Below are 576,716 nucleotides of genomic sequence, written 5' to 3'. Positions count from 1 at the left end.
CTATTGTAGTATCATTTCACTTGTATTTTAATAAATAAAATTTGCCTGAGGATCAGAAAAGTAAAATAGCCACACTGGCCACCCTTACAGACCAGGTAGCAAAAACACACAGCTTTAATCCCAGGAGCCACACTAACTTGCCATAGAAACTAGATGGTAATTGTGGACACCTTTAATCCCATGACTAAAGAGGAATATAAAATGGGAGGAGTCAACTCTTAGACACAGTCTCACTCTAAGATTCCTGGAAGTAGAATCACCAGTTTCAGACTGAGGTGAAGGTAAAAACCAGTGGCTGGCTGCTTTGCTTTTGGGGTCTTCAGGTCAAACCCAAATTTCTTTCTTTGAGTTTGTATTATTCATACTTCAGGCTAATTTTGAGATTTGTCAAAGGCTATTATTGGCATTTTCCGGATAAACTACATGCTATATAAATGATGAATCTAGGCCCAGCTTCTTTGCATTTTAGTGAAATTCTCTACATGATTTTTGAAGAAAGACCCACCACATAACAAAAACAACCATAGTAATGAACTTAAAATCACATCCACCTAGGTGGCAAAATATACATTTTTATATAATAAGTATACAAATGTAGTGGTTTTTTGATATTATTTTATAGAAATTTGTAGTAAAGATATTGAAATTTCTGACAGCTGTTTGAGGAAATTATGCTGTACGAGAATGTTAAATAGTGTTTCACTGTACTTCATGTATTTATTATTGCACAAAGACAATTTCCACCTGATCTTTTTAGAATTTATGAGTACCGCATAAAGTTTTATTATTCTACATCGGCATATATTTCCACATTACATAGTTTGTTTCCGTAAAACGTTAGGGAGGAAATTTCAAATACCATTTCCTTCATGATTATCCCATTCTTCCTTCTTATTGAACAAGTGTGCAAGTTTTTCTTCTTATATTATCTCAAGGAGAGTAATAGCTTTCCATATTTGTGGCAAGGTATCCTAAAACAAAAGCAGTAATATATAGATCCTGCTTACAAATTAGAATTACTGAGTGTTCAAAGGAGTACTGAAAATATAATACATTAAATAATGTGTTCTTCTGGCAAAAGCAGAGGAACAGGAAGCTTATTTTGTTAATTGTTTTTATTGAGCTATGTATTTTTCTCTGCTCCCTTCCTTCCTCTCCCCTTCCCTTTAACCCTCTCCCATGGTCCTCATGCTTCCAATTTACTCAGAAGATCTTGTCTTTCAATGAGGACTGACTGAGAAACCAAGGACAATGGCACTGAGTTTTGATTCTACTGCATGGACTGGCCTTGTGGGAGACTAGTCTGTTTGAATGCTCACCTCCCTAGTCCTGGATGGAGTGGGGAGGACCTTGGACTTCCTACAGGACAGGAAACCCTGACTGCTCTTCAGACTGGAAAGGGAGGGGGAGAAGGAGTCGGGGGAGTGGGAGGGAAGTGGGAGGAGGGGAGGAGGTGGTAATTTTTAATAAACAAATAAATAAAAGATCTTGTCTTTTTCTGCTTCCCATGTAGATAAGATCCATGTCTGTCTCTCTTAGGGTCCTCTTTGTTATTTATGTTCTCTGGGATTGTGAACTGTAGACTGGTTTTTCCTTGCTTTATGTATAAAAGTCACTTATGTGTGAGTACATAAGGTATTTGTCTTTCTGGGTCTGAGATACCTCACTCAATATGATGTTTTCTAGATTCATCTACTTGCCAAAAAATTTCAAGATGCCATTATTTTTTTCCTCTGTGTAGTACTCCATTGTGTAAATATACCACATTTTCCTCATCCATTCTTCAGAAAAGGGGCATTTAGGTTGTTTTAAGGTTCTGGCTATGACAAATAATTTGCTACGGACATAATTGAGAACATTTCCATGTGGTATGATTGAACATCCTTTGGGCATATACCCAAAACTGGTATTGCTGGGACTTGAGGAAGGTTGTTTCCTAATTTTCTGAGAAATCGCTATTCTGATTTTCAAAGTAGCTGCACCAGTTTGCATTCCCACCAGCAGTGGAGTAGGGTTTCCTTTACCCCACATCCTCTTCAGCATAAGTTGTCATCAGTGTTTTTGATCTTAGCTATTTTTATAGGTGTAAGATGGAATCTCAGAGTTGAGAAACGGGGATCTTATTAACTAATACTTATTCTATCAACCCTAAAACCCATGTCTCCCTTTCTTTTGTGAGGTCTCTGTTCATCATTGGAGTAAGAGAAAGAGGAATCATAATATAATTTGGAAGAACACAGAAAAGTTTATAGTAAAAGCAGTATTTAAATATATAAAATCAATATTCTATGTTGAAAACTGTTTGATATCTAAATTTCCTTAAAATTTTTGTGAGTAGAAAATTTTCATGTGAACTGTGATTTATTTTCTGTCAAGTTAATGTCTCTCTCTCTCTCTCTCTTACACACACACACAAACACACACAGAGAGACAGAGGGACAGAGACAGAAAGAGAAAAAAAGAGAAAGAGGGAGATACACACACCTATGCTCCCAATCAAGAATGGACTTCTCTCACAAGTGTTTTTGCAATTTATGAAACTAAGATTTTCATTATCTACATAATAGAATCTGAATGTTCTACCATGGCATACTAAGCTCTCCAAAGCTTATAAGAAAGACATCTATCTAGGAACCTGTTTGTATTGGTACTGTTATGGAAGAATGTATCCTTGTCCTAATGAAAGACAGAGCATCATGTGTAAATTATATAGTCCTGGGGGCAGGATCACCATTTTACACTGAGGTAGAGGTAAGAGTCACAAGCTTTTTTTTTTTGTTGTTGTTGTTTTGTTTTGTTTTTCTGACCTTCATGTTGAACCCCAATATCTGTCTATGTGTTTTTATTAATCATGCTACATTTATCGCTCAATGTTTAGAGTACAAATTCAGGAAAAATGTCATTTGCCTGGGGCTTTTTCGCCACCAGCACAGGCCAGAGCTAGATCCAAAGCTAGTTACTTGGTTTTGAGATTAAAACTAGCACCACCTGGGTTTAGCTTTTTCTCCTTTCCTACCCATCTGCCCGCTGCTTGCTGCCACCCCATGTGGCACCCACACAATTTCCCGTAGACTCCTGTAGGATCTGAAGCTCCCTCAATTCCTGGGCCTTGCTGCCATCCCTGAGTGTGACACTCACGCTGCGCGGCTACGATGACTTCCCATGGGCACACGTGGCCCACAAACAATCACTGCAACAGCTGCAGCAACTTACAAAAATCTGTTCAGTTTGGTTTTGAGTTCTGCTTAGAAAATCCACAAGTTTTTCTCCCTCGGACCTTCTTCTGGAGAGGCAGCTTCTGCCTCTCTCTCTTCTCTCACTTCCCCTTCTTCCCTCTGCCTTCTCCCTTTTCTTTCCCCCTCCATAATCCACTAAATAAACTCTACATCCCTCCTGATAGAAAAGAAAAGAAAATCCACAAGTTAGCAACATTAAAAAAAGTAAGACCAGAGCTCCTGCATCTCTGGACTGTTTTAGCAGTATAACTGCGATACCTGTGGTCTCACATTGTTATTACACCTTAAAATTCTCATTTGATCCAGGACTTAAATGGAGATAAGTCATCTGATAATTGCAGATAATATTACCATCTAGGAATTTGAAAACCTTTTCATTTCTACTATGGAAGGAGTTCTAGAAAAGGTATATTACCTACCTAACATGTATACATTCTTAGCCATAGCTGCTATTTGTTTGATCCTTCATATTATATCTTTAAAATGGTTTGATAACAGAGTCAAGAAGAGAAACATTGAGAAATGATACAGAATTTACAGACTAATAGTGAGAAGTTGGCTGAAAGGATTCAGACCACTGAAAAGGAAAACCATTATTTGACAGGAAAAATTCACTCCATGACAATGGATAATGAAACCTTACAGAATGATTCTGAGATATTATATGAAAGAATTCATACTGTTGAATTTAACAATCAAAATCTGCTAAAAAGTTATGACAAGCTAGCAGATAGAACATCCTCTTGGAAGGCAATCTACAAGCCATCCAAAATATCTCTAAGAATGAAAAAATATCATTAATTGAAAAACTTAAGGACTTGGGATCATATGTATGTGATGAGAACTGGAAATTAATTGATTTGATGAAATCATAAGAAATATTCACAGGTCCAGGAATACAGACTCTACAAAAGATAGTAATACATAGTTTTAAAACCACTTAAAAACTTGTCAGAACTCATAAGCAAGAAAATGAGGTACAAGCCAAAGACAATAACAAAGATGGAGGTTAATTTCTTTGTGGTAAAAGTAAGCCACTAAGCAAGAAAATGTTCTTATCTTTACATCTGAAAATATGCTGTACAAATTGGACAAGCGGGACACAGAAGAAAGTGACCACTAAACCTTTTTGAGTCAAGGAGAAACAGCCCTTCAGAATAACCTGCTTCACACCAATGTTTATCAGATATGGTAGGCCTGTAAGCTGAAGATCAATGCCACAATGTTGCAGAGGAACTTTGAGTAATTGTCCAGGCAACCAGCTATTTCTTTTATATCTGCTATTTTTTTGGAACTCACTTGCTCACACTTCCTGCTTACTCATTTAATATTATTTCCTTCTTGGGTGAGGGAGTTGAAGATTATATATTTATGGTTTTCCTTGTTTATCTGATACAGCAAGCAAATTATGATAGAAAGTAAATTAGGTAAAGGACACTGGACTCACCAAGATAAAAAAGATATGGAGTATTTTCTCTGAATTTTTCAATGCAAAGCAACTAGATATTGTTGATATATTTATTGTCTGAACATACTGTATATAATTATTGTGAATATTGTATATAGTTTTCATATATTAGTTATAGCCTTCTTTATCTTAGGTAAAAAGGGGAAATGTATGATATTTCTTTTGTATTTCAAATAATAAAGCTTGCCTAAAGATCAGACAGGAAAACAGCTGCATTGGTCAGTTTTATAGACTAGGCAGTGGTGACCCACACCTTTTATCCCAGTAGCCACACTAGTTTGCCATAGAAACCAGGCAGTAATGGTAGACACCTTTAATTCCATCCTAGAAAGGAATATAAGATGGGGAAAGACAGCTCCCAGACACAGTCTCATTCTGAGATTCCTGGAGATAGGATCATCATTTCAGAATGAGGTAGATGTCAGAACCAGTGACTGGCTGTTTTGCTTTACTGACTTTCAGGTTAAACCCCAATATGTGTCTCTGGGTTTTTATTAATCATGCTACTATGTAATGCCATAATAAGACTTGTGTCTAGGTCATCTCTAAATCTAGATGCTTACAGAGCTTTATCTAATGTAGGAAATAGGACAAGATAAATCTTTTCAACTTCAAAGAGGCCAATGTTGTCTTAGATTTTTGTGTTTTCTTTCCTATCTCCTATTAATCATTCAAGAAGAGGTGCAAAATAAGTTCATCCTAATAGTTATCAAAAATGTTTTTCTCTATTTATTAATATAAAAAGATCACAAAAAGGTAAATATTGCTGGAATTAGCTAATAAATATCTATTTAAATACTATTTAGTCATAATGGATTTTAAAAACATTAATCAGTTCAACAATTAACAATAATTAAATAAAGGTATTATTAATGTTTTGAGGTATTTCAAGAATGAGTGTATAACTTTGAATCCTTAAGAGGTCGCCTGCTTGACTTTCCCAGTATCAGGAAAAACATGTGGTTGCTCTGAATAGCAGGCCATTTGGGATTGAGGTCTTGGATTTTTTTCCTTCTTGTCAACATAATATATCCATCCATAGATGCAGATATCTGTGAGTGCATCTTAAACTAATATAAAAGCAAATGAATAAACATTAGATTGTTCTTATCGAGTCTACAAAGGATTCTGACTCAGCTTATTGATACAGACCTTATCTACTTAGATTTAAGTACAACAAACCCTATGAAAGCTGCCATTGAACTAGTAGAGGAATGTAGGAGAAACAACCTTTGCAGCTTTTAGTGCAGGAGCTCAAAGCTGTAACTTCTATGTTTAATGTTGAACAGGGACAAAACACATTTAATTCACTCTGGGAGCATTGTTCTTTGAAGTAGATTAATAGCCAGTGGAGTGACTGACCCTCTTCTGTGTAGAAGGATGTGATTTATATAGAAAACATCCTAACACTCTCATTGTGAAATGAGCAGAGAGTGTTGTTTACAGACAAATAAAAAGGAATATGTCCCATACTTGAAAGACAGTTATTAGAATATGAACAAAATAATTTCAAAATTTAATACTTGATCCCAATTTCATCTATGAATCCACGAATCTATTTTCTTGGTATAAACAAGCTACAAAACAAATGCCAGGTTTAATTTGGTTTTCATTATGTGAATTATTTAGTAATGAAGAATCCTGTAAATCTCTATTATTTCCAATCTTGACACATACACATAAAATTCAATGACATAAAAAATGTGACCAGCTACTTATGTTTATATCCAAATATCTTAATGGATTGATTTTGTTATTACATAAGTTTTCTACTGTACCTCTGATTCACTGTATGTTGAACACATTGGTTGATCTTCAGATTGAACTGATGCTTACCACATCTTCACGTGAATCTACAAAACTCTTTGCCAGTGAGGTGGGGATTCCCGCTATGAGATTTCTGAGATACTGGTAAAATGCTAAGTTGTATTTTTGTTTTGTTTATTTCTTTTTTGTCTGTTTGTTTTGTTTTCAGATGTTGTTAGCAGATTTTTTTCCTGTTTTTTTAGATTTTTTTTTTTTAAAAATACCAATTCAAATTCCCACTTCCTCCCCTCCTCCCATTCCCTCCAGACATCCTTCCACCCCACACCCTCTAATCCTAAGAAAAGGTAAGGCACTTTGCTTTGTGGAAAGTCCAAGGTCCTCCCTACTACATCTAACTTGAGCAAGGTATACATCCAAAAAGAATAAGATCCCCAAAAGCCAGTACATGAAGTAGAGATAAATCCTAAGCAAGAGAGGAGAGCGTGCCCGAGCTGGCCTTTCCCTGTAGTTAGACTGATGATTACCTTAAATATCACTATAGAACAACAGATGGAAACAGAGGCAGAGACCCAAATCAGAGCACTGGACTGAGCTCCCAAGGTCCTGCTGAAGAGTAAAAGGAATGAGAATATGAGCAGAAAGGTCAACACCATGAAGGGTTCATCCACTGAAACAGATTACTTGAGCTAATGGATGCTCATCAACTCCAGCTGTACTGGGAAGGAACAAGCATAGGACCAAACCAGTCCCTCTGAATGTGGCTGACAGTTGTATGGCTGGGGAAGACCGAGGAGCCACTGGCAGTGGCACTGGGATTTCTCTCTACTGCATGTACTGGCTTTTGGTGTTAACAGATTTTAAGAGAACACAGGTGATCCAAGGCTATTAGGGTTTTTAAGTTAAAAACTGCTAAACTTTACTTCTCCTGAGGAACTAATGCACAGAAAGCAATAATCAGACTGCCAATAAAGTAAACTCAACTGCTAATCTTCAGCAACTATAGAGTTAGTCTCTCTATCAGGTATGACAAGCAGTCTCAATGAAAAATGAAATACCCGCTGCCTTCAGAATGAAGTAGTTGAAACCAGATCATAAATCAGAAAAAAATTAGCATATGTTTTTATTTTATGTTTGGGCCCAAGTGAAGAAACCCAAAGAATTGTCACAAGCCCATCAGAGAGAGTGTTGTTTATTGGTAGCTTTCATGCAGCTTTCTCATTTTAGCAACCTCTAATTAGGGTGCTTAGGAAGCTGTCCCTGTTTTTCCACAATAAAGCATCCCTATTTTACTGCCTGAATCTCAAAGGGAAGGAAAATGCCAATGTCTGGCTCTAGAGTAAGCTTTGAAATGTTTTTTGTAAACATATTATAATGTGTTTATGATCATGTTGTTGTAATATCTTGGACAAAAGTATTCCAACAGCAAGCTAAATACAAGAAATGTATGCTAAGAGAAAGTCCTCCTCTTCATGACATAAGATGCCAAATATATTGGTAATAGTATTCTTCACAAGGAATATTGACATCTGAATGTTCGATTGTCATTGGATATACCAATTAAAAGGAAGAGTAAGGTAAGTTCCTCTAATCTTTAATACTTTCATAATTAGTAATAGATTAATGACTTTGTAGATTTTCTATTAATTCTTATTTTCTAGAACAAGGGTCCTCAAATATTCACTGAACATTGGAAAATAATGAGTATCTGCAACACTTATCATTGATGATTGCATTAAAGAAGAGAAGGAAAAAAATTAAAAAGCAGTGACAAATGTTCCGCACCTTTATTCCAGAGACAGTGCCTCAATCAAACTTCATTCCATGACCTCCTAACCTATTACTTACTAGATTGCCCTTTCTCTTTGAGCTCAGTATTTCATTCTACTGAAGTGACAATATCTTATAATGAACTTTGATTCTCAGCTTTGAAGAAAAAAAAAAAGAACTAGAACTAAATTCTTCACTGGGAAGCATACTGTCCTTACTGCCAAAAAGATGGAGACAATTTTCTGACTGATTTGAAAAGCTATGAGAAAGAAAATATCTGAAGAAACAGCCCATCTGGACAAATTCTTCCTTAATTGTCTCTGTACAGTTAAGCTTCAATAAAATAACTGTGAATCTCTCAAAATCCTATGCTCAGTGGAGATGTTAGTACATTTCTTTGTAGCAGCTGAGATGCTATTTGCCCACACTCCTCCAATAACTTTATATAACAATATGTAACTGTGCTAGATTCACAGAACTCTCATTGAGTTCTCTGTAATATAGTTAAAGCAATAATTAACAGAAACTATTTTATGCATGAGGAATTATTCTCTAGGGAGCATCAGGGCATAAGGCTTTAAGCTGAAGGCAAATGAAGAAACAAATAAAATTGCTGGAAATACCTATAAATTCTAGGAATTCAAGGCACATTTGGTGTATTACAACCTCTGAAATGTGAAATTTTGTGAAGAAAAAATAATGATCTCAGTTCCTTACTACTTTATAGTGTAAGGTCAATTTGACTTGAATATTGTGAAAATTTAAGGTAAATAATAGTTTAAAACTATTGTGGAGATTTCAAATACTTGCTATGGCAAACGTGTTAGGTTCATTGTTGAAATCATTGACATTTGATCATGCCTCTCTCTCTCTCTCTCTCTCTCTCTTTCTCTCTCTCTCTCTCTCTCTCTCTCTCTCTCTCTCTCTCTCTCTCCCCCTTCTTTCTCAACAATCTTTTCTCATTTTATATAATAGTACTAGTTGGCATTATCATCACTCCTGCTTCACCCCACCCTCCCATCCACTCCTCAGAGAGGGTAAGGCTTCCTATACAGAATCAACAAAGTCTGGCACCTCATTTTGAGGCAGAACCAACGCCCTCCTATATTTAGGCTGAGCAAGGTATACCTCCATAGAGAATTGGTTCCAAAATGTCAGTTCTTGCACTAGAAATAAATCCTGGTCCCACTGCAGTGGCTCCACAGACTGCCAAATCAGACAACAGTTATTCACATTCACAGAGCCTAGTTTGGTTCTACGCAGGTTCCCCACTGTCAGTCCAGAGTCGGTGAGCTCCCACCAGCTCAGGTCAGATGTTTCTGTGGGCAACCAAAGCATTCTCTTGACCGCTTTACTTACATTATTTCTCCTCCTCTCTTCAACTGGTCTCTGGGAGCTTTGCCCAGTGCTTAGCTCTGGATCTCTGCATCTGTTTCCATGAGTAGCTGGATGAAGGTTCTGTGATGAGAATTAAGATAGTCATCAATAGGGGAAGGGCAGTTAAGGCACCCTCACCACTATTGCTTAGGGTCTAAGCTTGTTTCACCTTTTTGGATTGCTGGGAATTTCCCTAGTGTCAGGTTTCTTAATAGTCACATAATGCCTCTCTCAATGAAAATATCTTTCCTTGCTCTTCCTTTCTGTCCTTCCCCCATCTAGACCAGCCCTTTCCCTCAACATTCTCCCCAACTTCTCTCCTCCTGCCTGTCTCCCCTCCTTCCCCATAGTCCAAATTTTCTCAGGAGACATTTTGACCATGCTTTTCTAATGGCAGCAGTCCTATCCAATAGGAGAGTGTTCATTGATTTTGTCTTCTTATGTTCATCATGATTGTAATTTCACACTCGGATACCTATAACTCCATTACATAATGTAAGCTTGGGGGACCCTCTTGGATGTTTCATTAATTAATACAACATAGAAAGCATTGATTTTTATGAAAGAAGAGTAACTCCTGCAAATAACAATCTTTTGATATATTGAATGAAAAAAGTATTTTCAATAAAGATTACATATAAAATCTAATTTTATATTAACATATTTATATTAAAATATAATACAACATATAACGTGTGATACTGAAATAATATTTCTATCCAAGTTTATCAGAAGATAAACATTTTAAAATTATTAATATTTTAGGGATTATGATATATGCAGATATATAAAAGTAGTGCTGCAATAAAATGTGTTTTACTGTTTCCCAATTTAAGTTTCAATCTTTTTCATTATATTGATTACTTGTGAAGAATAATGCATGCATTCTTAATGTTGTCAACTTTGATGAGAACAAATCTAGAATTATTTTATCTTACCAATATTTTTAACAATAAATTAACTGCCAGATGTTTGCCTTTCCTCATTAATTATATATTTTAAAGGATGTTTAGAATCACTTGCTAATTGATAACCAAAAAATTGGCTATTTTCTTAAATTGTTACATATGTCTATTCTTTGATTAAATACATTTTAACCGTATTTCACAGTTTTAATTTAGAATTGATTTTAATAAATTTTTACACGAAGCATATTTAGTCATTGTATTTTACTTTTTAAAGGCTCATTTGTACTATTCTTTTTTTAAAAAAGTAAATCTCAGAATCCCTGCCTTTTTTTGCTGCTGCAAGATTCCATGCCCTCATATGTATGACATAAGTGGTAAAAGTTAATATAAATCAATATAACACGTTTTAAAAAGTCACATTCTTTCAGCCCACAGGAAAGCGAATTTCTATGAGTAAAGGAGATAGATTTGTCATGTGTCACGCATGAACCATTATGTTATTCAAAACTGAAACACTGAATTGCTCCAGATGAGATACATTGTAATTGTATTGCACCTTCTCAATAAAGCCTGGATGTAATATGTAAGTAGAAACAGTAGCATGATGGAGATGTTGAATAAGAAAGCCATAACTGCTACACATTTGTACAAAGGTTACATTTAGGAAAGTCAGAACTGTGTTTGCATTCTGGAAATCTCAGGAGCTTCTGAACGATGGAAATTTTAATTTCAATTTAATCACCACTTCAAATATGCCCAGTGTTCTAGGCGACTGACAAAGTAGTTTACTCTTCACCTAAATGTCCCCTCCAACTACACACCTTCATGAAGTTTCAAAAGATAGCAAGACAAAACATTTTCCTTAAATGAGAGCTATCACTGAAAACTCCTTGCAGCATAACAGTATAGCCTGTCTTTCATCCGCATCATCTATTTCTTCCTTTCCAACATGTGCCCAGTAAAAATTATTATAATCCCCAGGTTGAGCTTGTCTATCTCAAATAAAAATGACAACTGTTTGTATTTTATTATTGGGAGAGAACATGGTTAATTTAGTTCACAATTCCAGGTTCATTTCATAGAGGAAGTCCCAGCAGAAGTGACTACTGGTCGCATCATATCCACATTAACTAATAGAAAGAAATGAGTCTCCTTACTTGTTCACATTCCGCTCACTTTCTCTACTCTCACTCAAAATGCCCTTCACACACACACACACACACACACACACACACACACACACACACCTAGGGATTAGTGATGCCCAGAGTGAAATGATTCTTCCCACATTAATGAACTCAGTTAAGATGATCTCTCATTCCCATGCCTCCTTAGGTATACAATCCTGCATTGGAACTCTTATCCTAGCTGGTTCTTGCCTGTATCTGCTTAGAAACTAAAGATAAACATATTCAATGGCTTGTTTTTATTGATTTTTTTGAAGGAGAAGGGAAGATCTTTGCACAACAAAACATAGAAGTTTATGTCAAACATTGGAGGTAACCTTAACTGGAATGAACTTTTAGAATGCTTCCCCAAATTAGGTAGAATTATAACCTGTTTTCAGTTATAAGTTTTTAAGTTAATTAATACATTAATTTATATTATATTTTTAATTATTTAAAATAGTGTGAAACTGAAATATTTCAAATTCCTCCCCTCAGATCTCAGCAAATCACTCAGCAGAGGAAGTGGAAAGAATGTAAGGAGCTGAAGGAGATCAAGAAAACAAGGTCCTCTAAGTCATCACGAGTAAGCTTATATGAACTAACAGAGAGAGAGGCAGTATTTGCTGGGACTGTAAAAAGCTTTAGCAGGTCCTTGATTCTCATGTCTTCCTGTTTATAATAATGGGATTCTGGAGTTTGAGAAAGGGTAGGTCTCTTACCTTAGTGCAATGTCTTGGGCACATCTCCTGTTGTTTCGTCTCATCCAACTTTGATGTGATAGTTTTTGTTTTATGTTATTACACTGTGAATTGCTACATTTAAAAAAAAGAATGAATGGATAACTAGCCAGTAGGGTAAAGTTTAAACCTGAACTGTCATTTGTCATGTATACCTCCTGTGAGCAGGAAAATCTGATTTCGCTAAGAGTGACACTGGGTATATCAATCAGTCCAGGACAGGTTTCATTTTCAGGAGTTGTTGGCCAACAAATAATGGTCTTAACAGTTTGTGTGTCAGTGAGTGTCTGTAAGTGTTTGTGTGTGGTGTGCGTGCGTGCGTGCGAGAGAGAGAGAGAGAGAGAGAGAGAGAGAGAGAGAGAGAGAGAGAGAGATTGTTTTTGGTCTCAGTTTGGTGGGGGTATTTGATTGCTGTTTTCTTTTTGATTTATGTCTTTTGTTGTCTAGATTTTCAGGGGTTTGCTGCTGAATTGGATTTTAATTTGTTTTTCTTTTTGAGAAATTAATTAAATTTGGATGTGCATGGGGGAAGGAAAGTACCTTTTTTATTTTAAAAGCAAAATGGAAGGATTTAAGAGATGGCTCAGTAATTACAAGCATTTGTTGTTGTTGTCGATGATTCAAGTTTGATTCTCAAAACCCACACTGTAGTTTAGAGCTACCTGTACTTCCAGTTTGAAGGAATGGAGCACTCAAAGCAAATAGTGCATTAAGAAAATAGTCATAAACACACTTGAAAGCAAAACACTCATGCATATAAAAATAAATTAAACCACAGGAAACACAAATACATACTGAACTTTAAAAGATGTTATCATCACAAGTGCTAAAGGATGCAGGTTGACTCTCCCCTTTGATAGCAGAAGAATAAACATATCTAAGAAGTTAAATAAGCATATTGGATTTCAGAGGTTCGTTCCATTCCATTTTGTCTTAACTGGTATTTATATAATAAAACCATTGAATGCTGCCGACCTCGAACTTGAAGCTAAGCACTAAAACTGTAAATGAGTAATCTTCCTTGCTTTTAGTACAGAACTGTCTTCAAAGTCACTTTCAGGTCTCTGTGCTCAAGAATGTGCATCTTTTGATATGTATAAACACTCAACAATTAAATGAAGTGAACAGACTCCAACAACAGGAAAGTTTACTGCTCCTTCTCCCTAAAAGAGATGTGCTTCCGTTTGGCACCTTAATGAAATTTACTGAAATTGTCAAGCATCATTATTTTACACTAAATAAAAGTATTAGGTTCTGGAATTTTTTCTACTGCCTACCAAGTGTATATTCTCCAAATAAAATACTACGTGTAGCTCATGATGTGAATGTCTTGAATACTTATATTGTTTGATGTATGGGGAGTGCTTTGCATTGTAGCCTTTTATCCTTTATTCCACAGAGTGCTAATTATACAGTAAAATTATCAATTACTATGTTATAAATTCATTTCACGATAGAACACTTTGTTCTTTGTTCTGGGGATAAAATTCAGATGACAAAGTGCTCACTATACAAGCATGAAGGCACAAATTGAGTCCCACAGCTGACATAAAAATTCTGACTCTGCTGTTGTGTGCTTGTAATCCTAGTGCAAATTCTAGAAGGGATGGAGATAAGCTGATCCTTGAGGGTTTCTGTCCAACAAATTGTGCACATTTGGCAAGTTCCAAGTCAGTAAATGATCTTGACAGTTTGAATATAGGAGTAGGTAAGTAGATACTGGTGAAGGAAGAAAACCCCAGGTGGTTCTCAGGCCTGCACACAGATTCACCAAGCATGCTCATGCATCTGCATGTATACATGCACCTACGCCTGTCCATGACAAATACAATATTTATTGTCTATATCACTTTCTAAAACTTTGGGCATATTACCTGCATCTTTCAACTAAAAGGAGGTAAGTCATTTTGATTTAGAGTTGCAGAGGGTTTTAAAAAGTGATGGTAGAAGAGTCATCACAGAGCAACCCAATTTACTTCTTGATGTCTTTGAACACAGAGAAGAGCAGAATCATGTGTGTGGGTTAATATCTAAGTATTTGATTCAATCCCATTGCTCAATCTGTCTGTTTTCATGCCAATACCAGGCTGGTTTCATAAAAAGCATTCAACAAAATCCAACGCCCCTTCATGAGAAAGAGCACTGCTACAATAACAAGACCAAATTTCAGAACAAAATAAGAGTTTAAGTATAATCTAACTAGTACTCCACAAAAGTGTCAGTCAAAAAAAAAAAAAACACAAAACAAAACAAAATACTAATAGGAAGTTTATAGCATAGGAAGGTCCAAAAACTCATGACAAGAAAAGAGCATCATTGTTTGCATGCCAATTTGATAGAGAAAGAAAAGGAGAGAAAACATTTTATTTTAAAAATTTTATTTTATTTTATTTTAAAATGTTTTTAAAATTCTTTATAAAATTTATTATTTATTTAAAGGTTCAATATATGATATTACTTAAAATTTTGATGACTTGCCGGACTGTTTCTAGTATTGAAAATCATGATACATGTGAGATTTATTTGTTCAGGGAAACAAAACATTTGACTTCTATGATTGTGGTAACACAGTGAGGATAAAATGTTGCAAAATGCTTACGAGGATAGATATACTCCCAGCTTTATGTTTCTATATGCTTACTATATTTTCCTGATAACTAAAAATACCTTCAATAAATGAGAAGCTGACATATTGACATCCTTTCATAATCCTTGACCTTGGGAAGAAAGGTAGAAAGACCACATGTTCATGAATTATCTTGAGTTGCATGGGAATACCTTTTAGAGATAATTCTGAAATTTGGATTTTCATATTTTTTCTTAATGCATTTATGTGTATTGTAAGGACATTAAAATTCCAAACTCACTTTGAGGCTAAGGGAAAAAGAAAAGAGAACCTAGCCTTGTGGGACAATGACTCTCTGGTGGGAGCCCTATGTGCAGCTCTGACCAGTATCAGTAGCTGCAAAGCCACAAACAAGCAGCCTTTTCATAAATTTGTACCTTTAATTTGGGTGCCAATGTGTAGCACGAGTTTTAATAGGTCTAAGTAATAAAAGCTCAGAGTCAGATATTGGAAAAAATGCTGAGATCAGAGAGAAAAAGGAGCAAAACCACTACCACCTTTCCTCTAGACCTCCCAGCAGAAAACAGTGTGAGTTCCTGTCTCCTCTGGCCTGATCACTTTCTCTCCCTCCAACCTTATCTTCCTGTCTGCATGTATAGACATCCAGACCTCTATGGTTTGCTAGTGGTTAGCTCTGCCCTCTTATCTTCAGGCAAGCTTTACTTGTACAAGCAAGATATTATCAAAAGAGGCTGAATTCAGTTTCTCAGGAAGAACAGGAATTGCTCTTAGCTACCTGGCTGTCTTTTCAGCACCACAGAATGCAAGAATATTAAATAACTTTACATCTATTTTTGTTTTCAGTGTATTGGTTTTGAATTTGGTTTGGGGTTGTCTGTTTCAGAGATTTTTGACAGGAATAAGAAATATAAGGATATTTTAACACAATTAGGTATATGAGTGATTGCTAAATAATACAAAAATCAATAGAAATTCTCCAGAGTGCCAATATTTACAGCCAATTTATTACCATGTGACTTTCCTTCTCATAAAAATGTAATGAAATAGAGTATTTTCATGTTAGAATGAATGAATCACTTCATATAAGCCTCTGTGTTTTTTAGTTGCCTAATATGAGAAAATATTCAGATTAATTTTGAAAGGGTACTTAAATAGTTCAATAATATTAAACCTTGCATTTTTGTGACAAACTTTTTCATATTTTCCTCAATAAATTGTAAAAATATGTATAAAGTAAGTAAAAAAAAATATTCAGGATTCACCAAATTGTCAATCCTCATAGTATGTAATATTAAAAAAAAAACTAAAAGGTTTTTTTTGTTGTTGTTGTTGTTTTTGTTTTGTCTTTTCCAAGTCAAGGTTCTTCTGTAGCTTTGGAGCCTGTCCTAGAACTAACTCTTGTTTACCAGGCTGGCCTCGAACTCACAGAGATCTGCCTGCCTCTGCCTCCCAATGGCTAGGATTAAAGATGTGCGTCACCACCGTCAGACTGAAAACTAAAAGTTTTTCTCAAGAAATTTCTCAGAAAATGTAAATTAGGAAAGTTGTAATAGTTGTATGAATATTTTAAGCAAATTCTTGGGAAATGAATAGCATACAATGTATAATACCTTACCTATGAAGACAATAGCATATTTTTACAAAAATAAATACTTTTCTTTGTGTACTTTTATATCCATATTTAAAATCAGTTTTCAAACAAACCTTTACTAGATTCTTTGAAATATATATTTGTGAATTTGAATTAATGATTAGTTAAGTAAAACATCATCAAACTGAAATACAGTAAAGACTTTCAGAAGCAATAGAAATATTCTAGAGAAAAATACTTGAAGTGACTTATTCTGTAATAATTGCACAAAGATATATTCAATAAAAGTGAATTGAAAAAAAAAATAAATTATTTGGAGCTGTGAGGTAGGTTAGGTAAATGTGCTTGCTGTCAAGCATGACAACCTGAGTTGGATCCAAGAGACTATGAGAAGAGACTCTGATATCTCCTGTGCTCAGCTAACACCTAGTGATCCTAACTACCACTCTGCAGTTGGTAGGAATGATCCCACTTCAGCATGAAGAACACTTTCTCCCTTTAGACTTTTATTTATTATTTTGTATTCTACATTTATTTTGGGAAACAAAGCCTTAATTTTGTGTCACTTAAATCTACCCAAACCCACAACTTAAAAAATCTGTCACCTTAGGATCTCCATAACTCAGTCTCACAGCAGGGAAGTCCTTTGGTATATGTGTTTGTTTATTGTTTAATGAAAAAAGAAGTTTCTTTCAGCCAATGGTGTTACATGAGGGACTGGCTTGTTGGGGTTTTCTGTCCCACCCGGTACCCCACAGCCAGCAAGCCCCAAATAAAATCACACAGAGAACCCTATAAATTATAAAGCTGATTGTCCCATTAGTTCTAGCCTCTTATTAGCTCTCCTAGCTTATATTAACCCATTGTTCTTATCTATGTTTGCCATGTGGCTCTGTACCTTTTCTCTGTGGGGCAGATCACATCCTGCTGCTTTGGTGGTCTGGGCAGGAGTGGGTGTAATCGGCTTCCTCCTTCCCAGAATTCTCCTGTTCTGCTTGTATCATTTCTATTTCCTGTTTGATTTTTCCACCTATACTTCCTGCCTGGCCAATCAGTGTTTATTTAAAACATGATTGACAGAATACAGACAATTCTCCCACATCACAATGGCTTAACAGAATATAGCCAGGCTGGAAAAGATATATACAGAGAGTAGGCAGAGTCAAAGAGTTGCACTGTAGCCCCCAGAGGGGAAAGAAGCAAACTGCCAGCTGGAACCTTGCCAGTAGGCCATGAGCTTCATGGTAAAATATAAAATAATGGAAATGGTTAATACTAGATGTAAGAGCTAGCTAGCAATATGCTTAAGTGATTGGGCAAGCAGTGATTATAATAATGTTGCTTCTGAGTGATTTTGGGAGTCTGGGTGGCCGGGAAATGAACGAGCAGCCTCCAACAACAGTATACCTGAGAGAAATTTCTGTAAGGATCCAGTATTTGTGATGTGCCAGAAAACAGAGGCCAGGAACCTGACACATAACGCACTGAACATTTGAATGTAGAGCTGTTTGGACCACAGCTTATGCTTTATGATACACTGCAGCCTTCAATGCCACTAATATTGTAAAGGTAGGGAAGACAGAGGAGTGAAGTGATTTTTTTTGTTTGTTAGTTTTTCTCTTTTTAATTAATATTTTAATTTTTTCTTGGTGGGTTCACACTGCAAGGGTAAAGATATGATATCAGAAATTGGAAAATGCATGGGTTTAGGGTGCATGATGTGAAAATCCCAAAGAATTGATTATGTGTGTGTGTGTATATATATAAAGAATCCACCGAGACAGCTCTAGGAGGTTTACAGTAATTTAATATATGCCTGTTTCATCATGTGGCTTATGAGAAAGCATGGCTCTTACAAACTCTTAGAATTTTCCTTCAAGTTCATCAGTTTTAAATGAATTAAGGCAATTGGTATGTTTTCAAATATTTTTTAAAAATCTTGTGTCTATTTTTTAAAAATATGACATTTTAATGGTTAATTCACTTGGCTAATAAAGAAAAACTGAGTTCCTAAGAAGCAATACCAAAGAGCTACTTTTATCTAAATGTACTTTACACAATAATAGATCACTGAATTTGACTCCTTGGTTTCCGATAAGTTATGCTTAGTTCCCGTGAAGTATGCCTTATTTTATCCCCATGGCTGGCTTGCCTACAACTCTCTAACATGAAAAAATAATGTACATCAATATTCTTAGTTAGTTTTATTGTCAATCACTATTTTTTCTTCAATTACAAGTATTTTTAATTTTATGAATTTTTAGATTGTGAAGTAACTCATTATCAGGGCAAATATTAGGCTTCAAAAAGTCACCAAATACATAATAACCAGCTCTTGTCTTTTTGCTTACAAGCTTAAGCTTATTAATAGATGAGCACTCTCTTAGCTCTGTGATACAACTCATACCACTTAAACTTGCTTTCATTTTTTGTACACTTACATTTTTTTCAGTGTTTTAGAAAGTAAATTTCTTTTTCTACAAGTCAAAGAAGCTAAAAAAAAATTCTGGAATTTGTATTACTTTAATATAATTAATACTTTGTTATGTTTTCTTTTTTGTGAAAGTAGGAATAAATATGTCTTAGAAGAGTTAACACAGCAAAATTTGTGCTTCTGCAATAAACATTCTTTCCAGCAAAGAGAATAAGATCTTCATTAATTAAGACAAAATCAATATATCATCATAAACATGCAAAGTCCCCACCTGTGACACAATTTATCATAATTTATTTACTATTATTATAGAAATATGAAAAATAGAAACTATTAAGGACTTTTTTTTTTTTTGGCCTATGTTGTATCCATAGAAACAATGAGTTTAACCCAGTGACCATTCTTCTTGTGGAGGTAAGAGACTGACTATACTATTTTCTATAATTTTTCTATAGATCACACATTAAATAAAAGAAAGAAATTCATCTCTATAATTTTAGTATGCAACTTATATTTAATCATGATCAAAAATATTGTAAAGACATGGCAAGGAAATGACTCAGCTGGTAAAGATTCTTTCTCTAAAGCTTGAAACCTGAGTTCAGTGTCCAGTACCTACTTGGTTGAGGAGAGAACCAGCTCTTGCAAGTTGTTCTCTGAGCACCATGGTATGCATATTCATGAATATTTACATATGCATATACAAATATTTACACCAGAATTAAAAAATAATTTGTATGTAAAAAATTTGTATATGTATGTAAATGTACATGTGCACATGTCATTCCTCACAGAGCTATGGACCAGTCAGACAATAAGTTTAATCAATATCTGGCTGTGACACACATCTATGAATGTCTTATAGGAGTGCTATTGCAATCCTATGATGGAATTATCCAATTTGTCATTTTTCTTTACCCAAAAGCACATATTCAAGAAATATTTTTATGTATGTGATTACACACTGAAAGTAAAATCTGAATACTGTCAAAAAGATAAAGGTATAATTGAATTTTCAGACAGTGGTGCTGCATATCTTTAATCCCAGCACTCAGGAGGCAGAAACAGATGGTGCTCTCAAGATCAGACTGGTTTACAGAATGATTTCCAGGACAGTCAGGATTGTTTCACAGAGAAATCCTGTCTTGAATAATGAAAAAAATAAATTGAATATGAACCTCTTAGATTTGACGTCCTTTGTGGTTTCTAACTTGTGGTTTCTCTTTAGACATATAAACTATTTTAATTTATTCTTTGCAAATTTAACTGAGGAGAAAGTCTTCCTTCCTTCCTTCCTTCCTTCCTTCCTTCCTTCCTTCCTTCCTTCCTCCCTTGCTTCCTCCTCCCTCTCTTGTTCCCTCCCTCCATCCTACCTCCCTTTCTCCTTCTTTCTCTCTGTTTTCCTCTCTGTCTCCTTCCCTTCCTTCTTTCCTTCCTAACTCCCTCCCTCCCTTCTTCCCTCCCTTCTCTCCCTTCCTTCCTCCCTTCCTCATTTCCTCCCTCCCTCCCTTCCTCGATTTCTCTTTCTTTCTTTTCTGTTACATTTCAGTTTCATTTTCCTGTTTCAGCTTCATAACAAAATAAATAACCACTTAGAGAAACATAGTGTGGAATCATAAAAGACTAACTGTATTTTAATTATGTCTAATGATGGTACATTTATTAGCCAAACAGAACCTATATAATATTACATGCTCTAAAATGAATAACTTCCCTTCTCTAAAGTTTTAAGGTTCAATCTTGACTCTCTGTATGGGATACGATTTCATATGGAAATACAATCATTGCAACCATATTTAATGAGAGGTATATATACCCCCCAGAGTGGTTTCCTATTCTAAGAGAACTGTGGTTCTAAACAAGAGAACACCAACTTGGAATTACCACCCTACATGGGAATGAATTATATGGCTGTTTGTTGAAGAGCTGCCTGAAGCCAGGAAGGGAGTTTGATACAAATGCTTTATTATTTTAGAATGAAGAAGCATGGACAATTCTCACACATTATTTTGGACTTTTAGCCTCTAGCACAGCATGTCAACCCATTATTCTAACTGAAGCCACCCAGTTTGCAGGAGGACTTGTTATTCCATATGAACTCTTATGGGAAGGTAGTACTAATAATAAATAACCAAAGGCATACTGTGATTTCAGGACCAGGCAAAAGTGATGGAAATTCAAAAAATTCTTGGGTATATGACAAGGAAACCAAACCAAACTTAACCTAAACTGAACTAGACTAAAGAAAGTACCCAAGTTACTGTGCGTGAAGAGAGAACTATTACTATACAGATGGAAGGGTCTCGTTTTGCCAAACAGTGGCAAAAACCTTGGATAACATGATATTGGTGATTTACATTTGATGTGCTGTTTATTTTCCATTGATGCTTATTTTAACCTGAAAGAGGAAAGAAGGGACTGTTAAGCATTAAGAAAACTGGAACTGAAAAAAAAATAGCTGATAAATTTCCCAGAATACCTATTTTGAAAAACTGATTGTGCTCTGGAGTGTATCATCCTAAGTGTGGCTAGACAATCATGAATCATGTAATAAAAAGAAATTAACCTTTGATAAGTACATTCTGACAAAAATCTTTCCAGAAAAAGTGTTCTCTTTTGAGGATGGAAAGAGTGATATCATGGAAGTAGGACTTGTGGGCTTTTTTCGTTTGTTTGTGTGTGTTTGAAATTATCAAAGTAATTGTTTTCATTTAAAAAAAATCATAGTTTTTCGTTTTACATACCAACTCCAGTCCCCCCTCTGTCCCCTTCTCTTGACCACTCCCCCTCCCACCCCTCTTCCACCCATCATAGGGGTAAATCCTCTCATGGGGAGTCAAAGATTGACATAACAAGATGAGGTAGGACATATCCATTCCTCTCTGCCTCAAGGCTCAGCAAGGCGCCCCACCATAGTGAACATCCCATTATCAAAAGAAAAAAGATATTTGATGTGGGAGTGTCATATATCAATCTGTTGAGTTCATTGGCTAAGTAATAAAGAAACTGCTTGGCCCTCATAGGTTAAAACATAGGTGGGTGGAGTAAACAGAACAGAATGCTGGGAGGAAGAGGAAGTGAGCTCAGACTCGACAGTTCTGCTCTCTGGAGCAGACGCCATGCTCCCCTCTCCCCGGCAGATGCAATAAAGCTCCGACCCAGGATGGACGTAGGCTAGAATCTTCCCGGTAAGCACATCTTGGGGTGCTACACACATGAATAGAAATGGGCCAAGCAGTGTTTAAAAGAATACAATGCGTGTGTTGTTATTTCGGGTATAAAGCTAAGCATGCGGGAGCCGGGCAGGACGAAAAGCAGGCCCGCAACTCCCACTACAGTTATTTTTATTTCAAAACAAGAATAACACATGTCTGATGAGGATATTGGGAAATACAAGTTGTAGTTACTTCACTTCAATCAAGATAATTTCCCAAAGAGGAATAAAAATTAAGATGTTAAGCATAATATTGAGCTAACTATACATTCACATTTCTGTATAAATAATGAGATAAATGTTACTTTAGGAGATGCCATTTTTATCTTTCACTTATGTATAGGAAATACATAAAAACAATGTATATTACCTATTTAAGTACAAAACATTTATTAAATATGTGTAATATTACTCATTCTGATTTGATGAACATGGGTAATGTTGTTCTTGAAGGAATTAAGAATGGAGTCCAAAAGAAACGTATAGAAGTAAGGTGTAAAATATAGTGTACAGCTGACTCTAGAAAAAGAGAATAAAAACAAAGATTTTGTCTGTGACATCACTGAATCTTGTGTAACCTTATTTTGTTACCATGTTAATCTAACAAAAAATTAAAAAAAACACTTCTTTTATGAATCTACCTGTTGAATTAGATGAAATTCTTTTAAATAAGCATGTGACAATCACTATTTAGTCTAATTAACTGTACTCGACAGGTCAAACACTGTTGTGAATCCATGATGTATGGTCCACTACAATATTTGTGTTAATTTAAAATATTCAGAACTGGTAGAATAATTATACATATATATTGTCTTCATATATACACATATACATATGTATGTATATACTTATACACATATGTGCATATATATGGAGACAATGTCTTTTCATTACATAAATACTGGAATAGATTTTGTGACATGTTGGGGGATGTTTATGGAACATAAATACATTTCATCCAAAATTAGACATTTCTCTATCAGGGAACATCTGAGAGGGTGAAAACGTAGTTATTTGAATACTATCCTACTTCATCAATTTTAAGGACTATGGACCAAGGAAGTGCATATCTATTATTACTTTTTCCCTGAAGATATTTTAGATAATCAGATGACCATCGTGTCTACACTGCAGATATAGATTTGAAATGTTTTATTTGTAGGCATTGCTCGCACATTTATTACATAAAATGCACTCTCCAATGTAGACATTATTTCTAATGCAAAGTATTTTTTTCAAACAAATATAGCAAGTACATTATAAAATGGCAATGTAATTAAGTATTAATTTGGCAGAGTCCTTGGAAGATTTATTAAGTCTCCTTCTATTGTGAGAATTCTAATTAAATGTATCTTATCTTCCTAGGTTTAAGTGTAATATATTAATTCTTCAAAGTAAGTCTTTTGTCTTGGTTTAATTCATATTTAGCATTTTAATTTTAGCTTACTTTGAGAAGCACCATTCTAAATAAGAGGCCGAAAAAAAAAAAAAAAAGATGCCTCCTGCTCAACCACCAAAGAAATATGTATGGAAAAGTTGCCAAATAGATAAATTATTGTCGAATATTTGGAAACTGCTTGCAGAAATGACCCTTGACAACCTACTGAAGAGAAAGTCATTTCATATATCTCTGAATTTACTTATGAGGAATCAATATTTTTCAGTTTTGATGTAAAATATAAGACACCAAAACAGATGACCTAACTATTTTAAAGAATTTTATGGAGTTATAAAGAATTCTGAGAAATGTACAAATTTATTTCCTATTTCTCACATATAAATAATTTCTTATTTGCATATGTATTGTGATTATACAATGTAAAAAAAGTTATATGCATAGTGATCATAGTGTAAAACTTAGGGTAATTATAACTTCCTATTCCTTTGAATAAAGAAACAACTTTTTTCTGCCCCTCCTAAAAAAATTAAAATATTATATTGCAAATAATGTTCTATAGTATTCAGATTTTGAAGTTTTTTTAAAGGTATTAGATACAAAAGGTAATTCTTCAATTCTCATTATTCCAATACCAAGGCCTAAATTTTTAACTCATTGATATTTAATAACTAGTAAGTTCATTAAGTAGTTTATCCTCAAATATCTAATATAGTTTTCTATTTAGAGGTCTGTTTTCACACAGTTTTGGAATTTTTTCCAAGGCTCCAAAATAATAGCCCAACTATTGAATGACTAGACAACAAATAGCACATTTATTTAATAATCATATTTGTTCATTCCTTAATAATTGTTGCAAATTATCACACTATTAGATATTAATGTTAGCAATTCCTTGCTGTAGTCAGAGCAGAATTAGTTTCTATCAAAATTGAATGAAGTATTTTCTACAATAGTCCAGACAATGAAAATATTAACTATTTACCTCAGTTTTCTAACAGTTTCTCGCCCTTCCTGATGTGGCACTATCGTGACTGTGCATAGGAACCTGAAGTTATCATAGAAGCCCAAGCGGGATGTAGCTTGATTCTCTCACTTTTATAATTTCCATTGAATGGTATACAGCCTTACATTTCCATTCCCCATTTGATAACTTATTTTAATCTATTCCATTCAGAATATTTAGTACTGTGTTTATTTTTGTCTGGTGGGCTTTCATTGTTTTTTTTTTTGTTTTTTTTTTTTTCTTTATTTGTTTCCTTCTCATTTTTCCTTCAGGCACAAATTTTGAATTTCTGTCTTTATTTTTTTCCTCTTTTTTCCAATAACTGTCTTGGTTCTGTAGGATCTAGTTTCACAGCATCTTCTCTACCTTTCCATTACCTTACCCATGCTGTTATTCCCATTTTGCTATTAAGTGCTGCATCTCTAATCATAAAAATATAAATTGCAAATTTTTTCTCTTTTTTTTTCATTTTCTGGGATTTTTTTTTTTTTGAGACAATTCCATTAGATAATAGTACAACTCTGTAGTTGTTTGAATAAGAACTTCCCCTTTGGCTTATATATGTGAATGCTTAATCACCAGTGAGTGGCACTGTTAGAAAGGATTAGAAGGATTAAGAGCTGTGGCCTTGTTGGAGGAAGTGTATCAATAGGAGTGAGGGTGAGGTTTCAAAAGGCCAAAACAGGCTCAATCTCTCTCATTTCCTGCCTTTTATGATTAAAGATGTACATAGAACTCTCAGCTACTTCTCTGAACCATGGATGCCTGCTTGCTGTCATGCTTCTACCCATGATAATAATGGACTAACACCTGAAACTATAAGCAAGCACCAGTTACATGTTTTCTTTTGCAAAAAAATTGCCTTTGTCGTGTGTCTCTTTGCAGCAATAGAAGTGACTAATACAAACTTGATATCCCTTTTCACCATCTCTCTTGCACTAACTGCACTCAAGCGTCTGTCTCTAAAATTATCTTGTTTGTATTCTGTTGGTAATGCTTACAGGGAAGAACGGTTGTCTCTTCTAATTTACATTCAGCCTCCATCAACTGACATTTGACAGGTTTATTGAATCTTTGGAACACTCCCTTTCCCTAGCTTTCAGCACTAGGAAGTTGTTTTTAGTTTCCAACACAACTACTTTCTGTTCACTTATTATTGAGGACATTTTAATTAATAAATGACTAATCACGTTCTTAGTGTGATTTGGGTTTTCTGTTATGACTAAGTGTGAGTATTATTTCAGCAGTATTATTGAAAATTTCAAACTCTCTGTAACATGGCTAATCTCTGACTTCTTGTTTTTGCTCAAAGGAGTTCAGAAATCCCCAACAGCAGAAATAGTGAGTGTTTACTGTCTGGCATTTCTGTGTTACTTGGTCCATTCCATGCTGATACCATCACCTTTTGTTATGCTGATTGGTGTTCAATAGCTGTATCTACGCTAGGCATATGCATTATGATGAGAGACCATGTAATTGTGTGTTAGGTATTTAGATTATCAGTGATTCAAAATAATAATGATGGCAATGGTTATCATTTTATGCAAATATTTAGCACTTAATTTACATATAACTGTATCTCTCTGTCTTTGATCCTTGTATAATTATAGGGCTCTGGATCAACTGGATACTTGCAATCACAATTATTTCCTTCATAATTGATTCAGTAACCAAACCTTTATGCATGTTTGCTGCTGTCTCTTTTCACACCTCTTAATTATCTGAGTCTTTTTTGAAGGGACAAAAATTAACAATTTTAAATGAATACTTCAGTATTTGAATTTGCCAGTAATTAAAAATATCACATTTTATATATTTCAATTTATTAATGTGAACTTACCCAGAATTGAATGTGAAACATTATCGTTTGTGAAAATGTGCAGTTACAAGTTATACTATATTTGCTAACACAGTTTGTTCAGCAAAACAAAGCTTGTAAATTGTGCATAAATGTGTACATAATTTGTGTGTGTGTGTGTAAATAAGGGTTTAATTAAAACAGATAAAGAACTTAAGAATTTAAAATTAGTAGCATGCTTTGGTAAGATGGCAAGACAATTGCACAGGTTTGTCCAAGCCCAAAACCTTAAGCTGATTCTCCATCATAAGAAGTCAATGGTGTAATTCCCATTGTAAAGCTAACAGTCTCCAGACTCAGGAAATGCCAGTGTTTCATTTTGAATGTAAAAACTGAATGCCCATGACTCAGTTTGAAGGCAGTTAAGAAAGAAAAATACCTCCTAATCATACCAAGGTCTGCCCTTCCTCTTCATTAATTTGTATCTGCTGTAAAAAGCTGGTTTTCTGCCTGAGGGTGAAAGCAGTCCAGGTCTATGAAGATAAACTAGTATATAGAAGGGAGTTTGACAGCAAGAATATTTAGCAAACAAAAGTAGTTGGTTCCCTCTCAGGGTTTATGATTTCCCCAGTCATGGGCTTTTTGCCAGGTTTTCAGCATAGATTTTAGTTAACATTAACAATGAAGCAAACTATAACAGTTATATATGAAGTGACCATTAGCCAACTTAGCCACTAAGGATAGGTGATGAGATACTGATGAGGTTTGGGCATGTATGCACCATTTCCATAATTTAGAGGATAGTAGTACTATTAACTTCTCCAGATTCTATATAGACTTTCCTCATATAATTTTATTTTCCCTATCTCTGCTTGCTTTTAATGACTTCAGAAACATATTGAAAACCATTTGGTATTTTGAATTAGCAAAAGGTGTTGTGAGCAGAAACATTTGCTTAAGTACCTAAACAACCTGACCAAATTAGTGCTCCTTTAAGTCACACAGATCTAGTTCCCTCTTGACCTTGGAATCTGAGTTCACCATTATCTCTGTTCTGTTCAGAATACTACATAACCATTAATATGATCTCATGGCCCTAGGAAAGTAACGTTTATGTTCTCTCTTCTATTAAAAGAATTGTGAACCATAACATTTAATATTTCAGGCAATGTAAGTTGGAAAAAAAAGCTTTAAACTTATGACTTGTTTGCCTGAATTTTAACCCTTGGTCTATACTATAATTATCAAGATAGAAGTTCAATATTTGGCTTGGGTAGAATGTAAGGTAGGTTATATGGAGGACTGAGCTTTCTGTACTACTCTTCTCTTACAACATGACAGAAAACTGAAGCATCATGATGAGGTCAGGGGACAAGAGTGGAAACAAAGGTGGAAAGATACAACAACGTAGGCCGGGCGGTGGTGGCGCACGCCTTTAATCCCAGCACTCGGGAGGCAGAGGCAGGCGGATCTCTGTGAGTTCGAGACCAGCCTGGTCTACAAGAGCTAGTTCCAGGACAGGCTCCAAAGCTACAGAGAAACCCTGTCTTGAAAAACCAAAAAAAAAAAAAAAAAAAAAAAAAAAAAAAAAAAAAAAAATGTAAGATACAACAACGTAGGTATGAATGAGAGGAAACTCAGAGCTCAATGAAATCGAAAAGTTCCAGTCCAAGAATGAATCTAACTAAGAACCATAAACCACCAAGAGGATTTTAGTTGTTAAAAGAAGTACACCTATGAGAATGACCAAAACTGTATATAAAGTCTAATGTAAAAACGTGGTTTTTCTATGTGAGTGTAGCCAACAAAACCCTTTCAATGGTCATGCCTAAAAAATATAAGGTCTTCAGGAATTGTTAGGTTCAATACACAAGCAGATAGAGAAACTGGCTGTTATAAGTGCATTCAGGTAATACAGGCAGAGTAGAAGAGGCTGGTCAAGTGGAGAAAGTGGCTCACAATTCCCACTTTGGGAATTCAAAGGTTTTGTTGATATATAAGCCACTCATAGTTACACGTGCCAAGACTCTTCTATTGGGAACAGAATACCTACACCTAAGAATAGACTAGAGAAGATACACAATAGTTCTCAAGGTCATGTAGTAACTTCAAAAAGAGATAGAAAATTGTACAATATACTGTGACATTAAAAGCCAACTGATAAATATAAGTGGGATAATAACATCACAGTAGAACAGGGTAAACTAGAAAATAATACTGATGATGATAAAAATAATAATGGGTAAAGGTGCAGTTGAGCATTCTGCCAGCTCTATTTCCAAATTATCTCTTTTCTAACCTTATCTGAAATTTGAGTTTTAGAAAACACTCTTATGCTATTCCTTTATTTTATTGCCCATTATACTAAATTCCTAAATACCCTTCGATTATTTAGAAAGATTATACTTTCCTGCATCTCTGAGCTGTAATCACTTAGAGTGCTTATGCTGTCAGAGGGAGCATTTACCTTTAAAGCAACTTTACATAAGTTGCAATCTTATTTTCATCTGTGTTCATGCTTAAGAAAGCGATTTTCTCACGTATGCGGTTGCTAAGTATGAACTGTAAAAGGATGATGACGCTAGAGAAGCTAACATGGACAGAGGAACTGTCAGGAGACACCAGACCTAATCAACGAGCATGGGCAACAAAGGAATGCTAAGACCGGGAGTAGTAGTCTTTGTTAGGAAGATCACACAAATTGGTTACTTCACAACAAATGGTCATCTCTGAACACACAGACATACACACACACACACATACACGTAACATTTTTCTGACTGAAAAGTTACTTTTATATATTTAAAAATACATACCCACATAACAATAAAAAACTGAAAACACTATTTTGTTTTAATTATTATCACACACAAAACTTACTGAGTCCATTTTGCATTGCTCATATACGAATGTGTTTAAGACCATCAACTACAGCTTGGAAAACCTATTTTGGAATCAATCCTGAAGAAACTGATTCTGTCTGTCTCAGCAAACATTGATTGCCTGCAGCTTTCTATTGAACTTCTCCTCTCAATGAGATTGAAAAGTTCCTCACAATGGCTACCTGATTTAGCATTAATATAAGGCTTCTGAATCCCTCTAAGTTCTAGGTAGCTACAGGTGGATCTATGTACTGCACGCTCCCCCTGTTTTCCAACCATCTTCATTTATCACTTAGCAATGTAATAGACTTTTGCAGTCATTCTTTGTAGCAGGGCCTATTCTCTGTCACCATGATTGGTCTTGTTCATGATAAATGCTATGTGTAGTTTGTACAGTTTCTCTTTCTCACACAAATATTGAGCATTAGAAAGAAAATCTTACTTTAGATGCATCTAAGATTTTATGAACTTTTTTACTGCCAAAATCATGTGTGACCAATCTAGAATCACAGTAATTGTAGATTTCCCACACCTTCATGTAGCCATCTCTTATGTTGATTTTCTTTATGTTTTATAGTAAGTCTATTGATTGTCTCAAGTGTTAACAATCATGCACCAAGGTGAGATATTAAAACATTTAACAAATACCCACATGTAGAGAAGCATTAGTCCCCAAATGATGTTTCTTGGTGTTACACAAAAGAAAAAATTATATGTTTGAGTAATTTTTGAGCAGCCACAATGCAGTTCGCACAATGTGCTTTACTAGAAATAATGCTTGGAATTTCAGTTCCAATCTTTTCTCCAGAGGCCTTCTAAGCAGATTGCTACATTCCAGCTGCCAGACAGCAGAAGGAGAAAGCGTACTATAGGCATTGCCACAAATGCCTTGACTAAGACTGACAGAATTTTAAAATTAATTTTCAGTTGTGTGTGTGCCTGTGTGTTTCATGTCTAAGTACATTCTTATCTGTATGAGGTGTGAGCACAAATGCTATAGCACAAGTTTGTTGGCCAGAAGGAAAAATAAAATTTATTTTCTAAAGTACATAAATACATGGCTATTATACTTTGTTTCTACTAAAAACTTGTTACATGTTTTATTCATTTATATATGTATAGTAAATTCAATAACTTTGAAATATATTTGACATACACATGCATATATCTAATAAAATTCAGATTAAGTAAGTGTTATATATTAGACATAAATCCATTTCTACCATGCTCATTTAAGTGTATCAACAAAGATTGTTACTTTCACAGATGCCAGAGATCTGCACTGTTGAAGTGGTCTATCTTCTAAGATTTACTCTTATAGTTCATGCAAGTAAGAGTTGTAAGGATGTGTGAAGTCTTGAGATCTCTCACTGAGGATGATTGGATTGGTTTGCTAAACTAAAAACAATCAGGATAATACTTGACATTTTTTTTTAAATAAAACCATTTTATTTTTTTAATACTTGACATTTTTATAAGATTCACAGGAATGAAAATCTTAAAGTTATTGTAAGACTTTTTATACTTTTTTGGAGGAACAGAATATTTTATACTTTAAAGTGTATCTCTTAAGCAATGCAGATTTTCATTAGTTTTATAATATATTTACGTTTCTTTCTGTGTTTTACGGAACTAGAGACCACTTGATAGGATTAATGCTGAAACGTTTATTCAGGTTCTTCTTACGATCTGACAATAGTCATGGACTCAGTGCTTCTATAGTGGAGAGGACATTTTAAAACAATGTGGCATGTCTTGGATCTCTTAAGAAAATCTTCCATTTGCCATTGATAGTGATTAATGTAGAAACACACACCTTGTTACAAAATTATATATTTATGTTGTTAAAACAATCTTTTCTCATTTTACATACTAATACCAGTTCCTTACCTCTCCCCTCTTACAGCTCCCCTCACCTTCCACCCATACCATCCCCACCATCCACTCCTCAGAGAGAGTAAGGCTTATACCCATGGGTAGTCAACAAAGTCTGGCACATCATTTTGAGGCAGGACCAAAGCCCTGCCTCTCTTGCTGAGCAAGGTAGCCCTTCATAGAGAACGGGCTCTAAAATGACAGTTAAGCACTAGGGATAATTCTTGATCCCACTGCCAGTGGCACCACAGACTGCCCAAGCCACACAACTGTCACCCATATTCATAGAGCCTATTTTGTCCTATGTAGGTTCACCCATTGTCAGTTCAGAGTCAGTAAGCTCCCATTAATTCAGGTCAACTGTTTCTGTGTGTACCCCTATTATGGTCTTGCTCTTTTTGCTCATATTGTCACTCCCTCTCTTTGACTGGACTCAGGGAGCATGACCCAGTGCTAGTTGTGGCTCTCTGAGTCTGCTTCTGTCAATTGTTGAATGAAGTTCATATGATGACAATTAAGGTAGTCATCAACCTGATTACAGGGGAAAACCAGTTCAGGTATCCTCTCCAATATTCCCTACCTTTTTAAGGTTTAGAGACAAAGGTGTTCAGTCTTAAAGGCCACACCTATATCAGATTCCCTCACTACTGGACTCAAGTATCAGTTCGGAAGACGTAACAAAAGAGCCAGAAGAGATGGATGACTACAAGGAAACAGAATCTTATGGCCACAACAGGGCTGTTCAATATTTTTGGGAGCCGTGCAGCCTAGTCTCAGATCAGCATATAACTAACTATATGCTTTCAAAGGCTTTTCTCAGAGCAAGGTACCTGTGGAAATGGACTCTCACTTGCCAGGAGACAGAGTAGGAATTTTCAAATTTCATGCAACTTACAGATTCTTTCTCACTTTTATGCTGGTGATTCTTTGGGTGGTTTTTCATTTTACTTTGTCGGTCACATATACATTAGATATGTTTTTTTTTTCCTGAAAATTCTGTTCTTTCTTGAATATTTTCCATTAAGATTCAACAGGGGGCTCATATTTCTCAGATATCTTATCTGGAATTATTAATTACAATTCACAACCCTGAGAACTTTTTTGACTTAATGAAGATATTTAGATACGTATGAGCAAACAACACCTGAAACATGACCCATGTGAAAAAGTTCTTGGAAGATGAGTAAGTCATGCAATCACAGAGGAGTGGAAAAGCCTCAAGAATACACATAGTGCCAACTAATGAGAGTAAGTTTTCTGAAGATCAAACATAAAATCATTGGTAGGATCTTGTATCTTCTAAAAGGAAAGACTGTAATGTAAAATATGGGATAGATAGGTCATTCCTTACCATAGACAGGAGCTTATATTGGTGGAAGAAATATGGTGTAATGGGATGGGAAAAGAATGCTTTGTCTATGTCTGCCTTTTACAGTGAGATTGAGACATGGGATCTACTTGTAAAAAAAACAAAAAAGGAACTGTATAAAAGTCTATCTTGAAGACATGAAAAATTATCTGGGTTTGAATACTGTTGTCCTTAAAGCATTGTGTTTATCTCTATTACTTTGAAACTTTGTAGTCGCAAATAGGTGCCAGCTGATACAAGTGCTGTGAGAGCAGGGTGTATCTAGATCATTATAAAAAATGTCTAGCTTTTTGTCTAGAATAAGGTTATGTAGGGAGTGTGAAGTTGTATTTGGGGAAGCATAAAGGGGAACAATTGGAGCTTTCAGAATGATCACAATGTATTCCTTAAATTGTGATATATATGTGTATATATATATATATAATGTGATATGAAATATCACATTAAATGGTTTTTAAAGACAGGGTTTCACTGTGTAACAGCCTTGGCTGTCCTGGAATTTACTCTTTAGACCATGGTGACCTCAAACTCACAGAGATCCATGTTCTTCTGCCTTCCAAGTGCTAAATGGAATTAAAGGTGTGTGCCACCACCACCTGGCTATGATAGATTTCTTTTGTTTGTTTGTTTGTTTTTTGTTGTTTGTTTTTTTGAGACAGGGTTTCTCTGCAGGTTTGGTGCCTGTCCTGGAACTAGCTCTTATAGACCAGGCTGGCCTCGAACTCACAGAGATCCTCCTGCCTCTGCCTCCCGAGTGCTGGGATTAAAGGCATGCGCCACCACTGCCCGGCTGTGATAGATTTCTTAAAGTCAAAAAATAGAAGCCAATAATAAAGCTGTTCATGTAACCCTGGTAAGAAAAACTCTAAGAATAAATAAAGAGAGCCTGAGCTATTCGGTTCACTTATGTGCAATCCACTTGGTGGTCAGAAGCTTTTGTTGTTCTGATACCACTTTTTTACCTCAGGACCCAAACTAGAGCCAAAGCTGGACCCAGGCAGAACATATGTACTTGCGGTTATTGTGGGAACTCCTTTAGTCAATGTCCTTTAAGAAACTGGCCCACTTAGGGCAGAGTCTCATGTTATTAAGTGCAGATGAAAAGTGTGCGCTCGCCCTCTTTTCTGCTTGATTTGGTTCCCGTTCCCAGCACAGACAGAAGGCTGAGGATCACTACTACCCTTACTCTGAGTTTACCCCAAATAAATAAAACTTTGTTAGACTCCATTCTGAGCTATTGTAAATCTCTTTAATAATACTGCACACAGTGGTTATAATAACACATGTAAAACTGTGAAAGCCTAAGACAGAAAAAAATATCAACATGATAGAAGAGTTGAGAACAATTTCTACTCATAGTCAAGGAACTACTGAAAATTTGTCATTGCTGAAAATGAGTCCATTTTTTTTCTACATGTATAATTCCAGTAATTAACTGTGTCCTCACAAATGCTACAAATACAATTATATCTGGGCAGTACAAATTGGTCTTAATTGGTTTAAATAACAAAAACAAAAGGTCACAGATATTGGATGTGTGAAGTGTATAGAATGGATCTGGAAGGAGTTAGAGGAAGCAGGTTGAATATGATCAAGTTCCATCGTGTAACATTCTCAAAGAACTTAAACAATAAAATTAAGTAGAAAGAAGGAAGGAAAGAAGAAAGGGAGAAAGGAAGGAAGGAAGAAAAGAAGGAATGAAGAAAGGAAGGAAGAAAGGAAGAAAAAAGAAAGGAAAAAGGAAAGGCAAGACTCTTATCACACATCTTTGTCAGCATTTCTTGTTTGTACTCTAACTGTACATACTGTAACTGGATAGGCACTGTAACTGGAGTGAGGAAGATGGAGTGTCAGGATAGCTTTGGTGTGCACTTCTCTGAGGACTAAGGATATTGAACATTTTTTATGTGTATTTGCCAACAGCATATATTTTGAATGGTTTTCTGAAAGTGATTTAAGGAAGTGAGGAAACAATAGTCCAAACTGACAAATTGGATAGTGTAAAATGAAAAAGTAACAAAACAGAGTGAAGACAGCTATAGAATGGGAAAAGTCATTGTCAGCTATAAATCTGACAGAAGGCCAATATCTAGAGTAGACAAAGAAGTCAAAAGCTTAGAAACCAAGGCATCGAATAATGCAATCAATAAACAGACAAATGAAGGCAGTGAGCAGCTTTATAAAGAACTTAATCACCTCTAATTTGCAACAAGATAATGTTTTATTTAAAGCATCCTAAGGAACCAACGAAAAACCTACTAAGTCAGATAAAACTTTTAAATCACTCAGTGTGTGTTTGAGATTCTTTATATTTGAAACACCAAAACTTTATTTCTCTCGTTGGCCAATATTCATTATATGACCAAAGCATACATACATACATGATGCTTAGTTATCAATTGAAAGTATTGAAAGTCATTTGTGTTATTATCTGTTTCACTAGTTATAAAATTTTTGGGATTCATTTGTATAAATTTATTATGTGAACATAAAGTTTTACTTCTTAGCTATATATATTTAGTAAGACAGTAGCATATTCTGTTCAGTAAATATTATCTAACTTTAGAAGAGAATGAATGTAAGACAAATTTGTTGTCAAATTTTAAAATATTTATAAGATACATAGGAATTACTTTAAAATTATAGTATTTTGATGATGTTTTAGGAGGACAATTATTATTTATATTTATTTTGTATTTTTAATATTTTAAGACAGGTCTGCTCTAAAACAGGGTGGAGTTCAACTAGACGTGTAATAGAAAATAACTGAACTTTTGATCTCTTGGCTCTACCTCCCCAGTACATTGTTACAGGTATAACAATGTTGCATAATGTTGTCCCCCTTTGACTCTGTTTGGGTTTAAATGTCAGCCAAAAACTTTAGACTGTTGGAGGGTAAGGAAAGCTATGATATAGTTGGGTTTAATTAATCCCAGAATTTTTACACTGTATACTATCTCTAGTTGAGGTCCATGTGTTCTGTCATCTCCATACATTATTCGTAATCTTTAACTTTGCCTATCTCTTCTGAAAAAGTTTATTTAAAATCTGCAAATAATGTTGATTACTTTTACTTCCTTGATAATTCTGTCTTTATTTCATAACATATATTTTATTATCACTTTTAACTTTCATGGTTTACAATTGATTTCTCTTTCTGCAACTCCACCCTTGCTCTGATTATGTGTTATTTAGTACTTCACAATCTTCTACAACGGATTTGTTGCATTTTAAAATATTCTCTACTATAAAGACAAACATCTAAAATATACAAATGATTTATTGAGTTTTAAAAACAAAGTTTATGCTCTTCTGATCACTTTATACATTTTTTTTGGGGGGGATGAGTGATTTCATCTTCTTTTATTTATTCTTTAAAGATAAAGGATCTTATGGTGAAATATGATAGTAAGATGGTATTAAACTCTTTGATTACTTCTTGAGACTTTAACTATGTATGTTTAATCTAGATTGAAATAAACAAAAACTGGTCTTTCCCAAATAGCTTAAATACGCAAAATATTACAAAGTTCTGTATAACATGAAGGAAATAAAAACAGATATTACATAAATTCATAGAATGTTTGTGTCTAGAATATATCTTGTGTGGTGGAATGTGGGGACATTTATGCCACAGTGAAAATATCGAGTCCAGAGTTTTACTTTGGTTACTGTATGACAACCTTCTGGGGAATCTTTCATTGCTATCTCCCCTGTTGCCACAAGCATGCTGAGATGAAAGGTGAGCAATGTTGCACTGTCTTTGGTTGTATTCTGGGGATCTCTTGTTCAAACTTTCTCTGTGCAAGTGTTCTTCCCACTGAGATCTCTACTTATCCTCTGTAAAGTATTTTTTTTAAAATTTTGTGTTCTGTGAATGAATGACTGGGCTTTTCTCAGTAACAAGTGTGGAGCATGAATTTGACAATGCATACTAAAGATTTAAAGAAATGGGTTGAGAAGAGGTTTAAAGAATTTGAAACTTTTGGCTGATTTTTGCACATAAATTTTATCATGATTTGCATCTGATTTAATCTGTTATCTGAGCAGTTGAGTGTGCAGCTTACATCTGGTTTACACAGTTAAGTAGTCATTACCACAAACTCAATTTGCTAAGAAAATATGCACATTTAGGATGGGGAAATGCTTAGTTTATTATTGATAAGTTTAAAGAAATGTGTATGGACTTCTGTAAACAGCTGTTTATCTCCCCATACTCTCTCACTCATTCTGGTCCTCCTTTACCTTTACCCCAATTAAAATACCCCTTTCTTTTTACCATCTCCCCATTCATAATATGTGGGTTCTACCATCCCCTTCACTACAGCTCTCTCCTGTAATCTATCCACTATAGTCCATTTTTACATTTTTGTTTTGTGATTTCTCTAGGTTTTAAACTCACATCTAAAGACTATGATTTAGGATTCACAAATAAGCAACTTGTTGCTTTGGATTTTCTTGACCTGAGTCACCTCATCTGTATGCTAGTTTCTAGTTCTATCTATTTACCTGAAAGCATCGTGACTTCATTTTCCTTACTAGTAGAATGGACTTTAGAAAATTTAGGTTATTTATATTCACTAAATATTGTGACTATATCAGCAATGATCATGGTTGGACAAGTATCTGTGGAATAGGATGTGGAGTTGCTTAAAATAGCTGGATCATATGGTTAATCTGCTATACATTTTAATACAGTATTATATTTATGAATTTTTTGTGTGTGATTATATTGCGTATATGTACATATGTATACAGCATTCATGTTGGTACCCAGGGAGGTTAGAAGAAGGTATCCAATCACTACTTTAAGTGTTTGGCTGCCTGATGGCTACCTATTTTCTGGTGCAGGGCGTATCCTCTCTTTCTCCTTCATTCTCTTCTCTCTCAAGCCTAGATTTCTCTTGGTACTTTTTCTGCTACCTTTCAGGCCCACTTACCCTTCTCTTGCCTAGCTATTGGTCACTCACTTTTTTCTTTTATTATTGTTTATTATTTAAAAGGGTTTTATTTTTCATTTTACATACTAACCACAGCTTCCCCTTTCTCCCCTCCTGATCCCTCCCCAAAATCTTCCCCTCATTCAACCACCCCATCCACTCCTCAGAAAGGATAGGGCTCCCCATGGGGAGTCAACATAGTCTGGTATATTGAACCTCAGTGCCTTAGTCAGGCAAGGTGAAACAAATGTAACACATCTTTACATCATTAAACAAAGTCAAAAATAACAAATACAACCTTTCTTTCATACAGTAATATTCTTCCACATAAACAAATGTAACTTTGCACCGTTAAAATAATATCACACAACATAGGTGTCCAACTTTAACTGATACATCTGCAACATAGTACCTCTACTTAATGTTAAGGACCCTTGTGGAAGAAGGGTTGTAAAGAGTGTATGAGTCAATGGACTACCTTGACTGATGCAAGATACTATGTTCTCTATATGGCTGGAAAGCAAGATGCTGCACTTACAAAATAACAAGGATACGGTAGCCTATACAAATGTACACAATGGCAATACCAATTGGCATGCAAATGTGGGCAGGGGTATTCTCACAAGGCCTCACCCTAGATAAAATGCTAAGGCAATCAGTGGCTTCTGATAGAGAAAGTCTTCTCCTGGAACCAGACCCTTCTGAGACTATACAATAGCACGTGTTCAATGTCACACCGTATTTTGTGTGAGTAACACAAAATAAATTCAAAAATGGTACACAAGAGTGAATGGGAAAATATGTGTATGAAATAATAATAAATGACCAAAGGGATAATAATTTGAGATGGAGGGAAAGGACACATAAGAGATTTGAAGAAGAGAATGCATGGTGGAAATGTTAAGAAAACATTTCAAAACATGAAAAATGAGAAGGACATAGAGCAAGGGTTAAAGAATCCAGAAATTGGGTCTTGGAACATTTGGATGAAAGGTTTTAATATAATCAAATTTTGATGCATGAAATTCTCATTTTTTTAAAAAGTTAAAAACAACTCAATACAAGGTCTAAATACGATAGTATTTTCAAAGTACTACTCATGATTCTATTATTATACATCCAAGAATAGCATACATAATTATTCATTCCAGTTACAACATACTTGATAATTCTTATTCTACTGTTAATGTGCATCCTATTATTTTATATTTAATAAAACATAATACAAATCATTGTATTGATATGGTAAACATAAAAACACTGCCTGCTGGTGAAAACCAAAATCACTTTAATTCTGAAGTCTATTTTTAATCCCCTGGCTTTATTGTAAATTTCAGTGTTATCATTGAATATGTTGCATTAGAATATATTTGAAACTTAATTAGTTTCTATGTTTGAGATAATAAAATGGGAAAATAATGTCTTCATTAGTAATTCATTCAGTGTTTATGACCTTTTCCCTAGAAAAATAAATTTAAAATTATTGACTCAGCAGCTGTAATTTGATGACAACCGAAATGGAGCTAGAGCTGTTTGTCTGAAAACCATTCTCACCGCTGGCAAGTGTCAGAATATTATCTCATGGAACTGATGTAATTTTCTTTAAAACTGGGGAAAATCAGTATCTATTGAGGCCATTTTCCTCTAATTTTCATTTGTCAGATTTTTAAATACTTTACTGACAATCACATGTGTATATGCAAAAACATGTTCATAATCACATATGAGCTCAAATTATTTAAGAATTAAACTTGAAGGCTGGAATATTGCCATAACCAAGAATGAAGAAATTATAAAGACCAGACTGATATACAATTTATTTAAAAAGCAACACATTACAGGATGTGATAGCACATGGTAGAGTCAGAATGTGAACTTGCAAAACCTTGAAATATGTGAAGTATTATTTGGAAAATGTATTTTCCAAACAAATTTATATGCCTGCACCCAAAAGATTTTGATATGAATTTGTAAACAATGATATGAATATGAAGTTATAATACTAACTTTTTTTCCTATGGCTTCTGCATCCATGAATTAAATAATTTTAGATTGACAACTGAGAAAAAAAATTAAATTTATACAAAAAGTGTACTGATATTTTGTTTATATAATTTGTTAGAGAAAGCAAGACAACTGTTATATATCATTTGTCTTACAATGCTTATGATAGAGGTAATTTAAAGTACTGTGGACACTGCAGAGGTTATAATAGTAAGACGCTTATCATTTCATATTGGAGATGCCACATTATTAATGAAAGAGCTGTAATTTGTTTTCTAGAGTTATTTCTTTTGTATTTATCTATTTTTATTATCTATCTATCTATCTATCTATCTATCTATCTATCTATCTATCTATCTATCTATCATCTATCTATCTATCATCTATCTATCTATCTATCTATCTATCTATCTATCTATCTATCTATTTATTTTGGATTTTCAAGACAGGGTTTCTCTGTAGTTTTTGGTGCCTTTCCTGGAACTGGCTCTTGTAGACCAGGCTGGCCTAGAACTCACAAAGATCCCCCTGCCTCTGCCTCCCGAGTGCTGGGATTAAAGGCGTGTGCCACCACTGCCTGGCTAGAGTTATTTCTTAAAGAGTTTAGATGTTATTCAGAAATGACGAGGCTGCAAGAGTTTTATGTAGTAAATTTAAGCAGGAGATATTTTGGGATCCATGAATTGTGGCCATTTGAGACGCTGGAGAGAATTTAGATAACCAATATTTTCTACTAAAATTCTCCCAGTTGTATGGGATTAGAGTACATTTGATTTTTTTTATCAAAATACCATAGTTCAGAAATAAATCGTGTTGTTATTTACTTCTAGTTGTTTATAAGAATTGTATCAAATGCTTAAATCACCAAAAAATGACCCACATATATTTAAATGTATGAAGCATATTACATATGTTTAACTTACTTTCATATATCGTCCATCTCAATTATGATTTCAAAATTGATTTTAATCCTTATTAAATCATTCATGCATCCTCTTTGTCTTCCATTTTTACTTTAGTGTTATACAAATTTGCTTGTAAATGATTACATTTCTTTCTTGAATGCATTTGCTTTCTGTTTTCAGGTCACAGCACATCTTGTTTACCTCTTCCTAAATCCTGGTAACTACATTCCCTGCTTTGACCATGAATATCTAGTTACACCGAACCTTTCATTCACCCTTTCTTTCTCCACATATTTATCCCAGGACTGACAACTATTTAAATATGAACTACTCAATAATTGGTTTAGATCATTAATAAATACATTATCCCTTTCATTTAAAGAAATAAACCTGCAATGACTTTTGAAAACCCTGGCTGCGATTCCTGAATCTTCCATGTTTCCTGAATATTTCGTTTTAGTTTTGGTCCTGGATTGTGAGGAAAACCCGTGTTTTCTCACCTATCCTTTACCCCAACTTGTCCTTAGAGTAGTATCTTTTGCAATTATTTTCCAGTTATAGTCCTTGTTTTTCATAGCATTCCTCCTGGGAACTGTGTATATGTTACCTGATTCCATCTTCATTTCCTGATGTGTGGAAGGGATATAGTGCCTCATATTAGATCTGGAAACCAGAAGCAAGTCCTTGGCATATCCTTTTCTCATAATGAGAACCATGATTTGATTAATCAGATGGATGAACAAAAACTTGTGCCCAGCTGAAGCACTTCACAGCCTGCCCCTCCTGATACTGAATCCGTTTATAGTATTGGACCACTGCCTTGGCATGTTCGCCCAATTTTCAAATTTGAACTGTTGCCTAGGATGACTTGTTTTTTATCTTTTCCTTATTAGTTTGGAACTCTGGAGACCAATAATTACCTGAATAAGATCCAAATTACTAATTTCTTAGACCATATTCATTTGACCATTTGGCAGCCTACACTGGGACCAACCTTGTGAATCATAATAATTTCCATATCCCTTGTCAGTACTTAAGTCCAGGCTCCCTGATACCATGTAAGCATAGGATTAAATTGATTTATGTGTGAACTCATCTGCAAATGTTTTAACTATTGCTTAAGATTAGTTCTACAGTTAAATATCAATTATACACACAAACACACACATGTGTGTGTGCTTTGTGATATATATATATATGTATATATTTTGTTAGATATAGGAGAACTGTAAAATATTTTTCTCTGAACAATCCAGGTTTAATTCATATCTACCATAGTCTCTACGTACACACATTAAATATAAATTCCAAAAGACTTTGTAGCTTCTACTAAGATTGTTTGCTTCTATAAAAACCTAATTAATATAATTAATATCAATAGCAGATTATTTATATGGAATAGTTAGAGACATAATTTAGTAATCAATTGCATTTGTAAGTAAATATCCATATAATTTTTTGAAAATGATACTATTTCAATGTAGTTGAGCAGAAACTATAAAACCAATTATACAGTAAATATACCCAGGTTTTATAATTCTTTTCAAAGTTTCAAATTGTGATCTCATAAATATAATAAAACTTTACGATGTTCTTTGGAATTTATATTTAATGTGTATACATAGAGACTATGGTAGATATGAATTAAACCTGGATTGTCTAGAAAACCCATTACAAATGGAGTGTGAGATCTTATGGGATATGGTACACTGTGTACCTGGTCCAGGTACACAGGATGAAAAGCAGGCTAATATTAATTAATAAGAACCAATATTGAAGTTCTCAAATTAATTTTTAGAGGTATAAAATCTTGACAAACCTCCTGGGGGTTTGTAATTTATTTCTATGTGACCTAGTCTCTGTCTCTTTATGTACACACATAAGTGTGTGTGTGTGTGTGTGTGTGTGTGTGCCCGTGCACGTGCGCGGGCCTGTGCCAAACCCCTGATATCTGGTCAGAGCAGACGTTTCAAAAGTCATTTCCATCTTTCCTCTATGGCATCTAAACTTCTAATCCAGAGAATTATTTAGCTCAATGAGTACTTTTAGGCACTGAATTTACAGTCAGTCTTCTTGATATTTTTGCTTGTTTATTTAACTATTATTAATTAATTAATTAACTAATTTTTTTTGAGGCATTGTTTCTTTGTGTAGTCCTGGATTTCCTGGCCCCAGCTCCGTAGACCACTCTGGCCTCAAACTCACAGGGCTCTGTCTGTCTCTTACTCTGGAGTGCTGTCATAAAAGCTGTGTACCTCTGCCACCCAGCTCCTCTTGATCTTTTGTGACAAGTATTTTTTTTTTTTTTTTGGTTTTTCAAGACAGGGTTTCTCTGTGGCTTTGGAGCCTGTCCTGGAACTAGCTCTTGTAGACCAGGCTGGTCTCGAACTCACAGAGATCCACCTGCCTCTGCCTCCCAAGTGCTGGGATTAAAGGCGTGCGCCACCACCACCCGGCTTTGTGACAAGTATTTTATAGCTTGTATAGTCCCCTGACATTTTTAGAATATATACAGTTTTCCATTCTTTTGTCAAGTTTATGTTGTTTTTCGTTTTACATATATGCCAGGAAAATTTTTGCCTTGAGTTATTCACAGGAAATTTGCCTTGCTACATTTAATTTGGTACTAATTTAAGATAACTAGATTTTGGTGTGGGAGAATACACTCAGCATATGAACAGGGTGAAAATTATTAGGGACTAAGTATACTTTTATGTTTTTATGAAGACTCATGTGCCCAAATCTTGGCACCTAGTGTAAAGGTATTAAGAGACATGCAGAACTTTTAAAGAATAAGAAGAACTGAAAGGTAATTGTGTTATGGGAGAGACTACTTCAGATTGTTTTAAAATCCTCTGTTTTGGGGCTGGAGAGATGGCTCAGTGGTTAAGAGCACTGATTGCTCTTCCAGAGGTTCTGAGTTCAATTCCCAGTAACCATGTGGTGGCTCACAACCACCTATAATGAGATCTGGTACCCTCTTCTGGCCTACAAGCAGGATACTGTATAAATAAATAAATCTTAAAAAAATAAAATAAAATCCTCTGTTTTAGGAGAGGTTTTCTACTTCTCCAGTCACTTATAGAGCAGGTTATTATAAAGTGAGATCATCACATATCGTTGGTCCCTTCCAAACTTCCTATGAACTTCCTATTTTTAAAGTATGAAACAATTCAAACCTTGTCTCTCTTCAAAATATTTCTCTTTAAGTGTTTCTTTATAATAACACCAGAAAATTAAATTTACAGATACAAGTTATCTCTTTTTCTGTTATTACAGATCATGAATGTTAACTATGAGCACACACTGTTGAAAGTAACTCAAGTAAACTGTAAATAAAAATAAATTTGATTTCAATTATTGCTTTTTAAGGAAAACATAAACATTGAACTACTTTATGATTTCTAAAAGAATAAAATGCTTGAAATGCCTGGCAAATGGTGGTATACCATTTCTGATAGCGGCTCATTTATTTGCGGGGATAGCTATCAATTTTAAATTCTGATACACACAACACCAACTTTTTACTGAATAACTGCTTCCCTCCATAATTAACTTTTAAAATTATTTCTTTTATTATTTGAAGTCAAAATGTAATTATATTTTTACCCCCTTTAATCTCAGCACTTGGGAGGGAGAAGCAAGAGGATCTCAGTGAGTTTGAAGGCTGGTCTCCAGAGTAAGTTTCAGGATAGCCAAGGTTACACAAAGAAACCCTGTCTCAAAATAAATAAATAAATGATGAAAAATTTGGTATGATTATTTATAAAAGAACAACATGTATCCTTGATCCTCTTTTACGTTTATAAAGGATAGTGACACTGCTTTCATAACGAAATGAGAATTTCATAAAGGCAGAAAAAGATATCACATATGAAATTTGCTGGGATTGCTACATTTGTTTGATAGGATAATGGCAAGCGATGCTACTGTGAAGATGGTATTTATGCTTTGTATGGTAATTCATGAGAGTGCACTACTGTCTCCAGTAATGAGCTAGATAAACATAATGTTTGAAACCTTGGGCAAAATACAAGACAAAGATTTATCCAGCCGGGCGGTGGTGGCGCACGCCTTTAATCCCAGCACTCGGGAGGCAGAGGCAGGCGGATCTCTGTGAGTTCGAGACCAGCCAGGTCTACAAGAGCTAGTTCCAGGACAGGCTCCAAAGCCACAGAGAAACCCTGTCTCGAAAAACTAAAAAAAAAAAAAAAAAAAGATTTATCCAAAGATATTTTGGTGATGTAAAAGAAAAGATGATAATTCACCAGAAATAAAATATGTAATGAATGTGTTGACTTGATCTTTGATTGAATATGTTAATAGATAATTTCTAAATTTAAAGGCTGAAATTTGAGTGAATAAATGTTACCCAAGAGCTACAATTCTCAACTCAGGTGTCTGCCCAGGAAGGATTCTTTAAAATTGAAGAAAAAAGGGGGCATTCCCTCTCTCTTTTCCCCACTGCTCTTCCAAACTGGTACCTGCCTCTTATTCCTCTTCTTTCTCTCTCTATTTCCCTTTCTCTCTTCTTTCCCCATTTCCTTTACCTCAATAAAACTCCCACATAAGAAAAAAATGAAGAAAAAAGGGGGTACAAATATAGTTACATTTTGACTTCAAATAATAAAAGAAATAATTTTAAAAGTTAATTATGGAGGGAAGCAGTTATTCAGTAAAAAGTTGGTGTTGTGTGTATCAGAATTTAAAATTGATAGCTATCCCCGCAAATAAATGAGCCGCTATCAGAATACCTTTTCTTTTTCCCTCCATCTTCTTAGTGGGACTTGTGAATGCCCTCTGTGGTAGCTTCACCAGGAAAAAGGAACTAACCTTGCTTCAGTTGACAAAGACTTGAGTTGTTTTCTGTGACTGGCTATTGTGTGGCCATATCCACCGTTCAAGGTATAATTAAGTAAACATAGGATAATCAATTTAACTAATGCCTAGTCATGAAAGTTAGTGGGCCATTGGCCAATGAAATTGATCTGCCCTTAATTCTCCAGTTCTTGACTAGTATTAAACTTTTTAGAATCAGAAAGTTCATACCTCAAGTATTCAATTTGAGTGGGTTACTACTCTTCTGAATAAAACTGAGTAAGAAGTTTTTTATATATAACGAAAAGATTTATGGTATTCAGTTGTTTGCAGGGTTAACTGTCAATTTTAAAATCCTATACACACAGTGCTAATTTTTTTCTGAATAACTGCTTCCATAATTAATTCTCTTCACAAAAATAACAGGATGAAAAACACCAGTTCAAGAAATTGACACTATGAACAAAACAGATATACATAAAAAATAAAAGTGCTTGCATATATGTCTACCAAGGTGGAGAGTATTGGTTTTAGTTATTACAATTTGGTTATGTATGTGACTATTTTACCTGCATGTATGTCTGTATACCATTTGAATATTTGGTATCCATGGGGCCAGATATTGAGTCCCCAATAATTCAAATACCAGAGTCATGTTTGTTTTGGGAATCTAATGTAGGTCCTCCAGGAGAGTAGACAGATATCTTTACTGCAGAGCCACCTCTCAAACCTTGAAGAGTATAAATCACATGATCATTATCTTAAACAGGTAGATAAGCCCCAATCTTTGACGTTGTTGAAGCTATTGACTCCAACGGATATCTCAAAATGCTTATCAGACATTAGTTTATGTTTCTCTAAGTCAGTTAAGGTGGGAAAACTTTATATTTTATAACTTTATGTTTTATATTTATAATTCTCTTGCTTTGAAAGGAGAGCAACACAATTTCACTAAGATGACAGAAGTCAAATGAGTACCTATGCTCCTCTCAGAGTATACTAAAAGAGCTTGACTTTATGATCATAGCAGAAGAAAACAGAGATAATTTATTACAATGATACTAGCATACTGTATAAGTCAAGAACTCGAAGAAGCAAGTGAAATAATGAGCCAACTATGCATGCATGCTGAACATGAAAGAAAAGCTATGAAACTTCATGGTCTGTGCACTTCAGGGAAAGCCTAAGATAGCTATAAATTTTAAAATGTGTGGTTGCATACTCTCTGGATTAGGGCACACATTCTTCTGTATATGTGTTATTAACCATTAAAATTTACGAGGATAAAATTGAATTAAATATATAAGCAATACACTACTTTCAGGTATGAATGATTTTTAGTTTGTACATTTTGTGAGACACTGGTAAACAATCTTCTACGACAATTCTAGGAAAGATTGCATATTTTTCTTGTATTTCTCCTTTCCATCTGCTCGTTAATAGTCAGTTCCCTAAATTTATTCTATGATCATAAGAAAACTCAGGGATACATAAAAGGATCCATTAGACAATACATACTAAAATGGATTACATAAACTTTATGTATTAACATTACATATTGTATGATATATACTACATATGCATAGACTCAAACATACACCCACATATCTCTGTCTATCTTTATAGGTAAAGCTGCACCCTATCCCTCAAGGTCTCACATTCCTTTGTGTAATGACTTTTCTAGACTCCTTTCACATGGGAACTCTGAATTCTTTGAACCGTGGGCCTGTACCTCTGTCATGGCCATGTTAACATGTAATTGGCTATACAATTCTAGGTTTCCAAAGTTGAATCTAATCATTAGCTGCATTAATCATTGTCCCATTGGTATATATTATATTTATATAATCTTTTCCTATGAGATAAGGGCTATTAAGTGAAAATCTCATTGCAAGTCACAGGATATTTCCCTTTGAGTTATTGGCCAAGTAAGCCCCAAACACACCGTAAAGCAACACAGATTCTTTGTCGATAATCATAGCTAAATGTTAAGATCTTATTACAGAGACTGCAGCCAAATTTTGATTCAGAACATTGAGAAATCAACTATAGACCAAGCAGGAAATGTTTTGGTTTCTATCAAGCTTCCATTGGGCCAGAAGGTCCTACAGGCAGCTGAAGAGACATGGAATCAACCAGCTTATCGAATACTGGTTCACACATTCCAAAACATTAATCTGTGGGCAAGATGTCTCCTTGCATGAAGAATGCTGGGGTTTCTTAAAACTTTCCCATTAGAAATGAGGCCTGCTTTACAGGAAGAAATTTGTGTTTTGCTCTATATACTTGATCAAAAGACCATGGTTGGGGAGATTACTGTTACTATTATAGGAACCTACATTTGGTGTTTGCTTAATCGTCTCATTGTCAAAATTTGCTCTTAGTAATTGTGTTACACCAATCCTGTTTTGCTGCTATCAAATTTGGAAAGAGAACCTTCATGCACTGGGAGATGATAAGTACAGAGGCAAAAACTGGTATAGGTGCTTAGTATATATAACTCTGAGTGCTCAGATGCATATAGGCCACTCACAGCCAAAATCAGGGAACTTTATGTTAGAAGATGTAGAAAAAAATAAAAGAGTCAATGAATAGAGAAGAGTGTAATGAAATGCTGACTTCCAGACATAACAAAAATGCTACTTATTTAATTCATAGAAGTTTTAGCTACCTACACAAGACGTGCACAAAGCCAAGACTGTCAATATTCTAGTATGTATAGTAAAGGTTCCCATAAACGCCACCTTTGTAGAAAAAGCTATCTGCAAATGATGACTACTTAAGGAGGAAGAATCAATTTTACTTGAAATTATAACTTCTGCGTTGCCTGTCCTCCAGTGGATGACCACAGTCCCTATGAACATGGATAGCACTAATTGCATTCAGATGGATATTCATACTGAGAAGAGAAAAATAAAAATAAAAATGAGGACGTGAATCTTGGAGGAATATGTGGGATACTTGGTTGATTTAAGGCAAGTAGTGGTAGATGAACATAATCAAAATATATTATATAAAACCATGAAACTTTAAAAATGTTATTTAAAATATACTCATATACAGGTGATTCCAAAATATCTACAATATGAGGTGCATAAAATCTTTAAGTATTTGGTCACTTCACATGCATGCAACACTCATCATAGCTCAGTTCAGCATTTATAAATTTCATATTGGCTCAGTGCATAAGGCTATTTATTATACATAAACAGGTATGATATTTCAATCATTTAAAATTTAATATACACTTTATTAGGAGCTACATCAGTTTTAAAAATATAGAAAGCTTTCACAACTTTGTTTTTAATCATGTTTGGAGGTGTAGTTCAAATAGTACAGTGCTTACTTCATAAGCATGAGGATTTGTATTCAATCGTATAGCCCATACCAAACATTTGGGGCATGTTGCTTAAATAGTACCTCAGCACTAAGTAATTGAAATAAGTCAAACTCTTGGTCTTGTTGGCCAGCAATCATATGATTAGTGAGTTGGAGGATTAATGAGAAATATCACAACAATTTATATATGCTGTCTAAGGGACAAACCCAGTGCTGCTCTCTGGTTTTCCTAAACACATATACACATTTGGACATGCAACTTGCATACACATAAACATTTATACCAAACCATGTATACATGTATATATCTTACCTTCCTTTTTGCTGTCTGTCTTTTTCCTTCAAATAACATCTTTCTCTTATTATCTCGGATATATATATATATATATATATATATATATATATATATATATATATAAAATCAGAATTGACTTTTCTTACATTTTGTGCGATATTTTGGTATCAGGAAGAAAAATCATTCAACTATAGCAGGAACATCCCAGAGTGGAATTAGCAAAGTCAAAATCCCTTGTGTATATTCACTGTCTGGATAATAAGTTAGCAGATGAGTATGTTTGACCAGAAATTAATGGATTAAATGAAAATAAAGGAATTAGTGGATACTAGGTTTGTAATATCTCTCAGTAGTATGACTGAGGTTTTTGGATTGACCTTTTGGAATAGGGATATAATGCATATATTTAATTCTGTAGGTACACATCCTCAAAGAGGTGAATAAAATATACATGTAAACACTTTTCTAACAGATGTACACATATGAATATATCCTTATTTTATGTTTCTTTATATGCAATTACACTTGTCTATCAATAAAATAGTTCTACTATGTGTGCTAATTGTTGTAAAAAATAAGAAATAGAAGGTAAAGTTTTAGTGGATATAAGTTCATATTACATTACATAATTAAAATTTAGTTTAGAATATACAAAAATATATAAAATATATAAGACTAGATTAATGTACTTATACATTCTTATTCACATTAATATATGTACTTGTTTAAGATATTTATATAAGCCTATATATCATAAATAAACAGTATTATGTAATGTACAATAGGCTCATTAGAAAAATCATAAGATCAAAACTGGTTGATACATTTTTAAAATGCTTCCTTTCTACACTGCCATCCTTAGAGGAAACTTTGAGTAATTTTCATATACATTCCATATAGAGACCTTCTTTAATTTTAAATATATTACACCTTCACACTTTTTACTTTTTCATTAATATAACACATTGCTATATGCTTGTTTGTTTTATACATTCATAAAATAAAACTTTTACCACTTTATCTTGGCTTTTTGGCAGGTATTTAATTAAGAAGCTATTTCTTAGATGAACTTAAGGATAAGAAGTCACAAGGCATGGTAACTCATACCTCTAATCCCCTCATGAGTTAGGGCAGGTACAGTAAAGCAGTGATTTCCAAACAAGAAATAGCTGCATATAGAGCCAGTCTCAAGATAAATAAATAGACAAAGAAAGGAAAAGAGAGAGAGAGAGAAAAGAGAAGATGAAGAAGAGAAAGAGAGGCAAACAAGAGTAAGAACAAAAAGAAGAAAAAAGAAAAACAGAAAAGAAATTATATAGTCACACTTGTTACTATGAATTTGCTAACAACTGATGATTATATTCCGAGTACAATTTTTAGCTTCACAAAGTACCAGATTTAGCGCTTGCAAAACAAGGGAAATAAAAAAATTCTAGAAAATTAATGTTTTCAAAAGTAAAATATTGTATAAGACAATCCCTAATATTCTCTTACTGACTCTGGAAATACCTCTTAAGTGTGAGTAGCTTGATATGTCGCATGGCTCCTCCTATCTGTGAGCTTGTTTCAGATAATTAGCTTTTACATAGAACAAGTGAAATCATTATTCATTTCCATATATCAGATTTTTAAGGATGTTTAAAGACTTTACAATAACTGTGTACCAAAATTACTGGTCTTCTGCGAATCCATCTTAATTCACCCTTTACTTAGCATAGCTTATTTATATGTTATTTTTCTATGCATGAGATTTCTGTATTTAAGCTGTATGGGATATCAAGCTGTGTATTCAATTAACTCCAAAAAACATCTTCCACTTGGAACAGCAAGAAGTCCCATCACAGAGTCTAATATACAAAAACTGTTATTTATATAATAATTACACAAAAATTCTTGTAACAATAAAATGCTCAGGAGAGACACAATCCAGTATATGTGGGTGCAAAGCAGATAGACTGTCTTTCTTCTCATAATCATCTTCATATTTTAAAAAGAAATATGCCATGGAAGCATAGTTATTCACATATTATTTGTTGGTCAAAATCTCATCATCTGCATAGTGGGGTATGAATAATAATATTCAAATACCTTACAATCTTTTAAGAAGGTAAGTTATGTATAACTAGTACATAATGTTTTGGAAAGCTACACTTCACATGCCAAAGTTTATATATTCATTCTTATTATTAAAATATATGAAATTTTAACCACTTTCAGTGCCTTGAGAGAAGAGCTTTTCATATGCCTATATCAGTCTGACATCATTAGAAACGTAGTGCTTGAGTCATTAACATATGACAACCGTTATAATCAAATTAATTAAAGGATTCTTTTTTTCCTCGTTAAAAAAAAACTACATTTATGTTGAATGAAATCAACAAAGGTGACACCGGTTACATCTATAATTAATTTTTTATCTTTGAAATTATACAACAAATACATTTCTTCCTTCCTTTTTCTCCCTTCAAATAGTCTACTCCATCTGATATAGCTCTGCCCACTGCAAGGTCATTTGTTGCTGATTTTCTGCCTGAGACAGAAAGCAGGCACTTGAACTCTTCTTTCCTGCTTAATAAAAGATCTCTCTTTGAAAACAGTTGTTTGGGAGTGGTTTGCTCATACTCTGGGATCTGGGAGGATGATGGAGTATTTTTTAGGAGGTGTATGGGCAGAAGCTTAGTCTATACAATTTTTTAAATAGTTAACAATTTTGTGTTTATTGTGGATGGTAAAAATTGAACTCTAGTCTTCTGTAAAAACAGACAGTACTCTTAAATAATAAGTCATCTCTCTAGCCCCCAAAACATTTGTGAGTTTTTTAAAATATCCTTTTTTTAAAAAAAAATATTCTTCTATTTTTAATAGTTTTCATGTGGTTTGCCATTGTAAGTTTCAGGGTCTATTTGAGAGATAATGATGATTACTTTTTTACTTTTATTTTCCTCTGATAGTATGCCTAGTAGATTGCCAAAACAATGATTTCTAGTCAGTAATGGTTGATGTAGGAAGTTCTTCTGCATATGTATTGCTTTTATTGATTAATCAATAAAGAAACTCTGCTGTGGCCTGTTGACAACACAGAGTAGAACTAGGCAGGGAAAACCACACTGAATGCTGACAGAAAGAAGGCAGAGTCAGGAGATGCCATGTAGCCCTGCTGGGAATAGATGTGTCAGAAACTTGCCAGTAAGTCACAGTCATGTGGCAATAACAGAATAATAGAAATGGGTAAAGTTATGATGTAGGTGGTGGCCAGTAATAAGTAGAGCTAATGGGCTAAGCAGTGATTTAATTAATATGGTTTCTGTGTAGTTATTTTGGGGCTGAGCAGCTGGGAACAATAAGTCTTTGTACAACAAAGTGGAGCACCAATGTGGCCAGTTAAATCCACATGAAACTTGAGAGGGCTGGAAAAGGAATTCTAAACACTAAAAAACAAAGTGTAGCTGCATTTTTTTCCAGATGGGCTCTGTTTGCTGGTAGCATGTTGTTGCTGCTCCTTTAAGAAGGTTTTTCCTGTTTCAGTGGTAGTGTTTCTGGCCTTGTGAATTTAAGAAGACCTCCCACGTTTATTTAGAATTGGTTTCTGTCTTACACTCATTACCATGTCCTTTTTAGTCCAAATTTGTATATACCAGCTAAAATAATTGTATTTAAAGTGCAAACATTTCCAATTTAAAACCACTATAAAAATATGTTTTTTTGGGCACATAGAAGTCTGGAAAGATTTTTATCTCCATTTCCTCTTTATTCACCTACAGACTTGTGCCACTGAGGGATATATTCTACATGGGAGGAAAGAAGAGTCAATTACAGAAGTTTCACTGCACTAAGCATAAAAATTCTGAAGAAAAAATCCCCCTGGTGTCTTAGGTTTGTCTTTGAGCAAGATATAAACTTTACAGAAAGAGAGTAAAATGAAATAAATGAAAAGTATGAGTAATTGACATTGATAGAAACCTTACATTATAATATAAACTTGATATTTAAATTTTCTAAAAATTATTCAAGCACCTGTTATAGGATCATGGACACTATCATAAACACCAGCAATGCCATCCCCAGTTATGTGGTTCTGGGTTATATAAAAGCAAGTTCAGTGAAACATGGGCATCAATCCAGGAAACAGCATTTCTTTATAAGTACTGCTTTTACTCCTTCCTACTTGACTTCTTTCCATGGTTTGCCACAGTGATTGCTTGTGACCAGGTCATGTAACTTTCTTTCCTGATTTACTTTTGGTCATAGTGTTCACACTCCATAGAATGCAAGCTAGAACATGGGATTTACACATTGTAAAGAGAGAGACAAACCTTTTAGTATCTAGACTTTGGATCCAAAGGAAGAACATGAGTGAATGGTGGGTATTCATATCCATACATATAAATATATGAAGTCAGTGGAAATCATGGCAAAAACATAGAGCTCAGAGAGAACAGAGGCTATTAAACATAAAAGAAGTTTGGGAAGGCTTGATAGGAGGTAAACAGGGAGATAAACATCAAAGAAAGACATGATACCATGAAATCTAATCCTCTTGTATGTCTATTGAGACATTATATCTAGTAAGATGACTGATGACTAAAGTGGCTTATTAGCAAAATGTAATTTTCAATTAAGGACCTGAGGGGAAAATTGTCTCTTTGTGCAAAACAAATTAAAAACTAGCAAAATAATTATTGTGAATGGCAGGATGCTGAGCAGAGGGAAAAGAGTTATTTGTAAGAAATATAAGATGATTAGATTTAAATTTGGAATAAAAATTAAAAAGATAAAATACTTAGTACCTCCAGCCAATCAGAAGTCATCACAAAATCTCACCTTTTCTTGTAACTCCAAAATATATATGAACAAATTTACTATGACAAATAAAAGTAAAGTTGAACTCATAATATTGTGATGATTCTTATATAGAAGGTCAGTGATGGCAGAGAAACTGAGTATTTGAAAGTAGTAAGAGAAGAATAAGCTGCAAAGTTCCAAGGACTAGAGAGATGGGCCATTAACTAAGAGTACTTAGTGCTCTCCCAGAGGACCTGAGTTCTTTTATTCAAACCCACATAATGCTGCTCATCACTGTTTGTAAGTCTAGTTCCAGGGGGATCTGAAGCCTTCTAATGGCCTCTTCTGTGACCTGGAATATGTGATACACATAGGTACACTAGGATATATATATACATACACAAAGTAATAACCTTTTAAAAAGAAATGAAAATTTTATGGTGGATATACAAGCCAAACAACAAAAGAGATAAAATGAAAAATCAATGACTAAGCAACTTAGGGGTCAGAGTTGTGGTAAGTGCTAGGTATTGAAAAGAAGTCAATACACAAATTCTTTTATAAAAAGAAGAGATTGGCAAAAAGAAAACCAACAGATTATAATGAGGTAAAAATGCGAAAGGAAAATGATAATAGTCAAAAATTGAAAATGTCTGTTTCTACAAATACAGTCTGAGTAGTGAATTTCTTGATGTTTCCAAAGATTGTTCATCATTTTGTATGTTGTTTACATCTGTCTTTATGAGAAAATAAGTGAAAATTGAAGCTATGAGAGATAGAGGTATACAAGGAGACCTTTAGACAGTTGCCTGATTGTGATTACCACATTCAACATAACTAGCATTTCCATAATTTTGTGCAGTTACATTATTGTGCACAAATGTGATGAGAACACAGTTTCTGTTCTCCAAAAATATCAAGTGCACAATACAGTATTATTAAGTATAATTATGATGCTGCACCTCAGGTTCTCAGAACTTATTCACCCACCAGTACATTCCTCCTAAATACAACCAAAACTTGGTTCTTTACTCGTTTCCAGTCTCCACAAACTCTGTTTCTAGGTGAGCTCATTATTGTCTAGATTTTATTTGCATGAGATGATACAGTGTTTTATTATATTTGACTTACTTATTTTAGCATAGTGTCCCTTGGGTTCATCACTATTCTTATGCATAGCAGATATTTTTTATGTAAAAAGGCTGCACATTAATTTATTGTGTGCACATATACACATGCATATTCCATGATTTTTAATCCAGTACCTCACTGAAAGATATCTAAGGCAGTCAGTACCTTGTCTATTGTGAATAATGGTGCAATGAACTTATAGTGAACATCTATAATGGATAGCTCTATTAATTCACCATCCACTATCAGCAAACACATTTTCTCCTTTCTCCATACCCTTGCTAAAACTTGTTATCATTTGTCTTTCTGACAACAGACATGTTAACAAGAGTGAGGTAATTTTCAACTGAGGTTTGATTTACATTTCTCCTAAGAACAGTGATGTTGAACTTTTTCACAAGTGTTAGTCATTTGTAGGTCTTCTCTGGAAAGAAAATATGCTATATATATATATATATATATATATATATATATATATGAATTCATGTATGTATGTATGTATGTATGTGTGTGTGTGTGTGTGTGTGTGTTCGTTCAATGTTTAACCTTTTTGGTAGTGCCCAAATTTCGTTACTTTCCTCTTGGACTCTGTTTGAATTTTATTTTAAGATTCCCTTATATAATTTAGATGTTAATATTTTATTGAATTTATATTTCAAGACATAAAATGATTTATATTACTAAGAAGATACTTATACCCCACTTTATTCATCATACTTAGAAAATGCAATCAAACTCATTGCTAATCAGCAAATGGATAGATAAGAAAAATGTGAAATGTGGCAATATGCATATTGGAATGTCACACAACTTTTAAAATCTGAAATTAAATAATAGGTATATGATTGAACTGAAAATAATTATACTGGGTGAGAAAATTCACTCCCAGGTATTAAAACACTACATATTTTTTCACATATGTGCATCTAATTCAAATTTTGTTTACTGTGTTAAGCATGATACTCTAGTGCAAGCTAAAAGGGATCTCTGAGAGGAAAATTTAGAGAGGCACATAGTAAATTATAGGTAAAATTAAAAAAGATGTGGAATGTTGGAATGAAAAGCCAAAGAAAGGTGGAGAAATGTGGGGACATCAAGGCATAGAGGGGAGGACTAACTGAAAAGAATGAGTAAGAAACTACATGCAACATATTATCTTACAACCCATCTGAAAATACAGTTGAGTGGCCAGCAGGATACTTGTGATATAAAAGAAGATGAAGGAAAAGTAGGTTACATATTAAATGAGGGAAGAGTTGGGGTAAATGCAAAAAAGGAAGAGGTGGGGGGATTAAACAAAACTAAGGATAATTATAAAATCTTTATGAAAACCATTAATTTAGTAAATTAACTTGAAACTCTGAGGTTTCAAACAAAAAGATTTCAAATAGAACTGCCCTACATGAATAGAAAATACCACTCCCAAAAGAAAAGAACTATTAAATTAAAATCGTAGTACTTTTCTCTGAGTTTTTGGTCAGGGATCCCATGCATGTTGCCAAAACAACACACACTATTGTCATCACCCATTGATATTCAACAAAACTGTGTTATATGATCTTACTTAGTCCTGAGAACAAAGCCTTGGACAGCATGAAGGGTAGAAGCGAATCTCATGAATCTCAAGCAGACCATGAGAAATCCTCTCCTGGGCTGCTTCAGGAATGGCAGAGGTGATGTGAAGACTCTGCCAGGAGGCAAAAAGATATCAACAATGAAAGAAAGAAAAACAGTGGTCTTATTCAGGTGTGAGCATTGCACGCTACACGCTACACTTCCAGGAGTGATCTCTTCGCTGGTGCAATAGTGGCAGGACTGTTATGAGGCAAATGACTGCTTTTTGATCAGACGTGAGCCATGCTTTCCACAGCAAAATTTGATACTTGTTAAAGCAATCTTAGTTGACAGTCCAAGGCTAAGGAAGATACAGGCTGACCCCAGTGTTGATGTTTGCTAAATGGTAATGTTATTAAAATTCCTGTAGCTATTTATATTTACAGCTACAAATGTATGTGTGTGTGTGTGTGTGTGTGTGTGTGTGTACGTTTCTTGGTAAACGAAATTATTTTGCAGGGGGAACTGGTCAGTGAAGTGATGATGCACATGTGATCCAAATGATGAAAATAATGCACTCTGTGCTCAGAAATGAATCAATCAGATGTCTATATCACCTCACAGCTAGATCCAAGCAATATTACAAAAGGGAACATAAAAATAATGTAATAGCTATTGTAGGATGGTGAGGAAAGCAAGTGTATAATAAACTGTGGCCATGACCAGTCCAAAGTATGGTTGGCGGAAGATTTTTATTGTAGATAAGAAGAATTGTATATCTCGAGGCAACTGGAAGAATCAAGTGCAGGAAGAGGAAATAGTAGACTGAATATAGCAAATAGGATATATCAGGCCATGAGAGGAGGTGGACAGACAGGATGAGTGATAACGGACAAGAAAGAAAGAAGGGCAAGAGAAAGGAGGCAAAGTGGACCACAAGAAAGAGAAGCAAAAAGGAAAGGCTTAAAAGACCACAAGGTAAAATGGTAGTGTAAAATGGGTATTCTCATGGTGGGGGAGAAGACTCCATAAGGTGGAGTGGATTAAGTTAAAGGGCAGGGCAAGAATACATGAGAGATGTTGAGATGCTAGCAAGGACTCTGTACCAGAAACTTAAGATGCTGAGAAAGCCTGGCGTTCAGCATGCACTTTTGCATACTATTAAGCCCCACAGTTAGCCATTTGTTTCAAGTTTCTTTTAGATCTGAGATGGTGAAAGGGTGTTTTTTTAAACACAATAGGGATACACTTATAGATTAGTAGTAGTTCTGGTTATCTGCAAAAAGTTTCCCCAAACCCAGCTTGCAAAAGATGGATGCTGGAAAAGTAATATTTCCTTTTAGTTTTCCTTCTTCTACTTTAAAAAAAAAATATTGAGATGTAGTCATTGCTAAGTTTTACATGCTTCAGTGGATGGTGCTATATCTGTGTATATAGAGGCAGCACTAAATTGAATTAGTGGATTATCAGAGTAAAAGAGGAGAAGGGGGAAGAGGAGGACAAGGAAGAAGATACGATGTCAGAAGTGAGATGTGTATGTGTTGTGGTAGCTAAGTGGACAGCAGGAGAGGATATTAGGAATATGTATATTCATAAACTGGGCAGTGGTGGGCACACCCCTTTAATCCCACCACTCAGGCCCCAGAGGCAGGTGGATCTCTGTGAGTTTGAAGCCAGTATGGTCTGCAAGAGCTAGTTCAAGGGCAGGCTCCAAAACTACACAAAAACTCTGTCATGAAAAACAAAACAAAACAAAATAATGTGTATATTCATATTTCAAATATAAGGATACAATGCGAGTCTATAGTATGCTCAGGACTTAACATTTTATTAATTTCAGCCCTTCCTATATCACTGATAGAAACAGTTGATGCAGTGAGTGCGAATCTGTAGCTAACAGAATTCCTGGAATCCGGGTTTTTTTCTGCTGGGGAACTGAGTTTATAAGAAAATGGTTTTGATCTCCACAAAAGTCTGTTCTTCCCCTTTCCTTTCCTCCTGCTGAAATCCCACAGATTGGTTACAGGTTTCTCTTGTTAAACAATGCACCCCAAACATCAAAAAGCAATAAAAAGGGACTCTTATTCTGTCTATCAGGTTCTAATAACTCTCTTCAGAGTCTCAGACTAGAAAATATTTAGAAAAATAATTTAAAAGAAATAAAATCATTTTATGCAAACAAAAATAATTGGTGGAAAAAAAAGATCTTCGCATTCCACACGAGTCTTTACTGTTTTTTTTTTGTTTTGTTTTGTTTTGTTTTTGTTGTTATTGTTGCTTTGTTTTGGGTTTTTTTTTCACATAGAGATTTTTTCCTTTGCATGTCATTTAGAAAATATTATAACACTAATGATAAAATATATTGTTAATCCCAAAGATGGGAGGAGAAAGACCACTGACCGAAATCATCACACAAATTAATTAAAACACGGAACTAATTAAAACAAGCTGTTTTGTTTGTGTACATAGGCTAACCCTAAGTTGTGGTTAGAGAAGTCATCATTTTATATGAGAAAAACAAGGCTGGTTCTACATGATAAATTGTTGAATTTAAAGGAGCTATTCATTGTTGTAATAAGAGCGGCCCGGCTAGCTTTACCCGAAATAATTACATGGAAACTGTATTCTTTTAAACACTGCTTGGCCCATTAGCTCTAGCCTCTTACTGGCTAGCTCTCACATCTAGATTAACCCATTTCTAATAATCTGTGTACCACTACGAGGTGGCTTACCAGGGAGATCTTAACCTGCGTCTGTGTCGGGTGGGAGAATCACGGTGACTCACTGACTCGGCTTCTTTCTCCCAGCATTCTGTTCTGTTTACTCCACCCACCTAAGGGTTGTCCTATCAAATGGGCCTAGGCAGTTTCTTTTTTTTTCTTTTTATTGTTTATTTATTTATTAAAGATTTCTGCCTTCTCCCCGCCACCACCTCCCATTTCCCTCCCCCTCCCCCATCAAGTACCCCTCCCTCATCATCCCTAAGAGTAATCCGGGTTCCCTGCCCTGTGGGATGTCCAAGGATCACCCACCTCCATCCAGGTCTAGTAAGGTGAGCATCCAAACTGCCTAGGCTCCCACAAAGCCAGTATGTGCAGTAGGATCAAAAATCCATTGCCATTGTTCTTGAGTTCTCAGTAGTCCTCATTGTCCATTATGTTCAGCGAGTCCGGTTTTATCGCATGCTTTTTCAGACCCAGGCCAGCTGGCCTTGGTGAGTTCCTGATAGAACATCCCCATTGTCTCAGTGTGTGGGTGCACCCCTCGCGGTCCTAAGTTCCTTGCTCGTGCTCTGTCTCCTGCGCATGATTTGGACCTTGAGATTTCAGTCCGGTGCTCCAATGTGGGTCTCTGTCTCTGTCTCCTTTCATCGCCTAAATGTTTTTCTTTGGGTTCACCTTCTTAATTAGCTTCTCTAGGACCACGCATAATAGGCTCAACGTCCCCTATTCATGGCTAGAAACAAAATATGAGTGAGTACATCCCATGTTCCTCTTTTTGGGTCTGGCTCACCTCACTCAGGATAGTGTTTTCTATTTCCGTCCATTTGCCTGCAAAATTCAGGAAGTCATTGTTTTTTCTTTCTTAATTAACCAATGAAACAACAGATAGAAAGACGACCCATCTACATCAATTCATTGTTAAAGGACACAACTAACATGAAAATGCAAATAAAACTTAATGGGACTTTAGGAAGGTAAGTGTATAGGTTCAAAATATATTTATACAAAATTGAACATACCAAAGTTTAGCATTCCATATTAACGCAAAATAATTATTACAAATTCCGTACATTCCTCCAATTTGTTGAGTCAAAATGGATAATATATTTTAAATTTGATGAGTAGAGTAAAATTTTAGTAAATGACAATGAGAATTTTAAAATTAATGAAAAAAGGAATATTATTTCCCATGTTATTATATAAGAAGCTATGAAAGATTCCATTTCTAAAAGAAATAAAACTAACTTTTGAACTTAAGTATTTGAATCAATCAGTTAAAACAAATAAGCATAATGTTTTTGCTCATGAAAACATACAGTAACAAATGTGAAAAAGCAAAGGATGTTTTGAAATCATGTACATGAACTGAAAATTACTGCTGTTCTTAAATCTTTTGAAAGTTTCTATAGCAATAGGTACAGAAATTTGTTAAAACAAAATAACTAACTTAAAAGAATTTTTATATTGTCCTCACAGTTGGATATTCAGAAAAGCCTGCATGTCAATAATCTTATTCTCAGATTTGCTATGCAAATAAATCTTGACTATAAATATGATGATAAACATAAGGTCATATATAGCATTGTTCAAACAATTATGAATATCTCTAATAATTAGTAACAGAAAAGTAGAAGAGTTATAGTAGAACAGAAAATAGATCATTAAAAGTCAGTGAAATCCTGTAACACTGTGGTTTCTGGGAAAGGTAGATAAAGTATGGCAGTATTAGCAGTAAGCAAGCAAATGTGTGAGATGGAAAAACTAGGAGGCTTTATGACAAAATCTGCCTTTATGTGAGGTTTCAAGAACCAGTAGAGGTAGGAGAAAACACAGGGGTAGCTTTCAGTGAATGAGAGAAGAATCACTGAACACAAGTTAAGGACACTGTAGGTTTTCTTCATAGACTGCTATGCTACCATTACAATGTGACAGTAGCCCAGCTTCCATCGAGGGAGTGAGGAAAACCTAGACCACATAAGATAACTTTAGGGATAATTGTGCTGAAGCTCCACCTAATAGGAATCACTTTTGACTGTTTCTTGAAATAGGAAAATATTTTATTTCTTTTAAACAACCGATACAGGTAGTGTAAGCTGTTCTTTTATGCAGCCTCAATTTGGGATAGTGAGTATGCATGTGGTAGCAAATCAGAACAGATCTGGTAACTTCCAGTAATGATTCAGGATGGTGTGATTATTTTTCTTTAAGTAAAATACAATCAATTTGTATATATACACCTATAAAAATAAAAAATATATCAAAGACATGCAAAAAGATAAATGATTTTCAATCAGTTCTAATGCAATCCATAAATACAATGTGGAAATAATGGATGTTATGAAAAATTGAACATGGAGTTTGAATATTTTTTTAATGAACAACTATTTAATGTTTTTTTTGATATTACTTAGTAATAAGAGTGACATTTAAAACCTACCAAGTAGGTTGAACACTATGAACATTGAAAAACAAGAGACTACCAATAGTCTTCAAGGATCATTTTTCTAAATGATTTCTTTAGTGTATGTATTACTCTACAAATCATATATACACCCTTTCCAGATGATGTAATCTAGAGAACTCATCCTCTTTAAGATTTAATGATTATAGATGAAAACTAAGGATACTGCCACTGAAAGAGGGATGAGGATTGTACATGCTTCACCTGTGTAGTTATCTATTTAACAGCTAGTAAATGCCAAACCCAATGATAGAATTGACTTTATTTCTGCATTTATCCATCATCTGTAAATCTTCTTGATCTATAATGTGTTTCAGTTTGATTCAATTTGATTTGTTTTATTGTTATGAGGTCAGTATGCTTTCCTCTTTCTTAATAAGGGGTTTGCTGAAAAAGTAATTAGCATTTAATTTAATTATGAGTATCTTGAAACAGATTGCATCGCTAATGATTTCACTCTTGCAGATGTGCCATCTTCTCCTTTATTAGGTTAATAATTGAGGTTGAGCATAAATCTTCCTGTTTCCAATGGCCATGCACTAAAATAGAATGTACTTTATGAGCTATATTACCATAATAATTACTCCATGATGGCTCAAGTCCCAAAAGACCATTTGATTGAGAAATATATTATTATTTATTAATATATTAATTTACTATTTATATTATTATATATTATTGTTACTTAATTGAAGAAGAGAATATAAATTATTTTTGTTTAAAATGATGCTATTTTTATATAATGAAGATGTCTAAAATATTTTCTGTATTTGATAACTACTAAATTTCTACTTTTAAGTGATGATAAAATTAATATTAATGACTTTATAAGGTTAAAAATACATCATAAACAATCATTATAAAACATCTGCACTATTTGAAACCTGTGTGTGTGTTTTTTGTTTTTTTGTTTTTTTGTTTTTTTTTTTTTTTTTGGTTTGGCTAGAAAGAGCCAAGGTGTCATAATTTTCCTAAATATTGCAAAAGAGGAGGAAGTGAAAGTATTTTTAAATCCTATTATTTCTACTTTGTTGTTGTTTCATTAATATTAAATTTTAGATTTCTAATTCCCAAAATACAATCAATAATAATTGTTTCATAGGGATAGTATTTCACCACAATTAGTATTTCTGTGGCATACCAAAAGTAGTCAGCCCCGATACAAACATTGTTCCTTTCTTCTCAAGAACAAACGTAAATAGATATTTCCAATAAAAGATCAATTAATATTTCATTTTTCTGGAGAGAAAGTGAAAAGAAAATTTGATGCTAGGAAGACACTTTCATGTACAAAGAGCACTGAGAAGTATTTTATTTAAGATCAACATAATGTTCTCACATTTATCTTTATTTTGTTATGATTATCTTTAGTGTTGTAGGGGATGACATGAGGTCTCATGATGCAGAATAGGTTGCCCTCAAACTTGCTGCAATCCTCTGACACAGTAGTGTGTCACAGTCATAATATTAAAACTTTTCTCAGAACCTTGCTGGAGTCACATAGCTTTGTAAACTCTTGTGATTACTACAGCTACATATGTGCAGATACTCATAACAAGATAGCTCTTTAACCCTTGGTGGTAATTTTAGTGAAAATATCATTGAAATCTCAGACAAAAGACATAAAGGATCACCCTAGTAGGTCAGGAACACTGCTACCCATATAACAAATGACAGCTACTCATTTACATATGGAAAACCTAAATAAGGCTTTTTTGAATTTTCTGCATTGTTTTAATCAGTTTTATCATTTATTTTCTGTTATTGAAAATTTAGACTGCTTGATTATTTCAATTGAATAATAAAATACATAAAATATAATTTAAATTTACCTTTGCTCTTCATTCAGTTTTCTCACAGGTGAGTTACTCCCCTGTCCTTAAGAAATATGAATTGTACAAAGTAGTGAGTTTTACTATGACACTTTGTACATCTTTACTTTGACAAGTATATAAATGACTTTGACTGTGTTCATCCCTTTCTGGTACCCCCACTTACTCCCGCTATCTGTCCTGGCCTTGATCCCTTTCTTCTCCTTAGTAGTAATTTCTGATTTTAATCTTTTACATTAAACATGAAAGAAAAATATTTCAAGAGAACCTATTCTTTATATTAATTTTTAATTTTGCATTTCTCTATATGCCATGCACACATGTTTCATACATGTACTAAAAGTAGCCAGGAATGTTAGACTCCTGCAAACTGAGTGATAGACAGTTGTGAAATGCTTCACATTGCTTTGAGAACTAAACCCAGGTCCTCTTGAAGAGAGTCAGTGTTCTTAACCACTTACTCATCTTCCCCTTCTCAGGGATCTATTTTTACTTTATGCTTATTCTATATAACATTCAAAATATTTTGTAGTTTACTAATTAAGAAATTTAAAAACCTCTGGTCATAATTCTAAATAACTATTTTGATTAAAAAATCATGTATTTTTGATTTACATAATTTCTGTCTATTTTTACAAATATTGTTGTCTCACTAATTGCACCTAACTTGAAAAATTAAAATCTTTAATTGCTAAGTCTAATGTGGAAGTAACAGATGCACTATTAATTTATAAATAACATAATTAAGACAAATGAAAGCTAAGAGGGGTTTATAATTTCTTATGCACAAAAGCAAAGACATGTCACATACCATAAAAACAGTAAGATCAATGAGTAATTGCAAAGAACACCAAAAAGAAAATATGCCTAAAATAATGAGGCAAGTTTTAACAGGTGGCCTTATGTTTCTCATTAACAAACCAAATATGTATTGTCTTTTGTACTGAAATACTTGGTTAATTATTTTTTATTCAATGTTTTATTTATTTTACTTACCAACCACAGTTTCCCCTTCCTCTTCTCCTTACATTCCTTCCCCTCACCTCCTTCCTACCCCCACATCCACTATTTCTCCATCTCTATTCAGAAAGTCCTCTAATAGGAGTCAACAAAGAATGGCTCATTAAGTTGACGAAGGACCAAGCTCTTTCCCCTGTATCAAGGGTGAATGGGGCATTCTACCAAAGGTAATAGGCTCAAAAGAGTCAGCGTTTGTACTAGGGACAGAACCTGATCTCACTTCTATAAAAGCAACAAACAAACCAAGCTACAGAACTTTCATCCACATGCAGAGGGCCTAGGTTGTTCCCATGCAAACTTCCTAGTTGTCAGTATAGAGTTCAAAGGCTCCCACATTGGGTCAGCTGTCTCTGTGGGCTTTCCTATCATAAGCTTGACCCCACTATGCTCATATAGTCCCTCCTCTTTCTCCTCAGTTTCACACCTGGAGCTCAGCCCAGTGCTTAGCTGTGAATCTCTGCATCTGTTTCCATCAGTTACTGGTGAAGATTCTGTGATGACAATTAGGGCAGTCACTAATCTGACTACAGGAGAAGGCTAGTTCAGGCTCCTTCTCCACTGTTGCTAGGAGTCTTAGATGGGGTCATGCTTTTGGGTCTCCACTGAATACCCCTGGCACCAGGTTTCTTCCTAACCCAATAGGGGCTAGGAAGATATAGATATATCTATAAAAAAGATATCTCTGTCATTGCTCTCATTATCACCCCTGCTCCAACTCAATCATCCTGATCCCTCATGTTTTTACCTCCTTCCCTCTAGCCTCCACTTCAGTTTACCCAGGATACCTCACCCATGTTCCCTTTCCAGGGAGATCCACTTGTAGCTCTTAAGGTTTTCCTTGTTACCTAGATTATCTGGGCCTGTGGATTTTCTGGTTATCCTTTAGTTTACATTTAATATGCACTGATGAGTGAGTACATACAGTGTTTCTTCCTGGTTCTGGTTACCTCATTCAGCATGATAGATTTACTTTCATCCATTTGCTTGCAAATATATTTTATTTTATTTCATTTTATTTTATATTTTCTCTTTGGTAATACTCCATTGTGTAAATGTACCACATTTTTTTATTCATTCTCTGTTTACAGGTCATCTCGGTGGTTTCCAGGTTCTGGTTTTTATGAATAATGCTATTATGAACATAGTTGAACAAGTGGGTCTTGGTCATGACAGTGATGGAGCAATCTGCCAGCAGAAGTCTTACATGCTGACTGACTGAGATGGGAAGGGAATGGTCATGGAATGTGCCCTAGAGCTTGGGGCTTAGAGTTTCAGGCAGCTTAGCAGGGAGAACAGTCAATCACCTTTTTCTAACTGGTAGAAGTGGCGCTAGTGTCTCTGGGGGCTGCTATGTTGAGGAGAATGGTTGGCTAGAAGAAGGGTGATGGTTTCCCTGGGCTTGGGAGGCAGAGCAGGTCTTGTAGGTTAGAGTCCAATGGGTGACAGTTGTGGTAGAGCAGCCTGCCAGAGGACTCTTAACCTGCTTGTTGGCTGATGAGTCTGCTAGGTAAATTAATAGTAATTATATTACACAATACATCTCAAAATGGTAATTTAAAGTTTGCTATTAGCCTGAATGAATAAGAAAATCACAAATAGGGTTGAGTGTGGAAGTTTATAATTGGAACAGCAGAGAATATTATCTATGAAAATAGCTATGATTTATTGTCTGCACACACACACACACACACACACACATACACACATATAGTCTTACCAAATGTTCTATTGCTATGAAAAGATATAATGACTATAGAAACTTTTATAAAAAGAAAGAATTTATTTGGGAATTGCTCACATCTGAGCATTAGTCCATTTTCCTCATGGAAGGAAACATGGCTGTATGGAGGCAGGTATGGTAGCTGAGTGTTTCACATCCTGACTATCAGGAAGAGAGAGCCACATTGGGCTTGACATCGAATTTTAAAACCTCAAAGCCCAACTCCAGTGACTATATATATATATATATATATATATGATTTTAGTCACAATACCAATTGAGTAAATACCATTATGTTTATATTAATGTATTTTATTGATTTGATTAAAATATTATATATAATTATTATTTTAATTTTTGAATGTTCTCTACATGCATGCTATATTCATACTATTTGCAGCCTCCCTTTTCTCCATCTAACTCCTTTTGGGTCCCCCAAATTCCCTCTCAAATTTATGGGCTCTTTTTGACTTAAAAAGAGATACATAGATGGTAGAAAGATTTATAGATATTAGGAGAGATGGAATATAGGTACATAGGTAGATAATAATAAATGATGATATATAGCTAGAAGATAAATAAATTAATAGATAAATAGGTCATGGAAAGAGAGATAGATGATAGGTGAAGGATAGATAGATAGATAGATAGATAGATAGATAGATAGATGATAGATAGATAGATAGATAGATAGATAGATAGATAGATAGATAGATAGAGATAGGTACATTGTAGATAGATGGAAGAAAGATATATAAAGAGAGATAAAGCAGGTAGAGTCAATTTATTGTCACTCATAAATGCATGTGTTGAACATTGACCACTGCGATTCATCCAAGAGAAATGGATTCTCCTTCCCTCAATAGCAATTAATTACCTGTTTTCTATTTGTTTGTTTGTTTGTGGGGATTTTTAGATAGTATAGGGAGAGAATTTTTCAGTAAGAACTGAAAATTCACCCATGTTTAATTTCCAACTGGTTAATATACCTCTGACCCTAAAATGTAAAACAAAAGAATGCATTGACACACAAATTGAAAGTCAAGGCTACATTCATTGTTCAGGCCCTAAACTCCTGCACTAGACCAAACACACTGGGAGGAATCCCAAGTTATTTCCATAAAGGGAACAAGAACTTAGTTGGATCCTTAGACTTTTGTTTTAGGTAGGAACCAACTTCTTCCCTAGTTCAGTAGCACCAGGTCTGGCAACTAGTCACACCTGTTGACAATAGCCTTGAGAAAGCAGAACTCGAATTTACAATTAGAGGAACCTTTGTTTGAGTTTAGAAGCACAATAACATTGAATGAACTGAACAACAAGCCCCAAACTCTCTGACCTTTGGCCATAATTCTTCCTGTTTTATTAATTTTAATAAAGCCTGTGCTTCTCTTTACCATCAGCTAATTGCAATTGAACTCTAGACAGAAACCTGGCTCAAAGACACAGAACCCAGTACTTTCTCTCTTAACCCTTTGTTTACAGAGGTCGGCATCCCCCCCCCCCCCAACCCAGGCACCTAAGGCTTGGACTTGCCTGAATGAGAATGCAAGTTCTGAAGGTGAAGAAGACGAAGACTGGGAAATCGAAGAGTGTTCATTCAAAGGCAGACACGATCATATGTCCTGTTACCTGTACTCTTAAAGATAAGTCCCTGTGAGATGTATCCCATACGCATTGGCATGCCTACTAGTGTCTTTAGGCATGACTTCTTTAGGTGACCAGCTTCTTGCGATTTCATGGGAGTAAATTCCCTGTTGTACATAGTAGATACTATCTATTGGAAGATATCCTTGTCCTCTGGATCTTACAGTATTTTTTCTTCCTCTAAGATGTTTCCTGAGTCTCATGTATAAGGGTCACTTTGTATATATGTACATATATATGTATATATGTATATGTGTATATACATATATACAAATTGTATATATACAGCCCATGTTGTACTCTTTGAGGCATTTTATTAAATTGTGAATTGATCTCATATAGCTGAGGCTGACCACAATCTTGTTATATAACCAAGACAGGCCTTGAACTGCAGACCATCCAATTCCAACTCTCAAGGACATAGTTATTACGAATGTGTCATCATGTATGGCCTGATATTATTTTTTAAGAGAATCAGTACTAAAAATTTCCCATTGCATTGCATCTACAATTTGCCACCTGGGCTCACTAGCTCTCATTTCTTTAATATTTGACATCATATGATATAATTTCTATCATAATGGTTACAACAATTCTGATTAATGGACAAGTTACTTTTATAATTCCATTGGGTTCACTATCTCTTACTGAACAGTATCAGTCTAGCTTAACATTTGCTTCTGCAAATCTAAGTAGAGCTGGTTACTTATCTGATTTACAATGGACTTAAAATTTAACTTTAAGAGATTTTCAATTTTAATCTTAAATTAAAATTGCACATTTAATAAACTTCCATTTAGAAGTTTATTAGTTAACAAATATATTTGCTGGTTTACAGAGTATAGTGGTTGATTATATGTGTTTTAATAAGTAAAGTTTGCCTAAAGATCAGAGGACAAAACAGTCACACTAGTCAGCCATACAGGCCTGGCAGTTGTGGTACATACATTTAGTCCCAGCAATCACACTAATTAGCCATAAAGGCAAGGTGGTGGTGGTGTGCACCTTTAACCACCAAGCATATTTAGAACTTATTATCATGTTATTATTTTGAGAACGTTTAATTTATTCTTCAAAAATAAAAAATATGTTTTAATTATATTCTTTCCTTTAACCGAGTCCTAAATCCTCCTACAGTTTGATCCTGATCTAACTGTAAACTTTTTCTATTTTTCAAAATGGTCATGGGTTATTTTTGTTATAACTTTCTTGTTATTAAGTTAATTAAAATTTCTAGCAATATTAAAATCATGGTACATAGAAAGAATGCAAAAAGAGTGAGGCACATAGAAATAACTATGTATGTCATTATTAAATATTCCAACATTTTTCAAGCTATCCAGAGCATTGGGATGTTGCTGTGCTTTATTTTATGATTAAACACATTTTGTAATGCTTAACAACATCTATTTGAGACACTTGATAATACATATCGCTTCAATTATTTTCAGTAGTGGGTCTTCATGTACTACTTTTTTAGTAGCATTTGTGCTTCTGAATGCAAGTGAAGGATTTTATCATGTGCCTAAATACAATCTAGATAATGACTCCTAATGTAGTTAATTTGTTCTTTTCATGAGAATTTGCTTAGAAAACTGATAAAGAGGAAAGAAGGATATTAATGGATTTTTTTTCACACTGCAGTGTGTTCTTAGTTTTCCAAATTGCCTGCATTCTATTAAGAAGAGCTCAATGGATGTCTTGGCTCAGTGAAGATTTTATTCACGGCCATTAGATCACAAAAGATATTTTATGTAAGGATGCTCAAATTCAGGAAAACAGTCTGAGTTGCCCCATAATATATACAAGATGCGTTTTCATTGGACTATTTCATAATCCCATGATATAACCATTTGTTTTCACTATATAAAACCAGCGGAAGAGAAAGAAAACTGTGCTCCTCCATGCCAAACCAAATCATTTTTCTTGTATTTTGCATAGAAGTCGTTATTGCTCTGAAACACAATGTTGTTTATAAACATCTCCTTTGGAAGCTATGCTGCAATATGCTTAGACTATTAGTAACTCCATCCTTACTGACTCGGTATATGTAAAGAAAGGACATCTTGGAAACCTCAAATCATGGCAACAAAGCATGCTTATTGCATTTATCATCTGTCTTTTCTCTATATATATCTACCAAAATATGTTGCTTTTTTATAATTCAATGATGTATGTTTCACTATTTTATATTCAGCCATTTGTTCATTTATATATTCACATACACAAATCTGAATCTACTTTCTTATATAGAAAGGGGAGTCATTTTTCCAATGAAAAAAAATTTTACTACCTTAACTTTTTAGTTGTTCATAGAATTTTACTGTGTTCTCTGATACATAATAAACATCTAAGAGATGCTTTCCTGCTCACAGAAGTTTTCTGAAATTGTGTATTGTATATTGATGATAGGATGGGTAAAAATTTTCAGAGAAGAATATTTGTTGAAAATATTGTAGTATTTACAATGTTTTGGTAAAATATCCATACGAGATGTTGAAATGCCTTAACTTTTCTTTTACAGCATGCAAAAGTAGAGTTTGGTGCATTTATTCCTCTTAGTTTAAATAGCATTCATTTAAAAATTGCTATTTTTTATTAGCGGTAGTTTACCTAAAGCGTAATGACTGTGGCAAAAATAAGTAATTATCTAGTCTTGTTTTGGAAATAGAAGAAAAAAGCTCATTGATATTTTTCCCCAATAAAGAGTTGTCCATTTGTATGACAGTAAACAAGGTTTGTCTATAGTCTGTATATTATCTAAATATTAGCCATCAATAATATGTTTAATAACATTCCATGACTAAGATATTTGGGTAACTAATTAATATTAAAGAGCTTATAAGACTCAGACAATTGAATAAATTCCTGCTAGGCTGCTACACTTCATAATGTATATGCATATTGTGTTCTCAGGTCTGAGTAAATATTATGTTATAAATAATTGTATTATCAATAAATTATACTCTTGAGAAGGGAATTACGGTGATGTAGTTTTTCTAAAATGTTTCTGACTTCAAAATATGTCACCACAAAATGAAATTTGATCAAATATAAAAAAATGATAAAAATACACTAAGTTCAATTATAACTTAAATATGCATTACTTTAGTTTCATACTGAAAAAAATTCTTAGAAATACTAGTTGTTTTATCTTGAATATAGAGCCTTCTCAGACAATAAATTTCTATATTCTGTCCTCCAAAACATTTAAGTAAATAAAAACAGAGAGAATAAACCAAAGATAATTGTGTCTTAATAGATTCTCTTTAGGTTACTTATATTAATTATACAAATTTAAATGTGAATTTGAACCAGTTTTGTGCTTTATTGGTAGGTTTATCTTTTTAACAGGAATAAGAAAAATATGATAACATATGTTAGAATTCACAAAGACACTGGGTAATAATTATATCTATCATGATGTGCCACTTTTTGAACATCAATAAAGAGAAATCTGTAACATTTCAGCAAATGTTTCTCTGATGAAAGATGAAAATAAGCCAGTTTCATGAATTTTATTAATGACTGCCTGTATAAATGAGCAGACTCAGACATAGCACTTAACAATATTCCTATTAATGTGATCAATATCTATTTAGTACTAACAGCATATAATTCATCTAACTATACCACATAGCAATAATTTATAAGGCAAATATTTGATTAAATATCCCTTAGTAGCAGTTAGTTAAATACTACCCTGAAATATTGTTACTATATATAAGAAAATAAAAATAAAAATAAATTCTAGGTGAAAGTTATAAACAATTCAAATAGCAATGCAAAACATACTTCAATATTTTCTTGGAACTTTAATCACACTAGGTTAGTGAAAATTATAGACTAAGTTCAATTATAAATTAAATATAACAGTCTGCAGTTTCTATATTATGAAAATTGTAAGCACAAACTTAAGACATTGAGATTTGGAGAAATACAGGTAAGATATTGGCCAGTGTTGTAATAAATATAGTATCTTTGTGATTACTTGGGTATGAGTGGCCAGGAAACCAATGCGTGTTCTCCACCTACCATTATAGTTACAATATTCAATCCATTTACATTTGACAAACTAAGGAAAATACTCTATCATCTATCCTATTTTTGTTTTTTGAGTCTGAAGTTTTATATCTAATTTATCCTTTATCATAACTAGTGAAAATGATAACTGTTACTATCTGTCTTCAATTCTTTAAAGACTCCAGAAGGATATAATATTACCTAAGTAAGCAGAATGTACATTGTAAGCAACTTCCAAAACTCTAAAATTGACAGAGATATCTCGCTGCCTAGAAAGTCACTCAAAGTTCTTCTGTAATGCTGGAGCATCCAGATCCTTATATCCCTAAACTCTCCAAGACCTTTATCATAAAGGGGTGTTGAATTTTGTCAAATTCTTTTTCAGCATCTAATGAAATAATCATATGTTTTTTTTTCTTTCAGTTTATTTACATGATGGATTACATTGATAGATTTCCGTATGTTGAACCAGCCCTGCATCTCAGGAATGAAGCCTACTTGATCGTAATGGATACTTTATTTCATGTGTTCTTGAATTCTGTTTGCCAGAATTTTATTGAGAATTTTTGCATCGATGTTCATGAGTGAGATTGGTCTGTAAGTCTCTTTCATGGTTGGGTGCCTGTGTGGTTTTGGAATCAGGGTGACTGTGGCTTCATAAAAAGAGTTTGGCAATGACTCTTCTGTTTCTATTATGTGAAACACATTAAGGAGTATAGGTATCAGCTTTTCTTGGAAGTTCTGATAAAAATTCTGCACTAAAACCATCAAGTCCCCCCTCCCCCAATCAAGTCTTCCTCCCTCCTCAGCCCAAAGAGCAATCAGGTTTCCCTGCCCTGTGGGAGGTCCAAGGACCACCCTCCTCCATCCAGGTCTATTAAGGTGAGCATCCAAACTACCTAGGCTCCCACAAAGCCATTACGTGCAATAGGATCAAGAACCCATTGCCATTGTTCTTCAGTTCTCAGTAGTCCTCATTGTCCGCTATGTTCAGCGAGTCTGGTTTTGTCCCATGCTTTTTCAGACCCCGGCCAGCTGGCCTTGGTGAGTTCCCGATAGAACATCCCCATTGCCTCAGTGTGTGGGTGCACCTTTCGCGGTCCTGAGTTGGCTCAGCGGTTAAGAGCATTGCCTGCTCTTCTAAGGTCCTGAGTTCAATTCCCAGCAACCACATGGTGGTTCACAACCATTTGTAATGAGGTCTGGTGCCCTCTTCTGGCCTGCAGGCATACACACAGACAGAACACAGAATATTGTATACGTAATAAACTGAGAAAATATGTTTTCACTGTGAAAGTTATTAATTGTTGTTTAACTACAAAAAAACCTAACAACTCTTCATATTTGAAGACACTGGAACCTAGGATATGTAAACATTGGAAAGTCCAAACAGATAGATTTGCATAGAGCATAACTATTAATGAATATTTGAATATATGCCAGATATAGAAGAAAGGTAACAACTTAGAAAAACAGAAGTCACATATTTAGAAATAGGTAAAACTTTCTTTCATGTCTGTCACCACTACCCTGTCATTTTAAACTAGTTAATCTTCAAGGGAAGAATGCATATTTTATTTACAATTTTAAAAGCTTATTTTTTGCACTAACATTTTTAGACACTAAGAAAAAATTAAAAAGTCAGTATATCTTAAATCACATTTATAGATTTTCAGAGTCAACTAGAATATATGATGTTTGACTTTTGATTTATTTCATAGTCAGATAAGAAACTCTAGCTACTTTCTTTGCTACCATGATACTCTGATATCTAACCTTAAACCATCAAAATTTTACCATTGAGAATTTGATAATATGTGGTATTCAATGAGTCAAATACATTAACATAGCATGATTTTTAAACCTCTTTTCATCAGAAAGACAATTATGGTACAGATTTGCTTATGTGTGACTTGTTGGTTGTTAAGTCGATGATGATCAAATTACAATTCATAGAGCCAAACAGATTAGGATAGTATAAGGTAGTAATATGGAAGTTTTATATCTCCCCAGAAAGTTATGGATTAAGGTAAAAGGGGCAGAACTGCAACATGATGATCAAATGGAGAGAAAGAAGGTAAAAGAGGAAATAGAGGAGCATTTGAAAGGTTGCTTGGAAAACTACAACAGTAGAAACTTCCTAAACTACATGCATATTTGAAGGTGATTTAAAATGAAATTTCCAAATAATGGGGAAGTCAGAACTTGCTCTAATTGGACATCGCTCATCACCCAAAGAAGACAACACATACACAACTTATTGAACATCGAGAAGTCAAACTGTTGCCTACCTCTAACCATTAAACCAAACACTACTGTCTAGTGTTTGTGGTACTGGAAGAAAATATTTATGTTGCCAGAGGATAAAGGTAGTCTCCAAACCAGTACCAATCCTTCAATCTACAATGGTGCCCAACCTGCAAGATGTGCAATCCTAGCACAAAGCTTGAAGGAGTAACCAATTCATTTGATTTGACTTGAAGACCACTCCATGAGAATGACCATAAACCTTAGACTACAAAGTCTGAGAACCTAGGGAAAATAAAATACTACTGTTTTACTAAAGAAGGTAGCAATAAAATGACTCCTAATGGTATTCAGCTATATGCATAGGCTTGTGCCTTGCCCAGCCATTATGAGAGAAATTGATTCCTTCAGAAGACAGGAACAAATACAAAGATTCACATTCAGATATTACACAAAGAGTGAAAAACTTTGAAACATTCAAACCTAAATGAGAAGAGTGTAAGAGCCAGGGGACATGGAGAACACCACAAAAAAAAAAAAAAAAAAAAAAAAAAAAAAAAAAAAAAAAAAAAAAAAAAAAAAAAAAACACCACAGAAGAACAGATCCATATATCCACATATGAACTCACAGAAATTGTGGTAGCATGCACAGGGCCAGCCAGGTCTGCAACAGATGGGGGCTCCTGGAGCTGAAATGGGCAGTGGACTCATTCCTCATCCCTAACTCTGAGGCAATCTCTAACTTGTGATCACTTACAAATGAAAAGAAATTAGTTTTCTCCAAAAGATATTCACTGGGAAACAAACAAAATAGGGTAGGCCCGATTTCCAGTGGAAGAAGGCCAACAGAAAACAAACTCAATATATTTTTTTGCGGTTCTTTTTCCCATAATTTAGTGTCAGGAAAATTTTATATATTTATTTTATTTTGTTTACTTTACTGAATCTTCCAGCATTGCGCTTTTCTATGATCCCTGTGGGCATGACTGTGTGTGCTTCTGTACCTACATGTGATTTTATGCTTGATCTTGGGTCTGTTCTTCTTTTGTTTGATTCTAATTCATTTGAGTTTGTTTCATATTACATTTCATTATTGCTCCTTCAGTGAAATTTTTTTTTTCTTAAAAAGAGAGAGAGAGAAAGGAGGTGGATCAGGAGGCGAGGGGAAGTGGCGAGGAACTAGAATGAGTTGGTAGAGGAGAAAATATAATTAGAAATATTGTATGAAAAAGAACTATTACAAACATGAAAACATGTGAATGCATACCCCATGATTTTATTTATCTTTTCAGATTTCTTTTTGCTTCACAAAGAAAATGTCCATTTCACATCCAGAGTTCTACTCTAGTGGACCTAATAAAGACAGAAAATATGCTTTCTATTCTTCCCAATGCTTTTTCCTAATATGACTCCTTAATTTTAGAAAATTTTAATTCTTAAATTGAGGAATAAGAGAGGTAAATATTACTCTTAAATCAATAGCATTACTTCATTTATTTAGTATACTGAGCACATACATTGAGTTATTTTCAAATAAATTCATTATTATTATTATTATTGTGTATGGGTGTTTTGTCTGAATGTCCATCTGTGTACCATGAGTAGGCCTTGTGCTTGCAGAGACCAGAATAGGCCACTGAGTCTTCTGGAACTGTACTTATAGATGGTTGTGAGTCTCCATATTGGTGCTAGGAATTGCACCCATGTACCCTGGAAGAATAACCAATGTTCTTAATCACGGAACCACCTGTCTATCTCCTAATTTCAAGTCTTAAAAACCAATGAATTTCTTTTTACAGATTCTAGTAACAAATAGAAAATTTTTAAATATATTGGTCTTGGTAATTGCTTAGAATTTAATAAATTTCAAAATTATTGACTATATGATCAGCAAAGTTACTTCACTTGAGTTTAAATGAGAAAATTATTTAAAGAGTATCAATGAGAATAACCCAGGAAAGCATATATTATTAGCACATCTGAGACACCTACTTCAATTCCCAAAGCACAAAATAAAGATACTGAACATGTATTGAGATTATGTCCATTTTGTTTGTCCTTCCTACCTCCATCTGAAATACTCTGCTTAAATATTTTAGAGGTATTCCTTGCAAGATATTTCTTCTCTGCATTTATCAACATGAATCTTTGTCATAGTGGATTTGATCTGGGCTTAATTTGTGGGACCACATTTGTCTTGATTTTGAAAATACAACTAATAGTAATTACAAAGAGTAGCACATTAGCAAGTAGGGCCATGTGTGACCTTGTCTGCAGTACTCCGTACATTTCTGTTGACTGAGGTTTCTGTCCTGCCCAGCCATCATTCAGTCCCAAAGCAATCACACAGAGGTCTACATTAATTATAAAACAGATTGGCCCATTGGCTCAGACTTCTTATTAACACTTATGACTTATATTAACCCATTATTTTTTGTCTATGTTAATTATGTGGCTTGGTACCTGTTTTGGCAAGGCAGTCATATCTTGCTTGCTCTGTGTCTGGAACACACATGCAGACTACCACTTTCCTCTTCCCAGAATTCTCATTGCCCTGCCTCTACTTCCTGTCTGGTTTCCCCGCCTATACTTCCTACCTGGCTACTAGCCAATCAGCATTTTATTAAAAATAATACAAGTGAAAAGATAAAAGACTATTGTCCCACAACATATTTCATATTAGGCTGATATTTTTAAAACAATATACTTCAAAAAAATTACCACTTTCTAGTTTTTCTTCTAATATATGTCATTGAAAGATTATGGAGAAAGTATACGTTCACTTGGAAGTATGTCCCTGTCAAATGCTAAACACTTAACATTTACAGTGAATAAAGGAATTATTGTGGTGGAATAGACTTAGCTATAAATATAGAAAACCTCTTAATCCTTGTCATATTCCTTTTCAAATTATGTACTTAATTGCATATATTTCGTTAGTATTTCATTTTGCGAGTATCCATAAATAAATAAATAATATATATATAGTATATATAGCAGTTATATTCTATAGTCTCTTTAAACAATCTGACTCTCACCAGCTATTCCCTAAACCATACTTAAGGTGGTGTTGCTTGAGTGGTTTTGTTTATATTCTTTCCCCATAATTAGTATTAACTGCAGCTTGGGACACATTTCCACACATAGAGCAACCATACATCTTTATTACTATATTTAAATTAATCTCTTGGAAGTAATTTACAATGAGATATTATATATGACTGAAGTCCAATTCTACCCCAAATCAGTGATTGGAATTTTCATTTTCCATATTAAACAAGTAATCTATTTACTGTCTCTATATATTTTCATTTAGCCATATTGAGAATAAAAAATAGAAATAAAAATTACATAGTTTTAGCAATGTTATTATAAAAAGAGTAAAAGGAAAGAATAAGTATGCTAAAGGGTAGAAACGTGCAGCAAAGTCGATCCATATAATATATAATAAGTACATTTTCTCAACAGCATAATGGAGCCCAGTTCTCAGTGATCCAGTCCATCTTCCTTCAATCCCTAGGAAGAAAATCTTATCTGTTCTAAATACAGATATTATGTGACTTTTTTCTTTGTTCTGAAAAATTTTACCCCATTTTAATATCACTAAAAGAAAATTTATTATCTCTGAGAATATGGTCTATCAGTTTTGCAGACTGGATTTCAATTTTAATAGGAATCGTATCTGCATCTTTTCCATCCCTCTATTGTAGTTTTGTAGATCCCTTTTCACCTGTTTCCATCGTGTAGAAAAAATGCATTTCTTGGTGATGGTAGCCAAATCGCTAATCAATATATATGAATACAATAAATAACTAAGAAATAAAATCTTTGAAAATGTATGCATTCATTTATTCCTGGTGTTGGATGATGTGTGAATGTCTCTCTCTCTATAGAGCTCAATAGAGAGATGCAGACACAGGCATATGCACAGATATAACGGAGGAGTGGGGAAAAAAGAACACACGCACTAGGCGTGACACAAATGCAAACGTGGCTGTTACAAGAGAGAAAGAGAGATCAGCAAATGGAAACAAGGTGAGGAGATATTTAGATGAGAAAAAGAAGAAAGCACTGTGGAACTGAAATTCTGAAGTTTGCATGCTAACTTAAAGATAAGATTTAAAAATATATTTCCCAAGAAATTTTCAGAGAACACAATATAATATAATATATTATAATAATACTCAATATCAAAGAGTATTTATATCACTGCCATATCCCTAGTATGCACTAAAATGCTGGTATCAGAACAATTTTCCATGGATGTATTTGAATGAATGTATGGCCATGCAAACTGAGATTTTTTTCTTTATTTATAAAAATTGAATCACTATGCATTCATTAAGAAATAAAATTTTTCTGTAACCTCAGATTTCAGTGATTTTGAGAATTGTTTACTTGGCTTTTCCACTATTTTTAACTCCTTTGTTTTAGAGGACAAATAATAGATTGCAATTTGAACTTTTCTATGAATGAAATGCATTCCTCCTAGGTCAGGAGGCTGAGAGGTTGAGAATAGGTTGGCCAAAGGGATAAAGCATGGAGACAACCTTATTACAGAGTTCAAAATCTCAATTTCTGTGTACTTACATGGGAGACCAGAGCTTTCATGGATTTTTTTAATTAATTAATTAAAAATTTCCACATCCTCCCCTTAATGCTTTTTTATTAGATTTTTAAAAAACAATTCCAATCCAAATTTCTATACCCTCTCTACCTCCCATTCCCTCCACACTCCCTCTCATCCAGCATCATCGAATCCTAAGAGATGGTAAGTCCCTCTGAATGTGGTTAACAGTAGCATGGCTGGGGCAGACTGAGGGGCCCTCTGGCAGTGGCACTGGGATTTATCTCTACTGCATGTACTGGCTCTTTGGGATACTGTTCTCTTTGGATGGATACCTTGCTCAGCCTAGATACCATTTGGAGGGCCTTGGATTTTTAGGAAATATTTACAAAAAAGAAACCACAGTACTGTTGTCCTTTGTGGTAATGACATGCCATTACCATGATCTACTTACCTTCCAAAGGCCTCATATCCAGATACTGGCATCCTGGAACCGCGAGTTTAGCATATGTTTTTCTCAGACAAAACAGTGATTTAGCCATCGCAGAGGCCAACAAGGGCTAAAGCATATCAGAAAGTCATTTTAGAGGTCTTATCACTTCATCCATGTTAGGAAGGAAATTGTCAAAGGGAATATTGTTTACAGTTGTTTATAAAAGAAAGATAAAGATTGATAATTGCTGGGGGAATGTTTTCATTATGGAAATAAAATAAAAAAGGCCAGGACACAAACCTGGAATTTCATTGTGAAGTGCACCAACTTGGCAAATATAACATTGTGAGTTTAAATATTTTTTAATATTTATTTCCTTTCTAAGCTTTCTATAACTTACTCTATGGTAACTAATATATTCAAAAAGAGAGACAAAGTAGATGAAATATAGTATTCTCATTAAAATCTTATGAAAATATATGATGGATGTAATATCTCTGACATTTCTAAGAGACAATTTTGCAGCAAACATTGTGTTCTTCTGGATCTTAGAATCATATAACTTGCATTCAAAAATTACTCTTGAACTCAGGCACAGGAATTGTGTTATAAATCTGCATGCTGTTGCATGTTTACACATGGTAACATTTTATATATATGTAAAGGGAGTACCAGTAGTACTAGGAAAGTTGTACGGAAGAAGAGAAAGGAAAAATGTAATTGTATTTTAATTTTAAAATTAAAACATGTATCTTATGAATAAATGATATTGACTTGCAGGTTATAGATTTTTAATTATTCATTCTCATAAAGAATGTAATACGATGACAATACTTCATTGGATGCTTTTGGAAAAAGAGCACAGAGAGCCACAGTAATGACAACAGCAGAGTCCTTGCAGAAATAGTCATGGCTGTTTGCTGAGAGCCCGTTTAAATCACTTTAGGACTGAAAAAATTTGGAGTAGCTGATGTACCAGATATAATTCTAAAAATAGGGATGCACTAGAAACATAGGACCCTTAAATTCAGTGGTGGTAACAGGTGCAGCTGTAATAAAACACATTAGTATGCTAAAACAAACAGAGCTAAACATAGTCAGATGGATAATGATCAACATCTTTATTTACTGAATTCTACAGCAAAGACTAAAGGCATCAGAGAAATGTACTTTAAAATGAGTGAGCATTTCCAAAGTAGCTATTTCAGATTTTGTACGTTTTAAAACATCACTACATTTTACCATCTACACAATTGGAATGTAAAACCCTTGCAAGAGCATTTGAAAATTTACAAGCAGTGAAGAAAAAGCTACAGAAAGTATTATATTTAAATTTATTGACAAAAAAAGAAAACTCAAAAAAAAAAAACCCAGCCAAAACCAAAACTGACTAATCATTTTTGTGTGCTACTATCTGATTTTCAGCTCATCGTATTATTTCTACCACAACATATTCACATTTACATGTTATTAAGTAGCCAAATTAGTAAGGAAATTTTGTTAAAATGTTTAGGCATTTGAAGACATGCATACTAGAAAATACTTCAAACCAAAGTATTATAAATAATAAGAAAAATTATCTTTATGCTATTCTAGGAAAATTACCCTGCTTTTAGTCATCTTATATATTTCCTTCTTCATCTCATTATATATCACTAATTTAAAATAATGTGCTTATTTTTTGAAATACTCAGATTGTGGGATTGTTAGAAAATATAGTGTCTGTATGAAATTCAGCAACCAAAAAGAAAAAAGAAAGAGAAAGAGGGAGAGAGAGAGAGAGAGAGAGAGAGAGAGAGAGAGAAAGAGAGAACGAAAAGAAAACCAGCCAGTGTTCAGATGATTTAGAACCCAAAAGGCAGTTTCTTGGCAGATAAATGTAGTTGATCCCAGAGATTCCAATATAATGTCTGTCCTCAAAAGTTATTGCTCAATCTTTAACATTCAGTTTCAACTGAGCTGAGATTGGAAACATCTAAGAGACTTTTCAGAGTGTGTCTTTGGGAGGGTTTACAGAGAAGTTTAATTGAAAGGAGAAGACCTACTCAGAATACAGGTGCTCCCATTTCGTGAGTTAGTTACTGAGGATTTTTGAAAAATGAAAAGTGGAGTAAGAGCAGGTGCCATCACTGTTTTCTGATGACTGTGAAGGGTTGCTGAATCATTTAACCATGACAGCTAGAGGTGCAACAATAGAGTTAGTAAATACATTTCATACGTGTGTACACCGCATGTATATCTGGTGATCATGAATACCAGAAGGGCATTGTCTTCAACTGGAATTGCAGATGGTTCAGAACCACCTATGATTACTAGAAAATGAACCCTGGTTCTTTGCAAGAGCAGCAAGTGCTCATAACTGCTTAGCATCTCTCTATCCCTCAAACACTTACTATTTCAAATATACATTGAGCTACAAATGACAGCAAATAGACTGTGAATAATGGCCTCTCCTTTTAGTCTATAGGGGCATTTTAATTGCTCAGTTATAAACTTTAATCCCAGCACTCAGGAGACAGAGTCAGGCAGACCTCTGTGAATTTGAGGCTAGTATGTTCTACAAAAAGAGTTCTAGGACCTCCAGAGCTACAAAGAGAAACCTTGTCTAAAACAACAAAAACAACACCATGAAACATCAATAACAAGTAACTGTATTATGCTACATCTATTAAATAAATGTCGATTTGCTAAAGAAATATAGGAAATTGATTATGCTTAAATGAAAATAACAGCCACTAAAGAAATAAAATTGCAAGGAGATCTGAAGGTGAACTTATGTAACTGCTTATTATGTAAGATGTGTTTCTGACTGGTATCATGGAGATATTTAGATTCATTTATTATAATGGTTTATATTTTTTTATCAACAGGTGAAGCTTCCATGGAGGAAAAATATGTAAATCCTATGCGGCTTCAAGGATATTAAATTATTCTTTTTTTTTTTTTTTTTTTTTTTTTTTTTTTTTTGGTTTTTCGAGACAGGGTTTCTCTGTGGTTTTTGGAGCCTGTCCTGGAACTAGCTCTTGTAGACCAGGCTGGTCTCGAACTCACAGAGATCCGCCTGCCTCTGCCTCCCGAGTGCTGGGATTAAAGGCGTGCGCCACCACCGCCCGGCTAAATTATTCTTAAGATAATAATGTTAAGCTCTCTTCAAATCAGAAAATTAATTTGCTTGAAATTTAAACTTTTGTGACATTCAAAATACTACATATTTGACTATTATTTTAAATTTTATGAGGTAATTATATATAATGGTGTTAGATAAGATATCTCCCAGAAAAAAATTATTTATGATAATTTTTATTAAGAAATATTTTTTATGATTACAGGTGAACTGGAATTTAAAGGAGTATTTAAAGAGAAACCTATACAATAAAAATGTCATCACCTTTGCTTTTAAAGTTATGTGACTGGAAATATTTTCAGAACAAATGAAGCAAAGCATCTATGCAAACACTTAGTCTAGTGGGAGCTACATGATTAGTGTTGAACTGTAAAAGATATGTTTCAAAAGTTAATAAATAACTCAATATATTTTTGAAATTTACATTTCATTATAGTAATTAATTTTAATGTGGAAATAATTATATTTCCTTAATAAATGTCAGTGAAACAGAAAAAAAGAGAAAGAGAAATAGATCATAGCAACAACACATACACACAAATAGTAGAATAATGTTTATGTTGGTTATTAGTTATTCATTTATATTTGTGTATTTAATACATATATAAGCTTATTGTGTAATTTTCAATATGTAATTTTATATTTAAATTATACTTCATCAAAAGTGTACAATTCAAGTAATGTAAATGACTTTTAGAAGACTACTAGATCAGAAAATAAAACTTAGCAATTTTTTTATTTTAGTCTGTGATATAAATTTTAAGTGTGTTTGTGTATGTGTGTGTGTGTGTTAAATAAGCTGAAACAGTTCTAGCAAAAGGCTAGAACTGCTATTTTACTCTATGCTAAGGTAAAAAGTAAGGAGGAATATTGAGAAAACATACATAAAATCATTGAATATAATATCCATCATGCTGGCAATCTGCAAAGAAAATATTGTTTTGTTTTTGGTTTGAATAGATGGCAAAGGTGATTCTTCATTTACATTCTTGTAACAAACTTAGTAGCCTAACAATTGGCATTGGTCATGTTCTGAGCCTAATTCTGATGTTCTGAATGACTTGACTAGTTATATATGATTTATAATGTAATATGCAAATTGCATAAATCCATGAAGAAAAACATCAAGAACTTTCTAATATTTATTTTGATTTCAAAATATCTTATAAATGTCATTGATAGAAAATATTTTTTAGATAATTAGTTACTAAAAACTGAGGGCTTTCTGATATTGCTCAAACTGGTATAACCCACTGCCCTTTAAAGAAAAGGATACTAATAGTACATTATTCTTGCTCAGATATCTCAGAACAAATACATTTAGCATTAGGGTTTTGATGACACATGCTTCTAAATTGCCTCTGGTAATCTTTCTGAAGTGACAATTGTATAGCCTTATTCCTAGTCTCTTAATGTTACAAAGGTCAGACATAAAGGACAAGAAGTGATTTTCAGGTAGCTGAAATTTGTGCAGGGGACTGTCCAATATGAGACACATGTTCTTTGAAAGTTACTGTTGTAGTCAAAAATCACAAGAAAAGTATCCATAATGGAAGTCATACAAATGATAGAGCCCATGTAAGTACATCAAAATACATACCAGAGAAGGCGAAAGCATATGGAATATTACACCTCAAACAAGAACAAGAGGGAGATTCTTCATTAGACAGTTTTGACTACACAAACATGTCTGCCTTATAAGCAGTCAGTGGGTACTCATTTCAGCTTCAGTTTATATTCATGTGGAAAATACTTTCAAATATTGTATTCATACAATATTTAAAACCCTTCTTGTGCAAAAAATCTTGACTATATCTAATTAATTTTGTAATACAGATTTTTAAATGGCATTATCAATTTTGTTCTCTGCTTCTGAATACTAAAATATATAAAAATATAAAATATATAATTATAAAATATATAAGCTATATATAAAATATAATAGTAGATATTGTTGCTGCTGCTTCTGGTGGTGTGATAAAATACCATGAATAAAAACACTGTAGGATGGAAAACTGGTACTAAATCTTACAGGGTACAGGAAGTCATCAAGAGAAGCCCAGCAAGGAGCTCGAGGCAGGAGCCTGAAGGCTGAAACTAGTGTAGGCTCATTGAAGGAAACCTCATTCTGACTTGCTGTGTGTGGGTTGCTGAGCCTGTTTTCTTAACCAGCCCAGGACCACCTGCCTTGCTTACAGGGCCATCTGGTGGAAATGTTTTCTCAATGGAGATTCCCTCTTTCCAAAATACACTAGCATGTGTCAAATTGACAAAGCTAGCAAATTAACCAGCTCTCATACTACACATAAATAAAACAGTGAGGCAATTACAGACTATTTACATCAATAAGTGCCTGTATTTCCCCAAACTTTTATTGGGACTGTTTACATTAGTGATCTCTTCCCTCTAGTGCTGGAAATTAAATCTAAGTAGAGATTATGACATGAAGATGCTTTTTCATATTTTTCTAGGTTTTAAAATTCATTAAGAATATATCTCTGCTTTTACTATGTACTCCTAGAAAGGAATATCTGCATTTTGAAATTAAGACACATGTTGCTTCCACATTATTTTAAGATATAATGATGAGTTTATCATAGCCTCTAGAGTCTGTTAATTATTTGTACATATATTTTCTTACTTGACATAACTAATTGGATTATCTATCAATAACTAATGCAAATTCCTTTCCTAAAATGAAGGAATGACAATGAGAGACTAAGTAAATTTAAAAGCTATAGAGGCTGTCAAAGCCACAGCATTATATTTAAATTGTCTTTATGAAGATGGGGTCTCATGTAGACCAGGCTGATCTTTAACTCAGTATATAGCTGTGGATAATATAAAATCCTGATCCTACTGACTTTACCTGCACAGTATAAGCATTCTATGGATGTCATAGAATTTTTTATTTAATTAGTGCTGGGGATCAAACCCCGGGCAGCATGCCTTCTAATCAAGCACCACTATCAGTATCACGAAAACAGAACAAGAGCTGAAAATAAGGCTCGGCTGCCGGGCGGTGGTGGCGCACGCCTTTAATCCCAGCACTCGGGAGGCAGAGGCAGGCGGATCTCTGTGAGTTCGAGACCAGCCTGGTCTACAAGAGCTAGTTCCAGGACAGGCTCCAAAGCCACAGAGAAACCCTGTCTCGAAAAACCAAAAAAAAAAAAAAAAAAAAAAGGCTCGGTTGTTAAGAACAATTTACAGCAGAGGACCCTGATTTTTCTTTCTATTCTTATTTTCAACCATTTTATTTTTGTTTGATTTTGAATTTCTAAAACAAGTATACATAGTATTAATTTTCATAAGGGCACTGTTAAAAGTATTTTTGCTTATTCATTTTCCCCTTCCTTCTCCCTGCCCAATCCTCTTTGTACCTGTCTTACCATTGTCTCCTCTTTACATTTCTTGTTTTAAATATATACAAACAAATTCTGCATTCATGGACCAATGTCAACTTTAGACAAATGGTGTCTTACAATTTCATTTCTCTAATTTCTGTACTTGATATGGTGTCTGCCAGACTTCTTCTAAAGTAAATTGTAGGATTACTCCTCATTACATGAGTCTAGGCTGTGCTCTCCTTAATTCGTAAGAGGATTTGACAGTTTTGTGTTTCCAACTGTACAGAATATCCCTCAGAATGGAAAGCATATGTCATGTAATAGTTTTGTATAAAGCAAATTTGAAAATCTGCAAGCTTCTAATTCATATAAAACACTGGTTATATCATGGCTACAATATCTGTAAAGGTAAACATAGAAAAAAATCAAGAATAATCTAAGTAATGCTGTTTTAGTCAAGCGCACATAGCATTTTTTAGTTATTTTCAAAATTTATGAAGGCACAGATTTTTGCAAAAGCCTTAGGTGATGGTTGGATTTTTTGCCAATTTATGAGACCATGAGAGCTGAAACTTTCAAATACTCTAAATCCTGTGGAATTCTCAGGTCTCTGTTTTGAGAATGTAGAAGTTCAAACAACAGGACTACTGATTTTTTGCATAAATAGATCATTCTCAGAGATTTGAGGCTTCCTGTCTTTCTAAGATGTGGATGATATGTATTAAATTTGTGACAGTACAGCTCATCATAAATGTAACATAACAAAACATCTTTCATTTTAAAATAATTACTGCCACTCCAAAAAACAAAATACATCCTATATTATTAGAAGTAAGCATAGTAGAATAATCAGAAAAATAATGTTTGCATACATAAAAAATAAAAATGAGATTGCAACTAAATTTATATGTATAAATTAATATGTTTAGAATATGTGTGTTGGAATGCTATGCCAAGAAGCCTGAATTATACAATACTGAAAGGTAAAATTTATAACCATCCAAACAAATAAGCAAAAATTATCAAAGTGAAAGGAAAAAATTAAACCTTGCTTTCTTTACCCAATTAGAATAATTATCTGTTATTTTATTTACTTTCCATCTCTCAAGAGATCACTGTGATGGCAGTGAAATGGAGTAATTCTGGAAATGTTGTTTCATGATTTCTTTAGGGACTTTTGCTAAGTAGTTTCATAGCAATTCCTTTTTCTTTGAGAGAAGATACCTGAAGTTTCTCAATGCCAGATAGGCTCTTTAGGTCTGTTTCTAGAAGTCTTCCCTTATACAGACTTCAGCTTAGCTCATCAAGTGTACAATGAGCATATGGAGGTTCAAGAAGTAGCACAGTTCATGGAAGGAAGGCATCCCTCTCACTGACTTTCCTCTCTTGGAAAAAAAAAAGCCTTCTTAGAATAAAGATGTTGAAAACTCCAAAACAGTGAAGAAATACTCTGATAAGATGCTACAGAAAAGAAGATAGAGTTAAGATAATAAAAGTATATTTGTGATAATGAATTTAAGTTTTGTTTCCATTATTCGCAAGACATTGATAAGAAATACTACCCAGATTTTTTTTTAGATATAAATGAGGTCTGTAGAAGGAAAAATAAAAAGCATTTATAAAGTAAATACATTGAGTAAAGTGTGACAAGATATTTTAGAAAAAGGGTAGTGTAACATGAGTTCAGAACTGTAGCCAGGAAAAGAATATTTAGATATTAATGTATTCTGTCATGGGCTGTTAGAAGCAATCACAGAAACCGAAAGCAGGGTTTGTAGGAACATAAAATATTAATACTCCTACATATGCCGTCTTTATATCTCTGCATTTTTAGCTTTCATAGAGCTCCTGACCTTTCATAAAGGGCGTTCTGGGGAAACTGCCTCTTTAGGAGGCCTGGAAGACTGAGACCATGAGCTCCATTACCATTAGTTCCTACGTTTGTAAAGGAGCCAAGTTGGGAATATGTGTGCTTAGGTCTTTCACAGCTAGGTCTAATGACTTTCTGGCTTATGAAAAAGTTGTACGAAATCTGTAGATTGTAGGTATGCTCCTACTTTGGGTTTTTGGTACATTTTTATTGAAAATAGAGTTACATCATTTTTCCCACTTCCCCTACTGTTCTCCAGCTCATTCCAGGTCTTGTCCCTCCAGCATCCCTCTTGTCAGTTACTCTCAAATTGGTAACTCTTTTACTTTCATGATTATGGATAAATATGTGTGTATATGCTTGTGCATGTGTGTGTGCTTATTGAGCCCATTTTTGTAGGCTGTGTATATATGGTTTCAGAGTTCATTATTTCATTTTGGATAAGTAATAAGGGAATCATTTCTGGAATAGGCTGATCCTTACCATAACATCCTTAATCTTCCTGGATGGTATACACATACTCTTCCCTCTGTATAGTACGTCTAGCACCCAGAAAGAAACATGGGGACCCCTGTATGTTGCTACAGTGTCCCTCACTTCATGCAGTGGAGTGAATTGTGCCTCTTTGATAACCCTTGACAATTCATTTGAACATCCAGGAATATATTTTTATACTATGGCCAAGGAAGCATCAATATCACATTCACTAGTTTGATGTGTATGTGTGAACAGTAAACTACATTGTTAAAATAAACATATAGGGAGAATAATTTACTATTCTTTTTATGTGATGTTTAAAAACTTTTGTTAGATTTTAATTCAGTCTCCATAGTCCCTTTTATATTCATCTCTCTGCTCTTCTTAAAATTCAAAAGCATCATTTTTACTAGTATTTCATGCATATATACATATATAAGTATATAGATTTCAAAAATATATTTTAAATATAACCTATACAGTATGTATGATAATTTTTGACACAGAAAAACCAATTGGCATGCTCTACTCTGTATAAGCCTACTTCTCGCACACCAATATTTGCATATAGTTCTTATCTATATTTCTAAAGTTTAGGTCTTCCTCCCAGCCTTTTTTACCCACCCATATTGGCATATCCAAAAATATAATTCCTGTTCAACTCATGTTTAGATAGCCATGTTGGTGAGACTTAATGAGTGCAGATTCTGCTATTAATAGAAGACATAGTATTAAAGCAAACTTTCTGATCATCTGGCCTTTCAAATCACTACAATTCCCTTTCTCCAATGTTCCCTGAACCTTCGGCAGAGCATTTTATAGATATATGCATTGGAGTTTGGTTTCACAATTTCATAGTTTGATTGTATGTAATTTTCTGTAGTGATCTTTGTGTTCTGCAAAGATAAGTTTCCTTAAGTGTTGGAGATCACACTTAATCTATGGTTTTAAGGAAAATTAGTATAGATTTTTGGTAGTGGCTATACTGGTTAATAAATTAGTTTTTATAGTTGCCTCCCCAATGGCCATAATCTTACTATCATTGAGGGGTTACTTAGGTTTGTTTTTTACCAAGAAAACAGCATGGTTTCATTCATATTGAGTCTGTCATTTGCCTTCAAGTCATATTTGCTACTACTGCTTCCTTAGGTTTACCTTGCCACATTGTTCATTGATGTGTCTCATAGGCATCATAGCTAGATAGGACTCTTTATTGACCTCTCCTTTGGAAGCTTGCATGGTGTCTTGTGGTACCATAATAACTAGTCCCTTGGGAAGGCCACTCAGGTCAGTTCAATTCAGTGGTGGGTGTCTGTGCTGTTTATGAAGTTCAGCTGTCTTTACCAAGTGGGATTTTCCTTCAACCATTGAAGGTAACAAGAGATAATAATGATAATCTGTATGTTTTGGGAATCTCTTGTACAACTCTGGCCAACAATTCAAAGGGGAGCTCTCCAGTGAACAGTTTCTCCAATTATAAACCCTTTTCATCTTGATGGAGAAAATAACTTCTTTCTCTCTGAATGATATTTGGAAATTTGTGCCCTTTGGAATATCACATTTTATAGTTATTATAAATACTGAGAAAAAAATAAAGACCAAGTAAGCTCTTCCTATTATAAAAAGAAATTGATGAGAAAAACAAAGATGAAATCAGGAGGGAAGAATGTGGGAAGAAGGGAGAAAAGGAGAAAACAGAGGAGCGATTGACTGAGAGTATTAGTTGCTCTTGCAACTAATGTTTTCCTTTGTGATTCAAAGAGCTGGTATTCTCTAGAACAAGCCTGGCTTTCTGTTTCACACATTGTTAAGTGCTGTTATTTAGCATGTTAATGTTACTATTTATATTTTCTGTGAGATATGTGCTTCTATGTGTTAGGATACTTTAGACTTAATACTTAGTCTGAAAAGTGGTTGACTCCTTAATGTTTTGGTGCATTGCAAATGTTTTATCTCAAACTAAGTTCTTGTCTTTGCAAGCGTTTCTATTCTGTCTCCCAGATTATTTATAAATTAGCAAGTGTAGGTTTACACTTCAATTCCTCATATTTCTCTCACTTGGTTCTTTGACTCTTTTTCTTGTTTCTTTCTTACTTTTTAAAATTATACATTAGTACCAAAAACGAGAAACTTATAAGTTGTGAAGATGTGTAATGGGTAATATATTAGGTAATGTATTAGTCTGGCAAGACAGAATATTGAACTTTGGATATCTAGCATGCATAGAAAAAAAAAGTCAAATGGCCTCCGAAGCCCGTTTACAATTCTAGAACTAAGGAGTTAGTCTTAAGCAACTTAGTCAGGTTGCTTGCTAGGTGCTTACTAGGGTAGACTAGTTGAATTGTTGGGCTCTGGGTTAAGGGAAAAGACCCTCTCTCAATACGTAAGGTGAAGGGTGGTTAACATACAAAATCAACCTTTTGCATCCACATGCATATACACACACATTACGCCAACAACCACAAGCATAGGAACATTATCATACACATGCACACATAATTCATACACACATAAATGAAAACTTCCGGTTTTGATTGAATACTAAATGTACATGTATTGTATTATAATAGATACCATATTAATGGTGCTTATATATGTATATGCCTACCAAGGCTTAAAATGGACATTCTATCATCTCTAATGTATTCTTATTTACATAGGTACAGTGATATTGAGTATAATTGTGATACCACATTAAGCAAAAAATATGTCTTACTGAAATTCCTTATTTTTTCATTTTTAAAATGTATTTAACATTTTTAAAATATCAAGTATGTTTACTATATTTACATCCTTCTTCCTTTATTATTCCTCTTTAGAATTAGTTTCCTGCATCTTCATACTCTGCATCAAAATTATGACTGGGTTTCTTTAACTTATTGCTCAATTGTTAAACGTTTCTTTGTATTTAAGAAAGATAAACCAGGCAGTGGTAGTGCACTACACTGATTGCAGCCCTGTGGAGGAAGAGACAGACAAATCTCTGAGTTTGAGTCTAGCCTTCTCTACAGAGTGAGTGAGTTTCAGGAGAGCCAGGGAAACAAAGAGAAACCCTGTCTCAAAAAAACACAAAACAAAACAAAAAAGACAAAGAAAAATAATTATGTTTTAGGCATATGTTTCCATATTTTGTTTTAAAGTTATATCTTATTGTAAATAAGTTATGTCTTAAAACTTATTTAAAGTTTTAAATATGCAGATATATTTAAAGGAAAAGGAATTTAAAAAATCTAAAAGAGTCAAAATTAAAAATATTTCAAAAGTATAACATTCTTTTCTAAAACTATGCATATGTATTGTAAATATAAAAATAACAAGTTTCTCATTCCATCTTGTTCTTTATGAGTACTAAACAAAAGAGCACTGATATATACTTGTAGATTTTTGCTTGTGTATAATTGTGTACTGGTCATATATGTGTGTGTTTTCAAGTTTATGGTAGGCTTCTGTAAAGTGTGTATGGGTTTACATGCATGTGCATGTCCTGGCTTGAATTTGGCATCTTTCTTAACATACTGCATCTTTTTCAGTGAGACAGGGTCAGACATTTGAACTAAGACCTTACTGATTGTTCCAGTCTAGCTTTCCAGCTAAGGCTAGGGAGTCCCTTTCTCCACGTCCTGAGTAGTGACATTACAGGCAGGCTCTTATGCCAATCAAATATTTATATAGTCCCAGCAACTTGAACTCTACTTCCGTTTCTTCAGCATGTACATCATCATTAAACTATCTTCCCAGGCTGAGACCAAGATACAGACTAGAATTTCCTTTCTGTGTAACACATATTCCTTTTTTCACATTAAAGAGGGACAAACAGAAATAACAAATTGACTATTTTTTGCCTTTTTTCCCTTCTCCAATATAAAGAACTACTTAAATATGTTACACTTAAGGCTTAAACATACAATCGTATCTGCTACAGTTTTATTATATATTTTACATGATAGACTTGGTTCTTCACCTTATGATTTTCTACACAATATGGAATATTCTTTGAATTCTATACTATGCATTCATACTCAAACAACACTTATATTTTAGTTATGATTGCATTAATTCTAACCAGCAGTTCAAAAAGAACTGATATCTTTAAAATATTAGGTTTTCCCCCCTAACATATGGCGTGAATGTCTGTCTTTTTGTCTAGACTTTAATTTTTTCATTAAAGTGCTTAATATCATTAATTTATATCATAGTCAAAAATTTAGTTTAATAAGAGAAAGGCACTTGTGTATGTATGTGTGTGTGTGTGTGTGTGTGTACATGCCTGTGTGTGAACACACATATGTAATTTGGTGTTTCCAAATGTGTGTTGGTATTTTGTGTATGTATAGGCAAGTGTGTGCATGTGTGCTGGTGATTAAAAGAATGTATACATGATATGACAAAAACTGTGTAAGAAGAAAGAGAATCTGTGGAAGCTGTGCATGTTCTAGTAAAAATATGATTTAAAATTCCAAGACTTTCTTCTTTTAATATTGTCTCCATCTTTCAACTTATACTTGTGTATAAAAAGAAAAACATAGCTGTCAATAGACAGCCAAGTGTGTTTTGAAGGCAAAACTTACATATTTCCAAAGATGCGATCAAATTCTCAAAAGAGATTTTCAGAAACTTGACAAGCTCAGACTAATTCAGTAAAGAACAAAAGGCAAGTCTTGACAAAGAGACAGAAAAATACTGGGGGTATTTGTCTTTGGTTTTTCAAGATATTTTGGTATATGATACTATGCATATAATATGATTAATTAATATTATATTTTCCTTGTTCAAGTATTAAAACAATGAAAAGAAAATTAACTTCCAAGCAGTATCCTACACACAGGCCTTTAGCTTATTGTAGATACATCTGGCATTGAAAGTGACTGAAAAAACCATGGACTCTTAAGTGAATAGTCTTACAGTAATAAGTTGGCACAAGATATAAATGGATTCAATTTTGATATTTATGATACAACATTCACAAAAGATTAGTGCAATGGGCTTTTTAAACAATCAAAGTAAAATAATTTTAAAGCCATGAAGATGAATATTCGGAAGTCTGAAATACATGTCCCAAAAATTTTCTGTCATATAAAATGAATATATTTGATCTTGTCAAAGATATTGAACATCAAAATTAAAGATGAAATGAAAGACAAGCAACTAAATACTGGGGTAAATGTCTTGGATGTCTAATGGATTATAATTCAAAACAAGAGAAGTCTCGATGACTGTGTTCGGTTAATTCAGCATGATCATGACCTAATGGCAATTTCTGGTCTTCTTTATTCACTGTGTACCTAAGTCAATCAATTCCCTGGAACTAATGGATGGTGCACGTATCCTTGAGCTGCAGAAACACAGTGTGTCCCTAGTCTTTGGGCTTATGTAGATGGACCATTCATGCCCGTCCCTGGTCCAAGGAACACCTGTTTCTGTTTTACTATTCAATGTACCTCCTGCATGCATGGCTTTTTCTCTCTTTTACCAAGTGTGCAATCATATTATGTCTAATTCCCAAGGGCTGAAAAATATGTGATGAACATGTTTGATCTCATCCCTCTAACAAATGCTTATGAACCTAATGCTGAACGGTATCTGTGCTCCAAATGTTAAGGATGTATTGCTTTATCATAAGATGGAATACATATAGTAAATCAGAAACACAAGGAATATATAAAGCAATAATTTGTATCAAGCTGAGGAATCAGAATGATAAAAACTGTAATATAGTTGAGTGAGACAAGACGGGATTGCCCATATATGTGTTTAATTTGCATATGTTTGTATACAATAGAGAGGGAAGTGGAGTCATAAACAGCGATAGACACAGAGAAAGGGACAGAAAGAAACACACACACATATACACTGACTACTTTAATATATAACAAAAGATAACCCTGGGTTTATATATATTAGCAGTAAACATTCCATAATTAGTCTGTCTCATTGTAAATTGATATTCTCTGTTCCAGTTACTTTTGTTTTCTAGTATTATAGCTTTTAGTACCTTTTACATTAAATAATTACAACATAAATATAGGAGACAAGTGATGCATATTTAGTCATTGAAAAGATTCACATATACAAAATGTTTTAATATAGGAATATAATTTTTCATTTTCCTGTGACTGCATTTTAGTTTTGATTTATTCATTATATTTATTTGGTTTTGGATTTTGGTTGTTTAATGTTCTGATTTATTAATTGAGAACTTCATAAAATATATTTTTGAACAACAACATCTTATTAATCTCAGCGATATAATCAAACTTAAATCTCCAAATGAAATCAAGTCTCTCTCTCTCTATTTCTTTCTCTTTCTCTTTATGTCTGTCTGTCTCTCACTCTTATCTATCTATCTATCTATCTATCTATCTATCTATCTATCTATCTATCTGTCTATTCATGTATCTATCTACCTATCATCTATCTATCTTTCATCCATATATTTAAATATTTTACATCCTGACCTCATTTTTCCCTCACTCCTTTCCTCCCATTCTCTCCCCTCACCTTTCCACTGCTTCTCCTTCAATCCACTACTCCTCTGTTTTTATTCATAAAGGTTCATGCCTGTAATGGGTATCAACAAAACATGGCATATCAAGTTGCAGTAATACCAGTCTCCTCTCCTTGTATTAGGACTGGACAAAACAATTATGTGTGAGGAATATATTCCCAAGTGTCAACCAAAGCTTTAGGGACAGAGCCTGTTTGCATTGTTAGTTTTCATCAAGGACATGGCATTGGGTATAGCAGCAGTACTCCAGGCAGGCCCCATGTTCAGTGTTAGTTGGCAAATAAAAAACTGATCACTTTGTTTTTATACATATGTCTTGTGTGTGTGTGTGTTTTCTTCCAATATATTATTTTTATTGATTATTTTGTAGTTTAACAAAAGGTACCCAGATCATACTCACTTTTGAGTCTTCCCACTTCTACCACTTGTAACCTCTCCACAATACACAAAAAAAATGAAGAAAAGAAAAAGAAAAAAAAATGATTAGAATTGCAAAGTCCATTTTCTGTTGCCTATATAATACCTATTGAACAAGAATGTGAAATTGACAGGTTAGGAAATTGGAGGAGGCAGAGAAAATGGGGATGGAATTAATGTGGTCAAAATGTACTTTATGGACTAAAGGGCATATACCCAAAGGATGGCTCAATTATACCACAAGGACACCTGCTCAACTATGTTATGGCTTGCCTAGATCTCTGAGACTTGGTAAGTGGTTCGATAAAACATCCCATTTAGAGCTGAACATACAAGTCTCTAATGGTTTGTGCATTGTTCAAGTATGGATCTCCATGTTAGCTACCATACCCTGCAAGAAGAACCTTCTCTGATGAGGTTCTAGTGATGCACTGTTATGTGGCTATGGTAATATGGTACAAGAAGTTACTTTTTTCTTCTAGAAGAAGAGTTGTAGCTTTTCACCTAAGATCTGTGACCTATTTCAGCTTCTTTGCCTCACTAACAGTGATAGGAGTCGGTTCCTCATCAGGAAAAGAACCTTTATTTATTTAATAATGGTTACTCTCTAAACAGTCACAATATTATTTTCTCCAGTCAGCATGTCTTCCAGCCTTCATCCCTACTGCCTAGTGTTCATAGCACTGGAAAGGTGTTTTAAAGGTTACTAGAGGAATAAATGTACCCAGGTACTAACTCTGTGAGCTACAATAATACATGTGTTCAAGATATACCAACTTGTTTTATTTTGAGATAGGATTTTTGTGTAGTTCAAGTTAGTCCAGAATTCATAATCCCTTTGCTTCTGCTTCTCTGATGCTGAGATTATGACTATATATCAGCATACTTGACTATAATTACATTCTAGAAAGAGAAAATAACCTTTATTCTTTACAGGTTGAAACAAGGATTACATGAGCTTAATCTTTATGATTATGTGAATTATTTGAACAAGTATATTTTTAATGATATGTGAACTTTTCAAGACATCTCTAAAATAAATACATCCTTTTATATGTATGTAATACTTTCCACTTTACTCCTAATGAAAACTGAAAACCAATATAAAGTTCTTCTTTTAAGAAATAAGGTATGAGTTGTATCTAAACTGTGCTTGGAAGATGCGGACATTTTCAGTGATATATGTGTTAAAGAGTAGGTTCTGGAATGTGAAGATATTAGAAATGTCACTGGCATCTTATTTAAATAAAACTTTCTTTAGCCCCCTTCATAAACACTTGCATGGTTACTTTCTCAAAGAAGTATTTAATGTAATTTTTAGGGACATTATATGACAATTTTAATTAAATTATTTTCATTTGAACCCCCTGATTGCAATATGTTTCCTTGAGAATCTATAGTATATAGATTCTCTTATATCATTTGATATCTTATATCAAAGCAGTTTATAGATTTTTAGATCTCAAAAAGCCCTAGATCCAAAAAATGGTAGCTAATGAAGACAAATATGCCTTGTCTTTATGCAGATCCAAATGATTAATTGGTATTGGACGAATTGTTGCCAGTGAGTTTTTCAGACTTATGCTTACCTATTGAGAAGAGCCTGGAGACACCTTTACAATTCTCCACCTTCAATTGATATATCTACAGAAATGTGTCTTAAAAGGGCAAAGCAACTTAAACTCTTTTATGAGCAGTGGCTTGAATTTTAATAGCATCATTAGGCTATGGTGTGTGACTTAGTGTCACTCTAAAGTGAGCATTATAAAAAAATCAGAAGCTAATAAATGTGTTAGTTGGGTGATAACTTCATCCACAGAAGGTCATACATATGAGTACAGCAAATTGACTGGTTAATTGTTCTCATTAAGCATGCAGGTTATCTTAAAGTTCTATTATTAGGGTGACCTTCAAAGGAAGAACTCCCTGACCATCTGAACAGCAACACCCCCATTTGTTCCTATTGTCCCTATTGAATATTTGTAGAATTAGAGAAATGCAAATGGCCTGTTGAAATAGGTGGAAAGCACTGCTTACCTAACCAAGAGATTTGTAAAGTGTGTTGATGGCTTACGTGGTATATAACTGAAGGTGCTAGAATAAATAAAAATGCCAAAGTTTATGTCAACAAAAATGGACAACAAACTGCTCATTTTTTATTGTTGTAGAATAGCACTCTAAGAGTATGGACAAAACCTGTTGCATGTGTTTAGTGGAATGAAATTGTTGTGCCAAACATTGATGTACACTGCAAATGAAGTATGTTATGTTCTACATCAGCAAAACAGAACTTTTGAATGTGGAATGGTAGCCATAAATAAACATTTAAAATTCTTTAAATGACGAGCACTGATTTTACATCAATTGTTACTTTCCCCAAAAGTAATATACAGTTTCATCTTGAACTCTTTGTGTTCTCTATATGTAGCCATCCTTGCCACAGGTGTCACATCTTTGTCATTACAAGCACTGTGGACTCTTATCTGTGGGATTGCAATACCATGAAAAACAGCCGTAAGTATAGTCTTAAGTTAAACACTATCTGTTTCATGTATCTGATACAAAGTAATGCAAGTGTACCATTCACTGAAAACAGCAAAAATAGATGCTAAAAGCAATCTTATAAAATTAATAACCACCATAAATTTTGTGTACAATAAGTGGATATTGCTTGATAAGCAATGATGTACATAATATTGTTTAAAATCTGTGTCAGGTGGAGTCAGTGACTTAATTTCTTTTAAAACTCTGCTAAAGATTTTGTAAAGGATCCCTCATTCCTTCATTATGTGATGATTTCTGTGTTGTTCAAAAAAAATACAGGGGAATGTCTTGTGTTAGGAACAGATACTCATAGTCTCACAACAGTCAGACACAGACACAATGACAGATTCACAAAACATGGTTTCCTGTCTCTAACTCTTTCTAAATCCTGTCCACTTCACCACCCACCCAATATTGTGTTCTATGTTTCTCTTTTTAGAAAACGAATCTACAGTCAAACAAAACAAATAAATTGTTTTATAAAAGAAAATATAAACAAACACACATATAGACACAAGGATACACACACACACACACACACATATATAAGCCAGGAGATTTAGGCTTTACAAAAGACAATGAAAAACAAATTTGAGATAATTGAAGAAATTACAGAGAGAAGATTCTGTCAATTACCTAGGTTATAAAATAGGTTTGCAGAAAATTAGAATACAAAAGGCACAAATTAGGAGAGACTGGTTGCAGACTCAATGATTTTCAAAGATTGTTAGGAGATATTTCCAATCTATGACCAACTGTTGGGATAACACCTGATATAACAGTTTAATTAAATAAAACCTTAGATGGTGATAAAGACTTAAATAGTTCCAGAGAATTAATAAGAAAAGGAATTGACAATTGTTGTGGAGAAATTATAGGAGGCACATGTGGATAGGGTGAATCCAAATCTTAATTGTATTCTAGTCATATTTCCTTCCAGAATATCTCCTACAATACTTTTAATGCATATGGATTATATCGTTTTAGAATGGATCTTTTTATCACATAAACCAAGTAAAAAAATTTAAAAACTTACATGGAAAAAGTTTCTGAATAACTTATAAAATGTAAATTGAGATATCATCAATTAACAGATATAGAGCCATCAGAAATTATGGTGCCTTTGACTACTGATGAAATAAAAAAGTTATCGGGAGACAATGAACCATGGAGAAGAGCTTGTGCTAATTTGGGGGGAGAAATTAATAACAATTATCCCAAAAGCAATAGACTTAACCTTATAAAGAGAACTTCTTGGATTCCTCCTCAAATTATATGTGATGCTCCAATAACTGGAACTCATACATTTTATACTGATGCAAATAAATCAGGAAAGGAAGAATACAAATCAGAAAAATTATATAAGGTAGAACAAAGTCCTTATAATTCTGTCCATAAGGCAGAATTATATGCTATTCTCAAGGTGCTAAGGGATTTTAGAGACCCACTTAATATAGTTACTGATTCACAATATGCAGAAAGAGGTGTCTTTCTTATTGAAACTGGTGAATTCTTACCAGATGATACAGACTTGACTTCATTATTTATCCAGGTGCAAGACATAATCAGGAATAGGCTTTGTCCTATATACATGACACACATCCGATTCCATATGGGTCTGTATAGTCCTCTAGCACAAGGTAATGCAGAAATTGATCAATTATTGATTGGAAGCAAGTTGCAGGCCTCAGAATTTCATAAAAAACCATCATGTCAATAGTAAAGTTTTAAAGAAAGAGTTTTCTATTACATGACAACAAGCTAAGGAGATTATAAAGAGATGCTCTACTTGTTCTTTCTATAACCAAACACTGCTACCTGCAGGAACTAACCCAAAGGGTACTTGAAGGAATGAAATTTGGCAGATAAATATGTTCCACTTTGCCGAATTTGGAAAATTAAAATATGACACCACACCATTGACACTTATTCAGGTTTTCAATGGGCAACCGCTTTAATCTCAGAAAAGGCTGATTCAGTAATTACACATTTATTAGAAGCTATGGCCATCATGGGTATACCTGTATAAATAAAGACAGATAATGGTACAGCATATGTCTCTAAGAAAATAAAACAGATTTTTGCTTATTATAGTATTAAGCATATTACAGGTATACCACACAATCCTACAGGTCAGGCAGATATAGATAGATCAAATTGAACTATAAAGAATATGTTAGACAAACAGAAAGGGGTGAAACATACCCCCAGAAATAGATTACATACTACTTTATTAACCTTGAATTATCTTAATGCTAACGAGAAAGGGACAACAGAAGCAGAGAGACAATGGATAATAGAAAAATCTTCTGAATTAAATTCTGAATTAAATCAACCAGTTTATTTCAAGGATGTGTTGACCTCACAATGGAAGCCAGGAGATGTGCTGCACTGAGGCAGGGGTGTTTCTCTTGTTTCTACAAGAGAAGAAAAAGTATGGATACCATCAAAATTAATAAAGATTCCATTTGAAAAGCAGAAACTTCTTGAAAAAGAGAAATGACAGCTCATCCACAACAGTGACAACCATACAGATGGTAAAGATACTTCATAAGGGTTAGAGCAGGGTTCTGTTCTTGTTTTTGCAGGATACTCATCTTCAAAAATTCAAGAGACCTTGGATGATTGAATGCTAACAGATGGAAAAATAACCATCTACTAAGGATCATCAAGAAAAAGGATCATGATTTACACATAAATTTATACATACATACATATGTATGTGTATATTTATATACACATACATATGTAGATATAGACATAGATACAAACACACACGCTCTATATAGTATAGAGAGATGGTTTTGGAGTTGGACAAACGGCTTTGTCCTTCTCTAAATCAAAGGATATTGTTAAAAGAAAAATTCAGAGATTCTGTCCCATGTCAAGGGACATTTGGTATGGGACAGAAAGAAAAAAGGATTTAGAAAAAAAATTATTCTTATTCATATTTATTTTTTTCTCTATCATAACTTTTATTGAATATATATGTCTGTATATGTCTATATAAATAATGTTTAAGTTTTCCACAATGAATAATGAATTTTCCTGCAGTAACATTTAAAGTTTCCAGGAAGAAGATGGGACCCCACAACAACAACCTGGTTGATATGATGTCATGATCCTGATTGTGTTACTATAAGACCTGTTTTGGAGTACCAGCTGCTCAAGATGGTTCCAACTTGGTTAACTGAAATGGTCTACACTTTTACAACGTTATAGCCAGAACTCCAAATATGAACGTCAGAAAAACCCACCAAATACTCAGTGACTATTTGCAATTATGCCAGAAGTAATCTTGGAACTTAACTATCATTTTACTTTCACAGGATCCCATAGAAAGAACAGCTGGAAGTAATAATAATAATAGTGAGTACCAGAGTGAATATTTGTGAGTTATTATTTATAGGTAATTTACATTGATATAAATTCTTGTATATTGATACAAACTTAAATTATATTGAATATGTTCTTATTTTCGTCCAGCACATTTGTATACCTAGCAAAGATATTCTGTCATATTGTAGGCATGCATGCTTCTACCTCTCCTTAAAACATTTTTGTATATTGATATATTATTAGGATATATTTATTGTATTGCAATGTACATTTATATCTCTGATCAAGATACTTATACATTGCTTATATTTTGAGGTCATTGTCCTCATTTGATTGCACAGTTGTTTATTGTATAATATTCTAATATGAAGTCTTAGTCTTTAAGTTATATAGGTACTAAAAATTATAGATCAGTAGTCATCTATGTTTGTTATACTTATAGTTAGACTAATCAGGTTCTTTAGATATATAGAGATTATATTCTGCATAGATAGGTAATCTTCAGTACTTCAAAGAACTGTAGAATATAGCATTTAAATAACTTAGCGTTCTGTTAAGTGAGACAAGATTGCTCCTGGAAGCACTCATCTGCTCCTGAGAGAATGTTGAGCACCAAGGACACTCCACTTGGAGCTTGTTTTCTTCTTGGCAAAACTGGCCTTTGGGAAAGGAACTGCCTATGCCTCAACCTCTGATAAGGTACATGGTATTCTGAAATGGATAAACAGGACTTTCAAATCTTTTCAAGACAGGGTAAGATGATTTTGAAAAATTTTCTGCCTCTGGTCTGTCAGTTACTCTAGGTCTTAGCTAATGTTGGTTGCTTCAATGTTGCAAATGGCAAACCGAATCCAAGAACACATTAGAAAAATTAACCATTATGATCAAGTAGCCTTCATCCCAGAGATGCAGGGCTGGTTTAACATACACAAATCTATCAATGTAATCCATCATATAAGTAAACTGAAAGAAAAAACCATATGATCGTTTCATTAGATGCTGAAAAAGCATTTGACAGAATTCAACATCCCTTTATGATAAAAGTCTTGGAGAGATTAGGGATACAAGGGTCATACCTAAATATAATTAAAGCTATTTACAGCAAGCCGACAGCTAACATCAAATTAAACAGAGAGAAACTTAAAGTCATCCCACTAAAATCAGGAACACACCAAGACTGTCCACTCTCTCCATACCTCTTCAATATAGTTCTTGAAGTTTTAGCAATAGCAATAAGACAACATAAGGGGATAAAGGGGATTCGAATTGGAAAGGAAGAAGTTAAACTTGCGTTATTTGCAGATGATATGATAGTGTACATAAGAGACCCCCAAAATTCCACCAAAGAACTCCTACAGCTGATAAACACCTTTAGTAATGTGGCAGGATACAAGATATTTCCCTTCTTGGATCTTTGATGGGGTTACCGACTATAGAGTTGTAGTTACTTTCCTCTCATGACTTGGCCAAGTTATTTATTATACAAAACTTAAACTAGTTAGGAAAGGATAATTATTGAATGCATTTGTTCTTATTGTATATAATTTTGTATTATGTTCAGAACCCTCTTATTTAAACAAAATGGGGAGGTGCTGTAGGAAGTCTTACAGTCAATAGTTACTCACCCACTGGGGCATGGCCTCTTATACTATTTATGCCTATGTAGGGCATGCACCAGTCTCTTTTCTGGCTGTGGGATTTAGTTTCTGATCTCCATTTCAGCAGAGGATTCTGATTTGTGAATCTACCCCTAAATAAATAGCCATCTATTTCTCAATTCTGATCTAGTGTGGGATTTCTTTTAAGCATCCGTCTTCAACAGTTGAACTTTCTGTAATGTATTACAGTGCAATGTCATACTGTTTTACCCATACATCTGTTAGTAGATATCATGTCATTCTCCATTACATGGCTGTTGTGAATAGTTCTGCAATGCATATGGATATGCAGGTATCTCTAGGGTATGCTAATATGAATTTCAAAGTAGATACCCAGAAGTGGCATAGTTAGGGCATATGGTGTCTCTATTTTTGCTTCTCTAAGGAATCTCCATTCTGATTTCCATGGTGACTAGAGAAATTTACATTTCAAACAGCAGTGTATAAGTGTGCTTCTCTGTCTCATACTCATTATTTGCTCCCACCATTCTTGTAATAAGATGGAATCTTGTTCAACATTAAAAAATAATAATTTTACTCAATGAAGGTCAGATTAAGAATGCTTTATTCAAAGGAGAGCAAACCACAGGCCAAAAATAATCTGACAGTGGTGTTGGTAGTGTAACGCCAAAAGAGAAAAAAAAAAAAAAACAATTACACTATACCAGATACAGGCAATGGGGGGAAAGTTTCAAAGGTTTATGTTACCAGAGGCCTCAAGAATGTCCTTTGATTACAACTATTTATTCTATGCTGTAAAAAAAAAAAAAAAAAAGATGGACCTCTGAGAAGTGCATATATCATGCTTGAGCATGTTCTAACCAGGTTGATTTAGTGGCTAGGAGAGCCTAGAACAGATAGACGATGCTAAGAATGGTCAGCTAAAATGGTGTTAGGACAAAACACAGTCATTTTGAGCATTTTATTGATAATAATATACTCAACCAACTAAACTAAAAATAAGTTTGTTTTCTGAACTATAGATGTAGTTACACATGATGAAATATTTCCTACATGCTTGATATTCTAGGTTCAATATGACTCCCAAAATGAAAAAAAATAATGCTTACCTGGAAATAAAATTAAGGAAGTTGAAATTCAGAACAGTAGTGGGGGAAGACATCTGCATCATTGAATGTTCCATCTGATCGGTTATATACCTTAGGCACACAAGGAAAAAGGAAACAACTATTAGAACTATTTATTCTACAGGAAAATATATGGATTTAGCATATTGAGTCCTATAAAGTAATAACCAAATTGACTTATACATAGAAAAGTTCTCAGAATTCATTAGTAGGAGATTCCAATTAAAAAGCATCTTAAAAGCACTAAATTGAAACAAGATGTTTGATAAACCATCTGTCAATATTAACATTTGAACAGACTGGGGAACGACTGAAATTCTCAATTATGACACTGCCTGTGAGGACATATGTAAAATCTGTTACTTCGAAATCTCATGTGGACTAGGGAGATGCATGAGATATTCTCAACAATGTAACTTGTAAACTTTATGCTTACAAGCAGAAAAACTTATCATGATGAGATGCAGATCTAAATATCACAGCTTAGGGAGAAACCTTTACAAGTCACAAAGGACTGGGATATTTTCAAGCAACGTATTAATATACGTATACCTCTTAGTATAATGTACTGTCCAAATTATGTTCATGCTGTGGAGAATTTCCGTTTAACTAAATGCAGTATTCTATGTGTACTGGCATTAGCATAGCCTAATTTTAAAAATTTAATTTCAGGCACAAGTCAGATATAAAGCAAGTAAGTCATGCTGAATAACTCTACTTGTAACACCAACCTCAGCAATTCCTAAAGACAATGCTGCAAGCTAGGACAGCAGGTCCAGTGTGGGAACACAAAAGATAGTGACTAGAAGGTCCAAGAGAAAACATCTGATCGTCCCACCTGAAGACATCCTGGTGGTATTATTGCCCACACTTGAGGGAATAGCAAATCAATATTTGATTTGCAAATGAAAATACTAGATTTCCACAAGAGAGTTACTTTGGGAAAACAAACTACTCTTAACATAGGCTCCATGTCCAGGAGGACATGGCCAACAGGAAACAAATTCAGTGGTATCTTTGCAGATCCATTGCCTCATAATGTATTGTTTCCTTTATATAAATATTGTGGTTTCCATTGTTATTTTTAATGATATTTCTGTAGACTCAAAGATAAAACCTGTATGTCTCTGTTTCTGTTATGTGTCTCTTTGGCTTTTCATTTAACCTATTTCTTCTCTTAGTTTTTTTCCTGTTCTGATTGTATTTCTTTCTGACTTGTCTTATAATAATTTTTTTATCCAACTATTAGTCCTTAGTTTACTATTTTATAGCAACAGACAGAAAAGGGGCAGATTTGGATGAGAGGAGAGTTTGGGAAGAACTGGAAGAAGTCAGAGGATGGGAAAATTGTAATTAGAATATATTGTATCAAAACAATCTATTTTCAATGAAATCAAAATAAAAGATTATTGAAATCACAATCAAAATTCTAATGCAGTTGTTCATAGAAATATAAAGTAAAGAAATGTAATATTTATACTGAGGCTCAAAAGTCCAAGGATAATGATAACAATGCTGAAGGAAGAACACTGAACATCTTTGTATTATTTTCAAATCATACTAAAAATCCACAATGAAAGCAAAATATCATTGGCAAACCCAGAGGAACATAAATCAAAGAAATAAAATTGTGGGTCCAGACATTGTCCCAAGCAACAACAGCCACCTTTTTATTTTTTATAATATAAAATATAATATGGCTAATGATGGCCAATATCTACAACATAAGAGTTAGGAAAAGTAGATTGACACATGCAGAAAAATGAAGTTATATGTTCATTATCCACTCGTATAATAAATCAACTTCAAGTGGATCAAAACTTCAACATAAGACCCAACACTCTGAAAGTGATAGAGGAAAAAGTAGGGGTGCACAATTCAGATTACAAATACAGCTAAGGACTTTGTCCTTTGAGCAGGACACTGGTTACAGAGGATATGAGAATAACTATCAAAAAATGCCACCTCACTCATGTGATATTTTGTTTGTGTTGAAACAAATAAAGCTTGCTTAGAGTATTAGGGTGGAGCTAGCCACTAGTTAACCATAGAGATCTTTTATTTTGTACAGAGTGGAGACAGGAAGTAATAAGGTTGGGTGGAGATAGGATCTCAGCACTTTGGATTGGAGGAACCCTAATGGTGGGAAGTCACTGGTAGCTGCTCCATTGATTCTCTGATCCTTCAGGATTTTACCCCAATATCAGACTTTTGATTTTTATTAAGCTTAATTAGATTTATGCTTCACCTTGCAAAACTAAAATCTGTAAGAAATTAAATGCGAAAGAAATGACAAGGCAAAGTACAAAAAAGGCCAGAACCTTTGCAAGATAGTCATATAAGAAATGATTAGTGTCTAGAATACACAGTGGATAAAAGAGAAAAAAACAACAAAAAACCTTAAACATTAAGAAAATAGACATCCTAATTAGAAGAGTGGTTTATGTAACTGACTAGAAACGCCCTGCCACCTTTATTTTATTTTATTTACGTTTTTTTTCTTTTTGTGTCAATGTTTCTCTATATAGCACTGGCTGCCTTCAACATAAAGCCAGCCACACTGAACTTCACAGAAGAGAAAGTTGGAAGTACACTTGAACGCATTGTCACAGAAGACCACTTCCTAATTATAACTCCAGTAGCACAGGCACTGAGAGAAACAATTAGTAAGTGGGACCACCTGAAACTGAAAAGTTTCTGTAAAGCAAAAGACACTATCAACAAGGCAAAATCACAACATACAGAATGGGAAAATATCTTCACCAACCCCATATCAGACAGAGGTCTGATCTTCAAAATATACAAAGAACTCAAGAAATTGGTCTTCAAAAAAAACCAATAATCTGCGGGGGGAAGGGAGGGTGGCAGCACACACTTTTAATCCCGGCACTTGAGGGCAGAGGCAGGCAGATCTCTGTGAGGTCAAGAACAGCCTGGCCTACAAGAGCTAGCTCTAGGACAGGCTCCAAAGCCACAGAGAAACCCTTTCTCAAAACAAACAAACAAACAAACAAACAAACAAACAAACAAACAAAAGAACAAATAATCCAATAAAAAATGGAGTATAGACCTAGAGAATTCTTGACAGAGGAATCTAAAACGGCTGAAAGACACTTAAGGAAATGCTCAACATCCTTAGTCATCAGAAAAATACAAATCAAAGTAATTCATGGATTCCATCTTATACCTGTAAGAATGGCCAAGATCAAAAGCATTGATGTCAACTTATGCTGGAGAAGATGTAGGGTAAAGGGAACACTCCTACATTGCTGGTGGGCATACAAGCTGGTACAGCCCCTTTAATATCAGTGTGGTGATTTCTCAGAAAATTTTGAAGCAACCTTCCTCAAGACCCAGCAAAACCACTTTTGGGTATATATCCAAAGGATGCTCAACCGTGCTGTTAGGACATGTGTTCAACTATGTTCATAGCAACATAGCTTGTCATAGTCAGAACCTGGAAACAACCTAAATGCCCCTCGACCGAAGAATGGATAAGGAAAGTCTGGTACATTTACACATCAGAAAAAATAATGACATCTTCAAATATACAGGCAAATGGATGGGGCTTGAAAACATCATTTTGAGTGAGGAAACCCAGACACAGAAAGACAGTTATCACATGTACTCATTCATAAGTGGTTTTTAAACATAAAACAAAGAAAACCAGTCTAGAAATCTCAATTCCAGAGCACATAGACAACAATGAGGACCCTAAGAGAGACATACATAGAGCTAATCTACATTGCAAGTAGAAAAAGACAAGATTTTCTGAGTAAATTGTGAGCATCGGGACCTTGGGAGAGGATTGAAGGGGAGAGGAGAGGCAGGGAGGGGAGCAGAGAAAAATGTATAACTCAATAAAAATCAATTTAAAAAAGAGAAGTGTGGTTTTTTTGTCTTCTTATTGGAGTTCTTGTGTCAGTCCATCAGTATTGTTTCTTGTAAGCTAAAATGTTTCTTTTCCTGAGTTTTCTTTTGTCTGAGAATTTTGTCATGTCAGCAAAGATGAAATTAGAATATAAAACAATCACAAACCATCTGTTACTCTATTATAAAGTATATGGAAATATATCAACTAGTATAAAATACTCAAGCAGCTAAATTAAAATTCTAGAGCTTAGTCCTTGGGTCTATTGAACTTGGACGAATTCAAATTCACTTATGTATAGAGATATAGCTTATGGAAGCTCTGACCTTTAAAGATGTACTTGATAGTACATTCCTATTTTTATTTCTCCACAGCAGTTTTTTTTTAAGGGAAAGGTGAAATAACATGATATTTATAAGAAAGAATCAATATATGCTATTTGCTAGATAGCCATCAAGCAAAGCCTAGCAGGAAATCTCTATCATTTCTAAAAGGAGATTTGGGAATCCCATGCTCCATTTTTCAATTACTTCAGTTCAGCCATCAAATGAGCTGGATGAAAACTGCAATATGGGTAGCTAATGACTTGTTGCAAAATCATGGAATAGGAAGCTCTGGCTTGCTTTCTCATTCAAATACTTGCTTACTGACTATTCATGCATACGAACTTTTATGAGTCAAGGAGGTTGACCACTACTCACATTCATAAAAAAAAAATGATCTGAGGAAAGCTAAAAGTGTATAGGAAGAGAATGCTCATGTATCTCGTTCCAACCATACTCACGTAAGCAGACATCAAGGACAAGAGATACTATCTCACCGTGTGTACGTTTATTCCGAAAAGGAAAGTGTGAGTTTGCCAATGGTTTTGCTATCATGTTCTCGTTGGTTCTAGCTATAAGCCTAACTTTTGTATTCTCACCCCACCCAGAAAGCTAATGAAATTGATGTAACTGTATCAAGTGGGCATCTAGAAGCTTGAAAATGGAATGGTTGTTTATAGCAACTGTCATATATTTCTGAACAGTCCTTCCCACTCCCTAGTAACTGAGCAAGAGCAATCATTCCAAGAAGCTTGTTAAAACTCCCAGGGAAATCTCTTCTATTTCCCCTTGTTACCTAACCTCTCTGGATTGTAATGTGGTTATCCTCTAATTTACAGCTAATATTAACTTATAAGTGAGTACTTATTGTGTTTGTCTATAACCGTTTGGGTTACCTCACTCATGATTTTTTTTTCTAGTTTCATCCAGGTGTCCTCAAATTTTCTGATATCCTTGTTTTTAATAGCTGAGTAGTACTCCACTGTGTAAATGTATCACATTATCTTTACTCATGTTTCAGCTGAGGGGATTCTAGGTTATTTCCAGGTTGCAGTTATTGCAAATAAAGAGGTTTTAAACATAGCTGAGCAGGTTTCCTTGTATGACTGAGTATCTTTTGAGTGTATACCCATGAGGGATATTGCTGGGTCTGGTGGTAAACTGATTTGCAAATTTCTGAAAAACCACCATATTTATTTCCAAAATGGATGTACATGTTTACACTCGCACCAGCAATGGAGGTTTGTTCCCTGTGTTCCACCTCCTCTCCAGCATAAGCTGCTAGTAATAATATTGATTTTAGATATTCTGGTAAGTGTAAGATGAAATCTAAGAGCCATTTTGATTTACATTTCCATGATGTCCACGTGTGAGTTGTATTTGAGACTTATCACCTGAAGATTCAGTCAAGGTCACATTTTAACATGAAGAACAGAATACACATTTGGTGGTTATTTAATCCATGTCTTAACAACTACAATAGGTCATAGTTCTCTGAATTTGACTAACCTCTGAGGAAATAAAATTGAGTAGTGTCTGATATACTAGCCAGTTATAGGCAACAGCTTCTGGTGTTACCTAAGTTATTTGGATATATACAAACACTTATTCTAAATCAATGCATGGTGAATGCTAGGGAGAGTATCAACTGAATTCAAAAGTTTTGCCAGCAATCTCTAATATTTTCTCATTCATTCTACAGTAAATCAAAACATACAGAGTCATTCTCACATATATTTCTGAAATTTTTCTCCCTCTCAGTGGCATCTCTATTTAATACAGGGATATTATTTTAAGATATACCCAGCTTTTAGTTAAATGAAAGAGTTCCAATGTGGAACACTCATAAAGAAACTTGACCTCACAATATATGGTACTAAAAAAATGACATAAATAGTGAAGGACTGTGTAGAGATTTTAAAACAATTTATTCATGCTATAATTTGAGATATTTGAGAAAGTTATTCATTCTGTTTTAGGACACTGTAGATTGAGTAAAAATGAAAGAAATTTAAATTAAAATACAACTGGGATTTGCTTCATGCATTCCTCTATTAATCTATTTTACTTTTAATTAATAATTTAATTTATAAATTTTGTTCACTTTTAGGAATGTCTCCAAGTTTAAAGATTTCTGCAAAAATAAACCCACTATATTTTTTGGTGCCTACAATACCTTTCTATTGTTTTCACATATCTAAGTGGATCTCTTTATCATTAATTGTTAAAATTTAAGTAACTATTTGATAAAATATACAGTAAAGTTAATGATTATAAATAAATGTTTTCAATACATAGTGATATTATTATTGCTCATATTTTTGCAGTGGTTAGTGAACATAATATTTTATTTTTTAGACATAAATGGTGGTGTGGGATGTCCTTCTGTATACGTGCTGCTTCATTCCCAAAAACAGATTATGGATGCTTGTCTTTGTTTAGTGTATTGGGTACAAGTTGTTAAGGGTAATGCACAGGAAATAAGCTAAAGAAAGGAAATTAGATTCAAAGTTCTTGTTTTGAAAAGAAAAAAGGGAGATTTAGATATGATAGGATAAGAGAGTAAATTATTGCATCTTCTCTGAAAAGATGAAAGGGAGATATGGATATGATATAGTAAAAAGACAAATTATTGAATCTACTTTTTAAAAAGCAATATAGTACAGGAGGACATCCCACATTAGTATGGTTTTAATTTTTTTGTAGACTCTAAAATGATGCATCACTTTTACTTAGCAAAGATTTATTTCATTGTGATAGGTTGAATCTTTAAGTTGAATCAAGCTCCCCAAATCTAACACTAACCACTTGGAGTAACAAACCTCTACCCTAACTTTGGTCTGCTGACTTAATGTATCTCACCGAAAATGGAAGATAATTAATATTTAACTTTGAGCCTGAATCAAGTTGTTTTGTATCTAGTACATGTTCCAGAATAGAAGCAATTCTACATTATTTTTGGTTTTCAAAGCTCAGTAAGATGTAATTATGGTTTAAAGATTATCACCATTGTGAAAAGAGTAAAATGATTTAACTTTAGTTTTCAGTCTCTTTGCCGGAACTGGGCTTAATTCCAACAATCAATAGCAAGCGTTAATTTTCAGTTGTTTTCATTCTAGATCTCTATCCCATTAATATTTTATTCAATTTTGTAGGCATAATCGTAGCTCCCAAAACACTGACTTTGAAGAATGTGTTTCATGCTGATATGAGTCACCATAATCAATCTCCAATTAACCAAAGTGACATATTTACTAAAGCTTTGTGTTTCCTCTTAAAAAGGAGTCCATATAGATTTAAGGGGTGAAAATGAAACAACTCAATTACAAGGTGATTGTCTTTCAAACATTCTAAGATTAATTCAGTCCCTAGAACTCATGCATAAAGATCTCACCATACTGACAAAATTTCAGGGCAGGTGGATATCTGGGATGCACTGGCCTGTGAGCCTACTCTACCAGATATGTGCTAGATAGTGAAAGAGAAGGATGCATACTGAGGAAGAAATCATGTGCCTGCCCCCTGGTCTACATGGATGAACGCATGCACACACGCACACACACACACACACACACACACACACACACGTTTGGGGAAAGAGAACTGTTAAACTATCACTGGATTATGACTTTTAGGTTGGGAATAAAATTTACCCTAAAGAAAAACACAAAACAGAGACATATTCCAAATAAGGTTTTCAAATATATCTTTAAACTTTTCTATATTTGAGAGTAGAAATGTAAACAAAATCAGTCTAAATTTAGTTTTGTTCAGTAAAAATAATGTTGACTTAAAAATATGATGCATAAATTTATGTTACAGAAGATAATTATAAATAATGATTTATGAACAGATTTAGCTGATTTTACCATTCACAAATCAATAACTGAATCTTATTTAATTACAGTAAAGGAAGTTGAAAATAATATACATTATAGAAATTATTGCAATTTTACCAAACATCTTTTTGCTTCAATTTTTATAAGTTTATCGTTATATATTTTTATTTAAAATATATAAAATTTATAATTTTATCAATATATATTATTATTTAATTGCCAAACATTTAAGCTTTAACTTATGTTATCAAAATTTATTTTAAAATAAAATTAAAAGAAATGTCATGGCCACTTAAAATCACTTCCAAGTTCTTCTCAAAGCTCCTGAAAAAGCACTATTCTACTATCTCTCTAGATTTGACAATACTGATATTTGGTATATACAGAATAATAACTTTTGTTGATTTTTGCACATGTAATATTTTCAATTTTAGTCTATCAGTATATTATTTCTTTCCATTCCTACTAAAATCCCATTGTATGATCCATATTGTATCATATGTATTTACTCATTGTTGATAGATACTTGTGCTGAATCTACATCTTGGCTTTCACAAATAAGACTATTATTAACCCTTCAAAAAAAGTTGGTATATGGACATATATTTTCTCTTTTCCTGGGGTTTAACATGAACTTTCCTGGAGATTTATGAACAAGCAGTTACTCATAGCAAACATAGCATGGATGCTAGAACAAAGAAGCTATTCCTCTAATACAAAGATATGGAAACAAACAAGTCTAGCAGGGTAACTTGCAGGAACATGGACATGAGGAATGAACACTCCACCATTGTTGTTGACCAGAAAAGCTTTACTATGAGATCAGCATGCCTGACATTCAGGCAGCTATACACAACATTCTTCTGCAGTGACAGTTACTGCTTACATAATCTCAAGAGGGGCCTTGTTATAACGTTTTGTAACTCCTGCAAATTTCTGGAACCTTGCAAAGGAAAGTGTTGATGTACAAAATTACCGTATTCCTGCTTTTTATGACAAAACTATGATTAGTTTTGAAATAAGTTTTGAAATGAATTGTTAGACATAGCAATACATCATGACACGTAGTACAGAGGGTTCTAATCGTTTGCATTCTCTGTAACATCTGTTTTTTTGGTTATAGTCATTCTGTTGTATATTAACAATTTGTGCCATTTCTTGAAATTTACATATCTAGTTATCTTAATATTTTATATTTTCCTGTTGATTAATGACTTATAAATTAATTTTGTATATCATATGATATATGTTTCTAAGTCAATTTTGTTAGTATTATTAACATGAATTTTAAAAATATTTCTGAAATCAGTGGGATTTATGATTACAGTCCTTTTAACCTGCATTATCATATCCATTAATGTTGTTCTTGCAATATTAGAATATAATTTCTACAAAATGATAGCGACTTTCCTATTTTTATGAAGCTACAGACTGCAAAACGTCATAAATGTGAGAGCTTTACACAATGTCATCATAGAATGAGACAAGTCTTATCTGCATTCTCATTGGTATAGTTCCTTAAATGAGCTCAGAATTCCCCAGTAAAGCATTCACTGCTGTTTGTTTCTCATGCATTGTTTAGTCATTGTAATTTCAATTTCTTTTATGTGCTATGTGTCCATCCATATTTTATGTTCTTCTTAAATCCTAATCACTTCTTTGTAACTTTTAGGGATTCATTTTTAAATCTACAGTATCTGTTACATTGGGGTATGTAGGCTATGCAAATATAGATTTCACTGTCTTCTCCTGTGTGTTTGTGCTACTTCAGTCTCATTTGCTTTCATGTATCTTCTGTCTCCCTTTCTACTAATACTTTATCTATTCCATTGGGTGTCATCATTAGCTCCTGTTCTTCAGTTATAGTCTGTAATTTGCATTTGGCTCTTCAGATTATTCACTCAATCTTGTTTTAATAATATTTAAAATATACTATTGCACAGTAGGCTGACTTCATTTATCAATAATATATTTTCTTTCAAGTTTTTAAGATTCTGAATGTACTGATTATACTGACCTAATTATTACAAAAGATACATGAATCAAAATATTGCAATATATTTCTGGTTATTTGGTAATAATTTTCACACTTTTTAACCCAATTTTGTAGTTTAGTTTTTTTTTTTTTTAACTTTCCTCTCTTTGGACAGAATGAGTATTGATCAACTTTGCTAATGTTTTCAAAGAGCTAAAATTTATGTAAGTGATTTTCATCACTCCCTTATTTTTGTTTAATGAAAAATCTAAACAAGTAAGCAAGGTGAATTTTCTTTTTAAAATGACTGGTGTTCAGGAGACTTGTGGATTGAATCATGAACTAGAATTTTTTTTTTTAAATTTTGGTTTCTTTAGTTGGATGGTTTGATCTGTTTTAATAATAGCTTCACTTTATGCTTATAAATGTTTCTCTGCATGTACATATGTGCAGTAAATGTTTACTTGTTGAGAGGCCATGATGATGCTTGGAACTGAAGCTCAGTTCCATGAAAGTACAACTGGTGTTCTTAATTGCTGATCCTTCTCTCCATCATCATTATTTTATGTAGACTAATGCAAGATGGTAAGTACCCTCAATCAAGCAGAGTATTTTGATAGACAATTTTGCTACATGCAATTTCAAGTGTTGGAGGCACATTTGCACCTGGTATCATTATTGTAAGGTACACAGTTTTTGTTAGCAAGCAGAACAGAAAAGGTTCAACTGTTGGAACTAGTTTCACAGACACAAGGAGTTTAGTTTTTCATCCTCATATAACAAAATCAGAAAGGTTGTTTCTGTTGCTTCCTGTCAAGAATTCCTGTAAAATGGAAATGTCTGTGTGTCGCCATGTGGCATTAAAATAAGTGAATTTTCTGTGTCTTACTTGTGTCCAGAGAAGAAATCTATTTCAAGTGTCATAGTGGCATACACAAGTCTTCTGATTCCTTATTATTGCATTCTCAGACCAAAAGAATGAGTATTTAAATATCACCATTTTCCTGTTTTCCACCACAGTTGATTCAGCCACTGTTTAACATCATTACCATGCTGATCTTTACAATCTATTTGCTTCTACAAGCTTTGCACTTACTTTGCAATAAATTCTTATAAAAGAGCATTATTGAGATTTGACCTCTTTTTTCATATAAGTATTTAGAGTTGCAAACTTTCCTGAGTTACACGACCTAAATTTTCTTGTATCATCTGTAAATAATATAGAATTTGCATCGTTTTATCAAGATAAATATTATTTGTCTTTTAAAAACTCAGAAGTAGTCACAAACCTTCTGAGCAGGATTATTCATTTTAATGCATGAAAAACAGTAATAATATGCCCTTTATAAAGGATGCCATATATGACAAAGGTAAAAAAATAAAGGCTGTACTAATGTCAGAAGTTAAATTTAAGTCTTTTACCTCTTCTCTCTAGCATAAATAATAAGAATAAGAAAAACTTAAAGAAATCTTAACCATTAGGGAAATACTAATCAAAAATAATTTGCGATTTTGTCTTACATCTCTCAGAATGGCTGACATCAATAAAATAAATGATGGCTTATGCTGGTGGTGACATGGAATAAAGGAAAGAATCATCAGCTGCTCATAGGTGTGAATATATGTACACGCACTGCAAAATCAGTATGGCAGGAAATGTTCAACATCCTTAGCCATCAGAGAAATGCAAATCAAAACAATTCTGTGATACCATCTTTCACCTGTCAGAATGGCTATGATCAAAAACACCAATGATAGCTAATGCTGGAGAGGATGTGGAGTAAGGGGAACACTCATCCATTGCTGGTGGAAATGCAAATTTGTACATCCACTATGGAAATCACTATGGCAGTTTCTCAGAAAATTGAGTATCAACCTACATCAAGATCTAGCAATACCACTCTTGGGCATATACTCAAAAGATGCTCAATCATACAACAAAAGCATTTGTTCAACTATGTTCACAACAGCACTAATTTTAATAGCCAGAACTGGGAAACAACCTAGATACCCCTCTACCAAAGAATGAATAAAGAAAATGTGGCACATTGACACATTAAAATACTACTCAGCAGTTACAAAACAATGACATCTTGAATTTTGCATGCAAAAGAATGGAATTAGAAAACACTATCCTTATCCATTCTTCAGAAATTTGAACTAGTCCATGCATCCTCTTAGATCACCATTGACTAAAGCCGGATATCACAACAACACAGACAACAGAAAGCTAATACACTCATAAAAACGTAACTATGCGTTACTAAATATAACCTGGGTAGGGACAGAACTAAAAAATACTCAGCATACATGGATCTATATAACACAAAAAAGAGGGGCTAAGACCAGCAGTGGTGGTGCATGTCTTTAATCCCAGAATTGAGAAGGAAGAGGCAGGAGGATCTCTATGAGTTTGAGACCAGCCAGGTCTATAAGAGTTAGTTCCAGGACAGGCACCAAAGCTATACAGAGAAACTCTTTCCCCCCAAAACAAAATAAATAAAACAAAAGAAAAAGAGGGGCTAAGAGGAATGTTTACAGTACTACATGATCCCATTAAAAAATTAGGAGATCTTAAGTGAACAAATAATCAGCACATATAATATCTCTAGAACATAAAGAAGTATGCACACCTAGGTAGAATAGACAACAGGAAATAATCAAGGTGAGTGCCGAAAAAACATAAAATAGAAATAAAACAATACAGGAAACAATAAAATCAAGAACTGATTTTTTTGAGAAAAAGCAAAAAGCTAGACAAATACATACCCAAACTAAATAAAGTAGACAAGGAATATTAAAAACTAACAAATTCAGAAATAAAAAGGGGGACAAAACAGCAGATAATAAGGAAATGTAAAGAATCATAAGAACATACTACATTGACTTGGAAAATCTAAAATTATATATATATATATATATATATATATATGCAGAAAGAAAAGAGGAAAGAAAGAGTTTTACGATAGAATTCTATTAGAATTTCAAAGAAAAGCTAATTTCAATACTGCACAGAATACTCCACAAAACAGAGAAAGAACCCTTGCTCAGTACATTATACAAAGCCACAGTTAGTCAGATAACCAAAACATGTAAAGATTCAACAAATAAGAGACAGAATCACAGACCAATTTCCTTTTCAACATAGATGTAAAAATACATAAACATTTAGAAAGTGAAGTCAGGAACACCTCCCACAGCAAAGTGGATTTCATCCAGACATTCAATAGTAGCTCACTATTTGAAACATCAAATGAATTCTATCATGTACAAAAAGCAGTATTCCCTAAACATGTGAGGAAGACCATCTAGGATTCACCATAATTTGTCTAGCGTGAATAGTGTAGCAATAAAGGAATGCACACTTCTCTGTGGCTAGTTGACTTTGATTTATTTTGCTATAGTGCGGTTGGATCTCATGGGAATTCTATTTTTGGTTTCTTTGAGGAAACCTTCTGTTAATTTCCTCAGTACCTTTTCCTGTTTTCATTTCCACTAGCATTGATTAATGATCCCTCTTTCTGCTGGACTCATGACCATTTGTTAATTATTTTCTTGGTGATAGCTACTGTTCCTGGGGTGAGGTGGAATCTCAGAGAAATTTTCATTCTTAATAATCTAGTGTGTAGAGATAACAGGCAACTTTTTAAAAATATTTATTGACATTTTTTAATTCTTCTTTAGAAAACTGCTCAGTTCATTTGTGAATCATCGTTGAATGATTTGGTTTGCTTCGGTGCTTAAGATTTAACTTCTTTATTCATGGAACATATTAATCTATTACTTTATTTGGCTTCCAATAATTTATCTAGTTCAAATGATATTGACATGCAATGATTGACTTCTCTAAAATTGTTGGTGAAAAATTTCACATAACTTCTTGATCTACAGCACAGTGAGAATTAACTTTCCCCTGTGTATTTCCCTTATTTTTAAGAGAATAGTTTTTCATCATTTCTAATATATCTTGTATATGTATATAAACATAGGCATTAACTTACACATTCATTTGTATTTTCTATAAATACTTATGTTTTTACATATATATATATATATTACATATACAGATTTTTAAAGATTTTTGAAGACATTTTATTAGATATAAAGTACATAAAAATAGACACAAAGTCAAATAGATGATTAAATTAGCAAATTTATTCATTGCATTAAATGGATAATTGGGTACCATACCTCCTTTTATTCTTGGATATAATTGCCGCGCACCGTGGCCCCCATCTGCGCTCTAAGCGCTAGAACCCAGTTCCCGAGATTCGGGCAAGGGGCTGGAGGTTGAGGAAACACACGCAGAGACAGACTGACACACAGACCTTCCAACACTGGTACCAAAAGCCCCTCTTTATTAGCACCATGAAGGCTTAAATACACTGCAGTCAATGGCCAACAGGTGAAAATCTCATCCTCTGATCCTCTAAGCTAGGCACAGCTTCTAGTAACTTTAATTAGAAGGTTCTAGGAGGGAAGAGCAGCTGAAGGCCAGGACTCATTAGTCCCAACAATAATTATGCAATAGCAATTTCTTCACTCTTTTTTTATTCAAATATTTTCCATTTTTATACGTCTATATTTGTTTGTTCTCAGGTTTCAAATAAAAGCTGATCAAATTATTAAAAAAAAAACAAACCTCTTTCTCTAAAAGAAACTATCCATTCATTGTTAAATAGGATCTAGAGATGACTTCTAACAAGCTGAATTATACACCAGTTAGCTTCAACACAAATGAACAAAAGAATAATCCAAAACTACATTGATTTAAACTTCCTTTGATAGAATCTGTTTCCTAGAGATATTCCTGTTTTTAACAAATTAACATTCTCAGCTTTTCAAAATGCCTAATTGGGTGCAAATATAAGAAAATATTGGAAAAATGGTTATATTGCTTTCAATACCAAAGTAGATGCTCTATGTGAACAATTCTTGTTATTTATCCAATGTCCTATTATTTAAAAGTGGTTAATGGGATATCTAAAATACTGGCTTATATGACTTCCTAGCTTCCAATTGGGAAAAGTCATTTTCTATTCTGTAACTATATTTTCTTCTTTATAGTTTTGATTGAAAATTTTAGAAACTATAAGTACTTTTGTTTTTTTACTTTTATATGAACAGATGTTTATAATTTTATTAGCATATTAATAAAAATAACATTTAATTATTTTTCAATGGTATTTGTTTATTAATCTACCTTAAAATCCAATCTCAAGTAAATTCTTTTAGGTGAGTAGAAACACAATTGAGTATAGTAGACATAGGCAGCTATTCTTTCTGGAGTCATAAAATTATGACTTTGTAAGTTCCAGTATCTTCATGGTAGAAATATTGAGATGACACAAGAGTAACAGAATTTTTACTTTGAGTGATGTTCGTTCTGCTTTATTAGTATGTTAAGGAGTAAAATTAAAAACATAAAAATCATAGACTGAAATTTTAAAAGATACATAATATTTAAAATTAAAATTGTTTTTACACACTGAAATAAAGGTAGAACATGGAAGCATAGTCAGATAATTAAACAAAATGGTTCAAGAATCAAAATTTAAAGAATGCGAACCATTATAGAAAAAATTATGAAATAAAACTAACATTTTCTTTTGAAGATAAGAATTTAAGAAGAATCTGTTTCTCTTGATTAATTTCAGTAGTTGAGTGTTTAACTGTCTACTTCACTTTGCTCATATAAGTAGAAGCTATGAATAGGCCCTGTCATCTTAGTGAGGTGAATTGAATTTGACGAAGGAGAGGGAATAGGTTTCTATATGGTAAATTGCCTCTTTGAGTATAATTATCTATTCAAGACATAAATTCAATACAATTCTCTTAGGTTTGCAATCCTAAAGCATTTTCCCTCCATTCTTTTGTTCACCACGAATCTATTTACTCTTATTAAGATTACCTTCTTTTCAATCTTTGTAGATGTTCGAATTGAATACCAAAAGATTCAATTCATCCCCATTGAAAGATGAAGCCCACCATGTTCGTAACGAATCTTTATTTTAGAATATAAATATTTTTGTCAAGTTGGAAAAAGTATTTTCGTGAACATTTGCTTATTTTAAGACGAATATTTTAATGTGACATTAATATTTACTTTTATATCTGCTTTATAATAGTCATTTTTACAGTAGATACATGAAAAGCTTCATTTGAGCAGGGATATTGTGAGTTCAAGTCTTTCCATGGCTTCACTGTGAATTCAAGTCTGCCTTGAACAATTTAATGAGATCTGGTTTCAAAATAAAACAATAACAGGCACCTGGAGACACACCATTTAGGTCCAGAGTTTATCCAAAATTTGTAAAAACTGTGATTCCATCTCAAGTAAAATAGTCTACATTTTTAAACTCCTTTCATCAAGTTGTAAGTAAAGAAATGCACACACTCTCACCAATAAGGGAATGCAGGGTGATCTAGACTCAGCGAACATGAGACAAATGCGTAGAATAAGATCTCTGATTCCAGTAAATTTATTTCTGAGTCGAAGTACACTACAAATATTAGTACACTACAGCACACACAAAGGCTGTTAACAAAGTTTTTGAAGATGATTTTTGATTGTCTACTTGACTACATCTGGAATTAACTAAAACAGAAGCAGATAATACCCTTGAAGGACTAGTTTCCCGATTAAATCATTCAAACTGGGAAGACTCATGTTTAATGGGTAATCTGTAAGTTCTTTCCTTCTAGAGAACACAATCTAATACACAGTTGCTTGTTATTATTAGCAAGTACTATATATTGTACTTCATTTGTTTTGCTAAATGTTTATATGACTGTGAACACAGTGGTTTTGCTTGTAGCATCAATACAAACATGTAACACAAGACGGCTATTGTGTCGGTAAAATCTTTTCATTTCTGCTGTAATCATGTAAATTTATTTGTGGTTTATTGATCATTGACAGAACATTATCAAATTGTATATGCTGAAATTTACTCTGAGAAAGACTAACTTTGTGTTTTCTGTAAATATTGACTTTCAAATTATAGTAACTTAGGATGCCAACATTGATCCAGGTCTGGGGATACATCTGCTTAAGTAATGTAAGATTCAATGTGACATTGATATTGCAATAAGAAAAAGGTACACTTTTTCATGAAGATCAGAGCAGTGAGCATAGTCACAGGAGTTATCAAACCATATCTTAGAATTTAACACTTTGAGATGCCAATTGGTAGAATATTAGAAAGATATATTAAGAACATGCCAGCATCATGTACTTAGAGAGGGCATACTGTGGTTTTAGGATGTTTTTTTCAAGGGACAGGCATGCTAAGCATCTGATTTTGTAGTTTTTGTCAATGATACAATGAACACAGAGGTTGAAACAAGTATATTGTGTCTTTTCAGATTCTCATTTTAACTAATTGGGACGTGGCTAACATATAGAAGAATTGCGGACTAATTTAAGATGTACGAATTAGTTAATAAGAAGCCCGAGCTAATAATACAAACAGTTTATAATTAATGTGTGTTCTTTGGGACTGAATGGCTGCATGACAGAGCAAGACAGAAACCTTTGTCAAAAATCATCCTTATGTTTGAGAAAAACCTGTGAATGTACGTTTCGATTTCTCACCACAGAATAATGTACATGATTGTAGTAGAATATCAAAAGCATCATATGTTTGGTTTTATTGGGTATTCACTATAAGAATTCATAGAAAGTGTGTGTGCAAATGTATGTGTATATATTTATGCGTGTGTGAACATTTTGTTCCACATAGGGATTTATAAGTCTGGGAACAAAATAGAGAATTATTGTGTTGTAAATTGCTCATGTTAGATCTTTGTAGCATTATTTTGCTCCATCATTTAGCTCTTATCCTTGGAAAGCGCTACTTTTTAAATCCTTTTTACAAAGTTCATTTTGCATCTCAAGAATATTCTATAATAACAATCATATAACATGTAGTCTTTTGAGTTTGCATCTTTTCCATGAAATTTTCCTTAAAGTGATGCAAGTGTTTTATGTATCATCCAACAATTTCTTTAACAGTGGATTTATATTCTGTTAAATTTGAGAATTTATTTATAATGACTAAAATTATTTTGAACATTTTGATGCAAATATTCGCTTAGGATATAATTCCTTTATTTTGATTTTTTTTAAAAGAACTGGGATTGGAATTTAATATTTTGTTCTATGTTTATTACAAGTTATAAAAAAACTTTAAAATTTACAAATGTTAGCTCAATTTTAAGTCCTCCAGCATTGATTTTCTTCATTTCTTATTGTTGAGTTCTCTACTGGGTTTGTAGTAATTCTCTTCATTTGGTTTGCCTGATCATTTTGTTAAGGTGATATTTACTCAGTAATGTGTTTAGTTTTGATAAATGATCTTGTCCTTTCCCTTAACTTTGCAATTTAGTTTTTGGGGTATATTTTAAAGTTTCAAATATTAAACAGCATTTCTTACGATTTTTTTCAAGAAAATTTCAATTTTATCGTTAATGTTAATGGGTTATTGTAAGCTATAATGAATTTTTGATTTAATATAAGTTGGGTCTGTTTTTCTGTTTTCAAAAAAAACACCATTTTTTGGCAAGTGGAGCTATGTGACAAATTTGTCAGAAAATAGTTGAGACTGTCAGTTCACTTCTGAAATTCAGCTTTCCTTGACTGGCACATCATTTATTTCACTAATTCCCTAGTGGTTGGTTCTTTATTATGTTCTGGTCTTGAATTTGGTATAGTATTTCGAATTTGTTTATATGCTTTAATTTTATGTAGTGATGTACTTCTATATGAGTTCTAGAAACAAACTGACCAATGCATCAATATATCACTGAAGATTTGAAATTAGACAATATCTACTGATAAATTTTTGTGATTGAAATAAAGTAAGAGTATAAATTGTGCATATGTGGTGAATCTTGAAATATTTTAAAATCTCAGTTTTCTAGAAACACCAGTGTAATTGTAGTATATTTCTACATTTACAGAAAAGCATTTCTGGTTTTTATTCTTTCTTTTTTGGGGGAATTTTCAAGACAAAATTTCTCTGTGTAGCTTTTGGTACCTGTCCTGGAACTAGTTTCTGTAGACCACGCTGGCCTCAAACTCACAAAGATCTGCTTGCCTCTGCCTCATGAGTGCTGAAATTAAAGGCATGTGCCACTACCACCGGGCCAGAAAATAATTTTCAATGTATATATTTCACAATTTTTATATTTTGGCGGAAATGTTAACCAATTTATTAGATTTTCAATTTATTTTTGCTTAAAATATTTTAATAATCAATAAACAATTGTCTATGAATTTTGCTACAATATTGAACAATTTATTGAATGAAGATAAATTTTTTATTCAATATACTTTATTTTACACTATGACCTCAGTTTCCCCTCTATTCTTGACCCCTAGTCTCTCCCCACATCCCCCCCTCTGACCCAAGCCCAATCAACTCCTCCTCCATTTCTTCTCGGAAAGGAGCTGGCCTCTCATGGATTTCAACAATACATGGCATATTGAGTTTCAGTAAAACGAATCACCTACTCATGCATTACAGCTGGGCAAGGCAACCCAGTATGAGGAAGCCAGCAAAAGAGTCAGAGATGTGTCTTGTTCCCACTGTCAGTGTCCTGTAAGAAGATCATCCACATAACTGACACATATGCAGAGGTCCTTGGTTATTCCCTTGTAGGCTTCCTGGTTGTCTACTTAGTCTCTGTGAGCAACTATGAGCCCAAGTTAGTTGATTATGTGGGCTTTTTTGTGATGTCCTTAAACCCTGCACTCCTTCCTCTCACTCTAAAAAAAAGAATCCCTGAACTTGGTATAATGGTTGGCTATGAATCTCCGCGTCTGTTTCCATCAGATGCTGGATAAAGCCTCTTCAATGACAATTACACTAGGCAACAATTTATATGTATAGCAGAATATGTTTAGGCATTATTAAATTGTCATTTGTTTCCCTCCAGTTCTGTTTGGCTTATTCTAGGTCTCTAGACCAATCAGGCTCTGGGCATTGTTGCTCCAGGCAGTGTCAAGGGTAGACTCACTATAGTGACATGGGTCTCAGACTAGATCAGTCATTGGATGGCCACTTTCAAAATCTCTGTACTACCCTTAACCAAACACATAGGCAGAGCAGACTTCAGGTCAAAATATTTGACCCAGGGTTGTTGTCCCAATCCCTCTCTTGGAAGTCTTGTCTGGTAGTAGGAGATGTCTGATTTAGCATATGAATCCCCTATTGCTAGCAGTCTTAGCTGGGGTCATCCTTGAAGACTGCAAGTTTCCATTGTCATTAAATATATGCATTATATAAACATAATTGAACTTTGTAATCCAAGTATTTTTGTACAGAGTGAATAAAATACATGCAAGTTACTTGATGTTACTTGTAACTAATATTTTAAATGTGTAAAAATAATTTTAGAATGAAAAAGTTCTTTTGGATACAGTAATGGCTGTCAAAATGATACTATTGGAAGAAAAAAGAAAGAGAAATGAAGAAAATAAATGAAAAAATATGCAAAAGCCAATGTGGGATGACAAAGAAATGTCAAGATCCAAAACTCAGAAAAGTATATTGTTAGTTCTTTAATAAGGAACTATGGATTTTACCAACTCTGTTACTGTTCACATTCAAGAGTGGCTATGGGAGTAAAATTAGAGGCACTGTGGTATGAACTGCTGTTTCAGAATAGACCACCCTTGAGAGCTCATCCCATTTCACATGAATAAGTTCCTTCATGGGCATTTGATATCTGCAACCTAAATTTTATGTAGCTCTTTAAAATAGTTTATTCATAACTAAGGATTAGGCAGATTACATAGAAGTTATTATGAAACTTTATCTAATTCAGTAGACTTTCCCCAAACTTGTAATATAGTGCACAGGCTTTCTGTTGAACTCTGAAATTAATTAATTAATAACAATTAGAACAGGTGCAGCCCCTGTTTTCCTAGAGATAATTTCTCATCATAAGGAAGGAGGAAATGTGAGAAGTCTAGCATTTTTTTTTATTTTAATTTTATTTTTTTATTTTTTTTTTTTGGTTTTTCGAGACGGGGTTTCTCTGTGGTTTTGGAGCCTGTCCTGGAACTAGCTCTTGTAGACCAGGCTGGTCTCGAACTCACAGATATCCGCCTGCCTCTGCTCCCAAGTGCTGGGATTAAAGGCGTGGTCCACCGCCCAGCTAGCATATTTTTAGACTATATCACTGTATGGGGACAGAGAGAGGTGCGAATATTTTGTCACTTTAAGTTTAAGCAATACAATTAGAAGCATGAAAATCTACAAAGACAAAGTCACATTTGCTGAAATCTGAATTTTCTGGAGCATAGAACTAAGTTCACGAACCAAAGTGTTTCCACGTACAGGACATGTTTCTGATATATTTCAGTGTTGGATGAACAAAGGTATGCCTTGAATGGGGTTCTCCAGGTAGTACGATATGCCCTCAGTTTAAAGCGTCAATGATGTACGTCACTGTCGCAGGCATAAAACTAGAGGGTGGACCACGCCAAATGAAAATCCAGAATTGCCTCAGCTCAGTCACAAGAGAGACTGAAACAGACTAAACCTTACCTAATGAATATCTAGAACTGGCTCAGCTCAGTCACAAATAAGAACAAGGATATAAACTCCAACGTGTACTTAGAAGAGCATGTAGATTCCGCAAAGGGTGAGAAAAAGAACTGTGGAAACAAAAACAGTTACAGATGGTATGGTAGTCAACAAATAAAATGAAGTCATTCTCAAATTATGCATATTTACTAACAGTTTAAGATCATATTTGCTATGAACAAAATTATATTCAAAACAACATTAAAAATCACTAGAATAAAATAAACAAATTTGACAATTTATCATATTCAAAACCGTTTTATTGTTGTTTTCTAATTTTTATGTGTAAACATTGTTTATGTATATGTGTGCAGGTGCCTGTCCATACCGGCAGTGTTCTCATCTACTGTAGCTAGACTTACAACAGTCATGAAGCACGCGGCTGGACTGATGCAAACTGCACTTTAGTCGTCTGCAAGATAGCATGCATTCTTAACCACTGAGCTCTCTCCAGCCACTGGTGTCCTAATTCTTAAAAATAGACTAAAGTAGGATGTTAAAGCAAGAGAAATAACATTTCTATAAGCCAGTTTCATTAGGAATCTTCACAAAACAAAACAGAAAGTGTGAAATGTGTCTTCTAAATGCTAAAGAAAGATAATAATAAACATAGAATTCTATATCTAATGAAAGTACCTTCAGGAGGTTCAATTAAAGACACTACATGAAAATAAAATATAATCGAACACAGAAAGTTTGTCTCTAGCACAACTGATTTAGAAAAGATAATGGAAATTTTCCATTTCTGATCTCAGAGGGTGAATAAAAAAATCAAAACAACAAATAGTATATAGTTAAGAGCATCTAGCTTTGAACACACAAAACTAATCTAATATCTTTGTATATATTCAATATTTCCTCAGTTCATTTTGTTATATAGTCCTAAACTGGATGACACTAAAAACAAACATGAAATTATCTTTGACACATTCATATGTGAGAGGGGTCCAGAAATACATAAGTATGCTTAACAATAAGGAACAGTTCTCTTCTGGTTTGCACAGTCTTTCAGGTTGAATACTTGCATGTGAGAGTAAAGACCAGAACCCTGCCTTGGTCATGATTATAAAGAATGAGAGTTCCTATAAGGCAACCCCCAAAATTGTGCTAGAACCCTTCTACAGCAGGTAAACATCTTTAGTTAGGTGGCTGGATACAATATTAGCTAAAAACTCAGTAGTCTTTCTATACACAAATGCAGAACAGGCCGAGAAAGCAACCAGGGAAATAACACCTTTCACAGTAGCTACAAATAATTTATTTTCTTTTCTTTTTTTTTTTTTTTTGATTTTCGAGACAGGATGCCTCTGTAGCTTTTTGGTTCTTGTCCTGGAACTAGCTAGAACTAGCCCAGGCTGGCCTCGAACTCACAGAGATCCGCCTGCCTCTGCCTCCCGAGTGCTAGGATTAAAGGCGTGCGCTACCACCACCCGGCTGCTACAAATAATTTAAAGTATCTTGGTGTAACTCTAACCAAGCAAACAAAAGTTGTAATGACAAGAACTTCAAATATTTCAAGAAAGAAAATTGAAAAACCAACAGAAGATGGAAAGATCTCCCATGCTCATGGGAAACAACTTTAAGAAAGAAAAATTTATTGATACTTTTTTAAAAAAATGTGACTTCTTATTCATATTTTTGGGGTAGGAGTTTAGGAAAATCAGAAATAACTTTAGTACAGTGACATTTTCAGACACCTGAAACCACAAATTTAACATGTGTGGGAAACCTCTATAATTCAGTTATAGCCTTGCCTGAGATCAGTGAACTCACTCCTGCCACTGCAAGTAGAATTCTGTGCACATCATGATCTCAGGATAGCTCTATTAAAAGTGTGTAACAACTCTTCTGCTGCTACTGAGAGGTTCTCTTTCATTACTAGTTTGTGAGGATCTTTTGAAAGGATGAGATCTGGGTGTCTGGAGCATCTCAGTGATCCTGTTACAGACTGTTTCTGACTGTTCTGCTGCAACTGGGAATCGACTTCCTTCCCATACTTTCTAATAATCAATATAGAGAATCCTGAGAATGTATGTCTGGATGAAATCTAACATGTAATGTCAATATGCCATAAGTGAGGGAATTTTATTAATTTAATACTCTCTAATAATATAATTGTTTTCTGTATTGTTTAGTGTTTATGTAAATACAAGAAAAGGTTAATAAAACACTATTAAATGCATTTTAACTTTAAATATTATATTATGCAACTGTATGTAATATATTTTTGAAATGAATTAATGCCTAGATTTATATGAAAAGTTAATATAAGTATTGACTGGGGCTATTTTATTTTAATACAATTTATGAAATTGATAACTATTGGCTAGAATAGGTCTTATACATTAATAGTCAAATTGATAGTGGTAGCTCAAAATCTGGCTTCCTCAGGTTTCAACAAAGTTGTTTATTATGTTTAGGACCTAGTGACAGGCAGTGCTATTTTCATGGCTATTGGCCATCTACATTTTTTCCTCAGATAATTTTATTACATTCCTGTACAGATTTAAAATTTGTTTGTGGTTAGGTACTGTGCGTACTAAACTATGAAATGAAACAAATAATTTTTAAATAATAGGTTGTTTATCCAAGTGTTGTCTTGTGAATAGATTTGCTTCCACACCATCAATTTTAATTCCAATTCTAACCCCCACACACACATACACATGTACACACGTGAACATGTACACATGCCCCCCATATCTCCTGAATTTTATTGTGCAATTAGAACTAAACATTCCCAAAAGATATAAATATAACGAAAGTAGAAATACTATAATTGTGTCATTGACATACTCTTGTTAGTCCTCACCCTGGCAATACTCTGTGTTATGTTATATAGGTGTGTTTAGAAGTTCATACAACTAATGAAACAAATAGGAACAATGTTCATGAGCTGGTAGCTGGAAATTAATGCCTGAAACAGCATTATCTATGCAGTAGTAAGTTTTAAACTTAGTTACCCCATAATAATCAACAGTCTGCTATAACATAAGATTCTGTATGTGCTAAAAACCAGACTAATACTCTAATGTCATGACATTCTTAAATTTGTCTTTATCCTTTTATAAAATTTCACATTACCAAATAACTTTACAGAGACAGAATTATAATGAAATAGTAAGTTGAATCCACACAAAAATAAATTTTCAAAAGATAAAAAAGGGTATTTTAGGAAAGCTTATAAATAATGTCTTAAAATTTGACTTGGAAGGGGTATTTTGAAGTCATTTTTGTTAGAAAATAATATACTTAAATTATACTCATTAAGTTTTGCTGTATGTCAAGTATGAAAACACTTTTCGAAGCCGGGCGGTGGTGGCGCACGCCTTTAATCCCAGCACTTGGGAGGCAGAGGCAGGAGGATCTCTGTGAGTTCGAGACCAGCCTGGTCTACAGAGCTAGTTCCAGGACAGGCTCCAAAGCCACAGAGAAACCCTGTCTCGAAAAACCAAAAAAAAAAAAAAGAAAAAGAAAACACTTTTCGAAAAACAGACTGAAAATATACAAAATAAGAGATAAATGCTCCACCAATATATAACTACAATATATACATGGTATAATCTCACATTTTCAGAATTTGCTGGTCATGTACAAGAGAAGAAAGGGCTGCAAATTTTGTGTTAGGTGTTTAGAAAGCATTTTGGTTACAGAAAATTTTTGATGACATATGTAAAAGAGAAAGACTCATAAAAGACAGAAGAGATTCTGCAGTACTACAAAAAAACACTGCGGGAACAGTGAAATTTCTTATGGGCCAATTTACAACTGGCATATTTCACACAGTTTAGATTGCCCAGAGCTATTTTCTTGATATCAGAATTAAACTAAACATGAAGACAAGTAAAGACTTCCAGAGAACATAAAGACATTTCAGAGAAAGTAATGTCTGTACAAAATGGCAAGAAAAGCAATTAAAGCAAGGCAGCAACAGCATCACATTTGTGTTTAGCAAAGTGATTGACAGAAATAAGGATAAATAACAGGGCAGTGAACAGACTGGAGCCCTTAAGAACAACAGCATGTCTTCTTGGTAATTTGCATTAGACATGAAACTAGCCTGAGTTATTCTCAGCTGATATGGTGGAATGTAGACACAGCACATTCATAATGGAAAGGGGAATGCAAAAATACACAATTCCCAATGTTCTTGGTTACTACAAAGGATATACAATATATTAAAGAAAAATACTATTTAAATTTAGAAAGTCATAACTTATATTTGGTGAAAGGTGAACAAAGGATGCCTATGTGTTGCAACTCAGAAAATTCCTAGTAGGCCTTGGAAATATGGGAATGGAACCTAGCAGAAATAGTTCTGTCATATGCAGAGAGATGTTAAGGACACTAACATAAAAAATTAAGAAATACAGATAAACAGGAGAAAAATAAAAATGCATTTTCCAAAGTCCTGTTTGTGTTTAGAAAACGATAATAGACCACAACCACAGCCATATTATACATGTCCTCTCCCTAATCCATTATTTAGGCACTGACAAATATATCATAGTCATTTAAAAGCAATAAGCACTGTATACACATCTTAGCATACAGTTTACAGTATAGATTACTGTAATGGATAATCAAAACCATGATAGTTGACTCAGAAAAGCATCTAAGACACAACACTTGACTCTAACAACATATTTTTTTTTAACCAAGCATGGAAAAACATAGAGGAAGACAGGGTAGGGACACCCCAAATGCAGAAATAATTGTATCTACTAATTTAAGATAAATGGGAAGTAACATGCCAGTCACATATGAATTATGATTAAATATTGACAATATCAGATTCCTGAGAACATATTGAAAGAAAGAAATGATCATAAGAGCTAATATTGATTGTGCAATGTTTTAAATTATGTTTTTAATTTATCTTCAAATCAAGATATCTGCCAAAAATGATATGGATGTCACAGTAAATAATACTGATTAATAATATTTTAATGACTCTGGAGGTACCATTACTTGATCTCTTTATCTAGGCTATCATATTCTAATAGCTGTACCATCACCACAATCTAAAGAAAAGCATTTCTTAACACAGACAGGGGCCTAATTTAATCAATCTCAAGAATGTTCAAAATCTCACTTACTTAGATACTATTTCTACAATAGATCTCCTTTTCAGTTTTTAACCATAATGATGTTAGTTTGTTAGAAAATGATTTGATAGACTTGCTTAAACTCTTACAGTACACTTATTTTCTCTCCACAGACATTAGTAAACAAGTAAGTTTCTGCATTATCAAAAATGGCATAACATGCAGCTTTGCCACCTAAACAGAAAGCCAAATCATGAAAATGAAAGGCAAGAACAAAAGAGAAAAGAATCAAACTCAGTGTTGATTATTTTGATGAAAAACATTGAATCCTTAACAGAAGAAAATTTCCAAGGAAGAGCCAAAAGGAAAAAATTGACTAGGTTAACTGGTAGATATTTCATCTGTAACAACATATATTACCTGACAAATGCATAATTTAAGTATTTGTAATTACACAATTCACAGTATAATTAAAATTATGTATAATTACTACTACATGTGCATAATTACAATTATGCATAATTACTTAATTATAATAATGCTATTTCTGAGACATGCATCCGTGAAACTACAACTGCTATTTTCTTTTATAGAAAAGGAAAATGAATATTTAACAAAATGATTTTAAATTTCTTCACATTATATTTGCTGAGTAAGTAATAAAAGGTAAAATTGTGTGTTTGTCTAGGTGGTTTTTTCCAATGGTTCAAAAAATCAGCAAAATACCTTCATTTCAAGTACTAAAAGAAAATATTTTCTTTACTATACCCTTATTTTAATGCTAATAATCTTCCTGAAAATGCATTTCCTTTAATATTTTTGTATATTAGTAGTAAAATATTAAAACACAAATAGTCATCATATATACTTTTTATTACAGTTCGTCAATGACATATTTGTAAGGACTCTATATTTTTCCTACCTGTTTAGTTTCATAAATCTTATTTAGGTAATTGCTGAACTTTATGTCTCAAGTTTGTTATTGGGGATTGAAAATAATTTAAATTTGTCTATTAAGAAACAATCTTCAAGAAATTGGTCAATATATGTAGATTTGTGGCCAATTCCTTATTACACAAGCCTAAACAGTTATCACAATATGACTCACCATTTGTATAATTCTTTACATTTGGGGTTAAGGTTATGCAAATATAGACGGAAACCCTGTTAAAAGATCTGATTTTGTTTTTGAAGTATTTCTAACACTTCAAATTGTGTTCAAATGTCTCAGAAAATAGTATATATTTATGGGTCATGTAGCTGTTAGATGTATAAATAAAGGATGGTTTTAGAAGTACAAAATTTTAGGAATATGTTTTTATTATCTTCTATTTGGTCTGAGATATCTGAAATGGTGTATCTATCCAGATAAAACATATATAATATTAGATCTATTGGCAATAGTATTGAAAGGTTGTCACATTTGATTAAGCAATATAGATTAGAAAACATCATAAATTATCCACAACCAAATTCATAAAAGTTCATGATCTGAGAGATTTGACATATGATACTTTGGATTATTTGTGTCCAATTCAAAAATATAATAAGATCATGTGTTTGTTCTCAATACTACTAGACAATATCTAGAAAAAGTAAAAGAACTTGGATTATTGATCTCTTAAGTGTAGCATATATATATTACTTATAAATATAAGTTTCTAATTATGCTATAATAGAGATATTTATCATCCATAATTGTTGTGCTGTGAATGCTGAATGCTAATATCAGAATCTTGTTTTGGAATTAGCTGAGTTACAGAAAAGTGGAATTTCTATCCTAACAAAATTTTCACTGTAGAAGAGAATATACTGGATAGAATGGTACTCGAGATGTATTGAGAACACATAGATAACCCAGTCAAGATGGGCACACTATATCTGTAAATTCTGATAACATGTCATTGACAGAACTAAACAATGTCTGCAAAAATCTCTCCATCCCTATGCGAGTTTGATACACAAATCCTCAGTTGTTTCTACTGATGTACTTAACACACAGTAATAGTGATTTTTTTACAGCCTGCTTGTATATTCGTTTGCCCTTTCAATTTTTCACAGCACTCTAGTTATAGCTGAGGCCCATGGATAAAATACAATATGTGATTTGTGAGGAGATATGATGCCAAGATCTAAAAAAAAAAAAAAAAAAAAAAAAAAAAAAAAAAAAAAAAAAAAAACGAGATAGTTTCATGAGATGTCCTTCACAAATCTTGAAAATTTCAATACATGGACCATAGTTGAGGCTATTTGAGGAAGATTAGAAGATGGATAATTTTGCAGAAACATTATTTTTGAAAGCTGGCTCCAGAGGCTTCAAAGAACTCATTCCTGTTTGAGTGTGGTCTCTTATTCCAGTTTGTGGTTTGAGACATGAGTTCCTAGGTGTTGAACTAGAAGCACACCTGCAACCAGCTACCTCTTTGCAAAGATGGTGGACTTGAAGTCTCTGGACTCTGTAAGCCCCAAACAAACTTTTTATCTGATTCACTACCTTGGTAACAATGTTTAATCAAAATAATAGAAAAATAACTAATACATAGAATAAAAAACACTACAGTTGATACTGGAACAAATGACTGAGAAACTTTAATATAATAAATTTGAGTTATTACATCCTACACTAAAAATAAATTAATTCAATACTCAATCACCAAAGACAGATGTGGCTATAGGTATAAAACAGAAGATTTCAAGTGAAAAATCAGAATCTGTGACCTAAATAGACTTGTACTGTTATTTCATTCAAACCCTAAACATGGAAGAGTTTATATTCTACAAAATCTCATTCTTCAATGCATCATAAACTTTTATAGATGCATTGAACAAAAAAGTCTTACCTACATATTAAGGATGGAGACAGGAACCATCCATCAATTTCTTAATTCTTATTTTGTCAGAACCAAAACAAATCAAGTGAAGAAACTTTACACTTGAATAACCTAGGGTATTGTCATAGATCTACTATTATAATCTTACATTATTTTTAAGAAGTATCTATGACATTTTTCTAGAAGAATTATAAATTAATCAATGAAAAAGAAATGATTTGACTTTCCTAGATTACTAAGATTACTTGACATTGTCTCTAACTTCAATGCCATATCAATTCCACAGGCTTACAACTATCAGAATGATAGCTCTAAAAGCATCAAAAGTTCAACAATTCAAATACAGAGCTCATGGGAAGCAGCATATATCAGTGGTATTTTAGTTTATATCGGTCTCTCAGTGGGTACAATGGATGACTAGGTGTATCTTAAGAATTACTTCAAGTCTAGCATTAATAATTAGAACAAGTATATTCAAGATTTTACAATATCCCAAATTAGTCTCCCTGTATTTGAAATACAGGTCTTCTGTGGTAAAGACAAAATATAGGGTGCTTGAACTCCCCAGTCCTGAGGGGAAAGAAGGATAAAAGCAGAGCTACATTCCCGGATGAAATGGTGACATGACCAAAGTTACAGGTGCTAGTTGTTACCACACCCCCATTCAGTTCACCTATTTGCTCTGGATAGCAGACAGATGGCATTTGCAAGGCAATGGGAAATCACAAAAATATCTATGCAATTTATTTGTTGCTTTTGTATAGAAAATTTTATTGTGTAATCCCTTTAATATGATACTTGATATGCAACTCTTAATATGGAAAATTTTCTGTTTTTCATGTCCCTTTTAATTTTTCTACTCATATGTTTACTTTCAGTTGGCATGTTAAGAAGAATAAACTTAGTGTTTTAACCTTTTGTTACACTAATTCTCTAATGTTATGTCCAAATTTATTACTTAAAGAAATTAGAAATTGGACTCATTTCATTTTAAGAAGGTGCTGGCTCAGGATGTTGATAATATTAGATTGGAGCTAGTGAGCAATTTATATATATTCTCAACTACTGACTGAAACAATTGCAAAGTGTTGGAAATACATGTGATGAAAATTCAAAAGATTCCTAATTTAGGAAAATATATTGGTTCTTTGAGAAAATCAGCAAAGTAGACAAATACTTATCGAAACTTAATAAAGGACAGAGAGATACCCAAATTATTAAAATCAGAAATCAATAGGCAAACATAACAGATACCAAGGAAATCCAGAGAGCCAAAAAGATCAGCTTTCAAGTCCAGTACTCCACCAAATTGGAAGACTTAAAAGAAATGGCTAATGGAATGGGAGGCTGAGATGGATGGAGATTGTGCAGGGAGAAACTGCTGGAATTGAGGAGCGTTGGGGTGAGTCAGAGGTGTTTGGAGACTTAGTTCAATGGAAACTTCCCAGAATCTATGAGAATTACTCTAGACAGGATTCCTGGTAATGGAGAATTCATTCTAAACCATATGTTTTGTAGCCAGGCAAAGCTTCCAGCTGTGGGACTCTATTGCATTTGATTGAGAGATGTTGTCCAAAGAGGTCTTGTAGAGAACTCTAAACAACCCAGCTTGTTTCTAGGACTGAAGATCACTCTCTGAAAAGGGACACACACACACTTTGAAAAGGGACATACACACTCAAAGTTAACAAGTAAATGTATCAGACTCCTCCTTTGACTAAGTAAGAGATACATTTTCTAAAGTGGCTTTGGATTCTGGAGACAGTATATTCCATATTTGGTATACTATTCTGGCTATCAAGCTGCCCTCTCCATAGGTCATATGGAAAGTAGACCTAGCAATATTTTAGCTATGTTACTGGCACACATGATGCTCCATGGAGCCTTGATGATACCCTTGATGATAAAATATAGATCGATCTTATTTTCGATAGAACTCTACTGTGCTATTTACTGGCATCAAATTATTATATTAAGAAATTATGTATCATTTATCAATTAATTTAATTGTCTTTAAAAGTGAGTCCTCAATGAAGATTCTTCTCTGTGTAGCAGAGACCGGTACAGAAAACCACAAGTGATCAAGGGGATCATGAATTGTAGAGACACAACAGACACTTTTATAAAAAACAAGTCCTGTATGTAAGAATTGGGAAACATTACTAAAGGTGGGTAGAAAGATTTTAAGAGCTGAGTAACCAGGGAATATAAAATAATGTTTCTTAGAATTGAAAATAAATGTACAAGTGTAATACCCCAACAGAATAGCTCTACAATTGGAACCTAAACAAGCAAGTGGCATGATTACTAATTAGAACCAAATCATAAACAAAACCTGCAAGTGACTGATGACTGACATGAGAGTGAGGATATGCCTCTCAAAGGGGGTGCCCCAAAATGGCGCTCTAATTCCATGTGGGGAGCTTTGAAATCACATACACAGAAGGCACACTGCAGAACAGGTGTACGTATGTTTTGGGCATATTTACACATATAAAAAATAAGACATCAATATGAGGGAGATTATGGGGCATAGGAAGTGTTAGAGGGAAGTAAAGAAAAGGGGGAGTGATGTAGTAATAGTATAATTAAATAAAAAATAACTTGCAAAGTAGAAAGGCTTGAAATCATTGTATTTTCTTTCTATTGAAAGAGCATTGCTATAAAAAACCATTAATGAGTCACAAAAGCATATTCCTCAGATTTTACCTTTTGCTTCTCAGCGTATACCTGTGGATGCAATGAGACTTCCTACATACAGTTAACAGAGGAAGGTGTATACTAGGCCTAGTTATTAAGGTTTGATTCATTTTCATTAAGAACTCAAAAGAGAAGTCTTCAGCACTATATGACATGCCTAGAGTGGAGAAAGGTATGCTTACTGGGCAGAATTCTGGAGAGAGCACTCACTATACAATTAAATCTTCCTGAAATCAGTCCAGTTATATAGGAAATTATATGTGCATTAATGATCTGGAGATATTTTTTGACTTAAGGTCAAGTAATTAGCTGGAATATGAGTCAAAAATTTTAACAGATATTATGGAAAGAGGATATGGAGTAAACTCTATTACAGGCAAAGTTTTCCCTGTCCCCTTTGAAATATATAGATAGATAGGTGTTTCACATAAGTTTTCATTGAAGGGCACCATCTTCAGAAGAGAGTGGGAATAAGCAAAGACAAATCACGATGCTTTTAAAGACATGCATAAACTGTTCTCCATAGACAGAGTGACTGCACTAATTTGAATGGAAATCAAACATTGGCTCAGCACCCTGGGTTTCTAACCAAAGGTGACTTCGCTTTACCTATCATTTAATAATAAACCTTTAAGATGCAGATATCAACAGTGCATCCATGGCATGCTTCCTTTCCAGGAGTTGCTTGTCAGTTACCTGGAGGGAAGTTGGTAACATTTATCTGTTTCCATGATGAAGCATAGAGTTTTGTTTTTACTGCTATAGAACATTCTTCTGGACATGGAATTCCTTTCCCTGTATAAAATATGTTGGTAATAAATGTTATTGATTAATATATAAAGGTTTATCATTTGTCTCAATATTTTTTACTACACTACTTCTAATGTAGAAACCAAATCCATAAAAATCCCATTGCTGCAAGGGGCGCACCTTTACAGAATTTATTGACTTTACCAGACCTCTCACCACCCTGACATAGCAGACTTGATGGGATAGTGTGATGACATCTTGAAAATGCAATTGCTGTGCTAGGTAGTTAACAGCATCTTCCAGAAACAAAGAAAAACCTACATGGGAAGTTGTATAGGCTTTGAATAAGTGTGTGCACATGCCCGTGAAATAGTGTGCAAACACACAAATAAAACGCTAACAAAATTAAATCTGAGTCTTACATTTCTTAATCTGAATGGAGGAATTTAATTGTATTTATTCTTTTTGTTATACATTTGGAAGAGTGATTTTTACCTTCCTTTGAAGTATTGATATGTTTATAGACTTAATGGTTTGAAGTAGAAAGAATGTTGCAGAGTATTTTAAAGCACAATTTTATACATATGGACTTTGCATTTTTTTGATATCAGTTACAGCTATGAAGTCTACACTATTTATAGTGGTGTATTTTGTTGGTTTGTTCTTAAATCCAGAATAGCTTCTGAATTTATTGTTTATGCAATATTCTATTTAAAGATGTCCTTTTCTCTTTTTGGCTAATATCATTTGCTCTTTATTATATTGCCACTTCCATAAACTGACTTAGTAAAATTAGACATTGCTATTAGTAGTATCTGCAAAATTAATTTTAGAACACGATTAAAATTCTTACATGGCTATTTTTGTACTTATATTCTTAATTCTGGAAGAAGATTGCAATTTAAAGTGGTCCAGAAGTGTGTAAAACACATGTACTATGCTATAAATTGTGTAAATAATAATCACTGTATGACCTCTACTTGAGAGAAATAAACTGATTTACAAATAAATTTTATTTTGTTATTTAAATAAGTATAACTAATATATTTTAAATGATTTAGAGTGTATATATCTCTGTATTTAACTTTATCACTCCTGCACATGTAATAGCAAATGCGGCAGGAGATTACAAACATTTTGAAATGGGAATGTATTCTTTGAATTGGCAATTACAGTATCATATTGAATATACAACAGTGATTTTTATTTCCTCAATTTCTTTATTTTATTGTTTTCAAAATAAACTCATTTTTATTATTTTTTAAAGATTTATTTATTTAATGTGTATGGGTATTTTGCCTGCATGCACAGACATATGCACCACATATTAGTATGATGGATCCCTTGGAACTGGAGATGTAAGTTGCCATGTGGGTGTTGGGAATTGAACCCAGGTTCTATAGAGGAGCATCCAGTGCTCTTAACACTTCAGCCATCTCTCCAGCCCAATAAACTATTTTTTTTTCTTTTTTTTATTTTTCGAGACAGGGTTTCTCCGTAGTTTTTGGTTCCTGTCCTGGAAATAGCTCTTGTAGACCAGGCTGGCCTCGAACTCACAGAGATCCGCCTGCCTCTGCCTCCCGAGTGCTGGGATTAAAGGCATGTGCCACCACCATCCAGTTCCAATACATTAATTTTTTAAAACATCATTATCATATTATTTCTCCTTTCTTTTTTGATGCTAGTTCTTATGCTCCCAATTTAAATATTTTAGTAACATAAGATTTGTAAAAGATTATATAAGATTGATCTGAAGTGATAAATTTAATACTAAGTGCTTATATAGCCTTCAATGTATTAAATATAATATGAGATTATGGATAATTAGTTTCTATGAGTCAGATAAATTATGAACGTAAATTAGAATTTATTATTTTAAGGAAATAAAAATGAATGAACCATTTTCCATTAACACCATCAATCAAGGACTATAGAGACATTAGATATGTATTTTAGGTTGATATGCAAGGAATATGCATACATTTGGAGTCTATGTTCTTTGTTGCCACATTTGTTACCACATAAGATAATTAAATGGGCACTTAAGTACTAGTTATTTAAGGCAGCTCTGAACAATTTGCATTGAATATAGAAAAACCTCTAGGTTGGTGAATTTTAAAAATGCACACACGGCTCAAGGAGAGGACAGAGAATGTGTGCACATACGTTGTTATCTGCCAAGTGATCTGCATTTTGAAGTCAGCTGTCAAATTTGATTAATTGTGAGTTCAAGGGACAGTCAGTACACAGTGGCCTTCATTAGATCCTGAATTTTCTATGCCCTTCACCAGTAATCAGGATGGATCTGCTTACACATTTGACTTGCCCCTCAGTGCATATAGATTAGGAGGCCCTGTACAGAGGCAAAATGGACTTCATTATCTTCTTCATGTTAAAAAAGAATATGAGTGTAAGACTAGATGTCTGTACTTTACAACAACTCTTCACATCTCCAGGAGTTTCAAAGTCTATTTTTAAGGTAGTAAATTCCAAATTTAATTTACAGTTTAATAGAATATGTGTTGTTAAATCCCTTTCTCAGGATGGTGATTGTGATTAGATGCATACCTAAGGAAGGAATGCCAGGGAAAAGCAAATGAGAAGGATCACATTTGAAGCAAGCCTCTTTATTATCAAACTCTAGCAGAAGGCTCTGTAATCATAAAAATCCTCAGTTTCAACTTAATAAGCATTCCAGAACATTCTTCAGATTTATTATGCTGAATAACATCTATTTTATCCTCCTGCAATATTTTAAAAGCTTTCATTTCCTTATTCATTAGAATTTATTATTAGATATGTGTCGGGACATATTTGGAGAAGGAAAATGTTATGTTACTTACTCTATTAGAATTAATTACTGTGTAAGATAGTTATATTCTGGCATTGTATAAAGTTCTGCTTTCTCTGAGCATATTAACACATTCTTGTCATCTTAACATATGGGCAGCTGAGAAAGGACTGTGAATGTATAGTCAGTTAGGACTTCATAGTCAGTAAAGGACAAAAGTTGTTGTTCACATGCAGACAGACTTCAAATTGTGCCTATGTGCAGATATCCTTGAACAGAGAGTGAGAGAAGGGCAGTGGATGCTGCAGATAGGTTGCTGAAGTTCAAAATGTGAGTCATAGACATACTCATTAAATATGTAGTCTTCTCTTACACATTGCAATCTACTAAGATTAATGTTGGATAATGTCTGGGTTGCCTCCAAACCTAAGAGATAAAACTTTATTCTTCAACGTGGTGCTACTTGTATCCCAGGTATTTCTGTTTAAACTAGATTATTTGGCTTTCATATTCAAGACAAATTTAATGTTTATGTAAAAATGCAATACAGCTTCCCCCTACCTCATAGAAAAAGCAAGAATTCATTGTCAGAGAACTATATCCATTGACCAGAATCTCAGCCATTTAGTACATTGCTCTTGACCAAGGGCCAGAATGTCTTCAGAATTTTAGTGAGTAACTGACTATACCACACAATCAGTTACTTTTTTATTGCATTGTACCTCAGAGGTTAATGAAAACATTTGATGTTCAACATACATATTTAAAAGTATTTTTAAAGAAAACTTTGACCACAGTGAAATCATAATTTGCTCAAATATTGTAAGTAAGATAGTTCTTACTACCCCATGGGCAGAAAAAAAAATGTTTATTGAGGGATTAAACAATCTGCTACCTCAGAGGGTGCAGGATAGAATAAGAAGGAAAAAACTTTTTTATATAGAGATAGGTAACAGTGGCAGGAGAGGTGCCTGAGCTATAGCAGTTATGAATTAGATCAGCAAGAGGTGTGGAACAGGCCAGAAGATTCTGGGACTAGTGTGGGGATTTTAATCTGTTGCAAGTTTATTTAGGTTAATCAGACACTAGATGGCCTGGGCTGTTGACTACTGAAACCTGATAAGGGAAATAATAACTTTCTTTTCCTGACAAGGAGAAGCCTACTTCACAGGAATTCAAAGAAATGCTGAGTTTGGATTCCTTTCTAACCAGTAGGATTCCTTGTTCTCCTGGTCAGACCGTTTTTGAACTGAGCCCACGCTGTCTTTAGGACACTGTCTGTGACAGTGCCATTTTGGATCTAACAGTAATTTGAAAAGAGTCCAAAGTAGCCATATTTTATTTATGTATTTTTTTATTTTTTTATTGAAAAAAAATTTTCTGCCTCCTCTCCGCCTCCCATTTCCCTCCTCCTTCTCCGGCCCCTCTCTCCCTCCCCCCAGTTCTCTTCTCCTCCCTCTCCAGCCCCAAGAGCAGTCAGGGTTCCCCGCCCTGTGGAAAGTCCAAAGTCCTCCCCACACCATCCAAGTCTAGGAAAGTGAACATCCAAACTGTCTAGGCTCCCACAAAGCCAGAACATGAAGTAGGATCAAAACCCCGTGCCATTGTCCTTGGCCTCTCGTCAGCTCTCATTGTCCGCCATGTTCAGAGAGTCCGGTTTTATCCCATGCTTTTTCAGTCACAGTCCAGCTGGCCTTGGTGAGCTCCCAATAGATCAGACCCACTGTCTCAGTGGGTGGGTGCACCCCTCGTGGTCCTGCCTTCCTTGCTCCTGTTCTCCCTCCTTCTGCTCCTCGTTAGGACCTTGGGAGCTCAGTCCGGTGATCCAGTGTGGGCCTCTGTCTCTATCTCCAACCATCGCTAGATGAAGGTTCTATGGTGATATGCAAGATATTCATCAGTATGGCTATAGGATAGGGTCATTTCAGGTTCCCTATCCTCAGCTGCCCAAGGAAATAACTGGGGACATTGCCGTGGATAGGGGCCACTGAGTCTATAATTTGTGATCCTAAAGAAGCTAAATAAGAGGGTGAGCCCAAGGAAAAACATATAGTTACCCTCCTGGCTATGGGAAGTAGACAAGATTGCCCGGCAAAAAATTGGAATCTTGGGGTTGGGGTGGGATGGGGGTAAGGGGAGATGGGGAGAGAAAAGTGTGAAGAAGAGGATGGGGGGAACTTGGGGAAACGGGATGATTGGAGATAAAGGAAGGTTGGATAGGTGAGCAGGGAAGCACATATCTTAGTTAAGGGAGCCACCTAAGGGTTGACAAGAGACTTGAACCAGTAGCCATATTTTAAATTCACATTTATATGCTGTATTTAGTGCTGACTTTGCTGTTAAGTATAGTTAAAAGGACAAAAGCAAAGCATTCTGAGAAAATTCCAGTCTGAAATAAGCCATTATCACATGTATATTCTAATTTTGTTGTGGATAGTGTGGACCTTGTGCTTCACAGCTAAGGCCATCAATGCATTCTCTAATTTGTTATTTCTATATAATTTTGATACTTATATTTTACATGTTTAGAAATTAGTTATGTAAAATATTAATTCCATTATTCCCTGCATGTGCTTAAAATACCTTTTTAACAATGTATGGATATTTATTTATTTATTGTTCTTTTCTCCTTTTTAATTTTTTTTTAAAAAAAACCAAACTGACTTTTTTTATTATACATACCAATCCAAGTTCCCACTTCCTCTCCTCCTCCCATTTCCTCCACATACCCTCCCACCAATCCCTATCCAGTCCTCAGAGATGGTAAAGCACATTGCTTTGTAGAAGATCCAAGGCCCTCCCTACTGTGTCTATGCTGATCAGTGTATCCATCCTAAGAGAATAGGTTCCCTAAAAGCCAGAATATGCAGTAGGAATAAATTCTGGTGCCATTGCCAGGGACCCCTCAGTCTGTCCCAGCTATGCAATGGTCAAACACAATAAGATAGACTAGTTTGGTCCTATGCTTGTTCCTTCCCTGTCTGGCTGAAGTTTATGAATTCCCATTAGCTCAGGTACACCTGTCAGAATGACTAAGGTCAAAGCCACCAATGATAGTTTATGTTGGAGAGGATGCGGAGTAAGGGGAACACTCATCCATTGCTGATGGGAATGCAAATTTGTACAATAACTTTGGAAGTCAGTATTGTGGTTTCTCAGGAAACTGGGAATAAACCTACCTCAGGATCCAGCAAAACCACTCTTGGGAATATATAGAAAAGATGCTCAAACATACTACAAAGGCATTTGTTCAACTCTATTCATAGCAACATTATTTGTAATAGCCAGAACCTGGAAACAGCCTAGATGGTCCTCAAACAAACAATGGCTAGGCAAATTGTGGCACATTTACATATTAAAGTACTACTTAGCAGTAAAAAATAATGACATACTGGATTTTGCATTAAAGTGGATAGAATTAGAAAACACTATCCTGAGTGAGGTAAACCAGACCCAAAATGATAAATACAGTGTGTACTCACTCATAAGTGGATACTAGCTATTGTAATAGTCTGTACTGTCCCTTTACAAAACAAGTACCACCCACTCCCTACCCTATCCACTGAGCCAATTAGATCTTCCTTCCTCTTCCAGTCTGAGCTTTTTTCTTTTTTGTCTTTTTTTCTGAATAGGCAGCTTCTGCTTCTCTCCCTTCTTCCCCTTCTCTCCTTCCCTTACTCTACCACCCCTCTCTCTCTCTTTCTCTTTTTCTCTTCCTCTTACTCTCTCTCTCTCTTTTTCTCTCTCTTTGTTTCTCTCTTCCACTCTCTGCTCTTCCCTCATCTCTCCTTCCCTCTTTTCCTTTCCCTTCCATCACCCACTAAATAAATATCCAACCTCACTCTGCATGGTGTTCCTGTCCCTTCTGATCTCTCAACTGCTGCCTCCCACCTGCCTTGGACAGACAGAGGCTTCAAGTGATGAGACCAGCTGCCCTCATGGCTTGCCATGGTCTCCCACGCACCACTGCCCTAAACCACCTGCAAGGGCTCACTGCCACCACTTGGGAAACCACAGCATTTTATTTTTACAATAGCATTTGGTGTTGTGACTAGGAAAGCAACCAGGCATAAATATCAGTGAAGGGCTCAACTGTAGCTGTGAAGACTGTGGTTTGGTGCTGGAAAGGAAAAACTCACCACTGAAGCTGCTGGTATGCATAGAGGTTAGCCTTCCGGGAGATAGAACACAGAGTTGTAAAGAACTTGGTTCTGGAATCCAGGATTAGGATTCAACATGTTCTCAGCTAGCCTGCCTGTGGGCCAGAGGGTATGTGGAGAGAGCCTGGCCAAGCCACGAACACCAAATATTATGGTCAAAATAAAATGGTGCCATTCGCTAAGTGGTGGCAGTGAGCTCTTAAAGGGATAGGACAGTCCATTACAGCTATAAACAAAGGATATTGAGCCAATAGCTCATGAAGCTAATAATAAATTGAACGATAGGAAAAACATATATAGATCCACCAAGAAAGATGAAACACACATAATTGCCTGACAAAATTGGAAGTGTAGGGGTCGGGGAGAAAGGAGGGAGGAAAGGAAAGAGGAGGGAGAAAAGGAAGGAGTGAGAAAAACTTGAGGGCGTGGATAGTCAAGAAGGATGAAGGACAGAGACAAGAGCAAAGAGATATCTTGATTGAGGGAGCCATTATAGGGTTAGCAAGAAATCTGGCTCTAGAGAAGTATGGATATTTAAATGGCAAATCTTATCTTTAGAAATATATGGAAAATCTAACAACAACACTTATGAACCCAGGGCTTTAAACCACATGATTTAAGTTATAATAGAATAAGAAAATGACTGAAAGAGTTAGCATGGAACTCTGAATTAGGTGGTAAATTGATGATGTCATTTTGTGTCTAAAATTGAGGTCACATTTGTCTACCAGCAATTCACAATGAAAACCACACTGACATAAACAAAACTGTGATCTCTTATTCTTTTTTTCTCAAAAGATCCTGACAATAAATTATATCTGAAACACCATCTCCTTCACTCACTTACTCACTTTCCCTACTCATAAAGATAGTCTCTGGTATCATCAGTCTGTCCCAGCTTAATTTTCTACAATTTTCATGAGACAGTCAGCAATGTTGCAGCAGTTACTCTCTGATTATTTTTAAGTTCTAGTGGTATAAATGCAATTCTGTAGGCCTAATATATTCATGGATAGTTAAGAAAAATAAAAACTTGAAAAAATATTTTATCTTAACCAAATAAAAGAAAAAATTGATTATTATGTAAGGAAATTAGCTTTTGAAAGCAAGTTACATAATGGATATTTCATTTGAGATACTTATTAAATAAAAATGTATATTATTATCATGAGAACATTTGTGGCCACTGAACTCTACCTTGTGTTGTGCAGCATTTTTAAGGAGGACAGAATTTATTTTGTCAATGAATATATGGAAGGATAAATATTATAGATTATAATTGTTTGTAATGGTTTCCTTAACAAGGGAATATAAATGTTTTATCCCTGTATTCATTACAATTTGACTTCATCCTGAAATAGTCAGTAGCTCACAAAATGATGTGTGTGAAGAAAGACAAGGTTGTAGATCTGGTCTAAATAAAAAGAAGAGAACTACTTAATAAGAAGAGAATTGTCAGACTGGCAGTGATATGTCTGGGATTTGGGGCAAATTCTACAATTGTTATGAAGGGCATTCAGAAAGACAGCTATAAAAACACAACAAGTTGAGTCAAGCTTGTAATTAATTTAGCAGTTGCTATGACAAAGTTGCAGGCATAGAGCAAGCTAATAAAATGTGTCAATCACACGGCCTTTAAATAAAGGAGCAAGGGAATAGTTATTGTAAACTTTAATGTTACTGCAATATTTAATCCTTTTTCCAGACATGACCCTGTATATAATTGATGCTGGGTTGGTTTCTGGGAAAGAGAACTTTATTATAACTATAGAGCTCTCATATTTCCAGTATTCTGGTTTCTCTTTTATCTTTATGTATGAAGCATCTAGGTTTTAAATAAAGTGAACAGAATAATAAAAGTATTAGTATTTATACAGAGAAAGAAAAAACAGGATAAGATGAAGATAAAAACAGCATCTCAAATCATCTACAAACTGTACTGAACTGTTTCCTTTGAACAGAGATCAAACATACATTTGAAACTATTATTTCCTTAGGAATTTGTAAATTCATATCTTTAAAAAGGGTCAAATTAATAGCAGAATGATATATCAATTAAACAGATCAAGTATAAACATTTCTTTTGTTTCCAAATGACGAAAATCTATCAAAGAAAAAGATTATGCTCTTCTATTTTTCCAAATTAATAAGAATAACATGATTCTTAGATAAATATCATAATTATAACACAGTTGAAAAGCATAGCTTACACTGAAAATAATATGTTTTAAAATAGACTCAGAATAGCAACAAAATCGTCGGCATTTTTATATATACCAAATATTCCACAGCCATAAATAGCAACAAATTCATAAATATGCACACATACTCATCTTCAAGACACAAATACCCACTTTATTAGAAAATTTAGAAAATTGTATATATATATATATATATATATAAAACGATGGAAATGAAATATAACATATATATTTGTCTTTTAAATTTTTTATTAAACTTTCTTTTTATTCATTCTTTGTGTCTTTCAGACCATGTATATCAACCCTATTTATTTCCATCCTTTAGTTTCTGCCCTCTGCCCTTGTAACTTCACCATATCTAGTCATGAAAGATGTAGTGTGAAATAATGAGTCACTGAGTAAACCGTTTAATACATATATCTTTAATTGCAAGTGTTCATTTCAAAGAGACATTGGTCTACTTTGAGGTCTTTGGTTTCTGCTACACTATTGATGCTTGACCCTTACTGGAATTCCTCTTAATTATCATACTGTTGCTTTTTGTTTTTGAGATTCTGTAGTTTTGGTTCTGAAGGAATAGCTCCTTTCCATTGTCCAGCTGATCTTAGATGGGGTGGTTTTGGGCCAACTCAAAACCCTGGTTCTGGGCCTGGGTAGTTTCATAGTTGGTTAGCTTAACAGCTCTCCCCCACCATGAAGTGCTACTAAGTGGTAGGGACAGCTTTCCTATTCTTTTGACTTCAGGGCAAGATCCCCTACCAGTCACAACTGTTAAGGTTTGGGGAGTGGGAAAAAAAAAATCTCTCCCCTCCCACACTACTGCTGGGGCCAGATCTCCCATGCTCACATCCTCAGGGATGTTTACTTATATTCAGGTCAATAGAGTCAGCTCTATTGTGCTGTCCAGGAAAGTTGCAGAGCCTGTTCTCCCAAGTGCTACAGCTGATGAACCTTTGGAAATATATTTATTTTATTTATTTTTATTTTTTGTTTTAAAATGGTCTTTTTTCGTTTTTTTTCTTTTTATTTTTCTTAAACAATCTTTTCTCAATTTACCTACCTACCCCATTTCCACTCCCTCTCCTCTTCCCAATCCTCTCACCTTCCCCTACCCCAACCCCATCCACTCCTCAGAGAGGATAAACCTTCCCATGGGGAATCAACAAAATCTGGCACATCACCTCGAGGAAAAAACAAGGCTCTCCCCCTTATTTTCAGACTGAACAAGATATCCCTCCAAAAAGCTAGTGTTCCAAATAGTCAGTTCAAGCAATAGGGATAAATCCTGGTCCAACTGCAGGTGGTCCCACAGACTGCCCAACCCATACAACTGTCATTCACATTAATAGGGTCTAGTTTGGTCCTATACAGGTTCCTCAGCTTTGTTGGGTATAGCAGTCTGGGCTTGCATCTTTGGTCTCTTAGTTTCTGCAGCACATCTGTTTTGTTCTTTCATGAGTTCAGGGTTTCCACTGGGAATTTCAGTGTAGTTCTGATAATCCTGTCTGTGTACGTTACTTGTTCCTTTTCCTTTGCAGCTCTTTATATTCTTTATTCTTTATGCTTAATGTTTTGATTACCATATGCTGAGGGGACTTTTTTTGTTCCAGTTTACTTGGTGTTCTGTACATTCATAAGCATATCCTTCTTCATGTTGGAAAAGTTTTCTTCTATGATTTTGTTGAAAATATTTTCTGTACCTTTGAGTTGGAATTCTTTTCCTTCTTCTATTTCTACTTTTCTTAAGTTTGGTCTTTTCATGGTATCACAGATTTCCAGGATTCTTCGCATTAAGAATTTATTGGATTTCACATTTGCTCTGATGAATGAATCTATTTCTTCTATCTTATCTTCAACTCCTGAGATTTTCTTTTTCATCTCTTATATTCTGTTGGTTATGCTTGCATCTGTAGTTCATGTTTATTTACTCAGATTTTCCATTTCCTTCCATTTCCAGAGTTCCCTCAATTTGTGTTTTTTTTTTCCCTGTATCACTTTTCAAGTCTAGAACTATTTTCCTCACTTATTTGATTGTTTTTTTTCTTGGTTTTCTTTAAGAGATTTTATTTTGTTATCTTCCATTTTTGTCTTTTCCTCCATTTCCTTATGGAAAATTTTTATTTCCATTTTAAAGTTTGCTATCATCTTCAGAAAGTTATATTTAAGGTCGTTTTTTTTTTTTCTGCTTCTTCTGGACTAGGACATTCAGGTCTTCATGTTGTAGGACAACTAGCGTCTGGTGTTGCAATATTGCTCTGTAGGTTGTTGAATGTGTTTTTGCATTGGCATCTATTCATATCCTTGTAGAATTGGTGCAGACAGTGTCTTTGACTGTGTCTCAAGAATCCTCTTTTCCATGGATCATATCAGTTGCTGTCTGGGTCTTAGGGAGTCACTCTTGGTTCTCTTTGTACAGCAACTATCTATCTTAAGAAGATGCTAAAATCATGAGGAATGGAACTACTTAAGGCCCGAGTGAGACTTGTAGCTTACTTGATTAGGTGGGAGAGGTGTTAGAGCAGTATGGGTGGGTTTGGGGGCTGAGTGGGACTAGGAGGCTATTCCATGGACCTAGGGGAAAAATTTGTAGCAGTCCAACTGCTGGAGGTTTGCCCACTGGCTGGCTAGTGCAGCTGAGGTGGGTGGGGGAAGGACCCATGTTTTTTCCTGGGGCCTTGTGACTGGGCTGTTCATCTATGGGCCTGGCCACTCACCTCTTGGTTTACTCTCAGGAAATATGTTTTTAAAGTTTTTCCATTCAGAAACACAGGTTTACATTGTTTAATAGCCTAGGGTTTTAGAAAGTTTTTACTTGAAATATATCAGTCTTTTTATTGATTATATTAATAGGTTATAATATCATTTTTTATTATTATATTATATATGTTGCCATAGTTATTAAAGTCCATGCTTCTTACCAACATCCAGCTGAAGCTACTTAACTCGTCTTGTGAGTTACAAAGCTAAAGAGTACAAAAACTATTTCTCTTTTCCTGGAATTACCCACTAATATGTCTGCTCAGAAATTTATTGAAAAGTATGTAATGGGCCTGATTCTTTTCTGTTAGTTTGACTGCAAAGTATGTACATGTGTGTTTTTGTGTGTACATGTGTGTGTGTATGTGTGTATGTATGTATGTATGTATGTATGTATCTGCTTTGTGTTTCTCAACACAGCTAGCCGAATTTCAGAATATAAGCTCATAATCAACACAAGGAATTTTCATTAGCCTCTCCAGGTCCCTGAAAATATTAGTGAGTGAAATCATTCTGAACCATATCTAATTATTGCATACAGCTAGAATATTATATAACTGATGACAAAGAAATGAAGATATTTTTCATTTTAGCCAAAAATTATGTAGGCCCTTTTATTTTCCTGTTTTTTTTATGTGCCAGGTGATTTCCATTAACCATTTTTTTCCTATCATGAATTCTCTTTGGATCTAATGGGGGAATAAAAATTAAGCTCTAATTCACTCTTTTATTCACTCATAAATAGTAGAATTATGTTGAATTTGAATACTTTGTGTCCAGAGATATTCTACATTAGATCAAGTCCTGATTCTTTATTTTTCCCAAAAGTATATCATTAATATTTATTTTATTTGTTCTTTAATAATCTCATACAAATATAAAGTGCATTCTTATTACTCTAATCAATTTCCTATATGCCTATTGCCCTTTCTCCTCTACTAACCTCACTCACCTGTTAAAAATTTTCAGTCAAAAGATATTTTGAGATCTACCAACTTTATCCAGGTAGAAGCTAATCAATATTGAAGACATGACTCTTTTCAGACAAAATTAATCAATATCAAAAATTCAGCCTGAAAACACTGGGACACAGGAAGTAGTTTCTGAACCCTAATCAAAACTGAGAAGCCCTGCCTTACGGAAAATTATTACAAGAAGCTACCTAGTGAAATTATGTGCTGTAACCAGCACTTCACAGCCTACTTTCTGATTTTGATTCCTTCTGCTCCTTCTTCCATAATGATCCTTGTTGTAGAATATTATTTTAAGGTGTGTTACATTTGTTTATACTCTGGAACATTTGCTTAATGACATAAAGGTGTTTTGTTTTTATTTATGCAGCAGTTTTTTTTAATCCTGTGAAGCTGTGATTCTTTGCCTGTCAGAAACACCCGAGGGTCTAATAAAGAGCTGAACAGCCAATATCTTTTCTTCTAGAGCAGGAGAAAGGATTGTCATGGCTGAAAGACAGTGTACATAGAGGCAGAAATGATAAAGTAGCAAGAAAACCAGGATTGGAGGATGCTAGTAACCAGCCACCCGTTTACACAGCCAGCCATGGAGAAAGAGTGAAAGTAAGGTTTCAGAAGTAAGAAAAGGGAAAAGCCCAGAGACAAAAGATGGAGGGGACAATTCAAGTTAAGAAAAGCTGGCTAGAAATAAGCCAAATTAAGCCTGGGATTTATATTTAAAAAAAGAAAAAAGAAAAACAAAGAAAGAAAAAAAGGCTCTGTCTATGCTTATTAGGCTGCTGGTGGCAGGCCCCTAAAAGAACAAAGAGCCAAAAGAGTAAGAAGTACAAGACTTAGAAAAACCAACAATAACATTTTGGCATTCCAACATGTGGGTAAAGGAAAAAAATAATCTAACAATACTTCCTCCCTTAAGGCCTTGTATATCATCTATCAACTCTACTGAAAGCTCGCCTTGGCAGAAAAGAAGCTTGCATATCAGTACCAACTTTAGTTTTCAATACTTTGTAGCCAATGAATATGGTTTCTTCAGCATCAAGATCTCAATTGTTGAATTCGTTCCTGTCGGCAACCAAGAAGAATGGAAAGACCCTGTATTGCTTTGGAAACCTTGGAAATTTTGACCAACAACTCCATAGAAATGTGTCACATCAGGCCTTGAAGATCTTGTGGTTGCTCTTGTCTTTCAGGGGAATTATCCAGACATATAAGATGTCTCCAATCTTCCACATCTCTTCCTATATAACCAAATTTCTACTTGGCTTACAAAGCTGTAAATTTCTACACTGTGTTTATTGGCAGCCTACGTTTGTGGACCCTTTACCTTATCATTCCTCATAACCCTGACCTCATCCCTGCTTTGAGGTGTGGAAAGTTTAATTAATTAATTAATTTATTTATTTTTAAGATGTATTTATTTTTTTTATTTTATTGATATTTATTGAGCTCTACATTTTTCTCTACTCCCTTTTCTGCTTTTCCCCTCCTCCCTTCAATCGTCCCCCAAGGTTTCCATGCTCCCAATTTTGTCTTTTTCTACTTCCCATATAGATTATATCTACATAAGTCTTTCTTAGTGTTCTCATTGCTTTCTAAGTTCTCTGGAATTTTGATTTGTGGGCTGGGTGGTTTTTTTTTTCTGCTTTATGTTTAAAAACCACTTGTGAATGAATACATGTGATAATTGTCTTTCTGTTTCTGTATTTCTGTCTCAACTAAAATAATGTTTTCTAGCTCCATCCATTTTTTTGCAAAATTAAAATTGTCGTTATTTTTTTCTGCTGTGTAGTACTCCATTGTGGAAATGTACCACATTTTTCTTATCCATTATTCGATTGAGGGGCATATAGGCTGTTTCCAGGTTCTGGCTATGACAAACAAAGCTGCTATGAACATAGTTCAGCATATGTCCTTGTGGCACAATTGAGCATCCTTTGGATATATACCAAAAAGTGGTATTATTGGGTCTTGAGGAAAGTTGTTTCCTAATTTTCTGAGAAATCACCACACTGACATCCAAAGGGGCTGTTCCAGATCGCATTCCCACCAGCAATGCAAGAGTGTTCCCTTCATCTCACAACCACTCCAGCATAAGTTGTCATTAGTGTTTTTGATCTTGGCCATTCTTACAGGTGTAAGATGGAATCTCAAAGTTGTTTTGATTTGCATTTCTCTGATGACTAAGAATGTTGAACATTTCCTTAAGTGTGTTTGATCCATTTAGATTCCTCTGTTAAGAGTTCTCCATTTAGGTCTGTACCCCATTTTTTTTTGTATTTTTTTATTAATTAATTTATTTAATTATTAAAGATTTCTGCCTCTTCCCCGCCACCACCTCCCATTACCTCCCCCTCCCCCAATCAAGTCTTCCTTCCTCCTCAGCCCAAAGAGCAAGCAGGTTTCTCTGCCCTGTGGGAGGTCCAAGGACCACCCACCTCCATCCAGGTCTATTAAGGTGAGCATCCAAACTACCTGGGCTCCCACAAAGCCATTACGTGCAATAGGATCAAGAACCCATTGCCATTGTTCTTCAGTTCTCAGTAGTCCTCATTGTCCATTATGTTCAGCGAGACCGGTTTTGTCCCATGCTTTTTCAGTCCCCGGCCAGCTGGCCTTGGTGAGTTCCCGATATAACATCCCCATTGCCTCAGTGTGTGGGTGCACCCCTCGCAGTCCTGAGTTCCTTGCTCGTGCTCACTCTCCTTCTGTTCCTCCTTTGGATCGTGAGACTTCAGTCCAGTGCTCCAATGTTGGTCTCTGTCTCTGTCTTCTTTCATCACCTGATGAAGATTAATATTCAGGGGGATGCTTATATGTATTTCTTTGGGTTCACTTTCTTATTTAGCTTCTCTAGAATCACGAATTATAGTCTCAATGTCCTTTATTTATGGCTAGAAACCAAATATGAGTGAGTACATCCCATGCTCCTCTTTTTGGGTCTGGCTTACCTCACTCAGGATAGTGTTTTCAATTTCCATCCATTTGTATGCAAAATTCAAGAAGTCATTGTTTTTTACTGCTGAGTAGTACTCTAATATGTATATATTCCATACTTTCTTCATCCATTCTTCCATTGAAGGACATCTAGGTTGTTTCCAGGTTCTGGCTATTACAAACAATGCTGCTATGAACATAGTTGAGCATATACTTCTGTTGTATGTTTGGGCATCTCTTGGGTATATTCCCAATAGTGGTATTGCTGGGTCGAGAGGTAGGTTGAACCCGACTTTCCTGAGAAACCGCCACACTGCTTTCCAAAGTGGTTGCACAAGTTTGCATTCCCACCAGCAATGGATGAGAGTGCCCCTTTCTCCACAACCTCTCCAGCAGAGGCTATCATTGGTGTTTTTGATTTTAGCCATTCTGACCGGTGTAAGATGGTATCTTAATGTTGTCTTGATTTGCATTTCCCTGATTGCTAAGGAAGTTGAGCACGATCTTAAGTGTCTTTTGGCCCATTTTTTTTTTATGTGATCTTTTTGTGTTCAATTTCTTGAGGAGGTTTTTTTTTTTTGTTTTTTTTTTTTTTTTTTGTTTTTTTTTTGGTTTTTCGAGACAGGGTTTCTCTGTGGCTTTGGAGCCTGTCCTGAAACTAGCTCTGTAGACCAGGCTGGTCTCAAACTCACAGAGATCCGCCTGCCTCTGCCTCCCGAGTGCTGGGATTAAAGGCGTGCGCCACCATTGCCCAGCTTCTTGAGTTCTTTGTATATTTTGGAGATCAGACCTCTGTTTGATGTGGGGTTAGTAAAGATCTTTTCCCATTCTGTAGGCTCTCATTTTGTCTTGTTGACCATGTCTTTTGCTTTACAGAAGCTTTTTAGTTTCAAGAGGTCCCATTTATTAATAGTTTTTCTCAGTGTTTATGTTGCTGGGGTTGAATTTAGGAAGTGGTCTCCAGTGACAATGTGTTCAAGTGTTCTTCTCACTTTCTCTTCTATGAGGTTCAGTGTGGCTGGCTTTATGATGAGGTCTCTGATCTATTTTGACTTGAGTTTTGTGCATAGTGATAGATATGGGTCTATTTTCATTTTTCTACATGTTGATATCCAGTTATGCCAACACCACTTGTTAAATATGCTTTCTTTTTTCCATTTGATATTTTTTTTTGATTCTTTATCAATGATCAGGTATTTGAAGATGTGTGGATTGATATCCAGGTCTTCTATTCAGTTCCATTGGCCCTCCTGTCTGCTCTTATGCCAATACCATGCTGTTTTCAGTACTGTAGCTCTGTAGTAGAATTTGAAGTTATGGATTGTGATGCCTCCTGAAGTTCTTTTATTGTGTATGGTTGTTTTGGCTATCCTGAATTTTTTGCTTTTCCAAATGAAATCGAGTTCCGTGCTTAATATCTTGTATTTACTTGGTGACACACAACTTCAACTGTACAAGGCAGTAACTACTGAGGAAGTTACACAGTTATAGCATATCCGCATAGAGCTAATCAAGCTGAAAGCCCTAGATTTCATGCCAAGCATCAAAACACTCATACACGCACATGCACACCACACACATCAATATATATGCACACACATCCATTTGCGTGAACAAACACAAAAGCACACCAGTCACATAGAAAGTAATGACACTAATAACTGAACATAAGGTCATGCAGAAGGGACTATATAAAAATATAAAAATTGACAATCCAAATACTGTTTGGCATGAAAAATCTTTTTGTAAATATTAAATTTTATCTTTCTCTTATTTATCTCATATTGATATTGTACTTGGTGGTTAAAAAGTATTATATCAAATACAACCACTTCTGATGAAGGAACAAAAGAATTACAATCATTTCTTAAAATGTGATAATACTCTGGGAAAGACTGGAGCCCTGATCTTCCTTTCTGAAGAATGAAGAACTTAAATTTCTTACAGAAGACTGCGGCTGTATTGAGGAACAGTACTTACATTTCATATTCACGAAAATCATAGCCTGTTCCAGACAGAGGCAGATCACAATAAAGAAACATGCCAAATTCCAAAATTAAATAACAGATTGAAAAACATATATCCTAAAACCTCACATCTATCGAACACTTACATATGCAGTAGGAAAAATGAACACAATAAAATTTCATAATGAAAGGAAAATAATATAGCACAGGGCTCCTGAAAACACAGCAAATGAATTATATATTTATCTACACTCTGTTTTAGAACATCATCACCTTTTGCCCCTTTATTTTATATACTATTTAAAATAAATTCTACGATTTCTGTGAGAATTAATGTTCCTACAGCAACCTGAGCAGTAACTGCTACATGGCCAGTTAAATTTGCCCTTGTTTTGGGTTCTTAATCAAATAAGATGGAAACAAAAAAACATGGTGATATTACATTTTACTTTATCACTGATTTAGAAATTTGAACATTAAGGCAATTAGCTTTAGGATAAAATTCTCATTAATTTGTATGAACACACTAATCACAGAAAGCTCAAAACAACTGTTCCACATTGTCCTCATGCAATGTTCTAATTAAATGAGAAGTGGTTTGATCTATTAATAATTAGAAACTATTGAATTGTTTTTAACTGAGGTATATAGGTGACATTATAAAATTTGTTATGATGTAATAGAAATCAAATTATGTAGCTCAAATCATTACTTCAATTTATAATTTTTTCTGTCTTTGATAACATTTATCTATTTTTTTCAAACAATAAAAAGAAGATTTAAATATCTCAATGGCTACAGAAAACACAGTTTCCTTCATTTGCTTTCAGTAATCAATTGGGTTTCAGCTCTAAAGTTTTTCTCAATGGTGTATAGCAGAAGTGTGGTGGTTTGAATAAGTATCTCTCCATAGAGCAGTGTGTTTGAATATTTGGCCTAGAGGGAGTATTACTATTTTTGGAGCTGTGGCCTTGTTGGAGGAGATGTGTCACTGTGCATGTGTACTTTGAGGTCTCATCTATGCTATAGCCCTGACCAGTGGAACAGACTCATTCTGCTGCATGTGGATCAAGATGTGGAACTCTCAGCTACTCCAGTACCATCTCTACCTACAGGATGCCATATCCTTCCTTGAAGATAAAGGTTTCACCTCGCAAAATAGTTGCCTTCAATTAAATGCTTTCATTTATAAGAGTTTCTGGCATTATGGTGTCTCTTTGGAGCAATAAAAACCCTAACTAAGACAAAAGGGGAAACCTGATCATGAGAAAAAAAAAAACAGAAATTTTGGGAGGTAGAAGAAATCCTTTTGCCACTCACTCTGAGAAATATAAATATATGTCTTCTAAATTACAAATGAAATGGAAACTTGCTTAGTGAGTCTACAGAGTATAAAAGCACAAAGAAACAATGGGACTATGTTGTTACACTGATCATAAACTTCAGAAACTCCTTTAAACGAAGACAATCTCAAAATAGGTATTTCTCTGAAAAAAATATCATTGATTCCAGGTACAATAAGTCTATATCTCTGTTTCAAATACTTTCAGCCAAGTAATATTTTCTAAATTCTCCCGGGAAAAGAATTTAGTTCTTTCTTTAATAGTTAAATGTTCTTTTATATTCAACTTATAAATTAACCATTTTCACTATGGGATTTCCTTATATATTTCAATTTTCTTGATCCCCATTCCCACAAATTCTTTTTCCTCATGAATGAACACTTTCTTCCTTTAATAAATGGATTTATTGATGAATTCTACCAATAACTGAAGAAATGCCTAATACCAAGACTTCTCAACCTGTTCCATGAAATATATTTTCTTCATAAATTGTACTTGGAATGTTTAAACATATGCCACAAACTTCTGACATCAATTTATTTTAAGATGTGAGATGTGAGCTTTTGTGTGTTCTAGAAAGCTGCTATTTACCATAATTTCCAATGTTGTCACTATTTATACTACCAACTAATGAGTTTGTCATCAGTTCTTTTTATCATATGAAGGTTATCAAGTGGGTCTGCATACTAAAGTTCTTGTAAGTCTTGTTCTTTTATATAAATATGAATAGGTGTTGACTGAGTTTTCTGTTATGCCTGGTTCATATAATCATTAAGTCCCAAAGAAATCACACAGAGGTCTACATTAACTATAAATTGATTGGCCCATTAGCTCAGGCTTCTTATTAACTCTTATAACTTATATTAGCCCATTATTCTAGTATATGTTAGCCATATGGCTCGGTACCTTTTTCAGCGAGGCAGTCACATCTTGCTTCTTCTGTGCCTGGGCCAAGACTGATTCCTCTTCCCAGAATTCTCCTGCTCTCATTGACCCACTTCTACTTCCTGTCTGGTTGTCCCATCCATACTTCCTGCCTGATTACTGGCCAATCAGTGTTTATTAAAAATAGAATTGACAGAATATAGACCTTGGTCCCTTACCAAATAGGAATTAATCTATTTCCATTCTTTGGTGTCTCTCTTTCATTCCTCTTGTTATGTTTGTCAATATCTCCTCTTCTGAAATGTTTATTTATTGCAAGGTATACTATACCACTAGCCCCACATGACAAGCACTCATGTAGATAACAGGACTACAGTGACAGGAACACTTGAGAACCATTTCCGTTCCATGTTAATCCAGAATCTTCAATGGCATTACATTTGTACTTTAATAAATAAAACTTGCCTGAGGATCAGAAAAGTAAAACAGCCACACTGGCCAGCCTGACAGACCAGGCAGCAATGACACACACCTTTAATCCCAGTAGCCACACTAGCTTGCCATAATGTAGTGGTGCACACATTTAATCCCAGAATTAGAGAGGATTATAAAACAGGAGAAGACAGCTCTCAGCCTCAGTTTCATTCCAAGATTCCTGGAGGCAGGATCATCATATTTGGACTGAGGTCAAGGTAAAAGTCAGTGCTGACTGTTTAGCTTTTCTGATCATTAGGTTGAACCCCAATATCCATCTCCAAGTTTTTAGTAATCGTGCTTCAGTAACAAAAGTGTTATCTTCCTAGAATTCTAGTAATTCATCATGCCTATTCCACTTCTCAATAATGTAATTACCTATAATTATACAGGTTAAAATTATCCCTGTTAATTTCTGCTCATCAAAATCCTATATACCCTCTAATGCAGTATAATATTACTCTTTAACACTTATACTTGATTCAATTTTGTTCTTTCTCAAGTAGTGCAAGATCATAAATCACAAATGCAGGATTTGCAGCTGGGTTAACATACCATGACAACTTATGTTCCAAAATTTAGTCCCTAATGTTGGCTGTCTGTACACATAAGCAATAAACATTCATTTTATTGTGAAGCAAAGATCAGCCGAGAATGGTGGTGACAACATTAAGATATATATTGCAGGGCGCTTTGAAGTTTGAGGACTAATGAGAAGCACTGTGAAACCCACCAAAGGAATATGCAATTACCACCCATCTTCATTACACTGAAATATCTAGGAAAAGTTCTAAAAATTAGGCATTGATTAAATGAGGAAAAAAACTAACATTTTTTTTTTCTTGGAGTTAAACTTCATCACTTCATCAAAGGGTGAAGAACATAAAAACATATTTGTATGTATAAATGTTTGTTTGTTGTTTGTTTTTTAAGGAGTATGCATACCCAATGCTAAGTTTCATGTTTGATGAGAGGATTGAAGGGAGGATGAGATTGTAAGTCAGGGAATCTAACTGCACTGACTGTACCACTGTGGAAAACACCTGAATTTTATTTCAAGGTAATTCAGTGCCACTGGAGGTTTTATGAAAGAAACCACCATAATCTGATTTGTGTGGTAGGATTTCACACTAACTGCTGTGTGGAGAATGGATTGTAAGAGAGGAAACGAGAAGGCAAAAACAAGCATCAAAAACCATTCGAGGTACTCAGAGGGAAGACAACAGTGAAGGGTTTGGGAGTTACAGATGTGCTCAGACAAATTGATTTACATAGGGTTTTCCCTCCAGAAGAAAATGGTCGCCTTCATAATTTAATTACTACATTATACTAATGGATGAAATATAGCATGGTTCTGCTCCACTGCATTAGACACAAGAAAGATAAGGACAACACAAGACCACACTCAACAACTGGTATTAGTATTTCAGCCCCTAGCTACATGAGTGATTACTTGAATACACTATGCAATTATTAGGTGGACGAGAAGCATAGAGTGTGCCATGTAGCATAATAAGGAGGCATTTTCCAGCATCCACATTTAGAAGATTTGTATAAATCAGACTTTTGAGGGAATAAACACTGTAGTCAAGCCAAGGAAAAAAAATATAGTTTTTAGTGGAAAGGTGACTACATGATTTAAAAAAGAGAGAACATGGAAAACATAAAGTGCAAATAGAAAGTGCACGTTGCAGCATATTCTAATAACATAGTAGGAGTTATAGGGTTAGCTACTGTGGAAAATTTTTAAGACAAAGCTTCTATGCTCTAGCTAATTTCTAGCAGAGGCTTTAACTTTAATACTTGACTAAACGCAAAGCAGAAAAATTTAGAGACTGTCTTTTTGTTATACTTTTGTAAAATATGCTGACTGCAAGCTTATATCACATTTAAAATACACATGCCACAAAGCAATGATTGTGTATATATATATATATATACATATATATGTAAATTTATATCTATACATATAAACATAAAACTATGAAGAGATGCTAAATCACTATGTCTCAATAAAATATGTATCTCAGGCTGCGTTCATGGTCTTCTGAAAAGACTGAGCTTATTTATTTATATATGATTGATTTGTAGCAACCATAAGTCTATAACCCTTAGCCTTTCTAAGATCTGTTCATCTATGTGTCATATTTGATTGTCTATACATTTTTAATTTACCCAGCATGTAAATGGAAAGTGCTTCATGTGTGCATGGTTTGAGCTGTTAGAACTTAGTTCAAGCACTGGGAGCTCATTCAAAAGAAAATTGGACTGGACAGCTTAAACGGAGAAGCAAAGCTTCATTCAAGACAATTGGAGTAAGGGAGATTGGATTCAATTCTGAACAAACAAAAGAAGGAAGAAATTTCAGAAACATAAGAAAGCTCTCAAAAACTCAGTAGAGGTCATTACAGGGCAAATTGATCAAGATAGTGAGATTTTCTGTCTTTTCCTAACTGTAGCATAGAAAAGTTAACTTTCTGGGCTCCTTGATCAACAGGGAGGTATTATAAGGCTCTACCATTCAAAAAATATAATTTGTTATTTTTAACCGAGTGTGTTTAGGTGTGGTGGAGAAGTGTGTTGGCTTGAGTTCAGGTGCAAATAGAGTACAGAAGTATCAGAACTGGATTTACAGGTAGTTTGGAAACACCTGAGTTGACTGCTGGGCATGGAAGTAAGGACCTCTGGAAGAGCAGTAGTTCTATTCATCACAAAACCTTTTCTCCAATGCCCAGGGCTCTATATTGATGTTCAGATGTAATGTATGTGTGTGTCTTTATGTGTTTGTGTTTGTATAGGTGCACATATGTGTCCTTACCTGTGGAGGTCTTGATTCCTCTCTACCTTATTTTTTGATACCACTATTCTCACTCAACCTGGAGATTAGCTATTCATTAAAAGCTGTGGAAAGGCAGGCAAGTAACCTGCTCTTCTGCTTCTATTTCTTGGTACTAGGATCATGGGAATGGGTATCTCCCCCTCAAGTTTTCTCATGTCCCTGTTGGGTATTTAAACTCAATATTTTTCCAGACAGTTTTTCAAAATAATGTCTTTCAAGTAGTTGAGAGAAGTAATGTCTATAATTTGTAACAGAGTGGGAGATGATTTAGATTTCATCTTAAAAAATCAGAGAAAATATAAAATGACATTGACTTTCATAAATGCTCTAAGGTATTGGAACTCAGAACTCTACCACCAAGAAGTGAGTCTTTCATATTTATTCAGGGTAGGCATGTCATTAAGATTCCCCTTCTGTTTTTTCTAGCTTTTAAACAGTAGAAGTTTCTGTCCACATTCAATGTGGAGCAGCTGAAGCATCCTAAGAACGAGTCCACTTTTTATTTATTCAATAGTTTTCAATTAAGTGTGTGTGTGTTTAAGGGAGTACACATGCTATGGTATATGTGTGGAAGTCAAAAGACAAATTACAACAGACAGTTCTCTGCTTCCACTATTAGTTCTGGGGATCAGGCTCAGATTGTCAGGTGTATTGTCATGTGCTTTTTCCTGCTGGGCCATCTAACAGCCCTTCTTTTTCTTTTTGCTACTTTTTAGAACAGTTTTATGTTGGGAGAAAAATTTGAAAGAAATTACAGGGATCTCCAATTGCTCCCTGATGATAGACAGGCACCAGCTTCCTGGTTATGAACATCCCACAATAGTTAGTGCCTCATATAGAACATTGTATGATTTTGGGGAAATGCTCCATCATTTACATTGTACATTCTGGTATCGTTCTGACTACTTTATGTTATCTGTCCTCTGCACTGCACCATTACCCTCTTATAAATCATTGGTCTTTTTACTGTGCTTTTAATTTTGACTATTCTTGAAGGTTTTATTCTTTGTCTTTAAAAATAGTATTTTTATTAATTCTTTGGAACTTTCTTAAGTGTATTGTCATCATATTCATCCCATTCCTATTTATAACATAGCATGTGATCATTCTATCAAGGCTTTTTTCACCTAGAGATAGCATCTTAATGCTTTTCCTAGTTTTGGCATGGCATAGATCTTTTTAGTGCTGGATTACATTCCTTTGTCAAGTGTACTATAGTCAATGCACCTATTGAAAGTCAGGAACTTAAGTGTACCCTAGGCAGTTCACCTAACAATGAGAGTATGTGCTGTATCTGACCCTTTTGTCGGCTTTTATGACCTTATTTCTCCTACTGTCTTTCCATGTTCAGTATTAACATGAGGGGAAATACCTAGGCTTACTGCAAATTGATGTGCCATGTTTGCTTGATATCCATGGGAAGCCTATCCTTTTCTGAATAGAAACAGAGAAGGAGTAGATGGGAAGGGATTTGGGGAGATATGTGGGGTAGGTACTTGAAGGAGAGAAGGGAGTAGAAATGTTAGATGGGGTGTAAATATAATAAAAATAATAATCATCATTTTTAAAAAGTGCTGTACCAATATTATTACATAGAAAAAGATGACAAAACTACATAACTACTTAGACTTCTGGACATAATATAGTTTTTACTGAAATTGAGTTAGTTTGCCAAATTTAACTGAAATAAAGAAGTTATAGCTACTGTCTTTATCTCCTTTATCCCTAGGACTTGCTCTAGTTCAACAAAAGATGAGAGATTAAAGAGATGATAGAGCAGTGACAGCTGAAAGAGGAGACTTCAAATTAAGTCAAACAGAACATCAGCTCTGAAGAAGAATAATGAAATACTTAAAGATGTTGTCATTCAGCATGGGCTGTTAAATTACTTTATAACAGGACCTTCTCAGGGGGAGTCATGACCAGTTTGGGTTTTCCTGTTGGGCTTGTGGTTATTGTTTTAGTTTTTTTTTTTAATTCTACAATATAATCCTCAGTTAGAATTTTATCAAAGAATTAGCATTATTTCTGTCAGACGAATTTGAAAATATATTTATCGATATAAATAGTAAAATATATTTCAAAAATATAAATAGAGTGAACAATGCACTATTTCTTGGAGTCTTCAATTGTTGATGCTCTGACTAGCACCTAACTTTCATAAAGTCCACAGGGAAGTGTTCTCTGAAGAATAAACTTGGGTTTAATGAAAAATACAGATCTGAGAGTTTGTACAATGATGTTTTGTAGCTCCAGAAGTGTTCTAAAGTACCAGACAGACTTCTCGATCCTTCAAGTTGAAGTGATAATGCTTGGGAGAGAATAACACACTCAAAAAATATGAGATAAAATTTTTCTGAAAAAGGTGTATCCACAGTGAAATTATGTAAGCTGGAACAGTGAATAACCCTATGATTTGGCAGGATAAATATAATTAGGGACTGTGGACAAAAACAGAGCCAGTAGGAGAATAAAGACACAAAGGAGAATATTTGGGTTAATACAAAGAAGCTTTGCAGTTGAAACATGCTTAGAAAGCCTTTCCTAGCTGCGTTTTTGGGGTCATTTTTTACCATTCATCCACTCTGAGGTAGTATCCATCCTTAAAGGGAAGTTTTGTTCTTTGTAGAACTTCCCCAAAATTAACAACAAATGGCTTTTATTCTAGTTATCAAGAATGAATAATTTTTATACTGCTACTTATATCTAATTAGTTGTCAATATTTCCTCATCTTTGATGGAACTAAAATACTTGAATTAAACTTCAAACTTTTTCAAATAAATAGAATGCATCTTGTCTTTATTACTTACTATAGAGGACAAGTGAGATTTCTCTTTGTTAGAAATTATCTAGCTATTATATCTGTGTTTGCATCATACACTTCTAATTTTTAGATATTTTCAACTTGTATTTTATTTATTTATATAAATTTGCTTTAAGTAATTTTAAATTTCCAGTTTTTAAGACTCATTATGTAAAACCTAAAAATTAATAAAAAAATCTTCAGTCACCAAAATTAATCAAATCAAAATATATTCTACTCCATTGACTTCTACACATTTGGAAAAGGCATTTGGAAGAGATGTGACATTTCAGACTAAACTTAACACTTTCCATATATAATGTATTTTTTCTACATATTCATTCAAACAAGGCTGATAGAAATATAATAAGAAAATGTCTACTACCCACATTCATTCTTCCTTGTCTCCTTATTTTTATCCTATTCCTCCCTTGTCTTCATGTTCTGTAATCACATATACATGTGTTAACATATATTCATATACTTTTGGCAATGTTGTGCATATGGGAATGAATCTACAGTAATTTCTTTCTGAGGTTGTGTGATCTCATTGATTATATGATATGTGTCAGTCGGTTTTGCTAAAAAATCAACATCATTTTTATTTAGAGTCGAATTTTATTGTATGAATTATTTCTACTATTAATTTATTTTTAATGAGAATTATAATTGACATAGTGATCTTTATGTCTTTATATAGGAAAAATCACTTTTTCTGGGATCAAACATCATTTTGCTTAAACATAATTCCTTCTTAATTTATTGATACTGATAATTTAGTAGATATCTCACAAATGACTTAGCTGGTCCTTAATAATTATTATTTTGCATATAAGGTAATTTGACCATTATAAAACACCATTACATTTTTGGGGAAAATTATACACTCTTAGAATAATGTTAGAATATTTATTGCTTAAAGAATGTGAATACCATGCATTCATGTATATACATTTAAGAAGATAGAGTAGGTCAAGTCTAGTTGACACACCAATGTTGCAAACTGAGCAGTGAAGCATATATATTTATTTTTCATGATTTTGTAAACTATATGGCTAAGATAAATTTATAGCAGGATTTTTTTTATGGGTAAGCCAACTCAGAGATACGCAAATCTTTGTTTCCCCGAGGGATCATTTTTCTTACAAGACTGGAAAAAGGTAATCCTTATGCCCCTTTTCTCGCGTAGGAATATGGGTCTTTTGGGATGAAGGCTTCAACATTATATCCTCATTTACCCAAGTACAGTTATCTTAGGGATTAGAATTTTAAGATAATAACTGGAGGAAAGAAGTGATTTATTATGCAATAAATATAAATGTTTAGTCTTTTAAAAATAGCACATTTGAAAATTACATAAATTCATTTTTCCAAACCCCACCATTTTTTTTCAGATACAGGTTAAAACATCTACTGTTAGGGTCAAAGGACACAGTGGGGAGGAAGAGTCATGTTTCTTTTTAACATGACATGAACAAAATTTCCCATATTGTTTAAAACTGTACAAGATTTTGGCCTTTTCTTACTCAGCTTCAAATGTTTATGGACAATATTTGTTTTACGTTCTAGAGTATAGCAGATAAAAGTCAGTGTACTTGTCTGAAAAAGAATAGAATCACAACACACTCAGCAGTCTTGACAATCAAAATAAGATCTTTCATTTTTATAATTATGTATAGCATAAGATAATAATAAATTATAACCAGAATTGCAACTTACATTTAATTATTACCTATGCAATTTTAATGACTTTAGACAAATTTTGTATTAAGTGTCTTACTGTGAGTGTAGATGACATTTCTTAGAATAATTTATAAATTCCAAAGACAAGTGTAAAGTGATATGTTGTATCTTCTCTCTTTATAGACATACAGACTTCTTGTCCTGGTCATGTTTTCAAAATTTTATTTAGAGTTCATAAATTTTAAACTGCTCTCTTCCTATTGCTAATTAAATTTTCGCATAACCCATTGCATTTTTCTGCATAACTTCCAAGCATACTATCAATTTCAACACTTGTAACCTGCTTTGAATCATGTTTGAAATAAAATTTGGCCTAATGAGAAAAAAAAAGTAAAGAATAGCATTTTGAAGAAAGGCTTCTTGTTTCATGCAATAATACCATTATAAAATATGGCGGTCAATGAAGGCTGATGAGAAGCCAAGGACAATGGCACTAGGTTTCGATCCTAATACATGAACTGGCTTTGTGGGAGCTTAGCCTGTTTTGATGCTCACCTTCCTGGGCCTGGATGGAAGTGGGAGGACCTTGGTCTTCCTGTAGGGCAGGGAATTTGGACTGCTCTTCAGTAGCGAGAGGGAGGGGGAATGGACTGGGGGGAGGAGAAGAGGAGTGGGGTTAGGGGAGGGGAGAGGGGGGAGGGGGCAATGTGTGGGAGGAGGGGAGGGAAATGGGAAACGGGGAGCAGTTGGAAATTTTAATTAAAAAAGAATAAAAAAAATATATAATAAAAAAAAAAATATGCAAGCTGAAGTATTGCAGTGTTGGGATGTGAGCACCACTTTCAGATTGAATGTTACAATCAATTCCATCAAAAGACAAAGGTATTGCTATTAGTCATGGCTGAACAAAATGAGAATACCAAGTTTCCATTGATTTGCATGACTGACCATAAAGTGGAATGCTAAAGCAGCATTAATTCATAAAGAAAAGAAGTTGTGTCCACCTAATAGTTATTTATATATTGAGTTCATATTTATTAGAACCATTATAGTATATATAAAGTTTTATCATAGAATATACAATATGATTTGATTTTATATGAAGATTTTTTTACTTTATAATATAAATGACATGTCATTACACTAATATATATATATATTTTGGTTTTTCGAGTACACTAATATATTTTTATGAAATCCTAGAAGTATAATTATTTCTAAAAATATTTATCAATAAACTCAGTTTTTACAAATTCACCTAAGTGCCACACTTAAAATATCTAGCTGCAAAATTAATTACTAGATGTCACAGTGTAATGAATATGTTTAACAGTATTCAGGTTCCCTCTCAGACTGTGTGTTAATTTCCTTCAAATTAATGGAAAATCAGTTTTCTTAAATGAGAATAAAAGTAGGAAACTTCATTCAGTGGATTATATCAGAAAGCAATTAAGTAAGCAACATGTTCTTGTGTTATTAACAGAAGTATACAAACATTTTATTGGAATATTTATATATTTCTACCTTCAAAGCTCTTCCGTTTTCATCTGTAACAAGAGTTCTCGATCCTCCTCTGAGTATGGAGTTAGATTACAGAACAATTACTTGAAATGCTATCCTAACACTTTCTTGAACGTCTGTTGTGCTTTTTGAGGATATGGCTTATAGTAGTCCTAGGTATCATGTAAAATGAAAAAAAGGTTGTAACTTGGTGTGCACAGCATCTCACCATTGTTTAGAACTGTCAAGCCTACCTTCATGTCCTGATTCTGATTCTCTTCTCCTCCTCTTTCTCATCCTCCTCCTTCTTTTTCTTCTTTTGCTAGAGTTGTTCTATGTGCTGGGAAAAGATCGTTAGCCTTCTTAGCTAAATGGTATTGGACAATGTCAGTCTTTCTTCTTCTAGTATTCTTCTCTTGCTTCCAAATGTTTTATGTTTTTGTTGGAACATCTGATAAACAAATGTGGATGACAATTGGGGTAGACTGAGAAGCCAATGGTAATGGCATTGGGATTTTTCTCTATTGCATGTGCTGGCTTTTGGGGATCCTATTCTACTTGGATGCATACCTTCCTAAGCCTGGATGTAGGGGGGGAGCCTTGGACTTCTCACAGAACAGGGTTCCTTGCCCTCTCTCAGGACTGGGGGGGGAGGAGACAGGGTGTGGAGGGTAGCAGGAAGGAAGTGGAAGGAGGGCAGGAAGTGGAAGTTTTGATTGGTATTATTTATAAAGTAATAAAAAAATGAAAGAAACAACTAGATAGAAACATAATCTTCAAATAAAATTATTAATCTAATAATCATTATAACTGATGGAACAATGTGTTTTAGTGTAAATTTGTTCTTGTATGTATGAAAATATTCTTCACTTTAACCCTATTTTTATCACATTCTTTGCATCATATGTTGTCAATAAGACACTAGATATCAAATCATAGATTCATGGAGGGTTAAGGACCTTCAATTTGATGCCTCAATTTAATTTATGTGTATAGGAAAGTATGTACATGTTTTCAAAGAAATATTAGATTATATATAATTTAACATAGATGAATTTAAACAAATGTCATATAGTTTAGCATATTGTCTTGAGATGTGTCAACCCACTGTCTTGTGATACATCCAGAAGAATAACTAAACAAACATTTGATTTTCTAAAATTCTAAGATATAAATAAGCATAGCCCAAACAAATAACATTTTCAATGATTAACTGATAATAATGTAATAACTAAAGCACTTGATGTGGAATCAGGGAGACTGAAATGCTAATTTAGAACCAAATAAAGTTATTTTTTGCAGTTATTTGAAGTAAAAGCGAAATGAAATCACTGTGCATATAAATTTAATTATATAAGCTTCTTCCACACAGCATTGCCTTCCCTGATTTTGTCTCCCTTAATGTGGTGAACCTGAGTTCTATCTCTGAATCTAATTATCCATAACACGTTTTATTCTAATTTCTCATGCCTTTAGCACTGTTTTTACCTGTACAGCACTCTGTTGTTAATGCCAATTTGTTTCTGGAAAGCAGATTCTACTTCTGCTTGTTATAGGAAAATAGAATGTCATACATTTTTAGATAATTTTGGTTTCTCTAAAACATTCTCTTAGTAGCTGCCATTAGTATTATCACTATATTAACAAATCCTTATTAATTATGAATATGTGACGTTCATTAATATAGACACATTTTCATGTTTGCTATAATAAAGTATATCTTTAGAAGTCAGGAAACAAAAATGTTATGTTTCTGCCAAGTTTCAACTTGATATCATCTTGCAGTTGATACACTGTATTAAAACTTGGCTGATCAATTTTATGACATCAGCTTAGGCTACAATTTCTTAATATTGGTCTTGATACATATATAATTGTTATTTTTAAATGGTTATAACATGTATAAGTCAAGTAACATACTTTTCTGCCTGAAATTGGAAATCACCATAAGTATTTCCACCGCAGTTGCCATTTATTTACCTAATTTTGTTACAAGAATATTTACTGCTCAGTGGCTGCCATATTTCATTTTGGGCTTTGAGCAGGATTGGTTCAGTTGTTATCTTAGCGTGGGTATTCAGTAGATCAAAGTAACATTGAAGTGAAACTCCTGAGTAACCTATGTCAGCGTCAATCAAATACAATTTATAGCTGTACAAGAAAATAGGCATCATGCATAAAACAGTACACAAAAGTCAAGGCATCAAAATGTATTACAGATGATTTAAGACATACTTGCATAAAAAAAGAAAAAGAGTTCTAAAAAACAGCACAATATAAAACATCAATGAAAAGGGATTATTAAATCATTCATAGAATAGATGGATGTGTAAAATATATCCTTTAGAACTGATGAAACAAAAAGGAAGTATTTTAAAACACAGAATACCAGAGAATAGAATCAGACTGTCTATGTTATAAATAAACAATAATATCTATTAATCTCTTTCACATTTGTAAGATACTGATATTTAAAGAAGATTTTTTTTTCCAACTAAAAGTATTAAATGCTTTAGAATCTGAACAAATGAGTAAATGAAGCAGCAATTAGTCAAAATGTTTGTATTTTCTGACAACAATAACTTTATCTGAAAATCAATGTATAATGAAAACTAATAATTTACAAGATAAGATTGTTAGTATACTGTGAGGGGAAGTTAATTGAAATTATATACTCTAAACACAGAATTCCTAGAGTTGATGAATGAATGTTTGATATGGGAGTCCCCTCTGTGTACGCTGATTTCCATTTATGAATAAAGAAACTGCCTCGGCTTGTTGATAGGGCAGAACTTAGGTAGGCAGGGAAGATGGAACTGAATGCTGGGAGAAGGAAGGCAGAGGGAGAGAAGCCATGGATCCTTAGTCTGAGAGGGATGCTGGTTAGAACATTACCAGCTAAGGCACTGCCACATGGCAACACACAAATTAATAAAAATGGTTTAAATTAAGATGTAAGGCTTAGCCAATAAGAAGCTAGAGCTCATGGACCAAGCAGTCATTTAATCAATACAGTTTCTGTGTGGTTATTTGGGGGCTAAGCTAGCTGGGTGGTCGGAATGAACAAGCAGCACCATCCCTTTCAACAAGTGTTTATTCCTTTCTTTATTGTTTGCATATCATCAACACAAGTACATTGTTGGAAACTACAGCATTAAGTACAGATTTTGCTATCAATAATTAAAATAATCCTTGATCATGTAAAAATGATAGAATCCAAATTAAAGGGTTTGCAATAAGCAAATCTAAAAGAAATTAACCATTACACCAAATAATAATAAAAATAAAAATAGTAGGAAGAAAATCTAATTAGAAATGGATTAATTATAAAAATATATGTGTCTGCCCAAGAATTCTCAGCGTGTAGAAATGCTGAGGCTAGAAAATAATGAATTTCAGTTATTATAATTTTATTGTTACATGAAGAAATGGTAAATCACTGTTAAATTAGGATGAGTCTGTTAAAGGAAGTCACAAGTCATTTGTTTTAGAATTTTTATTGCTGTGGAAAACACTATAGCCAAGAACAATTGGGTAAAGAAAGGATATTTTTTTCAATATAAGTTACATGAAGCACTATGCCCCTGAAAAAAGTCAGGGCAGGAACTCATGTCAGGGAACAGGAAATATGTCAGTAAGCAGAAACTGTGGAGGATTGCTACTTGTTAGTAATCTGTGTTTATACTATCTTTATACTGTGTTCTTATACCAACCAAGACTTCCTTCCTTCCCAGATGAGTCAATACTTCCAGTGAGTATATCCAACCCATACCAGTCCTCGATAAAAAACAAAAACAAAAATATACACTAAACACTAAAGACTTGTCTACATATTATAGAGGCAGAAAGACCAAGCTATGCATCTTTTTCTCTCTATCTGGTATACAAATAAACACAAAAGTATGTTCAACACATGTGTGTCATGCTATATATGAACACACATACACATACAAAAAAAGATAAAGAAAAAACAACTCGCAATATTAAACAATAGCTATTTAACTTTGTAGGTATTTCTTCAATGGGAATGACATCTGTCTCTCTATATATCTACATATATGCAAAGCTTCATTAAAGTTAAACTCTCTAAATCCTACAGTTAGGTCATTTAGTATAAATATCGGATACCTCATAATTGTGTGCAGATTGTGCAACCATTTAAAATTCAAAAAACTAGCCACAAAGAAATTAAATCCTACTGCATTTTATTTAAAACCTTTTACATTAATAGAAGACATATCTACTAAGATAGAAAGGACTTTTCAGTTATCTAAGAACACTCCATAGTATACCTTAAGAAGTTCAGAAAATTTGCAACTAGTTACTATGTTCTCAATGAAGTATCACAAAATGATATTTGATGTTGAATAATTGTTTTGTAGAGAAAATAAAAATTCAAGTTTTCCCAAAAGAGCCCATGTTTTGTTAACAAAATTTTCTGTTCCATATTTCTCTAAATTTTAAGCCATGAACTTTCTATAATTAAAAAGAATTGGCAAAGCCTACTGAATAAAATTGTTTCTTGATTTTCTCTTTGACAATATATTTCCATTTCAGTAGCTCTTTGGTAGAGAAAAGATTGTGTGTGTGTGTGTGTGTGTGTGTATGTGTGTGTGTGTGTACTCCTAGAAAGAAAATTGCGAGTGTGGATGTAGGACAAAAGCTGAAATTATATGTCCTTTTCAAATCGTCTTTCCACTTTTTCTTTTTAGAGAACCTAAAACATGGCAACTAAGCAGACACCTTGACTACCAGCGGCTGTTGTTTTCACTTCATCTGAGCTGGAGTTAAAGATTATGTACTAATGTATTAATTGTTTTGTATGGATTCGGAGGATTCAAATTTTAGTCCTCATAGTTGCTTGGCCACCTTTTAAAAACTAAGCCAACTCACCAGACCTAAAATATGTATTCATATACAGAATAGTATTTTTTAATTTTGTCAAAACTGTCATGAGCATCTCTTCCTTCAGAATACAGCAGAAAATGATGTAATCATGGAAAACAAACAACAGCACCAAACCTCAGTCATTTTAACAGAAATATACAAACTGAAAATATTTCACAATCAATTCTGAATGTGTTTTCTTTGACTATGTTTTGAGTAATGTGGCTCTTCTCTCAGTACCTCTTTCACTTGATAGCATGTCAAATCTCTATAATACTCTGTGCAAGTTAAACTTCAATCTTTTCTAATGCTAAGCTGAGGCTTCTTAAAAAACAATGCAATGGTGAGACACATGCCCTCACCAAATCACTGCATTGTGACTGCACAGTGGGAAATGACATAATACTTCTTTTTTGACAGGATAAATCAATATCTAATATTTAAAAATACACTGGTGAGTGCTGACACTTTCAATTACCAATAGAGAAACACTAAGGAAGCCAAGACCAGCAGTCTCCCTCTGCCAAATAGATAGATTTAAATATTTGTCTTATTATATACAAAGATGATTATTGATTCTTTACATTGTAAAAGTATGCCTACAAAATCCAGTTTTCTTATGAAGTCAATGCTTACTAAGTGTTGGCCCAGCAAATGGGAAAAATTGCCTTCTTAAAGCAATATACTATAAAAAACGAACATCATATGAGAAACAGGGCTTCTTAAACAAGTTACCCATTAAAATTGAACAATTTTTGTAGTTAATTAGAAGGCTATTTTTTATTGAGCTCTACATTTTTCTCTGCTCCACTCCTATTATGGTAGGCATGGAGTTGGGATTCTCATGAGTGCCAGATGAGGATGGATGCTAAAAAGTAATCCTACACTAGCGCAGAATTGAGTTTAATAAAGGGTTATTTATTTAGGGGTAGACTCACAGTTCATAGTCCTCTGAATGAATGGGAAATTGTAATCAAATCCTGCAGCCTAGAGAGAGTGAGCACACACAAGCTTTATGGGTGCATTTATAGTACAATAGACCACACCCAAGTGGGTGGTATCTTACAGACTATTGGCTGAAGGAGTTCCCACAGCACTGTATAACCATTATTATAATCTGAGAGAGAAAAATTATTGTGGTGATGTCTTGTTTGTACTCTACCAAATAGACCTTGCCTGACTATCAGAAGGCATTAGTTAACCATAGACGTCTGGACATCTGTACATACAGCCAGTGATACGGCTGGGTAAAGAAAGGACTGTAATGTGGCAGGAGACATTTCAGCTGAGGAATTAGCAAGTTAGTAGTTAAGAATGAGTAAAGAAAATGTGGTATATTTATACAATTGAGTACATCTCAAGAGTAAAGAACACTAATGACATCTTAAAATTTGCAGACAAATAGATGGGTCTAGAAAAAAAAACATTAAGTGAGGTGACCCAGACCCAGAAAGACAAATAGAATATGTACTTGTGTATAAGTGGCTTTTAGTGATAAAGTAAAGAAAATCCAGGGGAGGCAGAGCTAGGTGGATCTCTGTGAGTTCTAGGCCAGCCTGGTCTACAAAGGTTAGTTCCTAGACAGACTCTCAAGCTAAAGTGAAACCTTGTCTCAAAAAACAAAACAAAACAAAACTAAACAAAACTAAACTAAACCAAAAAGAAAGACTCAAAACCTCAGAGAACCTAAACAACAAAAAAGACCCTAAAAGAGAAATACATGAATTTAAATAAAAAGCAAAAAAGACAAGATCTCCTGAGTGAATTGGGAGCATGGGAGTAGAAGGGAAGAATGGGAGGGAAACAGAGAAAAATGTATAGTGCTATAAAAACAATAAAAAAAAGATTTAACTCTTGCTTGCTCATTTCTCTCTGTGATCTTTCAGCATTTGTCCTGATATCTAGCTCTGGGTTTTTATTATTAAAAACAATTTAAATCTGTGCAATAAAATATACTACAAATAATATGATAATAATGTTCCATGTTAATAGCAATGAGATACATACATACACATACACAAACACACACAAATAAAAGACAATGAACTTAGATAACATATCAGGGGACCACAACTTATGTATATGTGAATGAACTGCTTATGAGAATACTATATTCAGGCAGAGTGATTTTTAAGTAGTAGGTTTTTTTTTTTATCAACTTTGATACCCTGTTTAATCACTAGGATACCTTTGGTAGGGTAGAATCAATTATGTCCACTATCCTTGTAAAGTGGTCTGTGGACACTTATATATATGCAACACATATACAAAATAAATTTTATATATTAATAAAAAGGATAAAACTACTGCCTTATTTTCTCATATTTTATTTATTTTATAATGTCAGATGTTAGAAAAATGAATAATTATAGGGAAAATCTTTTTCTAAATTTTTTTAAGTATCTATGTACAAACAAATCATAAACTTAGTAATTTCTATGGGATACATTCTTCTCTAATGAAAATGTTTTCCACCAGAGAGAGAGACATTATTAACTTACCCTGAACTGAATATAGATATGTCATATATATGTATATATGTATGTGTATATATGTATAATGTATATGTAAATACAGATATATATTATAGATACATACAGGAAAAACTTGTGATGTTTCTTCAGATTAGACAAAAGAGTAAGTGTGTAGAAGAGAAGTACACAGCGAGAATAATTTAGCAAAATACCTCTTTAAAATTTGTACATTAATCTTGTCTATTTCCCATAGCTGGGAGGATATCTATATGTTTTTCCTTGGGTTTACCCTCTTGTTTAGCTTCTTTAGGATCACAAATTATAGACTCAGTGGCCCCTATCCATGGCTAGAAACCAATTATGAGTGAGTACATCCCATGATCTTCTTTTTGGGTCTGGGTTACCTCACTCAGGATCGTATTTTCTATTTCCATCCATTTGCATGCAAAATTCGAGAAGTCATTGTTTTTTACCGCAGAGTAGTACTCTAATGGACCATGAGGGGTGCACCCAACCACTGAGACAGGGGGGCCGATCTATTGGGAGCTCACCAAGGCCAGCTGGACTGCTACTGAAAAAAACATGGGATAAAACCGGACTCTCTTAATGTGGTGGACAATGAGAGCTGACGAGAGGCCAAGGAGAATGGCACAGGAACTTTCATCTGGCGATGGATCAAGAGAGAGACAGAGACCCAATTTGGATCAACCGTCTGAGCTCTTAAGGTCCAAATGAGGAGCAGAAGGAGGGAGAACATGAGCAAGGAAGTCAGGACCACGAGGGATGCACCCACCCACTGTGACAGTGGAACTGATCTATTGGGAGCTCTCCAAGGCCAGCTGGACTGGGACTGAATAAGCATGGGTTGAAACTGGACTCTCTGAACAAGGCGGACAATGAAGGCTGATGAGAAGCCAAGGACAATGGCACTAGGTTTCGATCCTAATACATGAACTGGCTTTGTGGGAGCGTAGCCTGTTTGGATGCTCACCTTCCTGGACCTAGATAGAAGTGGGAGGACCTTGGTCTTCATGTAGAGCAGGGAATTCGGACTGCTCTTCAGTATCGAGAGGGAGGGGGAGTGGACTAGGGGGAGGAGAAGTGGAGTGGGGATAGGGGGAGGGGAGCGGGGGGAGGGGGCAATATGTGGGAGGAGGGGGAGGGAAATGGGAAACGGGGAGCAGTTGGAAATTTTAAGTAAAAAAGAATAAAAAAAATAAAATAAAATAAATGAAAAAAAAATTTGTACATTAAAGAATTATTTTTTACTTAATTTTGGTTCTATTATTAATTGCTTGCCTATATACTTCATAGAAGAAACATATTAGTATGTGAAATTCTGAAAATTTCCCTCTCAGTTGTGATATTTCACTTGCAAATTTCCTTAGGCACATTAGTGTTTGTGATATTCACCTTCTTTTCTCTGGGATGGACTGCACATGAGCTTATCTCTATTTACCTACTTTCAGTGTATATCTCCAGATAACAGCCATTCTTTTCTTTTATTATAAATTTGTTTTTGCTGTCTGCTACATCTTTGAGAATGTGCTATTGGAGAGAGCACTGCTCTCAGATGACATAATTTAACTGTACTTCAGAAATTAAGGGTAGAAAATTAAAGCCCTCCTTAATCATCTCATTGATTTCAAAGACAGGGGAGGATTTCGATACTCATCCAGTCTCTGCAGTATTTCAAAGGAACCCATCTGTAGTGCTTCATTAACCTCTGGCCTGGAATTCTTAACATAAGCACAATTTGGCAAAGACATCTACTCCAGTAGTATTTTTTCCTGAGTGATTTGCTGAACTTGAGAGGTCAAATGACTTCCAAGAAATTCTTTTATATTATTTATATCCATTTTGATTTCAAGATTGAAATCATAAGTGATGAGAGAGAAACTTTGAAGCAAGGTTCTAAAGTCTACAGGAGTTCTTCTCAAGTCATAAAATGTGATACTAAACATAGTGTCATTTGATCTAATAATCACTCTTGCAAAGTGGATGGTCACTGTGTTTTCCTTACCACTACCATCATGGATGACTATAGTCATAGACGATACTATGTTCCTCCTTTAACTGTGTTATCAGAATAAATACAACACTAGTTCTACCTTGGGACGTGTCCTAACTAATGCTTCCACCAATTCCTGCTTTTGATACATATTCTCATGTCACTCTACCCACAAAGAAAGTCAAACTGAGCAACAAATTGGCTACGGTCTTGTATCCTCATCATCATCCCAGGCCCCTACATCTCTTTAATGATATTTGTTCAATTAGATAAGGAACAAATTTTAGTGTGTCATATCCAAATAATATGGGCATCTTATATACATTCATATCTAGTACCAGAAACAGCTATTTCACCAATAAATCCTAGTTTCCTTGCTGGATAATTAATTCACAAAGATGGATTTGGGAGATATGATAATTAATTATGTCATGGTGACTTTGGATCTAATCTTTGTAATTCAATCCAATTATATATATCATAATTTTATAATATGTATATTATAATTATACACAACCAGAATCTGTTCACATATTTAATTCTCTCATTTACCTGACACAGAGGATTGTGTCTTCCTATAATATAACTTCACTACCTACCAACATGCAATTAAAGAATTGAATTCATTTAAGGATTAAAGGACTTACTAAGACAGAACACTCAAAAATTAATTTGTAAAGGTCCTCACATATGGGTATATGTTATTTATTAATCACTAAGGTGCTATTCAATCCAACATGTTGACAATATAGATTAGTAATCACATGTAAGACATGGTTGCTTGCATAAATCCTTACATTTAAGAGATTGAGGCAGGATAATTATTAATAAATGGCCTGGTTGATCTATACAGAATGTTTTGAGTAATTCTGAGCTACACAGAAAACTTTGGCTCGAAACATAAAACAAAAGCAAACAAATGAAATTTTCACAATCTTATTTTGATGGATATAATTACATGTATCAGAATACTTAGGGAAAAAATATTCTTAATATTTGTGGAAATAATGGTACTAGACTCCAGTACAAAATGATTCTAGAACAGTCTTAGATATGTAGAAAGCTGTCAAAATACAAAGCAAAAAAAATAGACTGATTATCATAGCCAAATAATGGATACTGTGTTCGGTGTAAACTCAAATATAAAACAGCATGGCTGCTATAGAAAACACTTATACATGTCCTTGAGAATTTAATCATAATGATCATATAAGCCTCATATCATTCTGAGGTTCTACTCATACATAGGCTTTATATTGCTATATATTTATTTATGCAAAACATAAAATATTTTCAAATAAATTGTAACATAAAATTGTCTATAGTAGCATTACTCTAATTAGTTTCATAATCAAGGAAATATTGACTCTTTTCAAATAAAGATCAAACACTGTGTATATTTTTACTCAGTTTAATAGTCCCACAAAGGAAAACAAAATAGGATAATATATCTTATGTTATTTTTATAACATGTGCTACATGAATGAAGTCATAAATATCTATTTATCTTTCTCGTTTTTTCTTTGTTTCTTTCTAATATCCATCTACCCATACATCTGTCCATCTACCCATCCATCCATCCATCCATCTATCTATCTATCTATCTATCTATCTATCTATCTATCTATCTATCTATCTATCTCTATTACATCCATATATAAATATTCTATTAATAATATATCCATTATATATCCATCTAATTATTCACAATAAGCAAATACAAAGACCCAAAATGCAGGTAATTATCAAAAAGCACTGAGGAAGAAGAAGGTAATGAGCCTAACAGTTATGTAGATTTACCTTTCAGGATCAAGAAATCTCTTGAATTAGGTAACAATGATGGTTACAAATGTGGACTGCTCCATTGAGCTTATGTTCTCAAATTTTCAGTGATATATTTAGTCTTACATACTATTCACCATATTGAAAGAGTAATAAAATGAAATTTCAGACATCACTGAATAAACTTTTATGATTTATGCTATATATATGATACTTGAAGTTCTTTAATGCTGGCTCATATGAGATCATGTTTTTTTTTTTTTAAATAATGCTGCTGATTTGTTTCAGCAAATTCTATCTGAATTTTGCTACCTTGAAAAGAACATCAAAATGTGCATGCTTCTAATGTTTGTCAAGGTGGGTTAGCAAAGTGTTTTCTTCATCCCAATGGAGTTTGTTGAAATTTAAGCATGGGATAATTTTCCAGTGCCAGCATGCTAAATACTCTTTGCCTGATTTTGATGTATGTTCAAGGTGAATGTCAATTGTTGGCACTGTTTTTCAGAGTGTATGCCATTTACCTTTCAAATATTAATTTAAAACAGAAGGAGAACATTTCTAGTTTGTGATGCAGAACCATTTAAAGTAATCCCATTAGGATAAAGATTTATGGAAATAGAATAGTTTCTTGATATGTGAATGATATTAAATCATGAAAACAAAAAGCTCAAGGCATATAAATCATCAGTTGAAGAGATTTATTGATTTAAGATGATAAAATAGGAAGTTGAGACCCTAATTCTCTTGTCAAGCAACGTGTTCAGTATCAATATACTGAGCAGATTTTGCTGGAAATTACTATAATTTTTCAGAAAAGCAATAGTATTTATTCCAATATAAGATAAATTATAAAATTCAGCGAAGAACTAAGAGAAAGACATAGTACTGTGCATATCTACAGTGAGGCATCTGCCAAATGAAGCATTGTACAAGGAAGAAACGATTACTTGCACCAGATTCAGAAATGAAATAACAGGCACTAATTATGTCCAAAATTTCAGCTATTCTAGACACTACCTGGGAAAGATTATCTGTTTTTTTGATAGCAACATCAGACCCTAAGGCACTGAAGCCATTTAAAATCCACAATCCCATAGTATGTCTTAAAATCACAATTTCACATTCCCAACCTAATGAAAGAAAGACACTCTAAGAGCATTCAATAGATTTGTAACACTGGTAATCATAAACAATCAGAGTTACTGAAAAACAGATATTTAGACTTAGTAACTTGGCTTCTTTTTTTTTTGTTGTTTTTGTTTTTTTTGTTTTGTTTTTCGAGACAGGGTTTCTCTGTAGCTTTGGAGCCTGTCCTGACAGTAGCTTTTATAGACCAGGCTGGCCTCAAACTCACAGAGATCCTCCTGCCTCTTCCTCCCAAGTGCTGGGATTAAAGGCATGCGCCACCACCGCCCGGCTGTAACTTGGCTTCTGAAGTGACAGAGGGTACTCATTTGTCTCTGGGTTTATCACTTTAAAGGTTTTATTCTCTTGTATATGCATATTTACTAGCAATCATTGTTGCTTCACAGTTGTTTCAATTTCAATAGGGACTGAGCTGAAAAGCAAGGAATACAAAGAACAAAGGGTCCATGCTTAACAGAGGATTAATGCAATTATTGATGATAATTACAAAGAAACACAAATCTGTAAGCCTTTTGATAAAGAACTTTTAAAACATTGGCATGATCAGTAACCTAATATCACAGGCAAGCAAAATCTAGAAAACAACACTGAAAAGAACAAGTATGCCATGAGTTTTTTTTTTCTGAGATATTATAGAAAACTAGCAAGACCCCATGGATTATTAGCAATATGACTTTTTCTTTGATAAAGATATTGGCATCTTAGTACATTTGTAATGTCTTGTTCAACACATGGCAACTAATGCTGCATTTGAACATGGTGCATACCAGCTAGGTGCCAAGACATCCTTTATAGTTACACAAATCCTATAAATGAAGGCTTTTTAAAATGACTTCATCATTCAAAAATGACTATTATACCATTCAAAACTAGAATTTAACATGAAACGTTTAGTGGATTATATTCAATTATAACATTGAACAAGTAGCTCTTAAAACTTCATATAATTCACCTAGGAAAATACATCGATTTCCATTTGAATATGCACATGTTTTTTATATGCAATCAAGGTTAACTTATTGAATGTTTCATCATTTTAAAATTAATTTTAGTGATAATCAAATAATGTTCATATATTGCCGCGTACCGCGGCCCCCATCTGTGCTCTGTGCACTAGAACCCAGTTCGCGAACTTCGGGCAAGGGGCTGGAGGTTGAGGAATACACACACAGAGACAGATGACACATAGACCTTCCAACGTTGGTACCAAAATGCCCTTCTTTAATAGCACCATGGAGGCTTAAATAACCTGCAGTCAATGGCCAACAGGTGAAAATCCCATCCTCTGATCCTCTAGGCAAAGCACAGCTTTTAGTCACTTCAATTAGAAGGCTCTAGACGGGGAAGAGCAGCTGAAAGCCAGGACTCAATTAGTCCCAACAATATATTATTAAGGAAATAAAAATAAGACATGAATCAAAGATCATTACTCTGAAAACAATTTAATGTAACCATAAAGTAATGAGAAATGTAAAGAGTAACTGTAGTTATAAGATATAATAAAACCAAAAAAGTTAACTATTTGCGTTCTATCAGTAAATGATTTTCAAAGAAAGAAGTCCTCAATAAATTAGAATTGCATGTCTGAATGTGTAAGAAAAAATGAGGTACTTATATATATTTTGTATATATTGAGTTATTTGTAAGTATAATCAGAAATAATCAAAAAATTCAAGGTCTTTATTCTTTTTCTGAAATATTTAATTGGGGCAAAAAGAAAAGAAGGAAAAAAAAAAAAAACCTCAAATCACACATCAAACCCCACACACTAATAGTAGAAGATTTTAACACTTCTCTCTCACCAATGGACAGGTCAACCAGACAGAAACTTAGAGAAATAAGAGAACTAACAGCTGTAATAAATTAAATGTACTTAACAAACATCTATAGAACATTCCAACCAAACAGGAAAGAATATACCTTCTTCTCAGCATCTCAAAGAACCTTCTTGAGAATTGATCACATACTCGGTAACAAAGCAAACATCCACAGATACAAATAATTGGAGTAACCACTTTTGTCTTATCGGATCACCATGGAGTAAGTCGGAATTTAACAACAATTCCACCCCCAGAAAGCCTACAAACTCATGGAAAACTGAACAGTCAACTATTGAACCACCCCTGGGTCAAGGAAGAAATAAAGAAAGAAATTAAAGTCTTCCCTGAATTCAATGAAAATGAAGACATAACATACCCAAACCTATGGGACACTAAGAAAGCAGTGCTAAGAGAAAAGTTCATAGCACTAAGTGCCCACATAAAGAAAACGGAGAAAGCTCATTGATTCTTAATCTGCTTCAATTGTCAGCCACATTCAGAGAATCTGGTTTGATCACATGCTCATTCAGTCCTGGTCCAGCTGGATTTGGTGAGCTCCCATGAGATCAGGCACACTGAACTGGCTTTGTGGGTGCTTAGCCTGTTTAGACGCTCACCTTCCTGGACACAGATAGAAGACCTTCGTCTTCCCGCAGGGCAGAGAATTTGGACTGCTCTTCAGTATCAAGAGGGAGGGGGAATGGTGTGGGGGGAGGAGAAGAGGAGTGGGGATAGGGGGAGGGGAGTGGGGGAGGGGGCAATATTTGGGAGGAGGGAGGGAAATGGGAAACGGGGAGAAGGTGGAAATTTTAATTAAAAAAGAATAAAAAAAAGAATCAATGATAATGGCAATGGAATTTGTCTCTACTGCAAGTACTGGCTTTTTGGAATCCCAGTCTGTTTGGATGCACACCTTCCTAAGCCTGGAAGGAGGGGGAGGGTATTGGACTTCCCCCAGGGCAGGGTGCCCTGCCTTCTCTTAGAACTGTAGGGGAAGGGGGGGAGGGGTAGTGGGAGAGCAGGAGAGATGTGGGAGGAGAGGAGGCAGTGGAAATTATGAATGGTATTATTTATAAAGTAATAAAAAATAAATGAATAAAAATCAGACACATTTGTTGAGGTCAGGTATTAGACTCCTAGAAGGTATGAGGTTTATTAAAGTACAAATTCTTACATGCAACCTGGAGTAATATGTGCTATTTAGTAGGCAGAAAGGAATTTCTTCATAAGAATTGGGGGCTACCGTCAAAGATATTTTACTCATAATTAAAGTTTAATTGTGATAAAAGGTAGATGCTTGAATAAAATGCAGCTTTATTAAAGATGTGCTGGAATTCCATAGAAATATGAGAAACATGAGAGTCAGGGAACAAAATTTACCATGAAGATGAACACCAAAAATTAATAGAAATGAAGCCAAGCCTGAAATTAGATAAGTAAAAAAATAGAACATTTCAACCTTATGTGGCAAAGAGAGATCTATGACAAGAATATAGATGCAATATCCAAAATTACTGCTAAAGTATAAGAACTTGTTTCTTCTTAGTACCAAAAGCATAATAATACTACAAGAAGACAAAAGCAAATTTTGTCAGAATTCTTTATATTAAACACATGCATCTAGTTAACAAGGAGGCCAGGTATGTTGCTTATAGTTCTTAAATGAAAACTATGGTTTTTTTCCTCATATTTACTTGATCTATCTGAATTATAAGAAGTGTCATCAGTTTTTCAAAGGAACATGTAGGATCAATATCTTTGCAACCCATAGCAAACACTAGTTTCACTCAACATTGTCTTGCAAATTAAATATCAATAATCTTAGAAATTATATATATGAGATTTATATATACAAACTCTAGTATACATATATATGCAATTTTATTACATATTTGTTGAAAGAAAATTTTATTTTGAGCAACATTTTTATTTAGAGTTACATTTTAGTATATTTTTATTTTGCAAAAGCAAATATAAATTAAATAACTAGATAAAAGGAATTAGAATCTGTCAGTTCCCTCAGGCAGCCTTCTGCCCAACCACAGGCTAAACTTTACAGAAGACCAGGTAGCTTCTGTGCCCATAGATCTTTTCCACTCTCTTGGTGCCCTCTTTTGCCAGTATCACCAATCCCCCTCCATTCTCTTTTTGTAACAGCATAAATGAATACAGACAGATTATAAAAATATATACAGCTTTAGTGAGGAAATAGACTTACAGGACCACAGGTTCCCACGGAGAACAGGAAAGCAGAAAAAAGGGATGCTGGGATCACTCCCAACAGATTTATCAGTATACACGAGGCGAACACGCCCCCTAATGGGTGGGGCTTATCCCTACATCTTTTTCCATATTCCAGCTCTGAACTTAAGCAGAGACTACCTGCTGGGCCAGATGCCACGCTGGCCACCAGAACTCCTGGTAGGCCACTTGTCAAGCTGGTAGATCTCCTTCAGTCTTTTGGTAACCCCACCTTGAACACTGTCCCTAATCCATCTTCCCGTCTTTATGCCCTATATTTGTCTTCAAGTCAGGAGTCTCCTTGTTGCATCAGAGGCCATACAGGTTGGGAGAACTCCAGATAGTCAGTCCTGCCTGCCTAAAGACCTCCTCTACTCTCTTAGTGACCTCCCCACACAATTTATTACAAATCTCCTTCTCCTCACGATGCCCATGCCCCCAACTTGGCAAACACACCTGCTCTATAAGAGGTAAAGTCTGCTATGAACATAGTTGAGCATATACTTTTGTTGTATGTTTGGGCATCTCTTGGGTATATTCCCAATAGTGGTATTGCTGGGTCGAGAGGTAGGTTGAACCCGACTTTCCTGAGAAGCCGCCACACTGCTTTCCAAAGTGGTTGCACAAGTTTGCATTCCCACCAGCAATGGATGAGTGTGCCCCTTTCTCCACAACCTCTCCAGCAGAGGCTATCATTGGTGTTTTTGATTTTAGCCATTCTGACCGGTGTAAGATGGTATCTTAATGTTGTCTTGATTTGCATTTCCCTGATTGCTAAGGAAGTTGAGCACGATCTTAAGTGTCTTTTGGCCATTTGAACTTCTTCTGTTGAAAAGTCTCTGTTCAGCTCAGTGCCCCATTTTATAATTGGATTGATTAAACTTTTACGGTCTAATTTCTTGAGTTCTTTGTATATTTTGGATATCAGACCTTTGTCAGTTGTGGGGTTGGTGAAGATCTTCTCCCAGTCAGTGGGTTGCCTTTCTGTCTTAGTGACAGTGTCCTTTGCTTTACAGAAGCTTCTCAGTCTCAGGAGGTCCCATTTATTCAATGATGTCCTTAGTGTTTGTGCTGCTGGGGTTATACGTAGGAAGTGTTCTCCTGTGCCCATGTGTTGTAGAGTACTTCCCACTTTCTCTTCTATCAGGTTCAGTGTGTTTGGACTGATATTGAGGTCTTTAATCCATTTGGACTTGAGTTTTGTGCATGGTGATAGATATGGATCTATTTTCATTCTTCTACAGATTGACTTCCAGTTTTGCCAGCACAATTTGTTGAAGATGCTCTCTTTTTTCCATTGTATACCTTTAGCTCCTTTATCGAAAATCGGGTGTTCATAGGTTTGTGGGCTAAAGTCAGGGTCTTCTATTCTATTCCATTGGTCGACTTCTCTGTTTTTATGCCAGTACCAAGCTGTTTTCAATACTGTAGCTCTGTAATAGAGTTTGAAGTCAGGGATGGTAATGCCTCCAGACGATCCTTTATTGTATAAGATTGTTTTGGCTATCCTGGGTTTTTTGTTTTTCCATATAAAGTTGATTATTGTCTTCTCCAGATCTGTGAAGAATTTTGATGGGATTTTGAAGGGGATTGCGTTGAATCTATAGATTGCTTTTGGTAGAATTGCCATTTTTACTATGTTGATCCTCCCAATCCAAGAGCAAGGGAGGTCCTTCCATTTTCTGGTGTCCTCTTCAATTTCTTTCTTCAAGGACTGAAAAAGCATGGGACAAAACCGGTCTCGCTGAACATAATGGACAATGAGGACTACTGAGAACTGAAGAACAATGGCAATGGGTTCTTGATCCTATTGCACGTAATGGCTTTGTGGGAGCCCAGGTAGTTTGGATGCTCACCTTAATAGACCTGGATGGAGGTGGGTGGTCCTTGGACCTCCCACAGGGCAGAGAAACCTGCTTGCTCTTTGGGCTGAGGAGGAAGGAAGACTTGATTGGGGGAGGGGGAGAGAATGGGAGGTGGTGGCGGGGAAGAGGCAGAAATCTTTAATAATTAAATAAATTAATTAATTAAAAAAAGAGATAAAAAAAGAAATGGAATAGAAGATTAACAGTAGTGAATATCATAATGCTTGTGTAAATTATCTGTCATTTATATGACTCTAAAAGACTGACTTAGAGAGCAGGGGGTGGGGAAGACCTCAGTGCAGCTGGGGGATGGGAAACTGTAGCCAGAATGCATTGTATTAAAAAAAAAATCTATTTCCAATAAAAGAAAAATAAGCCAAAAAAAAAAAAAGAGTTAAAGTCTGCCACCAGAAGTCCAGGCTTCAAATTGAATGGATATCCACCACAAAACCACAGGGCACACAGGCAAGAAGAGAGAAAACAGAAACCAAAGAACAAAACAAACATCCAACAAAGAGAAACCTAGAAACTTAGCACCTGAAGCTCTAATCAACTCAAGCCCAGATACATAGATGCCAGCTTAAACACACAATACAAAATAACTATAGCAATATGTCACCACCAGGATCCAGCTATTCTACTACAGAAAACTCTGAATGTTCTAACACAACTAATGCATTAGAAAAACACCTTAAAATCAACATTATGGGGAGATGGGAGGAAAAGAGGGGAGGAGTGAAGAATGTATAGCTCAAGAAAAACAGTAAAAATAAAAAACTAAAAAAATTAACTTTATGAAGATCATAAAGGTCCTAAAAAAGGGAATAAATCCCTTACAGAGAAACTGAGAAAAGACAAACAAAAAATTGGAGATGAGTAAATCCCTTAAAGAAATAAGAAAAGAAATAGAAAAGAAAAGGAAAAAGCAGATAAAGGAAACAAATGAAAGTGTTCAAAATCTGAAAATGAAAATAGAATCAAAAGAGAAAGCAATATCTGAGGGAATTATGGAAATGATAAAGCTAGGATAACAAACAGGAACTGCACATGCTAACCACTAATAGAATATAAGAAATGGAAGAGAGAATCTCTGGTTTTAAAGATACGACAGAAGAAATAAATAGGTTCGTCTAAGAAAACATCAAATCTGAAATATTCCTGAAACAAAACATCTAGGAAATATGGGACACTATGAAAAGACCAAACCTAAGAATTATAGGAAAAGAAGTATATGATTCCAACTTCAAAAGCACAGAAATTACTTTTAACAAAATCATAAAAGAAAAAAATTTCTAATCTTAAGAAAAAGATGCCTATAAAGGTACAATAATCACACATTACACAAGATACATTTGAACAGAAATGAAAATTCTACATGATAAAAAATATAGTGAGTTCAAAGCCAGCCTGGTGTACAAGAGCTAGCTCCAGGACAGGCTCCAAAGCTACAGAGAAACTCTGTCTCAAAAACCAATATATATATATATATATATATATATATATATATATATATATATATATATACATTCTATGAAAAGATTCCCAATGCAATTCTTACTCAGAGATCCATGCTAGCTTAACTGTCATCAGAGAGGTTTCTGCCAGCTATTGGTGGGAGCAGAAGCTGAGACTCACAGCCAGACATTAGGCAAAGTTTAGGGAATCCAGCAGAATGGGAAGAGGAAGGATTTTCGGAGTCAGAGGCGTTGAAAACACCAGGAGAACATGCTTCATGAAATCAACTAGGCAGGTTTCATAGGGTTTCACAGAGACCAAAGTAGCAATCATGGTGCCTGCATTTGTCTTAACTAGGTACTCCACATATATGTTGTGGCTGTTTAGTTTAGGTTGTTTTTTATGATTCCAAGCAGTGGGAGTGGAGACTGTCTCTGAATCATTTGCCTGTTCTGGCGAATGTTCCTACTCCACTGTGATGCTCCTCCCACCCTTGAAATGAGAGTTTATGTATAGTCTTATTGCATCCTGTATGCTGCGTTTGGTTGATATCACTAGGAGACCTGATCGTTGCAGAAGGGAAAGAGGAGTGGATCTGAGAGAGAGAGAAAGTGGAGGGGGAACTAGGAGGAGTGGAGGGAGCGGAGGGTTCTGCTAGGACATATTATACAAGAGAAGAATAAATTTAAAACAAAAAGTTTTAAAATTTGCAGCTTCTGTCAAAATTGATATTTGTTCAAAACAATTATCGTCACCTGTGACAATCAACTGGTGAAAAAGCCATATTTCTTTCTGTTGCTGCTGGGTTTCTATGTTTGTGGATATTTATAAGTGTTTGTTCATGGACACAACATAGACATGTGTGTACATATTTGTGTGCTAGTTGTACTTGCCTGTGCATGAATATGTGGCAGTGCGATGAGGCCCTTATGTACGTTCCTCTACTGTGCTATGCTTCTTGTTTTTCTTGAAAACTGCTTCTCAGTTAACCTGGGGCAGTGTCCCATAGAAGTACACTAGGCAACAGGGCATACCTTTGCTCCTGGCAATGCACATAGAAACAAGGATGATCTCCACTTCATTCAGGGCAAACAAATACGTTTACTACTCAACCAACTGCCTGGTTCTCATATTTATTTAAACATAACAACATACATTGTTATTATTAAAATCTCATGCATTTCTTTCAGTTACTATCTAGCTACCACAGTATATATTTAATGTCTATATAAATATGGTGTCACACACTAGGGATGAACTACCAGACAGCAGTAATTTTCGAATGAACTTGTCTTCTCATGTGCTTACATGATGAATACGGAAATACTGAGTTTGCCATTCAAAACTCAACAAATAGTTCTGCTGCTTTGTGTATTATTATTTTATGTATATAGGTGATGTTCTGGCATGTATGTGTAGATCCTTTGTTTGTATACTCTTTGGAGATGCCAGAGGAGGTTAACGGATGCTCTGGAAAGTTAGTACCGATGTTTTTCAGCCATAGTGTGGGTGCTGAGAATTGAATCCAGGTGCTTTTAACCATTGAGCAATTTTCCAGCCCTACTTGTTCCAACTCTTAGGTAAAAATCACTAGATAGTAGATAGTTCACTGCTCTTCATGGTAAAAATTTTAATCTAGAGTATCCTAGAATTTCAAACCCACCTTGTTAAGTCTTACCATGTTCAGATTGTTTATCTATGAATATGTATGGCAGTAAATAAAATATATGCATGAATCTTAATTTTCATAGAATGAAGATAACAAAGTTAGTATTTCCAGTATGTAAAAGTTTGAAGTGAGCTACTTAGAATGTATTGATTATTATATAGCAAAAATATAACTGAATTAAATTATTTCAAAATTTCTTTCAGTAATATTTTATTTAAATGAAAATTCATTATAGGATATTAAAATTTTTAATTTTTCTTCCTTCTTATTCTTTAAAAGTCAGATTTTTATTACCTTGCTATGATCGGCCTATAATTTGCTCCAGTCAAAAGTTATTATAAAATTTAATTGCCAAAGTACTAAGACCCATACAGTTATACCCTTTAAGAAAAGCATGATTCTAAGGGATCCATACTCTCATTCTAGAATAAGAGATTATTTCTCTTGAGAGATAATCATTCTTGGATATCCTATCATATTTGATCCAATTACACTACACAAGCTCACCTTTAATTTTCTGTCTACCATTCCTGAAAGGCTATCATCAGGTAGAGACACCAGACTGGCTTCTCAGCCTCTGTGACTCTGAGCTAAACCAACATCCCTTCTTTATGAACTACTCAAGCTCAGATGCTTCTAACACACCAGATAGCCAAGTACACCTTGCTGATTCCTAATAGACCTCTGGCTGTAAAACATAAGCAGAACAGAAGGAAGGATAACCCTCACGGTAAGTACCTTTCTTAACAGAAAACATTCCATACTACACCATAGACAAATGTACGTTCAGTTATAGCAGTAAGAGGGTATGCTGTGAGCACATATTATTAGCAATACCACTGACCCAGAACACACATCAGAAACAATGATGCCATATTTTCAATAAATTAATTTATTTTTCCAATAGTTAACAAGGTTCCTGTGTGGTTTTATGCAGTTTGTTTTCTGTTGTAAATATTTAGCCATGAAGTGCTAAATATCTATGATGGATGCTATTAAAAGCATTGCCTTTTATTTGCCCTACGGGTTTTTAGCACAAATAACAAAAACTCAGAGACAGATATTGGGGTTTAAGCTGAAGATCAGAAAAGCAAAACAGCAGTCATTAGAGAAGACCTACCTCTACCAAGGCTGAGTGTCTGCAGACTGCGCCCTGAACCTCTGTGTCTTCTCGTCTTATATTTCCCTTTAATGCTGCTATTAAAGGCGTGTGACTCCCGAGTAATTAAATTACAGGTGTGAGCCACCACCTCCTGGATCTCTTTCTGCATTGATGTTGGCAACTAGCTCACAGAGATATATCTGCCTCTTTCTCCCAAATCCTGGGATTAAAGGTGTGTGCTACTATTACCAGACCTCTAGTGGCTTAGTTTTACCTTCTGATCCTTAGGCACATTTTATTTATTAAAACCTAAATAAAATATCACTATAGGGGTACTGATGAATGCAGGTATATAATTTACTTTTAGGTGGCTGTGGAAAAACATCCCTCTACCAAAAGCAACTTAGAGAAAAAGTTTATTTGTACTTACAGTTCTATAGGGATTAGAAACTTTATTGTCAGGGAGGCATAACAGCAAGTGGCACAAACATCTGTAGGCCCAGGAAGTTCAGAGCTCACAACTTCCAATGAAAGCAAGAAGCAGAAAGAAAGTAAAATGAAATTAGACAGGATAGTCAATTGCAAAACTTAGCCTTAGTGATGTATTTACATCAACGTAACTGCACTTCCATGAGGAGTCAGACATAGTCACCAACTGAAGACTGAGCATTCAACTGTCACAGTCTAGGGCTTGTTTCCCATTCCACCCACCAACATATACCTTTTTTTTTTTCTGGCCTTTACTTTTTATTCAAACCTTACAGATGACATGATGTGGAAAATGAGCCTGTGTCTAGTTCAGTGCCCATTAGTGTGTGAGCACATTATCTCCCATTTTTCACATTGAGCCTCCCTGTGCTCACTCTGCCAGGTACAGCTCAGCAGCCTGTCAGCTTTTGGGGGGGCTTTATTCCTTCTTAAATATTTCTGTATGATGGTAAATAAGTAGAAAATATTTTCTCTGGGTTAATAAATTGAAGACAATTTGAGATGCTCATTAAAAAATTAGATACAATCTTTCCTAAAAAGCTGGCTCATCTTCAGGTTAAGATGCCTGTAGCCTGTTATTTTGTTTTTGTTTGTTTTGGTTTTTTATTAATTAATTTATTCATTTATTAAAATTGTCCACCTCCTCCCATCCTTCCATTTCCCTTCCCCTCCCCTCTCCCCCTCCTGCTCCAGTCCTAAGAGAAGTCAGGGTGCACTGCCTTGTGGGAAGTCTAAAGCCCTCCCTACAACATCCAGGCCTAGGAAGGTGTGCATTCAAACAGACTAGGCTTCCAAAAAGTCAGTACATGCAGTAGAATCAAAACCCAGTACTATTATCATTGGCTTCTCAGTCAGCCCCCATTCAGAGAGTCCAGTCTGATCACATGCTTGTTCAGTCCCAGTCCAGCTGACCTTGCTGAGCTCCCAATAGCTCAGTCACACCCTCTCTAGTGGGTGGATGCACCCTTCGTGGTCCTGACTTCCTTGTTCATGTTCTCTCTCCTTCTTTTCTTCATCTGGACCTTGGGAACTCAGTCCAGTGCTCCAATGTGGGTCTCTGTCTCTATCTCCATCCAACGCCAGATGAAGGTTCTATGGTGAGATGCAAGATGCCATCAGTGTGGCTATGGGAGAAGGCCAGTTTGGGCACCCTCTCCTGTGCTGCTCAAGGACAATGGAAGAATGGAAAAAGAAGGTGTGGCACATATACACATTGGAGTTATATTCAGTGGCAAAAAAACCAATAACAACTTGAAAATTTTGCACGCAAATGGATGGAAATAGAAAACACTTTCCTGAGTGAGATAACCCAGACCCATAAAGATGAATATGGTAGGTACTCATTCATTAGTGGATTCTAACCATAAACAAAGGACATTGAGCCTATAGTTCGTGATCCTAGAGAACCTAAATAATAAGATGTACCTAAAGAAATACATATATTTATCCTCCTGGATATTGGAAGTAAACAATATAGTCGGGCAAAAGTTGGGAGCACGGGAGTGGGGGTGGGGTAAGGGGCAGGGGAGATGGAGAGAGAGAAGGAAGAAGGGGAGGGTTAGAGAGAGCTTGGGGGAATGGGATGGTTGAGATGGTGGAAGGGTGGATATGGGAGCAGGGAAGAAGATATCATAATTAAGGGAGCCATTTTAGTGTTGACAAGAGACTTGGCCCTAGAGGAGTTCCCAGGTGACCAACATATACTTTAGGTCTTGCTCCAATATAGCAAGAGACCTACAACACGGAGGTTAGGGGCAAGCATCCATTTATGTCTGTTCTGTTTTTCCTTACTGATGTAAAATGTTCAGATGTTTATGGGATGGATCTATTGTCCTCTGGTAATATCATACTTTATACTAAAAAACTACACATTTTCTCAATGATTTTTAAAAACAAAATCTCAGAAGTCCTACTGATAAGTTAAATTTATTTTTCCTTTATAAGACAACTCTTCTGTTGCAGTGAGCATGAGACCTGCTATGCCAAGGATCTCGTGAAAGAGCAAGAAAATGTGATAAGGCAGGAAGAAAAAAAAATCTTTGAAAATTGAATCTAAAGTATTATCAGATCACTGCACTATAGGGATATTGAGAGAGATGATTTTTTTATCTTATAACTGATATATAAGTCAAAAAAGTGTTTAAAGCAGTTGAGAAATGTCTTTTTGAGAACCATAGCTGGAGAAGTCATTTTATCCTTGCATCAGAGTGTAGTAAGGAGCAGCGGGCTGCGTTCCACCCGGCTCGCAGCTGCCTGGCTAGCTTATGCCCCAAAATAATTACACAGAAACTGTATTCTTTTAAACACTGCTTGGCCCATTAGTTCTAGCCTCTTATTGGCTAATTCTCACATCTTGATTAACCCATTTCTAATAATCTGCGTAGTACCACGAGATGGTGTCTTACCAGGAAGGATTCTAGCCTACATCCATCTGGGGTTGGCGAATCATGGCAACTGCCTGACTCGGCTTCTTTCTCCCAGCATTCTGTTCTGTTTACTCTGCCTACCTAATTTTCTGTCCTATTAAAGGGCCAAGGCAGTTTCTTTATTTAACCAATGAAATCAACACAAAACAGAAGACTCCCACATCATCAGAGAGGTTTAAAATATAAGCAAGCTTAAATGAGAAAGGAGATAAAAGCTAGAGATATAAGAAAATGAGACAGGAAAGATACACAGGCTATTACCTCTATCCAATTGTATTATGGATACTTTATTTTAAGTGAAATTGGTAGTTCTCAGAATGTTTAAAGCCAGGAAAAACTATTACTTGGAATTTAAAAGAAGCAATCTGGTTTCATGGTAGAAGGGAAATTCCCATTCTTCAGTTCTACATGGCTACTTTCCCCAACAGTTGTTAGTGGGCTAGTAGTTTTTCCATACTTATGCAAAATATGTTGTTATATAATATATTGTTAATGAACCTTAACAAATAATTATTAAATCTTTGTGAAGTGTCTTATATGATATAAGCAATGCTTATTACATGGCAAGTGTCTTATATGATATAAGCAATGCTTATTACATGGCAAGAATACACAATGGACAATAAAACTTGTCTAAAAATGTGTTTATGTAACACAAAACCATGTGCAATAATGAAATAGATCATAGGTTCTGAAGAAATGTTCCATTGGTAAAAGTATTAGCTACACTTTCAGAAGATTTGGATTCAATTCCCAGCACTACATGATATCCCGTCATTGTTTATGTCTCCAGTTCTAGGGGATTGAGTATTTTCTTCTGGTCTTTAAGGCAGACATTATGTGAGTAGTAAGGCATATATGAAGGATAAACACCCATAAAAAGTTAAGTGAAGACATTTAAGTGAAATGATTTATAATAAATCAACAACCTTATTATAAAAAATAAACCCAATCACTAGCATTTTAGACTGTCCTACATTTTCTAAAATCTCTGCTAAGTCTAAATGCCATACATTTAGTCTTATCTTTCCAGATGAACACATGACTTTATATCTTTAGAAACCAGGCAAAGAAACTCGTATGAGGCTATGGGAATATCCTGTTGTGGTTTTTCTACTGCTCCATTCAATTCTGGTAGGTTTTTGTTTGAAGCACCATCTGCTTTGGGCTTTATAAAACACACCATTTGAATATCTCATTAAACTATGGTCATGTTATCATTATATAGTATTTATAATCATACTTTTATAAACTTCATTTACCTGAATGCCTAGCTTGCATCTTTTATTATATTAAGAATTTGCATTTCCTTTTAATTTATAATTCTGATAATTTACTGCTATAGGAAGAGTTAGAATTACTGCTTTTGAATTTATACTATTGTGAGATCATGTATCCCATGCTCCTCAGACATTCTTGTCTGTCTGTGTGTTTGCATATGGTATGTAGTTTCCCTAGTTCAGAAGACAACTATCATGAGTCAGTAGGTTCACCTTCCACTTGATTTGGGCCAGGACGTTTTTTTTTTTTTTTTTTGTGCCTTTTGCTTTGTCACATGCTGGTCTGAATTTCTTTATCTGACTTCTAGAGATATAAGTACATTTGTAGAGTATTTTATGGCAAGAACTTTTACTCAATAAGACATCTCCCTGTACCCAGTTAATGTATTAGTTTTATCAAACTATCTCATTTATCTTTGCTATCCATTTTAATTATGGTTTGTGACTGAGGGATCCCACTATCCATCTCATGCAGTGAGAATTTATCCTAACCACAAAACACGTTTTTGTTTTTTTGGTTTTTTTTCAGATCTGGCTCAAGTTTCTAAAGTAATATTAGTAACCGTCATTTCAACATTCCCAACACTTTTGCAGATATTTAATGCACTTGTGTCTTTATAAGCATGTATAACATGATGTCTATGTAGAGGACAGCAGACAGAGTCAGCATTTTCCTTTTTTTTTTTTTTTTTTTTTTTTTTTTTTTTTTTTTTTATCCACCATGTGGACTCTAACAGAACTCAGGTTGTCCGGCTTGGTGGGAAGCAGCTTTAATTGATAAACTATCTCCTGAGCTCCATCAGTACTTTTAATGGCTTTTGCCTTTGATTATTTTGGAAGCACACAATTCAGACTGTAATCTTTTTAATTTAAAAGTACAATTGGATTCTTTTGTCGTACTTGGTTGCTCTGTAATCTCTTCCATGAAAAGGATTAAAAAGGCTATATCTACACTGCTGTAGCTAACTTGAATGTCTGGTGTAAGGAGCTCAAACTTCTTTCTAGCTCTCTAAAATTGCAACGAGAAAATTGCTGTTTTAAACTCAAACACATCAACATCATTAACATGATTTCCTGAGCAAAATGAAATTCTAAGTCGATGTTTGTTATAGCATGCCCATTTGCCAGTCAGATGGAATCGATAGAAGAGCAGTTAAGCAGTATTATTTCATAGCAGGCAAAAGTGCATCTGAGGAGATAGCAATTTTCAATAATTCTTAGAATTAGCAAAATGGATCAGAGTATTTATTGATGAATCAAATCAAAGAATATAATAACTAAATTTTCTGGTAGAACATTGCTGGACTTCGAGACAGCAAGTTTATCAGAGGATAGGAGTGATGGAGAGAGACAGAAATCAGAAGTACTAACTGGAAACTTGAATGTCATTTACATAAGAGCATATTATGCATTCACACTTCCCACCATGTCTTTATTTAGGGATTACAGGGTAACAGAGTTTGCCTACCATAAGGGAAAAAATATACTAGTCACTGATGAAAAATTATGTAATATCCGTGGGGAGATAGTGAGCAGTTAATATGAATATTGTTAATTTACATCAGTCTGCATTTTTCTGACTTGGATTAATCTTGATGTAAGTGTTAGATTACTTTGCCCCATGAAAAGCACCACTTCTAGATAATAATTCCTGTCTTATTACAAAAGAAACAGCAATTTAATTTGAATAATAATTTATTTCCTATTTAATTTATGCCAACAATAATAATAGCAAAAGAAAATGAGATCATCACTAGAGACGAGTTGAGGGATTTTGAAAGTGGACGACACAGAAGCTGCTGGAGAAAAGAAAGTAAACAAGATCCCATACTAAACATACAAATACTATTGTGTAATTTTAAGATAAAATATTTCCACGTAATTTGTCTATGCATTGAATGCCATCATGGTATACAATGTGGATTTATTCCCTACTGAGACTCATTATATTTTCGATGAGCTTGACCTGATCTTAAGGTCTTCGACTGTTGATTTAAATGGTCAGATAACATTTCTGAGAAGAAATGAATTAAGGAACATCTAAAGAGTCAAAGTCTGATTATCCTGAAACAATGCATCACTATAAAAGTATTGCATTCTTCAATTTATAAATTAGAATGAAAAATTTCAGATTTAACCAAATATTCACTTAGTTAATAAACTCTTTGAAGTTTAAGTCATTTACTTGGTTTAGACACACCTGTTGTCATTATCTCCACTGGTATGCGATTAGAACTATTTTTAAAACATTCAGTTTAAGTGTTACTATTGAATAAATATATTAGAAACCCACGACAGTTTTATAAGATAAGTATGCTTGATCTGTAGATTTTCGTCATGTTTCTGGTTTTGTATGACCAGATTTTTCACCTGCCCAATTATCTGTGCTCTGATTTGGCTCTTTCAAATATGGGACTGTCATTTAGCATAAAAAGACATCAAATGTAACAACATCACACTCTAAAACACATGCTCCCAACCTAGTCATTATATGGAGTTATTCTTAGCAAATGAGTACAGCTGCATCTACTGACCAAAATGACACAGTCAAAAACTGACTGGACAGTAGTCTCAGTTCAAATTACCTAAAAGTTTCCTTTTCAGTCTAAAAGATGTGTGTCTTCTTTTCAAGTCTCAATGTTAGTCATGACTGTAAATTTTGTCTTCACTGTAGTTTTTAATTTAGAGTCATTATTAATTTTTTTATTAATTTTCACACTCTTACAACTGCAACATTTAAAAAGTATGAATTGGATGGATTTTAAGTCTTCCACCAAAAAGAATAAGTATGTGAGGTGATGTTTTACTTTTTACTCATTAGCAAAATTAATAAATATGTTTTGAAAGATTGTTTTGACTTAATAATTAAGCAAAATTTTTGTCAACTGGAAGTAATATTGTAGGAATGAAGAGATTGCTCAGCAGTTAATGGTGCCTGTTGTTCATCCTGAATATCAGATTTAGTGGCCCACCATCTACATTGGATGGCTCACAACCACCTGAGACTCGAGCTTTAGGGAAGACACAACCTCATACACATAAAAAAACAAAATTGTTAAAAAATAAAATTATTATTTGTAGAAAATTAATCAAAAAAGCTGTTGAATAAACTTTAATGTTTTACATAGTTTTAGGAGACAATTTCCCATGCACATTATTCTTTTTGCTGTGGTTGTACATACTGTCTAAGTCTGTCAACAACACCTCAGGATAACTTTTATTGTTTCAATATTCATCAAAATGTAAGGACATTCTGACTTTATTCTCACATAAAAAAATTCTCTTAAGTGAACATCACTGAAAGTCACACTAAATATAATCCAGTCATATCAGAAATTGCCATTCACCCAACCTAACCACAAAATGTAGAACTACTGACTTCTTATGAAAAAAGTAGAAACCCAGAATCTTGTTATTGGGGGGTCACTGATAAGAACATTGTAAGATCTAGTGACCTTAACACAAAGCCTCTCTTTCACCAGGCTCCTGTGATACTGAGAAGATGATAGGAAGTCAGAAACACCATGGCATGGACAAAAAAGGCAAAAATATGAAGGCTTTAGAAAACAAAGAGAAAAAGAAGCACACATTTCTGTATAGCCATTAATTCTATGAAAAATGTATATTTAACAGAACATCACAGGACATCACTAGTATGGAAGTATTACATAAATCATGCATGTTAGAGGAAATCAAGGTCTTTTGCTTATCCCTTTTATGTCACTACATGTCACCATACAAATTTATATCATCGGATTTATCATCCTCACATTGTAGCCATGTTAATATTTTTCTGCCTGCTAATCCATGAAGTTAAGGGGAAGGTGCTGAGTTTCCTGAAACTAAAGTTACAGTCAGTCATGAGAAGAATGGTGTTGGTGTGGGAACTTAACCCTGCTGCTCTGCAAGAGTCGTAAGCGCTCTTAACACAGAGCCAGAGCCATTTCTTCAGCCCCTTGAGAATCTACTGAAAGTAAGAAATGATGTGCTTGGTTCCAGATGATACAACCATAACCTCAGCAGGAAATGACATCACGCTGCTGCTCCTACAGTGTTCCATAATATCTGTGGAGAAGCTGCAGTGGAAATTGAAAGAATACATAATGTCTTGATATCATATTACTACTTATAAAACATATTCAGTGGAAGTTTGCAATAACATGGACAGCATTCAAAATAAAAAATATGTATTTTTGTTTCTTTGTTCTCCTTGTTCACTGTTAACTAGTATTTTCTTTGAGAAAATATTTTGATTTAATCATCTCAACATGGTAGTTTTTCTTAGTGTAGCTGAAGTCTCCAAAGCTAATTCAGTTATCATTACAATCTGCACATATTCACAGGGTGAACTCTCATTTATGAGCATACATCTTTGTAATGCAGAATGGTTCCCAAAAACCTGTTTCATTTGTTGGGGACTTGGCATCCATTCAATCATGATCTTACTCTTTCTCTCTTGTTTCTATTGATTTCAGGGCATGACTTTATGTTTGTGTTCATAGTGGATTTTTTATTAGAGAGGTTCATCTTTTTTGTATGCAAATTATTGACTATTTATCTAGTTGGCCAAGTGGCAAAGGGGTTCAGCTCTTTGACAGATTTTACAGTATCTGGCAGGAGTAGAGAAAACGTTCATGCTATATTTTCCTTTTGACAAACAAATAAATTCATTTCTCCTTCTGTTTCATGAACAGCATTTTAAACAAGGTACTTAAATCAAATTTTGGCTATGATATAATTCAAGAAATTGAACCTGAACATAAAATTTTTGTATCCTGCTGTTTTCAAGTCTTTCCTCTTTTAAAAGATAAAATTTATACTAAATCAGCATTTTAAAAAGCAATGCTCATGTAATATGAGCCTGCATTCTCTTACTCATGTCTGGACATGCTTTATTGGGTGCAAGTTTGTATTTTTAACTCCTACCATCCCTTAATTGAACCTATTTTATGTTTTCTTTTTCTATCTTTGTGAGTTAGTCAAGATGTGTGGGTCAGTTGTATCATAAAAGATTAACAAGAGATTTAATGGAAGATCAATGGCTTCAGGCAGGTATAGATTCAGGCAATTAGTAACACAAATCTCTAACATGAAAATGTCAGCATAAGAGTGTCAACTACTTCTGATAGAATAGGCTTCAAAGGGCTTTGATTTGAGAAACAGTGCCCTACTATGGTAAATTATTAATGTACTAATATGATGAGATAAACGTTGTTCCTTTTTAAGTCATTTTATTTTGAAATCTCTCACATAGCCATAAATATTGTCAAAATAATACAATGAACGAAGGGCTTGGGTTTCTTTCTCAGAGACCTGTTATGTTACATCTTTACTTTATCCAACAAGTATTTTAATGAGGAATAAATGCTGTGCCCTACAACAAATATCTTTTACCTTCCAAATCAGTACAACAATGACATTAGCTACATTGGGTCAGTGGTAAAATTGGACATTTATATTAGAATGACTATAAGGAATAACACCAGCTATAGTCTTTTATTATTCTATTTTTTTCTTATAAACACATAGTTAATCTCAGTCTCTAAATAGTGGTATAGCAAATTAGAAATACTGAGCTTGCATTTCAAGAATAGTTTCCATGTAAAGACATATAAAACACATCTGAATTATTACTTAGTATTAGGTAAGTTTCTTATTCTAAAATAAAACACCATTAGAAAGGCAATTTATAAAAAAAAAGGAGTTTATTTGGGCTCCCAGGACTGGAGGGATAAGAATGCATCATGTTGAGTTGGAATGGAATGAGGCAGAAATGCTAGATGGAGAAAGAAGCTGAGAGGCCCATATCAATATCATCAACCACAAGCAGGAAGTATAAAGAGTTAACTTCATGTTGTTGTAGTAGGAGTGGCAGGGCTGTGTCCCCGGCACCCAACTGCCCGCATGGCTTTACCTGAAATAATTACATGGAAACTGTATTCTTTTGAACACTGCCTGGCCCATTAGTTCCAGCCTCTTATTGGCTAGCTCTTACATATTGATCTAACCCATTTCTTATATTCTGTGTAGCACCACGAGCTGGCTTACCAGGAAAGATCTTAACTTGCATCTGTCTGGAGTGGGAGAATCATGGCGACTCACTGATTCAGCTTCTTTCTCCCAGCATTCAGTTCTGTTTACTCCGCCTATCTAAATTCTACCTTATCAGAGGCCAAGCAGTTTCTTTATTAATTAACCAATGAAAGCAACAGATAGAAAGATGACCCTCCTCCATCATTTCCCCTTTTTCTGTTTAAACAAAAAAGAAGGCATTCATTTTAACATAGTAAAATTACATATAACAAAACAGTTATCAAGCAAGAATTACAGTTACAATATTTATATCTATTTTTTATCATAACTAAGGAAAACTATAACTATCTATTTATTCTTCAACTTCATCAAAGACTCCAGAAGGATATAATATTACCTAAGCAAACAAGAAATCCAAAATTCTAGAAATGACAGAAACATCTCGCTGCCTGGACAGTCACCCAAAGTTCTTTTGTACTGTTGGGGCATCCATCTTCAGCCTTCAGGCCCATAGTATCCAGCAGACATTTCCATGAAGCAGGCAATTTCAAAGACAGTTCAGTCACTTTCTGCTGTGTCCTGCAGAATGTCTCATAGACTCTTTCATATGTCAGGAACCCTGAAAGACCATCTCACCTTTAGGCAAGTTTAGCAGTCCTCTTTCTGCGCGTTCTTTGTGTCCAGTTTATGTATCAGTCCAGGCAAGAGCAGTTTCTTGCACAAATGGCTAACCAACTCCATAAGGAGCCTCTTCGATGCCCATCTTCCTCTTGAAGTAGATTGGTACTGCCAGGAGCAGATGTGTCTCATTGTCATGAAAAACCCTAAGTTATTAAAACATTAAATGCCATATTCTGCAGTCTTTGAAAGATATGAAGAATGCCTATCTAACTGAAATGTATCTCTATATATCTAGAAAATCTAACTAACATGACTACAAATTTGACTATTATTGATGATTATCCATTAGCAACCTATATTTCCTAATTATACATTAAATTTTTAAATGAACTACACAATCACAATACCTTAATCAAGATCAGAAATACATAACATATAACAAAATTGACCTTAAAATCTACACCAATGCAAATTATTCATATCTATATCATATCCCCCTTTAAATGTAAAAGAACATTTATTAACAATATTTGGGAATATGGGCACAGTTATTTCTCTCCAAACTGCTTCCTGCTGAATGGAGGCGTCGTTAATTAGGTCTTTCATGGTATAACCTGTTTGCCAGGGTCATCTCAGTTGGCAGTTGAGTGAAGTAATTTTTTGAGGGTGTTCACAGCAACCTTTCAGGAGGGCATGGTCTATCATACCATATTGAGATAGATGCAATCGACAGGGTCTCATTCTCTGTGAAAACAAAAGAAGACTCTCTCCAAAGCATCATATCCTTAGACCCAAATTCTGAAATCATAATACCCTTATATCCATTCTGGTTTAGCTTAGCAGTCCATATAATGAAATGTCTCTCTGCACTTAGCTCCTTTACAGTCAAAAATTTTAAAGAAAACACAATGAACATAATCCAGATTCTCTGTAAATTTTCCATTTTTACGTGGCTTATTTTTCTTTATTTCTTTTAGTCTATAACTGTCTTTACTGTCTCTTTAAAGACTTTACCATTTCTTTTTAAACCATTAACTTTATTCTCTATTTTTTTCTCTCTCTCTCAAGCCTATGTACACTCATCCAACACTGTGGTCTTTTATGTCTAAATCTGTTTTATTGTGAATCTGTAAATTTTTTTTGCTATCCAGGAGCATTTCTTAAAATGTTAAGCACTTCTTAAAAACTTTTTTTATCTTATTAATTTATTTATTTATTAAAGATTTCTGTCTCTTCCCCACCACCGCCTCCCATATCCCTCCTCCTCCTCCAATCAACTCCCCCTCTCTCATCAGCCCTAAGAGCAGTCAGGGTTCCCTGCCCTGTGGGGAGTCCAAGGGCCTCCCACCTCCTTCCAGGTCTATTGAGGTGAACATCCAAACAGCCCGGGCTCCCACAAAGCCAGTATGTGCAGTAGGATCAAAACCCAGTGCCCTTGTTCTTGACTTCTCAGCAGTCCTCATTGTCCGCTATGTTCAGCGAGTCCAGTATTATCCCTTGCTTTTTCAGACCCAGTCCAGCTGGCCTTGGTGAATTCCCTAAAGAACATCCCCATTGTCTGAGTATGTGGGTGCACCCCTCATGGCCCTGAGTTCCTTGCTCGTGCTCTCTCCCCTTCTGCTCCTGATTTGGACCTTGGGGTTGTAGTCTGGTGCTCCAATGTGGGACTCTGTCTCTGTCTCTTTTCATTGCCTGATGAAGGTTAATATCCAGGAGGATGTCTATACGTTTTTCTTTGGGTTCACCTTCTTATTTAGCTTCTCCAGGATCACGAATTATAGGCTCAATGTCCTTTACTTATGGCTAGAAACCAAATATGAATGAGTATATCCCATGTTCCTCTTTTTGGGTCTGGCTTACCTCACTCAGGATAGTGTTTTCTATTTCCGTCCATTTGCATGCAAAATTCAAGAAGTCATTGTTTCTTACTGCTGAGTAGTACTCTAATATGTATATATTCCATACTTTCTTCATCCATTCTTCCATTGAAGGGCATCTCGGTTGTTTCCTGGTTCTGGCTATTACAAACAATGCTACTATAAGATCTTATCAACCCCGCAACTGACAAAGGTCTGATCTCCAAAATATATGAAGAACTCAAGAAACTAGACTGTAAAAGGCTAATCAACCCAATTATAAAATGGGGCAATGAGCTGAACAGAGAATTCTCAACAGAAGAAGTTCAAATGGCCAAAAGACACATAAGGTCATGCTCAACTTCCTTAGAGATCAGGGAAATGCAAACCAAGACAACTTTAAGATACCATCTTACACCTGTCAGAATGGCTAAAATCAAAAACACCAATGATAGCCTTTACTGGAGAGGTTGTGGAGAAAGGGGTACACTCATCCATTGCTGGTGGGAATGCAAACTTGTGCAACCACTTTGGAAAGCAGTGTGGCGGTTTCTCAGGAAATTCGGGATCAACCTACCCCTGGACCCAGCAATACCACTCTTGGGAATATACCCAAGAGATGCCCTATCATACAACAAAAGTATATGCTCAACTTCTTAAAAACTTAAGTTACACCATGTACAGGTAATATGGTACCTCCTGTTTACTGCCAGTCTAAACCTTAACTGCTCTGTTTTCTATCTTCATGTGACATAAGGCTTCTAACTATCAAACATACCTCCACTAACAATTCCCTTCAGCAAGATCTTATATCATAAACCTTCCCAGAGAACGTCACTAACTAGGGATCATGTATTCAAATATATCAGCTTACATAGAACAATCTCATCCACACCACTTCATTCTACTCCTCAGCTTCCAAAGGCTCTAACGCATATCATAATGCAAACTGCAGTTAGTCCAACATCAAAACTTCCTACGCTCTTTCACATTCTCAAAGCCTTTCTTGAGACGAGAAATAATGTTTTAAATATAAAATACTGTAAAATGAAAAGGTAGATTGCACACTTACAACATATAATTGTCAAGAATACACATTGCTATTCTAAATAGAAGGAACATTGCCATAGGGGGGGAAATATTGGATCAAAACAAAACCAGTCTCAGCAAGGCAAACATCGAATCCTGGGGCTCCATGTCCATGATTTGGGCCTTCAATTTCATAGTGGTAACATGACTACATCTGACCAGCTTTACTTCCTGCAACATATATTTCACAACATATATACCTACTCTTGGCAAAAGTCTCATAAGTCTGCTATCTCCATCATCTTAGGGTTTCTGCTACGATCCCAGCTCTTGTTTAAAATCTTCACCCTGTGACATCTCCCAGCCTCTTGCCCTCTCAAGGCCTTCACACATGGGTTCCTTATTTATGAATTGTATTGCTGTGAAGAGACACCATGGCGATGAAATTCTTTTAAAGGGAGCATTTAATTACAGTGGCTACTTAGAATTTCAGAGGTTCAGTCCTTTATCATCATGGCAGGAGCATGGCTACATGCAGTCAGACGTGGTACTAGAGGAGAGTGCTACATCTTGCAGGCAACAAGAAGCCAGCTGACAGTCATGCTGAGAAAAAATGAGCAAGAGACCTCAAAGCCCTTCCCCACATTAACACACTTCCTTTCTCCAACAAGGCCACACCTCCTAATATTATCACTACCTTTGGAGGGCATTTTCTTCCGTGCATCCACAGTACCCCTTCCTGAATTCTATGCCCTCTTAAACTGAGGAAAAAGAAAATTTCACCCCTCCATTCCTCATCTTTTGTGACTCTTATCCAGCATCACATATGACACTGCCAAACTTTACTGATAGAGATGTGATGAACGCTGCTCCCTTGGAATATCATTAGTAATAGTTGTTTTTACTCAGCAGAAAAATACTGAGGTTTATTATACAAGTTGGAAAGCTAGCTTGCTGGAATCTTGTTCTACCACCATAACTTCCTTTATTCCAATGGGACGTATGTCTGCCTTTAATAGTGTGAATCCCAATTACAGTAACAGTCTCTCCACCACCAGATGCTTTGGCGGTAATGCTGTTTTCTAGTGATATCTCCAACTGTACATTTTTTTAAATTTCCCTATTATCCCATCAGCTACTCATCATTATAGGTGTGAATAAACAATATCAGTAGCAAACATGCCATAGATTCAATGCTATGCTCTCCTGAAATTTCCACCATTAAGTCACTATTCCATTATTTTAAATTTAGCCTCAGAGAAGTTCTTAGGATGAGGATGAAGGCAGACAGAGGATTTGAAATGGCCACTATCATTGGGGCTATTATTATTTACTGCTGAAACCTCCTTTTCTGGTCTCCAGTTTATATTACCGTCATTGTTACTACCTACAAGGCTTGTACTAAAATATTCGTTTAAGCTCTGCTTATTGAATTGGCATACTTATTTAGTTCAAAGTTCTGAAGGCTTCTGCATCTTCAAGAAAATAGAAAGAATGTAAATAAATACATAAAACAAACAAAGAAACAAGAAAACAAGGTCAAGCTCTTCTCAGCAAAAGCCCAAACTGTGGAACCAAATTTTGATTTAGTTATTGTTATTTCTATGAAAAAATGTCATATGGAATCCATTTATAGAAAGAGGATTTATTTAGGTCTATAATTCCATCATGACAAGTAAGGGGTGGTAGCCAGAGCAGGAAACTGATACAATATATCCCTAACTAAATGAAAATATTGCAAACTATATATAGCATGGTGTTTGAACTCCAACTACTGTGTATTTATGACTTCCTTCAGGAAAATCACACCTCCTAAACCTCCCAAAACAAACACACAAACAAACATAAAACAGTATCACGAACTGGGGACACTCTTATTCTTATTACTAAGTATTTTATCATTTTTTCTCGAAGTAATAGAGATTTGATTGTCAGAAAATCGAGAAAAAGATATTAATTTGCTCTTAGACTAGCTTTAAATGTATCAAAGTGAAGTAACACATGTATTTAGGGCAATAACAGGACTTCAAATCTAGAAATCACTTTCTTTTTAAACAAATTTGTAGTCACTTCAGGTTTTGAAAAACCTTGTAAGCATTTCCCTAAGTGTCAAGTTCTGTTGCCTATGATTCATTTTGGATTGAATATGTAAGTATACTGATGAGTGTTGGTGCTTTTGCTTCAATTTATTGGCAAATAAAACTTCAGATTACTCATTCCCCTTAAATATAATTTCACAATACTACTTGCAGATATGCTTTCTATTAATTAGATATATTTTCTGTTCACAAAAATACTTAAAAGTGGTAGTTTTCACCAATTTATACAGAAACAGATGATGACAGAAGTTAACTGTACTACAAATTGTACTTTTGAATAGATATTTTTATTTGATCATAAAGTTATGAATGATTATGTTTCAAGGTCACATGGAATATATAGACAGATAGAAAGATATATATATATATATATATATATAGAGAGAGAGAGAGAGAGAACCCATATGCTTTTCCACATTTATATATTTAATATGTCCGCTTCAACAGTAATTAGCAAATTTAAACTTTAAAGTAATGACCAAGTGGAAATATTTGCCTGAATAATGTAAAACAGAGGCACCATTTTTTTGAGAGATATTGTGGAGTGTTCTGGCTGTATTTGGAAGTAAAATACTCCCGCACCTCCTGCTAAGTCCTTATTTGCTTTCTTAGATTTTCTTGAATATGAAAAAATTCTAATCATTCCAGATAATGCACCAATTATAGATTAAAAATAATTTTACTCTTGTATAATTTAATATACCTCTGACTTTATTTATCTTACTTACAGGAAAATAAGTGACTCAAAGACAACATACATAATAAAAAAAAAGCCCAAACTAGCATAGAGATGCCTATATAGTTTTTGTATTAAGATTATCCAATATAATTCTCCATTTTCTAACAGCAACTGGATTTATTTTATAATCCTGGAATATGACTTTGTAAGTATTGTAATATTATCATCCTCTGCACCTGGTGAATTTTATGATCATTGAGATCTTTTCATGTTTCATGAGATTCCTGAATGTTGCAGGCCTCTTTCTTCCCTCCTGGAAAGAATGTTTCAATTCAAAGGAAATAATTATCCACTGTAGTTTTACAGATGTGAAAATATAGATGTATGCTCCCCAATGTGTATGTGGTGAATTTGTTGTCAAAAAATGAAACTTCATCTTACAAACAAGTAAATTTTTACATGCACACAAATTTGGAGATTTCCCTAAAATACTGAAATTTAAGGATTAGTTCTAAATTATATACCAAAAATAAATATATTATTCAATTTATAATGATTAAATTTAGGCATACCTTTGTACAGTAATACTCATTACAATGGGATAATTGAATTATTGTGTGTGATTTTGTGTGTATGTGTGTGAGAGAGAAAGAGAGACAGAGAGAAAGAGAGAAAGAGAGAAAGAGAGAAAGAGAGAGAGAATGAGAAGCGAAGAGAATGAGAGACAGGTAAAAAGGGAGAGTGAGAGCAAGACTGGAAAAAACAATAACTATATTATAAAGACACCATATTTTCCTAGTATGCATTGTTCATCCATACAATTAAAACTAGAAATAAATTTATAAATACAGAAATGATTTTAATATTTAGGCAGTGATATCATTTAGTTTCATCAAAATATGGTTTCCATTTTTATTTCTTGTTATGTACTAGTGAATATTCTAATATCCTTGATAATTTAATCTTTACTGCTAAGGTTTGCCATGCATATGATTATTATTATTCTAAGATCAAGAGAGATGAAACTAAGAAGTAAATACATTAAGAAATTTACTGCATGTGAGTTTTTGTGTCAAGTTTTGAATACAAGAAAAGAAATCCCATTTTCTAAATGCACTTCAACTATTAAAATTTTGAGATGGAAAAATGATAAACAGCTTCTTAATGCAAAAGAGAAACAATTGCAAGTACTAATTGTGAAACCAAAGCAAATACTAATGTGTACCACCTCTCAGATAACATTTTTTCCTTAATTAATCTCAATTTTATTCCCAAATATTCACAACAAATTTATACTGCTACATTTATTTCATGATTTTAAAATCAGAAATTCTTGCTTATGAGCAACCAGTGATAATTGTGCATTCATTAAATAAATTAAAGTAGATAGACTGTGTATATATAATGAGGTACATGTATAAATATATAATGGTGTAAATATAAGAAAATAAACCCAGTAATAATTAATAGTTGTGCCAGTGAGATGGCTCAGCAGGTAGAAAGACTTTGCTCAGTATGATAATAAAAGTTTAATCGCTGAAACCCACATGAGCAGACTAATGCCATTCTTCTTGTAATGTCTTCAAGTGGGCCGTGGCATCAGATATATGCACTCAATCTATCAAATCAATTAGGGACCAAGTATTCAAACAAATGAGCCAAGGTGGACATTCTCATTCATATTTCCAAAGTAACTAGTGTAGTTTACTTACTAATTAGTTATATATTATGATAGTAGATTTTTGACATCCTGATTTTTACAATAGCAAAAAAGATGGAAATTTTCTATACATAATTTAATGAGGTATATCCAAATGTGCCTGCATTCATTTTCTCTGTAATGAAATTTCTGGTAAAATAATTTTCCTAGACATATTCTAAAATTTGGAGTTCAATAAATTATAATGTACTCTAAAACCTTTTCACAGGGCAACCATAGTACAAGTAATGTTACAGCTAAAAGAATATTTATTTTCATTGCTACTTTGAAGTGGGCCAAACATGGAAGATTTGAAATTATTTTTTCACCAGTATTTATTAATTAATTGTGCATTAGGAGAATCACTATTATTTATTAATGAGTTATCGTTAGATGCTAAGCTAATAAAAAGTTCAATAAGAAAAAAACTGTAAGTGAAATTCAGAAAAACTTTAAAAATATGTTTAAAAATATGCTTTTTTATTATAATAGAAAGGAAAATTTAAATATGACCTTGAGTCACTTATCTTTCAATCTGCATACTCACCAAGTGTAATCTAGGCATTTCTATTATTAACAGTTACATTTGCTTATTTGTGGTTTAATGATTTTGCAAGCTCGTTTTTGTGAGAAGTACATTGGAGAGAGCTCGGGGCCTTACTTATTCTGGCCAAAAGCTCTGGTATTCCCAAGACATTAAAAGTTCCTATTCCTTCTGCTACCTTCAAAGTCATAACCTGAAATTTAAAATATTGAAGGATTTGCTATAGTAGAAATAAGTATTCTCATAAAAGTAGTAATAAATGTGTCCATATAGTACACTCTTATAAATCATTTGGGATATCACATTTAACATACCAAGTTTTAAATAAATATAATATCTATATTTCCCATAATTAAAATTTATTTTAGCAATAATTACTGATATTGCATTAGTAAAGGGAAAACATAAAGAATGTTTTAAGCATATATAAAATTATACTATGTTTTGCATTTAAATTAATAGGAAATTTAGAAAAATTAGTAAATTAAGAACATTCCCTCATTATCTAGGAATGAATGTGTATAATTCACAGGATGGAGACGAGCCTTCCATCTACACCTGTCACTGAAACAATACAATGTGGAATCACCTCTCCCAGTACTTTCAAAGTTTAGATGAAATTGATTATGCTCACTCTTGGTAAGTTATAAATATCTAGACTCTAGAATCTAAAGTGACCTTTTGCTGTGGAAGGTCCTTCTGTCTGTGTGTCGCTTTTCTTGGTTAATAAATAAAGAGATTACTTTGGCCTGTTGGTAGGGCAGAACTTAGGTAGGCGGGAGATGGAACTGAATGCTGGGAGAAAGAAGGGCAAGTCAGGGAAACACCATGGATCCACTACAATGATGAAACTTTGCTGGTAGGCCATGACCTCGTGGTGATACACAGATTAATGGGAATTTGTTAAATTAAAATGTAAGAGTTAGCCAATAAGAAGTTAAAGCTAATGAGCCAAGCAGTGACTTAATTAGTACAGTCTCTGTGTGATTACTTCTGCTGTAAGCTAGCCAGACGGCTGGAAAAGAACAAGCAGTCCTCTTCCTCTTACCACCTTTTATCAGTAAAAATATACTATAGTAGAAGACCTTGTTCAGCCTTGATCCATGAGGGTCTTGGTCCAGTATTAACTTGATAAGCCAGGACTTTTTGACTCCACATGGGAGTCTGTACCCTCTCTGAGGAGTGCTGGGGAGTTGAGGAGGAGAGGAGTAAGGGCAGCAGGAGAAGGAAAGAAAGGGAGAACTGTAGTTAGTATGTCAAATGAATAAAATATTTAAAACAAAACAAAAATGTGCATATGTCTGATTGAGAATAAACAAAAACCTTTGCTGTTGTTGGTCATCTCAGGAGGTTTGTGAAAAGCTCTTAGTGTAGACTGGTTTCAATACAGAATTCTCGCCATAGGTCCTTTCTTGAAACCTCTGCTAAGGTCTTCTTTCCATGAGATAAATGTGAGGCAGATGCTCCCACAGGTGAATATTTTACATCTCAACTGTTGTGGGTTCTAGCTGTGCTTTTAAGTTTTACTAAACTTTTTTAACAGTTTGACGAACGGTTCTACAATCCAATCCTATGTAGCTCTATTCATATATTTTTTAATATATCTTTTTTTAATTTGTCAATTTTGAAGTTCTTATTTATGGTTTTTTACAAATTTTTACTGAATACAATTATATATATATATATATATAATTTTTACAGACTCTTTTTTAGTGTTTTTATTGAGATATACATTTTTCCCACTCTGCTTCCTTCCTCTCCTCTCCTGTTCTACCTTCTCCCTACCCCCACATTACAAATTTACTCAGGAGATCTTGTATTTTTTTCCTTCCTAAGTGGATTTAAGTATTCATCTTCAACAAATAGTGTTCCATAACTGGATCTTGACATGTAGAATAATAAAAATAGATACATACTTATTGTATGCCCAAAATTCAGTTCCAAATGGAAAAAGACCACAACCTAAATGCAACCACACTGAACCTCATAGAAAAGAAAGTGAGAAGCACCCTTGAAGGCATTGGCATAGTAGACTACTACCTAGCTATAACTTCAGAAACACAGTCCCTGAGATTAAGGATTAATAAACAGGACCTCCTAAAACTGAGAAGCTTCTGTAAAGGACATAGTAAACAAGAAAAAATGGCAGCCTACAGAATGGGAAAAGATATTCCCTTAACTCCACATCTGAGAGAGGACTGATCTACAATATGTATATATAACTCAAGAAACTGGGAACACAAATACCAAATAATCCAATTAAATAATGGCTACAAATCGAAACGGAAAACTCTCAGCAGATGACTCTCAGAAGGTCAAAGACACTAAAAGAAATTTTTTTATTAAATCTTATTGTGTGTGTGCGTATGTCTCTATGTGTGTCAAAGTTAGAGGACTTCCTTATAGTATATGGATCTCAGTGGTTGGACTTAGGTTGTCAGGCTTGGGGGCAATTTCTTTTCCTCTCTGAGACATCTGGATGTATCATTCTCTTGCTTCTGATTCATATTGGGTACCCAGGTTTTAATGGATCCTCAGATCTTAGCCAGAATATAAACTCTTCTAGTAGATATTTTCGCAGGCATTGCCTTCTGTTCTTTTATGTATTCCACTCCACCTTAACTCCTCTGTATGTTGTTGGCATTTTTCTAGGAACAAGATGTGTGAAAGGAACAAAGGGAGTGAGTTTACCATTCATTAACATGACACTGTTTCCCACCAAGATATTAAACTTATTTTCTCATAGTGTGTTTTGTACTCTCGGGTACTTTGGCTAGGCATACATGCTATTTACTTTTATTTCAGTCTATTGGTTTTTATATTGAGAAAACTCTTACTATTTTGTAAAAATATTTTATCACTGAAAAAAATCAGTAATAAATCCTTTTCTATTTTATCATGTTGTCCATTCACTGGTGTGTTTGGAGAGAAAAGGAACAAGCTTACTGAATACCGAACAGGAAATGAAAGGCTGTTGAAAAGCAAATAATGAGTTAATATGGAAAATATTATCCCCCTGAAAATCAGAACCTGCTATCAGCTAGTGAAGCAATCTAAAGAGAACACAGATTAATTTTGTGTAGCAGAATTGTGCTTCACACGAAATAAAGGCTGATACCATGTAAATGATTATTTTTTAAGTTGTCTGGAGGATTAATTTCAAATACAAGGAGAATCAAATTCATCCTTGATAGAAAGTACATTTTAAATCAAAAAGAAAAATACGTGTTTAGAGTATTATATGACTTTTAGTTTCCTTATATAACTTTAAGTCTCAGTCTTTGAAATTTTAAGTCTTTTTTTTTTTTTTTTTTTCTTTTTTTTTTTGGTTTTTTGAGACAGGGTTTCTCTGTGGCTTTGGAGCCTGTCCTAGAACTAGCTCCGTAGACCAGGCTGGTCTCGAACTCACAGAGATCCGCCTGCCTCTGCCTCCCGAGTGCTGGGATTAAAGGCGTGCGCCACCATCGCCCGGCTAAATTTTAAGTCTTAAAAAATTGCTCTAGCAATAAATTGATGTTCTTAGTTTAATACAAGTAAGCATCATGTAGAAGGGTGGATAAGTGTGATGAAGAGCAGAGTAGAGATCAAATCCACGAGATACATACTTGAGGTGTGTATCACAGTGGTCTCCAGAAGGGCAGGACTTAAAACTTGCAAAGCTATATCCCCCCTCCACTGGAAATGTATTTTTTTGTGTGTGTGACAGGGTTTCTCTGTTTTTAAAAGTAAGCTTGTATGCTTTAAGGCAGGGGTTCTCAATTTTCCTAATGCTGTGACCCATTAATACAGTTCTTCATTTTGTGATGACACCCAACCATAAAATTATTTTGTTATTTCATAACTATATTTTTTACTTTTATGAATCATAATATAAATATCTGTACTTCTGATGGTATTAGGTGACCACTGTGAAACAGTCATCTTTCCTCCTTGGTTAGCAACCCACACGTTGAGAATCACTGTTTTAACACAATAGTTTTATATTTAATGTATAGACAATAAAATTTTACTCATTCATGTACCGCAAAATATAGTTTTAGCATTATGTTTCAAGAGTTAGATTCATGGTAACACAAATAATGAGAAAGAAGAAAATAATATATAAAAACATGTCGAAATATAGATAAGGCACCTACCACATTGATGGTCCCTTTCTAGACATTACAGATCTTTTCATCCCTTCCATTAATTTTCACCAAGCTTTATGTTTTCATGAAGACAAACAACTTTGACTAAATATTTAATACACACTGTGTATTAACATTTTCTGTTGTTTAAAATCAAATTTTACAAAAACGAATTTGTAAATCATTTATTGCCTTAAGAGGTAAGTGTAGGTAAATTAATATTTACATATTTAGGTAAATTAGTATTCAATAATAATAAAAGTATGAAATGAAAATTTATTCGCATTAAATAAAATTATTCATCCATTCTTGTTTCTCCTATCTCTCTAACTCCTAGCAGAGAATCAAACCAGACTAGATCCAAGCATGAGAAGGAGAAATGGATATGGGACCTAACCCCTGACAAAGAAAATGTCTGTAATTGGTACTCACCTGCAAATAAAAAATAGTTTTCCCCAAACAAGTCTCACTATGTATCAACCACACTTCAAGAGAGGCTTCATGTACAGAAGAAACTATTCAAAACAATGTGAGAGAAATGAAATTTTTTGCAGACACTTTGTCCTACATTATATTGGTGAGGAAGTATTGTTTTCTCATTTGTGATTTGCTTTTTTATTTTGTTTGTGAGTTTTGTGTTCTTGTGTGTGGTATATAATTTTATGTTTTTTTATTTTTGTTTTTGCTTTCTTTGTTTTTTTTTGGCTTTTGTTTTTTAAATTTAATAATGCTCTCAAGTTTCTTTGTAATCTAAAAGGAAGTGCATGAATTTGGGATGTTGGGGAGGCTTTGGGGGAAGAGAAACTTGATGAGAATATATTGTATGGAAAATATTTTCATTTAAAAATTGTGATACATGAAAGCCACACATATATGTGTTTATAAGAATGTTTTTAGAAAAGAGGAATTACACAGGTTTAATAAAGTAGCAGAAGATGTTTCTCCCCTACAATCCATGACTGCACTAGTTACAGATGATTTACTATGCTTACAGTAACAGAAATGATGTCCTTCCAGTTGAATGGGCCTTAACTAAAATTGACATCTGTTGGCTACCACCAAGAAATAAGGACCACTACTAAACCTGTACGGGTATCATTGCACAATTCATGTTCATACAGCCAAGTTATGTTTGTGAGATGTGATGTCAGGAGAAAGGACTTGTCTCCACACTTTAGGAGGCAAAACAGAGCAGCAATAAATTGCAAGGAAGGTTTTTTTTGTCACCCCTGATAAATAACATGAAATAAGATTTATTGTTCTTGGTACTGTTTTTATTTTAATCTATTTTTTGTTTGTTTTTATTTTCAATACACTATTACTCTGGGAAAACATTATATTATCACCCAAAATGCTGTATGTCATTTAAACTATGTAACTATAAGATTATATAACTATATATGTGTGTGTATTCATATGCCTTGGTACAATTTTATGTAAATATGAAATATTTTGACTCCCATTGCTTTTTCAAACTTCCTTAACTGCTATTTATCTTACATTCTTTCCATGCTTTCTGTACTGTCCTCCCATCATCTTGCCTAGTTAAAGACAGCACCCAATTTTTCTATTCGTATCACCTGTATTCTATTTCCCTGCCTGGAACTCATCCTACTATCATGGCTGCTTTTTACCTTTCTGGTCTGTGGTTGCAGTAGGTCATATATTAACATCAGAAAAACATGACACTAGACATCACACATAAAGCATAACATGCAGCAGTTTTGTTTTGGAGTCTGTACTGCCTGAATTCTCTAGTTCCATCCATTTACTTGCCTGCTTCCTCATTTCATTTTTCTTTTTCCTTTTCTTTTTTGCTTTTTAAAATTATTATTATTATTACAAATTTCCACCTCCTCCCATTTCTCTCCTCCTCCCCCCACTCCCACTCCCCCTCTCTCTCCAGTCCTAGGAGTAGTCAGGGTTCCCTGCCCTGTGGGAAGTCCAAGGTCCTCCCCCCCTCCATCCTGGTCTAGGAATGTGAGCATCCAAACAGACTAGGTTCCCACAAAGCCAGTACATGCAGTAGAATCAAAACCCAGTGCCATTGTCCTTGGCTTCTCAGTCAGCCCTCATTGTCAGCCACGTTCAGAGAGTCCGGTTTGACCACATGCTCCATCAGTCCCAGTCCAGCTGGCCTTGGTGCGCTCCAATTAGAGCGGCCCCATGTCACAGTGGATGGGTGCACCCGTCGCGGCCCTGACTTCCTTGCTCATGTTCTCCCTCCTTCTGCTCCTCATTTGGACCTTGGGAGCTCAGTCCAGTGCTCCAATGTGGGTCTCTGTCTCTATTTCCATCCATCGCCAGATGAAGGTTCTATGGTGATATGCAAGATATTCATTAGAGTGACTATAGTATAGGGCCAATTCAGGCGCCCTCTCCTCAGCTGCTCAAGGAACAGCTGGGGACATCTCCTTGGACACCTGGGAACCCCTCTAGAGTCATTTTTCTTTTCAGAAGAATGGTATTCTGTTTTGTGTATCTATGCCACGTTTTCATTCTCCACTCATCAATTGAAGGAAATTGAAATTGTTTCCATTTTATTCCTTCCATTATCACAGATTTTCATATAATATTCAATTTTGGAGAAGTGATACCCAAATAATTCTGCATGTAATCATTTGGATTTGATGAGAGGGTAACTCAGGAAAGGTCACATATTACTCTTTCTAACATTTAGTTGATAATAAAATATATTTGTTGTTAAATATTCTAATTTTTATTAAAATTCCAATGCTAGTTTGGGAACAAATAATATGTGGGTAGCCAATTATTGCATTGCTTTGTTATTATTGATTGAGACATTTCCTGTGTAGAGTCTCAAAATTTTTCACCAAACTGAGATTAAAGAAATAGTAAAGCATTTCCCACAGATGGGAGACTTCACTCGTTTAGCTGCCTGCAAGATGTGCAGGGCAAACCGATGCTGCAATTTCTGTGACTCAGAACTCACGCTGGAGTAGGGGTTTTAGTTATTCACCCACGTGTGAGTGACATGTGCTCGTATCTCACTACTCACCCAGCTCAGCTTCTGTACCTAATCCCATTAGCCTGGATGGTTTAGCACACTATAACTCATACATTTGATGTGCAATCTGTCAACTGAAAACACAATTAGTGAGTAAAATAAAAGATGGATAGCAGTCATTGCTTCAGCTAAGCCATTAATGGTGTCTCCCCTTCAACATTTTTTGCTTCTGGTTTCTTCCATTGCTGATGGAGTCTTTTTCTCAAGACCTTAATCACAAGCTACAGGAATTGCTGCAATATTATTATGGGGACTTTTTCTAATTAACATTTCAGAAGCAATTATTTTGAAATTTCTGAAGACTTCAACAGTGATTTCCTATTCATATAAAGGTTTAATTTTTTTCTCTGAAGCCCTATCTATATTTGAGTGATGAGACTGACTGAGAATGCAAAATTAGATCACTATAAAACCTACAAGGCCATATTTCTTTTCTGTTTCATATTTTTACTGTAATATTGAGAGATTGTCTGATTTTATTCTTACTTTATGAATTTTACTTTGTACAGTTAGATGAAGCAAGGTGACATCATCGACATTCTGCCTCTAAATAAGTGAAACAGTGAACACAGTAACATTTTTACATTAGTATGGTGCATCTGTCACAATTAATGGACCATTGGTTGGCATGTTATTATTAACCCAAGGTTAAACTGATTTATTACCAATCTCTAATGCTACAATGTCCTCAGTGTTTATGACATGTTTATGTATGTACCCATATCATCACTAATGAAAATCTGACCAGATGCACAGGCAGAAAATGGAGGCTATATGTTCTGGAAACATCTATTAACAGATCATACTATGTGATTAAATCTTTCCAGTATCAGTGAAGAAACATTTTGAGAAACATTCTTAAATAGAATCAACATGAATCTCATATTGCTTTTGTTGTTGTTTGAGATGCAGGCATAAGAATTATATTTTTGTTATTGTCTTACATCAAGAATGAAACTAGGTATTTGAGAACAGACAATGGAAAGGGTCTTTTTTGAGAATTGCACAACATGAGTAAAGGTGTTGCAAACCTTAGATTTGCCACTTTTTATATGAGTTCAATAAAGAATACAACTAGAACTTGGACACTATTTTTAACTTCTTCACTATTGCATTTATGATCAGAATAATCTATACAGTATGACCATGTTCATCAGTGTGATCTTAAGTGTATCAATGACCCTGAAAAGGTTTATTGACAGCTAGACACAATCTACAGTCTCCTATGAAGAGAGAACTTCTGTGAAAGAATTGCTGATATCAGATGGGCATAGAAGCATGTTTGTGGGTCGTTGTGTTGATAGCTAATTGATACAGAAATTGACAGTTTATTGTGGGTAGCATCAATCCCTGTCAGGTAAGCCAGGCTTGTATAAGATAGTTATTTTAAAAATGTAGATAAAAATATTAATTTGGATGTGTAGGGAGAAACTGAGGGAAGGAAAAGTATATGACCAATCTATATTGTTACAAAATTAGGGGAAAATTTACAACAACAAAAAAAATGGTTGCTGACCAAGCTAGATAAGTAGTAAATGACATCACTACTCGATAATTTCTTCTTCATTTCCAGCTTGAATACTCTTCCTGACTCCTTTCCATGATGAACTATGACTTAGACATATTATATGAAATAAATATTTTTATCCTTTCTATTTACTTATTCATAGTGTTTCATTATAACAACAGAAAAATAACTAGATTATCCATATTCAAACATACTTAGAAACATAATTATTAGCACACAGTTTGTAAATGAATCTCAACACATTACTACGTGAGTGCTGCAAACTAAAACTGGAATTCACGTGCCAGGATTACCCTCTTGAGTGTTGTGTTTATAATAATAATACTCCATTAGTAATTATAACACCATTGTCTTTCTTACATTTGATTCATGCAGGATTCTTCTACTCTTGGTCCTCTTCCAATCTCAAAACTTTTCTAGAGGGTGAATTTTTGATTTCATCTTAAACTAGTTACTGAATGGATGCTAAAACTTTTTTTTATTTTTGTAGTGTACCAAATGACAGTGGTTTTTGGAAGACATCAGATTTTTGACAATAGGGTAAGTAAAGAAAAATTGCTCTCACCTATAAGTGTTGAGACTTTCACTTTCTTACAGAGACATATATAAAAAAAATGGTGTTTAATAGATGAATATACTTTCAATATCTCCTTTCTGTAATGTGACATTTGTGCAGGTGGTTCTCGAGCCTTCAAACTGAAATTGAATTATACTAGCTGTTCATCTCCTTTTTCCAGCTTGGGGAAATCATACTACCTTTTCAGTACCTTAACAATTTCTAGCAGTGGATAATTGCATATATAACTATATAAGCTATAGGTTAGGTCTTTTTTAAAGAAATATAACACAACTTGCACTCTGGCTTTGAAATACATGCTATTTTGTCAGATAAATCCATTTTTACTGATTAACATAATGTGTCAGAATGTATTCTAGCCAATATATGTGCATATGTATTTTATATATATACATATATATATCAAACATTTATAATCACAAACTCACGTACTTATTTTTATAAAAAAAATCCTGTTTGTAAATGCACAGAACTTCTAAATATATTGACAATAATTTTACTACTGATACTTTAATGTTTTAAATTGAAGTACAAAAAAAGAAAAAAAATTAAATTTTTGTTGTTTTATTCTATTTATTTTTGGAAAATATTCTAATTTTCTTATAAATAAAAACACTACACCTCTTATTTGCTGAATCCACTCAAACATTCGTTCACTACAAAATTCTATCCAAATGATGAACTTCAATGTGATTTGAGTGGTTTAATTCAAAGATTATACTTTCAGTATTAAGTTTTTTCAAATTTGTTATCTATGGTTATTTCCACCTCATTAACTGGCAAACTTTATTTCTTTATCCATCATTAAAAAAGAAAATACTGTAATAGCGTTTAAACCAGAAGATAATTTGTTTGGCCTTGTATCATGTTGCAGGACTTATGTATCCATAATATAACAATTTGGGCAATAAAATATTTACCGATTCAAGAATATTTCATGATTTATCTATTTTTTCCTATTTTTCTATTATTCATAGAATAATAGAAATTTACAAAAAAAATTCAGGTAGTAGCTTTCTGAACACACAGAATGCATTTTTGTACTCATTAAAGCTCTCTGGGTTATCCCACTTCAAAAACCTTAGTGTCCATTGCTGATGATTTTGACAGTTGTCTGCCTGGTTCTTTATGTTTCAGTTCTTGCCTCCAGCAAAGTTTTTCCTGTCTAAAACATCAGAGATGTGTAAGAAAGAAGATTGCACTCTCAGTTATACACTGCTTCACCGGCGTGTATATTAATGATAGGATATTGTTTTTCCATATTAGAGAATGCAAGCTTGCAAATTCCTGTTCAATAGGGCCTTAAGTAAAGGCATTAATCATAAACCCAAACTATTAAATTATCATATAGCTTACTATTTCAATTCCTACTAGTTGTTATTGCATTGGTTCACTCTATAATTTATTGAAAAGCTGAAACATATTTTGTAATACAATCTCTATTTATTCCTGATTTAAAAAAATCTGAGAAATTGCAGTTTGCAAGAGAGTCAATACTTTTCTAAGAAATACATCTTTCCATTCTTGTATCATTTGTTGTCTTTGATAATAAGATGCTTGACATTTTCTGTGATTGCACTTCTATTTCTAAGAATTTACTTTCTCTTATATTCTCTCAAAGCATGAGAGCTGTTGAATATATATACCATTTTCCAAGCCTGGAGGATTAAACCCCTGCCTCAGCTTCCAACCAATATTGATAAATTATACTTTTGTGAGAAATTTATCTCTTTTCCACTTTAGGTGATAATCAGTCACTGATTCTAAGTATATCTGTAATATTTTAGATCAAATAAAATAATTGATATTCCCCAAAGAAGAAGATAAGATAGGGAAATGATAAATGTCTTGAGCTTTATGGCTTTCCAGTAACATATAATGAGAATTGACCCAAAATAAAATAATTAGATCAGAAAAGATTGTTTTTGATCTATTAGGTCTCAGTCTTGCTTCCCAACTTCACATGAAAACTTTTGCTCATTTCACTGTGTCTAAAATTGTCTGTGCTGTTGACCTCAATCTACAGAGCCCACTGATAAACTGTTTCTTGTTAATATACCTAGAGATAGAGACTCATAATTGATAAATTATAGCAACACCTTACCAGTGGTATCTTTAATTATCCTTCCTGATATTTATATTGTAACAATTAAATGAAAACAAAATAATATTAATTTAAATTATAATCAGAAAGGAACCAGATTTGGAAGGAGATTTGTTTTTTTTTAAAACTGAAGACATGTTAAATATATATTTCAGCAATTTTATCTATTTATTTTTGTTTATAAATTTATTTCCATGAATAATTTTTCACTATTTGTATAAATGACTACCTAGATTATTTTCAGAATTTCAATGTCATATTTTTTCTTCTTATCTGTTTTTATTTAAATATATACATATATATCCTTTTATCTATATGTAATAAATAATATTTATATTATGTCTATTACAGAAAAACATTTTGTTCTTATGAACTTTTTCCATTTTTTTACATTTATATTGATATGTTTATGAATTAATTACTAAATTCAAAGTGAATGATATTTATTAAATGGTGTATTGCAACTCTGTAAAAGTCCTTACTTTCATTTTTAAGAATATGTTACTTTTCTGCTCTTTTGTATGATTTGGAGTATGGACTCAGTGACTTTTTCACAGACATATTGCCCGGTGTCACAACATTATCTTTTAAAGCTCTTCCACTTTGGATAGCATCAGTTCTTCTTAAACGTTAATTGACAATGAACACATGAAATATTTTATAGTTTTTTCATATATAGTATTGAATTATTTATACATCATTTTTCTTGCTATATTTTCATTGTAGTGATTTCTCAAATTATCTTTCTATGATGTTTTAGAAATTAAAAAATAGTTACATAATCTTGCCTCTTCCACTTCCTTTCTCCAGCCCCTTCTATCTCGACTCTTAAACGTCTTAATCTCACTGTTTCTTTTCTTTGATTCTTATTTTTACGTGTGGTAAATGCATAAATGTAGAGATGTTACCCAAGTCTTTTTGTAATTAATTGTTTGTATATGCTTTCAAAATTGACCAATTATTATTGGATATCAGAAGGCTCATCTTTGAGCAAGGCTAATTCTCTTTCAGCAGTCAGAATGGGATGTCTGTCTCTATAGGTGCTGCTTTTATTTGATAAAAAATAAATCTGTTTGGGACAATGGCTTAGCAGAGTAAAGTCAGGGAAACTCTTGGGAGAGGGTTGAACGGGAGGGGAGAGGAAGGAAGGGAAGCAGAAAAAAAATGTAGAGCTCAATAAAAATTAATAAAAAAAGAAAAAATCCAAACAGACATATAGAGATGGTATGTGGAGTCAAAGAGACACCATGTAAGTGCTGAAGTAAGAGTAACATGCTGGTACCAGTAAGCCACAACCTAGTGGCAATACACAGAATACAATCAATAGAAATGGGTCAATTTAAAATATAAGATGTAGTTAATAAAAAGCCTGAGCTAATAGACCAAACTGTTGCAATTAATATAGTTTCTATGTGATTATTTATATCTGAGTGGCCGGAAAACTCAAGAACAGTCTCCACTTACAAAATGGTTCCCACCATCTGAGGCATGAATCCACATAAGATGCAAAAAACCTTTAAAAAAAAAGAGGACTTTTTTGACCCACAAAAAACAGGAGCTAAGTGTAGCTTTTTGGTAGGGATTTTTTTTTTTTCAGATAGGTACTATTTGCTGACTGTGCTCAGAACCATGACTCCTTTAAGAGAAGGCCTTCTAGCCGGGCAGTGGTGACGCACACCTTTAATCCCAGCATTCGGGAGGCAGAGGCAGGCGGATCTCTGTGAGTTCGAGACCAGCCTGGTCTATAAGAGCTAGTTCCAGGACAGGCTCCAAAACCACAGAGAAACCCTGTCTCAAAAAACAAAAAAACAAAACAAAACAAAAAAACCCAAAAACCAAAAAACAAAAAAAAAAAAGAGAGAGAGAGAGAGAAGGCCTTCTGATTCATCATTAGCAACAAAATCTGCACTGCTTCTTTGAGAGCTGGCTTCCTGGTTTATGCTGGGTCTGTTATGGAGCACTTACATGAGAACTGTGAGCTTTCAGAGGTGGTAAAAGTACGTCCACCCTCTTGTATGGGGCAGAGACAAAAGACAGGGCCAAGGAGTTAGCCCTAGCTGTGCCCACTTAACATTAAAAAGAAAATGTTCTCATGATCAAAATGATGTGGGATGTCCTTTTGTAATTTGTATTGTTTGTATTAGATAATGAATAAAGCTATTTTGGCGAATGGCCTAGCAGAGTAAAGCCAGGCAGGAAATGCAAACAGAAATGTAGAGAGAGAGAGTAGGTGGAGTCAAAGAGGGGCCAGTTAGCTGCAGAAGGAGGCAGAGACCATGTAGCTGCCAAATATATATATATACTCCTGGTCAAGAAATGTTTATAGATATACAGTAAAGACAGATTCAGACAAAAATAAACCTCTAAACAGGTCACAGTATGTTTACAAAATGTATGTAGACTTGGGAAAGAGAAAAAAAAATACAGGCAGTTATAAAAATAGTTCTCAAAAATAAAACATAGTCTTTAAAAAGACAGCTAAAGCAATATAAAATAGTACAGTCATAGATTAAAGGTTTATAGAAAATAAGTCACATAAGATGGAATATACATAGAGAGTTTGGATATATATTTTTTTTTCTTTGAAATTTTTGATACAGAGAGACATTTGATTCTCGCAATGCTTAGTTAAACCAACAAAAATGTATCTTGACTTCAAAATTGGGGTCTAAGGATATATTACTTTAGAAAAGAGTTTCTACTTTTGTTTCCACAGAAGATGAGAACCTATGGACTCCTTCCAGTCTAATGTAGTATGATAGATCTGAAAAGTCTCCACAAACTCTAAGAATACTTCACCCAACAAGCATCAAGAAGCAGTTTGGAAAAGACTATGTCCAAATTCCCAAAATTATTGTTTATATTTGTTTGTTTTTCACTTAAAGGGGGTTATGATATAAAGATGAATACTTTGCACACTAACTCACACCAGTTTTTTTTTCCCTGCACGTACTAGTGCTTGCTTGCAGAGGTACTGTTGGAAAGTGACAGCTACTGGGTGAGAAGGCGTTACCTTCCCCTAGAGATGTGAACCGTTAAAGATTATCCACATTAACAGATTTCCAAAAACTCACGTATATATGGGCATCACTAACTAGATTTAGAAATTCAGAGGGAACATGTTGGGAGAAGGTTTGCAGGAGGAGTTGGAAGTAGTTAGATTAATACATTTATGCAATTTTCAAAGAATAATTGAAAATTTCTGAAATAAAATCTAAAGTGCTCCATGAAGTAGATATGACCTAGAGATTGATATTATAAAAATAAACTATATCTACTGAAATATATAAAATAATTCAGCTTCTCTATTTACTGCATGATAATGTTTTCTTGGTCATTACTGGCTCTATGCCATATGCAAACTTGTCTATTTTCCATATGTTCTCACTCAACGCCTGATAGTAAATAGGGTTTCATTTGAATTACTACTGAATTTTGTCAGTTATTCTTATATGTTCAAATCTGAATTAAGACTATAGATTTATCTTGATATATAAATAAGAATATTTTCTGTTCACATCTTTTATTTGTCTTCATGCATATGATAAATATTCCAGAAAACTCTGACAATATAATGCCCCCTAATACCAGTATTACAGAGCATTCATCAGTAGGAGGCACTTCAATGCTACTTTCTCAGAGACTGTATTCAGTAGACTATGGGCTTCTCTGAAGCAATGAGGAAGTTGAGGGTTCATTTATTTTTAATTTTGTAACACCTTGTATACACAGAAATCATACATTTTGAAAAGAGGACTGATAAAATGTAATACTGTGAGCTGTGATGTTCTTAAACCTGACTTACTGATTCTTCATTAACGAGAGAATGAACGATTCTGTTTTCTAACCTGCAGAATGTTGTCTGTCTTACTGAAGGCTTTTTTGATTTTGAAAAGAGTTAATGAATGTGTCAGTCATTGCAACCCTCTGCTCAGACCAAAATAAATTAAATTTTAATCCCTAACTACTATCAGTCTTTGACAAGCCAGTGACAACACTATTGAGGCTCTGATCCCAAATGAGCTGTGGAATGATTCATTCGCTGTTTCCTCTTCTCACAAACTGAACTCTTTACAACTGACTTCTCTGCCATTGAATCCTATGCAACGATAGAAATATTCAGAAAATTAAATGGAGTTCTAAAGAACGTATACAGCATAAACTATGTCAACAAACTACTTTGTGGATATTTAGATAAATTTAGCAAATTAAGTCATTATCTTTTTCTATCTATAGCAAAAATATACTTCTCCAACATAACTCAAAATTTTAATTATTATTTATGTTGTAAATTTATGCATCCTCTCCAACTAAGAAAACTCCCAGGCAGACTATATTTACCATTTTTAGAATTTTGCTTTTATTCAACATCCCAGGTGCAAGTTTCCTCTCCCTCCTCTCCTTTCTCCCTCCTACCATTCCCTTCTGTTCCCACCCTTCCCCCAATACACTCTTCAGTTTCTATTATGAAATGGCAGGTTTTCTTGAATATTATGAAAGTTTGCCTATCAAGTTGGAGTAAGAATAAGCACTGCCCCATGTATTAAGTCTGGATAAAGCAATACAATATGAAGAGTTGAGTTCCAAGAGGCAGTAAAAGAGTTAGAGATAACACCTGTTCCACTTGTTATGAGTACCAGAGAGGACCAAGCTACACAACTGTAGCATATTTGCAGAATGCCTAGGTCAGACAATGCAACCTCTATGGTTGTAGTTAGTGCCATTTTCAACTGTAGATGTTCTGCGGGTAAGGCCATGTAGAATTCACGTTGATTTTCCAGATCAATTTAAGCTTGATTCCTATCAGTCCTGTTTGCAAAATCTTGTATTGTGATAAATGACACTAAGAGAAGGATAATCAATTTCTTCCGGGGACGACCACCTATGCAACATGTCAATTCCATGTGTTTAGCATTAGGCATTTGTATGATAAATAAGTAATCTACACTCATCTAGATAAAAGGAAATGTGCATAAATATATGGGTTTTAAAATAAATTCATATCTTTGCTTTTATCTTTACTTACTTATATCTTACTAGTATACTTGATCCGTGAAGTTTGTGAATACATTTCCTTACAGTATTTTTAGATTTGAATTGAAATAATAGAACACTAGGAAATATGTATTCACATGTTTGAAATCATTTTCTCTACCAATAGTTCCTAGATAAAATGAAAGGAAATAAATATTTGTGCTTGTCCCCATTAACTTCAATGCAGAGATCTTCTTTTTAATTAAGCATCTCATCTTCTGTGGTGTAGATATTTTTCTTGCTTCAGTGTACTGTGTTCATTTCTCCGTGAGTGTGAAACAGGAAACGTTGATTCATCTGATCTTTGCAATTCCTTGATAGTGGCTCATTGCTCATGATCCATATTGAATACCAGCTTCTTTCTGGTATCCTGGAAAACACAAAAGAGGACAGCAGATTTAACGACAGAACTGACAGTCTTCCTGGATATCTAAATGTTAAGTATTGTGTTGGGAAACAATCTAAGACACTTCACAAAATTCATCTCAATCAATGAGGATGCAAAACAAAGGCACTGTAGTACAGATGCTTAAATCTAATTGAAAAAACAAAACCATTTCTCCATTAGATTATTGTAAGTATGAATTTGCCATTAGACAGGATTTACACATTATACAGTTAAACGTGTAATAGCTGAACAAGAAGAATCCAATATTTGTGAATGAAACTTTTTACATTTATATTGATTAACCACATAATTTCCCTTGTGCATCTACTCAGTCATACACCCTTATAGATTTACTCATGTTCATTTCTGTTTTAGTCTTCTATATGACCTTTTATGTCACAAAAGGTATTTATGTTTTACTTTTCATTAAAATCTAATGTCTTATTTGATTAATGTTTTTTCATTTTATCAAAATGAAACTATACTTGTTCTAGCTGATAATATTTTAACAAATGTTTTTATATAAACTTTTCATACAAATGTGTTTTATTTGAAAAATTTCTCATTGTTAGTATTTCCAAAAGTACTTCAATGAACCACTTAATATTTTCACAAACCATCTAACATAAATTCTTTAACTGCAATCTTATGATCTTTTAGCCAGATGAAAACCCAGCATTCAAATAACTTTCATTCCTATATGAGAAAACATTACTAATTTTTTCTCCTTGAACATTCACCATTTATCTGAATTTGACTCTTCTTTTGCTTTTCAAGAATCTATTAATTTCCCTGCTTTTGAAATAACTCTTTGATGATATCTCCATTCTTTGTGTGGATTTTATTTTAGTGACTGGGAAACAGTTGGAGTCCTTTCACCATCAGTGTTTTACATTTCTTTAATTCTTTGTAATTTTTCAAATTTCTATTAGCTTTTTGTCCTTCTTAAGCACCTGGCTACTCATAACAACCCTTCATGTCTCCTGGCTTGCACTGTACTTCATTCAGCACTTTGAATGTATTCACTTTTCTAACATTTCTGTCATCAGATTTCCACTTCCAAATAGAAATTTAAGTCACATTGGCTTGATTATTCCTATATCGAATGAGTTACATATTTTAACACTCTATCCTTTTCTCATATCTTATTTATAATTGGAGTGTTTGTGATATAATCGGCAAATGAATTCTCTTTGCTCGAGTATTTTTTTTTTGATGTTTTTAGTTGATTTATTGAACTTTTATTTTCCAAACTATATCTTGGTTCTTTTTTTATTATTAATTAATTAAAAATTATTAAAGATTTCTGCCTCTTCCCCGCCACCACCTCCCATTCCCCCCCTCCCCCAATCAAGTCTTCCTCCCTCCTCAGCCCAAAGAGCAAGCAGGTTTCCCTGCCCTGTGGGAGCTCGAGTATTCTTAATCTAGTAATTTTTTGATCTTGTCCCACAAAATCCCAAATACTTGTTATAAATTTTGAAAAAGTTATGTCTTTATTATTATAATTGTGATGTTTATAGAGCTATAAATTTGATTTTTGTTTGTAATTTCTTGACATGTGGTGTTTTTAATGTATGGTGAGGCAACACCTGACCCTTTGGTAAGGTGTTCAATTCAGAATCATAAAAAAAAATTTGGTTAGGAAAGTCAAATCATGAATTTTTTCCTGAGAATCTCTATAAAACTTTCTGCTCATGGTTCTTGATGTACTCCTCTATTTCCTCCTAAATAAGAATGTAAACAGGTAATGACTGCCTGTACACCTTTTTAGTCTGGATGTCAAAACTGATTATATTATCAAACTTGCACTGACATAATTTTCTCAAAAAAATTCAATAGAGGAAAAAAGAAACCTTCACAGTTTTCTTCCTGCCTACACTTTATATACACAGCAATATCCTGCACCAATAATTTAGAATTGATATGGTTATATTGAAAACAGCTTTATATTATAATAATATCCCTGAAGATTATTTTTAATCACCAATATTCAATTTATTTAATGATGTTTTGATATTCCCATTATGATGTATTTAAATTACTTTAAAAATAAATTTTAGAATATTTACCCTTCCTTAATATTTTTCTTCCCTCATGAATGTCATCATTTCCTTGGGTTTTCTTTATCTTCTAAGACTTTTCTGAGTTTTCAATTTACATTTCTCTTCATACCAGTTACCCTAACATTTGAATACTATTGTAATGAGAATGACTGTAATTGATAAAAATTCACAAAGCATTATTTTAAGACAGGATTTCTCTGTGTAGCCTTGACTGTCCTGGAACTCTCTCTGTAGACCATACTAACTTCAAACTAACAGAGATCCACCTACTTCTGCCTCCCAAGTGCTGGTATGCACCATGAGGCCTGACTTTCAAAGTACAATTTTAATTTGTACAAAGAGGTCAAGGAAGTAGTTTTGTGTTAAGGTGACTGTCAAGTGAGTGTGCAGTCATGAATTTGATCCTTAATACCATTGTGGAGAGAAGAAAGAAATTTGAAATTTTCAGTATGTAGAATCAATAAATGTCAAGTGAAATATATACTAAACAAGACGAAAATTAAGTAATTTATATGCATAAAAATATCACAGAACAAAAATTTATAATGTGTTAATCTCTTATGTATAAGTTAAAAATTAAATTGACTTTAAAGTGAGTAAATAGAACATGGAATATACAGAACTCCCAGTGAAGAATGATTAAAAACTTTAAAGATAAATGGGATATGTAAAAAGCTGCTTTCTGTTTATACCCCCACAAAATGAATAATAGATGAATTATTAATCTATTTCTAGTGAAAACCTTTTGGGCTTTCGATAGTGTGATATGGCATTTATATCAATATGCCATAACTAGAATCTCCTCAGAAGGGTGTGTCAACTCAAGAATTGTCCCGAATGCCATAACTGACATAAGAAGAGCTACCTTAAATATGGCCAGCACCTACGCTAGTCCAGATAAAGAGCTACATGGAAGGGAAGACACTTGTATTTTGCTTTCTTAGCTTCTTTTTTGTCTTTCAGTCAGTTAACCCTGTTGCTGTTTGCTAATTCATTCAAAGATAACAAGCACAAATACAGTCAGTGTTTTAAGACTGTCTGCTAATCATAACCATCTCTCTAGGAACGCTCCAGATGCTGCACATCAGATTGAGAGTGCTGGTGTTTCCAGCCCAGTTGACTAAACTACTAACAGCCTGTAGGCCTTTCTAAAGTTAGACAATTGTTACTATTTCAATTGAAGGTGATTTCCAATGAGCTCACCAACCGAACTACATCTCAGACCAGAATGAGGGCTATGACTTGGCATAACCCAACATATACTGAATCTATGAAGTGTTGGAGCATATGAAGGGAGCAAACCTAAAAATCAAAACATAACAACAGGATATCCAAGAGGACTCCAGGTGAGCACCATTATCTGTGGTATAGCAGAAATTAGAGGACTCAATCCAGACCATTGACTCATGGCAATGAACACAACAATAGATGAATTATTCATCTATTTCTAGTGAAAAACTTTTATGCTTTTGATAGTGTGATGATGTGCATTTATATCAATATGCCATGACTAGAATCTCCTCAGAAGGGTGTGTCAACTCAAGAATTGTCCCGACATAAGAAGAGCTACCTTAAGTGTGGCCAAGTAAAAAGGTATGTATGAAATCTTTGAGAAAAAAGATTTTAGAATGATGTTTAGAATGTCAGTACATGAAGTTGGAAAGTTATTTTTGAAATTGACTATGTAAAATAAACCTGAGAAGAAAATTATTATTTTCCTTCAAGACTAAGAATTTTGACAACTGTAATGTTTGGCTATTCCTATGACATGAAGAAGGAGATATTTTGTAAAATTATAAAGCCACACTGACAATGATTGATTTTTGTTAAGTATAAACTAGAAGCAAAGAGATTGATAATAAGATTATCACATTCAACGCTGCTAGTATAGCACTTTTTTTTCCTGACTGTTTAATATCAGTTTTCAAATTGAAATTTACTTGTCACAGCATGCTCTAGCTGAGTATTGAATAAAAGCAAATGTGTATTTCCCAGACTCAATGTAAGGTGTCTTTCTACAAATAAACAGCTTGAATTGAATTTCTTGTGTTTTTACATGAAATAGATCCAGAGTAATGATAGAGTGTTTCATAGAATTGTCAACTACCATGAACATTAATAAAGCAGTACACTCAGGCTAACAACCTCATACCTACTGCTTTTCAAATGCTACAGAGGGTAGGCATAATAAGTATAGAATGTGAAATACTTTGAAGATGTAGAGTACTATGACAACAAAATGATATTTTATAAAATAACTAAAATGTTTCATTGAGTTTCAGAATAGGTGAAAAATATAATAGTTTACAAGTGCAGATATTTTTTTTATTAATTAATTTATTTAATTATTAAAGATTTCTGCCTCTTCCCCGCCACCACCTCCCATTCCCTCCCCCTCCCCCAATCAAGTCTTCCTTCCTCCTCAGCCCAAAGAGCAAGCAGGTTTCTCTGCCCTGTGGGAGGTCCAAGGACCACCCACCTCCATCCAGGTCTATTAAGGTGAGCATCCAAACTACCTGGGCTCCCACAAAGCCATTATGTGCAATAGGATCAAGAACCCATTGCCATTGTTCTTCAGTTCTCAGTAGTCCTCATTGTCCATTATGTTCAGCGAGACCCGTTTTGTCCCATGCTTTTTCAGACCCCGGCCAGCTGGCCTTGATGAATTCCCGATAGAACATCCCCATTGCCTCAGTGTGTGGGTGCACCCCTCGCAGTCCTGAGTTCCTTCCTCGTGCTCACTCTCCTTCTGCTCCTCCTTTGGATCGTGAGACTTCAGTCCAGTGCTCCAATGTTGGTCTCTGTCTCTGTCTTCTTTCATCGCCTGATGAAGGTTAATATTCAGGGGGATGCTTATATGTTTTTCTTTGGGTTCACCTTCTTATTTAGCTTCTCTAGAATCACGAATTATAGTCTCAATGTCCTTTATTTATGGCTAGAAACCAAATATGAGTGAGTACATCCCATGTTCCTCTTTTTGGGTCTGGCTTACCTCACTCAGGATAGAAGTGCAGATATTTTTAGATAAGTGCAGATTTACCAGCATATCTGGTTGTATGTTTTCTACCAACCCATCATAAACTAAAGAATTCACAGATTGGAAGGAAATGATTGTAGGGGAGACCCAGCCAATCACCTTGCTTGTAGGGCAGGGTCCCCTGAGGATACTTTTTACTTATAAAGATTGTGGGCATGCTCCCTGCCTTTTTTTTTTTTTTTTTGCTGTTTTGTTTTTTGCTGGAACTTAGTTTTTTGTGAGTCTTTCCCTAATTAACGCTAAATATTTTACTATAATTTTTGTCTGTTGTTTATTTACGCTGTTACACTTGGCACACCAATGTCAGGCTTTTTGCCCCCGCCCCTGAGCGGCCCGGGGTGCAGGTTTGATGGGATGATTGGTATTGTGAATTACTGTTTTTAAAAAAATTGTATTGGTGCTGATTTTTGTATATTGATATATTAAATATTGAATGTGAGTGCTGCTACCTCTAATTTCTGTATATATTGTATTGATACATTTACCATATTACAATGTACATTTCTACCTCTGATATTATTTATACATCGTTTACAGTTGGAGATCATTGTCTTCATATATTGCACAGTTGTTTATTCTCTTAGTCTTCAAGTTAGATAGGTATTGAGAATTATATGTTTGTCATATTTATTTTTAGGATAATCAGGTTTTTTAGATACATAGAGATTATATTTAGTATAGATAGTATAATCTTCAGCCTCTTCGAAGAGCTGTAGAAAATGGCCTTTAGTCTAACCTAAAATTCTGTGCCAACGAGACACAATCACTCCTGGCAACACCACTCTACTCCCGAGAGAACGTTGAGCACCAAAGACACTCCACTGGGTTTGTCTTCTTGGCAGAACTGGCCTTTGGGTTAAGAAAAGCCCATACCTCAACTACTGACAAAGATACAGAATATCCATAAGTGGATAAAACAGGATTGTCTTATCTTGCTAAGACAGGGTAGGATAGTCCTAAGAAAGTTCCTTGCCTTTAATAATGGTATGTCAGTTATATTAGGCCTTAGTCAATGTTGGTTGACTCAACATTTCAAACAAGACTTTGGGTGATTGCCCAGGTACTCAGTTGTCTCTGTCATTTGTTGCACATTTTGGATATCTCTCGTTGGTTAAGTAATATTAATTCCCTTCTCAGATCTTTGACAGAGTTGAAGATTAGATAATTGTAGTTACTCTCTACATTATTTAGACTCTTTGAAATAGAATGTTTAGTATATTTATTATTTGTTCCTATTGTATATAGTTGTATTTGGTTTGGCTCTATCTTATTTAGACAAAAAGGGGAGATGTAGGGGAGACCCAGCCAATCTCCTTGCTTGTAGGGCGGGGTCCCCCGAGGATATTTTTTATTTATAAAGATTGCAGGTGTGCTCCCTGCCTTCCCTTCTGCTTTCCTGTTCTCCACTGGAACTTTGGTTTCTGTGAGTTTTTTTCTAATTAAAGCTAAATATTTTACTATAATTTCTGTCTGTCATTCATTTACACCATTACAAATGATCAGTTTTAACTACAATTAAATATGATGCGATTATCTTCTTGCATATTTCCCCAAATAACAGAGTATGGAAACAACATTGAATTAACATGGCTAGATGTTATAAGCAATGTAGAGATAGCACATTTCAAAGAGTATGAAAGATTGTCCATAAGCTAAAGTTAAATACTATGCTGCTCAGACTAAGTGGATTGAACATTTTCTTGTTTGGAAATTAGTTGAGGCCCTCGAACGAGTTCTTAGAGAAGAATGACTATAATAGAAGTAAGTGTGAGATATTTGTGAAATTTCCAATCATGTGAAATGAATGTTTTAGGTAGAGAGATCAATTAATTTCTTTCAGTTTTAGAGTAACTGTAATTTTAAAAGTCCTCATCAGGCAAAAAGACATAGCAATACTTAAACCTTACAGAGAATTTATTTAAATAAACTACCTCCCAAGATGAGTTTTATAGATATACATAGCACATTCCTTAGATGTCAGAGGCTCTTGGAATAGCAGCAGGTGACAATTAGTATTCAGGTGTTAACCCACAAGAGGAATGATTCTCTGATGGGGGAAAATCCTTTCTGGGAAAGGCATGTGGGATGACTGATTCCGGAAACTGTTACTCCTGTCAGTAATTTAATATGGGTCAAAGCAGATGAGGTGCCTCCCCAATACCTGCACTGTATTGTCTAATCTCCTGACATGTATATATGTAATCTCATGTGTATCTATCATATGTGCACATATAGCCATGACTGATCATGAAGATGACATCTCATTTATCTGTACAATTTTGAGATATAGAAAATATACTAGAATGTGCTTTATAACAAGACCTATTGTCCCCTGAGGACTGTAAGCCACTAAAAATCCTGCCATAATCCTTTTACTCAGATTAGCACAGGAAAACAATAATTTCTTACCAGTCTAAGACAATATGTTCACAGTTAGTTCATTTTTACCTAAAAAAAGTTCAAACTAGAATATTGTTTCTTCAAATGTATCATAAGTAAAAAACTTCAAAGCTATGCACAAAATTTGAGTTTGAGATGATCACCAAGGTTATTAACACAAAATAACATAAAAAGTCAGAACAGTTCTTTGTATGTTAAGTATGGCTGAGAAGAACTGAGTATGTGTACAGAATTCTCTATAGCCTGTCTAATCAGGCATTGTTTTCACAGGTCTTGATCACAGTCTTACATCTGGAACCTTGAAACTTGTGTGGCCATGATAAATGGCTCATCTCCTAATCACTTATCCAAGGAAAGTGCTATGAATAATGAGATGTAACTCAGAACTTTTTTTTTTTTTACTTTTTGCCTTAAACCTCCTATGAAGATGCATTTAAATTGGTTGAACAGAGAAGAAAGTGAGAATTGAAACAATGAAGAACTAGAAACAGAACTTAGAAGAGTGACTGGCTTTATGTTGAGGTCTTTGATCCGTTTGGACTTGAGTTTTGTGCATGGTAATAGATATAGATCTATTTTCATTCTTCTACATGTTGATATATAGTCATGCCAGCACCAGTCATTAAATATACTTTACTTTTTCCATTTTACATTTTTTTTTTCTTTGTCAACAATCGGGTGTTTGTAGGTGTGTGGGTTAATATCTATCTGGGTCTTAGATTTAGTTCCATTGATACCCCATTCCTAAACCAAGTTGTTTTCAGATATGTAGCTCTATAGCAGAGTTTAAAATCAGAGATTGTGATGCCTCCTGAAGTGTTTTATCATACAGGATTGCTTTGGCTATCCTGGGTTTTTTGCTTTTCCATATGAACTTTAAGTACCATTCTTTTGATGTCTGTGAAGATTTTTGCTGGGATTTTTATGGGCATTGCATTGAATCTATAGATTTATTGGTAACATTGTTTCTACTATGTTAATTCTACCTATCCGAGAGCATGGGTGATCTTTCCACTTTTTGGTGTCTTCAGTTTCTTTCTTCAAAGTTTTAAAGTTCTTGTCATACAAGTCTTCCACTTGTTTGATTAGAGTTACTATGAGAAGTTTTTATGTTTTTGTGACTATTATGAGGGGTAATGTTTCACTGATTTATTTCTCAGCCCAGATATCATTTGTGTACAGGAATACCACTGATTTTTTTTAGTTAATCTTATATCCTGCTACATTACTAAAAGTGTTTATGAGTTATAGAAGCTCCTTGGTAGAATTTTTGGGGTCGCTTATGTAAACTATCATATCTTCAGCAGATAGTGAGAATTTGACTTCCTTTTAACCTTTGATCTCCTTTTGTTGTATTATTGCTCTAGATAGGACCTCAAGAACTATATTGAATAGATATGGAGAAAGTGACAACCTTGTCTTGTTCGTGATTTCAGTGGGATCACTGTGAGTTTCTCTCCATTTAGTTTCATGCTGGCTGTTGGTTTGCTGCATGTTCTCTTTCTTATGTTTAGGTATGTATGTTCTTTGTATCTCTGCTCTCTCTAAGACCTAAAACCAGCCATACTGAACCCTCATAGAAGAGAAAGTGGGAAGTACACTTGAGCATACTGACACAGGAGACCACTTCCTAAATATAGCCCCAGTAGCACAGACACTGAGAGAAACAATTAATAAATGGTAACTTCTGAAACTGAAACGCTTCTGTAAAGCAAAGGAAATGATCAACAAGACAAAAAAGCAGTCTACAGAATTGGAAAAGATTTTCTCCAACCTCACATCAGACAGAGGACTGATCTCTAAAATATACAAAGAACTCAATAAATTGGTCATCAAAAGAACAAATAATCCAATAAAAAAGTAGAGTACAGTCCTAAACAGAGAACTCTCAACAGAGGAATCTAAAATGGCCTAAAGACACATAAGAAAATGCTCGACATCCTTAGCCATCAGAGAAATACAAATCAATACAACATTTGTACACATCTGTAAGCATGGCCAAGATCAAAAACACTGATGACAACTTATGCTGGAAAAGTTTTTGGGTAAAGTGAACACTCTTGTATTGCTGTGGGAGTGCAAGCTGATGCAGGATCTTTGGATATCAGTATGGAAATTTCTCAGAAAATTAGGAAACAACCTACCTCAAAACCCAGCAATACCACTTCTGGGTATATACCCAAAGGTTGCTCATTCGTACATCCAGGACATGTGCTCAACTATGTTCATAGTATCATTGTTTGTCACAGTCTGAACCTGGAAACAATCTAAATGTCCCTTGACTTAAGAATAGATAAAGGAAATATAATACATTTACACAATGGAGTACTACACAGCAGAAAAAATGTAGTGACATCTTGAAAAATGCAAGCGAATGGATGAATCTAGAAAACATATTGAGTGAGGTAACCCAGACCCAGAAAGACAAATATCATATGTACTCACTCATCAGTGGTTTTTAGACATAAAGCAAAGAAAAACAGCCTACAAATCACAATCCTAGAGAACCTATAAAAGAGTGAGGACCCTAAGAGAGACATACATGGATCTAATCTACATGGGAAGTAGAAAAAGACAAGATCTCCTGAATAAATTTGGAGTGTGGGGATCATGGGAGAGGGTTAAACGGGATGAGAAATTAAGGGAAGGGAGCAGAGAAAAATGTATAGCTCAATAAAACCAATTAAAAAAGAATTTTAGAAGTCAGAAAAATAGACAAGAAAAGAGAAAATGATACAAATAGCACATGTGTAGAATCTCAGATTTGCTTCACTGTGGACATCTTCATACCTTAGAGGTAGCCTTGAAGAGCTGGACTCTTAGGATACCATTACATCTTATACAAATTGACTAGCAAATTCTCTTCATATAATTTTTAAGTTAATATAGAAACAAATACAGTGAAGTCACATACAAAAACTAGACAGAAAAGATTGTGATTTATTAGGGACAGCATGTTCTGAGATAGAAGTTTTGAATAGAAAGTCGAATAGAAGCATGAATGAAAGATGAATCCTAAGGGAAGAAGAAGGGAAATCAGGACAGGCAATCAATAATGCCAAGAAAGGCTTTAAATTTTTTCTTCCTTTTGATTTAACCCTTGCAATGAATCTAAGATAATTTACTCCAATCTGAATGCATGGTATCTACTTTATTTATTTATTTATTTATTTATTTATTTATTTATTTTTGCATGGTGAGTGAAAGCATACAGGAACTTCTGTTATACTGCAGAGCTGTGGTAATAAAAAAACATGGTATTAACATTAAAAACATGTATGTTGATTAAGTTTTAATTTAGAGTAAAATCTTTCTTAGTCATATCATGTTACCAGTTCTGCGTCTCTTTGTCACTTGATTTTTTTTCTGCCATATGTACAACTTCTATAAAATCTTTTGTTGAAAGAGTGATAATTTCTTAATTTCCAAAAATTTCCTGCTTGTACCAATGTAACTTTACTTTCATTATCTCTACGGAAAGCTTTTTTTTTCTCCCATGAACAGATGATTCTATCTGCTGAGATAATGGAAGAGATGTCCATCCTTCTTCTAGACAAATTCAATTTTTTTCATTCCATGTGAAATGAGTCTGAAAAGGTTTCATTTGTCAACAATGGTACGTATAATTAATTTTCATGGATTTTGTTGTTAAATAGATTTGGGATGGTTTGTATAAATCATTCATGACACACACATTTTTCAGTAAATTGAACATTCGGTGTGTTTGACTAATTCAAATGGAAGGGGAGGACAGAACAAGTTGGGACAGATAAGAAAGAAACAAAAAAATGGAAGAAAGCAAAAGAAAACAAAGGAGAAAGAAAGTCAGGAAGAAGGATAAGAAAAAGAAAGAAGAGAGGAGGGAAAGAGAGAACAGGTAGGACAAGAAAAGAGGACTATGAATTTTTGTGCAAAAATCAAAGGGGATTATGCAATTACACATCTTGTTATACTCTTGACTTCATCAGGGTTCCCTGTGTGCTAGGAGCTGTCTACCAGAAAAGGGGTGCATATTCTGACTCCATAACTTCTATACTGCTTTCATGTGGCCTTTTATATTTGTGTTGCTAATTTTTTCCTCTCCTGAGGGTTTTTTTTTTTCAATTTGTATCTTAGTGAATGCAAAATCTAACATTATAGTTATTTTACAACTTCAGTCAGGCATTTAAAAATTTGTTCTGTCTCATATCTAGAGTGTTCATAATCTTTTCTATAAAACAGAGCTATTCCTGAGTGTATACTAAATTCATATGCCAACTTTAATAATAAATCAAATTCTCAAGGCCGTATTATTTATGTTAAGTTTGTTAAGGATCTCTCAAATTATTGCTATTCTTTGGGTTCAATAATAAAATCATTTATTCATCTCAAGTTAAAATTTAAGTGGAAGTTGGTGGCTTTAAAGAATTTAATTTCAAAAAAAGTTAATTTAAAGTTTTATCTAAAATAATTCAAACATGAAATACAAACACAAGACAATCAATTTGTGGGAATGAATGTCACCATAGTAAAGAAACAAAACCTCTTAGGAAATAAACAGTGATTATATAACTCTAAATCATTATATTGCTTGGAAAGGCAGTAGATGTCTGCTGTTCTTGGTCCTCAAAAGTCAGCCTTTCACATTTCATTTTTCTTTCCATCCGTCATAGCTATATGACGGTATATATATATATATACACACACACACACATACCAGGTACATACATACATACATACATATATATATATATATATATATATATATACCAGGTACATACATATATATACACACACACACACATACATATACATACCTACAGTTTCAATTCTTTATTCTTCCTCATTGCTTAAAGACAGAGGAAAATGACTTGAGAAAAAACTCGCCTGCTTCCTATCTTGTTTATCTTAATCCTTTTTACATGCAATGCTAATATTGATCCTTGTCCATAGGACTTTCCTTTGTTTTCTTGTCTCTTTGCCTTTGAGTTGATACACTGCTTTGGTCACATGTAGTTTTCTATTTTTATGTGTTACCATGATCAAAAAATTTAGGTTTTCCTACTGGAATTGTTTTCTTTTTCATTAGTGGACACACATAGGTTTGAGTGTACTAGCATATGTGTATGTAGCACTTTGGGTTTGAGTGTATCCTACAGTCATTTATCTTATTCATTGACACAGGCTCCCTAAATCAAACCTAGAGCTCATTGACATGTCTATTACAATGGCTACCTTTATCTTAGGATCACCTGTCTCTGCCTTCTCATGAAGAAACAATCTTGTCTGCACATTAACCAGATTAGCAAACTTCCAAACTTCAGTCTAGATACAACTGAACCTCAAGAGTTTATCTTAATGACAAAATGATTCATTGAATATTCACAATAACAATGAAATTATATCACAACAGTATTTCCAGGTCTTATAAACTCTTGGCAAGTGTTTGTAGTACACAAACAGTGTCATAAATTTTATTTTTTATCATTGTTTTTGACCTATTCTATTCTCACTCTCTCCTGGATTTTCTGGATACAAGATAACCCCCTATTATTCATTAATCATAATATATATATATATATATATATATATATATAGTGAGAATTTTCATTTTTATATCACAAGTTGTGTTGTGGGACAATTGCCTTCTACACTGTAAAAATTTGTCAGTTGTATTGCTTTAGTAAAATGCTGATTGGCCAATAGCTAGGCAGGAAGTATAGGTGGGGTGATCAGAACAGGAGAATTCTGGGGAGAGGAAAGGCTGAGTCTGCAGTTGTCACCTAGACACAGAGGAAGCAAGATGAGACTGCTTCACTGATAAAAGGTACCAAGCCACGTGACTAACACAGACAAGAATTATGGGTTAATATAAGTTATAAGAGTTAATAAGAAACCTGAGCTGATGGGCGAACCAGTTTATAATTAATGTAGGCCTCTGTGCGTTTCTTTGGGACTGAAGGGCTATGGGACTGGGTGGAACAGGAAGCTACTGCCAGCAAGGTTGGAGAAAGATGAGCCAAGAGCATCTAAGTCGTTGTAAGGTAGATAACAGAAAAACCTTAAAGTGTAGTGATTTGTCTTTTTGTTCTACAATGGTAAATATAACACTAAGCATTTGTTAAAACTCACACAGGACAGAGAATGAGATTATGTATGGGAAAATGTTAATGTAACAATATTTTAAGAGTATGGACACTATATCCTGAAATGTAGACTACACCAAAATGTTCACTTTTGCAAATGTCAGGTGCAATTTCACTGAAAATGATGTGGAAATAAAGTTCAATAAAAAATTACTTTGACTATTAAAGAGAATATGCAAGAATAAAGACAGACATTCTTTAATTCTTTCTTTGGATAATGTGAGTTGACAGTCCATAAACCACTATATATGTCTGTTTCTATGAACAACACAGTCAAATGAGTCATAGAACACAGAAACCAGACTCCATCTCTGACTGCAAGGTTAGTATACATGATTGAAGGAAGGTAAGATTCTTTCACACTGGGTGCCAGTTGAAGAAATTTAGATGAATTACTATTTATCCTAATAAAAGTAAAGATTATGAAGTTAGAACCTTTGTAGAGATTTGGATACATGGATTAGCGTAGACATCTACATTTCTTTGCTGCAACGAATTAGAATGCTCCTAAATCAACAACACTAGCATCCCATATCTAGGTTTATCTTACCACTCTTAAGTGATTAAAGCAGGATCACATGTTCTAATTGATTTTATTTTCTTGAATGGACTATGAGTGAAATATCTCAGAAGAGTCACGACTGTCTTTTAGAGCCATAGAATACAGAAGTGATGTTTGAAATGAATCAGCACCCTAACAATAGATGCATATCAAGATAATATGGAAGCAAATTTGAAGATGTGAGACTGTGACTCAAAAGACAAAAGTAAGTACAGGAGAATGGGATTAGAGGTATTCATCTACAGTTTTGGGAATCCCAGACACTGAGAGGCAGGGAAGTCTTGACATTGGAGAGAAAGAGAGAGACATAGACAGACAGAGACAGAGATAGCAACAGAGAAATCTGCCTCCTCAGAGAGAGGACAGGAAGAGACTGGATTGGGGAGTTTGTCTCTTAATAGGGCCTTTGTACATGTGTATCGAGTCAGGGTACTACCTGCCACACTTGCAGGGTGGCCACTCTGCCTCTGCCAGGTCTCCAAGGGGTCGGACCAGGTTTGTGTTTGCCTAGATGATAACAACTACTGTAACACCAAGTTAAGCTTTAAGCCCTAGTTTTTGGTGTACATCTATTTTTGTTCTTTGCAATGCTGGGAATAGACATATATCCTCACACATATGAGGTAAAAGAAATACATGTGAAAATACAACAGAATATATCAAAGAATTATCTGATAGCTCATATTGGTCCAAAAATGACTGGAATAAGCAGTGATGTTTGGAGATATTTTATATTATATACATGAAGAGATATGTAACAGTCCAGGTGATTGATATTTTTCTACATTATGAAGAGTCAATATTTCACTTGTCTCCATTACTAAGGGCAAAATAATGAAACAATATTATTTTGGGGATAGGAGAGGTGGTCATCAGTCTTTCTATGCAACCATTTAAATATTTTTTTCATTTTACATACTTCCCTTGATCCACCTACCCCTTTAACACTACCTCATAGAGGATAAGTCTTCCACCCCACAGGGAATCAAATCCAGTCACATTAAGTTTAGGCAAGACCAAACCCCTCCCCCTATATCAAGGCTGAGTATAGTATGCCACTACAGGAAATGGATTATAAAAAACAGTACATACACAAGGAATAAATCCTGGTTCCACTGCCAGGGGCCCCACAAAAAGACTATTTTCATTACCATATTGGAATTAATTCCACTATACTTTACAATTTCAAATGCTTATTTGTTATTGGTCACTAAAAGTTAAAGAAAATTTACATTGTAAGACAAAAGATAGTATTTTTAAAGTTTATACACACATATATACATGTATACACACACACGCACACACACACATATATATACACAAAGCCAAATAGATGAGTTCTGAATGTTTGAGTAAAAATAGATGTAAAGGCATTTTATATAAATTTATGATACAAAAGTTCCCTTAGACAAAATGAGTCATTATTGTTTAGATGAGGTAATTTTCCTTACTCCACCAAGACCTAGAAATGTCTTTTTGGTGTAATATAGTGTAGTTGCTAGTCTTTTATATCAAGTAGGGGAAAAACAAAACATTAACAAATTTTTATTCTTGATAATCCTTATTAAGTACAGTTACAGTTCCTTGCCTTAAAAAATGTTCTGCATAGTGAAAGTTTTCATAGAGGTTTTCCAAAACAGCCTTAAAAAATAACTAATGTTGCTTGTTAAATTTGCTGAAGAGCTTGTTTGAGATTTGCTTCCCATGTACAGATTTGAATATCCACGTGTATCATCAGTGAAACAAATGAACAAATCTGGTTTTAGAAGAGTAACACTGAATATTTCCTTAGTGCCTGTTACTTACTAACTGCCTAAAATGTTGGATATCTATCAGGAATGTTTTAAAACCAGGACCACTGCAATTCAGTATTTAATTTTGGAATATATATATATATATATGTTGTCATATTTATATATGTTTATATCATACTAATATATATTCAAATCAGATTATGTTATTTTAATGCATGTATGTATGCATTAAAATATGACAATATGCAATGTCTTAAGTAGTGTATTTTAATAACAAATTTGTTTTTCTCTTCAACATTACGAATTTAATCTCAAGGGTTTTTATTTTTCCTGATTTATTTTTTTCATCAAAAGACAGTGAGAATAATACAGTATCTTAGATACAAAAAGTGCTCAGTAAAAATTTGCTGTAATAATTTTCATTAATAGATTCTACTTTGTACTTCCACTTCAATTAATTATAATAGAATATGATTGGTTAATAATAATAAAGAACAATTCTATTAAAAAATTATAATGCATGGTCTTCATCCAGGAATGTAAACTATAAGCAATCATTTTTATTGTTACACATTTGCATTTGAAGGTCAGTACAGGAAAGAAAGGTACTCTTTAAAATGTTGAAGTTGAATTATTAAAAGGTAATTCATCATACTTCAATTCATATTTAATTCAATTTTCCGAATTTTAATTTTAAATGTCAAAAATGCAAATCTGGATTGATTTTTCATCATCAAAATCATACTGAGACAACAAACACAGGTCAAAACTTAAGCATGACAATGACAATCATTAGTGGTTCAAATAAAGAAATGATAGTTTTTAAATAATATCTCATATTAATTTGAAGAAAATTTTTGAAGGATTAATAGAATTAATGGCTTTTTGCATGATTTTGTTACAACTTACATATTAATATTACTGCCTTTTAAATAATTTTAAAATGTAGTTATTTTCATTTCTGTATGACCAAGTAGAACTACCCTTCAAGCAGTGCACTTCTAGCTGCAATTAGAAAATATATTTACAAAAAAATACATTAAAATAAGGGCCTGTCTGTTTTCTCTTCCCAGGGGTATTCGTGTTTGTCTCTCAAAGGGTTTTCCTTGTGACCTAGCTTCTCTGGGATCATGGACTGTAGGCTGGTTGTTCTTTGCTTTATATCTAATATCCACTTTTGAATGAGTACATACCATGGTTGTCTATCTGGGCCTGGCTTATCTCACTCAGGAGGGTTTTTTCTATTTCTATCATTTGCATGCAAACTTCAAGATGTCATTGTTTTTTACTGCTAGGTAGTATTTCATTGTGTAAATGAATACATTTCTTTATCCATTCTTTTTTGAGGGACATCTAGGTTGTTTCCAGGTTCTGGCTATTACAAATAATAGTGCTATAAACACAGTTGATCAAATATTCTTGTGATATGAGTGTGCATCCTTTGGGTATATGTCCAAGAGTGGTATTACTGGGTCCTAAGGAAGATTGACTTTCAGTTTTCTGAGAAGTTGTCTCACCAATTTTCATAGTGGATGTACAAGTTTACATTCCCATCAGAAATGGAGTAGTCCCTTTATTCCACATCTTCTCCAGCATAAACTTCATTGGTGTTTTTGATATTATCCATTATGTTCTGTGAAAGAGGGTCTCTCAGAATTGTTTTGATTTGCATTTCCCTGATGGCTAAGGATGTTGAACATTTCTTTAAATGTCTTTCAGATATTTGCATTTTCTCATCCAATTGTGTGGTCATTTATGTATACTATCATATCATCTACAAATAGTGAATGTTTGACTTTTTGCTTTCCAATTGGTATACCTTTGTTCTCTTTTTTATGTCTTATTGCTCTAGTTATTTATTTAATAAAATTATTCTTTTGAGAGATGCTCTTTCTGTAAAGCTCTGGATGACCAGAAACTTGCTATTGAGATTAGGCTGTCATGGAACTCACAGAGACCTTCTGCCTCCTTTTTTCCCAGATTAAAAGCACGTACTTCCATGAAACAGCAAGAATGATGAATCTTTTTTCAGTTTAGTTTTTCACTTTCTTCCCTGTTTTTCCTAACATCTGATGCCTAGTATGTATTTCATTATTTGATTACAAATATATGACAGTTATATTATTAGTGAGTTGAGTACAACATATTTATTAGCATATAGATTGCTTGAGATTTAATGCATAGTGAATATAGAGCATGCCTCTATGTATAATACAATAAAGCATTTTCAAATAATCATGGTCTTCTCTACACAATTTCATAGTTTAGATTTCCAAATGAATTAGGTTTTCAAGTATTTTTTATAGATTTAAAAACTTACACTTGGAAAGAACATTAGAGAACTAAGTACTCTCATACAGAAGGTAAAAATTGTACATGATGATTTGAGCTTATATGTAAAGTAATTAAAATAGATCAACATTGATATTTAAATTTTTCAATTATACTACCTGTGTTTCCAGTGCTCAATTATCATATGTTGGTGAGGGTTTGCTTTTTCTTTTTCTTTTCTTTTCTTTTTTTCTTTCTTTCTTTCTTTCTTTCTTTCTTTCTTTCTTTCTTTCTTTCTTTCTTTCTTTCTTTCTTTCTTTCTTTTTTTGAGACAAGGTTTCTCTGTAGCTTTGGCGCCTGTCCTGGAACTAATTCTTGTAGATCAGGCTCCCAGAGATCCACCTGCCTCTGCCTCCAAGTGAGTGTTTCCTTTTTTTCCTAATAATTTTTTATTACTTTATAAATGATGCCATTCAAAATTTCCACTTTCTCCCCTCCTCCCACTTCTCTCCCACTCCCCCACTCACCCTTCCCCCTCCCCCTCCAGTCCTAAGAGAGGGCAGGTTACCCTGCCTTGTGGGAAGTCCAAGGCCCTCCCCACTCCATCCAGGCTTAGGAAGGTATGTATCCAAATAAAATAGAATCCCAAAAATCCAGTACATGCAGTAGAAACAAATCCCAGTGCCATTATCATTGGCTTCTCAGTCAGCCCTCATTGTCAGCCACATTCAGAGAGTCTGGTTTGATCACATGCTCATTCAGTCCCAGTCCAGCTGAATTTGGTGAGCTCCCATTAGCTCAGCCACACTGTCTCAGTGCCTGGACCAACCCCTCATGGTCCTGACTCCCTTGCTCATATTCTCCCTCTTTCTATTCTTCAACTGGATCTTGGGAGCTCAGTCCAGTGCTCCGATGTGGGTCTCTTTCTCTATCTCCATCTGTTGTCAGACAAAGGTTCTCTGGTGATATTCAAGATAGTCATCAGTCTGACTACAGGACACGGCCAGTTTAGGCATCCTCTCCTCCACTGCCTAGGGTCCTAGCTGTGGACAACCCCGTGGACACCTGGCAAACTCTCTAGACTCAAGCCTCTTGCCAACCCCATAATGCCTCCCTTAATTAAGATATCTTCTCTGCTCCCTGTAGTGTGGAGCTGCGGGCCTGCTTTTCGTCCTGCCCGGCTCCTGCACGGCTAGCTTTATACCTGAAATAATTACACAGAAACTGTATTCTTTTAAACACTGCTTGGCCCTTTAGCTTTAGCCCTTACTGGCTAATTCTCATATCCCGATCAACCCATCTCGAATAATCTGTGTAGCACCAGTCTTACCGGGAAAGATTCAGCATGTCTGACCTTGCGGCTGGCTGCATCGTGTCTGCCTCTGAGAGGAGCTACCCTGCATCTGAGCTCACTTCCTCTTCCTCCCAGCATTCTATTCTACCTAAGGGATGGCCTATCAAATGGGCCAAGGCAGTTTCTTTATTGACAAATGACCTTCCTCCATCAGCTCCCATATCCAACCTTCCTCCATCTCAACCATCCCACTCCCCCAAGCTCTCCCTATCCCTTCCCTTCTCCCTTCTCTCTTCCCCTCTCCCCTTCCCTCCACTCACCCCACCCCCATGCTGCCAACTTTTGCCTTCTAATCTTTATGAGTGATCCCACTGCCAGGTAAGGTTCTTTTAGCCACAGTGATTACACACCAGAGTATTCAAATTATATGCTCATTCCTTCTTAACTGAGTACTCTTGATTTGATATTTTCCATTTCTTAGTCTTCTGTTTTCTTCTCTGTGGAACATCAGTCTTCAAACTTCCTCTGGCTTAAGTCCTTTAATATAATCATTCATATTGTGGAATTCCCAACCATAAAATTATTTTCATTGCTACCTGTAATTTTGCTACTGGTATGAATTATAATGTGACTGAAAATGTTAAAATAGATAAGTTTTCCAATGGTGTTAGGCAATCATTTTCAAAGGGTTGATGAACTGTTGTAGTGGGAGTGGTGGGCTGTGTCCCTGCCGCCCCAGCTCCCAGCCACCGGCTAGCTTTACCAGAAATAATTACAAGGAAACTATATTCTTTTAAACACTGCCTGGCCCATTAGTTATTGGCTAGCTCTTACATATTGATCTAACCCATTTCTAATATCCATATTGCCACTTGAGTGTGGCTTACCAGGACGAGTCTAATGGTCATCCATCCCAGAGAGGAGAATCATGGTGACTGACTGACTCGCCTTCTTTCTCCCAGCATTCTATTCTGTCTACTCTGCCTATCTAAGCTGCTGTCCTATCAAAAGGGCCAAGGCTGTCTATTTAACCAATTAAATTAACACAAAATAAAAGACTCTTCCCCATCAATGAACCACAGGTTGAGAACCACTGTTGTAGAATAATAAGAATAGTAGTGGTAATGATTTAAGTAAAATGCTGCTCTTCCCTGAGTGGCAGTGGCAGGCAGCAGGAACTGGGTCCTGAGACCACAGCAGGACACAGAGGCAGACAGGTCCCAAGCAGGAAGCCACATGGCAGGTGAGAGAATGAGATGGATAATCATGCTTTCCAGAGTGAAGTTGTATATTTATTTAGTAGGTTATGGAAGGGAAGAAGAGAAGAGGGAGAAGTAGAGAGGCAGAGAGAGAGAGAGAGAGAGAGAGAGAGAGAGAGAGAGAGAGGGTGGGAAAAGAAGAAGTTGGGAGAAGAGAAAGACAGAAGCTGCCTCTTTGGGAGAGAGATGGAAGGAAGAGACTTGAAGGCTGGAAGCACAAGGGAGTGGGTGAGACTTATCTCTTAAAGGGACAGGACCAACCATTATAGTAGTGTCCATTTGTTGGACCTCCAGGCAGCAAAGCTACTACACACAAAATATTTCTTCTGTGATATAAATTGAGGATGAAATGTAGAGTTGGACGATAGTTCAAGCAAAGATAAAAATGTAATTCCAAGCCAAAATTTTCATTAGCCTATTCAAAAACTAACCAATTCCAGGGAGTCAAATTATCATCATACACAATTTCATCCAATAAAAATGATAACAGTCGGACACATGTGAGAAGAATTGCACTGATCATTTCAAACTTCACTATTTTTTCACTACTTAGAACTTATCACCCAATGGAAACCTTCAATATGTGTCTATGCTGGTTAATATTATCAACTTGATAAGATATAGAAACACCATGGGAAGAATCTTCTGAGCATGCCTGGGGAGGAGTTTCCAAATAGATTGCATTAAGTGAGAAGACATAGCTGAGATGTAGTCCCCAACATTACATACATCGGGTGTTGAGTCTGCTGAATGAAAAGGAGAAAATGAGCTTCTCTCTGCTTTCTGACATTGGATTCTATTTTCACAGCCATGTCAAGCTACTAGATTGTACCCTTGAATTGTGAGCTATAATAAAACTCCTTTTACTTGTGTTGCTTTTACCAGATATTATGCTTCAACAGAAAAAGTAACTAACATTGAGTGTCACAGTAATTACAAAGGATACACTTCCTGTGTGGATACTTAGAGATATGACACATCCATGGCTTTTCTCTGCCAGAAGCTCTCAAGCAAGACTCCTTTTTTTGAATACCTGCCAAAGCACAAATGATAGTAGCTGATTCTTTCATTATAGTGAGCACTGAATAAATTTTCCTTGCATGGTTTTGTTTATGTTGCCTCTGTATATTTTCATAGTTACTGAAGATATTCTATTGTCTTACCTTCTGCACTGACTGATCCTTTGGGCCTGGATGGTCAATTTCCTTTGCCTACTTAGGCTGAGTTTATTTATAATTATAAAGTGTCATCACCACGTCTGAAGTTTTCACATTAGACTTACTTCTTTGGGTATGGATTTGAATTTTAGTTAATGTATTTTGCCTTAAATTCCATTTACTTGACATTGCGCCTGGGTTCCAAATAGACATTTTTGTATGTTTTGCTGTATTATTGTTTAACAATGTGATATCTAAAAATGCTGTCTGTTATAAGAAGAAAAAGATATAGTGCCACATAGTTGTGAGTTCAATAAGTCTTTTGTTCCAGCCTGCCGCACAGACTATTAAGTGTGTAGTTCTTACTGGATCAGCATCCACTTGAACAAATTTTGCTCTTGGTAATCAATAAATCTGGACAAGTTCTCCTTCTGTCTCTATTTTCTTTCTCTTGGGAGCTTGACTTATCTCTAGAGAGATCATTCTCTCTGGTTATGCACCTGACAGAGAGAGCAGAGTATTGATTCCATGTTCTGTGGGATGTAACTACTAAGTTGGGAGCCCAAGACTAAACAACACAAGGATTGTGTTCTCATTAATCATTGCCAGCTATCATGGGGTTTTTCCAATTCTTCACCCATTCATTTTCCAAGAAAGCCACCTACTTCTTACAGGCAGTCTTGCTGCAGTCTTGATTTGTTTGTCATCATTCTTACTGGCATGGAATCACTAAGGGTGGTTTGTGATTTCAGTGGACATTTTTGACAGAATTGGATTTGAATAAAAGTGTTCATTTAAAATTATATTTCTCAGATCCAATGGACAATATTATTAATTGACAGAAAAAAAATCCCTCAAGCAAAGTTCTGAATTAATAATTAATTTATTAAAATATCCTCAGGTCAAAGCTAATGAGCAATTTGACAAAATAACATAACACATTTTCCAGAAACTTCTTCCTTCAAGTGATTCCCTTTAATTTTTTTACCTAGACTCTCTTGTTTGCTTCTAATTACTGTTTTCATCCATCTGTCAACTGATTCTTCTTGCCAAAAATCTTCCATGCCTTCCCAAAACTTTCCTAAAAATGGAAAATTCTGGTCCATACTTAATGCAAATACTTTTAATATGACATAGATATATGCATATATATTTTAAATGGTGCACTTCAGTTGAAATGGGTTTCATTAATAAAATCACTTTCAACTAAGCAGGACAATCAGTTATTTATTGATGAATTCAGAAATACATCAATTTTGTAAAATCCAACCAAACATAAACCAATATGCTCACATATAAGTAACTATCTCAGATCGTGACTATGTTAAAATTTGATGGGAAGTGTAAAAAATGAACTGACCCGTAAGTGAAACTACAGATTTTTTTCTTTTGATAATTAACCTATGGGTTAAAATGAAAAGAAAGTAATTCCTTAAAAATAGATATGAAACATCTCCAACTTAAGGCCTTATTGCTGAAGTTACTGTGCAGTTTGGTCATAGGAATCAAAGGAATCCAGTTATATTTGACTCAGAACCTGAATTCTGAATACTTTAATAAACTTCTTTTATAGCACACGACAGTGCTATGCAAGATACCAGGAGAGGGAGAAATCAATAGTTTTACATACTTATGATGTTTGTGAATCATCACAATGACCAGTACATCAAGATGATCCTAAAGATGACATTTCCTTTTTGTCAGTAACCAGCAGCTTCATATTTTGAATTAAAGCCTTTCAACAGGAAAGAAATCATGCCTGGGTTTGAAACCCAACCAATTTCCCAGGACTAATTAGGATATAGATTTTAGAAGAGAACATACTACTGAAATTATGTAACACCAACATAATCACCAACAGCATTCTCAATATTTATCTTACTACTAAAAGGAAACTATAGCTCTCCACCCCCATCAAAAAAAACTTATTCTTCAAGAAATTTTCTGGAAAACTGTTGAATTTAGAAAAAATAATATACTGAGTGAGTTAACCCAGTCCCAGAAAGACAAATATAATTTGTACTCACCTATAAGTGGCTTTTGTACATAAGGTAAAAGATAATCAGCCCACAGTCCACAATCCCAGTGAACCTAGATCACAAATAAGACCGTAAGAGAGAAATACATTAATCCACCTATGAAGGAGAAAAAGATAAGATCACCTGAGTAAATTGCAAGCAAGTGGAACCTGAGGACAGTGGAAGAGGACAGGGGAAGAAGGAAAGGAAATGAGGAAAATTTTGTAGCTCAATTAAAAACAATAAATTATAAAAAACTTATTTTTCAGCTGACAGAATGCTACAGGATATCACACCTGATAAAAATAGAAAGAAAACTGATATTTGCCAGTATTATAAATACAAAACACAACTCATGCACTTAAGACTAAAGAAACATGGCAAAAGAGGGAGTGGAAAGATTGCATAAGCTAGAGAACCAGAATGTTTTCTGGAAGACTTTAGTCTAGATATGACATTCTTGAACTGCATTCTTCAACTCTCATCAGTACGATTACCTAAAGTATAACAGAATTATGATGATACAAGGTGATACGCAATAGGAATAAGGGAAATCTCATAAGGATCCATTGCTAGATGGAAAAATATAGGTAATAAATGTTTTCTGAAAGAGCAAGAATTAGTTTTTCCATTGAAAAGATAATTGGTTATCTGACTCCCAATAGTTTTGAAAGCATGCACATTTTAGAAATAGACTTTGCAGCCTGTATGTATAAAAAGGCCTTGAATCAGAAAGCATGTTAAGGAATATGGAAAGGGGTGGAAAAAAATTATGTAACTACTGTAGACATACATTAAACCTTTAAAATAAACTCAAAAGTAATGTTAAGTGATTAATAATTCATAAAGACAAAATAAAAGGAGATTTTAAAGAATAAAATACAGTTTTGCAAATAATTGTGATTAAATAATGTGACATATTCTTCATAGCCATAGCTTTTCTAATTCATTTTGTTAATACCATAAATCTGGAATACAAGACCTAATCAAAAAGGATAAAGATTGGAGCAAAAGGAAATTAAGATGCATTTGATCTAAGTATATATAAAACTTTCAGGAGATAACAAAATTAAAGACATCATATTTGAAAAGCATTGCTATGGTAGAGATGCTATTTAAAATTTATTTATGAATGAGCAAAATAAGCATACATTATAACTAAAATACAAACAGGATAAAGAGAAATGTAAAGAAGAGTATCTCAATATTTTCTGTGAGTTATCACTCACTAATTCCCTCCCCTTTAGCTTCCCAATCTCATGTAGTGTATTCTGTTTCTTTTTACTTTCAAAATAAAGAATTTGATGGACAATTGGAGAGCAAAGCTACACTGATAACCCTCAAGATTTTTTTAACATATTTAAGCAGTGCTTTTGCTGTATACACCCTAGCACCTATGTTCAATAATATTCATGGAGTAAAAATACCATCCCACTGTTAATTTCAAACAGCATACAGATTTTGCTTCAGGCCCTTAATCACAATTGTGCTATTCGCTAAAAATATTCTTTCAAGCTTTGGGGTATTGGTGCTCAAATTTAGTTGAAAGATCTACTTTGTGAATGAAATAATAATAAATATGCAATAAAGGAATATGTTTTGAAGTGTACTGTCGCTCTTGGACATGATGAAGTTAGAATTACATTCTTTGGTGTATCTCAAATAGGGAACTGGCACTTTGCCATCTGAAGGCTCTGTTATTGTAGGCAAAGTACTATAGAAAGCTCTTTCAAAAGTCAGTATATAAAACTTCTCTAATATCTTTAAATGAAAGTTAAAGAATGTTAAATTTGTGTTTGAAGGTTTAAATCATCTGCGTTACACATGCCATTTAATCTCCTATTCTGCCACTAGAATAGTCAATATGTTTTCCCATGAGATTGTGTCTCCTAAGAAAGTAAGAAATGACTCTAAATAGAAGTTTATTGTCCCAGCTGCCTGTTCCCAACTATCTGGCAACTGCTTCCCAAAATACCACACAGAGACTTATATTTATTGTAAATGCTCAGCCAATAGCTCAGGTTACTGACTGGTTTTTATATTTTAAGTTAACCCATATTTCTTATTTAGGCTCTGCCACAAGGTGGTACTTTTGTTACCATGGCACATCCATCTCCTGCTCCCTCTACTTTTGACTGGAGACTACCCAGACTCCATCCTTATTCCCATCATCCTTAGTTTTTTCACCCACCTATACTTCCTGCCTGGCTACAGGACAATCAGCATTTTATTGTACCAATTTGAGTGACAAATTTTTACAGTGTACAAGACTATTATTACAAGCTACATTAATAAAGTCTTAAAATATGATTGCACAGACATGAGCTGAACAAGGTTAGCAACAAAAGACAAGCCAAAGTGGAGAAGGAAACGGCCATGGAGCCTCAAGCCTATATGAGAAACTATAAGTATAAGGTACACTGAGAGTAGGAGAAATTGTTTTCCTTAGGAAAGAGAACACAGATTGGTAATACAATACTGAATGGTCATCCCTGAAAATATAAAAGAAACGTTAAAAAGACTGAGAAGTATTTATTTAGGAATACATAGGCGTGCATGTGTGCCTGTGTGTGTGTGCATGTGCACACACGTGTGTATGTTGTAATAGCAATTAAATAAAAAGAAACCATGAGTTTGAAAGACAGAACACAAGAATTTATGGGAGGGTTTGGAGAGAATAAAAGGAAGTGAGAAATGTTAATAATTATTGTTACAATATCAAAAATTTAAAAAGTTATCTTAGGAAACTGCAAGACCAGCAATCAAGTTGAAAAGAGAAGTCAAGTTCAATAAAATCATTTTCTTTAGTTTTCTAGTAGTACTTGACTCCAATATAATTATGTTATTATGTTCTCCTGTTGGTAAGTGCTTATATTAGTTTTGTATACCCTTGCTTTGCTTTTCTAAATGTGTTCCTAGGCTCCTTTAAGCCCATGTTTTTGGACTTCATTTGCAAAGGACAAAAAACCTAAACCAAAATATCTAAACAATTAGCCATCCCCAGATTTATTGAAATCTCCTACATTGCTGTCCAGAAATACTGAAAAAACATTATTTTCTTTTGCACTTTAATCTTGTGTAACATAAAGATTATATACTATTCTGTCCCAAATACTGTAAAAAGGAATCAATTAGCAGATGAAATGATTATATACATAAACAATCCTAAACACAAAACCAGGCAACTTCTACAGCTGATAAGTATCTTCTTCAAAGTATCAAGATAAAAACTGACACACAGACATCAATAGCCTTTCCATATAAACATATAAAACTGATATATATATATATATACTGAGAATGAGATTATGAAAACAGTACCTTTTAAAACAGCCTCAAATCTTGTTTTAGAATAACTAAAATCTTGTTTTAGAATAACAACGCAAGTGAAAGACTTGTATAAAAAAGCTTTAAAATAATGAAGACTTAAATTGAAGAAGACATAAGAAAGTGGAAAGACCTCCAATATTCATGGATGACTAGTCTTCATATTACTGGAATGTACTATACACACTATGGGAGAAAATAATAATCAGTTTTAATGAACTGCAAAACCTATGAGCTACAATGTGCAGCAATGTCACAGATGTGATGGAAGAAACCAATCACTCCTTGACAATGTTAGGGCTCACTATGTGAGATAAAACCCACACCTGAACTATTGATTAAGTAAATATCCCAAGACTACATAGGTTATGGGCCCTAGTGTAAACCTTGCCACTATTCTTCTAAATGAATACAGTAGTAGAAACAAGTCCTAATGACATGTTTGTAAACTGCATCTTTCTATCCTCATCAGTGAAGTTTCTTCTTGCAAGAGATACTTGTTATATCACCATAGAACCTTCGTCTGGTGATGGATGGAGATAGAGACAGAGACCCACATCAGAGCACTGGAGTGAGTTCCCAAGGTACAGTTGAAGAGCAGAAAGAGGGAGAAGATGAGCAAGGGAGTCAGGACCATGAGGGGTTGGTCCAGGCACTGAGACAGTGTGGCTGAGCTAATGGGAGCTCACCAAATTCAGCTGGACTGGGACTGAACGAGCATGTGATCAAACTGGACTCTCTGAATGTGGCTGACAATGGGGGCTGACTGAGAAGCCATTGATAATGGCACTGGGACTTCTTCCTACTGCATGTACTAGATTTCTGGGATCCTAGTCTATAGGCCTGGATGGAGGGAGGAGAACCTTAGACTTCCCAAAGGCAGGGTATCCTGCCCTCTCTTAAGATTGGAGGGGGAATGAGGAGGGGGAGGGGAATGGAAGGAGGGGGGGAATGGAAAATTTTCAATGGAAAAATAAAAATTAAAAAAAAAGAAAATAAATAAAGTACCACAGGGAAAATGTAAAGAACAAAACAAAACAAAACAAGAAATATTTGTTAACATAGGAACCCATAATTGGACTACTCAGGGTATTAGAGAATTTATGGTAATCAAACTTGATTATATGTATGTATCAAATGCTGACCACAAGAATCATGTATCTATGAGTAAGAAAAGTAGAAAGATTATAAGAGTCAAATCTGTGGAAACACTGTATTCTAGACCCACAGGACTGATTCAAAATTGACTTTAAAAGATTGTGACAAATCCACACCCACTGAACAAATTTATTATTGTCCCAGACAAGCCTTCATCATGGAAAAGGAAGTAAGCATAAATACCCATCCATAACAAATAAATTATCTTTGATAGCTGTTAGAAGAGCAAAATCATTTTTTTAATTAAGTGTACTGGGTATAGCAACCATATTCTAGAATAGGCACCAGCCTCAGAAAGAGTTGGTCAACATAAAGCAAATTCAATGTTTGTTTAAGTGTGCATTTTCTGTTATCCTGTATGGTGTTTTTTGTCTTTTGCATTTTTTTTTTGGTTTTGGTTCTCTGTTTTAAGGGTTTTTGGTTTTAAAAGAAAGAGAATGTAAAGCTGGGGGAGTAAGGAATTGAGAGGAGTTGAGAAAAGACAAGAAAATGATCAAAATATCATTTAAGACATTTAAAAACAATTTTAAAATACACTAATAAAAATTACTTTAAAATGATTTTCATTTTCTTACTCTAGGCCTTTCATAAAATGGTCAAGATAGTCAAGATAGTGGTGAGTAATCTGACCTTGGTCAAGATGATGGCAGTCATGCAACATATTGAAAAACCACATTTCTAGAGCCATGGGAGCTTTAAACAGTTATAAAAATAGGAGAGACATAGAGTCTCTATAGAGCATACACTTAAAACAGAATTACATCCATGTGGCCACACCACACACATTCTTTCATACATGAAGTAGAGAAGAAAATTACACATATGCCACTGTGCTGCAGAGCCACTGCACCACCAGTGCCACAGGGCAGCAAGGACTGGAACTGGAAAGAGCTGCTTTGTGGATCCGACTAATCTTGTCAGTTTCTATGGGAGCAGCTGCAGTGGGGGTAGAGATAGAATGGACAGGACTGAAACTAGAAAAAGATCATTTACAGGTGGATAGGAGGCCAGCACATCACAACAAAAGTAAAGCTCTGAAAGTATATTTTCTCAAACTATAGCTGAGGAACTTTATATAAAGTGGTGAATAATACCTAAAAGTTGCACATTACCATAGCTATGAGTGGATTCATGTTTCATATGATGGGGGTGGGTTTTGTATTTATCTGTTGTTTTTATTGGTTAATTAATAAAGAAAACTGTTTGGCCCTGATAGGACAGAAAATTAGGTAGGCGGAGTAGACAGAACAGAATGTTGGGAGAAAGAAACCAAGTCAGTGAGTCGCCATGATTTTCCCACTCCAGATAGACGCAGGTTAAGATCTTTTCTGGTAAGCCAGCTCGTGGTGCTACACAGAATACTAGAAATGTGTTAGATCAATATGTAAGAGCTAGCCAATAAGAGGCTGGAACTAATGGGCCAGGCAGTGATTAAAAGAATACAGTTTCCATGTAATTATTTTGGGGCATAAGCCATGCGGGCGGTCGGGTGCCGGGGACGCAGCCCCGCCGCTCTTATTTCAACATTCATAGACATGAACATTTTGATCATATACAATGTTGCATTAGATAGACAAATAAAAATTTCTCAAGACTAAAGAAAATTCACAGGAAACTTCAAAACAAATAAAAACAGAGCAAAAATATTATGTGACAAAATAATTATGTTTGTATACACATATTGGGACAAAACAACAACTAGGGATAGGGCCTTGACTTTGACTTTGCTCAGAATAGAACCTTTTGTTCTTGAAAACTATAAACACAAGTATACCTGCCTTATGATCTTAGGGACAGTCTCATTTGCTGGTTTACATAAAAGAATCTCAGAATTCTTAGGCCCCTGTAAGAATCCTATGACACCTGGCTGTGTGTATTCTGAAAATCGGAGCTTAGACCCTCATGATTGCATGGCAACCACTTTATCCATGAGTCCTATATACATAAATGCAATGTTCAAATTATAAAACTGTAATGACGTAAATAAATGCAGACAGATTATAAAAATATATACAGCTTTAATGGGGAAATAGACTTACAGGATCACAGGTTCCCGAGGAGAACAGGAAAGCAGAAAAAAGGGCTGCTGGGATCACGCCCAGCAGATTTATCGGTAAACATTAGCCCGAGGCGAACACGCCCCCTAATGGGTGGGGCTTATCCCTACATAAAACATTCTTTAAATGTTTAGTTCTTCTGTTGTTGTTGTTTAAATGAATAATTTCAATGCCTCAATTTAGTAAATATACTAAAATTACAGTAAAATATGTTCCACTGAATGCAATTGAGCTTGGTAAATTAACTTTCCTCAGTGGTTGGGGATGGTGAGGTCAATATACTCACAGAGAAACATTAAGGAAAAAAAGGAATGTTGTTAAACACACAGGGGCCTCTCCTTAATGAAAGAAATAAAATACCTGATTTCCTGCCCAGAAATCTGGAAGTGGATTTTATTAATAACCTGGTGACTGACCATTGTGTTATCTTTGGAGGCTGGCCTCAACTACCTTTTACCATAAAGACAGACCTCATGTAAATTCTCCAGAATGATTATCTCAGACTGTTTCCACCCTAGACCGTTACCCATTCTTAGAGAGATGCCATCTGTACTTTTTCCCTGACGACCTCTATGTTGTCAGAGACCACACCAGATTCTAGGCCCTTAACTATACAATCCACCCTCATGATAACAAGAACTTTGTAAAGGAGTTTCTATGTAGTCACACCTTAACTTTTATCGTTTACTTGGAATTGGACTGATTGTTGCCTGGAAACCTTTTCCCAAATTGTACTGTGTTTTAAATATGTTTACAGTGAACTGCCTGGCATTAGACTCCCAAGTCTGACCCATGTTGATAAAGTCAATCAGCACCAGGATTTCATTTTCATCTCTTCTTGCAATTCACTTCCCTGCTCATTCACCTGCAAGGATCCTCTCACTAAATCACCACTTTTCCCCTTAAATAGATAGGACTATAATATCTACTCAAACTTCTATCTTATGCAAAGATTATGTTCAGGTTTTCATGTCTTTATTTTTGTTAAAAATAAAGAGAGAGTTCTCATGTATCCCAGGAGGCCCAGATATTGTAATGCATCTCAGGCTAGTATCAAATGATTGACACACGTATCATCATCTTCAAAAGTGCTAAGAGGTGGAAAGATTGTAAGAGACTGAGTGGACAGAGAACGTCATGAGAAACAGGTTCTTTAAATGAGCCTCTTCTTTTCTAATGAGAGACAGAAAGGGGGTGGATTATAAGGGAATTGGAGGTGGGGGACTAAGAGCTGTGGAAAGAGAGGAAATTACAATTATAATGTTTCAGTAAAAGGAATAAAAGTGAAAATAAGACATCAGACAAGTGCTAACATACCCAGTATTCAGTTCACTTGTGTTTCATTTTGTCTAGCACATTGTTCTGCCAAGTACTATCTTAATAGATAGCAGAATTAGAAAGGAAAATGGAATGTATCTGAAGGAACAGACATACTATTTCAGTGGGAAGGACATTGTTTAAGAGTGCAGGCACTTTAGCAGAATTTTATAATAGTTTTACAACTGAACTCTCCTCATTTCTCATGAATATTCTATATTATGACTTTTTACTGTGCATAAAATATATACATTCATTAAGGGATATTTTTTTCAGAAATTTTAATATAAATACAGTATCTTTGCAATAAAAGGTATTTATATCTGCCTTTGTTTATCTAAGCAGTCACCAGAAAATTAAAGGCATATTATATGGGTAGCCTTAAGACCATATAATATTTAAGTCCTATTTAGGAGCAAAACATAAATCATTTCATAAATCAATTAACTTTTTAGCAGAGAAGGCACATAAAAACACAAAATTTAAGAATGCACAAGCATTTATATTTCAATATTTTTAATAAATGCTCATGATCCATAGAAAATGCATAATAAAACTCTAATTATGTACATAATATTGTGTTCACTGTTTATTTATGAATTTCATTCATTTTAATTTTAGCTATTTACAGGTTTTCAGCTTTCTTTATTCAACTATTATATAAATAAGTGACATAATGAACACATTTTAAATCACTTTCAGAAAGAGTGATGGCTAAATCTATGCCAACAGTCAGAAAAGATTTAGAATTGCTTTGAAGATTGGAAATTAGAAACAGAGCATATAGATCCTGCTTGGAACATTAACTTTATCTAATTAAACTTCTCAATAATATGGTCCAATTTCAACCCTCACTTTTCTTACTGCCAAGAAATCAATTTATTATTTCTTATTTCAACAAAGCTATGAACTCAAAATAAGCCACAAAATAATTTCTCTTTTCATACCATAAAGGAAAAAGATACATATTTGTCAACTTTTAATTGCTTCACTTTTGAATTTATGTTAGAAGTTAAAATTAGCCATCCCTGAACATAACTAAAATGGCTACTAATGAAATAAGCCAAGACCAGCAATCTTTTCAAAAACAAAGGAGGAAATAAGAAATAATCTAATAATACCAAACATATGAAGATAGAAACGTCTAGAGCACACTGACCTTGTGTGATGCTCTTGCTATGATTTTAATGCATTTCAGGTACCATTTTGATAATGTTGAGAGAAGAGTCTTTTGGAGGCCAGTTAATGACTATTTTTTTTATTTATTTAATTTTGCATTTTCAATTTGACATAAAACGTTGTTTTTCCAGTCATCTTCCATGTGGGAATAGTAACACAGTAACAAAGCCCACATCAGGCCTCAGTCCAGTGCCTTGATCTTGAACCTAAAGCATTTAGTTCAGAAGTAAGTAATGTTTTTTTGAAGGATATATTTTATTTGACAAAAATATTGTCCAATAAAAACTCTTTAACATGAATAATATTTCAATTAACATATTCTAAAAACTTAAAGGTCATAGACTCTTAAGTATTTTCTATAAATAAACAACTATTATTTTAATTTTGGCCTATTCCAAATCATAATGACATCACACACATTTAATTCAATGTTCCTTTAATTCAAAGATATAAAACCTTGTGTAAAGACCTGGATAATGAATAATTAGGATTTCTGCTTTTTTATAAATATGCATTAGCTGAACCAATGAATAGATTAATTAAGTCATTTAACTATGTGTGTGTGTGTTAAGCTGTGTCTCCCTTTTTCATTTGTGTTTAACAAATTGCCACACTTTCATTGACTTAAAACAGCATAGTTCTTTATGTCATAGTTCTAAAGATCAGAAGTACAATGCTTACTTAACATCTCACAAAGTCAAAGTGATAGTATAAATAAAGTGGTTTCTTAGCCTCTCAAGATGAATAGGCTGCCAGACTCACTCATATTGCTGGCCAAATTTAATTCCTTGCTCATAGGACAAATGGCTCAATTTCCTTGCAGATCGCTACCATGGACACAGAGTCTTCTTCCCAGCAGCTGACTCCACACGTTTTCATTTCTTTACTTACATGCTCCTTATTTCTAGCAACCATGCTCGTAATCTTCCTTGGATTGTGATCTCTGGTTTCACTTCCTACTGCTTGTATTTCACTCCAGCTTTTAAATCAATGATCCTTCTTAAAGACTCACATATTAAATGTGGCCTATCTAGAGTATCCAGAATAATTTCCCCATTTAAATAAATAACCTCAAAAATAACATCAAATCTCAATCAAGTATCAGAGCCTGCATGGATATTCTCCACATCCTCTGCATATATGTGATGGTTGTGTAGACCGGTGTTCCTGTGGTGGATATGAGGTATTCTCTGAGGGAGGAAAGGCGGAAGAAAAACTGTGTTCAGGATTTATTGAAAACAAACAAAGAATTGGGGAGGTTGGAGAGATGGCTCATGAATTCATAGCATTGATTGCTCTTCCATAAGACCCAGGTTCAATTCTGAGCACCCACATGGAGGCTCACAACTATATGTAACTCCAGTTGCAGGGAACCCAACATTCTCACGCAGACATATATCAATAAAAAGCATCTATGTATGTGAAATAAAAATTTAAATAAAAGAAAAAAATAACATATTCATACATTACAGGGATTAGGATGTGGGTATCATTGGGAATCATTATGATGTTACAACTAGTGTTTAATGTTTGATGATACAGATGATATTTTCTCCTCTGGTCTCCAGGCTAAGATGTCCAAACACAAAAGCCAATCTGCAGAGGGTACATCTGACCTAAGATCTGATCATAAAGTGTCCAACATTTTTGATGACCCCTTGAATGCCTTTGGAAGCCAGTAGAGCCTTTGGGGTCTTCACACTTCACTCCCCCATTCTATTTTCAGTTAGCGATGCTGTCTCCTACACTCACCGATGCCACCGGATTCCAAAAGCAAATACTGAAACAACTACTTCAGCTTTTAGTCAAAATAATTAATATTTTCTGCACTGATTTTAATTATGCTTAAGGTTACAAATAAAAGATATGTGCTTCACAAAAAAACTAGTGTACATACAAGCTAGATTCTGAAAGAGATAATTTGTTATTATTAAGTTATTATAATTTTCATACATTTCTGCATGAGAAATAATTGCAATTTTGATATGTTAGATTTTTGTTTTTTAAAACCACAATATTTCTCTGAAAATGAATGCACACAATTATCCTTAATAGATAAATGAGAAATGGATTAAAATTTTCAAACTGAGGATAGAGGTTGGGTGAGGGAGAGGGGAGGGTGTAGGAAGAGGAGAGAGAGTGGGAACTGGGCTTGATATGTAAACTGAGAGAGGATAGTTTTAAAAAATTAATTGATTATAAAGATACACCTTCCAAAAATTCTCAAACTGCATACAAGTTTATGTAATAAAGAGCAGTTCCTTTATATACTACTACAATTGAGTCATAGTCAGTGCTGATTATATATGGCAGATATTACTATCTGTATATATAGTTTTTCTTACTTATGGTCACTGGCTATGACAGTCATTTCTCCATACTAATGCTAAATTTTCTACAAGTTTACTTTTATTCTCATAATATTTTCCATATCCTCAGTGTCATATATCTCTTTTATGATATCCTTTAGCTTTCTTTAAGGGCCATCCAGAAGTTAAAAATGAGAACAGGAATGAGGCACTTGAAGTTAAAATCAGCTACAGATAGGTAATCTCATTTTGAAGATTGTATTTTAGAATAATGTTAACATTTCATTGCATCAAATAAAGAAGTTAGTTACATAAAAGAGGCTGAGTGACTTCAGGTGAATTGAAGCAGGAACAGAAAGACAAAGACCTCATTAACCACATATGAAACTGATAAAAGCAGGAAACGGAATGACTATAAGATGCTTCAAGGTTAGAGCATTGAGGAGACAGAGGACTAAGAGTAAGCTCAGTGACATGAGTGTCATTAGAACAGGCCGCTCCCTTGCTTTCTGTTGATCTGATAACGGGACAGTCTAAGAGCAGACCAGGTTGGAAAGCTTATACTTCCAAGTCTCAGTCCATCACTGAGGGAACTCAGGGGAGGAATTAAAAGCAGGAACTGAAGCAGAAACCACAGAGGAATGCTGTTTAGTTGATTGCTCTCTACCTTACTCTCTCTTATATTTCTTGCACAGCCCAGCCCACCTACCTCGGCCTGGTGATGACCACAGTTGGCAAAACACTCATACGTCAATCATCAATCAAGAAAATTCCTCATAGAAATGGTTAGAGGTTCATCTGATTAAGGTAGTTGTTAAAGTGGAGAGTCTTTTTTCTAGGTAAGAAAAAGTTGTCAAAAAAAAAAAAGAACAGAACACCACTTTACTTAGAAATTATTCACAGTAGATTTATGGGGATCTCAATACACATGCACAAACACAGAGACAAACACACACATGAACACACTCACATCCACACACACAGTGATGTAATTATTCATGTTATTAGTTGGGTTTAGTCATTCCACTGTGTGTACATAGCAACACATACATCATTGTAGATAACATATGTTTATATAATTTCTTCCAATGAAAAGTAAAAAAATAGAATTTTAAAGAAATTAAGATGATGAAAACCAACAACTCATATAAAAATTAATTCTACTACTCAATAGTCAGAAAGATCACTATTTTTGATCCTACTGCACGTACTGGCTTTGTGGGAGCCTAGGCAGTTTGGATGCTCACCTTACTAGACCAGGATGGAGTTGGGTGGTCCTTGGACTTCCCACAGGGCAGGGAACCCTGATTGCTCTTAGGGCTGACTAGGGAGGGGGACTTGATTTGGGGAAGGGGAGGGAAACGGGAGGTGGTGGTGGGGAGGAGGCAGAAATCTTTAATAAATAAATAAAAAACAAAACAAAACAAAACTACAGAGAAACCCTGTCTCAAAAAACAAAAAACAAACAAACAAAAAAATTCCTTCTCTCGGTCCTGTTTCTGACATAAAAAGAAACAGTTCTGCAGACATATAAGTGTATAAGGTGTCAACTCATAGGGTGTCAAGAAAAAATTAACATTGATTCTGGAGTGGCCTGTGAATCTTGAAAACCTTTGATTTTCAGTACTCTAGAATGGTTAGTACTTATTCTACAAAGGGCTGACAGGGACCACAACTTCTGCCCAGGCTCCAACCCTGTGTCACCTACCCCATAGTACAGCTTCAGTCTTCTTATGTGCAGATAAGCGTTTGAATTTCTGTCTCTGATCTTAGCACCTTAAGAACCAACAGACAGGCTTTTATCATGTTATTTTTATAAAATTTATTTAACATTCCTACTGAAGTTTCCCCTCCCTCCTTTCCTCCCAGTTTCTCCCCCTACCACTCTCTGTTCAGAATCCATAATCTACTCTTCCTCTATTTCTATTTAGGAATGGGTAGTCTCCCATGAACATAAAAAACAAAACAAAACAAACAAACAAACAAAAAAAAACATGGTATATCAAGTGTCAGGAAGACTAAGCACCTCTCTATACAGTAAAGCTGGGGAAGGCTATCAGGTAGGAGCAGGGTCCCAAAATCCAGCAAAAGAGTCAGAGATAGCCTCTGTTACTAATATTGTGAGTCCCATAAGAGGATCAAACCACACAACTATAACGTATATGCAGAGTGCCTAAGTCAGTCCTGCGCAGGCTCCTGATTATTGGTTCATTCTCTGTGGGCCCCTATGCGGCCAGGTTTGTTGGTTCTGTGACCCCTTGTTGCTCCTACAATTTTTCCACTTCTCTGCAGGATTGCCCAAGCTCTGCATAATGTATGACTGTAGGTCTGAATCCTCTCTGATTATAATTTATGTAGTCCCCAATCTATGAGTATAGCTGACTGTCGTTAGGCATTATTGCATTGACATGTTCTCCCCCAGTATTTTTTGGTTCTATCCTATGTCTTTGGGTCATCCATCTCCGGGTACCTGATGCAAGAGTTTATGTGCTGGGCCCTCGCTGAATCTTGTGGATACATTATTGCTGCCTTGTGTCATAGAGATCCAGCCGCTTTGGATTTCCACATCTGTTCCCTTCGCATATCTGCTGGAGTTCATTTATTAGGTGGATGCTGGAGTGGACTCATTGATAACCCTGATTCTGGTTCTGGATCATGGCTGGGTTGGTCAGCCCACCAACTTTTCCTCCTCTTCCTCCTCTGTGCAGTTTCTCTTTTTTTATTGATTTTTATTAAGCTCTACATTTTTCTCTGCTCCCATCCATTACTCTTCCCTCCCTCCTTCAACCCTCCCCCAAGATCCTCATGTTCCCAGTTTACTCAGGAGATCTTGTCTTTTATTACTTCCCATGTAGATTAGATCTATGTAAGTCTCTCTTGTTGTCTATGTTCTCTGGGATTGTGGTTTGTAGGCTGGTTTTCTTTCCTTTATTTATTTCTAAACATTCAAAATGTAAAAAAAATAGAGTATCCTATCAGAATTGACCATTTTGTGACATTTTTATTTCAATTCTCTCCATTTTCTCATCCACAATACCTATGTCCATTGTAAATTTTCCTTCTCTAACACCTGTAAATTTTTTAGATTTTTCTTCCTTCTCCCATCTGTCATTTACTTTGTTCACTTTATAGTTACTTAAGATCAAAATGTTATTCATTTATTCATTTACTTAGGCAACACTAGCCTTAATAACTCTACCCTCTTTTTTTCTTATGTTAGGCTTATTTTACCGTTTTTTTTATTCATAGGGCTGAACAAGATTTCACAAGTATTTTATTAATCATAATAATATTCATGATTCCAATAGAAACATCAAAACTACCATTCATATGCAATTCTTTTAATTCTTTTGCAAAAGCAAAGGTATCTAAATTTCTATTTGATACTGTTTTATGTGTTTTTCACAAATGATATTCCAAAACAAACACATTGAGAAACAACTCAGAAATGGTCTTTATTCCAATCCAATAAGTTAGCAAGAAATTCTTTGTACATGATATTTGTGCTTCTGACAATCTGAACAAATCATCATAAGAAATTTTTCTTACACTGTTGTGATCTTATTCACATTTTTATTTATTTATTTATTTATTTATTTATTTATTTATTTATTTATTAAAGATTTCTGCCTTCTCCCCGCCACCAACTCCCATTTCCCTCCCCCTCCCCCATCAAGTCCCCCTCCCTCATCATCCCTAAGAGTAATCCAGGTTCCCTGCCCTGTGGGAAGTCCAAGGACCACCCACCTCCATCCAGGTCTAGTAAGGTGAGCATCCAAACTGCCTAGGCTCCCACAAAGCCAGTACGTGCAGTAGGATCAAAAACCCATTGTCATTGTTCTTGAGTTCTCAGTAGTCCTCATTGTCCATTATGTTCAGCAAGTCCGGTTTTATCCCATGCTTTTTCAGACCCAGGCCAGCTGTCCTTGGTGAGTTCCTGATAGAACATCCCCATTGTCTCAGTGTGTGGGTGCACCCCTCGCGGTCCTGAGTTCCTTGCTCGTGCTCTGTCTCCTGGTCTTGATTTGGATCTTGAGATTTCAGTCCGGTGCTCCAATGTGGGTCTTTGTCTCTGTCTCCTTTCATCGCCTAAATGTTTTTCTTTGGGTTCACCTTCTTAATTAGCTTCTCTAGGATCAATTAATTTTATTTAATAAAAACTGAAACATACCATTTGCCCCCTTACCCTTTCTTCCTCCAAGTTCCACTATTTCTCAAATTCATAGCCTACTTCTGTTTAATTTGTACAAACGCACATATATTGCATAAATATCTATAATATAAACATGTCTACTTAATAATATTTATTCATATATATGATAAATATATAACAATATATAATAAATAATACACATAGTGTGTGTGTGTGTGTGTGTGTGTGTGTGTGTGAGTGACTTTAAGGCTGACCATTTGCTTTGGATACTAATTTGTCTTATCACTGAGAAATACTCTAACAACATCTCTTAACAGTCACTAGTTGCCTGTTGATTCTTGTCTAGAATTGAGGCCCCTGGAGATTTTCCTCATCTATTTTAGCATGTCTATTGTGTTGTCACTGTTCAGGTCTTGTGTCAGTCGGCATATTGCTGAGATAACAAGAATGTATCTTCCTTGACATTTCTTCTAGAAATGGCATTTCTAGGAGATAAAACCTCACAGCATGTGTAGGGTTCCTGTGGATATTACAATTGTAAATAGTACTCCTTAGGGCTAAGACTAATTAGTATCCAACCACAGGTGATCAGATTTGAAGTAATATATATGTACACACACACACACATATATATACATTACATAATATATAATTTATATATAACATAAGAACTAAAACACATAGTAAACAAACACACTCCAGTTTATCTTTACGTATGTGTGCAATATGCATGTGTGTTCCCTCTGTTCTACATTATTTTCTTAGCCTAGGTGCATGTGTTATATTTTAAATATATCAATTGCAGATAGATGCCTGATTATCAGCATTGTCTGCTGATCACTTGTCGTTTTCTGTAATGCTTTTTGTCTGCTGAAAAGAGAAGCGCCTTTGTCGAGGGAAAGAACTGCACTTATCTGTGGCTATTAGTGACTTCTAATAAAAAGGTAAAGAAAAAGGTAGGTTTTTTTTTTTTTTTTTTTTTTCATTGATAACTCTGAAGTGTCCTTCCCTGTCTTTCTTAGGTTAATTTTGGTTTGAATTTTATTTTGGTAGATATAAAAACAGTTACATCAGCTTGTTTCTTAAGTCCAATTGCTTGGGAAATCTTTTCCCAACACTTTACTCTGAGGTAATGTCTATCTTTGATATTGAGATGTGCTTCCAATATGCAGCCAAAAAATGGATCCTGTTTTTCCATACATTCTGTTAGTCTTTAATTTGGAAATTTATTCCTTTGATATTGAAAATTTCAATGAACAACGATTGTTCATTCTGGTTGTTTTGTTATTGGTAGTATTGTTTTTTCCTGTGAGTATATGTGTATAAGCAAATTTGTGTGTGTGTGTTTCCATTCTTTTGGTTTTGCTGGTGTGAGATTTTTTTTTTTTTATTTCTTGTGCTTTTCTGAATAGAGTTACATTCCTTGACTTGGAGTTTTCCTTTTAGTACCTCTGTAGAGCTGGTTTGGGGATAGATATTGTTTAAGTTTAACTTCTTGAGGTTTTGTAATTAGTCATATTGCAATATGTTATGCTATGTTTGTTTGGTTGATGTCCCTGGGTACCTGAATATTTTTGGAAGGGAAACACAATTTAAATGATCAGTGCTGTTCATTATAAATTTCCAAAAGAAAAATTTGAGATAAATATAAAAATAAAACTAGGATAAGGAAACAGAATACAGTAACTTACTTGCAGTGAGTTTTCATAACTTAAGATTTTCCTTCTTGATATAAATAATATTCAATAATATTTATGGCCTCTTATCATTGGTCAGTTTAAATGAAAAGGACAAAATTATACACAGATAAAGCAATTCAGTATTTAGCAAACCCCCAGCCTTCAGATGTTTAAGGTGAATATTCTGAATAATAATCATGTTTGATTATCCTTAGCATTTAAAAGTTTTTGAAATATTGAGTTTAAATGGAGAAAATAATGCCAGTACAGTGAATTTAAAAATGAGCATTTTAATGCTCTTATGGTGTAATATAAATCATCTGTGCACACACTGAATAACTTCCAAGAATGATGTCACATCACTGGTGGCTTAATTAAGAAGGGGTCCATTTGCTAAAAGAAATCCTAAGTGTTCTAATAGTTTTCTTCTCACTCTATTAAAAATGACAGATAGGCAAACAAAATTTCAAAAAGAATAAATTGATGATTGTAATAAAGTTGTGATACTTTAAAATGGCTTATTCATTTATGTATTCATCAAAATTATATGCCCTTCCAAATATGGAAACAATGAACAGGGATACTTATTTTTCATTAAGCATTTAATAATCTCTGAAAAGCAAGGAATTGCATTATTTTCTTGTTTATTTATGATCAGTGTTCATGTAACACTAGCCCGTGTTTTGTGATTAAAAAATATTGATAAAGGTGTCAAATATATTAAAATATTTCAATAATATACACCCTATATTGCTTAATATATGTTATAGCTCAGAGTAATGCTTTCAGATAGTAAGAAAATACTACAATTTGTATAAATTTAGAAAAGGAGGACTGAAGGAAATGTACAAAAACTGAATATTATTTTCCTGCCCTGACTGTTTATGGTTGTATTAAATCAACAACAGAGAATTAAGTACATTGAAAGGAACACCAGAGTGCTGGAGAATGTGTTTGCACATATCAGAATTGAATAAAGTTGAGGGTGAGAATCTGCAGTAGCATAGGCAGGATAGGAGGTTAATTCTTTTCTCACTTCATTATATTTTAAAAAAAGTAGTAATTTTCAAGTTGGCTGATGTGTGTTTTAAGACTACCCTACTTATACATTCATTGTTTTTCTTCCTAACTTTTGCAAAACAGTTCACATGATTCTGCATTAATGACTAAATCTGAGCCCTCATGAAAAAGAAAAACAAGATTTTATCACTACCATAAAAGAAACATCAAGCCGGGCGGTGGTGGCGCATGCCTTTAATCCCAGCACTCGGGAGGCAGAGGCAGGCAGATCTCTGTGAGTTCGAGACCAGCCTGGTCTACAAGAGCTAGTTCCAGGACAGGCTCCAAAACCACAGAGAAACCCTGTCTCGAAAAACCAAAAAAAAAAAAAAAAAAAAAAAAAAAAAAAGAAACAATAAAAAGGATAATTGTGCAAATCAATGTACTAAACTGTGAAATTTTCATACTATATATTGATCAAGTTATTTCAACTCTTTCTCCTTTGTTTTTCATCTACTATTTCCCTTCACAGCTCATAACAATGGCTCTATTTTATTTTTGGTTCATTGTTTAGTTTAGGGATGTAAGAGAAAGTGGGCAACATTTCTATTGCAAAGCAATAATAGAGGGCAGATTGGAGAAAGGATACTGAGATGGATTCGTTAGAAGAGGTATAGTTCTTATTGACGTAGGGCATTATGGTGGGGACCAGAGTCAAAAAGACACACTCATCAGTACTGATGAAAAGTTTTTTTTAGGGGAAATCACCATCACAGAAGAATGACAGGGCTGCTGAAGGGAAAGAGACAAACCTTTGTGTATCAAAGAACAGAGGGAGTGTTTCTAATTTTCATGAGTTTTAGGTGCAGGAAAAGGTTGTATATCATGTGTCCTTACTTAGGATTCAGGAGTCAGCACTCGTATGTTATTTCAGGGATTCTTTGGGTCTGGTTTTCAGCTGAGCTGGACTTGTTCAAAGCTACTAACAGGACCACACTTGCAAGCAACATAAAATTTGCTTATTACACTTGGAGAGAGACTTCAAGGACTAGGGTAGGGGAGAAGGTATGGCCTGGTTTCTGGAAGGCAGGCAGGGACAGCTATAGAATCTGGGTTCTAAATATAAACTCACTTGTACATTTTTAACTGAATTATTTTTGAAGTTGTTCAAAAATATTTAGATAGTTAATGTATACATTATTCTATATTAATAGCTCTTAAGTGTTTCTTTCGTTCTTCTTAAAAACATTTCCCACCTGCCCAATGGCTCTGGCTAAATATTCTCTTGCTATACCAGCTATAAGTATATAGCTGGTAGGTATGTATTTCTATGTCTTGTTGCTGCTCTCGGAGAAAAATCTACTAGGTTTACTCAGTGTAGGGTGGTGTTAGCTGTGAACTCCTACAAAGTGAAGAGGATTCCAAATGTTCAACCCAGCATTTCCCATGATCATATAGAGTGATATGTCAAAAAATACTTTTTTGGTTTTACCTATCAAAGTTGCTTTTCTTTTTCTTATATTTTCAAGTTGTCCCTTTTGACCTGTGCTCTGGATTTTTTTTCTGCTTATCCAGATGGAACAAGTACACTATCGGCTTTGTATCTGTTTTACTTCTGGGAAAAACGTGATTAATTATCCCTCTAGATAGGTCAAGAAGATCTGGCATACAACTGAGCACTAAAGACTATGCAAATCATAATTTCACAAAACAACAATAAAAATTTTCAATATTTCTATTGTAAAGGATGAGCAGTGTTATGAATGGCTGATAATGAGCATAAATCAATGATTCCACAATGTAAACATGTAGCCAGTTTTACTTAGTAGCGATTTAATGTGTGCACTTTTGTTTTTATCCAAAAATGCATGTAAATAAATTCAAAATAATTAATTATTTAGGACTTCTCCAGACTAGTTTAAATAAACTTTGTGAAATTAGCTATCTAAACTAAAACTTATTTGATATATTCCTTTATATGAGAAATAATATTAGTTCTTTTTTTCTTTTAATTCTATTGATTTATTATCTTAAAATCATGATCAACTTTGTGTTGGATTCAAGATCTACTAAATTGAGATCAATACTTAAATTATGAAAATGAACATCCTAAGTCTTTTTCTTTTTGAATTAACATTACTATTGAGATGTTTTGGCTCCTTGAATAAAAATAATAACAAGTAATATAATAATACACAAAATGTTCATATTTTTGTAAAAATATGTTTCTTTCCATGTGAAATTGCACAACCTTCATTTGCATGTCATAAATGCTACAGTTTCGTGGGTTTTTTTTTTTGCTAACAATGCTGTGTTATTGAGTAAAACATACTAAGGAGTTAGAGCTTACATTTCATGAGGATTTCTTTCATTCTAAGTTTAAAATCTGTTTCTTAATGAGCATCTTTATCTCCCCTATTACTACAGAAACTACACACTACTCAAAGTTTAAAACGGCAATACTTTTCTTCAGAGAGCATCTCTCCAATCCAGGAATGACACTACAAGTATCCCTTTAAAATTATGTTCGTCTTTGCAGTACTCTTTCATTACTCCTTAGACATCAGAGATGTGCTGTTTTGTCCAACAGGATTATTCATGAGCAATACTTCAAGCAGTTTCACATTTGTAATTTTGACATTTAGTCCCAGAGAGTAAAAATATTTCCAGCTGAGTCTGTTTTTAATATAAGAAGCAGTATAATATCAGAAAGGGGAAGAAATATATTCATTTGTTTAGCAAATAAATGGAGAAAAAGAAACCTAAAGTTTCTACAGTGTCTTTTACAGTCAGTGACAAAGAATGATGTATAGGTTTCTGTTTAAATGGTACATATATAGGCATAAAACTAACGAAGACTGTATACTACCCAGCGAAAAGTTACTATAGTTTGTACCAAAACAAGCAAGATAATTTTAATAATAGTGTTCAGTTTCAGAAAATCAGACATCTCAATCAAAGTGTTTATATGAGAGACAGTACTTAGAGTACTTACCATACTACAATACCATTTACTATATTTCCTGGGGTCTCTACATAAGCATTTTAAATGAATAAATACCACCACCTTTGAATAGGTAATAGTTGCTTTATCTAATCAAATGAAGTGAAGCTACCGATGGTTTCTCTTTTCCCAAAGTTGTTAAAGACAATTTAGTTATTCACATATGTAGTATAGGACTGGGGAGAGAGAATGGAAATTCAACATGAGATAAACAGGGTTTCTTGAATGGTTACAGCTAAAAGAAATTGAGTAAAGTTGCAGTATTATGATTGAAAGCAGGTGGTTATTCCCAAAATGGAAACTACTAGATAAATAGTATATAAAGGAGACTGTCACTCACTTTTTAAGAAAATGTAAAATTCACCAATATATTCTTATGTAAGGGGTCTGGGGTGATTTTGTGATATTGTTTAAATCAATAGTGTAATTTAGAAACCTATAACTACTGTCTCCCAAGACACAAACAATCTCTTTGAAAATTTATCATCTAAGAAAGCAAGAAGAAAAGAGGATGACCCAGATCCAAATTGTTCAGTTTATCAAATGAATCACTGTTGAGGGTAGAGCTTCACGTGACTGAGGGTTTCTAGATGCTGCTCTTCACTTTTAGATCAAAACATATGATTCTTCTCTTTTAGTTACTGATAGCTTACAATTATCAATTAAAGTTACTAAGAATTAAATTAGTAAATGTATTATTATATTCATATGTAATTCTTGGAGAACAACCAATTGAAATATTTTTAAAAAATCATTATGACAATTTAACATTTAAAAAATAAACAAATATCCTTAAACATGTGTAAGGATAGGCAAACAATGAAAGCAGCAATTCCCTCTCATACCGACTAACACTATTGGATACAGCATCCACATCCATTCATACATACTCAAATACACATTTGCCTGTGTTGTTTTCTCTGTATTACAGGACTGCAGTAACATTTAAAGAACATAAACACAATACAAATAGGAGACAACTATAAGACTAGATATAGGTGAACAATTGTAGATAAAGAAGCTGTGCATTTAATCAAAGCATGTTATATGCACATAAGAAAATGTAATAATAAAATTACATTATTTCAAACAAATAAAACTTTCATTATTAATTGATGAGACTATTAAAATTTCTACAATATAAGTAGGAGTAAATACCTCATGACAAAACCAGAATAGAAATGAAAAGTGAATTCTGTCAATGTTTTCAAATGATGCTAAGAATGAAATCGTTTTCTTTCTGCCTTCTCATTAACACTAAGAATGACACTTATCAAAATTATATCTGCTCACATGTATATTTTCCTAAATAGTCTCACTTATCTTATTGAGAGCAACAGAAAAGAAAATCAAGATAGCACATCCAGTTGCTAATTTTCACTGTGGTTAATTTTTGAAACCATTAATGAGCCCCCTTGTGCTTTGATGGCCATCTCTAATTTGAACTTGTTCAGCAAATTCTGCCTGCATTAGTAACCATGGCAACTACAGGATAAATATTGAGTGTTGGCCTTCCAACTGTTAAACACCTCTAAGTCTCCTTTAAGTCTATCTTGTATCCACAGAGACACAAGATTCTGGAACAGCGGTAACTTTTAATCTAGTTCCAAGGAACAAAGATAAAATGTCATGTGCAGCGTAGGTTATTATAAATTTAAAGAAAAGATAAAAAGACAAAGATTAAAAGAACTTCCCTCCCCAATATGGTATAACAAATGCCAAACCTCGTAGCAATTATATAAAGCTTTTATGTAAACAGATCATTAACACAGTTACAGATTTTGTTGCTAAGGGATTATTGAAGAAAAGTTGGAAGAATAGGGTAGTAGCAGATCAACATAGTCTCAACAAAGTGACTTTCTCTGGGTTTCAAATTTATTATATATATATTTTAATTAATATTACATATATAATTAAGAAGACATTCACAAATATATATGAATTACTGGATATATATAATTAAGAAGACAGTCATATCATATATATATATGAAATATGGAATATATTATATCATATATATCAAATTATGGGATATGAACACCTTTGAAATTTTGTTCTAGTATTAGGAGTATATTTAGTGAGCACACTACCTTTTGTATCTGCTATGATATTTGCATAAAAAGTACTCTGTTGAGTCTAGATATTGTACACATGTGCTGAAAATGCCTTTGGATTTTAAGAATACTGAAAAGAAAATTCTTAAGTGAAAAAATAAAAGTTTTAGTTACATTAGTCAAAAATTGTCTGGCAAAATATCTTCTGTTCTATATGCTCTTCTTAGAAATTTAACCTTGATATTCCATGTTAGTGTCCTCTTCCTTGAGCCACTTGGGGCTTCCTAATTACCTCAAGCCGAGTTTGGTAGAAGCATCACCATGTGTTGTATAAAGCTAGCTCATCAAAAACAGCACAATTTTTTTTTTTTTACTTTCTCTCTTGAGATGTTTACTGTTTGATCTTAGCTGTATCCATATTATAAGAACTATAAGCATAGCCTCTTGAGACAAAGCACAAGAGAAAAGCACATGAAAGCCTGAAGAACATTAAAAGTTTGACTGTTTGCCAACACCAATTGCCAAAACTAAGAATTTAGATGTTTTCAGATTCTTAGCTCTTACGTATACTAAATTCCATTAAATTTGGCATGTTCCAGTTTAGCACAAAGATCTCAATAAGCAAAGCAAAACAACTGATTATTATTTGTTTCTTATTTTTTATTGTTTCTTATTTGAAAGTATATGCTATGGACTTCCATTATATAACTAGTAAATAAAACTATAGAAACATTGTTATAACAATAATAAGTTATTGTTATAAAATAATAGTAACTGAAACCAATTTATTCTTATTTGGCCTAATTAATTAACTTCTAGTTGTAAATATAACATTAATTATATTCTTTGCTAATTTTTAATGTGTATATGTTCATATATTTACTTTTTTATGTCACGCATATCCAGATATCCATGAAACAAAAAGCCATCAAATTTCCTGGAGCTAGATTTACAGGCCATTGTAAACCATCTAATACAGGTTACAGGAGTTAATTCCAGTCCTCCAGAGGATTTGCAAGTATACTTAAGTGTACTTAACCACTAAGCCATCTCTCTAACCCCTATAATTAAATTTTAAAGATTTATTTTTCTTTTGTAATATCCACCCTTCTTTATTCAAGAGTACTAAGAATAAGTTGCTATTTTTACATTTAAAAAGAAGTGCTGTTTAATTAACATCACAGAAGTACCTAAAATACACAGAAATTTCAGCCCACAGGTATGAGCTGTATTGCTGATGAAATCATGGGGAAACTTTTTCTTGTTCCAGTCAAACACTGGTCTGAAAGTGTTGCCTTTATATCTCTCCACCCTCAGAGCTGATTTTCACATAGATCAAAGGAAACCCACTACCTCTGCACTCCAGTTCTCATAGACAGCATGACTGTAAGAAAACACTCTAGACTATCAGGTCACATATAACACTCCCATTTCTCTGAAACCTCTAAGAAAAATCTCACATTCTGCAAATTGGATCTGAATGGTCCACCAACCATACCTGGACCTGTCTTATATAGTGTTAAAAATTACTCTAGTGCCATTGTCTTTGGCTTCTCATCAGCCTTCATTGTCCGCCATGCTCAGAGAGTCCAGTTTCAACCCCTGCTTATTCAGTCCCAGACCAGCTGGCCTTGGTGGGCTCCCAATAAATCAATTCCACTGTCACAGTGGGTGGGTGCATCCCTCGTGGTCCTGATTTCCTTGCTCATGTTCTCCCTCCTTCTGCTCCTCATTTGGACCTTAAGAGCTCAGACCGTTGCTCCAAATTGGGTCTCTGTCTCTACCTCGATCCATCGCCAGATGAAGGTTCTAAGGTGATAGCCTGTTTAGACGCTCACCTTCCTGGACATAGATAGAAGACCTTCGTCTTCCCGCAGGGCAGAGAATTTGGACTGCTCTTCAGTATCGAGAAGGAGGGGGAATGGGGTGGGGGGAGGAGAAGAGGAGTGGGGATAGGGGGAGGGGAGTGGGGGGAGGGGGCAATATTTGGGAGGAGGGAAGGGAAATGAGAAACGGGGAGCAGGTGGAAATTTTAATTAAAAAAGAATAAAAAAAAATAAAATTTTTATGTTATAAAAAAATTACTCTAATATATATCTTGTATGAACGAAAGGAAAAAAATGAAAGGAAGGAATGAAGGAGGAAATAGGGAAGTAAGAAAAAGGAAAAAAAAACAAAAGATAAAAGAGAGTAGGCATGAATATAGAAAAATGTTAGATATAAGAATAAAACCATTGCTGGTACATAAGGATTTTTTAATGACTAGATAGAATTTTAAAGATAGAAGAGCTAAAAGCAAGGCTAGATAGTTTAGATAATTTATAAAACAGAGTAAATTATGTATTCTATGTAAGTGATGGGGGTCCTGAGAGGAGGCAACCTCCACACATTAAAATGTGATCCAGATCCTAGTTCAGAGCTTTGGAAAGAACCCATCTTCAAATATACTATGATTATACCAGTTAGAATAACCTTCTGTTCTTAGTAGATGTAGAACACGTGACAATGTGTTAGAGGACCACATTAAAGAAGGACAACGAGTAAACAGAAAGGTACTATAAACTGGGTTTTTCCCAAACATTACTAATATTATGTTGATTGATTTTTCTGAGAAATACATGAGCAATTGGGTTTAACAACTTGAACAGTTCTATTAAATGAGTTTATAACTATCTGCTAATCAATACTATGGTACGAATATTAAGTGTTCAAGGAGAATTTCTATGAAAATTCTGGTTAATATTTAAATTTTGCCAGCTGTAGTTTGCCCAGGTAAATGATTAAATATTTAAAATTCTCTTAGCATCACTGGAACACTGTGGAAGCAGGAGTGTAAAGCGATGTAGAGCTCATCCTTCCCAGAGCTCATGGAGAAAAGAAAAAGGCTGCACGCCATCTTTCATGAGAAGTAGTTTGAACTCTACTGTGCTTTTCTCTCTGCTGCTTTGGGTTAGTCATGATCAAGAAGGAATGTTCATATATTTTGAATTTATTCCAACACAAATTGTCTGTTAGGTGATAAATGTTAATTTATATAGTGGGAGAAAACACAAAATTACACACTATCTATAAATGCTCGGCCCTGAAAACACATATTCAGGTAACATTGTATAGACTGTGTGGGTTATACTTAGAAACATGTGTGTTTATGCAAAGACATATATAAGCCTGCAGCAACAATGAATGGAAAAAGAGGACGTCATTTTGAAACAGAGTAATAAAAAGTTTATGTAATGTTTGGAAAGAGGAAAGAGATATAATCACATCATAATCTGAATAAATAAATGAAATAATTAACAGTATTCACACTGAGGAAATTGCAAGTGTTTTTGCACTTATAAATTTACAAAGTTTATGAATGTGGGCTGAATTTTTAGGACTCTGAGTAATGGATAGGTGTACTGAAATTTCAAACCTCACATTTTGCTCTCCTAAAAATTATCAGGGATTAAGCATTCAGTGTCTTAAACCTGCACTGGGGACGTGAAGTAGAGATTGATGAGATATAATCACTTGAATGCATGGAGACGAGTTCAGGAGGTTAAATGGCCTAAGTTGTATTTATGATTGAAGTTAGGAAGACCTAAAAGAGAAAATGAATTTCAAATGAAAGCTTAGAAGTGAAATCATCGGAATAAATTTGTTTAAAAACAAAACAGTAAGCTCAGATTCAGACTAGTGTGACCTTTTGGTTACTTGTGGTCTGTATTAATTAATTAATTAATTCTGTATCTTGTTTAACAAGATATGGGAAGACTATGACAATTGATTAAGAATTTGGGTGAGTGAGTAGATGAGTGTTAGGATTTAAACACCATCTACACTATCACCTCGATAGCCTTTATTTTTATCATTACAAAGAGACTTACTATATTATTGAGTATTAAGTTGAAAGGTCACTCTGACCTATTCAAATGACTGCAGTGTATCAGGAGGATTTTGGAATGAAGGAGAGGACAGTTAATTCTCAGAAGCAGGGACGCAAGGGCAACACAAGCTTGAGAACACTGATGCCATAGAAATTGATTAACATGAGAAACAGATTCTTACCTAGGACTTCCGCAAGGTACCAAGCAGTGAACTTTCATTCCATCAGACTAATTCCCCATTTTTTATGTGGAAAACTATAAAAATATAAATCCGTTCAATTAAAAACACTACTTAGGATGCTCTGTTACAGTAGATATGTAAAACTAATATATTTAAAATGTACATTTTTGACACTCAATTTCATTTAAGTATATGAGTACATGATATTTTGAACAAATTTCATACATTTATAACAATCAAGTATAATAACTTCTTATTTTTTTCTGAGAATAGTGCAATATTTCTTTAATACTGATTAACTGAATTTGTAATGTCTATTTTTGTGTGCTGACAATAATAATTACTGTAAAGTATCTCCCTATGAACAGTGATGACAACATTGTTAAAGCTTTAGTTTGCTCTGCATCTCACACAGTATCAGTTCTGGAGTCACATTAAGTCATTTTTCACCATCTCATTATCGCATAATCTGTAATTTTTCTCTATAGTACTCTTGGTGCCATCCTGTTAGGAATACAAGATTCACTAACATATAAAATGAGGCATAATTCATGATTACCTCAAAGCTTATGTCTGAATATAACTCTCTGAGAAGAAAGTGTACTCTTACTGTAATAAAGAAAAAACAAAGTAGAAAATGAGGCTTCCTACATTTTTTTCAAATGAAGGGAATGTGTAATTCTTATTTTGCATGAGCTTATTGAAAATTGATTCTTCTTTTCTACAATATATCCCAAAGTTTCCCCTACTTCCACTCCCCCGCAAACACACACACACACACACACACACACACGCACTTCCCCTTTCCCCCGATCCATTTCTCCTCAGCTTCCTCTTCACAAAAAGTAGGCCTCAAAGGGATGACAATCAAATGGAACAATAAAAAATAAAACATGATAGGATAAGCCCCATATTGAGGCTGGAAAAGACAAACTAATAGGAAAATAACCCCAAAGCTGGCAAAAGAGGCAGAGACACATCTGCTCCCATTGTTCGGATTCTCCCAAAACACCCAGCTAACGAACATAACGTATCCACAGAGGATCTGGTGCAAACCACGTAGATCATTAGCTAGCCGTTTCAGTCTACTAGAAAACTTGTGCGCACTTCTTAGTTGATTCAGTGTGTATTGTTCTCCTGGAGTCCTTGACAACTCGAATTCCCACAGTCTTTCCTGACCCTCTTCCATGGGGTTCCCTGATCTCTTAGGAAGGAACTTGATGGAGACCCCTCTCTCTGGATATTCTCTGTTTGTGGATCTGCTCCCATCTGTTGCCTGGGGATTTCTCTCTGTTGACCACTTGACAAGACACAACTCTCTGAGTCAAGCAGAAAATTATTAAGAACCATTTCACTGATTTATTTTTCCTGACATGTTTGGTCCTACTCCAGGTGTCTGTGCTATCCAATCTCTAGTTCATGGCTCCCAGGCAGCATAGAGCAAGGACTTCATCTCATGTTGTGGTCTTCACATTAAACAAAACATGAGTTGGTTTCTCCCACAAGTTTTGCTCCACCATTTCCCAAGCACATTTTGCAGGCAGGACAGATTGTAGGTGGAAGGTTTTGTTGGTGGGTGGGTGTCCATGTTTCCATATCCTGCAGAGTTCCTTCTCATACAAAAGAGACTAGAGTATCAGGGTGAAGGTTCTAAGCTTGGCTTATCTTCATTAAATGCGTTGTGAGGAAATTGTCCTCAGCAATGGGGATCTACTCTCACTTTTCAGAGTGACTTTCTGTCCTAGCAACAGCCTGTTTATTTTTAGAGATCTCCACAGAATTTCCTCAGTCAACGAGTCACCCAAATACAGACCAGTTCCACCACTAAAAGCCTTGTCTGGTTATAGATTATGGACATTTTAGATGATATATTGTACATTACCAGGAGTCCTCAGCAGTATCACCCTAGTAGATTCTAGTAAGTTTCCAATGCATTTTAAAGAATTTCTATTAATTTATACTCAGTTTGCTGTCTCTTTGCTTTTCCCAGTGTATTGAATGAAGTTTTCCTTCTATTTGGAAGACTTACATTCTTTCTCTCTGTCTAATGCTGCTAAAATTTTACTACATAAGAAACTCCAATTAATCTGCATCATATTTCTCTTTCTTTCTCAGTTCTATACCTCACATTTGTCTTTCCTTATAAGTTCTATAGCTCCCATGGAGACATGAATAGATTCCAATCTAGGTTTGGTATATATTTGTGAGTTCTTGGCATATTTATGAATAAGTCGATTTTGTAGTATTTTATGGTTTATATTCATATCCTACATCTGTTCCTTTCTCTTTTGCAGAACCCAAAAACTTTGAACATCATGACTATCTTCTAAACATTTGTAAAGCCAATTCAGAGCGTATAGCAGACACTGGGAGTTGGAAGAATTTAACCTAATAAGATCTCAGAAGTATGAACCTGAAAATCAATAAAAGCACTTTTCAGGGACCTCTACAGAATAAAGGTGATATATATTGCAAAGCCAAACAATTCCTTTACAGAAGAGTTTGCCAAGTTTCATATGTTTTTATTTTTTATGTAATTAAAATTATATAAAAAAGAATTGTAAGAAAGAAAATTAGGCACACAATAATAGATAAATACTCTTGCTTGATTCATGTACATAAAAAATTGAAAGTAACAACTTGAGGGCAATAGGATAAATAAAATAATAATAAAAAAATAAATAAAAAATAGTAATAAAAATAGATTATAATCTTTGACTAAAACATATAAAAGAAAAAATTTAATATAAAAATCAAAAACATATTGCATTAAACTATTTATTTATTTTAACCCTAAACACAGTTTACTCTCTTTCCTTTCCTCCAAGTTCCTCCCCACCTACCATCTGCCTGCCCCAGCATCCATTCCTCCTCTGTTTTCTTTCAGGAAGTGCAGGCCCCCCATGGGTATCAAGCAAATATGGTATATCAAATTGTAGTAAGACTAAGCCCTTCACCTTCTATTAAAACTGCACAAGGTAAACCATTGTGAGGAATGGGATCCCAAAAATTAGTAAAAGAATCAAAGACAGTCTCTGCTCCCACTGTTAGTAGCCTCACAGGAAGATCAAGTTAAGGCTGTTTGGATGCTCACCTTACTAGACCTGGATGGAGGGGGGAGGACCTTGGACTTCCCACAGGGCAGGGAACCCTGACTGCTCTTCAGGCTGACAAGAGAGGGGGAGTTGATTGGGGGATGGGGATGGAAATGGGTGGCGGTGTCGGGGAGGAGGCAGAAATCTTTAATAAACAAATAAATAAATAAAAGACCAAGCTACATAGCTGTCACATATATGCAGAGGGCCTAGGTCACTCCTATGAAGTCTCCCTGATTGTTAATTAAGTTTCTCTGAGCGCCTCTGAGCCAAGGTTAGCTGGTTTGGAGGGTTTTTTTGTGATGTTCTTGACCTCTCTGGCTCCTACAATCCTTTCTACCTCTCTTCGGTAGGATTCCCTGATCTTTTTCTAAAATTTGCCTGTAGGTCTCTGCATCTGTTTGCATCTATTGCGGGATGCTGCCTCTCTGATGAAAATTGGGCTAAGTTCCAATCTATGAGTATAGCAGAATACCATTAGGATTTATCACATTGATATTTACCTCCTCCCGTCAGGTTCAGTTCTATCCTGCATATGCAGGATCTGGGTTCTGGTGGTCTTGGTCTTCTAACCTTTGGATCTTGGAGCTTCGGGCAGTGTCAGGTGTTGGCTCACTAATATGGAGTAAGTCTCAGGTGGGTCAATCATTTATTGGCCACTCTCACAGTCTCTGTGCCATCCTTACCCCAGCACATTGCATAGGCAGCATATACTGTAGGTTGAAGATAATGTAGTTAAGTAGGTATACCAGCCCCTCCCCTGGAAATTTTGCCTGGTCACAGAATGTTAAATATTTTATTAAAATTTAAACCACAGAAGTTTTTTTCTGTAATGTTTTTGATAAATACATTAAAATAGAAAACTATAAAACTTGCATATAGTTAAATATTACCCATGCACTTCATGTAGTCTATATAGAAATGGAAAATGTCTTGAATCAGCAGAAAATATTGTCAACCATATAATGAAAATATGAAGTTTTACCGATTTGATCTAAACATTGTAGAAGACAGGAAAAATATCCAGGTTTAAAAGGAAAATTGATACTAACAAAAAATTAGGGAAATAAAATATCAAAAGAAGCAAAGAGCAGAAGAAAAGATCAGGAACTAGTGCAGTAAGAATATTAACAATTCCCACTATGGAAGAAGCCTACATTTAATTCATTTCCAACAACCATAAAATCTTCTTTTCCCCAAGTGATCTCATCTATAATTAGTGTCCTTTCACTACTTCTGGATTTCCAGATGCTAAATATTCTATAAAATTGTTACAAAAGTACATTCTAATCACACATTCAATATTTAGTCATCTCTCTGAACAAATGAATAATAAAACGAATCTTGACATAAGGAGCTTGTATTATTAAGGCAAACAATTAAAATGCAAATATAAGATTATCAAACAAATATAGAAATTAAGTAAATATGAAAACATGTCAGCTGGCAATGTTTTATTTTGTTTGCTTTTTTCAAAATATGGGGGCAGAGTGGGGATACTTCTATTAAATTAAAGGTAAAAAAGGGAAGTTTACATTTACAGATTACTGATATTATCTCTGTAAACAGTTTATTGGAGCGAGATGCATAAAATTAGACACATAACTGAAACATAAAAGACATTTGAAGAGATTCAATATAAACAAAAAACTAGTTTCCAAGTGTGATTTGTCCTAGATAGGAAATATGAGTTCAAGAGGACTTGTCGTTCCATACAATGAAGGATAGAGATTATTCTCTCTTGGAGGACAAAATAAAGTCTTAAAATTTAATCGATAGTTGCAACAAAGTTTTAGAAAATGTATAAAATAAGACTGGAGGAATACCTTATCAGTGTCATTTCATGTCCCATAGACAGCTGCCTATGTTCTGCCTTGTTTGCCCTAGAAAATTGGGACTGAGTGATTTAAATTCAGTTCTGGTTACAGCTGTGGTTAAGAAAGTTTTCTAAACATCTAAACAATTGAGTTTTGATCTAAGTAATATAATTACTTAGAATGCTTATGTTTACATTCTATAACAAAAATTGGCTCATGATATATTTTAAATAATTAAATGAGTCTATAAACATACCTTACTGAACTTTACTGATCTCATGTAAAATAGAAAATGACAGAAACACTCCAAAATAGATAAAACATTCTCAGAAGAAAACAATATTAGGGCAATTCTTCTTCCAGTCTGTAAATATCTCTCTGTTTCTGCCTCCTTTTGTCTGTCTGTCTGTCTGTCTGTCTTTCTCCCTCTCCTTCTCTCTCTCTGATGTGTGTATGTATGTGTATGTAGAATATAAATATTCCATTATATAAATTATGTATTCTATAGATGGATTATATTCTATATATTTTATACATATATATTCAAACCCTGCTCTGCAACTATTTCATATAGCTATTAATAAGATTAGCTTCTGCTGGGCAGGATTAAATTGGGAAGATATTTTATTTCAATTTAAGAACTCCATAAAAGTAAATTCTCCATAAAAGTCAAAGGTGGATTGGGGCATGAACTTATTCTATTAGATTAGGATGTGTCCTCTAACCAGTACAGGCCTTTAAAACATTTTAATAATACATGTTGCCTAGCTTGAGACATACAGTCCTGGAGTCAGGGATCTGAGTGGCCTCAGAACATAATTTCACATTACTTACAGAATAAATTCTAAATGCACTAACAGCGTGTCAAAGGTCCTCTCAAGAAAAGACCTACATACAGTTCTATACTTGATTATGCTCTTTAATAATTGATTTTATTGAGCTATACATTTTTCTCTGTTGTCTATGTTATTAAAATATTGCATTGGCCTCAGAAAGAGATTGCATGTCTGGTAGTACCAATGTCCTCAAATATAACATATTTAATTTTCTTGACAGGTACAGCCATTTAAAACCTGTTTGCTTTGAAAACCAGGGTGAAGCATTTAGAATCTCAACTTACAATTCTCTTGTTAAATTTGCAATGTATGGCTAACATCTACTCATTTACACTGTTTTTACTTGCTAATGTGGTAGTTTTATGGTATATTTACTGGTAAATCTCAACTAGGTTTGTTTTCTTGATGAGTTATTAAAATTACCCCTTGACTATCAACTAAGACAATATATTATATACTTGTTACAACTATGATGCTTTTCATAAGAAGGTGAAAACTCTTGAGAACTCCTTAGATGCAAACAGAACTTAAGTTGGTATTGTGAGCATGAATGGTTCTAATGACTAGGTAATAAATCATCTTCTTCAAATATTATATTATTTACTTTTGACACAATGGAATGAAAACTTAACAGAGGTTCCAGATGACATGTTATAAAAATAATTTAAAAGATAGATAGCTATGTATTCAGAATATATAACCATTGAACTTTTTTAAAAAAAAGCATCTACTTGTAATAAAGCAGCTTCATCCACCTTCTTTTTCAATTGTATTTCCTTAGCACATAAAGAAATATGTTAAGAACTAAAGTGATGGTAATTATTGTCTTATTCTACAAATAAGTAGTAGTTATACATGTTCCTTTATGAAAATACTATCAAGTTAAATATGAGATTTTCAAATTGTAAATACAAATATTTAATACAAATTTACAGAACTATGATTTGAGTCCATCATGTCTCAATACTAATTGTATTAAGAATATGAATTCTTACGGTTTGAAATCCTACATTACACTGAATTAGAAAATCTTAAAGAAATGGGTGAATTTCTATGTCCTGCAAAATCTACACAAGATAACATAAGTAATTTAGACATATCTACAGCCATAGCCAGATTGAAGCAATAATAAAGTATCTCGAAAATATAAAGACAAAATCTAAATAAAATCATGAATAAATCAGGGAAGTGAAATTTGCATACTAAAATTCTGTAAACCAGAAAGAAAAATTTAGGCTTTTTATAAAGCCTAAATTAATGTTTGCAAAATAAAGATACAAGAAAAATAAAAGTTACTGACAAAATTATACAGAACATTCAAATCATACGTTTGTAAACATAATTTCTATTTTTTGTTGTGTCTTTGCCTGTTTGTTTGTTTGATCAGTGTATCTCTTTTATGTAGCTCAGGCTGTTCTGTAACTTTCTCTGTAGATCAGGCTAGCCTGGAACTCACAAAAGTCCATCTGTCTTTGAGTCCTTGGAATGTCATTAAAGACATTAGCAACCACACCCTGATTCTCCATGATATTTTATTTACTTATTTATTGTTATTTTATTTTATATGTAGGTGTAGGTGAGGTTGCCTGTGTATGTATCTCTGCCTTGTGTGCATTCCTATTGTGCAGAGAGGCCAGAAGAAGATGTAAAATCCACAGGAACCAGTTACATGTAAGTGTGAGCAAGCATGTGGATGCTGGGAACTAAATATGGTTTCTGTCCAAGAGCAGCCAACGCTCTTCACTACTGAGTCATCTAATAAGATTCAACCTAAAATGCCACTTGTGTAGATATATTAAACAGTAGACAGAATAGAGTGTCAGATCCCTTGGAGAAGTGTGACAACAAGATATGTTCCACCTGATGTGTTGGTGAAGACTAACTCAGGTAATTTGGAGAGACAGTGAGACCTCTGAGCCATGTATTCAGCATTTAAATTTCACTCTTCATGTGAGATTAGCTGACAAAAACTTTAACAAGATTTTCAAGCAATAAATTTTATATTTAAACTTTATTTCAGAAAAAAAGTTCATTGCAGAAGCAATATGTTTATTTTATCAGAAGAAAAAAAACAAACAAAACAGAATAAAACATGTAACAATATGTAACTGCGAGTAATATTATAATTATATATTTAAGTAAAATACATGCAAAAATGAGTTCAAGAAACAAACATCATTCTGTTTGTATATCATCAAATATCTCATAATTGTGACATAATTTAATTATTAGGAAGTTTATTGACATGAGAGAGTATAAGAGGAAATGAAAGGGAGGTGAATATCATTAGAGTACACAGAGGCGTGTATAACACTATCACAAAAACCCACTGTCTTCTATAAAGAAAATAAATATATGACCCTTTCGAAATCAGAGATGTTTCTGATAAATTAGATTCTAGATGTCAAATAAGTAATGATAAAGAAGGTATAGTTTTAGAAACAATTTTTAATAACCTGAGTTCAAATATATATATATTTAAGAGGTTAACATATATTTTATATACTTCTCTTAAGACATTATAAACTTTCCTGAAACTGTGTCTCTCTACCATAACGGACACATTTAATAAAATTTATTCATACAGGGATTATTTTCTACAATTTGGATAAGAATCTGATCAAACACAAAAGATGAAAGTTCTATTATTTTTCTTTGCTATGCCCAGAAATCTTGATAAGACCCAGCCCCCATACAAGCACACTGCAATTACTTCCTAATGCTTACCACTAACTAAGCTGTTGAGGCGATTCTAAAAAGCAACATGTAGCAGAACTGCAAAGTTTCAACTCTGGGATGCTTCTTTAGGAAGCTAAGTGCTATTCGATTGATGAATTGAAATGAAACAAAATATATTTCCTAAAAAAAATGCATTTTAAAATGCTGCTGTTTTTCTTATGATGGTTAGAATTTACTTAAAATTTATAAGGTTAAATCTATATCTGGGATTGAAAACCTTGTGAATAAATATGACAAAAAGGTTACATATCTTAGAATGGAACTTTTTTTATTATTATTTTTATTGTTTTTTAATTAAAATTTCCACCTGTCCCCGTTTCCCATTTCCCTCCCCCTCCTCCCAGATATTGCCCCCTCCCCCCACTCCCCTCCCCCTATTCCCACTCCTTTGCTCCTCCCCCCACTCCATTCCCCCTCCCTCTCGATACTGAAGAGCAGTACAAAGTCCCTGCCCTGCGGAAGACCAAGGTCCTCCCACTTCTATCTAGGTCCAGGAAGGTGATCATCCAAACAGGCTAAGCTCCCACAAAGCCAGTTCATGTATTAGGTTAGAAACCTAGCGCCATTGTCCTTGGCTTCTCATCAGCCTTCATTGTCCGCCATGTTCAGAGAGTCCAGTTTCAACCCATGTTTATTCAGTCCCAGTCCAGCTGGCCTTGGTGGGCTCCCAATAGATCAGTTCCACTGTCACAGTGGGTGGGTGCACGCCTCGTGGTCCTGACTTCCTTGCTCTTATTCTCCCTCCTTCTGCTCCTCATTTGGACCTTGTCTGAGCTCTTAAGGTCCAAATTAGAATGGAACTTGATTCTGCCATTTACCAATGTTGTGTGATGCCTTGTTTGTGTGGTAAAGGGGCAGCAAGATGGACCCTTGAGCCTTGGGAGGACTAATATCGATGTCCAATTATAGTTGTGTAATTAACAGCACCTTAAGGAGAAGGGCAGACAGTGCAAGAGTTGGGTGGTGGGGGAGGGCAATAAACACTGTCTCCTAGGCATGACATGGCCCTTGCACTGGACCTCTCAATACTGTGTCTAGATGGGAAGGGGTCATGGTGCCTCTGTAACCCTAGAGAACCCTAGGCTTTTGACAGATGCTGGAGGCAGGGGAGGCATTGCTCTTATATGCTGCATGTGCTATACCTTTTATCCAAAAGTGTAATTTAAAGTTTCTGTTTATTTTCAGTTTGAATATCTTACCTATATCCCAAATAATCCACTATTATTATGCCAAGACTTATGTGATATTTTATATTCATTAATATTTGTTTAGAAAATGGTAAGCAGCCGGGCGGTGGTGGCACACGTCTTTAATCACATCACTCGGGAGGCAGAGGCAGGCGGATCTCTGTGAGTTCGAGGCCAGCTTGGTCTACAAGAGCTAGTTCCAGGACAGGAACCAAAAGCTACAGAGAAAACCTGTCTCGAAAATCCAAAAAGAAAAAAGAAAAAAAAGAAAATGGTGAGCACCAAGCTTTGGTGCATATACATTTAGAACTGTTGTATCTTCTTACTATTTTTTCTCTTTATTAATATGTACTGGGCGTCTTTATCTCCTCTACTTGGTTTGAAGTCGATTGTGGACCAAATAATAGCATGTGATATACACATATACATATACAATATATAAATCTAGATTGTATATATATGAGACCAAATATACACTATTCATGTAAATCTGATTTATTTTCCTTAATATGATGATCTACGGTTCCATCCATTTTCTTCAAAACCTGATAGTATATTTTTTTAGATCTAATAAAATTTCTCTGTATATGTACCACATTTTCATTAGAAAAACAGTACTAATAAAGAAATGCAAATTCGTCCAGTGATGGTAGCGCACACAATTAATCCCAGTACTTGGGAGGAAGAGACAGGCGGATCTCCGTGAGTTTGAAGCCAGCTTGGTCTACAAGAGCTAGTTCCAGGACAGTCTCCAAAGCTACAGAGAAACACTGCCTCTAAAACCAAATTAAAAAACGCATATTCTCCCTTTCCTTTGTATACCCTGGATTTCTTGTCTTATTTCCCTAGTTAAGACTCTGAGCACAGCATTGAATAAGAATATAAAATTGCTCCTTATGTATTTTCAGCATTTTTCGCTCAGTATAATGTTGACTATAGATTTACATAGATAACTTTTATGATGTTGAGGTATGTTCCTTCAACTCCTATTTTCTCCAGGTTTTTAGCAAGAATGAATGAGAAACTTTGTCAACTGATTTATATGTAACCATTAGATAATCTTGTGATTTCTGTTCTGAAGCCCATTTGTGTGTTATAATCCACATATTGATTAATCCATGCTGAACAACCCTTTTATTCCTGAAATGAAACTAACAGTTCTCAGAAAAAAAAAAAAAAAAAAAAAAAAAAAAAAAAAAAGATGGACTCTTCTCAAGGCCCTTCTATTACCTTACTAATTTTTTATACTATAAATAAAAAAGGATAATATCTCTTTGGAAATAATGAACACTAGTTTGAAAGTATTCTAAGTTTTTGTTTTCTGACATATATTTCATACATTTGAACAGTTGCCTTTTGAAATACACAACACACACCTAAATCTTTTTTCTTCTCTAATGTCATGACTTGTCAATGTCAGCATTTAGAACAGTTTGTCAGAAGAGGAGAGATCACTAGCCATAAAGTTAAGGCTTTTTAGTTTAAATATTCCATTAGTGGTGCAAGCCTTGTATACACAATTTCTTAAGCCATGTTCAGTTGTATTGAATCTACTATATTGGTATAATGATTAGAGTGCTTTCTTTGAACTTTCTGTTTACCAACTAATAGCTATAAATTAGAGTATCTTGAGTACACAACCTTCATATAGTGTTGCAATTTTATTAACCCAATTATACTATAGACTCAGAACCTGAAAATTGGATTTCAATGATTCTAGTAAATAACTATTTGTGCTTTGAATGATGATAATGCAAATTGCAGTGCTCTGTTCATTTCCTTCAGACTAGAGACATATGAAGCAGCCCTGTAAAGTAGGGCAGAGATGAGAGGCCAACAGTCTCCAGAGAGAGAGAGAGAGGAAAAAAAAGAGAGAAAGAGAGAGAAAAAAAGAGAGGCTTGATGTTTGATATATTTTAGCGCTCAGAACCTGAATATTCCACTTGTCTTTGTGTTCCATAAAATAATGTCATATGTGTATTCATTTAATTTTTTAAAATTTTTGTTCTATAGGGATTTTCAGAATATTACACTAAAATTCAATTTTTAAAGGAGTTAACCTTTATATTTTTTGATTCGGACATTTAAATTCAGTTTAAAACTATTTAAAGATATAAACCTAGAGTAACAGGAATATTAATAATGAGGTATAACGTGCAATGATAAACTTAAGAATTTCCTGATACTTTCTTGCAACACTGACACAAGAAGAAAATGATGATATTGGGGAGAATTGTTGAGATGTAAATATCAACAACTTAATATTTTAACTTTGCTTTTAATTCTAATTTGATTTAGAATACCTCCTAAGACAAATGTAGAGTTTCAACGATTTCCCAAATAATTAACTACAAATAGCATTTCATTCCCATTACATTTAGGAAGCAATAAATCAAAACATTGATTATGCAGATTCAAATAATGTTTTAGAAGCAACCTTGTTTTGCAGGCAGGTATTATTATATTTTATCAGTATTTCATACAAAATAGGTCCGAAATATTATATTTGAAATAAGAATTTACATTTGATTTTATATGTATTGTATAGCTCTACAATTTATTTTAAATAACAATTTGGAAATAGACCAATATAGCTACCTCAATAATATAATGCACACCTGAGTGAGGAATGTATATCATATTATAATATTTTAAGAGATGAGGCTTACTTTTGAAAAATGGACTAAAAAATTTAGCATATAGATGAACAATTTAGCAAATTATGAAATATTATAAGAGAGAGCAAACTCTGAGCTATTTACACAAGGCATAGGTCTGTGGTCACAAGCTTTATATCAGAGCATAGGTTTACATTAGATTTTTATATTACTAATCAAGGATTTGTGCAAGTTCATTAAGCATTTTAAATTCCAATGTTTTTAGGAGGTATAGTTAATACTCTATTTTTTTTATCACAATGACTGGCATAGTGTATACACTTAATAACTTACTATAGACAACATAAAACTAATGAAAGAAAATGTATAAATTAATAACATGACTAAATATAATATATTCTTATAATTAAGCTATCATCCTCTCAGCATGGCCTATTATTAAAAACACTGTATGTTATCTAAGGTAAAATGAAAATCATAAGTCTTTAAAGAATAATTTTGGAAAGAAATACTCAAATGAGTCATGGCTTTGATTATTTTTAATCAGCAAGGACCTGCCGGTTTAATTTTAAAATTATTTGTTCACTGTACACAAATTTTCAATTTACCTTACAGCTCTGTAAAATGGTCTATTAAAATGATGAATTCTATACTTTGATGAAAGCCATGAGCACATGAATATTTCATTCATATGAGCCAGCATACCAGATTTTCTATATGTAGCCAATACTATGATAAAAAATTGACATCCCAGATAATGCAGAAGCATTTGTTGCAGATCACCTTTAGACAGCCTTTAAACTCAAAATTTCTGAATCAGAAAAACATACCTATTTTACCAAGTAATTTTGGCTTTAAAGTTTTTATTCTTTTTATTTTATTAGCTTTTTTACTCTATTGTCCATAAGAATTGTGATAATTCCCATTTCCAACAGCTGTGCACCTGATGCCAATTTCTCTGCTTCCTTACCAAATGTGATTATCTTTTATGTTTAGTATTAAAGGCACCTATTTCAATAGGTGTGAGGAGAAACTTCTTTGAGGTGTTAATTTGCACTTCCTCGACTATTGGTGAAGGGGGCATAACATCAATTTATTACTCAATTGTATGGCTACCCCATCAACATAGATTAGTTATAATACATTATACATTTCAAAATTATTTTATTTCTTTTTTAAATTTTTTTAAAGAAATCAAACTATCTTTTTTTCATTATACATACCAATAGCAATTCCCACACCTTCCCCTCCTCCCATACCCTTCAGCTACTGCCCACCCCACCCCCTATGCATGTATTAGGGTAAGGCACATTGCTTTGACGAAGGTCCAAGGCCCTCCCTTCTATATCTAGGCTGAGCAAGGTATCCACCCCAAAGAGAGTAGGTTCCCAAAAAGCCAGTACAAGCAGTAGCAAGAAATCCTGACTGCCAGTGACCCCACAGTCTACTCAGCCATGCAACTGTCAACCACCTTCAGAGGGACTAGTTTGGTCCTATGCTTGTTTCTTTCCAGTCCAGCTGGTGTTGGTGAACTTCTATTAGTGAAGGTAGACTGTTTCAGTGGGTGTACCCATCATGGTCTTGACCTCTTTGCTCATATTCTCACTCCTTGCACTTTTCAACTGGACTTTGGAAGTGTCTCTATTTTATTTATTTCAGTCCCTTTCTTCCTGATACCAACATATCTAAATGTAAAACTTTCTTCTAGAGCATGTCTGCCTGCATGTCACTATGCTGTCTGAAATAAGGAAAATGAACTAAGCCTCTGAAGCTGTAAACCAACCTAATTTAATGTTTTCTTTATAAAAGCTGACATAGTCATGGTGTCTCTTCACAGCAATAGAACACTGAGTAAGACAATTGTCACTAAAAATGTCTCATTGTAAAATAAGATGAACAGACTTTTTTTATAAAATAATAACCAATTATTCTTTTTTTAAAAAAATATTAGAATTTTTAAAAATACCAATCCATGTGCTCACTCCCTACTCTCCTCCTAATTCTCTACGCACCCTCTCACCCCAGCCCCAGTCAATCCTCAGAGAGAATAAGTCACATTGCTTTGTGGAAGGTCCAAGGCCCTCCCTACTATAACTAGACTGAACAAGGTATACATCTAAAGAGAATAGAATCCCAAAAAGCCAGTAATGAAGTAGGGATAAATTCTGGTGCTACTGCCAGTGTTCCCTCAGTCTGCCTCAGCAATTCAACTGGTAACCACATACAGAGGGAGTAGTTTGGTCCTATGCTTGTTCCTTTCCAGTCCAGATGGACTTGATGAGCTCCTATTAGCTCAGGTAAACTGTTTCAGTGGGTGTACCCATCATGGTCTTGACCTCTTTGCTCATATTCTCCTTGCTTTCACTCTTCAACTGGTTCTGTGAAACAATGGCCTTTTATCCTTTCACTTGTATTATTTTAAATAAACTGCTGATTGGCCAGTAGCCAGGCAGGAAGTATAGGTGGCGTGACCAGGCAGAAAGTATAGACAGAAAACGAGAAAGCTGGGAAGAGGGAAGCACAGTTTGCAGTTGTGACCCAGATGCAGAGGACACAAGATATAACTGCCTTGCCAAAAAAGGTATCAAGCCATGTGGCTAACTCAGACAAGAATTATGGACTAATATAAGTTATAAGAATTATTTAATAAGAAGCCTGAGATACTGGGACAATCAGTTTATAATTAATGTAGACCACTGTGTGATTCTATGGGACTTAATGACTGCAGAACTGGAAGAACAGAAAACTTTAGTCAACCAATTGGACTTTGGCAGTTCAGTACTGTGCTCTGATGTGGGTCTCTGCCTCTGCCTCCATCAGTTGCTGGATCAAGGTGATATTTAAGATATTCATCAGCCTGACCACAGGGCAAGTCAAGATTGAGCCCCTTCTCCTCTATTGCTTATGATCTTAGCTGGAGTCATCCTTGTGGATGCCTGAGAATTTCTCTAGAGCCAGGTTTCTGCTAACCCTATAATGGATCTCTCAATCAAGATGTCTCTTTCCTTGCTGTCTCTCATCTCTGTCCTTCCTGGACCTCCACTGACCTGTTCCCTTAAGTTGTTCTCTCAGGTCACCTTCTTCTCTCTTCTTCCCCTGCTGCCCACTCTTCTACCCCGACTCCCATGCTCCCAATTTTATCAGGTCATCTTGTCTCTTTCCAATTTCCAGGTGGATCTATTTACATTTTTCTTTGGGTTCATCTTTTTACTTAGCTTCTCTAGGATCATGAACTATGAGCTCAATGTCCTTTCTTTATAGCTAGTATCCATTTATGAGTGAGTACATACTATATTCATCTTTGTGGGTCTGGGTTACTTCACTCAGGATAGTGTATTCTAATTCTACCCATCTGCATGCAAAAATCAAGATGTCATTGTTTTTTACAGCTGAGTAGTACTCTAATGTGTAGAAATAATAGTCATACAAGACCACTATTCTTCAACCTTTAGGATAATGAGTGAGAAGTTTTATGTTGCTTTATCTTCTCACCAATATTTGTACTGCCAGCCATCTTTTTTCTGTTTGTCAGATGTCTTAATTTTATAGTAGCCATTGTGGTATTCACTTGGCTGTCCTGGTTCTTCTAAACACTTAATCTTTCCAAATCTTTATCATGAATAATGATAAATGTTAAACCAATATGAAAATATTATACACACATATAATTTGTGTACTTACGTATGTGTGCATATAGTGCACCATGGCTGTGAGGAGCAATAGGACATGAACTACCCGGTTAAAACATCACAGTTGGAATATACTTTTGTAGAGATCTTACCCATTGATGGAATATAATATAAAATAGTTAATAACATTGTATAGATAAGAACAAGAAGAATATTGAGAGGGAAGCCAAAGTTCTGCAAGTTTTTATTATTCTATTCTTTATAATGTTTTTTAAAAGAATATGTGGTATCAGATTTGTTAAAAATGTGTCTCTTGAAAAATCTTGTATTGTTTCATTGCATTATATATTATAAATACAAAATAAAATATTGTAAGAAATTTGAAGTTTTAATAATATTAAATTACCTAGGCTAATTATTAAAGCCCAAACCTTCAATGTTTCATTCTATTTTGCCTCATTTTTATATAACTGGATTAACCTTCTCATTTGTTCTTGTACTTCCCAGGGCTCTTGCCTGTAAGATAACTTCTGAAACATCCTCCTAAGGCAGTATTCCTTGTTTCAGACAAATCTCTCTAGTCAGCTCTGCAGAGTAAACTTGCTCCCAGCTATGCAGTTGTTATATAGAGTTCATAAACTATTCTACCCTGGAGTGAATTTGAAATAAATATTACTTAAAGGTAGAATATGATATATTCTTTGGATTCTATAATGGCACAATAAGTAGACCAGTGGGTGCATTTAACATGAGAGTCCAGGGAAATGGAAGACTTGGGAAGTCGCTGGCATCAGGAACAGCAGCTTTAAGGATTGATAGAAAACTCACAGAGTGCAATGTTAAAGCCCCTCACATTTCTAACAAGACGATATTTCATAAATGTCCCTATAAATGTGAAAGGATACAACAAAAATAATCATAGGAAAATAAACATTACCTACTCTTTGATTGATTCTCGGGAATCTATTGTTTTTCTCCTACTAGGGAACAGAAGTTTTCTTAAGGACACATGAAGTGTTTCTGTGCATCTGCATTCTAAGCTAGGAATACTTCTCAGAGATAAATACATCCTGCATATTTCCCCCAAGATTTTGAAATAATTAACTTGGTACTTATTCTTTCTTGAAAATTGTGCTTAAATATTTTAAAATCAAACAGTGGTCACTCCATTGGACCAAACAATATAATGAAAATTCTACAAATTCTTCAGATATGGTAACTTATAAATTTAATATCTTGACCATCAAAAATTACAATATGTCACCAACTTTTAAAGTACAAGATATTGAAATGATAATGTACTCTTACTAAAAGTATTATGGGTACATGGTATAGGTAGGATTATATAGACTAAACTGGTTATATTTAAGAATATATATGTATATGTATATACATATACATACATGCATGCAATAACAACTGATGTAAAAGAGGCCATTAGTCTGAAGGAGAGTTTTTTATATATTTTATATTTTAATCGTTTCTAGAAGAAAAGAAGCACAGCGCTGTGACATATAAAAGTCCTTTGACTAGTCTCACTATCATCTGTCAATCACTGAAGTACAAGTTTGTCAAGAAAGAAATCTTTCATATCTGCCCTATGCATTATTATAGCACAATGACTAGATGGCTGTTGGAATATAAGTATTTTTTTTTTTGGTTTTTTTTTTCGAGACAGGGTTTCTCTGTGGTTTTGGAGCCTGTCCTGGAACTAACTCTTGTAGACCAGGCTGGTCTCGAACTCACAGAGATCCGCCTGCCTCTGCCTCCCAAGTGCTGGGATTAAAGGCGTGCGCCACCACCGCCCGGCGGAATATAAGTATTTTAAATAATCAAATGAATAAGTTGATTATGTAAAGAATAGTATGCATTAAATTGCAGAAATTAAAGTATTTTGTCTTTGTAGAGCCACAAAACATAATGAGACCAAAGACATATGTTATGTATGCAAAGATTGAAAACTTTGAATTGTGAACTAGAGTTATTTCAAGTGAAGATAAACTGGGTGTCAAAGCTAACGAAGTTATTGATAGAGAAAATATTCTCATGAGGTAATAACTGTGCATACCTCTGTTTCTGCAAGATATTTGGTACAAGATTCCTCATAATCTAAGGAATTTGTACCAGGGAAAAATGTACTATATAATAAAGAGAAAGGATATGAGATTTGCCTTGTATGGTAAGCATGTGTTTAAGGATGTCACATTTTCCAGGATGAGCAAATTCAAGGGATGATATATAATGTAGTATGTATCTATATATATTATTGCAAGTTAGAAGTACATAACAAGATAATTTACAGAACTGAGCAAAGATATAAAGCAGTAAGAAAGTAGAAAAGAAATTAGAAATATTACATTATATTGTAACATGTAAGGAATAGTATTATAAATGAAAACTTATGCAGTTCACCTAATAAACAGAGGATAAGGTTATAATATAGGTATGTAAGATGAGAACAGGTGTTACAGCTGAGGAACTGGTATCACATATGTTTGTAAAACCCCTCATTGATCACAAAAGATACCCTACTGATATTGTGAATTGATAACCTTGTATATATATTTAGTAACCATGCTCTAATCACCATTATAACTTCTCATGGAGATAATGTGTGACTCTCTTGTTTACTGTTTTTTTTTTTCTGTGAATAGACACCATGATAAGGCAGCTAATAGAAGAAAACATTTAAATGGGGGCCTACTTACAGTTTCAAAGGGTTAATTCATGATCATCATGGCAGGAATATTAGCTACAGGCAGGCAGGAATGTTACTGGAGCAGTAATTGATGGTTCACATCTGAGGAGAAAGGAACAAGCAATTGTATTAGCAAGACTGGGTCTGGTTTTGAATTTTGAAATCTTATTGCCCACTCCACCCCAGAGTAATACATGTCCCCTAAAAAAGCTATACCTCTTCCAACAAGGTCCCAGTTCTTAGTTCTTCCCCAAATGTTTAACGTTGAAAGACTAAATATATCATTCTTTTAGAAACATCCTCCCCGAAACCACGAGAGTGACACTCTTTATTTATTTACTATCCAACGACTGTCAGTGTACATTAACTCAATATTCAGTTATTACTAAATTATAGGATGTGTCTCTAGGTTGACTCAGTTTTGCCTATTATGCTTTTAAGACACCTGTATCTTCATAGGCATTGCCTCCTTCAACGTGTAATAAACACATGGCAATCAAAATAAATTATCTAAATATAGAAATTATTACTTTTTAAAAATTGTCCTGTCTTCAGTCTCTATGCTCCACAGCCTTTTTAGAGCAAGGTGTCTTACTGACTCCCTGCTTATCAATGTGGGCGTTCTTGTTAATGTTGTACGAAAATGTATCTACAGTCTAATTCTATGGTTCAGTAGCTTCCCAGTAAAGCACTGCTTCTTAGTTGTATGCTTCACTAGACCACAGACCCATGCAAGCCATCGCTTTGCTGCCAGGTTCATTATAACAGCCCTATAAACTTGTGTTGAATCAATACCCAGATTCCTTCCTATGTCTTGAGAAAGGAAGAATGCTTTCAAAGATTTATAAAAGAAGTAATGCCCAAAACAAAACAAAAGAAAAGAAAACAGAAGACTAAATCCGGGAATACCTCACCAGAGTAGGTTTAATTATGAAGCTGTCAAAATTATATTATAATTTTGACACCGGCTATATTTGAATGCAGTATAACTTATTCCTTCCAAACAGAATAATGATTTTCAATGGTTGTCCTAGTTACAATCAGAGTAATCAAAGATCCCTGAAACTTGACTCAGGTATACTCTGGAAAATAAATAATAGTGAATGTCACAACAAATTGCCTCAACATAGAAACTACCGAGAGGTCATTGAGATCACAAAACCCATTGATCTCCTTTGGCATTTAGCACGATGGGGAATAATGCACCAGGACTTTAATGTTTCCTGGGTTCCATGCTCTGTCTGAATTTTAAAGTCAATCTTTTAGACTTGATAACGGTAAAAAAAAAAAAAGGTGTTGTATGCTACTTAGTAATCAAAATGGCATTTTCATTATTATCTGTGAGCGTTAAATATCTCCTTTGGGATTTTCCAAAAAGATTCAATTTCACTTGAACAAAATTTATTTGTACCAGATAGCATAAATAAAGGCATGGCCTCAAAATGTTTCCTGAAGCATCAGGGATATAGTGTCAAATACAATCTTTTCTATATCAGTTGTGAATAAATAAAATCCTTATTCTCTTAAAAATGTTCTCTGGCCACAGCACTCAGAGCATTTGACAGACTTTAAATTGCAGAAATGAAGATAGGTAAAAATCATAATTAAAAATGTTTCATGATTACATATGTTTTTAATAGAAAGTAAATATTTTACTCATGTAGCTCAATTCTTGTATATTAAAATCTGAAGCTTATGTCCTTACTGTTTTTCATATAAGAAATATTTCCTTAAGTCTTAATATTGTTTCAATTTGTCTCAGATGCTCTAAAAATTTAAGTGTCATTTAAAACCATATGCCCTTCTTTAATGATCTCTATTATGTTCATTCACAAAGTAAAGGATAACATGCTCTTATTATATTAATATACATAAGTATTTTATAAGAGAACAAATGTATTGAAAAGCACATGGGATCATATTTATTTGGCTACCTATAATTTCTTTTTTATTAGATTTTTATTTACTTTTATTTTCAGTTCAAATTTTTATTTGAATGTCTATAAATTCCATAAGTCTACATATTATGCAATATGTTCAATTGAGTAATTGTTGTGTTGACTCATATTAATAATTTAGTGTATTCAACTTCACAGCTAAATCCCAATTAATTATTTTTTCTAAATGTTTTATAATAATGACTAACTTACTGAAATTATGCCCCCTGGTACAACAATGAGAGGAATGTTATAGAAATGACCAACCACAGTCTGATTGAATTTCAATCGTGAAAGACGGAACTCATATCTGGGATTACTAACTTCACCAGGAGCCTATGGCTCAACAACCTCAACATGTGCCCACTTACACTGAACCTGATAGAGGAGAAATTGAAAACTATCATTGAATGAATTGGCACTGGAGACCACTTCCTAAATATACCACTAGTTGCACAGACACTGAGAGTAACAACCAATAAATGGGACCTCCTGAAACTTATAAGCTTCTATAGGGCAAAGAACACAGTAAATAAGACAAAAGAGCAGCCTCTTTAGTTTCTTATGTCTATGCAATAGTATATCTCTCTATACTCATCAGAGAAATTCCCTTTTCCTAGAGAGTATGATTAATACAGAGACACACAAATAGTCAATGTGAATCTTAAGAGATTGTATGGTGTCCAGCCTAAATATGACATCCATAAAGAAATAGGATCATCATGGAAAACAGGACAGAAAGATTAAGAGACAGAGTTAATGTGTGCAAAAGGTCGTCATAATAAAGCAGTGTTTTCTGGGTATGATGACCTGTTGTACACATTAATTCAACAGGGGCTGCAAAAGATCAAATCCTAACTTATAGAAAGAGGGGTTTAGGACTTCTGAGCTGATGAATGAATGATTGGCAATCCATAACTTCTGCCGAATTTAGTCAGTTTTTTCAGTGCTTTGTCCCTGTGAAGCTACCAAGATGCTAGCAGATAATCCTAAAACTGTTCACAACTTGACAGCGCTGTGCAGATTCAGTAGGTTTTTAAGGACAGAACACATGAATTTCAGAGGAAAATAGTGTGGAGGAAACACTTTTAGTAGCTGTTTCTTTCAAGAGGAAACCTCTTCAGGAGGGAGAGGAATCCTCATGAGACTCACAAGGTAATGGAAGGTCTGAGTTAGAAGAAATTTTCAATATTCTTTAACACACTTCCAAAGCTTTGAATGAGTACTGGGAATAGGGTACTAACAAAAAACCTGGGAAAAGGCACCATATTGGACCTGTCAAGCTGCCAGCACATGCATCACATTGAGACATTTGGTCAACCACCTGCTTTTCAGCAACCCCTTCTCTTGTAAGTAACCCCTCAAGCACACTCTTGTTAGTAATCACATTGAAGTCTTATTGATTCCCTGTGTTGAAACTTGGGGAAGTTCTTACTTTGATCTGTTATGAGTTCCCATTCACATGAGTTAGTGTATGTGCTGTGATTCCTCAAGAATAATCTCTTAATATTGATGGATAAGGGAAAATTTGGGCAGGAAGCAATATGGGTGAATTTAATCAAAATGAAAGCATGAAATTGTCATAAAATAAAAATATTGCTCCTATTTTCTCGCAGATATTCGTCCATCTCAGTAACATACAGATAGCAGTAGAATTGCAGAGTTTGGAAACTGGTTCATTTTAAAATGTTATATTTTACCAAAGTACTCTCCAAAATGTCTAAGAAATTTTATACATATTTTAGGAGTGCAAAACTAAGAGGGATAAAACAAATACTCTTTCAAATAATATAGTTTCTGTTTGGCAAATACTACTGAACAGAGTTGTGAAATATACAATTACAAATTCTTTAAATGTCATTTTTATTAAATTCTATTTTATTATATTTTAATAATATATATTATACAACACAATATATAATGCAATACATTATGTAATATATATATATATATATATATATATATATATATAGTGTAGGTGATAAATGCTGTTCCAACAAACACAATGTTATAAACAGTATATTGCCAAATTATCTGAGTATCTGGAGAGCTCTAATTATATATGGACCTATGCTTTTGTGCCTGTAATTTTGCTTTGAGATCAGGGATCTCTCTCCCACATTGTGACATATTTTATTTACTTGAAAGACTAAACTTATTTTTACATCCCACTGTGTGATTTACAGCTATATAATATCCACCTCAGATCTTGACATTGTAAACTGACAATTAATTAATTACCACTTATAACCTATGTGCAGACTCAGCAGAGGTCTTCTGTTAAATTAGGTAGTTTTTACAATATCCCAAAGTAACGCATTTCACATACAATTATACACACTTCCCTTACATTTTAAGGCTTTGGCAATGTAAGTCTCTGAATATGACTTTTGTCACTACCCTTACCTCAGCTTATCAAAAGACAATCAAATATTCATGGGTTTGCACAATTTGAGAGATGTAAGATGTTTATTTAAAAGCTATAATTGCTTACCATGTTCTCACATGAATTTATTTCCATTTTTAAAATAGTCCTCTGTTAAATTTGTTTAACTTTTTAAAAGTTAAATTCTATCAGTATAGTTTTTTGAGGTATGGATGGGGTCAGTGAGAGCAGTGTATCAAATGAGTTTCCTTAAATACAAAGATCCGTGAACTTCAATATTTAAAATTTATGACATGGACTAAGACAAGGAGAATGATAACTGAAGCTTCATGTAATAGTAGAGAAGGAGCAATCTCACAGTTATTCAGTATTCAGACAAAATATGTCACCAATGATCAACATTCTTCCTTGTGGTGTTCATTTAAACTTAGATTTCCTCTCAATATATCCTCGTATATATGCTCTATAACTTTAATAGTGTAGGTTTATTAAGCTAATGTATTTCTCTCCTATGCTTAACTCTATTGCAGTTACTTGTTTTCATCAGGTACAATTGCTGAAAATGCCTATAGATTTTGTGTGCCTGAAATTACAATCTCTATCATTATAGAAAAACATTCGCATAACCCATGAAGAAATTTAAATTTAAATTAAGGAATTTTAAATTAAGAATATACATTTGTGTTTTAACATTTTGCAGACTTTTGATTGACATTGTATAACAAAAGACCCTTTACCTTTAAAATTAATTTTTGACACTGAACATCATGTGTTAACATGAGTATACTTATGACTAATAATCAAAAATGAATAAATTTTAAGAAGAGGCTTTTCTTCATATACTGGCACCAGTCTATGCACAGGACCCAAGATTCTGGAATGGAGCAACCAGCCTCCACAGTAGGGGCTTATAAAGGCGAAGACCACAAGGTACATGCTTTCTAGTGCAAGCATAGGTCTTCTCGTGCAAACTAAACTTTTGTTTACAGAAGCAGAAACAACAGTTTTCTAACACTGTCCAAACAAGGAATATAATGTAGCTATGACAGTTTTTTTTAGAATCAGTTGAAATTTGGCTACCTGTTTCACAACTTTATCTCAAGGAAAGAAGCTAGAAGAAAAAAAGGTGGAAAGACTACAAGAATCAAATGTTTGGGTGGCAACCAAAAACGGTCATATATCAGAAAAGGATGACTAGCTCATAAACTCAACACCTACAAGTCATGCACAACATCAAACCAATCAACACTTTAGCATCAAATGGAAAGGAGTTCATACATCTTCATCACAAACTGAGGAGTTATGAAGTTGATAGTTTCTCAGCATAGGAGAAACAGTTTTCATTAAAGATGGTTCCTGGTAGGTTGACCAGAATTTAGTGGAAGATACCACACCAAGAAGCATATAGACAATCCAAACTGGAGTAAATGAGTTACTAAACACCAGTTTCATTGGATTAACTCCCCTCTGCCGCATTTTGTAGACACCAGGTACACGAATGAAGTGCTGACATATAAAGAAGAATCCAGACAATAAAAGTCATTCAGAGTTAAATTATAAAAATGGGTTTATAAAGTTAGAAGCCACACACAAAAACATAATTCCACTTTTAAGTGGAATAATCATATTTGAAAGTGTGCATATAGTATGATGTAGGTCAGAATACTATGTGACATAAGGGAAGAACAATAGCTATGGTGACAGGATTTGAGGGTTGTCAAAATGATTATTTATAGTAACAATTAAAAAAAGAGCCCATGAATTTGAGAGAGAGAGCCAGGTGGTATGGCTGGAGATGTTAGAAGAAAGAAAGGAAAGGAGAAAAAGAATATAATTATGTTGATTTCTAAAATTAAAAATATCATAAAATCAGAGAATGAGGAGTTGTTGAAAAATAATGTCAATACATAAAATATTATTGACATAAACAATTAATACCAAAACTTTCAATTATGGACGCATACTTTTATAGATTTATCAACATACCCATAGTTTATAAGATTAAGATTGAGCCCTATTATACACTATAAATATTGGGAGAAAATATGCCAACATAGCTACATCAGTTGTGACTAACATAATATTTTGGCACTGATAGTAGAAAAAGTTTTTTACATATAAATGGAGTGGGTATAACAAAGTAATAAAAATTTTATTGAGTTTTCTTAACTTTAGAGTTATCCATTAATAATACATAAAGTAGACAATTAGAAAAAGTGGCATGTATCTAAAATGATATACTAAGTTATTTTGTGACGACAGTACAAACTTATTAGTAATAATGTTTGAAATTTCTTGCATTAATTATATGATTATCTCTTTTTAGAAATTTTAATTTTTATTTTATGTGTGTGAGTGTTTTGTGTCCCTGTATGTGTTTGCATTATTTGTGTACCTGGTACACATGGAGGCTTTCAGCTATTATAACACATACACACACAGAGATCTATTTAGGGATGTGTTGTGTGCGGGGGTCTGTGCTTTGAAACGAATAAAATACAATGTCACAATGACTTATGAGAAGGGAAAAATGATTTTTTAAAAAGTATTTATTTAATACAATTGCATATTTCTGTAATGTGAAATGAGAGATGCCATTATTATTTATAACTTTCAACTCCCAGCAAGTGATACACAGACTACAGACAAAGATTTAGACAAGCCAATATGTCTTATTTCATACTATTGATTCAGAATGATTAAAATAAATGATTAAAATTCATCCATAGTAACTCAGTCTATGTGAAAGCCAAGTGCAGCATTGTGTGACCTCATTTGTTGCCCATGGTGATATTTTCCAATGTCAGCAGCATTCAGGATAAATGTGTGTAGTTAAAGCAGGGTGTGAGTCACATATTTGGATGCTTGTTCTCTAAAACATAGAATGCTTTGTGGAAGGAATATGTGGTTTGACCTTGTCAGAAGTGTGGCACTAGGAGTGAGCTTTGAAGTTTCAAATGCCTATGCCTGACCCTTTCTCTCGGTTTCTCCCCCCCCCGCTTTCTCTCTCTCTCTGTATTTGTGTATGTCTCCTTCTGTGTCTCTGTCTCTTCCTCTCTCTTTCTCCTACTTTCAGATAAGATGGAAGCTCCCTCTACCACTCCAGATGGATGCTTACCTGCCTCCTGCCTTGTTTCCTATTCTCATGGTTGTGAATCTTGCCTCTGAAACTGTAAGCAAGCCCCATGTCAGCATTCTTTTAAAAGGAGCCTTGGTTATGTTGTATTTTCACAGCAATAGAAAAGTAAATAAGACATGCGGTTGTATGTTTTATCGATTTTTTATCTTTTCCCCTTTTTTCAGGTTTTTTTTTTTTTTTCCTGTATGAGCTAGCATATTCCTATGTAGGTTTGACTGTCCCAGAACTTGCTATGCAGACTAGATACAGACTGGCAGGGGGAGCTTGAACTCATAGAAATCCTCCTATCTTACCTTCTGGGATGCTAAATGCTGTAGAGCTGCAGCAGATTCATTTGCTTTTGATCGTTAACAGCAGTATTTCAAAGTCTAGTTCTTAAATCCCACAAAAGCTATCTAGCTTCTTAATAAATGTTTCTAATTCAAGTAACTAGAAACCAGGATAATAGAAATTTAAGAATTAAACATACATCTCACAAAGAAACTTTTGTAGCTAAGTTTAAGTCAGCACACTCATTTCCTTCTAAGTTTTACAATAAAATAGGTAACCCTGAATACATTTATTTGTTTTATTCCATGGGTTGCTATAGTCTGTATTATGTATTAAAAGAAAACAGAGGTTTGTCCAATATTGCAATTTTGAAGTTGTAAATACTGATAGTCTCAGGAACTTTATATTTTACATTTTAAAAAATATATAAGATCATTAAAACAATCAATGTGACACACCACTTCCTTGATAATCGGAAATGCAACAGATGACTATACCCACTGACCCAAACAAATAATTTTTCAAAACTAGACTATCAGTTCAGAAGATATTCTTTTGTTTATATTTTATCAATGAGAGGCTGAGTGAAACCTGGCATAGGTAATGGGGAGGGTACTCAAAGGAGGCTAAAAGGTAATTTTGCTTCATATGTTTCTGAAATTTAATAGAGACTGTGACTTTTAAATTTTAAACTATTGAAAACAGTCTGTAATCAGTCTCCCTGAGGAAGTTTCTTAATCACCTTTGAATATTTTATATATACTAAAAGTTCTTATTTTATGTTCTAAAAATGTGTAGAAAGTTGCAGTGGTAAATTCTGATAGCTCCCATATTCTCTAAACTGTGTACTGAGAATGCACACATTCCAACCCTTGTTTCAGAGGCCTGGGGGCTAAATTGGGGATGAATTCTGGAAGCTGACATTTCCTGTCTCACTTCACATGCAGCATAAATTGCATATGAGGGAACGTTTTCTTTCCACAGAGGGCTTTATATTACATAGGCCATATCCTGTGTTTTCCTCAGTGTTAGGGAACTTGGAACACTTTTATCTCATGCTGCCATATCAGAAACCTGAATTTTGTGGTGGAACTTCTTATGAGTGTAACCTATTCATGATGGACCATTATCCTCTGAAGAATACACATTTGATGCTGAAAGAGCCTTATATTTCTGGCTTTCTGTGCAGTACTGAAAAGAGGTGGTAGAAGGACTGTTCTCCCCAGGACTCAGAGGAATTAGTATTTGACAAATCATCCGCCCTCATACTTCACCTTTCTACATGAGTGCTGAGTTTTCTTATGCATTCTCTTATGAATTTAGTGTTCTACATAATCTCGTTTTCAAGCCCCTGGGACCTGCTTATACCTTCTAATGCGTGTACTCCCTTTTCCACCTTCATATCACCCGTTCTCCTACTTCTATCTTAAATAAAGTTCTGGTTCTCCCTCTCATTCAATTGCCTTCCTGTTTCCTGAACTCTAATCATATAAATACATATAAAAATAAAAGCTAGCCTCTAAATTATGAGGGAACATAGTAGGTGTGTTTTTCTGAATCTGGGTTATCTCATATAATACATTTTTCTGTTCAATACATTTTCTTTTAAATTTGTTGCTAAATAAAATTCCATTATGTGTAGGTATCATAGAGATTGTTTCTCTTAATGAAGAAAAACTTTAACATAGTTGTTATTTCTATCAAACTGACCTGATATTTAACCTCTGTTCATTGGCTGCAAGTTTCTCTTACTTAATATGAGTCTCTGATATAATGAGTCTCTGTGTTCTAAGGAGATCCTGAACAAGCACATCAGCCTCTAGTAACAGTCACCTACTGAAAAAACAATGTAGAAATTTACAAATGTAGAGATGTTCTCCTGGATTTGTCCATTTTAAGTAAGCAATCTAGATATTTGCAATTATTTAATGTGTAGGTTTTCAATGATATGTGCAATTTTTGTGAATGTGTAAGTAAAGTTTTCAAGTGTTTGCTTTCAATAACATTACAGAATCCATACTATATTTGAGAAACTTAACCAAATGAATATTTCCTTCTGATCTGATTTGCTTACATATATGTCAGTGTTTGACACTCACTTAAATGACTTTTAAATATCAGAAAGTATCAACATATAGCTAGATTTTTTGTAAGAAATATATATGTATTATTTGAATAAGGTATAAATATATATTCATTTAAGAAAAGTCAACTAAAGTGTCTTGAGAGTTAAGAATTGCAGTTATTTTGATTTAGAACTACATTAAGGTTTAAGATTTTCTGACAATATTTTGGGAATTAGGAGATTGCCTTGTGTTGTAAGTTTACCAAAAGCCATGACTGATACAAACAATTCCCTATCTGTTTTCTTTATTATAACAAGATCAAGCTGTTAGAACAAGTTATTGTGAGTGCTTTATAGGGGGCAGTAACTTTTATAGGCATTTGACAATACTAAGGCATAGAAGCCATGACACTCACAGTTCTCTTAGTTTGGTTGCCCAGTCTATACTTTCTGCCTGGCTACTGGCCAATCAGTGTTTTATTAAACCAATACAGTGACAAATCTTTACAGTATACAAGAACATTGCCTCACAGCAATATAGTATTAAGAAACTGCATTTCTTGTGTACTTTCATATTCAAATACTCACGTGTTTTATGCACACAATTGAGCATGTAGTGTGATTATCCTTCCTGGATTCCTCAAGCCTTCCTTGTAGATAGTATAGTACTATGCCTCAGGGTATGTGGTGAATTTTTTTCGTGATAACTTTTTATTTTTCTTATTGAGCTCTACATTTTTCTCTGCTTCCCTCCCTGCCTTCCCTTCTGCTTTCAACCCTATCCCAAGGTCCTCATGCTCCCAATTTACTCAGGAGATCTTGTCTTTTTATACTTCCCATGTAGGTTAGATCTATGTAAGTGTCTCTTAGTGTCCTCATTGTTGTCTAAATTCTCTGGGTTTGTGGTTTGTAGGCTAGTTGTTTTTTGTTTTTTTGTTTTTTTTTTGTTTTATGTTTAAAAAAAACACCTATGAGTGAATACATGTGATAATTGTCTTTCTCTGTATGGGTTACCTAACTCAAAATAATGTTTTCTAGCTTCATCCATTTTCTTGCAAAATTCAAGATATGCCGTGTAGCAATCCATTATATAAATGTACCACATTTTCCTTATCGATTCTTCAGTCGAGGGGCATTTAGGTTGTTTCCAGGTTCTGGCTATGACAAACAAAGCTGCTATGAACATAGCTGAGCACATGTCCTTGTGGGATGATTGAGCATCCTTTGGATATATACCAGAAAGTGGTATTACTGGGTCTTGAGGAAGGTTGTTTCCTAATTTTCTGGGAAATCGCCACACTGACATCTAAAGGTGTTGTACCAGCTTGTTTTCTAGAGATAAAAAAAAAAAAAAAAAAAAAAAAAACCCTCAATTGGCTCCAAATGGTCTTTCTTGTTACAGTAGCCCCCACTTAATCAAGAAATCTAATGAATGGCATCATCTGTTTCAAATATTTATAGGAATTACCTAATTCAAAATTGAAGGAAAAAATCCTCATACATTTAGGAAATTATAAATCTTAAACGTCATGAAGTATTCGTGATAGTTTTGTCAATTTGACACAATCTAAAATATCTGGCACATGACTTTGAGGCAGGCCAAGCCCTCCCCCCACATCTAGGCAAAGCAAAATATCCCTCCAAAAATAATGGGCTTCAAAAGTCAGTTTAAGCACTAGAAATAAGTCCTGGTCCCACTTCCAGTGGCCCCACAGACTGCTTCAGACATACAACTATCATCCACATTTTGAGGGCCTAATTTGGTCCTATGCAGTTTCCCCTTCTGTCAATCTGGAGTCCGTGAACTCCACTAGTTCAGGTCAGCTGTTACTGTGAGTATGCCTATCATGGTCTTGACACCTTTGCTCATATTATTGCTCCTCCCTCTCTTTGACTGGATTTTGGGATCTCAGCCCATTTCTTTGATATGGCTCTCTGCATCTGCTTCCATCAGTTCTTGGATGAAGGTTCTGTGACAACATTTAATTTAATTACAAGGGAAGGCCAGTTCAGGTACCCTCTCCACTATGTTTTGGGTTTTAGCTGGGGTCATCCTTATGGAGTCCTGGGAATTTTTCTACTGTCAGCAAGAAAGCTGACCCCATAATGGATCCCTCAATCAAGATATCTTTTCCTTTCTCTCCCTCTCTGTCCTTCCTTTACCTCAACCATCCTGTTCCTTTATGTTCTCCTTTCTCCATGCCTTTTCCCCTTTCCCCTCCCCTTTCTATCTTGTCCTCTCCCGTGTTTCCAGTTGCTTTTTCTGGTGCATTTTGTTTCAAATAAAAGAATAAAAAGATGCAGACATTACTATAACCCATAAACCTCTAATTGGACCAGGCTGCAACAGTAATATTTGGTTTTCTGGCATAAACTGACTTAAAAAAAAATCTAAAAATTCCTTGAGGCATTATTTTATTTTATTTTAAAGTCACCAAGTTATAATCTCATAGATCCCTTTTAATAAACAAATCATAGAAATATTAACCAATTAGTTTTGCCAGTAAGGAAGAGGTACTCTTAAAGTCTTTTTTGGTGTTCCATTATTCAACTGGTGTTCAGTCGATAACCTGTCTTCAGTTTTGGAGTAGATTGAATAGATTGAAGAATCACATTATCACATATATTATTCAAATGCAACTTTATTAACCTGTATTTGGCTAACTAGAATGATTACATGTGGAAAAATTAAATAAGCTTAGGTATTAAAGTACTGTTAATCTAAAACGTCATGTCCTTTCCTGCTATGGATTTCTAAGATTATTCTGATAACCACTAAGACATTGTGGTGTATCATAAAATTAATTTGGCTATAGATTAAATTATGCAAGTTACCAGAATCTTCCCAAGAATCTATTTTTTTTTGCACTTATGTTTTTCATTTCAATGGCAATTGTACTGACACAAACGCTAAAAGCAGAGCTGAGTTTTGCCAAGATCCGATGCCATCCCCAAGCATTTGTCTTGAGGTCACTTTTCCATGCTCAAATCAAGGAGTAGGTATTATAAAACAAAACCACCTTATTATTACATCTACTTTCAACCATTCCAGCTCATCCATTTAATAGGACATTCTAGAACTTGAACTTAATTTTTGATATTTTGTTGTTCAGTGCATAACTCCAACTCACTAAACAAAGTATTAGAGGAAATTATTAGGAAGAAAAAACAAGTATAATAATTATTTCTCAATATCTGATTGGTGGAATGATAGCACAATATTCTTGGTCTAAAAGATCTTTATGCTCGTTACACTTTTCTACCCTCAATATTCATTCTCAAATGTGTACAATACTGTAATTTAGAATTTTTAAAACTACATGAAATATTTTTGCATAAAAATCTAAAAAATGACTCTTTAGGTTTCATGTCTGTCTATTTAGATAGATAAAATTTAGTATGTCTTTGATGAGAAGAGAGATTGAGTTTACAAAGCTTCTCTGCTTTCTATTGTTAGCTCTGTATTTATAAATTAACATTACAATTCACATGAGTTCAACTTATATCTAGTCTACTATCTCTCACCTATTTTCCGAACTTGTTCTGCTAATGTATCTATCATCTATGTACTTAATATTTATCTGTTTATATATCAGCTAGCTATGATTTAACTCTCAAGTTTCTGTCAACTTTTTCACCAATTTATTTATCTTATTGTCTTTCAAACTACTTGTTCATATATTATAGTTCCCAAAAACCAGTAAAATTTGCATAAATTGTTGTTGTTGTTGTTATGCAGTGCCATATGGAGTTGTCTGACCTGGGAGTCTCTATCCAGAAGAGATTGACTTTGAACTCATTGACATTCCCTACCTCAGTCTTCCAAATACTGGGACAAAAAATGCATCAGCACACCTGACTTCATGGAAATTTTTAAAATGATCTTTTTTTTACTTACTTGAGAATCACTTATTATTTGTTATCTAAATAAAAGGAATTATATTTCTGCATGCCTTTAAAAACTAAGTTTGGAGCTATGTGCCTCCCAACCAAATAAATTATGACAGAATTAGAAAAATGCTATTATATGTCAATTAGATTAGGGAATCAAGGTTTTAGGGAATCAAGGTTTTTATAAGAATATGATAAAATTCTTCACATAATGTCTGCTTATGTGTTACTGAAACCTCTTCCAAGTGCTGTTTGAGCAATCCTCTCTGATAATGACTTGATAAGTAATGATGACTGAATGTCATTCAAAATAATTTCATTATTATCATGTATTATTATTACTATTATTATTTTGGTTATTATTTTGCCAGTCATGTTTGGTGTACCCCAAGTCTCTAGAATATCCAGACTCTGGTTTCTGGCCATCTGAGAAATATAGGGCATTATGGTAATATTTTCCATATGTTTGTCATATAAAATTTTAGTTATAATATTTATGGATAACTATATTAATTATCTAAGTCACCATAAATATTTTCAAAGCCCTACATCTAAACATAAAAAGCCTTTATACTTGACAGTTATTCTTGAATTTAAATAATTACTCAAGAAGACTCAATCACCATCTCTCATGTTGCTGAAAAGTGTACCTTTCTGAAACAGAAGAGAGGAGTAACCTCTTGTGGCAAACCATGAAAGAAAAGAAAAACTTCAAAATTTTGTTTGCATTTTATTTTTGAAGGTTTCTTGTTTTCTGTCATTTTGTGCTCTGTCCTTTCTTGTAGAAAGAAGAAATTCCTTTTGACTTGACAGCTTCCTCAAGGTCAGTAGAGTGATTCTTTTTCCTGTAGAACTTCACTTATTTTATTCCCAAGGAGAGGAAAATAAAATAAGACTTCAAGCTTAGTACATGTACTCAAAGGTCAGTTGTCATCAATGACCTGCCTTCTCTTCTCAGAGCTATCAATGCTGACCATTCCATAGTCCAACAATGACAATGCCACCAGCAAGAGAAATGTGCTAAGGAGATTTGCGAAAGGCTTGGAATCAGTAGACATGCTGTAAGGAATTTAAACCATAGGTAACTAGTTGTGGAAGCTTCACTGAGGTGTAACCTTCCAGCTAAGGCAAGATATCTATGAAGCATAGTTTAAGGGAAATATGCAACTGTTTCTGAGATGGTGTTATGGCAAATAAAAGTCTGTTTATGAATGACTTCGGTAATAAGATGTGAAGAAAACAATGCATGAATGATGCTCATTATAGATAATTATCAGACTAATTAAGATATATATATCGCTTGTTAAATATTTACAAGTAGCACTTTATTTGGAATTTAATGTTTTAAAAAAGAACCTTCATAATGAGCTGCCTATTTTATTTGCTGGTATCTATTGAATATAGAGGTGCTCTCAATTTATCAGTGAAAGCTGTCTATTAAGATGACAAGTTATTTTTCTTACTATTGTCTATTGATAATAATGGGATGCTTTTAAAGTATTAGTTGAAAATTCTTCTTACAATCTTGCATATACTTTCAGAAATGTTTGAACTATTTTCATGAAAATCTCTTTGAGAAAAAAGGGTCATCAAAATATTCCTAATTAATTCCCTTAAGTTAAGTGCTAGTTAATGGCAATATAGTCACTGCAAGAATGTTCTTAGGAGGTTTTCAGTCTCATTCATGGGGAAATAGTCTCCAGTGGTTTAAACTTAAGTGCTGAGAAAATGAAAAATAGATTAAGGCTTGAAAGGAACCAACATAAAAGATTATTCGATCCACATCCTGTTTTTTCCTCTCAATATTGTATTAGTTAGATGATAACAAGTCTGTTAATTTTCTATTTTACCTTGAAATATTTCCTCCTCAGAACCTTTACTCTAAGCTGTGCTTTGTGCACTTGACATCTCTATTATTAAGAAAACCTCAACTTTTATAAAAATGAGATGTAATATTTTTCATTTTGAATAAGATCTTTATTTTATTTTATTTTTATTTATATTTTTTATTGAAAAAAAATTCCGCCTCCTCCCAGCCTCCCATTTCCCTCCCTCCACTCCTCTCCCCCTCCCTCTCCAGTCCGAAGAGCAGTCAGGGTTCCCTGCCCTACGGAAAGTCCAAGGTCCTCGCTCCTCCATCCAGGTCTAGGAAGGTGAGCATCCAAACTGGCTAGGCTCTCACAAAGCCAGTACATGCAATAGGATCAAAACCCAGTGCCATTGTCCTTGGCTTCTCATCAGCCCTCATTGTCCGGCATGTTCAGAGAGTACGGTTTTATCCAATGCTTTTTCAGTCCCAGTCCAGCTGGCCTTGGTGAGCTCCTGATAGATCAGCTCCACCATCTCAGTGGATGGGTGCACCCCTCGCAGTCCTGACTTCCTTGCTCATGTTCTCCCTCCTTCTGCTCCTCATTTGGACCTTGGGAGCTCAGTCCAGTGCTCTAATGTGGGTCTCTGTCTCTATCTCCATCCATCGCCAGATGAAGGTTCTATGGTGATATGCAAGATATTCATCAGTATGGTTATAAGATAGGGCCATTTCATGTTCCCTCGCCTCAGCTGCCCAAGGAACTAACTGGGGACATTGCCCTGGGCACCTGGGAGCCCTTCTAGGTTCAAGTCTCTTGCCAACCCTAAGATGGGTCCCTTAAATAAGATATACTTCCCTGCTCCCATATCCACCCTTCCTTTATCCCAATCATCCCATTCCCCCAATTTCCCCCCCATCCTCCCCTTCTCACTTTTCTCTCCCTATCTCCCCTTACCCCAAACCGACACACTGATTTCCAAAGTGGTTGCACAAGTTTGCACTCCCACCAACAATGGATGAGTGTTCCCCTTACTCCACAACCTCTCCAGCAAAGGCTATCATTGGTGTTTTTGATTTTAGCCATTCTGACAGGTGTAAGATGGTATCTCAAAGTTGTTTTGATTTGCATTTCCCTGATCACTAAGGAGGTTGAGCATGACCTTAAGTGGTTTGGCCATTTGAACTTCTTCTGTTGAGAATTCTCTGTTCAGTTCAGTACCCCATTTTTTAATTGGGTTAATTAGAGTTTTAATGACTAGTTTCTTGACTTCTTTATATATTTTTGAGATCAGACCTTTGTCTGATGTGGGGTTGCTGAAGATCTTCTCCCATTCAGTAGGTTGCCTTTTTGTCTTAATGACAGTGTCCTTTGCATTACAGAAACTTCTCAGTTTTAGGAGGTTCCATTTATTCATTGTTGCTCTTATTGTCTGTGCTACTGGGTTATATGTAGGAATTGGTCTCCTGTGCCCATGTGCTGCAGACTACTTCCCACTTTCTCTTCTATCTGGTTCAGCGTGGTCAGATTTATATTGAGGTCTTTAATCCATTTGGACTTGAGTTTCTAATCATTTATCATAGATATATTAGTATTTGCTCACTGTGACCCAGAGAGTAAATTTAGTTTAGCAGTAACACTAATTTTGTTTACTAATATTTGAACTTATATGGACTCTTCAGCTTTCTAATTATTCATTCAAAACATCACTTTTTGGTTAATTATGGCACTGTTTATTTGTTTTTTTGAGACAAGGGATTTTGGTTGTCCTGGAACTAACTCTGTCCTAGAACCAGGCTGGCCTAGAATTCATAAAGATCAGTCTGCCTTGGCCCCCCAGCCCTGGAATTAAACACATGTGGTACCACACCCGGCACTGTTTACTGTCTTAAGAGAAATAGCCAGGTGGTGGTGGTGCAGGCCTTTGATCCCAGAACTTGGGAGGCAGAGGCAGGTGGATCTCTTTAAGTTTAAGGTGAGTCTAGTAAAAAATATCTAGTTTCAGGACAGGCACCAAAGTTATTCAGAGAAACTCTTTCAAAAAATTTACATACATACCTACATGCATTCACACACACTTACGTGTGTGTGTATGCATGTAGGTATGTATGCAAAATCCCTGAGTTTTGCATATGCCAATAGCTTTTAGAGTTCTTGTTAGTAGTTCCTTGTATGATTAATATCCAGGTTATCATCTAATTCAAATTCAACAGGAAATTTGTTCCTATTAGTGATTGCTACCAAATACTACTACTACTAATAATAATAATATATATTTTAAAATATTAACTCTCTTAAGGATTTTATGATAATCACTTAGCAGTTTATTTGTGAATTATACAGGTGATCATGTTTAATGACAATGAATGAGTTGTCACATGGTTAGTAATCCCGCATCATTTCTCTAGTGAAATATCTGCCAATATTTCCATAGGTGATATTAATTTGGAATGCTGGCTATAGCTTTCTGTATATTTTAGAAACAGTTCTTTATCCAAAGTATACTTTAAACATATTTTCTGCTACTTAAGTGTTGGGAAAATTGGAGTCCTGGCCTTCAGCTGTTCTTCCCTGCTAGAGTCTTCTAATTGAAGTTACTAAAAGCTGTGCCTTGCCTAGAGGATCAGAGGATGGGATTTTCACCTGTTGGCCATTGACTGCTTGGCATTTACACCTCCATGGTACTATTAAAGAAGAGCTTTTGTACCAGTAAAAAGAAAATTCTTTAAGTTAAAGAAAAGGGAACTGAGGTGTGAGACAGAAGCAAACAACCAAAAGTTTTGTAACACACCCAGAGAAGAAGTAACAACAAAAATAGAGAAATATGTCCAAAATTAGTGTGAATGTAAATTGTGCCATAAAAATACAAATTGTGGCTGAATAAACAAAGTAAAACACCCAAAACTAACCTGCCTGTAATTGTTCACTCTATTCATAGGAAATCTTGTAGAGCAAAAATAAAATAAGGGAAAAACAATATAGTGAGAAGGTGACGCACATAGCTATATTTTCATGATGAAAATGGACAAATGAAAAAGTATTAAAAATTAAAAGATTTTAGTCCTTTAGAAGAGACAGATGTTGAAGATTATCTAATTCTTGTCAATAGTCTACATGGAAAGTCATAAATGTACAAAGGAAGTGCTAATAAAGTATAAATTAAAATATAAATCTAATACTCCCACATTAGAGATATTGGTTATCTTACTTTTATTAATGATTATCACTTAGACACCACAACCATATAAAAATAGCCTAAAACCATAATGTCAACTAATGAAACAGGAAACAAAATTCTGTTCTATTTGGCTAGTAATGTCTTTACAGAGTTTCTATGATTAGGTGATGACAAAGGTGTCATCTTAGCAAGTTATAATTAAAAAGGTATATTCAAAATAATTAGCTAATTAATTAACAAAGTAAATTTATCTCAAATAATAAGGAAACTAAACCTAAATTGAAATAATTCATAAAGAATAAATCTGAAGAGTAAACACAAAGAGAAATCCTGGGAGAAGGTTTCCATTATATTGGTCTAATTTATAGTTTGATAATGCTGTTCACTACAAAAGCACAAGAAACCAAGTAATATAGATGAATTTAATTTTGGTGTATTGACATTATTTTGCATAATAAAGGAAGCCATTATTAGAACAAAAGAACTAATGAAATGGAGAAAATATTGGCATACCATACAAATTATAATTATTTGATAGTAGATAAAAAACTCAACCAATTGTACAGCTTAAAAATATCTCACCAGGCTAGACCCCCTAAACCTCCTGGTCATTCTGCAGGGGCTCTCCCCTGCTACTGCCTCTCTTCCTATCCTATCCCATCTTGCACACAGGCACCCCCCTCCCTTCTTCTTCCCTTCCTCAGGGCCTTAAGATCCCCTAGCTCAGCCTGTTTGGGCACTGGGAAGGGGTGGTGACTGCAGCAGGATGAAGTTCCTTTGTTTCAATAGTCTGCCAACAGCAAGGTAGGCCTTTTGTCTGCAAGGTCCCTGGTCAGCAAGGGGATCTGATCCTTTACCAGAAGTTCCATAGGAGAGTATTTGAAGGAAGAGATGGGCAGGCACCAATGCAAGAATTAACCCAACAATCTGAGAAACAATATGAAACCACGAGAACCCAGCGACCTTACAACAGGAGGACATGAACACCTTAATCAAGAAGAAGTAGAAAAAAATTGACTTTATGAAAGTGATAGAGGCCCTTAAACAGGAGGTGAAAAACTCCCTTAAAGAGATGGATGAGAAGAATAACAGAAAGTTTGAAGAATTGAGTAAATCTGTGAATGATATCCTAGGAAACCAAGGAAAAACAATCAAACAGATAATGGAAACAGTTCAAGACTTGAAAACTAAAATGGAAGCAAGGAAGAAAACACAAACAGAGGGCCAGCTGGATATGGAAAATCTAGGTAAACGATTAGAGACTACAGAAACAAGCATAACCAACAGAATACAAGAGATAGAAGAATCTCAGATTCTGAAGATACCATAGAGAAAATAAACACACTGATCAAAGAAAACAGTAAATCCAATAAACTCTCATCACAAAACATTCAGGAAATCTGGGACACAATAAAATGACCAAACCTAAGAATAATAGGGGTAGAAGAAGGAGAAGTGCAGCTCAACAGTCCAGAAAATATATTTAATAAAATTATAGAAGAAAACTTTCCCAACCTAAAGAAAGATATACCTATGAAGGTTCAAGAAGCATACAGAACACCGAATAGACTGGATCAAAAAAAAAAAAATCCCCTCACCATATAATAATCAAAACACAAAACATACTGAATAAGATCTTCTTTCCATCATTTATATGTGTATCTTTGACAATGTATGGGCCACATATAGCAAGGAAGTATAGGGTTTTCAGTGTTATAATTTAATAATATTTATGCATTATCTAGTTTGGGATATTTTTCAAGAAATTATATATATATATACATATATATATATATTCTGATGTCAACATTTGATTTCAAATATTTCAAATAAATAATACATAATTAATTCTCAATAAGATTTGAAAAAGTTTTATCCTCCCACCAAGTTTATAAACATAAATTTTTACAAATTAATTAAAATCTATTAAAATCCATAGAGGAAGATGTAGTCTTCATTGATCAAAAAGAGTTATAATATTCAGGGAGAAATTGATAGAGCAAATGTGTTGATGGTTAAGGGTGACCTTCTCTATGAAGAAAGATGTGATTTACCTTAATTAAACAAACATAAATATATCTCTGAATTTGGAATTAGTCTAAGTTCTCAAGAGAGTGATCTTTTTTAAGTCTATACTTAAAGTGTTGTAAAGAATAGATGGTGCTAACTTGTTACATAAAATATAAGAATACAAGATTTCCTACATCTCCTGAAAAGCCACCATAAAGGAATGTACTGACCAGTTTTACTGTCAGTTTGATACAAGACAAAATGATCTAGAAGAAAAAAGAATTAGAAAATATCTACTGAACTATATCCATGCAGGTTTGTTGGGACATTTTCATGCTGAGAGATTGATATGGAAAGACCCAGCCCACTGTGGGCAGTGCCACCAATGGGAACATGTGACTGAGTTAAACAAGAAAGCCTCCTGAGGAAGTCCTGAAGAGCAAGCCAGTAAGTCATATTCCTCCATTATCTTTACTTCAGTTCTTGCCTCAAGGTTCTCCCCTTGAGTTAATGACCTTGTTTTCCTCTCTGATGTAAGGGGCTGTGGAAATGTAAGCCAAATAAACCTTTCTTTTGTGTTTAATTTGATCTTGTTTTTTTCTTCCTCATGGAAATATGGAAATAAACTAGTGCAGTGAGCATTGTCTTAGTATGCAGGTATGAATCATTCATTTAATATCATAATTGCAATTATTACTAGAGGAAGACAAAATTAAATCACTGATTTCATGGGTTGTTGAATTCATTTTCACAGAATCTGTGATCTAGAAATACATCCTTACATATATTCATTATTACTGCTTTTTAATATAATATTAAAATATATTTATTTTGTAGGAAATCTTTAATATGTCAGGCAAGAAAGACATCTAACTAGGAAAACACTGGATAATTACTTAATCTTGCTTCCTTTTTGTGTCCTCTAAGTCAGTGCATTACCACTCAGGGATTCTCTACAAATTAGAAACATTTTTATCTGAGCTCTGCAAGCTCCGTCTTTCAATAATATCTGGAAGGTATGTCAGCTTTCTATGTAGGGAAGTGCAGGGAGGGGCCTGAAGCATTGTTAATGCTTGTCAAAGGGAACCAGGAACAGAGGGAGAACTATCTATGAGAAGTTGCAAGTCTTGTCAAATATGCTCCAATTAAGTGGTACTGACTTCCCCAAGGAACACCTTCTTCCTGGTGGGAATCTAATAATGCCTGGTGACTTTACTCCTCAGGCTAATGGTGGACTTTCCAGGTCTCCAAGAATAAAGCAGATTTAAATTAAGATATGTCTCTTTGTCGGTGGGTATTCAAAAATATTCTTGCCAACCCAAGTCATCCCGCACTCAAGCAGACTTTCTTACTAAATGATTCTAAACAAAATGAAGGCTTAAGATTTCACATTTCTCTTAATATAACAAAGTCATCACTCTTTTCTAACTATTTCTGTGTCTCCAAAGACCCTGTCCTGCTCAGGGACTATTTTGAAATCTGCTGAAAATATATTAGGTTTTCTTTATTGACTATTTCTAGAATTTCTAATTTAGAATAGTCATTGTTCACAGAATTATTTTCCTTCTGAAGAACTCAGTGATTACCAGTGACACACGTTCAAGTGACTTATAAATATATGTTAAACACATGAATCTACTTTAAACAGACAGTTACCCATTAATTAATGTCAACTGTGAAAGAGCAAATCAATCTTCTCCAGGGATGTGTCTTAGTTTCTCTATTCATGGCTTTATGCCGATCCAGTCCCAACCATTTTCTCTAAAGTCTCTGTAGACCTACACCTCATTTTTGTAATTTGGGTTACTTGTGAGGTTAGGCTTTACTCTGATTTGTGAATATGTGTCCCCATTCTCAGTAGATTCTTCCTTTTTTATTTTTTTAAAAAGAAAACTATTATACAAACTAAGCCAAGTTCTCACTTTTCCTTTTCCTCCCACTCCCTCCACATACCCCCACCCAATCCGTATCCACTGTTCAGAGAGAGTATGGCACATTGTTTAGTTGAAGGTTCAAGGCCCTCTCTACTATGTCTAGGCTGAGCCAGGTATCCCTCCAAAGAGAATAGGTTCCCCAAAAGCCAGTAAAAGCAGTACAGATAAATCTTGGAGCCACTGCCAGTGGCCCTTCAGTCTGCCCCATCCATGCAATTGTCAGCCACATTAGGAAGAACTTACTTGGTTCTATGCTTGTTCCTTCCCAGTACAACTGATTTTGGTGAGCTCTCATTAGCTCAGGTAGACTGTTTCAGTGGGTGAACCCATCATGGTCTTGACCTCTTTCCTCATAGTCTCACTCCTCCCACTCTTCAGCTGTACTTTGGGAGCTCAGTCCAGTGCTCCGATGTGTGTCTCTGCCTCTGTTTTCATCAGTTGCTGAATGAAGGTTCTATGGTGATATTTAAGATATTCATCAGTCTGACTACAGGGAAAGGCCAGATCAGGCACCATCTCCTCCATTGCTTAAGGTCTTAGCTGGGGTCATCCTTAAGGAATCCTGGGAATTTTTCTAGAGCCAGGTTTCTTGCTAACCCTATCATGGTTCCCTCAATCAAAATATCACTTTCTTTGCTCTCATCTCTGTCCTTCCTTCATCCCAACTATCCCTTTCCCTCAAGGTCTCCTTGCACCCTCCCCTTCTCTCCTCCTCTTCCCTTCTGCCTTCTTTAGTCTTCCCACCCCCATCATCCCAATTTTGTCAGGTGATATTTATTGTCTGTTTCAACTTACAGGTGGATCTGTATGTTTTTTGCTTAGGGTTCACCTTCTAACTTAGCTTCTCTAGGATCATGAAATATGGGCTCAATATCCATTGCTTATGGCAGGTATCCACTTATGAGTGATTACATACCATATTCCTCTTTTGGGGTCTGGGTTACATCACTCAGAATGGTGTTTTCTTGTACTATTCATTTTCATGCAAAATTCAAGATTTCATTTTTTTTACAGCTGAGTAGTACTTTAATGTGTTAATGTGCTACATTTTCCTTATCCATTCTTTGATTGAGGGGAATCTAGGTTGTTTCAAGGTTCTGGCTATTACAAATAAAGCTGCTATGAACATAGTTGAACAAGTGTCTTTGTAGTATGATTAAGCATGCTTTGAATAGTTCAACATATGAAAATCTACCAATATAATTCATTATATAAATAAACTGAAAGAAAAAAAATCATATGATCATCTCATTAGATGCTGAAAAAGCATTTAACAAAATCCAACACTCAGCAAATATTTTTAGGCTTCCTACCCACTTCCTGGTTCTATCTCTCAGCTAGGCTTCTTTGGAAAGTCTCAGACTCTGCCCAGTTTTCTTGAAACTTTTGTAACTATTATTAGCATGTGCACATATGTGTGTATACATAAATATATAGTCATTTAGTTTGGAATGGAATAAAAATATTTATTTTTGCCTAGTTCTGATACCAAGAAAAAAAGGACTACTTTTTTATTAATTGATCTTTTTATTTCCCCATTTGAGATAAAAATCCAAATGTATTTCTTTATTTGAATGTTTTAAGTTTTTTTAATCCACCTTTTTCTCACTTTATATAGTTATCCCTGTTCCCACTCCCTCTCCTATTCCACTCCACTCATCTCGCCACCCCATCTTCCCTTCCACTCCTCAGAAATGTTAAAGCTTCCCGTGGGGAGTCAACAAAATCTGACACTTCACTTTGAGGCAAGACCAAGGCCCTCCGACCTATATCTAGGCTAAGAAAGATATCCCTAGATATGTGCTCATGGACTTTAGTTCAGCAGTAAAAATAAATCCTCATCCCTCTGCCAATGGATACACAGACTACCAAAGCCTCACAACTGTCCCCAACATTACATCCAGTGGTTATAGTTTGGTTGTATACAGGTTCTTTTCTTATCAGTCAAGAATCAGTTCTCATTAGCTCAGGTCAGCTGTTTCCGTGGGTATCACCATCATGTACTTGATCCTTTTGTTTATATTATTGCTCCTTCCTGTCTTTGACTGGTCTCCAATAGTTCAGCCCAGTGCTTCACTGTAGATCTCTATATCTGCTTCAGTCAGTTGCGGGTTGAAGGTTCTAAGATGACAATTAAAGTAGTCATCAATTTGATTACAAGGAAAGGTCAGTTTAGATGTCCTCTCTACTGTTGCTTAGAGTCTTAGCTGGGATCATCCTTGTGGATTCCTGGGAACTTCCCTAGTACCATGTTTCTTGCTAGCCCTTTAATGACTCTCTCAAGCGAGACATCTCTTTCTTTTCTATTACTCACTCTCATTTTTCCCTTCTCGAGTATTCCATTTCCTCATGTTATCCTCTTCTTTCCCCTTCGCCCATTGCCCTCCCCGTCCACCCTCCCTTCTCCCCCATCCAGATTTTTTCATGAGGTCGTAACTGTTTCTCCTTCCCAGGGAAATCCATGTATGACTCTCTTAAGGTTCCTCTTGTTACTTAGATTCTCTAGGATTGTGGACTATAGGCAATTATCCATTGCTATATGTCTAATATGCACTTATGAGTGAGTACATACCATGTTTGTCTATCTGGGTCTGGGTTACTTCACTCAGGATGGTATCTTCTTTTTCCATCCAATTGCATACAAATTTCAAGATGTCATTGTTTTTTATTGCAGAGTAGTACTCCTTCGTGTAGCTGTACCACATTTTCTTCATTCATTCTTCAGTTGAGGTGCACCTAGGTTTTTTCCAGGTTCTGGTTATTACAAATAATGCTAGTGTGAACACAGTTGAGGAAATGTCCTTGTGGTATGAAGGTGTGTACTTTGGACAAATGCCCAAGAGTGCTATTGCTGGGTCCTGAGATAGACTGATTCCCAATTATCTGAGAGACTGTCAAACTGATTTCTAAAGTGGCTGCAAATGTTTGCACTTCCAGCAGCAAAGAGTAGTGTTCCTCTTACTCCATATCCACTTCGTATAAACTATCATTGGTTAATGTCAGCCATTCTGACTGTGAAAGATGGTATTTCAGAGTCCCTTTGAATTGCATTTCCCTGATGACTTATGATGTGGAGCAATTTCTTAAGTGTCTTTTAGCCATTTGCAATTCTACTGAGAATTCTTTGTTTAGATCTTTACCCCATTTTTTGATTGCATTATTTGGCAATTTGATACCTAGTTTCTTGAGTCCTTTATATATTTTGGAGATCAGTCCTCGCTCTGACATGGGGTTAGTGAAGATTTATTCCCATTCAATAGGGTACCATTTTGTTTTAGTCACTATTTTCTTTGCCTTACAGTAACTTCTCAGTTTCAGTAGGTCCCATTTGCTAATTGTTGCTCTCAGTGTCTGTGCTATTGGTGATCTGGGAAGTGATCTTCTGTGTGCATCCATTCAAGATTACTTCCCACTGGGACAACTTGATATATAATTGCTAATGAAACAATGTAGCTTGTAAAATTATTTTTACTTGGTAAATATTGAATTTGTAGATAGACGTAAGCATGTTTGTCAATATTTCTTCCACTGTGTTCATGACAATTACCAATTATTCATAATTGTGTAATTTAATACCGGTTTAATTATATTAAAAACTTTAAATATTTTATAGTACAGATATGACCAAGAAACAAGCTAAAGAATTAACAGAATGCACAAAATACTTAACTCATAAAACATCTATAACTTGTTTTATCATCTAGTTATATCTACTTAGGTCTTGTTCTTAAAAGATTGTAAGTGCATCATTTTTTTGTATTATTAATATATAATTTATGTACCTACAAAATATGTTGTTGAAAGTAATTCTTAAAAAAAAAGAACTTAAAAGATAAACAGTCATCATTTGCACCTGCTGAAATTTGGCAGGTACCCTTTAAGTATGACCTCTCTTTTTTCTGGAGCTAACACCTGTAGAAGCATTCCTAAGAGAACTTTGATACTCATTTATTTTTGTGAGATGAAATGATTATAATACCTTAGAACTGCCAAGTGTCCACTCTTTTTCCTATGATCTATGACTAGTTCGGCTTCCCCTAAGCAGTGCATTCTGACATGCTGTCATACATCTCCAGAGTACAAAGGTGAACTCTGACATACTTTCCTAATGCTTAATTTTAGAACTCCAAAAATGTCTATTACTTTCAAATCTATGGCGGTGGTAGTCACTGGGCAACAAAACAACAGAAGGATATGAAAGAGGTTGCACCTCTTGATTAGAGAAAGTCAAGGTCTTGGGCTCTGTGGAATGGAGTTAATTCTGTGCTGTTTTAAAGGGCTAAAACCTTTTAAGTTAATTGCTGTGGGAGATGAAAATTCACTTAGAGAAGCCAGTGAGACAGATGTGACTTGACTTGCTGACAAAGCTTGTGTTGTTATAGGAGGGTCCTGAGCACATGGTCTTTCACTAAAATTCATGTATACACTTGCAGGTTCAGTTCTTACCATATGGGCAACAGGGAGAGATTTGTTGGGTAATGGAATTCCACAAGATAAACCACTATATGTGAAGTGCACAGATTAACTGAAGCAGAGACCATATTCAGGCCCTTCCCTTTTAACTTTTTTTCTGCTTAATACAAGCAAACATATGTATGTTATGTCTTTGAGGATCTTTAGAGTCATTTTAAGTGTGAGAGACAATGTCTTCTTCAAGGATAAACCATACACTAACAATGAGAACCCAGGAACTCCAATGTAATTCTCCTGCTTCCAAATTCCTAAACAATGCAACTAGTCTGGAAAAGTCATTAAAATTAGCCAACAATATTTTCTTCTAATCAAAAATATGTTAGCACCACATCTACATGTATGTCTATCTCCAAATATCTAATCATAGAAATTCAGCTTTCATTATCTATGTAATGTTACTTCTATGTACAGGATTACCTGTGTGATCACTTGGCATTGGATAACAAGTTGGGGATTATAGGGTTCACATATACATATAAAATACAATCCTGATTGCTGATACTGGAGTGGGATAGGAAGAGGATTTATTGTTTATAGTGCAACATTTCAGTTTTTAAACATGAAAAGTGTGTCACAGCTGGACAAGGGAGATGTTTACATGATAATGGGACTGTACGGATGCTGCCAAACACTGTACATGCTGTAATAAATAGTTAAAAATATGTTGATAGATATTCCTGATTTTGTTGAGAGACACCTAGATATTAGTAAGGCATGCCTTTAAATCTGTCTTTAAGGATGTTTCTAGACTTGATTGGCTTATAGAACAACAGCTAACAGGATAAGATGCTCCCTGAACATTGGTCATATTTATTATCCAATACACTACAGGCAGAAATGAAATGAAAGTAAATGAAAGGAGAATGAAGGAGCCATCAAGTGTGTGTTTCAAAAAATCTTCTTGAGTAAATTTTCTGTTGCCATTACCTATGAACATCAAACTCTATCCTCTACTGGTTTTTAAAATCCTTACATGCTAATGACCTCTCTGTGAGCTTCTTTTTTCTTTTCTTTTCTTTTTTTTTTTTTTTTTTTTTTTTTTTTTGTATTTTTGACAAGGGTTTTTTCTGTAGCTTTTGGTTCCTGTCCTGAAACTGGCTCTTGTAAACCAGGCTGGCCTCATATTCAGAAAGATCCTCCTTCCTCTGTCTCCTGAGTGCTGGGATTAAAGGCATGTGCCACCAACAGCCGGCTCTCAGTGAACTTCTAAACCTCAGAGTCAGGCTGCAACGTTGGTGCATCTTATTCTGAGGCTTCTAGATCCTTAGAGTATGTACTGATTCTTATGACTCTGCAGATTGTAGACAGTCATTGTTGTACTATCTCTATCTAGTTTTCAATTGCGTAAACTCACTGAAATCTCCTTTTAAATGTGTCTGTGTGCGCACGTGCACGTGTGTGTGTGTGTGTATTCATGCATACTTTCTTAATTCTACTCTTCTAGAGAATATGGACTGATACAAATGACAAATTGTATGTTATAGTATTAAAAAGATTAGAAACAGAATTTATAATGTTAGCTTATTTGTTTTCAATTACTTGAATGGCAAAGCTAAATAGAAAACTCAGGTAATATGTATTTGTGTGTGTTTGTGTGTGGGGGCATGTGAATACATGTATGTATGAACACTCACAGACACAGTGAAAGGATAGGGAGCTAGAGGTCAGAATGGAAGGAAGGAGAGACTCCAAGGGGACAGATGCTATAAAAGCAGCATTCCTATGTATAAAGTAATAAGCTTTTGGTAATAACTGAAACAGATTTAAAGGGATTTATGGCAAACTGATTTAGGAAAGACAATGTGGAATGATTTTATACTAATATTTTTAAAATGTTTAGGCTGTTTTTAAATTGTAGACTAGACAAACATTGAGAGAATATCAGTTCATACCAAAGGAAAAGATTCTGATACATTTGGCTCATTATATTGAGAAAGAAAACAACCTAAGGATAAATAAGTATCTTCACTCAGATGAAGATGAAATAGCTCCTAATGTTAATGTTTCACTAGATTCTCTTAAGTTAAGAAACAAATAAAAGTAACTTGGCAAGTCTGAAACATGCCTGGAATAAAAGGGAGAAACAACTCAATCCCTCTCGAGGGGGCTACACCATCAACTGAGACCACAGTAAATTCTAGCAGAAATAGCCCCGTGCTTATAATAAAAAATTCAATAAGCACTAGGAAATATGCCAGCAAATACAAGCACCACTAACACAAATTAACAGCCCAATTATTCCACACTTTCTCCAAATGATGGGATTAGCAGACACACAATGAGAAAATAAATATAAATAAACAATAAAAAATTTAAAGGAATTTGAAAATGGGAAGAAATTATAGAAGACCATAGGTGGTAGACAAGCTACAAAGAGGATTACAGAATGTCACCAAATATGTAGAAGATTCCAAGATTAGAATTTATTTCCAAAGGAAAAAAATGCAAGCAAAAATGACCTGGATATTTTCAAAAGGCAATTACTACTATTTGGAAGAAAAAAAATGAGAAATATACACTCAAATCTCTACAATTCCTTATGCCTAGGTTTATGGAAGCCTAACTTTCAGTAGTTTTAGCAATTAAGAATTAGGGGAAGCGCAGAAATCATTTGCAAATTAGTTTTAAATTTTGAAGTACCCTGTATTGCATATACATAACATAATGGCATAGACTTTAAAATGTGACAGTGATCTTTTTAGACACAAATAAATAACAGATGGGTGTGGTCATACATGTTTGTAATTCTACCGATTGCAAAGTTAGGTTCAAAATTTGCTGCAAATACAAAACCAACATGTGCTATCCTGTGAGTTCAATGGTAATTTGGAATGAAAGTGAGACATTATCTCAAATTTAACACAAGGCTAGTATAAAACAAATCACAACGTACTTGTGCAGACTGCAAAGAAGCCTCACGTGTAGTTCTTGCCTTCCGCAATGCTTAAGACGGGACTTCTTTCCTGATTGCCACTGTTAAAACCGGCAGCCAGACCTCAAATCACAAAGGATTCTCCTTTCTCTTCCTTGCACCTTGCCATAAGAGCTTTGAGATTCTAGCCCTGTGCTAATGTGATCTGCTCCATGTGAGCTCTGGGAGTCAGGAGTCATATTCTCATGCTTGCAGAGCAAGCCATTTCCCTAAGGAGACATGTCCCAAAGCCAAAATGATAACTGTAAGAGTTTTATTGAGAAGCCATCAAAGAAGTATTTGAAGTAAGAAAATAAATGAAATATTTAGAGGATAATGTAAATTGTATTGTATATAAAAGAAATCGTGCACATTAATAATAACAAAGATGAGGTAATTTAGCCCTGGCAATGTAAATCACAAAAAATGCAGAGCTTCAAATGCAAATTATTTTAAAAGCTTCTGAAAATAAAATAACTGTTGCTCTTAAGTCTATTTAGACTACCAGCCAATTTCTATGTCACACAAAATAAATACACTGAAAAGTTACACTGTATATTCTGTGTCTGGGGAAATAAAAATGCTTATTGATATTTTCCCACTAGCAGATAATTGTTTGATTTATTTGAGGCTTTAAGCACAACAAAAGACCAATAACAAGATCATGGACGAGCACTTCTCAATATCATTGGCAGAAATTCTTGTCCCTTTTCGTTAAGTGGCTATTCTGAACGAAGAGAAGAAAACTGAACTTAGTTTTAATTATTATTTCCCTGTTGGTTAAAAGTACTGAGAATTTAAAAAATACTAATTAGTCATTTGTGTTTCTTCTGAGAACTGACTTTTCAATGAGCTCAACTTTGATTGGACTATTTGCTTCTTTGATGTCTAAAAATTGCAATTATGTGTGTTTTCTAAGTATTACTTCCCTCTCCCAATCACAGCAGTAAGGATTTTCTCCTTTTTGTGAGTCATCATTTTATTATACAATTTGTTTCTATTGCTATCTGCATTTTATTATGTTGTGCAGAGATTTTTCATAGTGTTATCTTCCATTAGCAACCTTCAGTAATGAATATCATCTTTAAATTCCGAGAACAAAATCATTAAAAGAAATAATATTAACTGGAACGTTGATCAGCTAAAATGTATCTATATAATGAAATAAATAGCCCTGAAATAAATGAGCTAGTACTTCATAATTTTATGGATGAAATGTGAGATTCTCGATAAACTATTGATCTAAAGAATATTATTAAATGTACTGAAAATTTATAATATTCAAAAACCTTCTAGTGTCTGAATTATATTGAAGGCATATCTAATTGTAAAACATAAAATTTAGTAGTATGCTTATATCATTTAGATATGGGATTTAAGCTTGAAATAAAATTTAGTCTATATAAACTTATGTTTTCTACACCAGTAATTGAGATTTGAGTTAATACTATGAATTGTTGTTGGTTTTTCTGTTGTTTTGTTTTCTTTTACCACTAATGTCTTTTTGTACTTGCTCTATAATTTTTGAGTCGAATCTTCTCTCATAGAATACATCCCACAGGTACCCCTCCTGCTCTTCACCTAACTCTCCCCCACTTCCCCACTGTCGTAGATACACTTACCTCCATTTCCTTTCAGAAATGAGCAGGCTTCCAAGAGACAACAAAGAAACACGACAAAACAATGTACCATACGTAAAGGCAAAAGCCCTCATATCGAGGTTGTGCAAGGCAACTAACTGTAAGAAATGAATCTCAAGAATAGTCAAAAGTGTCCAAGACACACCTGCCCTATGTTAGTATTCCCATAAAAACACCAAACTTGCAGCCCTAACCTATAAACAGAGGGCGGGCTGCAAACCCTGTTTGCTGCTTCAGACCCTATGAGCCAATGTGACTTCTGCTTGGCTTATTCAGTGCGCCAAGTTGTTCTGCTCTATTAAAACAGGAGGTCAGTTTAAAACATTCAACTCCTTTGTAATGAGTGTTTGCCAGTAACTGTCCCAACTAAAATTTTCTCAGTATTCTGATAGAATCATGTTATTTTCCAGGGTCTTCCTCAAAGCCAAGCTAAATAGTTTGTAAAAGATAAAACAAACAAACAAACAAAAAATCATGAAGGATATGTGTAATTAAAATTCTAGATGAATAAAACAGGGAAAATATATTGAAAGAATAGAATTGCATATGTAATCTCCATCAATGATTATCTATTACATTTCATTCTTTTTTCTTTCATATTTATTGATAGGAGAAAATAATGAGGCACTTTAGGGAGAACAGCACAAGAATTTTTTGGGAAAAAATATCCAGAAGAGAAAGAAAAAGACAGATTTCAGGTTATATGATTACCATGAGAAACCAGGAAAGATTTTTGCTTCAATATAAACAGTGTTTAAAAAAACACATAAAACATATAATAAATTATGTCACATTTTCAAAGAACCTTAGTGCAATTGTATTATAGGTATTATGGTGAGGCACATTTGACATCTTTCATTCGAGATCCCATTTATTTTTCATTATTTTAACAGTAAATAATCTGGTCTTATCCATACCCTGCAAGTGATTTCAGATATAGTTTATTTTTTTTAATGTTTGATACCTCAGACTGTTCCTTGAAAAATTAACGAAAGCAAATTTGGAAGAAAATAACAGTTTTTCAGTTATAAGGTAATTAAAAATGTGTCAGTTCTTAATTTTGAAGTTAGTGAGGACATTGGACAGTCTGTATGATGAAAAGAAAATGGCATAGGAGTTGTGAATATAAATCACTGGACATGAAAACTGTCTAAACAGTAGCCCATGTTCTGCATTTATTTCCAATGAATTGTTTTCTGAGGTTTTGTTTTAGGCTGTTGTTCTTCCATTGCTTCGTTCTTCATCCTAAGAAAAAGGAAAAAATAGAATGTTCTTTGAGAATTCATATACCCCTAGCATACCTCTTTAACACAGGAGCCAGAAAAAAAGTGAAGGATTTCATTTGAATAAGAATGATTTGTCTTCTGAGTGTAGAGGGACATGAATACATTATAGCTATCTTTCTCACTTGACATGTACTTTTCTCAGCAAGAAGATGGTTGCAGAGAATGCTTATAAACAGTTCTAAAACAGTAGCTTACACTTAGTCCTCTAAATGGCAAAGTTATTTTTTATAGAATTGAATGGGTGATATATAGAATTCCAAACTATGTTCATAAGTTAAAATCCATTCACATAAGTCATTATTTACTATGAGCTAAAAATACACTGATTATTTCACACACATACACAAGTTTAGAACTTAATGCTGAATTAATATTAATTACAATTGATTTGAGAAAGTTAAGCAGTTATTTTACTACATTTACCTTTGGGTTACTGATATGTAGTTGCATTTTATATGTAGTTCAAGAGGGTCGTGGACTCTGCATCCTCTACTATCAGATTGGAAATGCTAGGAAAACATGTTTGTATGATCATGTGGAAATTAGGAGCTAAAATATGAGAAGGAGTTTGAGAATTTATTATCTATAATGCAGTGTTTTAAATTTCAAATTTGTTCAGACATTTTAATATTTATATATAAATTGTAAGTAGCTTTGAGTAAATGACCTAAATCTCAACATGAATTCATGTTTGCTTGCATACTTTGCTTCATGAAAATAAATCTTACAATATTTTAGGTGTAATCTCATTTGACTCTGATGCATCAAATATGATTAGACACAGGGTTTTTCTTATCAAAACTAATAAGGTTTTAGATCCTGAGGCATTTCAAAGTTTGGATTTCCACATTAAAGCTATTTAACCTATAAATTATATCGAAAAATCCCATCTTGCATATTATAGATTAACTGGTTTAGTCCTTGCAAAATTATAAATCACATTTGCTATTACATTTAAAACTACTATGCATGCTTTTATGTACGTTTATATTTTTAAAAGAATTAGATTCACATAACCATAAGCAGATTGGGTTGATTATCTGTTATGAATACATTCCTTTGCATAGCAGTTTATAATGACTTTTACCCTTACTGCATTTTCTAACCAAATTGTAGTACATATACCTGAGGCAAAGCTTTATACAAATTAGTATTTTCTGAGTTATTTTGAAGAATGAAAATCTTACACTTTTTGTAAAATAATATAATAATTGCAGATTTATGAAGAGACCAAGATCCTTCTCACAATACTGAATTCATGGTTGCACAAAATCCTCTGAAACTCTACTTGAACTTTTAAATATAGAAATCATATCACTTCTCATTACTGCTTTAGAAGATAACATTTTCATTATCAAGTTTTGAGATCAAGTATTATTTATTTTATAAAAATAAATTGAAATATGTATAATAAAATAATGTACTAGGTAATTAGTAATTCAGAACAAGGAACATGTGGGAAGTTTGTGGTGATACTTTGTTTGTCATCTAACAAATAAACTTTACCTGAAGACAAGAGAGTGAAGCCACTAGTTAGCCAGAGAGCAGTGGTGGTTCACTTCTTTAATCCTAACTCTTGAGAAACAGAGGCAGATGGATCTCTGTGAGGTCAAGACCACCCTGGGCTACACAAGAATGAACCAATCTAAATGAGAAACAGAGCCAATCGTTGGTGTCTCACAAAGTTAATCCAGCACTAGGGAAAATAGATACAGGAAGTGATCTGGCTGGGCAGAGAGAAGAATATAAGGTGGGGGGAGACAGGAGCACATGACATACAGTCTGAAGACTTGTAGAGAAAGAATACCCCGTTAAGGCTGATGCTTTTGTAGAGAGGTAAGAACTAGTGGGCTCCTGTACTTCTCTGATCTTTCAGATTTCACCACCCAATATTTGACTCTAGGTTTTTACTATTAGTATCAATTAGAAATTGAGCAACAAAAGTCTGCTGACATTTGAGTGACAACAAAATAGCCAATTGTTTCCCTTTAGCAAAGTATTTAAGGAGATGGCTGGAAACTGGATGCTATTGCAGCTTTTTTTTTTTTGAAAAAAAAAAATTCCGCCTCCTTCCAGCCTCCCATTTCCCTCCCCCTCCTCCCACTTCTCTCCCCGTCCCCCCACTCCTTTCCCCCTCCCTCTCCAGTCCGAAGAGCAGTCAGGGTTCCCTGCCCTGTGGAAAGTCCAAGGTCCTCCCCCCTCCATCCAGGTCTAGGAAGGTGAGCATCCAAACTGTCTAGGCTCCCACAAAGCCAGAACATGAAGTAGGATCAAAACCCAGTGCCATTGTCCTTGGCTTCTCATCAGCCCTCATTGTCCACCGTGTTCAGAGAGTCCGGTTTTATCCCATGCTTTTTCAGTTCCAGTCCAGCTGGCCTTGGTGAGCTCCCAATAGATCAGTCCCTCTGTCTCAGTGGGTGGGTGCACCCCTCGTTGTCCTGACTTCCTTGCTCATGTTCTCCCTCCTTCTGCTCCTCATTGGGACCTTAAAGCAGTGGACATTTTGATATATTATTCCAGTGTTCTGCTCTATATGACTAGGGGCCATAAAGGTAAACATATTTCTTTTTGCTCTTTCTTGTTCAAAATAGTGAACTTCACTGTAGTACGAAATTTTCTAAATAGTAGAATCATTTTCCTTGAACGTTCTTCTCTAACTCTAATATTAAATAAAATTGATTTTACTACATATTTTTCCAACAAAAAAATTTAATATTCCTAAGGAATTTTCTCAAAATACCATGTTTTTCAAAAAAGGGAAAAATTGAAAATTAGATGAATATATAAATTACTTTTTCAATTCCTGGAGGGAAAGTATTCTGTACATAAATATACATATATAAAATAACTGCTATTATAGATAATATTAAATTTGTTCTGATTTATGTATGCCAATTTAAGTGTCATAATAACTAAAGACATACAAAAAACAAATAAATGTTTTAAATCTAAGAATTATATGTGATTCAATTGTTTGTGGATTATTATTATTATTATTGTTGTTTCATTTATTGGTTATTTACCTTTTACATCTAAAACACTGTGTGATATTATTTTTAAAAACTTCAATTATAGAAACTATTTTTCATTATAATCAAGTATATTTGGAGAAACTTGATATACTCCATTTGCATCTAAAGTAGCTACTTCTTAAAAATTCAGACCATGGAATCTTGGATGCCTTTGTATAGTTTTTTTTTCAGAAAGTTATTAAACTGTACATTCTGAAGAACTTCATCATAAGGAGAAACCTGTACATGACTCTACAAGAAGCTCTGTGGTAGAGAGTTTCTTAAGGAGATCTCACTTCAAAACTAAACAATTCCCAAGTCCTTTGCTGAAGCAGAGTGAACAGAAGTGCTAAAAACCAATTTGATTATACTTGACTCTTCATATAATTCAGTTATTATGGATAAGAACTGCAGGCTGCAAACTGTTGGTGTAATCATACAGTCTTTAGGGACAAAGTAGCTCATTTTATTTTATATTTTGCAGAATGTAATTTATTTGTTAAAAGATCTCAGCTTTAACTGAAGTTAAATGTACCAAGCATCTTATCTTTTATTCAATTTAGTGGTTTTTTTTTTTTGAGACACATATAAGCATTAAAACACACACACACACACACACACAAAAAAAAAACTTATGGTGAAATAAACACTAATTCAACTTCAAGAACAAAGAAAAGACCATTGAGAATATTTTTCATAAAAAGCCATACACCATTTATCTATTTGTTTTCATGACTTCAGAAATATCAAAGTTTATTTGGAGCAGATGCTGTCTGTCACAATATTAAATAAAACACTGAGAAATCAGATCTTTCTAATGTGTTAAAGTATTTTGACTTTCAATAATGCTTCACATGTGTACTTAGTTCAATATATACTGACCTTTTTTAAATTAAAGAACAACAAAATTTTATCGAACTTGATGTGAGGCTCCTCACAACTGAAGAAGTATTCTTTGGCCTTCAGAGAGAAGTCATCGTATTGGATCATGAATGAGTGTTATATATAAATTACATGGGAAAAAGCAGCCTTTATATAGTTCAGATATGTTTGATTATCTCCGACATAGGTTTATGTGATAGCCACAGATCTTAGAACTGTAGAGCTGAGAGGCACTGCACCTCTTGAAGATGTTGTCTTTAGATTGATAGGAGAGCCTTAATGTAGCTCTCGGGAATTTCTCTGTGGCCCGCCCAAGTGATTCCTGAGACAGTCTCTTGACATATTCTGCAATGTAACCTCAGTTACTAAAGACTAGTCTGCCCTGACAATGTCTGCTTCAGCACACTGGAAAAGCAAACCAATGGTACTCTAGGCTCTGAGGATTCTTCCTCCCAAAGTGTTAAGGGAAAGTCCTGTTTTCATAAATTGTCTTGTCACAGTCATTAAAACATATACTAAAAATCTTACAGAGAAATATTTAAATTCATAATTTGGATAAAACGAATCTATAATCTTAATGCATATAAGTGGTTTTATTATTATGCTAATATCATCTGGCATTTTCTCAAACTCACTATTGAATTTTCAAGAGCATACATATTTTGTTCAAATGAGGACATGCAAACATTTTATTTGTAGGGAAGAAAATAAATAGCTTGTTTGTTTATTTATATTTAGTGCTTAAAAACTGATATGATTTTCCTAAAACAAAATGATTAAGACATTATATATAGCTTCAGTATGGTAAAGCTCCTTTCATCACTTTCTAAAATGCATGGATGATCTGCCTAAGTTTTAAGGAAAAAAACTTCATAGTTTTAAGAATTTTATGCCCTATTACTACTTATACTATTAGTAGTACTTATTACTATTTATATAAACAAATACACATTTCTAAAGACATTCAGTTGCCATACATACTGTGGCACTCAGATACAGATACACAAATAAGTGAATAAGTTATAATAAATAAACATAACATATACTATCTTCCCCAACTGAAAAATGCAGTTTGAATTTTGAAATTATTTAAGAGGTAAACAAAACCAAATTTTCTTGGTTTATATTCTTTTTCAGATTAATAACATTGCCCATATAAGAAGCAGCACAAAGTGAATTAACTGTATTTTAAAAAGTATAGAAAAATAATTACAAATATCTTTCCTGTTATAAAATTTAGAAAATTACAGTAAAGGGACTTCAAGCAAGGAGTCATTAACCACATTTACAATGCAATTAACTATATTATTTTCAGTTTGAATCTGAGATGTATTTATAATTTTTAATATATAAATTTGTGTTTACCATTAAGAAAACATTTCAGTAACTAATATATTTAATAAATTTTATATTTAATACATGCAGAAGATTGGAATTGCATTCATACATATGTTTTTTGTCATGACCTGATTGTAACATTTAATATATTCCGAGAAGCTCTGCCAATGATAAAAAATGTTTGGGAGAATGAACCAAAGAATCAATCATGGTGTATTTAAAGTGCCATTCTGGAAAATCCACTCATAACCCTTTACAGTAATTCTGATACAATCTATAAACAATGTAGTATAATTTGTTTAAACAATAAAGGCTTGGGCCCTTTCTATGGAATGACTATTACTTAGTGTATCTGATAGCAAGGCCCTTAAGAGTTACCAGGAAGCGTTCTGGGCTTAATTCTGTTTTTGTCCAGACACAATTACCGTTAATACTTTTTAGTGCTTTCTTTCTGTAAACCACGTTATTAAAGTTTGTCTTTAATATACTTGAATTTGTTTATTGAGACTTAGTGACTTGGTAACTTGACTTCCATTGATCTGAGAACATAGTTGTCTTAGCACAGACTGAAACTCCGTATTAGAAACTTCTAACATAAAAGCTTTAAGACAAGAGGGAACTATGTTTGCTATTTTTCGAAAATACTGCACTATGAAAACTTTCAAAAGGAGAAGAAAGAGATGGCTCACATGATAAAGTACTTGTGTTTAAAGCATAAATACATGAGTTGAGATCCCCAGTAACTAAGTAAAAATCCTCTTAAGCCACAATAAACACCAGGACTGGGGTTCCATACAGAGGAAGATGTCTGCTGCTCACTGGCCAGATGCTGTGCTGAGTTGGCTCCAGGTTCAGTTAGAGACTCTCACTAAAACCATAAAATGAAAATGATTGAGAAAGACAGATGGCATCTCCTTCCGGCCTACACACATCCATGCATATGTTCATACACACCTTAATGCCTCACAAATATCAGAGCACAGATGTTCAGAATAGAGGGAAATAATAGAATGATTTCATGCACTCAGACCTAAGACAAGTGTCGGTTTTATTTTATTTATGCTTTCCATCATTATTTTATTGTACTAAGCAAACTATTATATAACTAGATCATCTGATTACAATTGGACCCTGGAGATGTGACTTAGATCACATTTTAACTTTAATCAGTCAGGGGGAAACAAAGACTTTCTCTAGTGTGTCATGGTGTGATGACCATATCCTAGAAAAAGGGTGGCTATCATCTGTGAGTCTTGTGCACATTGCTCATCTTGTGTATATTCTAAGCTCTCTATAGACTTTGAGGCTGTATATGGTCTAGACCTGAATTCCTCTTTTGGAAAAGTTCTGTTATTTTATTGTTAGGAGGCCACTAGTTAGGTCCTGGCTGCTAGTTAGTTCTCGGGCACTTAGCCCCAAAACAATCACACGGAAACTATATTAATTAAATCACTGCTTAGCCCATTAGCTCTAACTTCTTATTGACTAACTCTTACATCTTAATTTCTAGGATATGGTCATCACACCCTACACTTTGGGTAGCTTTTGGGAACCGATTTTCTTGTCCCTTGTTAAATGACGGGAAGGAGCCTACTCCTACTGCAAATTATGTCATCCTTTGTTGATACTCATGGGAGACTTTGCCCTTTCTGAACACAAACAGAGAAGGAGTGAATTAGGGGTGAGGTTGGGGAGGGAATGAGAGGAGAGGAACGAGGGAAACTGCGGTCATTATGTTAAAACAATCAGTCAATCAATCAATCAATCAATCAATTTCTAAAAAAGGAATTATTCCTGTGTTTTAACCACATCACATAATGAAATAATCTTTCCAGTCCAGGTCTCTAAACTGAGAGCACTAAGCAAAAGTTTTCTTCACATTATGGCTTTCTCACTACCTGATTCATGTCATATACATTGCATGCATATATTGTCTTTTATTATTTGACTAGTCTGCATCATACCATGAACTTATATGACATCATGATTATGTATGTATTCTAATTAATGTATAGTGAACTTGCTCAGTGATACTCTAAATACATTAAAAAACCCTACTTTTTAAAAATTCCTCAACTGTCTCTTAATAAGTACATACATTGATGTAAGCTTTCATTTATTTAATTGAGACATACATAAACTCACAGGTTCAACGACAAATATCCTTGGATGGAATATTAACAAGAGAAATAGAACTTTCAAGTCCCTGGGCAAGGTGAAAATATTTTAATGCTGTTCCATCCAAATTGATAGGGAAAAATGCTGCACATTTAATTTGAAATAAAAGATGAGAAAAATGGCTGAATCAATATCATCAAATATAGCAATGAACAAAATTGCTCCAAGTGATATAATGTATCTGGGCAAGCAGTTAAAATTCGATCTGCCTCTTTTTAAGACTATTATAATCCAAAGTCCGGTGTCAGGATATGTCCACTCTTTCAAGCAATAACCATTCAGATTTAATGTGAATATGATAGGAATTTTCTTCTTTGAATCTCCCAAGTGTTTGTTTAATTTAAGACTGAATTTCTGCATTAAGATAATTCCCACTATAATGAATTTTATCATTGTAAGAGTAATTTAGGGCACTCTTCACTTTATGATATTAGTATGAAGTATATATTATCATACAAATTTAAATTCTTTTGTGAGTGAAAATAAAAAAAAGATGTAAAATAGGTTTATACAAATCAAAGAATCAAAAGAAATAGTCCTATATATTCAAGGATAGCTGCTGGTATTATAGAAGATATAGGTTATGTTATTGGCTTAAAAACAGACAGGAGGACCAATGGAACCAAATCAAAGACCCAGATATCAATCTACACACCTACAAACACCTGATTGTTGACAAAAAAGAAAAAAAAACATAAAATGGAGAAAAGAAAGCATATTTAACAAATGGTTCTGCCTTAACTGGATATCAAAATATAAAATGAAAATAGGTCCATATATATCACCATGCACAAAACTCAAGTCAAATGGTATAAAGACCTTAACATAAAGCCAACCACATTGAAGCTCATAGAAGAGAAATTGGTATGTATTCTTGCACGCATTGGCACAGGAAACCATCTCCTAAATATAACCGAACCCCAGTAGCACAGACACTGAGAGAAACCATTAATAAAAATGGGACTTCCTGAAACTGAGAAACTCTGTAAATCAAAGGACATATTCAACAAAACAAATCAGCAGCCTACAGAATGGGAAAAGATCTAGCAACCCTACATCAGACAGAGGGCTGATCTCTATGCAAAGACTCAAGAAATTGATCATCAAAAGAACAAATAATCCAATAAGACTGGGGTACAGACATAAACATAGAATCTCAACAGAGGAATCTAAAATGGCTGAAAAACACTTAAGTAAATCCTCAGCATCCTTAACCATCAGAGAAATGCAAATCAAAACAACTCTGAGATTCCATCTTATACCTGTAAAGGGCCAAGATAATAAACACTGATAACAACGCTGGAGAGATTGTGGGGTAAAGAGAAAACTCCTTGCTGTGGGGAGTGCAAGCTGGCACAGTCACTTTGGAAATAAGTAAGACAATTTCTCAGAAAATTAAGAAACAACCTACCTGAAGACCCAACAATACCACTTTTGGGTATATACACAATGGATGCTCAATCATACTACCCCAGTTCTGTTTACCTCCCTGTCCTCCACTATTGTCCTTTATCCCTGTTGTATCTCCCAGTGAAAGAAAACAAAAGAAAGTAAGCAATCAAGCAAACAAAAGGAAGAACAACAACTACACGCCCCAACCCTGTACCTCATTGTGACAATTAGTGGCAATGCAGGACCTGGACCTTGGGTTAGACACCCAGCTGTGGTAGGACCATGGACCCCAACATGGTCCTTAGCAGCAGCTGGATCTGAATATCACTACTCCCCCAGTGGCAGCAGGGCTCTAAGCCATTAACTTGGCCCTTGATCTTTGGTGTTTGCATGGCCTTTGATGGCAACAGGAGCAACAGACATTAGCACAGAACCTAGGCTGCGATGGGGCCATGGATGGTTACATGGCCCTCAGCTGCATCTCAGGCCCAGACATCAGGAGACACCACTCAGTGGTTATGAACACTGCTGCTCTTCCAGAGGACCTGGGTTCAATTCCCAGCACCCACATGGCAGTTCACATCTGTCTGTAACTCCAGTTCTATGCTTTCTAATGCCTGCACACAGACATGCATGGAGGCAAAACATCAATGATCATAAAACTTTTATTATTTCTAAAGCCCAATATTGTTCCTTTTACAGTTCTTCAACCTCATTTCATGATTTAAGTTGTTAATCTTATGAATATGTGCCTACTTCCTCATTCATTTCCTTAAATATTTTTCTTTGTTTTTGCGCTTACCTATAAATGTTGAACTATTATATACAGCTAAAGTTACACTAATACTGAAACACTGTAGTTGTTCATCAGTTTGTTCTAAAATCTAAGATTTCTGAAAATTGTGAAGAAGGGGAATTCTTTAGGATTGAACCATTATATATACTGTATATACATATATAACTGTACACTGTTATTATTTTTCTGACGTTGTTCCCCATCACCTGTGTACCCTATCCCTTTAAGAGACAAGCTTTGCCACTCCCACCTCCCCCTCATCCTTTTAACCAAGGTAAGCAGATCCCTGCCTCTTCTCCTGAGCATCTCTCTTCCCATCCCTCTTTTGAAGACATAACTTTTTCCATGCTCCTTTTCCTCTTTTCCCCTTCTCCCCTTTCTCCCTTTTTCCTTCTCTTTGCCCTGCATAACCCACTAAATAAACTTTATACCCAAACTCTCTCTCTGCATGGTGTATCTGTCACCTTCCCTACAAGGGGACACACCAAAGCCTCAGGGAACCTGCCAAGGTATCCAGTTACCCTCACTGCTGTCACTTGTGAGAAAACTGACCCTCATGGAACTGTTACTCCGACACCATATTTTATAAAATATAACACTGTACACTACAGAGGACATATAGCTTCAATTGGTCAGTTAAAGCTGTTCCCATTACTTAATTTTTTTTCACATAGTTGCTCAGTTGGACACCTAAAAGTTTCTCTGCGCTTTCTATTGCAACACTACCAGACAATTTTACATGTTCACAAGTTGACCTTCCTACTTAATCAAACAAGTTAGAGATTCTTGCAGCTCACTGTGCCCCCTGTCTGCGCTCTAGGTGCTACCATGCAGTTTGCTAGCTTCGGGCAAGGAGCTGAAAGTTGAAATACACAAACACACACAGAGACAGACAGACACACAGACAGACGTCTAATCACTGGTAAAAAGCCCTTTATTTCATAACACCATGGAGGCTTAAATACCCAGCAGTCAAGTGGACCAACAGGTGAAAATCCCATCCTATGATCTTCAAGGCAAGGCACAGCTTTTAGTAATTCCAATTAGAAAGCTCTAGCAGGGAAGAGCAGCTGAAGGCCAGGAATCCAAATGGTTCCAACAAATTCTTCTACTTTTCTGAGCATTTTCTCCACCATTCACAACTGAAATGCATTTAGTGTCCACTTTTGCACTTACTTTATCTTGAAAGATAGGCGAATCCATTCTGTTTTCTTCTTTAATCTGTGAAAATTTAATCAAATTAGAAATATCTCTTGATCATATCCACTCCCAATCTTTCACTTCATTTTTTGGGAGTATAATCCATGAAATCCAATTAGTGCTTGGGTCTACATGCTCTTGGAAGTGGTGTTATATGCTGGACCATGGATAATGCACCAGTAGCCAGCCTCCAGAAGAAAGGTATTCTCTGTTCTCCAGCAGTTCTTTACTGTCAATTGCTTCTCAGCCAGGAATGGGAACTCAGCAGTTCACCAATCCCATTTTTGAATTTATATCTAATTTCATCTTGCCCATGCTTGTAGGTAAGCACAGCTCCTGTGAGTTTATATATGTAAATGTCATGTAATGTGCAAAGGACAGTTGATAGCAACCCTTTCTTTTTTTTTTTTTTTTTTTTTTTTTTTGGTTTTTCTCGAGACAGGGTTTCTCTGTGGTTTTGGAGCCTGTCCTGGAACTAGCTCTTGTAGACCAGGCTGGTCTCGAACTCACAGAGATCTGCCTGCCTCTGCCTCCCAAGTGCTGGGATTAAAGGCGTGCGCCACCACCGCCCGGCGATAGCAACCCTTTCTATCTTCACTCCTGTAATTATTTCTGCCCTAACCTCTGCAATATTTCATGAGTCTTGGATGGCAGAAGATGATTGATATAGATATCACCATCTATGACTGAGTAGTCTCTTATCCTTAGCTTTTTGAGCAGTTATGTCTGTGTATTACACACTACCCACTGCAATATAAAGCTTACTGAATATTAAAGCAGCATACATCTATGTATATAAACATAAATATTTACAGGGAATTTGATAATGTGATTAGTTTGTAAAACAGCATCAATATGTCTTCCCCTAGACTTATAATTTTAATAATCATGGCTTTTGCTCATGTTTTTATTAATAGATTAGTGTAAACATCTTCAATAATTGGTCAGTTCTAATATAGAAGGTTGAATGCTTGCTGCCATCATCAATGTCTGGTACACACAATAGGCTACAACATACTTTCCAGCCTAGTCAACAGATAATTTTCCCTGAGTTCTACAACCAAAGTTGTGTTATAAATTCAATAATACAGTCAAACCATATAGTTATTGTTAGATGGAATAGCAATTCAAAATTTCTGTATATATCACTGTGGGTCACTGAGAAACAGCATATAGGTAGGCTACTTCAGATTGGCAATGTAATTTTCATTTAATAACCCATGTCTTCTAAGAAGAGCATTGTTTACTCTTGTGAGGTATCTCTGCTCAAACTCCATCTTAAAGTTGTATTTTAATTAGTTTACAAACCAATGAGGTTTCATGAGACCAGTGGCTCTCTCTGCAGCTTCAATAGTGTTTGAAAAATGATTCATGTTCATGCTTATACAAGAGATGCATGGGGAATTTGCTTATTATATTGGTGGAGTCTGGAACTTTTGCACCTAGAATATGCTTTTCAAAAAAGATCTATTTTGTTGTATTAAGCACAACATTATACATTGTATAAATGTGTTTTCCATTTATAAATTCAAGTTTCTATTTCATTTGCACATTTGAATTTTCTGTCTTATACTTTAGCAAAAACCTTCATAATAATGCTATTTCTTGTGATTTATTTCTTGCCTGCTTATGCAAGCTCCAAATAAATAGAATTTGCAACAAAATTTAAATTAATTTCTCCTGTTATCTTCCAGTATTATTGTTGTCATATACTTATGTGTGATGTTGATAAACTCCACATTGTATAAGTGCAGAAATAAAAACTCTTTCAGAAATTTGCTAATCTAATTCATATTTATTATCTTGCTTTTATTTTTAGTACCTAAGGAAACATTATTGCCACTCTTCCTCACTGATATGCATTATATTTCTTTTACTGCTAACTTGAACATGCTGCAATCTTCTTATTCACTTTTATACTTTTCTGTCATTATTATTAACTGTTATTGTTATTTATATATTTTGTTTTTTCATTAAAATGTTTCTCTTTCTTGAAAGCCACAAGTCCTGTTTGCTTTCTCAAGAAAGTATATCTCAAAAAGATATGTGAGAAGTTTTCAAAAATGAAACCTCCAAATTATTCTAGATGCACATAATGTAGTATTGAAGGAGAGGAAAATTGAACAGAGTAGAGAAAGAATAGGTGAAAGCAAGAATTTGGCATTTTTCTTATTCTCAGAGAATGTTTGAATAACTTAAAGTTACATGGATTGGAGTATAAAGCCTCGCCAACACAACAACCTTTATCACTGTATTAAGATGTATACATTATCAAACACTTTTGCCATTATCTCCTCATTCTGGAAAATGCATGACTAGTCTAAATAGCAGTTGCCATTTCTTCAATGGTAGCATCATTACCATTAATCAATTAGAGTCCCACGGTCTTTGCAAACTCTTCTAGCTACTGCTTTTATTCTTCCCACAATCTATATTTCGTAGTGAAGACATAAAAATGGTACTAAAATGCAAATATTTCCATTCCATTTGTCTACCAAATTGTACTTGAGGGCTCCCATTATCCTCAGGAAAGAGTACAGATGCTTTAGAGTGCCATATATATGAGCAGTCATTTATAAACTTCCCGTGCTCATCTTCCCAGTCTTCTATAAACTGCTATTACTTTGCACTAACATTCAGTGCCTTTCTCTTCACTCCTCCATGCCATTCTTTACTTTCATTATAGAGATCATTCATGTTATTCTCTCCAGAAATTTACTTTCAAGTCTATATTTTCTGTTACAAATTTCACTTGTTTTCAAGATCCTTGGAGTTAGCAAACCACACACAGTCATTGTCTCAAAGAACATGCAAGTTCTAATGTGTTTTAAATAAGAGAATCAAGTTTTACTCAGATTCTTTAAGCTCTGCAAAATGTTAAACTCTGAGAGTATAATTGATCATTCTAACTATGACAACTTGAGGGCCACATGTTTAATAAACATATGTCATAGTACATAAATGATGATGAGAAACATTTGAATAGCCTCAGGTTCAAATTGATACTTAATGTTCTGGATTTATTACTTTAAAGTCACTGTTGTATCTCAATGAGAATCCCCCCCCCCATAAGCCCATATGTTTGAATTCATGGGCCCCCATTAGTTGGGTAAGAAATAGGAGGTAAGCCTTCTTGAAAGTGTGAACTGGAGTGTGAACGTGGAGTCTCTCTTCTTTGGTTGCTGCCATGTTCGAACATGACGTAACTCTTTTAACTGCTCTACATCAAGTCATGTCTGTTTCCTTCCTGCCAGCATGGAATAACCCCCTGAAATTGCAAGCAGCCACTAATTAAATGCTTTCCTTTGTAGGAACATAAATAAAAAGATATAATAAAGGTTGCCTTGGTTGTGGTGTCTTTTCTCATCAATAGAATTTGTGGTCACTTACACCATTATAATAATCCATTCATTAAAATTTTTGATGAATTTTGACTAATTCTTAATAGTTTAGGATAAAGATTACAAGAAATATTTTGTTTTTGTTTTTTTTTTTTTTTTTTTTTTTTTGGTTTTTCGAGACAGGGTTTCTCTGTGGTTTTGGAGCCTGTCCTGGAACTAGCTCTTGTAGACCAGGCTGGTCTCGAACTCACAGAGATCCGCCTGCCTCTGCCTCCCAAGTGCTGGGATTAAAGGCGTGTGCCACCACCGCCCGGCTAAGAAATATTTTGTAACAGAATTTTAAATTCATTGTAGACTTTTTTCTCATGCCCTACTATTTTTCCTTTTACTATTTTTTCAACTTCCTTCTCTCATTATAACTTTTAGTGTTTTCCATAGTATAATGCAAGAAACACAACTTCAATTTTTACATTATTCTAAAGTTAATATTGTGATATATAATTTGACTATAAGATACCGTGCAAATGTTTTACTTGTGTGTCAGATTGACCTGACACAATACAGAATGTTTAGAAAACTTGATAAGTGCAATATTAATATCAGTTAGTAAAAGGGAATTGGAAAAAAAAAGTTGAATTATGTGTCACAGATCATAGAGGATTATTACAATTCAGTGATCTTGAGCATGCTAGTCTGCTCCAATTACTATTGTCAGAAAATTTTTAAACTTTTGTCCACTTTTCTTATTAAATTCATATAAATTTGAGGATATTCTGCCAGTAATAAGACAACTATGAGAAAGATTATATTCCTTTCTGGATCCCAGAGTATATTCAAAAACAATATTCAAAAGCACTTTTATTGTACATCCAGTCAATAGAGCTACAATATTTAAATAAATTGTTAAATTAATAAATAGTGGGGGTTGTCACGAAATTTTAAATGCAAGCATTAGTTATGGATTTAGCATTCTAATGGTGCTACTTTGAGGGAAGTTAGTTATTAAAAATGTCAAAAACTAAACTGAAAATAGCAAAGTATAAAGATCTTTAAAATATGTAAGTTTCTAAGCTGCATATTTCTCAAATTCTCTCATATTTTCTCCATATATCTTAATGAATATTAAATGTATACACTTTTATATACTATATGCTAACTCTCTAGCTGTTCAATATTTTATTATGAAATATAAGTACATATAACTCTATGAGTAAACATAATAAATACACATTGGTTTAACATATAACCATTTATTGTTTATATAATATGTACTTTAAGGTTTTGCTTAATTTGAAATTGTTGGCGTTTTTCTACATTTAAACTGATTTTAAATTATTAACAAAGAGTAGCAATGAAATAGTGATATTTATTACATTATTATGCAAAATCTATGTATGCATAATTTTTATTGTATATTATATGATGCTTTGAAACACTTAAGATAATTTAATATAGCTTTTAGAGATGTTTAGGCAAGTGAGTTAACAACTACACTAAACTTTATTCAGAGTGAATCTAAAGTCAATCAAATATATCAAAAACCCATTCCAAGTAAGGCCCTGCTGACAGTCACTTCGTGACATGTGAATGAAGCTAAAAAAAATCTCTTTCAATAAGGCAAGTAAATGCTGGCTCAAGGAATCCTGACACGTATAAACTCCAACTTGATGAACACTAAAACAGTGTACATCCTGAGATTTCCTTGACTAAGGGGCAATGATTTCCTCTAGAATAAATCTTTCATATTCCATTGAAAAACTAATTAAGCCTATTAATAATTCATTTTAAAGAAAACAATTAGCTAAATAGAAAAATATTTTGGCACAATTATTTTAATTTTTTAACTATTTAAATATAGGTGAGTCACATTAAAATATATATTAATGAAAGATAAGGTTTTTTTGCAGACTGCTTTAAAGAGCATGTTGCAAAGATCTTCATATCCATTCTCATTTATGTTTAATGCCTTGGTACTGGTCAGAGATTGGTTTTGCTTATCTTAGATGCATAGTTATCTAAGATGTATATTTTTAGAGGAGATGAAAAAGTTTGCTCATTTACTTAATTATTTACTTAGCTATGAGGGTTAGACACAGGATGGTTTTTATTCTAGAAATGTCTTATATTATTTAACTTCAAAAAATAGCTCTGAATTATTTTTCAAAGATGTTTTATTTAAACCACATTCTCATAATAAATATGAATATTGTCATCTCTTTCTTTAGTAGTGTTCATGAAATGTGCTAACATTGTTTTTTTTTAACACTTATGAACTTAGAGACTGTCTAGTCATGGGGTTTGCGTCTAATTTCTGTATGTTATTAACTTCATGTAGAGTTAAATTCAAGTTACTCCAAAGTTCTGAGTAAATAATCTCTAGAAATTAAGTATATATAAATTTTAGAGCATTTTAGATGTTCTAAGACAGCTTTCGGGAATGTGCTTTCTACAGTAAGAAACAATATATAAAGTAATCCTTGAATATAAATCTTAAAATGACATGTGCTAACTAATTTTAATTTACTTTAAATTTCACATTTAGTATGATTTTGATTTATTTTAAATTAAGAATAATTCGTGTTTTTGAATGAGACTCTGACTCAAGTGTAATATACATTATAAAAATACATATTAATAAGCTTTCCTAATTTTGTGTTTATTGTGCCAAATAATTTTTGATTTCTTCCTAAAATTAAGAGTTCGTTTTGATTTAGAGAGGTGTCTGATGAAGATTTGAATTTTTTAGTGAGATCCTCTTTCACAGAACACACTACGTTTTATTTAACCATCATACATACTCACTTGAAAGCCTAGAAAGTTAATAAATCTACAAAACATTAAAAAGTATGATTTCTCTACTCCTAGTCACATGTAGTATAAGGTTTTGATTTTGTCTGCCATTAGAGCATACGCAAATATTTCTGAGAAAAACAATGATGTGTGGACATGTGAAAAACTATGATCAAAAAAATAATACATGCCGGGCGGTGGTGGCGCACGCCTTTAATCCCAGCACTTGGGAGGCAGAGGCAGGTGAATCTCTGTGAGTTCAAGACCAGCCTGGTCTACAAGAACTAGTTCCAGGACAGGCTCCAAAGCCACAGAGAAACCCTGTCTCGAAAAACCAAAAAAAAAAAAAAAAAAAAAAAAAAATACTATTAATACATTCATGCTCTGTGTATATACTTTATTCAACAAAACATTCAAATCAACAAATCAGAAGTTAATTTCATGTACTTTATACTTGTTTAAGAAAAAAAGTTATTCAATTTAGATGAGCTATTTTGTATTGCTGTTTAATAACATTCAGCATCTCCTCCCTGAGACCTTTGATAATGCCTTTCAATATGAGCTTTACCTAAAACAACATACTTATTAAAAATTCAAGTCTACTAATTTCAAGAGTAGGAAATATATATTGCTTTATAAGGTTCTATAAATAGCCATTTTTTAGAAAAACCTTAGTGTTCTATCTGACAATGAGCTGATTTTATTTAGTGTTTTGTGTATCTATTAATTTTTACTTACATTCGACAAGTTTTAGAAAGTAATAGTGCATTGTTACTTCATTGATTGGATTCAACCTAATGCTATACTTGCTTATACATAGTCTATCTTGAAACCTATGAAATAAACATAATTTGGGGAATAATAACTGTGCTTTTTAAGCTGATAGTATCTTCTCATGATTTTGACCTGAATCATACATATCCCCTATGCTTTTTTCGCTACTAAATAGGAAGCCAAGTAAAAGCAGAGGGGATTTTTCTGTGGTGTGGAAAGAACAAGGATTTAACCTAAGCTGTTGAAGTAATTTATCTGTAATTTAAAAACAAATAGAAGCAATATATACTATAATTTAGTATTCAGTTTGTGATAATATGGAAAATACTTTTTTTCATTTCCAAGGAGTTCTGTTTGTTTCTCTCTGTATATGTAATATAGAAAACTTATGACATTAGTAGATATCTCAAATAAACAATTTAACTTTGTATTATCTGCAAGAAACAGTATCATCAATAGAAATTTTGGACGTTAAAATAATGCATCAAAAGAACAGCACTCTCAATTACACTCTATGATGTTTGTAATGGAGATATATTTCCTCTGATATAAGTGGGTACCTTAGATTATTTAATTCATTTCTATATAAATGATATAATTTTTAAATAAGATTAAAATGTGTTCCCAGAATATAACAATTGTGTTTTAGGATTGTCATTCAAATTCTTAACTCATAGTTTACTTTATAAGAATAATGATTTTTGATGATCTTTATTGGAGAAAATAAATTAATAATGGGGTGTGACTGATGTTTCCTATAAATTCACAGGCTATGATAGAAAAGAAACAGACTTACTGGAAGACAGTTTTACATGGAAATTCTGGAAATTTGATTTCTGACTTAAGGTTAATGTATGGCAAATTATAACAGTAACATAATGACACGTTATTGTTTTTCGAAAATAATAGAAAATGACTCTTTATGTTCATTTAATTCAGAAAATTCCATTGACTTGCATCTCTTTTTAAAAAACCTTCCTAATATTATTAAACCACCATTTTGTTAATTCAAAATGATTGATTTTTATTCAAAACCAAAACTTTTGAATTACCCCAACAATTTTTGCTTATGCCAACACCTGAGTCTAATAGCCACCAACAGTGTGGAACAGTCAGTAAGACTAGCAACTTAGTCATATCAGGTAGATAAGGCATAAAAAATCATTTTTATTTCAGCCCTTTTCATTGGGTTTTGTGACGGGGGACAGGATCTCATTTTATTGATATTGGTGAGAATGATCTCTCTCCTCTACTTCCTGAGTGCTAATATGACAATCACATGGACACCTCATATTCTGTTGAAGCTGGTTCTACAGACTAGGGCTTATGCTTGCTAGGTAAACGTTCTAGCAACCAAAATGCAAACAGTGCTCTTTCACTCAATTGTGATAGATGCTAATACAAATTTAAAAATTCACAGGCAGAAATAATTATGTACCTTTCTGTGCATTTAGACATGATTAGAAAAAAGTGACTAGGGGATAATTAATAAATGCTAAATGTGCACAGATATCAAAGTATTGTTTCTACTAATTTAATTAATTACTACTGCCACTATATGTCACATTTTCAGTTAGCTTATCACACTAACATGCTTCTCTAGGATTATAGCATATTTGATCCTCTAATATCTTATACTTTTTCAAATTCAAAACGTACAAAATACATTTTAGCCAAACATGTTGTTGATATTTCATGACTATAGTTTATTTAACATATCTACAAAATGTTATCTTACAGTAGGCACCTTGGTTTTTATAATCTTTTTTTTGATATGTTAGCCACATATGATTTTTTTAATTTATTTTTTTATTTCTTTTTAATTAATATTTCCACCTGCTCCCCGTTTCCCATTTCCCTCCCATCCTCCCAAATATTGCCCCCTCCCCCTGCTCCCCTCCCCCTATCCCTACTCCTCTACTCCTCCCCCCACACCATTCCCCCTCCCTCTCGATACTGGAGAGCAGTCCAAATTCTCTGCCCTGCGGGAAGATGAAGGTCTTCTATCTACGTCCAGGAAGGTGAGCGTCTAAACAGGCTAAGCTCCCACAAAGCCAGTTCATGTATTAGGATCGAAACCTAGTGCCATTGTCCTTGGCTTTTCATCAGCCTTCATTGTCCGCCATGCTCAGAGAGTCCAGTTTCAACCCATGCTTATTCAGTCCCAGACCAGCTGGCCTTGGTGGGCTCCCAATAAATCAGTTCCACTGTCACAGTGGGTGGGTGCATCCCTCGTGGTCCTGATTTCCTTGCTCATGTTCTCCCTCCTTCTGCTCCTCGTTTGGACCTTAAGAGCTCAGACCGTTGCTCCAAATTGAGTCTCTGTCTCTACCTCGATCCATCGCTAGATGAAGGTTCTAAGGTGATATGTAAGATATTCATCAGTATAGGATAGGGTCATTTCCCTCTCCTCAGTTGCCCAAGGTACGAGCTGGGGACATCTCCCTGGACACCTGCGAACCCCTCTAGAGTCAAGTCTCTTGCCAACCCTAAGATGGCTCCCTTAGTTAGGATATATACTTTGCTGCTCCCGTATCCACCCTTCCTATATCCCAACCATCCCAATCCCCCGAGCTCCTCCCATCCTCCCCTTCTCATGTTTCTCATCCCATTTCCCCTTTGCCCCATGACACCTCACCCGCAAGTTCCCAGTTTTTGCCCAGCAATCTTGTCTACTTCCCCTCTATGCCCCATCAAATGACAAAAGTATCTGTTCAACTATGTTCATAGCAACATTGTTTGTAATAGCCAAAACCTGGAAACAACCTAGATGCCCTTCAATGGAGGAATGGATGAAGAAAGTGTGGAATATATACATATTAGAGTACTACTCAGCGGTAAAAAACAATGACTTCTCAAATTTTGCCTGCAAATGGATGGAAATAGAAAACACTATCCTGAGTGAGGTATCCCAGACCCAAAAAGAGGAACATGGGATGTACTCACTCATAATCGGTTTCTAGCCATAAATAAAGGACATTGAGCATATAATTTGTGATCCTAGAGAAGCTAAATAAGAAAGTGAACCCAAAGAAAATCGTATAGTCATCCGCCTGGAGAGGTTTTTATAATCTTATAATTCGTCTTCCTCCTCTATCAAGAGGCTAGTATATGGATTTCATTAAATACATACTTTAGAAATTATTGTTGGATTTCCTAGAGTCACTTAATTTCTGTTCTTTTTAACCAGTTATAGATCTCTGTAGATGTATCCAACCTAGATAGGAAAAATTTCAAGAGGTCCCACAACTAAATTGAGAGTTATATGATGATTTTCTAAGGAAGAATTCCCTGGTATTTTTTCAGTTCCAAGTTGGTAGCCCTAAACACATATACATATGGAAATAAACAACAATAACTGGAATTAGTAGCTTATGTGTGTATTAATATATATATATATGTGTGTGTGTGTGTGTGTGTTTAAGAAAAATAGTTATTATAAACTAAGAGATCATACTGGGAAAAGCAGGCAAGCTGAATAGAGGGACCAGGATGGAAATTGTTATAATTATTGTGGGTTTGTATTATTTCTTTTAATTTTTGTTTTTCGAGACAGGTTTTTCTGTGTAACTTTGACTGCAATGCAACTCACTCGTAGGCCAGTCTGCACTCAATCTCATGTAGGTTCACCTGTTTCTGACTCCCAAGTGTTAGGATAAAAGATGTTCACCACCAAATCCCAGTTAGAAATGATGATAATACCTCATGTGCATATGAAGTTCTCTGAAACACCAAAAATTAAAGGAATCTTATATTTGATAAAAATTTTTAGAACTTAATAAAAAATTCCCTCAGATGTTTCTACAGATAAAACAACTACCACAATGCAGATTACTCCTGAAATCTTTAAAAGTCCATACTTTCTGTCTATGGTAATCAATAAGAGAAGAGCAAAATCTCAAAATCTCAACCAAAAATTTCAAAAACTTGAATTGTGATGACTAACTAAAATTACTCTGCTGTACAATGCTATTATAACTGAAGCTAGATGTCTGTTTTTATTATTCTAAATTCTTCCCTGATTCTTTTTTTCCTTCCCAATATTTCCACATGTATAAGAAAGCACTGTTAAAATATTTATAAGCTTAGCTCATTGAAACTTTACTTCATACACTGATTTTTTTACTCCATGGAAGAGTCATTCAGAATTTTGTCACTGTATGACTCACAGGGTATAGTTTTACCATTGCACTTTAAGGTCAATATTCCCAAACTTTCCTTTAAAGCCATTACTTCTTTGAGCTACCTATAACTCAGCTTTATAAGATTCTGTACATTCATAATATCATCTAGTAATGACTTCATTAAAAATATTTAGGAACACACTCTAATTCTATTAATATATTTATATCCGTACAGATGACATACTAAACTCTCATCCATAATATCAGGGTATCCTTAACAGCAAGACCATTTTCTATGTCATTTCACGCATGCCCTTGTGTCTTTACAGCAGTATATAATGACTTTATTTCTATAATTATTATGTATGCCATCATTTTAATCTTTGATGGCAGTTTTGTGTGTTTCAGCATAATGTTGAACCTGTTCTTTTCTTTTTGTTTTGTTTTGTTTTTCGAGACAGGGTTTCTCTGTGGCTTTGGAGCCTGTCCTGGAACTAGCTCTGTAGACCAGGCTGGTCTCGAACTCACAGAGATCCGCCTGCCTCTGCGTCCCGAGTGCTGGGATTAAAGGCATGCTTCACCATCGCCCGGCTTGAACCTGTTCTTAAGGTAACACACAGCATCAACATATTTTATGATACTCATTTTCGTTTAAATTCACCATGATTAGACATGTCTCATTCTAACCTTTGCAATGGACGCTGAAGCAGAGGGATTTAGACCATGAATTCATAGTTACTCCGTCAATGGAGTTGAATTAAAAAAAATCAATAAATTATGATTAAATATTTATGTCTCAAGTAGCTATAATTAATTAATTACCTCATAGTATTAAAAAAGTCTTCAAGTATATCTCTATTTTCTGTATTATTTTTGACAAAACTTTTAATTTTAAAATATTCTCTGGCCTGTATTTTAGCATATATGCTACCAAGAAAAGACCTAGGTAATCCTTTTAATTTCTCTTATTTGTGTTGAATTTAAAGGTCACTAATATTAGAGATAATAAACATGCACATCATGAGCATCATATTGACATGACATAGTGTCTATGTTAAAAAAACACCGAGTATTGGTGGTGCACACCTTTAATCCCAATACTTGAGAGGCAGAGACAGGCAGATCTCTGTGAGTTAGAGGAGAGCCTGGTCTATGAGAGCTAGTTCCAGGAAAGTTAGGGCTATACAGAGAAGAAGAAACCCTGTCTCAAACAACAACAAATCATATTCAAGTCTAACTGTACTATTTTATTGGTATCTTGACATAGTTTTCAAACTAAAACAATTTCTTCTTCATATATATTGGTGTCTTCAAATTTTAGTGTGATTAAAATATGTGTCACAGAGATTCTAGTGCTAATTAGGCATCTGTCATATTTGTTGAATTGTACTCAATCAAAATAGCTACTTGTATTTTCCCTTATGAGTTTTTTTGCACAAGTACAAATCATTTCCAAGAATTTTTCATATTTGTTTTGAACATGAATTGATCTTTTCAAGAACCATTACTCTGTCAAAAGCTGGAGAAAGATTCGTAGCCTGAAAGAGTAAGAAAAATAGTATTGTGTTTTAGTAAACAAGATATTGGTAAATTGAGGGAAATTATTTTTTTTTCAGAGTGGCAACTAATTTAGAAGAGCAAGTGACCATAGCTGAGATTTTTTTTTCATGTATAAGGTTTCTATATTGTTCTAAATGAATCCTCTCACCTCAGGGAAAAAAACACATGGATGTTACAGTCAATGCTCAACAATTTCCTAGATTCACTTTCCTGGGAGGGAGCAGCAGCTCATTACAGTTGCAATGGCTCCAGACGAAAGTAAAATCTCTTTAGAAGTACATAACAAATGAAAGCTAAGCTCTGTGCATGGTTTCGTGCCTTACATTGCAGTGTTTAAAACATCATCTTTAGTAGATTTATATAACATATAGTCTAGCTTCATTATTCACTAGGTAGGTACACATTTACTAGAACATTATGAATTTAGAACAACAGAAAAATTAAAATTTATTTTATCAGAACTCATTTTTCTAAATATAAGCAATAAAGTTAAATATGAATATAATAAAACTTAGAAAATGCCCAGAAAAGTTGAAGCTCATACACTTCAACTTATACACTTAGAAAAACCTTTTATTTTTATTTTTAGAAGAAATATTAACCTGTCTAAACTATTCAAAATGACTTACGTATTTAATGAATACTAATAGAAATAGCAATGATATTTAGTACACTTTTTAAAGATTAATGTGAAAACAAAAAGCATTAACACTGAATGAAAAGCCCAATGCTTAGTTTTAAAACTCTTACTTTTAAAACACTGAGTAGATATTGGAACTAAAATAATATGGTGCCCAAACATCATCCATTAGAATTATTTAACAGAATAGAAATTACAGAAATATGAGTATATAATGATCCAACTTATTTGAAGCAAGATTATACGTTGCTGTTTGAATTCGATATCTACCACAAGATCATCAGATTGGGCTCTTGGTCATCAAGTGTAGAGAACAATGTGGGAAGTCTTGTCATCATTAGGAGATAGAGCATGGCTAGGGAAAGTTGACTGTTTAGAGTGGATTTAATATTCTGTAGCCAAAGCTCTCTTCCTGAACAGGAAGTCTAACAAAGGGTCACTGACCACCCATGCTTCACCCTAGCAAAGTGTATAGCAGAATTTTGCCTGCAGCTGGAAAATTTGAAGCTAAATTCAAAAGTAATGAATGAAAATGCTAGGTATAGAATTTCTCCTGACAACAAAAATTTCAGACTGTATCATTGTCATTCTTCACTGCATTTACCAAAATGTACAGCTGCAAGAAGTAAAAACTGCAGCAGGAAGATATAAAAAATATAAAGTTTAATAAGGAAAAGACCACAAATATGATTGTAATTGAACTCAAGAAAAGTGATGAGGGGCTGGAGAGATGGCTCAGCGGTTAAGAGCATTGCCTGTTCTTCCAAAGGTCCTGAGTTCAATTCCCAGCAACCACATGGTGGCTCAAAACCATCTGTAATGACGTCTGGTGCCCTCTTCTGGCCTGCAGACATACACGCAGACAGAATATTGTATATGTAATAAATAAATATTAAAAAAAAGAAAAGTGATGAAAATTAACTGTAGCTTTTTTTATAGATTTCTCATTAAGAATAAATCTTACATGCTGTAATGAGATATTAAAAAGTACCTAGAAAGTAAGGCAATATTCATCAAAACCTCTTGAAGACAATAATGCAAACTCATCTGAAAAGTTTTAATTCAGAAAGCAATATCTGATCAAAGAGAATCTTGAGGACGTTCTCCTATGACATTTGTTTACTAGGGATTTATTTTCTCAAGTGCAGTCACGTAGTATACAGAGGACATTACAGCTGTGAGGGACAGTTACCATCCAAGAAAAGAAGAACTTGCTATCAACATCCATGTTTACTTACCAGGTATGGAGGATTCAGGAGAAAAGGAGGTTCTAAAGGTTTGTATTTAAAGAAAATATATGAGACTGCATGACATGTAGCAGGATCAGATTCTCTAAATGGAGCTCCTGAATAGAATGTATGTGAAACAACATATGTGAATTTGCAATGGAAACATCAACCAATTTTGGAGAATCCATAAGCAAAGGAAATTTAGTGAAGACAACTGCAGAATCTGTTGGGAGCTTGTTTAAAATAGAGGTCTCAGGCACAGAACTGAAGGATAGAGACACTCTTGTGCTATAGAGCAAATATGAATAAGTCTCGGATATAGGACATGGGACATCAGAAACTGATGTTTTTCCTCTTCACTTTTGTTCTTGCTGTAGTCAATTGATTTCTTGTTATTCTCCCATTTGTTCAATTTAAAATGAGTATGCACATACAATTACATCTTGGAAATATGCTGTATGTCTCTTAATATAGCAGGGTTTCATAGTTAATTGACTAGCTTGAGTTCTAAAGGAAACTTGTTATTTAGAATACTTGAATGATGTTAGAAATGTTAGTGATAATAAAAATCTGTTAAAGTTGACTGAATGATTTTGCATTATGAAATAACTATGAACATGTAATAACAAAGGAAAGAATTTAATTATCTGAATGTAAAAATATCCCTCACAGTTATGAGTGTCATGTGTTTTCACTTTTGGTCCTTGACTAGTCGTTCTATTTGGAGATTGTAACATAGCTGCCAAATAGATCACTACTAGGGGTTATCCTTAAAATTTATAACCTGACCAGGTTACCAGTCCAATCTGTGCTTATTGGTCCACTGAATTTTGAGAGAGTATCTTCATACTCTTGTTAGCCTAGCGCCAAATCACTGCCACCATAATGTCATTTTTTTCCATGACGAACTTATTTGTCTCTAACTGTATCCCTAAATAAAAATTCTTTCACTGTTTTTGTGTTTCTTGTCAGGTGTTTATTTTCAGTAATGACAAAAGTAGATACTAAGGACCAAATACCTTACTGGTACACAAAGCATATCTTCTTTAATCACAGGCGTTCAAAAAATGTGGCATACATAAGTTGAAAACTGGCATTTGCAACATAGCCCTTTTCCTGTTAAAAATGAAACTCAGAATAGATCAATGACCTCATATTAAGATTAGAAAGAACAAACTACTCAAAAAAACATGTAAAACATTTTCTTACATTCGAGAAGAAAATGAGTTTAAAATTACCCCAAAATCTTGTCAAACAGACGCTTAAACAAAACAAAACAAAAACTAGACTATATCACACCGAGTTCCCATTAAGCTACAAAAAATTAGTCAATAACATACCAACTGTCAAATGGTTAAAGATATGTGCCATCTAGACATCTGACAAAGAATTAATATCCAGAAGTCATAAATAACTCAAAAATTTAACAATGTAAAAAATGTCTTGCAATTTACTTTTTATAGGAAAATGACAACCAATTTGAATAGACACCTCTCAAGGGAAACAAGACAAAGACCAATTTATATATGAAATAGAATATTAATTTCATTAACCTTTGGAAAGATGAGTCAAAAGGTTTCAATGAGATATTTCATCCTAATTGGAATGACAATTATTAAAAAGTAGTCTGTCAACCAGGAAAAGAAGAAAAAAAATCTGTGTCATACAGTCTTGTTGAGAATGTCAATTACTATAACTATTATTGAGACCCATTTCAAAATTTCTTTAAAAATCTAATTTTGTATAGAATGCATGACCTAGATATTTCACTTCTTGGTGTATTTCTAAATAAAATTCTCATACAATAAACATACACAGCACACAGCATTATATATAAAGATAAAAATATTATATATATATAATTAATATCATATATATTATGTTGGAGAAGAGAGCTGTTTGTTGGTACCCAGCTGCCCAGCTAGTTTAGACCTGAAATAATCACACAGAAACTGTATTGCTTGGCCCATTGGCTATAGGTTCTTATTGGCTAACTCTTACATCTTAATTTAACCCATTTCTAGTAATCTGTGCATCACCATGAGATCGTGGTCTACCAGCAAAGTTTCAGCACATCTGTGTCTGGTGGCTCTAGGACTTGTACTGACTTTACCCTTCTTTCTCCCAGCATTCAGCCTAGCTTTCCATGCCTACCTAAGTTCTGCCTTGCTATAGATCTAAAGCAGTTCTTTATTCATTAACCAATAAAACCAATACATAGACAGAAGGACCTCCATTACCAATATTATTCCTTAGAGCTATAATGTATGATTGATACATGTTAACCTATAGTAGATGAATAATATATTATTAATATTGAAACCACGATTATAGCATAATGAAGAATAAACCACCATTTGTCACAAATAGAAAATAAAATATATCATTAAGCGTACTGGAGTTGATCAGTTCTAGTGACATACCCTTTTGATCCCAGCACTCAGGAGGCAGAGTAGGTGTATTTCTGATTTAGAAGCCATCCTGGTCTACAAAGTGGATTTAGGACAGCCAAATCTATAAAGAGAAACCAAGTCTTGTTAAACCAAAACCAAATATAAAACCAAGATGAAAAAAGAAGTGTTGTGTTTGATCATTATTCATTTTGTGCACATGTTGAATATGATAATAGAGACAAGTAAGATCTTTGTTTAGTTAAATTTAATTAAAAAAGAAAAGTAATCTATTATTATGTCAGTGTATTCTGGACATAACTGGTTGCTGGTATTATGAACTCAACAGTATCTCTCATGCCTGCATAGTTCTGTAAAATTTCAAGCCAATAAATGACCCAATGTGGATATAGGGGAATGGGCTTATGAAGTATTAACCCACTTGAAGACCTACTGACAACTGAGTACTGTTGCAAGAAAGTAAATGACTTCTTTCCAGGAGTATTAATTATGACATGTTGACTCTGCTCAAGTTGATGGTTGGCCTTATGATCATGAACTTATGTACAGTGTTTATTGTGGGATTTTTAAGAACATGAATTTTGGAAAGGTACATAATGAAGGTATCTCTGAGAGGGGTACAGAAGAGCTTTGAGGTTGGTATGATCAAAATACAATATAAAAATATATAAAATTCCCAACATTAAATAAATTTAAAAATGGAAATTTACAGCAGTAAGCAGTCTCATTCATGTTTCAGCATAGATATCAGAGAGAAAGCTTTCAGCTTTTTTGATATAGTAGATTCTACAATGATGACTCATTTTATGAAACTTTAAGTGTACTGTGGTATGTTTATTTTATGCACAATTCATTTATGCATTTTACCATGAAGGCATATTATATTTCATTGATTGATTGAGATGACATTACTTTGTCATTAACTCTGTCGATGTGATATTTGGAAATATATTTGTTCTTTTGTACAGAACCATTATTCATACTAGGAGTAAATATGGTATTGAAATCAGACTGTGTTTGGGTTTACTAAAAATAGTGTCCTGCCGTAGTAGTTTTGTTCCATACTTTTTATTTTAATTATAAATTAATTGAAGCATTGTCAATATCTCAGACATTTTGTTATTCATTAAATTCCTTATAAATTAACACTTTAGTGGATAAATAATGAAAATACAAAAAGAATAATTTTATAGGAATGCTATTGTTTCATTGAATTTGAGCTTTCATCCTCCATAATCTGTAACATTGGACATGACATCAAAATCTAGAGATATTTACTTCTTTAAGAGCCATGGTTAAGAGAGCAAACACTGATTTAGCTTCATTGGACAGGTCCTGTAAACATACAAAGTTTACCTTTGCAATATTTCTTTTAAATTTAATTATCTGTATGTGAAGCCAGGATAGGTGTTCAGGAAAGATGCCTGTAGAGACCACAGTATATGTCATTTACCCTGGAACTAGAGCCATAGGCAATTGTGAGGTCTCCAACATGGGTATCTGGAACCAAACTTGGATCTTCTAGAATAGCACTGTATGCTTTTAATTCTGAGCCATTTTTTCTATCCTTGTAAAGATTATTTTCTATTTGATACTTGATGAACAAAGGTTTCTTATTGCTCTATTCATAACTGCAAGATAACTGGTAGCAGACTCGTTGTCCATATGCATATGGATGGATAACAAAATGTTATATTTGCAAAATAACATTATTGCAGGCAAATGGATGGAGCTAAAAACAATCATTTTGAATGAGGTAACCCAAACTGTAATAGAAAATTTGATATATATTCACTTATATGTTAAGTCTTTGGTAAGCAGGCAACAATCCATGTTGCCCTAAAGGTAAGATAGAGGTCAATGACAAAGGGGCAGTGTGGTGCTCCCTAGAAATGGAAAACTGGATTATTATAGATAGACAAATGGACAGGATAGAATGGGGGGCTCAAATGCAATAGAAGGAGAAGAGAGGTGTGGAAGACTGAATAAAGGGAGCTGCAGTGAAAACTAATGGCTATTTAAGGGGTTATTGGGAAACCTAATACAGTAGATGTTTCCTCTAATGTATACATAGGCAATGGTGATCTAACTAGAATCACAACAAACAGAAAATACAGAGCCCCAGGTAAACACTGTGTCACCAAATGAAGTCTCCTGATCTGGGAATGGGTTACATCTAATTAAATTGCTGGCCAAAGACTTCACATGAGAAAACCCAAGGAACCCAGGCTGTTTCCAAAACTGTAGGATGCTCTGCAGAAACTGATGCTAAAGCGCCACTACTTAAGACAATATCTATACAACCAATATAACCAACTAATACCTGATTTCTATTAAGGCCGATTCCATAAAATGGAGTCCATACCAGACATTGCTTGGGTGGTCAGGGACCTAGGAGAAAATTAAATACTAGTGTTCTAATAAAGGAATATAAAATGACTTGCTGACATTCTACTAAACTCATGAATCAGTGTCTAGCTCTCCCATGGTCACATTGCTTCCTCCCACAATAGATGGGAACAAATGCAAAAACTGACAGCTTCACAGTATGCAAAATGAAGGATCTTGCAATACTTAATGAAATGTCTCCATCTTATCCCTTCCTAGGGGTTCAAGGAAACCTGAAGTAGAGAAATAACCAGACAGGATGGAAGACAATGAAACAATGTCTTTAAACAGAAAAGGACTGATGTACGTATGAACTCACAGTGACTAGGGCAACATGTACAATGTCTGTGCAGGTCTGGATCAGATGGGGGTCTCACCTCTGAGAAGGTAGTGGACATAAGGGCATACACCTAACCCAGAAGATATTTCCAGTTGATAACTTTGAGATGAAGAGTAAATTGATGTATTCCCAGAGTATACAAACCAGTTTTTTTTATTTATTTGTTTTCATTTTACATACCAAACCCAGTTTCATCTCTCTCCTCTTCTCCCCCAACCCAACTCTACCTGCCATTCACTCTTCAGAGGGGTAAGGCCTCTCTTGGGAAGTCAACAAAGTCTGGCATACCATAAGCCACTCTTCAGACCAAGTTCTATGTCTTGGAGTAAATGGTCCATAAAAAATAAAGTCAATGACCACATAAAAAATAAAGTCAATGACCACTTGGGAGGATATTTTTCTTTCTTAAAAATTTGTCAGAGATATTTTTGATGTTGATATTTCCTTATTTTTTATTTTTGTTTTCCTTTTTATCTTTATACTTCTTTTGTGTATATACTATGGCTTTCAGTTTTGTGTTTTAATGGAATTCCCATGTATGCAAATGTGTGTGTATTTCTGTATCTAAATTCTAAATTTACATGTTTTTTTATCCTTTTCCTTGGTCCTTTTTATTTTGTTTGTTTTACCTTGTTTTGTTTTTGTCTTACCTAATTTTATTTCTTCATAATTAGTTTTTATTATTCTTTTTAAATGTTTGTTTGCATTCTAATGAAAGAAAGGTGCTTATTTGTATCCTAATTAGAGAGTATGAATAAAACAAAAGAAAAAATGAAGGGAATTTTAGGTAATATGAAATAGGCATACATGATTTTATACCTCTTAAATTATATGTCTTCCCACTAGATATTTTAATTATAGAAGATAGAGAAATAAAGTTTCTTCTTAGGGAATATTATTAAAATATACTATAGCTTTTCTCAGTAAATCCTCTGGAATCATTTATATTGAAACATAATATACACATTGAACAGATTTATATACTTTATGCAAATAACATTTTACTCTCTATTAACTTATTTTAATGTACTTATATAGAATGCAATTTTGCAAACCCTGGAAATTTTTAAATAGAGTGTCTTTTGTTCATTAAAGTAGGAGACAGTTGAATTATCGAAGGAATGCAGATCATTTCGTAAACTAGGATATTTGAATGAATTTGTTTTCAAAATGTTGTTAAAGATGCTGAATTTCAAGTTTTTTGTCCCCTTAAGTAGTTAAGTCTGTATAGTTCCTGACATGTTCTTTCAGGTTAAATTCAAAATAGAGCAATTCTACTTAGCCCTCTAGAAGAAAAGCACACTAAACAGAGATGACCTAATTATGGCTGAAGACAAGGAGGTCAAGCTAATTAAGTTATATCAGCTGTTCTTCCTTCAGCATAAACAATGATATATCCTTAAAGTTTTCGTTGTTCTTGGCAAAACTATAAATTGATAATGTTTCATAAAATTTTTAATGCATGTTTATTTTATTAGTCTTATTTTCATGAGATTCATAAAGATAGCAAATGTCTCAAAACAACAAAAAGGAAAGGATTGATAAGAACACTGTCAGTAAAAACATTTATTTAAAACATAAAAACTATTTAAAATGTAAGACATTACCATCTTCAGAATCCACTGACATATTTTCATGTGTTTGTGCACATCTACACGTATTCACACTGACTTTGTAGTATCTTATTTATACTATATTTATGCTCCACATGAACTGCTTCAAGCTGAATGACATTCATATTAATTGGCAAAAGTTTAACTTCCATATGGTACCAATTAGCTACATTATTTCTTTTTTATGACTTTTTTTATTAATTAATTAATTTATTTAATTATTAAAGATTTCTGCCTCTTCCCCGCCACCACCTCCCATTACCCCCCTCCCCCAATCAAGTTTTCCTCCCTCCTCAGCCCAAAGAGCAAGCAGGATTCCCTGCCCTGTGGGAGGTCCGAGGACCACCCACCTCCACCCAGGTCTATTAAGGTGAGCATCCAAACTACCTGGGCTCCCACAAAGTCATTATGTGCAATAGGATCAAGAACCCATTGCCATTGTTCTTCAGTTCTCAGTAGACAAAAGTATATGCTCAACTATGTTCATAGCAGCATTATTTGTAATAGCCAGAACCTGGAAACAACCTAGATGCCCTTCAATGGAAGAATGGATGAAGAAAGTATGGAATATATACATATTAGAGTACTACTCAGCAGTAAAAAACAATGACTTCTTGGATTTTGCATACAAATGGACGGAAATAGAAAACACTATCCTGAGTGAGTTAAGCCAGACCCAAAAAGAGGAACATGGGATGTACTCACTGATATTTGGTTTCTAGCCATAAATAAAGGACATTGAGACTATAATTCGTGATTCTAGAGAAGCTAAATAAGAAGGTGAACCCAAAGAAAAACATATAAGCATCCTCCTGAATATTAACCTTCATCAGGTGATGAAAGAAGACAGAGACAGAGACCAACATTGGAGCACTGGACTGAAGTCTCACGATCCAAAGGAGGAGCAGAAGGAGAGAGAGCACGAGCAAGGAACTCAGAACCGCGAGGGGTGCACCCACACACTGAGGCAATGGGGATGTTCTATCAGGAACTCACCAAGGCCAGCTGGCCGGTGTCTGAAAAAGCATGGGACAAAACCGGTCTCGCTGAACATAACGGACAATGAGGACTACTGAGAACTGAAGAACAATAGCTACATTATTTCTAATAGGTCAAATAGTTTAGTTTAAAATGTTATTTTATTTTGGAATAAAATTATATCTTTTATAGTTTTGATATAACTGAGAGGAATAGGACTGAGATCATAATATGCAAATATGAAACCACCTGCTTATCTGATGATGCTATGGGATCAGTTCTTAACATCAAATGAGAAAACTCATGATGATATAACATTGTTGATTCCTTAGAAATTTCACATTATGTACCCAGTGTCACCTTTTCCCTATTACTTCCATGGTTACCCTCACCCTTTAGTGTCCCCTGAAAAGAAAAGTTAAAAAAGAAATACTATAAATAAGATAAAGTTCTAAGAAAATCATAAAACAGTAATAAAATTAAAAAAATAAAAATAAGAATATCAATTTTAATTAAAAAAACAAACCAACAAAAGCAAACAAACAAAACAATAAAAATAAACCACTTTGCTCCTCTGACTTTACCTCCTCATTCCTCTCAGTGGCACTTGGGGGTGTGTATCATTCATTGCATTCCTTTGTCCAAACAGCTTTCCTTGAAAAAGTTCGTTATGTAATATGCTGCAGTTCAGGTTCAAGGCTTCTGACCTGGGCCACACCATCAACCCAGGACTCCCACGGAAACTTCATGCTGTTGCTTTGAGTCATGAAGACCATGTGGACATGATTCTGCAGAATACGCATCTCTTCAGGCAGTCCAGAAGGTCAAATATGGGGTAGAATTTAGCGTGTGCCAGCTCAAAGCTTTGGATGTGTGCCTGAATAGCTGCTGAGCTGCTCAGTCTGATACAATAAATATATGTGTATGTCTATTTGTTTATTTGTGAATGAGTGTGCAATACCAACAGAGACCTGAAGAGGTCTTTAGATTCCCTGTGTGCTCCTTGACATAGGTGGGAGAAACTGAATTTGGGTCTTCTGGAAGAATAATAAGAGCTTTAACAACCACCATATCCCACTATACACACCAAATTAAAGCTTTTAAAATTCCTTTCAAATTGTGTACATTAATTCTTAATGGCTTTAATATATTTTGATTTATTTATCATTGCCATCATCTGATTTGCTACAGATCTATACTTAACTATTTGCATAATGTCATTGCCAAGAATAGGGTATTCTTATAGCACTTGAATAAATCAGTACTGCTATCAAAACACATTTTTTTTGCTTGTTTTTAATGGCAATACATTTGTTGACCATTTTAAGGGGCAAAGGGAAACTTTCAAAATGTGTGATTCTTCAAAATAAGAGATATATTTACAAATACATATACCAATGTATGAACTTTTAAAAAAGAAACTATCAATAATTCCAACAATTGAATGGAAAAAATAATATAACCAGAATTTTAAAAATGTATTTATCAGAAGGAGACATAAAGATGACCAACAACTATATGGGGAAAAAACCTACCAACTGTAAGTAAGAGGCTAATGCAAATTACAGGAAATTAACCCATGTTCTATGAAGAAAAAGTTCTTACCAAAGTGAGGAAAGACAAAAGGTGCTGATGGGGAAGTAGAGACAATGGAGACTTACATGTGATTGGTGGGAATGCTAATTAGTATAGTCATTACAGAAAGAAGGATGGAGTCTACTCTGCTACATGGATGGAACTAAGATCTTTATATTAAGTGAAATAAACACAGGCCTAGAAAGCAAGTACCAGGTGCTCTCATAGGTAAGAAGGATTTGATCTCAAAGAACTTGAATAAAGAATAGTTGTTACCAGGTAATATAGACAAAATGAGGGTAAAAAATCAATGACCAATCAATAGGCATTATATTACATATATCAGTGCAGTAAGCAAAATGTGATTTTGCAAATTTGTTTAGCTATAGAAAGCATATATACAATAGTACACAAAATGTACAAGTCATGTTTTCATTGTTCCATTATGAAGAACTCAGATGATTGAGAAGAAAAATTTTTTATCAGAATTTATGTTTCATAGTGTATGCATTACCAAAATATTATGAAATTTATATACTAGTATATAAGATATTCTATAACTTATATATATGTATTATATAATATATATAAAATATAGGATGTACATAGTATTAAAATTATGTTTATAATTCAATAGTTACATGGATACATTTTTTTCTTATTCAAATTCCATGTATTTGTTACAAAATAATGCTATTAAGATCAAGAATATTTTAAGGAGTTTTTAGTTTATATACTGTTTCTTACTTTTTGGATGGGTGTCATTCTTTACAACTCTGTACTATAGTTTGAAACAAAACATATTTACAGAATTTAAATCATTCCTTCTGAAGATTATATTTGTTGAAATGTAATTTTGTTAACTTTTTATTATATATTTAAACAAATGAAAATTTGCATATATACACATAGGTTTTAAAATGTAAAATTAAAAATAGACAAAGTGAGCTTGATATTTTGGACTTTGACTATTTCAAGTATAATTTTAACTCCATAAAATATCAATTTCAGAGACAGACATAGAGATTCACATACAGATTACTGTGAAAATTAACAGTATCAACTGCAGAATTACAAGTTGAATAAAAAAATCATAATTCCATATCATACAAATTTGTAATGAAGCATAAAACATGATGAGACTTCAATATACCAATCCTGAAAAGCAATGGGATTTTCATTAACATTTAGAAAGTACAATAGGATGAATAATTTGGAAAAAGCATGCGATTATACAGTAAATTTGAAGACATTACTGTATCTTAAATATGCCACAGAAAGCTGTTCAATGAAAGGCAACTTACATTCATGTGTCAGAGTGAATCACAGCACATTATAATATGTTATATTATTCATAACAGAGTATCTATTGAATGAATATTACAGGAGCATGCTAATATGCTAATGGACAGTACAATGAAAGAGAAACAACAGCAATTGTGGAAACATATTCTTCAGTAGGTATTGGAAGGCACGCTCGGCTACTATGAATACAAAACTATAAAGCTGTCAAAGGAGAGTTCATAGTAATATTTTAATTAGGCCTGAGCAAAGCAATAAATATTACACTGTCAGGATAGTGCATTGAGCTTAGAAGTGCAAGAGTTTCCTTGGGAAAATATGAAAAACAAAATTACCATTTTCAAATGAATACACACACACATGTTCCTATGTATCATTTATTTAATCTATAGGTATTTACGGTCATTGAGATTAATCCCTCAGCATGTACACTGTCTGATAACCCAGTGCCAGGATAAGAGCATGTGACAACAGGATCACTGAAGCATGATTAATAAAAATGCAGAGAGAGAAATTGGTGTTCAACCTAAACTTCAGAAAAGCAAAATAGCCATCCAGTGGCTCTTACCTCAAAGTCACTCTGAAAGTCAATCCTGCCTCCAGGAATCTCAAAATGAGATAGTATCTGAGAGTTGTTTATTTCCATTTGATATTCCTTCCTAGGGCTGGGATTAAAGGCCTGCACTGCCCCATTTCTATGGCAAACTAATGTGGCTACTGGGATTAAAGGTGTGTGCCACCTCTGCCTGGCCTGTAAGGCTGACCAGTGGAACTGTTTTACTCTCTGATCTTCAGGCAAGCTTTATTTATTAAAATAAAATGAAATGCAACGACAGACTACCATTCTTCATTTTACTAATTTAAACTTGGGTCTAGCATTTTAAATCTAAGGTGAGTACCTGATGAACAAATCTATTCCTTACACTCTGTGAATCTTTTATTTTTTAAGATAAATCAAATGTTTTCCATGTTGTTCTCTCTGTCTTACTATTGCTGTTTTGCTCAAAAAGTATGTTGACTTTCACAAACAACAAAACACGTTGGCCAGCTGTCAGAATGTACATGTTAGTAATAACTATTTTAACATCAGGATTATTGATATTGAATTTCTCTCTTGAATCCAGATGGTTAACACAAAGCTAATTTATACCAGCAAATTAATCCATTTTAGGGTTAATATTCTAATTTTTTTACTTAGAAAAATATATCAAAATCAATTTGACTAAAAACAATTTTTTAAAGAATGGTATTAATGTAACGTTGTGTGAATGGTTTTTATGTGTTCAAATGCTTCTTCTCTAAGACATTCAGGCCTTTTATTAAAATGTGGATTTCATTGATTGTGTTGCTATATTCCCAGAGTGAAATTTGGAAATGATTGAAACATTTCAATGGATAGTCTGATTGTTCCTGGCCTGACTTGGCCTCATTTTGCATCTGTAAAAACAAATTCTGTAGTAGTGGCATCTATTTTTAACTGTTTATCATTAAATAAATTGTCCTATTTTATTCCATGTTTTTTAATATCTATGATTCATAATTTGGCTCTATTCCTATTTCTTCATTGATGCCATCATATAAACTTGAGTGAAAAATTCACTAAAATATGGTTGAAATATAAATTAACATTTATAGGGGTTTATATATTAAGTACCAAAAGATTGACAAAGGAAAAAAAACTGAAATATAAGACTAGAAAAAATACTTAATGTTTTCCTTTGGAAATGAGGCTAAATTTACATATAGCAAACTATTAATATTCAACATAATAAACTGAATTATGCTACATGCAGTACAATCTGAAGAATTCTACGTAAAAACATTTCATCTCTTGGGCACAACCAGATCAGCAAAACTGAAAATACCTTGACGCATGTTTTCCTCAATGGATAAGAAAAAAAAATAAGTTATTTAAGCTACTTCACTATGGAAATCATTCTATTTTTTTTTCTTTTGATTCACTCTAAAGTCAGACACATTAACCTTGAATTGCTCATTCCTCTATTCTAAAAAATACTCTTAAAATTATGCCAGATGTAAACAAAATTCATTGAGCTCCACAGTGTATCAGATATATGTTTTGAATACTTACTTGATTTGATTTAGCATCCCCAGTAACTTTAAGTAGGTACTATCAACATTCTATATATTCCAAGGGTGTTGTGTAACTGCTGGGATCATAGAGTCAGTAATTGCATGGTTGAGAATTACAATTTAAAAGGAACAGTGAACACTTTGTAAGGTGAATCTCTGAAGGAGAGTTAGAGGCATTTTGGAACAATACTGAGTTAACTGGGCAAAAAATGGGGAAGGATGAGCCATCATTATCCCTTCATTAAAGTAGGTCTACGGGACCTTGGCCAAAGTCAGCATAATTATGCAGTAATAAAGAAAAGCTGCCTTGACCTTTTTCCTTTGTGCCTTTTCTATGAAAGTTTTATAGTTTTTTTTTTTTTCTGTGAAGGTCAATTTAGAATCAGGTTTTGTTAAACAAAGAATTCTCTCTCTATCTCTGTCTCTATCTCTTTGTAAAAAATAAGTTCTACTTAGAATTAGTTAATAAGTACTTCCTGAGGTAAATTTATTTCCTTGGTACTTAAAGGAGTAAGAAAGTGATATAATTTAAGAAGTAAACAATAGGGGCTGGAGAGATGGCTCAGAGGTTAAGAGCATTGCCTGTTCTTCCAAAGGTCCTGAGTTCAATTCCCAGCAACCACATGGTGCTCACAACCATCTGTAATGGGGTCTAGTGCCCTCTTCTGGCCTGCAGGCACACACACAGACAGAATATTGTATACATAATAAATAAATAAATATTTTAAAAAAGTAAACAATACTCTACCACGAAATTTTTACACCTCAAATGAAAGTAAATTACAATATGTTGTTGAAAAGACACAATTTTGAAAATGACTGAGTTGGGTTTTTTATTATTTTATATGTGAGAACATGTACAATTATCATCATTGATAAATTTATAACAGTAAATATTTCAATAATATTAAAATGATAGGCATACTCCAATACAAATACATCTATCAATTGAATTATGTATTTAGTCTTATAGAGTTAAAGAAAACTTTATAATTATTGGCAGTTATGTCAATATACATCTTTCATTCACATTATTATGAATAATGATAGGAATAACCATATCAAAATTCTTCTTTCCCATGAGCAATATGACACTGAAATGGCAAGCACACTGAATTTTTTCCATATCTCCTGAAAACCTAAATATCATTGGTCTATTATCATTTGATTTTAGACAAGTCATTTTTCATGTTTGAGCCTTGTATTATTGTTATATAAAATTCAATAAAATATTTTAAGCATTAGTGCAATATAAAAGTTGTTAATTATACCTATTACTGGAAATACTTAGTTTATTAAATTTATTAATTGATCATTCAACTCTACAAAATTCTCCATAAATACTTGATGCGAATATAATGCATGAAGTCCATTCTGAGTCTCTGTTAGATTCCTCTAAATTAGTGTCAATCATGTCTGACACTGTTTGGACATAGAGTGAGTATCTGTTAGTTATTTTACTTAAATGAGGTTATTCAAAAGGTTTAACTTTTTATCTAATAACAAATGATCATTCCATTAAATATCAGTCAATGTTATGATTTTATCTAAGTACAAACATTCATTTGGCTTGCTCACAAGAGACATCACATTTCTTTTCAACTACATTTGAAGTGAGAACTCTTGAGATCTATGAATGGAGTATAAACTGCCATTTCCCACTATTTTATAAAAATTTCCTAAATTTAGAAGGAAAGCCAACTTTTATAGTACATGGATATCAAAGAGAGAAGCCATGTAGCTAAGCCAGAGACAGACGCTGGAACTTTGTCTGGTAAGCCACTGACACATGGCGATACACAGATTAATAGAAATGGGTTAAATTAATATGTAAGAGTCAGCCAATAAGAAGCTAGAACTAATGGGTCAAACAATGATTTAAATTAATATAGTTTTATGTGTTTATTTTGGTTCTGTGCTGCCAAGACAAACAAGTGGCCTTCCTGCAGCAATTAATCTTACTATATTTATTTATTTATTGATATATCTGTCAATTTATAGAGTTTTAAGTAGAGTTTGATGGTTTACATAGTTTGTCAGTTTTTATTATATGAATGGCTGATCATTTTTATCTAACAGTAGGTTTTCACCACCTATGTTTAAATTATTTTATTCTTTATGATTGTAGTATAATTATGTGATTTCCAACTTCCCTTTTCTCACTCTAAACCATCTCTTATATGTCCTCCTTTCTTCATTCAAACTCAAAACCTCTTTTTTATTATATTTTTTATTCTAACATACACATATATGTACGTATATTCAACCTGGTTTGCAGCTATAATGAAACCTGAATGTATATTCTCAATTGATATTGGATACCAATCACCGTTTCTCACACTCTCAGCGTTGCCTGTAGTTCTCTAGGTAGGTTTAAAGCCATTGTGGCTCTCCTCAGTCCATTAATAGCACTTCTATTATTGTTGTCCTCGTCAGCTCATGTTTGGTTATTTATGATGGTAAGACTTTATAGGTATTGCTTCTTAATAAAAACATATTATCAGAGCAAATAATTTGTATGAATTTAAAATTTAGAATCTAGAATCATAACACACATTAAAAGTGGTTTATATTTTTTGCAATCAAGTTTATTTTGTTAAAGCTACAGGCAATTTAAAGAATACAGCACATCATGCATTTTGGTGTAGTATCCCAGAGATTTGTCACCTACATTAGTAAGCAAATTATTTTCTAAGACTAGTCATTTGTTTCCACAACTGAGGTGGGTAATGACACCTTAAAATTCTAATGTAGAACATGTTACTTTTTATTTCCAAATCCTGAAGTTTCCTAATAACAAAACAAAAGCCACAAATGGGGAAAACCAAAAGTTTTATTTAAATAAAGCAAATTGCAGGAAAGTATAGGATGAGTTGAAATATAGGAGTTATTTTGACAAAACTTATTTCTACGAAACATCAAATGTATGATGCCCTGATAATGGCTACTCCTTTTCTTCTCATGCACAGTTGCATGTTTCATAAGAGTTCTTGAATATCTATTTAAGAGTCAAGTGAAGAATTCTGCCCCCTATGAATCTGTTTTTTTTTTTAATGGGGGGTGGAGTACCAAGCTTCAATAGTTACACAAAAGTGACATTCTTAAAAGGTAAGGCAAACACCAAATATGTGAGACTAGTTGTCCAGTGAGTTTGTACAAACCTTTTAATTGGACACAGACTCCAATTCACTCCTTCATGAATTAACGACAGTACTGGTGAACAATTAGTTGGATGGGGTTGACATTTATCTGTAAATTTCAGATAAGCAGTGCTGATCCAAGGCAAATCATACATGAAGGTACACTGGAAAATTCTTATTTTTCTATTTTTATCATACAATTATGTTTGGTAAAGTTCGGAAAATAAGAGTACTGAAAATAGAGCACTTAGAGTACTGGCCAAGTGTTCCAGAGAGTTTTATAGTCACCTGGCAGTGTTTTGTGGAACACTAATGGGAACATCAGTGCATGTTCTAAAGCATCCATATATTTTAAACACATGCTTTAAAAAACATAGCTTTCTGTGTCAGGAAAATATTCATGATTAATTATAACTCTGAATATCTTCTTGAGTATTCTCACTACTACAAAAAAATTACAAGATCACACTGATTACACACTCAGAAACCACTATACATGACTGGAGGCACACTGGTCCTTTTTATAATGCATTGCTGTTATGTTTACAATTCAGTTCATTTAGAAATTTTATTTGACTTTTCTTGAAGACATTGTTATTAGTTCCAAATATAGCAGTTTCTTTCTTTTATTTTTGAAAATATACTCCTCTCATAAAATACACCCAACCACAGTTTCCACTTCTACTATTCCTCCAAGTCCCAAGTCAGCTTTCTTCTCTCCCAGCCTATTCACCCACCACTTCCTCTTAAGCAAAGAGCAGGCCTACAAGAGACAAAAGCTGAAAACGACAAAAAAGACACAATAAGAAAAGGCAAAACCCTGCATGTCAAGGTTGAATAACACAACCCAATAGGAGTTAGAGAGTCCGAGGACCAGGCAGAACAGTAACATCCATAACCTGTGCACAGAGGACCTGCCTCTTTAGTCAGCGGTAGCCTGTAAGCACCCAGCTTAGTTCATTAGTTGAACCATGTTCTACTCAAAGAAACAAAGTCACCCAAACCAAACTTATTGAACCTTGGATTTGTGGAGCTTAATTATAAGAAAATCAGTGTAGCACCAAAATGCCCATTGTTACAGGTATGATAAATCATGATAGATGCAGTCTGCAAATTCTCATTGCAATTAATAGGCAGCAAGGTTGATTTGACTGAATCCTCCCAGCTGTTGTTGATACTTATAAAATGACCTTGGTGAATGGCATCTGTATCATGCTAGTTTCAGGAACTTCCTGAAGTTTGTGAATTTCTTTTACTTCCTAAGTATTTTAACTCCTGCCCCCAGATTGAAATGTTTCAGTTGGGAGTAAATAGCTACACAGAAATCTTTCTCAAATAGAGTACAGCTGTACTCTTCAGAGTGCTCTGCTGGTCTGATTATAATTTATAGACACACTTAAGTCATTATGAAAATTTAAAAGAGCCTTCTAACTTGTTAAGTAATTTATATTAGTCATTAACGGGATATTTAAAATTATACCATATGACTTTAGCAAATGAATATATTAGCTCAATTATTTCGTTAAGATATGTCTCAAATTGTGAAATGGCATCGCATGCTTTTGCCACACTTACATTATATGTGTGCGACGGTTTATTTTCTTTTGCCTACTGACAAATCAGGAATTTCAAAATGAAGAAACATAAAATTATGTTGTTTCACTGTTATAATATTGATTCAGCCAACGCTAACAAGAAAAGACTATAAAGTAGTTTCATTTAATTTGAACAGCAAAAAAATACTCCACTTCCATTTAAGAATAATTAACTTTTAATTATAAATTATAATTGAAGTAATTAAGTAAGGTCAATTTTAATATTTCACTACTAGTTTTAAGAAATTTCTCTTTGTAACTAATTTGTAATCTCAATTTCTTTTGATGTTCCTTAAGTACAAAGTTCAGAAATAAAATCAATATGCAGTTTGATGTGAACACTCAGATTTTCTCAAACAAGTAACACATAAATAAATTTTCATCTTGGTGATTACTTTATTCTTCCCTATAATATTTATTAGCATTGAATAAAAGAACAATGACATTTGATATTATAGTAAGCCTTGCTTTATAAAATATTAATAATAAAGCATAAGTAGCAAAAGCTAAATACATACGCTTACTTTTTCTCTGGTGTGATATTCATCCCTCTCTCTTTCTCAGTGTCTGCCTCTCTGTGTGTGTGTGTGTGTGTGTACAGGCTTGTGTCATGTTTTCTTTTTAGTTTCATATTAGAAATCAATTAGTTTGCTTTTTGCTTTTTGATAAAGATTTTTGATGCATATGTTCATATAGTTAAAGAACCAGAATTATTTTCCATCTAAAATATGTCAAACCATATGGCAGATATAAGGGTACAGATATTTCTTGTATAGTGGCTGTTTCCCGAATTTTATAACCAATATCCAAATAGCAATTAAATATTCCACTTACAATAATATAAATCACCATAAACAGACTGATTCGTGTTTATTATATGAACATTCTCTTTTGAAATGTTCAATTTCCACTTGAAAAACATACTTAACAGACATTTTTTTTTGAACACAGATAAAAACCTGCACTCATATTCCTGTAAATAAACTCCAAACTATTCTGTCATTAGCAAGGTTTGGTTGGAATTTTTGTCACTAATAGAGTATATGATAGTTTACGGATCTTTTTTTGATTATTTCTTTTTGTAATATGTGTATGACTGTTTTGACTAAATTTATTATTTATATGTGATTTGTTCCCACCAAGGCATATAGAACACTGAATCCCATGGAACTGGAGTTACTGAGAGCTGTGGATCTTCATGTGGTGTCTATAAAGCTAACCTAGGTCCTCTAGAAGAGAAGCATATGCTCTTAATATCTAAATCATCTCTCTAGACATTAGCAATCATTTTTATTTTCTTAAAGTATAATATACAAAACAATATTAAATTGTTGCTTAAAGTATTTACAGATTTATATTTTTTATCAATGTGGATAGCAAAGAATCTCAAGTTTTAATTGGTTGAGAGTTTCATAAATGTTTTGATCACATTCAGCCCTCCTTTTCCTACTTTTTCCAAATTTACCCCCTTTCCTAACCACACAACCTCCAGTCTCCTCTCATTCATTAGATTTCCTAACGGGAAGAATATGTGCACATTCATCTTCCACACATTTATTAAATTTATAGCTGAGGAAATATCCCAGGGGTAAATTCTTGCTGCAGCAGTGTAAGGACCTGAGTTTGGGTGTGCAGCACAACATAAAACCAGCACAGCAGTAAATCTCTGATGCTTGGTGTGCCCTGTTCACAATGAAGGCAGAGACAAGACACTCTCCAGAAGCTTCTGCATCTGCTAGTAGGGTATAGGCAGAGATGAATAGCAAATGGATGAAACTAGAAAAAAAAAAAACAGTGGGGTAATCCAGACTCAGAAAGACAAACACAGCATGTACTCACTTATAAATGATATTACATGTAAAGCAAAGGATAACCAGACTAAAATACACAGCTCTAGAAAAGCTAGGTAACAAGGAAGACCCTAAGAAGCACACGTGGATTGTCTTGGGCTAGGAAATTAGATGATATCTCCTGAGTTAACTAGGTGTAGTGGAGGCAATAAAGGGGAGGGGAAGAAGATGAGAACGTGAGGGACTGGGATGGTTGAGTAGGGGAGAGATGGAGTGTGAGAGCAATGAAAGAGAGATCTTAATAGAGAGAACTACTATAGGGCTAGCAAGAAACCTGCTACAAGGGAAATTCCCAGGGATCCACAAGGATGACCTCTGCTAAGACTCCTAGCAATAGTGCAGAAGGTGTCAGACCTGGCCTTCCCCTGTTATTAGATTGGTGAATACTCCAACCATCATCATAGAACCTTCATCCAACAACTGATGGAACCAGATGCAGAGGTCCACAAACAAGCACCATACTGCACTCCCGGTATCCAACTGAAGAGAGGGAGGATGGAATAGATGAGCAAGGGAGGTCAGGATCACGATGGAGAAATCTACAGAGACAGCAAACCAAGCTCATGGAAAATCATGAACTATAGACTGAAAGCAGTGGATACTCCAACCAGGTCCTCCATAAGTGGGAGAAAGTAATGAAGCTTGGATATCTGAGGGGCCCCTGACAGTAGGACCAGGATTTATCCCTTGTGTATGATCTAGTTTGTTGGAGCCTTTTTCCGATGGTACAATGCTGTGCTCGGCCTTAATGCAGGGAAGAGAGACTTGGTCCTCCCTCAATTTAATATGCAGGAACTTGTTGACTCGCCATTAGAGCTGTACCCATTGGGAGGAGTAGAAGGGAGGTGGGCTGGGGGAAGAGTTAAAGGAAAGCAGGATGAGGGATAGGAGGAAGATCTGTGGTTGAAATATAAAAGAAATTTAAAAATATAATAAATAAAAAAGATTTTTTTCTAAAACAAAGTAGGAGAAATGACCATAATTCATACACAGCAATCATGACAGACTCCCAAACCTTTAGTTGTGCTTACTGATAAATGTTTTAATTTTCTATCAAAATTATTTGCAAATAGTAGAAAAAGTAGCTATTTCTTGAAATGGACAAACTACAGCTAAAATGTAATAGAAAAAAAGATAATCAAGAAATGACAGGCAAAGTGACTTAGGATAAAATCTCTAGGAGCTGATGATATAGGATCATGAAGAGCAAAGAACACAAATAGTCAAAAGTAATCTCTTACACAATGTCCACATTATTAGACATTATATTAAATGTACACTTCAACAAATAGTTAGTTAATTGTGGTAATTGTGTAAGACAGATGTCCAGGAAATGCTATAAGAACTTCAGTAATAGATCCATATGTGTGTAATAAGTTGATATGGTACAAACACAAACAAGAAACTCAATGTAGAGATGAAACCCATCATTACCCCTGTATTAAAACATCAGCCAGAAACTGAATTTTTTCTTTCTTGTACAATTTTTTACTGACCCCTCCAGAATATTCAGTGTTTTCGAGCCTGTTTGTTTTTCCATTTTAGGTACCACTGCCCTAGTTCTATTAACATCCATTTCAGAACTGAGAAATTCTAACACTGTGGCTATTCACAAGTTACACAAAACACAACAAACAAATGCAACAAATCAGCCTATTAAAATGGAACTATCTCCAAAAAGTACAACTGGAATAAAATAATACAGAGAAATCAGGCTTATAAATGTCACTCTAGGACTGGGGAAATGGATCATGAATAATGGCAAAGGAACTTAATGTCATAAACCCTGAGTTCAATCCCCATGACTCACAGAGTAAAAGAGAATCCATCTGTAAAATTATCTTCTGATTTTCTCACAGGTTCAGACCCACAAAAACAAACAATACATACAGGGGATTTTTTTTTAATAAAAGTAAATAAATATCACCTGGATATAAGAAAGGAAAAAAGGGACACATTTTTAAATATTATATATTATAGTCATTAGGATTTTATTTATTTATTTGCAGTTTTTTTATGAGATCCCAGCAGTGAGCGGGGGGAACCAGACAGAGATCCCATTCCAAACCGAGATGCTGTCTTAAACTGACAATGACTTAAAAGAAAAACTAGTGTTCTTCAGTGGAGTCTGAGTATTTTAGAGTATATTAGCCACATTGAAGGGCATGGCCCCCACTCCCATTTCTATTAGAATGTCAGCACACACACATATACACACACACACACACACACACACAACTGAAAGGTATTTTTGCATGAGTTTCTTTCTCTGTAGGTATGCATTTCTCATGTTTTTCTTATTAAATATTGTCTTTTTAAGTGAATTCTAGTGCTTTATAAAACTGAGAATATTTACTGTGACAGCAGAGAGTGTGTGGCTGTGCTGCTTCCTGGAGCACGCTCTCCAACAGGCTGCATGAACCCTGCTCGTGAACACCTCTACTCGGTACCAGCATTTATGTTCAAAATAATACTCCAGGAAAATACAAGAAAGATATAAAATCTTCACAGTATTCCAAGAAATGATTCTGCAGATATATGCCAATTAATTTAAGCACTGCATTTGCTGTCTCTGGGAGGTTTTAAAGGAGATATTAGTATGAAGAACTACAACAGCCAGGATTAATCACCAATTAACTCATGTGACTGACCAGGGAGTGTGCTGACTGGAAATGTCAAGTATTTTGCCAACAGTCCAGGATTCAATAGAAAGCTTCTAAATGGTAATGCTCTTAAACTTACTGTGTAAGAAAAATGTTCGGTGGTCGGGTATTGAAATTGTTAAGTAACACCTTCTATAATAGGTTCAAATAAGCCGCAAGCTAAAATATATGCTGATAAAAGATATTGTACATTGTCCTCTAAAACTGAAGTAAAATGTGAATTGTTACTAAAGGAAGAAAAATGAAATTTGTAATTTATCCAAGATACAGCCACAGCAGAAAAGAAATCTGAAATAAAGATCTAAATATTTCTTAATATAGCTCATATTTAATGTTATCTTTTGGCAATATTTTCAAATACTTTGTTTGTCCCAACTAGAAGTTCACAAAACAGCCATCTAGTATATGGAGATTTGGGATTTTACTTAATATTGGAAAATATAGAGGTTGTTCCTCTCACAAATAATTATCCAGCTCAATAACCTACAATACTCACACGGAAAAATTCAATGCCACACTAACAAATATTCTAATATCATGTGCCATGTTCAAATCTAAAATGTATCCTAATACCAATATGCTGCTAAAGATCATTTGAACAATGTGATATAATTCATCTTTAAATTTATTTCGTCTCCTTATGTAGAGATCATGTTCATATTGCTATTGAATTTGTCATGTTGCAAAAGAGTTATAAATACAAATATCATGATACAATACACATATACTTATCAGCATAATTGAGAATAAAATTTAAAAAATAAGATTTTCTGTAATTGTGCTATCAATTGCTTTTCTGTTCCTATAAGAAAATGTCATGACCAAGAGAAATTTAGAAGATAAAAAAGGTATATCTTTAACTTATGCTTACAGAGGTGATACCATCTCTTATGCATGAACACATTGAACAAAAGCATAAAGCCTAATAGTCAGTACACAGAGGGGTCACATGGTATCAGCACTCAGGAAGCTGAGAATAGGGAGTGCATTCATGTCATTAAGCATTAAGGCCTGTACCCATTGTCATATTTGATTCATCAAAGTTCTGCTCCCTAAAGATATTAAATATTCAGAAACACCATTACCATTGCCACCACTTGTGGGCCAAGCTTGTAATGCATAAATTTATGGGAATTATTTCTCATTCAAAGCACTACTATTAATGACAAACAATATTAAACATTTTATTAGAGGCAAAACAAATGACTTGATAAGCCGGGCGGTGGTGGCGCACGCCTTTAATCCCAGCACTCGGGAGGCAGAGGCAGGCGGATCTCTGTGAGTTCGAGACCAGCCTGGTCTACAAGAGCTAGTTCCAGGACAGGCTCCAAAACCACAGAGAAACCCTGTCTCGAAAAACCAAAAAAAAAAAAAAAAAAAAAAAAATGACTTGATAGTATTTATTCTCAGAATGCCATTCTTTTCTGATCAGTTAATGCAGAATCTTGGAAGCAAGTATATTTTACACATATGGATATCTTACCCAATCAAAAGAAATGGGTTAATAAGTGATTACTAACTCACTTCTGTGACACAGATAGAGATCAAAAGCATGGGGATACAAGGAAAGGAGTGGAAACTGGAAAATGTTTGTTCTGATTATTGCATAATGAATTTTATAAACTCAAAACGAAATGAACTCTTATCATAAAAGATCTTTTCATGCAATTATAATTTGACTAACTATATTGTCAAATACCGAAAGTAGTTTAAGATTTGGCAAGTTAAAAAAAGAGTAGATGAAATAATAATTCTTATAGCAATATAGTTATAAATTATTTACCACACAAATTTTTAGCAATTAAAAAACTGTATTATAGTTTGAGCCTAATAATCTCTTTTGATTAGAATTGCTATTTTTCAGTCAGCTTAGGGTCTTTACCTGAATTATTGATATTTTAAATACCATTCCCTGCATTCAGTGTCTGCTGCTCATGCGAACAACAAATCAGACAACTATAATGTTTAAAATTTCCCTTGCAACTTTTTTGAGGCAATATAGTCATATCACCTTGGTAAGTCTGATATTTCCCATTAATACATTATTAAGAGGATTGTATGCAAAACAAAGCTCATGAATTATTTTTCATTCTACATCCCTTTAATAACAAAAATTTCTCTGAAATACTAAGCACACAATCAGAAGCATAAACTCAGTAAAGAATTGAGTTTTAGCATATAAATGTTGTAATAATGTACAATGTCAGAACTGAAACAACAAGGAGCATTCCAGTAAAATTCCAGGTATAAATGGGCATAAAGCAGTATTTACTACATGTTCATGCAAAGTTCAGTCCCATTTCAAATGCCTTTTGAAAGGTGTTTCCCCAATTTGCATAGACTAGTCATAAATGTATGATTATCCAACCTCAGCAACCTCGGTAGCTTGAAGTTAAAGCTGTACCTTTAAGCTTACAGTTTAGGAAGTTTATCAATTATAAAAATGCTCCATGCCTGAAAAGAAGAACAGGAGAAACAAACCAAACTTCTGTTAATGAGAAGATATCAAACACGGAACTACATGTAAAGATAAAAGAGGAGGAAATTGTGATAAATACTGGTCGAAGGAATGGAATTTAATTTTTAGAAAATGATTATTCCGCTCATAATTACTCATTGTCATAACTGGCAGCAATGCATGATGGTAATCACAGACTCTCCTCTAAGATCAACTCAGGATCAAAAATAAGGAAAGCATCTGACAAGAAATACAACCATCACCCACATTGAGAGGATCCAGTTGGTCCTTTGCTGGTTACCTCATTGTCAGGCAGGTGTTGGTAGGTTCCCATTAGCTCAGGTCAACTGTTTCAGTGCTTATCCTCATTATGGCCTTGACCTCTTATCTCATATTCTCTTCAACTAGACTTTGAGAGCTCAGCCCAGTGTTCTGCTGTGTATCACTGCATCTGCTTTCATCAGTTGCTGGATGTAGCTTTTATGATGACATTTAAGACAATCATCAATCCATCTATAGGTCAAGGCCAGTTGAGATACCCCCTCCACTATTGCTTAGAGTCCTAACTGGAATGCTTGCAGATTCTTGGTAATTAATCTAGTGCCAGGTTACTTACTAACCCCATAATGGCTACTTCGATCAAGATATCTCTTTCCATGTTCTCTGTCTCTGTCTTTCCCCCATCTCAATCATTCTGTTCCCTCATGTTTTCCTCTCTCCTCCCCTTCTCTCCTTCTCTTCCCCGTCTGCCTTTCCTTCTTTTGACACTCACATACTCCCAATTTTCTCAGGAGGTCTTGTCTACTTCCCCTTTCCAGGGAGATCTATCTATGTATGTTTATCTTAGGGCTGTCCTTGTTACTTAGCTTCTCTGGGAGTCATGGCTCCCTATCCTTCATTTTACAGCTAGTAGTCACCTATGAGTGGGTACATGCCATCCTCATTTTTCTGGGTTACCTCACTCAGGATATTTTTTCCTAGTTCCACCCATTTGCATGCAAATTTTAAGATGTCATAGTTTTTCCCCCACTGAGCAGTACTCTGTTGTGTAAAAGTACTTCATCTTCTTTATCCATTCTACACTTGAGTGGCATCTAGATGGTTTCCAGGTTCTAGCTATTACAAATATGCTGCTTTGAATATAACTGAACAAATATCCTCATAGTATGGTTGAGCATCCTTTGGGTATGTATATGACCAAGTGTTGTATTTTGGGTCTTGAGGTAGACTGATTTCAAAATTTCTGAGAAACTACCATACTGATTTCCAGAGTGGTTGTACAAGTTTACATTCCCATCAGCAATGGAGGAGTGTTTCCCTTATTCTGCATAAGCTATCATTGGTATTTTGGATCTTGGTCATTCTGACAAATATAAGATAGTATCTCAGAGTCATTTGGATTTGCATTTCCCCGATGGTTAAGAATGTTGAACATTTCAAGTGTCTTTTGACCATTTGAGATTCTTCTGTTGTGAATTCTGTACCCCATTTTTAAATTGTATTATCTGATATTTTGATGTCTATTTTCTTGAGTTCTTTATAGATTTTGGACATCAGCTCTCTCTCTGATATAGGGTGCAGAAATCTACCAGACTTTCAAAGAAGAGTCAAAGGTATTACTCTTCAAATTATTATACAAAATAGAAACAAACCACATAAAGGCACAGCAAAGAAAATTAAACCAATTTCTACTATGAACAAAGATTAATTTTTCTGTATTTTTTCTACTAGTAATTTGTGTATATTATACCTTCCAGTTTACTGTTTTTATGGAATTCCTTAGTTTGCAAATGAATGGGTCTACGTGACTATACCCATCGCTTGGGCTCCTTTTCCTCTGTTTGCTTTCTTCTATTGTGATATGTTTAGTTTTTTTTCTTATTATAAGATACTTTATTTTATCATATTAATTTATAAACCTTTTTGTTATTTATGAGTGACAAAATGGTTGTAGGGATCTCAATATGAGTGGAGGTATGAAATAACAGTGAGGATGATAGTGAAAGAAAAACTATAATCAGGATATACAAAGTGAGAACAGACAAATTTTCAAGAAAAAATATGCTCATTTAAAAAGAGCTACTAACTAGAAATTACAAACATAGAAGTCATGGTAATGCCCTCTCTTAATCACAACAAAAAAGCAGAAATGAAAGTACATAATATAACAATAAGCAAAAGGAAGATATTTTACTTAAAAAAGGAATCAAATGGGTGAAAGACTCTCAGTGTTAATTAAAAAAAAGAAGCTTATTTTACTGGTTTCCTTGGAAATATTAAAGACAAAAACAATTTTAAAAAGAATAAAAATGTTTGCATTATGAAAAATAGTTAAAGATGAATGATTTCTCATTACTAAACAGAAACGAATTAAAAGTAACATAAAAAGATGAATATGAGTATTCGTCCAGCGAATATGGATAGAGATAGACCCATATCGGAGCCCTGGAATGAGCTCCTAAGGTCCAGTTGAAGAGCAGAAGGAGAGAGAAGATGAGCAAAGGAAGTCAGGACCGCGAGGGGTGCGTCCACCCACTGAGACAGTGGGACTGATCTAATGGGAGCTCATCAAAGCCAGCTGGACTGGTACTGAACTAGCATGTGATCAAACTGTACTCTCTGAATATGACTGACAATGGGGGCTGACTGAGAAGCCAATGATAATGGCACTGGGATTTGTTTCTACTGCATGTACTGGCATTTTGGAATCCTAGTCTGTTTAGATGCTCACCTTCCTAGGCCTGGATGAGGGGGTGGGGCTTGACTTCCCACAGGGCAGGGTATCCTGCTCTCTCTTAGGACTGGAGGGGTAGGGAGGAAAGTGAGTGGGAGAGTGGGAGGGAAATGGGAGGAGGGGAGAAAGTGGATTTTTTTTCTTTTTTATTTATTTATTTATTTTGAAAGTGGAAATTCTGAATGGTATTATTTACAAAGCAATAAAAATTTTAAAAAAGCAAGGAAGTAACATAATTTGACAATGTTTTAATGCAAGGAAATATTGAATGTATGTTATACATTATAATACATAGTAAATGTCATATATATAATTCCAATATTTTTGATAATGTATAAAAAAATAGAGATAGTATCCAATAAGTCAAACACAGCAATACTCATTTTTAACAGATTATAGAATAAAAAGATATATGCCTTTTCTCCGGATGCTGTTATAAAATTTATGAAATACTTGGAACTCCTAAAGTATGGTGATTTTCTTTGTTATGAACACTGAACATTTTTGGTTTGGGACTTGAATCTAGAAAAATAATTATAAACTATAAATGGAATTCAGAGTGAAAGACCTGATTAGACCCAGGATAGACTCTTTATGAGAAAGAACAAGTAGTTACAGTTTGAACTACTTATGTTACCCACTAATCTAGAGGGGATTTGTGTGGGGACTTGATACAAAATCAATAATAATTCATAAACACTAACACAAGTTTTGCATCTGTGTTGTGAATCTATCTGCACAGTAAAAGTAACATTTCTTCTTCACTACAGAGAAAAAGAGTCTTCCTTCACTTCTCTCCATTCTGGTTTATTAGTCAAAACAGGTAATATATCCACAGATACAACAAAAAAAAGGAACATTATTTATGGAAAATGTAAATGGGATTTATTAACATTAAAATATCTCTCAAATCAATTTTTATTTTTCTATACTATATTAACATGTTGAAATACTGATCCTTAAAAGCATCATTTGATTTCATTCTTTGAGTTATCAAATCTTTATTTATATGGAAAAATAATGTTATTATGCTTTAATTATAGAATAAAAATACTAGGCTTATTTTCTATCATATGTTAATAAGGGTTCAATCAAATAACTCAAACACTGGCTGTACATTTTTAATACATTAATTATATTTTGAATAAAAAACAAGTTTTTATTTGTAATTACTAAAAGATATCTAAATTAATATATCTATATTTATACATAAATACATTATTAAAAGTATTTGAAATCTGTACAAAATGAAAATTCTTCAAAACAGCAGAAGAAAGAGAAATGCAATAGATCCTTTCCTTCTTTGCTATTTTCTCTGTGATGGACACTGGATAAATCACATTCGAAGAAAACCAATCTACCCATGCTTCTTTTTTCTTATGTTAGATCTGAAAAGGAAAAATGTATCAGAAATAATATCTGTAAAATTCACAAAGAGTTAGATGAGTGTAACTGTCATTCATTCTTATAAATAAAGATAACAATAACCCCACACTCTTAATGCTATTATAAAATTCATTCCTCTACAACATGGCAAAATTTCATAGAATCCCCATGGATCCTTCCAGTGTTACTTGAAATGAGCACAGGAAGCAATTTAACATTTGTTCAGAGACTTCTATTCAGCATATATTTTCTTATAATTACACAATAATAGTAGAATTATATTACCTGTATTGACTATGCTTATGTACAGTATACATGATTGGTTAATTTAGAATAGACTTACATATAATTAAAATTGCATGCAATAAATTTCTAGGAAAGAATATTTTAATATAGAGAATTTAAAAATCTATCCCATGAGCAATTTGATCAATGCACTTTGTAAAAGTTTATGACTCAAATCAAATGATTATTCTGGAATATATCTTACCGGTTGCTTCTAACAGTCTGTAATATAGAAATAAATTCAGCAATTGAATTTTAGATCTGAAATATTTTATATGACTGGTTAGGAATGGCAGTGTGCTACCCAAATTAGAAAAAAATGGAAGCATAAATAATCATTGCATTAAGGTATCTATCACTGTAGATACCAAGGCTAAAAATTCTTCTTTGTTTAAATACGTGTATTGGAGAGTTTTTTTAATCCCCTTAAACCATCAAAGTTTGAGGTAAAATTTTATAGAGCATTAACAGTAAACTGTTTTGAAGGAAGAGTTTTCTTTTTCAAAAGAATCTTGCCTTTAATTTCTATGGTTTTAAGCCACTAAATTTGAAACAATTTCTTACAGCAACAGTTGTGAATGACTACAGGTAGTCTTATAAATTTTCATTTTATAATCAAAGAAATAGGATGAGAAATGTTCAATGGATTACACATAGTCACACGTCTAGTCAGCAGTAGAACTGGGAATGAAAGTCAAAATTTTCTACTTTAAAACTTAAACTTTTCCCCCCAAATTTAACTTTCAAATTTTCATTGATAACAGAATAGACACAATAATATTATACACTCTAACCCTTCCAATCTTTTCTTCAAAGATCTTTCCTTCTTAAAAATATCCATCTTTCTTATTAAATGAATTCTTCCCTATCAAAGAATATGTAAATTGGTTCTTGAGGAGAAAGATGAAATGTATACATTCTGAATCATATATGTCAGAAGTGATTGCCGTGAGCTATTGTGGAACATGAGGCAATTGCAGCTTGTAGCAATTGAAGATTAAGATGTCAACCACCAGAGGAAGTATTCCCTGATGGGATACCCATCAGTAAGGCTTGTGGATCACTGGCTGAAACTGTTGCTTTTACCTGAACTTTCATTCATGCAATTGAAGCTATGACATCTCTCCATTGCCAGGCATTTTCATGTAGTCTCATGACTGCATCTCAATTTCATGGTGACTCATACCTTTGGATGGTAAGAAAGACTTCCCATTTAGTTGTATAATTTTAATATATAGAAAAATTCTACAATATGCTTCATAACATAGATCTGTTGTCCCACAAGGATGGTAGACATTAAAAGCCTGTGTTGTTGCTTATGCTCAGACTAAATGCACAAAATTATTTCAATTTTTACTTTAGTGCAAGCTCAAACTAGAGTAAAGAAGTTTTGTAAATAGATCATAACTTTAAAACTTCGCAGTTATGCAAAAGGTCAGAGTCACAAGTGTTCAACCAAGGTTGCTAAACAAAGCACCCTGAGAAAGGCAAGCCAGTTCTGTGCTTGTCAAGGCTAGCTGATCAAAGACCTTTGGACATTGTGTCACCAGGCTCATATCACAGTCTTACCCCAAAACCAACCTTGTGTTGCTGTTGCAATGGCTCATTTCTTTATTGCCTTCCCTAGGAATGTGCTTTGACCAATGAGAGGTAACTCTTAAAATTCTTTTATTACTTTAATCCTCCTGTAAAAGCAAAGTTTGTAGACTAGAGGAGAAGAAGCTGGGAGAAATTAGAAATGAACAGGAGAAATAGAATGGTGGGCGAGCAAGAAAGAGACATGAGGGGAACAACATTCATGTGAGCCTTTGCCCTCATTGTAGCAATATCCTATGTTCCCTTCACTACTCTGTGGATTTGATGCATATCTTGCAAAACAGACCTGTGGGTCACACCTCTCAAGTAATTGATAAAATATAATTAAAGTTAAGCTAATTTGTACCACATATAATCTTGAACCCAGTTTTAAACCAGGGATAAAGTTAATATTTAAAGCACTATTTTAGTAAATAAATTAGGCTATTAGGAAAATTTTAGCAAATGAAAAATATCATTATTCTAAAGGAATCATTTGGAATCTCTGACAGTCAGAAAAACAACATAGCTTGTACAGAGCATAAAATGAAATCATACACAGCCCAGACTAACTATTCACAAATAAATATAACTTTCTCAGGAGGTTCATTACTCTGTTGATGATTTAAAACTTAAGTGAACATAATCTTTTTTCTATGAGCAATATCACTTTGAATCATTTTCTTATCTCAGAATGCAAGAGCAAGCTGGGTTATTAGCATCAGATTTTTTGCATTATGTGCATTATGGGAAGGAATATAGGAAAATGTATGTAAAATGAAAATAGAAATGGAAAGTAGTGCATGTAGAAAGGCTAAAACATGAAAAGTGTGTGTGGAGATGAAAAGGTGAAAATGTCAGAATAATAATGAAGGCTGTATTGAAAGCTTTCTGAAAACCTACAATCTTGAAACCCAGCTACAACTGTTAAGTATATAGAGAGGAGAACACTGATAACATAAAAGAATGGGGGAATGTTTTGAGTTAAAGATTTAAATTGGGATAGCACAGGGAGATATGGGAGATAAAAAGATATGATTTAACATAAACTAGAGATGACCAAAGAACACATATAAAAATTCACTACTTCAATAGTTAATTTTTTTAATGGGAAAGGGAGTTTGATTGAAATGCCCTGCATAAACAAACAATACTGCTCCAAAATGACACGGGTTATTTAATTAAATTCTTAGTACCAGTTGAGAGGTTCCTTCCCATTTTTTAATAATCAGGAATAATTTGAGGCACCAAAAGAGCACAGATATCCCCTTTGACCTTGGTTATCCGGTTACTAAATGCTATTACCCTGATGTAGACACCACACATTTTTGTTTCAAGACATCAATAAATAAACTCTTATTAGCCAGGAAAATTTCCCTACTGTCTAGATTTCATGGTGTTAGAAGGTGCTATGATGTCTCGATGCAAAAGAATGACATGAGCAATCTTACCCAGTGTTGAATTCTATGAGTTACACTAGTGACCTTCCAGAAAAGCTCTATCCATTGGTGCAATAGTGAAAGAATGTTTACGAGCATACTTAACAATGATCTTGCTTGTGTTTGAAAACCCATCCACAATAATGACTCTGTGGCTAGTGATCTGAATCTGGTCAAAAACCCATGACTAGGGAGATTATAGAGAAGGCAGAGGGACCTAATGGTTGCAATTTACTAAATGAATATTATTCAACTACTTTCTATTATTTATAATTATCTATAGGTAAGTCTTGTCTTGACTTCTATCAGACAAGTTTCTCTTTGTAGTATTTTGCAGTTAGGGTAGCATTCATAGCTTCTCAAAATGCTGAAAATAATCAACTTTGAATTCTCAGGTGAACTATTACATGCCCAGAAACATTTTAGGAAAAAATGGTAAAAAAACAAAAAACAAAAACAAAAAAACCCATGATGGATAGAGCTGTGAAATGCTGTCTTCTACACATTGATAATGGATGCATCAACTTCCAGAAACAATGCTGGCCTGAAAACTAACTGCACTAGCTCCAGCTCACAAACCTACAGGATGGATGGGTGCTATTGTGTAAATACAAAGTGGCCCCGAGAGGCTCATAGGAAGTGGCATTACTAGACGGTACAACCTTGTTGGAATAAGTGTAGTCTTGTTAGAGGCAGTAAGTACGTCACTTGGGGTGGGTTTTGAAGTTTGAGAAACTTCCGGTTGCCTTCCAATGCAGATGTAGAACTCTCACACCATAACTGCCGGCATACTGCCATACTTCCTGACATGATGATAATGGACTAAAGCCACGAATATGAATGTCAGCTCAATTAAATATTTTTTAATAAGAGTTGTTATGGTCATGGTGTCTCTTACCAGCAGTAGAAACCCTAACTAAGAAGTCGGTACTAGGGACAGGAAATGCTGTGATAGACCTGACCATGCTTTTGTTTGGAGAAATCTGGACTTTAAGAGTTTGATTTAGAAAAACATTTGACTGCTTTTAGTAGAATTTAGTAGGTTATATTAGTAGGAGCCTGGGTGATGATGATACTGAGGGTGACTCAAACTTGGTGTGTCTGGCTCAAGAGGATCAAAAGAGGAATATCAGTATGGGCCTGCAGACAATTCTTGTGATATTTTTGTGAAGATCATGATTGCCTAGCTCAGTCGGTAGAGCATGAGACTCTTAATCTCAGGGTCGTGGGTTCTAGCCCCACGTTTGGCACCATTTGTAGAAGAAGCTGCAGTCTGCTTTCCCACCTAGAGCCCAGCTACTTACCCCTGAAATAATAACACACAAACTGTGTTCATATGCTATTTGGCATATTTAAACATTGTCATGTGACATTTGCTTTGTTGGTGAACATAAAGAACAGAATCCAATTTTCTTATCAACAGTTGACAAAGTCCAACAATGCTTTCCTGCAATATCCTTAGATATTATCACCACTACTCAAGGGCCTCTGAATAATTAACAGATTGTAAATCTCACTGCTGTTTTAATACTATAAAATATGTATTTTTGGGACAATTCAATTGGCAAATAGCTGTTGTCTTATAAAAGAAATTGCAGAGCATTAATCAGTCATTACTTTTTATTTGTATATTTCTGAATACAGTATTCTTTTTTATTTCTTTGATGAATCACAGCAAAATAAAGTATATTGTATTTTTTCCAATTAAGAATTCAAGAGTTTTTCAATACAATAATTATAGAATTGCTGTTTAATTGTATATACCTACGAATTTATGAATCTCTGTGTGTGTGTGTGCACATGTGTGTGTGTTTGTGTGTGTGTGTGATAAAGGGAGAGACTGAGAACGAGAGAGAGAGAAGGACCCCGGGTACCTGGTTTGTATTGTCTAAAATATTTCTAGTGTGTTGATGTGGGAAGTTCTTCTGTATATGTGTTGATTTTATTTGTTAATATATAAAGAAACTGGCTTGGCCTGTGCTAGGGCAGAGTGAACCTGGGAGGGGAAGATACACTGAATGCTGGGAGAAAGAAGGCAGAATCAAAGAGAAGCCGTATAGCCCCTCTGAAGACAGACACAGGGATCATCTTTACCTGGTAAACCACAGCCATGTGAAGATACATAGATTAATGGAGATGAGTTAGTTTAGGATATAAAAGAAAGTTAGAAAAATGCTTAAGGCATTGACCAAACAGTATTGCAAATAATATAGTTTCTATGTAGTTATTTCGGGTCTGGGCAGCTGGGAACAAACAAGCAGTCTCCTACAGCAGTGTGTAACATTTCTAGTGACTAAAAATGTGAAGATATGAAGAATAATTGTCATGTTTAGAAAAACAGATACATTTTTCCCACCCTTAATTAATCATAAAAATTGTACTACATTTATGTAATCTAAAATTTACTGGAAACTTCAGAAAAGAAAACTTTAAAATCTGTATATAGAGAAGCCATTTTTCATAATAGAGAAACAACTAGTGTTATGAACATAATGGATATAGAATTAAACTGATTCGTTAGACATTATCATTCTATCTATAGATCAATTCCTATATCAATCCTCCTTTGATACTCTTCTTTTTGTAGTTAATAGTTATTAAAACAAGACACAAACTGGTTCAGGTGTGTAGAAACTACTCTAAGGCTGCTCCTCCTAATCTTAAGTAACACCACTCACTGATGGAGAAGTATTCAAATATATGAGCCTATAATCAAACCACCACAGTTGCTGCCTACATTTTGCTTTCGGAATCATGCAGAGTACCTTTCAGTACCATGAACACCAGTTAGTAGGGGTGAAGTCTCTGACTAAGCACAAGCTCAACTTCTTCATTTTTAATGAATTGTGTTAGTGTCTTTTCAGCAATAGGGCTCAAGGGGGCTCACAGATATCAGGAAATCTTTGGGCTTCGAACCTAGGTCCTCTGCATATATGTTATTGCTGAATAGTTTAGTGTTCTTCTGGGACTCCTAATAATGAGAGCTAGAACTGTTTCTGATTCTTTTACCTACTTGTAGAACACTTTGCATTCTACTTAGTTTCCTGACCTCTTGCAGCCTTGATCATGCGTGTGCCTGGTATTATGCATGTTATATCATATTTGGTTGATGTCTCCAGGAGTTGGTTTTTTTTTTTTTTTTTTTTTTTTTTTTTTTTTTTTTTTGCTTTTTGTCACGTTGTCTTATCCCAGCAATACAGCAATAGTGACGCTATAACAGGTGGACATAGACATTTTCATTTGAATATTTATTAGCAAGAAAATCAAAATGAGAGATAACATTAAATGATTATACAAGTGCTTAGAAGTAAAAGTCAGAATAAAATGCTATATAAATATGAATGTCAGTATCTCTGAAATTCTGTGTGGGTTCTAGTTACAAAGTTTCTTGTGTTTGAATGTGTTAGTGTTTTTTATGTAGTGCAAGTGGGTGACAATTTTTAAAATATCCATAAGTCTAGGTGCAATTGAGAGTGTTGGAGAATGTTTGAAGCAGAGAGCAGATGGTTGCTGGGAGATAAGCAGGAGAAATCTCTCATGACTAAACCAGCATTGACATGAAATACTCTGCTGACTTGTATCTCAGTTTGGGAGAATAAAGCAAAGCTCCCCAGATAGAATTTGAGGAAAAATTCTATAAAGTGATATACGAAACTCAAAAATAATAATAGATGAAAATAAATGTAACAGTAGAGAATATATAAATAGACTGAATGTAATTTTTCTAATTTAAAAGCAGGTTAATTCCCTATAAACTGTTCATATATATCTACTCAATGCTCTTTTGGGTTTTCAAAGTTAACTCAATAGTATGCTGGTTCAACAATGTGCCCATAAACAGCAACCAAAAAGTTTACATTGGTAGAAAAATAAATTTTAAAAAAATCAAGAAAATGATTATTATAAGAGTTACCAGTTTCATGAAGCAAAAATTTAAACTCTGGTGTTACTGCAAGAATTCAATATTTTCAAATATACATATTTTTATTCCTATTTTAGCACATGAACTGAAATTAATTCATATGAACACTAATCATTTCCTCAACAATTATAACTTAAAAAACTTTTCTTTTCTACAGATTTATCAAACATGATCAACCTTATTTGATACCCTGTTATAATATTTTAATTAGAAAGTTATTTTTTTTATTTTTGCTTTTAAAGTAAATTAACTTGCTAAGAACGATACTCAGTGAACATATCACTTATTACATAGGGAGCTTTCCATCTTGCAGCAGACAAATAAAGGGTAAAAGTAAATTCATTATATATTGGTTATGCGTAACTTATCTAAAACTTACCATGAACTATAGTTTCTATAAAAGTTTAGGAGTAGTAGGAGTAATAGTGGTATAATAGTAGTAAAACCACGTAGTAGCAGTTAGTATTGGTAGAACAGTGAGGGGTAGTAGTAGTTTGGTAGTAGTGTCGAAGTAGTAAAGTGGTAGTCGAAGGAGTTTTGCAGCGTTATAGAAAAAGCAGACCTCATTCATGCAACACCGTCAGTCTAGCATTGAGCTCTATGTCCAGCTGCTACACTTGCCAACGAAATGGAATACATTCTTTTCACAATACTAAACTTTTGAACCCTCTCATAAAATGCTTATAAAATGTGAAAAATTCATGGGTAGTACTTTGTCTCTGTTCCATACTGCTTCAACTTTTAATCTATTTAATATTAAAGGAAATGACTACATTTTCATAATCTTGAGAAACATGTAAAATGATAAGTCCTCCAATGTATCTAATGACTGCAATATTGCAGAGCACTTTCAGAAAACTTCACCACCGTCTCCAACTGTCAAGTCTGCTTCATTTTGTGCAAACCCTCCAAGGAGAATAAACTAGGATATGGAGTACAGATCTGGCTTAGTTGTTAAGAGCATTTATTGCCTATGCAGATATACACATGTTGACTCAAACAGTATGTAACTCTAGTTACAGGGTGTTACAATTCGTCTTGTGGTCTCAGCTGACACCAGACATACACGTTCAGACAACAATCATTAATACACAGGAAACATAAATATATGCATCTTTAAAAAACTACCCACCCAACCCTATGTTACATTGCATGTATTTGTACAATGTAAGTTATATGTTATTTCATCATTTGAAAGCTCTTTAGTTTATGTATATCGATGTATGTGTGTGTCAGGATAGGTGAATGCAGTTAGCTGTGATGGCCAGATGTATTGAATCTTTTTTAGCAGCAGCTATTTCAAGCACCTGAAATGAAAGCTTAGAAAATGATTGAATTTTAAAATGTTGAGGCAAAAATATCTTTATTAACTGTCAATAATGTTATTTATATATATATATATCTTTATATATAAATATATAAATTATATTATATAAGATACATGTATGTTTAGGCACAGAAAGTCTGAAAACTGGTAATATTTATTAATATGTCAATTGATATGCTACATGTTTATCATTATATATAAATTTATTCTACTCCTTTTTATGAAACACATTGATTGCAATTTCATTATGCCTCCTTTTCCAACTTCTGTTATCAAATAGGAAAACTCCTAGCTTTATAATAAAATAACTGGTAGCCAAGAGATAAGAAACAATAAAGTAATGTCTTTGCTTTACTGAGACAATAGATTCTGGCCAGCTGGAACTAAGAAATTAGAAGGGCCAGCATCACTGTGGTGAAATCTTCTGGGAAGGATTTCTTCAGAATCTACACAGAGAAACTCTGTTCCAGAGGTAGCTTTCACTGTCAGCTGAACTTGGCAATGTAACCTAAGTGGTACTAGTTTAGGAGGCATGAAGGGGTCAAGAAAAGCAACTAAGACAAGCATTGTGAAAGGCTAGGATAAACCGCTGGAGAAGATGTAGCTTTGAAAGCATTGAAGCCCCAGAACTGAAGGGATTCTGGATGTGGTAAGGTTTGGCACCTGGAAAAGAACCTAGAGTAAGATATTTGTCAAGGTAGAGTCCAGTTGGCACAGAATACCCCAACATTTTAGAGGTGCCAGTAATATGAGATGACAACCGAGATTAGCAGCAGAATGCAGTGAAGTCAGAGAGCATAGAAGACAGGCTCTGTTTGCCACAGATAGCAGAGCCAATGAAACGACCAAAGCCCCTTGAAGGAGCACACATGATAATGAATGAATCCCAGACGTTGGACATTGGGTTATTTTTCACAGTTTTAGTTTCATTCACTTTGATTTAATTGTAACTGACTCTTCCATCTTAAAATAATAAAATATTTGATTAATTTATATGCTTTATTCTACATGAACCCACAGTTGAGAGACTTCAAACTTTTAAAGAGATTTTGGAGTTTTAAACAGACTTTGGATTTTTTTTTTTTTTTAAAAAGCTTGGGTATGTTAAAGAGACTAAAATTTTAAGTGTTTAAATTTTTAAAGACTGTGAGGATTTTTTAAATTTTGGAATATTTTACATTATGGTGTTCATATTGATGCAAAATTTTGGGGAGAAATAGAAATGGAAAGGTCTTGTCATAATTGTGTTGCATAGGGGTCAGCTGTGCTTGCTGTTTTATGGCAAAGGACAAATGTAGAGTCATTGGAGAGGAGGGAGCTTAAATTGAGAAAATACCACTATAATATCCAGCTATAAGCAGATGTAGAGGGGAATATTTTAATTAGTGTTTGCTGGGGGAGGTACCAGCCCACTGTGGTGGCATCCCTTGACAGGTGATACTGGATTCTGTAAGAAAGCAAGTTGAACCAGTCATGGGCAGCAAGTCAGTAAGCCTGGCTCTGCAGTGTACCGCATCCCCATGTCTGCCCTCTGTGCGCTGGCACCCAGTAACCCCAGTAACTGAGCTTTGGGCAAGGAGCTGGAGGTTAAAATACACAGACACACACAGACAGAGAGACAGCGACACGGGTCATCCTTGAATTCCCCAAGAATGCCCCCTTTATTGTGTTCACGGACAGATTATATAGAGATAGCCACGCCCCAGCCAAACCCACCAGAAACCACTCTCCTGCCATCAGGAACTCCTGAAAGTCTTGTGCTCAGAGCAGCTGTAGGCACTCAGATCAGGGGATTACAAGAAATTCAGGATCTTGGGTCTCACTGCTCCCAACAAGGCTCTCTATTGCTTCTGTGTCAGCTCCTGCCTCCAGGTTACTGCACTGTTTAGAGTTCCTGTCTTGAACTCTTTCAATGTTAAACAATAAAGAGGAAGCATAAACTAAATAAACCCTTTTATCTGAACTTGCTTTTTGTCATGATGTTTCATTATATCATCAGTACCCTAACTAGGACACATATTTAAAAGAAGTTGAATTTAAAGTGCTTTAAAAAAAAAAATTAAAGTCCACAGCATGATAATGCTACTAGTTTCATATCTAACTTAAATTGCAGAACCATGAAGAAATCATGATTCAAAAAAACATAAATGTAATATTAAACTGGTAGATTTTTATAAACCAATGTTTACTTTATATTTCCAATAAGGTAAGGTTAAAGTGCTAATCATAATGTATCAGCATTTAGTCATTGACATACTGAATACATCTAGCTATCATTATTATTTTTTAGAGACTCCAAAATTTTGTTAGCATTTTTCTTTTTACTTTCTAGACTCTACGTGACAGACATTTTGATTGTTATCCTGCAGGCACATTGAAGGAAGGTTGTATAAAAAAATTGTAAACCCATATGGTCAAGACCACATGAATAACTCTCCAAACTAACTCTCATTTATCATATATAATCCCTCATTTGTATTGTCTCCATGAGATGATTAATTTTGGCTCATTATATGAAAGATATGACTATTAACTAATTTGTATTTCTCCTATTAAAAGGCAGTCACAACTCTAAGTGTGACCTTCCACCTGTTGGAATAACTCAGCTTCTGCAGAGTGGCAAGTCTTTCTAGACTTTCCACAGCACAACTTTCAATATCTGCCATCTTTTCTTCAAATTCCTTGTATCTGGTACAACTTCCATACTCCCTTTTTGCCTGTTTTGCAAACAATCTTATTTAAATCTCATTTAAAATTAAATTTTGTTATATCATTTTATCTGATACACTTGTTAAAGTTAATTATTTTCACTCCATAATCATAGAAAATATAAGAAAGAATGTTTATTTTTATTCCCATTTTTTCAGCATTGCCATTGCCAAGATTTAAAAAGAACTTACAGAGTGAGGCTGCTCTCACACTGCTCTGTCATAAAATAGGGGCAGTCAGGAGGATTAATGAGGTCCTCTAAGTTTTAAAGGAAACTCTATACCCAACATCAGAGTTAACTAGACTAAGGCAGATGGGCTCATTAAGAGTTCAAACTATGAGTGAGTACATCCCATGTTTCTCTTTTTGGGTTTCGCTTACCTCACTCAGGATAGTGTTTTCTATTTCCGTCCATTTGCATGCAAAATTCAAGAAGTCATTGTTTTTTACTGCTGAGTAGTGCTCTAATATGTATATATTCCACACTTTCTTCATCCATTCTTCCATTGAAGGGCATCTAGATTGTTTCCAGGTTCTGGCTATTACAAACAATGCTGCTATGAACATAGTTCAGCATATACTTTTGTTGTATGATAGGGCATCTCTTGGGTATATTCCCAAGAGTGGTATTGCTGGTTCCTGGGGTTGGTTGATCCCAGATTTCCTGAGAAACTGCCACACTGCTTTCCATAGTGGTTGCACAAGTTTGCATTCCCACCAGCAACGGATGAGTGTACCCCTTACTCCACATCCTCTCCAGCAAAGGCTATCGTTGGTGTTTTTGATTTTATCCATTCTGACAGGTGTACTCACTCATAATGGGTTTCTAGCCATAAATAAAGGACATTGAGTCTATAATTCGTGATCCTAGAGAAACTAAATAAGAAGGTGAACCCAAAGAAAAATATATAGCTATCCTCCTGGATATTAACCTTCATCAGGCGATGAAAGCAGACAGAGACCCACACTGGAGCACAGGACTGAAATCCCAAGGCCCAAATGAGGAGCAGAAGGAGAGAGAGCATGAGCAAGGAACTCAGGACCGCGAGGGGTGCACCCACATACTGAGACAATGGGGATGATCTATCAGGAACTCACCAAGGCCAGCTGGACTGGGTCTAAAAAACGCATGGGATAAAACCGGACTCGCTGAACATAGCGGACAATGAGGGCTGCTGAGAAGTCAAGAACAATGGCACTGGGTTTTGATCCTACTGCACGTACTGGCTTTGTGGGAGCCTAGGCTGTTTGGATGCTCACCTTACTAGACCTGGAAGGAGATGGGAGACCTTTTGACTTCCCACAAGGCAAGGACCCTGACTGCTCTTCGGGCTGCTGAGGGAGGGGGGAGTTGATGGGGGAGGGGAAGGGAAACGGGAGGTGGTGGCGGGGAGGAGGCAGAAACCTTTAATAAATAAATAAATAAAGAAAGAAATAAGAGTTCAAACTATAGAAAATATTCAAGCCAATAGTCCTCAAAAATCATTTTTTTTTTTTTTTTGAGACAGGGTTTTTCGATAGCTTTTGGTTATTGTCCTGGAACTAGCTCTTGTAGGCCAGGCTGGCCTCGAACTCTCAAAAATCACTTTAATGAAACATGAGAAGCTGCTCTTCTGATGGTAAATTATACATTGACCTCAAATCTAAATTAGCTTTTTAGACCTTATTTGTAACTGGATTGCTTTCTAAAATTTATTTTGCTTTTATTTATTTATATGTATCTGTGTATTGTGAGGAGTTGGGTGCAGTGTGAGTATCTGAGTTCATGTGCCTGCAAATGGCAGAAGAATATGTCAGATCTCCAGAAGCTGGAGACAGAGACAGATGTGAGACTCCAAGGATGGGAGATGGCAATCAAACTCAGATCATCTCCCAGAACAGTTATGTGCTCATAACTGCTGAACCATCATCTCTTCTATCTCAATATAGGACTTCTTAATCAGAAAAAAAATGTTGAATAAAGTGGATATTGAAAAGTTTTAAAAGCCGTGTAAAAGTTTTAAAATTGACATTTGCAATTACATGGAATATTGTTTTTATAGCTGCAGAGAGTAAAGATATTGATAAGTATTAGATATCTTACCAAGTGTGTGTGAGCCCTTCCTACTTTCAGAAAATCAACTATGACTGGACATGTCAAGGTGATTATCACATACTTTTGATCTGGGAATTCAGGTTTGTGGCATGACTCCTGTGTTATGCAGTACTGGGATCAAGTCAAGGACCTCATACATGCCAGTGAAGCACTTTACCAACTGAGTTGCACTCCTACCCTATTAGATGCATTGTGTAAATGAATGTGTTTTAAGACATGGTCAGTATTATTGAACTAAGCAGAAATAAAAAGATAAATCATATACATGCAACCTCTGCAGCCTCTTTTATTAAATAAGTTCATATGCATTCTGCATTGTTTAAAAATCTATTCAGTGACAGCATTTTTATTACTCTACAAAGACCTAAGGATAATTTAGTGCATAAAATAAATTATTATCCTCATGAATTTCCAGTTTTTGTTACATTACTACTTTAAAAGGTTGCTATCCCTTTTATCCAGTGAGTAGTCTTTAAAAAAAATAATTACATTATAATGATGTGGGTCTATTTTACAGATTTCATTTTAATCCACTTGTATATTTGTTTAAATTTAGCAATACCATATTGTCTTTATAGCAATATTGATATAGTAGCTTATCAAGCATCTAATATTTGATGTTCTTCTTGGCAACAAAATTAAAAATGATTAAGGATTATGCAGCTGAGAAATGAATATGTCATTGCTTGTATCTTAAAAATTTCAAAGTTCCTTAATAGCTACAATGATAAAAAATATAGTACCAAAGATATTAAATATGCTTAATTAGGATTTAAGAGATAGATCAAGTCCAAGACAACTGGATGCTGTACTTGGACATCGCAAAGTAAGTGTTTTGCATATGTTTTGTTCAGTAAGTTCAGTAAATTTAAACAGAACATCTATCTACTCCATACCTAAGAGTAACCAAGAAAGAACTGCACATATATTTTAATATTTCTTGGATGTCAATGTACTCCCATTGATTCATTATTTTTCATATAATTGGTACTTATATTTCTGATTATGGAGAAGTGTTCTACTTTATTGTGCATTTTATTTTAGTTTAATATAGTGTGTCTGCATGTAAATACATAATTATAAAATGCCCCTAATTCCTAGATACTGCAGATATTTGAAAACTAATTTTCTAGCATTTAAATGTCACCTGTTTTATTCTTACAGGCATGCACTTACATAGACATACCAGATTTTTATCTTGATGTCTTGAATAATTTTTATGAAGAGCATCATTTTATACTAAAATTATAAAAGCTTTACTTATTATATTTTCTTAGATATTACTTTTATAATACAAAAGTGCTCATGATACATAAATAAATAACTAGGTTAAAATTACAGTAATTGAGATTAAGTCTTTTTCTTTTTTGTTTTGTATTTTAGTTGTGAGCTTAGCTTTTAACAGCTGAGCCATCATGGCTCAGTGCTTAAGGGCACTGCCTGCTCTTCCAAACATCCTCAGTTCAATTCTGAGCAACCACATGGTAGCTCACAACCACCTATAATGAGATCTGGTATGTTCTTGAGGAAAAGACCTGGTCAGTCCTTATCAGCTTAGACCATGGAGTCTAATATGAGCAAGTGCATCAGAACCACAATCTACAGGCTGCCCATGCTTGCTTCAACATTGCCAGGGCATTAATTTCATTTTTTTTTCCATTTCTTTTTCTTGCTGAATTCTCTTTGCTTAGTTCAATTTTTTCTGTTATTTTCAGTTAACTATCCTTGGAGTTCATTGGAATCAGGTGCTATATAATGGTAACACGGAAAATATAACCACAGATTTACTATGACCTATCACAGTATTTTTGCATTTACATGCCACAGGTAAGTAAATAAAGAACTGTGAAATACGGAAAGTTGTAGTTGCCTGACAAGGGTGGGGTGAACAAAATTCAGGTTGTCAGGTGCAGCAGCAAATGCTCATAACCCAGAACCAACTCTCAGTTGATGCGTATTACTGTTGTTTGCACACTTGTTCTCAATTACTTGCAGAAGAACTATGAATTGGCAATAGAGAAAGTCTGTGCCTGGTTGTCATTGGTTACATGAGAGGCATTAGAGGCCATGCACTGTGTCATATATGATATATAACAAAGTTAAAAGAGGTAAGAGCATAGACCTTCTCTTAGGACTTTCAATAAGGATCACAAACCCAAGGTTAATTTGATTTTAGCCCAGTTAGCAGCGTTAAATGTCAGCCCTAATGAAATACAAAGTCACCACCAGACAGGCTTCCTCTTGCAGCCTACAGGAGCAGGTAAGAAAAGCACACTCAAACATTAGAGGAAACCTGGGAAATTCTAGAACACTGCCCTCAGAATCATCTAAGCCGGGTTCATAGGAGCTCACAGATACTGAAGTGGCAACCACCTGAAGTGCATAGGTCGGAACCACAACATGTGTAAATGTGGTGTTTTAGCTTGGAGTGAGGGCGTAGCTGATTCTTTTGCCTGCTCTTGGGACCCTTTTCCTTATACTGGGTTGTCTTATCCAGGCTTGATATGAGAATTAGTGCCTAATCTTTTTTTTCTTTTCTTTCTTTCTTTATTTTTATTATTGAAAAAATTTCCGCCTCCCCGCCTCCCATTTCCCTCCCCCTCCCCCCACTCCTCTCCCCCTCCCCCCACTTCTCTTCCCCTTCCCCCACTCTATTCCTCCTCCCTCTCCAGTCTGAAGAACAGTCCAGATTCCCTCCCCTAAGCCTAATCTTCTGTCGTGTTATGTTGACTTTCATTGATAATCACTGGGAGACAGGATCTTTGCTTAAAGAAAAATGAAGAAGTTTGGATCTGGGGGAAAGGAGGGTGGGTGAAGTTTGGGAGGAGGAATAGGCAGATAAGGCTGCAGTTGTAATATATTTTAGGAGAGAGGAATACATAAAATAAAATAAAAAATGAATGTTATTAAGACTGTTGGTATCATATTTAAAATAACACTGAAAACCATGATATGTTTTTTTTTTTTACAATTTAAATTTCCTTGTGCTATTTGAGTTCATCCTCATTATATAAACTAATATTATCTTGCATGTATTACAAATATTTAAACATTTGATTGTCAATTTTTTGCCATTATAATTTTCTACTGTGATTGCTAGAGATGTTCAGTTTATAATGCTGCTGACACTTTTATTTCATTTACTTTACTGATCTTACCATGTGTGTCTCTTTTCTAGAGCTATACATCAATTTCATTCTAATTTTACTAGGCATTTTGCTTTGTTTTGACCTTATATACCATCATATAGCTGCAACTGTGTAAAATTTAAATTTGATACATTTTTATTACCGTCTATGTCCGGCAGCTCACAACTGTAACTGAAATTCCAGACAATCTGATGCCCTCTTCTGGCCTTTATGGGAATCTGCTACTTGTTGCATGCCTACATAAATATATACTTACTAAATATGCTAAACATGTTTTAGCAATTCATTTTGCATATGCTGCTTAGAGACTAATCCTTTTTATTTAGTGCTTTTTCTATTTAAATTTCAAGTTGATGTCTTAAAGTAAATTCTCTTTCAAGCAAAAATTAAATATTATTTTTATAGACAATGGTCAAAGAATTCTAAACAGCTAAATCAATTATGAAAATTAAAAATAGCTTGAAGGTATTGAACTTTGTGATTTTAAAAATAAATGTATTATACTGACATAAAAAACTGACAATAGAATAATGAAAAAATTAGCCCATAAATGTATGATTGGCTGACAAATCAACAGTTTCCAAGAATGCACAATGTATAAAGAGAGTTTCAGTGCAGGGAAAACTAAATATCTACATAACCTCATGCAATGGGGCTGGTATCTACCACACACAAAAATCAGTTCAAATCAGCTAAAAGAACAGCATGTGCTATCCCATCTATGTAACTGATAGAATATATCAGGGTTATGTTCATTTCAAGGAAGCTAGATCTGTCCAACTCCATGATGCCCTCCAGTTTAATCTACTTTGTATTTATTTTTTAACGTGGTGGTGTGTTTCAACTTTTGAATTATCTCTATATGGATATTCAACTTTCTTAGTACAGATTGCTTTTGGGTTTTTTGTTTATACTTTTATTCATCTCTAATACATTACATCCCAAACACAGTTTCGACCCCTTCCACTTTTCTCAGGACCCTCCTCGCTTCCCAGTTCCAATCCTCGTCTGATTCCCTCTACAAATTAAGGCAGGATATTCCAGGGATATTCACTGAACATGGCCGAGCAAAATAAAATAAGGCACAAACCCTCATGGGAGTTGGGGGGTCTCTCTCTATTTTATCTTTGCTTGGGATACTTTTTCTCCTACTGGGTTGCTTCATCCTTTCTGAATATGAAGATTTGTATCCAGCAACATTTGTTAAAGAGATTGTCCTCTAGGGTACATTGTTAGCATTTTGGTTAATTAGAATATATATATATATATGAAAGTGTATATTTAGTTTATCTTCTAATATTCCATTGCTCAATATTTCTGCTTCGTTATGTTATTTTTGTGTCTATGATGTTTCAGTATGCTTTAACTATATATTATGATTCCTTGAGTTTGTTTCTTTTTTTATTTCTATTTTTCTTTTTTTTTTTCTTTTTGTTAAGATTCCACTGGTCATTTAGAGTGCTTGGTCTTCTATTTGAATTATTTGAATTTTAGATTGTTTTTCACAGTTCTTTAAAGAATGACATTATATTGGTGTAGATGACATTGGTATAAAACTTTGGAGTATGTACAATATAAAAATTTTTGCTCTTGTTCTCCCTCCTTCTGCTCCTCATTTGGACCTTAAGAGCTCAGACCGTTGCTCCAAATTGAGACTCTGTCTCTACCTTGATCCATCGCCAGATGAAGGTTCTAAGGTGATATGCAAGATATTCATCAGTATAGGATAGGGTCATTTCAGGTTCCCTCTCCTTAGTTGCCCAAGGTACCAGCTGGGGACATATTCCTGGACACCTGCGAACCCCTCTAGAGTCAAGTCTCTTGCCAACCCTAAGATGGCTCCCTTAGATAGGATATATACTTCGCTGCTCCCGTATCCATCCTTCCTATATCCCAACCATCCCAATCCCCCGAGCTCCTCCCATCCTCCCCTTCTCATATTTCTCATCCCATTTCCCCTTTGCCCCATGCCACCTCACCCGCAAGTTCCCATTTTTTGCCCTGCAATCTTGTCTACTTCCCCCTCTCCATGCGGATGACTATATGATTTTCTTTGGGTTCACTTTCTTATTTAACTTCTATAGGATCGCACATTATATGCTTAATGTCTTTTACTTATGGCTAGAAACCGATTATGAGTGAGTACATCCCATGTTCCTCTTTTTGGGTCTGGGATACCTCACTCAGGACCACGAGGGATGCACCCACCCACTGTGACAGTGGAACTGATTTATTAGGAGCCCACCAAGGCCAGCTGGTCTGGGACTGAATAAGCATGGGTTGATTCCGGACTCTCTGAGCATGGCGGTCAACGAAGACTGATGAGAAGCCAAGGACAATGGCACTAGGTTTCAATCCTAATACATGAACTGGCTTTGTGGGAGCTTAGCCTGTTTAGAAGCTCACCTTCCTGGACGTAGATAGAAGACCTTCGTCTTCCCGCAGGGCAGAGAATTTGGACTGCTCTTCAGTATCGAGAGGGAGGGGGAATGGTGTGGGGGGAGGAGAAGAGGAGTGGGGATAGGGGGAGGGGAGTGGGGGGAGGGGGCAATATTTGGGAGGAGGGGAGGGAAATGGGAAACGGGGAGCAGGTGGAAATTTTAATTAAAAAATAAAAAAAAAAAAAAAAAAAAAATTGAAAACAAAAGAAAAAAAAAAAAAAAAAAAAAAAAAAAAAAAAAAAAAAAAAAAAAATTTTGACATTTTCATCTAAGTAGATAAGAAACCATGCATTTAGTGATAAATATTTTACTTTCAAGGTCCACAAACTTAATTTCAAGTTACCTGTTTCAGACTCAAGAAAAAAACCATAGAAGAAGCTGGATGAAGGCTATTTACAGAATTACTTAATACTCTGACAATTAATATAATGACAGAAAGTATTTCTATACATATTTAATTTATAAATTAATTATATATGTATTTTATAAATTAAGAGATATTATTTATAATTTAAGAAAGGTTTTAAAGTTTCCAAATAACATTAAACATTTATCATATAAGTGAAAAAAAAAAGTCCCTTCATTTCACTTTATTTCTGTCCCATATCTTCTGGCTCTTCTGAAATGAGACAGAGATTTTGGACTTTGCCTTAACAAGCATTCCTGGATGTAGAGAATGAAACACACTCCAACTCCAAAGCCAAATTTTTCAACATGAAACTCATCCATTGTCCAAATTTCATTTCTTTGAGTCACTTTTGGGTTACTTCCTGTAACAGAGTTCAATTACATAAAAAAATAAGTAGGACATTTTGTTGGCTTGATGCCGTGTCAGAAAATTCTCTCTTCAAAACCTAGCAGTTAACATAGTGTCTCTTATGAAATTCTGAAGATTCTACCACATTTCCTGCCAATAACTGATCAGTTCAATTATTCCCTTGTGCTAACGGGCCTGATAGACCTGTATGAAATCTGATTTGTGTTATATACAAGGGATAATTACTATTTCTGATTATTTTTTTCTAATTGAATAAATAAGAAGTTAATTCTGAATATCTGGAATAAATTCAGAAGTTTACATAAAAAACTAGTTCTTCATATTGAGAGTCAGTTACTACATTAAAGGGTTCTGGAAAATCTAACAATACCATGAGAATAGCATATAATTCTGACTTTTGAACAGAGTCATAAGGATTGTGAGTTACTTTACTTGTTTTATATATATATATATATATACATATCCTGTCTTTCGTGATTTATTTTCATCAGTATCGATTTTAGGGACTCCAGTAACTTATTTTCCCTTTATTACATGAGGGAGAATCCAAGTAGTTCTTTCTATAACAAGAAGCCTCTTATATTTTGGATATTTGTTGCTAATCTCTCCCAAGAAATTATTAAAAGATCTTTGCTAATGTTCATTTTATGCCTGTAAAGAAGTGATTTAAACATTAGTAAAGGTACCACAATTTATGCTTGGACTATCCATGATAATTGACAAGTAATTATAGATGGAGAAAACTATTTACAAAATTAATTTTAATGACTGTTGTAGAAATATTGACACAAGATGGGGCTGTTTAACATGCCTTGGAAAAGAATTTTCCAATGGTGTCTTTTAATAGGGTGGGAATTATTATAAATGGCACAGTGAAGACAATTTTTTCTCTATCCTGTTCTTATAAATGTATAGTAAAAATCAAGTAGACTTTCAAATGAATCACTATAATAGACCACCCTTTAGATAATAAAGAAGGCAAAGAATTGCAGGCTATAAAGAACCCATTGGCTAACTCCCTTCATTTCTGGTTCTGACATTAGTTAACAGTGTTCATTTTCCAGATTTTATTTTAATAACAAATATGGGAGAATTTCAAAGACTGGTCAGTTCTTCAGTATGTTGAATTTGAATTGTTCCTGTACCAGCTGTTCCAATGTCTGTTATTTTTCTGATGTCAAAGTCAGTTGTTCCTCCCACAGAGTTTTGTCAATTAACCACTTTAGCTCTACAGCTGTTGCTACCATTGTAAGACCAGCAGCTGTTATGCCCTGCTTTTTTACAACCTGAAAAGTTGATGAATGTTCTTGAAAATAACATTAAATATTTTCTCAGAGACATGCATTAGTTTGTGGTTTGTTTCTGAGATTGGAAAAATGTTAATCTGTGTTTTTCATTGCCGCAACAAATCATATCTTCATAAATTCTTTGCTATGTTAGTCACATATTGTTTTAAGTTTTTCATCTGTCATTCTGGCTCTCTCCACTTATCACATCTTGCTCTTTGTTTTAACTGAGATAAAGTTTCAGTCCCTAGAAGCTGAACATTTACCTCATGAAGAGGGAAATTGAAATGCTAAGATTTTGGTAAAATTATTGTTACATCTGTACCTGTGTCTTACAAACCTTCAATTTCAATGACTTCTTTTTTGTATTTTAGCTGTTGTCTTTTATAATTTATAGACATTTGCCAAAATACCTCCTATATGTGGTTTCCCCTGAAAATTTTGCTTCATCTCCTGAACTTGATCTCATGCAGCATTGTTTTAAACAACAGTCATTAAGTCTTCAATTTCTCTGCGAAGTGTTTTCCACAATGTTTACAGGGAATATTGAAGCAAATTTGACAATGGGACCTGCAGAGGCCTCCTAGCATGTTTCCCAATGGCAAAGATTTGTTTTTCTTACTCTATTACATTTTGTACAAGTTTAATATTTATTTTATTATCTTTACTTCTTTACTCTATGTCTTTACTTGTTTATAACTGTCTATACTCCTTTTCCTCTCTCTTTAAAGCCTAGGTCTATTTATCAAACACTGTGGCTCATTTATAGGTCTTTTCCATATGGATTTGTATTTATTGAGTGAGGATCTGTGACTTCACAGTTACCAGCCTACTTCTTTAGAAGCATCCTGGATGCTCAGTCCTCCTCCTGGTGGGAATTCTATTTCTGCAGACACCAGCACTGTTGCTGCCACTAAGGAAGATAGATTTAACTAAATCTCTGTCGTTTTATTTATAAATTATACTCGAGATTCAAAGGCTGGTTTGTAAAGCTGCTTCCTTAGAGATGTTGAGTAGATGCTGCCTAACCTTCCCTCTTTGCTGGTCTGTCCCCCAAAAGCCCATCTTTTTGCTCTACCAAAACAAAAAGAAGTGTGACACTCAAAATTTCTTGCTACTACTACCATAACATTTCTCTATCTCTTCCAGATGCCCTCTGATGCTCTATAATTACTTTCTGTCAACCAGTTCCTAATTCAGCCTACTGATCCAAGGTTAATTTTATTTAATTAATGCAAATACTAACCCAGGGTTCACAGTGTGATCAACTATCCCCCAAAAGACAAAGTTGATGAACCAATTTTCCTGAGCTATGTACAGAAACAAGTTGAAGAAGTTCCTTCCCCTGTGTTAACTGCAAGATTACATATTAAAAAGTCATCTTCAAATTAATCAAATAAATCATGATCCTTCAAACTATAAATGATTATATTTTGTAAATAGTTACGTTGAATCTAAATGCTCTACAAAAGAGATGAAAAATTGTTTTATTAAAAATAAATATTTCTCTGCAGCTGACATAGTAAGGAGGTTAAGAAATCCTTCTCTTGCAGTTCTAACTCAGCTTTAGAGTTCTCAAAATCCCTTCCTGGCATTCTTTATAGTCCTCTTTCTATTTGTTTATGAATATATTCTAAATAAGACTTCAAAATAAACCATAATACTATGATACTGCTCATGAAAAGTTGGAAGCTACAGAATATAAGAGTAGATAAGAACTCTTTAAACAGGAGTATAGTCACTCATACAATCAATCATCAAATGGCAAATGGGACCTCATCTAAATAAAATACTTCTCTACAAAAAAGTAAATAGTTAATGTTATAAAGGCAGTCTACAGAACAAGAACAGATGTTCAATTACATATATGTAATTATATGTTTACATATTGAACATCTATATTTATTACTATATAATATGTATGATTAATTTGTATAGTATATATATATTCATTGAAATTTCATTTGGCTTTTAAATTAAAATAATAAAATAATAAATAAAATATATAAATAAATGAAATTGGGGGAAAAGTTCCCTTCTGAGATTACCTACAGAGAAGCACACACAACTTGAGATCCTTTCTCATATGTGTACCTTGGGTTTGTATCTTTAAAATTTCTGTCTATAACTTGTAACATTTGTTGAAGTCAGAATTATTGAAAAACACAACTGGACTAGTAGATGCATTGCTAGAGGAGACTAGCAGGATACATATCTCATAAAAACAGATGGAATTGATACTATGGAGTTGAAAGTTTATGCCAGGATGTGATGGAGTAGGAGAATTGAGAGGGATGTGGAATGTTAAGCTAAATGAAGGCTTTGTGCAAACATCCATATGAAATTCTGCTACTTTGTGTGCGTGTGTGCGTGTGTGTGTGTGTGTGTGTGTGTGTGTGTGTGAAAGTGAGTAAGAGAGATGGGACTCATACATACTACACAACTGGAGACATCCTGCAAGGCTGTGTAATGCTTTTCCTATAACCCAGGTTACTAATCAAAAGCACAAGTATCTTGTCTGGATAATCCTTTATAAGCTCTTTGCCAGGAGGTACAATAGGCTCCTAAAATTGTGCAAATGCTTGTCTCTCTTTAGGAATGGTGGTAAATCTAGAATAATGATGAAAACAGAAAAGGGCTGCTTGAGGTTCTGGGAATATGAGACTCTGAGTTCTAAAATCACAAATATGATATTTATACCACCACCTCCAAAGCTCAGGAAGCAGCATGCAGAAACAACAGAAAGAATGTAAAAACACCAGGTAAAGGTAATGGACATGATATCCTCTTAGAATGAAACAGCCAATGTAATCAGAATCTGTCAGAATCTTCAGGTGTCTGTAATAGATCTAAATAAGAATAATTTTTTTCCTGAATCATGGATTTGGAAATAACTCACACCTACTCCTTTCCATTAAACAATTGACTAACACTGGATTCTAATGAAGAGGAGGAGATGGTTTACAGTTATGTGACCACTAAGTAGTCAACTGTGCTCCAATGATTATTTGCTTAAACTGAGAGTCAAAAGAAAAAAGTATAGTGAATAGGGGAAAGAGTATTGTAGGAAGATCTAGATGGTAAATGGGGTTGAGATAATATTATTAAGAATTTACTATGTTCATATGTGCAATAGTATCAGAACAGATTTAGTAAGAGTCAAATAATAAATAATTAAAATATATGCCATTAAGGAGCTATTGAAACTGAACAGAAACACACTGGAACCTTTCCGTTATAATGGAACAGATTCCATTACTCTATCTGGTTTCTACAGTTTTAGGAGATATAAAATAAAAATCCTGTCCCAATGAACTCTTACCCGTGCAAAAGAATAAATCTTAAAATTTTTATCTCAACATAAATATTGGGTTTATTGCAATAATAACTAACAGTATTCCCAAGTTTTGAAGCACAGACAGATACATATTCAGAACTATCATAAATTGAGTTAGACCAATATATGTTCAAGAGTGAAATTATTCTCTAAAGATTGTAAAGTCATGTCAGATGAAAATTAATAACACCTGTGCACAACTTGTTTTCACTGACATGCTACATAAGACATTGTTAATGCCTGATAGTTTTAACTGGGTCAGAAACCAATGGCTAGACTCACTAGACTATTCACAACAGGAAAGTACTTACCATTATTATTATTATTATTATTATTATTATTATTATTATTATTATTCTAAATGGACATACTCTAAACCTGCCCCTAAGCACCTATTTATAGTTCAATAGATTAATGTGTATTCCAACCTTTACAAGAGAAATTTCTTCTTGCTGTAGTGATGAATACACTACAGCCATGACTGGCTATTGTGCAGGGAGCAAGCCTGTGGTGTTCCCTAGCCCTATCATGACATGTAGGCCACATCCTTCCTCATAGCACTTGGGGATAAGCAGCAAGCCTGTGGTGTTCCCTAGCCCTATCACGACATGTAGGCCACATCCTTCCTCATAGCACTTGGGGATAAGCAGCAGACAGAAGGTGGGAATAAGGCATGAACTAGAGTTTGCTGATTATTACATTAACAAGATCTTTTCTGAAAAAATGGGGACATTACATTCACAAACTCATAGTGGCTGTGACTGCATTCACATATGAATGAGTTAAAGGCAGCTATAACCTAAAAAAAGATAGTAGAATGCCTCAAGAAGTCCTACTATTATCTATTCATAAATGATGTCAATGTGGAAGAAATTAAGTTTTACTGAAGGATACAACCCTCTCTGAATCTATAAATGTATATGTGGATGATCCTAAATTCATTTACATACTGGCAGAACCTGTGGACTCTGAAAATAAAGCAAAAGGAGCACATGAAGCAGAAATGGAAAAGTATAGGAGGGTGTGAAAGAAAATTGAAAGGGAAAGGTAGGAGACAGATTTGAAAAAAACACATTATATTCATATGGAACTCAGCAAGGCCACCTGGCCTGGGTCTGAAAAAGCATGGGATAAAACCAGAACATAATGGACAATGAGGACTACTGAGAACTCAAGAACAATCGCAAGGGGTTTTTGATCCTACTGCACGTACTGGCTTTGTGGGAGCCTAGGCAGTTTGGATGCTCACCTTACTAGACCTGGATGGAGGTGGGTGGTCCTTGGACTTCCCACAGGGCAGAGAACCCGGATTACTCTTAGGGATGATGAGGGAGGGGAACTTGATGGGGGAGGGGGAGGGAAATGGGAGGTGGTGGCGGGGAGAAGGCAGAAATCTTTAATAAATAAATAAATAAATAAAAAGAAATTCTTAAATCACTAATTAGAAATACTTTAAGAGTGTAATGTACACATAAAACAACCACATGCAGTAAATCTATAAAATACTTTAAAGCATTTGATTTTGATAGTCCTCAAGTTTTTGTATTATTATTTTTCTTATTTAAAAGTTAGACTTTCATCTCTCTCTGCTCCTCTGCTCACCTCTCCCACCTTCTCTTCACCAAACCAACCATTCATTCCTCAGAAATGGTAAAATATCCCATTGAAAGTCAACAAAATCTGGTGTATTAAGGAGAGGCAAGACCAAGATCCTTCCCCCAGTAAGGCTGAGAAGGGTATCTCTCCATAAGAAATCATCTCCAAAAAGTGAGTTCATGGCCAAGGGCTAAGTTCTACTCCCATTGCCAGTGGTTACATAGACTTCCCAAGCCAAAGAACTGTCACACACATTCAGAGGGCCTAGTTCAGTTCTATGCAGGTTTCCCATTTGTCAGTCCAGAGTCAGTAGGCTTCCACTAGCTTGGGTCAGATGACTCTGTTGGTTTCCCCATCATTGACCCTTTTACTCATATAATTCCTCTCACTCTCTCCCCCTGTACTTTGAGAGCTCAGTCCAATGCTTTGCTGTGGATCTCTGAATCTGCTTACATTAGTTACTGGATGAAAGTTCTTTGATGAAAAATATGGTGGTCATCAATGTGATTATGGCAGAAAGTCAGATCAGGCACACTCTCCACTATTGATAGGTGTCTTAGCTGGGGTCATCCTTGGGGATTCTTAGGGATTTCCCTAGTACCAAGTTTCTCCATAATCCCATAAGACTCCCTCTATCAAAGAACAAAATTCAATTTAATATGGAAAAAGAAAAAACAGGATAGACAAAACAATACTGTACAGTAAAGGAACCTCTAGTGGCATCACCATCCCTGACTTCATATTATACTATAGAGCTATAGTAATAAAAACAGCTTGCTATTGGCATAAAAATAAACACATGAATCAATGGAATTAAATTGAAAACCCTTACATTCATCCACACATCTATTAACACCTGATTTTTGATAAAAAATCAAAATTTTACAATGAAGAAAAGATAGCATTTTCATCAAATGGTGCTGACATACCAAGATGCCGATATAGAGAAGAATGCAAACAGATACATATCTATTCCCATCCACAAAACTCAAGTCCAGTTGGATCAAAAACCTCAACATAAATATAGCCACACTGAACATGATAGAAGAGAAAGTGGGAAATAGTTTTGAACACATTGGCATAGGAGATCACTTCCTAAGAATAGCACCAGTAGCAAAGATATAGAGAGCAACACTTAATAAATGAGATCTCCTCAAACTGAGAAGCTTCTGTAAGGCAAAGAACATGATAAATGAGACAAAATGACAGCTTACAGTCTGGTAAAAGGTCTTCACTAACCCAACCTCTGACAAAGGTATAATATCCAAATACCTAATGAACTCAAGAATCTAGATACCAAGATACACAATAATCCAATTTAAAAATGGGGTACAGATCTAAACAGAGAAGACTCAAGAATCTAAAATGGCTGAAATACACTTGAAGAATTGTTCAACAATCTTAGTAATCAGGAAATGCAACTCAAAATGACTCTGAGACACCATTTTGCACTTGTCAGAATGATTACAATTAAAAATACTGATGACAGCTAAGTCTGGAGAGGATCTGGAGTAAGGGGAAAACTCCTCTATTGCTGGTAGGAGTGCAAACTTGTACAGCCACTTTGGAAATCAGTATGGTAGTTTCTCAGAAATTTGTGAATCAATCTTTCTCAAGACCCAGTGAGTCCACTCTTGGGCATATACCCAAGGGTGCTCAATCACACCAAAAGGATACTTAATTTACTATGTTCATAGCATCATTATTTGAAATAACCAGAACATGGAAACAACCTAGATGTACCTCAACCAAAGAATAGATAAAGAAAATGAGATACATTTGAACAATGGAGTATTGGTCAATAGTAAAAAAACAAATTGACAACTTGAAATTTGCAAGCAATTGGAAGGAACTAGATAGTTTCAAAATTTTATTCATATAATATTTTCTTGCTTTTGCTGTTATCTTACTGTCATTCAAATTCAAATTCATTATTTGTATAACTTCAGTTATGAAATTACTTTCTATTTTATTTTTTATATTTGTATTTTCATATAAAAATCAAAATCTCATTTAAACATATTCTTTTAAACATGGTTGTATTCTATTTTATTTCAAGATGTAGACTCTAATAATTTTAGAGGGCTATTCCAAAACTTTAGTTATCCCATGTGTTTATCCTGGCAATATTCTATTTATAATTTACATACTTATGGTGGTTCAAGAAAAACTGCTTTGTGCCTGTTGGTGCTATATGCTATAATAGAAAAATCTATAATCATTGACCCTTGGTCATATTTTGGAGGACTTGTTCAAATCTACTAGGTCGGTTATTCTTCTTGAAGCTGAGGATGGAGGACGAAATGCAGGATTCCTTTGCTGCTACTTTTGTAAGGTCTACTGCTGCTACTATTGCTAATAAAAACTGGTTCTCACTGCTGCAACTATGCTAAGGAGCAGAGTAAACGGTGAATCATAAACTTTCTACTGCTATATCTGCTTATCATATAGTCTGCATCAGGTCTGACTTATAGAGATTGCCTGGGGGTGGTCAGGATGCCATAGCATTGTTTCTGCTCCTGCTGACAGGTCAAACAACCCAGTGGTGATCTGAATGCTTTGCAGGGATGAAATAGATTCTAGATTCAATGTTACTACTTCTAACCGAGGAGTGAATTATCAGAGATGACACATTTGCAGTCACAAGTGCAATATTTGGCTTAGTCTTTGTTTTAATTCAGTTTTGTATGTCCTTTAGCCGGGGAAAATACTCTATTCTTATTTTTGTTATGGTTATTTCCTTAGGGTTTCTATTGCTGTAAAAATACATGACAATAGCAGATTTCATAGAGGAAAAACACTTAATTGGGGTGTCTCACATTTTCAGAGGTTCAGTTTGTTATCATCATGGTGGGCAGCATGGCAGCATGCAGGCAGATGGTAGCTGTGAGCCTTCCACCTTACAGGCAACACAAAATTGACTGGCATGCGGGATAGTATCCTAAACATAGGAAATCTCAAAGCCCACACACATAGTGACAAACTTCAGCCAACACAGCCATACTCACTCCAACAAAGTCACGCCTCTAATAGTGCCACTCCCTGTGATATTGTAGGGGGCAACTACCTTCAATTACTTTATCCAGTTGATTTTGTCTCTTTTTCTTGATACAATCCAAAGCTATAATTGAGACAAAATGAATATATATAGAATTTTCCGCATTGTAGTTCCTCAGCTCTCCATAACCAAGCCTGGCAACAGCTTTAAGAGACTTAAGATTTAAATTTGGCCTCATTATAATTATTTTAATAATTATTTTAACAATAACAAGCAGTTTTCACTGAGTTAATGCCTATTTACAACAAAAGAACCTAATATACTGAGGGATTAGCGATGTACTATTTTATGTATATATGGATAATCATTAGAAGTCAGTCTGACCATTAGTTGAATAACAGTAATATCTTAACTGCAATGCAGATTCATTGAGGGATATATGAAAGGTAATTTGAATGAGTTTCAGATATTATACCCAAATTGCTGATAGCCATAGTAGGATTAAGCAAATATGGCATCATGAAATGAAGTAGCAGGAAATACTGTATTCTTCAATTTGACTTTAAAAAATCACAGTAGGGCTACATATGGATCTGCAGATAAAAGAGGATGACATTGAAAGCCTGAAGCCAAGTTCAGTCTCGGAAATCAACATTGGAATGCAAGAACTGACCTCCTTAGCTGTCCTCATGTGTAAGTACACTGTAACACTTGTGGGCTGCCACTTATACACACCACATCCACATAACAGTACATAAGAGTATTTTAAAGGTAAAAAGACTAAAAGCCATTAAGGATAAGTTATATTACCTGTATGCTATGTAATAAAACTAAGTTTTAAACAATTCAACATGTTGTGGCTTGCTTTCTCCTGGATTTAAAAATTAAAATTTTGCTTATAACGGTGATTAATAAAGGAAATTGATAATAGAATCTTCTGTAACATGAGTTTCTATGATAAAGATACAAATTTAGTTTTATGGCATTTCAGAAATTTCTGGGTAATAAATCATTTATCTTATGGTTTGGTTCTTTTAATATATTTTATTTTGTTTTCTTTGGATATTTTACCTCATGTATGGCTCTGAAACAATTTACCAAGAACAGTATTTTAAACCTAAAAAAATTTTATGTGGAGTGTGAGGTTCATTGTATTTAATTCAATATACTACTACTCTCTCTTTCCCTCTCTCTTTCTATGTGTGTGTGTGTGTGTGTGTGTGTGTGTGTGTGTGTGAGAGAGAGAGAGAGAGAGAGAGAGAGAGAGAGAGAGAGAGAGAAATGTGTGGCATACTGGTGTTGTATCAGGTCACTCCTTGGGTGATCCCCCACACCTTATATTTAGTACAGTATTTCTCACTGAACTAATTTGGAGCATTTGAAGAAATTGATTAACCAGTGAACTCCAAGCATCTACATGTCTGCTAATCTAGTTCTGGAGCTATAGATGTGTGCCATCAACAAGGCTTTACACAGCTGCTGAAGGTGGAAGTCAGAGTCTTGTACTAATGCAGCATCCCCTAAATTGCAGGATCCATGTCCACATCCTTAAACAGTGTAATCTTAGGCGTTTTTATCAGTGATTAGGGCTTTACAAAGTTAGTAGGTGACATATCTCAGTGTTAGAGTGATACCTAGTATGCATGAGGCCCAGAGCTAAATTTTGAGCAGTGAAACAGATAAAAGAAAGAAGAAAGATAGGCATAAAATAAACAACCTTTTTAATAGGCATATCTCTAGTAATGCAAGCAGAAATTTACCAAATAAAAATAATTGATTATCTTAGATTAAACAACTTAGATACTGGTAGTATATTAAGAAATAATCAGATCAAAACCTGAAGACAAAATTCAGCAGAGATGATTGAGTCCCATAAGATGTAAACACACCCAAACATGCATGCATATGCATTATATATGTACACAAGGGAAAACAGTAAAACATACCAGGTGGAGTAAACAGTATTTGGCCTTGTTAAAAACATTAACAGTTTTCTGAACTATTTCTAGTAAAAAAATAAATAAAGAGCAAATATCTACATCTCCAGTCTAACTGAGACAAAGCACCTTTGGTCACTGTTTTAGGAAATTGTATTTGCTGTAATAGTCTCTAAACAACATTATGTATTGACTAGTACTTAAGCTACCTACTTGAATTACAAAAACATAGGTAGTATATATAAGAATGCTTAACAAGATTCAAAATCAATAGACATAATATTATTATGGAAAATGTTCAGGAAGTTCTGTGCCATGCATACATACTTGTTTTAGATTATAAATACAATACTGTTGCATAAAACATGTTTTTATGGTATATGAAATAAGCAATTGCCCATTTCTTTCTTAGTTATTATTCTATTGCTGTATGGCAACACTGTTGATCAATTTATAACAGAAATCATTTAGTTGGGGACTAGCTTATGAATTCATAAGTTCATGATCATCATGGTGTGAATTATAACAGCACCCTGGCAGTTATGTCACGGGAGTAGGAGAGCTAACATGTTTTGTAAATTGCAGACAATTGGAGAGAGAAACAAACTGGGCCTAATCTGTCGGATAAGTTCTTATCTCCATGCATACTGGTCATACATGAGACCACGCTGCTGCCCATGAATGAAATCTCCTCTTATCACAGCTGGTGTCAGTTGTGGGCTTCAGTTATTGTCACCGACCTCTTGTTATCTGAAGCAGGGGTTCTCCAGAAGACACGGAAAGTAGTAGAGGATGAACCAGTTGAAACCAAGTTGGGGTTGATGAGGGAGAAAGCTTAACACAAGTTTTTACAAATACGTCTTTTGTATTCTGAGATTCTCTTATAATTTATGTACAGAGAAATTGAAAGGGAGAATTTTAGCAAGGAATGGGAAATACTCTCTATTGTGTGTTCTATTAAGTTTCTTAGTTGAATGTCAAACTTAAATGTTCCCAAATCCCTGAATTATATGATTTTAGTGTTTGTCAATTTACATTTAAAGATATAAATGAGAACTCTTTTTGTTTTTTTCTCTTTTTCAATAATTTGTCTTAAAAGGGTGGTTCTGTAGTGCCTGTAATTGGACTGCAATCTGATATGAGAAGAGTTAAACCAGAAGGTGAAAGCCCCATTATTAATATAAAATGGGATTTCTTGTTCTACTCTGGAAACTTTTCAGGTATACATCTGGGAAAGGAGAAAGGCTATAAATTCCTAGGCCTTAAGCATATATTTCTAAAGAAAATATTGTTGTTTTAAAATTATTTGAAATATCTCCATGACTTAAGTTTCTATAAAGCCCTAACCAGAAACAGCTTAAAGAAGAAATGGTTTATTTGATCTCAAAGTTTCAGGTAACAGTTCACTACTAGACGAAGTCCTGTCAGGTAACCAAGCAGCACAGGAACCAGGAAGCACACACAGACACCATTGTTAAATGCTGTTTACTTGTTTGTTGATCACAGTTTGATCACGTTGCTTGTCACTCAGAACCACCTGCACAGGGGTGGCACTTCCACCAGTAGGCTGAGCCTTGCTTTATCAATTAACAATTAAGAAATTGTGCCATAGACTTGTCTACAATTAATCTGATGGAGAAATTTTCTCAACTGATTCTATTCCAAGATAACTCAAGTTTCTGTAACTTGAAGTAAAATAATGCCACCACCTCACCCCCACCCCCCAAAAATATAAGGTAGCATTTTAAAAGTTTATCAGCAATGTTGTCTTTCTTGACTCTCACCTACAGGGGTTTCTCAAACTCCAGAATGAGGGATTTCTTTCTCTTACCATGTCATAATGTCTTTAAGATTTACAACACACTCAGCCTCACCAGGTAAATCGTTAAAACCCATTATGCTGCAGCTTCAGCTCTAACTAACCCTCCTTTGCATGGATTTATTTTAAGAATTTATAATTTCTTGTTCCAGTAGAGCAGACTGAGCTGGTTGCTCTAAGAGATAGATCACCAAAATCTAATAACAATGAAAACAGCCACTATTCTATGTTGAGAATATAGAACACAGTAAGCACCATGGGAGAGAACAATGAATAATGATGAAAAGCTACCAGGTCCAGAGGCTAAAAGAGTTCCAGAGAGCTTTCCACCACTGTTGGCCTAAGCCACATACCACCGAATGTCAAATCTCAGAACAGTTAATATATAGGCATCTGCACATTGCATATTATGATTTATAACCAAATTGATCAATAGAATGTCAGTTGCTGACAATATAGGAAAACACCTTAGTTGAGTAAGGCATAAAGTAAAGAAATGTAATATTTATTGTATGTGGGACTGTTATGTATAAAATAAATGTAATAGTTTTAATTTGGGGGTGTGGGCTTAGTTTCTGTTGAAAAAAGAATTTTCTTTCTGTATCCTAATAGCCAAAGCAGCAACCTCCTTATAATCATCTAATCAGGACACTAATCATATTTATGAGAGTACACTACTCAAAGCTTAGTCTAATCTCCTTGTGTTTTTACATTAGGATTTGGTTTCAATGTAGAAATTTGACAATACAATTTTTCAGTCAATAGTCCTCATTGTTACCTCTTTTTCTCTTATTTGCCATGGATTATAAAAAAGGATAGTCAAATAAATACGTATGTGTTCCAGTGTGATGAATTTCAGGTTCAAGACTTGTTAAGCACCTGTCTTGTCAGTGTTCTTGTTCAAAGGACCCATTTTTCCTTGGTTGTGTCTTTTATATTCAGAGTTAGATTTGAATCTTAGCATCTTATTCACTCAAAGTGCATCTGCTAAAGTGTTAAATTTATACCTTTAAAAATTATAAATAGGGATATTCTGAAGAAATGTGATTTTAATTTAGATGACTAGAATATGATAAAGATTGTTATAAAATCATATCACCTTTCACATATCCATGATTATTTTTCTTAATTTATATGAAAAGATTTTTACTAAGTGAATATGTGACCTTTTATTAAATATCAAATATCTTATATCTTCCAGTTCTAATTTTTTCAAGGAATGCAATTTTATAGATGCTAATAAAGTCATACATACCCAATTCCTAAATCTATTATATTTTTGATCTTCTTTTACCAGTCATGAAATAATGACTTCATAGATTTTTTATATTAATTGAATTTTGCTTTATCCTTATAGTTTATGATATAACTATCTTTGGTGCTTCACAAAGTTTTTAATTATTAAAAAATCTAAGACAATATTAAAGGTTCAATTCACAAATGATTGTTGGGTGTATATATATACTGAAAGTAAGAAATAACAATCAAAGCAATATTAAATATTAAATAAATTAAAAAAGAAGTATTCTGAATGAATCTACCTCTGGAATATGAGCAAAAGATAATGGCTATTTAGAGAGAGAGAGAGATGGAGAAGGATGGAATTTGGAGGAAAAAGAGTAGGAGAAGAATAAAGAGAAATTCCCTTAGTTTAATCTTCATACAGTAATATCCATATTTCATAAGGCCTCTAATGTTTGGCTATTTCTGATTCTTCATAAGGCCTTAGAAAGAGTTGCTTTTAACAGGTTTATTCATAGAACATAGAGACTTTCATGGCTTGAGATCTGGTGTTTAGTCAGAAAGATTTTAAAGTAGACATACAAGGCCAATTGAGTTTCCTGGAAATTAGAATTAAGAGAAGATATTAATAGTTCATGAGGACTTGTGTTGAAATTCCCCATTAAACAATGAATGGGTCACAGTTGGACATGACTCATGAAAGTCCTATCAATTTCTATTTAATAAGAGTTAATACATCAAATAAAATGCTCACTTTCACTCTGTTTATATGGTAAACTACATTTATTAATTTGCATATGTCAAAGCATCTCTGAAACAAAGCCAACTTGTTTATTATGTATGATCTTTAGATATAATATTGGATTTTTAAATATTAAAGGAAACACTATCTTTTCTCATTTTCATACCAATCCGAGTTCCCAATGCCTCCCCTCCCACTGTTCCCTCCACTTTTCCCCACACACCTCATTCCCAGCTACTTCTAAAAGAGGTTAATGCTTCCTGTGTGGAGTCACCAAAGTCAGGTACATTGCTTTGGGGAAGGTCCAAGGACATCCCTACTAAATCTTGCCTGAGTAAGGTATCTGTTTTCTTTATTGTCTCTATTTCAGTTTTCAAGTCTTGGACTGTTTGAAATGTTTACTTCACCTGTTTGATTGTTTATTTTTGGATTTTTTAAAAGGAGATTTATTGATTTCTTTGAATTTTTTATTTGTCTTTTTCTCCATTTCTTTAAGGAATAATTTCATTTCCTCTTTAAGGGCCTCTATCATCCTCATAAAATTATATTTAAAATCATTCTCTTCTACTTCTTCTGGGTTAGGATGATTAAGTCCTCCTATTCTATAACCACTAGGTTCTGGTGTTACCATGTTACTTTTTTAGGCTGTTGAATAAATTCTTGCATTGGCGCCTACCCATCTCTTCCTTCAATTGCTGCTGGCAGTATTTTTGCCTCTTGAACCAATCATTGCAGTTCATCTCTGTGTCTTAGGGAGCTGCTCTTGGTCTTTTCTGTACAGTCACTAGCTAAGTCTCAGCCACTGAGGTTTCTGCTGGTTCTCTGCTCTCTTGGTCAGCTGTGTGCACTCACAGCCAGTGCTTCAGAGTTCCTCTCTTGATTTCCTCTGTGCTCTAGCAGACTCTTCACTTGCACTGTGCATTCATAGCCTCTTGGTCCACTCTTAAACAGAATATTAATCTTTTCCAAAGGAGTATCAGTGGTTATTCAAACTACACTTATGGTAAGCCACATGTTCATCAGCAGATGGCTCACAGAAAACAAACTCAATGCTATTTGTCGCACAATGCTTTTTGTGAATATTTCTTTTTACCTTACTTGTCTTTTGTTTGTCCAGTATGGTTCTCAATTTTGTGTTTTCATGTTTTCTGTGTTTTTTTGTGTGCATGTGTATGGTATTTTTGTGCTTTACTTTTATTTTCTTTTAAAATTGTATTTGTTTGCTACATTTTTCTGGCTTTTTTGTTAGTTTGCTAGTGTTTTCTTTTCTAAAGAGACAGAGAAAGAATGTGTGTGGTTGGATGTGAAATATCTGGGAGAAGAAAAAGTGAACACCCTGAATATACTGTATGAAAAAATATTTTTCAAAAAGCACTAAACAAGATTGCAGCTAAAGCACATCATAATTCAAAAGATTTGAGGAGCAGATGAAAAGAAATTCCAGGGTTGCAAAACAGGCAAAAATAATAACCCATTGCCCGTGACATTTGCAACATGAACTTAGCACTGGGAAGCAAAATAGGCCCACAGAAATGCTACGAAGAGACTCAGCAAGTGCAGGTAACTGCAGTATCATATAACAGCGGTTTTCCTCCCTCTGAAACTGAGATATCTCTTATTGTTTGCCTGAAAAGTCTCCATTCAAAAGAAATAATCATTAGTAAAAAATAAAAGGGACCAGAGACAAATGTAGCAATGATATCCATGATCCCACCATTTCATGTAAATAAAGTTTATCTTGGTGACAGGTTATATTATACAGAAAGTGGTACTTACCAAGTTTAAATTTGGAATAGTAATGTGATAAACACATATTTAGATTGTGATTCTATTTGAGCCTAGAAATGCAAGTAGGACTTTGAATGAGCAGAAAAGTCTATTGATCTGCTCCTACTCTGTGATCAAGTGGAAATAAGAAAGTATCATTATTGAAACAAAGTACAACCAAGCTTCATGCATGTTCTTCTATTGTTAAACAAACTACATATTTACTTGAGGGTACAAGGCAGGAATATAAAAGGTATCCCAAACTGAGATGTTTTAAGAACATAAGGAGATACAGAGAGGCTTATTGAGATCACTGATGGTATTCAGGTATTATAGTAAAATCACCCACATAGAAAACAAACCACTTACATCCTCCAAGACTGAAATTAACAGAATGCTTCTTTTTTTCCAGATTTTGCTAATTTCTGTTGTGAGTGGATCTGAGCTTGTTTGACTATTTTTGGTGATGGAAAATATTAAGTAGGCTACTCAGTGAGTTATAGAAATTGCTCTATGAAAAGGGAATAGGAGAAATACACTCTGTTCTCTACCCTTTGGTTCAAATGGAAATGGAGTTGGAAGCAAGGAAAACATTCACAAACTTTCTTGGTATCAGTTAGACAAAGAAACTGCCATTCACTGTTTTGCCTGGCTGCTTGGTTATGTATCAGTACTAAAGAATAGGTCACGAAGTATTGTGAAGTGACATTCTTGAGAAAACCTGGCAATATTATCTGCTGTCTAAAGTACTCACCTACTATTTTCATTTTTTGGTAGCAGTTCAAGTTGACTAACATCTTTTAATTCTTCTGTGTTCAGAGACTCATATATATGTGTGTGTGTGTGTGTGTGTGTGTGTATTAAAATTTGTACTTTAACTATATTGTATATCATGCGCAATTAAATACTACGAATGTGAAAAAAAAGAAAAGAAAGTGATTTATTTTTACTTCTGTGACTGAAAAGAAAAATCACATATTATTTAGAAATTTATTACCTTTCATTTATAAATTTTCCTACCAAGTGCTTATTATATATAATACTACTTTAGAAAAAGAGACCTACTTAGGCTCACTTGCAAAGCATTATCTAGAGATAAATGTATAAAACTTTCTCACTCAGTTTTCATTTCTTCCCCTTTTATGGATCTCTATCTGTAATAATTTTTAAATTACTATTATTAAAGTACATATACACTAAAATGTTTATATCAAAACAACATGATATTCTTTTCAGAATACCTTGAATATAGTCTTATTTCTCTCAATCTTGTTCATCCTTGGTTTATCAAACCTATGTGCACACACAAACTCTCTGCATCCACATATGTTGTGATACATTACTTTAAGATGTGTACATTTGTTTATGCTGGGTAACATTTGTTTTAATTATGGAAAGATGTGTTACATCCTTTTATGTTGCCTTTGCTCAATTCTGTAAAGCTTTTTTTTTTTTGTCTATTTGAAACACCTGACAGTCTAATAAAGTGCTGAAGGCCAATAACAAGGAAGGAGAAAGGATAGATGGGGCTGTCAAGTGTGGAGAATAAATAGACGGAAAGATCTAAAAGCAGAAAAAAACCAAGGAACAAGAAGAGGGGCCAGCCACCCAGCCACATAATCAGCATGAAGTAAGAGTAAAAAATGCAGAGTAAGAAATGCAGAAGAAAAGGGAAAAAAAGCCCAGAGGCAAAATATAAATGGAATAATTTCAGATAAGAAAAACTGCTTAGAAACAAGCCAAGCTAAGGCCAGGCATTCATAAGTAAGAATAAGCATCTGTTTGTGATTTATTTGGGAGGTGGGTAGAGAGCCCCCAAATAAAGAGTAATAAATAACCACCTACACATGCAAGCTGTATGTATAAAATGGTAGAATTCTGCCCCAGTCAACTATTTGTTGAAATGTTCAATTCTCTTTAATCTCTTAGTTACATAATAAATGCTAAAAAATTTACTTCAGTTATAGTATTGTTAGCTTGATCTTTCCTGCTGTTCCTTTTCTACAATGATTTCATTTTTTGTTTTTTTCAATCAGTTCTTTGGCTGATACATAAGTGCATTCTGATTTCATCATAAATCATACATATTCCTGCTCAAATAATCTACTTCAAAATGGAATTTCTAGTGACATTTTAAGCACCTGAGCTTCTGTATCATTCATTCTGCCCAAGTTCCCTGTGCAGCATTAATATTTTACATGTAAGTGTGTCTGATTACAAGTGGAACTGGATTGTATAGAGTATTGATAGGAATGTTACAAGATTCAAAAAGATCTGAAGAATGCTTTTGAAGCTAACATTGCTCTGTTTTATGAATTGCATTGCAGATGGAAAAACAACAGAATCCAGAATCATCTACAACCTTCATCTCCGATGCACAGATTTTTTTTTGTTTGTTTGTTTATAGAAAAGTAGCCTATAGTACGTAGGAAAGTTAAGTTGAAGTTATATATACTCAAGGGAAATATTTTGAGAAGTTTATTTCTTTTTAAATAAAAAGTAAACAATACTATGATTCTATAGAATAAAGAATTATTCCCTTTGGTGGCATGTATATATTGAATAATTTAAACTCAGTAGTGTAAAATGCCCTTAATGATTCTGTTCTGTACTTTTGAAAATTAGTCCAAATGAATAGAAATGTCGTCTCTAACTTACTTAAAAATGGTTGTTAAATTTTAATTAATAATATAGAGCTTTTAGATATGTACAAAGATCCTATTATCAAAATTAAAATACTTTTCTTCCAACCTATAGAAATTATAAAATAAAGGAATGTTGGAGCACATCTCATGCAAGAGATTAAAATACTAAGAATTAAGAGACAGGTGTATTGAACTGTTTTTGATAGCATGATCTAATTGTAGGTGCTCAAAGTCTTGGCAAACACTCATCTACTGAGATACAACACCACTCGTTGAATGATTTTATAACAGTAATTTTATAAGTGCACACAATCAGATGGTTAGAATCATGTACTCACTCTTTTGATGGGTACCTATTATGCCATCCAGAAACTCGGTGTGTTTATTATATATAGTAAAGAAAGGAAGGTTTATCTAGTCTTAGATGAACTTATCTGTAGGGCAGTAACATCATGCTGTATGTACGTGTGAGAACTCTTTCAACCAATAGCCTTTAAGATACCAGCCCACTTTGTGCCATAAATGCAAACAAACGTACAAGGGTCTCTTGGCTGCTGGATTTGGTTCCAGTTCACTGTGCGCGCAGAGGACTATGGTTCACTACTCTTTCTATGAATTTGCCCCTAGATAAATAAAACTTGGTTATACTCCATTCCTGGCTAGTGTGGAACTCTTTTTTTTTCCATTTAAAAAAAATTTACACTTCCTCCTCCCCTCCTCCCATTTCCCTCCCGCTCTCCGACTCCCCCTCTTCCCTCCCCCTCCCTCCTTAAGAACCCTGCCCTGTGGGAAGTCCAAGCCTGCCCCCCCCCCCATCCAGTCCTAGGAAGCTTTGCATCCAAATAGACAAATAGACTAGGGTCCCAAAAAGCCAATACATAAAGTAGAAACAAGTCTCAGTGCCTTTATCAATGGCTTCTCAGTCAGCCCCCATTTTCAGCCACATTCAGAGTCCGGTTGGATTGCATGCTCATTCAGTCCTGGTCCCACTGGATTTGGTGAGCTCCCATTAGAACAGGCACACTGTCTCAGTGGGTGGACCAAGCCCTCGCAGTCCAGACTTCCTTGCTCATCTTTTCCCTCCTTCTGCTTGGGGCTGCTTGGGGGCTCAGTCCGTTGCTCTGATGAGGGACTTTGTCTCTATCTCCATCTGTCGCCGGACAAAGACTATATCGTGATATTCGAGATAATCATCAGTGTAATAGTGGGGCAAGGCCAGTTCAGGCACCCTCTACTCTGCTGCCCAAGGACTTAGCTGGGGACATCCCCGTGGACACCTGGGATCCCCTCTAGAGCCAAGTATCTTGCCAACCCTAAAATTGCTCCCTTAATATAGATATCTTCTTCCCTGCTCCTATATCTGTTCTTCTTCCATCTCCACCCTCCCACTCCCCCAAGCACTCTCCAGTCTTTCCCTTTTCCCTTCTCTCTCCCCCCTCCCCTTCCACTACCCCACCCCACTCTCACTCCCACCCCCATGCTCCTTTTGTACACCAACAAATTAGTGCCCAATGTGTGGCTTACTGCATGTCCAGCCACACAATTCAGGCCTAGGTGGTTGTATGTCTGCTCAGGGTTAGAAGTAAAGTAGCTGAGTGAATTCCTGCCACTCATCACCCTCACCTGTTCAAGCGGCTGAATCAGGTTTGCTAGGTGTGCACAGGTAGGACAGCATGGTAGATCCCTGCAACCATACAAGGAGATATTTCCAGGGGCCACAGCATGCAGCCTGGCAGATTTATTATAAAAATTTCAAGTATATTTTAAAAGATATAAAATTCTTAATGTGTCTTATTTGCCTTAGAACTACTGGAAACTTCCACTTTCCAGAACTTTAGTAAACTTTGAATAAAATTAGAGCAAATAATGATTAAAGTCACTGAAAACTGCTTCTACATAATGGGAGAATACTTAATTTGAATATGGATTATAATAACCTGTATGCCTTATTGTTCTGTTCTTGATCTTAAGTTTATATAAAGGTACCTGTGGTGCTTTCCTGAGTTGGCAGGGACATTAGCACATGGGAAGTCCTTTGAGATATCTTAAGGGCACAATGAAGAGTCATTTCATTGGGTTATTTGCTCTGACTCTGGCTGCCAGGAGGTGGGTAGTTTTCCTCTTTGGGAGTTACTGAATCGTCCAGGACCAAAATAATCAGTCTGATTATCAGGAAGGAAACTGTTGAAATGGGGGCACCATAGTCCTGTAACCTTTGCCAAGTTGTTTATATTGGAAATTTTATCACAATGACAGAAAACTAAAACTGAATAACAGTGCCTTTGACAGCAATAGCAGAAATGTAGATCCCAAGGTAGGTAATAGCTTGATTATGAGACAATGACTGAAAAGTGAATAATTCTCCTGGAATAATCAATTCTCACAGGTCTGCTGTTAAATATTCTACACATTGTTTCTTATACCACTCATATTTTATTTGTATAAAGTAAAATGTTTTTTCAGTCACTCTTCAAATTTTAAAGAATTTTTCAGAAGAAATATTACTTAATCTTCTCTGTGTGTGTATGTGTGTGTGTGTGTATTTTTGTAGTGGTGAGTAAAAGAATTTGCATAGAATTTATCCATAATTTCTAATTAAAACTCTATTAAGTTCTGATGTTACTTTAGCTACTAATTTAACTCTTGCCTTTTTGGCCTGTTATAACAAGATAATCTGTTCAGTTCTGAAATACTCATTTATCACTTAAAGAGATCAGGATGTCCCTGTCCCTCGATTCAAGTAACACTTGTAGAAAATAGTCCTTAAGCTCATTATAGTCTAAACTCTTCAGATTTTCCCCAATGTTTTGCATAATATTTCACATTATGATTTTCAATGATTTAAAATATTGCAGAAGCATGATGACAGTGGTGCTTTGTGGCTGTCAATGCGACCAGAGTAGTCACACTGAAATGTTACCTTTGCAATGTGTGACAAGTTAGCAAGCAAATTGATAAAGATATCACACAATAAATATTGATATTAAGCTAATACATCCTAAAATTTGTATTCATTTATAATGACAAAGTATTAGGTTCATTGGCAAATGTGTGCTGTTTCAAGTAGCCACTACATGAATTCAGTTAACCTACATATGTTGTTGCCATAGTTGGAATCTAGAATATCCCAGGTTTCAGGCAACAAAATTTTGATGCCCAGAATAGCACTATTATCATCTGTTATAATCTCTAAGACGGAATCAGGCATTGGTAGTGCACGCCTTAAATCTCAGCACACATGTAGCAAAAGCAGGCAGATTCCTGTGAGTTTGAGGTCATTCTGTTCTACAAGAACTAGTTCCAGGATACACAGAGGAACCCTGTCTCAAAAACAAAGAAAAAAGAGAGAAAGAAAAAAAGAAGGAAAGAACAAAAGAAAGACAGACAGACAGAAAGGAAGGAAGGAAGGGAGGAAGGAAGGAAAGAAAGAAAAAGAAACTCTAAGAAGTAAATTTTACTTATTGGTTATCTTAAGCTAGTGATGGCATAACCTTGGACATGAATACTGGATTCATTCTTTTTTTTATATCTAGCCTCCCTTGTGAGACTCAACAGTGGTGGATTTAATCACAGAGAAAGAAGTCCTCTATATGTGCCAAAGTCAGCATTGCCTCTTAACATGGGTTGTCTTATGCATTTTTAACATAAAGTAGAATTTTCATAACATAGGATTATGTTACAATATTTGATTAAACAATGATGTGAGTGACATTTTCTCTCTGTAGGCTAAGAAAGGTCAATCTGATGTTCATGACATTTCTCTATCCACTTTGTGAACAATGGTTCTCTAGGCCTCATCATTTGGATTTTTCTCTGATATACTCATCTCATATCTTCTGATAAAACCCTTTGGACTGCTAATCTGTAACTTCAGTGATTGTTCGATAAACAAAATTGTTGGTGGACATCAGACATTCTTCATTTTGCACCTCAAGGAGTTATTATTTCTGTAGACTATTCATGTCCTTAAGGATCTTGAAAATGCAGTCAGCTTTTTCTTCCTGCCTGTAGGATACAGCATTTTTATCCTTGACTTCACCTGAGAAAGCAAATGTGACAACAATTTCCTTTGTCTTGTTTTTCATTTCACTGTAATTCAGTTCATTTGGGTTTTATTGTTTTCTTTCTTCAGTTTGTTGACAGGTTTGCAAAACCTGCAGTTTTGTGTCCTTCCTCATTTCCACACAGAGTAAGAGTGATGAGTCAGGATAATCTCCATGCCCCCCTGGTTCATCACAGGTCTTCACTCATCTCTTTATTGTATTTTTTAAGATTGTAATATGAAAACATCAATTTTCCTTCCCTTTTCTCCCTCCAAAGCTTCCCATATACCCTTCTCCATGGACACTGTCTTTTAAATTTGAGGCTTTTGTTTTCTTTGATTGTGCGTGTGTCTTCTAAAATATATAACTACCAACTATATAAATACATATATCAAACATGAATTTTTTTGTGTCATTAATTTTGTGATTTATGTCTCAAAATTATGTGTGTGTGGATATATGTGTGTGTATGTAATAAAATGTATGCTGTCACATTAACACACAAAGTAAAGGTGTTGTCGCTAAGTCTGAGGACCTGAGTTTAATCACCAGGAGTCATATGGTAAAAGAAGAAAACAAATGCAAGCTTTGGCTGACCTCTGTGTGTGTGAATAGGACTACAGCTCTGAACTGTAAGCCCCAATATAATTTTTTCCTTTATAAGAGGAGAAATGTGTCTCTTCAGAACAATAGAACACTGAGACAACCTCCATACATGCGCTGAGAGAAACATCTCACCTCAGACATAGAGCTGCCAGGAAGCCGGGAAATAACTAGCAGCCTCCAGCAATAAAACATATCAAGGTTTTTCTGGACAGTTTTATATTTCTGGTAGAGAATTTATAAAGACAATTTATTTTACATTTGTGATTTATAGGTTTAACAGTATTTAAGGTAAAACAGTACTTTCATTTAAGGTTACTGTAACTTAAATAGAATATTAATATAAATGTTAGTTACATGAGTCACCTACTTAACCATGTTATTGTACATACCTTTGGCACTGAACATTTCTCCTGAAAGTAAGTAATAACTGTACCAATATATAAAATATATAACATGTTAATTATGATTAGTATCTATTGTTCTTAATATATAGCCATATACTTTTCAGAAATAACAGTGAAACAGACTTAGTTATTAGTGTTTATTTTGTGTTTTTTAAAGTGTTAATGTCCATGACCACCATGGTTATGAGCATGGCTGCAGGCAGGAAGTCACCTTGCAAATGCTGAGAACTTATTAAAAATTATGTCAGTCTTTGGAAGTGTTAAAGCCCATTCTTAGTGACACACCCCCTCCAACAAGGAGACACCTACTAATCCTTCCCAAACAGTTTCACTAGCTGGGAAACAAGTATTTAAACATAGTGGCTATTCTTATCCAAACCACTATAATTATCAACATTTTCACCACACATATTACTACTTTTTGGTCCCTATAAAGTATTACTTTAAAAATAGGTTATATAAAAGTAAATTCTTTTCTTTATTGAAAATCACTAATACAAAATAAATTTCATAAACTTTTATAACAAAATATGAATGCGCAATGTGTGCTATAATACATATTTGTTCATGTGTGATGTACTGAGACTGAAGATGTGTGGGAATAAATTACCAGAAATTTGGTTACATTCAAAGTTCTGGAAGTTATGCATAGCAGAGTTAATAATGGAAGTTCTGTGAACCCTGATGACCTTCATGCTGCTCACATTATTAAAATCATCAATCCTCCATCATCAAAAGAAAGACACTTGATAGGATTACATATAAGAGGAAGCTCATCAAGCAAATTAGATGAATATATTTATCTTTCATTCAGGCTCAGTGATTAGAAACCAAAAGCAAGTCAGCATCAACCTGTCACCTTGACAAGACTACTAATTGCATCCATTTATATTTCAATTCATGTAGATTTAAACAATATAGACCACTGTAAGAAGATAGTTGCTGTATAAGATAGTTGTATACATTTATCAATACAGCAGATAAACAACTGATTCTCTTGGCGAAGTAGTTTAGAAGTTGAAAGAACATTTCTGTTTTATCAATTAGCCTTGGTAGTAGTAAAAGTGCACATATATGTAAAGATTTGAAATACTAAAATCTACCCTTATAACAAAAATGGAACTCTTTTATAACAGAACACCTAAACTAAATGGACCTTAGAAAACAAGAAATCCATTAAGTAATTCATCCTCAGTTTCTGTTAGCTTAATCATTTTCTTGAAAAACGAACATTTGGAAGAGATGTGGACTCAAATTAATTGACATTTCCTCAAAACATACAAAGTTACTTTGGAAGTTGCATTGATTTTCAGGAAAACTGACCCTACCTCTCCCAGCAAATATCAGTTGTTAGCAGATCCTCTGCTATGCATGCACCTTCATGTCTGCATTCTCCCTCACACTGACATTGGTTCTGGTTTGATCTTGCATAGGGATTTCTGGATGATGCTCTAACTGCCATGAGAGTTGGGCTATGGAATTAACATGTTCAAATTTTAACTCAGTGTAAAAAATTCTCAAACAATTAATTAAAAATAAAATATCATGACCATATTGAAGTCAAGGTCTGTGCTGACTTTCATGGCCTGTGTGACCACTGAGGGCCATAGGTATGCCTGTTGTCTGGGCCCCCAACTGAGGCTAAAACACACTCATTTGAGTGACTTGTACTCTCACCTGAGGCTATGGCGATATCCAGGTTCAAACTAAAGCTAAGCAAGGGTCATGTTTGGGTCCGTTTTCTATTGCAAACTTAGTTTGTGATGATTTCCATGGCCAGTGTTACCTCTGAAGGCAAGGAAGATGCCTGGGTTAGGGCCGCGACCTGAGGCTACATTGGTGTCCATGTGCGGTGATGTCGCTAGGGCAATATATATCTAAGTGGCTTGTCCTAACCCTAGAGTCATTAGGAGTCTGAACCTGAACTGTGGTTGAGAGCGATATTTGGGTGTGTGGTCCTACTGTACCTGTAGCCTGTGTTCATGCTCACAGTCTGTGATAACCACTGATGACAATGAGAGAGCTAGCCCTGGTGGCCTGGACACCAGAGAGCTGGTCCTGCCTCTTGCCAGCAGTCTCATCAGAAGAGTTATCTCCCCAATCACAGGAGAACTGGTCCCAGTGGCATGTGTATGGAAAAACTGTCATGAACTCATTAAAATTGGCCCAGACCATGAAAATCCCTGAGAGAACAGCTCCCCACCTACCAGCTGCCACAATAGGAGAGCTGTCCCTACCCACAGAAGAACTGGACTCACCCCTCACCATATGCTCTAATCATTGCCTGAGAACAACTCAGACCCACATCCAGGGCTTTGAGTTTGCCCACCCCAACATCTACCCCATCTATGACATGCTGAAGCATGTGTAATGATTGGCTCGGGAACCATAGTTGAAGGATGTACATAACTCAGCATATCTGCAGGGAGTCATGGTGAGGGTCCAGTACTCATGGTGTAGCAGAAGCCAGAGGGCTTAAACCAAAACGACAGCTCACTACAATGAGCATCTGCATGTAAAGCTGTTTGGGTAAAAGAGTATACAGCATGACACACCACAGCTTCCAAGGCCACTATGACAAATATGTGTGTGATAGACCAAAAAGATAGAAAAGGAGTGAAGTGGTGTTTCTGTTTGTCTTGATTTGTGGGTTAGTTTTTGTTGTTTAATTATTTATTTTCTTTAGTGAGGGGAGGATAAAGGGGTACAAGGCAGTCATGGGGGGAAAGTGAGTTAAGTGTGATCAGGATGCCTTAAGTGAAATTCTCAAAGAATCAATAAAAATTATGTTAATAAAATAAAAATCAGACAAATCATGAAAAAGCAATACATGTTTAAACAGATGAAGAAGCAAGAACATATATGCCCAGGAATATAGAGCTCATCTAAAATAGGTGGTTTTGTAAAATGTGGCATGATCCGTTATGTGACACAGGTGTGCCTAACGGAAAGAATAAAAGCCTTGGAGATCTGATTCTATAATCTCCCAAATCACTGCTCTCTATATTGCTTACCCTTCAAAGAAAATCATGTAGGACAAGCCTTGTACTTTACTGTAACTTATGATGACTTTCATGCCTATTTATTATGAAGACTCCACACTGTGCAGAGGTCTATGTAAATACTGTAGAGAATCAAGAAAATACCATAGGAGTTAAAGAGCAGTTAACAGTGCTGCTGCTTCATGAGACCTGGATTCAGATAACAGCACCCACATAGGGAGGCTCACAATGCCTGTAATATTTGATCAAGGGGATCCAAAGATCTTCTAGCTTTTTTAGGGGTCAAGTATGAAGTTAATGCCCATACTACACACACACATACACACACATACACAACATACACACACACACACTAAAAAATAAACAGAAAATAAATGTGTAAAATAAAATAAACCAACAGAATAAATTTTAGTCAATTGAAAATGAAAATCAATGGAACTGTGGCATTGAAGCAGGTCAGCTCAGTATAGTATATGATATTAATGGAAATTTCCTAATATTGTCTGAAACAACTGTCTGGTATTGTAATAGATATTTGTGTGTAGAACAGTTAGTCTTAATGTAATTACCATGAAACAAATACGCAATGCAATGTTTTAAAACATCTGTTAGATTTTTTTACTTGCCATTCATAAAGAAAAAAAAGCAAAACAAATAAAAGAGGTAAGAAGAAGTGATAACATTTTGAATTCACTGAAAGCAATATACTTGGAAAGAAATAATGGAACAAGTGTTGCCTCTGGGTGCTACTGGGATAAACCAAACATTGTAGAATTCTGAGTTAAAGTATACTAAAATAGAGTTCTATGTGAATACATTACTTTCATACTTACACTTTCTTGGGCATAATTAGCTTTTATGATTAGAATATATATGTAAATAGTTATTAGGCTTAAGGTTTATTCGGATGGAATTTAAGTTTATTGACTTTATTAACCAAAGTGATCAAACTCTTAATATCTTGTAAGTAAATCATGAAATTGAAGGAGTCTTTTAAGATTTTGTTGTATATAATAAGCATGTTATTAGAAATACTCATATATCATTAGGAGATATCTGAGATAAATATTTCAAATGCTTAGACTTTAAAATGTGAACATTTATATTCAATGCATGTGTTAATTATTTTCTAAATAATTTGCTGAGAAACAAGATTACATTGGTAAGGAAACAAGCAAGTGATTGTTTGGCAAATGCTTAAGCAGTAATTATACACACAACAAATTAAGACATATATGATGAATTGTTTGATAACAACATAGATGAGACACATAACACTAATATATTCATAAATCCTTTTTAACATATTGGCAGTAGAAAAAGAAATTTAAACACAACATCATGAGGCAACAAATTAATATCAACATGAACATGAAAATAAGATATATAGTCTATAGATATAAAAGTACAAGTAAATTTGTTGATAAGTAAGCAAACTATTTTATTTAAAAATTTGTAAAAATGGCTAAAAGCCAAATACAAGCAAGGCTATAAGTTGTCATATAAATAATAAAATAACTAATTTAATATTAATAAATTAATAAAAGAAATTTTCGAGAAAATGTCACAGTATGTAGTGGTTGGAAACCCAGAAATCTTTCTGTCACCTAGGCTGGCCTTGTATTCACAGAAATTCTTCTGCTGCCTCTGCTTCTCAAATGCTGTAGTTAAAGTTGAGGCCTGTCACATCAAGTGAAAAATAAATATTCTGAAGTTTTACTTCAAATTAAAGATAAATTAGCACACATTTAATAATTTTAGTTGTGTATGTAGAAAGAATTATATTTAATTCATTAGTTACAATTATAATTCTACTTACTTGTGATTTATTTTCAATTTTCAACAATGTAATATTATTATCATATTATGCCAAAGAACAGTTTAACAATATTCATTAAATGATATCATTGCATGTAGATCATGAACATTAATAATAATTTTAAGTTAATTCAAATGAATTACAGTCTTTTTTTATTTTTTACAAACTTGGAGAAATTTCTCATGTTGTGACTCAACATCCCATATGATTAAAACATTATCTAGTAACAGAGCCTATTTGATCTTTGAGAAGTCTAATGACTTACTGACAATTTTGATTTTATAATGGCCCTGTAATTTTCAGTATGAAAAGGATTGTTTTTGGAAAATTTATGTACTGACTTGGCATGCAGGAGTCTGTTTTCTTTTCTGTTTGAGAATTCATCACATTGCATTGTAGCCATAAAAATATGCTTTACATTTTTATTTACTTTCTGTTTATATAAAGAGCTATTCTGTTATTATTTATATAAGTTAATTATTTGGATTTAAATAAAGAAGTATATATTTTATCTGAAATTAAGTTTCTCTTTTAAAATCAAATTAAACTATTGATTTCAAGTATAATTTAATTTAAAATTATAGAATTTCCCATATGCATTTATTTAATGAATACTTTTCCTATAACAATAGGAAATTGTGATTCCTTTTTGCTATTTAAACTGAAATTACTCTCCAAATCTTTGTTGTTTCACCTAAAAATGTTTAATTATAAATTAGAAATAATTTGTTATGTTAAATGCCTATAGAGACAATTTGACACATGATCTCAGACAGGCAAATATAAAGATCCGTTAGTGCACTATGAGGTTTTTTATTTTTTTATTTTTTTTACTGAAATCACAGTAGTGAAGTCATTTGAATTGATTATGGCTTTTACCAGTTTTCTGGATATTACAAAACAATAGGTCACAGGCTAATTAAATTAAAGAAAATTACAAGATAATTCCTTCTTCTGAAAAACATTGAGGCAAATTGAAGTGGGATTTATCAGATGAAGGCTATATAAGTGATTTTCAATTACTAGGTACTGTAAATATTTTAGTAAACATTTCTGAAGAAATAAATGTGGAGTAGGCTACTGAGTTCTTTGGATATATGCCAGAGAGTGTTATGCTAGTTCATATGGTAAGTAATTGTGCTTTTGGAGCAGTTGTCACATGACATCCATAGTGACCGTCACAATTTACTTACATACTTACAACGAATGTCCTGTCTTCAAACCCTTGCCAACAGTTGTTATTACTTCCTTCCTTTTTTGTTTCCACAGAGGATGAGAACCTGTGGAATCCTTCTACACTAATTTGGTTTGATGGACTGAGACCCCAAAAAAGATCATCATGAACACACGCAAAAATTACTTTGCCTAACAAAAAGCAGGAAGCTGTCTAAAGAGAACTATGCCCATATTCCCAAATATTAGCTATAAATGTTTCTTGACATTTAAAGGGGGATATACTATAGAGATTTGCATTGCTATAGATTTTGGTTTATTGATACGAATTTAAGGTCAACTTTGTTATATGTGTATATGTATTTCTGATCTTAATTAAAGTGTTGTGTTTGTCCAGCTCATTTAAAAATGTAATGTATACTTAAGAAATATAGGTTAACCTATCTATAATAGTCAAACTTTTAGTCATGATAGTTAGGTTTTCAAGATATATAGAGATATATTTCAGTTAGATAGGTATTCTTTAAATCTTTTAGAGACCTTCAGAATATGGCAGGTTTTAAGAAGTTACGACTTTTCATGGCAATGAGACACATCTGTTCCTGGCAGCACCAATCTAATTAAAGAGGATAATGCACATTGAAGAGGCTCCTCGTGGAGTTCTTTTAGCCATTTGGGCAAGAAACTGCTCTTACCTAGACTGCTTAGTAGTGTGCTCTGTGAACTGAACATGCAGGACCCACATAGAAATGATTGTAAAACTTGTCTAAAGGTGAGACTGTTCTTCCATGTTCCTGTTTCATGAATGAGTCTGCCAGACATTCTGCAGAACCCATAAAATTGTGACTGATAAACTGCCAATATAGGTGAAACTATCTTTGAAATTCCCTGCTTCATCGAGAAGTCTGAAGGATATTATGGGCCTGTAGATGCTCCAATGATACGGAAGAACTTGTGGTGACTGTCCAGATAGTGAGATGTCTCTGTCAGTTCTAGAGTTTTGGAAGTTGCTTACAATGCACTTCTTGTTTACTTAGTTAATATTTTATCCTTCCACAGTCTTTGCTGGTGTTTATGAATAAATAGTTATAATTATAGTTTTCCTTATAAATATTATAACTGTAATTCTTCCTTGATACCTTTTTTGTTGTATGTAATTTTTCTTTGTAAAGGTTAAAACCTTTCTTTTTATTTAAACAGAAAAGGGAAGGTGATATAGAATATCCTATGTATACTTTAAATACCATTGGTTAATAAAGAAACTGTTTTAGGCCTGTGATAGGGTAGAATAGAGCTAGGTGGGGAATAAACTGAATTCTAGGAGAAAGAAGGGAGAAGGCAGGAAGAAGCCATGAAATTGCATCCAGAGACAGACACACTGGAACCTTGCCGGTAGGTCACAAGCCTCCTGGTAAGATAGAAAATACTAGAAATGGGTAAATACTTGATGTAAGAGCTAGCTAGCAATGTACTTAAGTAATTGGTCAAGCAGTGATTTAAATAATATAGTTTTTGTGTAATTATTTTGGGAGTCTGGGCAGCCAGGAAACAAATAGGCAGCTCTTACAATACTACTTCTTATTAATTACTTAACATTTCCTCTATAAATTGGTAAAGGTGTCTTGTCATTTCTGGGCAATGAATGTGGCAGAGTTATTCAATAAAATTAGCACCTTATACTCATGTTTTTCTGAATAAAAATATTTTGGGGGGATTAAAAAGAGGGTCTCAGTAAATATATTACTATAAATAATTTAACTGAAAAATGAGAGAAGAGAAATAATGTCTAATGACTCTTTTAAAAGGAGATAAGCTGTACCAATCAGAAATTTATAATCATGACTCATTTCCACTGGACTTGTTCTAAGAAATCAATACGATAATTTAACCTCTCATGTAGGACATAAAAGCACAGAATGTTGAATTTTCACTTATTGATGTGGTCGGTTCTACACAAGAATGTATTGTAAGCAACTGAGCCACAAATTTCTGTTTGAAAACCAATTCCTTGGCTGAGTGTAGTTGCATGTGCCTGTAATTTAAAAATTCCTTGTCTGAGTATAGTTGGACATCCCTGTAATTTTAGCATTTAGGAGGCTAAATAAGAGGGTGATGCACTTTCAAATCTAGTATGAGCTACATACTGAGTTCCAGGAGAGCTTTGGCTACAGAACCAGACCCTGCTCCCAACAAAATAAAATCAAAGAAAAGTAAGAACAATTCTACAAAAGCCATTTCCTGCCTGCACTTATACTGTATAAAATAATTTAAAGTAAAATAAATTCATATGGCTTAAAGTTTTTCTGTCCTTTACAAGCAAAAATTAATATGCTTCTGTTGTTAGATGTGGATCAAAGCACTGGCTATTTCAATAGCAACATTAATGAGATAAATTTTAATTCATGGCCATCTATCTGGTGACCAGCAAAATAACTTCTGTTTTATTGAATTACATGGTACATTAATAACATGATGTCTTGTGAGTTCAACATACAATACGCCACTGAGGTCATGATGGCTGAGAAGTTATCCCATAATCCTGTCAGGCTCCCTAGCCCACCCGGGTTGTTTTTGCCATTCCAGTGCTGGCACTGAGTGTAATGTCTTATGCTGGCCTATAGCACAGTGTTCATACTTCCTTCGGGCTTTATTTGTAGAATGAGCCAAATGGGGGCAATTGTGCTTTGCAGTGATTAATGACTCCCTGTAGTACAGCAGGGACCGTATTTCTAAAACGTGTACTGTGTTCACAGTTTAGTGAACAATCACTCTTTCTTTGCTGAGAACAGCAATGTGCAGTCTCTATTAAGAAACCATTGTTTTTAAGCATACTCGTTAAATAAAAATGAAATATGAAATTCATATGATTTTCAATACTTATATAAAGTAATATTTAATTATTAATTTGTTACTCTTCTTTTGAGCCATTTATACAAATTGTCAGAACATTGTTAAGCCATTATAGGATTTAATTTTTTAATTTAAAATTAATACAGTTAAAAATAATGCTGGAAGTTTCCTCAGTCTGCATCATCAATACAAAAATGGAGCATATGTTATTTGTGTCTCATAAAAACAGATTTAATTTAGAAGTATAAACATTTAGATTTCATTTTGACATCATGTTCCTTTAACATAGCAAGCATAGAAAATTCCTCTCTAGTGTCTGTGTCTGCCCTAGCTGTGAGCCTTTGACCAGGTTTGCATTAACAGTCTTGAATTCTCTTCCATGGAATCAGCCTTTTAGTTCAATTAGATTGTGATTCATTAAAAACAAAACGATCATTCCATTATTACACCAGGTGTCTTATCAGTTTACTAGTAAATAAGACTGCGTTTGTGTTTGTCCTTTCAGATGTCTGCATGGCATCTACTAGTCTATGAATGCTAGTTAACAAGGTGGAAGTTTCCTAGCCAGTATGAGCTTGATTTATCAGTTTTTATAGCGAAACTCTGTGGTAGCTTCAACAACAGGGTTTTACCATTGAGTAATGGTGGGCAAGCAAAACAGAAACAGTAGCTAACATTATTTGGATTCCTCTGGGCCTCATTACCAATAATTTATAGCACAGTATTCCATATTTGTATTGATTTTTTAAAAAAATTTGGGTAATATGACAGTGATTTTCTATATTACAAGCTATACTTAACAATAGATAATTAATTTCTAGCATAAACCAAATTTAAAAAATCTAGATAACAACAGAACAACACAATTCATTGAAAAATCTACAAAACTAAATAGAGTTCACAAACGAATAAATGCAGGAGCTGGAGAGATGGCTTAGCAGTTAAGAAAATGGGTTTTTCTTCCAAAGGACCTTGTGATCCACTCTCCACATGGTGGCTCACAACCAACTTTTACTCGACCTCATGGGATCCGGATACCCTCTTCATGTTATCCACCAGCACACATGAAAGCAAACAACCATGCATATAAAATAAGAAAATATTTATTTACAAAAAGAAATCCAAATGGCCAAGAAACACTTAAAATATCTTTACTCTTCATAGAAAGGAAGATTAAAACAATATTTGTGGTTCCAAATTTCTATAGTCAAAATAATTATCTTCAAGAATAAATAAAAGTATTTGTTGTGGTGAAGGAAAAAGTAATGCTTCTTTTCAGATGTGGGTTAGACTACTTCTGTCATTTTTGAAATAGATCATAATGTTTCCCTTCATTAGAAATAAAATTATCGTATGACTGAGTTTGACTGTTCCTGGGTATGCATCCAAGGGATTCTATATTATACTATGGAGGTCCCTGAACACTCATACTCATTGCTAATCTGTTTTTAATAGCTAAGAAATGGAAACAGCCTAGGTTAGGTATCAGGCAATCAATTGATATTGAAAATGTGGTTTAAATATGTATTCAAATTTTACCTAGTTGTAAATGAAATTGACTATGAAGATTGCAAGGTTAAATATTAAATTGGAAAATATTATTTTGAATGAGTTCACAGAGGCAAATTCTTATTATTCATGCATATGGATCTATAATATGGTTATCATCTTTCTCCTTAATAGATAACTTATAATCCATTTACTATTTTTTAACTAAATTTACTTTACATTTATAGATGCTTTGACTGCATGCATAGCTATGTTTACATGATACACAAGGATATCAGAAGAAGATATTGGATGAACTGTACTTAGAGTTATCTATGATTGTGAGCTGAGCTGCCGTGTAAATGTTAGGAGTTTAACCTGTATCCTCAGAAAATGACCTTAGTTATTGAACGACATCTTTTTAATAATCATAATAATTATCAATGTTAAATGTTTATTTAAAACTATCATTAAACCAATTATATGAAATTATTTAACTATGATCAAAGGAATCTAACTTTACATTACACCAAAATAATATGCATACATGTTTAGTGTTGCACTAATAATAATAGCTTGGAAACCAATCATATTGATGTTCAAAACCAAACAGTGACATATATAATATGAGATTTTATACAGCCATTAAAACATATAAAGTCAAAGAAAGCTTCAAAGAAAGCAAATGAAACTAGAAACTATTAGTTTAGAAAAACAAGTCAGACATGGATAGAAAATACTGCATGCTCTCCCTTAAGTATGAACTAAATTTAAAATTATAAACTCATTGATAGCCTAGATTATATGAAAATATCTATATCACATTCATTATTGTATATATTAAAAATGTGTTTATGTGGGTCATGATGGTAGACTGCAGAAGAATCCTTAAGGGAAGAGTGAAAGGTAAAGTGTAAATGAGTATGTGACAAGGAGGCATAAGAGAGGGAAATCTCTCGAGAAGAAGGAACTCACCATTGGTGTGGGTAGTCAGTGAAGAGCTCTCATTACAGCAGAGAATTGTGATATTATAAATAAAAATGTCACTACGAAAAATCTATTACTGGGCTTGCTGACTTAACAATCAATTACAAGGAAATATAACGATTCTGAAAGTCTGCTGCCATGAGTCTAGTTGAAGATTTAGCTTAAATATAAAATTTTTCCTTTTCCTGTATTATTTGTTAAAAGTTAATTCCTTTGGTAATCTAAGTTTTAGGTGGTAAACTTTAATTGTTACATATTCATTAGTTGGGACACTAAATAAGATCTGACTAGAATAAATAGAACTAATTTAGTGAACCTAAGAATCATTTAGGGAATATTCCTGGTTTTCAGTGCTGCAATCCTTCTCACCAGTCAAATATTTGCGAAATATAAACCCTAAGGGTAATGCACCAAGAGGGCTGGAGCAAGGAAAGCTTACAAAATGTTTAAAACAAAATCAGACTGAAGTGTTTCTGGAGAGGAAAAGGAATCTATAAGAATGGACGACAGAGTTCAAAATATTTAGGAAATGATTTGACCTGAAAAAGATAAGTGAGTAAATATATGAAATTAACGTTTATCATATTGTGACAATTGTTACTGAAAGATAATAAAAGTGAAGTGGAAAGGAGTTAAAAATTTGTAATTTATAACAGAAAAATTAAAAAGGAATATTCAGTATTATTGAATTTCATTTGAAATGCTTCTGAGATGATCATAAAAATCACTAATCTAGAGCAGTCAGGGTTCCCTGCCCTGTGGGAAGTCCAAGGTCCTCCCCCCTCCATCCAGGTCTAGGAAGGTGATTATCCAAACAGGCTAGGCTCCCACAAAGCCAGTTCATGCAGCAGGATCGAAACCTAGTGCCATTGTCCTTGGCTTCTCATCAGGCCTCATTGTCCGCCATGTTCAGAGAGTCCGGTTTTATCCCATGCTTATTCAATCCCAGTCCAGCTGTCCTTGGTGAGCTCCCAATAGATCAGCCCCACTGTCACAGTGGGTGGGTGCACCCCTGGCTGTCCTGACTTCCTTGCTCATGTTCTCCCTCCTTCTGCTCCTCATTTGGACCTTGGGAGTTCAGTCCGGTGCTCCAATGTGGATCTCTGTCTCTATCTCCATCCATCACCAGATGAAGGTTCTATATCTGCTCTTCAGACTCGAGAGGGAGGGGGAATGGAGTGGGGGGAGGGGGAGAGGAGTAGGGAGAGGGGGAGAAGAGTGAGGGGAGGGGGAGAGGAGTGGGGGGAGGGGGAGAGGAGTGGGAGGCGGGGAGGAGGCAGAAATTTTTTCAACAAAAAATAAATAAAAATAAATAAATAATTCACTAATCTAATATTCATTATATTTAAACTTATTGCATATTTTCAAGAACAATTTATTAGACTTAAGAATAATATTTACTTAATAAATAATAGAGGTAAGGTGTCTCAACTGTTAAAAGCTTGACAGTGTGAGTTTGATCCAGCCCCAATTCTCTGCCCCTGAAACCCATGTGAGAGAAAAGTCAGATGTGGAAGCAGCCTGGTCTACAAGAGCTAGTTCCGGGACGGGCACCAAAGCTACAGAGAAACCCTGTCTCGAAAAACAAAACAAAAAAAACCAAACAAACAAAAAAAAATTATTCCAGCACTCTTAGAATGAGGTGAGAGATAGAGATGGGAACAGTCTAAAAGTTGAAGAACTAGTATACCTGTGGCATACACAACTACAGAATTAAAAGGAGACCCCAGCACAATAAGGTAGAAGGCAAAAATAGATTCTGGAAAACTGTTCTCTGACTTCTGTTTACACCGTATCTATCATGGGCAATGACACACATGACATAATCACACTCAGACACATTAAAATGTGAATATATTTTTTCAAGGAACTTTATCAAATAGCTTTCTTTATTCACAGTTCATGCTGAAAAGGACACATACTGAAGGTTAATTTTTGGATTAACTTTTAGAGATTAATCAGTATACAAATTCTTGAGATTGACATATAAAGACTTTGTAAACTGTGAAGAATAAAGATTACAAATAGAATAAATGGCTACTCCATTAACAGCATATAACTAAACTGAAAGATCTCTTAGAGATCTATTTCTATTAATTATGCTAAACTTCTACAAAGACATGAACTCGCTCTCTCTGTAGAAATTTCCACTCTTAATTCTGAGCCCTGGATTAAAATTTATTATTTCTTTTGTAATACTGCTCTGCCTAACATAGAACATGAAATCTGTTGGTATTTAAATTTTAATCAAAATAAATTTCCATTATCCTTCATTTTTTAATTTTCATAACCTTACCCCACAAATCTACGTCTTGGGAATGAAGCATGTTTATAAGTATGTGATGAAAAATAAAGTTTCCACCCCTGCTGGGCTCTCACCATGTCGTCATCAGAATCTCACTGATTCATAAGAATTTTTTATGCATGTGGGTTACATTATGTTACCGTGACATTTACCTTTATTTTTATTACAAAGGACATGGGCATTTTATTTAAGTTATTTGCATTTACTCAAACATATTTAAAGATAATTAGGTCTGAACTTTGTCATCATGCAATGGAAGTATTTTTCTATAGCTGCTTTTCTCACGAGAAACACTGATCTCTCCCTTCAGCATTCATACAATTCTATTTCTGTGAAAATTTCCTTAAATTAGGAGTTATGTTTTCTGTCATGTTTTTCTAATAGATTCTGTATTTAATAGTGGTTTGATTAATAGTGCAGCATCTATGTGTCCCAATAGGCTATCCATATGTAAAATCAAAGCACACTGTTTAATGGAGTAGATATTTAGTGTCATAATGAAACAGTTTTTTAAACAATTAATATGGAGTAATTTGTATAATTAATACATAATGTAGGTAACCAAGTGGATAAGTGTAAACATAGTAGCTTGTATATTTATGGTTCAATTTTCCTTTCAATTAGATGGTAAGCAATTGAACATTGATTTGTTAAAGTAACATAAGCTTTCAAATATAGAATATAGTTTACATGAAATTTATTATTTCATTTTCCTTTGAAAATAAGAGCATAAGTACATAGAATCCTAATAATCACACATATAATATATATGTTTATATAATATATGTGATCTGATATGACAATTCCCTACATATATTGCATTGGTTATATATAATATAGACATATTTTGTGAATTTAACTTATTTCAGTGTTCAATGTACTAAATAATAATAGGCACTAACGTACAGCATTATATTTTTTAATTCTGTAATATATTTTAAAATGTAAAATTGTGAGATATTATTAAGAAGATGATAGATAGATAGATAGATAGATTCATCCAATCTATTCTTTTCCTTTAGAGAACCATGACTAAGACAACGATAATGGTACTGATAAAGAAACTCAAATACTACAGAGCTAAAATATTTCTCAAGATGTAATAAGATAACGTAGTTTTTAGTGAGATTATGTCTCCTAGAAATGTCACAAGCTATTCTCATATAATCTTACCAGCATGACATTCCAAATGTGGGTAGAAAAAAAAGACAGCACAAATATATAAGCTAATGAGGACTATAAAGCCCTGAAGATCCCAACCCTACCCAAAGAAAAACACACAACTAAAATTCTCAAGAAAGTTGAGGAAGGTAGAAATAATCTTCATAAAGAAAAGAACACACTAATTGGCTTTTCAATGTCAAATGGTAGCCATGAAAACATATATATATATATCATTGTACAAATTGAAAGGTTCATATTTAAAAATATGTTTTTATTTTCATTGACTCCTAGGAAGTTTAATTTCTTTCTTATTTCTTTCTTGCCCCAATGGTGGTTCAATAGAGAACTGTTCAATTTCCATGTGTTTGTAGGCTTTCTAAAATTAGTGTTGCTGTTAAATTCTAACTTTAAACCATCATGATTCAATAAGATCTAGAAGGTTACACCAATTTCTTTTAATCTGTTGAGGTTTGCTTTGTAGTGAATAAGTGCTCAATTTTAGAGAAGATTCCATGAGGTGCTAAGAAGAAGGCATTTTCTTTCTTTTTTTTATTTGGATAGAATGTTCTGTAGATGTTTGTTAAGTCCATTTCAATCATGACATCTGTTAGTGCTTGTTGCTTCATCCCAGACGCCTGGCTAGCTTACACTCCAAATAATTGCACAGAAACTGTATCAATTAAAACACTGCTTGACCCATTAACTGTAGCTTCTTATTGGCTAACTCTTAATTTAACCCATTTATATTAATCTGTATATCACCCCGTGGCAGTGGCTTACAGGCAATGACTTAGCATGTCTGACTCTGGTGGCTCCATGGGGTCTCTCTGACTCTGCCTTATTCCTCCCAGCATTCAGTTCCATCTTCTCTGTCTATCTAAGCTCTGCCCTATCAACAGACCAGGGATGTTTCATTAACCAATAAAAGCAACACATAGACAGAAGGACCTCCCACACCAAGTTCTCTTTTGTCTGTTAAGTTTCTATCTGGTTGACCTGTCCATAGGGAGAGTGGGGTGTTGAAGTCTCCTACTAATAGTGTGTGGGGTTTGATGTGTGATTTAAGCTTTAGTCATGCTTATTTTACATATGTGGGTACTCTTGTATATGGGGCATAGATGTTCAGGATTGGGATTCTTCTTGATGGATTATTCCTATTATGAATATTAAGTGTCCTTGTCTATCTTTTAGGATTGATTTTAGCTTGAAGTCTATTTCATTAGATATTAGGAAAGCTCCACCTGCATGTTTCTTAGGTCCATTTAATTGGAAAACCATTTTCCAACCATTTACTCTGAGGTAATGTCTGTCTTTGAGATTGAGGTGTGTTTCTTGTATACAGCAGAAGGCTGAATCCTGCTTTCATATCCATTCTCTCAGCCTGTGTCTTTTTATAGGTGAATTGAGTTCTTTGATATTAAGAGATATTAATGACCAGTGATATTACTTCCTCTTATTTTTTGATGGGGGTGTGTATGTGTTTCCCTTCTTTGGATTTTGATGGTGTGAGGTTATCTGTTGCCTGTGTTTTGGGGGGAGTGGATTTAGCATCCTTGAGTTGGGTTTTCTTTCTAGTACTTTTTTTAGGGTTGGATTTGTGTATATGTACTTATATAATTACTTTGATAATCAGTATGGTGTTTTCTCAGCAAATTAAGAATCAACCTACCTCAGGACTCTTGGGCATATTCTCATAAGATGCTCGATCATAGTACTGTAGGAAATTCAATCAGTAGACTTTAAGTTACCAGCCTACTTGGGCATGGCCTTTTATGCTATAAATGCCTATGTAAAGTATGTGCTGTTCTCTGTTTCAGCTGCTGCATTGGTTGCTGTTCTCTGTTCAAGCAGAAGACTATGATCTCTGAGTCTACCCCTAAATAAATAACCATTTATTATACTCAATTCTGAGCTAGTGTATTATTTCTTTTAAGCATTCATATTCATTTGGTGCCTAACATGGAGCTTGAACATATGACTCTGAGATTAAGAGTCTCATGTTCTATGGATAGAGCTAGTCAAGTGGACAGGGGTGGGAGACCTTCTGGGCCATGGACATTTTGGGCGTTTTAGACTTGTCTACTGAGTAGATGTGGAGTTGGGATCCAAGTAGTGCTCTTTCTTGAGGTCAAGTATTTGAATGGGGTTTGTAGGGAATGTGCTACAAGAATACTTGGTGACAAAATGGGCCAACTGGTTACCAGAGTTGAGGTGATGAGTGTGTCTCCCACCTGGCAGTCTCAGAGGCAGTGAACAAACTTTTGCCATGTTGGATGGGGAATATATCCTCTTTGGATAGATACCTTGCTCAGCCTAGAAAAAGTAGTCCTCCCTTTCATCTTCCTTTATACTTATTCATGTTCCTATTTTTGAATTTATGCAATCGCATCACTTGAAATATATTATTCCCATTTCTAGCTCTCTTCCATAGCAAAGTTCCATTTTATTTTCCTGATTTTATTGTTACTGAAAGTTACAGGTCACACCTAAATATAGGAATCTAGGAATCTTAGATAGAGAGAAAAACCACCCTGCCAGATTATTTAATGGGTTCTCAGAATCTAATTTCTGAATGTAAGAGTTTTTCCAGTTAAACCAGCTATTTAACCAGCCATTTCTTATTCTTTCTTCCTCCAACTTATGTCAAGGGCAGCCAATGGACTGAAATGCATATTCATGTTTCTTTTCATCAGTGTTACTTCAAGTACTGTGCCGATGGAAGTGCATTGTTTAGGAGATATTTTATTATAGCCACTCTAACTTCTCTTACTTAGACTTCTATGCTTACTGTTGAATCTGCAACCCTCAAAGATTCTATTTTTCTTTCCCTTTAGTAAAATACTCTTCTATCAAAATTCCTGTCTAGTAGTACTAAACCTTATGAATATTATAACTTTCTTGAGTTTCATTACATCTTCTGATAATCATCTGCTTATTCATAAATTTTTTTAGAAACTATTAATTGAATATAGTCTGTCATATTCTTCAAAAACATGTCCTCTCATACACATGGAATTAGGAACTTCTTAACAATTAAACCAAATAAAAATTAATGTCATTGCAATGTTCTTCTAAATTTAATTAATTTGTGACATTTCTGATAAGGTTGCTGGAGTGATTTGTACTCTCTGATTGAAACTCTGAAAAACTTTCTGTTGTTCACCTAGGGCTTGCTACCTATATCACAAAATTGTGGACAAAATTTACAAAAAAGAGAAAATTATGGTTGGAGACATTCTGCAAATAAATAAAAAAAATCTTATTTGATAATATGGTAAAATTGAATATTACTATCCAAAAAAATCACAGTATGTAGTGATGAATTAATTTTCATCCTAGGCATACAGTTCTGGTTTGCTCCTAGCAAATCTATTAGGGAATTACACTGCATTAAAAGATTAAATAGTATCCCCATTTAATCTTTTCATTTGAATCAGAATGTACACTCTGAAACGTGCAATGCTGTTTTTCATTAAAGCTCTTAATAAAGGAAGACTAGTGGAGAACTGCTCTAGATTGAATAATGGATAACTACTTCAAAACTAGTGTAATTATCATATTGAATGTTGGAATGACAGTGTAATATTTCAAAATTCAAGGGCATTCAACTTTGCTCCATTTTACTTTTTATTGTATGAGAATTCTAGATAATGCAGTTTGACAGTAAAAGCAAAGAAGACAGAAATGTAATTATGCTATAACATGGGACAATTAATTTTTGTCTTAATAAACAGTTTGTTATTATCATTAAAGTGGGTAGTTTGTACTGATAATTCTCAAATAAGCCTTATCTTCCAGCCTCACAATGTACTTTACTGTGTATCTTCCTTTATTATAGCAAACTACAACAGATAAGTAAATGTTATACCTCATTAACAAACTCTTACTTTTAATTTACATTTGCATTGACAATTTGAGTTATAAAGTTATGTGACTTTTGGTAAACACATGGAGTCTTCCCTTTTTAACACAAGAATAAGAACACTAGCAATTCTTTTTTATATTTATAGAAATTTGTATAATAAGAACCAAATAATATATTCTTTGATGAGCCTTTTTAAAACATGTAGCATTAATTTGTTTCTTTATGGCTTTGTAATTCATTTTAAATGTTTAATTATATGCAGCTCTTGCGTAAATATGATTACCTTCTATCTTGATCTTTTAAGGCTATTTGGTTGCCCTTTGTAGTTACACTATTATGAATAATACTTATAAGCATTTACATGCATGAGCTTATCTGTTACAATACATTTACGAGTCATTTATGTAAATAAAAATGACATGAATGGTAGCCTATATACCAAATTATATTATTAAGAGACAGAATCATTTTGTATTCTAACACTAATGAATGACATCTTGCTTCTACTCAGTCCCTAAATTATTTAGTGTTGTCAATGTTCAGGATTTTCACTATAAGAATGTATCACTTAATTATTCTGGTACACATATTTCATTCACTTCTGCTTTTCCCTGGCAAAATATTAGGGGGATCTTATGTAAGTTTGATGCTTATTTTTATCTATTATATACTTGTCTCTTTGAGAGCTAAAAAAATCATGGAAAGCTTGAAAAATATAGTATCTGAGTTAAAATATATAACTGAACAAACCAACTTAACCACTTTCTCAAAATTATTAATAGTTTTATCCATGAAAATATCATTGGTTCTAAAATATAAATTATGAAAGAATAGTCTCATTTCATAGAAGGAACAATGGTTTCAGCAAATTAGACAGTAAGGCAAAAAGATTCTATCCACATTTTCCATGTCTTGGCTATTTACAGTATAAAATAATAAGTATACAAATGAAAATAAAGGAAATGAAAGATCTACCAAAAGAAATTCCTGTGCCTGAAATAGAAAAGATGCCTATCTAAAATTTATGGCTGTGATTCATATCTTTTGAAAACCTTATTGATAAGAGTAACATCTACAAAATTTTGATGGTGAATGATTAATTAAATAGTAAAATGATCCTGGAAAAGCACTGAAAAAGCACTACAGAAAGCAATCAAAGAAAAAAATTTCTAAAGGATGCAGTTTTCTGTAGCCAGATATCTCAGAAAAAGTACAATTGTTGATAACCTAGATAAAAAGATAATTTGGAAATGTGGCATACATATAAGAGTAAATTATGTTCCTTAATATTAATTATGCAATTAATGTTACATATTTCTTTAATTTTATGTCATTGCATTTTGTTTTGCAATAAATATAGTGGTAAGCTTTGTCAACTGGAAATAGATCAGTACAATATATTTTATATAAGTGCAAAGTCTGTTAAGATACATATTTGTCTGTTTGAATATTTGAGACATTTCCTGAGATTTACATCTGTATATCCATTTTCCTAAAATACAATAAAACATTGCATAGTCTGTGAAATTAGAAAATATGACCTGGTTAAATGTATATTTTGAACTAATCATAAAAGGTTGAAAAAATGGCACTCTCACTTTGTTAATTTGAATGTATGGAAATTATTATAGGAAACTGGATTTCTAAATTATTTCTTTAAAGCTTTTAGATCTCGCAGAATTGTTTCAGGAGTTATTTATATATACTAGACACAAAGAATTCTGAGATGGGGCTGGAGAGATGGCTCAGTGGTTAAGAGCATTGCCTGCTCTTCCAAAGGTCCTGAGTTCAATTCCCAGCAACCACATGGTGGCTCACAACCATCTGTAAAGAGGTCTGGTGCCCTCTTCTGGCCTGCAGACATGCACACAGACAGAATATTGTATACATAATAAATAAATAAATAAATATTTAAAAAAAAGAATTCTGAGATGACATCCTTCATATAGAAAAACTACTAAATATTAGTTGATTTGCCCTTTAACAAATGATAAAACTTGATATTTTCAACAATAAGGAGTCAATGATCAGTTAGGAAAGGGGTCCAAGGAGATTGCTCCATGCTCTTAAGGATCAGTGCATGATTAATGTTAACTGGGGAAGGTAAAGATATTTCCCTTACCTCTTTACCACTAGTAAGTTGTCCATGCTATTATAAATAAATTACTCTTACAAGGCCACTTAACAATCCTAATGACATGCACTGAGAAACACACACACACATAACAATATAAATCTATTCAAAGACAGACATGTAAGCAAAGAGAAAAAGTAGTTGTCAAGAGTCAGCAATACTAACAGAGAGACAAGAATTATCTATGTGGATATGACTGAAAATATACAAATATGAAAATAACATATAAAACCTATGATGTAAATTCATTATAGAGTAAGAAAAAGTGATATGGCTTCTTTAGAAAACTTTAATTATTAACTGTAGCCAAATCACCTTGGTTTGCATGGGATCCATTAGCATGAAAGAAGCAAGTCATCGGCTTGCTATGTACATGAGAACAGAGAAGCATGCCTTAAAGAGAATCACATATACATGATAAACACATGATGGAATAACAAGTTTATGTGCAAAAAAATTCATGTTTCTGTAAAATTCCTTCCTACATATGTTTTAACGATCAATTTATATATTGACAGCTTTAATGAATATCTTCATGATTTTCCATTTGAAAGCTATTTCCAGAGGGAAAATATCAAGGCATTTATAAAATTAGATAGCACATTTATTCCATGAAAAGTCTTTTTATAAACGTGAACTCTACAGTGGAAATTCATTAGTTTAATTATTCAACATAGATAATGTTCAATTTGAAAACATGAGGCCTTTGATCCTTAACCTTTCCGATCTTTGTTGTAACTAGCACAGAATTTTAGAGTCTATTAAATCTTTGCTTCTTGGATTCTTTCTTAATTTTACTTTATATGGTATGTATAATAGAAAATAGAAGAACAAACATTCGGACAGAAATGTTAAAACAAATTTATTGCATTTAATGATGCAAAAGTTTAGCTAGGCAAGTATAATTTTCATTTGATAGAACTAAGTTTCAAATTTAGATTTCTTTAGCAACTGCATCCTGTGTTAGACGCTCCTGAACCAAAATGCAAATTGCCTTAAGCATTACCAAGTAATCATCATGACGCTGAATCTGAAGGAGGTTAGCCAAAGCCATGACACCAGCCTTAAAATCAGGATTTATTTACGTCCAGGTTGATCAATGGCTCTGCATTTTTAGCTGTGTTGTCAGTATTTTTCCTGTTATCGGGTACTAAGTCCTTGTATTTTTCAGCATTATCTCCATATTCAAGTCTAACAGCTAAACCAAGAAGCCAGTCAATTGCTTCCTGTTGCTCCTGAATCTTGAAAGGACAGTTAACATCTCTGGGATACTTTTTGAAGAACTTGGGCCAGTCACTGCTGTGGATATTTCTCAGGTTACCTCTGTCTTCAATCTTGTAATGTCTAATTTTCTGGTCTTCAAGCCAAACAATGAAGTTTCTAAATTCTGCTTCATCTTTGCAGTTGAAACATGCAGGGTTGTGGTAGTCCAGGGCCGTGAGCTTGTGGCAAATCAAACGAAAGAGGGCTTACCTGTTGCTTTAGACAAACATATTCTTGGCTTTGACACAGGAGATGCAGTTCTGAACGAAGCTGCTCAGATCTTGCGATTGCTGCACATGGAAGAGCTCAGAGAGCTACAGGAAGAAAATTAATGAAGCCATAGTAGCTGTTCAGGCAATCATTGCTGACCCAGAGACAGACCATAGACTGGGGAAAGTCGGAAGATGAGCACATCAGGATTTCAGCTTCTCGGCTGCCTAGTGTGATGGGAACCACGTGCATCAGCATGTGTTTGGAAATCAAATGTCACATTTTCGAGGGAGGAATCCCAGGAAATTGGCCGTGTTCTAGAGATTTACCACCATTGCTTTTTTTTTTCTTTAATAAAGTTGGGGAAAGTAAAAAAAAAAAATTAGATTTCTTATAATTATTCTTATAGATCATGTAAGACCCTTTGAAATGACTAATATTCTTCTAAGAGTTGAAAAAATATGATTTTGTCATGAGATGCAGAGAAAGATAATATACACAGTGTAGACTATATGTACTGACTGAGACAATCATGACCTTTTCACATCATAAGAGAGACTTTTAGAGTTATCACTTGGCTTCCAGCTTCCTCCCCCTTTGTAGTTATGAAGACAGCCTTACCACTCACTTCCCTTTTTTCTTAAATTTTGGAGTATCATTTCAACACATTTATAGTATTTCTCTTAAAAATGTAAATATTTTAAAAGAAATTTCCAGTTATTTAACAATCCTAAAAACCAATTATATTGATGCAAGCCTGTAATTCAGAATCTGTGAGACAGAAGCAGTAGACTCTCATTTTAAATTCTAGACAAGCATGATATGCCTAAAGCAATAAATTGTCAAAGTTGACAGAAATGACCATGAAACCCTCAGTCCTGCACAAAGAATTCCTGGACACTGAGGAATATTGAGAAAGCAAGTAAATAGTCTTTGCCCTGGAGGAATACACTGACTGGTTGGCCAATCACAAATGGTCACCAGTGAAATACACATGCAAGCAAGAATATTCATATTGACCAGTGATGCCATTCCTGGGCTGGTTGTTATACATTCTATCAGAAAGCAAGCTAAGCGAGTCAGGAGGACAAAAAAAATAGGTATCAATCCTCCATGACCTCTGCATCATTTCCTACCTCCCTTTCCTTCCCTACTTAAGTACCTTTCATGACTTCATTTGATGATGAACTGTGATTTAGGAGTTAATGTTAAATAAACCCTTTACTTTATAACTTGCTTTTCATCATTGTGTTTCATCACAGCAATAGTAAACCTAATAATGAATGTGTGTATATATGTAGTTATGTATATGTGTGTGTGTAACAACAATTAATGAAAAAAGAGGCTGTGAGTTTCAGAAAAAAACAAAGAGAATTAAAATGAAGGGTTTTAAGGGAGAAAGAGAAAGGAGAAATGATGTAGTTATATTGTATTTTCAAAAATAAAAGAAATAATGAATTGAACAGCAAAGCCATAAAAGGATTGTATTTTATACTGATAAATAATGGATCTGTATATCATGTATTATGTATCTATCGTAATAGTCTGATACATTTATAAATAATGTAATCGAATCACAGTAATAAATATTTCTATATCTTCAAAATTTATCACAGGAGAAATCTTTCTCAATGATGAGATGTAATATGACATTATTTTAAAGCATATCATACTATGGTGTATTTGCCAAAAGCTTGGAAGCATACACTTAGATATAGGAAACACACATTAAAGTTACCATCTAATGAAATAAAAACAGGTTTTTTCATCTACAAAAAGGGGTTTTACTTATGATAAACTACTCTCTATTGTAGTGTACTACATTCCATTTTGCTTAATTCATCCTTAAAATGAGAAACAATGAACAAAACAGAAGTATCAGATGCTTTTTAGTAGAGTCCTATAAGGAGATTGTTTTGCATTTATTAGGAGAGCACAGACATAAAATATCAAGCTTTGAAGAAACTGCTGGGAATTCCTGCATGTGAACACATGTGAGAGATGCCACAGCTTCGTCTAAAGTTCTGTAGTATTTTAGCAGGTACTGGTGATGAACTCTGTTTCTTAATTTTTAACATATATCAAGATTACTAGAAGAAGTGAAATTAACTTCTAAGATCCATTTATTTTTGAGTAACCAAGTGAAAAATGTTAGCATCTACAAGAAAATATTTGAGATTGTAACAATACTAAAATAGAAATGTGAAAATAAAAAAAAATGAGTGTCAAGAACCCTACATGAAATTTTACACAAAGCTTAATACCTTTCCAAAAAACAGTACAATGAATTAAACTATACCTGTAATATTAAATTTGGAGCATCACTCCCAACCCCTGGACTGGGAGTTGTGTTGGTCCAGACTCCAACTCCCAGCCTGCCATGCTCCTCCCTAGAGGAGGGTCAGGATTTCTCCAACAGGGTTTTTATGCAGCTGCTCAGAGGTTTTGAGTTTTGGGTGTCCTTTTCCTCTCTTTCCCCTACCTTCCTTGGGAGCGTGGCAGTCATTAAATGTGGGCATTTTTTGATCTGCTCTAATTTGGTTTGATTGGAGTTCTTTGCAGCGGAAAGGCTTGGTTAGGAAATATATCTAACATCTTTGGGGTTCCACCAAGATGGGTCTGTTTATTTCCCAAGGGCACGGCGCTGCCATGCTGAAAAATGCCCATCTCCCAAGCTCTCCACCAGACCAAATCGGCTTAGGACACATTGAGTTCCCCTTCTTTTGCTCTATGCAGAGTGATCCATTCACGTTTTGGGCTTTTATTGAAGCCACAGTCCACACCGGAAGTCTGATACTCCTGGCAAAAGGCAGGCTTTGCTGAGATGAGACTTGCGGTTGGGGGGATCCCCCACTCATTTCTCATGCATCCCTGTTTCGACTCAAGGGCCAGGTTCTGTGGTTGCATTGGGACAGACTTGAGTCCCACTAGGCATAGACTTTTAAAATGGGTCCTTACAATTCCAAACCAATTACTCAAATGCCATTGAGGGACCTTTTACAAAAAATCCTTTTAAATTGGGGCTATCTAATCTTTGTAGTCCATGGTTTCTGGATGCGCTCTCTTGCCCCACTTCCAATTCTCTTTCTCCACTGATTCATAGCCCACCATTTGTCCCACCCCCCACTTCTGTTTCTCCATAGCCTGTACCCCAAGGTGTGGCCGACTGCCGTCCCATTCCAGATTTGGCATCTAAACCTAACTCCTTTACGTTGGCTGAGGAAAATGAAGGCCATCACTGTTCTTTCCAAATGGTGCTCACCCATCAGCTGTTGACTTTGCTCCCTGGCTTCTGCCACCTAAGTTGGGTTCACTCTGGGCCCCTTCCCCCCTAGCTGTTTGCTATTTATCTCACACTGGAACTCTCTACATGGATACATTTCCCCCCTGTTCTTCCAAACTGTCTGGATGTTTTGTCCTGTGTTTCTGTTCCCTTTCGCAGTGTCTGCTGGTCTGGTTCTTAACGGGATCACCTCCAGGCTTTTCTGGCTTTTGCCTCCTGCCTACCCCCAAATTTTGTGTTGGTCAGCTGATAACGTGGCCAGTGTGACTGTGTTACTTTATAAATGTTTCTGTGTGCATGTGTGCTCATTTTAAGATTCTTTGACTTATTAACTTATTCCTTTTAATCTTCTTACATTTACTAGCATTGGTAAACTGTAACTAATTGGATAAAATATCATGTAAATTTAGTTTATATACCCAGTTTAAATAACAGGTAATGGTACTCAGTTCTCAAATGCCCTTACAGATCTGAGGGTATAGCATTTTTACAAAAGGACTTCTAACACAAACCTGCCAACTTTTGTAGCCCCCTTTAGCTCCTCCAGGGAGACAGAAGACCTTCTATCTGCAGGCTTTGCTTTTGAGTTTGGCATAGCCATTCACACAGAAAAAAGTGGTTTTCACCTCTTCAGCTTCCTGAATGCTTCTTCACTCAGGGAATTAATCGTCTCAGCCTACCAAAACTCCCCTCCTCCAGAAAAAATCTTTGGGCCTCTTGTACTAAACAACTAATGGCAAGCACTGCTTCTAAGACTGGTGTTCTACAGGGACGAAGAAGAGGATTTGGGATTGCCTGTGTAGCTAAAAATGCTGTCTCATTTTTGCTCATTTATCTCTCCCAGATATGTCTAATGACATTTGACAATTTAAGTTACCGCTAACATATTATGTCATCCATGACATTTAATAAAGTTTCCTGCTAAAATACAGACAGGTATGCCTCTTTAACAGGCTTCATAGTCCAGGATTAGCAGGTTTCAGGTGTGTATCATCAGAGGTTCAGCTATGTAAATCTGTTCCACTTCTATTTAAAGGTTCCTGGAAAGTTCTACTGTCGTAACAAAAATCAGATCTGGTAAAAAACTACCAGTCTCCAGAGCCTTTTGCTAACCCCAGCCAATTTCCAGCATATTTTACAGGTCACTACTGCTTCATGGGCCAAGACCAGCTTACAGAATGTTCCCCCAGCTGATACAAAACACCTGCACCAGCTCCTAGGCCTTTACCATTGGTACCAACTCTTCTGAGAGAGTTAAGACTAGACAGGTAAAGTTACAGCTTTTATTGTTTACCATACTCAGAAAAGAAACTTACTAAAGAAGTGTAAAATATATAAGGTTGAGAGACATCAAAAGGTTGTTTTGGATGGTAATGGAAGTTAGTATAGAACGTGAATTAGGAATGAAATTTTGACCTCACCAAGGAACAACCAAACACAGCACAAGATACAATATGATGAAGCACAAATTCTCAAATCAATGCTGGGCAAAACAATATAGTAAGAGGAAAATGTTCTCAAGAGCAAGTAAATGCGTCTGGGGAAATGCCCACTACCACCGTCAGAAGTCCCACAAGAACACCAAGCTATTCAACCATAACATATAGGCAGAAAACCTAGCACAGACCCATATAGGCTCTGTGGTTTTTACTTCAGTCCTTGTGAGCCCCCTTTTCTTAGTTGATTTTCTGTGCTGTGTTCTCCTGGTGTCCTTGACCTCTCTGGCTTCCACAATTTCTCCTTCCCATTCTCCCTTGGATTCCTTGGATTCAAGATAAGAGATCAAATAGAGATCTCTATCCTAGGCTCTCTCTCTCTAGCTAATGTTTGACTGTGAGCTTTGCATTACCTGCTATTACCATTAGCTTGCAGACACAGTTTCTTCACTGACAACTGGATTAGGCACCCATGTATAAATATAGCAGAGCATTACTAAGAAATATTTTACTGAATGCTTTTTTGTTGTTATCGATAGTCATGTTTGGTTTTACCCTAGGTCTTTGGGTGATCTAGTCTCTGGTTCCTGGCTATCCAGGCAATGTCCAGAATCAGTTCTCTCTTGTGTTCTGGCCTCAAATTAGAAAACCATTGGTTGGTCACTCCTACAATTTCTGTACCACCATTGCTTCATCACATCATGCAGGCAGGACAGATTGTAGATAGAAGTTTTCTTTTGTGTTGTTGTTGTTGTTTTGTTTTGTTGTTTTTGTTTTTTTCATTTTTGGTTTGATTGGTGTTCTAGGCCCATCACTGGATGTTTTCCCTGGTTACAGAAGACAGATGTTTCAGGGCTTCCTATCCTTCATTACTAGGAGTACTCACTAGAGTAGCCCTCTTAAGACTTCAGGGACTTTCTACTGCACTGTTTCTACATAGAGCCTTACATGCCCTTCAATTCCAGTCATCTCAGCCTGTACTTTCTCTTTCCATAACTTTCATAATGTATTATTATTCGGTTGTAAAGAAAAGTAAAGTAAACAAATTTACAGATAAAGGGATATGAGTAGAAAATATATTAAATAAGGGAGCTAAGACCCAGAAATACACAGTAAATTTGCTCCTAAAGTAAACCAAATATTCTCGTTGGTTTCAAGTAGGAGCACAAGTGGGAGCTAGGAAATGAGAAAGGAAAGTTTGAGTGGTATCTTAGGGCTTCTATTGCTGTGAAGACACCATGATCACAGCAATTTTTATAAAGAAAAACATTCATTTGAAGTTGGTTTACAGTTACAGAGGTTTAGTCCATTATTATCATGGTGGAATGCTGTGACATTTTATTTGTTCTTTAATAATTAAAGCTTTCCTGAATATCAGAGAGCAAGATAGCCTCAATGGTCAGCCTTAGAGACCAGGTAGTGGTAACACACACCTTTAGTCCCAGTAGCCATACTAGTTGTCATAAAAACTGGATGGTGGATTCCTTTAATCACAGTAGTACCCACTTTAATCCCAACTCTAGGGACTATTATAAAATGGGAGAAGACAGCTCTCAGTCTTCTTCTGAGATTCTTGGAGGCAAGATTGCCTTTTGCACCAAGATAGAGACAAGAGCTAGAGGTTGGTTGTTTTGATCTTCTGACCTTCAGGCTGAACTCCAAATTCCCTCTGAGTCTTTATTAATCGTGTTCCAGTGAAGCATGGTGGCATGAAGGTATATGTGGTGCTAGAGAAGGAACTAAGAGTTCTACATCCTTTCCCACAGGAAACAGGAGTTGTGGTAATCAACATACCTTGAGCATTGCAGATCTTTTTTTTTCTTTTTTTTTCTTTTGGTTTTTCGAGACAGGGTTTCTCTGTGGTTTTGGAGCCTGTCCTGGAACTAGCTCTTGTAGACCAGGCTGGTCTCGAACTCACAGAGATCCGCCTGCCTCTGCCTCCCAAGTGCTGGGATTAAAGGCGTGCGCCACCACCGCCCGGCCGAGCATTGCAGATCTTAAAGTCCATCTATAGAGAGGCACACTTCCTCCAACAGGGCCACACCTACTCCAACAAGGTTACTCCTCCTAACAGTGTCACTTCTTATGGGGACCATTTTCTTTTAAACCACCACTAGTGTGGAACACATTAAAGAAGGAAAGATGATAGATTATAGGTGAAATGAAAGTGGAGAACTGAAATGCTAGAAGAATGAAACAGGGAGTTTTATATAAGTATGGGGTAACTGAAGGATTAAGAGGAGAGGAGTTATGAATAGTCATATAGAGACTTAGTCAATCACAACCAATTTTTATATAGAAGAATAATAGAAAATAAATGAACTGAAAGATGAGGGAAACATGCCTCATGTTTAAGGATTAAGTTATCATAGAAGCAAGGGATGGTTTGGTTGGTTAGTTAACCAAAAATAAGGTTATATTTAAAGGTCTTATGTTTACCTACTAGTTGTAGGTGAATTTCAAAATGCAACATTTTAAAAATTTGAATGTAATTTCCATGCTTTAATAGACAGTATTTCTCCTGGAAGAAATAGCATATTAATTGAAGATTGCAGTAACCGGTACTAGATATTGTCCTACAAGGTATTAGTCAAAAAACCTATAGATATTTCCAAAATGGCACAGGATCATGCCACTGTTCTTTTCACCCACTGTAGCTAAGTGGTAAAACTCCATTGCTGACAATAATACATTTTGTCTGCTGAATAGCAAGGAGCTGACCTTAAACTGTCAGAAAACTTACTGCTCATAGGCTAGCTTTCACAGTGTTGGAAGGTACAGAGGAGGCTGCTGCTGGAGAGAAAGCATCAGTGATCTTACCTATCATCGGGCTGTACATGCCAGGCTATATACGTCTATTGGTACAATAGTGGCAAATGTGAGGTGGGTAACAAATATGTTTAAGGTATGTTCTACAGGTGAGAATTTCATACCAGGTTCTGCAATTATGATCAAAAGCCTGTATATGGGGAGATTAGTGGCCTGAGGGTAGAAACTGATATTGTTACCATGGTACTGGACATACTAATGAATTTCTTTCTAATCATTTATGTTATACCCTTTGGTATCTGCTATTGTCAATCTTGGTCAGAGAAATAGTATTTTGAAAAGGGAGGCAGTAAATTGAAAGATAGGCAGCTGGTCACAGTGTTCCAATTAAGAACCTGGATGTAAGTTCTCTGCTTACTGGAAAATGGTCCACATTTGGAAAACTTTGTACAAATAAAGCTGAACATCTGTCACAAATCCACTTAAACTGAAATTTTAAGCTGATCACTGTGATTCTTTATTTATAAATTTAATATAATTCCACTTATAAAAAGTTAAATACAGTTATATTTCATTTTATCTATTTTTTAAAAAACAGTATTTGCATATTGAATCAACATAAAACCTAAGAGTGCTCAGTCCTTGAAGAAGCACCTGTATTAACTTCATGAATCAAGGCTGAGAGAAATCACCTTTGGAGAGGAGGCAGAAAGATTGTAACGACAGACCATCGGAGGACTTTGGTGAAATGCTGTCTTCTAGACAGGTCATGGTGACTGAAATCAGTAAACACCAGGAGTATGATAATCTGTACAACCCTTACACAGCATCAAGGAAGCCAAAACACAAGCAAAGATAGCATACATGATCTCCAAGACTCACTCATTGCTGGAGTTGTAGTAGCAGTAGGTAGGAGCTTTGAGGGGAAAAATCAATCTTGTTTTCAGGATGTGGATACTCATATCTTTTCTGTACTGCAAAGGATAGGCATGTACATATAGGACAAATGATTAAAAAATGTATATCATATGTATCTACTAATTTACTACTTCATGCACATTTTGTTTATTTCTTTTTTCTTTTTTTCTTTTTTTTTTCGAGACAGGGTTTCTCTGTAGCTTTTTGGTTCCTGTCCTGGAACTAGCTCTTGTAGACCAGGCTGGCCTTGAATTCACAGAGATCCGCCTGTCTCTGCCTCCCGAGTGCTGGGATTAAAGGCGTGCGCCACCACTGCACGGCTGTTTATTTCTTATTTTTATCATTAATAAAAATAATAGTATGAATTTTAATGTAAAAATTGTGTGTGACTAGAGTCCACTAATGAGTACTATGAGTACACACCATATTCATCTTTTGGGGTCTGGGTTATCTCACTCAGGATAGTGTTTTCTATTTCCATCCATTTGCATGCAAAATTCAAAATGTCATTATTTTTTACCGCTGAGTAGTACTCTAATGTGTATATATTCCACACTTTCTTTATCCATTCTTTCATTGAGGGGCATCTAGGTTGTTTCCAGGATCTGGCAATTACAAATAATGCTGCTATGAACATAGTTGAACAAATACTTTTGTAGTATGATTGGGCATCTCTTGGGTATATTCCCAAGAGTGATATTGCTGGATCCTAATGTAGATTGATTCCCAATTTCCTGTGAAACCACCACACTGATTTCCAAAGTGGTTGTACAAGTTTGCATTCCCACCAGCAATGAATGAGTGTTCCTGTGACTCCACATCTTCTCCAGCATAGGCTATCATTGGTATTTTTAATTTTAGCCATTCTGACAGTTATAAGATGGTATCTCAAAGTTGTTTTGATTTGCATTTCCCTAATCTCTGAGGAGGTTGAACATGACCTTAAGTGTCTTTTGGCCATTTGGACTTTGTCGGATGAGAATTCTCTTTTCATTTCAGTATGAAGCCAAATAACAAGGTGAACCCAAAGAAAACTTATATAGATCCTCCTGAAAATTGGAAGCAAACAAGATTGCCAGGCAAAAGTTGGGAACATGGGGGTGGGGGTAGGAGTAGGGGTGGTGTTGGGGGGTTGGAGAGGGGGAGAGAGAAGGGAGAAAGGAAAGACTGGAGAGTGTTTGGGGCAGTGGGAGGGTGGAGATGGAGGAAGGGTGGATATAGGAGCAGGGAAGAAGATATCTACATTAAGGGAGCCATTTTAGGGTTGGCAAGAGACTTGGCTCTAGAGGGGATCCCAGGTGTCCACGGGGATGTCCCCAGCTAGGTCCTTAGGCAGCAGAGTAGAGGGTGCCTGAACTGGCCTTGCCCCACTATCACACTGATGATTATCTTGAATATCACTATAGAATCTTCGTCCAGCGACGGATGGAGATAAAGACAGAGACCCTCATCAGAGCAAGGGACCGAGCCCCCAACTTCCAGTTGAAGAGCAGAAGGAGGGAGAAGATGAGCAAGGAAGTCTGGACTGCGAGGGGTTGTTCACTAACTGAGGCAGTGTGCCTGTTCTAATGGGAGCTCACCAAATCCAGCTGGATCATGGAATCAAATCGAACTCTCTGAACGTGGCTGAAAATGGGGGCTGACTGAGAAACCATTGATACAGGCACTGGGACTTGTTTCTACTGTATGTACTGGCTTTTTGGGAAGCTAGTCTCTTTGGATGCAAGGCTTCCTGAGCCTGGATGTAAGGGGGAGGGCCTTGGACTTCCCACAGGGCAGTGTTCCCTGCCTTCTCTTAAGGAAGGAGGGTGAGGGAAGCGGGTGAGTGGGGGAGTAGGAGGGGAATGGGAGGAGGGGAGGAAATGTAAATTCTTGATTGGAAAAATAAATTAATTAATAATTAAAAATGTGTGTGAATATTGCCTTTTTATTTTATTGAGTATATCTAAGGATGAAATTCATGAATCTTATAATAATGACAAATTTCATCTTAAGAAATGCCTAATATTTTCCCAAGGCGACTATGATATGCTTAAACAAACTGTTATAAATACTTTTAACATTCCTGAATATTCTAGATGCAGGTAGTTATCAGATGTGTCATTTAAAAATATTTTCTCCCTATTTGAGGTTTTCTGTTATTTTTAAGCATGATGATATAATTAAAATTTGTGACATTAATCTACAAAAGCTGTTCTTCATAGACCTTAAATTCTTTGATAGTTAGGAACATTGTATGAAATTTGGCACTGCCTTCCCTATAAGACTCACACTTCCATTGTCAGTGAGGTACTTCTCCCGACCCACAAGTTTTATCCTCTCTGAAACAAGAACTTTTCCATCTTGCTCCCTTCTGTTATTTTCTCCTTTTCATCCTGACCTCCTAATTATGGACTGACTGAGACTCATGCTCCCTTTTTCTTCTAGTCTAACCATTTACATTTCTTGGTGATCTAATTTGACTTAATTATTACCATTTGCCTTAATGTTTTCTTATGTTCATATGTTTTATTTCTAAGTAATTCACTAAAATCTATCCGAGAGGTTCTCAACTGTGACCCTTTATTGCAATTCCTTTGTACATTTTATGTTGTTGTGATCCCCAAACATAAAATTATTTTCATTGCTGAGTTTATAGATATCTTATATATATTAAAGTATCATATTGAAGTCTAGACAACTTTTTCCAATGGATCAATATATTAATTTTAATTAATGACTATTGTCATTCATTTACTGAAGTAAAAGCCAAATATCAACAAACTGAAGCTTTTGGACTATTTCCATGATACTCTGAAGTCACCTAACATACAATCTTATACCAAATGCTTCTATTTTTCACTTAAAAAGAAATGAATCTTTAATTTCTCCATGCAACACCATGTTTACTATATCACAGACACTAAATATTTTCTGAAATTGATTATTTTACTTGTCGTTGAAAATCATAATTTGTTGGAAGAAGCTGCTTGATGGTTTCCAGCTGCTCAGCCCCAAAAATAATCACACAAAACTATATTAACTAGATCACTGCTTGGCCCATTAGTTCTAGCTTCTTATTTGATAACTCTTACATCTTAATTTAATCCATCTCCATTATTTTATATTTTACCATGAGGCTTGTGGCCTACTGTCAAGGTTTCAGCATGGAAGAAGCTCCATGGCTTCTCTCCAACTCTGTTTCCTTTCTCCCAGCATTCAGTTTAGTTTCCCTTACCTATCTCTGTTTCCTGCACAGGAAAAAACAGTTTCTTTTTTAACCAATTCACAGAATACCGAGGGTAATCCCACACCAATAATTATCCTCTGTCAATACAAATTTGAACTCACTGTTTCTCTCCTAACTTTCATTGAATTTTGTGTTTTACCTAAAAGGTGAATCTTATGTAACTTTTTGTCTTTATTTTCACAGAAACACTTTTTTTGATGCTAGCATCATTTCAAAATTCATTATTTCACAAAATTTTCTTATTGTTTTCAAAGATTATATTAATCTAAATATAGCAAATATAATTCATTTGTACTTATTATTATGTATTGTATGTCTCATCTCCACTAAAAAGAAGTTGTTATGAAACTGGGTAAATTTATCTGTATTATTTGCTAATGAGCTGATAGGACATGCTCACAAACTCTATTATTACAGGTTCAAACTAATTTCATCATATGTAACATAGAGGCCTTATAACCTGGTCATCTACTCTGGGGAGCATTAAATCATATCTTGTTTCTTTGATCATTTGGGCATAGAGTATTTGAAAAGAAATCAAAGAAAATAGAATTGATTAAATGCTTTTGTAAAAAGAACCAAGGCACAACATTAAACCGACCAGAATTGTTTATCATGGGTGTGAACTTGTGACTTAAAATCAATGCTGGAGTCAAAGAAAGAAATGAGAGCAGGATAAAATGGTATTTTACATCTAAAGACATGTTTCAGTTCTATTCAGTGGAGCTGAAATCAGTATTTTTAGATTATTTAAGTTGCACCCAAGTGTAAAGAAACTTAATTAAACTTCAACTGAAACAAAACCCTTTACTTACTAAATACAAATGGGTGACAACTCCTTACTGCTCAGTACAAGCTCCTCCACTTTCCCTTTGTAGAAAACTTGTCACCACAAGGACAGCAAGCAGTACAATTAGCAGAAGACTGAGTCATTCACATCATTTATTGAATAAACACTTCAGAACAGGCATTACTACCAATGCAAAAGATTCTAGGAAGCTGTGTGCATATTGTATGACTTTCATAAAATTCACACAATTCGGATAGATTGAAACTAACACAAAAAGTGAATCATTTTATTTTTGATCAGCAAGCACTCACTTTTTGTAAAATCTAAATCTTTCTCCCACCTACATTATTATGTTTTAATTTCTAATTCTTGGAAAGAAAAATATGGGCTGACCCTGCCATTTTTCTATTCCTTTGCTCTGTCATGTGATTTCCTCTTCAGTGGTTCTCAACCTTCCTGTTTCTGTGACCCTTTAACACAGTTCTTCATATTGGGACGACTTCACCCATAAAATTATCTTCATTGCCGCTTTATAGCTGTAATGTCGGTATCTTTATTAATCATAATACACAATCTGAGTTTTCTGATGATCTTAAGTAAACCCTGTGTAATGCAGTCAAACTGGAATCAATGTTTGTCAATATATATTGCTCTTAATTTTTAAAAATGTTATTAAATAGAAATTGTATCAATCCCTGCCTTCCATGTATTTCCTGCACACTTTGTTTTGTTCCCACTTTTAATCGCTACAATACCACCCCCAACTCTCAAATTGATGGATTTTTAAAAATCAGTATTGCTATAAACACATAAACACATATAATACTGGATATGTTTGGTGTTTGTGTGTTGTGTGTTTATGATTTCGTACAGTTATGATTTCATTTTAATCAATTAGGCCCTCATTTTGGAAAGAGATTAATTTTTCCTATTTAGTTATTTGTCTAGGTGTTGGGCCTCATGAGATTTTCCTCTAAAGTAAGAGTATCGTTTTATGGGTCATTGATCAAGTTCTGTTTAGGAAGCCATATTATTGACATATCGTGTGTGTTGCTTCCCTGACAGTTCTAGGAGACCTAGTATTACTGTAAATTCCTGATTCTCTGGCTCTTATAATCTTTTGACTTACTTTCACATAATGGTCCCAGAATCTTAGGTGCTAGAGTTATATTGTAGATATATCCACTGGCTCTGGCCACCTCATTGTCATTTGATCTCTGTATTATGACTAATTGCGGTGTTCTGTAATAATCTTAATTTTCTGCAAAGGAAAAAAGTTTATTTATGGATTAGTAAAAGCAACACTTATCTGTTGGTGTAAGAATGCATTTTATAATGTAGTTAGAAATTGTGCTGATTTAATGAAATGACAGTACTAGGTTCTGCTCTAAGGTACATAACTTCACTAGTCTAAGATAGTTGGGGCTATTTACATTACTAGTAATGATTTTCTTTCGGTTGAGTGAGCCATAACTTCAGTTACACTGCTGTTGGATACCACTAAGATGAGTGCCACTAATGCACCTTTAGAGATTTTTTTTTTGTCATGCTGGTCACTTTTGTGGATTATGGGCATCAAAGTCATGTAACACTATTGACAGTTCCCTTCTTGGTAGGTATCATAGCAGCTTCCATTACAATATATATTAAATGGTGAGAAAACTTTCAAGTACAATTCAGCAGGAAATTTATAAGGATTGGGTCCAAATTGCCTTCAAAACAGAAACTTCTTTTCAACTTTTGAGAGATTTCAAAGGACAAGAACAAAAGCTTATAATATTTTAGGAGGTACAACTAAAAGCTAATGATGACCAAGATACTTACCAAGGCAAAAAAGTTTAATGTTTAATTTAATAAACTCAACATTCAAATCTCTAAATTGAGACTTACTTTAACATGTTGAAACATGAAATACAAGCAGTTTCCATAGAACTCAAAGGACACAATGGTGAGATAGTTCACATCACATCCTTAATAGATTTATACTAAAGAGAAGTAATGAATGTAAGGTCGAGTAGAAAAGACCTACCAGCTTTTTCATAATACCGCTGGGTTATCATTTGAGTTGCCTTGTCAGTGAACAGAAATAATACCTGGATACATTCTGATTCTGTTCTGGAAGGTGATACTAACTCGGTTTGCATTTATTTCCTTTGAATTTGCATTTGATATCTTTTAATTTCTTCTAAACTCCTTAGAACCTCACATTCAAGGCCTTGGAAATTGTTGCAGAATTTCCAAACCTGATTTACATTGAATTGTCAAATTCCTGATTTTATTTTAGTACTAAAAAAGGCACAGCATATGCATTAAGCTTTAGGAGCTGTGCTTCATTAGTATTTCCTGAAAACCATTGTGAAGTTTATTACCCACTGATTATTAATGCCAGGTATATAACAGAGTCCACACTCATAACTACTTTCATGCTATGTTTTCCTCTCTGGACTTATTTTGTGCTATTTTGAGACCAGCTCTGTGTGCTGTGATCTAAAGCTTCCTAGGAGATCTACTGAGAGAGCTGAGAGTGTTTAGGAGGCACTGGCTCAATACTTTAAAGGTCTTGACAGAGCTTCACAATTCTGTGTTTTTATGACCCACACTCTGAGGTTATATATCATTAGGTAGTATTATACTGGCTTAGGGTAAGACATAGTGCTCTTTTCTGACCATGCAAACCCAGACTTGTCCTGAAAACTGTTTTCTATTTCTTTTAGTATCCTGTGGCATTCAATTAAAAGAATTTAACTAATACATTCAATGGTTAGACAGAGTAACTATTTTTCCAAACTCATAACATGTTTTATTTTGTATTTTGGCTTAGAGGAAACCAAATACATATTAAGCATTCATGTATATATAGTCCATGTTGTTAGTTTACCTTGAACACAACTGAAATCATATCATGCAAATCTCTGCTAGCAAATGTTATTATTATTATTATTGTGGTTGCTTTTGTTATTATTATTACTATTATATAATATTATTATATCCAGGATTCCTGTATTAGATTATTATTGTGAGTATTGAAATATATTGTACAATTTGAACTACAAAGTTCTATAAAAAGAAATATTTATTTACTCCTCAATTGAGCAGAACAGAAATATTTCCTGTGCTTACCATCCAGGTCCTATTATAGGTTGACTTACTCATCTCATCCTGGGAGCCAGGTGACAGGTGCATTTTACCTCTGCCTTCCATACTACTGTTACATGGCCATACATTGTCTCCCAGAGACAAAGGTTTTAAGGTAGAAGTAAATCCTCTATTTTTAGGAACTTGACTTTTACATCGTCTGAACAAGCCAAATGCATGAATTTGGATTATTCAGATTTAAAACATAGAAAAGAAACTACTGCTCTCAAGTTACAGAGGTACCAGGCGAAGAACATGGTTAAATATAAAATATAATGAAAATCTTATTCAGAGAAATTTCACATTTTCCCAATAAAAAGCTGGGATATCTCAAGGTCTTTATGGATTATCTACAAATGTAATGCTTTAGATGATCATTATTCACTATAATTCTGAATTTGCAATTTGGGTCCACACAGTTTCTTAAAATTTTACACCAAGATCTAGGCATACAACATTTCTTTACTATTTATCATATATATTTTCAAAATTATTCAATTCTGTATGTGAGAAGGTAATGAACACTTTGGTAAATACCCACAGATAACAAGCTTCATATTACATGAGAAAACCCTATGGGTAAAGTATAGGGAGAAAGGACCAGATATAATGAAACAGAATTTCTTGTGATTATAATTATAGAAGGACATCAATGGTCAAGTAGTAAGTGCAAACTGAGTTGGCATTTGCATTACATTAAGAACAGTATATCATTTTAAGTTAAGAGGCCCTTAAACTAATCAGCAAGTAATTTTTGTTGCTTAGATACCTATCATTTTATGAAAATTTTTCATTATTATCAAAATTATGTAATAAACACTGCAACAAAAATTCCATGCATAGAGAAATGCAGATTTACCATTTTTCTCAGAGTGAATTAACTGAGCAATGTAATAAGGATAATAAAAAAATCTGTAAGATTCCTAATTTGTTGAAAGTTGTATAGGGCTCAAGAATTTGTAAAAAGTGTTTCTCTGATGTTGAATAATTCCTTGAGTGTCTGTCAGCCATTTTAGAGACCTGTATAGAGAATTCTCTGTTTAGGTCAGTCCTCTGTCAAATGTATGCCAAGTACTTTAAATCCTTGAATAAAGAAATTGAAAAAAAAAAAACAAAAACAGAAAATGGAAATATCTTCCATGCTCTTGAGTAGGTAGAATTAACATAGTAAAAATGGCAATTTTACCAAAAGCATTCTATAGATTCTATACAATGCCTATCAAAATTCCAGCAAAATTCTTCACAGAACTTGAAAGAATAGTACTCAACTTCATATGGAAAAGCAAAAAACCCAGGCTAACCAAAACAATCCTGTACATAAAGGAACTTCAGGAGGCATCACAATCCCTGACTTCAAATTCTACTACAGAGCTACAGTTCTGAAAACAGCCTGATATTGACATAAAAACAGACAGGGGGATCAATGGAACCAAATTGAAGACTCAGCTATTAATCCACACACACCTATGAACAGCTAATTTTTGACAAAGAAGCAAAAAATATAAAATGGAAAAAAAGCATATTCAACAAATATTGCTGGAATAACTGGATAGCAACATGTGGAAGAATGAAAATAGACCCATATCTACCACCATGTACAAAATTCAAGTCCAAATGCATCAAAGACCTCAACATAAAGTCAACCACACTGAATCTCATAGAAGAAAAAGTGGGAAGTACACCTGAATGCATTAGCACAGGATACTACTTCCTAATTTTAACACCAGTGGCACAGAACTGAGAGAAACAGTTAATAAATGATATCTCATGAACTTAAAAGCTTCTGTAAAAGAAAGGACACAGTCAAGAAGACAAAACGGCAGCTTACAGAATGAGAAAAGGTCTTCTTATCATTCTGAAATGCATTATAATATTAACATACTCAAAGATGTAATCTGTTAAAACTAAAATATTATATTAATACTAAGTTAAATCAAATAATATAGCATTTACAAAACTTTGCATCATTAACAAATGGTGCTGGTACAACTGGATATCAACATGTAGAAGAATGAAAATAGATCCATATCTATCACCATGCACAAAACTAAAGTGCAAATGGATTAAAGACCTCAATATAAATCCGACCACACTGAACCTATAGAAGAAAAAGTGGGAAGTAGTCTGCAACACGTGGGCACAGGAGACCACAGCCTACATATAACCTCAGTAGCAAAGACAATAAGAGCAAAAATGAATAATTGGGACCTGATGAAACTGAGAAGCTTCTGTAATGCAAAGGACACTGTCATTAAGACAAAAAGGCAACCTACTGAATGGGAGAAGATCTTCACCAACCTTGCATGAGACAAAGGTTTAATCTCCAAATTATATAAAGAACTCAAGAAACTAGACAATAAAACTCTAATTAACCCAATTTAAAAATGGGGTACTGAACTGAACAGAGAATTCTCAACAGAAAACATTCAAATGGCCAAAAGACAATTAAGGCCATGCTCAACCTCCTTAGCGATCAGGAAAATACAAGTCAAAACAACTTTGAGATACCATCTTACACCTGTCAGAATGGCTAAAATCAAAAACACCAATGACAGCCTATGCTGGAGAGGTTGTGGAGTAAAGAGAACACTCATCCATTGTTGGTGGGAATGCAAACTCGTGCAACCAATTTGGAAATCAATGAGGCAGTTTCTCAAGAAACTTGGAGTCAACCTACCTCAGGATCCAGCAATTCCACTCTTGGGAATATACCCAAGAGATGCCCAATCATACTACAAAAGCATTTGTTCAACTATATTCATAGCAGCACTATTTCTAATAGCCAGAACCTGGAAACAACCTAGGTTGTTCAATAGAAGAATGGATAAAGAAGGTATGGCACATATACACTTTAGAGTTCTACTCAGCAGCAAAAGAACAATGACATCTTGAATTTTGCATGCAAATGGATGAAAATGGAAAACACTTTACTGAGTGAGATAACCCAGACTCAAAAAGAGGAATATGGTATATACTCACTCATAAGCAGATTCTAGCCATAAACAATTGAGCCTATAGTTTGTGATCCTAGAGAAGCTAAATAAGAAGGCGAATCAAAAGAAATACATACACTTATCCTCCTGGATATTGGAAAGAGACAAGATCACTGGGCAAAAGTTGGAAGCAGTGTGGTGGGGGTGGGTTGGGGGGAAGGGAAGATGGGGAGAGAGAAGGGAGAAGGGGAGGATTGGGGAGAGCTTGGGGGAATGGGATAATTGAGATGGAGGAAGGGTGAATATGGGAGCAGCGAAGAAGATATCTTAACTAATGGAGCAATTTTAGGGTTGGCAAGATACTTGGCTCTAGAGGGGTTCCAAGGTGTCCAAGGGGATTTTTCCAACCAGGTCCGTGGTGCCTGAACTGGCCTTCTCCATAGATACACTGATGAATATCTTGCATATCACCATAGAACCTTCATCTGGCGATGGATGGAGATAGAGACAGAGACCCACACTGGAGCACTGAACTGAGCTCCCAAGACCCAGATGAAGAGCAGAAGGAGGGAGAACGTGAGCAAGAAAGTCAGGACCCTGAGGGGTACGTCCACCCATGGAGATGGTAGGACTGATCTAATGGAAGCTCATCAAGTTAAATCTTACTCATACAGAATATTCTAGGTTATTTTTTCTTTGCTAATTCATAGATATATTTGATTTCATAAACACACATCTGAAAACCAGAACCAGGTAAGAATACTGGAGTAGAGCTGAGTAGAAGTTCCAGAGAAACAGAAAGGGGATCACAGCCATATTAATGATTATGCTCTTTTGATTTTTATTGCTATTTGATTAACATACAGTATATAGGCTTATTTTTGAAGTATAGCAATGTAATTCAATGCAATATACAATGCTCAAATCTTCCATCTTCACAATTAGTATCAATTACTTTCATTTATAAAAAAAATTAGTGAGGACATATAGTTTTCAAAGTTCTATAATAGAACATATATTTAATCATATTCAACATAAACTATAGAATTTGTCCTCTTATGTTTTAATTTTTCTTCCCCAATTTCTTTATAATTTTTGAAAGTCTGTTACTGAGTGAAGCCACATTCACTATCCAAAGAAACTTAGTATAATCTCCTTTTATCCCAAATTCTTTGTGCATTTCTTATTCTAGATTACTTATTAAAATGCTAAATAAGATCAGCTTTATCATCTTAATAGGAAAGGGGTATAACTAATCACAAACAGTAGGCAATCCATAAATCATTTATGGTTGATTTTGGAATTATTATGCAAATCACATTCTACAGCTAAATTATCATTCTAATGCAATTTGCATAGGGTGATATTTAAATTAGTTGCACTCCCCAGCCATTCATAAATTAAGGTAGCATGAATCAGCACAAATACACTCTTGCTGAGACAAATCTGTCTTGGAAAACAAAAATTAACTGTGAAATTGCAGAACAATACATAATTCAGGACCATTGGCTCAGAGAAAATTCCCTTATCAATTACTATATAAGAAACAAAGTTTAAACAGAAGTTTATCACGCTTCATTTTTAATGGGAGACCACCATCTCATTCTATCCTACAGGCCTATCTACTTCAATATGTCTGCAAATGTGTCTGTCATAACCGTATGTTATGATCAGAATTCAGGAAGATGGAATAAGAGCCAAGCATTAAGTTCTGCATCCATCCGAAAATAAAGGAAACAGAAAATTGCAAGAAAAAATTAAGACACCATTTTTAAATTCAATTTAATATATTTTTTTCTATACTCTGGTAAATTCTCAAATTTAATCATTGGCATTGTTCTTTAAAGGCTTAGACTGTTCATGTTCAACTTTTTCTAAACTGTAACTTCTCAATGCAATCTTCGTTACTTTAAACTATAAAACAAATGATCAAAATATGAAGAAGAAAAAAAAGCAAAGAGAAACAAATTTTGACTGTGTTTCCTCTGCTGTGACTTTTGCCCCATCATTTTTCATCCTGTTCAAATACTTTCCCTGAATTGCTTTATTTGTAATGTAAATCTTATTTCTCCCACACTCACTTCCAAAATTTTGAGGGACAGATTTATGATTCATTCACCCCATGACAGTCATCAAGGACAAAGTAATTACAATTGAACACATAATTGGTAAATGTTTATTACTGAATGGATTACTCCCTTGCCAAATAAACAACATTGATTACCTATAAAAGAAGTTTTAAAATTACTCAATACTTGAAGCAGTTATCTGCAAAAGAAATTAGGGATGAGCACTGAATATCTGAACAATTTTCAATATGCAATTTGGCCAAACAAAGAGAGCTTGAACAATGAATGATGACTATAATGTGTGGAATATAAAAATGTTCAGTTAGTAGAAGTAGAGAATGTGGATTACTGGGGATTTCTTTAGAGCCACGTTTCTGCTAACCCTATAATGGCTCCCTCAATCAAGATATCGCTTTCCTTGCTCTCATCTCTGTCCTTCCTCTATCACATTTATCCCATTACCTCAAGTTCTCCTCACCAATTCCTTTCTTCTCTCCTCTTCCCCTTACATCCTCCCTTCTTGCCACACTTCCATGTTCCTAATTTTGTCAGGCGATCTTGTCTGTTTCCAATTTCCAGGTGGATCTTCATATGTTTTTCTTTGTGTTCACCTTATTACTTAGCTTCTCTAGGATCATGAACTATAGACTCAATATCCTTTGTTTAGTTTTATGAATGAGTACATACCATATTCATTTTTGGGGGGGTCTGGATTACATCACTCAGCATAGCGTTTTCTAATTCCATACATTTGCATACAAAATTCAAGCTGTCATTTATTTAACCCCTGAGTAGTGCTCTAATGTGTAAATGAGAGAGCTACAATAACCCCACATCAGACAAAGAACTGATCTCCAAAATATATAAAAAACTCAAGAAATTAGACATTAAAAATTTAAATAACCCAATTAAAAAGTGGTCTTCAGAACTAAACAGAGAATTCTCAACTATGGAATTTCAAACGGCCAAAGGATACTTTTAAGGACATGTTCAACTTTCTTAGCTATCAGGGAAATGCAAATCAAAACAATTCTGAAATACCATCTTGCACCTGCCAGAATGGCTAAGATCTAAAACACTAATGATAGCTTATGCTGGAGAGAATGTGGAGTTAAGGAAAACACTCATCCATTTCTGGTGGGAGTGTAAGCTTGTGTAGCCACTTTGGGAATCAGTATGGCGGTTTCTCAGAAAATTGGGAATCAACCAACCTCAGTATCTAGCAACACCACTCTTGGGACTATATCCAAAAGATGCTCAATCATACTACAAAAACATTTGTTCAACTATGTTCATAGCATTATTTGTAATAGCCAGGACCTGGAAACAGCATAGATGCCCCTCAAACGAAGAATGGATAAAGAAAATGAGCATTCTTATTTTATTGCAGTAATATTTTGCATATATACCTATGCAATTTGAAACAGCAAGTTGTTATGACATTCTTAATATGATCTTATATGTTCAGAGTATGTAATGCTTTATGCTCTGGTTTCAGTTTGCTAGTATCATAATGATTTTTGGATTGATATTCTACTAGGACAATGGACTATGATTTTTTTACTGAATTTATCAAGCTTTGTTGTCAGAATAATATTGGCTTTAAAGTATATATCAGATGTATATGGATATTCCTTTCAGAATTTTAGAAAAGGCATGAGATCAAGTAGCTAAGCGTTTTCTGAAGAAATCTTGGAATGAACAAAATTTTGGAATGAACCTATTATTTTTTTTTCCTTTTCTTGAACATTTGTTATTTTTTCTGTGTGTGATAAATGATCTGTAGCCTACATTTTTACAAGAGAGTTTTAATTGTGTATTTCTCCCAAAATTGCCTAATGAATATTTCTAGCCACTTTGCTATTCTTCTACATAATCTTGTTTGCTAATGTTTAGGTGTTCATGTACTCAATTGTAGTCTCCCAGACTATTGAAAGAAATCTGAAACAGGACAATTCCTTTAAAAATTGAAAAAAGACCTTCACATTATTTAGTAAATCTGTGTTGGTTGCAAGTCAAATTACACGAAACCTCTGCTTGCAAATGTTTTGCACACAAATATGTATATTAACGATGATATCCAAGAATAGAAAACAAATATGTGTTGTCATAAATAGTATAGGAAGAACATTATTCCAATTTATGACACAACTGTTTTAACTATGTTCTGAAATCTGTGTGACAATATGCTAAGTGAAAAACGTTAGTTCCTGAAAAACATCAAAAGCTCACTTATTTGTAGAATTAATAAAATACCCTTAAAAAATAAAACAGAATGTTCAGAAACACAAAGAAAAATATGATTTCCAAACTGAAAAAAAAAAACAATGAACGTGACTGAGATAAAAGTTCACAAGTAGTATATATTTGAAATGAAAACATCTATATATCTGTGGTGTGATTATTGTAAAGAATATATATTTTACTTAAGATTTGATCTAATGTATACATTTTATTAATCTTAATCCATAAAATTAAGGAAACTAATAACTTAGGACATAATGTGTTGATTAATTGAATACATCAACATACAAAATAACACGATACTTCACACTTTCACTATATTCTGCTGGAGGTTGAACCCAAGGTCTTTTACCTGGGGCAAAAAACTGTACTGCTGAGTTCAATTTTTAGCCAAAATTATGTGTATTTATATAATAAAAAAATAAAGAATAAACTAAGGAAGGTGGGCCAAGATCCCCATAATGGTTCATGTCTGATATGAAAGGGGAAGTGGTGAAGTCACAGATAGTAGATAAATAAAGTAAAAAAGCTTTCCTAAATTTTCTAAACCGTTCTTTTCTCTGTTTCCTTTTTTCCTCAGATGTTGTAAGTCCTTTATTGTTTGCTAAACTTAATTGTTTTTTAAGGTCAATAGTAGTTATTACTCTCATAGAGGACTTGGATTCAATTTCCAGCACCCATGTGGTGACATATGGACATCTGTAACTCAAGTTCCAGGGAGTTTGATAAACTTTTTTCTGACATCTACAGGTACGACATGCCTGTAATGTGCATACATACATGCTGGTGAATACTCATACAAAGAAAATAGATCATTTAACTACATAAAAATCACTATGTTCATTGGATGACTTAATTTTTAAGTCAAATATGAAATACTTTATATGAATATTCCCATATACAGATATATATATAAATTTCTCTCTTGCTTAATTTTCTATTTTAACTATTTAAAAAATAAATGTGATTCTGTAATTGTGTCTTCCTACATTATAAGTAAGTATAAAAATATATTGGAATTTTATATTATATATACAGTGATCAGAATATTATAATTAAAAGTATCTATTATTCTTCACTATAAGATACAGGAAAGGGAATGTTACTCATTTTCTATAGAACATAAAGTGAAATGGAAAACTTAAAAAAAATGTGTCTGCGCTTCAAATTAATTCTTAACAAGCAAATGGAATATTAATATAAGTATGCTTCAGTGAAGCAATTATTTCTCAGTAAATGCATTTAAAAAAGGAGTAAAATTCTGTTCCAAGAACCTCAGCATAAACATGTTCATGAATCATTTTATGAAAAGTAAATTTCTTACTAATGCAACAGTTTTTCTTTGCTCAATCTGAAGCTTACATAACTTGTACACCTAATCTGTTCTGAGTCCATTTTAATATATATTTGCAAGCATAATTGCTTTTAATGGTTTTCCCCTATGGGTAAATAAAAATGTTATTCAAAAGGAAGGAACTTGTCCTCCATGCAAATTAATCTGCTTATGTAATATGGTTAATAAAATATTTTAGCCTGAAACACACAAATGGACTTATTTCCCAATTCTCCATCTTAAATTATAAATGTTGTCTTCCACACACCAGAGTGATGCAGAGAGCCGAAAGCTTTGTTCTAAGTATGTCTGTAGAAGTTGTGAGAGCTTGTTCTTCTCCATTTGTATCTGGATGCAAGTTGATGAATATGCTGCAATCAAAATATATTTCTTAATGTAAATAAAACCATGTCAAGATTAAATGACTACTGATTGAATCAAACAGTACATTATTTATTGTTTTGACTTTAACATCTATAACCTTTTCATTTCCTCAAGCAGGAATATCTATTGGTCTTTATCAAAACACATGCTGTCATTCATTCCAAGCTCAGTATTGCTAATTACCACTTAGATCACTACAGAAGGTAAGTGTCCTGCTCTTTAAATTTCCCCCCTCAAAATTCTAGTTTTGACTTGCCATCGTGAAAAGTGCAGCGTCTATGAAGAACCCATTAAGACATGACAACTTCCAAGCATTGGTTTTATGGTCTATGACAGACATCACACACATCTCATCTTGTGTGATTTTCTGATTTCTGTCATCATTTGTTCAGCAAGAAGACTACCATTGGGCATATGCACCTTTACTTAGGCCCTTCCCAATTGAAAACCATGGAAAATAAACAAGTGTTATTTATAGATTACTCATTTTAGGTATTTTGTTATAACTTCACCAATACGTGAAGTCATACACGGTATTAGTAAATATGTGCCTTATTTTCATTTTTTCCCTCTAATTAGGATTGACTTGTATGATAAAAAGAATTCTCATGCCTTCCATTCCTATGATCACTGACATGTTTGTGCACCCTGAATTAGCAGCAGAGATTCTGTACATAAGGACATGCATGAATCTAATCAACACTCCAAGAAACAGTCTCTAGGTAAGCTTCAATTAATCAAAGAAAAGCTTTATTAAGTTGAAGGTTATGGAAGAATCCTTAACATTCAAAAGAAAGCAACTTCAAAGGATATACTCTGTCAGAAGGAAGGACAGGAAACCATAGAACAAGTTTCCCCAAGTGGCCCCTTCATGCTGAGAGTACTCCACAACTGACGGGCAGGAAGAAAACAGGTGGGCAGCCCTCAGTTCTTCATTTTCAAGAACTGATATCTTCTCATGTGAAGGGTGGACTTAAAGAGGATTCTGAATATCTGGAACACACAACACCAGCCCTATCTGTATTCAGCCTATGTGGAAAACCCTGCCACTGACTTAGCAGAACACGGCATAGGTTAATCAATAAGCACTATTTTAAAATAGAAAGTTCATCCAAAACCACAGAGAAACTCTGTCTCGAAAAACCAAAAAAAAAAAAAAATAATAATAATAAAATAAATAAATAAAATAGAAAGTTCAAATAATTTGTTTTACAGCAAGAGAAAAACAATCTAGTCTTAACTTCATCATTTAATTTTAATGGGGTATGTGCAATCAAATATTTGGTATTCTATATTGGTTACCTATAAATATACTGTGTACATATTGCTCATTATAATTTTTTTTCATAATTTGAATTGGTATTTTATCTGCATTTCTATATGTGTACCATTCACCTTCATCGTGCCCACAGGGGCTAGAAGAAGGCATCATGTCCTCTAGAACAGTAGTTTAAAGACTGTTGTAGGCAAACATGTAGGCTCTGAAAATGATATCTGTGTCTCCTAGAAGATTAGCATGTGTTCTTAAAAGCTAAGCCATCCTTGAAGGATCCATTCAGTGCATTTAAAACATTGTTTTTTTCTGATTCTGCACTGGAGAGATGACTCAGTGGTTAAGAGAACTGGCTGTTCTTCCAAAGGCCCTGAGTTTATTTCCCAGCAACCACATGGTGACTCACAACTCCCTGTAATAATATCTGATGCCCTCTTGAGGATAAGACCTGGTCAACTTGGGTCAACTTAGCTCATGAAACCCAATATGAACAAGTTATGCCAATATGGAAAAGAATTTCCATATACGGGCTGCCCATGCATGCTACAGCATTGTCAGGGCGGATATTTCATTTTATTTCATTTCATTTCATGCTGTCTGAAAATAAGGGTTCTTTGTTAAAGCAAAAATACTTTTGTTTTATATTTTGTTTTTTGTTTGTTTGTTTTGAATCAGGGTCCTGATTATTATAATCAATATATGTCTTGGGCAGTGATCTCATGTGAAAATTGAGGAAACTTTTGGTGTTTGTTGGATTTTATTTTTTTTTAATCTGTACTAGTCTTGATCTTGTGCATGCTCAGTGCTGTCAACAATGCCTGTGTGATCTCCAGACTGCTCTGTAAAGGATCATCTATTTCTATCTAGGAGATAAAGAATAATCTCACCCTCCACTGACAGACCTAAAATAAATCGCAAAGTTTTTTTTATTGGTGCTTATATTATTATGTATAAGAATGAGATAATTTCCCACTCTCTTTTTCACGTAATCTACTCCCATGCATTTTGACCATAATTCTTGTCTGTGTTAGCCACGTGGCTTGGCATTTTTTTCAGCGAGGCAGTCACATCTTGCTTCTTTTGTATCTGGGTGACAACTGCAGACTGACATTTTCTCTTCCTAGAATTCTCTTGATTTCCTTGCCCAGCCTAAACTTCCTGCCTGATTACTGGCCAATCAGCGTTTATTTAAATACAAGTGACAGGATACAGACCATTGTCTCACAGCACATGTGCTTTTGTAAAAGGAAATTACAAGTCATGCCCAGCATGCAGGAAATGGTTGGATATAGTGGTATAATCACTGATTATTATAATTATGAAATTGGCAAAGAAATTTTATTATAATGGTTTTATTCTGTCTCCAAATTTTCCCACATATGTATTTCTTAACATATTAAAGGCATTTATTAAACATATTTCTACATGGAGGAGACAAAATATAAAGAAATTTCACACACATAGTTTATATCTGATATGTCAAAATATCAGGTAAATGCACAGACATGAATTTAAATTTAGAAACATATGACTGTTACTAAATGATGTTATCTTAGACAGTAAAGACCTGAACTATCTCTCTGAACAGAAATAGTATGACACCAAGATTAAGAAATCAGAGATCATGATATAGAAGTGAGAGCCATGAGAGGACTCTATGCCTCTCTGGGGTTATTGGAAGTAGTAAGGCTACCATGATAAACCAAAGTGGTAAAAAGCATAAACAGATGATGTCATATTAATAAGTCACAGATGACTGGAAGCACAGAGAGGCAGATGTAACCATGCAGCCAAGGCCTTCATAGAATTACATTGAACATAGCAGAAGAAAGAGGACACATGTAATTTATGTGCTAAATGAATGCACACATGGATAAACAAAGAATAGGAATGTAATATAATAGCTCAAACAAGGTTCAATATATTTTCTATAGTTTCAAAGAATAGGAAAGAAATCTGGTTAGCACTTCAAAATAGTTCACAACTAAAGGGTTTACTCCTCTGAACATATTATAAACCATCCGGATATTTCTTGCTGACTTCCCAAGTGCATCTGTTTACTGTCATCTCTAATTATATTCTAGAATGCCTCACATTTTTTATTGTGGCTGATTTTTTTAAAGACACAATTTTTTTACTTGCTCTGCCACAAACACATCTATACCCATCTTTGGGATGGCATAATTGGGTAGCATAAATTTAGATAAGGGAGAGCATATTCATTATAATCTAAGAAAGCATGTATCACGACATATGTTTTATGAAGAATGATCAATGGAGAAAGGAATATTTTGAAATTTATAAACAAAGGTACTCATTTCTCTAATATGAACATATTTTTAGAGCATGCTTTGCTTTGATTTTTTTTTATTTGCTTCTAGGTAAGTTTTAAGTTGTTTTCTTCGTTAAAGGATTTATAAATATTTGATGAGTTTTTAGCAATGAGCTATTTCTAGATTTTATATTTCTTTTACTATGTAGCCCACTGTAAATCCTACTTTTTCATAGACTGAAACAATGTAAATGCCAGGAAACAAACAGTAGGAGTTTGGGCATGAGGAAAGCTTATCTAGCGTTCCTCAGTTTCAGAGAAATAGTGTTCGAAATCTGGCTTTAGAAATAGTTTGCCTTTTGTGTGAAAATAATTCTCAGTGTATTTTGGGACTCAATGGATTATATCACAATCATTTAAGTTCTATTGATCTTCCAAACTTGGCTCTGACATTGAACCAATAAAGTTCATTAAAGCAAAGTAGAGCACAGATATTAAATGCCTTCAAAAGAAAGCCATTAATATAAACAGATATTACTCTTTTGTTTCCTGGCTGCCCAGACCCGAATAATCACACAGAAACTATATTAGTTACAACACTGTTTGGCTGGTGGCTCAGGCATACTTCTATCTAGCTCTTACATCTTAAATTAATCAATTTCTTTTATTTTATATTTTATAATGAGGGTCATGGCTTGTGACTCTTCCTTCTTAGATGGTTACATGGCATCTCCTTGACTCTGCATTTTTTTTCTCTCTGCATTCCGTTGAGTTTTCCTGCCTACCTATATTCTGCCCTGCTACAAGTCAAAATTTTATTAATGCTTCTTAATTAGCCAATGGTAAAAAAAATACATTCATAGCAAAAAGAGGGGACTCCCATGTCACACATCACATTAATACAATTCAGTAGTGTTACATAAATGTATGATGAATAGACTGTTTTTCTTGTTGCTGAAGAGATAGCGCAGGTCTTAAGAGAACCTGCTGCTGTTATGTATGGTTCAGCTAGGTTTGGTTGCCAGTGCATAGCAATCTGTAACTCCATTTCAGTGGGTACTGATATCCTCTTAATAGCTGTGTGACATGTAGTATACATGCAAACACACCATTTCTAATGATATACTATCATAATTTCCCAAAGACTTTATGTGAGTGTATACATAAACATAAACACACACACACACACACACACATATATATATATATATATATATATATATATATATATATATATATATATATATTCCTAAATACATAAAAACTGCCCAGTGGGAATAATGCTACTTGTAAATTCATATTTTCAGGGCTGAACAATGGGAATCAATTGCTGTTCTCTTTTGACAAGTTAATTCTTGTACAGACTCATGGAAAGTCACCATGATGGCTGTAAGTTCCTGACTGGATTAGCTGTGGATACTCAGAACACAGCATTTCACATTCTGTTCTTTGTACTGGTTTATCTCTTTCTTGGTGACCACTGACCCTTAGTAAGGATAAATGCTTTGATTAGCACTGAGCTTTCATCAGGCTCTTTTTCTTGACATCATGAACAGCCAGGAATCTCTGCATTCCTTTCAGTTTATTATAAAGAAAACTTCTCTGATTAAGGATGGTAATAGCATTTATCAATGGCATACACATATTTAGAAGGCATCTGGGAAACTTGAAAATTTATTTACATGATAGCAGTAATTTCACCTCTAAGACCTAAGAAAATATCATCATACTTTTGTTGTTGAGACACTTTTTCTCCTTTCAATACGGCAAATACCACCATTATCATTTAGATGTAATATCTTTCTTTTATGCAACTATTCTCCCTACTTCCATATGGCATATTAGCTGATGTTTTATTGTTTACATTCTCTTGCTAATTTTCTCACTCTCTAAATTTTTGCAATTTCCTTTTAAATGTATTTTTCTTTAAAACATCCATTCGCCTGCAAATTTCATGATGTCGTTGTTTATAACAGCTGACTAAATAGTACTTAGTGCAGATGTGTCACATTTTCTTTATCTGTTCTTCAGCTGAATGACATTTCAGTTGTTTCCAGGTTCTTACTTTTATAATTAATATAACATAATTTAACAATTGTCCTTATGATAGGATAGAGTGTACTTTGAGTGTATGACCAAGAGTTAGTGAGATAACCCAGACCCAGAAATACATTGCATATATTTATTCAATGTATAATATCCATTATAAGTGGATATTAGCAAAAAAGTAAAGGATAACTCTGCTGAATCCCACAGACTCAGAGATGCTAAGTAACAAGGGGGGCTAAAGGGGTATACTCTTAAGAATAGATTTTACAGATAGGTTGGGGGGAAGGTAGAGATAGAAACAGGAGCGATCAGATGGGGTAAGGAATACTAGAAGAGACAATGGCATAAGAAAGGGGGTGGAATTTCTGGATGATATAAAAACTTAGTGCAATGGAAACACTCAGGAATCTACAAGTGTTACTGTAACTGGGACTCCTAGCAATAGTATATACATTTCTTGAAATTGCCATCTCTGTAAACAGAGAAAAGTTATTTTGTTTTGAAAATTCTGACATATTTTGGAAAATTTTTTAAATTATTTTTAATTTCATTCTATATTCCAGCCACAGTTTCCCCCCCCCCCCTTATCCTACCCTGCTCTCAAGTCCCTCTGACAAGTCTGCCTCCCATTCACTCCTCCCAATGGGTAATTGGACTCTCTCATAAGAAGGCTCTATGATGACTCCACATCAGATAAGACTTTCAATTGAGGAACTGAGATACTAACCCAGGTATATAGCCTTAGACTTAACAATTTGTTCTGCCTTCCATATGTGTTGGGTTAATGGTGCCACAAAAAACATGGGTTGTCTAACTAATGACTAGTTCAGTCTGAGAATCATGCCACTGTGAGGAGGTCCATCCCTGACACTGCTCGGAATACCAAGACACAGATACTGGACAGTCCGGAGATTGTATAGAACAAATGGGACTGGCATAAAGAAATAAATACTAAAGAAATACATAAATAAATACTAAATAGATAAATGGTACCTAATGATATTCTGCTATGCTCATAGGTTGATACCTAGCTCAGCCATCATCAGAGCACCTCCATTAAGCAAGTAAGGAAAACAGATGTGGAAACCCACAGCCAAACATTAGACATCTATGAAGGATGTAGAAGGATTATAGGGGCACTAGAGGGGCCAAGGAGACTGATGTGGAATTCCCTTCAGCATGCTGTGAATATGTTTTTTCCCCCATTGTTTAATAAAGAAATTGCTTTCAACCATTGGCTTAACAAAGTAAAGTTAGGCTGGAAAACTAAACTGAATGCTAGGAGAAAGAAGGTGGAGTCAGGAGAAGACTTGTAACCAGCCACAGGGACAGACAACAACCTGGAAACTTGCTGGTAGGTCATGAACCTTGTGGTACAATATAAAATAATAGAAATGGGTTAATTTCAGATATAAGAACTTGTTAGGAATATGCTAGAGTCATTGGTCAAGCAGTGATGTAAATAATATAGTTTCTGAGTGATTATTTTGGGTCTGGAATGCCAGGAACAAACCAAGAGCTTTCTTTCATACCATTAACCATAATGGACAAAAGAAAGCTGCCTGTAGTTTTCAAAGGCAAACCTATGCAGAAGAGTATTATAGAAGACAATAGATATGACTTTGAACAAAATACTAGTATCACAAGATAACATACATGAGGGCAAAATAGGGACAATTGTAAATCAATAAAGGTATTTTTTGTATCTTATAGAGACAAATAATGAAAACAGAAATCCCAGATGGTGAGACAATATTTACAAAGTAAATACATATTAAAAAGTTCCTCTCTTAGAAATAATTACACATGAAAAAAGAAACAAAGCTTAAGATTACTATATCTCTCCACTATAGCAGTAGTCACTAAATTTTCTTAAATATGGATAAAATAAGTTGAAATTGCAATGAAGTAGAAGCATACCTATGCCTATGATATCACATGTTGAGTGTGTGTATAATCCATACAATATATAACGTCTATAACAGGTGTACAATGAATAATGAATTCTTAGTGCAAAGAAGTTAAAAACATTAATTTTTGAAAAAAGTTGCTAATAGATAAATCCAATACCAACCTGAATAAATGTTATTTAAAATGAGAGTTCAAAATTAAAATATAAAATCCTAAACAAAGTAATACATTTTAAAATGGCACAATTCAGCCGGGCGGTGGTGGCGCACGCCTTTAATCCCAGCACTTGGGAGGCAGAGGCAGGCGGATCTCTGTGAGTTCGAGACCAGCCTGGTCTACAAGAGCTAGTTCCAGGACAGGCTCCAAAACCACAGAGAAACCCTGTCTCGAAAAACCAAAAAAAAAAAAAAAAAAAATTAAAAAAATAAATAAATAAATAAATAAAAATAAAAAAATAAAATGGCACAATTCAGATCTTGCATTAGGCAATTAGAGTACATAAAAACATTATGATTCAAAGTTAGAACCTAAAGTAAAATTTACCATGAAAACTAAAAACATAATACTAATACTGTTATAATTTTTATATAACATAACTAGAATGAAAAGTGCAAGAATATATAAATAATAGGTAATAACATGTACGAGAGCAACAAAAATGATAAAACATATATGTATGAAAATAACAATGTTCACATATGAAAGTATCTTTGTCATAGCTCTAAGGACTAATATACATGCATTATTACTATTGTAAACTTCAAAATAATAAAGAGAACATAAGATTATACCTTCTAATATAGGAAGACTTAGCTATGTTCATTATTCTAAATAAATGCAAAAATATAGAGATATATAAATCAAACAAACAAGGATTTAGATATAGTTTTCCTGGTAAACTAACTAATATACAGCAAGAAATATAAAATCACCACCACTCAGAGTCACAAAGAAAGAAAGATAAATTAGCTTCATAAATTCCATGCAAACATCATAGTAACATTTTCTATGCTACATACTACTGATGTGACAACACTAGCATTTACAAGTAAATATTAAGTCAAAATAATCTGAAGAAACATAACAATCCATCATGTCCAACAGTACCTTTTAAATTACAAATAAAGAGAACTTGTTGTACTGTGGTGATGCACTCTTTTATCTGGGATCTCTGAGTTTTAGGTCATCGTAATCTACAGAGTGACTTTCAGGAAAACCAGGGATAAACAAATAAATCCTGTCTCAAAAAACAACAAACAAAGAAACAAAAAGAAAACTGGGGAAAAGGAAATAAATATGGGGAAAAGTCCTTGGCAAGCAATATAACAGAACGGGCTTTTGTGTCCACTATCTAGGAGTAATTTGATTAACATAAAACATGTTTTGTGTCTTGTACTTTTTCTCAACAACGACTATTTAAAAAAGGAAATGAAATTTTAGTGAACTTGGAAAGAAAGAAAGAAAGAAAAAATAATGTCCAGATAATAATTTCAATGAAAGACACTGAAGAAAAAATCAATAATGGTAATAAAATAGAGGAGTATCATATTTTGATTTTTTCTTTCTGTTAGAGCATAGCATGGAGTTTTTTTCTAAATACTTTAGTAGATAGACTCCTATTTTAAAGATAAGGCCTCTTAATAATTGTGAGAAAATGTTTAATTGAGAAAGGAGCATTTCTTCAATTTTTGGTTAAAACTCATACCTCAGCAAACAGAATTTGAATTTATAGTCAAAAGTAAAAATCTCTGTCTGGACTTAAGGGTCAATGTAACTTCCTTGAAAACAGGCCACACTGTTGATGGTTTGTGTGATATAGAGTTAGCTATAAATCATGCAAGTTTCAAATGTCAAAGCTTTGTTATATCCTGTTTAGATCAAATCTTACTTCACAGGCAATGATGCAGACAAGGGAAATGCAATGATATAGTATAATCGGAATCTATATGTATGAGAGCTGTCCTATTAATGATATCTTGACTACAGTAAGGCACATCTACTTGTTAGAAGCAATGCAATGGTGATTTAAAGCACACTTTAGTTCAAGAACTCTTCAGTTATGGTCTTACAGAAAATCTCAGGTGATAATCGTAAGGTGATTAAAGCTACTCAAAATTTTCTGCTTTGATGTCAAGACACTTGTTTTCTCTTTTTCATTAACACAACAATCATTGTTAGAAGCATTGTTGCCATAATTTGTTTCATATATAATATTTATACAAATACATATGATGTCATTTATTCAACCACATCCTAGACCAAAATTTTTGTCATGTATTGACTTCGGGGAGACTTTAAGTTATACAACGGAAAAAGAAAATGAGGATAGAAAGAGTGACAGTCGAACCACTTAGTTGTGGGTTCCATTAGTATGGATCATATCCTCCTGGGTTTTTTCCTTTTTAACGCCCTGAAGCATAAATCAAGGCGGCTTAATGGAATTTATGTAGTTATCAATAAAGCACTTTAAATTTTGTCTGTCATCACTGTTCCTAATTTCAGATAATTTACAGCTTTCAGTTTCAAAGTGAAGTTTGCAGAGGTAAAAATAATATTGGAATCACAAAGTATATCTTGTGAATTACAGCTGGGATTGCTGTATGTTTAAGATGTTTCTAGGATATGTATAGCAGAAGACAGATGATTTTTATAGTCAGTGATAAAGATAACTTTAGAGAATATAATATTAAAGGTCATAGAGGATAAAAATCTTATAATATACCTTTTGTATTTTTAAGTTAATTTCAAAATAAAAATTCAATTAAAGGGGTGGGAGGAAATGTGGCTGAAATGAAAATTGAAAAAATAAAAAAATTCAAGTTAATACATTGTCACATAGGATCTAATATATATTTGATATTCTCAGTCTTTGGATTAACTGATATAAATATCCTGTTTTCATAAAACATGTCTTTTTATTTGTATGTTTATTTTGAGACAGGGTTTCTACGCAGTTTTGGAGCCTGTCCTGGAACTAGCTCTTAAAGATTAGACTGGCCTCAAACTCACAGAGATCTGCCTCAAAACACGTTGTTTTTTAAGTTTTAGTAAAAAAAAAAAAAAAAAAAAAAAAAATGCTTTGCTATTAATTTTACCACTAACTCTTCTTTTAGACACAGTTTAATAGGACTCATATAGCCATTTTCAAATAAGCATATTATAACTATTATAAATAGCCATATTTACATCCTTACAATGTTTCTGGTGAGCCGGGCGGTGGTGGCGCACGCCTTTAATCCCAGCACTTGGGAGGCAGAGGCAGGTGAATCTTTGTGAGTTCGAGACCAGCCGGGTCTACAAGAGCTAGTTCCAGGACAGGCTCCAAAACCACAGAGAAACCCTGTCTCGAAAAACCAAAAAAAAAAAAAACAAAAAAAAACAAAAAACATGTTTCTGGTGGGAATAGACAGAGTATAATAATACAGTAATAACCAAAACAGAATCTGTGTCTCGAGGCTTGCCATTTTTATATTAGTTTTCTAGAACTTGGAGTTTGTGTCCAGTATCCCTTCCCTCCAAAATTCTTGGAAGCCCTGGCTTCTAAGCCAGTAACAGGAACATTTTGTCTTAAGCTATATGCCTATATTTGCAATGTATCAAGGGGAAGTTTGTATTTCTTACCATTTCTTAGACATGGGAGTCTCTTTCATTGTAAAGTGCTACTTAGGGAAAACATGTATCCAAACTTCCTTAAAAGGAGTGGATATATCACAAATAGCAATCAGCTTGGGTGACTATTGAATAAGCAAATACAGGTGAAAGTGTTTAACATAAGCACACATACACATAAGCACATCACTCAAGAGAATTAATTTTATACTCTTGTTTTAGTTCTAAGATTTGTTTTAATTTAGGATTTTTTTGTTTTTATAATGATTTTTTGTTATATTTCTTAGTCTATTCAAGTATACATATATTGAGAAACATTTTTTCCCTGGTAGATTTCTGGCTTTAAATATATTCAATCATTTAGGGGTTCATTTTTTTTTAATTTTCTCATCAGTCTTCCACAACACCTTCTATGTCAACAAGATGTTTCAGTCTGATTTTATGAATTGGTAATAATTTACAAGTAAGATAGGTCTCTATAAGACAGAAGTGTAGGCAAAACATAGGAAACCTAAGGAGTAAACTTGGAATTGAAATAAATGGAGCTGAAATAAAATAAATGAAATTTAAAGGAAACATAGTAGGAATAAAAGCACTTTAATAGAAAAATCAATCTAGACATATTGTGTGTTAGTTCTGATTGATTTCATTTTTGGATAGATAAATATGCACTATTGATTATTAATAGGTGTCTCATTCTCATGTCAGTTTTCACTTTTAACACTGTGAGCACATGGGCAATTAATAAAAAATTAGAAACTGCTAAATATGATCTCTTCAGATGCAATCTATTTTATCTGGACAGCAAATGGAAGTTATACTTTTAATAATCATCAGTAAATAATTCATGTGTTCCTCATTCCAAACAACACACAAACATGCTTGAATGATGATAAATTTAATTATAAAAAACTTAATAAATTTTATTTGCTCCTTTATAAATTGTTTTTTTCAAGTTTGCGGTACTTTTCAAATCTCATCAACTGCTTATAACAAGCCATGATTCCATATATTCTAATTAGTAAACTAGAGAAGGCACAGGAAACATTTGTTTCCTTTAAGAATTCCCAAATTTTATTTCTAATCAACGATGAGATAATCTAAAAACAACATTTTTCTAATGTTACCACAGTTATCATATGTATCTTTAACTTATAATCGAGATAATAAATTTTTTAGGGTAGGAAGAAATTAATAAAATGAACACAATGATTATCAAATATGAATTACTATATTTATATCTTAAAATTTGTAATGATGATATAAATATATAAAATATATATATTTGGAAATTAGCAGATAATGAAGAGTTTCAAGGATTAGCAATTTACACTTAAACTATCACTAAAGAATTGAATGCATTTGTGGTTATTATATTTTTTGGGTTCAGGACACAAAACACCCTGTAACTCAGTAGTGATATGCCTCAATGTTGTTTCTTAGAATGTTATAAATCTCAGTATCCTGGCTTTTAATCTTCTTTCAGATACCTTTAATTTTCAAAACTGTATTTCAAATGAGACCATGGAGTTCTCCAACCTGATTCTATTGAAATCCATTATGACCCTGTGAAATTAAAGAATTCCTATCTTTCTCAGTTTTTAATCTCCTGGTATGTATATGATTCAATGTTGATAAGCTAAATGGATCATTTGACTAATAATTCATCTAAATAAATATTACCTACAGAATTTAAGTGACAGTTCACCTAATATATCAGCTGTTCCTTATTCATAAGCTTTTTGCAAGTTTTCTAGGTTTTAGTTAGTATGATGAATTAATATATAAAACTTTTTTACAGATTTTTTAAATAGAACTCTATTTGACAATAATTTTTTGTATTGATATTCTACCTCTAGATAAAAAACAATTAGGAAATTATTTATTCAAGTTTCTTTTATAATTTTATAGAAAATGTAATACCCTATATTTTAGAATTTAAAAATTGCTAATCATAATCAAATACATTTTTAAAACTTTCCTGAGTTTTATGTAACTATATTATTTTCATCTATGAACTAAACTAAAGTCTTTCTTACATTCTCTAAATTTATTTTTTAGGAGAAATGCCTTTTCTCTATGACTTTGAAAGTAAGTAAGATAAATTATAACACAAGAAATGTAATCTGTGTTAGCAATAGCCATTCTTAATAATAGCTATATTTATCTATCTATTCTATTTTGTTTCCCTAAGAAATTGTCATTTTAAAATTACTTTAAAGGCAGGTGGTGATGGAGCATGCCTTTAATACCAGCACTTGGGAGATAGAGGCAAGCAGATCTCTGTGAGTTGGAGGCCACCCTGGTCTACAAGAGCTAGATCCAGGACAGGCTCCAAAACTACACAGAGAAACCCTATCTTGAAAAATAAACAAACAAACAAACAAAAAACACTTTAAAGATATAGTTATATACATGAGTATTCTGTGTATAAAATCTTTTTAATATTATTCTGAAGTCAAAGTTAAAATAACTTTAATTTGAAAAAAGCAAAGAGATGTATATGTGAAAGTCTGGAGGTCAAGAAAAAGACAAATAATTAAATTATATGGAAATATCAAAACCAAAATACATAAATAAAATAAAAAAACACAAAATGAGTAATATTCATATATATGAATATATACGTACACATATATGGATATATACACATATATATTCATATATATATGAATATATATATTTACATGAGTCACACATTTAAGGCCATAGAATTCATATTATAAAAATGTCTAATCAAGGCAGCTAATATTTATAATTATAAAATTGTATATTTTCTTGATACACTAAGAAGCTAATTTTTTTTATTAAAAATGCTTCATTCTTTAAACTGCTTTTTGTCTGACGAATTTTCCCAAATTATAAATAGCTTTGGTGCTTACTTTGATGATTAATATTCAATTTTAACTTGAAAGCATTTAGAATCACCTAAAAGACACAAAGTTATTGCTCTGGTGGCCCTTACACAGAGATGTAACTGAGAAAACAGTCCATCACTGTGGTCAGAACCATCTAAAGAGCAATGCTCCCAGATTAAATCATAAGAGAGAGCCAGCTGAGCACTGCAGTTCACCTTCCTCTGCCCCCACCCCACCCCCCGAGGATACCTTATGACCAGGTGCCTTCTCTTTTCTGCCAAGCCTTCTCCAGGATGCTGTTCTCAAGCTGTGCGTGTTTCTCTACTCAGACTTTTCTGATCTGTTTATGCACAGATTTCCAAATACTGCTAGTCTCTATCTATATTCCGTATTCCATTTGAAGTCATTTTGCATGTCAGGCTGTACTCAAACTCATGGCAATTCTTCTTTAGCCTTCACATCTGTTAAGATTAAAGCCGTCACCAATGTCTCATGTGAGTGCTAACTTTGAAGTTAGGTAATGGATTTAATTCTTTCTTGTCCTCTGACACTGGACAAGCATGCGGTCATTTTTACACTACAACCAATTCAAAACTAAATTGAAAACCAAATGTTTCCTAGGTGACATCACAATAGGTTATATTCTAAATACCAAAGACAAAAATCTTTTCAACCTGATGCCATCATTTGAAAACAAATTAGAAAAAGACACATTTGGGAACAAATTAGAAAAGTAAATACATTAGTTTTCATATTTAAAAATGTTAAAATATACAATGTTATTTTCTTAATCAATAATGATATAAAAAACAAACTAACTAAAATAACTATCTGTTGGATTTAAGATCCACTCCCTGAGATGAAAGCTTTATTTAACACTGCTAAAGTGGCCAAGAAATGGAGGAGCCTCTCTAGGTCTTGATCCTAGGGGAAAACCTAATATTGTAATTCTACTAAAGAAACACAGCAATAGAGATATCTCCAAGGATATATTGATTTACCCATATATCAGTGAATCACTCAACCTCAGTAGATTGGAGTTAATTCCCATCTACAGATACCCACAACAGGCACAGCGAGAGACATTGAACTATTCAGTCTTGATGGAACATTTTATCAATACTCCACCTCACAAGGCTCAGTCAGTTACGCTTAAGAAGACACAGAAAAAGTGAAAGAGCTAGAGGGGATGGATGACTTCAAGGAAATAGTATCTTCCAGAACATAAATAAACAAACAAACAAACAAATAAATAAATGGAACGGATGCACATATGAACTCAAAGAGTTATGGCCACATGGACTTTATCTATGCATGCTCAAGATATATTTCCCAGAGAAGTGAATATGCGGTCCCACACTAACCAAGAAGCTATCTGCAATCTAAGCCTGGTAACAAAGGGAAAATTAATTATTTCCAATAATGTTTCATTGAGAATATCAACAACACACCAAGGAAGGCCCGCTGCCCAGGACCATTTGAACCACACAAAAGAAAACCCACAATTTGTTTTTGTGTGTGCAGGGGTCTTTTTGTTTCATATTGTTATGTGTGGAAATTTTTGGCTTGCTGTGGTTTTGTTTGTTTGTTTTTGTTTCTGTTTTGAGAGAGATGGCATAGAAATGGATGAGAGAAGATAAGGAGGACCTGGGAAAACTGTTTGAGTGATAAATAATTTACTTGGTGAAACATATTGAGATTCACAGATTTTTTTAATATGATCATATTTATTAATAATTGAATAATTGAACAATGTAAGTCATATATTGTTAAAATATATAGAATTTCTAATGTTTGCAAATTTCTGTGAACCTCAGTAATTTTAAATATTATGACATTGAATATAATTCAGAGTAATAAATTATATTATTTTATAAAATATATATATATAATGTATATATGTTTCTTTTCTGGCTTTTAAACCATTAGCCAGGTTTACATAAGTCCATTTATGAATGTAGGGTATCTTCCTAAATTACTAAAGATCATATTGCTATGGCAATTTTACTCTTTTATGGATATTATAAGCTCTTTAAATAAGTTCTTTCATTAGTTAAAATTTTGTTCCCAAAAGACTGGAACACTGGTTAGTAGTTGAGAAATTCAGGGTCTGTAGTACTCAGTGCCACAATTTCTTTCCCATTGAGTTGCTTGTTGTACCAACAAAGTAAGGGAAGAGGACATATGGCAGTGAAAATAGAACAGGGGAAAGGGATAAATACCAAATTAAAATTGTTTTTATTCTAGCGAAAAATATACTTGCTAAAATTTTAGCAATTTTATTTTACATCTTTAAAAATAAAACATGGACTCTCTGAACAAGGCGGACAATGAAGGCTGATGAGAAGCCAAGGACAATGGCACTAGGTTTCGATCCTAATACATGAACTGGCTTTGTGGGAGCTTAGCCTGTTTGGATGCTCACCTTCCTGGACCTGGATAGAAGTGGGAGGGCCTTGGTCTTCCTGTAGAGCAGGGAATTTGGACTGCTCTTCAGTATCGAGAGGGAGGGGGAGTGGACTAGGGGGAGGAGAAGTGGAGTGGGGATAGGGGGAGGGGAGCAGGGGGAGGGGGCAATATGTGGGAGGAGGGGGAGGGAAATGGGAAACGGGGAGCAGTTGGAAATTTTAAGTAAAAAAGAATAAAAAAAATAAAACATGTTTAATTTCTTTAAATTTATCTTTGCTTTGGTGGGTACTTGGGATCATGGAGACATCCATTATACTCTGTGTTCAGTCCAGTACTTGTTCTCACTCTATCATAAAGGATGGAGTGAAAAATTGTTCCCAAGATGCAACCTTAGACAAGGTTAAAAAACACACACAGGAAATCGGCTCCTCCCATGAACCTCTGTGTGTTACTGCTAACACAGAATATACTAGACGCTCTTCTATAACCTTAATGAAATAACTGTCCCTTTCCTACTTTGGCTTGTTCCGCAGACAGATCATAAAGATGTAGAATCAAGGCACTTCCCTCAAAGCACTCACAGTGCAAATCTGTGTTTAAAGCATCCTGGGGTGTGGCAATGGGTGCAGAGAAAAAAAGCTTCCAGAGGAAGAATGGACCTCTGTCTGGGCTCCATACCCTCCCCACATTCTCGCAGAAGTCAAACCTCGTTACACAGCATCTTTCTTTCATCATCTAATAGGAGAATTGGTTCACTAAATGAAGGGTGACTGGAAACAAAAGGAGACTAACAGCAGGGAAGAGGTGATGTGGTAAAGTAGCATCATTTGTCAGGGTCCTCTATGGTTCCTCCAAACACTGGGAAGCCTTCATGCGTCCTCTCTTTGAACTGTCAATCACCATGGGGCAGGCAGCAAAAAAAGGTTTTGATCGGAAGGGCAATTTCTTTTTTTTTTCTTTTCTATTTTTCAATTTCTTTAAAAGGATGAGTTGCAAAGAGCTTCCTTAGCATCTTATATTATCCTTAAGTTTCTAAGGATTCACCTCTCAAATTTAATCTACATTCAAATCTACTGAAGATATTTATTTTATTTTATTTTTTTTATTAATTAATTTATTTAATTATTAAAGATTTCTGCCTCTTCCCCGCCACCACCTCCCATTCCCTCCCCCTCCCCCAATCAAGTCTTCCTTCCTCCTCAGCCCAAAGAGCAAGCAGGTTTCTCTGCCCTGTGGGAGGTCCAAGGACCACCCACCTCCATCCAGGCAGGTCTATTAAGGTGAGCATCCAAACTACCTGGGCTCCCACAAAGCCATTACGTGCAATAGGATCAAGAACCCATTGCCATTGTTCTTACTGAAGATATTTTAAATTACAGATTCTTATTCATTATATCTGGGACTTCGCCTGAGTGCCAGTATCTTTCACAAATGTATATGTATTTTTGTGTATCAAGAATAATTAAAGGATAAGAGGCTAAGGATTTAAGAAAAAAATAAGGCCAGTGGGGAACTTGAAAGACAATGGTGGGGGTAGAAAATTTTTAACGACAGCATCCATGAAAGAAATTTAGTTCAAGATAAAAAGTATTTTTAAAAGGTCAGTCATCAGTATTAACAATTCATGGAGTTTAAGGTTAAGAAAACAAATTTTATTTCCATTTCTCCATGAGTTTATGAGGATTTATGCCCTTTAAACTACTCTTAAGATTAAATTTAAAATAATAAAACATGGAATGAATTCTAAACCTTTTAAGGACTTATGCTTGATCTTACAGTTGGCAAAGGGTCAATAGCAAATCCCTAGCATGGAATCATAAGTTTAAAGAAATCTACACAATGATTTCATGTAGTCCAAAATAATCAAACAAATAAAAGTTACTAGAAATTGATTATTGCAAAAGCTGTAAGATTCTTTGTGAAGACACTCATCATGTTTCAGACACAAATTAACCTTACAAATAAAAATCTAACTTAATTTAATGGTTTATAGTAAGATGTTATTAAGTACACAAAAAAATAAGTTGTCACAAATGAAATTTCTGTGAAATGGAATAATGAAAACTTTGGATATTGGAATTTCTGAATATTTAAAATAAAAACAATTATGAGAATAAAAATGAGTAGCACGATAGGACATTGGCAAGTAAAATAAAAATAAATATAACCTAGCTGAAGAAGAGGTCAATTGTCTTCAGCTTTACAATGGAGATATATCATCATGGTCCCCAAACACAGGATAATTTGAACTAGACATGCCTTGACTTGAAGTTACTAGTGGTCATATTTCTTTTTATATTTAGTTTTTATAAATATATTGTCAGTTCTCCTTAAAATAAATACAAATGTATATATTCTATCAGTAGGTGGTACCAATCTTAGGAAGAAGTTGAATAAAACAGATACAGAGAAAAAAAGAAAGGAAGAAGAAAGAAGATTATAAGGGGGAAATGAGAGAAGTTCGAAGGGGAGTTTAAGGAAATGAATAATAATATTTAAAATAATAATTGAAAACATTGGCAGATTACTTGAGAATATAGTCCTAAGAAATTCAGAGAAAGAATTTTTTATATAGAAAGTAGATCTTGCATAAATAAGATTTTTAAAAGCAAAAAGAAATATATTTTCATTTTGTTACCTTAATAAAATTAATCTAAGACTTAAATTAACTCATCAAATTATTTGAACTCTAAATATTCTGGATATAAATTATTAATGTCGGAATGTACACTAAGAAAATAAAAAGACATATATTACACATGTATTTTTAAATATTAAGTTGATTGAAAGTATGTAAATTATAAAATACAAAATCTGCAATCAGAAAGTATGAATATTAAAATAATATGTTTAACTCTAAGTTACCTATATTATAATCACAATGAAGTATATATATTATGCAATAAACTATATAAATTCTGATATTCATAGCTTTTGGATAGAATATGAAAAATATCTGTAATCCATGAATATAAAGACAAAAAAAGAGCAAATGTAAGCAAAGAAATGACTGATTATGTACAAAAAATTTCTGTAGTACAATAATAAAATTATCAATAGTTATAAATATAATTGCATCTCATTTCACCATAAAATAAATTTAAATTAATACAAAACAGTGAAAGAATTCAATATTTTTACTAAAGCAGAAATATCAAAGAACAAAGATAATTTGATGTGAATGGATTACAAGGAATTATATACTGCAGAAAGAGGGATAATTTTTCTTACCCAGAGATGAGCCTCTACTTGATTATCCAATATCAGGTGGATAGTCTTAGATATGTGTGTGTGTGTGTGTGCTCACGTGCAACACTAAATTGAGAAGATTGCATTTATATGTTCATTGATATATACATATATGTATAACGTGGCAATGGTAAAAATGAGACCTTGAATTTAGAGAGATAGGACTAACTTGGGAGAACTAGGAGGGATAACAGGATGAGGCAAATAATGCGATTTTATTTTGATTCTTTTTTCAGAAATATCATGATTCTGTAGACTCAAGCTTGGTATGACCTGGAAGTCTCCATCCTCAGGACTAGCTTTTGTAGTAGCAGAATGATTTATGTAAGTTGCCAAGGGACAGAAGCAACTAATAATCCGACCCTGCTCTAACACCTATAAATCACAGCAGTGACCAGTGTGGCACAATATCCCTGAAGGAGCAATAGTGGCACTCAAAGCTCAGCAGTAACTGGCAGCTGTTTAATTGAACTTAATACTTGCCAACTGGAGGAAAACTTGCCTGTAAATGAAACCTAGCCAACAACCCTGGTCTAGTGAGGTTTTAGATCCTAGAGGTGGTCCTACTATTGCTTCCTTAATGGGGCAGCATAATTTGTAACTGAATCCTAAACTCTATCCTTATATCTACAAATCCTCATTAAACAATCCTCTCATGGAAGCAGGCAAAAACCTGTAGAGAAAATCACATTTGCATGAAATGCAGAGATCAACTGATAATGGTGTATCAGGTTCATTTAATACAACTACAACGCAACTTCTTCATTAAAGAAGAGGTGGAAAGTTTTTAGCAACCAGAAGACCAGAGAATCTGCTATGACATAGTGTGTACTATCTATCTTATTCCTGGGAAGCTATATTCCTGCTACTTCAGCAATATAGCTGCCAAAACAAGGATTCAATAAAGACACTGATAGACATGTAAAAATGAAAAGGGAAAAGTCTCCATACAAAGAACTAAAGGCAACTAAGAAATGTTGAAAGAGGAAAACTGGACACACACGAATAAAATGAGCTGTTATATACCATATTAAGAGAATGTAAAGGCTTTTAAATAAAGTAGTAGAATAATTTAGAGCAATGCACAAAATTGAAAACATTTTTGAAGCATAAAGGCTAATTATGCAAATTTCAACTACATATTCATTCAAAATCAGGCAGAACATTTTAAACCTTACATCATTTTGGATATGTGAGAACGTTGATAGGGTGATATAAGAAATTTCTGAAGGAAGATTGGATAGTAGAATACAGATGATAAGATGGGGAATAGAGGAATAATGGGAAGGGGTGATGTGATCAGAGGCTGCTTTTGCTTTTTTTTGCAGGCCACCCAGACCCAAAATAATCACTTAAAAACTATATTAATTATAACATTGCATAGCCTAATAGTTTCTGCATATTTTCTTACATCTTTTTTTTTTTTTTTTTTTTTCGAGACAGGGTTTCTCCGTAGCTTTTTGTTCCTGTCCTGGAACTAGCTCTTGTAGACCAGGCTGGCCTCGAACTCACAGAGATCTGCCTGCCTCTGCCTCCTGAGTGCTGGGATTAAAGGCATGCGCCACCACTGCCCGGCTTAGCTCTTACATCTTAAATTAACCCATTGTTATTATTTTATATTTTACCATAAGGCTCGTGGCCTGCCAACAAGGTCTTGGCTGGTTGCTCATGTCTGTTTCCTCTAGCAGCTACATGGTACCTCACTGACTCTACCTTCTTTCTCCCAGCATTTAATGTAGTTTTCCTACTTAGCTCTTCTCTGCCCTATTACAGGCTAAGGCAGCTTCTTTGTTCAATAACCAATAAAAGCAACACCTGTACAGAAGAACTTCCCACATCAGGAGGTGTAAGTGGAAAGATGACAATGACGTTAAGGCAGAGGAGAAAATTTGAAAAGCAGAAAAAAAAAATAGCAAAGTATGTACTGCATTTGACTTAAAGTTAGACTACAGCTTCCCACTTCCAGACTAGCCATCTACATATTTTGTTATAAAAATGTTCTCATTGGCTAAAGATCATTTACCCTAAACAACATCACACTGCCTTATCTGTCTTCAAAGTTCCTTATGAAACAACCCTGTTATGCATTCACTAGCATTTCTTGTATCCCAATTATTATTCCTATCTTTCAGTTTAGTTTGCAGAGAACAGTTAGATAGAATCATTTCCTGACCTCTAAAATCTACCATTACTTTAATATACTAAATGTTTTCTTATTTCCTCTGCTTTGCTAGCTACCTCTCAGATACTCAGTATCAATAACATCTCGCTTCCTAGTACGTTCCTTTATATGAAGTCAAGTTAGTCTTCTAAATTTTACTCATAATGCATTCAGAGTCTACATGTGATGCAAGAAATCTACACAGATATTGGTATATGAAAGCTAAATACATCTACATCTGAGTTACATACCAAACTAAACAATCTTATAATTTATATAAGCCATATAATGATTTCTCTATGCCTGTTACTAACCCTGTTTGCCATATTACTAGAATAGACTATGAATTTATTCTTAGCATAGGTCAAAAGGCTAAGTCAGGCATTTCTATATATCTATTGATATCCTATCAACAAGGCTAGTATTTTTCTAAAGCTTTATCAATACAGAACAAAACTCTCATTCAAAAGAATATAAAATAACTTACTGATAAAAGTGTATTAACAAAACTGGCTCAGAAACATGGGCTGAGATTTCCTGAGTGACACATTCCTTTGCAAAAATAGTTAAATGTACATTTGTTGACACAGTAAAAAGGACACCAAAACTAATGCATTGGTGAGGAAACCTGAAAGGCAGGTCACAACAAATGTATCAGGGGCAAACTCTGATACATTTTTTAGATGCTACTTACTGATTTTTTTTAACTTTTGATTCAGTCAAAAATCAGTGATCTACTAAGAACTAGAGCACTTTCATCTGTTAGTGTATAGCTTTTCTTTTCACATTGACATAATCTAGAGTCATCTTGGAGTACAGAACCTCCGTTTGGGAAAATGCCTCACTAAGGTTAATTTTAGCCAACACTCTGAAGCATCTCCTTACTTATGTAGGCTAAATTCCTCAACATTGATAAAAAATCTATTTCTTCCATTAATTGGCCTAAAATATACTTGAATCACTCTAATTTTGTGTCTTGACCTGAGTCATAAAGCTGGCAGAAAATACGGCTAAAGAGGTTTTAGAGCAGTGCACGTATTGACACTCAGAAAAAATGCTTAATCACAGGGGTGTGTCTGCACACCCAGAGAGTGCAGGGGTGTGTCTGCACACCCAGAGAGTGCAGGGGTGTGTCTGCACACCCAGAGAGTGCAGGGGTGTGTCTGCACACCCAGAGAGTGCAGGGGTGTGTCTGCACACCCAGAGAGTGCAGAAAATCAGTAGTTCCATCCTATGTCCAAGGTCTGCCTCTCCCAGCCAGGACCCTGACCTACTGAAAATTCAACCTTCACTCTTACTTTCCTATCCATATAATTAATTCCTAGGTCTAAAACTCAGTTTATTTGCATTGCCCTCTAGCTAATTGAGATGAAAATTCCATTAAATGTGTCAAAGGAAACTCTCTAACTCTCCCATTTGGCTTTAATTTGGTGATTAATCATGCTCAGACATTTAGTCTTCGTCCAGTGAATCCACAATACTCAGCAACACCAAGAAGCAGCCAGTGTTTTATGCTGTCCTAACATTAAATGTTCTTTTTCTGAACCTTGTACATGGCCTGTATATTTCACCTATGGTGCTTTCACATTGTGGCAAATTGCAGAAGCTGGCCTCTTTTTCCCAGAAATTTTTTTTTTTTTTGGATGCTTCTTCTAAGAATGAGTTAGGGCCAAATAGACCTTTTGCGTTGACAGTTGGAGGCCATAATGAAAAAAATGCATTGAGTTGTTTATTAGTATATATCACTGTGCTTGCATGATTTATGTATGTGTATTCATGTATATCTATGTGTGTGAGTGGATGCCAGTGGTCAATATTGATATTTTCTATATTTCTCTCTACCCATTTATTTAGGAAGTATCTTTCAATGAAGCTTGAGTTCACCATTTTGACTAGCTTTGACTATTTCTGTTCAATATCCCTGATAATTATAGATGTACAAAACCATATCTAACTTGCACTTGGTATTAGAGATCCAAAATCATTCGCAGATACATGCACAGCAAGCACTTTACCCACGGAGACATCTTCACAGACCCAGAGATCTTGTGGTCCGTATTCTTTTTTTCTTTCAGAATAGTGAACATGCAGTTGTTGTTCGTATGTGTCATTTACAGAATTCCTCACTCTATTGGCATGAAGCAAATGAAAACGTTGTAGATATCCTTCTGGTACAAGCTGGACCTACATCAGTGTCTTTCACATCTAAAGAATACATGAGTATAATTTCTTGATGAAGGGCTTAAAGTACTTCTGTAGAGATTTTGTTGTCCTAAGAGTAAAAGTAAATTATTGGCAAACATCACAGATTTTTCTTCTAATTGATAAACTTTACATTGATTCTTCAAAACTTGCTGTCTGATGAACTTAAACTTTCATGTCTATTAAAATAATGTGAAATTTCAGATGTAATAGTATTAAATCAAGTACCCTATCACATTTTATTTATATTTCTTAGAAGTTTCTCCTTGATAAAACATTGATTGATAACTCACTAGTACCTTTTAACACTTTATACTTATACTTACCACATTAACATTTTTAATAGTTTCACTACTAGAAAATGCTTTAGGATGTTAGAAATGAAACACCTTTAAATTTTTTGATCAAGAGATGTCTAATTCCACATCTGTCCTGCAACCTGTGCCAATGTATACTCTGAAAACTGTCAGGTATAAATTTACTTTCAAGATTGTTGGTTGTGACATGGTAACTGAACAGTACTTTTTGAATCATCGTGATGCATGTATATGAAATCTCAAGGTCCAAATCAGGAGCAGAAGGAGAGAGAGCACGAGTAAGGAACTCAGGACCGCGAGGGGTGCACCCACACACAGAGACAATGGGGTTGTTCTATCGGGAACTCACCAAGGCCAGCTGGCCCGGGTCTGAAAAAGCATGGGATAAAACCGGTCTTCGCAGAACATAGCGGACAGTGCGGATTACTGAGAACTCAAAAACAATGGCAATGAGTTTTTGATCCTACTGCACGTACTGGCTTTGTGGGAGCCTAGGCAGTTTGGATGCTCACCTTACTAGACCTGGATGGAGGAGGGTGGTCCTTGGACTTCCCACAGGGCAGGGAACCTGGATTACTCTTAGGGATGATGAGGGAGGGGGACTTGATAGGGGAGGGGGAGAAATGGGAGGCGGTGGCAGGGAGGAGGCAGAAATCTTTAATAAATAAATAAATAAAAATAAAAAAATAATAAAAAAGAGAGAATCAGGTTTGAGTGCGAGGAATTTTATGCAATAAGAAGGCAACAGGAACTTCTATTTCAACTCCAGGGAATTCTAGCTTTTAGTACACGATAAGATACCGAAAATGGCAAAGAACATAGGTGTTTTCCAACTTTTGAGCTAAAAAACTCATCTACCATAATAATACTAATGCTGGAAGTAGATGTTAGACACTTCAATAAATTAACCCATTTCTCTTAATCTATGTATCACCACGAGGCTGTGGCCTATTGGTAACCTTCGAGCATCTTTCTTCTTTGGCAGCTACAAGGCATCTGCCTGACTTTGCCTTCTTTCTCCCTGCATTCAGTTTAGTTTTCCACCTAGCTCTATTCTGCCCTGCCATAAGTCAAAGCAGCTTCTTTATTAAGCAAAGGTAATAACACATATTCAAAACATACAGAGGGCAATCTAACACCAGTGTTTACTGAAGAATTTAGAGAAATTATGAATTTAGCTACTGTTTTACTTGGATTCATTTCTCTGAATGTGTAAGAGTAAAATGGATAAAACTTAGTCACTTGCTATGGAACCAAGCCAGGTGCCGTTCTGATTTAATTAGAAGACACAGTATAAGGCAATTCATGACCCTAAGTATAGACAGACAGGCTCTTTTTAAGGGTATTTCTGCTCATGATTCTCTAGAAAAGTTCAATATCATTTCCCTCTTTCATTTATAAGGCATATAATTACATATTTAATTTGTTTTATTACATTTAAAAGCTGCCTCTGTAGCTGCTACTATTATATAACATTTTAAACTGCCAAGAGTAAACAAATGCACATATAAGTGGATTAAAAGCACAATTATGTTATCTCATTGTGCATTTTATTTTAAATAAATCTAATTAATTTTGAAATAAGCTAGTCTTTCTTATAAGAAAAAAATAGCTGATCAATTAAACAGTCTAATGCCTATATTTCATGAATAGATTTATAGTAAAGGTTATATTATTAATGTATAGAAAGTAACTAAAAAATTCTGTTTCAAAAAATAATTTATTTAAATGTAGCATAAAATTAAAATTTTGGAATATTCTTATACTTAATATACTATGGTAAATAAAATACATAGGAAGTGCAACTTATTTTCATAAAATCAAGTACTTTAGGTTAAAGTCAGGCATAATTTTAATATCATATATTCAGAATTTGAAAATTATGAAAATGAAATAGAGGTTTTTTTCATACTTCTGAGTGAATGTCTATAAGTGTTATGATAGAAAAACAATGCGTTATTATTAAAGTGTAAATTTAATATCTAAGCCTATTGCAATAAAAGTGTCTTCAAATTATAAGATATAGTCTATTCATGAGACAATTCTCCCATACAGAACATCCTACTGGGTAGTACTGTTTGCCTACCTGAATTAGAGGTATAAAGCAACACTGCCCCCTGGAGGTTTAAAAAATATTCTCTGTAGATCAGATTCTATGGGGGCTGAGAAGACTACAAATTTAGTAGATGTAATATTATTATTATTTATTACTAATTTCTTTGACTTTTATTTGAGGGATTATAATATAATTTCATCATTTTCCTCTTCTGTTATATTCCTCCAAACTCTTCCATATCCCATTCCTTGTTCTCTTTCCTCTTAAGTATTATTAGGTCTGAAAAAATATAACCTGGTTTTAGTGTAAACAAAAAGCCATTGTTATTTTGAAGTATTCTGCTTTGAAATCATCACAACTCAACAGAGCCTAATTACTACTTCAGTTTAAATGGAAACACTGTCCCATGAAAGAAAGAAAAAAAAAAAACACACTTATAACTTTCTAAGTCTGCAACCAAAACTCAAGCAGATGGAATAGGTTATCAGTATTATAGAAGTCAATGTGGCTGTGGTTTTTGTTTTTTTTTTTTTTGAAAGAATGAATTGAATGAGCCATTTAAAGTGGAGGTTCGCTTAACCAAACTGAGAAAATAAACACTCCAAGGACAGATTGTAGTTGACTACCCTTAAAAAATGAACAATAAAGTGGATTCTGCATTATCATATTAAGGAAATGTTATGAGAACTCGGGAGTTATAAGGCACATTTGTCATCCTTAATTGAGACAGATGGGCTCTTATTAAAGGGTATTTCTGCCCATGATTCTCTAGAAAAGCCCTCAAGACTATTGTGAAATCAACAGCATACATGAGGTTATAAAGGATCTGAAGTCTTTCAACAATGCAGACCCTTTGTTAGTATGCGAATTTGGGGCAATTTAGAGAAGCATTTGTTTTTTGGAGAGTGGAAAGAACCTATCAGCAACCTGAAGGTGGTTTAATGACAAAGGGGTTTTCTGACCTCATCTACCTAGATGCAGCCATATGTTTCTTGATTAAATCATATCTAGCACATTTTTACAGACTACCAAACGTCCCATGATTATCTTATAACATAATTCCAGACTTTTCATTTTTAAGTTTGAGGATAAACACACTGGCCAACTGAAACACAGGAAACAAAACTTAAATGTGGACTCTCCCTTTCTACCACCACGGAAGTCTATTTTTAAAATGAATTTGAAAGGTGATTTTAGTTGTACAACAATTCAGGTAATAACCATAAAAGTTTGTTAGTCATTCTTGTTGGGAACACTGAGCCCCCAGATCCTGAATTTCTTGTAAACAACTTCTTTTCCCCTGATCTGAGTGCCTACAGCTGCTCTGAGCACGAGACCTTCAGGAGTTCCTGATGGCAGGATAGTGGTTTCTGGTGGGTTTGGCTGGGGCATGGCTATCTCTATATAATCTGCCCCTGAACACAATAAAGGGGGCATTCTTGGGGAATTCAAGGATGACCCGTGTCGCTGTCTCTCTGTCTGTGTGTGTCTGTGTATTTTAACCTCCATCCCCTTGTCCGAAGCTGGCGAACTGGGTGCCAGCGCACAGAGCACAGACACGGGGGGCGCGGTGCGCGGCAATTCTGGTAGGGGTTGCAGAGAAAATAGAAGCAGTGAGTAGTAATATGGGTTGTGGAATTTCAGGCAATGACGATTTGTCTCTATGACAACTGACATAAAAATTATGAAAGGGAAATTGTTGTGGCTTGAAATTAAGGACCTGCGGTGATTTCTTAGGAAGCTTCAACACTTGAGCTAAGGTGGTGAATGAAAACATGATGTTCCAAGTATAAATGATGTTGAATATGAATATTATAGGTGGTAAACAAATATAATAGGAAGTTGCTGGGCAATAGATGAAAGGGAAGAAGTCATTTATTTCTCCCCATGCATTGCTATGGCTACTTAGAGCTCACTTGAAATATTCACCCTGGAATATTTCTAATATTTCTATATATCTAATATTTTTGTAAACATCACTGTCTCCTTTCTGTTTGCTCTAAATGAAAAAGTGAAAAATTAGTTGCTTTTATATAAAAGATTACAAAACAATTAAATATATTTATCTTGTCTACTATTGCTACTGTTGTGAGAAAGTGAATATTCAATGTAAAATTATAGTCCTTTTTGAAGTTGCTTTTTAATGATGTGCTTGCTGTTTTATTTATATGCATGGTATATGTCTGTGTGGGTTTTTGTAACACAGTGGAACCCATTAGGAGCCAGAAAAGAGTATGAGATTCAATGGAACTGTAGATACCAGCAAATTTGTTGGAAATGAAACCCATAATCTCAGCCAGAAAAGTAAGCACTCTTAGCCATCACACCATCATGCCAGACCATAATATTCTGTTTTATTATAAATCAATGAGACTGAAACAAAAATAAAGCTATAGTTAAAGACAAAAGAGCTAAAACAAGAAGGGTCACAATCCTCTATTCTATCATGAGCTTATTTGTTCTCCTTTTCTCCTTTATGTTCAACAGTGGCTTCATGCGTCAGAATGGCAAATAGTGACAATTTGTTTTTGTAATCAGATTAGAAGGAACAAAGTAGAGAAAAATATTGACTGATGAAAAATATTTTAAAAATTAAAATATATTATCAATGTCTTTATAACTGCAAAGAGAAGCAAAATATACATCTTGCTTGATGGTTTTGTCAATGACAAATCTACAGTTACCTGAAAAATGAATACAAGTTGAAGACTGGCATCCATTCTTTGGCCTGTAGAGTATTTTCTTGAGTAATTATTGATATTTTAGGACCATACTCTTGGTTGTGCTGTTCATGTGCACATAGAGACTGGGGTCTTAAGAAAAAAATAACTAAGTAAGTCATGGTGACAAGACTGTAAGCAATACTCATCTGTTGTTCTGCCTTCTGATTTCTGTCTTGACTTCCTACTTGGAATCTCTCAACAGATCATGACCAGGGTAATATTATATAGGCTAAATAAACCCATTTGGCATTCTTATATGGTTTGATCGTTTTCTTTTTTAAACAACAATAGAACTGAACTAAGACACTGTGTTTCCTACAAAATTTTTGAGACACATAATTGACAAGAGACACTAGAGAAAACATGCACATACATACACACGCACATGCACACACACAAATGCATACACACATCAGTAAAATAGCAAGAAGAAACCTATACCACCTAAATTTATAAATGTTTATTGTTTGTGAATTATATTCACATTTAGACATACAAAATACAATTGTAGTATCTATAATATATATTTTCCCTTGAACAAGAAGAGTTTTACTTTTAATATTACCTTGTCTTGTCTTTTAAGATAAATCTAAATTCATCACATAAAAATAATCACGTAAATACTGAAGAAAGACACTGAATAAAACACTTGTTCTCTATAACCACTTTTTTTTTTGCAATTTCAAATTAAAAAAAGTTTATGGTGATAAGGATTTCCAGTTGGTGTCAAGTTTTATTGCATGGAGTGAATGCAACTTCTGCTTTTGAACATTAGCAACTTTTACTACTGTAACTGGAGGTGTCTCTTTTCCTGCCAGTTCCTGAATTCTTAGGCTTAATAGTAATAACAAAGTTTCATCTACTAGCTCAGGCTCATTATTAGCTAGCTCTTACCACTTAAATTAACCCATTTCTATTAGTGTATATTTTACCATGAGGTTCATGACTTGTTACCTCACATCTTGCTTCTCCAGCAGCTGATGGCATCTCTCTGACTTTGGCTTATTTTTCTCTGTATCTTTGCTTGGATTTCCCACATGGCTCTATTCTGTCTGGCAATTGGCCAAATAAGACTCTTTATTAACCAATAGTAATAAAACATATTCATAGAATATAGAGAGGTGTCCTACATCAGACTAAAGAATATGACTAAGCTGATATGCTGGGATTTGGGGTTCCTGTTGTACTAACCAAATATCTATTTTATATCCCATTCTTTCTTAAATTTGGACTAAAAATCTTACTATAAAAGGGGATATCCCATATCCTCCATTTAGTTTGTTGTAAACAGTAAATTATTTCACAAAAAACTTCATAGAATATAGTTTCTGGATACAGACAAATTAAATGTATTATCCAATTATTCAATTATGTAACTTTCTGACTATAAATATTTTCAATATTTAAATTTAAAATAAATTGAGCATATATTGAAATTTTTCCAATAACTGAAAATTTGAGAAATATATCTAAAATAACTTGATAATATTATATTGTGATTGAATGAATTATGCTCACATCTTAATGTGTACTAATTTGATCTGTTGTTATTTTAATGTATAAATTCATTATTAAATATTAATCCCTTTGATTTAGAATATTTGTGTATTAATATATGGGATGGTTTGGAGGAAGGAAATCAAAGGATGAAATTCTGTAATTATATCATGATATCAAACAGCAAATAATAATAATTATAGAAATAAATTATTGAAATAGAACTACATAGTTAATTGTATATCAGAAATACAGTTCAACTCATTTAAAACATGAAGCGTTACATACTTTGAACAAAAAGCAAATAGCCTGAATGAATTCTATATTTAAATAGCTAAAACCAGACATATAAAACACCATACTCTAAAGAAACTTTCTATATACTCAAAAATGAATAAATAAATAAAATAATGAGATCCATTCAGATGAATTATTAGTTAAACATGATCAATTACTAAAGAGGGAAAAATTTAGTGTGTAACTTTCAGAAATATGTCTGGATTAATTTTCACTAGTACAGTTCTATTTGTAAATTAACATTCATCTTAAATGTCAATACCTGGGCAATTAATGATGCTCATATTGAAAAATGGTAAATTGAAATATTTTTAAAAATCAAATCAATAAGAAGAAGATCAGTGATTGTTTATATATACATGTATATGTAAATATACATATACATGTATATGGATTTAAGTGTTTATATATACATATACATGTATATATATACATATACATGTAAATATACATATACATGTATATGGATTTAAGTGTGTGTGTGTATGTGTGTGTGCATGTAACGCAATTAAGTTAAAGACTGTGAAGCCAGGTATTTCAGAGTGAATGAGGATTACAAGGAGACATGGGAGAAGCTGGGGAAAGGAAAGACAATGAAGGAAAATGATGCAATCAAATTTATTCATTAAAAAGAAAAAGGTAAATTATTTATTCAATTGTATAAAAAATTGACTTATCTAAAGTGTTGCCTTATTTCATTTAACTCTTCAGTTAAAGACCATTCTTCACAATATTTAGAGAGTACAACAAGGAAGTAACTCTTTGAACCCTTGGAAGAGCTTATAGTAAGTATAAAAAATGCAAGAGTTAAGACAATATAAAGTTAAACATACATGAATACAAGTTTCTTTTCATTATACCTTTTTCTTTTTAAAGAACACATTTCATGCCTGTTGTGGTGGTGCACTCCAATCTTAGCATTTGGAAGTGGATTTCTGTGAGTTTGAGGGAAGCCTACTCTAAATAGTGAGTACGAAGAAAGCCAGAGCTACATAATATGTAATAGCCCTTGTCTCAACAAAAGTGTATTTTATTTTCAGTTGTAGTTTATCATTGTTAGGCATGTTTTTATCATAATTGAAAGATGAACATGTTTAAAATCTAAAAGACATAACAACATTTTACACATATTTTATTAATAAAAATAAGCCCTATAAAATTTGATTTCTGGTATTCTATACGCCTTAAGGATGTTTTAATAACAAATATTTGTTGAGGAAAAATGTGAAATTACTGGCACACCTACAAGTTGATGTAATTAAATATGCATAAGTCCACAAGTAAACCTATTTTTAAAACCTCTATATGATATAAAAATAACTCAGTGAATATAATATAAGATTACTTCACATTTCAGTAGAAAATTTAACATATCTGTTGGTAAATTATGCGTAAATATCTAGTAACTATAAAATGTAAGTGAGATTGTGTCTGATTGGTGTTTCATGCACAAATGAAAAGATTTGAACAATTGCAAAGACAGATGGTTAGAAATATTCCTCATCTAAGAAATGTCAAATGATCTTAAATGAAATTTTAAACTTAAACCCATGACTAATATATCTTTATGTGTATTTCTCAGATTTAGGAAATATGATCTGAAATTTAGTCATTATTTAATGAAGTCTAAACCAAAATCGGTAAATATAAGAAGATATGCTCCTCCAGATACAGAAATTTATGATAAACATCAATAATTAAACCAGGTCACTCTGGCATGTAACTCCACCATTAGCAACAGCAAGAATATATTGAGCAATAAATCAAAAGGACTGAATGGATTTAGAATATGTAATTAGCCAAAACAAAAATCAATACAGTTAACCACACATTCAGTAAGTTGTTGACAGTTTAACCATCATGGGAGAAGAAACAAGGACAAAATGCACTTCCACCATAAAACATTAATTCTAAACATCAAATAGAAAACATAATAAGAACAAAACCATGTAAGGCATTCTTATTCATCTGATGTGCAATATCCTTTAATCCTTACCGAATGCACAGTGTCAGATAAAATTCTACACGAGTTAATTATCCAAAGAAACTTCATTCCAGACGGCTGCAATAAATGCAAAATAAACAACAAACAATTGTAGTGAATCAATGAAACCTAACTATCTGATCAAGCATGCAGATATGTTTATGGACATTTCAGTTAGCTAGTGTAGGTACCCTGGCATATATTAGATTGATATTACAGCTCATGAGTAATTTTATACTCTTGGTCACTATTACTAAACCCTTCTTCCCTTGAAGATATATATTTTTGCCTTAAAAATATTTTAAGTGGTTGCTCTCACGTCCTTAAGAAACAGGGTGATCCACTTAGACTTAAGTTTTGGACAGGGCAATAGATATGGATCTATTTTCATTTTTTTACATGCCAACATCTAGTTGCATTACCACCATTTGTTGAAGATACTTTCCTTTTTTTATTGTATAATTACTGAAAATAAGGTTGTGTGGCCTAATATCAGGGTCTTAGATTTGAAACAATTGTTCATTTTTATACCATTACCAAGCTGTTTTTATTACTATAGTTTTATAGTAGAAATTAAAGTCAGGGATGGTGATACCTCTGAAAGGTTCTTTATTGTACAGGATTGTTTTAACTATTCTGGGTTTTTGTTTTTCTATGTGAATTTGAGTATAGTTCTTCAGAGGTCTGTAAAGAATTATGTTGAGATTTTGATGAGGAATGCATTGAATATGTAGATTGCGTTTGGTAAAACTGCCATTTTTTTTACTATGTTAATCCTACCTATTCATGAACATGTGAGATTGTTCCATTTTTTTGATCTCTTTTTTAATTTCTTTATTCAAAGTCTTAAAGCTCTTGTCTTTCACTTCTTTGGTTAGAGTTATCCCATAATATTTTGTATTAATTGTAGATATTGTAAAAGGTATAGTTTCTCTGATCTTTTTTCCTCAGCCTGTCATATGCATATAGAAGGGCTACTAATTTCTTTTTTGGTTAATCTTGTATTTTACAATGTCCAGTTGCAATGAAACTGATGGAAGAGAAAGTATAAAGCATTATAAAGAGGGGCTGCTTGTTCGTCCCTGCCACCTGGCTAGCTTAGCCCCAAAATAACCATACAGAAACTGTGTTAATTAAATCACTGCTTGGCCCATTAGCTCTAGTATCTTATTGGCTAATTCTTACATCTTAATTTGTTGGGAGCAGTGAGACCCCAGATCCTGAATTTCTTGTAATCCCCTGATCTGGGTGCCTACAGCTTCTCTGGGCAAGAGACCTTCAGGAGTTCCTGATGGCAGGAGAGTGGTTTCTGGTGGGTTTGGCTGGGGCGTGGCTATCTCTCTATAATCTGCCCCTGAACACAATAAAGGGGGCATCCTTGGGGAATTCAAGGATGACCCATGTCGTTGTCTCTCTGTCTGTGTGTGTCTGTGTATTTTAACCTCCAGCCCCCCTTGCCCAAAGCTCGGGAACTGGGTGCCAGCACACAGAGCACAGACATGGGAGTGTGGTGTACTGCATTTGGAGTTATGAGGGAAATGCAAAACACAATGACTCTGAGATACTATCATACACCTGTAAGAATTATGTTGGAGAGAATGTGGAGTAAGGGTAACACTTCTCTACTGGGGATAGAACTATAGACTTGTACAGCCACTTTGAAAATCAGTATGTCAGTTTTTCAGAAAAACTGGGAATCAATCCATGAAGATCCAGCAATACCTCTCTTGGGTATATACCCTTAGGGTATTCAATCATAGCAGAAAAAAATAACACTTGCTCAACTATGTTCACAGCAGCATTATGCATAATAACCAGAACCTGGAAATAACCTAGATGCCTGTCAACAAAAGAATGGATAAGGAAAATTTGCACAATGGAGTATTAGGTATAAAATACAATGACCTCATGAAATTTGCAGACAAATAGATGGATCTATAAAAAATTATTCTGAGTGAGATATCTCAACCTAAAAAGACACACACGGTATGTACTCATATGTGGATATTAGGAGTAAAGGATAGTCAGGCTACATTCCACAGCCAAAGAGATACAAGATAACAAAGAGGGCCTAAAGAGTGATGTATGGATTTCCCTGGAAAGGGAAAATTGATGAGATGTTCTGGGCAAGTAAACTGGGGTTCGGTTTGGCTGAATTGGAAATAGGATCTTAAGGGAGCATGATTGGTGGAATGGGTCCTGGAGGGAGGTAAACCAGGATGAGGCAGGATGGAGGTGAAGAGTGATGAAAGTGATATCTTGATGGAGTGGGAGCAATTTCGGAGATAGGGAGAAACCTTGTGTCAAGGAAATTCCCAGGAGTCCACAAGGATGACCCAAGCTAAGATTCATAGCAATAGTGGCGAGGGTACCTGAATTTGGCCATCTACTGTAACTAAATTGGTGACTACCCCAATTGTCATAAGAGAGCCTTTATTAAGTAACTGATAGAAACAGAGATCTACAGTGCAGCACTGGGCCTAGCTCCAGTTATCCTCCCGAAGACAGGGAAGAAGGACTCTATGAGCCAGGGCAGTCAAGATCATAATGGGGGAACCCACAGAGAGAGCTGACCTCAGCTCAAGGGAGCACATGGACTCTGGACCAACAAGGAGTTGCATGGGACTGACCTAGACCCTCCGCATAGGCGTGACAACTGTGTAGCTTGGTCTGTCTGTAAGGCTTCTAACAGTGAGATCAGAACTTGTCCCTGGCACTTAGCTTGCTTTGGAGAATCTGTTCCCATGCTGGATTACCTTGCCCAGCCTTTATGCAATGAGAAAAACTCAATCCTACCTCGACTTGATGTACCATGCTTTGTTCAAGCCCTTGGGAGGCTTACCCTTTTCTGAATGGTGACCGAAGAGGAGTAGATGGGGAGGGGAGTAGATGAGAGCCAGGGGAGGATGTGGGAGGAGAGAAGGGAGAGGAAACTTTCATTTGTACCAAACAAAAAGAACGTCAATAAAAAAAAAATGGTACAATAAAAAAGAAAGAAACAGGGTGATTGAAGGTAAGGTCAGTCCTGCCATGTTTTAGATTGGCTATTTTGTGCAAAAAGCTAATTTTGATCAGGATATTACATGTGAGATGTGGGATCAATTGAGCCATGTTATGGAGGGACATGAATTTTATTTGGCCAGGTTGTGAATACAGCAATGATGTAAGTTCAGGGAGTGTTATAGTATTATTATTTTTATTTGTTTTCAGTTCACACATAATTTTATTTGTTTGTAATTTACCAAAGAGAATAAAATTTATGGCAAAAATTTATAATGATCAATTTAGTCAATCATGGTTGCTTACTATAGGAGAAATAACTATAACCTGTAAATAACAGACTATATTGTCTTTTAAAATTAGATACCCTTTCATAAATTCTAGATCTTAGGTGTAATCACTGTAATGTTGAGAATCTGCTTGATGGGATTATTGATCCATAAAGGAAATGTGTGAATATATAATGCAAATAAAGAATATATGAATAAGCTATACAACATATCATGAGAAGAGTGCTTTGACCTACATAATAAACCATTCATCTGAAACTAAACTATGCCTCCACAGTAAGTATAGACTTCTGTGTTTCTGTCCACCTTTCAGTATAATGCAACTATGAAAAATTTTGAGAATTTTAAAATCTAAAGCAGATAATTTACCAATCTCTTATTTTTTGGTATACCTGCTGAATTTTTATATGCTAGGAGCTAACCAGAAGCTCCTTACAACTTAGTAGAGTGTTATGGAGTCTGTCCTGTTGATGAAAGAATACAATTATTATGTTAATGTAAAATGAGTAAATAATGAATTACCTTTCTATACAACAGCTCATGCAACTGCACTACTAGCATGTATGATTGATGTAGTATTGTCATCTGTCAATCTGTTTGTATTGATTTCATTGGTTAATAAAGAAACTGCCTTGGCCCTTGATAGGACAGAAAATTAGGTAGGCGGAGTAAACAGAACAGAATACTGGAAAGAAGTGAGGCAGACGTCATGCCTCTCCTCTTCAGGGCAGATGTGATGGAGCCAGCCACCAGGTCTTTTTTTCTCAGTTTTTCACCTTCATTTTTGTTTGCTTTTGTTTTTATTTCAAATGAATTCTAAGGGAGTTAATTTTCCAAATTCTAAACCACTCTGGTTTTGACTTGTATTCTCTTTTTCCTAATGATAAAAGACAGCTAATGACTACTTCTTAATCCTGAAAGGAACAGGAGCCAGCACACTTGCTTGTCCAACCTCACTGCTACAAGCTTAGAAGGCATTTGGACTAAATACAATATGATTCTTGGCAATAATACAACAAATACTGGGCTGCTGCCTAACAGGTCCCTAAAACTATTGTTTCTTCCTGTTTTCTTCACAATATACATTGCTGTGCTATTGAAAAATTCTTAAAGTCATCTTTTCTTCCTTCCTTCCTTCCTTCCTTTCATTTATTCTTTCTTTTATTCTTTTTATTTCTCTCTCATTATGTCTTTCTTTTCCTTTCTTACTTCCTCTTCCATCTATCCTTTCTTCCTTTCTTTTTGATGTGTGTTATTTTATCTTGATTATGAGAAAAAATAGTGGTACATATCTTGTTTAATTTCTAGAAAAGCTAGTAGTGTACTTGGAACACAGGTTGATGGAAGTTATCAGCTCATCAGACTACTACCATGGCTGAATGTAATACCTACCAGCAATAAAATCCAATACTAAGGATAAACCAAATATGTGAGACAAAATAATTGCATTTTATTTGTAATGTTATGACATATCAAAGTTTTATCAGAGGTTTTTTGGGAGCAGACAAGGATAAGTAATTGCTCTTAAAATTTTAGCTGTTATTATCATGTGTAGAATACATTTCTTGCCGGGCAGTGTTGGTGCACACCTTTAATCCCAGCACTCGGGAGGCAGAGGCAGACGGACCTCTGTGAGTTCGAGGCCAGCCTGGTCTACAAGAGCTAGTTCCAGGACAGGAACCAAAAGCTACGGAGAAACCCTGTCTTGAAAATCCAAAAAAAAAAAAAAAAAATACATTTCTTGTTAGTGAATGTGGAGAAGTGGTATCATATATATGAAATTTACAGTGTTAATAAGGTATACCTAATAGAGCTCTGCAAAAACAATTGTAAAAGAATCCATAAAAGACATAATAGTAACTCTCTCTATAAGAGGAATATAACCTCTTATACTGACATGTTTTAATATATGTTCCAAATAATGCATCAATATAATTAATACTCTTCTAGCATAGGAAACAAATGAAAGAAATCAAAGACTTGAATAGGAAGAAAGGGACATATTTATTAAATTAGCAAGACATTAAAAATTGTTTTCCTTTTCTTATTTGGGCACCACTGAGTTGACAAAGCAGCTATCAGGAGAATGTGTTTTACTAGGATTTAATAACAAATATGTTAACTTGGATTGAAGACAGCCATCTGACACTTGCCTTTCATGCCACAGTGGAAACAGACAAGAACATCATGTTTGCTGACTGAATCTGCTCAGACATGAAATACAGAATTGTTCCTACACAACGGGTATTATGGGAGTTCTATTACTTGCTATCTGGGCTATTGTATTCCATGTCATTTAATAACTCCCTATGCAATGCCTAATGCTAGCTAGCACACCAAATATTCATATATTAATTGTAGAGCCTTTATATGACTGAAGGGTTGAGTTTCTTCAACCAGAAAAGAAATCCTGCAGACAATTAGAATTAGCTGACAGAAAAAGAACAATGCAATGGGCATGAAAAAATAACTCTTTTCCAAGGGGAAGTGGGAGAATAGGAAATAATTTTTGTATAGTTTTATTACACAGTACTTTTAAGCATACTTGTGTTTACATACACCATACTCTGGAGTACTTATGTATGCAAATGTTTCCTATTGCTATCTTTCCCTCTCTTTTATGTGACATGCTCACACGAAATTGTAGGATATGAAGCTGCAAGGTACATTAAATAGTAATACCTGTTAATAATATCAAATATGAATTCATTATACATTAAAAATGTGAATGCAAAGTAGGACGAGAATGACAATAAGTAAAGAATAATTTCATTTCATAGAGGAATGTAAAATTGTGTTTTGTATTCAGTGTATTGTTGCAAAATTTTAGTTAGAGAAGTTTATTTTTCAGTCAATATTGCAGTAATAAACTTAAAATGATTCTGATATACAACCAATTTGGATGTTGAAAGTATCTTCATTAAATAGCATTGTCTCTCCTTCTAGACTCTTTCGGGCTCAGAATGTAAGAAACCACAACATCTAAGATTATGAAGATAACTGTTCTCATGGATTTCAATAGATTCATTGATGATAAACTGACAGTATATATATATACATATATATGTATGTATATATATATATATATATATGATAAATCATCCTATACTGTTTGTTTCAAAAGATTAAATATTAGTCTGTTGTGTTTTGGTCACTAAAATATCCATATTTGAGGTGATTGAAAAGTTTACCCAATATAAACATTGCACTATTGAATCATGTAATGATATTTTGTTTGTAATCCAATTAGTAAAACTTGCCTGAAGATCAGAGTGCATAGCTAAACCATTAAGGTATCCATAGAGGCCAGGCAATGGTGTCACACCTTTAACACCATCACTCGTGAGACAGAGGCAGATAGATCTCAATGAGTTAACGGCCACCCTGGGCTACACAAAATTGATCCAGTCTAAAAGAAAAAAAGAGCCAGGGAGTGGTGACTCACACCTTTAACCCCAGAATTTGGGGTTATCATGCCTTTAATCCTAACACTGAGAAGGTGGAGACAGAAAGGGGTATGCTTGAGTGGAGAGAGGAATATAAGAATATAGGAATATAAGAATATAAGAATGAAGAGACAGGAGCTGAGTGCAGTCTGAGACAGCAATCTATGCAGTCAGTCTGAGGAAGGAGTCTGAGGACATGATCACACTTTTGGTCTGAGCATTGGTAGAGACCTCTAGTTTAGTGATATTTCCAATGTATTTTAATGAATACAGACTGCCTGAACATCTCAAAGTAAGACAGTCCCACTAGTCACTCTTACAGCCCAGGTTATAAACACATACCTTTAAACACAGTAGCCACAATAACACACACCTTTAATTCCAGATGCCACAAAGACATGAGCCTTTAATCCCAGTGGTATATGCCTTTAATCCCAGCCCTAAAAAGAAATATAAAATGAGGGACGGGGAAGATAGCTATCAGACACACAGTCTCATTCTGAGATTCCTGGAGGCAGGATCGCCGTTTCAGACTGAGGTCAGATAAGAGTCAGTGGCTGGCTGTTTTGCTTTTCGGATCTTCAGGTTTAACCACAATTTCTGAGCCTGCGTTTTTCTTAATTGTGCTTTACTATAGTGGCAAGCAGGGTTGTGGTGACACACGCCTTTAAAAATAGCACTATGAAGCCAGACACAGGCAGACCCATAATATGGTATTCCTGGTTTTTATTACTAAGACCAATTAGCATTCATGTTACAGAATTGTACATATAAATATTTCATACATGTGTCCATATTCATTCCAAAAACTATGAAAACTTACTTTTTTAAAAATGTCAAGCTTGGCGGTGGTAATACATACCTTCAATCCCAGCACTCAATAGGCAGAAGCAAGTGGATCACTGTGAGTTCAAGGTTATCCTTGTCAACAAGAGCTACTTCCAGAACAGGCTCCAAAGCACAGGAAACCCTGCCTCAAAAAACACACACACAAACAAAAAACTAAACAAAAGAACAAATGAACAAAAGACAAAGGTTTTGTTTTGACTAGTATTTTGAGATATAGTCTCTCTATGTAGCCCTTGATATCCTGCAACTCACTAGGTAGACAAAACCAGCTTTGAATTCAGAGATAAATCTGCCTGCCTCTGCCTCCCAAATTCTGGAATTAAAGGCATGTACAAGCACACCTAAACATTGTAAATATTTTATGTGATTTTAGGTCCTGGGTGTTTCACTCAATCTTCAGTGATGATTTTGTCTTGGGCATAGCTTCTCAGAGGTAATAAATTAATTTTCTTCTGTAAGTTTGCATTTCTTGTTCCTATAAAGACAGCGAGCAGCCTAGTCAACTTTGTCTTAATGAAATCTCCAGATAAACGTATCATAGCAATTAAAACCCAATTATTCTAAATGTTAAAGTGCAGGTAATTGAAACAGCAAGATGAGGGCTTCCAAAGGTGGAAGCACTGAACACCTCCCAAGGCTGAGATGATTCGCACCTCTGTCTTCACGGAGCAGCACTTGTACTTCCCTCCCAGAAATCATTTTAAAAAGGTTGAAGCCCTGCTCTCCATCTCAGTGAAGGGAAGATAAGAACTGTATTGATGGACTTGTGTTGAGAGTCAAAAACAATGTGTAATTACCATAGAACTCTAAGTGTGATATGACTCTTCGACAAACAGTCTGACAATGCATACTTCTACTGATGGTGAAAACACAGCAAAAAATGACAAACTGTTCTTATCAACACTTTTCCAAATTACACAAGATGAATCTTAAATATAAAATGATTTTTATTTAATTTTAAAACAGTCTAACTGGGTAAATCATTATTTTCCTGGTTTTAGATTTTATGTAACTGGTTTGTTTTCTAGCCGGTATTAAAATTCAGTGTTTATTCATTTATGCTTTAAATTTCTTTTGTTTGACTTGGTTTGTCAAGACAGGGTTCCTCTGTGTAGTCCTGGCCATTCTAGAACTTGTTTTTAGACCAGACTGACCTTGCCTTCACTGAAATCCCTCTACTTCTGTTTCCTGAGTGCTGGATCAAAGCCATGTGTTACCACTGCCTAGTTCCACTCAAAATTTTAGTAAGATTCTTTCTTAGTTTGCGCTAATATTTTCAGTAATCAAAGTATCTATCATGTTTTTTATTTTTTATTTTTTGGTAGCTGAATAAATACCAGAGAATTTTCTCTAAATTAGGCTGTCAGTTGATTACTTTAGGAACAATCTGGCTTGCAAAATAATCATACATATGATTCTATATATTTACAAATAGATTCATTCATACAATTACAAATAGTTTACTTTTTGATGAGATAAAATGTATTTAGTGAAAAATTTTCATTTTTATATTCAGACAAATATTAATGTAAACATATTCCCTATACCTGAGATATTTCATCTCATTATCATTTGAGGAGGTATCTCCTTAATTATGGAATATTGCTGCAAATATGTATTAAATAAGAGAGTTAAGGGTTTTTTTGGAATTGTGTTCCCATTAAAGCACTTACTTTCATAAATGTGGTTATGACAATAAATTATCTTTTCTATCTCTATTTCCACAATTACACATTTATAATATGACACTACTAAACTAACTGGATATCTGTCCTAATTTAGCAATATTCTGCAAGGTGCTAATTCTTTCAAATGGAACATTTTTGTCACTAAAATACATCGATAGTTAGTTATGATAAAATTTGTTTAAGCAGAAAATTATCCTCTAACAAATGCCACGATCAATGTGAGTTATCTTTCATCAGTTGTTTATATTGGATTTCATAAGGTAACTAAGGGCTCTCCCTCATATTTTGTAAGAAGATATTTCAGAGTGTTCAACTCCTTTTCTTCATACTAATATGGAATGCTGCTAGCTCTATTCATTTTATATTGTTGTAAGAGCAATTAAGTGGAATTCTTAAAGTTTTATGGCCATAATACAGTATTATCTACAGAAATTATATTGCCTGAATCTAACCTTTTTTCTCTATCTCTTCCAAATAGCCCATTTATGAGTGAGTATCCAAAATCTATCATTCTTTGTACATTATCAATTTGAGTGTGATGAGGTCGGGGATATGCCATGGATTATGGATATAGAGATATGTCAATTGGAGACATTTTGTTATGTATTTATTTCACAAAAAAATGGTAGTGTGGTTTCTTCTGAAAGCCCATGGTCATCCTAGTTTTAGGTTTGATCTCCTTAACAATATTAATTATGAAACATATAGCCGGCATTAAATCTAACTGGAAGTGACCCATTAGTCCCTTATCATTTGTATCCCAATTCTTCCAGGGGACATATCTCACAGGCAAGTCACTGTTGTAAATATGAAGGTTCATACCTGGGTGACACTGATAAATACTTTTATTCTCCAGTGTAGGTCCTTCTAACACTATGAATGTTAGTCTGTACAGGTTGACTACCACACAGTCTTTCTACCAGACAGATTTCTCTTTGTTCTATGACATAAGTATGTGGTGTCTGCTGCAGGTGTGTGTTATTTTTAATCTGGAGATGGTAACTAGTGACATTTGCAATATCCTGTTGTGTTTGGGAGTTTCTATGAGATGTAACCTCTTTAACCAATGACTCAAAAAGATATTACTTATAGGTACTGGGGGTTTTGTCACTAAGCATAGGATATCCAGTCTGGGTATTATCTTCTTCATTGTATGGAAGCAACATTTACACTTATTAGTAACAATATATTTTTAGATAATGAATTAGTAAATTAATAAAATGAAAAAGTTAAGAAAGGCATTAAATAAATAATTTACTAGCAACACATTTTTTAATCCACAGCTTTATATATGTAGTTTCAATAATCTAAAATCGTAGAGTAAAATGAGGGGTTTAGGTGAGTAGGGTTTGAAATAAAGATGCTTTTGAATGTCATTTTTATTTTTTTCAATTTGAAATTGAATCACTAAAAATAAAAATTCTCAAGACATGATCATTAAATAATGTTTTAATTGACTCCAAGGAGTCACATGGTTAGTATTTGGTCTTATTTTCTTTTGAAACACTAGACTCTCAGGCTCTTCTGGAGACGTAAGCAGTCACAATCTAATGAAAAGACATAAATACTCCAAAATTGCAGAAAATGTAATTTTACATAAATGGCAGGAATTAATTTCAGAAATCGAAGTTTATTTATAATTGAATTGCAAAGTACATGATTATACTGGAGACATTTGTAACTTTGGGTTATAATGAGAAAGACAAGCTGCTGCTCGTCAGCAAGTCAAAAGGAATCAATTGAAATTAGGTTGAAGCTTGAAAGGGCAGCTCTGTCTACAATCACTGTTGATTTAAAAATCGAAGTAAGTTTAAACAAACATGTTACATATTATCAGTTAACATGCATTAAAAATAGGACAAGGCTAAGACAGTTCAAACAAACAAATAAAATCCTCCAGTACCTTTGTACTGCTTCACACACGCATGGCAGAGAAGAGGGTAGAAGCATGGAAATACAGGACTACTTTATCAATAGTTGTGTTGTCAGCAATGCCTGACTGAAGATACCTCTTCTAGACACCTGTTCGTGCTAGAAAATACGGGTGGAAGCAATTTCTACATCTCTAAAGACAAAAGAACTAATCATTCCTGATGTATTAAATCAATTTTATTCTCTGATCCTAGAGCATTTGTAAGTTGAATATTAGAAAATAATTCATATGAACGTTACATAAGATTATTATATACCCTTCTTTAACCCTCAAAAACAGGAGGGAAGACTGTGAGAGCCTGTGCTTGGAGAAAACTAATGGGGAACCACCTCTGTGGTACATATTAAGGTCACTGTCTCATGAACATCAAGCTTCTATGGTTGTTGACACAAGACCTACACAACATCATGACAATCAAAAGGACTGATGGAGGAGGACCTTATGAAGCGTGACCATTTGCTTTGAAATTACTGGGAGATGTGATTGCGGAGGAAGTGAAAGTCAGTTTTCCAAAGGAATTCAGCTGCTGGTAGGTATCCCATAATCCAGTCGGTGGCCCCTCACTATACACAGATGGACAGCACTATTTGTACTCAGTGTATTAAAAAAAATATAATGTTGGAGAAGAATGTGATCTTGGAGGAGTTGGTCTGTGAAGCTGGGGTATAAGAAAATACATTGTATTATGTATGAAATAGCAACATTATTTTCCTAATGTGTTTTATCACAAGTTAATCAAATTTAAAGCAACTATTTTATCATTTATAAATTATTTCTATGAATACATATGAAATTTATTTTCTAATTATAATATGATTGTTAAGGCTTAAGTAATATTTTAAAAATATTTGGTATATCTTGCTTCCAAATTCATACAATGGTTTGTATTTGTATATTCATGATCTCTCTACATGCAAATGAATAAAATCTTAAAATAATTACATAATATTCACAAAATTACACTCCCATAATCCAATAGGTTGTTTCAGTAATTAGCTGGCTATACTCTTCTACAATGAACATGTTCCTAATGTTTATTGTACTTTTAAATGTCTTAGCCTGATAGGCTTTCATAGACACTGCCAGACAAGAGACTTCTCCATCATAAAGGCTCTGTATTTATGAACCCAACATATAAAACTAAGTTCATGCTATATCAGTTCTGCTAATGCTTCATCTCACATGAAGTTTATGCAGATATTTTTAAATTTGTGCAGAAAGTATCTAAAAGATATCATAAGATAAAATAAATAATCTTGGTTTGCTCATTGAGTTAATCCAATATTTAATAATAATTTTATTTTACATGTAAAAAAACATTTCACAGTGCTAGACACATTATGGAGTTATGATATACAAATATATTGATTATATATCGTTATATTGTTTATATCACTGAATTGATGAACATGACAAATTTTTTGGTGCAGTGACATATAATGTATAGTTTGTAAATAGCATAAAGAAAAGTATATGAGTTTAGAATGTTTACTTTAAGTTGATACAGAAGATGGTTTTATGAATGAAAAATCTATTTTGGACTAGATATAGAAAATTTTTCAAAGTACTATTTTCAAAAATATAGAAACAATGCAGAGTGAGTTGATTACTATGGAAATAGAATAACTATAGGTAATTAATGATTCAGTCAAATAAATCACAGCTACGTTGCTTTATGTTGCAATGCACATCTTTGGATTGTGGGTAGAAATGATTAGGTAGTCTACGAGGTTACGAATTCCTATTGTACTGTCAGTTGAGAATATGCTGACAAAATCATTAATAACTTCATAGTTTAAAATACAATAAAATGTTTTATCCATGTGCCTATATCTTCCCTCTTCCTCCCCCCTCCCTTTGGCAATACATGGATGTGATTCTCACACACATAATAGGAACATGATCTGCTTCTAAGTTTTAGCTGTACCTTTTATAGTTGTGGAGTTTACCTGCAATGTAATTAGTAAAAGATTGTATTTGAATCTTGATAGGAAATTAATTATTTATGCCAATTAGTTCATTTTTGTGAGTTTTTATGAGGTCAAAAAAAGGCATCTAACTACTGTGAGGAACTAAAGTCCCATCTTCTTAATAAGACCACTGGAAATTCAAAGTACGAAAAGAAAAGCAGTTTGCTGTAGGAAGTCTTACAGCTAGTAACCCTCCTACTGGGGCGTGGTCTCATATACTATATATGCTCATGTAGAGCATGAGTCCTGCCTCTTTTCCGACCTCTCTCTCTGTTCTGGTTGCGGATTTCAGTTTCTGATCTCCATTCCAGCAGGGAATTCTGACTTGTGAGTTTACCCCTAAATAAACAACCATCTATTTCTCAATTCTGAGCTAGTGTGGGATTTCTTTTAAGCGACTGTCTTCAGCAGTTTAATGTACAGCCTTGTAAAGGTAAAGTCTGAGCTCAGAAGGCAAGACATCTAATTGAATACAGCGGTTTTTAAATTCTTGTCCAAACAAATCCTTTCCTCCCTTTCTTTTTAAGCTGAGTGATGAGGAGGTTACAGCCCTACATGTTTTCCTTTTCTCCTCAGCATACAATAGCAACAATCTTCAAGTACAGGTTCATCTTTTATGTTACATGCTGTTTACGTGGTAGTTTATCAGCCTTATGACCCATTCCCATCTATAAATGATTAGGCATGCTTGACTTTTAGTAACTTTCTACTCTAACTTTCTAGTTTCGATCAGGAGATGATTGTGCAAGAGTGTAGGGTTTCTGGGGATGCAGAAGTTTCACTATCCCAATTTGAAAGAGTCCATTGTTTTCTATTTATATGTAGTTTTACCTAAAATGCCTTCAGGCACACTAGAAAATAAACTGTCAGATTGTCGTTCTTATACAACTGTTCATGTTTTTATTGAGGAGGCATTTCGTGTGGATACAGATGAAAGTTTTGTTTCTGTATTTTCTTCTTTTCTTTTTACCTAAAACTCTATAAAAGATCATTCTTCAATTCCAACACCATCTTTTAAACTCAAAGGACTCAGACATTTTATACTTTTGAAATCTTACTTTAAATTATTATACATTTTTCAAATTCAAAATTCTAATCTAGTAACAATTTCACAAAGTTTTCTAGTAAGAGCACAGTACATGAATCCATGGAACAAATTGTTCAGCCAATTATGAATATTTGTTAAAGTACTCAGCTTAGTATTGAAGAGAAAATGTGTTAGTACAAATGTCAGAAGTCGCCTAGAGTAACTGCAGTTCTATTCAATTCTCAGTCATGCAGTCAATTTTGCAATTTAAACATTAGACAGAAAGAATATCTCTTATTGCATAAACTGAAAAATAAGCAATAGGATGAAAACATAAATGATATAATCACTCACTCCTACTGAACTATGCAGCTAAACAATAATCATGTGCTTGATTTTGATCCATGGTATCATTATATCAATAAATATAGTTTGCACTTTTATGATACAAACTCACAAACAGTCCTAAATCCTCTCCATATTATCATTCCAATGTTAACTATATAAGAAACCATGTTACATAATTTAAATATTTAAAGGAAAGTAGAAGTAACCTACATAGGCCACATAGTTACTGGTATGCCAGGCTGAAAGATTAGATCCGAGCAGAATGACTGTTTAATTGCTTTGGTGAACTTCCTTGGACTCAATTTTTGGTTATCCCCTTGTAACAGCTTCCCAGCTCCTTGGCATGTCAGTTTCCACTTCACCATTTCTCTTTGTAGTGCCTTCTACAAGTGTTTGCGGAATTTGCAATTTCTTGGAAAAGCCTTCTGGATCCTGTTCAGTCAATCAGAAGACTGACTTCTTTCTTCTGCTAATCCGACTTGGAACAGTTTTAAAGCAAGATACAATGAGCTAACAGGAGGTGTGTACCAGTTCAAAGATTTCTGCTACACTCTAACTCCGTAACCCAAACAATTTCAACAATGCTCTGTCTGACACATGATTCTTTTTCTCTTCTGCATGGGACATTTCTTTTTCCATTTTATCCTTGACTAATTCATCTCAAAGCAACGCACAATCACAGGGGTATTTGGAAACAGCAAAGGGATCATTAACTCTGCTTTTGAATCAGAAATCACTGGAAACACAAGAGTTACTCATCACGTAGTTAAGATGAATTAATGCCAAGATCTTCTGTGATCTTGAGTAATTAAAATTTTGAGCATTCTTCTCACTGAAACCTTATCAATGATATAACACGAGTGACTCACCATGTAGTTAAGATGAATTAATGTCAAGATCTTCTGTGATCTTCAGTAATTAGAATTTTGAGCATTCTTCTCACTGAATAACTCAATGATAAAAACAGTTTATTTCCTTTGTAGTTATATTAAAATTTCTGCTATGTGTAGTCTACACAGATTAGAATTATTCCATACTGATAGTAAAAATTCATTATTTCCATTCATTTGAATGATAGGAAAGAGGTTAAGTCTTTTCAAGCTGTCCATGCAAAACAACTCTCACTTAAAAATTAATTCAATGAAGTATGACTGATGGTGTCCTAGGAACACAGATATATGTTATCCCAAATTCAATGCCCCAATACAGTAACAGTTAGATGAAATTTTTGATGTTTTTTCAAGGCAGGGTTTCTCTGTCTAGCTGTTCTGAAACTAGTTCTTGTAGACCAATCTGGTGTTGAACTCACAGAGATCTGCCTGCCTCTACCTCCCGAGTGCTGAGATTAAACAAGTCATATTGCAAATCCTTTGGCAGAAACATCAAAAAGGTAGGTTTGTTATAAGTGAAAGGCCTCTTGTTTGTTCCTGGTTGCTCAGCAGCTCAGACCCAAAATAATGACACAGAAACCATATTATTTAAATCACTGCTTGGCCTTTTAGCTCTAGCTTCTTTTTGGCTAACTCTTCCATATTAATTTAACCCATTTCTAGTAATCTCTGTATCACCTCGTGACTGTGGCTTACTGGCTAAAGTTCCAGCATATATTGCTGGTGGAACTACACGGCTTCTCTCTGAATCTGCCTCCTTTCTCCCAACATTCAGTTTAGTTTTCCCTGCTTAGCTCTGTTCCCCTATGGCTCGGTTATAGGCCCAAAGCAGTTCCTTTATTAACTAATGATACTCACAGCATACAGAGGAGAATCCTATATCACAGGTTAAAGTGAACAACAACAACAACAAAAAAATGTCTGCTGCAGACTTTAGAAGACATCTGACAACAAAAGTTCTTTTTCTATTAGTCTTTAATGGTATTTTGTCAGACATCGAAGTTAGCAAGGAAGTGCTGTTACAGGACTTAAAATAACTACAGATCAACTGAAATTAGACTCTGGGACTGAACCATTCCAACACTTGCAAACTCGGAGAAGTTCTAATCAATTAGGGAGCCTTGCAGAAAGTTCACAGGAAAGGAAAACTGATTTTCAGAGGCTTTCTTTCAAAAGCCTGTCCATAGAACAGAGTTCTCATCTCATAAAAAATATGCCTCATTTACCATATTTTGCACTTTCTACTAGATGATATTATTGTTAAAACTCATTATTGCTGAAATTGTTGTTTTTTAAGTGTATGGAATATACTATGTCAAGATTTGGGATCCTTGAGCTTTCTCTTACTTGGCATTGAGTTTTTCAATGTATTGCATGCAGAGAAAAATTAAGTGCTCCCTCTGAATTCAGAAAAATCAAGTGCTCCCTCTGAATTCAGGTATTACAGCGCTGCATAATGGGAGCAGCTCCACCTATGCTGACGCTAAAGTGAGGAAACAATCGTTGTCTAGAAGTCCATCCTTCCCCAATCAACACTGACAGTTGAGTATAATCCTCCCCACCTTCTGATGGATCTTTCACTAAAGCGGAATACTAAACTCCACTTCTTCCCTGAGGTTTTCTGCACGCGTCTAGTCTTTCTCTCTTACACGCGCACGCACACACACACCCACACACCCTTGCCTCAATAGCAGACTTCCATTGCAATGATTTTTTTTCAGTGTGACGCAATCAATATCATGTCTGTTCTGAAGTCACGTTTCTCCAGCCCTTTGCCTATATTTACCCAAGTGACTCTAGTCTTTGAAATACTGAAGTGCATTGTGATTCTTCTCACACTTTTACTTTTTAACACCGCCTTCCTGAAATAAATTCTCAACCTAGCCAATTGCCTATCACTGTTGTGATCCCACTTTGAAACTTCAAGATATAAAATCCTGGAATGCATCACTTGTATTTGAAATGAAGGAAAGCAGTAGATTTATGTAAACTTTAGAAAAAATGTGTACCACAATGAATTATTTTAAGATCATATGCCACATTTTCTCATTTCCTTTGAGAAAACTGTTTAAACACTAATATATTAAAGTTCAAATTCCAATTGAAACACACATAACTAGCAAGTATACAACAAGAAAGATAAACAAGAGAAAGGTTTTGTTTTGTCTTTTTGTTGTTGTTGTTGGATTTTGTTTTGTTCTTGTTGATTTTTTTTTTTTTTTTTTTTTTTTTTTATCAAGACAAGGTTTCTCTGTACAAAACTCTGACAGTCCTGGATCTTGCTTTGAATGTCAGACTGCCTTCACATTCAGATATCTGCCTGCCTCTGCTTCCTGAGTGATGCTTTAAAGGCATGCACCACCACCTCCAGGACCAGGATAAGATTTTAAAAACTATAAGGTCTGAGAGGAATTATGACAACACCTTGAAATGTATATATATATGGAAATGTGTAAGGTCTCTCAATACAAAGGAACTAGATATTTCTAATTGAAAAGAGTGCTTTGCAATTATCATTCAAAGGACAGCTTAAAAATAAAATGTGTACATGAATTTAATATACCTCAAAATTATATAGTTTTCTTTTTCAAGAACAGCAACATATAAATATTTAAAAAGACATAATTTAACTATTGCCATATTCTTTCTGAAAATGTAGATAATATATACATTTGTCCAACCACATTTTTAATTTAATACTCAGAGGGCCCTTGAAAAGTTCTGAAATATTCATTGTTTGATTTAGTGTATTTTTTTTGTAATATATGCCCCATATGTGAATGGTACATTGATAACTGTGTAGTGTTTGTTAGAAAACTGCAGTGTACCTGGCTAACAGAATATAGGAGAAATTAATAAAGTGATAATTGTAATTAAGTATTTCACAAATTGGAATGCCACAAAACAAGTTTTCATCCAAGCATCCAGTTATACCACCTGCTTCTCCAACACGTTACCACCTTCCTTTTCTTTCAATCCAACTACAACAATATTCTCCATTTCCCCATCCACAGAAGGTATTCCTTTTCTTTCAGAGTTTAATGGATAACTGGTGTGAAAGTGATAAACTGAACACAGGTGATGAAAAAGATGACAAGAAAAAGAAACACTTGCAGTTTGCTAGAGCAAATGTGTGTGCACTGCACAGGGTTTGCAAAGGTGAAAATCAAAATGGCCACATGGTTAAATAACTGCCCCCACTGAGTACAAAAGATGGAAAATTGGAAGGGTGAAGGGATATCCATACATTGCATTGACTGAAAAATTTTTATAGTTCTCATGATGTTAATATTAAGCCCCCATTTTTGATTAAAAGATGACCAGATTAATGAATGTGATACATAAGCAAAATTTCATATGCCATGTAAAATAAATATTTATTCACAGGTACACACATACACCACTATTACTCCAAATAAACGAAGAAAAATATTCTGTCATTTACCATAACATGGAAGACGCTGCTATGCATATTTTTAGTGAAGTATGGCACACACACACACACACACACACACACACACACAATTCCCAAAGAGTTCCCATAGGATAAAAAGAATAATAATTACCATTAGATCATAGAGAATGGAAGGGAATTAGGACATACGTATTTTTGAAGATCATCATACATAGATTTTGTGTGTTCTCACTATAAAAATAAAATAGACTTAAAACATACATTAATCAATTATAATTATCCATTCCACTATGCATACATGATTGAAAATATCTGCTGTTGGTTGTTTTATTACTCTTTAGGGGGCCACCAACCTACTCCCAGTTGATCACAAATAGTGACTTATTCTTACTTATAAATGCATGGGGTTGGTTTGGCCTGTTTCTTGGCAGCTTTTCTTTTTTTTTTTTTTTTTTTTTTCTTGGCAGCTTTTCTAAACTGAAATTATCCCATCTATCTTTCGTCCATGGGCTTTTAGTTTTCTCTATTTCTCTATACCTTCTCTTTCCTTCTTATTCTGTGCCTGGCTGTGCTGCTTGCCTGGCTGACCCCTGATGTCCTTCCTTATTGCTCTTACCTGATCTTTTCTTTCCTAAATTTCTCCTCCCAATTATTCTTTCCTGCTGCCAGCTCTGCCTATTCTTTCCTGCCAAGCTATTGGCAGCTCAACTCTTTATTAGACCAATCAGATATTTAAATGGTCAAAGTATCACAGATTCACAGAAATAGACAAGTGCGGCATAATACACTGCAATACATCTTCCCATCATTAAAATGTTCCACCTCATAAACAAATGTAACACATCTTAAAATAATATTGCACCGAAAATGTAATTACATACAAAATAAATATATTTTTTTCTATTTAAGTCAATAGACTTATGTGTTCTTTTGTCACATATGCAGGATTATCTTTCATTTAGAGAGTAGAACACTATAAGCAGAAAAATTTTCATGAAGCAGTTCTTTTCAGATGGAAACTAATCACATATAAAAATTTATGAGTTGTCATTTAGTTATTGTTAACTATTTATTGTAACTACCTATGCTCATGGCGATGTTGTTAATAACTAAGCACTAAATTAATTGTACAAAAGTTTAAAAAAAACACATTGAAAATAGAACTATCATAAATTCCTTTTAATTTGTTCAAATTATGGAGAAATATTTGCTAAGTCTCACAGAAGATATATTTTGCATTTTAATATGAAGCCATTTTTGAGAGTTAATCATTTTTGTTCCTTTAATTTTATTCATTGCCGTTTCAGCAAATATGCAAAGGTTGCAGTTGGTCCGTCTGCTGCGGGAGTAAGACTGCTGAACACATAGAACTTTTACTAAGCAGGTCTATGTGTGCCAGATATTGATCTATCAATGCCCTGGCTCAAATCCATTTTAATTTGCTTTTCCATTTTTATCATCCTATGGGGGGTTACATTTCTGCCTAGTATGCTAGAAAATAAACTCATTGCTAATTATAGTACCCATATTTCTCCATGTAATGAGCAAGGTAGCACTGACATTGAATTTTATTATATAAAAATGTCCATATAGAAAATTAATACAATTCAATTTTATTTCATTGGAGTCATATACTCATCAGTTTTTTTTCATCTCAGAAGAGATAAGAAAATCTATATTCTACATTTCATTAAAGGGTAATCCAAGATGTATTCTGTAAAAGGTTTTTATATTTTGTCCCATAGGCACATTCTGGCTTTGGTTTTTTAAGAGAAAAAGTTTGAAATATGTATATAGAAATCTTTGCCACTTAAATTGAAGAAAACAACTGTGATAGTAGCTAAGTTTAGATTTCTTAACTTAAAATCCAAAATTAAGTTTTACATAAGTTATAATGTTCCTCATCTTAATACTCCTATTATAATTAACATAAACGTAAGGGTATTCATTATGACATTTTTCTGAATAGACTGTGTTTGTTCATTTTTCTAACCTTTCTCTGTCACCAGTTCTTTTTTTTTTTTTGAGACTTCTTCTACCATCAATATTTTTACCATAAATAAAACATATTAAAAATATGAGATTCACTAAATTGTGAAGATTATCTTTGGTCAACTCATAATTAGAAACCATATGTTGACATTTAAAGTTTATAATTGGGAAAATTAAAAGTTAATAGGCTTGGTATATAATACTCATTATTATTATAGTTATACCTACTTAAACTTTTAGAATCAATGGTCAATGTACAAATATCATTTCAAGAGACAAAACAAAAATCAGTTTTAATTTTTCATCTCTATACTGGTAAAATTTCAGAACAGTACATTTTAAATTTTTTTATCATTCTTTATATTATTTTAAGTTTTGGATTATTACCTTTTATATGATTACTTACTTAGAGATTATGATGATAATTATACATAAGTTTATTAGTTAAGTTCTTTTGTTGTGGTAAAATAGAATTAATTTTGATATAATGTAAGTGTAATATAAATATAGATGATTTGGGGGGGCAACTCCTGATGTTATAGATAACGGTTACTAGTCACCCAGTGGGGAACTTTCAATGTATTTTTTTCAGTTTTCCCTTATTTGAACAGATGAAGTTGGCCCAGGTTGCTCAGTAATAGCATTTTTTCATTACTCTGTGATGTTTATTTATAAGTAGAACTACCTCTACTATGTAGAAAAAAAATGTTATCAAGGGCTCAAAAGTTGTCTCAGCAGTTAAAAGTCTTGTTCTTGTATGGAATGTGGGCTCCGTTCCCAGTATATAGAAAGTCACAACTGAATGCAAGTGCAATTCCAGAAAATCATGTACCGTCTCCTCCTCCACATGATCTTGTGATTGTGTCACTATCGAGCTACTTACACCTGACTATAATCTATTTTTTTTGCCTTAATGATTCTCTTCATATATAATGGTTAACCATCATCAAGTTGGTACAGAGTGCTTTACCATACTCCTTAGAATAAATACCACAAACATCCTAAAAAATATATTGATACATAGTTAAGAATAATAAGCATAAAATAAAATATCAAGTTTAATTATTCATTAAATTTTATTCATAAATAGACATATAGATCAAAATTAGTGAGGAAATTATTTCTTTTCTTAATTTTATCAAAAGTTGCACTAGAATATGAAGCTTTTGTTATTGTTCTTAAGAATTAAGAAAAACGAACAGTAACTTGTAGAATGTTAAAATAGTATACTTTTTTCCAATTCACATTTAATAATGAATACAAAGATTAATGTAAAATTATAAAATAATATCAGTATAAAGAATTTTGCAGATATTTTATGCTATCAATCCTTAAATGCTAAACAATCTTCAGCAAAATATTACAGTAATATTATTGAAAAAACATGTATCACATTTTGTTTCAAAGGTTAAGAATTGAATTCTAGGTCAAGAAAGGTGTCTTAGAGGTTATGAGCAATTGCTGTTCTTCAGAAGACCGGGATTTGATTCCAAGTATCACCATGGTGGCAACTTACCACAAACAACTGCAGTCCTAAGAAATCTGAAGCCCTCTTCTATTCTTTGTGGGAACTACACATGTGTGCATATATATATATATATATATATATATATATATATATATATATATAATATATATACATGAAGCCTAAGACTAGCATACATAAAATAATAAAATAAATATATCTAAGAAATATTTAAGGATTTAAAGGTAATGCGTAAATATGAATGTGCTATCAACGCTATCAACACTCACTCTCTTAATGTTTTTATTGCTGTGAAGGTCACGATGACCAGGGCAATTCTGTAAAGGGAAACATTTGATTTTAGAGGTGTACTCCATTATTGCCGTGGTGGGAAACATGGCAGACTACACGATGCTGTAGAAGGAGCTAAGCTCTCTACATCCACAGGCAGCAGAAGGGACCACATCCCACATTGAGTGTGACTTGAGCATGAGAACTCAAAGCGCACTTCCACAATGACACACGTCCTCAAAAATGGCCACACCTCCTAGTAGTGTCACTCACTATCTGCCAGGCATTCAAACAAGTGAGTCAGTGTGTTGTTTTATTCAAATCACCATATCCAATTTGTATTTATTTAAAAGAAATATTTTATTCTATAATTTTAAGATAAATGTCTTCAACTTTCTTTGAAAAAGGTCTGTTAATGCATAGATAGGGGATTATTATATTATAAATACTATTAGCTTCCATTTTTAGTACTTCTGAGTCTGAAATATCTGGTTTATGTAGGTTAGTAAATTGCAGAATATTCTATTTTATATCATTTGTTGTAGATAACCTTGCAAATATCTAAAAGAGATTTCACATATGAATTTTGTGAAATTAAAGAATAATTGATTATTTTACACTCCATCAAGTCTCAAGTCTCATATTAACTTTTTGGTTTGACATAGAAAATTCATTGACATTATCACATTAACGGTTCACCCATGATGGAGTTCCAAGGATGTCCATAGTTTTTGCAATCATCTAGGCATCCAGGAAGATTTAAAATAAATAAATAAATAAATAAATAAATAAATAGTGGAAGTAAAAATGGGATGTTTTCTGAATGCCTGTAACAAAGGAAATTCTAGAGATAAAGTCAGCCCCTAAGTATTCACTGGCATCAACAAATAATTATGAGTGTTCCCAATTTTGTGTTTGATTCTGTTTTTTACCCCATGCACTTGTTGATATATTGATCTTGCCACTAGCCAAAATGGCAGCCGAGTCACATGCTTGCCACTATCTTGGTACCATCATTAAATAAGATGAAAACAGAGCTGAATGGTTACCTCGGGCCTGTGCTAATCTCTACATCTTAAATAAGTCCAATCTTCATTTTTGCATGTCACGTAATAAATGTAGACAGCTTCCTCCTCCTTTTAAAAATAACCTGATTTAGTTTTGTGTGGAAACAGTGGGAAACATGGGTACCCTTTAGATAGGAGAGAAAAAAAAAGATATACACAGACCCAAGATAGCAAAGCAACAAAACAGAGAAGAAAAGAATTCATTAACCCAAAGCAGGGAAGTATATATGCCATACCATGTACTATATCTTAGAATAATAATAATAACAACATTAGAATCTCACTTGATATACCCTTAGGTGTGAGCAAAATTTCTGGAATATGGTCACTTGTACCCTCAGAGGAGCATCTGTGATATCACCAAAATTGCCAAGAAAATATGTCATTGAAAATTTGAGAAGGTCTTTTTGTGATCACCAAGGAAATTGGAAACATCTTGGATTAATAAAATAATTTAGGAATGGACGCAAAAGGAAGCTTTGGTAAAATTTATGTAAAATTAAGAGAAAACCTCCAGTGTAGGCAAGCAGTAAATCTCTGGAGGGTTCTCTAGGAAAGGTATATCAAAGGGACAGAGAGAGAGAAAAGAGAAGAGAGAGAGAGAGAGAGAGAGAGAGAGAGAGAGAGAGAGAGAGAGAGAGAGAGAGAGAGAGAGCCATGGCTTTCATGTTAAGTCAAAATAAAACCCAATACCATGGTGGATAAGAAGCCAATTGGCAAATGGCAAGTGTTGGGGAAAGAGGAAGATGTCCATAGCACTGGAAAAGGATTCTTATGCTCTGCACAGGAAAAGAAGCAAGAAGAGGATGAAGAGATGGGGGAAGGTGGAGAGGAGGAGGAGGATGGAGAGAAGGGGGAGGCCAATATAAAGAGTGGTATGGAACAGTCAGAAATGAGAATCTTGACTGTACTGTAAAACAGAGAGGCTCATAGGATTACTTTAGGAGGGGTGAATATTTAGCTGCCATTTTAGCATTGTCACAATTAAAATATCAACAAGTACATGGCATCAACAAAATCAATGAGATAATGTTTAATGATTCTTACAGATTTTTCCTCATTATATTCTGCTTATGTTCCCCTGCTATTCTACCTTATTGCTCCCCACATCTCTATCGACTTCCTTTCTCTCTGTCATTAGAAAACAGAGAGGTTTTTAAAGAATAATAATAAAATAAAACACAATATAACAAAATATAATATAGTAGGATGAAACAATAACTAAGATTTCAAAATTGTATGAAGTAGTAATTCACTCATTTGTTCACTTTTTAAATATAACAAAATATAATACAAGAAGAAATACTGAAAAAAATGATCACAGCAAAGTTGGATAAGGCAGACCAAAAGGTAAGAGCCTAAGAGAAGGCACAAAATCAGAGACCCACTCATTCACAAACCCAAAAACTGCATAAAAATCACTAAACGAGAAGCTATAATATAAACAGCGAAGAACTGGTAGCAACCCATGAAGACCCCGCTCTTTCAGCCTCTGTGAGTTAATATGAGCTTGGTTTGTTGATTTAGAAGGCTTGTTTTTCACAGTTTTAGCCAGTTCCTCTGGCACTTATACTCTTTCTGCCCCTTCTGTTGAGTTTCCTGTGCCTCCGAGAGAAAGAAGTTGATGAAATGAATCATCATCCCACTTAGAGCTGAGTGTTCAAGGGTTCTCACTCTCTGCATAATGTATGGACTGTGCCCATCTATTACAGAAAGAAGCTTCACTGATGGTTACTGGACAAGGCACTGACCTAAGAGCATAAAAGAATATTACTAGGAGTCATTTTATTGCTACCGTCTTTTAGAAAACCGGATGGCTGTATTTGGTTTATTCCTAAGCCCATGGCCTATTTAGTCTCAGGTTATTGACCACATAACCACTGTTGGGAGGGTTTCATCTCATGGGGTGGGCCTTAGGTCAAATCAGATAGGATTTTGTTACGGGAATAAGCTTTTTACTACCACCGTCCTAGTATATCTAATATGCTGAACTCTATTGTAGATCAATTGGTTTGTGGCTGGATTGATTTTTATTTTAATTGTTTGACAGTGAATAGAGTGTCTTCCAGTACCAACGATGCTATTACGCAATTATAATATCTATGTAGGAAACAACTTCTAACATGTTCAGTGAGTTCTGGTAAATGCCATCTTGTCAGTTTGTGGAGAGCAACCTGTATTCTTGGCACACAGCATGGATTTTTTGGGAGGATTTCCCTTGTGACCCTTTTGGCCAGTGACTCAATTAAATATATTCAAATTCCAGTTCAGGATGTTTCACTTTTGAACAAGAAATGGCCAGTTGGGTCTCTGTCTCCCCCATTATTTGGCAATTTTATTTAGATCACTTCATCAATGTATATATTTTAGGAAGTTTCTACTTTATTAATTTTCTATTCTACCCACAATGACTCTTGATTTTAACATCTCTCCAGGTGTTTTTTTCTTGATCTATCAACTCTTCCCATCCTCATTTCTTCCTTCCATTTCATATCCCCTTGAACTCCATACGTATTAACTCTTAAAGGAGGGGGTAGTGGCATGTCTCAACCCAAAGTAAGATTTCATTCCATTTGCTCAGATAGGCAGCAGCATCTTCTCTAAATGGGCTTTGAAAACACCACTTAATTTGAAATAAAATGACAACTTCTGGTATTTTCAAAAAATTGATATTTACAATTTTAGTAAAAATTGAAATAGAAAATAAACATAAGATGACTTAAAATATAATATTTTTCTTTTGTCACCAAATCATAGCAGACAGAGAATAACAAAAATGGAGAGAGAAAATCATTTTTAGCTTTTATCAACCTGATGAACCTGAGAGTTCTTTATGTAGTAATGTTTTTTATTGCTAACAATGAAAGTAATTTAGTTTTGATCATGTCTAATCCCAACATTGTTTGATTTACTCAACTATGTCAAAACATGTCTAATAAATTCTTCAAGGATTCCCGAGGGTTTATTACTTTCTAGTTGCTATCATTTCTACCACGACTTGCTCTAGCTTCCTGCTTACTCTAACAACAAGGAATCAGACCACTGTCTACAGCTATCCTTCACCATAGCATAAGTTTGGAAGATAATGCGATCAAAATAAATATTTTGACTTTATTTTTGTTTTTGCTTTTTCATTAACATGAAAAAGTTCCAAAATTGATTAATGTTTAGCTGAATTCATTCTTTTGTTCAAAAACTGTCTAGTTGTTTATACTCTCTTATTACTGTTAATGTTTTCCATGTGTTTTATCATAAAACAATGGTGGTATATTACTGCCATTATGAGATCTACTTTTATTGATAATCAGTATTGACTTAGAGTTCAGGTTTTTTTTTTAATTATTTTTATTCTTTTTTAATTAAAATTTCCACCTGTCCCCGTTCCCCATTTCCCTCCCCCTCCTCCCAAATATTGCCCCTCCCCCCACTCCCCTTTCCCTATCCCCACTCCTCTTCTCCTCCTCCCACTCCATTCCCCCTCCCTCTCGATACTGAAGAGCAGTACAAATTCCCTGCCCTGCGGGAAGACCAAGGTCCTCCCACTTCTATCTTTTTTGTATGATGAAGTTTGTATGATGATTTGTACTTGAGAACCTGTGAACTGGAAATAACCCCTTTAGATTTTAGGAAAAGTAAATTTTATAGTATGTATTCATCTTGTAATACTTGTGTAAGAACACCAACTATCATAAGTTTGGGATGGATACGTAATAAGAACAGATATACAAAGTGTTACTTAAGCTATTGGAACCAACTGGATACCCTTTACCAACCTTATAATATTTGCCACACATCTATCAGAAAAATAAATGATTTATGTCAAATTACCTTTATTTATAGTTGAATACTTTGCAAATAGATCTTGGGTAACAAAGTGCAATTTAAAAATAATAGCTATTTTTTAACTTTCATTTTAATTGTTAATATTAGATTTATGGCATGGCTTGCAGGATGTTGAAGTGAAAAATTGTACATTGGGCAGAACCATCAATGACTAGGCATGAGGTGTTGATAAGTAGAAAACACATATACCTTTCAGAGTTCTGCAGAAAGCATTCACCCTTAACTTCTTTATGCTGTTTCCTCAAATTGTTAGTGTTCTGTCCTGGGACCGCTACTGGGCCATAAGAGATGGATATCCTTGTATTCCTTTTACTTGTTACTAGCCTCCTGCCGTGAGCACTAATGCTTTACTAAGAACTGCCTCACAGAGGAGTTTTCTAACTGATTTTAGATATTAGTTTTTAACAGTAAGAAGGCAAGTAGAATAGGTGGAGAGAATATAAAGAAATAAAATTCTGATCATTTCTCTACCCTCCAGGTGTTTTCTGACTATGGCAAGTTTGTTGTGTTTGCTGATAAAAAATGAAATCCATTCCTCTCTGTATTGAACCAGTAAGGGGTCAAGGTATTAAATTGAAACACTTATGTTTATATTTATATCTCTTCTACCAATGATAACTTGCTTGATTCCTCTACTTGTTATAACCCCATTTATATAAATGGAAACTAAAGCCTTTTTTAGACCTCTACAATCATATTTCTAGTATAGCTTTTTTCCTTGGGATATCCTTCTTGTTTTTATTTCTTGATTTATTAAATAATATATATGTATTCATCAGTATCTTTTCTAAATCAGTACATCATAAATGGAAAAGTTGTGTTATTGGTTTGTTTTTGTTTCACAAATATCTTCCTAAAACCTTGACAAGTACCCAGTACCTATCAGCCCTTCATAAATATCTGGCACTTTAAGAAATCAATACTATAAAATTACTCTTGTCTGAAAAACCCTATTTTCTCATTTGTTTATCCAAAAATATGTGTAGGTCAAATGTCTTTGTGACATTTTTCAAAAGAGATCGGGTCAGGTGAGGGACAGAACAAGGACTTCGAAGCGCCATCTTGAATCCTAGATAGAGTTCAACTGCATTCAGTGCACCTGAGATCCTGCTAAAGTTGTTTGATATCTCCGTGCCTTCTTTCCCAATGGGATGTGTCAAGATGCATTGTGGATAACGATTTGAGAAAATATCTCTCAAGTTCTATTTACTAGGATAAATGCTTGATCTATTTTCTTCATAGGAAGCATGAAATGAGAAAGAACTTCAATAGAGATTGTATATCCTGAAGTTTGTTCTCATGGTAATTGGATTTTGATTTTGGGCACAAGCAAGTGGCAGCACAATTAATCTTGTAGTTAGCAGCATTTTTTTTCTTAAAAGTCCTCACTGTTATTAAACCCTAAAAGATGGTGTGAATTTAAATAACAAGTCAGTGAACAATAATAAGATATTTTATCTATTTCTTTTTTTTTCATTATTTTCTACCTCCATCCCTTCCCCAAAGAATATGAAACTGAAGTATTGATAGAGTCTTCAGTTTGCTCTGTGTTTTTGAATTCACAATTAAGCTTGGGAATACTAATGTAAGAGGCATTTATAATTATCTCAAAAATGGCAGAAACCATTATATTTATTTCTGAGTATTTATGCATACTCTACATACTTACTGAGCATAAGCAAATTATGAAATCATTTAATGTAGTCTGTGATTTGCTATGCCATATGAAAGCAAGATACGTGGGAACCTTGGTTTGGAAGTTTGCATGCTGAAAGGTTGTAAGAGCTTGGTGGCAGATCTTGTATTTTGTACTGTATAATATGGCAGAGTGGTAGCACCTAAGGAAGGCTGCACAAACTCACCAAATTCTGGGGTGGGCACGCCATACAAAAGGAGACAATATAGATAGTAGAAAAACACCATATATAAATTAAAACGAAAACAATTTACTTATATATATTTTGAGATAAATAGAATATTCAGGAAAGTCAGTTTGGATGCATTTGTGGAATTATATATTAATTTTAGGGTCAATGAAAATATTACTATTGCCTGAAGCAAAAAGTAGCAGACTCAGGAATGTAGAATAGAATCTTGATTTTTAAATAATTGAGAATAGGTCAAGACTGACTTCTGTGGTCTGAAAAGATGATTCAGCTGTAAAGAGCAATGGTGGCTCTTGCAGCGGAACCAGGCCCAGAAATCATATGGTATTGCTCAACCATATAAAACTCCAGGTTCAAGGCACCATTGCCCCCTCTGGATTTTGTGGGCACTGCATGTACATGGTATGCCTAACATGCAGGCAACACTCAGACACCTAAATCAATAATAAATAAATATTTAAAAGGTGCATTATGAAAAAACCCAAAATACATTAACATCAACTTCATGGTTCAGAAAACAAATTTTAGGCCTTAAAGAGGTGGTTGATCAATTAAGAGCTCATACTGCTCTTGCAGAGAACCTGTGTTCTGTTCTCAGAGAGAACTGTATATATATATATATATATATATATATATATACAGTTCAATGAGAATTCAATATGACTATTGAAACCATAACATTCATGCCCACACGCCTCCACAGACATACATACACATAACTAAAAGCAATTTTTCAAAATTAACAAAAAATATACAAACTAATATGATATAAATATTTAAATAAGTTGTATATATAAAAAGTATATATTTCAAATAGAATGCAAACAAGTGTGTATTATTTGTTTTGCGTATCCTCACACACACATACACACACGTGGGTATTGGTTTATCCACTAGAGCATTCACAACCTACCAGAGGTCGCACCCTGAGGAAAACTGGCTGTCCCTTCCAATAGACACCAATTACCACCAGTAGCCCTCATGCAATGCTGGGTCTCCTGATCCCTCTCCTCATTCATTATTGAATGTTGACTGGCTTGATCTTTTGCACATTGCATACAACTAGCTCCAGCCACGGTGAGTCAATAAGGACAGCAGCCATGCGTGTACAAAAGACAGTTTCTCAGCAATCCTCACTGTGCTGTGAATCTTACAATCTTTCCACCCACCTTCCATAATGTTGCCTGACCTTTGCAGGGAAAGCTGATGTCCCATTTCCGGCTCAGAACCCTGCAGTCACGTGTTTGCCGTGCTTTGCCTAGTTATGAAGCTGTGATAATAACTGTCAGCTGCAATGACAACATTGACATATGAGGTGTAAGTCCTGCACCCATCTGTGGACATAGCAATGAGGAATTTTTTCACCCAGCATCATGTCTCATACCTGTGGTGACCTCTTCTTTCCTGCAACACAACTCAGGCATTCCTCAGCCTCTGACAGCACCTCTGCTCATGTATTACATTATTTTGTGTCAGACTTCAAAACCTCAGGATTTTTCTCAGCAGTGACATCACTGCCTTGCAGTGAGAGCTATGTCTACCTTGGGACTTATTCTCCTCACTTGACTGCTCTAGCAACAGTTGTATTTACTACGACATCTGAATACACCAGGTCCTTGTGTACCTTGACTGGGAGCTCATTAGCTAGCTTGCCTCCTTCCAGTCACCACATGTGTTTAAAGATCAAAGGCCCATTTTACTAGCAAATGTTCTCATGTCTTGTTTTATGTTTTTGTTTTCTATACCAAGAATTGTTTTAATATTGACTCATTCTAAGAGAGACTCTTCTGCCATAAGAAATGGATTTTTTTAGTCATTGTGTCCTTCCTTGATTCCTTAGTTTAATGCTTCTGCTTGGCTGGTATATATGCTCATAAATTTTGTAGTTATTTTATGTTCCCTGTTGTCCCCTCATGACACTGCAATGCTGCATATCCACTGGCATGTGTCTGTGCTTCTTGTCTCAAAAAGATAAAGAGACTATAGATAAGGCCTGACTATAACAGGAGTGAGATGATTCTCATTTTCCCAAATACCACGTTCCCTCGTTTTAACAGTTCTGTGAACTTCTCAGTTCCAAAACAAAACAATAGCAAATACAGTTTCAGAAATATCAGGCATATAGGTTATAAAGCTTGAGGAAGTCACTGTTGTAATACCCAGGGGTTATTCAATGCCACTTCTAAGCTTGGTGATTCATGGAATCTCATGGTCCACCCACACAATATGAAAAGTTGTCTTATAGTCAAGGGAATATTAAATCAGAAAATGGTTGATGGATATTAAAGAAACTATAGTTATTTCAAGATAATTTGGCTCTAGATCTGTAAGATTCTTACTGTTCATACAAACAAAGTCAGTCTAACCAGTCAATCAGCCTGTGTGTATCATTATACATTAATTCACAGAACAAGTAGCTCTATTTGAGGAACAATTTTTAAACTTAAAAGATGAATGAGAATATGTACTGGATAAATTGTAGTTGGTTGGTCAGATTTGCAAACTTTCGCCTATATATTTAATATTCTTATTAGGATCACAGGATCAATAAATCTCTTATTCAGTTTTTGGTTAAAAATACTCACCTCTCATCTCCTCAGATATAAAATTCAATATTCTTATTAGACTTAAAGTATCAGTATGTCACATATTTTCCAATATTTGTGAGAATGTCTTCCAACACTTTATTTAAATGATTAAGACATGTCACTAAATTTCAATACTAAGAACTAAGTTTCCTAAAGATTACATTAAAGGGAAATGGTTCAAGAAAAATTATTTGATTCAGTGTCCTTAAAATGTTTTGTTACTCCCTGTCTGGAAAATATTGAAATATATATATATAATTGAATCTTTGAATGCAATGGAAACTACAGATCCTTGGTCAAAGAGATTATCTATGGTTAGTCTATAATAAGAGCAAAAAGGTTAAGGCTGGCCTGAATTAAGTGCCAAAATTATGTACCTATGGAGTCAGGGTCACAGATACAAACTACAACTACTTTTGATATGAGAATGAGGTCACTATCCAAGAATAGAGATGCATTTAACAAGTTTACATAGATTTACTTGGCTCTGCCAGCACTTGGTGCATAGCCCAGAAAGGCTGACATTGGGCTTTTGACCTGTAAAATTGCAACCTACAAGATTTATATTGCTTAAAGCACATACAATTTTGTTAATTTGTAATGGCAACAATACAACCTTGATGAAGAGATGAGAGAAATGTTGAGTTTGTCCTTACAGGTAAAATGCTAATTGCCAGCTCCTAGGAATGGCAATTTCAGATTGTTTTCTATAATTTCACAAAGAAGTAAGCAGCTTTATTTTAGCTCATACTGCCCACCAGGATGTTTCTCCCTTACTGCAGGCCTAAAGAAACAATGCCATCCCACATGCAAAGAGGCCTCTGAAAACATGAGATAAAATAAATCTTTTTAATTGATTTTTTTCAATTTTGAATTTGTAAAAAGGAAGCTGAATAACTTTGGTTTTATGTTTTTAACATGTATCACACTTAATTTAATTATATGCAGCCTCAGGTCCACAAAATTCACTCCAGCACTTTCTGTTTCATGTGTTACTCAAAACATACAACATACTGTGGTCAGAAATGTTTAGCTTTTCTTATATTAAAAAGTACAGTATTTTCAGTACAGTATAATACACATATGTCAATTAGATATAAGTATTTGCTCTCTCTCTCACTCACACGCAAAAAAAAGAGAAAGAAAAGATAAAACCAATCTTGGAAGAAAATTAATCAATCTTCATAATCTTTAGAACAGTTTATGAAAGAGTTTCATACAAGTTAGTTGGTGTCTAATTTTTTCAGAACTTTGTTTATTGAAACTATTTTCAAAAATTTTCTATAATGCCAAGTGAGCAAAATATATTTTGTATTAACTTATCTATGCTCAGTATCCACCTGGTTGGTACCATTAACACCAAGTCTTTCATTGCGTACACTGAGATGTCTATTTTCTAAGACAGAATCTTTACTTTCTTGAGGCACCATGCTGAGAGTTCATGTTGATAGTAACTAGTTACATGACAAAAGTCTCCTCAAGCATTGGAATTTCAATAATCAGGGTTTGGTATGTCAAAATGCACAAGTTTATACTTAAATATCTATTTCTAGCAACAAAAAGAAATTTTGTATAAAACTATAGGGGATAACCAGGTTGTTATGATTTATACAGGTTGGAAGTAAGTGATCTGAGGTTGAAGGTGAAGTTAAAAAGTTGCCTAGAATCTTAGACCATAGATAGGATGAAGAAAAAGAAAAGGCAAGAAGGAGATAAATGAAATGAAAGATTAGAAAAGGAGCAGAGGACTAGGAAGGAGGAAGACAGGAAAAGGAAAAAATTAGAACAGAGGAAATTGAGGAGAGAAACTGAATCATCAGCATGGTACTCTTCTCCTTAGACAACCAAAAATATCTCTTGCAAAGACTGCAAACATTCTCTCATGACTGAAAATTCCAACTGGTCATTATCATGGCATGATCCTGTCCACAAGAAGAGAGTCAGCTCTGTTTGGTCAGTGAACCATGAACATATTCAAGTTAATCATTCACAGCGCTGGGAAATACAGTTCAAATTGCAAGTGACTTGTTTTAAAACCAGCAGATGTTTTGTCCTATGGGTCTTGGGAGATATTGGTTTTTGCAAATACTGAGTTATCCTGAGTAGTTGAAATCTGGAATCAGCATTGTTCCATTACCTGATGAGAGAAAGACTGGGAGTTGCCAGTTGCTAATTTGCCTTGGATGGTTTTTTGTAAGTGTGTAGACTCCAGTGTGCCCATGTGGAGGGGCATAAGTATAGCCAGCATCTCTCTAAAGAATCGGAACCCAGCACTTGGGAGGCAGAGGCAGGCGGATCTCTGGGAGTTCGAGGCCAGCCTGGTCTACAAGAGCTAGTTCTGGGACATGCACCAAAGCTCCAGAGAAACCTTGTCTCGAAAAACCAAAAAGAAAAGAAAAAAAAAATTCGGAACCTAGAACTAAGCACTAAAGCAGACAAGGAGCCGTGGAAAGACGTTCCCAAGCAGGTGGTTGACAGCCGACGCAATGATCAAACTGAAAGGTTATGCGTCTTGAGCCACTGAGGCAACTTGGCTGAGAGCGTAATGAAGAATCTGAGGCGGGTGTGCCTATTTCCACCACGATGAAAGATCTCTGTGGAGTAAAGGATAATGTCTTCCTCAGTGTTTACTGTAAAAGGTCAATATAGAATTTCAGAGGTAGTGAGGCGACTCTGTTGAGAAGGAGGCTTGCTTGAAAAAGAGTGTAAAATTGTTCTGTGGAATCCAGCAAGAAACGGGGTTCTAAAATCCTTAGATGTCCTAGCACTTCACTGTCGAGATTGTAGCAGGGTTTCTATGGAGACCACATACGGCCTCTTAATCTAAGTTGTGATTTTTGCAGTTGTGTTAAGGTTGCCTCCGGAAAAGCTCAATTTTCAGCAGCTATAACCTGATGTTATATTGTACTTGTGTAGTAGCAACCTAGTGAATGTGACAATCCTGGTGACCTTGAAACGTGAATTGTGTGCAGGCTTCAATAACCTTTGAGCCTCACAGTTTCCCTATGCTGTGCCCCCTCAGCAAACATTCTTAGCACAGTGTGCTCCCAATTTGTCAGACATTGACTTCAGTCTGTAAATCCAACTGCTAGTCTTATGAATAACTCTTCCAAGGATTTTATTTTGTGTATAATGTACATTTGTAATTACATCACAATATTATGTAAAAAGTAAAACTGCCCAAGTGTCATGCCAACAAAAACATCAAATAAACATTGAATAATATGAAATTTCTTATTACCTAACTGCATCTTGTGGAAATATTAAAATATTACACTTTCAGGACAGAACCTCTCATTATAAATTCTACGGGAAATTATCTATTTCATAAAAATAAACTTAAAATGTGAGGGATATCACATAGGATATTTATCTAAATAACATGCTTAACAGACTTGAGATTGAACTTTTCATTATTTATTTTCATGTATTTCTGAATATAAAAATATTATTCACCAAAGTGGTAGAACTTTGGAATACAAAGACAGCCAAGATTTACAAATACATTCAAAGTAATGACATTTAGAAATATTGTATTACAGATGAGATCCATGACTAAAGAGCAATAAGTGAATCTGAAAGCTATATAAAATATCACAGAGAAAATGATCCAATGCATAGCATTCTGTATTTTTATAATATTTCCAGATATGGTGTCTAAAAGCAAGTTGTTAAATAATAGTGATTTCAAAGAGTCCCGGTTCCTTCGTGTTTGAAATCTAAAGATGTATTTTGTACAGGAAACTACCACAGCAGAAGGGATGCAGTGACCCCATTGTCGTGTGATCATTACATTTGATTAGGACTGATAGATAAAAATGCATGTGAACCATGCACACAATTTATTTATGGGACGACCTGTACTGAACTCTGCCTCACTTTCATGAAGATACTGTAGTAAAAACACCAGGGACTCTCAGGCTATAGCTCTATTTCACTTGAGTTTTTTGTGTGCTTATATCCAGACATCTAGGAAACGGTGGAGTGATGGCTGTAGGTTTTTATAAGCTTAACAAATAGACTTAGCAAAAACTCAGCATCTCTTGGTCTGGTGGTATCCTTATATATAAGCAATGTTAAACAACAGCTGTCCAACCCAGCAAGAGATTTGAGAACTGAAATTCTGTCCTATAGCATGTGTACAGAAAGATATAAAGCAAAGTACATGACATTCAACTAATCCTAATAAGTTCTTCAATTCTTGATTGTAATTTCTGACATTCTCTAAAATTGCATGTTTCACTACAAGTTGTAATTATGAATATGCTCCTATGATAAATATGTTGAGTTTAAAGTATTAAGAATAAAAATGTTTTAAATAGCTCCAAAAATAAATTATAACTATTACTAATTCTGGACATTTTCATGATTTGCAATTTTTATTTCCTTCTTTTTATTCTTTGTAACATTGATAGACATATTCAATATATCTTCATCTTATATAATTCCCACTCACTCTCCATACTTCTCTTTGGCTCTGTCTGTAATATATACCCTATGTATTTATATGTATAAATATATAAAATTATACAATTATACAGTACGTATATAAAGACTCATTGAATCCAGCTACTATTGCCCATATTTTTATGACAATGGGGTTATCTGGTGACTAATGGAGAACCTGTTAGTGGCTAAGCTCTAACAAAATGATCTTCCCTCCTTTATTAGTTATGAACCCTTCACTTATCAGTTAATCATGGTGCCTCAGGAGTCCCTTCTGCCTCAGCGTTAAAATGCTTTATAGAACAAAGTTGCTGTTAGTTCATATATGTGATAGTCATGTCTTGTGAAGAAGACAGTATTTCAGAGCACTTCTTCCCATTTCCTAACTTTTATATTTATATGTTCCCTGAGCACTGTGGAGGGGAACATAGGTATCCCACCTAAGGATGTGCACATACACAGTTCTTTGAACATTTATAAGTTCCTGTACTGATGACTATTCACTACTACAAGATGCTTCTCAGTCTAAGATAGGAAGAAATCCAGAAATTTGTAGACATAACCATGAATATTTATAAAGTAATTCGAAAACATGACTATTTAGCAAAAAAGAAAAAAGAAAAAAAGAAATGCAAGCAAAGTTACAGCAAAACCACTGAACTAGACCATTCTTCAGGCAGAAACAAAATACAGGTGCTGGGAGAACAGGTGGTGCGCTGCCTTACAGAGTAGACTGCAGCCACTTGGCAGGTAAGTTCTGGTCAGTATTATTGGGGAAGGTAGCAATAGGCCCTGACATGTTAACCAGAATAGCCTTGAAGTTAGTGTGCAGATGTTGAATTTATACAGACTGTTCAGGTTATTCTGGAACTAGAGGACCTTTGCTCAAGGTGGTTGGAGAAGAGAATTCTTCTCTGGGGTGGTGAAGAGAAGTAGTAGCCTTCCTAAAAATATAAATCATTCCATTAGAATTCTGTGGTATGCTGAGTTTAGTTTTCTCTTTACCCAGTAGAAATCGTCCTATTTACCTGGAAAGATTGGCTGGGATAGGCTCAGGCCATAATCTACGATCATCGGCATGAGCACTGGTATTTGGGGTCTGCCTTTTGGCTTAAATAAAAAAAAAAGTCAGAGTTTCTGCCCCTAGACCTATGACTTTCCTAGCTGTTGGTTTTGACCATATTTACTATACAATGCAGGAATTTCTTCTTGGAATGAGCCTCAAATCCAATCAAGATAGGAGCAGGTAACTACCATAAACTATCGTGCGCCAGTCAATGTAAATGGGATATAGAGAATGAGACAAAACAATATTTTTTTTTTACTAAATTAGATATGGCAGTGAATTGTGGCGTTTTACTCAAGATTAAAATCTGTTCTTTTTTTATGGCAGCCTTTCAAGTAAATGACTAGCATCTGTTACACATATGGTTTCCACCTTAGCATGCATTTCATATTCATTGTTAGTAAGTATTGAAATACTAACATGGTACAGATAAATGAAAATCTTCTATTACTACTGAAATAACTATTGGTCAGCTATTTTTATGGATTTTGTGTTTATCAAAAGTATTGTCAGCCACTATTTCACAAAACAGCAATGCATATTAAATAAAGACGGTGTTCTTGATTGCTTTGCTCTAAGCTAATACTTGTTCAAAGTCAATATTATACAAAGGAACTCATAAAATCTTAATTCAACATCTAATCTGACTACAGCTGGATTATGATTCTGAGCTTTCAAAATCTGAATAAAATTCATGCTGTTTTTGTTCTTTCCTAGGCAGATAGTGCAGCCTTGTTTGTCATTTAAAAAAAATATTCCTAAACATAACAAGTTCATTAATACAATATTTTTACCAAGATGATTTTACCCAGTGAAAACAAATGTGTTCCGCTTTATTGTAGTACTGCTTATAGTTTTCTTACGCGATCAGGATGATTGCTCTGTTAATGAGAAAATGGACTATAACTCCTGCAAGAATTAAACTTTTAGTTTCATTTCAAGCTAATAGACTTGAGTATTTAGATGATTCTTCTGTAAACTTCGGGACTTATCACTGACTTTCTCTCTGACAAAATCAAAGTAATACTTGAAATATATTTGAGAATATTTTATTATAATTAGTCAGTATTATTGTGCAATTTTGCTATACTAGTCTGCTATATTTCTGGCTGATTTGATGTGTTACACCCAACGTAAAAGTATCTTTCCATCTCATATATTATGTAAAAAAATGTTCACAAAAGTTTTACACAATCATGTTTTCATTTATTTGTAGTAGTTTCCAGTCTGAGCATGCTCAACATTAACCTTCCTTGTTGAAAGTTTTGCAACATTTACTAACTATAATTCACTATAAATAATCAGATGAGTTGTTCAATGTAATCCTCTCAAAAGCAAAACATTAAATTCATCCATATGAAAATGAATTTTATTTTGCATTACATAATCTTATGTTAAATAAGATACTGCTAGAATTTAAGTTATTTTGTTGCTCTTGGTTAATATATAATTCTCTAGGTAGATAATTTATATAAATATATTACAATGCAGGTCTCCTTCCTGATCTATAAATATTTAGAATCCCTTTAGCTTACATGAATACATATTTCTTGAGTCTCTCATAGGCTACCACCCAGAGGCACTTACTACATTTCTTGGCATTCTCTGACACATACCTGTCCTTTTTTTATGAACTGCTGTTATATCACCAAATCCCTGTACATTTTGTTCAAGCTTTCAGAGTTATAATCCACAGCAGCCCAGATGTCTTGCCAATAGAATGATGTAACTGTGTATCATTATTCCCCTGAATGGTTTCTACTTCATCAGTCATAATATAAGTTGAAACTGGCTTTGGAACTGAAAGACACTTTTATCTTGTATTTTAAGTTCCAGGATCAACTACCAAAGGAAAGCTTTCCCTACAAACTTAAAGGACAACCCTCCTAGTTGTATTATTTTCCATATTTATCGTATTTTACTGGTGCTGGTGCCTTATGCTAGGGTATAAAGAAGCTAATTAGTTTAAAGTTTAAAAATTCTGTAATTACAGCAGTGAACAACCATGACTGACCCAGAACTTATAAGGAAACGGGGAATGGTAAACTAGGAAAATGGTCTGTTTCAATCAAGGGCACATATTAAAAGTTCGTTTATTGGTAAATGACTGATATTAAATCTGAAATTAATTCCCTAGAAATTCATGCCTCCCTAAGAAATAATTTGTAAATTACCTAAAGCATTGCTAACACGTTTGCATATATATGTTCGGTTTGTCAAGAACAACTAATTTCATCTTGATTTTTTTTATTGGAGATGGTAGTCAGCAGTATGATTAAACTGGCACTGGATAAATTCTATACTAATAAAACATTAATTCAAAGAGAAGTAAATACAGTAGAACTATACAGAGAGAGAAAATATAGTCTTCTTTAGGTGTTTAACATGTATATGTGCACTCAGGATCTAAAGTAGACATCTAACAGTGCCAATCACAAGTCTTCACCAGGGGTAACTGTGATCATGCAAATATCATGAATACATTTGTAGGAAGAAATGTCTGTTTCAAGACAATCATTATTTTCTTTTTTTAAATTTATTTATTATATATACAGTATTCTGGCATGGAGGGTACCAGATCTCATTACAGATGGTTTTGAGCCACCATGTGGTTGCTGGGAATTGAACTCAGAACCTCTGGAAGAAGAGCCTGTGCTCTTAACCTCTGAGCCATCTCTGCAGCCCCAATCATTATTTTCTTACATTCCGTACAGATTACTTTGATTTTTTAGGCTTTATGTAATATCACATTTTAACATGTCATAATTTAATTAATTTATATAAATTGTTGTGTATTATATATTAATTTGTATAAGTATTTAATTTATTTAATTTCCCAAAGATAATCATTATTTCTATTCCAAACAAAGCTTGTTGAATATATATGTATATATATATATGTTTATACATATCTAGATATAAATTCCTTTGTACAACACAAACTATCCATTTTTACTTCACTATTATTTTTGTGTTTTGTTTCTTATTATTTTGTGGTTCTAGGATAAAAACAATGGCTTGACTCTTGTCAAGAAAGTACTCTAACATTGAGTTATACTGCCAAGTCCTCTGTCAATACTATTTTTTTTACTTTTATTTTCAGTATTATGATTTAACTCTTGTTTATCAAACTTTAAATGCAAACTGATAGTTTCTCCTAAACAGTAACCTATGCTGAATATAAAAATGAAATGCTGTACATATACATGTATGCAAGTATAAATTTATTAAACGCAAACATGCTATCTTTCAATGATACTTTCCCCATGTTTGTATTGTAATTATTAAACTTTACAGATAAAATGGTACATTTAATACTGAGTGATTCACACTGAAATCATTATTACTTCAAATTTTTGCATCAAATCCAGGGTCATCATTGGGAAGTTATGCTTTTAATGCAATATTGACGCAGCAAATAAATGTCTTCCAGTCTAATTGGTGTCCTAATTACTTTATCTATAAGTATTGAAGAATTAACTTGTTGGATTTTATTGAATTGGTGATTACTGATCGTAATACAAGGCACAGCAAAGCTAAGAATATTGCTAAAATGTTGCTTAAAAAGATTTGTGTTAGAGAATAATTATAGCCATGAGGCAGACATATTCTTTGCATGGTCAGCCTGGCTCTTACCTCTTGATCAGCAAATGTTTTTGATAGGATTATTTAGTATTGATTTCATGATAAGTTTACATTAGTATTTAATTTAGTTTTTGCCAAACCTGTTGGGAGCAGTGAGACCCCAGATCCTGAATTTCTTGTAATCCCCTGATCTGAGTGCCTACAGCTGCTCTGAGCACGAGAACTTCAGGAGTTCCTGATGGCAGGAGAGTGCTTTCTGGTGGGTTTGGCTGGGGCGTGGCTATCTCTATATAATCTGCCCCTGAACACAATAAAGGGGCATTCTTGGGGATTTCAAGGATGACCCCTGTCGCTGTCTCTCTGTCTGTGTCTGTCTGTCTATTTTAACCTCCAGCCCTCTTGACCGAAGCTCAGTAACTGGGTGCCAGATCACAGAGCACAGACACGGGGGCGTGGTGCGTGTCACAAACCCCTAACAGAATTTAACTAATGTTGTATCAAATTCTGCTACTAACTTGACGCTCAGAAAAAATATAGATACATGAAGTCAGTGACTTTCCATATCCTGCTAAATACTCGGGTTACTTTCTAGACCTGGCAATGTTTTTGGTCAGTACAATTGGTGAATCTCCAATTGTGACTGCTTTATGATTTACTACAGTGTGTTAATTTGTTTAGTAAAATATTCAAGTTTTTGCATTCTGTCTGTGTATTTCCATGAAATTTTACAGAAAATCATTGTTATTAAATACAGATACAATTTTTATGTAGAAAGTGGTACTAAACTCAAGTATCTTCTTAAGACCCTTCTGAACGTACAGATTCTTCTCCAAAAAATACTTTTTACAGAGAGATCAGATGTTAATGTATTTGTTTAAAAATGAAATACGCATGGCTTCCACACTGTTTTTTACACTGTGCTTTACCCAGTTTAGAGCATGAGATGGAGCAATGAATAGATATTTCATCCTTTCCTCTCTAGCTCACACTTAGAAGGTGGACAGAGTCTACTACACATAGCTCTTGTATATCTGTTCTCTTTTTTTGCAATATTTCTTTCAGTGTTTGCATTTTATTTTTTTTTTATTTTTTTTTATTATTTTTTTTTATTTTTATTTTTTTACATTTTGCATTATATTTTATTTGTCAATTGTCAATGTATATAATATGTAAAAATAATGGATTATGAGATTCACTTATATTGTTTTTTTTGACTGTTTTATTTATTTTTTTTATTAATTAATTTATTTAATTATTAAAGATTTCTGCCTCTTCCCCGCCACCACCTCCCATTCCCTCCCCCTCCCCCAATCAAGTCTTCCTTCCTCCTCAGCCCAAAGAGCAAGCAGGTTTCTCTGCCCTGTGGGAGGTCCAAGGACCACCCACCTCCATCCAGGTCTATTAAGGTGAGCATCCAAACTACCTGGGCTCCCACAAAGCCATTACGTGCAATAGGATCAAGAACCCATTGCCATTGTTCTTCAGTTCTCAGTAGTCCTCATTGTCCATTATGTTCAGCGAGACCGGTTTTGTCCCATGCTTTTTCAGTCCCCGGCCTATCCTGAGTGAGGTAAGCCAGACCCAAAAAGAGGAACATGGGATGTACTCACTCATATTTGGTTTCTAGCCATAAATAAAGGACATTGAGATTATAATTCGTGATTCTAGAGAAGCTAAATAAGAAGGTGAACCCAAAGAAAAACATATAAGCATCCCCCTGAATATTAACCTTCATCAGGCGATGAAAGAAGACAGAGACAGAGACCAACATTGGAGCACTGGACTGAAGTCTCACGATCCAAAGGAGGAACAGAAGGAGAGTGAGCACGAGCAAGGAACTCAGGACTGCGAGGGGTGCACCCACACACTGAGGCAATGGGGATGTTCTATCGGGAACTCACCAAGGCCAGCTGGCCGGGGACTAAAAAAGCAGTGTTTGCATTTTAAAAAGCCATACAAGACCCCCCAAAATCTTCAAAAATTGAGTCATCCAATTGAGAGCAAGTGGTTCTTCAAATGTCATATGTCATTTGAAATTTCTTGACTAATCATGGATACTTTGTTTATACTATTTCAGAAGCTATAATTGCTCTCAATGTGTGGACGAATAAGGATATATAAAATTTTTATAGAGCCAAATGCTTTATTTCTTGTCTAATTGGTTTCTAACTCAAATTAACTTTTGTTAGTTTCCAAAATACTTTCTCATACTGTGAATCACTGTTATAAAATATTCATTTTTGTTTGATTCTGTCAATAAGTAACTGTTTTTGTACATTATGCAAATTTAGCAGAGAATTTTAACTTAAATTTTACTTATTATATATCTGCAGCAATTATAGGTTCACTTTTTATAATTTTTCTGATTGAAATACACTTGTCTTATTACTGCATACATCAAATAATAGTATCTGGAGTTTGAAGTCACATCTTAGCAACGAATGAATAGCAGTTTTCAATTTCCATTGATTATTCAGTCAAGAAATATGTTTATTCTATTTTTTCTTGGTAATTACGGATAAAAGAAAAACTACTTAGTAAAATTATAATTTCTTATTTTTATAGACAGTAGTGTCTGTAGATCTGTTGCTTATCTTATGCAACCTCTGATCTCCAACATCATGAAATGCTAACCTGATTTCAATTTTAATATTTAAATGTCATTGTTGATGAGACTGCAGTACCTTCAACCACCATACCTGCCACTCACGAGTATAGACCTTTACTAAACCCAAGGATAGGTAAATTAATTAGAAGTAACATTGTTTCCCCACCATGCCAATTTTCAGGCAAAGTTTTCTTGGAAGAGATTTTATTCTTTTGTTTATATTTGCATTAGCAAGCTTTTTTTTTCATCATGAAATTGAATCTTAAGGACAATTATTTCTGCTAGAATTAGAATTCTTATAGTCCCACTATAGTGTTCCAAAATCATTAAGCTACCAGGGGCTAGTTATAATGAAAATAAATAGGCCAATGCTAATGAAACCATGCTGTCTGGAAAATGAATTGTACATAGAAATATTATGTGTTCTTGAAACTAATATCTTTGTACAACTCTGTGCCCTGACTGCTCCTCTGTCAGTTCATTCTATAGGTGTCACATCAGCATCTTTAGGATCTATACAGATTTTATACATGAATAAGTGTATGCAATGAATGTCATTGGCTTTTCTTGTTATGGAGGTACTGATTAGAACTCTGATTACACTAAGTAAAGAGCCATAAACTATCTCAGACCTTAGTCGGTTACTCCCATAACCATATATCACTGTCATTTCAGTGAAAAAACTGTCATCCAACCTCTCATGCTACATACTATTAATTGGTCATAATTTTCTCAGCCCTTGTGAAAAAAATAATCACAAGTGGAAATAATGCATTAATATTTACCAATGGTAGCTATTACTGAACGATATTAAGTGAATATAGCTGAGTTTTGCCACTTGTGTTTACCTGACAATACAGAGTCTACACAAGTTGACCTTATAGGCAATGAATAAAACCTTTATAGAAAAATAAATGTTTCTCAATAGTTACTACATGATTCATAGAAAAAAAAATCAGTATATAGTGGTGTGGGAGGTTCTTCTGTCTATGTGTTGCTTTTACGGGTTAATGAATAAAGAAACTGCTTTTAGCCTATGGCATACCAGGGCAGAACAGAGATAGGTGGGGAAAACTAAACGATTACCAGGAGAAGGGAGGCAGACTTTGAGAGAAGCAATGTAACCCCACCAGAGACAGATGCTGGAACTTTATCTGGTAAGCCACAGCCTCATAGCAATACACAGATTAATGGAAATGGGTTAAATTAATATGTAAGATCTAACCAATAAGAAACTAGAGCGAATGGGTCAAGCAGTGATTTAATAAATACAGTTTCTCTGTGGTTATTTTAGGTATGAGCTGCCAGGCAGCCGAGAAACAAACAAGTGTTCTCATACAACATTATAGTTTCACTTGATTGCACCAAATAAATTCTGTTGTTTAATTAATTTCAGCTATAAAATAAATCCTTATTTGTTCTATTTTGCTGCTCTTCTTTAACATTTGCATTTGTTTACCATATTACCAGCATCCCAATTCTTTTAATGACTGGAATTTTCTTTTTATTTAATTTATTTTATTTTATTTATTTATTTTTTTGTTTAAAAAATTTCTGCCTCCTCCCTGTCTCCCATTTCCCTCCCCCTCCTCCCACTCCTATCCCCCTCTCCCCACCCTTCTACCCTTCCTCCCACATACTTACACAAAAACTATTACTTTCAGATAAAATTCAAAGGAGGGTTACCCCATTTTTAATGGGCAGCAGCCACGTACTTAGTTTATCAAATTGGCAATAAAATTCTACATTATATTGAAGAACCATTTGAGTATGTTCTCCCACCATCGATGATAGCATCCTTAAAAATATATCTTATCTCTTGGCACAGTTCTAAGCGGCTTATTTGTGTTTCCACACCTCTTGAAAAATGAAGCTTAGGTAGCCTTTTCACCTGTACCGAACTATTGTTGAGGTTTTCATATCAGATGAATATTGAAGTTGAAGACAACTTTTTTGTGGAACAATGAGTAATTTGGTCAATGATATAATCAGAACAATATTTTTCGAGGAAAAGATTTACGTTTCAGTAACTAAAATTAAGTTAGGGTTTCTTGAACTGAGGTCCATTTCCTGAAACTCTGTCTACTGTGCTGCTTTCACTTGTCCTGCTCATGTAAAAATTAGGGTTTGGATATTCAAGTGGTCTAAGATAATGCCATTATAATTGTTGTCATTTTAAATATGAAAAAGTAACCCATACTACAGCATTAGTATTGATGCTTTCTTCCTACATCTATTTTAAAAAGCAGCCAGTTAAGTTGTTAGTTGATGAGTGTATTAAACATTTAAGATCATTAGAAGCTCCACATGTAAATCAACTGTCTTGAGTACAGGCCAGTGATACCCAACCAAATATCACGTCAAAGTAAAAATAAATCATTTCTGAAAGTACATTTGATTGTTTCTATTTTCTGAAAAACTTTTATTCCCTTCTCTTTATATAGCAGACAATATGAATTTATTGTTTTCAATGTTAGAGTGCATTAATTACACTAATTAATTTTATGTGTATAAGCTTTTTGTCATTTTGAGAGAGGGTTTTTCTGTATAATCACCCTGCCTATCCTGGAACTCACTTCATACACCAGGGTGGCCTCAGACTCACAGAAATACTCTTATCCCTTCCTCCTGACTTTGGGATTAAAAGCATGCACCATCACTGCCTGACATGCATTAGTTTTGAAATATTTTAAAGTTATTACTTTTTCTATAGGTACTCCCTCTCCTTTTCTCTCTCTCTGTCTGTCTGCCTGTCTGTCTGCCTGCCTGTCTTTCTTTCTCTCTCCTTTTTTATCTGTGAGTGTGTGTATGTGTTGTTTATCTCTGTGTGTGTTTGTCTCTCTCTCTCTCTCTCTCTCTCTCGTGTGTGTATGTGTATGTGTGTGTAAGAGATTTGGACTAAATGCATAAGGGTATATACATATATGAATATATGTGTGCATGTGTATGTTTGTATGCATAAAAAGAAGAGAATCAACTCCTGAACTCTACTATCTTCTAACATAAATTCTGGGAATTGAACTCAGTTTATCAGACCTGGAAAGCAACTGGTTGTTTCTCAATAAATCATCTTGCCAGCCACCAATTCCAACATATTTTCACATTATTTTAAGTACTATATATTTCTGCTGACAAATATGATTTTTGAGTGACACTCTTTTTCTGTTGTTCTCAGAAACATGTTATGTTTATGCCGCCTTCCTTACATTTTCTGCTGTTGTTTTTGGGAGGATTCTTCTGTTTCTCTTTGAATTTCTTGGTTGAAACTCAATCCCAAAGAAGAACAGATTCAGGCGAAGCCTTTAAAGGTGACTAGACCTTTAAATATAATTAATCCCATTAAGAAAGTGTCTGGAGGATCTTGTCAGCCTTTATTTGCACGAAAATGCCCGAAGAAGGTACCATACACAAACCAGAAAGTGATTCTTCATCAGAAACCAGTGTACTTCATAGATTTTGGAATTCTCATGTTATTTTACAGCCAAGAGCACCGTTCTGCTGATGACAAACCACCCAGCTTATGGACATTTTTATAATAAAATACCAGAATGACATAAGTTGTATTTTGATTACTTTCTCGACAAATTTATACATGCACCTAATGCATTTTATTACTTTCAGCCCTACTGTCTTCCATCGTACTATTGGTAGTCTCCTCTCTTCTCTACTAGTTTTTCTTTCATGTTCACAACTTTCTGTTTTACTTTGTTCCTCAAGTCTGTGTATTTTTTTGCATAACAAAATTTTCCTTGGTCTGAAATAGTGATTAAGAATTGGTTAATTTGTTGATGAACCCAACAAGATTCTCAACTATTTCTTCAACTGTGAATATGAACAATCCCCCAGTGTTAGAAAATTTAGTCCCCAGAAGTGATAATGTTTGGGGAGATTGTCAAATCTTTTGAAATGTAAACATTAATGGGTGAAATTCATTAACTGTGGAGGAGTCTTTAGAATTACAATATGCTCATGCTTCTTTTCTAGTTTCTGTTTGCTCTTCTGGAGTGTTTTGAGAAACAAGTAGCAACCAAAACTCATGATGGCACAGAGTCAAGCATAGCAATGCCTTTCCCCAAGAATGAGGTAGATCCTCTCAGACTGTAGGTCAAATATAGACCTCTTCCCAAGTAATTTTTTTCTTGTCAATATCCAGCTACAATGATGAGAAAATAACTAATACAGTTGTTCTGATTATTAAAATTCTCATTTTTGACTCAATTTACCGCTGTAACTGTTATAAACAATACAATATAATCAACTTAGTGGCTGGCACCTTTTTAAAATATATCACTAGAATAAAATACTGCTTCAGAGTTGTAAATATGAATAACTAGATGAGAAAAATAAGTGTGGGTCTTAGTTGTGCTTTAAAGAAAGTGTATAAGAATCATATAGGCATCTTATCAGAAAATGGACTATTTTTCTTCACAGTAGAATAATGTCTTTCTTACAGGCAAGTATCAACTGTGTTATTTCCAATTGCAAATGTTTCAGACTAAAATTTGACATGTGCAAACATTTTGTACTGACACATTCAAATATTTCTGTGATTCAAGAAATTTACAAAATTGTTTAATAGTTGACTGGTATGCATATGGTGAAAAGTTATTTTTTTTGTCTCCACCACAATTCACATATTTTGTGAGAATAACCAAGATCCTCTGTTACAAGATATTTTTCCCAGTTTTTGAGTAAATTAAAAATGTGTGACCCTTTGAACTTCTCAATCCAACTGAGTCTTCCACTCATAGAATCTTTATGTTCATCTGCAAATGCTCATGAGTACTTGGAACTTTTGTTTCTTTTTATATATTATGTTCATTCCTGGACATATTCAATAAGCAGAATCAGTAAACATACACTTTACTAAATAGCTCATTTATAAAAAGGTACAGATACATTTTAGGAAAATAGGAATAAGCCATAACACTAGCTGAAACGTCTATAGTAGAAATTAAATTGATAAGCATATGCACAGCAATAAGTAAAACATCTGGAAATAAATACAATGCTTGTTTTGTAGCACATTATAAATTTTATGTTAGCATGTATGTTATTTATTAAAGTTTTTCAATAACACATCAAATTTTACATGCTTAAAAGCTAATAAACAGTGTAGACTGGATTAGAACACGGACTGTGGATATTGAAAAACACACTCCAAACGTACGGTCACCTATTTACATGCCTCCCGCCCCACACCAGGTATTTTCAGTGTATGGAAACGGTGAGACATTCTTCACTGGAATGATGTAACTTTAAGCATTTGCCCTAAATGGTCTTAGTTGAAAATTTAAGTTCAACTGTGTAATAAACACCTTGCAAGGAGTCTAGTAATATGTAATATTTTGAACTTTACTAAGTTATTGACTCTTTTCTCAGACTATATTCATAATGCATTTTTTCACTGATCATGTGACATTTTACACATATCAAATTCACAAGTATAAACTATTCAGGGTAGGTACAAAAGTAACAAGAGTATTTCAAAATCAGGCATAGAAGCCTTGAGGGCAGGCCTGTTGAGACATGAAGTTAACTTGATGTAGCATCATTGCAATAACAAAGATTTCCTTTGTAAAATCACTGTGCTTAATGTACTCTCTCATTTGTTGAGGTTTTCTGTTTTCTCCATATTTTTTTATCAGGACTGGCCTTAGATCTTCCAAAGCTTTTAGATAACAAAACTAATGTCATTCAACTCTTAATAACATTCTTTTCTTAATTCTCAATGCAACAAAATGGGCTTGATATAGTTTATTCAGCAGAGGCAAGGAGGGAAAAAGCAAAAAATGTAGAGATCAATAAAAAATAAAATAAAAAAGGAAATCTTAATGCTAAGTGATGGTAATAAGTGCAATAAGCAAAAAGACAGGAAATAGAGTAGAAGTAGGAAAAAGCTAACAATAAATTGTAGGACCTAGCATAGTCTAAGCATTGTCAAAATCTTCTTTTAATTTATTTGCTGTCATACTTGCGTGATTATATTAATGTTGTCAATGTATTCTATAGTCAAATAAGATTACACATTGGAGTGGTTTCATAAGCAAAGATATTATTAATGTTTTATAAGAGTTATAAATTAGACTAGCATGTTACATATAGTACTCATATAATTCATATGGCATTGCAGTATACATAGAAGTTTTAATATTAACATTTTATCACATACATTTAGAAAAACATTAGAAATTGCTTTATATGATGATGAATTGCTTTAAACTACTTCAGTAAATGGTAAACTTCAATAGTTGAGCCATCAGTAGTGTAGATCAAATTTGAACATGATCAGATATTGGGAAGATTTAAAGATTGCCCTAAACTTTCTTGAATAGGTAGGTACCCCATATTTCCACTTTCCCAGATGTTAACAAATATCTTACTTTGACATAATTATATGTAATGCTGCTATAAACATTCATATATATAAATATAAGTTTTGGATCCTATGGAATTGGAAGATTGAAATTTTGTAAGAACTGCCAGAACTATTTGTACTCCAGTTTCAAGGTATGTAACATCCTCTTCTGACCTCTGTAGGCACAAGTTTTACATGTGGTATACATATATACATACAGTCACAACACTAAAAAGAGAAAATAGTTAAAATACTATTAACCCATTAAGTGTGTTATTTGTTGGACCAAGTCAGTTGTGGCCTCAAATTCACTGTTTATGACAAAATCACCTTGAACTCTTGCTCCACCTGTCTACACAAATGCTGAATTTACAGGACGAGTCATGTTTCTTTCTTTCTTGAGACTGAAATATCTAATGTTTGAAACATTCAATTGTTTTGTTTTTCCATAAATGCTTATAACAAGCAGCACAACCAAGTAATATCCTTCAGTATTCTTATAGTTAAACTTCACCCTGTGTCCTTATTTATGGAAAAGTGTTATCTCCTAATGTGCTAACTACATTTCTTATAAACATATATCATACATATTTAAATAATTAATATTTTAGGCACTAAGTAAATAATTTTTACTGAAAATTTATAATTTTAATTTGCTTAAAGTATATGATAAAGCAATGATACAATTTAACATTAATAAAACAAGTACTTTTATTAATAGATTTTGATAATTTTTATGGTATATACATTTTCCTTGTGATATTTTAATACTAAATTTAATTTGCATCCAAAAGAGGTACTCTTTTTTTTTAAGAGGTATTCTTTAAAAAGATTACTTTCTTACATTCTTGTTTGAATAACAACTTCTTGTTCTTCTAAAGATTTTGATATACTGTAGCTTTAGGCAAATACAAATAAAATGTAACTAATTTTAAGAAATGCTACCTTGAAAACATAATCATATTAGGATGTCAGTTATGATATTCTATTCTTGATGTGAATTTAGCCTTTCATTTTGATAGGTATATGGTATACTTACTCACAGTTGAATCTGCAGATTGGTTCCTTCTAAATACTTCAATTTGAGTGCAAAATAATTATATATGTACTATCAGATGTTGCTAAATGTAGTTGAAAATATGACAATTTTTCTAAACATGTCTGCTCAATATTATTCTGGTGTAATTTGTCTCATATTATACTTCCTCTCTTCATAAAATAATATGAATAGTCACAGGCATAAAGTTTACAGTTTAGCATATTAAACTTAATGGTACAGGCACAATGTTTTCTACTAATGAAATCATGGTTAAAAATCTTTTAACTGTAATCAGTAATGGAATGAACAAATTAAAACTTAAAAAAAAATTTCCTAAATTGGTAATTCAATACTATCACTTTTAATAATTTATTCATTCATATAACACACCAATGATAACTTTCCAGAATTAAAAAAGTATTCTCAAATAATTTCAATATTATCGATACATATAAATATTTCAAAATAATATTTCAAATATATGTCTAGACATATATAAGTAAAATGCCATAGCAAATCAGAATCATGTTATTTCATTATATCATTAAACAATATATATTTTTTATTTTATCAAGAAGACACACATTACCCCTAATTTGAAAATAAAATTTATTGCATCTGTTAAACTACATAGGAATAAAATATGTACTACATGTTTGGCTGTATTTGTGTATGATTACATGTCTTAATTATACTATTTCCATATAATGGGTATACATTAGATACTCCAAGTACACATACACACACACACACACACAGAGAGAGAGTATGAGAGAGAGAGAGAAAGAGAAAGACAAACACACACAATTATAACCAAATTATTTTGTCAAAAAAAATTAAGGAGACCCTATATGCCTTTCTTTCAAAATACATCTCATTTGATGCAGAGAAGAGGGCTCTACCAACACAATATATATATCAAGTTCAGTTTTAAAGGTGAGAAACAGGAAGAGCTTATAGTTCTTTTCTTATTTTATTTTCTTTGAGACAGAGCTTCATTGTGTAGCCATGGCTATCCTGACATTTACTCTGTAATGCACGTTGCCCATGAACTCAGGTATCTGCCTGCCTCAACCTCCTAAGTACTGGGATTAAAAGTATGTACCACCACCATCCAGGCAGCTTGTAGGTCTAGAAAAAACTCTGATTATTAGAATGGATTTTTTCTTTCACTCTCAATTTTAGTGACCTTGTAATTAATTTCCCACTTCCATTATTTCCTGAAGTTAAACTGGTATTGAAAGCAAGGTAAAACTTGGAAAGATCATCCCATTCCAAATATCAAAGCCAGTGCTTCCTTTGCTCTGGCCTTCCCTCCCTGCATGTCCCTCCAAGTGCATGTGTCATCTGCCCTTATGAAATTCAAATTCCGGGATTTGGATTTCAGACCTTTGTCATGAACAGCTGCTTTCTCTGGTTAATTACTTGCTCCAGATTTCTTAATAATTCAGCTTACTTCCATTTTTTCTCTTTAAGAATATTCTCATTCATGCTCACATAAATTCTTTGAAAATGTACTTCAGAGAGGTTCACTACTTTACTGAGATTTTTTTCTCTCTTCCTCTCACATTTTTATATTAATATCTACAGTTAATTACCTGACCTGGAGACTTTGAATGAATTTACTCTTTGCAACCTCTCTCATCTCATTACCCACCAATTATTTCCCACACTCCTTCTAATGCAGCTGCAATGGCCTCATTGCTCTTTGTGAAACACAGTGAGTCTCACACTTCCTTCTTTTGTAGCTTCCCTGTCATTTCTCCCAATAACCTTCTGGCTTCTTGTCCATTAACTCCTTCCTTCTCCAATATCATCTCCTATCTGGGGCCAACTTTAAAAATCTTGAATAAACTAGATTATTTTCACTCACAAAATGAAAAGCACTGATCTATATCAGCTATTATTTTATTGCATAGTTCCTCTAATGATAATATTATAGACAGATGAATATATCTTTTTTTCTACCTTTCTCTTTAGTCTTTAGTATGAATTGACTAAAGTCAGGGGATGACTAAATAACTGAGTGAAAGGCTAGGATAGAGATTTTACAAGAACCTTTTCATCTTTCAACATGAATACATGAATCTGGGGCATATAACCTCAATTGTCAAATGTTGTGATGCTTTGGAGAGGGCTCATATCTTTTGAAAGAAAACATTTTGTTATCCTTCCAGAACATTCCACATATGTAACTTCAAGGGAGTCATCAACTCCATCTTCTACAAATAATTTATAAGAGTTTAAAATCTCATTCTAATATTTGGCATTTAAGAAAGAAAAACATGTTTATCCCTGATTCCATAGCAAGTCAGAGCCTTGTACCCTTTTTTACATTCAAAATGATACTTTTTCAGTTTCCAAAATATAACTGAAATTCCCATTTTCACACTTCTATCATCCACTACACTTTAAAAGTATGCAAATATTGCCAAATACTTCTTTGTTTGCTATAAAAGCATAAGTGGTCAAGTTAGTGTATCCTGGAATGATGTGGAATAAACTTCTTACCTCAAAAAATAGTACATAATCCATAATAGTACATAATCCATAATTTAAAATGGTACATAATCCATAATTAAATCAAAAATGAGTGGTCATTTGCCTAGGAGGCAAGATTCACATTGCAATAAATTCCATCTTCTAAAAAGATGAGAATTTGATGAATATTTCATAGTAACAAAGAAAGACATAGATAACACACTTTAAATACATTGATGGTGCATCAGGTTGGCAATTACAGAAGGCAGACAAAACATAGCTGAAGACTCCAGATGTACTCTGAGAACAATTAAAGCTTTAGGCTTGATGAAAACTAGAATCTGTTCATACATTCCGAAGGATTTACTCAATAGTCTCACCAAAGTTAGGAGACAATAGATGCCCACTTAGAGAGGCCTAAAGTTGGACCAATAATTTGGTTTAAGACCTAAACTTTCCAACTTCTCCATAGTTATCATTGCAACCAATGCATCTGCTTTGTGGGTTCCACTTTCTAGGAAAACAATTTTGTCAAATTGGCAGTATGAGATGAATTATCTTCCTAAACAGACTCTTATTTTTCACTGCTCAAGGCTGTTCTGTGATACATATTTACCACTTATTTTTCAGTTTTGTTTCTTTATTTTTACTAGTAAATGTTACAGAAAGCAATGTGTAATCACACACTGTAGCTTTTCCTCAACTTAAACCCCTCCGTGTTATCTCAGTCAGTCATATCAGCTTTAAAAAATATTTTTATTGCCTACAGCCATCACTTTTAATTCTCCATCGCTGATCTCTTCTGTGGTTCCTGAATGCAATACCCAGTTGCATACTTTTACATCCATCTGCACAGACATCTGCTTTAGTTTGTTTTGAATTGGACTACAAAATATTACCAACTGTGAGGCACATAAATAATCGGCATCTGTTTCTCACAGCTTTGAAGAATGGAGAGTCAAAGACCAATGATGTTACAGATGCAATATTTGTGGTGTGCTCTTGACATATCTGCACTCTAAGCCTGCAAGTGAAAGGATTGTTGTCACTTTGATGCCTGTTTTAGGACACAAAAAGAATCTCTTTCCTAGGGTCTCTACTTTATGACCTGATCAGCAGTAGAGTTTCATCATTGTATCAGTGGGCTGATGTGGGATTTCCCTCTGTTTGCGATGGATATATTTTATTAGCATTGGTTAATGTTTCAGTTAATGACCTAGCAGAGCAAAGTCAGGTGGGAAATCTGAAAAGAGATAGAGATAGAGAGTAGGCAGAGTCAAGGAGATTCCATGTAGCTGCAGAAGGAGAAAGACGTTAGAACAGAACCTTAGACACAGATTAATAGAAATGGGTTAATTTAAGATGTAAGAGTTAGTTTATAAGAAGCCTAAGCTAATTGGTCAAACAGTGTAATTAATTGTCATGCACCACGGTCCCGGTCTGTGCTCTATGCACTAGACCTCAGTTCGCGAGCTTCTGGAAAGGGGCTGGAGGTTGAGAATACACACACAAGAGACAGACCCATACACAGACCTTTTAACACTGATCCCAAAGCCCCCTTTATTAGCACCATGTAGGCTTAAATACACTGCAGTCAATGGCCAACAGGTGAAAATCATCCTCTGATCCTCTAAGCTAGGTACACCTTCTAGTAACATTAATTAGAAGGTTCTAGGAGGGAAGAGCAGCTTAAGGCCAGGACTCATTAGTCCCAACAATTAATATATTTTGTGTGTAATTATTCTAGTCTGGGGGCAGGGAAAGGAAAGTTCAGTCTCTGATTACAGTGAGGATTCTATTCTAGAAATTGTGGAAGCAAATGACAGTTCCAACAAATATAGCTTAACTAACATGAACCAGGATAAATCATTTCCACAGAAGCTCATATTTCCAACGATTTTCTTGTTCATATTCTATTACCAATATCTCTTGACTAGATGTGCAAAATATAAGCTCAGTCATCTTTCATTTTGTTTCACCTGAAGTAATGTGCAAGTCTAAGGATGTTTTAATATCTAATACATTATTGTATTATGATGTATTTTAGTAAATATATATATATATATGATTTGTCTACAATGGATTCTAGTTTTCTTAAATATCAGTGAGATGAGCTAGTTTAAATTTTGTATATAATTCCTCTGTCTTAACATCAATTGTCGATTTTTCTAACAATTGCTCATTGAACTGGTACAAAATAGACCACTGCCTCCTCCAAGTTAGACAACCAGAGTTCCACTCATATTTTGGAAGGAGAGAACTAAAGGTTTCCAATAGTGGCCCTCTTACATAAATCCATGTCCTGTTGAATACAAGCCCACATATATCCACACAATACACACATAAGTTAAAAACATTAATTGTTGAATTTAATGAAGTGAATTTTGAGTGAAGCTCTCAAAATTTATCTTTAGAAACATATTTCTAATGCTAACATAAACACTTTTAATTTAATTTCTTACTTATGTTTCATAGCCTAGCTACTTATTTGGGTAATATTTATGAGGGATTAGAACATGATATTCTGAGAGGATAAATGAGTTCCTAACATCAGGCAAGTCATGTAAATATAACCATTATTTATTTATCACTGTTGAGAATATATCTGTATCTATATTAATAAAATACATTGTTATATTTTATTGCTGTACTTATTTTATTTTTACAGGCTATAATATTGAATTTTGTTGTTCAGATGTTTCATTAATATACATTTTACAAACACAAAACAGAAATGTAATAATTTCTTTTGATAAATAATAATATAAGAAGTATAAAGAAAATTATTATACAGAAAATAGAAATACTAATTATGTTATTTGTGTTATAATAAATAATAAGAATGCTAATCTCTACTTGATATAGGATCTTGGAATAATAACATTAGAAATTTGATCTGCTTTTAAGACTAAAAAATACTTTATGTTTTACTTTTTGTTTAATTTCTCATCTAAATCATGTTCTTGCCTTTTTAATAAATAGTAATTTTGTAATATCCCTATGATTCATTCTCAAGTAGAGCAGAAGGAAGAAAAGGAAACATTGCCGTTAGTTGCCTATTGTGATTTCCCCCCTGCGTGGAGAGTAGTAACGAGAGCTTTTAAAGTCCAACTCTCATGTTTATTGTTAGGAAACTAAATTACAGCAGAAAATTGGATAAAGAATAGTAATGAAAATCTTTCAGTAGTTTGAAAACTAATCTATATTTTGTATTACCTTTTTCATTATCAAATTTTATAATATTTTAATGTTGTTCTCTGAGAGATGAGAATTACCATCTTTCACAGAAATATATTTGATACATATTGATTCTAATAACTGCATCCTTGATAACATTTTAAGTTTCATTTCCTTTTATGAGAGTCTCTGTGAATAAACACAAAGACAATAATTATTAAGTTATATATTTATTTTTAGGAAGAAGGAACAAAGTACAAAATAATCGTACACACAAGTATTGTGATTATGCCTCAGCACTATTATATAGGCATTAGTAAGCAAAGTTGTTTATTTAAATACATTATCTAAACCACATGTTTACAAAAGCAATTCAGTACAAGAAATATAAAATAATGTAAAAACACTAATAATAAATGTTGTCACAAATATTTGTTCAGTATCAATGCATTCTGTAACTTAATTGAATTTCCAAAAATCAGAGAATCTTGATGAAGACAAGGAGATAATTCTTTTTTAATTAATTAATTTATTTATTTATTAAAGATTTCTGCCTCCTCCCCACCACTACCTCCCATATCCCTCCCCCTCCCCCAATCAAGTCCCCCTCCCTTGTCAGCCCTAAGAGCAATCAGGGTTCCCTGCCCTGTGGGAAGTCCAAGGACCACCCACCTCCATCCAGGTCTAGTAAGGTGAGCATCCAAACTGCCTAGGCTCCTACAAAGCCAGTATGTGCAATAGGATCAAAACCCAGTGCCCTTGTTCTTGACTTCTCAGCAGTCCTCATTGTCTGCTATGTTCAGCTAGTCCGGTTTTATTCCATGCTTTTTCAGACCCAGGCCAGCTGGCCTTGGTGAATTCCCGATAGAACATCCCCATTGTCTCAGTGTGTGGGTGTACCCCTTGCGGTCCTGAGTTTCTTGCTCGTGCTCTCTCTCCTTCTGCTCCTGATTTGGACCTTGAGATTTCAGTCCGGTGTTCCAATGTGGGTCTCTGTCTCCTTTCATCGCATGATGAAGTTTAATATTCAAGAGGATGCCTATATGTTTTTCTTTGGGTTCACCTTCTTATTTAGCTTCTCTAGGATCATGAATTATAGGCTCAATGTCCTTTATTTATGGCTAGAAACCAAATATGAGTGAGTACATCCCATGTTCCTCTTTTTGGGTCTGGCTTACCTCACTCAGGATAGTGTTTTCTATTTCCGTCCATTTGCATGCAAAATTCAGGAAGTCATTGTTTTTTACTGCTGAGTAGTACTCTAATATGTATATATTCCATACTTTCTTCATCCATTCTTCCATTGAAGGACATCTAGGTTGTTTCCAGGTTCTGGCTATTACAAACAATGCTGCTATGAACATAGTTGAGCATATACTTTTGCTGTATGATAAGGCATCTCTTGGGTATATTCCCAAGAGTAGTATTGCTGGGTCCAGAGGTAGGTTGATCCCGAATTTCCTGAGAAACCGTCACACTGCTTTCCAAAGTGGTTGCACAAGTTTGCATTCCCACCAGCAATGGATGAGTGTACCCCTTTCTCCACAACCTCTCCAGCAAAGGCTGTCATTGGTGTTTTTGATTTTAGTCATTCTGACAGGTGTAAGATGGTATCTTAAAGTTGTCTTGATTTGCATTTCCCTGATCACTAAGGAAGTTGAGCATGACCTTAAGTGTCTTTTGGCCATTTGAACTTCTTCTGTTGAGAATTCTCTGTTCATCTCAGTGCCCAATTTTATAATTGGGTTGATTAACCTTTTACGGTCTAGTTTCTTGAGTTAATAAAAACTGTTTTGCCCAAGTCTTAGCAGAATAAAGCCAGGCTGGAAATCTCTTGTAATCTTCTTGCCTGGCCTGTTACTGGGTACACTGCCCCTTTAAGAGACAAGCCCCACCCACTCCCACTCCCACTCCCAATCTTCCCCTTTTGCCAAGGAAAGCAGGATCTCTAACCTCCTCCTCTCCAGCCTATTCTTTCTCTGTCCATCCCACTTCTGAAAAAGTAGCTACTACCTCTCTACCTTCTCCCCTTCTCCCTTCTTTCTCCTCCCTCCCCTCTTTCTTTTCTCTTTCTCTGTCCCCTCCTTCTCTCACTTCCCTTCTCCCTCTCCTCCATAACCCCTTACTCTCATAAATATAATCTATACCCAAGATCTTTCTGCATGGTGTATCTGTATGTCTCCTACCTGTCAAGGGTACCTGCCACAGCTTTGGGTCACCCCGTGTTTATAAATAATAACATAGGTGCTTGACTCCACCAGGCTCTCTCCATGTTCCCCCTGCCACTGGGCTGGCAGCCTGAGGAACATGGAGACCCTGGACTTTGACCACTTTCCAACATCTTGTGCCTGCTCCATTGCTGCAAATGATAAGGTCCCCTTCTCCAAGTCAGCTTTTGCTGACATTCATCTCTGGTTATTCTCCATGGCTAAGAACTGAGATCTGGATTCTCGCCTTGGACTTCTGTTCTCATCTCATTCTCAGACTGTAGTCCCTCAGCCATCTGCAGTGACCCCTGGCCCCCACTCTCTGAACTGACGAGTCTTAGGGTGGCCTTGACCTATCCCTTGACCCTTGCTCTATCTCGAAGATGTTGACAGATACATAGCCATTATGCCTCACCTCTCTCATACTTTTGGCCATGGAAATAGACCTAAAACTATCAGGCCAACTTCCCCCACTGGGATGTCTTTTACAGACCCTAAAACTTTGCCTTACTTACAGATTTCTAACCTTACCCAACTTTGCACTAACAAATGGCCTATGCACCCCTTAAACAATAACCTAAAGTGTGAGTTTTCTAATTTCTATTATCAAACAGGCACCTGAAAAAATTTTCTGTCCAGCATGCTCCCCACTGCCTGTGTCCCGCTAGCATCTCACACTCATATGCTTTTCTTTCGTTGGGCAGTCACACCCCCACCTGCCTATTAAAGCTCTTTTTCTAGCTCCTAATCTTTTTCTCGCTCCAATTTCTTCTATTCTATCTCTGCCACCGCTAATATTGGTCCCACAAGAAACAGCAAGACTAGTTGGATCCACAGGGTGACTGCTTCCAGTTTCAATTCTCACTCTCCACAGCGGCTGGTGGTGTTGCAGCTGGCGGGCGACAGCGCTGAGTTACTTCCTTGTCTCCTCCATGTAGGAAAGCCTGTGTGAATGGGGTAGCCACATGGTTGTGATTCTATTTTAAATGTATGTTCTACGTGGCCTCTATGTCTCTCTTCTTTTTTGTATCTGCTTAAAATTTCCACTGCAGCTCTGAAAAGATGGTTTTCCTGTGAAACATATAACCGCCACCATCTTGACTAAGGGTAGGTCAGGTGACCAAGTTGTCATCTTTATATTTCAAATTGGTATGTTCCTTTAAATTTCTTACAAAAATATTTTATTTGTAATCCAACCCTGCTTTAAAATATTTGAAGCTGTTTTCCACTATTGTAAGCTTCTATTGCAAACAGTTTTATCTTCTTTGTCTTTCACAGGTATAAATCTTATCTGCTAAGTTAAAATCCAGTCCAGTTTTCTAATTTTCTAATTTTCTCAACCTGCCATACCTAAATCCCTGCATTTTATTATAAGAGAAAGGTGGGAATGTAGTAATCTGTTGGCCTGGCCTGTCACCTGGGTACCCTGTCCCTTTAAAGGACAAGTTCTGCCCACTCCCAATCTCTCCCTTCCCCCCACCTAGGCAAGTGAATCTAGTGCCCCCTCTACAGCCCATGCTCTCTCTCTGTCTATTCCTCTTCAGTGGTAACTGCTGTATCCCTCCACACTTTCCCCTTCTTCTTCTCCCCTCTCTATTTAATTCTTTTCTCTATAATCCCCTTATCCGTTAAATAAACTTTATACCCAAGTTCTCTCTGCATGACATATCACTCTCTTACCCTCCATGGTCTTCCACCTGCAAGGGGACTGGTTGAGGAGTTGGGTGAAGCCCCTTGTAGAACTGGCCTCAAGTCACATACTTTATAAATGATAACAAAATCCAAACAGAAATTTTGAGTAAGAGTAGGGAGGTGTCAAAGAGATGCCACATAGCTACTGAAGGAGACAGAAGCCCAAGAACAAGAAGTAACCCATTACAAGCCTTGTGGTAAAATACAAAATAAAAGAAATGAGTTAATTTAAGGTATAAATGATAGTTAGAAATATCCATAGTTGTTGCCCTAGGAGTGTTGTAGCTAATATAGATTCCATGTGATTATTCGGATCTGGGCGGCTGGGAAATGATCGAGCAGTATCTTACTACACAATCTGGGTGTAAAAGTGAGACGTGAAATCCCACTGCTAGCTACAGAGTTATTCTTTTCATCTGATGGCTGCTGGTGGAAGAAGAAACAGTTTTCTTCAGGGATGCAGAATCTGAGAAGCTAAAGTTTTCCAGTTTAGAAATAAGGATTTCTTAAGTGAATAAAATATAGCTCTCTTTATTATGGCAACTTATATATGCCAATAAATAAGTATCTTTGTATAGCATTTCACATTTTAGGAAATTTATTATTTATTATAATTTCAACTACATGAAAAGACCCATTTTCTCCAACATTTGCCTAATATACTGCTTGGTATTTCTATGTTCTAATACACAGAACATCTTAAAAGGTTTTTTTTTTTCAAAATAACATTTCAATTCAAATTATGCAAGTCAAAATATGCAGAGTTTTTTAGGTAAGAGTGTCCAGGATTTTTGTTTGTTTGTTTGTTTGTTTGTTTGTTTGTTTTTGCATCTAGCCAAGGGCTTATTGCAATCCACAGGATGACACTTCATTTTTATGTTTCTTGATTAGAAATCTTTCATAAGTCAACTAGCCACTTAAGTGCACTCTGAAGAGTGATCCAAAAGAGAATCCCCTTGAAGGAAATAAATGCAGTGGAATGATATTAGAAATAGTTTATTGTCTCCTCCTGCATCACTATGCTGCTGGGCTGCACAAGTTGCTCTCTCTATATTCACTGGCCACAGTTTCATTGTATCAACTTTTTAAACTATTATTTCCTTATATCTCAATCTCAGACCTAAAATTCACACAGATAATTGTGAAACCCTGACTTGTGTTAACCCAGACATGTGCCAGGCACTTCTCACTTGTTTCTGCACAAGGACACCTCATTTGTGTCCACAAATCTGCTTCCCCCAGTATCACTTGTCCTGAAGCACTTCTTGCTAAAGGTTTTAAAACTCAAACGATGACAAGCACAGAAAAATATGCTCTGTTCCAGAGCATGGGAGCATGACTTTCATTGGACAGATAGAACATGATGGACTCATTTCCATGAAATGCTATATTCTGCCTATCAGAGAATCCATTAAACTCTGTGGAGAGATAAATACAATAGTTCCTTAATGATAGCAATTACTCTTTCTGGCTATGCAATTCATATTTTAAAGACCTAATAATATTACTTGAAAATGCAATGATAAACACAAATGTGTTCCTTCTTACGTGGTGTCAGACTTTATAAATATTTTAATAATATCATTTTGTCTACTTAAAATTGTTTAGTTTTGTTATATTTTCTGTCTTCAGCAATTATATTAACTGAAAAAACATATGCTTGATTAATATTCATAACACATTAATATTAATAAAATGTCAATATATTCATGTTCCATGTTAGCATGGAACACAAAATAAATAAATAGTAGTTTTATTGTATTAGTTAGAAAGAAATCACTAAGATGCTTCAATAGATATTAGGAACCATAGTTTTGTAAGAAAATTATACTCCCTTTCAACATTTTCACAAATCTTCTACATTTAAACTTGCTAATTTAGGTGTATTGAACAGTTTGTATTAGGTACAAACCACTGCACATTGTTTTGATACAATATTTTTTGAAGTTCTATAATAGCATTTTAATCACTCTTATCTCTGGGCCATTAATATATTTTAAGTAGGATGACAGAGTAATATCCCAAAACCATAGTAAAGTTTTATAAGCACAAGCATTGGAATATAATTGATGCATACAAGTATGACAACTTCACTTGGCTTAAAATTTTGCTCAAACTGATTAACTGCTCCATGTGGTATTTGTAAGCATAAATGTCTCCTTCTGATTTTTTCTTTCACTTCATATGTTCTCTCTCTCTCTCTCTCTCTCTCTATCTATCTCTATCTCTTTCTCTCTATCCCTCACATAAATCCAAGCAGTTCTTAAAGTTAATAGTATATTCATTTATGTCAGTATATTAAAACCCTGTTAAATATGTGAAAAAAAGAAATTCAAATTGCCTTAGGCTTTGCAGTATTATTACATCATTTTCTTATATCTTTGATATGAGAATAAAATATGAAAATATGTAGGGATTCATGTCATTTTTATTTTTTATTAGAAATAGATTTTTTTCTCATACAATACATCTCAACCTCAATTTACCCTCCCTCTTTTGACTAGCTCTTGTCCAATCCCCCCCTTTTTTTCTATATCCACTCTCCCTGTTATTCCTCATCAAAAAAGAGCAGGCCTCTAAGAGACAACGTCCAAACAGGACAAAACAAGTTAGGAGATTTGGTTTTAATTTAGCTATAGATTTCTTAAGTAAATGCTAAGGAAAACTGTAAAATTTAAAAATTAATAGCTATGCTGCATCAGCTAACAGTTGTTTCCCAAATAATAATAAGTCCCACAGAGTGGAAGTATCTAAGTGTAGATGGAGAAATTCATTAATGTGTTTCAATATTTCTCTAATAGAAACCCTATGTCATCATATAGCCTGTGTTTCACTACTGGGAGTTTTCAGAACTGAAAGAAATATTTGGGTTCCATCCAGATAAAATGAAGAGGCAAGCTGCTTAAATAAATATGAGTGAACAACAGAATTTCTGTGTACTTGTATAAATGTATTCTCCTTAACTGATTATTTTATGTATATAAGCAGTTGGCCCGCATATATGTCTCAGCCCCACATATGTGTCTTTTACCTGTGAAGTCTAGAAGTGGACATCAGATTCCCCAAAAGTGGAGTTATATAGACAGTTGAGTCACCCTGTATATTCTGGAACTCACACATGGATCTTTGAGAGGAGTGGTTAGCGCTTATAACTGCTGAAACATTGCTCAAGACCATGCCTTATTCATTAACCAATAAAAGCAACACATAAACAGAAGGACTTCCAACACCAATGCCTGTGTACTTTTAAATGAAGTAAATTACTAACAAAAATCTTAGAATCTTTTGGAAGATGAGGAGTGGACATAGACAAGTCACACTTCCACCTGGGAGTCTGGAAGATTAGACTGCGAAAAACTCAAGAAAGGTCATGCAGATAAACCAACTGGTGCACATAGCACATCTGTCACTGCAGTGGAAAATTCTCAGAACTTCAGTCATTATTTCAGTCACTCAGTTTCGTAAATGTAGACTGTTAGTATGGCTTGGTGAGCCTGTAAGATTTCTGCATCCGCCAACCATGTTTTGCTCTGTTTTAGTAAGGATGATCACTACATTCTATGAAGACAGCGCATTTGGAGAATTTCCTTGATAGGAATTATTAAACATAGGGAGACACAAAATCAAAAGAAGAGAGTTGGCATATTTAATGTCAGAAGTACTTACGTAGTGGCACAAGATCAGGCATTTTCCCTCTTTTCCCTTATCAGCTACAAACAGACAAAGACATATTGAAAGTACCTATATCCTGGTTTTGCTGTCTGGGGCACAGGCAAAGAATACATTACAGCAATAAAATTACTCATAGCATATTAAACATTGTAGTACTGTTAATAAATTTGACACTATTAATACACCAGAGATATGAAATAAAATTAGCTTATATCTTTATATAATTTGCTGAAGAACTGCTTCAATGTATCAATGGTTCTCTGAATATTTGAACTGCATATTTTTACAATCGCTTGGGGTATTTTCCTTGCAAACTTCAGGTATATTATGGGACTCAACACAATTTAAAGCATTATATGTTTAAAATATGTGTTTATGTATGCCTGTGAATAGATAAATGAACTTTAATGTGCATACTAATGGAGGCTTAAAAAGGGCATTGGATCAAGGAGAGCTGAAATTATAGGCAATTTAAAGCTTTCTTGCATGGGTATAGAGAATAAAGCTTGGGTTCTCTACAAGGGTCACAAGCCTTCTTCAATGCTCAGCTATCTCTCCAGCTCCCAAAGCACCATAATTTTTAATACTTAGTGAGTTATACAATTAATTTGTATATTTCTAACTATTTCTTTATTAGTTATGTCTCTATCATCAATAGGCTATGTAACTAATATTTGAAAATTTGTAAATCCTTTAATTTTAGTTATACCAATAAATTCCTTATGAATATTTAGCTATTATACACTAAGCAAAATGCTTAGTATATATTTAAGAAAATATTTACAAAACAAAACTCTAAGCTCACAAATTAAGCAAAATAATAAGTGTTCTTCTTTGATGTAGTCTTCAGTTGTTCTTTCAGGGGGCAATATATTGAGATGCGGATCATTGTGCATGTAGTAGCTGAATTTAATCATCTCTACAAGGTATTTCTCTGATCAAAGATTCTGAAATAGAAATTTTTATGGCTCAGATTTTGTTTCAATAGAAAAACAAATAGCAATGAACTTTATAGTCAGATAGTTTTCTAGAAGTTAATTACTCCAGATTCCCAAAACCACAGATAAGGGAGAAAATGAGGATTTTTTCACCATCCCAATTAATAATACGGGAATAGTTTATACACAAAATGTCTGACTTGGGGTTTCTTTTATCATTTTTATGTATGAGAAATAACAGGCAAAAAACAAAAGTAACAAGGCTTGAGAGTTTACAACTGATTACACTATAGTCGTATACCTCATATAATCTACATTAACTTTTACTATTCTTGATATTGTTGGGAGAAGAAACAGCATGGTAGTTTAAAGAGGGGAAGTTTGTGGTCAGGAACTGATGAAAATGGTGTAGAAGGAAGTTCAGCATAGGAGAGTATTTGAAGAAGAAACAACAGAAAGGTTGAACCAAGACTAAAAGATATAATTCAACACTTAGCAGATTTCTAGTGGGGACACGTAGCAGATGTATGTTATTTCCAAAAGAACCAGAAGCTCCCCAGTAGAACACAGGTGATGAAGAAAGGGTAACTAAACCTGTTAAAAAGAGATCATTGGATAGATAGGCTCTGAATGTGCTTGAAGAACAGGCAACTTGACGGCTTAACAGGCTGAAGGGTGTAAATGGACTGTGCAGAAGGCTACAGAATGACTACAGGCTCCAGAGCATCAGGCAATCTCCTCATTGAGTAGACTGTATAAGGCTCTGCCCACGTATCAGGCAAGAAGCCTTCACGCTATTCATACTTCTGTAGGAAGGCTGTTCCCAAGTCTCCCATACCAAAATTAACAGAATAATCGTTTCAACCTGTTCAAAAAGAGTAGTTTCAAGCTCTCTAGTGAGAAAGCTTAGTAGCATGTCACTCAAAGAAGAAGTATTTGGTGAAATTATGTTTATCCCAGAGCAATTATTGAAGGGTACATTCTGAACAGAGGGGAAAAATGGGAATAACTAACAGCATAGCTAAAATCGGGAAATGCATTATTTGGTGCACAATGTCCACTAGAATATTCTTTATGTACCTTTTAAGTTCATACCACAATAGAACTCCCCTACCTAACTGCTCACATTTTTTTCTGCCCAAGTGAAAAAGTTTTCTACAGAGTGAGATGTGTGATCTTAGCCCTTGTAACGAGTAATGCATTGTCCTTTGCTAAAATCCACTTACTGGTCTTCACTAATAATCTACTTGACTGCATAGATTCTTACTTAAGAACTTCATTGTAACATTAACTCCAAAAGAGTATGTAAAACATGCCAAAAAGAAATATTAGAAAAGCAGAGGTAGAGATTGATTACTATATGAAAATAAACACATATCATTATAAGTTTTAAAGATGCATATAAAACCTCTCCCTTCTCTACTTCTAAAACTGGCCCGAAACTATAACTTATATAGCAGCTTCATTCTCCATCTACCTGTCATATATTCCCTTTGATATTGGCTAAAAATCAAACTTCTCTGGACTTTTTTTTTATAAGTGAAATGAAATGACTCTCCTTTGTTTTTCAGAGTACTTGCTTGTGTGTTTTCAGAAAAAAAAACTAATAGAGAGAAATATACAGCGAGAGAAAAGAGTTTACTAATATTTGCAAAAAGGGATGGTGAAGATAATCCTTACATTATTTTTCCAACTAACAGTATGTTAAGTTGTTAGTTAATTAGTTGGCAATAATAGAACAAACATAATTAGTGCAAAACATAATCTTCACAAAAGTCTTAAATATAGTGAACTATGAATATCTCTACATTTGACAATATTGACATATACTAAAATCTACAGAGAAGAAGTTAGTATATTATATTGAAATGTTGAGAAAGTTTCTACCTACTGAATATTTTTGAGTGGGGGAGAAGAAGAGGAGGAAAGAGACCTTGAGGGAACAGGATTGTCAAAATGGGGAAAGGACAGAGACAGAGAACAAGAAGAGATATATCTTGATGAACTGAGCCATTATGGGACTAACAAGAAACCTGACATTAGAAAAATTACCAGTAATACACAAGGATAACCTCACCTAAGACCCTAAACAATAGTGGAGAGGGTGCCTGAATTAGCCTTGCTTGGAGTGATATTGATGGCTATCTTAAATGTCTTCATAGAACCGTCATGCAGCAACTGATGGACACAAAGGCAGAGATCCACAGAGGAGCACTGGGTTGGTTTCCTAAAGTCCAGTCAAAAAGTGGGAGGAGTGAGAATACAAAAAAGGGGTCAATACCATGATGAGGATACCCACTGAAACAGCTTACCTGAGCTAATTGAAGCCTACCAAATCTGGCCTGCCAGCGAGGGAACCAGCATAGCACAAAACTTAGGCCCTCTGATTGTGGGTGACAGCTGTACGGCTGGCGCAGAGTGAGGGGCCACTGCCCGTGAGACTAGGCTTTATCTCTACTGTTTGTTCTGGCTTATGGAACCCATTCTCTCTGGAGAGATACCTTGCTCAGCCTGGATATAGTGGGGTGAGCCATGATCCTGCCTCAAAGACTGTGCTAGACTTTGTTAACTCCACATGGGAAGTCTAACCCTCTCTAAGAAGTGGATGTGGGGGGGGTGGAGAGAAGGTACAGGGAGCATGAAGAAGGGAGTGGGAACTGGGATTAGTATGTTTAGTATGTAAAATAAAAAAAAGATAGTTTAAAATATTAATTAAAAAAATAAATCATGAGATATTTTAAGAAAGGAGGTAACTTCAAGTTTTGTCCAATTTACCCGTGTCTGTATGAATGGTAATGTAGGTGAATCAATTATGTCAAGAATAAATTAAACACAGCATCTTTAAATAAAAGAAGAAGTCCTGGAGAAATTAATAAATGTAATCTTATTTTTTATAAGTCAGAAAAGCAAACAAAATGGCCTAACTATTTGGTCATGCATTATTGTAGTTCTTCTTGTTCATTTAGGATTTCGGTCAAATAAAGATCGTGTCGAACAATAGCACATTTAAATCATTGGGCTGGGGGCTGGAGAGATGGCTCAGAGGTTAAGAGCACTGCCTGTTCTTCCAAAGGTCCTGAGTTCAATTCCCAGCAACCACATGATGGCTCACAACAATCTGTAATGGGGTCTGGTGCCCTCTTCTGGCCTTCGGGCATACACACAGACAGAATATTGTATACACAATAAATAAATATTTTAAAAAAATCATTGGGCTGATTTGCAAGAAAAATGAGCTATGAGTTCCTTGATTCCTTATGAATATAATTTTTATGTTCACCATGCTAGGCAATGGATCTCTTGATAATATTCCCCTTCACTGATATTTTCCAATCCTTCAAGAAAATAACTCTTATAGGCACCCAACCATCCCAGGTTGTAATAATAAGAGATCATTAAAATTTATGTTAAAATAATGTCATGAAGTTTTAAGTTTTCTTTTTCTTCTTATGTCCAGTATTTTGCCTCATGAAAATCATTTGTTTTGTTTAATGGGTGTCCTATTCTAAGATTAACTCTCTTCAGTAAGCCCACAGAGGAAATCACCACACTATACTTCGTTGTTAGTATAAGAAAACTCAGTTTTATAGCCAGTATTTGCCTAACATTCAGACCTATTAGTACTAAAACCAATCCTTTAAATACAAATAGTTCCAGAGGAAGTAGGTGAAAATTTCAACTTATACTGTTTTTTCAACGTTTATTAAAATAGCTGTGCCTAGTAAAGTTGCAGTGCCTGGAGTCAAAGCCCAAACTGAACAGAGAGCTAAGAGGTCTCCAAGAATAGAAACCACAAAGGAGTGTTCTGACCATAACATGATATAGAAAAAGGTGAAAACAAGACAGCAAAAACAAGCTGACTTGTTCCTTAATGATCTGTGTCTTCACTAAAAGCATTTATGGATTCTACTTAGATCCAACTGGGGTAACATTCTACTTCTTACGTTTTGTCCACCCCATTCTGCCCTAATCCAATATGGTTCTGTGCAGAGACACAGAAATCTTGCTATATTTTAGTAATATTATTTTGGAACATTCTATTGTTTTAAGGATTAAAGTCTGATGCTGTTTTGTTGTGTGCCAGCTAAAACATTATCAAGGATCAATACCCCCCCCCCACAAAAAAAAAACTGACAAAGTTCACAGACCTTGCTTTTCCCCATTTATCACCCAGACTTAGACAGCCATTAGAGCTCCTTGAGAACTAGCTGTTCCGCTATCTAATATGAAATGACTGTGGTTAGGAAACATTAAGACAACTTTTAAAATCCTTTAAGACTGCCTTTCAGTTTATTTCTTTATTGCTTCAAATGCAGTAAAATATAAAGCCATCATAATGTCCTTGGGAAAAAGTAGAATTTATATTATTCAAGGCTTATTGCTTGGAAATAGTTTTAGAAAAGGCAAAAATCCTTGTGTGCACCCCTCTGGGAACTTCTGCTTCTTAGCGACGGTAGGATTTTGAGCAGGACTGTTGTGCTGAGACACTGGGGGAAAGGCAAGAGCTGTCACTTCATTTCTAACGCCATAAAAAAGAATGCTTGAAACCAGAATTCAAATGTATAAATTATGTTCATCCATGCTGTATGTGGAAGTATAAAATATGAAAATATTTCTATTAAATCACTCTGATCTTTATAAAAATTTGTAAATTAAGACCTATAAATAATAAGTTATACATCTTTTCAATTAAAACAAATACTTGTCCTAGGGAATTGAAAAACAGTTGTAAAATAAAATCAAGCTTAAATTAAAACAAGTAAAAAATTCAATCAACTTCAATACTAAAACATGAAAAAGTAATTATTATTATTATTATTATCTTAAACATAAACATTCCAACTCTACTGTGAGAAAAGAATGGACATTGAACGGTTTTCCTATTATTTGGAACTCTTTGATTCAGATTTTGGATATCTGACCAATTATTTTCCTAGAAAGATCATGAATATGCTATATATATATATTTTCTGTTGTTACTTGGTTATTGTTATGATTTTCGTCTCATTATTAAATTCTGCTTTGAATAAAAGTACTGTATTGCAAATTGTTTGGAAGCCAGGAGTCAGAGTTCAGTTAGAGGACTAAAACTGTACCCTTTGTGCGGCCACGGATGCTTGCTATGAGCATCACTGTTGCCAAGTACTAGACTCACTCTATCCGGTGAGCATCTCTCTATTTCTATCTCAGTTTGTTTGGTGAGAATTTAGGCATAGATTAAATGGCTTATATAAAATTTCTGGCACAAAGTGATGCCTTTAAAAAGAATACTTTTGTGACTGTATTTTTCATCAAATATGGGCTATAAAATCTATTTTACATACAGAAGCTTTGTTCAAAGGCTATTATCTATAGGAGTTCAGAATCTTGCAGAGAGAAAAGCATAGAAAATCTGCAATTTAGAGTTGCCCCAGAGGCACTTTACATAACAGTAAGAGCTCAGCTTAAACACTGTGCTTAATCACTGAGCAATATAATGAATCTAACACTGGCAAAGTCGTAGAATTCCAATTTTCTAAGCATTTGTGAAGAGCTAAAGTCAAATCTCACCACCTCAGCCAATTTCACCTTCTCCTTCTCCTGCCTTTTCCCCACCTAAATTATCCCGCACCTTGGCCTCAGTCATAGGTTACAACTCTTAAGAGTGTCAAAATAAATATGAATGCCGCAAAACGATCAGGGGAATGTCTCCTTAGTGTACCAGTTCAGAACAAGACAACCCAATTAACTGGAAGGCGGTAACAAGGAAGCCAAAACAAAGAGCATAGGTCTGCATCTAACTGAGGAAGTTCTTGGCCTTAATTTTGATTTCTTACCAACTTCTTGTGTTAAGTATATCTGACCAGAAAGACCTGTTTGTGTAGCACAAACTACTCTTTTGGAATGAACTTGTTTGCTCATAAAGAAAAACTACACGGAATCATTGTATATTTTATATCAATTTCAGAAACCACTGACTTCAGATTCGGCTGGGGTCTAGGTACATATTGAATGAATCAAATTTCGAGGGGCCACCCATGTTTGTTTTTACTTGCCCAGATTTATATTTAATGTCTTCTCAACACTTACTCTGAGGGTTTATATGATAATACAATTTGTATTTTTCTATACTGATCCAACCCACATTGTATTCCAGGTAAAAAGGGACTTTAGATAAAAAAAAAAATGGATAAAACTATCAACACAAAATTTGAATGACTCCTTGCCTGTAGATGGCAGATTCTCATTGGCAGTTTCTCATTTCAATATAGTTACCTCCTCCAACTTTCAAGCTAAATGACTTGCTTTCTGTAAACTGATAATAGTCATTTGAAATCCATTTCTAATACAAAATAACATACAGAAGATTGTATCAGCCAGTTAGATGCAATCTGTTCATGAGGGTAGAAAATGCTGCAAAGTCCTAGGAAGAATGAGCATGAGTGTGAGGCCAGCCAGACCATATGCCCTATGATCTCAGTTATGGAAACCATTCACACATAGAAAGTGATGGATGTATATGGTTAGCCCTAGTAGAAGCATTACTGATTTTGAGCACTTTTTGACAAATTGGCTAAGGGCTATATCTTATCATAGGCCACAAATATCACTTGATCATCTTGTGAATATTGTTTCCCTCTCAAATAACCTACATTTTCTTTATTATTCTTCTCCTGAAACCAAAAAAGGTATCTTATCATGTGAGTTAATGATTCATCATCCTCATCTATAGTGTCTATAAACAATTCATTTTTTTTCTTTTAAAAATCTTCTCTAAATGGAAGAGTGCTTTGTAACAAAAGGTTTTAAAATGTCCAGCTAGGTGAATTGAAGTCATCTTTATTTATCAGATGACTGTGGCAGATTATATTCACCTAAACTGCTTTTCATGGGCATCTTAGTTTTTCTGTTGTCTCAAAAGATTCTCATTGGAATTGTATTTTATTTGCATTGTCAAATGTTTTCCTTTATTGTATGAAAATGATTGGAAATGATGTGGCTTCACTGTGGTTGAAATAGTATTGCAAATACTTCTTGCATCATCAATAGTTGGTATTATCTGATCTTGTTTAATGTATTTTTGGTAATATACTGAAATAAAATTGCATAATTATCTCCCCTCCTGTATGCTTCCTAACCCTTTAAATGACTAGTGACCTCCAAGTCACTGGCCTCATTTCTTTATTATTGTTATATAATGCATATGTACATATGCATAAATATAATCTGCTGGTTTTTCCCTCATGAATTTCCTTTCATTAAATAAATTTCTTCTGACAAAATTTTAAACTTCCTTTCTGTTATTTTATAATATGAAATCTTACCCTTATGGAATCTTGGAAGCCCAAAAATGTGAGCCAATTTCCACCTTGTTGGAAGATTAGAGAGTTTGAGGTTGTTCAAAATTGTTTACAATAACCAGGGCTACACATGTTGTCCTAGGGTGTGGTTGCTTGGTCCTGTTGACATTAAGATTCCTATACAGGTAGATCCACTCCCCCA

At 34.3% G+C, this 576,716-nt stretch overlaps 1 pseudogene; it reads right to left on the bottom strand.

The window, feature by feature from the left end:
- Positions 1-446,048: 446,048 nt before the first annotated feature.
- LOC130885202 (RNA transcription, translation and transport factor protein-like) lies at positions 446,049-446,845 on the bottom strand (annotated as a pseudogene).
- Positions 446,846-576,716: the final 129,871 nt, after the last annotated feature.

Source organism: Chionomys nivalis, chromosome 12, assembly GCF_950005125.1.
Source record: "Chionomys nivalis chromosome 12, mChiNiv1.1, whole genome shotgun sequence".
In the NCBI taxonomy this organism is placed as follows: domain Eukaryota; kingdom Metazoa; phylum Chordata; class Mammalia; order Rodentia; family Cricetidae; genus Chionomys; species Chionomys nivalis.
The sequence above is the reverse complement of the archived record's forward strand: the minus strand, read 5'-3'. Positions and strand labels throughout refer to the sequence as shown.